Genomic DNA, 572,182 nt, shown 5'->3' on the forward strand with positions numbered 1-572,182 from the left:
GCCGCTTACTGGCATCATTTTTGAACAGAATGACACCATTTGCAGCTCCATGCACCACTTTAGCTTACGTGTGTGCTTTGTTGTGTTTTTTTATTGAACCTCCCGCCACGTGAGAGGTAAGTTCAGTGATACGTTTTTGACCACAAGAAACATACCCAATGCTGACACTTATCACGAGATGACTGAAGTGCTTAGGTTTATGACCCTGATGATACGGGGAAAAGTGCAGAAATGGGCTCGGGAGTTTAAAAATGGCCCTATAAAGGTTTATTTTGAAAGGAATTATGTGTCTGGGGAGTACTTAGACATCTCATAGAAGACCACAAAGCAAGTGGTTTTTACGGCCATTTTTACACTCTACTGTTTCCACGCTTTACCCTCACTCATTGCATTTGGGATATAACCTTCAGTCATCTGGTGATGAATGTAGGTATCAGCGTATCAGATATTATGTTTCTTGTAATCAAATGTCACTGAACTTATCTCTCAAGTGGCAGGAGGTTCAATAATTTGGGCCCTTACTTAAAAAAAAACCACCCTTGTAAAATGTAAACCTGTTATTCTGGACATGTGTATTTTAGGTTGTAATGAATAGTTTCGTCCAAACTTGTACCAAATGTGGTTGACCAGTACTTGATCCAATTATCCCCGTCCTCGGCTTCTTCTTATATGTGAAACCCACTCACACATTTCAAACTTCTCTACTTTGCCGTTTACGTGAGATTTGATTTGGTGTTTGACTTAGCCTTACTCGTAAAACTTGAACACACACAGGAAAATGCCACTTTCTGTACTTTTACTGTAATATACCTTCATCCTGCCTTTGTTTATCCTTGTTACTTTCCTTTCCTCCTCAAAAATTGTTTTAAGTTTTTAAAAAACTAAGTCACTTATCTTTCAGAGACAATGTAAATGGTGTAATATGTGTTAAATATAATCTTTGCTGACTGTAGAAAACACCAGTTGTTGATACACTAGTCTTGAAATTGTCTTGATATTTTAAAATACACTGATTTAAAAATGCCATAGGTTTAAAGAACTTCATAGTGGCAATATTTTGTGAATTTAGCTGATTAGATGGACGAATTTGTTCGTACAAAGTATTAATTGGCCAAACAGTGGATAAAAGTTAATTGCTGATTACAATTCACTGTCGCTTATAAAAGCATGATATTGTTTGGATACAAAATTGTACTAAGGCCAAAGGCCTAAATTACTTCCATTGTCCTAGGGACTTCAGATTTTTTTGCAGTTCCTAGTTTTTGGTTTAAAACCAAGGAATAATTTAGAATATAGGACACCAAAATTAATTTCCCCATTTCAGAATCAGTCCCCCTCAATATTTCTTTCTCAAGAACCCAATAGGTGTGTGCAATGGACTAAATTATTATAAGAGTTACGAAACATCCTGTGTACAGGCAAAATTCTTGTCATCTAGCAGGATTGTTAGCCTTACGTCCTAATACTCGAAATCTTTGAAACTTTACATAATCCTTACCATTTAAGCATTTTGGTTAATATACAGAATACAGATTATTGTGTCAACCGCTTCAAAATATGCCAGACACAAATGCTGAGAGTGCTAATATTTGAGAATGTGGAGGATTGCAATTTTAACCCCGCTAAATATAGAAATATTCCCCTAACTGTTCCTTAACCACTTCTGCAGTGCTTAGTGTTCAACCTTACCTGCTTATCCAGTAATTTATTAATTTATTACCCGGTAAAAAATTGTCCCCTGAGGAAATATCCAACGATCCCCAAACCAAAACCAAAAGGGGGGCCTGGACGTGCTAAGACGAGTATTGAATTATAACATTAAGCATTGCACCTAATTTTAAATGCCTTTCCACCCACAAGGCTTAACTAACATTTGTTTACATCCCAAGTAAAAAAGTCATACCTAAATACTCTGTGAATTGTAGGTTCATGGGTAATTTCAATACAAATTTATACTATACAAACATCATTTTAATAAATAGTGTTTAGTAAAAAACAAATCGTTGAAGAACATTAGACAATTTGTACACTTGGTTGTAAAGTAACACTTTCGCTTGAAACTATTTCATAAGGCAATAACTTAACAAATTAAACTGTCCTCCAATACATTGATAAATGTTTTGGATGAAATAGCTGAATGACTTTTTGTATTACTTGAATTTATTGACGGTTTGTGCTTCAGTTTAGTTTCCCAAATGATTTCTAAAACAAAAGTAGGCCTAATAATTCAACATTTTATAAAGCTAAAAGTAAGGTAGTTAAATTTTTTGTTAGAAAAATTTAAACTTTACAGACAAACTTTAAACGATAAAAAACCTCGAATAACTATGTTGTAACACTTATGGATAATACCCATAGTGGTAAAACATGCTTACACCATATCAACCAAAAAGCACAAAATGCCATTCACATATGATAGTGGAGTATCACTGATTTGATCTTGGACCTCACGAGTCAACGGGTAACTTAGCTGATTCCACTTATAAGCGTAAAGCGTCAGTACATTCATATCTTACTCTAACCCATATAGAAAGCTCGACCACTCCAACTCGGCTAACACTTATGACATACGACATACGGTACGCAATACACACAGTACCTATTTACATAGACATCATACTGGATAACCTTCCAGGCTCCCTAACAAGTATGTTAAAACTCTTTAGAATACATTACGTAACGTTATTCATTGATGAAAATAAGATAATTAGACTAAAACTTCAAATAGTTTCAGTTATGTAGGTCATAGTTGAGTGGATAACTAATGGTTTTAGATTATGTGTTTCTGTGAATATCGTGAAATTTAAACCTAGCCAATACATTTTTATATTTCTCTGACAACACATTTTTATTAACTTAGTATTTTTTTAAATAGTTAAAGCTATATGTAGCTGAAGAATTAATAATGCGGTAAACACTTAAAGTAAACTTAATGGGTAACATAATCAGTGGATATCACCAATAAAAACAGTGACTATTTCTGATTTTGTTTGCAAGGATTTTTAGTTTAATTCAAATTCTATCCGAAATAATATGGTTGCGACCAAATGTAAATTGATTAAACACAAGTATTTGCGATAGTTTGAATCGGTTCTTCAAGAACATGTCAATATTAAAATCCATGAATCCTATATCTATAGGTTTTTTACTAATGACTAAGTTTTTTTATAAATGTACATTTATAATAACCTAAAAATATACAATACAGATTGAATGGTATCATTCAGTGTGAGGAGCCATTATTTAACATGTTTTTGAATGTAGTTGGACTTTATAATGAATATCTTTTTCTTATTAAATCTGCAATGAAACAAAATATTTTTGTAACATTTTATTTCAAACAGAATGCCTAAACATAAATCATGGACAATTCTGACTTATGAAATTTGTCAGAAATGTACAGCACTTAGAAATTCTCAGTGTCTGGTAATGTAAGTTAAGTTTGATAAAATTTAAAATTACAGTGATATTAAGACATATTAAGCTTAACTGTAACTTAAATTTATCAAATCGAAAATAATTATTATTGAAGTTTGGTGACTTTACCACAAATACATTTGAAACAAAATATTGTGTCATGATTATTTTAGTCAAGAATTCAAATAAAGTGGCAATCATAAAAATGTCTATTATTTCAAATAAATCAAACTTTTTTGACTCCTCAATTCACATTCCCAGACAAATTAAGTAAGTGATGACTCGATAAACACTTAAAAGAATGAAAATATACATATAAACAACAAGCAAGACCGTAAAAACATTTGTGAACCAAATGTTATTGGCGGTCTTAAACTAACACATTTTGTAAAAATACAAAAATGGCATGAACATCTTTGATGTATAACAACAGTAGGAGCGGGAGCTCCGGTGCTACTTGACTTTTCTACTCTCTTCGTCCTGATTGGCCGGCGCGTGACTCGACATGTAGCCGTTGTTGATCCCGTTGGAGTAGCAGCTAGAGTAGAGAGCCGAGTAGTCGTTGGTGTATGCTGTCTTGCCATTGGCTACCTTTTCCTCTTTGTCTTTCAGTACAGGCTGCACAAACAAAACAATTAGTGATCATGACGAGTTGATTTTTATGAATTACTAAAAAAAAAAGAACGAGTTTGCAGTACCTTTATTCAGTATACAAAGGTCAGCACAACTTAGTAGATTGGCTATAAGTATCGAGGGACCAAAAATGCTTGGTGGGGTTTTATTTCTTTTACCAATTCTTTTTTTTACCTGAAAAGCTCCTGTCTAAAACTTTTAGCAAAATTATTCTCCTTTTGAGATAAATCTAACAAAGAAACCCACAAATAAACAGACATTGTCTGTAATAAATAAAGCATAGGATTGTATGCCCTAAATAAAACAATCTGTTAGCAATAAAGCTGTTTATACTCTTAATGAAATGTTGGTTATGTCACCTATCTCCATCTCCTTCCATCAGATTTTTTTTCAAGACACTTATTTTTATTGCAGTACGGTAACATTGCTTTTGCTTAAATTATACATGATTCATTACTGGTCCCAATATAATAATAGATAAATAAGGAAACCAAAATAAAATTAGGAACAATGAATCCATAGTAGTGATGTCAAGGGTTTAGGTTTGAGTGCTGCTACTAATATTTCTCAATAAAAGTACAGTTATTATAATACTAATTTGGTACACTTGCTTTGGTTTACAAAAATGCCCGAAATCCATTTCGAGCGGCAAAATGCAAAGTCTAAAAAGACTAACCACCTCTTTAAAAATGAAACTAAATTTAACTCACCATACAAGCTCCATCGTTCTTGGGTGGCCTCTTGCCGTTTGAGTAGCGAGTCTTGTAAAAGTCAGAGAAGAGGAAGAGGAACATGACACCATGGAGTCCGATCCACACCATGAAACTCTTGGGGTAGTTGCAGTCAGTGAACAACAGTTGGAACTGATGTGCAAAGATCATCACAAATTGTACCTGAGGACAGAACAACAGTGTTGAATGTGGGGAATTGTACAACACTAAATGCCAAGTCTTGGGTGTATTTCAGCCTGAATATGAAAAAACCTGATTGAAATGTCTTGTGTGGCTTTGTTACTGATAATCTATTTCAAAACATAGCTTAGCATTGTAAGATTTTGGACAGCTCCAGGGCCGGTTTAACCCATACGCGAACTACGCGGCCGCATATGGCGCCACGAAAAAGTGGCGCCGTGGCGCCAACAGAACAATTTTTTTTTAACGTAAACAACGTAATTTTGCTTATTTTTTCTCAGAGTTCAAGTATTCAAAGTACCACAGTAAAGGCATTTATTCTGTTTGTACCAACAGCACTTGAAAAATGCGTATATTTGTACAGCACTACAACTCAAGGACTCGATGCCATTTGCAGTTTCGATCTGTAGTGCTGACGCTTGGCAGTCGGAGTCGGCAGCGTACAGCGCGGTGCCTGTGGGTTTCATTTCACGACTCACTCACTAGTCGAGATAAGCAAGCGCGCAGCGCCACTTGTCACAACAAGAAACATCCCCCGCCCTTCCCTCCCTTCTGCCTCTGATCCTAGAGCTGAACATTACGTTGTATTGCACTCTTTAGTTGTATACGAAGTATACAGTATCGGTATCGTATTGGCATCGTTTTGATGATTCATGATTGTTGATGTTGATAAGTGAATGATTACGAGTAATTTAAGTTTAATTTATAATTAGAGCATTAAATAAGAAGAAAGTATAAACTGAATGAATAGTAAAACATATTACGAGCCGATACTAAGAAAACAATGGCAGAAAAAAAGAAACCGTCTAGCACTTATAGAAAGCGTAAGCGAATTTGGAAGAGGAAGATAAAAAACAAGCCAAATCAATAAGTAGATTTTTGTTTAAATCATCTGGTGGCGAGTCCAGTCAGCCCAAAGTCACGATAGAAGACGGCAATGACGTAGGTATTTATTTATTTATTTTCCAAATTAAAACAAGCAGCTGATCACAAACGGCAAACATTACGTCATGCCGTCTTCTATCGTGACGTCATGCTTGACGAGCATTACGGTCTGTTTTTTTAGCGTGGCCTTGGTTTTGCTAAAGTTTATATGATGAGTAAAAGTGTAAAAATGTTAAATTTCTGCGAATAATAAACAGTCTTTTATTGCAAGTATTCTTCTAACCTAAACTTATAAAAAAGTGCTTGCCAAAATCATTGGGAAAAAATTCACAAATACGGTTAAGTTGTTCATGGAATTCTAAGTGGCGCTGATTCGGGTGTTCGCTTAACTCTTAAAAATTCCTAGAACCGGCCCTGGACAGCTCAATGTGTTCAAACACCTGTGGTAGCCTATACATAATCTAAATCATTTGGAATGACTAGTATAGTAAGTGACTAGTACAAAATTTAGATTTAAATCAAAATATTTCAAGAAATATGATTTGGTCCTTTTCTGTTACCGTAATTCACTAACACTTTTTTTATTGCAATTCCGATAATTCACTACAAGAATTTTTTCATAATCAGCAAGTTTGGTTGGTTAGGTTAGTTTAGAATACATAGTTTAATTTATAATGGATAAATTCATAGACTAAGCTAACTGTTAACAATACCGAAATCGCAATAAACAAAGTAGTGGTAGTGAATGAATAGAAAAAACCTATGATTTTTGTTACTAAAAAATTATAAAAAATATTTTACTTACCATTTTTAGTCTTAAAAAAATCCCTACTGATACCTTGTGTTGTATGGATCAAAATTTGTTTAAGCTTGTAGAGAAAAATTATTACAAATTCACTGGCAAATTATTAAAATTTTAAGGCATATTACACGAAATATTTATGGAAAGGAAGGTCTTTTCCACAAATCCCAAGAGATGCTGGTTTACTCCCCCTCCCCTTGAAAAGGTTCCAATGAATTCCCTAGCCTGGGATATTTTAGTGTCTTACCATCTGCATAGATGTGAGGTACTTCTTCCACCAGATGTATTTCTGGTACTGTGGTCCCATGGCGGCCACCATGTAGTAGAAGTACATGATTATGTGGACAAAGGTGTTGAGTAGGGCGAAGAAGGTGCTGTGACCACCTGCACAGAGGATGCAAATCGGAGATGAATCAAAAGTAGAATACATTTAAATCTTTTAACATACACAATAGCTTTGAAACTTCAATAATTACTGCTATGGAGGTTAAAGTAATTTTTTTTGTTCTAGGACGCTAGGCACGAGCCTGGGATTGTTGAGACCTAGGGATTGCGGCATTATCACTTAGATAATATCCATTGGTGATTTGGTGAGATTTGAACCCGGGACCTCTTGGACCGAAGTCCCGCGCTCTAACCACTAGACCAGCTCGCTCTCCCATAGAGGTTAAAGTAATTGAGTGTTGAATGTTTCAATGGAGTCCAGTAAGATTGTTAGCTTCATACGAAGAACAAATGAGTATAGAATAGTGTGTGGATAGCATTGTGTAGCTTTGTCACTGACTAAGATCAGCTCTTTCTTAGTCAGGACCATCAGATGAAAGGGAGCTGGGTCTATTTTGAAACATCAAAAAACCAACCGATTTTTTCAGGATCAAACTCAACTTTTTGATTACCAGGAATCACTCTGCTACCCAGAACTCTTAACTTCTTACTTTCGGAATCGCTGATGAGGAATTTATGGTAATATAATAACACATTTAATCAATTACATAAGTTGGATCTAGTTCAAGATTTTCTTCACTAACAGTAAAAGTTTCAAACCAACATAATCTACATGATCCAAGTAGAAAATAGTAGAACCGTTTACATAATCTGTATCAGGTGACAAACCTTTTTGTCAAGGAATGGCAGTCAGTGTCAAGGATACATTGTAAAATTGACATTGCAACATGATAAATGAATTGTGATGACAAGAATGACAAGGTAAAGTGAAAGAATCTGATCAGTGGTTAATCATCTATCATTTGCACAAAATCATTACCTACCTTAAGTATCAAAACATCTTGTCAAACTGCACTCAACTAACATGTGTTTCTTTTTATATTGTACTAATTTAAAATGTGTTTGTTTTTTTAACTGCACTCAATTAATAAATAACACTGATATTAAACTATTAAATGATTTTTATCAATTTGTTTATGTAAAGTTTTAAGATAAATTTTAACAGCTCCAAAACTGTTAAAATCAAAATTGGAACACTTAAGAATTACTGTAATTATAGTACTGTATTTATTTATCCTTTTGTCCTAATACACATTACATTAATACATAAAAAAACAAATTTAAAAACTGTAAAAAAAAGCCCAGCGAACATCAGATTTTCTTGTTAAATCTTTGCTGTTATTCATATTCAAAGCCTATTAAAAGCATTTTAGCCGTTGTTATCAAATCCGATAGCATTTATTATAGATATAAATTTAGTAGAGCCTAAAAAACCAATTTCTATTAGCCAAAAAGAACTTTCTTTTATCTAAATACCTTGATAACTAGTACATTAATGAGATCCATCTGTTAAAAAAGTAAATAAAAAAAACACTATCTAAAAAAATGACTACAGTTAAAATCAAATCAAATAAAAAGTTTTAAGACTCAAACACCAGAACAAACTTATATATTGTTATTTTTTGCAGCAAAAGCACAGTAGTTCACGACAATTTTATTTTGGAGGATTTTCAGAGAAAACCAATATTAACCACAGAGAAGCAAGGTACAGAGGAAACTTGCTTATTGACTGTCTGCTTTCAGCTCTATATTTTGTTCTGGAAATATAACTTGTGTTGAGCAAGGAAGAGCCCGAGCGGCGAGCAGTGTGCAGAAGTTCCTTTCGCACAGGGCACAGGGTCTTCCTCCGCCGTGAGCATTGTAGTACAGCAGGGTGGTGTTGGACTTTACCCTAGACACCACCACTAGTGCTAGACACCATTGAATGTTTCCTCTACGCCTTACTTCTCTGTGAGTCAAGCACACTATCTATACTGTAGACGTTACCTGGAGCAAACTTCATGCCCATCCACACGCTCATAGGCATGCACCCGTGGTGGACCACATGCAGTGTGGACACATGCTCATTCTTCTTGCGCAAAATGAAGAACAACTGCAACAGCGACAAACAAGCTGACAGAAACTCTTCAACAAAGCTCACAACACAAACTGTGTTAGTCTAAAAGATTAGTACTCTGCGTGGTTTGTATTTTGTATTTTTCTTTTCGTAGAAGTTTTGTAAGCTTTAGGTATTTTCTCACCTACAAGACAGGATCAGACTCCAGACTCCAAAATTTGTGGAAAATTGTTTTTTACTGTTTGTAAATCTGTAGTGAATTCCTCAAATGACACATATGTTCCTAAAAGTGTGTGGCCATACAGAATGTGATGAGTAAAATTTCAATTAAATTAATGTTTGATATTTCGTTTACAAAGAAATAATGAAATTTTGTAACAAAAAAAATGTATAATATTTTGTCCTCATCAAAATAATGTGTGAGATTTTCTGAAAACAACATCAATAAGACATATAATATTATTTTTAAACTAGCCAATCTGTTTCAAGTTATAGATTGTATAGTATTATATTTCTAAATGATATTTGAATAACTAAATTACAAGGTAAGTAAGAAACTAATGATCCAATTAAAACATTTTCTCATCAACAGGACATTTTTGTTCAGACTGAAGGCAAAGAGGATTTGTATATTTTAAAAAGTCTGTGAGCTGGTGAAAAAGTTTCTGGCTAAACACTACAAACTACTGTAAAATATGTTGATGAAAATATTAATGTGCATGATATAATGGCATACATGTTACTTTTATTATTGCTGTAACTATGGAGTACCAGAACTACTGTACTTCTAAAGTGTTTTTATAAATATAAGCTTTGTAATAATCTACAGACTAAAGATACCATGAACAGTAAATAGACCAAAAATTAAAATGCTATGACATGACAAATAGTATACAGGGTGTTCAAAAAGGGTAGAGACATAATTCACGTAGTGATTCCTTGGGTCAAAATAAAGAGAAAATCAAGAATAAAAATCTTTTCAAAATCGCTTGGTAAACCAGATATCCGGCATTTTGTATTTTTTACATAAACATTTTTATTTTTAGATAGGAATATCACGATTTTTAGTTGTAAAAAAAGGAAAACCTGACTAGCTTAGCCTGACTGGCTTAGTTGATGTTCCATTCAACTTCATTTTACGACCAAAAATCTTTATATTTCAGTTATTCTTTATTTGATGTTTTTAAACTTGGTGGCGTTTGATAGGGAAGTTATAATGCTAAAAGTGTACCTGAAATTTTTTCCTTAAAATCAGCCATTTTTTGGTGATTAAAGTTTAAATATTTAAAATGGCCGCCATTTTGTAATTTCAAATTTAACCAAGACAACTTTTTTCTCTCATATGGGTTGCTTTTACTTCAACATGCATACCATGTTTTATAAAGATCGGTTGGAACAAACTAAAGAAAAAAACATGTAAAAAATACAAAATGGCGGATATCTGGTTAAAAAAGTGATTTTGGAAGAATTTTTGTTTTTGATTTTCTCTTTATTCTGACTCAATGAATCACTATGTGAATTATGTCAATACCCTTTTTTAAGACCCTGTATAAACCTCTGATTAATGTAAAAAATATATACGTACAAACCAGGTTTATCTACTACAAATAAATACTAACCTCAGCAAAAATTGTCTTTCTAAAATGATCTTTTACTCAATCTACAGTATACTCTCCAAAATAGCTATATGATATAATATTAACTAAACAAACACAATGGAAAAATCTTGTTAATCATTCAACAATTTTATTAGAGAACAAAGTGTGTTTGAAAGTAAATAAAATATGATAAAACTCAAAAAATATTCTTGACGTATGATCTTGCACGTCATAATTGTTAGGAAAAGCATGTGTTAAACCAAATAATATATTTCTTGAATATTGTAAACAAATATTATTTATTATTTATTATGTGCTGTGAAATCAAATTAAGGAACTCAGCTAATGCAATGAGAACAACTTACGGTGTCAAAGAATTCTGTGAATTTAGAGAAGTAGTACCACCAACATGTTCTGGCCATCTGAAAGAAAAGAAAAAATTAACAAAATTGTATTAACTCCAGATAAATGGGATTGAAAATATAAAATAAATATGTTGGAATTGCTGCAATCTTTATATAGGTACAGAAACAAAAGCCTTTCATCATGAGACTGTAGACAACAGATCCGACGAGATACACATCAATACTTTAATTCATTTAATATTTTTATTTGATAAAACTTATCTTACTGGAGTTTTCTAATAAAAAAAAAATCCCACCACAGCTAACCAGCAGTATTTCAATTTGTCTCATGAAAATAAAATATTTTTATAAACAACAAAACAAGTCATATTTATTCCCCTTTGAAAAACATTAGACTAACGAGGTTTGCTGCTAATTTAAAGGGAAAAGTGTTTTTTGATAGAATTGTAATAAAGAAGCAAACTACAACAGTTTCTTTTTCTTCATAAGAATGACATGGGAATTTTAAATCCACAGCTTTTTGAGATTCTCTCCGTAACCTTTAATCGTACAACAATGCTTTAATAGGCCTATACCAAATTGTTTTTTCCATGTTCAGGCATTTCCACACAATCAGGTATAAATAAAAAATAAAAATAATTTTTGTAAAACTTAAAAAAAACTGTTTATGACTTGCTGGTTCGCTAACACATTTAAGTTTATGAAGCACTAATTCATGCCAAATTTCATCAAAATAAGACCAAAATTACTCGAGTTATTGTGTACACGGACACATATAGATCTGAACGAATAGTGTTTTATACGTCTGGGGACATCAAAATAAAAGATTAAATCATTACCAGGTCTAGGTCTTTCCTGTGGTGATAGCTTCTTTCCTTTAGGAAAATATGTTTTTAAAAAAAGGTTCTCCTTGCCAGAGACATTTATCTATTTTTGTTTTCTAGATAGGTAAGTTTTGAACCATTGGATCGTGCCAATATCACATAGCCAAAATCAATTGGTGATTTTTGACAAGACTCAAACTTAGCCTCCAGAACAGAGGTATCGCATTTTACCACTAGACCAATCACGCCCCCCTTACATTTAACATTCTATTGCATAACTGCGACTAGGAACTACTTCTCCAAACACTCTGTGCAGTTACCTATGCTATTAAAAGTCATGTGTACATAACAGACTGATAAATAAATTACTTTTGCCGAGTTGTCAGGAGGGGAATAGTGAGAGGAGAAAGTTGGTGGCCAGGAAGTGGACAACTTCTACAAACTGACAGATACTGCTGAAGAAACTTATACCATTGCTTACGACCATGGATACTTCAACATTTGAGTCATCGTAATACGTAAAGTTAGTTCTTTCCTGTGTCAATCAATTCCTTCAAGAATATTTAATAATGTTTCTCGCATATATAAAAAAACCTTCTTTACAATAATATTTAAATAAAAATGTTAGAAATTCCAGAAGAGTTGAAAACAATTATTTTCTGTGGCCCCAAAAAAATGTTGAATATGTACAAAACGAATACATTTGTGCTACCTGTAACATTTCTAGAGTTGTATTAGTTAAATAGAAACCTGGTTTAACATTAATAGAACAATAAATTAACACTAACAAGCTAATCCGCCACTAAAGAAATTACTAAAAAAATTACTAAGAAATTATTAATTTATTTCTTTTGTTCACAAAAGAAATAAAAAAGTATATTTCAGGACAAATTGTGTTAAAATAGTTAAGGTTCAAACACTGATGTATTTTTAATTTAATTTTTTGACACTATTTATATGTACCTATGTGCATGAAATAAATAAAGAATTTTTGATTTGATTTGATTTGATTTGATAAATATTGCCCCCAAAATTTATTGGCAGTATTATAATGTCCGTATGACTGATGAATATTGAAAAATGGTGTAAATATACCTTCTTAAGCCCCATTCACATGGGGCGAGTTTACAAGCTACAAGCCGGATTTTTTACACGCAGCTAGTAAAATAGCTCAGTGTGAACGACGTACTCGCCCAAAAGCTGCTTGTAAAAAAGCTCTGGAAAAAGTTGACGCTGCCGCTACTTTACACGCCAACTCACCAGCTTTTGAGCGAGTAGGCGTGTAAAGTAGCCCAGTGTGAACACAGTTGCTTGTGCTTGTGCGCATATTATTCAAAGATGTCGGAGGATTTGGTTCAAGCTAGCTACTGAGCGAGTGGAAAAAGCATCGTGTGAACGACTACAAGCGCACTCGCCGGCCTCTTTCTACACGTCTGCGAGTGGACAAGCTCCGTGTGAACGAATACAAGCACACTCGCCAACTCGCCGGCTTCATACACGCCGCCCCGTGTGAATGAGGCTTTATGGTAATCCTTTAATTTGTCTTGAGCAAGATTGTACCGATTCAGTCCCGGAACTAGAGACATGATGACCACAGTGAATGGACTGCCATTAAGCTATTCATAGCATTTTTAATTTCATAAAATTTCTATCAATGATGCTTGGTAACTCAGTCTATTTGTATCATTCTTCATTTAAGTACAATACTAGATAATATTGTGTTTTTAAATTGTTTATGAATTATACTGTATCTAAACAGTGTACTTGGAATTATGTAATTTCCAAAACTGTGTTGTAGATTGTTACAGTGGGAAATGTCTTTTAACAGGAACAAAACAAAATTCTCTGGTGCAAGGTCGACAATTATGCCTAAGTGACTTATTGACCCTGAAAATATAGGTTAATAAGATTGCTCAGAACTGATTACGACAAAGACAACAATGGATACAACCGGGTCATTGACTTTCATTTCCATTCATCAACGGAAAAATTATTCAATGTTTTCAGTGCAAACTAGCTGCAATAGTGTACATGCAGTGGGCAATAACTGCAATGTGATCTTGCTCTATTTTATAGTTGGGACAACTATGTTACTTAGTATGAATGCAAACTAAACATGAGATACATGAAGTAAAATGTGTATTAAAATTTAACCTCCAACTCTTGTTTGATTTTAACAAGTGAAAATGAGATAAAATCTTAGCCAATATCCTATAATCTAAAACAAGCGCATGTACGGGCAAACTTTTTTTTCTGTCAGAGGATTTTTTATTTTTTTCTTTAAAATGGGGTATTTGGCCACGAGAAAGCAATTGGAGTTGGTCATAAGGCTGGGAAAAATCAAGTTTTCGCCCTACAGCCCTTGAGTGTCCATGTTATCGTCGATACCTTTTTGTAGCTGTAGTTAAAAAAAACAGCTGATACAGATTATTTTTACTGTCATCATTTTTATTTACGTGTAAAAAAAAATAACTGCATTGGTTAGTTTGGACTAAACGTTTTAAAGAATAGTTATATTCAGTTTTGGTTTGGAAAAAATTTTGTAAACGATAAAATGTGTCTGATCAAAAAGAAAAATGAATTAGGCCTATGATAAAATCTTATCCTTCCACAAACAAAATTCAAATTTGATAAAACAGTTACGTGAAAAGGTGCTTAACTATTGTTGTAACACTTTAACAATGTCACCAAACTTACTGTAATAATAAATACCCAAGACTTGCATGTACTAAACAGGTCTCACTTGTTCACCAGGTGAATAAACATTAATTAGAAACTTTAGAAACTGATATGTAGTCAATATTTATACTCTCAAATAATGTCCTAAATTTGTTAAAATGTATAAAAATTAAGTAATGGATAAAATAAACGGATACATTTAAAAACAAGGAAGTGGAATACTCAAAAAGGGAGCAACATTGTTGAAGAAGGAATTGAAGTCAAATATAAAATGTATTTCTGATAGATACTCATAAACTTTGCACTGCATAAACTATCAAATATATCAAGCGTCAAGCGTCAAATATGGAATGTTTTTCAGATTCGTACTCATAAACTTTGCACTGCATAAACTATCAAATATATCAAGCGTCAAGCGTCAAATATGGAATGTTTTTCAGATTCGTACTCATAAACTTTGCATACTGCATAAACTATCAAATATATCAAGCGTCAAATATGGAATGTTTTTCAGATTCGTACTCATAAACTTTGCACTGCATAAACTATCAAATATATCAAGCGTCAAGCGTCAAATTAGGAATGTTTTTCAGATTCGTACTCATAAACTTTGCATACTGCATAAACTATCAAATATATCAAGCGTCAAGCGTCAAATATGGAATGTTTTTCAGATTCGTACTCATAAACTTTGCACTGCATAAACTATCAAATATATCAAGCGTCAAGCGTCAAATATGGAATGTTTTTCAGATTCGTACTCATTAACTTTGCATACTGCATAAACTATCAAATATATCAAGCGTCAAGCGTCAAATTAGGAATGTTTTTCAGATTCGTACTCATAAACTTTGCACTGCATAAACTATCAAATATATCAAGCGTCAAGCGTCAAATATGGAATGTTTTTCAGATTCGTACTCATAAACTTTGCACTGCATAAACTATCAAATATATCAAGCGTCAAGCGTCAAATATGGAATGTTTTTCAGATTCGTACTCATTAACTTTGCATACTGCATAAACTATCAAATATATCAAGCGTCAAGCGTCAAATTAGGAATGTTTTTCAGATTCGTACTCATAAACTTTGCACTGCATAAACTATCAAATATATCAAGCGTCAAGCGTCAAATATGGAATGTTTTTCAGATTCGTACTCATAAACTTTGCATACTGCAAGACCTTTCTCATCATATAGTAACATTTGAAGATTATTATGGTGATATGTGGGTTTTATGTGTGGAAAAACTTAAAAGCGCTGATGTCCAATAGTTGTTCTAATATATATATATTTTGAGTAAATTTCACGTGTGCTTTGGTTATCACAACTTTGACAGTAAAACAACCTGTAAACCAAGAGAGGACAACCAAACACTCTAGCGTTATATATTTTTACATATAAACCCTATCTAGGCATAAAACTACCTTAACATAGTTTTCAAGACATCAAATAAGATAATAATCCACAAGGAAGTAACTTTGAACTATTATACAATCTAAAACCTATTCCTAAACACAATATGCATAAGAGATTTGCTTACCTTTATTTATAGAGTGAGTAGATTATTTTATCATCAAATAATAAAACAAAGGCCTACACTTGCTAAACGTTACCTTCTGAAGAACAAACAAAACAGACTATTCAGGACGCAGAGAGTGTTTGAGTTTGAAAATTCCTACTTTGAATCCAACTTGGGCATTCAAATGTTTTTACAACTCTCAAACTTGTTTACTCTACTCAAACAACTAAGGCAGTTATTTAAAAGAAGTGTAAATATGGTTATCATCAATCTACAACCTGTAAATAAAACAATACGTATAGAGCTAACTAAGAAGCAATTATTTTCGCTAAATCCTATATTAGAATTTTAGGTAAAAAATCTCAACAGTCATATGGGTCTTGTAACAAAACCAAAAGCCATGATCAAATACACTACTAATTAATATTCTTGGATTCAGATGTAATTACAGTAAGTTTTCACAACTTGATTCTCACTGTCCACCAAAATGGGGTAAAACACAACCGCAATGCAATAAAAGTAGCGGCACTTAAATATGCTGCATGGTCGCAGATGGTTGATCAAAGTTTTCCTATGTAGATAGATATACATGAAATGCTTACCCTCAAAGCCATGGGGCTGTTGGAATAGTCGACAGGTTGGCACCGGAAACTGTAGTGTCCGAACCACCCTGACATCAGGTACTGAAACAAAATAAATCAAACATTAATGAACATCACCAATTGTTAGCTGAAACATCTTCGAAAATTAAAAGACAAAGTCTGCAAAATCAGTTTGGACAAAAGAAATAATGTTTACGCGTTTGGGCTACAATAAAAGTAGTATGCAAAGATTGATAGGGACTGTGGAACCTGACAAATAATAATTGGCAACTCCTTGCTGCCTTTGTGTTTTCTAGAGTTTCTACATACAAATGAGAAAGACAAGTCAGCAAAATAAATACTGAATAGTCAAATTCTCTAATTTTTTCAATCATATTTCATATTTATTTTAACTATTAAAAGTTTGCATAACATATAGAACTATGAATCAAGTATAAAAATTAAAAATCGAATTCCCAATAAGGTTATATTTTACAGTCTATTTAAATATAATTTTGATAATTATAATGTATAGTTAACTAGATTAGAAGTTTAGGATCAATAGTTAAGCAATACCACTGACTATACACACAATACTTGGTGTAAGTAATTTAAGTGAAATGATTTTTTAAATATAGTAGTTATATAAAAACAATTGTTTTAAAAGAAAGACAAACTATTAGCCTAACTAAAAATAATTCTGTATAGAATAACCCGCTACATAAAATGTCACAGCAACCTTTTTCAGTGACTATTTCTATTTTATTCTATGCATAAAACTCCTTCATTTGATCTCCAAACAACCCAGTTCTGAATCAACAACTTGTAAACATTGTTTGTCAGTTGGTCTGATCTACACAGTCGACTGAAGTTTATAAATTGCTATTTGAATAAAGGTGAAGTTTACAAAGATTACAAGCTCAACTCAAGTGTAAAGAGTAAACCTCCGAGCTTAATCATCACTGACATCCTATAATGGCTTTGGAGTTAGTTACAACTGTTGATTGAGTTGGCTTTTGATTAACACAACTGTTTGATAGTATAAGCAATCCTGCATATAATCAATTTAGCAATTACTTGATCGATTAAAGGTTTAGTGACGACTGCACGATACAAATAAAATGGGAATTTGGCATAGGTAACTACACTAAGCGAAAATGTGAGGAATCGATACTTCTGTTAGCATTACACTTCAAGATTAGGTCAATGTTTAGTATGAAAAATGAGGACAGCTTTGGGTTAGTTTGATATAAATATGTTTGGATCAAATTAACGGTATCAACAATCTGAAACATACTTGATCCCATTATCTTGTCGAAAACCCTTATAATGAACTATAAGGTTGTTGGGAGTAACTATGGTATTTATTTTGTAAAAATCACAATAGTCGCAATAACCTTAGAACTGTATTTTTTATAGTATCAGGGGTTGTAGCATTTGTATAGAGTTCTGAGGTCCATAACATAATAAGTTAATAAAAACCGGTAGTGCCATTTTTTTTAACCTCGACTTTTTTGTTATTAATGGGGTTTAATGGGACATTAAAAGTATGTTGCAATAACTGTTGAACCGTAATTTTCACAGCAATGGCGGTTGTACCATTTTGTTTAAGCTATATTATAATACATTTTGATCAAAATCGTTCAGGCCATTTTTGTGATATTCCGATCTTACTACTGTAATTTTAAATAGGAAAACCTACATTAATAATCTAAATAAAAAAACAACTGAAAAACACCTGGAGGTGCACATTTCTACAGTACGTTCCAACAGTTCAGTTTGATTAGTGACATATCAAATTTAATCAAAATCGGACCACAGGTGTAGTCTGTACACATCCACATACATACATACATCAATTTGAAAACCAATTTTTCTAGGTTTAAGGTACCCAAAACAGTTATCTCCTCTTAAAACTAAACTTGACAATTTTTGACGAAAACAATACTTTCTCCATATGTATAGGGGGAGAAAGTCAAATATATCTAAGTATGTGTGTTAATATTTATCAAGCACGAGTGTTTGTGTATGTAAGACCAATCACACTCACAAGACTACAGATGTCTGCTCCAATCAGAAGCCTGGACTTTGATCCTCTCATCTCAAAGCATTGGTGTTAATTAACAGATCTTACGTTTCAACAAACCGCAAACACTCAGGTGTAAACATTGACAACTAATTATTGTGATGTTATTTATGGAAGGTGAAGGTGACGTGGAAAACTGACAACAAAATAATTAGTTTTGCACATCGATTGTGGAAAAAAACTGATGAACTTATGACTCATTAAAAAAATCTGCATTGCCATGAGGATTGGGAAACGAATCTGAGGTTGTTGTAACTAGCAGAGGTTTACAGTTGAAATTAATTTACTTTAGCAAAACAGCAGCCAACAGTTTTTTACATGGACGAGTAAAGAGCTAAATTTCAAATAAAGGTTCCCTGGTTCGATCCATAGCAGAGTCGATGATAATTTCTAACAAAAATTTCAATGTTAAGAAGAGGTTTGGACTGTTCTATTACAAAAATACCCCCGCCGCAGCAAACCTGCAGACTAAGCGAATTTCCATTTGCCTGATTGGATTTAGACTAAAATGTCTCCTTAAAAATATCACATTTATTTCCTATTTAAATAGAATCAGTTTAACACATACTTAGGTTTGCTGCAACAGGGAGGGTAAAAGTGTTTTTTTATGTAAAATGTTAATAGTTAGTAAGAAATAAAAACATTTTCCAAATTTGGGCAAAATATGTTAATAAACAAGCACACTACAACGGTTTACTTATTCTCCATAAGAATAACATGGGAATTTTAAATTACCAATATTGTGGAATTTTCTCCGTAACCATTAGGCGCATTATAACGCTTCAATATACTTAATTATTTGTTTTTTAAGCTCTACAAAATAGTTTGGAAAGAAATTTCAAAATTTTATGTTTTTTGGGTCAAAAATAGGAAAAACCCATTTTTACCCCATAAAAGCCCCCATAAACCCCTGTCCCATGGTCCGATCATGCTGGTTCGCGAACTCGTTCGAATAAACGTAGGTTTACACGTTTGTACCAAATTTCATCAAAATCGGATCATTTTTGCTCGAGTTATCGCGCTAACGGACATATATATATATATATATAAATATAAATATATATATATATATATAAATATAAATATAAATATATATATATATATATAAATATAAATATATATATATATATATAAATAAATATATATCTATATATATATATATGAATTTGAACGGATGGTGTTTTTGGCCTCTAGGGACCTCAAAACGAAAAAAAAATCGGTCCCGGGTCCAGGTCTTACCATGAGTACTACGGTAATAGCTTATTCCCTATATGGGAAATTCGCTAAAACCAACATTGGCGTAGCTAAACAGTAAATGAAGCGCTAACGTGAACTTGATCGTAGAATCGGTTACGAACTGCCGCTCCAGCTCTGGTGATAAAACTAAACAAACACTATTGATGTGCAATAACCTGAGAAGTGACATCACTTTACTGTCAGCGAAGCATTTGACGTCTGTCGCGCCCCGCACCAGATGTTGTTCAGATAGTCTACAACAGTCTAATACGACCCAAAATACGTCAGTGTTACACCCACACTTACGTTGTAAACATTCCAAACCAAAACAAAAGATGTTGCAACGGATATCAATTCCGACCAGTTACATCGAACATAAAATCCAACCACATCTTATATCCGTCTTGTAAATGACATCTTTAGAAGTTCAGACGTATAAAGAAGTGTATTGCAATTAGGTTGCATTTAGACAGTATATTATATGATGGACGACGTTAAATGTCCACTTTACAACATCAAATATTAAATTTTCGTTAACGGTTGAGCACGAAACACTGTCTCGGAGAAAGGATCGTTTTCTTTGTCAGCCTAATTAGGTCTAATACATCAAAGACTTGTTTACCGTACGAATAAATTTTATAATTTGTAGTGAATTTTGCTTCAGCTTCAAAATTAAACTCGTTCGAATAAACGAAGGTTTACACGTTTGTACAAAGTTTTACCAAAATCGGATCAGTTTGGCTCGAGTTACCGAGCTAACAAACACACATATAGGCCTACTGTTACAGTATACTGTATATATGAATTTGAACGGAAGGTGTTTTGGCCTCTGGGTACCTCAAAACGAAAAAGTTATCGGCTCCGGGACCATTTCTTACCATGAGACCTACGGTAATAGCTTATTCCCTAAATGGGAAATTCACTATGCAAATTTGTTTTTAATTTTAAACTTCGACAACCAAGATATTCCAATCTGGGAAACCTTGCGTTGACAATTAAATGCGATGACATTGCATCCGCTACTACCTTCGTGCTTCGTGCGAGGTGAAGACCTACTTCCACCACTACACACACACACCAATACACACAGACGGTGATTGACACATCAACACACGGAAGTAGGGTAGGCATGCTCCGCAGCGCGCCGTCACATAAATTAATTATTTAGTCTGCGCGTCGCTTGGCTAGCCTAAATAGCGTGCGCACAGGCACTGTTATAACTGACCCGGTCTATATAACTGCCTATCTTAACTGTTGGGCTTTTACAAAACGCTTAAGATTTCAATTGTATAAGTGCAGAAAATCAAAAGACAGTGATATATCTAAACTGTATCGGCTGGATCCCTTATAAAGAAGACAACATTAATTTAAACTCAACTATGAATTTAAACGTTCCGTAACGTTTAACATTAAAATTGAATTTTATAAATGTGACGTTTACCAAAGTTTACAGTAGTTATACATGTTTAAAGATTACACAAGAGCTATTTGTTCTTGACTAAGCCAACATAAATAGGCCTACTGTCTTTTATGTTGTCAACTTTTAAACATTTAAAACGTAAAAAATATAATCTTAAGAGGTTTACCATATTAGGGACTAACTTGATTTAGATTTAAAACGCCACTTTGCTATCGTCTTGTTTAAATGTGGTATTTAAAGTAGTTCGTAGTCAACGCGATTCTATTGTGTATCTGTTTTGCATCCAACAGTGGTAGGGCGTTTGCCAAAAACTGATACATAAGCTGACAACTCCCATGTCAAACAAAAGTCATATAGTATTTCCCTACCATATACCACTATAATGACCCCTAATTTTTATGTTAGTTTGCAAGTAACTGCTGTACATCGGTAAAACCTTTACTAATTCTGAATATTTTTTTTCTTTCAATGCTAAACATTTATAATATTATGAGAGTTATTTATTGATATAAATATAATGCATAAATATTTTATCGTACTGACTCTGCTATGTCATGACATTGTGCTAGATAGGGTGTCCATAAAAACGTTTCAGGACTTTGGGATACAAACCAAGTTTCATAAAATTTAATTGAAAACGTCAAAGATAAAAATTTACGTATAGAAACAAAATGTCGGATAGCTGGGAAAATACACATTTTCGGGCATACCTTAACATTCATTTTTTTCTATATTTTGGTATGAGAATCCATTTCCCTAAGTCCAAAAACGTTTTTTATGGACACCCTGTATATTATATGAAAGTGAACTGATGTTGTTTTTGGCCTCTCAGGACATAAAAACGAAAGAGTAAATAAGTCCCGGGTCCAGGTCTTACCATGAGACCTACGGTATTAGGCCCCGTCCTAGCTGGACGGCAAGAGCGGCGCGACCGACGCAACCGACAACAGCGACAGATACAAACACATGGTAAGTTTAGCCTATTCCCTATAATTTGCTAAGGAGGAAAGAAAACGATCATGGATTTGAGGACAACTGATGAACTACTACACCAGCTTAATAGAAACAATTAAAACGCAATTCAGAGATTACAGCTATACATTGCAAAGCATTGTTTTGTTATCGAATCAATCTAAATCAAGGTTACAATTGACTATAGACAATAGGCGATCGTGTCACAATGCTGCAGCAAGCTTACTCGCGAATGTGGCAGGAAAATGCGCACACTTCGATCCTTATGAGCCGAGTTCTAGTCCAACCCATTGCCATGGATAAATAGCTAAAAGACAAGGCAATGGACCTGCAGTAACAGGACATTTGAGTGTTAGAAGTGCTCGCCCATCAATAGGAAGAATACCGATTCATTCTTGAGGAAAGCCCCTAGCTTAGTTCAAATTTGGAACCAGCTCTCCTTGATCACTGGGATTTTAATTATTCAACCCTAAAGAAACAGCTTATCAAATTTAGCACCAAAGCTACGACAGAAGTCACACACTACATTATCCATTCATATCATATACTGTATGTGCACAGAGAACGCCCCTGGATCAGCCAAGTTTTCAACTGATTGTTAGAAGAATGTATCCGGCAACTTTTGCTTCGTATAGTTTTGACACTGTCAGTGTTTCAAGGCCGAGGACAGTATTTAGCACGACCCCCGGGCCGGCACTTAGTGTTTCGTGCTTGTTTCCGCCAATCTTACATAATCTGTGTAACGACAAAATGTGTAAATTTTCTCGTGAATCTATCACGAGACCTCGCCACCGGCACCGGCGCTAAGACAACTTAAACAGCAAAAACACCTGACCCAGAAATATTGACGGCTAAGCGAACACACGAACAAATAAAGTGGCCTCGTACAATGGAAAGCCTCTAACTTAGTTCAAATTTGGATCCAGCTCTCCTTTACCATTGGGTTTAGCTAAACAGCGTTTAGCTCTACTGCAGCCTCTACGTCTCTACAAAAAATCCTTTGAGTGTAAGGGATAGGTTTGGCGAACAAAAATACAATCAATACTAAAAAGTTATATAACTTAAGCAATTTTTCTACTGCTGTTTATTAAATGCAGTGTTCTTTTTCATCACGAATTTGTATGGGATAGGGTACATCGCGAATTGTATAGTAGCTTTCAGAATTTGAATAATTTAAATAACTAATGGGTAAAACAAAATTCTAAATTATATCCAAACAGTTTAATACAGTTTAATGATCGAAGGTACAAGTTCCACCCATTAACTTGTTTCACTTTATTTTATAATTAAAACACACAGTTATTAACGAGTTTTATGTCAATAAAAACACCAATAAATGTGAAACTATAATGAGAAGCATAACTCAAACTGGAGTAACAAGCCCCTATATTACCATAATACACCAGCATAGATCTGTGAAACTACTAAAGACGCACTAATAACACTGTACAGTTGTGTCATCTAGGTTGACTTTACATTACCAAGTGTGACGTAGTGACATGGTGTTCGGCTGAATAAGTTGTTCCGGACAGTGACGCCTAGAGTAATCGTCAGAGTGACTTTCATTCATCATATCTCGGCCAGAAAAAGAGACAGTGAGTGAAAACTGTGCACACAACTGGGTCGGAGGGTGGAGTAGGGCGGTGTGCCTTGGACAAAGGGGCTGGGAAACCTCACTGACGAGGGGAGTACTCATTTGGCAATGTAGGATTTAAATGATTGAAGCAACTAAAAATCTGTGATTGTCTCTTATAGAAAATTGAATCTATTTACATACTTTTGACAGCAGAGATTTCAAACGATGAAATGCTACATTTCAAACTAAGTCAAATAGAGATTATATTTATGAGGGTTACAGTACATCAAAATTTGACAGTTATACAAAAATTCAGAAAATATTTGGAAGAAGAATAAACGTAACATATGCTGTATACAGTTATTATTTGTAACTTTTTTAGAATGAGGAATAAGAAGAATTTCGTTTGTGAATGGAATCAAACACAAGTTAGCAAAAGTCTTAATTTATGATAATGCATTTATTTTAGAGGATCAACTTCGAAAAAATTTGGAACATTGAACAAGTAAAAATAAAATATTTACATTGTAGATTCCTCTTGATCGGAAATAAACACTAACATGTTTGTTTAACCTTTAAGACTGGCTAAACATGTAAGAAAATATAATTACGAATAACATACTTGCAGTTCAAATAACCAAATTACTCTACTCTATTTTAAAACATTTTCCTGGTTTCCGTGGCTAAATAAAAGATAACCTATATCACAGAGACGGCGTACACATTTTTGTTCATATATGCGAAAATGTTATTTATTCATTCAAACGACCGGTACAAGTTTACTGGGGACGCTAAAACAGAGAAAATCCATTTCCCGAACCTTGGTCTAACAACAGAATAACATAATAGAGTTAGGGACTCAGAGACTCCCCATATCAAATGTAATAAAACAACAACAAAGGTTGCAGTAGCAACTAAACAGTGATATCACAGCTAAACAATACAGTAGGAGTGTGCCTCGTACGGTACATAACTACCGTGGCTAGATCTCCACTGCTGATACTGCAATATTAACTAAATGCTCTTTATCAGATACCATCTAATTGAGGCTTATTGTGAGCAGATTGCTGATATCATCCACACAGCACTGTTTTGCTCTGTTACACATCTGATTTCAACAATGGCTCTATTATTATCTCACTATTATTCTTTCATAATTGTATTTCAAAAATTTTCGTTTATATTAAACACTGTATTCGTCCCTAATTAAATTCCATACATTATTTTGATAACAAAAGCACGTTTTTGCGTGGTTTATCAAGGTAGTTAGCTTGTACAGATTGCCATTGTCGTACACTAACGAAAGCGTAAACAAAAAAAGTGAAAAAATTAGAAGATGAAGAGTGTACATTTTACAACATATAGCACACTACACTACATAAGTGAGACTGTAGACCTTTCCCTAGTGATGCGACAAGTGTTCAAAGTCACTAGCTGTGTGACAACAGGTGTAAAGTGAGGTGTGAACCGTGACGTCACGAGTCACACCCGCGTGATGAGTCACATTCCGTCACACAATGTCACGTGGTCACGTATACAGTTCACGTGGTCAACGAGAATACCACAACAGTGATGGACAACCAAACGGTGAAAAGGTATATTTATTACAAGGTGTTTTGAAATGTTAAACAATTTTACGTTATTACATAACCTAAGCAACGTTTTAGCGTTGTGTTCTTTACGCGGAAAGCTGTACAAAATAAACATCTTGGAACTCTGACATGTGTAGGTAACATTTCCACGAATATTAATCACGACCCGATCCTGCAAACAACAACATAAACAACAGTTCGCACTTCACAAAGTCAATTTTGACGTAGCCGACAGGACTGATTCGTCAATAGATTGACACCAAGACGGACATACTCGAGGACTATAGCTAAGTATTATATTATATTTGGAAATTTCAGTGTTTAATTAATTCGGTCTTCCCTTAGCTTTTCTTAGTACAACTTTGACGAATAAATTAATAACATTGTAAAATTACTGGATCATAGTTGCAAAAACCTATTATAAAAATCAATAAAGTAGGCCTACTTAAAATGTGTGTTAGTATTTGATTATTTGAAAATGACTTGAAAAACAAATGTCAGGATGTTTTCCAGTTTTCTTGGATAATGATCTGCCAAGCTATTTATGATCTTAAAATTCTTAGTACACATTTTAATATTACGTTTTAAAAGGTGTATATATATATATATATATATATATATATATATATATATATAAACACTAAATATAAGGCCCTTTTCTCTGTTCGGAGTTAAAGTAAATCCAACTCGACCTAAGGGTTGGTGTGTCAAAACGTTATGAAAGGCACATGACAGCACGAAATAAAGACTCCAGGGACTGACTCCGGCTACAGCGAGGTCCAGTCATATTTCATGAGATTTTCCTGTACATCAGGTAACCGCCGTGTTGTACTGTGTAAACTCTGGACATGTTCAGACCGAGGAGAATAAAACAAAAAGCATAACATATTATCTTACTATTTATGGTTGCTTTCTTAACACGGAACATCGATGTTCTACAATCATTAATTTATTTTTTACATGTGTTTGTCTACCCGATAGAAATTTAGAAAAAAATCTTCATAAGGGAACTGCCCAAATCTCGGTAACATTACAATCAAAGGTCAATAAATTGTTAAATAGCAAATTTGTTGTTATAGGCTAGTGGAATCGATTCTTTTACATAAACAATAACATACTTATCTATTGAAATTATGGATGACAATTAATATTTGAAGGGGATATTCCGCCAGAGCAACATATAGCTTTTGACGACATAAAAATATAAATTACAACTCAGTACACAATCTAAAATAATCCCGTACAAGGGGACCCGCGAAAATTGCGTATTTAAAATAGGGTCTGATTCCGAAGGCAAACGAATAATGAAAACCCCATTTACTTTTGAAAGATAATCTTTGTTTGAAGCAGTTGTAGTTGAATTAAAGTACTGATACAATCAATTACATTTGTTATTTTTAGCTAGTTGTGTAATCTCAATGAGTTTACAGTTATAAAAATCAGCCAATTTATAATCCATTTTCATAAAAAGTTTTGTCGATAGTTTACAATCTGACTGGGGTTAACATTTAACTGAATGATAAGCGTTTCACATTTAAATTTACAACTAAATAGTTATAAAGGAAGTTAGTCACCATCAATAAGTCTTTGAAAGCAAACTAAAAAAATCAAACGCTATGTGGCCGAAGCCCTTAAAGAAATTACCTTTAACTAACATTTGTCACTCTAGATCATCACCTTTTCAATGACACCTTAATCGTAAAAATCGGGTAAGTATGACGTCTGAAAAGGGGTGTAAAAGAGAAAACCCTCATTTAACAACCGATATTTAGGTTATATGAAGTACACATTAGGACTATAATTAGTGGGAGAGTTAGCAATAAACGATGATGTTTCTTGGCTACGCCCTGTACAACAAAACCCTGCTGAAATATTAGACACCACTAATACTATAATGCCAACCCCCACCCATGGACAGGATGAGTAACTTCCGGACCTTCTATGTGTGATTAATTATTAACGCTGACCCCATACTGGCTAAGGGATCAATCTTCGTTAAGGAAATTATAGAAGAGGTCAAAAATATAGAAAAATAACTCTCTACATACTTTGAAACTCCTTAAATGGCTTAGTTTGTATTTCGCTTCGAAAACGGCAATACTGAGGTAGTAAAATTATACATGGTGGAGAAGACAAAGAAATAACGTAGGAAAATTGAACACAATCTGCTCCAGGATACATAACCTCGCCAAGGTGATCCATGTGGAGACAACATGTTACACAACAGCCAGGATACTTGGCTGACATTGACACATCTGGTCGTGGTAGGTGCGAGTTGTGAAGCAGGTACTGTGTGCCTTTAGTGGCAAGGTCACAGGAATTCTTCCAGGGGAACAAACCAGTTTGTACCATGGATCGGGGGAAAGAACCTCCCAACATACAATTATTTAATATAAAACGTATTTCAGTCCTCCTAAAATCATCACACAACAAAACAAAAGTCTTAATACAGAATCGCAAATAAGAAAACTAAAAAATATGAACAAAACTTGAAACTTCCCGCCCACAACTCCTGGGTTCAAATCCAGCCAATCACAAATTATTTTTACCTTTGTTACAATATCGAGTTTCACTGGTTCAAACCCCAGCTTGACTAAAGGTCCATCGGTATGGAGAGCAAAAAGTGCCTTTCAGGTTAAGAGAACATATCTGCGTCATTACTTAAGAACTCCTCCAATAAAGGATGTACAATATAACATAGTAATAAAATGGGAGGATTAACGTGCAAATCGATAGCTCACAAGAATCTACTATAGACAAAAATGGATAGCCAACCGAAAAAAAATAATAATTCATTATCCATGACGATCCAAAACAAGTAGCCTAAATCTAATCTGAAGACCAAGAGAGACAAAGGACCAGGAAGGTTCAGTGCCTCGTCTGCACAGCAAGTTCACTACCAGAGGACCTTCATACGACCTTGAGGCTGCCAAGGGCGAGGACAAGGACGAGGAAAACGTCAGATGAAAGGACTATCGATACATCTGAAACAATTTAAAGTACGTTTTTGGACTTTTTCGGAGAATCCAAGGACAGGGCGTTGAAATTATAGTGATTACAATCAGAAATACGATTTTGTGTTATTAAGATAATTATTGGCTGAAGCAATAAACCTTTATAACACAACAAGTGGCGGCCACCAGTGGCCTCGTGTAAAGGGCCCTAATTGTCACAAAAAACCTGCTTGCGTATTAAATAAGTATAGATATAATACAGAATATATTACTTGAATGAGCTGCACAAAGAAATCGGTCTACATTCCATTTTCCTCTTAGTTTTCAATGCTTTGATCGCTGATGCGACACATAAAATGCACACTTTCCACTGAGCAGTTATTTCATTTTAACTTCGTTAAACTGTAAGTGTGCGATACGAAGAAAACAGTTGCTAAAAATGTAACATAGAAAACATAGCCTAGGAGAGTAGTAGTTTGAGCGAATGGGTAGCCAAATTGGCATTCAAAAAACGTCAAAATCTAATTTTTAGACGATCAGCTGCGAAGATTCTTATTTTTCAATTAAGTTCGTTCAGGGGTTTCATAACTATATTTGTTTAATGGTGCAAAAGAATCGAGTAAAATAAAAATACATGTTTATTCAATTATTGAAAGACACCCTAAGAAGCTATGTATGTACATGGGTTGTAAATGAATCCCCGTAAACATAATGCCAATAAACAATGTGTGTGTGTGTGTGAGGGCCGCAGAGTGTTTACTAATGTGTTTACCACTGAGTGTGACGAGTTCTTCAACTGGGTCAATCGCACCAGCCACCCTTAACTCTTACTGATGAAGTTTAGTACTTTACGACAAAGCAGGCTTTACTTAACCTACAAATAATGTTAAACCGTATGGTTAGTATTTCTCTTGTAAATGTTTACGCAATTGGCAATTTTTTTTAAGGGAACGGTTCAAAAGGTTGAACTAACTCTGTCTGATCTATAACGTCAATATTTTGTTAGATATCATCCATTTTTGTTAGGAGCGTCCAACAAAAATGTCATCTGGGCTTAAAATTGGCTCCACATGGGATCGAATCAGCGAACCAAAAACGCAATTAGTTTAAAAAAAAAAAAAAAAATACGATTTGGACCAGCAACGACAGAACTAAAAGAATTAAAACATTAATTTTGTGGTCGCTGATTTGGGCATATGCACTGTACCCAAACACTTAAGGATATTTATTCCATAGTAGAACGGTACAACCTTAGTGGCATACACATTACGTTGACATCATGGTTAAAACTGCAAAGAATTTGCTGAGGTAACTAAGTGCTTTGCTTGCTTACGATTGATATGCTTTATTCCCACCGCGAATTTATTCTCGTTCTGATTTCATATTTCCATTCGATAACCAAAGGTTTCAGAGTTTGTCAATAAATGGTGCTCATGAAATAATTACACAATATACAACTGAATACACGGATAATCAAATAACCAAAATAATTTAAAAATACTACTATATTCGGTTAAAATTAGGATGAAATAAATATGAACTTTTATAACCAACCGTAAGTGTATTGATAAACAAAAACATGTACGCAATTTACATTCATGGCACGCGTACTTTTACGAGGTCGTTCCACGCTCGCCACCCTAGGCTAATATTGGCTACAACCGCACCCCGTCCGCCCCATACTACCCTTACGTAAACAGACTTTGTTCAGACACAGATCTGATCAAGTAGAAGATTAATAATGATGGGGATGCAAACTATAAAATCTTTAAACATAAATATCAATTTTGCGACTTGAAACCACAAAAAAGTGCTACGTCAAACATGGGTTTTTCAAACAAATTAAATAAGACCGCGTTGATCAAAAATAAATTTTTCCTACCTAAAGAGATTAACGACTAGAGTAAACCACTTAAAACCTACTCGACCGTTTGGTAACTTTATTTTTACAGCCACCAGTCATATAGATTTCATTTACGTCCAAGAAACGTTATAGTCATTTTGTAACCTCGAGATACTCATTTGCGTACAAATCGAGCATTGGCGAGCAACTAACAAAAGTCGATCCAAGCAAGTTTTTACAAGAGAAGATTTAACATAAAAAATAATATCCGTACCTGCATTAGATTTTTTTCAAAGAATTGGCAAGCCTAAGTCTACGGCTCATAACAGTTGGCCAACACAAAGAAAACACAATTTAAACCTAATGTAATTCGCACTCGGAGATTAGAAGAAACTTTCAAGCATCCTAAATTTGATTTGGATCCAATCTCGTGTAACTTTTAAAAAGGCAAAGTTTCTCGCAGACTAATTGATAGACTCACCTCGTAGAATATCCAGGAACTGAACACTGTTTGTAAAAAGTTGTAGACGATGAGAACTCGTCTTAGGCTGAAGGGTTTTCTGTTCTCCATCAGTCGGGGGCCGAGCACCTTGGAGAAGTAAGCGTAGAAAAGGCATATGGCCAGTGTGGGGAACGGGGAGCTCATCATCGCCCAGTCGCTCACTCTGGGATCTGAAACAACCAAACACTGATTAGAGGATGATGTCAAAATAAACTAAAATACACTGCTTTAGAAAATAAAGAATTTTCACCATCATATTCCCGCTTAACCCTGGCCCTGACACTGTAAAGTATCAATCAGATCTGAAGTTGACCCAGTACGTACAGTTAATGAATAAACACTCATGATATTGGTTGTGCACAGGGATGCTAACGCACTACTTCGCTGTCACAGTCCAAAGTCTCATTTGCCCACACTGGACCACCTATTCAACATGACCAACCTACATTGGACATTCTAAAAGTATACCTGGATTTATAACATACTAGATATTAGATTGAGGGACGATTTTGATCACTCTGCTTGATACGTGCGTGTTTTGACGGTGTTATGGAGACATAGCAATGCTGCGATTGGATGCTGTACTAGCATTGAGTATTGGGAACAGTATATTCACTTAATCTACATGTAACCAAAAAGGTAAACAATAAAAATGATCTAAAGCCGATGTTTTAATTAAGACATGCAATTAGAGCATACGATAGTTGAATTCGTTAAAAGTTGGTAAAGATAACAGTAATTGACAACACAACCCTTGTCTGAGATTCAATTGAACCACGCTGATATTTTTGCCAACCGATCAATAACAGGTCAACATGGGGATTAGTTACTTATTTAGTTACTTACTTATTTATGATTAGTTACTTATTTTAAGTCAAAAATACAAGTTATAGTTTAGGTATATTTCCGAAGTACCAATAGATAATATTATTCACGCAGCTATATTTAGACCCCAAGAAGGATTCCAACTTCCCTGTTGCGATAGACACCATTTCATAGCGATAGCGACCTCTAGTTTCCCCAAGGGCCGACGCACGAGCGATCGCTATCATATCACAGTCAGATCTAATTCTAATGGGACATAAACAACAATAGGCCTATTTTGTTTCCGCGTCATCAAACTCCACTTAAGTTTCCGCTGTGTTTTTCTGTCCGGCTTGTAAATCCAGCCGATAACAATTAGCGAAAACCAATTAAAAGTCGCGGAATTCGAGGGTCATTACTGTTGGCCAAAGGGATCGGAAATCCGATCTATAACTGCGGCGGGGAGAGTCTGGAAGAGTTTAGGAAACTACAATTTCCAAATTGGGTGTTATTTATCTACTCGATAACTCTATTTCCTAATTCTGTTCAAAGATTTGTAAGTGGCGGCTAGCGTTATTGTTATGGTCATAGAAAAGTCCTACAGTAAAAGCACAAAATAAAGAGTGAAATAAAGTCTCACTCTCTTATTTGTAATATTGTTTTGGAACTTCGATCCACCATAGACACCTATTAATTACCATGTTATTGGTAAACATTGTGTTTTAAAAATCATAATCAGTTAATGTTTAACTAAAAAAGATAAAGACTTTTGGTTGGTATGTTTATGCATGCAGATTGAAAACATTGCAATAGATCTTTGGAAAATTGATTAATTTGAGAATTTAATATGAATAAGCAATAAAATAAATTATTTTTGTTAAAACTGAATCAGTCCCATAAACTCCATAGTAATAATTTTAATACAACAATAATAAAGGGGTTGCAATAACGAAATCGCTATAAAACTACCTTTCTCAGTACAACTTTACTACTGTATTTAGATAAGTTCGCTTAATTTGCACGTAATCAAACAACCTTTGTATTACTAAGTCAACTGAGAACAATCAATGATTAATAACACTTTAAAACTATAGGTTAAGGCCTAGTCTGGTATGGCCTAGTCATACATTTCAACAGACATAATAAGTCTTCAGTTTTATTTTGTTCAGTTTGAAATCGTCTAAAGACGTTGCAAAAGTTCCGCCAAACCTGTAGAAAGGCAAATTTGTATGTTTCGTAGAGAATGCACAAAGAGGGATCCTGGGTTTTGTTCAAAGGCGTTTTGTCGTAAGATTAAATTTGTCAAACCTTCGTCACAAAATATAAAACTTCTTAAGACGTTTTACTGTCGCGTCTTGCCAAGTTCGATGAAGTTGGCGTATTAGCATAACCAACCGTGGGGTACATAGACGGAAGTTCTCGTCTAATACAGTGTGCTGTCGACCTAAAGTTGATTTATTAACGTAAACTGAATACACGGGGCATTAGACTCTAAAAACCTTGATACCACCAGTTTTGCACAATTTCGCAAATGAAGGCAGTTATGTAATACCTCCATATCCTCAATTAAACACATTGGTCAATAATCCAAAATCATTGCCAAGGACCTACCTTACATGCATAACTAAGCCATGAGAGAAGTAAGAGTAAGTAACATGAAACCATAATTGGGACGTGTAAAACGTTAGTTACTGCTAATGGTAGGAAATTGCTGGACAGTGCTAACCTCCAGATTGTTATGGTAGCAGAACTAAATGCACAGGAACTGAAATAATGAGGATAATCGTCTTGGACCATTGTTAAACATTGCAGGTCATAATTGTAGGTCTTTTAGAGGCGTGGGACTCTAGTTCGTTGCTCGCAGACAATAAGTGACCAAGGCTATAGAACTAGCTAATTTTGGTCAATAACAACATTAAATTAATGAATTCAAAATTCAACTGTCTCTCATTGAAGACAACAAAATAAAAAAATATACTGTTTTAAAGTAAAAATGTTTTGTGTTTTAGGATTTAAAAAATTTACAATTTGTAAAAGTCACAATGTGAAATCTCAAAAGCTAAGCAGTTTAACGCAAGATGCGTTATTTACAAAAACAATCTACAATAAATTGTTATTTTGGTTATAAGGTAGTTTAAGCTGCTAAGGCACAACTAAAATTGCATTAATGTCTAAGTCTGGACTGGTGTAAGAGTGGACCTGTGGCCCAAACCAAGTTAAGGATGAATAAATTGTCATATTGTAAAATCCTCACCTTAAATTAACTAACGCACCCTGGTGTGTAGGAGTTATTGCAAAACAATTAATCGACGAACTTGGTTGGTCAGCAATACACTATAGTGTTGTTTTTATATGTATGCAGTATGCAAAACGTAAAGGTCTTGATGACTATTGCATTATTTAAGTGGAATCGTTTTGAACTTAGTTCCAAAAAGAGGGGTTTTACCGTGAAATGTAATACAGTACAGCAATCCTTTTAGGGGTTGCTCAACTTATCTTTGAGAAATTAGGCTTTGGAAATTGTTCCGAAATATTACAATGGAGTTTGAGAAGCTATTTGGCGAGCCCAAGTACAAAAAAATCCCCAAAACAAAGTAAACATTATAGGTTATTTGTTTCCTTCATAGACATATTTTTCTATTTAATTAGGGTGCGAAAGTACAACTCATTAACGCTAACATGGAAATCAAAGCCTTTAAGGTGAATTTTGTGCTAAGCCATTTAGGCGTAATAGGGGAAAAGTTTGCATTTAATAACGACAATGTATATGTTTTAAAGGTCAACAAATCACCCATAACGTAAGGTAATAATAAACTGATTAGCCATAGTGTACTAGAGCAAAATAATGTCAAATCCAACTTGGGAAATCAGCCAAAAGCTCACTGGTGATAAAGGATACAAGAATTTGTGGAAGAGTTTTATGGAAAACGTGAATTCAACATAGTTTATGAAACCTAATTTCCTGACGAAAAAAACATTACAAGCGTTCCGCATCCTAGGTATGGCGGTTTAAGATCCTCACTGGGATGACCTTTAAATTTGGCACATTGCCTGGGTCAATGGAGTAATAACCGAAACAGCCCAAGATGATAAGCCGGTAGGTCAAAGCTATTGTAGATACGTAAGATGCATTGGTATTCGCTACTGTTTATATTAGCAATAAAACCTCGATATCAAGGATGATTACTAACCAATTTATTGCCATGATACTTCCTAGCGAGATTTGTAACTCTGTAATGGTCACTATCCACCGTAAAGAAAGGCTTTTAATTAAGCAAGTTTTGCTTAAGAATGTCCAGCTAAATATTGAATCATAACATTTTTGCGACCAAAACCATCATATCCATCTAACTAAACGAGAACATAGTATAACTTAATGTTAATAAGCTTGTATGGTAAAATGTACTAATTGTGTACGAATGTTGTATTATTCTATAAAAAAATTAATGTTAAAATTCTATCACGATTGACTCAACACGGTTACCTCAATGCATTTTTAAAATAAAACTTATGCATTTTATATATAACCATAACTACACCACGGGCAACCTCGGACTTAAAAAGACGTTAAATTTTTGTATAACACATTGTGGAGATTAGGGCGAAACACGCTAACATAGAAATATAGTATTGCTAGGAATAGCACAAAGAGTGAAATTATACTTTAAACGGCGTTTGATTCGCTGACAAGTTTGTTAGGCCAATTATGCAGTTTTAAATTGGGGTTTAAATAAAAACTAAGAAATAATTAGGCTATAACAGAGCCACCACAATATATAAGTTTTTTCACCAAGTTCTCAATTTCAGTAAACGTGTTTTTAAGGTGCGCTAGTTCACAATCCTCTTGTAATCAAGGTAGTGCTTGCTATCGAGATCTGTACTTGGTAGACACGTGACTGTGGGGGTAGCTGGGGTAATGAAGGTGTTGACACCTCTCCCTGATAACACTGCCCGGATATTGTACAGATTACATTATTGGATCTAGATTCACCCTGTCTACAGTACAATTGATCATCAAGATACAGAGGAATAGGTTTTAATGATTAATCTGTAACAATCCAGATAAAATACTACAGGAGTAGGTAGAGAGTATTTCTCACAACGCGTCCGCAATGGATAACACTTTTAATTTGGCTTCTGTAACTCAGGAGAAAATTCCCTGTCGCAAACAACCTCTTTTTGTCGTAGATCACCTAGTTTACACAGAATATATTAACTTCGATGCGAGAAGATCAAACAACTGTTAAGTTAATATGCGGTTTACGATCCTTGGTGTGCAGTCAAAACTACTTCAGTGATAACCATAGTCTTTAGAGACATGCAAAACGAACTGTGTCGATATCTCTGAAACCACAAACACAGCAGCGAAAACCCGACCAAAACCAAACTAATTAGGAAAAGCCCAAACATTTAACTCCTACATCTCAAGAGAAAGTGCGAATCCTGTAGTCACTGATACTGACCCGATACTTACATAAGGCTTGCGATTGCCCAAGCAAGGGGAACGTGGCCAAACAAAAACCCCGACGTGTGTTCCGGCCGAAATTAGGTTAACAGTGAGACGAGAGTGCAAAAACCACCGTCCAGACAGACCAGTTTGTTGGTCTCTTCTCGGCGGATGGTAATCCTTCGATATTTACATATAAATTGCTCCGAGCGTAATAAAATCACAAGGGTTGCGCCGCACCGGCCATTTGCATGCCGCTTCTTTGACCGGTTATGTAGCTTATTAAACAGAGAAGAAAGCCTTTGACAAATTCAAAGGTTTGAGGTTATTATTCTTATCATTTTGTTAAAATGTCATTTTGTTTTGTCAGTTATATTCTACCAAACACGGCAATTTAGTTGTATTGGCTTTGGCTTCGGATGATAACCCAGACATGACAGGTTCGAGACGGGCTGACCGCAATGTCTATTATTACATTCACCATTAACTTGATCATACGACTTTTGTCGTAAAGGATTACTGTCTTCAGATTACTGCAGACATCGTTAATCTATGGTGACAGACAATGGTGCACTTAATAGAAACCAATTAGTGACAATAGTTACGAAAAGTCCTCAATTAAATACCTCAGAAAGATTCTAAAGGGTTTATTTTATGAATTAACGTTAATTAACCCAATGGGTTAATTTTATGGAACAATGAAGATGGCAATTTGTACCAGTCAATGACCTTCAATGAAGTACTAGTACTGTATTAATACAGTGGAACCTTGATAAGAAGACCCTAGATAACAAGTCGCCCTTGATAACAAGTATCATTTTCAAATCCCCTTAAAATTATTTTACTCCTAATCACATATTATTACAAACCTCGATAAGAAGTCAACCTTGATAACAAGTCTTATTTTACAATCCCTATGAGAGTCTTGTTATCAAGGTTCTACTGTATACAATACTGAAAATTTAATTTCTTAACTACCTACATTAAAAACACCAAACAATTTACGTTTAATTCTATGACATGTAAGTCTTTTGAAAAACAAAAACTAAAAACTAATATAGCTATATTTTAACCTTCATTTTTGTTTTACAAGGAGTCACAGTAAATCTTTCGACTTCAAATATACGACATCATGGCTAATGGCCGAAATAAAAACTTGTATATACTTGTAAACCAATTTGAAAACCACAAAAGAATATCTTAAATTTAAATCTAAACTCGTACAAGCACCGAAACCAAAAGTTAAAAAAACACTCGTCAAACTTGTGGAGTCAAAGTAATAAAATTCCCAGACGGTCGCGACCACTTGCGAAATTTTCCATTCAAATATGAATGACAGCCAAGAAACGTCCATCTTGGAGGTCAACCCAATGTTAAACCGGTTGCTTTGACATCAGACGTCGGTGAAAATAGGAAGCGAGCCTGGAGGGCCTCTCACACAGTCACACGTAAGCAGAAATTCCACTGACGCTTCGGCGATAAAAACTAGTGCGATCGCAATTCTCCCCGGCGATTATATGTCGTTACTGGATATTCCGACACTCGGGAATCCGCTCGACTTTCAGACAATCGATTTGTCATTTGATGTACGACATAATGGACAACCTTGGGAGGATTCCACGTTGGATTCGTATATGGAATATTAAAACTCCGGTTCTAACTTCATCAATTATTCGAAAGAATAAAAAAAACCAACAATAGTAGCTCAAAAATTAATTGACGTCTTGAAAAAAAAAGTTGAACAACTAACTCTAAAGTAAAATTACGATGATAGTGCTTGAAAAAAATCATAAGAAAGTCGTGACCAAATAATGGTTAGTTAACACTGTTAAATACTTATGCCTACACGAATTTGCGTTACGTGTCGCAATAAATTATAACAAATTATTACTTAGCGATAATTTCATAGACATTCAGGTTAACAAAACAAACAGTTTCATTTTTTGTCAAATCTTATAATCAAACTACTGCAGAGAGCAATAAAATCCTTAAGAAACTTTGAAATTACCATTCAAACAGTTTATATATATGCTATATTTATTTATTTCTACGGCAAGCAGCCAATTTAAAATTTGTACAACAAAATGCAAGATGGTTTACACACAAGTATAAATAAACTATGATTAAAATATATTGGCCAAAAATACAACAAGAAAACTTAGAATACATATAGATTGCAAGATTCCGACTCATTTCAAAATAAATACATGCGTGAACAATTTTACTGTAACAAGCAAAATAAATAAGTTGCACAGACTAGCATATTACAAAGACATTGATAGCCTACATGAATCATTGATCATGTTATTAAATTTCGTCAATCGATTATCGATTGTTTTATCGATCAACCGATTTCTATATTTGTAAGAAAGATGAGAAACAAAAATATTTGTCTATAATGTTAAAACCCAAGATTACTAACAGTTCATATATCTATGGAAACCCCCCTATAAAGAGCACCTAGAACGTAAACAAAGAAACTTTATCGCCTAACCCGGAGAAAAAGTAGAAAACATGTCTACACATTTATTTAATATGTTTTTACCCCAAAACAGAGTAAGGGGGTCGCTTAGCGTGCACGGTATACCTTATAACGTTAGCATGCCCAAATATTCGTGATCTTGTTAAATATTAATGCAATGCAGTAGTCGCAGTTATCGTACAATGCTGTAAAAACAACGAAGTAATATGGTTACTAAACTAGCTTTCTAGCGTGATTGCTGTACAATTAATCAAAGTAAATTCGATCATTTGGTAGTCTTTGACTGCGGAGACAGTGGTAAAATAGTTTGGCGAGTTATCTTTGACAGTTAGCAATGTAATACTAAATGATTAAGGTTTTTAACCTCTTATAGACTCTACTAAATAGTATACACTTATCGATCGTAAATGTAACAGCACAAATTGTAGTATAGAAATCGAGAGTGGAATGATGGCATGATGTAATTTTACATAGAAGTCAGATACCACATGAAGGAAGAAGAACTGAAAAGTATATACATAAAATTCCGGGTCTGACTTAGGGGAGGTACAAATGAGGCATTTAGTTCAAAATTCCTCCGTGAACAGCGCTGTAGTAGAGAGCAATTATAAATGCCTAAAATTCAATTTTATTAATTTTTAATTATAAAATTAAACTATCATAACCTAACCGAACTAACCAAACTTGCTGATAAAGAAATAATATAACAAAAGTTTATAATAATCGGAAAAATAACTCTGTTTATAAAATAAAACTAGAAATTGCTCAATTAAAATTTTATAATGACTTAATAATAAAATTAAACTGTAATAACCAAACCAAACCAACCAAACTTGCTGAAAATAAAAAAATCTTGGACACAAAGTTGATGCCACCGGCGGGATTCGAACCCGGGACCTACAGTATATCAGCCCGGCACGAGAACCATTAGACCACCGAAGCCGATGGCTACCGACCGTTTTGTTACGGTAATGGCGTTCCCTCAGGCCTCTCGCCCACTATACGATTTCGGTCGTACGACACTGTGTCGTACGATATTCTTATCGTATATGTGGTCTTCGCCCACTTTACGACACTTTATCGGATAAATGACCAGGTAGCCCTGGAAGAGTTCGGTGTGTTGCGCAATATCTTAAAACAGTGGTTCTGTATCAATTAGTAAAACAATAATAAATCTGTTCCATGTGGTTGCAATGTGGCTGCTGTAGCGATAGTGGCCAATGTAGGCCTACAGCATAAAAGAAATCCTTCTTTTTATGTGTAGATTACATCGATCTCTATTATTATTACAGCTGGATCGCGCGCTGTGTGCTGGGTTTTCGGTCCGACCGCTCGCCGCTCCCCCCACCACGCAAGGGTGTTACTGTCTCTCTCTTACTCATTACGTCTTATGGCGTCTCCGCGTTTGCGCTCACAAAATACGCTATATCTCTGTTCATAGTGGCTCGATTGTCAATTTGTCTACACAGTTGTAATCTGCATGAAATTGCGGAGATTATGGTATATGTTTTATATCAAAATAATTATTTTTTAGATTATATTTATACTTAAATCTACTAAATACGGTTTGTTGATGCCGCTTTTTAAATTAATTATGAAGCTGTTATCATTGTTAATGATTAATTAACTTAATTTAGCATACACACTTATGTTTTTAATGTTTAATCTTGTGTTTTTTATGCATTTAACATGTAGGAGAGGACCCATGCTGATCCGCAGCTTTAAAATAAATATATTATCCAAGAAAATCAAATTTATGATTTTTGATTGAGTAATACAGTATCTTGAGCTTAACTGATTCAAACGATCAATAAATCAAATTAAAGCATATACGTTACTGATTATTTTTAGTCCAGAACATATAAAAATGAAGAACAATACTGGAGCTATTGATTTTTAATCATAGAAATGTAGCGTGTCTACATCTTCACCCTAAATAAAGAGTACCGTAATATTTATATTTTTTTCCTTTTGTATTTAGGTCAAGTTGTAACAGTTTCCTTAGTTCTTTTCGGCCTTTTGGGCTTATCTAACGGCGAATCACGTGATTTCAATGTAAATGTAAGAACAAAGAGACGCGTTGAAGTTCCTAAATCAATTTTAATCGGATTTAAAAGGATTTGTTTGTAAGTACACAATTGTTTAAAATACATAAATGCATAATGCATATGCATAAATGCATCATGTTTTACGTACTAAATGCATAAGTAGAATGCATTTAGTAAATAAGATAGCTTTAGACCTCTATTTTAAAATGAGGCTTAACAATAATAATTTAACTAAAAAAAAATAACGAATCAGGCTTTTTTATTGTTTTAATAATGGTACAACTGGGTTTTTACTGACGTAAAACTACAGCAAAAGCTTCGTACTCTTATGACGAGTACAATGGTGGAAACCGCATTTAAATCAAATAAGTATCAACAAAAATATGGCAGTTAAGAGTTGTATTGTAATGAAATATTATTGTCATACATAAATGGTTTGTTTCGTAAATAACATGTTTTTTTCATAACCTATTCTAAGCCTTTTGGTGCTCGTTTCGTTTGGCACTCCAACTGAACAAATATATGACTTTGTCTAAGTTAATTGTATGAAGCATAATTTATTACTAACATGAAAAATCTTACATATTAAAAAGATTTGGTTTTTTCGAGTTCGTTTGGCTCTGCTAAGCAACCGATTTTCATGATTGAGGTGTCAAATTGAAGGTATGCACGCTCAGATTTGTCACCAAGCATCGGCATATATTTATGTATAATCAGTATAATCCCACTTGGCTTATACTTAAACGAAATTAGCTCCTCGTGTATTTCTTATGAAAGTTAAATTTTGTTTTTTATTTGGCACTTCTACCCGACCGATTTTCATGATTGAGGTATAAAATCACGATTACTAGAAAAATACCGGTATGGATCAAAAACATAAACAAATGACGTTTTTGGCCCGAAAAGAAACATTATTTAACATTGCTTAAATGGAACTGCCAAAATATATGTTCAATGCTATTAGTATAGGATTTGGGCCAACAACGTCATTTGTTTATGTTTATGATCCATACCGGTATTTTTCTAGTTTTCGTATATAAAATTAAAGGTATATTCGCAGAGATTTACCATAAAGCAATGGCATATATGTATCTAGTTTTTTTTACTAAAAAACATAATTTTATTCATTTTTGGATTCTCACATCAATTTAAGATGCAACCTACAATCTATAATTATATAATACTATATGTTGGTCTGAGACCTTCAGTGAAATACCGGCTTTCACATAAGCTATTAGTTATTCAAATCGGACGAGATTCAAGCAAACGCAAGGTGAAGAACCAACATAAAAACCATTTTCATGAGGTTTTTCTGTAACGGTCGTGAGAAAAGTCAAGGGTCGATAAAATAATAATAATAATTTTTATGCTGAATACTTAAGGTTTATTTGAACTATTAGTTGCGCATGTGTGAGTGTATATTAGTTATGAGCAAGAGCAATTATGTCGACAGTACGATGGGTGAAGTGCGATTAATACCTAGATGACAATGCCCGTGTGCCCCCTCCCTATTCCAATACGGGATCATAGGAACTTCAACGCGTCTCTTTGTTCTTACATTTGCATTGAAATCACGTGATTCGCCGTTAGATAAGCCCAAAAGGCCGAAAAGAACTAAGGAAACTGTTACAACTTGACCTAAATACAAAAGGAAAAAAAATATAAATATCACGGTACTCTTGATTTAGGGTGAAGATGTGGACACGCTACATTTCTATGATTAAAAATCAATAGCTCCAGTATTGTTCTTGATTTTTATATGTTCTGGACTAAAAATAATCAGTAACGTATATGCTTTAATTTGATTTATTGATCGTTTGAATCAGTTAAGCTCAAGATACTGTATTACTCAATCAAAAATCATAAATTTGATTTTCTTGGATAATATATTTATTTTAAAGCTGCGGATCAGCATGGGTCCTCTCCTACATGTTAAATGCATAAAAAACACAAGATTAAACATTAAAAACATAAGTGTGTATGCTAAATTAAGTTAATTAATCATTAACAATGATAACAGCTTCATAATTAATTTAAAAAGCGGCATCAACAAACCGTATTTAGTAGATTTAAGTATAAATATAATCTAAAAAATAATTATTTTGATATAAAACATATATCATAATCTCCGCAATTTCATGCAGATTACAACTGTGTAGACAAATTGACAATCGAGCCACTATGAACAGAGATATAGCGTATTTTGTGAGCGCAAACGCGGAAACGCCATAAGACGTAATGAGTAAGAGAGAGACAGTAACACCCTTGCGTGGTGGGGGGAGCGGCGGACCGATACGTGTGTATCTCTGAGCAGTGCAGCGCGCGATCCAGCTGTAGTAATAATAGAGATCGATGGTAGATTATTTCCTAGGTAATGTATTTAAAGAAATTTTCAAACTATAAAAGTCAATGCCTTTTACAAGTTTTTAAATGTACCATAACTATCATGGGTTTTTAAGAAAGTCTGGTAAAAAGTTTGTATGTTCAATTTCTTGGATTCGTTTTTAAATAGTAATGATTTAATATTATTAATATAATCTGCAAAAAGTAATATTTAGGTATTAGTGAAACCATTTCACACAAAATAATTAACTTAATGAGTATAAAATATTAAATAATAACCAAACTCGCATGGTTTCAATAATTATTTTTGTATATTTACTTATATAAGTGATGCAGCATATAAACATATTATAAAGAAAAAATATGATCAAATTGTAAGAAATATATAGGAAGATCAAAATAATGGTTGGAAAAACCAAGCAAAATATCAAACATTATAATAAAAAAGTATGAATGAATTGTAAAAGATATTTTTTCACTATAAGAAATACGCAAGAGAATGGTAAAAAAGGCAGAACCAAGTGATATAACATTAACAACTATAATAATGAAGAAGTTTGAGTTAATTGTAAAAAGCATATATAGGACTACTGGGGAGAACGCACGACATACGACAAAAATCGTATAGTGGGCGAGCGCCCATTTGATCGTACACGCCACTGCGAGTTATACAGTCGTACGACAGTCGTGTATCACAGTGGCAGTGGACGACTGCTTCACGACAGTTTGTCGTAGTCGTGAGATTATCGTATAGTGGGCGAGCTCTCATAAGATCCAATGGTTCACTGTTGAAATGTTGTCGTTCCGACACAGTGTCGTACGACCGAAATCGTATAGTGGGCGAGGGGCCTCAGCTAATAAGAAGCCCTCAGCTGTCATCGTAGCCTCTTCTATACCTCCCCTGAGTAAATACCTAAAATTCCAAGATAACTATTATATTAGGTTAAGAATAACATCTTTAAACGGAACTAGTAAAAATGCTAATTACAATAAATACTAAAAACTTATTGAGTTATTAATTAACTTTGATAATTGATAACTGAATCAAGCAAAATGCTTGTTACATTTGATCAACAATAATAATGATGGTTAGTATTTTAAACAAAGAGGTACATCAACCTACTTTTGAATTGGTACTTTAGGTATTATACCGACCACACATGATAATTATAACCTAACCTAACCTCAGATTGGACTATGTTTTAGGTTAAGTTAGGAAGATTTTATCATTTAAATTAATTAAAATCTTATTTGGAAGTCGATTTATCGGTGTGGTCAGTATAATACCAAAGTACCTTTCAGTTAAACACATTTCTACAAGATATATCATTCAGCAAAACCACCATATTTTTAATCACTTATTAGCTTAACATTTCACTAAGACGGCGTATTTTAGACTGCATATGAGTGTAGAATGGAGATAATTAATTTCTTTAACCAGAATAATAATTGGCAAAAGCCCCAATGATACAAGAACATCTGTGTCCTATTTTGAACCATCAAAAAGCTACTGACTATTCTCACAGTCGAACCGGCGACCTTTAGATTGCTAAACACTATCCACTCAGCTCTCTACTATAGCTATATTCCCTGATAACTTAAGTAGATGAAGATAGTATTCCCCAAGGCCCTTGGCTCCCTCTACAATAGCACGTACCTACAATATATTCCAATATCGTCCATATCAATTACGCCCAGCCATATACAAATTGCTCTTTATCTAATTTCTCCCGTAATGCTTCCTTGATTATCACTCAGGATAATTTGATCTGAGACATACCGTCGCGGGATTTTATCCCATATTTGGGATATTTTGGTGCACCTGCAAGATAGGAAGTGATAGTATAATTGGATGGCATCACGTACAGTTTAAGATCCCAACATATAGTTAAGGCCTTTTTCTTAATACTGTAAAAAAGGAACCAGAGGCGATTTTGTCGATAGTGCGGGATAAATTGGGATTTGAAAAGCAGGTGGTGGGATGAAGTGGGATTTATTTACAACTTGTGGGATATCTTTCCACTTGTCGCGTGTTGTACATTGCGTGGTAACATTGGAGACTTTCCTGTTTGAGTATTGTCACTGTGAATGTCTGACTACTGCTCCCCTCTTTTTGTCATCAAATAAACCGGTCGTGGCTTTAGTCTTTAGTCGGTCAATACATTGACTAAGAGCATTGATAAATGTGATTAAATTTAGACTGAATGTACAGATATTTCTGGAATTTAATTTAGGAGAGCGGATCTAAAATGAAATAATCCATCTTCAGAAGATGTTGTTTTGCTAAACTAGCACGTTCTAAGGAAACCTAACCTAAAACAAACACAGTGTTTCCTAAGCTTTCAAAATTAAAAACAATTCAACCCAAATGGGTAAGCTTGAGTTGCACAAAATATACCATAGGGATAAATTAATGCAAAAATTGAAAGATGTATTACAAAATGTCAACATCGTCACCATATAAACGCAACATATTTCACAGTCCACCTGTATGCTTATTTGCATGGGTAGCCAAGTATAGTTTTCGCCTTCAGATCTAAATGTTACTGGTTCTATCCTAAGCAAGAACCAATTCCATAAATTCCATTTACCACTGGGCTACCAATTCACGAGGTTTTTAAACAATAGGTCTGCAGTTACGTGGTGTCAGATACATGCTTTGGACACTTATCTTGCAAAAAAAGCCACAAAAACGTAAAAGTGCCATTATATACAACTTTCAAGCTATGCCTCAGAGCAAATATTGACACGAGGATACTATACATCATCGGAAAACCCGTTTTAACTTTTAGCATAGATTGTTTTTTAACATAAAAACTGTGGACTTCCCGCATGAACCCACGCGGAAGCGGTGCCTCTCCAGTTCCTAGGAACTTTCACCTTCCGACCTCCATCTGACTGTGACTCGTTCATGACGTCATGATGACAAACACGTAAATCTTTGATGCATAAAGTGCATAAAGTATTGCAGAGCATCATTCAACAAAGCTTAACGAATCTGTCCAATCGGTTACAGCGTTTAAATAGTTAATTGAATCAAGAAGTAACTACTAGTCGACATACCAAGATTGCTTTACGATTCAAACTCTTGAAATGGAAAAGCCGATGGTCGAGTATATTGTAAACTCTATAATATTTTAAAACAAAATCCACAAGAATTCGTCTATCTCTTTTAAACTTTCTATTACCAAAACCGAAGTAGTTTAACAGTTTTGATATCCAATCCCAATTTGATTGCTAATTCAATATGGGTCACTATATAACTATTGGTGACAATTCCAACATCACAGAGATTTTTAACAGACACGTAGGGGTTACAAAGCCAAACTTAAAGCAGTAACAACTCTCGCAAACGTATGAAAAACTCGGAATCATTTCTCAAGTTTGTCAATACAAACTAGTTGTTCCAAAATAGTTTGTATTTGTCAGAGCCAAACCCAACAGATCACACCCTTATCTAGAAAAATAATAATTAAAGATCAAATTCAACATAGCTTTCCTTTTGAACAAAAATGTACCATATCAATTAACCACTTACGATTACAATAGCAATCATACTGTATTGATTGAATAACATACAAATGACTGAATGAATGTGGAATGAGGCGAGATTATCTATGTAGCTTTGCTACTGACCAAGATCAGCTGATTCTTTAGTCGGGACTATTTATTAAAAGCCCAAATGATCAAGGACATGTTCCTCGCCACCGTTGTAAAGAACAAACATTGCATAAGCTGTGCTGAGTGTGTGGAAGACTGACAGTGACCTACGTTACGTCACAGATAGCCACGGGACAGGAAGACAGAGAAAGTAGGCCTAGCAGTGTAGTGTCACCGATGCCGATACTGTGGCAGGTGACAAGCGACATAGAGCAAGGTCGACATGGCTTCCAGCGCCTCATCAGAGAGGGATGAATCTATAGACATGCCCCGTCTTAGATGCAATACTGTAAATGTTCCGCTTCTCTTTGGTACAACGATTGACTTTGGATATTGAAGTAGACATTGTTATCAAATACTTGTAAAACAGCACGCCTACAGGTGGGGAATCCCAGTGAGCGGCGGGTGGGCTGAGCAACTGCGTGTGCTCCCGCTATCTCCGCGTTCCGCCACCTCCGAACCCAAATCTGTCCCGCCACCTCCGAATTCTTGTGTGACCCTTATAATACCGTCACTGCCTGCGTTGGTTAGCTGTCATTGCATCCACGGCTGCGAAGCCCCATGGATGGGAGATTTAATGAAAATTTAACCCGTGGGTTAGGTTGGGTTAGGTTGGGTTAGGTTAGATTAGGTTAGGTTAGGCTAGGTTAGGTTAGGACGGAAAGTTTAACGCAGGTATTAACCGAGGGGTCACTCTGAAATTCGGAGGTGGCGGGACGCAAAGATAGGTAACCGAGCAACGGGTGGGTTGAGCGACTATGGAAGGTTCGTGGTTAAGTTAGGTTAGGCACGTATGACTTTTATCAATACTATCTTACACCTGATAAAATACAATTTATTGAGGGTGACACAAGAATCCGCCGCACACAGGAAGGGTTGTAAATCGGATAATCACTTTTGACCCTCGTCTATCTTAGAGTCGCCGCTCAACCTCAGGACTACGGCACAACCTACCCACCGTTCAACCCACCCGCCGCTCACCAGAGGTAACCCGATGCATAGGTAGCATAGCATAGCATTGCATAGCATGCATAGGTGCGATGTATAGGTAGGGGTTTTGACGTTACGGTAATACGAATCAAGGGTGGGTGTAGAATAGAGCGAGGGGCCATTGTGTATCTTATGTTACTAAGATTAGCTTTTTCTTTAACAAAGAATTAAAAGCACGAGCACAATGATCAACATCTATAGTCCGTGAGGTTGGTGAAGGACTCCACCAACGTACGCGCACTCGCAAGCAGGGCCCTACCTACCCCACGGCGCGTGACCGATGTGTGTGTGTAGGTGTGTCTCTGGGTGTGTAAGGGCTGTAATCCCTAGAGTCCTTCGCCTCCCTCACGGGCTATAGTACAAGTTTCGAAGGCTATTGATTTTTCTCAGTTTTTTCTGAAACATTCCCATCCTGAGGTTACCTCAACGGCCAAACATGTGACTTTCAGTGCATGCACCACAGGTAAATCCCTAGATACATACCATTCTAGAATAGGTACCAATATTTTATGTTTCATACAATCACAGTTGATGTAAACAAAACACATGATATGTTTTTTATAGTTTCTCTATTAGTTTGGCATGATTAAGTTGATGTATAAAAACGAAAACTTTAAAATGTTAAAGTGCGGCAGATATTTGAAATAAACATAAAGAATAACATTCAAATAAAATACTGACAATTAAATTATGTCGATCATAATTTCATTTTACAATTCCGTCTCAAATCTATCTTTTAAGTACCCCTTTTAATTCGTGTTGCCTAGCAGATACCAAACGTGAACTGAAAACATTCATACTAATTGCACACACAAGCCAGAGCACGAGTTGTACAATACGTTTTGCACGAGTACCACAATTCACAAAACACGAGACATTTGTTCACACGAAGCTGGCCGAGGAGAAAGTCGGCCTCAAAGAAAGGCAAGGCTCAGCATTGCCAAACTGCGCAAACATCAGCTATGTAATGTTTGTCCTACTAAAGCACATTGGCGCTAAGTTTAGCCGACTTCCGGGGGATTGTCACTGAACAAGTGGTTATATCTCGATCGTGTTTAAGTGTTCACCGGGTAAACATTATGGATTACGCACGACTTTGGAAACCTACAGATTACAAACACCTTCTAAATACGATGCGGTCGCCTACATTATCAATATCAATTAAGATTGTGGCACAACTGGCCACTGGGAGCATTTGAACCCAGATATGAAGCGTGAATAAGACTGAAATGTCTTCTGAAACTGTTTCTTCAATCAAAGAATTTAAATCACAATTATCAACAACAGACGGGTTTTAATTTGGACCATCAAAAGCTTACACAGGATCAAACTAGCAACATTTTAATTATATGATAGCGTAAAATGTGGGTCCATTATCATGGAAAGATTATTGATCTATGGTACCTAAATTCAGCTGTCGAGCAGAAAGATCTGAATAGCCAATGCCAATACTCTCGAAATTCAGAACGGTTGCTGTACAGGTGTTGCCATCGAAAAGATTCAAAATTACTGTATGGCTTTCCGTGAAAGTTAATCTTAAACACAAAGAAAGTTACTTCATATAAAAGAACTATCGTTTGACTTCATACAGCTTAAGGTTTGTCTCCCCACCACTATATCACAACATCTCATATATAAAACCCAATATTTTAATTTTTCCTTCAAGAAGGTGTGCAATGGGCCGCGATGACTTGCAGTACTCAGTCATTACTATATCTTACTAAATGATATAACAAATTATAATTTCAACAAGTCACGGTTCCCAGTAAAATAATTAAAACCCTCCAACCTGTTTTCGAATCCACAAATGACTACTCTTTATTTACTCTGACACAATTTCTCAAACTGGCACAATTTCTCTGCAAATTCATCACTTGACTCGTTGGCCAGGAAGCTGAACGGGGACCCCCCATTGCATCAGTGGCAGCTCACAGTCGCTAGTTATACAATGGATACATGATGTTGTGGTCGTAGCCGACTCATCCTTCACTTTCTCTCATCTAACATCTCTACTTCCTAGCCTACCATCCACAGCGTTCTGCAAACTGACACTGTCAACGTCAACTGTTCGCTTTATTTTTTATAAATGTGCGTCTTTATTTTTTGTGGACTAAAACCATGGTCTTGTTATCTAGCGTCGACCTTTAGTTGTATAGTTTGCATTGACAGCTCCATGACGAAGGACACCTAGGTCGAGAATCGGTTCTACTTGGAATGGAACCGGCATCCTTCATATTATTAAGGCGTGCAATTTATCCACTCGGGTCTTAAGATGTTTATTTGAGAAGAAATTCGTCATTTGCTTTAAAGGTTTTCAGCGTTCGTTCTCATACAACTTATAGCATAGCCTCCTCTAATACAAGGCCGCGGCAAAGGAAATTTGGCAACGCTTTAGTGTCGGCCTATCTAACCAGCTGTAGCACTAATTCATATGGAGCGTCTGCGCAATACTTACATTACATTACTGAGATTATGGCAAGTAGGCCGGCGAGTGTAGCTTTGTTGTAGGCTACGCAGCTTCTTTTTAGACGAGGATCATTGGGATTGTTTAAGTTTAAGGAATGTTTCCGACAAAAAAACTGGTATTGTACATATTAAACATGTTGAGGACTTTTAACATGACACTTGCTAAAACCTCTTGTAGGAAATGTGTTTCCACGTAACGAACGATTGCTTTAATGTAATTCTCTTCAACATACACGTAAGATAAACTGCATAATACTAACTACATTGTGTTAGCGAAGGAAAAGGACTAAGAGTTGACCTAGAAAGGGTAATAAGAAACCTCTGATACAATTGCACATAATTCTTGAATAAAAATAACAAAATGAGAGAAATGCTTTTATGATGTTATTAAATTATTAACATGAGCTGTCGTCACTAAAACTAGTTTTTGACAGGGTAAATTAGACTTAATAGATACGTGGTTTTTATTTCAGATTATTCAGTTTTAATGTTGAATTCAATAAAAGAATAATAGTTTCACAATCGATTCTCAAGTAATATTCTCAAATAACACACTTCTCCCAACCATTCATTCACAAAGTGATCAAACTTAATTGAATGCAAAGAAATTGTAATTAATGGGACCCACCATCACTTCCTTTAGCACTTCACTTAGCCTTCACAAGTTCATTGTCAAATCATCGCTTCCCGGCGAACAATTCAATGTCGTTCGGATCTTTAGCATTTCGTATTTCCGAATTCCTGCATTAATCTCCAATCCGACCTAAATCTGACTTACAGTAGGACAAACTTAAGAATGTACTAGAATCAATGTCTCATTTTGATGAACCTATAATTTGATATATGAGATTTATACAACGCTGAACCACCAAGTTGCGCATTTCAATGGGGTTTATTTCACCATAGCTGTGTTTATTAGTCTTCTTGAGTGTGACAAATATGTATCGTAATACAAGAGATCTCTTGTATCTTGGGGACACCTGGTAGACGCAATTTAATTTGTAATATAAGCTGAGTACGGGATGAGAGGCATGCCTTTTGTATCTTTTAGCGAATTTCCCTATAGGGAAGTAGCTATTACCGTAGGTCTCATGGTAAGACCTAGGCCCGGGACCGATTTACTTTTTCATTTTGATGTCCCCAGAGGCCAAAAACACCATTCGTTCAAATTTTTATATATCTATATATAGATATATATATATATATATATATATATATATATATATGTGTCCATCCGCACGATAACTTGAGTAATTTTTGTCCGATTTTGATAAAATTTGGTTTGAAGGTGTAAGGCGGGATAAACTCGAACGAGTTCGCGAACCAGCATGATCGGACTATGGGAACGGGGGTTTACGGGGGGTTTTATGGGGTAAAAATAGGTTTTTCCCATTTTTGACCCAAAAAAAATAAAATTTTGCAAAATCTTTTCAAACCATTTTGTAGAGCTTAAAAAAACAAATAATTTAGTATATTGAAGTGTTACTATGCGCCTAATGGTTACGGAGAAAATTCCAAAAAAAATGTAAATTTTAAATTCCCATGTTATTCTTATGGAGAATGAGTAAACTGTTGTAGTTTGCTTGTTTATGAACATATTTTGATCAAATTTGGAAAATGTTTTTATTTCTTACTAACTATTAACATTTTACAAAAAAAGTTTTACCCTCCCTGATGCAGCAAACCTAAGTACCTGTTAAAATAATTCTATTTAAATAGGAAATAAAAGTTAAATTTTTAAGTAGACATTTTAGTGTAAATCCAATCAGGTTAATGGAAATTCGCTTAGTCTGCAGGTTTGCTGCGGCGGGGGTATTTTACTGACTAAGCTAAGTTGGTTCTGTAGCCAGGCTCACTTAGTCACTTACTATAATGCCAAACACTCAAGAACAGGTGGGTCCAGTTTTAAGCCATCAAAAAGGTTTTTTTTATCAAAAAGCTGCTGTCTTTCCTCAGGATCGAACCAGCGACCACCAGATCACGAGACGAGTACTAATCCAAATATCCAGCAATATTGGCTAAATATCCTTAAAAAAAATTTCCGCCCAATCGCACAATTTGCCAACAAGTTAAACTGTGGTGGTAAAAAAACAGTCCGCGTTGAAAACAACCTGTAATATTCTGTGTGTGCCATACTTCCTGAAGGCCTCTGCTCGCAAACACGAGAGAAGATCATAGAATACACAAGGCGCAATTATAAGCTATGGTTACGTACACGAATACTAATTAATCCTTCCTCAAGTTTTTGTGGTTAGCGTCAAAATGGCGTCAATATGATTCAGGGTGTTTTCCGTTTATCGTAGTCTTCCAGAGTTCCAAAGCCACTGCGATTTTTTGTCTGTGTTCCCCAGAGACACTCTAGATTATAATATTGAATTTTTTTTTTTATTAGTCCAGAAAATCAACATAAGAGTTAGTTTTTTTTAACGAAATCCCAACTGAACTGGATCCCACCTTCAGCAAGGACTTTGGTACAGCTAAAATGGTTGGACACATAACAAAGGTACATTTACTTACTTTCAAAATTAGTTTTAAAAACGCGGTTACACAATTCAACTGTATCATCTCTTGCTTGAAATTTACCAAATAAAATGTGACTTAATTCCACGTTCTCCGTAGTTACGCAATTCTGCATTGAGGTAATATCTCTGAATGGGTACTTTGCCCCAGCTCACTAGCGGTTGTCAATGTCAGTGTCTAGTGAGAGCTACAGACTCCGAAACTTTCCCCTGACTTCGACCCCGGCACCTGGGTCAAGGTCAGACCGTTGCCGCGAGACACAGAGACCTCAAAACCCCGACCTGACCACCACGCAGACAGCGTCTCATAGTCGTAGTCAAAAATCTGCATTTGTAAATTTGTACCTGTGGTACATTGATTAGTGTCCCCGATATAAAGTACCCTAAAACAACGTTAAAAACACATTATTCACAAATGGATTGAAACAGAAAATTAACAGAACAGTAATGATAATTCGATATTTATGAATGCACACCCTCTAAAATCTACATATGTTGTTCCGGTGTTGATTCATACGAAATTTTAAAAAGCACAAATTGTTAAGGTGTGTTAAAGTAATGTTCCTAAAATTTTGAGAGATAAGCCAATTTCAGATTATGTGTACACAGTTGAATTTTCCTTTTACAACAATTGCCGTTTAAACGAAGTAACACACTTTATAAGGGGTTTTTAACCCTACGATAAGTAAGAACACAGCAAAAGTCGAAAAGTGAAAAACTCGAATACAAAATCTTATTATCCATTTATTTATAGGATAAACATACACTATGATCAATAATAGGACTCTAAAGATAATACCGTTAAATGAATCGATTATTGTATTTAAAATATCAAGACAATAAAAACTCTAGTACATTCCAAGTGCATGAAGACAAAGTATGGGGGATGATTTCGATTTTTAAATCCTTCAAGGCAACGTCACTTTCATTTTCATATCAAACCGCTCCCACCCACTAAAGTTATACAGCATAACCTACCACAACAATCAACACACATTTGGTGCGAAACAGCTGGTCTACAGCATCACATTATTAAGAATATATTGGTAAACCAATAATTCAACCAGCTGATCTCCTAATTTAGTCAATGTTTTCAGAACCACGAAAATCTTCCAATTCAAAACGTTTATACTGAAGATAAATCAAAGAAAAACGTGGACAAAACTATAAAATAGGACTATAAATAACTTTGATAACACAGTAGTTATATGAGTTATTAAACCATGATAATTAGAACATCACAATAGTCCATTAACTACAACTTGAATAAGTAGTCTCTAGACCTCTCGAAGAGTTCACACATAAGTAGTTTAAAAATCTGATAGTATATTTCATCACTAGAGCCTAAAGTGACTCTTTTTATGCGATACAAAAACACGACATTTTCTTCTATTTGAAGAACTAATCGATGAAACAATGACACAAGACTGCTCAGAAATCAAACACAATTAGAATGCCACGCTGTTGGTTTGTTTTAGTCGCAAAGATGTAACACGCTCGAGCAGCGATGAAATAATAAACAAAGTGGGATTGAAAGTCACAATCGTAACACAGAAATGCACGCTGGGCACGAACCATGCGGCGGATATGCAAAACAACTCTACTGTAGGGGAGAATTGAATACTTTGTTTGCAAATTAAAATGCCAAACCCTTTTAGACTAATTGACATAAAAATCGTATACATAATAAAGTGTTAGTTGGCGGACTAGCCACCATTTTCGATAATTCCCTCAGTGAGCGTCCAATTCAATTTTCCCTGACGATAATCCCTTTAATGGTGTTCGATTGTTTATGAATACAATATAGACCAGGCAATAACCATTACAAAAATACTCAATGATTATTTTGAAAACCCAACAATTTTCAAGAGTCGCAATTACATTTTACCAAGTGAGACCACGTGAAAAAAGGACACCATCGACATATTGCCAATTACGGTATTACTATATTATATTTATCTGTGGTAAGACGCTGTGGTTAGAGTAGGGATTTTTGGACCGCTTTTCAGAGTTGTAATTTTGACTTCCACCAGTGGTACAGTTCCGTAAGGTTTAGCTGTGCTGCTATGTCTGAACGATATAATCATTGAAAATTCTAGTGAATAACTATATCCCTATTACGAACCAGGGTACTTTCCTGTTAAAGGGAACATTCATTATTGTCGATGATTTTTTTCGATATATCGATATTAACAAATTGAAACATATCAGCTGACAACTACGATAAATATTGTTCAGTATATGAAACTGTTCACAAAAAATAACCTAACATAACTAACCAAACTTGCTGTAAAATTTAAAAATTCCGTGTTTAACTTGCCTTTTCTTGCCTTAAGTTTGGTTGGTTATGTTAGGTTAGCTTAGAACAGTTTCATTTCTTAATCCATATAGACTATTTTAGCCTAAACAAGATCAGTTAGTTGTTGTTGTCAATTTGTAATAGATCTGATCGGAAAACAAAAATATCGATATATCGAAAAAAATCATCGATAATAATGAATGTTCCCTTTAACAGGAAAGTACCCGAACCAGTGATGCTACGACGTATTTTAATCCAACATTGAAAGATGTGTGTGAGATTATTATGTCTTGTGTAGTTTTGTTACAGATTAAGACCAATAGTTTCTTCAAACAGGACCAGTTATAAAAAAGTCCAAAGGCCAAGAACAACTAGTTCTACTTTCCAACCAAGAAAAAGCTGCCATAGTTTTCCAGGATCGAAGTGCAATATGACAAATCTACTCAGCTATACAACAAAAAATATAGTATTCAACGTCTAATCTTGAAACCATTTTTTAATACGAAATAAATCTACCTTCCCACAGACATTTAAACCAGAACAGTGTAAATTAAATAGAATACGAATCACCGACATTCTCAGAGTGTCAACTTGTAGAGCGTAGACTAATCACACCAACACACATCGATTAGACATATCACGTGACACACACCACGTGATCACTGTGACGTCACTTCTCGTCTTGCACTTCCTAATCTGTAATCTCACACTCACAATACCGATAACACGATAAGAGGCGTGGCGACTTCCCGAATTGTGCACTAGCAGTCTATTACGGTTCGCCTTACTATAATTGCAGATTTTTAAAATGATTGAAAAGGGGGAAACGTCTTGGGAGCAAATTTCAGCAAATTTAGCTACAATTAAGAAAAAAATCCCTCTGTGCTCGAGTGAAAGATGGGAGGGAATTTCGATAACAAAATCTAAGTCAGCAGGATCCCCTTGATAATAACGATAGGTACTTCTTACATCGCCCAAAACGTGCGATTTTTTGATGGCCAAAGATATATGATTCCTCTGGAGTAATAAGCACATTCAGTAATTGACTATTGTAGTTTTTAAGTGCAAAACTTCAACTAAACCAATCTAGTCTCATTGGCAAAAGTTATTTAGTGATTTTGTTCAACTCTTTCCCCAAAACTGCTTAACACATCTACGATGTTTACACAAATGGATTTCCTAATTTGTAAAATTTATTTGAACTAATTTTTGGAAGTGAAGTATTAAATATTGTACAAAGGAGGTCAGCGTACCGACATAACAGTTAAGTGATCGAAATTATTACGTTTTGTGAAGTACATTAATTCCACCCCAAAAATCACGCAATATGATGATACAAATATACCACGATTCCACAAAATCTTGTATAAACCAAAATGTGAAACTTTAAATTCAATGGTTAGTCTCTTCATATACAATACGATATCCCAAGGTACGTAAGAATTGCCAAATAAAGTCTTCAGTTCCAAATATACTGTAACAATGGTTAGTACCAGAGAGTTGTCGGCTGGCAAAATGACAGACAGCCCACGTAAATATTTGTCAATTAACATGTCGTCTGTCACTGCTTGTTGCTTGTCCTACTCACTCCCAGACATCTTTGTACTTACTTACCTATGCTCGCATGATAGCTTGATGTAAACATTTGCTGTTTACCTTGATTCCATTATCATCGATTAAACCCAAGATTATACTTACTTCCTTAGATTTATCCTTATGGACCAACTGACGACAGTTTTTGAGGTTAGTTTCGTATTTTAATACCGCAATTTGGTAGTTTAGTATGCGTTTTTCTTTATATGAAAGAAGGAAAAATCTATGAAGAAAGGATAGAAACCTTGAGGCAAAGAATTTATGCAATATTTCAAAACCAAGGGGTAAAAATAAAACATTGAAAGGTACAATTTATATGGAAGAGTTAAGACGATTTCCTATAAGACATGTTTTTGTGTTCTCTTTGTTGTAACTTTAAAACATGAGTTGACCAGTTCGAAAAAAACGCGAACAAAACAGTAACAGCCCAAGTTAAAAAAGTTCACAAACAGAATGAAAAAAATATTTTAAAATAAAAAAAAATCTAAATACATATTACTAAGACAGGACGAGTAACAGAGCGTCGAGTCAGACATGGAACAAAGATTGCGTATTGTTTGACATACATCATCGCATTGTAAAAACCAAAACAATGGATGCTCAGTGAAACTGAAGAAAAACTGACATTTTGGAACCAAGTTGCCTTGACAAGTAAAGAGGCGAGAGCCGAGGCCAGACGAGTTTTGAGGTCATTAAATAAATTATCTCTCACATAAAAACTAGCCTCGCACTGCAAGAACGTCGCTTAGTCTACTACGACTTGGTGGATTGACATAGTAATTAATAGCTAACGATGAATCCACATTGTTATCTAGCTTTCTTATCATTGCACTACTTCATAATCACTGATTAAGAAATCTGTCATTGGTTATGTATAAATATTATGACTAGTTGACTGTATAGTTTGACTTTTAAGAAAGTTAACACTTAATGATTATGCCTTTATTGTTATTACTTTTAAAGTTTTTAGTGTGTGTGTGTGTTTTACTAAGTGTTAGTGTGTACTTTCGACGTGCTATTTGCACAATGTAATGTGTTGGATAAGGTGGACGCTGGAGTAAAAATAAATAAATAATGGTGTACACAATCGAGCATAAATGCAGGTGAAAGAAAAGTATTTAAAACGTCTTTAAAATCAGGAGAAGATACGTACAAGAGATAATTTTTAACAAAAATAAACTCTGTCAGGCATCTGACATACTTGTTCTCATTAGTTTGTCAACAAACCTTATAATGGGCAGGCCTAGTAGTAGGAGTAACTATGATATTTTTTTGGGAAAATCACAAAAGTTGTAATAACCTTTGAACCGTAATTTTTACAGAAAATTAGTTGTACAATTTTGTTTACGGTTATAAGGACTATAACATACTGAATTTTAATCAAATTCGTCAGAGCTGTCTTTGTGACACAGACAAAAGACATCGCTACGAAAACCACCTTTTGGGGTCCTGGGGTCCCATTAAAGACATTTCCAACCAAAAGACAAACTAAAAAATTTCAAAAATAATAATACCCTCTCTATACACTATGGATAGGGGATGAAAGTAAAACAGTGTTTCGCCCTCAGAGAGAAAAACGCATTCAGTTGAGAACACTGTAAAAATTCCAATTACATTAATTGCAAAATTAATCAACAAAAAGGGGTTAGATGTTCGATCTAAAAGGCGAAAGCGGTTCAAGAGATGACTTGAAAGAGGGAAAGATAAACCAGGAAGTGTATTTAAATACGAAAGCCTCGACTGTTGGCTGGTGGATGGTCATTATTTACGCCTGGCGACTTTCTCTGTACAACGAACCATACCGAGGATAACTGTTACATGCTGGCTACTGAGCTGGTTGTGGTAAAACATTAATAGATGAGGTTTGCTTATAAATCACCCGTTAAACCAACTACCTGATGATCAAGCCTTGCTTTGGGTGATGGTGGTGATGAACACAGTTAACCGTAATACCCCCGTCGCACCAAACCTGCCGACTAAGCGAATTTCCATTTGTCTGAATAGATTTTTAATTAAATATATTTAAATAACATTAGGCTTAACGAGTACCTAGGTTTGCTGCCACAAGGAAACTAATCAAGTGTGGTTTTTAGTAAAATCTTAATAGCTTAGTAAAACATTATTAAATTTGCCGAGTTTGATAAAAATATATCCACAAACTAACAAACTACAAAATTTTACAATATTATCCATAAGAATAACATTTAGATTTTAAAAAGGTCTAGAAAGAAATTGGGAAGTTTTGTCTTTTGAGGGTCAAAAATGATAAAAACAAAATTTTACCCCATAAAACCCCCCGTAAAACCCCGTTCCCATGGTCCGATCATGCTGGTTTGCGAACTCATTCAAGTTTTATCCTGCCTTACACCTTTAAACCCAATTTCATCAAATTCTCGAGTCATCGCGTTCACGGATATGTAGATAGATATATATACGTATAACATTTGAAAGAATGGTTTTTTGGCCCTCGGGGGACATCAGAATGAAAAAGTCAATCGGTCCCGGGTCTAGGTCTTACCGTGCCACCTAAGCTACTCCCTATAGGGAAATTCGCTAAAAAGGACCGAAAGTCCTAATGTTACCTCAATAAAAATGTACAGTGTTTTCGTTACTCCATTTATTTCATTTGTACATTCATGATTCAACAACTAGACAGCCTCTTTAAAAATGGATTGATTAAAAGCACCATTGAATAGTGATGTGTGAGCCTAGCTGTATGTAAAATAAAACCTAGAAAATGTGTATTTTTTTTGTAAATTAGTTTTATCGTTGCGGCACTGAATGTTTTCTTCAACAGCACTGCATGACAAACATAACTGATTTATTCTTAGATAACACCATAAATTAAACATAATCTCTAATAAATTTATCAAACTTGTGGATAAACTCGACAAAATTCTAAACTTGGTTCTATCAAAATTATATTAGATAACATTTGTAGTTTACTTTTTGTTTCTTCTTGTTTAAAAGCAGCGTTGAAACTATTTAGTGGAAACATACAGCTTTTTCTTTGGTTTTACTGTAGAGCCTAATTAAAGACTAGTGATGCATAAATCGTATAATCCGGATTCGCGGACCGAGGAGCGCACAATACCTGCTCTAATGGGAGGTCATAAATAAAATCCGTAGGGGTAGGACCAAGGAACGCAGAGGTACCTTGCGCTCCTTGGTCCTACCCATGCAAGGAACTAATCCCCTAATTATACGGATTAAAAGAGACAATGGCTGGGTCAACCCTGCAAGTAAACCCCATTAGTCGTGCCTCATTGAATACACTACTTTAAAATGAAAATGTAAGGAGTAATTTTGAAACTATAAATATATTAACAGAGACAATGCAAGATACTGTATTATGCATTCGAAGTTGAAGTAGTTATCTTAAAAACAGTTGGTTTTTGTCCTACGTTAATAAGCCCATTTTCAATGCAGACAAACTGCATATTTTTCTAAGTGCAGTTTAATAAAAATTAAATATTTATCACTAAATAGTACGGAACTAAATTTGCATTATTCTATTATAATTAAAATCATATTAGATTATTCGAGACAGCTAAACTTTCTCTCTGCGTTTCAGAACTATCAAATGTTGACATTATTTTGTTTTGCAGGTATAGTTTATACAATTTTGAAATAGCTTTGAAGGCATGACGACTATTAATTGCTTATAGCATGCATGATTCTACGTGATTTGTTTTGATCATCGACCCGTGATTCAACCTTCGTCTCCGTCCTGTGGAAACACCTGACATTTTCTCTCGTGATAGAGGTTAGGATATTGAATCACTTAATATTACCGGACGTTCGTACTATTTAGGAGCAACGCATACCATTCTTGAAACTAATTAATTCTTAAGAACAACATTATATTATGTTGTGCATTTCCGGATTAGGTGGGTGAGCCTACTGCTGAAAGTGATATTTGCCAAATGACAATGTGCCTGGGCTAAATTTACTTCAAAAAGTAGTGTTGTTTACATAGGCTTTGTTTAAATTTAAAAATACTTTTTGAATAAGAATTACTTAGGTTTTTCTGAAAGTATATAATTAGAAATATCTGAAAATAAATCGATTATTTTGTTTCGTTTACTTTTTTAACTGTTGTATTGCCGACAAAAAAGTGTATCTAATGAAAACATTTACTCCTCAAGATCCTATAATTATTCCCAACTGTTTAGACAAGCACAAATTTGTTTAATCAGAATTTACTTGGCTATTTCCAAAGTAATGGTTTAAGCATCGTTTAAGTAGATTTTATAGCCTCCGGATTACCAATAAATATAAACATAATTACTCTATTTTAATGCTAAATTCAAATAACAATAATCGGCACATACTCTAAAAGGAATTCTAAAAAAAGAGTAAACTACAAAAATTAAACTTGTCTTTATTCAAGTAGTGTTACCAGTTACAAAGTAAATTATCTATTATAAAAAAATAAACTTTTGAGTCTAGAATCAAATAAGAGATAATAAGTAATGAGTAACTTACAATCAGTGACGTGGTTTTTTTTTTCTTGCTGTACATCTAATAAGGTGACCAATTTTACAAATTCGTTACCGGTGCAGATTCCTAAAGAAAGTTCTATTCTCGGTTAATGTTAACGCTGCAATTGGTACATTTTCTAACTTATGTCACAGATTCGTGGGTAAAAATACTTCATTGGGGCAAATAAATCCTAATCAGAGTGCACCATTAGTCAGCATCCACAATGTAATATACTGTGATTTTTCTTTAAATTAACAATAACTGTTTCATCTAAATAAGGCTAACTGATTATTTCAGGGCAAAATAATCAAACTTATTTATCCAGCGAGAACAAAGTTATTTTTTAAAAACATCAAACCGTAGGCCTACAGTTTAAACATTTTTTAGGCCTATACAAACATTAGTAACAATGAATTATGTTGTTTGACGTTGTGACATGTTGCTATTTAGACATTGTGATGACAATGTTATATTATACATCATTTGTGTCATTTAACAAACGTTTTACATGGTGACAACATAAACGCCAAATATAGATGATAATTCGAAAACTAAAAGAAAGTAATACAAATTGAGTTTAAATTAGGAAGATGATTTGGAATTGCAATAACTTTAAAATTATATGGAATTTGATTCATGCTACCATATAAAGTGTTGGCTAAGTAACTTTAAAAAATTGTTCCTTTGTAAAATCTTGTTTTTGTAATATTATGTTACTAGCTGTAACCCGCGGGCTTTGCCCCGTTTAACTTCTTAATTTTCAAGATTATCTCGTTCGCATGGCTCAATCACGTCCTGGTTGAAGTTTGTTCGCTACGCTCACTCACCTTTAGGTTGGAGCTCGTTCGCTACGCTTACTCGCCTCCAGACCTCCTAAGAAATGTGAAATGAATTGAGAATGGCCCGTATTGTATTTTTGGAAAAAATATATGGGATTCGAAATAGTACAAAATTGTCCACATAAAAAGTCATCATTTTGACACAAATACAATATACATAGTAAAATTCTGACTCCGATCCTTGCTCTCGAGCCTGAGAAACTGCAAAGTATATCAACTATATACTGTATTTGTACGTATGTTTTGTATTACCTTTTCTTTTTATCAATCAATGGAAAAATAAAGTACTTCAATGGATATGCGCATTTTACATCTCATAAAGAAGAGATGGTTTCTGTCTGTTGAATTTACCTATAAAACTAAGATTAAAAATTCAGGTTGTTTTTATCAATGGAATGGTACACGTTGAAAGCATTTAATTGTATTCATGGATTTAAATTAGCTAAGGATTTTACAAACCATTCCTGCATAAAAATTAGTAGCCTATATTTCATAGCGAGGGGTCCCATTGCAAATTTGCACATTTTAATAGGGTTCAACACCTATTCTAAGGTAAAACTAACGGTGCAATACCCCTTTATTTTCAAAGATTATGTTTGTTTAAAGCAGTTATTAAAAGTGAATAAACTTACTAATTTGCAATAATTTCCATTCATTGATTTTAGATCCACGCCATGAAGACTAAAGTCACCTACCTTAATCAAGTCGCAATTATTAAAAAGTAGCCTATTTAAAATCCATTTTTATAAAATAAAATAAAATCTAAATGTGGTTTAACATTCAACTGAAGGATCAGCTTTTATATTGCAATTTAAATTCGAAAGTGAAAGTGTACGGCCTGGTAATTTGTTGATACATTATAATTATAATTATAGTATACATTATACAGGGTTGGGCAAATGTGTGGATACCCCTAGTTAACTTTTTAACGCGTTGCAATAGGAAAACCTAACTCGACACATATTTACAACATAAGAAATTGCACTTTTTCATCAAAGTTACAACTTTTCCCCAGCCCCCAAATTGGGGTATTTTGGGGGCAGCCCCAAATTTTCAAATGTAAACACCTATCATGTGACCCCTCATTTTAAAGGGTTTATTAAGAGAAATTGAATGGCGCAAACCAGAGGTCAATGTCGCACGCCTAATCAAAATGGCAGCCATTTTAATTTAACATGAGCAATCATGAAAAAGTCTGGACACCCCCAGTTAACTTTATAACGTGTGGCAGTGGGAAAACCAAACTTGGCACATGTTTACAACATAAAAAATGCACTTTTTCATTTAAGTTAGAACTTGTACCCGGCCCCCAAAATGGGGTATTTTGGGGGCAGCCCCAAATTTTTAAAAGTAAACACCTATCATGTGACCCCCCATTTTAAATGGTTTCTCAAGACAAATTAAATGGTGCAAACTAGAGGTCAATATCGCATACCTAATCAAAATGGCAGTCATTTTGGAATATCCCCTATTAATTTTTTAACAGTTTATAGCAGGAAAACTGAACTCAGCATACCTTTATGAAAAAGAGAATTCACCTTTTGGTCAGTATTAAAATAGTTAATTTTTAAAGTTAACTGGGGGTGTCTAGACTTTATCATGATTGCTCATCTTAAATAATTAAAATGGCTGCCATTTTGATTAGGCGTGGAATATTGACCTCTGGTTTGCGCCATTCAAATTCCCTTGATAAACCCTTTAAAATGATGGGTCACATGATAGGTGTTTACATTTGAAAATTTGGGGCTGCCCCCAAAATACCCGATTTTGGGGGCTGGGGCAAAGTTGTAACTTTAATGAAAAAGTGCATTTTCTTATGTTGTAAATATGTGCCGAGTTTGGTTTTCCTATTGCAACGCGTTTAAAAGTTAACTAGGGGTATCCACACATTTGCCCAACCCTGTATACATTATAATTAATTATAGTTTGGTAATAAGTTGCACTAGAAAAATATACCTGAATCAATGGTGTCGTCAGTGAGGCGCGACTAATGGGATATACTCACAGGGTCGACTCAAGCATTGTCTTGTTCAACCCTCGTAAGTAGGGGATTAGTTCCTTGCACGGGTAGGACCAAGGAGCGCAAGCACCTCTGCGCTCCTTGGTCCTACCCCGACGAATTCTTCGGCCGAGGGGTTGACAGTTTTACGACTTGCGCTCCTCTGTCCGTTTCCCTATAATCCGTCCACAAATAAAAGTAACTCGTTTAAATGACATCAAACATAACAAAAACTAACATCAAAACCAAGGCTTCATATCTTAAAATAGGACGATAAGTAGCAATATATGCAGATTCTATGTTTTAACACCAAGGTGATCTTAATGAGTCAACTTTGTTGGCAGAAAAACAAACCCAGGAAAATATACAAAGTTCAATTTTCCACTTATTTAAAAACAGGATAGACTGGTTCGACGAGGAAAATTCACTCAAATTTGTCATAAAAATCTTCCAACACGATGATTTGAGATTCAAATAAAACTCATTAACTACAATGTAAGTTAGCAGACAGGACACGTGGAACGGTTTTAATTATTATACAGTATAACTAGTGTAGCGCAAAGGCCTTGGGAAAATCGGACGGAAAAACAGAGTTCTTTACAAAAAGCTATAAACATTCAAAGAACACCGATTAAATTGTCTTTTGTGAGGCTAGCTGTCGTACAGGTGAGCAACACAAAAGGGGTTTTACCAACACGGTCTCAAATCCCTGGGGGTGCGGTTTACAGGTTATACGGCGTGAATTGTTACAGTGTACAAATTAAAGGGACCTTCAAATACTCTTCACCGAACTAGATTTACACTCATTATACGCAACAACACATTTACTAACTAAAGTGCTATTATACAATTTTTAGCGTTTGCTATTTGGAAAAAATCGATTTCAAATTTCTTTAAAATCCCCGAAGTCACCAGGATATATACTACGAATTTTGTGTTTGAAAAGTAGTCCCTCCTTATCCGGATATTACAGAGAAAATTATTAAATATATAACTTTATGAATACATCACTGTACGATGGTACACGTGTTTTCCTAGATTAAAAAACATTTTTGAACTCAATTACAATTCCAAATAAACCTGGCAAAAATTGAATTTTCATTTTACCTAAACGTTCAACCTAAAAAAGGTAGCTGGCGTAGACAAAAACTTGCATTCCTATCACCAACGATATACAACTAAGACATATTCATCATTTGCATGCAACAGTGGCAGAAACACAATCTAAACAAATTTGGCCGTACGATGCCAAAATGAGATAAAAGTTACATAGTAATTTGATGGTTACTTCGATAATCAAAGGTCAAATCTCCGTCATTGAACTGGCGAAGAGACAAGCCAAAGTTTCGAATGCGTGTGGTCCATCAGTTAACTTGTGGAAAATGAAGAGTGCGACCATCCGAAACGCTGCCCTTTATCGCTAGTATATAGACGTGGTCAACTCTCAAAAACAAAGATTTGACATACTGTATAAGACGGTATTTCCAGCTGTTTATGTCCAAAAGGCAAAAATATAATTTCACATTCGCTTTTTCATCTCTAACTAGCAACGTCTCGCGTTGCAACACATCACCTATCCAACTTTAAATGAAAGACAAGCTAACCTCACAATCCAAAAGCTACTTAGTTGTTGTTGAAACTTTGTTGTTTGACTTACCACTTTTATTGTCCATGAGGTCATGGTAGCCGTGTATCAGGCTGTGTACTAGAGTAGTCATCTTGCCGGCGATTCCAGAACCTGCAGACAAAACACACTCGTCAATACCACTATAGAGTAAACATATCACTTCATAGATTTATCATACCTGGGTCAAGAGACGATCTTTAAAACTCTATGAAAAATACGATTTATTTGTAAACTGTTGCCTATGTTCTGGTATTGTTACCAAAGAGTCGACCGAACACTCTAAATTTTACCTAAAAGAAGGGGAACACTTAAACGCGACCGGACACTATATACACAGCAAAAGAGATTTACATTTAAAATATGATGACACGTCTAGTTGCAGTACCTAAAGTTCAAGTTTAGCTGACATATTCATATCAATGAACAAACAGCTGTAGGTATATGAAGTAAAAATCCAATCACCAAAGCTTGTGTTTTTCTCCTTTTTTGAAAAATACAAGAAACTAAGAACATTGTTATTTTTGCCTATTCGTAAAATTTCCCATCGGGCATATTACCGCTGATTTTCTTATTTGGTAAATCATTTTTCTTGGTACAGTAATCTAGTTTGAAAAAATTAGTAGGCAAGAGGTCCCTTGGCTCACCAAACACTCAAATGAATCTCCTCTCAACAGTACTTACAAAACATGTCCAACAAAAATGCCACTAAGCAAATAAAAAAAATCAGCAGTAGCTCAATAACCTGTGAGGAGAACTCTAGACTGAGTTGGTCAAACTCAGCAAAACAACAGCTGACATAGTGTTTACTCTAAACATCTGGGTGAATGACCAGAAATTAACTAATCAGCTGGTCTACCTAGAATAGATTCACAGTAGAATGTACAATGCTGTCATTGGAGATTACAAAAGTAGCATACTGTCGAATCTCTGTGTTTATGGAGATGGCTACGTCATTGAACTAGTGAATATACTAGATCAGTCTTTAGAAAAAGCTACAGTTCCATTTGAGTTAATTAAAATCCCATCCGAAAAGTCAACAAGTACGACGCGGTAATCTCTCGCAGCAACATTCGTCAGTCGTCTACTTTGACAGTGGAAGCCTACCATCTATACTGTTTCTTATGTTTATTTAGGAATCCTATATCAATAGCGACTGAAGTTGCTATATAATTTTGTTTACTATATTAGGGAATACCGAAGAGTGGGCCCCGACTTACGTAGTCTCCGGAAAACGATAAAAACAAAATCTCCTTTGAAATTTGTTCGTGCACCCGACCCGAAACTGAAGGTATGTAAAAAACAGACGAATTTGTATTTTCTTCTTGTTTGTCGTAATTGAAGTTGATTAAAACATGTTCACTATTTAAATTCTCTTAAAATGTTTAGTAGTACTTTAAATCAAATGTTTCTCACGAATATTGTTTTAGGGAATCTTAAAAATACTTGGTCTTGCACGTTATCTTTAAAGAGGATAAATTTAAATCAATAAACGTAGTTTGCAGGATAATAGAAATATTTTCATATAATTTGGCTAATCAACTATTAGGTAGGGTTTTTAAAACTAAAAAATCCAAATTTATGCGTTTCGGAGCAGAAAACCAAAATTCTCGAGGCGACACAAATGCATACAACCATTATACCACAATTATCCACGAGCTTTCTACACATTCATAACTAGACCTACATACTCAGGTCAAGGTCGCACCGGCATTTCCTATGACGCAAAACAAAACACCTGTTTCGCAAAAACTAAAAACAATACAAAAACACCGAAAACCCCCAAGACACTCCCGCGGTTCCAAGGACGACGGAGGAATGTGTTTCCCCGGCGGAGGTTACCGGAACTGCAAGTGATCAAAGAGTAACAGGTTGCGCAACAGTGGGAAACTAGGAAGCGGCGAAAAAGTAGGGCGACAACAGAGTGTGGCCTGGGGAACTGCGGAGTGATCTAGGACCGACGTCTGGACAGATTGAAAACAAGGAAACCCCGAATAGAAGAGCTCGCACTGCTGAGGAGAGAGGGAGTAAAAGTAAACTAGATCTTGGTGAGTGGTTACAAAGCAGAGTAATGACAAGGCTACCAATTCAATCCTGAGAAGTAGCTTATGGACGATTAGAAAATGGACGGATCTGCCCATGATTGTTAAGGCGATTAATGGTCCTGGCTGAAGAATCAGCTGATCTTATCCAGTAACAACGCTATCATCTTGTCTATACAGCACTTTACTTCCTTCACCACTCCCTACGTCGCGGATCTGTTGGCCCTCCTTCCCTATACCATTTTAGAATTGCAGATACATAATTGCCACAGACAGTTACCACACTCTGCACTGCTACTACTTCTTCTCTGCACTCTGGCCTTACTACTTCTTTCACCATTTCCTACGTCATGGACCACGAAATCATGTTTCATGTTTTGACCAAATCGTGAAAGATGATTGCCTCTTTGATTTTCAAAATCTTGACCTTGATTATTGCAAATTGTATTAAATCGCAATGACTAATAGGCCGCAATGTCTGACATTGTTAAGCAAAGCCACTGAATAAAGATCGAACCTTAATCCTAGTACTAAAGAAAGTGTCTCTGTCTTTAAAAGGAGCAAATAACACATATGGTAATATGTGTCAGAAAAATGTTCTTTCAAGGAAGTAAACTCAAGTCTCGCTGACTTTGGCAACAGAGATGGAAAATGTTCATTTTCAAAGAGAAAGGCAAGTAAGAAATCGGTAAATTAGAAACATGTGTCAGAAAGGTGCTCTTTCTCGGAAGCAAACTCCGGTAAAAATAGGTGAAGTGTGGTAACGGAGCAAAATTTATGTTATGAAAAAAAAGAAATCAGTAACGTAGTAACATATTCATTCTCGCAAGCAAACTCCAGTTAAGTATGAATCAAATGCTTCTACTAGATAGCTTCGGTAACAAAAATACAAATTCACTATGCAGGTTTTTTGCAACTAAACATTGAAAACATTATTAATAACATAATTATTGATTATAAATAATATCATTTCGCAAGAAGTGTTTTATCTCGTAAAGAGGAACTCCTTTCTGCAGAAATCGTCTAAACCGGTATTTCTAATATAAATTTTTGTCAAACTATTAACAAACACATATTTAGTAAAGTATAATAGTCTCCCTGTACACAGTACATGTTATTATGCAGTCAATAAACAGAACTTAAAGACTGTGAACAAAGTTTGTACAGATTTTAATCGCAGTAATCAAATAAAACAACAGTATTTATTTTAATTGATCAATTAAACACTTATAATTGCACCATAGCTGGTTATGACATGTAAGACCATTTACATTGTTCACACTCGTTAGTAAATTACTCGCAGATGACTTGTCATTACGCGACTGATGCCATAGATAAATCATACAGTCTATGCCATGCACAATAAGTGACCACGACAAAGTAACACACAACTTACCGATACACCTGTACTCCATATTCGCTTAAACAATTTATTTTGTGAAATATCGTCCTCGTAACAAGCTATTTCAAAATACCTACAATTAAACTGTTACTCATAAAAAACTATTCAAACTGCGTGCAATCAGGTAAACTAAATATCTAACATATGATTTAGCTATAATGCAGCGTTTTACTTCATTAAGAGATTCCTCATTCCTAAGAACAAAGGTAATGAAATCGGTAAAAATGATCGCACTAGACATTGTGTGCAGTGTTGCAAACACTGCTTCTATGTAGGCAGTAGTTAACCAAGCAAAATGTTTATTCTTTCATTTACAAATAGTAGTTTATAAGACGTTTTTCAAATCACAAATTTTGTTTTGGATTTGATTAGTTATGTGTCTGGAAAATCACAACATTTGAAAGAATTTGGAAAAATGTGGTGAATCGTAATTTTAATTTTTAAATATTGCATAAAGCTGTCTTCAAATTTGAAGATTACCTAAGCGGTTTCGACTTTCGACCCAGATTTTATTTTTGAAATTACAGTGTAAGAAATTATGCTTTGGTTGTCATAAGTACCAAGACCAAAGTTTGGAAATTCCCCTAATAACTTAAAAATCACCAATGGCGTTTAACACACACAAAAAAGTCCCTCCAAAAACAAATTACCAAAGCCTCATAAAATATTTATTTTGCAATTGTGCACATTGTACATCAAATCGTACTGGTCGTCTCTTTTTCATTTCGCGAGAGTTTTTCAACGCGAGGACCACAATAGGGTAAATTCGTGTTTTCATCCGTTCCCTCCAAAACAATTCCGACGCAGGACGAAGCCCGCAAACGTAAAATTTATTATTCTCCCTGGCCCGGCAATATTTCAAAAGTGGTTTCCTACGTCTCCGTTTGAATATCCAATATACCCACCTTAGACGATGTTTCCTAGGATTTCGTTTCGGATAACACTATTTAACTGTATCCAAATATAAGTGTATAAGCTCTACATTAACTGATTGTTCAGTAACTGTTCATAGACATGTCCTACTGTTTCACAACCGATATGATCTAATTGTTGGATTACGGACGTTTGTAGTATGAGAGGGGTTTTCAGCTTGTCGTAGGATTACCCTAGTAAAAAATACCATGTTTACTTTTAGTGTGATTAATTTTTTTTAGTTTTAGAACTAACTAAGGTGAAGAGAAGAGAATTTAATGTTAGTTTAATACGGTTTTGTAGAGTATATTTTTAACGCTTAGATTTTGGTTAATTGACTTGAAACTACGAGTATTTTTACACAACACAATAATCTATTTGTAAAGTATTACATGTTCTCTAACCTTACAGCCAGCGAGTAAACTACAGATCATAAAATATACAACTCTAAAAAAGAGAGAACTATTTTGATTTTACTATGTACTCAAACCACATGAAACACACATGCATATAGGAGTCAGAGGATGAAAAGTCTACTTGCACTTTTCAAAGCCATTTACAGCCAACGCTAGTACAGAATCCAATCACAGCATTTCTACGCATCCATGACGTCAGCAAAACACACACCTATCGTAAAACCATAATGAACGGCCCAAGTAGATGTTGCACGTTGGATGCAGTATATGTTTTCTACTGTTGTTGCACGTTGTTTGCCTCAACAAGTCTCTCGCCACGACAAGGTACAATTTGACATCGATCCATGTAAGTTTGCATGGACAACGGTAGTTCTGTGAGGCGTTACAACACTCATGCGTCATTGAGTGCACGAACACAAGTCGCTGTCTTTGTCAACGGCCTCACCTGGGGCCTGGAGTACACAAAACTAAGTGCTTCAGATCCTTGGCTAAGTTTGGGTCAAGGTTTTGCGGAAGTGCCGAGTAAAAGCAAACATGGGAAATGTAAACGGCGATTTTGTCCGCTGAAAAACTCTTTGATTAGTTTAGAATATTTTAAGTGTTCAGACCCCTTAAGTCGTTAGGTTCCCTTCCACTGATTAATGAAATACTTATTTAAATCTCATTAATAAATGATGTTATTTCCCCAAGAGATGTTATAGCTTTCGATGGTTCGAAATTGGACCCAACTGAAATAAATTGGCTAATGTATGGTAATGTTAAAGGGTTAGTCAGTAGGAAGCTGCAGAGATCATCTCACTCCATTGTAAACACGTCTGTTACATCCTAGTCTACCTTTACTTATTGCTTATTTATTCTATAACTATTATCAGCTGGTTATAATGTTTACTTGTTCACTTTGTTTTTAATTTGTGTTGAATAAAGTTGGTTAAAATTGTACTTTGACAAATACATTTATTATTTGTTCTAATTACATACAGAACAATTTGGCGACGATGGAGGTGAGTACTAGTAATTCAAATACCTCTCAAAACATTCAAATGATTAACTCAGCATTGATTGGACCCTTTAATGAAAGATATGAAACATGGGAAATGTATATGGAAAGACTAGAGATATCATTCATTTATAACAACATTTCGGAAGATAAAAAGAAAATTACGTTACTTCACTGTATTGGATCAGACACTTACAGTAAACTTAGGGATATATTGCATCCTGTATCACCTATAACTAAATCTTATGCTGAATTAGTTCAAACTCTTAATTCACATTTTACACCGAAACCAAATGAAGTATCAGAGACATTCAAATTTCATTGTAGACACCAATATGAAGGAGAAAACGTTTCTGAATTTTCATTGGATCTTAGAAAGTTGTCTAGATATTGTAATTTCGGCACATTTCTGTCAAAAGCCCTGAGAAACCAATTCATACTCGGGCTAAGGGATGAAAAAATACAGACAAGGTTAATTACTCTAAGTGACAGTGATTTGAGTTTTGAAAAAGCTGTAGACATGGCTCAAGTAATTGAAAAGGCTCAAAACGATTCAATAACAATCCAATCAAAATTCAATCATGAAAACAATGAATTGCCGGTTAACTTAAATGTTGTACAACAGAAAAGTTTTCAAAAACCTAAAAACAGTACCAATCTTAAACAATGTTACCGTTGTGGAGAGTTACATGAATACATATCTGAATGCAAACACAAAAATACAACATGTAACTTCTGTAAAAAAATAGGGCATCTAGCAAAGATTTGTTTTAGGAATCCTAATGCACCTATCAAATTGTAAAGACAAAATAAGACTACATTTAACACTACTTCAAGAAATGTAAAACAAATCACAAACTCGTTTGAAGATCAAAGTGAAATATTTCTACAACAAAATATGAACAATTCTGTTAGATCCCTCTATAGGGAAACTAATGTTATTGACATTTGTTCTATGAATACCTCAGAAGATAAATTTAGGAAAATTATGTTAAACATAAAAATAAATGGGAAAACTATTCCGTTTGAACTAGATACAGGAGCAGGGGTATCTTTGATGTCAAAAAGTAACTTTTACAAGTTTTTTCCAAAACACAGACCTTTAATGAATCCAGACATAATCTTAAGAGATTTCAACAAAAATGAATTTGTTCCATTGGGTAAAACCATTGTTCAGGTTGGTTACGGTAACCAAACCAAATATCTTCCATTGTATATAGTCGATGGTAATAGAGATACGATATTTGGTAGGGAATGGCTGAGATCGATTAAAATAAATTGGTCAGACATAAATAACGTTCACGGAGCTGACTTGAATAGAGTTAAACACTCAAATCCCAAAGTACACGATATTTTAATGGAATTTAAATCCATATTTGAACCAAGAGTTGGAAGTTTCAAAGGGGGAGAAGCACTTCTTAACTTAAAGCCTGACACTACACCAGTTTTTAAAAAGGCTAGACCACTACCTTATGCTTTGTTACCAAAAGTTAGTGCAGAAATCGACAGACTAGAAAAAGAAGGTATAATTACAAAGGTGAATCAGAGTTCTTGGGCTACTCCAGTTGTACCGATTATGAAGGCAAATGGGAATATCAGACTGTGTGGAGACTACAAAGTAACCCTCAATCCCCATTTGGTAATACCAGAACACAACATGCCCCGCATTGATGATATTTTGGCCAGAATGGGTAATTCGACTAAATTTACAAAGATTGATATATCCGAAGCTTACCTACACATGCCAGTGAAAGAAGAATACAGAGAATTGCTCACAATCAATACACACAAAGGTCTATATCGAGTAAATCGTCTACCATTCGGAATTGCAAGTGCACCTGCTATTTGGCAATCAGCAATGGAAAATATTCTACAAGGTATTGATGGTGTTGATGTTTTCTTTGACGATGTCAAAATAACAGCCCACAGTGAGGAAGAACATTTGAAAAGACTCCGTGCTGTATTAAATCGGTTCAAAGACAACGATTTACACATTAATGTTTCTAAATCTCAATTCCTTGTACCAGAGATTGACTTTCTTGGTTACCATGTCTCGTCAAAGGGAATAAGTAAAAGTAAACATATTACTGAAGCAATAAGAAACCTGAAGAGACCAAGTAATGTGAAAGAAGTTAGACAAATCCTTGGGTTGATAAGTTACTATAGAAAGTTTATTCCAAACTTAAGTGAAAAGATGCAAGCCATTATTAATCTCACAAGAGCTAATGTACCTTTTAATTGGACTGAAGAATGTGAACGAGATTTTCAATTGGTGAAGGAGGAAATGATGTCAGAGAATATACTATGCCATTTTGACCCACACTTACCACTCATTCTAGCAACAGATGCTAGTCAATCTGGAATTTCGGCAATTCTTTCTCATGTGTTTCCGGATGGAAACGAAAGACCTGTTGCATTTGCTTCCAAAACACTATCACAAACACAAAAACAGTACAGTGTCATACAAAAAGAAGCCCTGGCAATTTATTTTGGAGTTAAACACTTTTACCAATACCTTTATGGACGTCATTTCACCCTAGTTACAGACCACAAACCCCTGGTATCAATATTTGGACCGAAAAATGGAATACCACTTATGGCCGCAACAAGACTACAACATTATGCTATATTCCTTCAGGCATTTTCATTTGACATAAAGTATAAATCAACCAAAGACAATGTTAATGCTGATGCACTTTCAAGACTACCTAAAAATGTTGAAGAAGCTGCTGTTATTGACTCAGCCGATGTTCATGAAATAGAACAAATCTATACTTTACCTGTGACAGCTGAAGAAATAGCAAAAAATACACAATCTGATCCAGACCTTAGAGATATTTATCAATCACTAATCAGAGGGGAGCCAATCCACCACCCGATGTCTTCTAACGAACAAGAATGGTCAATTCAGCTTGGATGCTTATTAAAAGGGAATCGTGTGGTGATTCCCAAACAACTTCGTGCAAGAATTTTGAAAGAACTTCATGAGGCTCATGTGGGTATAGTTCGCATGAAGGGACTAGCTCGTTCGTATGTTTGGTGGCCTAAAATTGATGCAGACATTGAGAATATGACCTTAAATTGTTTGGGATGTCAACGAGTACAGTATGAATCACCCAAAGCACCAGTTCACCATTGGGAATATCCTTCAAGACCTATGCAAAGAATTCATGTTGATTTTGCTGGACCATTTTATGGCCATTATTTTCTCCTAATTGTGGATGCCTACAGTAAATGGCCAGAAATTGTAACACTTACAACTATAAATTCACATAAAACCATTGAGGCTTTGCGTAAATTCTTCGGCTCCTTTGGAATCCCTGACATATTAGTGTCTGACAACGGAAGGCAATTTGTTTCATTAGAGTTTGAAAAATTTCTTAAATCAAACGGAATTAGACACAAGAGATCAGCACCTTACCATCCTGCTACTAATGGTCAAGTAGAACGCTATGTGCAAGACTTGAAAGATACCATCAGAGCAATGCACTTTGAGGAAGGCTCTATCAAAATAAAGTTACAGAGATATTTAATGGCCTATCGAAGAGCTCCACATAGTACTACAGGACAATCTCCTTCACATCTCTTCATTGGACGTCAAATTCGATCAAGACTAGACTTATTGCTTCCTGATTTGTCACAAAAAATGAACCAGAAGTTTGACACAGACTGTGACAGGCAAAAGTCCTTTAAAGCTCAAGACCGTGACAGGCAAAAGTCCTTTAAAGCCCAAGACCCTGTCGCCTACCGCCTCTATGGAACCTGCAACAAATGGGGGTTTGGAAAGATCAACAAAAAAGAAGGACCAAGAAATTATGAAATAACCACAAGCAGTGGCCCAATCAGACGACATCAAGACCAAATTAGACGCTCAGGGCGGGACTTGTGTGAGTTTTCATTAAGGAATGAGCAAAATCAAGTATTCATACCAACAAATTTTGGAGAAGTCAGAGTGGAACCCACCGAAGACCATGTAACAAATTATCACAACATTGATCCAGAGACCAATGATACCAACATACCAGATGATCCAGAGACCAGTAACAACATATCAGATGTTCCAGTGGCACCAGCTTCCGCTATGACGATGAGTGAGACGATCAAAACGGACACATAAACCTGTCGATAGACTTAACTTATGAAACTCACTAAGAAGGGGAGGTGTTACATCCTAGTCTACCTTTACTTATTGCTTATTTATTCTATAACTATTATCAGCTGGTTATAATGTTTACTTGTTCACTTTGTTTTTAATTTGTGTTGAATAAAGTTGGTTAAAATTGTACTTTGACAAATACATTTATTATTTGTTCTAATTACATACAGAACAACGTCCTTCACAAGAATTGATTAAACTGATATAAAAGCGTCAAATTCCAAATTTTACGATTCCTAAATACACAAATGTCGGTTTTGTTTAGCCTAAAAACACCAAAAAAGAGGTCCAGATCTTAAACTTTACGTGGGTCAAGTTACGTGAACCACTCGCTCAAAAAATAAACCTTGCGCTACAAAACCACACGTACACAAAAAATACCTAGACACTGTCCATGGTTCTACCGAACACTTTATAACCGCACTGTTGCAAATGCATCTAAACCCATCCCAGTCCATAATCTCCACGGTTGTTGAACGACTATAAACAGTTAGGTTATGTAGTCATGGAAGTATCAGATAAGGGCCGGGTTATGTGTCGTGTGCCGGTGTGAAAGTGATAACCTCTACACCGTCTGCATAGCGATCACGGACCTTCAACTTGTACCGCTTCTAAACAGCCGCAATAGTTTGCGACACTTCCCTATCCGTGGCGAGACTTCATAAGATAGGTTATATTGTCCTACTGTCTAGGGTTTAAATACGACCCTCTCCGGACCGCCGGTTTTTTTTACTCTGATGTCCCAAATATAAAACCAATGAATATATCCTACATTCTAATTTTAAAACTGGCCGAAGTTTAAGGACATTTAATTTTGAATCTTGGTCTTTGCAAACCACGTCGTTTAGCTGGTAAAAAAATTGACCAACGTTTTGTATGTTCTGAGACTAGTTGAAATTGTAGCTTGTTCATAATTGGATTACGTTACGTTCATAGTATACAGGCAAAGCTTCGACTTCGACTGTGTCGTTGAATTGTTGAAAATACCGGTAACTGATACGATTACGTTTAGCCAGATCAGTTACCGGTATTTTCAACAATTCAACGACACAGTCGAAGTCGAAGCTTCGCCTGCATACTATGACCGTGGAAGTCTACCTTCTAATTTAATTCTTTTTTTGAAATACGAATATCAATAACAAAACATTACACTAATTCACTGGGAAGAAATAACAATCTCTACTGTAAAGATAAGGTGTGCGGGGAAAAAATCATACATTATGTACGTGCATAATTTATTGTTGGTTTCCTGTGAAGATTTAATGTAAATCCATTTTGTTATGTGGAATTGTAGGTTTTTGTTTAACAGTTTTTCTAGGCAAAAATATAGCAACAACAATTTACATAATCATCAGTTACATAAGGAGCGGTTGTAAAATTAAAAACCGTTGGTAACAACTTCTGCGCCGTTGATTTTGCATCTCTTGGGCCCCTTAGCTATGGAACATAGACACTCATATTGAGAATTTGTTGAACCTTTAATCTCGTAACCAGGTAAAAGTTAGGTGCAGGGATCATCATCTTAATTAACTATACTTCGATTGTGAGTTTCCGTCTAGTAACTAAAAGCACGTGCAAAGTACGGAGATATTCACACGTGATTCTACACAGGTAAAGAATCATTGATTCCAAACAAATTTAAAATCACCAATTAATTAAACCAAGTCAATTAAAGCAAAACAAACAGCACAAAAAACTAACACTTGCATACAAATCAAATCGAATAAGCAAGTACGTGTCGACTGCCGACGTTCACAACAAAAACCACAACTATAAGAAAAGTGAAAACACAATGGTTGACGATTATTAATGGAACGCAATCGCATGGAACTCGCCAAGTCACCTGGTTACAATGTAAATTGGTTCTGCAATAGTCACGAACTACGAAGGTTTGCGTTGACGTTGCAGACGACAGAATACAATGTAGCATTGTCTAAATGTAAGGAGACTTTAATGTTTAACAAGGTCTTACATTTTTGGTCCCTCCTGGGCCGGAAATTGTTGGATTTATAACATCCCTTAAAAGTCACAATAGATCGTCAATTCAAACACTTTATAGAGTTAGAAATCCTCGTAATAAATCTTAATACTCTCTAGAATTGGTTATTATATGATAAATTCCAATTATCAGAGACAGTTCGGACCTCAGACCGAGTTTGTATGAAAAAAACGACTGCCTTCACTTGGGATTGAATCGGTTAATTACCATTGGCGATTGTCTGGATTTGAACCAGAGTCCTCAGGATCAAAGTCATGGGCTGCAATCACTTGGCTCAGGCATTTAATCTTAAAGTTCTAAGTCGTAATTAAGTAAAGACGTTGGTTCATACAACCTTTTATCGTGACAAAGGGAAGTTATCTAATGGTCTTAGCAATCTTCGAAGCCAAGCTAAGCTATAGTGGAAACATCTTTTAAACACTTTGGGCCGAAAAAAACATAGAAAAACTGGAAAACTTCCTACTTAAAACTTGATTGATTCCAACATTAAGGTAGAAGACCTTGGGAGGGTTTCCACAAAGTTGATAATACAGGTATGTTGACAAATTGACGGGTGCAGACGGTTTTATGCAGAACTCCATACATCAATTCATAAATTGATTTAGAGCCAAGTATCGTTATAATTTACATATTTAATTGTATAAATATAATTTACAGTCCCCGCAACAAACTTAAAAGTTAATGTTTTACTAAAGAAATCACCCAGAAGCATTACCATTTGGCCTTCAGAATGTTTACCGCTAATCATATAAATATTTATTGAATACATTTAATAATAGTAATTAACATGTTCTTGTGCAAAAATAATTTAAAACTTCACTGAAGACGAATAAAACAACGTAAAATGCTCGTCGTTTTAGACAAAAGGTCAACTAGCATTTTAATGCCTAAGTATGATTTTTTGGGCAGGATCAAATGGAAATAATTTTCAGAAGTCCTGTTAAACATTCCAACGGTTCCAATAAAACCCACATTGTAAAGAAAAATGTAGTAAAAATTCGTTACGTTTATCAACTCAACTAGTTTTATCTAGATATTTTACAGTTTAGCAAAGGTCGAAAAGGTTAGACATTACATTTAAACACATAGTAAACTACGGGTAGAACATTATTCTGATGAACTGACAAAATTAATATGTCTCTAATTTACAATGTTTGCGCAATTATCCGCAACATTCCCATAAACATCAAACACTTGGAAGCAAACCTGCAGACTAAGTGAATTTACAATTGGATAGTTGGATTTTCACTCAAATATTTCATTAATATTACCATATTTATTCTCTTTGGAATAACATTAAATTTTATGTGTAAATAGGTTTGCTACAGGGAAGGTGATAAAGTGTTTTTAATTGAAATGTTAATAGCTTAGTATGAAATAAATTTTCCAAATATTGTAAGATAATTATCCATAAACAAGCAAACTACAACAGTCTATTTACTCTCCTTAAGAAAAACTTGGGAATTTTAATTTAATTTTTTTAAACACTACAAATGGGTTTAAAGGAATTGCAACATTTGATTTGTTAGAGGTCAAAAATAAAAAAAACAACAACAAATTTTACCCCATAAAACCTCATTCATATAGTCCGATAATGCTGGTTCAAGAACATGTTCAAATAAACGTCTTCAAACAAAACAAAAAATAAAAAAAATAAAAAAATAAAAAAAAAGTGTTCAAATAAACAAATTTCATTAAAATCGGAATAAACATAATTATATATCATACATCAAGACGTCAAAACGATAAAGTAAACCGGTGCCAGGTTTATGTTTTACCATGAGACCTACGGTAATCGCTCATTCCCTGTATGGGAAATTCGCAAAAAGAGGTACTGAGATAATAGGCATATAATGTTACGAACATTGCTAGACATATTATACACTGCATTTGTAATGAAACAATTACGTCAAATTATTTCACATTTCATGTGAAAATTACAGAGCTGAAAGTGTTGAATTTCTCATTAGGTTTTGATTGATAATATGTCATTCATTAACGAGACATCATAATGATAAACAAATCGTAAATGTAACACGTCCATAACCATTAAAACTTGTGCATCGTATGTCATATAGTTTTAATAAGTCAATTTTTATTATTTAACGATAGAGCGTTGCGTTCAATTACAATTTATGCGATGTGATGAGATCTAAGCAATTTAAAATTGTCATAAACATGCACTTAGGTATAAATCAAACCACTTACTGACAATATGATAAAAATAATTAATTTCATCACCAACCAGAATATTATGGCTATTCTGAATCTAATATATATTTAACAAACCAATTATCACATTTGTTCTATGGCCCGGAAGCTTAGTTTAAAAGAAGTAATTGAAAAATTATTAGTGTAAAAAAACAAATCAATTCCAAATTACTATCGTTTTAAATCTATGGAAAAAATATAATACATAAATACATAAGAATGTGAATAATACACGTAACGTTTCTAGAATTACCAAATCAATATTAATATATCGTTTATTTGATTATGTCCAACTATAAAACCACTATTTAATGGATATCGTTGCTATTCAATTTAGATTAATTGAAAACTGCGAATATAAAAAAAAACTATTTTTTTTAGATAAACTGACTACAAGCATCTTGCTTTCATGACACAATTAATTACCAAATTTGTACAACGAAACGTCAAAAAATAAATTATAGTGTTTATAAAGAAAACTGTTTTACATAAAAAAACATCGATAGTTTAGTTAATTATTTTCAAATTAATAATTTTTTAGACCTACTGGCTGTAAAACACTTTAAATGTGATGGCTGCTTTAGACATTCATCACACAAATATCAAATTTGTACAACATAACGTCGGAAATTAAATTAACTGAGTGTTTACAAAGAAAACTCTTTAACATTAAAAACATCAATCGATAGTTTAATTATTTTTAAAACAACTTTTTAAGATCAACTGACTGTAGGCTTAAAGCAAATTCATCAAATTTGTTCAACATAATGTCACAAAATAAATTAACTGAGTGTTTATAACAAAACCCCTTTCACTTAAAAACAATCATCGATTGTGTAATTAATTAAATATTTTATAACATTTATTGTGGTGGGCAGACCTGAGCGAGAGCGACGGGTCGACTGGCCGCGACGTACGTGCTGGCTACACTACACAGACACTGACTGACCGCGGCGACTGTCAGCCGCGTTATATACCTGGTCCGTGTAAACACCTCCCACCTACAACCACAGCAGCCGCACCGCGCCGACCACGCCGCGCCTCTACACACAGTTTTGGCAATAATAAACTGAGAAAACATATTTATTTATTTAAAGAATGACATTACATCATAAAATGACAGGACATTTGCCAATACAATTTAACACTTAAAGCTAAATAGTAATATTAGAAATTAAAACAAAATAATACTTAATCCTACCAATTTCCACTTAAAAATTCTTTCAAAGAATAAAACATTTTGATTAGCAACCAGTATTTATGTGATTTTTAAAAATTTGTTTGGATTGGCGATGTTTTTTTTATCAAGAACTAAGTTGTACAATTTTGGTCCAGTATATAGAGGCGGCACTTCAAATAGAGTTAATCAATTGATTAGGCTTTGTGTCTAGTGTTTACTTACATATGGTTTATGTGACTCTCCCTGAAAACGGGCAAATTGTTGAATGCATAAATTAATGCTTCTAAAATATATATGTCATACAATGTTAAAACTTTAACAGCCTGAAAGATGGTTTTACATGGACTTCGGGGTACTTTAGCAATAATTCTAAGTGCCACCTTTTGAAGCATAAAAATCTTTTACCATGGCAAAGATTTTCCTACACAAGAATTCCGTATGACATTAAAGATTGAAAATATGTGTGACAAACTGTTAATTGAGTTTTAGTGTCAGTGATTTGAGAAATTGTTCTAAGAGAACAAATGCTGAAGGAAGTTTTTTTCGTAATTTATTAACGAGAGGAAGCCATTCAAGATTTCCGTTTAACACACACCAGTTAATAATTAAAATATAGTAAAACGTATGTGAAAGGTGGTATATTTTATCATTAGGATGCTTCTAAAGTGGTCCTTTTGAAACGTCCGTGTAAACACGAACACCGAACTCAACTGATTATTGGGCTGTAAATCAATGATCCTGACTGATGAAACTAAGTCCTTAGTGAAACAAAGCTACCCAGATCACCTCACACCATACTTCATCATCTTTTACACCCATTCTTCTCTCATATTTGGGTTCAAATACGCAAGTGGCGTCTCCATCTCAATTGATAGTGGTATGCTACATCACCCATAGCAGCCGCTCGGTGAGCTGAATTATATTTTTTATAGGAACACATTTTTGAACACTCGCACTAGTGTATAATTTAAAGTACAGTAACACATGTATGAATACACCGAGCTCCATAGCAGCAACCTTTTGGAACAAGCCAATTTTAATTTAGTTTCGATGAGGGTTCGTTTAAGTGTTTCATAAAAGGAAATTTACACTTTTTATCTACGGAAAGTAAATAAAAGAAACGTCTTATAACACTTAAAACATATATTTACGCTTATACTGTTACTCACAAGACGGTAAATATACAAAACAGATGGTAAGTGGTGATCGATTTCGATTCGACACTCCAATCATCATCAGACCCAATAGGCGAATCATTTTGTTATAATTTATCATAGATTCGCCTATTGGGTCTGATGATGATTAGAGTGTCCAATCGAAATCGATCACCACTTACCATCTGTTTTGTATATTTACCGTCTTGTGAGTAACAGTATAAGCGTAAATATACAGGGTGTTTTTTTAAAAACTTGAATCTTTATTTATGTAAAAACCGCAATAGATAGAAATATGCAGTTTGCGGGAATCATCTATTGACGTAGGGGGCACAATTGTTTTGAATTCAACGTTACATTCAAATTCCCCCCCTTTCCCATCCTGCCCCCAACTTAATTTTTTTAAATAGCAAGGTACCCCTTGTGACAAATCAAATGAAAGAGCATAAAAAAAGAAAATGTTTGATGAAAAAAAATTTAAAATCGGTTCATAAATTTGCGAGATATTTCCACCTCCCCCTCCCCGGAACTTAATTTTTTTTCAACAGCAAGGTACCCCTTGTGCATATCAAATGAAAGAGCATGAAAAAAGAAAATGTTTGGTGAAATTTATTTTTCATTTGATATGTCACAAGGGCGGGTACCTTGCTATTAAAAAACATGTTATGGGTAGGGGAAAAGGGGGGGGGATTATCTCACAGATTCGTGAGCCGATTTTAAAATTTTTTTCACCAAAAGTTTTGTTTTTTCATGCTCTTTCATTTGATATGTCACAAGGGGTACCTTGCTATTAAAAAAAATTAAGTTCCGGGGAGGGGGGGTGGAAATATCTCGCAAATTTATGAACCGATTTTCAATTTTTTTCATCAAACATTTTCTTTTTTTATGCTCTTTCATTTGATATGTCACAAGGGGTACCTTGCTATTTAAAAAAATTAAGTTGGGGGCAGGGGGAAAGGGGGGGGGAATGTGAATGTAACGTTGAATTCAAAACAATTGGGCCCCCTACGTCAATAGATGATTCCCGCCAACTGCATATTTCTATCTATTGCGGTTTTTACATAAATAAAGATGCAAGTTTTAAAAAAAAACACCCTGTATGTTTAAAGTGTTATAAGACGTTTCTTTTATTTACTTTCCGTAAATTTAATAACACGTACAATGCTGATCAAGAAGTTATTTACTTTTTATCCACGCAAAGTATAAATCACATCGGCTCAATACTAGGTTTGCTGAAACAGAATAAGACACTACTAGTAGAATACAATGGGTTGAATACACCCATCGTAACAAACTTACAGGACAAGCCTAGTTTCTAGTGGTTTAATTGAGATTTTTTCATTCAAATCCTAGATAAAAAGAAAATTTATACTTAGTAAATACACCGTAAAAATGTTATTCACTCAAAGAGTACTTAGGTCTGCTATAAGGAAGACGACCAAAAACGATTTAATTTAATTTTAGACCCTTAAATAAAATGAATGTGCGTTGTATGAGTAGACGAAGAATCAATTCGTGGCGCATACTTATTATTACAATTTTAGATGGGAACGCTTCCTACCTATGTGTTTGTTTTAACCTAAATATGAGTGAATGTGAAGGATGAGTGTACAACGGAGTGTGATGCATTGAGTAGCTTTGTTACTGGCTAAGACCAGCTGTTTCATTTTGCACCATTTATCATTTATCATATTCATTTATCACTAGTGTACATGTTGCTCGAATTCGAGCAATTAGGATTTGCAAACCAATAACAATCATACTAAGCTATCCACATTTCAACAAAAACACACCTACCTTCCCTGTAGCAGCAAACCTAGGTACTCATATTAAAATTAACTTAATGTTATATAAATAGTAAAAAATGACCATTTTCAGGGAATATGTTTGTAGAAATTAAGCCAGGTAAATGGAAATATTGGTTTGCTGCAGATACACAATTTTAATAACAGCAATGATTGTACAATCTGAATTATTACTTATATCCATGAGTTTATCCAACAATTATATCCTGTAAAATATTATTACAGCAGCTCAAAAATATTGGACAGACTCGGTCAACAAATGACGTAACTGAAAGAATCCCATACTAATGACATTAACATATAGTTTGGCAGTTCCATTTAATCAATGTTAAATGTTTACATTCGGGCGAGTGACATATTTTATTTATGTTTATGATCCATACCGTTCCTGTTCTAATAATCATGCAGTATTTAATATGTTTGGACCAGCTGTGTGGAATTGTGAAATCAAAATTAATTTGACAGTTAGTTCTGCTTGTTTACATTTTTAAATTTTGTGGGTTTGTTCTTTGTTACCATGGATACCATCAATAAATATTTCACTTTTAATTTCTGACAACAGCTGGAGTTCCATAACAAATTTTGTTTCCCATGTTAATCTTATAGAGAAATACGAAACTTTAAAGGGCCCCAGGGCCTCACTCTCTAATTATTTACCTAAAAAGAAAGTTTCCTGCACAACTTCACGTTACGCTCTTTCCAATGACACCAAAAACATGTCAATCGGTTCAGTAGTTTCGGAGGAGTAATTGTCACAAAAATCCTGCTTGCGTATTAAATAAGTATAGATTATATCATTATATTATATCATTTATCATTTATCATTTAAAAGCCCAATGATCAAGGACAGCTGGGTCCAGTATCGAACCATCAAAAGGTTCACACTTCGAAAAGGATCGAACCGTCGGCCTTCTGATTACCAGGCGAGCACTATCACCTGAGCTATTAAGAGCTTAGCACTTTTTATATTGCCAATGGGTGACATAAAAAAAATCGGATGAAGATAATGTAATAAACTTCGTGAATTTTAAACACTGATTGACACTGTTTGATCTTTGTATGTCAATCCGTTCGTCTGTAATCTGTTTAGGACAGCTTAAAGACTCACCCTGTATAAAGAACAACATTATCCTCTTTCTCCTCTTCCCGATGCGATAGCAGCTCGTTTAATATGTAAAGCGTAAAATTATCAGACAATTGATTTAATCCACTTTTCTGTAATTACTTATAAAAAGTTTCGCACCCTCGCAAGAACGAATTAATCGCGGATGACGACGAAGGCTTGAGCCTTATTAATGGAGTGACTGGCGGGATTACGAGAGTTTACGGGTAATCTAGATCATTAACATCGCCACGGTTATCTATAATGGCTGCTTAACAGATCGGCGTGCAGAAACTTTGTCACACAATATTGTAAACTCGGTGGTGTGTGAATTATTGTGTTCTGCATCTGATTAGATTTTAAATTTACGATGCCCCTATTTTTTTGTTATAAATAACTTCTTGGTCAGCGTCGTACGTATATAAATACCTTAATAAAAATACGCCATATAAAATAATATATTTACACTTATACTGATTACTCTCTGTTAGTGGTGATCGATTGTGATTGGACACTCAAATCTGTGAGTAAAATGTAAGTGTAAATATATTATTACAAGAGATATTGTATGTACTTTCAGATCACATAAAATGACAATTGACAATTGTGTTGGTGTTGATTTATTGACATTTGTGTGAGATGTCTTTTGTACTTTCAGGTATTTCTTTACGCCCAACACTCTTGAGGATTTTAAACCACTAATTGTGTCGCTTTATTTTAATAATATTATATGTATTATACATATGAAGAAAACCAAGGGGACGCAGTAACTTTTTGATGGTTTGAAACACGTTTGAAACTACACCCAGCTGTCTTTTTCAATGGAATTTTAATAAATGGCCCTAGTTAAAGTAACAGCTGGTATTAGTAGCAAAGTTACAACACCACTCACTCTATTCTACACTCACTATTCACTTACATTCAGGTTAAATATAAAACACACTTTCCTGTCTCTATCTAGTAATAATGATATAATTTAAATGATGCAATAAAAACTCGACAAATTTGTTTTGGTTACAGTGGAATAACGCTAGTCCAAAATACAAATCGTTATACAGTACAATTAAAAATACAACATAAAAAAAGGAAAAATATTTTCAACTTACTCTCGTCTGGATTTTTCAAGTTACGTACAAGTCCATTAGTTTTTTTGACCAATTCGTATATACCAAGGCAAAAATGTGGCTCGGATTCAACTATAAACTGTAGGTCCCTTTAGTTGTCATTAGCTGTATGGGCTATTAATTAACAGCTATGTCTAAGGAATAAGTCGGCCTCAGTCACTAACAATACTACAAGATCACGCCACTTATCCTACACTTATCTCCATTCATATTTGGCATAAAATACCTACTTTGTATGGTCGCCATTTCATTGAAAAGTATTAAAGTATTACAGTATTAAAATATCAGTGGTAAGCTTCCACACTTAATTATATTTTTCAATAGCGAAATCCAATAGCGATCGGAATATTTGTTTGGTGAGAGCTTTCAAAAAAGAGTTTGATGGAAACACGAGTTTTTCCACAGTTTTGGTGGGCTCGACGGCTCGACACAGAGCCGCAACGATCAAGGACTTAAAGGATTTTATATTTAGTTCCTTGTGTGATGTTTAAGCTAATGTGAAAAATGTCACCAAAACAAATAGTTTGTCTCTGAGTATATTTAGCCACGACTTTCCCACTTGTCTAGGAAACCACCTTATCATCAAAGTCCAGGTCGTTTCGATTAATTGTAGACTCATTTCGGTCATTCAGAAAGCTAATGACAGCGCGTCCAATAAATAACTTATAAAGAATGACTATATAATAACTATTTCAAATAATAAACCGATTTCCTTAATTTCTGTTTTACATCAGTGCTTTTGTATTTATAAACAGTGGTCAACAAACCAGGACGTATACCGTTATCCCAAGGATAGAAGATAACAATTTGGAGGTTTTTAGGAAGATTCAATTAGGAACTTTTTGACTATAAATAATTGGTTGTCAAAATAATTGGAAACGCTAATTATTGGCAAAATTAATTACAAGGAATCTTTTTATCGCTTTCACTATTGTGTTTAGGTGTTTCTCTGAACTGATGATAGACGTAGGCCTATTTGAGACCCCTTAGTTTTTGTGAGATACTAATAATATTTAAAACACGAATTAATTGAACAGAGGAACAAAAATTTGCAACGACGCGCTTTTGAAAAAAAAAACATCTGTTGATAAAGAAGATATTTAAAAATGGGAAAACAATTTTTCTCAAACCTCAATCCTCATTAAAGTAGGTAGAAGATAGCTAAGACAACTTTTAACTGTAAAGTAATACTGGGAATGATATACTTTAAAGAATTTAGGAAGTTTTAAAATAAATAAGATTCAAATAAAGTATAGTACTACTGTATACGAGAGCTCGCCCTGTGGTCAAAAACTCGACCAAAAGTATGTATTGTGCAAACTTCTCTCTTTTCACACCACGCTGTAAATAAAACATGTGATTGGAATTTCTTTTTGGTTTTCTGTTTATACTTTGTTGTCATTTTCTTCGTCACCAACATGGCAACCCATAAGACCCATGTTAATTTTTTACAATTTTAAATTAATTTTTTGGGCTTATTTTTGAGTTTATTTTGATTTATAAAGGGATTCTGCACATCTGCAGAAAAATTTCTTTCATTTTTTGCCAACCGCGTGTAATTCGGTCCGATAGTATGGTCAGGCTACCTGTCATATTAAGTCTTGCAAAAGTTGTTTAGTATAAGATATAAACATAAGGTGTTAGAGTACTGACATAATCGACCTAGTAGATACAGTATAAGCTTACGCCACGCAACAATTCAATTGAAGACGAGATGTTTCACAATAAACAATATACCATTTCATTTGCGACTGTAGTTGTATGATGCATGTCGTTTGTATGTGTGAGACGCTTCGCACCTGTTGAATGGACAACCCGCAATTAATGGCTTACAAATTACAATTGCTGAAACAGTTGACAGATTGAGCTTAAAGGTAGCCTTCCGAGATAAAAGCAAATCAAAATCTTGATCTTCGGAAAGTGATTACGTCATCGAACTGGCGGAAACATTGTCCGGCGTTTCGGATCCGATGCAACAAGACGTCTTCAGGTCAAAATACAATTTAGCTAAAATTACATGGAGTGCATGGAATATGGAATGCTGCAACACTTGTGAAATGTCGGCAAATAATTTCCAACGACGTAGTCGTATACGAATACAACGATTAAAAATAAAATAGAACTATTTTTTCACATTAATAAAGGAAAATACACGTCGAAATGTGTCCACTGTGAAAAACATCTTAAGTGTAAAATATATTTTAAATAATATTGTTGATCACAATCTATTGTAATTGATTATAAAGAAGGCTTTAATATGAAAAGAACGAGTCTCGACACTATTATAGTTTTCCTTGATGAAGTTTATGCTTGGTCATAGTACAAACATGTCGAATATCTTAATGGGGGTTCGTAGACTTTGGAAATCCTAAAGTGTTTCAGGAAGCTCAACGTTTTTTCAAAGAACCAAAGTAATTTTCAGATTTTACAACCTATACTTGAACTCCTGAAAAAAATACACACACGTCATAGGAAACACCTCAAAACTTCATAATCCCTTCACACACGTACATTGGCCCAATAAAACAATCAAGTCGTGTAGGTGTGAAGAGCCTGGTCGTCAGGAAGTGATCTTTAGTCAACATTTCCTTGAGGATGTTTAGACAGGTTCCTTCCTGACATTGGGCACGTCAAGATTAACAGGTTGATTAGTTTTATACGTATTTGAAATACAATGTCTAGATTTGTTTTAGATAAAATAACAAATTTGAGAGAACATTAACAATAATATGAAGTAACTTTGTAATAAAATTCTTTGAAACGTTCCCGGACTGAACACTTTACAGCAACAATTAACTTTCGTCAACAGGATGCCATTTTGATCGACAGATTAGACTATAGCTTTGATAGTTTATCATAGGACTAGCTGCCCTTGACTGTCGGGCTTATAGTTAAAGATTAGGTGACACATAGTAGTACACCGCCTTTACTAATAGTCAAACTGAAAAGGCCATACGATGCTGTATGCCTACTTGACTTTATCCCGTTGACTCCTCCTGGAGCACATTTTGCTTTTTTGCACATTTTGCATTTTTGGCTTCGACTGTTCCTAGTCGGCCGTGCATTAATTGTGTCAAAGAGTTCCATAACTGCGCCAAACCCTCGATGGGTCCCAAAAATGTTCCTTAGTTGCGCCAAGTCCAAGCCAGGTAGGGGTGAGTTGCCGGCAGAAGGAATAAATTTGTTTACGAGTCATCCTAACCAATTCAATTATATATTGAAAGAGGGCCACCACTTGGCGCAGTTAATAAACGTATCGGGTGGCTCACTGGAGTAGTTGGCGCAATTCAGGAATACCCGACTCGACTACCTGGCTCAGGTCAGTTGGCGCAATTAATATCCGCTCTCCTCGTCACCAGTCGGTTGCTTCCATCTTGATCTCTTTCCAGATACGTCTTCTCCTTCATTTCCCCTAGCTATGTCCTCGTCTTTTCCACGTGTTTCTGGGTTCCACTTTAATGCCACCTTTGCTGAATCTCCATTTCCCTCCCGCATGGTGGGATTTACCCTTCTTCATTTCTATTTATCTGCACTCCAATCGGATCTTGATATGTGCACCACCATAGATCCTCAATCAAATGTTGTTTCAGGCCACCTTATTCTTAGAATTATTCTTTGGAACTTGTTTATGGATACTTGCAGCGTATTATTTGTAGTTATTCCTGGATTAAGAGTTATTGACATGTAAAAACGAAAAAGAAGAATTTTAAAACACAAAGTTGCAATTTCAATTTCGTATTTTGTTATCCCTATAACATTTATTGGTAAGATTTGATACTTTAAACCACGACATGAACATTCAATAAACATTTGGGTTGGACAAGGTGTGGTGACACTTTAAAAACGTCCACTACAGTAAACATAAATGCACTGAAGTTTAAAGCACACTTTTCTTCGGTTGCAGATCGCAATGTAAACGAGCATCAGGTATCTTTAAGGCAATTGCCCAAGGAACATGCTTACATCCTTGATGCACTAAACGAGCAGCCTAATGGTCATTACCAGTTAATACACAATGACAATGCTTAATCATTAGCGTTTAGCTGCACTTCAAAACGTTTCATGGACCAAAGAAATCATGAAAACTTAATTTTAACCCGTGATAAATATAAGAAGTTTAAGCACGATTACTAGAAAAATACAGTTAGGTACTTAAAATGCCGAGATAGTGAATTCAAACAGCGTATAAACATTCAAAAGTTTATAAATGGCAAAATTTACACCGTGGATGTTTTTGAGACTTCAAGTAAACAACTATGATAGAAACTATAATTAATAAAAAAAACACGTAGATATAATATTAAAAAGGTCAATGGAGCAATAACAATTATTCGTTCTTACTACAAGCAGGACACATAACACTTAGTATTGTGTTTGGTTAGAAACAAATATTTAAAAAAGTAGAATAAAACAAATGCTGAGAATTGAATGCTCCCAAGATGACTAGAGGGTAAGCTGTAACCAAGTACACATTAAAACTGGATAAATGACTAAATGAAAAGTAAGGAGAAAACTAGACGTAAGGAAGAGAGATTGAAAAGATGGATAAGAGTGGAGGAAGTCGAAAAAGGGTTAAAAATCGCTCCAACGTAGGCTTGCTCATTTGCAGTACCCAATACCCACACAAACACAACCTTGACATGTAAGTGGTGTTGGGTAGGTCAACACAGCCCACAAGAGGTTGGTAACCTAGACCTCCAGTGACGTAGACGGGACATGCTCTCCACACGCTGTTGACTACAATTTGTGGAATCAATTTCCTCTGATTGCAGTCTCCTCGAGCCGCAAAACCGACGTTTCTCTTTACATCAAACAGGTTTCCCCTGCCTGTTCCTTGACCGCGAACAAACAGTCAGAGTTTTCCTTATGATTTATCGTCTACCTCTTTCTTCTCCAGTAAATTGCAAAAAGACCACGAGTGCAAAATTAGTACTAATCTAATTTTTTCATTACAATCTCATTCAATTCCGCCTTGAAGATCTGTAACATCAAGAGCGCACGAGTCGTGTCCATCCAAACCACCTTGAAATCCTATTTTACACTTTGTTATAAAGCTTTGCAATAATTTAAACTAGTTCAAAATACAATTTACGAGCTGAGCGAGCCAAGAAACGAAGGCCAACCTGTAAACACGCCTTGTTCATAAAATTATTTACCTAAATGTGTGAAACACACGTAGCAAAAGAAAAGTACATAAATCCTTCTCGTCTCTGGTGGCGTAAACCGCGAGCTGATGGCCGTAGATGACCGGCAGACGCCGATTAGGAAACGTTGTTTTCGTGACGAGCAGTTTTTGACATTGTTTGATGTCCGACAAGCTGTAAGCTGTGTACACTGCAGATGGCGGAATCCGGAGTGGCATTTAAATACCCTCAAGGTTACAGGATGCTGGGTTAATGATTTCGATCCTTTCGGAGACAACTGAAAACTAATGGAACATTAGGCACGTTAATAGGCAGTGTGTGAGGTCGGAGACGTGTAGACACTGATGTGTGTTTAAAATCAACCAAATGTGTTGTATATTTTAACTATCTTTCAATGTTCAACTTATGAAACAAGTTGAGCGCGTGGATAGATTTACCATTGACCTTGGACACCGAAGACGTCTCGTTTACATGCAACAGCGCGGTTTTTTTAAAAAAAAACTTCTTTAAGTTCTCTAATTTAGTGTGCCTCGTTGTTCTATTTTCCATTGCGGTTTGCCACAGGCTTCCTAGATTATTGATTGAAACATAGAAGATGTCAGAGTTAAAAATAAGTTGACCTTTCAGCATAGATAAAATGACGGTGTACAAGATATGGAACATTATTTTAAATGGATAATGAACAATTAAATAATGAATTTATTTTTCCTTTTAACCGTACATTACAAATTTGTTCAATCAATAATCAAATCAGCTCACTCTGTTGGTAAAAGTAGCTCACTTGGGGAAGTATTAGTTTATTTAAAACTGTATCCGAAAGATTATTAAACTAAAAATCACACTCGCGTTAGTATAAGGTATCTTTATCAAAAAATTGTTCGTACATCCAAAAATATAAATTTATTGTATTTTTGGACCAGCAGAATTCTCTGTATGGTTCTCAGTAATTTGCAAAAGGGTCACCAAAGCCAGATCTCGGGCAGTTAAGCTAGGCTAAGTCCCAACCAATCCAGTTAAATATTGTTATAATCCTTACATATCCCCCAAAACATAGGTTTGCAGCGGTTTAGTTTCCTAAACCAATCTGATATTACGAAATTATTGGATAAAAGTTGTATTACAACTTGAAAAAGAACAAGTAGATTAAATCATATTATAACAATAATTTTTCGCAATATGCCGGATTAGCAAACTAAATTCTCGAACTGGGCATCTTTGTAGTTTCCAGATAGGAATAAAATAAAAGTTATTCTCAAATAATTAGGTTTGAAACAACGAGACGAAGTGCAAAATTATACTTTAACTTGCGTTACAAATTGATGCACATTATAACAATCTATAAACATGTAGCTTACAAAAAATCAAACAAATAAATAAAATGAATGAGGTTTTAGTTACCACATTCGATTCCCAGTAATTGTATCCGCTAAGGTTTGTGATTTGAAATGTGCAACGTTTAAATACAGCATATCTGTAAATCCAATGTTGACAGTTTACTTAAATATCTACTAGAAATACAACTTAAAAACACATAATAACAAAATTAAAATCTATCCACCTTAGTCATCCAACCTTAGTTCTTAAGTAAGATAAACCTAAGAACTTGTCAATCATTAATCTGAAGCGACGGAAAATTGATATAAATATCAACAGGTAATTTCCACGATGAAATGGGAAAAAATCTATTTGCGTCTAATGTCCATTATTAACCCTTTAACCATATAAAACATAGGATTATCCACAGCCCATACTTAGTCTACGGTCTAGGGTAAAGCCATCTAATTATCACATTACGTGACCACCCCTATATTATGGGTTATGTTTGAACAGTCATCTATGACAATCATGTTAGATAGGTAAAATATCTTTCCATCCCCTAATCTTTGTTGTTCAATGCTTAAGGTTATCAAAAGGAAAAGGTATGTTTACAAGATCCGATCTAGATAACCATTCTGTCTTGATTGAAGGTATTTTAAAGGCATCAACAGCAACGTACGTTTAGTCCGTATCCTTGTTAAGTATCGATCGAGGAAAATGGTGACTTTATAAAATTGAATAGATTAACTACCAAACAATTTTAAATTTTGAATAGATTTATTTGAATACTTATATCTGTGTTAGCTTCTTAAATATAAACTAGAGGTCGTCCAGTGGTCGAAACTCGACCAAAAATATTTAATGTAAAGACTTCTTTATTTTCATTCCACACTTTGAATAGAACATATGATTGGAGTTTCCTTCATTTGTTTTGATTTTCTGTTTATATTTCGTTGTTATTTCGTCACCAGCATGGCAACTCATAATATCCATGTTAAATTTTTCAAAATTTTAAATTCATTTTTTGTGCTTATTTTTGAGCCTATTTTAATTTATAAAGGGATTCTGCACACCTACAGGAAAATAGCTTTCTAACAGTATGCGTAGATTTTCCCTACGATGCACACGAGCTGAGAAAAAAGGTTTTAAAGAAACATGCTTGCCTATTAATATATAGACGAGAGGTCGTCCAGTGGTCGAAACTCGACCAGAAATACTTAATGTACTCACTTATCTATTTTCACCCCACACTGTAAATAAAACATGTGATTTGAGTTTCTTCCATTTGTTTTGGTTTTCTGTTTATATTTCGTTGTTATTTCGTTACCAGCATGGCAACGCATAAGATCCATGTTAATATTTTCAAATTTTTAAACTCATTTTTTGTGCTTATCTTTGAGCCTATTTAAATGTATAAAGGGATTCTGCACACCTACAGGAAAATAGTTTTCTAACGGTATGCGTAGATTTTCCCTACGATGAACACGAGCTGAGAAAAAAGGTTTTAAAGAAACATGCTTGCCTATTAATATATAGATAGATAGATAGTTGGACCTAAATGAGAATTCTCCATGGTAATTTAACAATCAAAGTTACACAGTGAAACGTGAACCTGGGACCATCGTGTAAACTCACACTCGACCCTGATTACTCGACTCGAGTAATCAGTTAAATATTCATTATCTAACATAATACGAAACAAACAGCTGACCAATATAATGAATGACACTAGGTAATACCTATGACTAATAAGATTAGTGGACATCTTGTTTTCTTAGTAAATGTTGCAGTTTTAGAATAAAAACTAAAACAGTTGAATCAGCAAATTAAGTAAAGTAGTTGATAAAGCAGTTGAAGTAGTGAATAGAGCCATCGACATAATTGCTGTAAATTGTGTGACTTTTGTCGAAATTCAACGAACATTCGTGCCAAAGGATCAACAAACATCATGATTTGTACATAAGAAACTTTCTGACCTGTGACAAATAAGTTGAAGAGTCGCGAATCAAATTTAGCTCTTTCATGATGATTTTATCAGCACAGACAAAAACTCAATTACATGACAAAAGTGGTGAGAAGGCTAAGCCAAGGAGAACTACTATATAGTATATGAGAGTGATATGTGACAAAAAGTGGTACAAAAACTATATAAACACTTCCCCAAACATTGCGTCCACAACGTCCGTGCGGCTGACGACCACAGAGGAGGAAAATCTTACTGAGATTGTGATTTAGGATGTGTAATTGCACATTAAAAATAATCAAAGAACTTTTCGCGAATTTCCCTATCCTGTAGGGAAATAGCTATTACCGTAGGTGGAACGATAAGACCTAGGCTCGGGACCGATTTACTCTTTCATTTTGATGTCCCCAGAGGCCAAAAACACCATTCGTTCAAATGTGTGTCAGAATTATCTGATTCTCTTGGGGGTATTTCTTTTACATATGTGTATATTAGGACTGTTAGGTTTCAGGTTTTTAGAGTGTTCGTCAAATATATTCATTCAAAAATAGGGATCTCTTCGTGGGACACCCGGTATATGTGTACGTGAAAACAATAGTTTAAGTAATTTTTGTCCGATTTTGATTAAATTTGGTTTGAAGGTGTAAGGCAGGATACACTTGAATGAATTCGCGAACCAGCATGATCGGACGACCATAGGAACGGGGGTTTTATGGGGTAAACATTGGGTTTTCTCATTTTTGACCCTCAAAACACAAAATTTCCCAATTTCTCTCTACACCTTTTTAAAGAGCTAAACCAAAACAAACGATTTAGTACAGATTTTCGATTTTTTTTTTTTATTACGATTTAGTACCAAAACAACACGATATATCACAGTGTTTTTGTACGGTAGTTGGTAACGGAAAAAATTCAAAAATTTAAAATTTAAAATTCCCACGTTATCATTATGGAGAGTATTGTAAAATGTAGTTTGCTTGTGTATGGATATATTTTAATAAAACTTAGCAAATTTATTTATTCTATACTAAGCTATAAAAATTTTACCAAAAAAACACACATTATTCGTTTTTCCTACAGTTACCTAACAATATACATGTTCTCTCACTGATTTGAGAAAGCAAAATAGCCAATTCGCTCATCAGTGAGACAATGTTAACATTGTCTCGCTCTAATTACTTTGTCTCACTCCATATTTGCAATGTGAAGGCACGAAATAGTGAGCGCGTAACATGCAGACAAGGTTGTATGCGCGCAAAATACGTTGGCAGCACTGGCTGTAAATCAGCTGGTCAGCTGTTGTATTGTTGTATTTCTAACTTCACATTAAATGTTATATTAAAAGTTCGCTTCTGTGTAAAAATATGCTACATTTCTTCACCAATTTATATGTTTTATGGTAACTGTAGGAAAAATATAATGTACAACTCGAGTGCAAAGTACAATTGCCTCACTCGCCTACGGCTCGTGAGTAAGGATTTCTCTCGAGTGAGTCAATTGCTCACTTTGCTCACTAGTTGCACAAATAACTATTCTTGTAGCAAACCTAGGTACTCGTTAAACCGAATGTTATTTAAATAGATTTAACTATTGAAAATCAATTCAGACAAAAGGAAATTCGCTTAGTCGGCAGTTTTGCTGCAGTGGGGGTATTATTATTTTACACGGACCAATAGAAAAAAGACAAATAAAAAAACTCCCCCATATTGATTCGTTAAAAATATATGAATTTAAGACGATCTATTTATTTATGTTCACGTCAGGTAAGCGAACAAATACGGTGTAGGCCTATCTCAAACTTTTGAATTTATTATCATCAAATTGAAAGATATTTGGTTCGTACTCATATACTATTTCCAACGAGTTAAGCACAAATTAAAAATTGTTCTTAAAGCAAAATTAATACATGTATTGGATATAGAAGCTTTACCGGAACTGAAACTACGATTGAAACAAGTTAAGATGTGACCGTCGACTGTAAATCCTTAAGGATTTACAGTCAACGATGTGACGCTAAGATCATCAAGTAAATTCTTAAATTAACCGTTAAGTAAATGTTCACCGACCTAACCAGCTGGTCTCCATTCAGTAATAAAGTAACTCAATGTGTTTCAATAGGCGCATTTGGCATCTATTTCCGGCTTTTAATTCGTATGCGGCTGCGCTTCTAGAAACCAATTAGAGGTATTTAACACTCGATTCGTAGGCCTATTATGTAACCGTTAAAACCTTAATGAACTGAAACTTAGGAACCTTTCAAGAAAGGATAAATGTTTCAGTAAGTAAAGAGTTTAATTTTAAAAGATTATTTGACGTGTTATGTCCTAACCTGTGGCTTCTTTTGTAAGCCGAAAGAAATGTTTCTACGTTTAGGTCTTGAATATTTTTGATAGTGGCTTGGGAAGTGGCTAAAAGGGGTAATTGTTTAGTAATATTTCATATGGCAGCTTATAACACTTGGATTTCACAAATTAAAGAGTCCAACCGTCGAAAAATCGCTGTTTAGAACCACACATTTTGGTTTGGACGCGAACAACATCATTACCGTACTTAAATGAACAATCTAAAAAATGTTGACTATGAACGCATGATAACAAAACCAGCCTTTTAAAAGTCACTCCCTTCTTCACCAAGGTTAGATTAATATCCACAAAAACAAGAATGATAATAGGTTTATTATCATATCCGCCATCTTTGTATCCCACAGTCTTTGACTTGTCAGGGTCAAGTTCGAGTGGGAACGCACACAAAGTACACGTATCTGAGAAACTTTGTGCAAAGTTCATTAATTTCAACCAAGGTCACACGGCTGTTGACACGACGTCCAACTAGTCTTTAGTAAAGTTCCGGCACACGCGAATCATGTTCAGTTCACACAGTTCAACAAAAAACTGTAAACAATCCACCTACTAGCGGCAAACCTACCACTGAGGGAATTTCCGCGGAGAACATATCCATCTAGTGTGTTCCAGTAAGAATTCTCCAGGCATATTTGCGAGAGAATAAAAATTTTACTTTTTGAGTGGCGAATGAGTACTAAGTTAGCTGTAGGAGGAGAGGTACATATAAATTACAGGATGGCTTTTCTTGGATATTTGTGGTGGAGTGTAGAACCATGAGTCCATTGGGTTATCGCAAAAGAAAAGTAAGAGATTCATAGGTGAGTATCGTGGGTCTATTACAGTGTGCCTCCAACAGTAAGCTGGTTTAGGCCCAACCTAACCTTAAGATGAAGCACTAAAACTCCAAGCCACACCCATGAAAATTCAACTTAAACGTGGGTAACTCTTTCGCCCACACTCCTGAATCGGCAGTTACCCAGTTGCACCGATGGTCAAGGGTGGTCCTAATCTCGAATGCCCAGTTGCACCGATGGTCATTTTAGGGTGACGTCCAGTTACACCGGCGGTCAAAGATCCCTGACACCCACCTTTCCCATTGAAATGTTGTCAAACGTAGTTAATACGGTAAACGGTTAGGTTAGGTTAGGTTAGGATAGGATAGGGTGTTGATATCAGTCTATGTGCTTGTAATGTTTGTTTGTAACTCTTTACCCCGTAGCAATGAAAGGGTTAGCTGCTATATAGTTCCCTATATATGGTAAGTATTTAGTGCAGACTATATACAATGGAACTTAAAAGAGGGGATATGTATATAAAAGTATTCGAGGAGGGGAAGGAGCATCCAAGCGTGACAGATTGTTGACCGCCGGTGCAACTGGGCACTCTTGGGAGGGAGGACTTTGTCGACCCTTGCAAATTCCCTTGACCATCGGTGCAACTGGTCATCAGCCCCTGAATCATCTTCTCTCTCTCTCTCTGATCTACCGCCCGAATGGAGTAGGTACGATTTGCAAATACTGTATACCTATGCGGCGCAAACACGCCAATCTGACCAGAACCACCTTCCCTGATAGATGTTGAAAGTTTGCATCTAAGTTTATGACTTACTACACCAAAGCAACCTATTTTTACAAAGAATGTGTTATATTTACTTACAAATATAACATTTGGTTTAATTTCATTGAACCTACAGTATACCGAAAAGCCAGGTTACGTATTACAAATTGAATAGATCAGATAAAGTGATAGCTTAGTGATTCGCTAGTATCATCTGAGCTTTTGGCCAGGACAATTTAGAAAGGGCCTAATGATCCAGTAGGACTTCGGGCGGGAACGGCTCGGAACTTAACGCATCACTTACGAAATAGATATTTCCTACAGTTACTATAAAGCATATAAATAGTTAGTCTTTCCAACACTGTTCAACACGTTTTTAGGTTAGCTTGAATCCAAACGTTGAACGAAAAGGAAAACGCTGCACCAGCTGATCGTAGTCGTATAGTATCTTTAAAAGTGTTGCAAACCTATTTCCAAACGTACACGGATTACGTGCATAATAAAAGCACACTGTTTTGTGTTGTTTGGTTGGAATACTGGTGAGCGAAAAAGTAAAAACTGTGCGGCAATGTAAGTAAATGCAGCAAACTTTCTATACTACAATCAGTGTTAAGGAAGCCCACTTTGTCGGGTGACTGTAGGAAAAGAAATATAAAAATCTGAACATTTTGTAAGTGAGTAAGCTAATGTTGATAACCTGTCATCATCTAATGTAAAAACGCGAACAAAAACTATCAACATTGTCATCTCGATAGAGCAAGACTACTCCATCAACGGGCAAAAACTTGCGAAGGGAAGGTTAATCGTCTAGCGTGATAATGACCCAGTATTATGACACGATGCTAAGTGGACAACTATATTACCGCATTAAATATAATCACTGGTTGCAATGTAATTGACGTATATATATGAGGTATGCGATTGATTCATTCATGTGTACAAATAACTTTACTAACGTTTAGCAACATATTAATTCAATTCAAGATTTTATTTTTTACTCGGCAGGTAAAATTGTTCTAACTGTAGGCCTAAATAATACATCAATCGAGATTTACTATGTGAAAAAAGTGAACACCCTGACATAGACCCGAAATTGATTGTTAAAGGGACCAATTCTTCGTGAAGTTCAACTTAAATCGTTTAAATTCGGAAGTTAAGATCTTTATAACTTTCCGTTAAATAGAAAAAAAACTCGCCCATGTATCAAACTATCAAACATAAAATATTGTATACAGGGCAGTGATCAAAAGGAGAAATAAAGATTAAAACACATATGGAGTCAATACGGTAACTGATGTATACAATTTAACATATTTAACCAAATAAAATTCACTGGACACATTTATAGCACACGTAATTTAAGCAGCGCTTGTATCATAATGTTATAGGCCTATAGAAAATTTACAGACAAGTTGGTTAAACCCTTATATCTTCTCACAATTAAACACTTGGGGAATTTATGTAGAATAAAGTAGAACCTCGATAAAGTCTCCCATGGAGATCATCATATAAGACCTGTTGCAATAATTGTCTGAATGGGTAATACAAAATCAAGGGTAGTTTGAAAGTGACACTTGTCGAGGGTGGCTTGCTATTGAGGGTCTTGTACTCTGGTCACCTTATACTGTTAGGTCATTTAGAGAGTGGCTTCACCTGGCACAGCTGTTACATCACTTAGCTATTGTTCTGTTAATGATAATCAATGGCCAGCTCCCGTAGCATGTCAGGGTCTCATTATGTCATACCCTGTGATTGTCAATGGTACAGGGTGACCCAGAACAACCGGAACCATTTAATCTTAATCCAATGAAACAAAAGCGATCTACTTTACGAATAATAGTTTAGTTATAACGTCGATACTATTTAAGAAAAGTCCAATTCAAATCACATATGCCACTTTTGCCTCTTAAAATGGTTACCGGTACGGATTATTGCTGCTGGGATTTGATATCCTAAAATTCCAGAACTGGCCGTCAGACAAATGACCCATAGTGACCGTCGACGCACATTGTAAACCAGTCTTCGCCAGGCTGGGAATCTTGCCTGTCCAGGGTCACATTCTGGATTGCCTGTTATATGTAAGGAATAATAACACTCTTATTAACAAGCATAGCGGGCCTACAAGGTCACAATACCAGAACACGAAAGCTGCTCGACATCTGAAGAATCAGACTAGTTGGAACTCAGAGTTGTTAAATCTTGTCACCCTAGCTCCAACTATGTACAACAATCTCCCTACTTCATTAGATGTCTGGACGGTAAGAAACAAAGGCATGAGAGAGTATTAACTGAAAGCCGACTCCATAAAGTCCTTCCATCCTTCCATTCAAGGTCCTTTTAACCTTAACCGAACCAATTATAAACACAAAAATACTAAATGCCCGTCTACAGTCGATTGCCTCATTTAAAATGTGTAATATCATTATTGAAGCCATCAATTTCCCATTTACAGGCAATAGATGAGTAGGCGATATATATAGTCAATAGAATTGTTAAAAATAACTCAAGTGGAACCTGTCATAAAAGGCACATCAGAGAGGACTTCAGATTGTACAAAGAGATAATTAGTCCTCTAGCAGAGCCAAGACACCACTGAACACACATCAAAGGAACGTTGCTATTACAGTACTTCGATCAGTAAATGGTTTAGTCATGTCAATTCCCATTGTAATAAAACGTGCAAATGCATGAGTTTTAATTGAGCGAAGCTCTTTTGGATCGACTTCAATGCAAACTTTATAACACATTAACTCAAAAACAGCTGAACTTATTTTAGCCAAACTTACCAAGGCTGTTTTGTCAAATTTGTGGAAAGTTTGGACGAAACCGATGTCATTTTTTTATTTATACAATTTATAGTTATAATCTAAAAGTAAGTCAAAGTTTTTAAATTTTAAAATTGGTCTTATAGGTTGCTCTGATGGTTACAAAATAACGACGTAAAAATGTAAACAAAACAAAGAATCATAGCACGACCTAAACACAGTACAAAGAAAAACATTGACCACTGATCATATAACACAGGAAAAATTTACATTTACTTTTTTACTCGCAATTTCGCAATTTCGAAACGACCATTGATCGAATAGGTACAGTATTTTACAGATTTTAGCACAGGAGTATGTTTTCTATGATTTTAGTTACGTGGCCAAATAGGGTACAAATAACATTTAGTATATGTTATTGGGAATTAAAACAACTACACGATTCTGCAGTTTTAAATAACTAGGTATTCTCAAATCAATAATTTTGTCTAAATAGGCTATTATGAACATGCTTTCTTATTATTTACTTTGAAATATTTTCACTATCATCGGGTTGGCAACATACTTGTTGTATTGATTGTTGTGTTAGCGACGATTTGGGGTAGGCCTATATTATTGTCCAAGAAGGATGGAGTATTTCTTGCGTTTTCATTTTACAAGAAACCCCTAATACGCATAAGAGTGTCATAATAAGAAGGATTTCAGAAACTCCCTAATATTTGTAGAAAATGAAGACGAGCAATAAACGCCCGAAACGCACGAACAACTACTTCTGACAATGTTTTGAGATAGTTGAATGTACAGTAGAACACTTAATATGGTGAGAACTATTTGTGCAATTCTCTCAAAGCAGGCAAGTCTATAAAAGCTACATGTCTGCGTCTGCTAATCGTATGGATCCATGCAGGATTATTTCTCTCTGAATTGCAAAATCTGGCTAGGATTGAGAAAATGTCGATTGGTTTAGGTTCAAGGTCGGGTTCAACCAGAACTGTGGGTTCACCAGATGACGTTAGCAAGCAAACACAGGAAAAATACCGATACTAAGGATATGTATGTAATGTCCACATCTTTAATTGTGAGACTTGTTATAGATGTTGACAGTTCCGAGCGAAACTGATAAGTTAAATTTATGAAATCGTTGTATTTTGTATTATATCTATAAACATTTATTTATTTATTGCTTTATTAAAAACCATGAAACGTGATCACTCAACTGGCTTTCACTGCTATGAAAGCTATCCTATTATATTTGATAGATGTGTACCGGTAATGCAAATTGGCGTAAGTACATAAAATGAATATATAGAGTTATATGTGTCCGTGAACGCGATAACTTCAGTAATTTTTGTCCAGTGTTGATGAAATTCGTCTTGAAGGTGTAAGGTGGGATAAACTTGGATGAGTTGAAGTTGTATTAATAGTCAAAGGTAGAATTAGAAGGTAAAGGAAAGTAAACAAACAATCTAAAAGAAAAACAATCTAAAAGAAAAACAAATCTAACAGCTGATGTATCTTCAATAGGCCTATTTTAAATGTGATTAAATACAGCCCATAGGGTTTATCGACAAACTGATATTTTACGGGGAAGTCACATCAAGACCTTTCATTCAAGTATGCGGTTGGTTGATTCAAATGATTTTATTTTGCCATTCAGTTACAAACAAACAATAGGCTACGTCAAACTAATAATAAATAATAAAAAAAACATGCCAAACTTCTTCTTGCACTCTTGACTAACAAGATTAAGGCTGAAATAAACACAAGCAGGAGCTCACTCATTACAAAACATGCAAAGCAATGCATGCATAATAAAAATGAAAAAAAAAATAAAAACTACTGGTTGGTGCGCGGCACATGGTTTTCTGAAAAGATCCTCAGATCCTTCTTTGTATATGGATACGTGGCGTGAGTGTACTAGTCCAGGAGCTGAGGGGGTTTGAGCATGCATGAAAGTAGTACGCAATGTTATTGCTGATTATTGTAATATGGACTGTGGTGATCAAAATTACGTATGTCGCCTATTTCAAAAGTGGTCGATAAGGTGGGGGGGAGGGGGCAAACATGGCGGTTTGCGCTATGCGTTAAAACGCTGATAGTTCGAAAACGGTAAAAGATAGAACATCGGTTAAAACGTCGTTCGAATTCTAAAAATGTGGACAACAATAATGGTTATTGGGTCCGAGGTCGTATCTCTATAAATAAACAAGTTATTGTATAAAATATGTAAAAATGGACTTTTCGTGTAGTTTTTTTACCGAAAGTAGAATTAATTTGTGAGTGTCGCAAAGAAGTAATATCAAATATCTTTGCTGGTAGTTGTAATATGGACTATGGTGATAAAAAATACGCATTTCGCCTACTTTTCAGGTGGTCTACTTTCGGTAAAAAAACTACACGAAAAGTCCATTTTTACATATTTTATACAATAACTTGTTTATTTATAGAGATACGACCTCGGACCCAATAACCATTACTGTTGTCCACATTTTTAGAATTCCAACGACGTTTTAACCGATGTTCTATCTTTTACCGTTTTCGAACTATCAGCGTTTTAACGCATAGCGCAAACCGCCATGTTTGCCCCCTCCCCCCCACCTTATCGACCACTTTTGAAATAGGCGACATACGTAATTTTGATCACCACAGTCCATATTACAATAATCAGCAATAACATTGCGTACTACTTTCATGCATGCTCAAACCCCCTCAGCTCCTGGACTATACAGTTACAAACGTACAATGGTCATTCAAAACTATTAAGATAACCCTCTACACCTGATACAACTTTTAAAATTTGAAACCACATAGTGCTCGATCAATTTAATAGTAAAAAGAACAGGGTTGCAACGTCCTTGAAACGTCAACAAATTAGCACCCACTCACACACAAATAGAAATACAGTCGTAGCCTATGAAAACAGAAACATTACTTACGATACACAAATGTTGAGCCAACTTTAACACGTATCACATCCTCATCCAAGAACTGAGCCCGAGTGGAAATCACACTAAAAGTAAAACGTAACCTGAGCGACAAAAACAAACTTGCCGACCTCAGACGTACGAGGACCTTCGCCTTCCTTTTTGCACATCACAGACTCGCCTATGCCGGAAGCGATCACGAACACCCAGCTTCCGCTGAAACTGAACACTTGTCGTGGTGTCAATGTTTGGAATTTAAATACAAACCCAACACTACGCTGGACGACTACACCATTGACGAGATGAATACCTTGTTTTTTTTTATGATAGCAAAAAATCCAAAACGTGACACGAAGATCGCAGAAGATCACGTGTTTGATGCTTTGCGGGTAGACCGTTATCGAACTGGAGTCAACATTTGTGCTTAAGACAAGTTGAATTTTAATTTTGTATTCGAGACTGAAACTGAATAAAACCAGTCTTCAGTAGAAAAGAAAATAACAAAGTAACAATCGGAGACACCAGCAATAAAGTGATGGCTTCTGTTAATATAATAGGCTTTGATTTTGTGCATTTCGTCCTTATAGCTGGGCATTTAAGTTCGTGATTTTGTATGATGTTAGGAAAATCTGAACAGCAAAGAAACCCAAAGCACGAGTAAGATAAACAACTTTATTTCATCACGGGCGAGGCTCGTGCAATTTTCGCTTATAAATTACCGCGATAACAACACAATTTTGTAAAGGCATGACGGATTGATAACATGGACGAACTTGCCCTTTTCAGAAGGGAACGAGTTAACCACATTCAATTAAAATCTCTTTCCTATACACACTTGTTACAGGTTCTTGTAAAGAAATCTTCAACAATTTTAAAGCTATTTATTGTGTTTATTAAAGATTTACAAAAAATGTTACAAAAACAGAATAGATATGCTGTTCAAACTATTAAAGTATGTAGATAACCAGATAATATAATCTGTTTTCAAGCCTGCAGGAAATCAGCTTGGAATGATAGCCTTACCTCATTCTAAGCCAATATTATTCAGTGTGGCAGATTGCGTGTGATAAATATATAAAGGCTACTTAGACATACAGTCTTCGCAATCCTGTTAATTGAGCACTACGGCCGTTTCGGAGATAACTCCATCGTCGGGTGCGTAGTCAATAGTCATCATACACTAAACTGAACTATTTACATATTTACATTTTTATGTGGTTTCTTCAGTTCAGTGTGTGATGACTACACACCCGACGATGGAGTTATCTCCGAAACGGCCGTAGTGCTCAATACAATTGACAGGATTGCGAAGACTGTAAGTAGCCTTTATACTTAAGCCAATGTTCAAACATATTTACTGAGAAATAATGAATATATATAAAACCATCAATGATGTATGATGAATCTAACTATACACGGCCGAACAATAACAAATTTTGTAACACAAAAAACTCTTGTAACAGATGTCTCAATCAAGAAAGGAAGGAGTCGAGTTTGTAACTGAACCTAATATAAGAACTCCTCCAGCATAGGGGAAATTCAACGCAAACCAAAGGTTCGCTTACTGCTGCTTTGATGGCAAATGATCAATTATAATCTGTTATAAAAACCTAATTTTTTATTTGAAATATATTAAACACCTTCTTAGTCTTTAGTAGAAAAATAACATTCTGAACATTGAAAAACCTCAGATTCATTAAAACTCCAGTTTTGCTAAGCAAGCATCTGAAACATATTTGTTTCAGAATATCTCCATTTGACATGTTCAGGGAGTAGTTGACCATTGTAAGTGTGCTCATCACCCAAGGCCCTGAGCCTGATAGAAGCCATGGGCTCCAGGTATGTGGACGAGACTGTATGCTGTTCTTCTCTCACTTAACATACAATCAATTTTCTGAGTCAGTAAGACTTGATTTCAATTTTACAACTACAATTCATAGGGTTTAGCTTTTGCTTGGTGTTTTGCAGAACTGTCCAATAATGGATAGCCTTGGAAAAATCTAAAATGTCACAACTATTAATGTCAACAAATATTATAAGTTTTCTTTTCTTTCCAAGCTAACTCATCATCTCTATTTAAACTATAAAAAATATCTTTTGATATAAAACATAAAATTTATTCATAAAAATTACTAATAATAAACATAAATTTTTTTTGCAGCATTCGAAAATGTTTTCTTCCTAAGGTCTGGATGTTTTATTCTTCTCAGTCACACTGGTCTTAAACTTGAAGTCAACTGTCATTTTTGTTTGTCACAGGATTTCCTTTACTTTAAGTCTCTATCACAAGTTACCCTATTTAGATTCTCTTCTGCTAACAACTTTCTTTAGATATTTAGGTCAATGTTTTCCTTGTAACCTCAAGAGTAGGCTATTTTGTCTCTGCCTAGAAACCCCATTTACTCTTAAGGTGTTCTTGCTCCTAGTAGGAATCCCTTTTTCTCTTCAGGAGGTTTTGCTCTCTAGTATGAACTACTGTTGTACCACCTTTTCTTTTTTCCTATTTTCAGAAGGAGACTAGATCAGGGCCGATTTACCGAATAGGCACGGTAGGCACGTGCCTAGGGCGCGAGGCAATTGGTTTTTTTGGGGGGGCGCCAAAAATTTGGAAATAAAAAAATTCGTGGTAGTATTTGCATGCTATTGCGTTAAGCTTCTGATAGCCCCTCGCGGCCGTGTAGGCATCGTAATCGTCTCCCGCGTTTGCGGCAAGATTCTTACTATTTTCTGCAGTCAGGTCGTTTAGACATAAAATTATCGTCTTCTATGATCGAGGCAATATATGAACATATCCCGCGGTCGTGAGGTGATTATCATCGTCTACCGCAAATGAGGCAAAATTCTGATATTTTCCCGCGGTCGTGAGGACATTATCCCCGTCTTGCGCGATCGCGGTCAAATTCTGACCACCCCTAGCGGCCGTGAAGACATCATATCGTCCCCCCCGGTCGTGTGGACATAGTAATCACCTCCCGCGATTGTGGCAAAATGGTAATCATCTCCCGCGGACATATGGAGACAATCGTCTTCGGCGAATGAGGAAAAATTCTGATCTCTTCCTGCGATCATTTGGACATTATCATCGTCTTGAGCGATCGCAGCATTATTGTGATCATCCCTCGTGGCCGTGTAGAAATCATTATTGTATTCCGCTGTTCTGTAGACATCGTAATCGTTTCCCGCAGTCGTGTGGAGATCATCATCGTCTACCGCGATCGCGGCAAAATTCTTGCTTTTTTCCGCGGTCGTGTGGACATTATCATCGTCCTCCGTGATCGCGGCAATATTTTGATCATCCCTCGTGGCCGTGTAGAAATAGTTATTGCAACTCCCGCGGTCCTGTAGATATCGTACGTATCCCGCAGTCGTGAATCCATGGTAATCGTCTCCCACGATTGCGGCAAAATTTTAATCATGTCCTGCAGTTTTGTGGAGATCATCATCGTCTTCCGCGATCGCGGCAAAGTTCTTGCGGTTTCCCGCGGTCGTGTGGACATTATCATCATCTTCCGTGATTGTGGCAATATTCTTATCACCGTTTGCGGCTCTGTGGATACCATCATCGCCTTCTGCGATCGCGGAAAATTCTGATCATCCCTCGTGGCCGTGTGTAGACATATTATCGTCTCCCGCGGTCACGGAAACGTCACTGTTGTCATGCGCGATCACGATAAATTGAAAACTCCAGGTAGAAATACAAAATTCACGGTTCAAAAATCTCCCGCATGATTCCCGGTCGGTGTACACCCTGTTATATATATATTGCAAAGGGGCGCTACTATTAGATGTGCCTAGGGCGCTGACAGGGTCAAAAACGGGCCTGGACTAGATCTTCTTCCTTCGAAGTTGGAGATCCTCAATCTCTGTGTCTAGGTATACTTTTTTATCTTTATTTGTTATAGTTCACAAAAATTTGAATATTGTTTCACAAACCTGTAGTACCTGAAGTTGTTTCACGTATTTTCTAAAATACTTCAACGTCCAAAACTTAAATTAAACTGGAGGTAACGAGAGAACCAATTTTTTTGCTCGATTTGTACATCGAAGCCGCAATGGTAGAAATACTTACAACAGAAACATAGCCAACATATAGAGCACAAAATAATGTGTCCTTCTTAAATACACGTTTTGGCGGCTTATGAAAGTTGAGTAGGATGTATGTACCCCAAATACCAATTTATTACTATTGCCATTATGTATTATGCTTAGTTGCTTGGTTGCATAGGGGGGCTAAATAAAACTAGGTAGGTGATTTATCATCTATAAAAAAAAATCTATAAAACATCTATAATTTGGTGGGAACTTGAATATTGCTAGAGGAGTACCTACATTTTTGTCACAGCAAATTATGGTCAATACTATATATTTTTTTTAATTTTAATTAGCCTAAATTAAATCAGACTTTCAAAAGTTGTTCAATTTAAGTTTGATTTTCTTGTTAGAGGTACCTATATATATCTACATTATGAAATCATTACAAAAAACCAAAAACCAAACCACTGTCTATCTACATAGGCCTAATGTAAATTATTAACCGAAGTGAATTGTGTAACGAAGTATCAAACTGTAGAATTTTAATTTTGCAAATGCCAGACCTATTTTAAATTACGCCTATTTTTTTCAATTGTTTCCGATTTAAAAATGTTTTAAGTTTATTTTTTTCCTAAATAAAATTAAAGCCTAAGAGGAATTTGTTGAAACTGGTTAGCCCATCACCGACCTTTTTTTATCCGTCTAGAGTCAATAATGATGGTATTGGTGAAGACATTAGTTGAACAAACATCTTTGCTGTAAGTTAAATTTTTGTTTTGCAATTGCCATGATGCTGCTTCTTCTTATTTGCACACTTCAAATGTGACGCAGCAGTCATTTTATAGTCTCTAGGTTTAGCTCATTAACGCACTTATGGTAATAGGAACACAATTTTACTATTTTCATTTCACTGATCTTGAAAAACTTTATTGTCATATCACAAGAGAAATCAATAATGCATCAGGTATTATGAACTGGTTTAGTTTGACTGGTCTTTGCTATTCCTTTAGGCCTCTTTTATGCACGGCATTTTCCATAGAGCGGAATCTATCAGAATCTATCGGGCTTTCCGTTGGTGAGTGTTTTAACATGGGTTCAAAATCAAATGGGACCCTTTTATGCACGACGGAATCTCCGTCGTGTTTCAGCGTTCCGTCGAAGGCCGACGGAGGACTTAGGCCTGTACTGAATGCTGCAAGCATTTTTGAAATCGTTTTTTCATTGTGTTTAACACACTATTTTAATTGCACAACAACTGTCTGTGTGTAATATAAATTATCAACTCAGTTCACTATAACCTACACTTTAACTTACCTAATCTAACCTACCTTCAAAGGACTTAGTGCAGTCACGAATCCGCATAAGCCCGACTTGCCTTCCACACACCCCTAAATAAAATCATTCTGAAATAAGTTATTCAGTGCCGTGTTGTTTCTTAGATGTTTGTAAGTTAGCACATGTAATTTAAACGACTTGATTGACTAATTTTTATTCTCTTCTCTTCAATTTCGTATTTTCATTTTCATTTCAGGTTCAACATAGTTGTACAAGTAAGTAACAGTTAGTCCGTTCTGTAATTCCGTAATGCGGCAAGCAGTAGCAGACTATAGAATAGAAGGTAGATAAAGGAAATTAAAACGACAAATTATCTTAAGTTACCTTGGTTAATATTCGTGGCCTCGGAGACATTTTTGCACTGTTATTTCGTGGTAAAAAGTGAGTCTTCTACTTTAATTACTTACAATTAACGTAATATATCAAGTATCTGGAGAGAACATTTCATAGGCTTATAAATAGGTCAGGTCGAAAAAACAAAGTACCGGTAAATAAAACTTAAAACAGCCGTAACTCCGTTAATATTTGAGAGCGCGGAAAAATTTTTGCACCATTATTTTCAGCTAAAAACCTAGTTTCTAGTGATATATAAATCTATATAGATTCCCATGGTCACGTTCGTCGCAATAAATACCGTTTATTGCATTGAATAGGCTATGCCTAACTTACCCTCTATAAATTCACAAAAGTTCTCTTTAAATACAAATAGGCCTAGGCCTATGTAAGTTAGCTTAGCCTACAGGCAATAATTGATTTAGATTATTAGTTTCGTACTAGCTTAATTAAAATGTGAATCCTGGAATACCTATTTATAAAGTGTTAAATTTAACGTCATCAAGATTGATATTTTTAATCGCATGTTAATGTAGCCTAAATACAAAGACTAGTAACAGGTTACACTATCCATTGTCTGTGGTAAAACCTACAACGTCGTGGGTTCTTTTTCTTTCATTGTTGAGTGTAAGTACACACGTATTTTACAAATAAGTAATACCTAAATCATACTTAAGTTCGGATACTTAACCTAATTTATCGTTAAATTCACTGAAGCCACATAAATCACGAATGAATTAGTAATTCAATAATGTTTAAACTTGCTTGATGCCAAATTTTAATAATTTGATTTTTGAATTATTGTGGCCTAGGCTTGTCCAGATGAATCGAAGCTTTCTGCTAGATATTCCCCCACCCTAAACAAACCGGTGTGTTCATCAAACATATTGCAGAAATATCCTTAATAAAATGTTCATAAACTGACCTGAATTTAATAATCGAAGCGATGTTCTGGAGGTAAATTACTGAGCAAATCAAAATCACTCAAAAACCACTTTAATTAAAAATGTTCACCTTATCATTTTTCTTGGATTTTCGGCAGTCCAAAAACAAACGACACCTGAATCTTAGTTTAAGCTCAGGCCACCAGGTGGCAGGCAAGTGGAACGGACTGACTGAAACGTCTTTGGATTACATCAACTTCTGCCTTCTTCAAACCAATACGCTTTATTTTATAACGGTACTATAAAAAATTGCTCTAGTTGATAGCAAATGAACAATACTATTAAGATATTAGAGCTGTTTTATCTATGATTAGAGTAATAACTGCAAACGCTGCAATTTGATTCAGGATATATTCAACATCACAGAGGATCCGAGCCATCCGAGGTAACTACGACTATTAGGCCTATACAGGCTAGATTGATCCATTGATTATACGATTATACATCTAGCATTAAATTGAAATGCCATGTAGCACGACCACCTTTAACTCTGTTGGAGTAGGGTACGGTCACAACTTTAAGTTAAAGCCTAGATAAAACATACTCCTTGAGGAGTATGTTTAATCTATGGTTAACGGTGGCCGTGGGTACCGATAGAAGCGTGGTAGTAGTCGTAATATTTTATAATGCCCCCACCAAAGCAAACCTGCAGTATAAGCAAATTTGCATTTGTCTGGTTGGATTTACACTTAAATTAATATTTCCTTAACCATGTCAGATTGAACGATGACAAATAGGGTAATAAAGTGTGTTTTTTTTTTGTAAAATATTAATAGTTTAGTATAAAATAAATAAATTGTCCAGATTAAATTTGTCAAAATATATTCACAAACAAGCAATATACATCAGTTTACATTCTCCGTAAGAACAACATAAACATTCTAATATTGCAATTTTTAAATTTTCTTTATACAGTAAACATTTTTTTAGGATCTTAAAAATGTTTTGGAGATAAAAAACATATTTACCCCAATAATATTACCTGTACCTATATTTTACCCAGAACCCGCGTTCCCTTGTTCCGATCATGGTGGTTCACGAACTAGTTCGATGAAACTTAGGTTTACATGTTTGTACCAAACTTCATCAAAATTGAATGATTTTTGCTTGAGTTTTCGTGCTAACGGACACACAGGGTTGGGTAAAAGTATGGACACCCCAATGACACTCTTGCCCATGACCTTGACTCCAAAATGGGATATTTTGTTGGCAGCTCAACATTTTTAAATATAAAGCCCCATCAAGTGACACCTCATTTTAAATGCAATCAGTTTGAGAAAATATATCGGTAGAAACAAGAGGACACACAGTTTTTAGTTTGCAGGCTTTACCAAAAATACCACAGGGTTTCTTGGCGAAATTGTAAGACCCATTAAAAAATACACTTTTATATATCTATGAAGATGATAATGATGAGTTACATTTCCTATAGTACAGCCCGATAAAATATGTTAATTGGGATGATATTGATGTATGGTCTCTCAGAACTATGAAAAAAAAGTTGCCACCGTTTTGTATTTGGTTGCATGAGAAATGGACCACTGGTTTTGCTGATAGATTATTTTGTAACTGATGACTTTTTAAATGAGGGGCCACTTGATTGGACTTTAAATTTAAAATTTCAGAGCTGTCCCCTAAAAACCCCGTTTTTTTTATTTCGCCTTGCACTTGATGGGAAATTTGCTAAAACATGGACGTTTTAGCGTTCACGGAAGTGACGCTAATCGGATTATAAAAGGGTCGTGCGGGACCAGCCGGTAATGAGCCTCCCGTTCAGTTTTGGCTGCCTCAACTTATAATATTACAATATACAACTTATATATAGGGTGGCGAGACGTATAGTAGGGAATAAAAGTACAAAATAAAAGTGTTTTTGGAATTTTTTAATAAAATCAGCAATTTTTTTTGTAAGTTAAGTTTAAAAAAAAAATGAAATGGCCTCCATATTTGAAATCTGATTTAAAAGTTATTTAAGAAACAAAATTTTAAATAGCCACCATTTTGTTCTATGGTTTTTAAAAATTGTCATAATTTTATTGTAGCTTTATATAGTTGCCATAAATGTTTGTGAAAAGTTTCAATTTCGTATCTTTTACCACTATTTAGAAAACAGTTAATGAGTAAAAAAACACACAATGGCGGCTTTGTGAGTAACCAAGGACTTCCGGACAATTTAAATATGATATTTAGATATGTTTCTTACCCAGGAATAATATCCGACACCAATTCTAAAGCACCCTGTATAAATATATATATATACGTCCGTAAACGATATAACTTGAGTAATTTTTGTCTGATTTTGATGAAATTTGGTTTAAAGGTGTAAGGCGGGATAAACTTGAATGAGTTCGTGAACCAGCATGATCAGACCATGGGAACAGGGTTTTGTCAAAACACAAAATTTCCCAATTTCTCTTTAGACCTTTTTAAAGAGCTTACGAAAACATATAATTTAGTATATCAAAGTGTTTTTATACAGTTATTGGTAACAGAGAAAATTAAAAAAAATATATAATTCCCATTTTAAAATGTTGTAGTTTGCCTGTTATGGATATATTTGGATCAAACTTGGCAAATTTATTTATTTTATACTATTATTTTAATAAAAAATACACTTGATTAGTTTCCTAGTATTAATAGTCAAAGGTATAACTTTACTAGCAAGTTACTACATACAGACCAAAAGAAAATAACATTTGGATGAAAACCTTTGAACATAAATAAAAATATTCTTACTTGTCGTAAAGCTAAATAAGTATATAGTTAAATATTTATTTTACGGCAAATAATCATTTTAATGGGTAGGTGGATAGCCACCTAGCATAGCATCGCATTCGAGTTTGCGAATCAGCATGATTGGACTATGGGAACAGGGGTTTATGGGGGGTTTTATCGGGTAAAAATTGGTTTTTCCCATTTTTGACACTAAAATCATAAAATTTTACAATTTCTTTTCAGACCAATTTGTAGAGCTTAAAAGTACATAATTTTGTAAATTGATTGAGGCGTTTTTGTATGTCTAACGGTTAAGGAGGTAATAAAAAAAAACTTTAGATTTAAAATTCCCATGCTATTTTTATGGAGCATTAATAAACTGTTGTAGTTTGCTTGTTTATGGACATATTTTAATCAAATTTGGCAATTTTGTTTATTTCATACTAAGCTAAGCAATCAAAAACACACCTCAATAACTCTCTTGTAGCAACAAACCTAGGAACTCATTAAAATTAATGTTATTTAAATAGGAAATAAATTTGAGAATTTTCAGGGAATATTTGAGTAGAAATCCAGCCAGGTAAATGGAAATTCGCTTAGTCTGCAGGTTTGCTGTGGCGGGGTATGATATGGTTCACCATAGACAAATAGAATTAAATATAGACTAACAGCAGTGCTGCGGTTAGCATAAGTTCTGGCGTCCACCGCTGGGAGAGCCGTTTAGTTAAGGTGCACACAATACGTAACTACATGACGCTCCTAGCGGTGGACGCCAGAACTTATCCTAACCATAAGACTGCTGTCGGTCTATATATTTAATTCTATTTGTCTATGGTAACACAACACAAATGTCATCCAATTTTTACACCGCAAGAAACTTACACAGTAACCTGTATGTTACACATTGGATCAAAAGAGGGGGATGAATAATTAATTGAAACAAACACCAACAAAGTAAAGATGGTAGAATATTTTATTTGCAAAAAAATGATAAATATTCAAATCAAAAACATCGCCTACCTCATTGGACAGATAAAAAAAATGCACAGAATACACAAAATATTTACAAAATTCCTCTAATGGATTTATGAATTCTTGGTCATAGCACATAGCAAGCAATACGAGAGGCACCTATGCGAATATTATATAAATACACAATTTACAATGCAATTAAATAAATCTATTCTTAAATTATCAATATAGTTATATTTATTTATAATACTTAATTACATAATTAAAATGTCTTAGGTGATATTTCACAAATTTGCTGGCCTTAAAAATGTCTCAGATTTTCTGTTATTTCACTACATGCAAAACTTGTACATATTCAAATTTTAGAAGCAAATAATTTCAATCGAAGGGTAAGTATTTAACTGTAATTTTTATGACACTGTTTCAAACTCAATTGAAAAAGTTGTCATTGGTTCATTGTCAATTAATTCTGCTTAAGACACTAGAAGTAGAAGGGCTTTTAATAAGGGGTTCTTGTGTTTAATTTATCCATGTGAGATTTATTAGCCAGCATCAATGGAATCAGCTTTTCTTTACTTATCCATTAAATAGGTATTAAGTAGTTCTCAATCTGCAATTTGAAATTCAAAATCCTCAAAGTTTATTTTATGGAAAACAATTAATTAAGAAGAGACGTGCTATACTGTAACGTCACCACTGTAATGTTTAATTTGACAGGAGACGGGACTAGTGAAAATAAAAACTACATATTTAATTAGTTAATACCACAGGCTGCACAGACCGAGATACCAGGACATACTGGAGTAGTGGTAAGATACACGGGTATGGCATAGTCGCGGTAGCCAATGCCCCTCAACACACTTGCAATGTATGTGGTGTATTTATTAAAATCACCTGATATAACGTCACAGACGTGTATCTTTTTTTTGTTTGTAAAAAAACTTTTAAACATATAGGCCTACTTGTTATAAACATAATTTATTTTAGATACAGATAACTTAGAAGTAAGTTCAATGATTGTGTCATAAATTAACTTCACAGTTGAAACAAAGGGCATACACTCTCTTGGATTTTATTATTTGGTCTCATAAACATTCTATAAGTAAAAAGTAATAAATATTATTATTATGAGTAATTTATAGTCATATCCAATTAATAAGTTTTTAAAAGTATTAGATTTTTAGTTTTTGTTTTCTAACCTGAATTACATTTATGTATCATAGGCACTAGAGTAAAATAGTTGATCAGTTAACTGTATATATTTGTCATCTTGTTTGTTTACTTTTAATTTTTAATATCAGCCAAATAAAATAAAATTGGGCTTCTAAACATAATATGATTAAACAACTTGAAAATTTTTAAATTTTGGAAAATAATAAAATCTGAGCCAAGCAACTTAGGAATCAACATAGTGTTTACAAGTTTAAAAATAGGACAAAAGATAAATGTAGAATATTAGACAACATTTTTGTTTGTCAGAATCAAAGTATCATTATAATCATAATAATAGATTCACAATATCAAATAGAAAATAAAATAACCTAAATGTAAAATTAATAATTAATGAAAAAAACCTCCTTACACAAACAATCACATATCAGCAGCAACCATAATAGAAATCAAAACTGTAGCGGATATTTTTTTAACAGCAGTCACGACATTTCTTTAGCCCAAGATGGCACATTTATGTCCTTAAACTAATAAATTTTGGATAAAAGGCCAGCAAATGTAAGACTACATTTCATTAGTAGAAATAGGATATGGTTATGTATGCTAAGTTATAAGTTTCCATTTTTGTTAGTCACAGCCAAGTCAAATTATACAATAGATGAGTACAAAAATATTTACTTTACCATCCTATACAGTATACAGGACCCTCTCTACAATAATTCATTTGTACACATACTTAGTGTAAACGACTATGATAAACTATGGTGTTAGAACGTACAAGGTTAAAAGTATTTCAGCATCGACATGCTGACACAATTTAATCTGTGAATAAAATAGACGGTTTCAAATATAGCTAGAAAATGTTACTCTGGTGCACAAAAATTGTGAATTTTACATCTGTGATGACTATGTACATGTACAATCATTTCGAAAAGACTCTCTTAAAAAGATTCAACAGTGATGAGTGAAATATTCGGTGATCAGAGAACAAAACACCTAAACAGCAACTTCCCAATATTTTATATATATAAAGCCTTTACCAATTACTGAGTCATTGTTGCCTCGATAAAATAACAAAATAAACACACCTCTAGCCTTCTGCGAATACAAGACAGTCAAACGGAAAAGACAGCACGAACAATTCTACATTTATATTCTGACAATGGCTGAATGCTCATGAAATATTTTCGTTAACATTCGATTAACATACAGTATTAAAGAAGCCAAGAGATAAAAAAATTACATGAACACAAATACTGTATTTTAACAGTAAATTACAGCGTGTAAACCTTACAAATCACCAGCTTTTCAAAAACAAGATGTTTCCCTAGTTAAATTTGAAACTACCTTTCAGCTAATTTGCAGAACATGAAAATGGAGGGCTTTCTTAAGACTTAACTATAAATAGAATTTACTGAGAATTTCTTGTATGATTTTACTGTAAAATGTCCTTTTATAATTTTGTCAAGTGTTCAGATTGACAACTATTTCAGAATTGAAACTAATCAACATAAGTTAAAAAAAAGTGATTTAATGTGATACAAGTAATCTTATAAGTTTTGTTAATAAATTTACCTGGAAAAAAGTTTTTATTTCTGTAATTGATACAAAACTGTATGTAGGTACCATTTAAATTCAAGTTTGGTGAAATTTGTACATCATATTGTTTTGAGGTCTTCATGATTTTGTACAAAACTTAAAAATTCTTAAGCCTAATAATAAACGTAGAATTTAGCATGAGTATTCAGCCGCTTTAACAACCATTTAGAGATCCTTAATCATATAAAATCTTAAAATAATTTAAATTTTTACAGCATAGTTATTTAAATGTTGATTATCACACAATGCAAATTTCTTACCAACTATAAAACTCCTAGATGAATTATTTACTTTATATGAAAATCTTAACTTATCTTTGCTAAAATTATACGACTATACAGATCAATTCTCTAAGCCTGCATCTAGCATTGATAAAATATCTACAAGATAATAAAAATTCACTCGACGTAATTAAAAATATGTATTAAAGTTTAAATACTATCTGTAATGAGTTACGACTAATGTTAACAACTACAAAGAAATATTTTTAATTATTGAAAGAATCTTATATTCATTCTGATGTGCAGTAAAAAGTTTATGAGTTAAAAGTGAATTAAACGTACATGTATGCAAAACTAGTGAATAGCACCCACTATGAAAACAATGTCTTATCACTCGTGGGGTAAGGCTTTCTCTGAATCGATATAAAGAACTTTATAGAAGGTGCTATAGTTTATTCTCTTGATTTAACAAAACAATTACAGTTAATACACTTTTCCACACTATTCACACAATTTGATAATGTCTAGCACCAAAAGAGCTTCCCAAATTCAAGTATGTTAATAGTCAATGCTCAATACGTAAAATAAATTATAGGTTCTTCAAAACAGACTATTGAATAGCATTAAAACGAGTAATTTCTGATCAAATAAATGATATTATGTTGCATAGTTTGTTTTAGGTTAAGCTAAATTATTAAAGAAGGTAGCTTTGTCTAAAACCGAGCGGATAAGTAGTTCTAAGAACAATCTGCTAAGAAAACAAACCAAAATGTAAACTCCTGCTATGTAAAAAAAACTTGTTCACAAACTTAAACTATGTACTGTACCTTTAAAAATATGCTTAGTATTCTATACACAAATTGAAATACCTGTAACTTCAAACAAAAAGCTTAAAAAATGTAAAATTTAATAGGAATGATAAACTTGATAATATAAACAATATATGACTAAATGAGAAAATAATAACGGTTTATAAAATCTGATAACACATAGTTATAAACTCGATATTAATGGTAACTTCATAATTTAAGCGTAATAGCTATATTGCCAAAAAAGAATATACAGTAAAGAAAGAGATTCATTAAATTTTTGATGGAAATAAACAAAAATAATGAAAGTTTAAGAACCAAATCAAGAATAAATAATATTTTACAACTAATTGTTTTTCTGTTATTCAGACCAATTAATAACTAACTACACACAACATTTTACGCTTTATCATTGGAACGCTAACCAGCTTGTTAAATAATAAAAATCACAAATACAGGACAGATATAAACTAGACAACAATAATCACAAACAATAGCGTCTACCCACTTTGGAAACATTTTCTATAATTTATAAAATTTAACATTTACAATATACTTTTAGATAGAAAAACACAACATAGTCTTATTGTCTTTATAGACATCATAGATCTAACACAACATACAACAGGTCATGAATGAGGTTAACACCATGAAATAAACTAGAAAAATAAATTATATAAATTAATTTGTATACAACTTGACAGTTTGTGACATATTGTTACATCCAATTATCAACAACCCACAACTCAACAATTTTTACTAGCATCTAGCTCGATTGATATTAAATTTTCATAAATTCAGTATTGTTACAGAATATTGTAGTATTTATTTTTGGTGAACTTTTAAACCACTAAAAAATGTATTGGTGTACATTCCACAAACATTTGTGATAAATTGAAAATACATTGAAATTTAACAATCAAAATCCTATAAAATTGATAAAAATTTCACATAACCTCAAAAAATGTTAACAAAAATTTAAACATAAAAGCTACTTAAGTAGACAAATCTATAATATTACCATAGATAAAACATACTCCCTTAGTAGATTTGTCATCCTTATGGAACAGCTGAAGCCAATTTTATTGTTAGTTCTGTACGTCCAACTGTAGAGGTTATGTTTTGTTTACAATTTATTTCTTGATATTTCAGTCATTTAAAACATAATTTAACCAAATAAAACTGCATAATCATAAACAATAACTGGTCTTCTAGTCATATAACCAAATAGTAAAGCACAAATCATGAAAATAACCCTTAAATAATAGAAACAAAATTTTTTCTACACTAGCGATCTGTGTGGACGTACATGAACTAGACACAAAAAACAAGCTTCAAAATGTACAATGGGATGAGGAGTCTACTTGTGTTGATTAGTCTATGATATTACTATCTACAATTAAAGATCAACCAATTACATCGAGAAACAAAAATGAAGTACAAATCAAAATGTTCCTTGAGTTTATAGATCAGCTGATTGAGCATCATAGTTATGTGAATGTACAAGACGAGTTTATCGCAGACGGGTAATGTGCGGAGTGTAGAGTGGTACTACGCTACTGAGGTATCTACAGTCCGATTCTATTTGTTCCCTTGGTTACTTTGTTTCCTGCGTGCCTTGTCTAGTAGATTTCAAACCTGGAACCATAAATGTTAGATTACAAAAGTGAATTGGGGTAAATAATAAATAATGAATTGGGAACAATTTTATTTGTGTCGATAAGGTACTTAAGTTTGTTGCTAAAATTGCTGATCAAGAAGTTATTTAAAAAAAGTGTTTATACCATATTATGAAATCTACAGATGGTGTGATTGAATAGTGAGTTCTAGTAACTTGACTATATCATTCTCTTGTGATCTAGAGTTTATTACCGAAAGTGGTGTTGTTTTGAGTTGGTGTGGTGGAGCGAGTAGTGAGTTAGGGGCAGTTTATTACCTGAATGTGGTGTCGTGTTGAGGTGGTGTTGGTGGAGCGAGGAGTGAGTTAGAGGCAGTTTATTACCTGAATGTGGTGTCGTGTTGATGTGGTGTTGGTGGAGCGAGGAGTGAGTTAGAGGCAGTTTATTACCTGAATGTGGTGTCGTGTTGAGGTGGTGTTGGTGGAGCGAGGAGTGAGTTAGAGGCAGTTTATTACCTGAATGTGGTGTCGTGTTGAGGTGGTGTAGTGGAGCGAGGAGTGAGTTAGAGGCAGTTTATTACCTGAATGTGGTGTCGTGTTGAGGTGGTGTGGTGGAGCGAGGAGTGAGTTAGAGGCAGTTTATTACCTGAATGTGGTGTCGTGTTGAGGTGGTATGGTGGAGAGAGGAGTGAGTTAGAGGCAGTTTATTACCTGAATGTGGTGTCGTGTTGAGGTGGTGTGGTGGAGAGAGGAGTGAGTTAGAGGCAGTTTATTACCTGAATGTGGTGTCGTGTTGAGGTGGTGTGGTGGAGAGAGGAGTGAGTTAGAGGCAGTTTATTACCTGAATGTGGTGTCGTGTTGAGGTGGTGTGGTGGAGCGAGGAGTGAGTTAGAGGCAGTTTATTACCTGAATGTGGTGTCGTGTTGAGGTGGTGTGGTGGAGCGAGGAGTGAGTTAGAGGCAGTTTATTACCTGAATGTGGTGTCGTGTTGAGGTGGTGTGGTGGAGAGAGGAGTGAGTTAGAGGCAGTTTATTACCTGAATGTGGTGTCGTGTTGAGGTGGTGTGGTGGAGAGAGGAGTGAGTTAGAGGCAGTTTATTACCTGAATGTGGTGTCGTGTTGAGGTGGTGTGGTGGAGCGAGGAGTGAGTTAGAGGCAGTTTATTACCTGAATGTGGTGTCGTGTTGAGGTGGTGTGGTGGAGAGAGGAGTGAGTTAGAGGCAGTTTATTACCTGAATGTGGTGTCGTGTTGAGGTGGTGTGGTGGAGCGAGGAGTGAGTTAGAGGCAGTTTATTACCTGAATGTGGTGTCGTGTTGAGGTGGTGTGGTGGAGCGAGGAGTGAGTTAGAGGCAGTTTATTACCTGAATGTGGTGTCGTGTTGAGGTGGTGTGGTGGAGAGAGGAGTGAGTTAGAGGCAGTTTACTACCTGAATGTGGTGTCGTGTTGAGGTGGTGTGGTGGAGAGAGGAGTGAGTTAGAGGCAGTTTACTACCTGAATGTGGTGTCGTGTTGAGGTGGTGTGGTGGAGCGAGGAGTGAGTTAGAGGCAGTTTATTACCTGAATGTGGTGTCGTGTTGAGGTGGTGTGGTGGAGAGAGGAGTGAGTTAGAGGCAGTTTACTACCTGAATGTGGTGTCGTGTTGAGGTGGTGTGGTGGAGCGAGGAGTGAGTTAGAGCCATTTGTTGCGCACTACACTGCTGAGCCTCCTGCCCCACATGAGATGATATCATACGATGGTTCCCTGTAGGTGTTCTGTAGAGGCAGCGGGACTCGGCATCTGCAAAAACGCAGTAATTCTCATGATTTTAAAATTTCAATAGATATATTTGACTTAACTCTTTTAGAAATAAATAATTTTTGGATGGTGAAATTTACAAAGATTAAATTGTATTAGCTTGAGATTTGTAAGCTTACTTCTGGCTCTACTATCTCTCTGAAATCTTTTCAAATTGAAAAGATAATAAATAAAGTTGTGTAGTATAACTATATAATAAAGCTGGTGGCCAAGTTATAGTGCCTACTTACTTTTTGTAAAAGTGGCGATTTAATGTAAGAGAATCTGTAGCTTTTTAATGATTATTGACATCATCATCATTACCAGTACCAGTTAAATTAATGACAGCTTTTAAATTAATGATTCTGCATACACTGGCTACGTAATACCCTAGTTACATTGGCAGGCTTTATAGTTATTAAATTCCATTTTGTAACCCCTGGACTTCGTAGTATAGACTACACTATTTAGTTACTTAGCCCTAGTTACTTTGAAATCTAAAAAAAATCTCAACTGACTATTAGCATAGACAAATAGAATAAATATAGACTGTCAAAGGAAGGTTCCGGCGCCCACCCCTTGGAGTGCTTTGTAGTTACGCGCACACCGCTGCAGGCGAGGAGCGCAAGAGCCGTATGTGACCAGCAGACACTGCAGCGGTGTGCGCCGTAACTACACGGCAAACCTAGCGGTGGACGCCAGAACTTATGCTAACCGTAGCACAGCTGACGGTCTATATTCATTCTCTTTGTCTATGCTATTAGACTATTGTAATTCATACATATAGGTATATTTTCTAAATATATTAATGGTGTAGTCACCTTTCTATCTCAAAATTGGGATGAAGTGACTTATTCATGGTCATGCTATTAAATTGTTCAATAATAATCTATATATAAAGGCAAAAGTACCCATGAACTTTTGAGAAAACTACAAGTCACACCCCCATAAACCATATACTTAAAATGTTCGTCATGACGAGAATCCTTGCGCAAAATTATCCATTATTTCATAAATTGCCCTTAGGTCGTAATTCCTTTCTAAAGGGAACTTTCCATTTACCTAATGTTAAAAAATACATATAATTTAAAAGCAGATGTTTACTTTCACCAACTGTTTTGTAGGTTTGAATAATTACAACATTCTGTATTAGCATTAGTCATGATTTGAAATAGTGCCACAGTGTTTCTACAGAGTGCAGCACAGAAAACTATTTTACTTTTGAATAAGTCCAAATGTATTAAACCCCAATCGCAGCACACCTGTGCACTTAGCAACGTTTAAATTCTCCAATGTTAAACATTAAAACATAAAAACCTTTATCAAAGTATTATAAACAATAAAAGGGATGACTTTTTAAAATTTATGACAACAGCTAATTTGCAACCTAAAGGTGAGTGAGCGTAGCGAACGAACTTCAACAGGGACGTGATTGAGCCATGCGAATACTTATGAAGTTAAACGGGGCAAAGCCCGTGGGTACAGCTAGTTAACAATAATAAGAAAATGATTCTTTGATAACAAACAACCTCTTTTCATTAGAGCTTTCTCATTAGCAAATCGCGTAATCTGTAGCAAAACGCTTCTCAATAGCAGAGGGCCTACTCTACCTGGTGTGGAGGAGAGATTAGTAGACCCGTGTTGCTGGATATCGAGGGGGAGCTGTTCTCTTCCGGAGGTGTCACTTCTAATCCAATGCTTCCGTTCAGTGCTATCTTGATACCAGCACTCTCCGTAGACATCTGAGATGGCATGGCCGCCGGCTGAATAGGCTGCATCTGTAAAGACAAATCTGTAAAGAATAATAGTCATCGTTGCATCAACAGCTTCTGAGAGATTAATGCTCTCAATTAGCTCTTAATTAGGCAATTTTGTTGATTTCATACTAAGCAATCAAAATTTCAATAAAAAAAGCACCTCAATCCTTTCTGTAGCAGCAAACTTAAGTAGGTACACATTAAAATTAATCCTATACTCTAATACGAGCAATGTTTGCTTGTATGTATGCTTGCTTGCTTGCTTGCTTGCTTGCTTGCTCTAATACGAGCAATGTTTGCTTGTATGTATGCTTGCTTGCTTGCTTGCTTGCAGAAAGATCTCGAAAACGGCCCTGACGATTTTCTTCAAATCTTGTAAATAGTTTATTTTTGGCCTAAAAACGAGTTTCATGCAGTTAGAACTGCCAACAAACATCTAATTACGTAGAAAAAGGAAACTGAAAGTCACATTTTTTTAACATTAGTCTTATGGGTTGCTTAGTAACCATTTAGGTTGAATTAAATAACAAGGAAAAAGTAAACAAAAGACTTGAAGTTGTAGCATGTGTTCATAATAAGGCAACTACCCACAGTAAACTAGCAAATTACAAATACAGTACAAATGGGAAAGCATCACTTGTTACTATTGAGCAAAGATTATACTGAAGATTGCTCGATACATTGTAGGCTAGTAAAGGCAAGCAGTACAAACTGTGGGATCTGTTTATGACGATTAGATTAAGGTTATCTGCAATCCTAAAATGCTAAAGAAAGGGAAGGAAACAGGTCTGCGACGTAGGAAGTGATGAAGGAAGAAGTCAAGGCGAGCTGTCCGGAGTGTGGGAACTGTTTATGACGATTAGATTATGGTATTTGCTATCCTAAAATGCTATGGGAAGGGAGGAAAACACGTCCACGACGTAGGAAGAGGTGAAGGAAGTAGTCAAGGCGAGTAGTCCGGAGTGTGGGAACTGTTTATGACGATTAGATTAAGGTATCTGGAATCCTAAAATGTTATGGGAAGGGAAGGAAACAGGTCCGCAACATAGGAAGTGGTGAAGGAAGTAGTAAAGGCGAGCTCTCCGGAGTGTGGGAACTGTTTATGATGATTAGATTAAGGTATTTGCAATCATAAAATGCTATGGGAAGAGAGGGAAACAGGTCCGTCACGTAAGAAGTGATGAAGGAAGTGGTAAAGGCAAGTTGTCCGGAGTGTGGGAACTGTTTATGACGATAAGATTAGGGTATCTGCAATCCTAAAATGCTATGGGAAGGGAGGGAAATAGGTCCGCGACGTAGGAAGTGGTGAAGGAAGTAGTCAAGCCGAGCTGTCCGGAGTGTGGGAACTGTTTGTGACGATTAGATAAGGGTATTGGCAATCCTAAAATGCTATGGGAAGGGAGGGAAACAGGTCCGCGACGTAGGAAGTTGTGATGGAAGTAGTCAAGGCGAGTAGTCCGGAGTGTGGGAACTGTTTGTGACGATTAGAAGGTATTTCAAATCCTAAAATGCTATGGGAAGGGAGGAAAACAGGTCCGCGAAGTAGGAAGTGTTGAAGGAAGTAGTCAAGGCGAGAATTCCGAGTGTGAGAACTGTTTATGACGATTAGATTTTTTTTTTTGTCCTAGGACGCTAGGCACGAGCCTGGGATTGTTTTTCACATTACTTCAGGCTAGACCTAGGGGTTGCGGCATTATCACTTAGATAAAATCCATTGGTGACTTGGCGGGGATCGAACCCGGGACCTCAGGGACTGAAGTCCCGCGCTCTAACCACTACACCAGCTCGCTCCCCATGATATATATGACGATTAGATAATATGACGATTAGATTAAGGTATCTGAAATTCTAAAATGCTATGGGGAGGGAAGAAAACAGGTCCGCGACGTAGGAAGTGGTGAAGGAAGCAGTCAAGGCGAGCTGGCCCGAGTGTGGGAACTGTTTATGACGATTAGATTAAGGTATTTCCAATCCTAAAATGCTATGGGAAGGGAGGGAAACAGGTCTGTGACGTAGGAAGTGGTGAAGGAAGTAGTCAAGGCGATCTCTCCGGAGTGTGGGAACTGTTTGTGACGATTAGATTAAGGTATCTGGAATCCTAAAATGCTATGGGGAGGGAGGAAAACAGGCTCACGACGTAGGAAGTGGTGAAGGAAGTAGTCAAGCCGAGCTGTCCGGAGTGTGGGAACTGTTTATGACGATTGGATTAAGGTATCTGCGATCTTTAAATGCAATGGGTAGGGAGGAAAACAGGTCCGCTTCATAGGAAGTAGTGAAGGAAGTAGTAAAGGCGAGCAGTTTGGAGTTTGGGATTTATATATCTGCAATACTAAGACTGCTTTCACAGTAAACTAAAGATTTTCCCCGAGCAAAGCTCGGTCCCCAGGTATGTTATTTAAACAGGAAATAAATCTGTTATAGTGTAAAGTGTAAGAGAATATTTTAGTATAAATCCAGTCAGGAAAATGGAAATTCGCTTAGTCTGCAGGTTTGCTGCAGCGGGGAAATTTTAATGTTAACTAAACAGAGACAACCCCTAATTCTGAGGAGTTTACCCTGCAAATCGTTTAGGATTACAATTTATGAAAAGTACCACTCAGAACCAATACAACAAAATATGGTAGGTAGATACAACTCAATTGATTACCAATTGAATTTCATCCATTACAAAAATATTACATATGTAAACCATATTGACAAGTCGTCTTTTTTTGGAAAGATCTCATGTCACTAAACATACATCACAATTCATACATTCAATCCATTTTCAACACACACAATCGCTACCTGAAGATGATAAAACTTCTATTCTAACAACACTTATTATTTAACAAGACATTTAAGCTTTACAGGTATTATATTTACAAATTATACATTGTACATTGTATTTTTAACTATGGTTTCATTTTAGTTAAATTTATTTACACTGGTTGACCTGCTTCGTCAGATCTTCCTGTTGGACTTTTTTAGGTTTTTTTCCACCCTGAATCTAACTGGCTGGGTAGCTGAGTGTTAAGTGCTCGCCTAACAATCAAAAGGTCGCTGGTTCGATTCTGAGTACATCAGTAGCTTTTTGATGGTTCAAAACTGGACCTAGCTTAGGTGTTCCCAGTTCCCATTAAATGATTGATTGCTATGTCTTCATGGAAGGCAAGATGATCTTCAATGGTTTAGCACCTTGGATTTAGCGTTGTGACGGCAATTTCTCCTTATGCTAATTTTTTATACATCTTTGGAACAGACGAATGCAAGTACATTGTACTAAATCAATAGCTATAAAACTTGAATCATCTGGCTGGATAAGACATACAATACATACAACACTTATGGAATTATTTTAGAATAACCGAGTGCTCTTGGAATAGAAAATGGACCATGGAACAAGAGTCAAACTTTAGAAAACATTGCATCAGAAAACAATTGTAAAACTTTAAGTTACCTTGAATTTCCTAATATCATAACTACTGTACGTTTATATACAACAGATAAAAAAATCTCAGAAACTCCTAAAGTTTGACTAAATACACACTTGAGTGCTTATTTTTAGTCGGAGAACTGAAAATGTCAGGATTTTTCTTGTGGTACTAGTGGTACGTGGCAGCGTGGTGGCACAGTAGTGGATTGAACTACAGATCCAAATTGAGAAGTAAGAGCGATTGCTGAGCGTTTACTGGAATTAAGGAACAATATACCCAGTCCCCCGGCTTGCATGTGATGCACTATGGGCCTGAGGGATGATTGTGTCCCTCTCCCCCTGTTCCACCTAGAAGGTCCACCTTGTTTTTGTCCCCAAGAAACTTGAATCTTGTTTCTGGGCAAATTTATAAAAGCGGCCCTGAATATACCAAATCACAAGTACCTACAAAACTTACAGATCATACATTTGTTCTATATAAGGTCAAACTACGTGTTTCCTTTACTATAACTCTCTGAGGCAACATCCTAATATCTACAACACCAATGGGGTTTATCTAATCAACAGGTAAGGGAATTACTCAAGGATCCGTACAACAAACACTGACTACTCCCACTTTGCAGCTACATGTTCCAGGGTCGGACCTACCATCAGCCGGCCGGTCGAACGACTCGAGGGCATCACTCGGGTACAAGTATCGAGAGAGGCTAGAGATGGAACCTCCAAAGTCAAGGTATTGGTTGAATTAAAAAAGGATGGTTGATGTCTCTGAAAAATTATGTGAACATGAAGTCGAACAGGATGATTGAAAACATACTGTTGCTAAACAAAATTTTTTACTTTTCACAAAAAGTTTAATAAATTCTGTTTAAGAAAGGATGGGACATCTATCCTCTTTTTTTGTTTTACTGGACGGTTGGTTAGTCTAAATGTAGATTAAATGGTTTTTTCGTGTTGACTTTGCCTATCTCACTGGTTATTACTATTTGATTAAATGCAAGTGAAAATATTCAAAACAAAAATTTATTTGTAAAAACGAAATGAAATTTTTTTTATACATCCAATCAAATTTAGGGCCACATGGCCTTTTTTCACACTTAACCTTACAGGTAATTTTTTTTTCAAGCATGAATCAATTTCTTTTTTTGCTTCATGCTAACTTGTTTATAAGAGAACTCAATATGAGGAACCAAATCATAAAATTATTGTTAAAAAAACTAATTTTTAGTGTTAAATGTTGTTTGCACATTATTTTGTTTGTGTGAGAGTGTTATTAGAATGACAGTGAGAAATGACATGATTAACATATAAAGTCTATTAAATACTCAAATCCATCAACGGCATATTTGTTATTAAAACCCCCATTGGCTATTATGAAAATGAAATATATTATTGTCTTTGAAACACTAAAAAATATATGGAAAAAAAATAAACCAATAAAAAATATTTATAAATGTTGTTGTACTTGGCAACTAGTGGGAACTTACAATTCCAAAAAAAGCTCCTAAAAACTATAAAATAGTAAGAAGCAAACCAAAGTATCATGAACCAACATTTGTCCATAATAAATTTTCGATAATCAAATCGACATAGACAATGAAAATAATAACAAAACACTCACCGGGTAGTGAAGTCCGATGCCGATTTCCTCCAGACTGCTTTTCCGCGTCGTCTGCACCAAACCTTGGCGTAAAGAGTTGCTTCTTCTGAGCAGAATGTCGTCTACCACTCTCAGAGAATTGGACCTTCCTCGGAATGTCCCAGCGACGGTTGGACTGTCAACAAATGAGTTAAACGCTGATGAAATGCTCAAGTTTAACGTAATTATGTCTACCTTCTTTTATTTTAATGATTCGAATTGAATCGTCTCGAAACACAGCAGTTATATTTTACTTATTTTCATTGAATAGCTAAAAATATATTTAAATCTTGATGTCAGGTCTCTATAGCTAGGAAAATAGTTTACACGTCTACACCTGGTTATCTTTTCTAGATCCAGGTCTGGCACCACTGTTTGTTTTTGATCCCCAGAAGCTGGAAACACTTTATTTCAAATGTATATACGGGATATACTGTGTCAGTATCAAGTCTTTGGTAAACTCAATCACTTTTGAACATAAAATGCTAGGTAAACCATCCATAAGTAATCAAAATGATTTTTTTTAAAGGTAGAAAGGCTTTTGAACCGATTTTGTTAATGTATGCCCATATTAGGTGGTTAAGAAAGCAAAGGAAGTAAGTATATAAACTCCAACTTAAAAATGGAAAAAGGCCACTGTAGTTTTAGTGCGACGTTTTTTTAGAACCACCCAACTAGAGCCGTTCGCCTGATATGTTGGAGCGTGTGTGGGAAACCATCAAGTCGATCGCCCGACTAACCACAGTTTTTAGTAGTGACTTGTATTTGTATGAGTGAGTTGTGTTGTGAAGTTATTGCCCCAAAGTACTTGTGAACACTTGTTTTCCATAATGTCATTTAATGATAATAAACAATTCTGGTCAGAGTTCATTGAACTGTATAGAGATCTAAAGCTGTACTGGGATGTCAAAAGTAAACTGTATTGTAACAAACATGTGCGTACATACAATATAAACATCACAAGTCACAAGAGGGGTACAATATCCTCTTTAGGAAAAGCGTTTTTAAAGTCTTGTGGCTCATTGATGGCGAGTACATCCAGGAGCGCTTTAGTCATGAGGCTAAACTAGTTTCGCTCTAACAGCCACTCATTTGACCAACACCGCCTATTTTTCTTCTTTTAACATTTCAAACACAAAATCCAGCACAAACCTATACAGTAGTCTCAAAATCCATCTCAAAACTGATACTATACTTGACTTGTTTGGTAACATGCTCGACAGTGTGTGGGAAACACACGACATTGTCAGGTTGGATGATGGGTCCGTCGTCAGGTCAGGTCCGGCAGCATGTTCGATAGTGTGTGGAGGGCTTTAATCCGCCTGTACATGGACTAAGCCAACCCTAACTTGTCTGGGTAGCCGAGTGGTTACAGTGCTCACCTTCAAAATCCTCAGGTTGCTGGTTTGATTACAACATTCCAACTAAGATTGTCATTATGATGTTTATGAATCCTGATGTTACTTGTAATTGGGCTGTCAACTAATGATTCTATCTATCAAAACGTGGACTAGACCAAGGTTTGGACCAATCCCTCAGACTATGTAAAAAAAAATTAAAAAATGCTAATAGTGTAAAAATACAAATAAAAAAAATGTTATATTAAATTTTCAGTTGTTTATAAATAGTTTGGTAAATCTGTCTGCTGCTCTACCTGTCTGGAAGTGACAGTGAGTTAGCCTTGGTAGTAACTAGTGGTGGGGCCCGTGGTGGAGGGAAGATGATGCCTGAGCCCCGTCTAGAGCCTGGCAGGTTGATAGCTTGAGAGCAAAAGCTGATGTTGGACTTGCGTCTGCTGTTGTGTCTCTCGAATGTTTTCTGAGCGGAGAACGGGCTCGGTCTCACCAAATAGCTGAAATATTTATCATAGAATTAGCAAAGTAAAGTGCAACAATTATCACAGACCTAACAAATGAGTAAACTGAAACAGTTCTAACAGACTTATTAGCTATGATGATTACTTAGCACTAGCCTATGTAAACTGATTGGATATTAAATACTTATATATTTTTCTACTTCCAATGAAATAAGTTTATGTTACACAATTATCAATATCAAACAAATACTACGGTAGAACCTTGATTGTTAGACACTCTCTATAGTTCGACACAGGCAGTGATGACATGGCATGTCGGCAGCGGCTGATGACGGGGTCACTAAGGTCAGTAACTAGATGAGCCTTCTTATTGTTGATGTTGTGATTTGGGAGAGAGGGGATGAACTTGTCAGAGTAGAACACGCGTTCGTTTCAGCTCCGCTATATTTGACGACATTTTAGTTATTACGTGAGTGACTATTGACTTTTTATAACAACTATACTTTTTTAAAGTGCCGCTAACTATTTAATAGTGAGTACTGTGAATAACGTGTTTTATTAGCGTTTTAAAGCACAATATACGAACTTAACCTAACTTAAGACTTTCATGATTCGGTCACCTCCGAACCTGCGGTCAGGACATAAGGGCAAGTCAGTGCTGCTATCTGCCGTGGAGAAGCGGAACGTCCAACGCTCCTTATCAGCACCGTCTCCAACCACCAGCGCCAGCCCGCCCTCGTCTGTCACAACAATGCCTAAGCAGACTACCTCCAACAATGACAACATCGACCCGGCCTTGCTTGCTGCGGTTGAGGCGGTCGTGCAGAGGGCGGTGAAGACAGCCGTTAAGGCAGCTTTGGCTTCGTTCAACCAAGAAATTTGCAAGCTACAGGACGACGTGACGAGCCTACAGAAGAAGATTGATGAAGTAAACAACAGACTGGCAGAAAGAACAGATGAGCTGGAACAGTATCAGCGGAGGGAAAATATTCGAATATTTGGCGTCAAGGAGACGAAGGATGAGAGCACTGACAACCTAGTGGTTAAGATTTGCCGTGACAAGCTTGGAGTAGAGCTTTCAAAAGACGCCATCTCCCGTTCCCACAGAGTCGGCAAGCTACAGGAGCCGGGAACTGACGGCAGGGAGCGGCACCGGCCCATCATCGTCCGGTTCAGCACCTACAGGGCCCGGCGGACTGTCTTCGACGTGAAGAAGCGGCTAAAGGGGACCGGCGTCACAATAAAGGAAGACCTGACACAAGTTCGTCAGCAGGTGTATAAGCAGGCGGTGGCACGGTTCGGCGTGGGAAACGTCTGGACCCAGGATGGCAGAGTGCTCTGGGTCGACAAGAGCGGGGAGAAGAAGGTGGCGACACGTCTGGCCGATCTACCAGCTGTGGTCCAAAACTCTACTTCAAGTGACAGTTAAGGTTTTATTTTGATTTATTTGCCAGTATTTTTCTTTTAAACCATTTATTTTTTGTCATGCCTATTTTTTCCCACAGCTATTTATATGTAATCACTAATATATTTTTATCATTATTATTTTTCCCGTAATTTTTAAATGTATAGGTACAATCACTTTATCTCAATGTTCAAATGCAAGAATATTTTACACAATTAATTATTGGATACCTTAATCACCGTAGAAATTGCATGATTTTTGTTTAACTGAAACATGGGTATGAATGTATATATATATTTTATTCCTTTTTTTAATATTCTGAGTCTGACAATATTTAGTACTATGTAGTTTATTTGTTATGTTAAATGAACTAAAGTTTAAAAGTCAATGTTTGGTTTATATTCGTAATTTATTGCTAATTTATTTATATTTATTATTTTAGTGATGAGGATATTATTTTGCACGGTTAAAGTATCCATCAATAATGTATTTCCCATAAACTTATAGAAAAACGGAAATGCATTTAATAGTAATTAAAAATATATACACTATATACATATTTAGTGCTTATACTGGAGAATATTAGATTTATATGGAAATTGAATTCAAAGTATAGTTAAATTTCATTTTTGAATTATCTGTTATTTAGTTTTGAGTCTGTATATTCTATTATTTTTTGCACAAAGTCATATTTTTCTGTTTATTTTTTAGCGGAGCCACACAAGCGTGTTGTTTTGTTTTGTACAGGGATTTTCTTTAATTTCAGTATGTATGTATGTGTGTGTGTGTGTGTGAGTGTGTATCAGTGATCGCGCCTTGTGCAGTGGTTTTGGGGGCGCCTGTCGTGACGTCGCGACCTGTGGACCCGGGATAGCGAGTCCACAGCCGCATAGTGCTCGCCACAGCGACCCGCTTATCTCTCCCCCCTCCCCCATCCTACACCCTACATTGTCCACCGCTGATTGTCTCTCTCGCTCCTTATCTCCATATCCTAAACACCTGAAAGCGGCGCACATCAATGCCCAGTCTTTGCGTGCTCACATTGATGAGGTTAGAGAAATCTTTTATCCTGGAAACTTTGACTTGATTAGCATTTCTGAATCCTGGCTTAAGCCGAGTATTCATTCAAATGAGGTGTCTCTCCCTGGAAATGTGCTGCAGCGAAATGATAGGATTGGTAAACAGGGCGGTGGCGTTGCGGTGTATATCAGGGAGGATTTAAAGTTCAAAACTATTTTTTCTTCACCATCGGAGTACTCGGCTGGGCCAGAATTCCTATTAATTGAGATTAGTTTATCTGGAGCAGATGCGCTGTTACTAGGAGTGTGCTACCGCCCACCAAGATCAGGGCATCTGCTCAATTTTGAAAATGCCTTGCTTAATGAAATGTTCAGATACAGTCATGTTTTGATCATGGGTGATTTCAACACTGACTTACTATCATCGACTCATAACTTTGAACACAGACAGCTGACTACTTTGTTTGAATCATGTAACCTAACTGTACTTCCACTCGATCCCACACATCATGTTGCCAATTCTGATACCCTCTTGGATCTAATCGTAGTGTCCAATCATCAAGATATCATTCACCATGGGCAGCTTCCAGTCCCTTCAATATCCAAACATGACCTTATTTTCTGTGTGTACTCAATCAAATCTCCTAAGCCCAAAGCAAAGCTTATTAAATATCGGGATTTTAAAAATATGAATGTTGCACAATTCATGTTAGACGTTCAACAAACTCCGTGGCACTTCATTCAAAATTTAAATTCCGTCGATGAAATGGTTCATGAGTTAAATTCTTCCATATTAAATCTCTTTGACAAACATGCTCCCGTCTTAACAAAGCGCGTGACAAAAAGAAGGCCTGTTCCATGGATGACCCCTGAAATCAAAGGTTTGATGGCTAAACGTGATAGCTTAGGTAGAAGAGCTAGGCACTCCAACAGTATCGAACTAAAACAACAATATTGTAATCTTCGTAATCGAGTTAAACAGCTTTTGCGAAATTCCAAACTCAGATACATTCATGCACTTTTTGAAAATCAAAAACAGCCATCGAGAGTTTTATGGCGTAAAGTTAAAAGTCTTGGGCTTGGGAAACAATTTGATTCTCAACCAGTACACATCCCTCTAAATGAGTTAAACGTTTACTTTTCTTCTAGCAGTCAAAATACCAATCAGCACAAAGTCAATAGTTACTTGAATGAATTAGTCAGCTCTCCAACCCCGCACCTGGGATATCCCGAGTTTAATTTCAAACCAGTTATTCAGTCTGATGTTTTGATGGCTATTCGCAGAATCCGAAGCAATGCTGTCGGTTCTGATGGGATACCTATCCGCTTTATCAAAGACATCCTCTACGCAATCCTTCCTACTATCACGTTCATTTTTAATGCATCTTTGAGGCACTGTTCTTTCCCTTCATTTTGGAAGTCTGCCATTGTCCGTCCCCTAAAAAAGATCTCAGCACCAACTCTAGTTGGGGATTTCAGGCCGATAAGTATTTTGCCCGCTCTATCTAAAGGCCTAGAAAGGATCGTTCACTGTCAAATCACTGAATTCATCACTGAAAATAACATTCTATCTGACTATCAATCTGGTTTCAGATCAGCGCACAGTACAGAAACAGCACTCCTTCGAGTGACTGAAGACATTAGACTTGCTATGGAGCGTCGACAGGGAACGATTCTAACTCTGTTTGATTTTTCCAAAGCATTTGACTGTGTTAATCATGACTTGCTGGTGCAGAAATTAAGGGCAATAGGGTTTTCCCAGAATTCTCTTAAATGGCTGAGATCTTATCTGTCAGATAGGCAGCAATGTGTGGAGGTTGGTGACACAAGATCAGACTGGATGACTGTTACATGCGGTGTGCCCCAAGGATCAATCCTTGGACCACTGCTCTTTGTACTGTACGTCAACGACATAAACTCGACCTTGACCAACTGTAAACACCACATGTACGCTGACGACTTACAAATCTATGACTATTTTACTGCAAACAACGAAAATGACTGTGTCAGAAGGATCAATGAAGACGTTAACCGAATAGTTACTTGGACTGAGAATCATGGACTGAGACTAAATCACGAAAAGACAAAACCGATTGTAATCTGCCACCCTCGACTTCGCCCTTCAATTGACTTAGACTCAATAAATCCAATCACAGTCGGTGGCAAAGCACTGCCCTACTTTGACAATGTAAAGAATCTTGGCATATCTTTCAACTCTTCACTTACTTGGGACACAGCAGTTACGGACACACGAAAAAAGGTTTTTGCCTCCATACATTCACTGAAAAGATTGCAGAACTTTTTGCCACAACACACAAAACTTCATTTGATCAAATCACTTGTACTGCCCCACTTCAGTTACTGCAACTCATTGATCAACGACATGACTGTGATTCAGGCGGATATGCTCCAGCGGTCTCAGAATTACGCTTTGAGATTTGTCTATGGTCTGCGACGTATGGAGCATATCACACCATACTACCTTGAGGCAAACATCTTGAAACTAAATTATCAAAGATCCATCAAAATTTTGTCATTAGTCTTTTTAATTTTGAAATCAGGCTCCCCGAAATATTTTACATCAGATTTTAAATTTGTGTCTCAGGGTAGTTCACGAATTTCTCGTTCTTCTTCGATCACATTGCGTATACCTCATCATGTGACCACCGCTTATGACAGGGCTTTTGTTGTTACCGCTTGCCGTCTTTGGAACAACCTACCCCTACACATTAAATCCCTTGATAAACGTTCCCAGTTTGTGGCGGCACTAAAAAATCTCTACTTTGAGCAAATGGTCTCGGCTGGCGTGTCCTAGGGCTTCTGCGTCTTTGCGCGATTACTGGTGCGTATGCGTGTGAGAGTGTGAAAGTTTTTTCTGTTGTATATTCTATTAATTTATAATAATTACTATTTTTTTAATTAGTTAATTAGTTAAATAGATTGAATTTTTGTTAACTTGTACTTGATGTGTTAAATATGTGTTTTTATTGTAAGGTACCAAATTTTAAGGGGGGTAAAAAACGTATTGCTAGTCAACAAACACCATAACTTACCCGATTTTTATCCACAACATCCTAATCCTAGGCCTATGTGTTGGCCCTAGCTTGGGCTATGGGCCAAAGAACGTAGGCCTACTTTTGATAACAGTGAAGTACACGAACACACCCACAACTACATATTTATTCATAATAGCAATCCTTTTCACCAAATAAAGTTAAAACGACCGATTTTACGAATATTTAACGCCGATGACAACATCACTTAACCTCGAAATGGTGTTTGTTGACCAACGACAGACGACAACTAGACCGGCTCAACAGGTGAATTTCCGATCAGCTGTTGGCTAGTTCTCGAACTCACCACCAGAGCGATTAAGCCTCGACCGAGGAAATCATGATTTGAGCCATTTGAGCCGGACAAGTTTATTCGCTGTTTGACCACCGACTAGCTCGCGCGAGTCACGAACACGACAACGACACTACGATATTATTACGAAGGTTAGCTAGCTACCATACTAGTTAGGCCCCTTTTTACGTTTTACGTTATACGTTATTTCTGTTTTATCTTACGCATACTTTACTTATCATACCTTTTCGTTTTCTTAAAATTCCATTACGAATTAGCTTAATTTAATATCTCAACTCGAGTCTTGACCCGCCAGTTCCTGCCTGCCAGTGACTAGCGGTGGCGATCGTATATTTTATTTTAATTAATTAGTTTCGAAATTACGATTTCTACGTTCGCTCAACAAATAATTATCGCGTCTAAATTATATCTCGTTTTCACCGTTTTAATACCCCGAGACTTGTCGTCTGAGTTCTAAACCCCGTCTTTGGCGGGTGAAAGAATCAAGTCTTGGGAGCAGGCTGATTTAAACAATCAGCCACGAATATTAGAATTGAATTTATTTTAAATCACATCACGCCAAATTATCCGTTCAGTTATATTAATTAGGCCCCGACGACTCTGTAGGAATTGTTTTACCTTACATTCGATATTAGATCGATTACCAACGTCTTTAACTAATTATTTTAAAGTTCATTACGAGTAATTGAATCATATTGGCTTAAGATTGAATACTCGTTGGCCCTACAGAGTCATTCAAAAGTTAGGCAAAATTCTCCAAAACACTTTTACGAAGGCTGGGATGATATAGCTCCAACTGGGCGTCTGCAGGATTTCCTGAGCGCTTCTAGAGCTCTGAGCCTTCGATTAAATTTAAATAAATTGATCAGTCAAAGCCGTGACAACTTCGTATCGACCCCTGGATTTTTCTCGGCTCCTTCTGAGCACTCCGGGGAAGAAATTTGAGTGTGGCCGGTTCTAGGGGTAGGCCTAGCCTGACTTTGGTGAATACCAGTTTATTCCCCCCCTAGAATTTTGCGTCACATCTCTGGCGCCCGAACAGGGACTGAGCTTCCTCGGTCTCACGTCCTTGTACTGTCGTTTTGTAGAATTTTGCGTCACATCTCTGGCGCCCGAACATTTGGACTCGAAAACACGGTTTTGACTTTGACATTCAAACGAAATGACGAGATGAACGAAATATACGACGACTTCGACTACTACGACGACCATTACTCGACCCGATACGTTATCGATTAGCCACGTAACGATATACACGGTGGAAATTCAAACGTTGAAGACAACAACCACGATGAAATTCCCGAAATAATGCCTTAGACGATGGAGAGCTTACCGAGATCACCGATATACGACCCGCGCGTCGGTTGGATCCACACTTTGAGCAGACGGTAATAGCTGAGATGACGAAGTATCAGCTGGGAACTGGGAGTAGCGTCGCCGAGCTTCGCAAACACTTTTGCGAGTCTTTGTGAAACCCGTTGGGAAGCACCGGTCAGCCGATGAACCCGACGGTGACATCGATATCTTGGACTACCGCCTGTCGCCCAGGCAAGATATTCCGTCGCGCATCACGATCTCCGGTCCAACGACGGAACACGATCACCACGTACCGTTCGATAGACGCAACGATTTACCCAATGCCGTACGACCTTCGCTAAGCTTTGTAACGCAATTCACGGGAACCGTCAGCCGCGAACGCCCCCCAGAGATGACCGACCCTTCGTCGACGTGGTCATCTCAGGTGAGACGTTCAGCGCCCTCGTCGATACCGGCTCGTCAGTCAGTCTGATTGGAGATCGTACGTCACTTTCGGACGTGCGGCGTCGTACCCGACCAGACTGACGTCAACCAACGAATGGACAACGCAGCGTGTGTTTCGGATCGATACCGAGTAGACGACGATTGCTGGCCAACCTTATTCGCGGGATATCCACGTCCCGGGCCTAAGTGTGGAGGTGGTACTCGGCATTCGGTGTACTGCTGACCTCGCTCTAGTCAGAGTACACACCGTAGTACGAAACCTCCACAACGAAGATGTCCCCCCGCCCTTTCCGGTCAACAACATCAACCACGAAATTAAAATTTTCAAAATTACACGGAAAACAAACACGAAATTCGCAGAATTTCTGGAACACGAAATACCGCTGTTTGACAACGATTAGGGGTAGTCGGCGTTGACTGAGCAGACGCAGTGGCTCAGGGCAATTGCAACCCCAGTCAAACAGAGGTATCCCAGAAATCCTGTAACGCAATTTATCGTAAAGGACGCTTTCCCGAGGCAACCCGTGGCAAACGAGGGCCAAACGGGCCTGGCCACGGTGAGTCACCTCACATCGGAGGTGGCCGACGTGCCTCGTGAACGTCCCAACGTACTAATTCGCCGAGACCGGAAAGATGACGCATCGAGGCCAACCGCGACGAACGACGGCCAATCGGGCCTTGTCGTGGTGAGTCACCTCACATCGGAGGTGGCCGACGTGCCTCGTGGACGACGCCCGACCCGACGTAGGAATTTTTCGAAACCGAAAAGCCGATCGAACAACGCAACGAACTCCGACGCACGCCCCGACGGAGCTGGTGATATCCCTCCCGTTGGTTGATACGATACGATACGAACGAATACGACGACTTCTACAGGCACCCCTTCTTCGAGACCATTCCGACCCCGTCCGAACCCTACGTTTAAGATTTTTTTTTCTTTTTTACTGAAGTTGGTAAGGGGTGTAAGGTACCAAATTTTAAGGGGGGTAAAAAACGTATTGCTAGTCAACAAACACCATAACTTACCCGATTTTTATCCACAACATCCTAATCCTAGGCCTATGTGTTGGCCCTAGCTTGGGCTATGGGCCAAAGAACGTAGGCCTACTTTTGATAACAGTGAAGTACACGAACACACCCACAACTACATATTTATTCATAATAGCAATCCTTTTCACCAAATAAAGTTAAAACGACCGATTTTACGAATATTTAACGCCGATGACAACATCACTTAACCTCGAAATGGTGTTTGTTGACCAACGACAGACGACAACTAGACCGGCTCAACAGGTGAATTTCCGATCAGCTGTTGGCTAGTTCTCGAACTCACCACCAGAGCGATTAAGCCTCGACCGAGGAAATCATGATTTGAGCCATTTGAGCCGGAAAAGTTTATTCGCTGTTTGACCACCGACTAGCTCGCGCGAGTCACGAACACGACAACGACACTACGATATTATTACGAAGGTTAGCTAGCTACCATACTAGTTAGGCCCCTTTTTACGTTTTACGTTATACGTTATTTCTGTTTTATCTTACGCATACTTTACTTATCATACCTTTTCGTTTTCTTAAAATTCCATTACGAATTAGCTTAATTTAATATCTCAACTCGAGTCTTGACCCGCCAGTTCCTGCCTGCCAGTGACTAGCGGTGGCGATCGTATATTTTATTTTAATTAATTAGTTTCGAAATTACGATTTCTACGTTCGCTCAACAAATAATTATCGCGTCTAAATTATATCTCGTTTTCACCGTTTTAATACCCCGAGACTTGTCGTCTGAGTTCTAAACCCCGTCTTTGGCGGGTGAAAGAATCAAGTCTTGGGAGCAGGCTGATTTAAACAATCAGCCACGAATATTAGAATTGAATTTATTTTAAATCACATCACGCCAAATTATCCGTTCAGTTATATTAATTAGGCCCCGACGACTCTGTAGGAATTGTTTTACCTTACATTCGATATTAGATCGATTACCAACGTCTTTAACTAATTATTTTAAAGTTCATTACGAGTAATTGAATCATATTGGCTTAAGATTGAATACTCGTTGGCCCTACAGAGTCATTCAAAAGTTAGGCAAAATTCTCCAAAACACTTTTACGAAGGCTGGGATGATATAGCTCCAACTGGGCGTCTGCAGGATTTCCTGAGCGCTTCTAGAGCTCTGAGCCTTCGATTAAATTTAAATAAATTGATCAGTCAAAGCCGTGACAACTTCGTATCGACCCCTGGATTTTTCTCGGCTCCTTCTGAGCACTCCGGGGAAGAAATTTGAGTGTGGCCGGTTCTAGGGGTAGGCCTAGCCTGACTTTGGTGAATACCAGTTTATTCCCCCCCTAGAATTTTGCGTCACATTATATTAGATTAAGAAATGTCATTGTATTTTTATTTATTTATATTTAAGTTTGTCAGGTTAAGTGTAAGAGAGGGCCATGTGGCCCTAACTTTGCCTGGTAAAATAAAGAATTTTTCATTTCATTTCATTTCATTTTCATTTCATTTCATTTCATTTTCATTTCATTTCATTTTCATTTCATTTCATTTCATTTCATTGTTTTCGTGCACCCAAAAACTCACTACTTAAACTATCCTATTAATTAATTATTTTCAAATATCCAAAGTGAAAAGCTGGTGAATATCACAACTATGCCTGTAAATATAAAAATAAATATATATAATAATAAATGTATATATTATAATATATATAATATATAACATATAATATAATATTAATAATAGGCTATATATAAAATATATATATAATATAATTATACAATATATAAATACTGTATATACCTGTATATATATTAAAAAGTTTCCATAGTCTTATCATGCTGGTTGGCAAACTTGTTCAAATAAAAATGTAGGTTTACACGTTTATAAAAAAATTAATTAAAATCAGATCATGTTTGTTTGAGTTATCGTGATAACTGACACATATCTAAATATATAAAAGGCAAAGCCCTCACTGACTGACTGACTGACTCACTCACTCATCACTAATTCTCCCACTTCCCATTTACCTAGGAGGCTGAAATTCGGTACACCGATTAAGTAATTAAGAAACTAAGTAATTTTAATTCTGATCGGGCTTTCGGGCTCCGCCCCAGTGGCTCTGGAGGTTCCCATGTTAACCTTATGATTTTTCATATTTAAAAGGAATTTCTTAACAACTGTTTCAATTAGTTTCAATTACACAAGTTGGTTCTGTTCTATGATGTTCAATAGCATTAAAGTTACAAGGATTACCAAAAGGGTGCAGCACTATTATTTTTTTAAATTTATGACTAGAGCCAATTTGGAACCAAAAGGTGAGTGAGCGTAGCGAATGAACTTCAACCTGGAAGCGAGTTAGCGTAGCGAACGAGCTAACCTGAAGGCAAGTGAGCGGAGCGAACGAGCTCCAACCTAAAGGTGAGTGAGCGTAGCGAACGAACTTCAACCAGGACGTGATTGAGCCATGCGAACGAGCTCACTTGTGAAGTTAAACGGGGCAAAGCCCGCGGGTACAGCTAGTGTATATATATACATATGTATATACATGCACATATACCTATATTTAAAATATGAATTTGAACGGATGATTTTTTTTACCTCTAGGGACCTCAAAATAAAAAGTAAATCGGTCCCAGGTACTACGGTAATAGCTCTCTATTGGGAAATTCGCTAAAAAAAGAAAAGCAAATAATCAAATTACAAATCCTTTCATAGACCTTAGCCGATTAACATTTAACATTCAACTCACATTATATCTCCTTCCTCCAATTTCAAATCACAGCTGGGGTTGATGATTACATAGGACAAGCTTGATCTTTTCTCACTAACATCATCGTAATCTACCGGAGGAAGGTTTAGACTCTCCATCCTAGACCTGACGAGATTCGCAATCTCTGCTCTCTCAATCATCTCCGCATGGTTGTCCTTGGCTTCATCACCGACGTTGATTGAGTACTGCAATACAAATTAGGATTATATGAAAATAATTGTCTGTATGTGTATACTGACAATTCAGTATTGTTTGTTGATTAGATAAAACGATAGCGATAGCAAACCAGGGGCCCACAAATGAGTAAATAATAATTTAAAAGAGCTTAGTTCCTGACTAAAACCAGTTGAATATTTAAATATGAAATAATGTCAATAAAGTAAACTTTTGTATTAGTCAAGCTCACGTATTTTAAGTCGGCGCGGCTCTATGATGATTTTTGATACAAAATTTAAAGAGGATGTCCACTTAGGTGACTATCTATAACTAAAGGTGATTATAATCTTATAGTGATATTAACGAGTATCTTTAAAAAGATAATAATGTATTTACATATTTCTAACTTGGAAAAGTAACGTTTTAATTTTAAACTAGCTTCTTTTCCCTATCATAATATCAAAATAAATTATTTTCCTATTCATATAGAACATTTGTGAGTGTTATTTTCATTATGCAATCATTCTGAAGTAAACATAAAATACAAAAAATACTTCCTTTGATATATATAAACAAAACAGTTAACCTTTGACTATTAATACAGTATCAAGTCAATGCTCAAACCCAATTACTGTGTTGTATCACTTTACAAAACTAATTCTAAAAGGTTTGATTGTCATTCCCACAAGCCTTGGGTATTACGGGGCCCAGTGCAAACACTCTGAGCGGGACTCTCTTACTACCAAATAATTAGTAGGCCTTATCCCAACAATATTAATGAATAAATTCTCAATGCATAATGTTAGTATTAATACTCTCTCCAATTTTCTATTTTTATAATTGACACAATTCATGTAAAATTAGGATTAACAGACTTTTAAAAATCTTTTTGTATTTGCACCATGGGCTGCCTCTGAAGCACGGGGCCCTGTGCGGTCGCACCTTTTGCACACACCTAAGGTCGGCTTCTTTCGCCAGTTAAAAAATCATGGCATATACCCGCATTATGTGATGCTACTAACATAACTCAAATCATGATGAAAGGGAATAATCTGATAGAAAAATATTCCATTCTTACATGCACAGTAAAATAATTTTTACAATGATTGGATGGGTATAAAAATTCAAAAAAATTTGTTTGATGATATTTTGAAAATCATTTCTCGAAAATAAAAATACTAGGATCCTGCACGGTATTGCTGCTACCACCATTCAAAACAACAGACAATTTTCCTTCATTATTTACAGCTCACTAAATCTTATAGTTTTGAAAGCTACTATACCAAATAATATTGTTCAATCGTTTTTAAGCTGCATGGTAAACAAGTAGTAAGATATAAAGAGAGTGGTATAAGTAGTAAGTTCTACGTAAAACACGTTCCCTTGCAGATTGTGGACGTGTTACCTTTACTATCTAAAATTACCAGTATTGTTAAATTATGGCAGAAGCGATTGGAAGATGAAAATGTTATAAGAAAAGGAAGAAAAGAAGAGCCAAAACACTTACCATGGAGGCAGGGTCTCTATCAGTGGAGCCTAGGCAGTTGGTAGGAATGGCAGAGTAGGCAGAACCAGTGTTGCCAACTTCTGGTTCAGTCTGTCGCACAGTGTTACCAACATGCACACATTCACAGGCAGGACAGGAACAAGCCATGAGAGCAGCGTTAGTACAGTTAGTGGAACGCACAACACGATATGTAACAGTTAGAAATAATAATGGAATGTTAGTAAGACGTAAATGTTAGTTGGTTAGAGGAAATGTAAACCAGCAGGAAGCTGAAGATGAACAGATGAAAGTTATTGTAAACTAATTTACCTTCCTATATCCTTTATGTTGTTATTACTACATGTTACAACAAATTTAAAAACATCTGCACATTACTAGGCCTCACACTACGTTGCGAGCACTCATTGTAATGGTCAGACTAGTAGCGATGTTCACGTTTTCTCTGTTATTACTTATTATTGGTGTTTAATTTCTTCATATTTAACGTTAAATTTTATCCATGACGAATCATTCAAGAGGATATGCCTGAAGATTTGGCAGTCGTGATGAAGCTTTAGTAACAACAGCTTCATAGGATATTTTAAGGCAAATAAATATTTTATACCAAAGTATATCAATATCCCGGTGCTGGGAAATGAATTCTGACAAAAGTGAATAATGAAGAATTAAAACATCACCATACCCCTAAACTGAGGTGAAATGATATTCTTTAACACGTTGGGTGCTGATGACGGGAATTCCCGCAATTGCTTAACATTGAAATAAATGCAACTTTTATGTTCAAACATGTCGACAGCACGAATAGTGTTAACCTCCACCTATGTGATATTTCTCGGAGTTGGTGATGTTTTTGGTTAATTTCCTCTAGAGCATTCACAGAAGTTTAGTACTGTATGCGTTATCTATTTGGCTTTCTATTGCTGGCATTCATGTTGGTCAAACTACTTCAGTTCAACCTTATTGCCTTTCGGTAAAAGTAGGTCGTGGTCATCTCAGTTCAGACAAGGGTGAAAACCTTGGAAAGTGTAGGATGAATAGTTTATTCTATTTTAAAACACTTATGTCTGCAAGCTGGTCAGTAACTTTTAACTTGTTGGTTGCGATTGGGAAACGTATATAAGTATACTGCTGGAGCAGGATGCAGAAACTGATAAAAACATATTATGTTCTAACCAGTAGCAGAGCCACAGTATAGCGTTGTACTAATTGGAAGTGTTTAGAAATTTAGCTATGAAAGAGTTTAGCAGGTTATGGGATAGTTAAATACTTAGTAAAGTAACCAAATGTGGAGGAACAGTTTAAAACAAGAGCTATTCGATTACTTCTGTATCTGTAAAATGCACGCAAATTGCATAATTTTTATCCAGTAAACCTCCAACAGCAAACACGTTAAATCTCCTTCAAAACGACTATAACCAACCGTAAGCTTTAGCTAAAAAAGCAAGGTGTGCCGTGATTTTGTAAAAAAGTCCATGTTTTTGGTAGCTATACATTTTTTTTACCACCTGTAGAACCAAAGTTGTAGATGCAAGCTGAGGATCTCGAGTAGAAATAGATGAACGAGATGTAAAATTGAAAATTGGTTTAGTTAAAAGTAAAATAAAACATGCTAAACAAAATCTAAACCACTTACATGTGGAGATCCTGTTGTGGTGGTGTCTTGAGTTCTATAGATGCCGATAGGGATCTCACAAGTAGTTGAGCACAGTTTCTGGTAGAGTCTTCCATATGTTCGGATCCACATGTCATCTTTTGTGATCTTCATCTAGAGAAAGTAAACACTCATCATCAGCTAAGTGCTCTCTTCATCTAGAGACGCATTAGGTTTGTTTAGGCTTTTCACAGTGATCAACTCTTGACTTTTTCATCAAGAGGATATCAAAGAAATTTCTTTAGACAAAATCTGAATGGGAGTAAATTTTGACCAAAAAGGGTGTTTACATCAAACTAGCTCTCAAGCCCGAGGTCTACAGTAGCCCAACGTAAAAATATCTACAGGTAAGGCTATTTCGAACAAAAGTAAAGGGTTTTGTATTAATTTTGAACATTCACTAGAGGTCTTTTGTGGGATTGACGGACATAACTATTTACTGCAACCATTGGTTATTAAAAGTTCCGATGCAAACTGAATTTTGTAAGTGATAAACAAAATCATTTTTCATTGTATTATCAGTTGGCCAAGGGACTGGCCATACCTTAACCAGGACCCACTAGGAAAGCATCCAAACTCCATTTTAGACAGTCAAACCCTATCTGGAGAATATAATATTAAGTCTAACTACGTAAGTTATCATTCCGTGTGTCTCAATGACCTTTCACCTATCAGGAGCACATGGCAACTTCTCTCCATTCTTTGTTGTTCATGACAAACATTTCCTGACACTTCACTTCATCAATATCAGAAATAACACTACACTTTAAAAAGGCATTTTAACCATTACTCTTTTCTAAGATCAGATTTATGTCCTTACTCCTGTGTATCAATCTAAGCAACTGATAGTCATTGCCATGTTTTGTTTGGACGCTCCAGTTTGGATTTTTTTAAATAGTACTGTTATATAGTATTAACAATTACTCTTCACCCAAGCAGATACTTACCGATGTAAGGAACCCTGAGCCCGGGGCTTGGTCCACGCCCAGTAACAGCCTGACAAAGGTGATAACGTAGTCTTTGACGAAGGCTTGGTAGAGCAGTGTATCCAACATACTAGCACTGAACACCGACCCGGCGGCGAACGGAAGGCGGAACATGTAAGAGATGTGGGACCCTCGCTCCTTCTCTCTCTACATCATAAAACTTCCGTTAGTAAAATAGTAACATATTTTTTTACTTTGATTTTAGGCTGGTAGTCATTAGAAGTTTTTTTGGCAACCAGAAGCACAAAAACATAGGTTTTTAGTAGAACCCTTAACAAATAGTTGTACTTATGTGCAGAGTCAAATTTAATTTTTAGAAAGTTTTAGTTCTTTTCAGTTTTTTGACTAATTGGTGTAAAATGGTGTAATCTTCAGATATTCAACATAACCGTTCTATTTTAGAACAGTTCTTTTAAATACCATATGTTCCACAAGAGCACAAGAGTTATTCTTTTGTCATTTTGTTTAGCTTAAAAACTAAATTTCTTTTTGCTTGTAGAAAACAAACTCTTCTACCTTAGATCTGACACAATAAAAAAATTATATATATGTCTGTAGTGATGTCGTTTTGTTTTAATTCAAGTGACTTGAACTTCATTTTGTGTATAAACATGTATATAATACACAAACAAAAGTATAGCTTTTGAAAAATAATTTGACAAAACAATCTCGCGAGCCACAAAATATGTTTCATAAAAACTATCAAAAGCCAAACAGTATGCTAGCACTCACACAAGTCATCCAAAATTCTCAAAAATGTCATGCCTAACAAGCCAGTACTGTGTATAATATTTACAGTATTTAACTATTATAAAAAGTTCTTTACACTTTACTTTCAATGTAAAGATTTGACTATATATTTTTTTAAATAATTGATTCCCAAAAAGAAAAATCAATTTATTACCAATTATTAGCTTAAAAGATATATTATTCTTTAATGATTATAAATCAATGGAGAGCAAATGAAAGAAACTTCTTATAACACTTAAAACACATATTTACGCTTTTACTGTTACTCACAATACAGTAAATAAACATAAAAGATGGTAAGTGGTGATCGATTTCGATTGGACACTCCAATCATCATCAGACGCAATAGGGGAATGACAATAATCTTAAATGGCGTCCCTTATATCCTATTCGCTGGCGGAAGTACCGGCCAATACATTTCTATAAGTACTACTGGAGTCCCTTTGCGTGCTCTACAATCAACAGTAAATCTATCTATCCAACTATTCACAAGACCGCATCCTTTAGATCCATATTGTACCGAGCGTATACAATCCCACTTAGCCAAGCCTGGACACTATTAAGAAGATCGCACAAGTTGATGGATTTCAAACCAAAACCATAGAGGACATCGCAAGAAAGACAAGGAGAAAAATCAATAGCCAGAATAAACTACAAAGCAGAATAACATTAGAAGAGATGAAAGAGGAAAACACCAGATATGTCACATTTAGCTACACAGGGACTACAACACAAAGGACTGCTAACAGATTCCAGAAATACGGAGTTTCAATAGCCTTCAGGACTCAGAACACCATGAGTAAAATACTGCATCCTAAAATAGAAGATTATAATAAATTCAACGCTTCGGGCATCTACAAAATCAATTGTAACAATTGTGATATCTTCTACATTGGGCAAAATGTGAACTTCGTTAACCGCTTCAAAAACCACATATCTGCATGGAGGAACAACAAACTGGAAAGATCAAATGTGGTACAGCACCTGTTACAAAATGGCCATGCAATAGGAAAAATGGAGGATAGTCTATGTATTTTAAAGAATTGTAAAAAAGGATTTGTAATGAATGCTTGGGAAGAATTATATATTTATAAGGAAAAATGTAAAAATAGAAATAAGCTAACTAATGAACAAGTACGAATAAATTTCGACTACAGTTGTACTTATAGAAATGTATTGGCCGGTACTTCTGCCAGCCAATAGGATAAAAGTAGGGACGCCATTCAAGATTCTTCTCATTCAGCTATTGGGTCTAATGATGATTGGAGTGTCCAATCGAAATCGATCTTCACTTACCATTTTTATGTATATTTACCATCTTGTGAGTAACAGTATAAGCGTAAATATATGTTTTAAAGTGTTATAAGACGTTTCTTTTATTTACTCTCTGTAAATTTAATAACACGTACAATGCTGATCAAAAAGTTATCTATATGAATAAATGATTATAAATCCATACAATCTTTCACATTTTCAACTCTTTGCAATGATAATGGCACTCTTTGAAAAGAAGAATTGTATGCTAAAAATAATAATATGACCTTCATCTGTGCACGGTGGCAAGTTCAAAGAGGGGAGGGGCTACAGGGGCTTAAGCTCCACCATAGGACCCTGAAAAAAATTATACATTTCATCCTCAACACGTAACAGAGGTTTTTAGATACAGTTCTAGACGTAAAAAATGGATTTATAAAGTTACCAAACGGCTTTTAAAAAAACAACAAATTTTTCAGGGGAAGACCCCAAAATCCTCTTCTTCTCTTGCGAGTGTGGGACACCCCCCCCCCCCGTAGTCCCCCCCTCACTACAAGGGCCTAGAACCACCACTGAAGTGCAGAACTTAGTTTTTCGTATGATCTATTTATCTATTTTTGTAAGATAAATTATTTGAAACCATAGATTTAAAAAGTTAAACCATACACTCAGTGTGAATGAGCCTGAAGAATGAAAAATGAAAGTAACTAACTGAAACATGACACACTAATAACAACAATGATAATGAACACAAGTACAATATCAATTTGTAAATTGGCCCCCTAAGAGAACAGTTTCAGCCCTGTTTCATTTATAATGCATTTAAACAACTTTAAGTTAAAAATCTTTGAAAGTTAACGAGCAATCAGAAAAACTTCAAGCAAATATACTCCATGCTGAAGAGACGTTTAAGATAGGCAAGTTGAAAGCAATTTTAGGGATGATAAATTTTTTAAAAATGTTTTGAAATAAAATATTAAAGGAAGACAACTCTAAGAGTTTATGTATAATAAGTTTCTCATATGCATAAATCAAGTACAAAAACAAATTAAACTTCATTTGGTAGCCTATTTAAATTATCTTTAGCAATATAATTTCATTATTTTTAGCGTGTAGAATAAGATAGAGGAAAGAATCACTACTTGCAGGGTAAAATCATTGATTTTGGATACTGAAAGTATATATACCACCCATATAAACCAGTTGTAGCCAGTATTTCACTCAGCAAAAACGTATTTACTATAAAATAATGTTCTGCTGATGTTTAATTAACAGTCGCATACTCTGTCAGTAGCTCAAATAAACTAAGAGTGCTTTATATAATTAAGGGTTTCAAGCAAGTTCCAGTCCCAGCCAAACTAGTTCAAATCTGACATTATCACTGATGTGATCACTATGTCAGTTCCTATGATTAGTAGCCGATTAGGAGGTGAGACAAAATCAACAATGTCGCCAAGACGCCAAGTATAGATTGTGCTGTAAATAGGTTTTTGTGAGAAAGGGTACAACCACCATTATGATCCATTGTATGTTGGTAAACAAATACAATATGGAGAAAAGTAATATAGACCCAAACAAATGGGTAAATATGTGTATTTTAAAAAACAATCGGCTGCAGGTCATTGGTCTTCATTAAGACAGTTATTCAAGTTGAGGAAACTTTTTTCACTGATTGTGAGTACTACACTGTTGTCCTTGATTCATCCAAGTTCAGCAATCTCTCATTAAAACAAGCTTAATGATAATTATTTTTTAGAATTTTTAAAAAGTTATGATTTAGTTTTTATGTTAGAAACTTTTATTTCAGAAGCTGATATTAATATAGTTTCGGATAAATTGTCAAATTTTAGTTTGTTTTTCAAGTTAGCAGTGAGAGAAGGAAGGGTGGGGAGATATAGTGGAGGGGAAATCATTGCTATCAATAAAAAGTCAAAATTTATTGATTGTTTAGAAGTTGATAAGGTCCATAATTATAATATTGTAAAGGCGAGTTTCATTAATGCACAAAATTCAATTTGTTTCCTGCCATTATATTTAAATTATAACCACTGGGAGCGAGATTTTGAGGAATTAGTTAATTTAATTAGTAATAATGAAATGGATAATTGGGTTCTGTTAGGGGATTTAAACGGGAGAACTGGGGAAGAACAGGGATATTCAGGTGGAGAGATAGGGCATATAACAACAAACCTTGAAGATGGTAGAAGATCAAAAGATAAGACAGTTAATGTGAGAGGGCGTAAGATTCTAAATGTTATGAACAGCATGGGATTTATTATTTTGAATGGGAGATCCAGAAGTGATAAGGACGGGGAGTACACGTTTATAGGGTCAGTGGGTTCTTCAGTTATTGATTATGCATTGGTATCTGTAAACTGTCTATCCATGGTTAGTGATTTTAAAGTTGTGCCATACCCGGGGTCTGACCATCTCCCTTGTGAAGTTAGTTTAATTGCTGTGAGCCCAGGTGCAGAGGGACAGAATGAAGGGAAGCTATTACCTTTATTACCTAAATTAAAATGGTCCACCAATGATTGTTTAAATTACAATGAACGTATTAAGCTGAACTTAGTGCAAGTTAAAATCTCAAATAACAACCAGGACAATGTGAATGAGTTAATGGAGTGTATCTTAAGGTCGGCTGAACACAAACAAAACAATGTCGTAGGAAAAAATAAAGTAGGAAATAAGCAGCCATGGTTTGACTACAAATGCTTAGCTGAAAGAAAAAGAATGTTTAGGCTTCTTAACCTATATAGGAAAACAAATTCAAAGATAGTCAAACTCGATTATATAAAACAGTCAAATATTTATAAGACATTGTGTGTTATAAAGAAAAGGTCTTATTATGATAAAGTTATATTTGATTTAAGTAATATAAAATGTGACAGTAAATCTTTTTGGCGGTCCATAAACACATTAAAAAAGAAAGGTAGTAATGTTGTGGGAGAAATATCGCCTGAAAGATGGATAACACATTTTAGGAATTTATTGAATCCCCCAATCAGAGCAGGTGCGATCAGCTATGCGGAACCACTTATAGATAACTGCCGATTAGATAGTGACTTCACTCTTGCTGAACTGAAGAATATTTTGAAAACATTAAAGTGTGATAAGGCCCCGGGGTCAGATAGAATTCCTTATGAATTTTTCAAAAATGCACCCGAAAATTTTTTGTTTATTTTATTAATAATCTACAACAAAATTTTAAAAAGTGAAATTGTTCCAAAATCTTTCAAAACCTCAATTATTTTCCCTCTACACAAAAAAGGAGACCTCGATTTAGTTGAAAACTACCGTGGATTATCTTTTATTGATAGCGTGGCCAAAATTTTCACAAGTCTCATAAACAATAGAATACAAACGTGGGTTCAAGAAAATGAAATATTAACGGAATTCCAAGCGGGTTTTAGGAAAGGTTACTCCACCATTGATAACATTTTTAATCTTGCTTGTATGGTTAAGTTACGTCTATCACAAAAAGGGGGGAAACTTTATGCGTTTTTTGTTGACTTTAGTGCGGCTTTTGATACAATCGATCGAAAATCAATGTTTTTTAAACTGTCAAGTTTGGGATTATCGACGCGCATGCTGAATGTATTAAAAAACTACTACAACAACACCAGTTCGAGTGTGTGGTGTGAAGGAGGTGTAACTGACAGTTTCGAAACTAACACAGGTCTGAGGCAAGGCTGCAATCTCTCACCGACTTTATTCAGTTTATTTATCAATGACCTGCCGGAGGCGGTAGGAGGTGGATGCCATTTTGGTGGATCGAAAATAAATATGTTGCTTTACGCTGATGACATTATTCTTCTGTCTCCAACTAGTACCGGGCTGCAGCACATGATAAACAATTTAGAAACCTACTGTAGGACATGGAATTTAACTGTAAATTTAAATAAATCAAAGATTATTGTTTTTAGAAATGGTGGGAAATTGAAGACGAGCGACAAATGGTGGTATATGGGTAAAATTATTGAGGTGGTAAATGAGTACAAATATTTAGGAATCACGTTCACAAGTTCCCTTTCATGGAGTAATCATTTCAAAGAAAAAGCCAGAATAGGTCAATTTGCTGTTAATTCAGTCTGGAGTGCTTTATTTAAAAACCCAAAAGTACCGCTATGTTCTAAAATGTGTTGTTTCGAAGCGGTAGTGCGAGCTACAATCTGCTACGGAGCTCAGGTGTGGGGATGTATAGAAAGCGATCAAATAGAATCTGTTCAAAAAATATTTCTCAAAAAATTATTCTCTTTACCTTTTAACACACCAAATTATGCATTATATTTGGAAACATGCTGTGAAAAGTTATACTTTTATACTTTGAATGTAAATCTAAATTATTTATTGAAATGTTTAACGTTACCAGCAGGGAGATTGCCCAAAATTTTAGCTAAACAAATTATTTCAAGGAATGTATTTTGGAGTAAAGAATGGAAGCTTCTGGGACAACAATTTAATATAAATATCAATTTTCAAAATGATGATTTAGCGGAGCTTAGCGAACAGTTGAGGTCGGTAGCGGAGGGGCTACGTTGTAGGTGGAGGGGGGAGTGTGTTGGGCGAGCGCGCACCTCCGTCCATCACAGCCAGTTACTCACGCTCGACCTTGAACTTGGAGATAAGAGTCCCCTCAAACTCAACAATACTCGTACCATTTCGTGGATTCTTAAAGCAAGATTAGAGCTTATCAACCTGAACTACAAGCCTTGGCTCAATCAAAATTATAGATGTTCTTTATGTAACCTAAATGAAAATGAAACAGTCTATCATTTTATTGCACTTTGTCCCATTTTAAAACACATAAGACATTTGTGGCTGGGAAAACTTTTTTTAAACGAAATAGAATATCATCAATTTATAAATGGGAGGAATTGGCGAGCTTTAGCTAGTTATCTAGAAAATGCTTGGAAGTATAGATGGGAGATAGTGACAGAATTTAACTTTTGAATCTAAATAATTGTATATGAAACTCGTCTACAGATAAGTTAGGATCAGTATGTTTTTTGTTTTTTATCACTTATGTAATAATATTTCGTTCTCTCTTATATCTTTTATCTTATGTCTTTATTTCAGAAATATTAATAAATCTTTTTAGTGCTCAATAGGCCTACTATAAAATCTTAAGTAATGGAAAAACTCTAGTGCCAACAAAACAGACGGTTATTAACCATTGTTTTTATGTGTCTGTGAAAAAAAATGTATTTATGTTCTAAATTGTACAATAAAGCACATTTTCATTTCATTTCATTCATTTCATTTCATTTCATGTAAATTTAATAACACGTACAATGCTGATCAAAAAGTTATCTATATGAATAAATGATTATAAATCCATACAATCTTTCACATTTTCAACTCTTTGCAATGATAATGGCACTCTTTGAAAAGAAGAATTGTATGCTAAAAATTATAATATGACCTTAATCTGTGCACAGTGGCAAGTTCAAAGAGGGGAGGGGCTACAGGGGCTTAAGCTCCACCATAGGACCCTGAAAAAAATTATACATTTCATCCTCAACACGTAACAGAGGTTTTTAGATACAGTTCTAGACGTAAAAAATGTATTTATAAAGTTACCAAACGGCTTTTAAAAAAACAACAAATTTTTCAGGGGAAGACCCCAAAATCCTCTTCTTCTCTTGCGAGTGTGGGACACCCCCCCCCCCCCCCCCCCGTAGTCCCCCCCTCACTACAAGGGCCTAGAACCACCACTGAAGTGCAGAACTTAGTTTTTCGTATGATCTATTTATCTATTTTTGTAAGATAAATTATTTGAAACCATAGATTTAAAAAGTTAAACCATACACTCAGTGTGAATGAGCCTGAAGAATGAAAAATGAAAGTAACTAACTGAAACATGACACACTAATAACAACAATGATAATGAACACAAGTACAATATCAATTTGTAAATTGGCCCCCTAAGAGAACAGTTTCAGCCCTGTTTCATTTATAATGCATTTAAACAACTTTAAGTTAAAAATCTTTGAAAGTTAACGAGCAATTAGAAAAACTTCAAGCAAATATACTCCATGCTGAAGAGACGTTTAAGATAGGCAAGTTGAAAGCAATTTTAGGGATGATAAATTTTGTAAAAATGTTTTGAAATAAAATATTAAAGGAAGACATCTCTAAGAGTTTATGTATAATAAGTTTCTCATATGCATAAATCAAGTACAAAAACAAATTAAACTTCATTTGGTAGCCTATTTAAATTATCTTTAGCAATATAATTTCATTATTTTTAGCGTGTAGAATAAGATAGAGGAAAGAATCACTACTTGCAGGGTAAAATCATTGATTTTGGATACTGAAAGTATATATACCACCCATATAAACCAGTTGTAGCCAGTATTTCACTCAGCAAAAACGTATTTACTATAAAATAATGTTCTGCTGATGTTTAATTAACAGTCGCATACTCTGTCAGTAGCTCAAATAAACTAAGAGTGCTTTATATAATTAAGGGTTTCAAGCAAGTTCCAGTCCCAGCCAAACTAGTTCAAATCTGACATTATCACTGATGTGATCACTATGTCAGTTCCTATGATTAGTAGCCGATTAGGAGGTGAGACAAAATCAACAATGTCGCCAAGACGCCAAGTATAGATTGTGCTGTAAATAGGTTTTTGTGAGAAAGGGTACAACCACCATTATGATCCATTGTATGTTGGTAAACAAATACAATATGGAGAAAAGTAATATAGACCCAAACAAATGGGTAAATATGTGTATTTTAAAAAACAATCGGCTGCAGGTCATTGGTCTTCATTAAGACAGTTATTCAAGTTGAGGAAATTTTTTTCACTGATTGTGAGTACTACACTGTTGTCCTTGATTCATCCAAGTTCAGCAATCTCTCATTAAAACATATTGCGGTGTATGTAAAACTTCCCTAACTTTCACTAAATGAAATACAATTGATGAATAACTGAAGCTGGTTTACCATAGAAAACATGGTTCAATTGTTTCTGGCCACTCCTAATTAATCCAGCATCTTTCCTTTCAAACACCTCTCCAGTTCTCCCCATTCACATCTGTCAACTGGCAATTTACATTAAAAGGGCTCCTCTAAAAGAATCTGTACATGGTGTAAATGTAACCGCAGAACACAATTCATAACTTGACGAAATCGTTGATTTTCCCTCACATCGCTGAAAACAAAAACGATGATGAAACCAATTATCACATAGGGGTTCGGCTATAATAGTAGTCAGAAAAGGAAAACACAAGTGTCATATTTTAACTAACTTGCTTGGCTGCCACTTTAATTTCTTTATTCAACACTGGTAATTTATGATCACTCTAAAACTGGCAATATGTTTATATGGATGGAATGTCTACTTCACAGAAATATGTCTATAGTCAAAGGTAAAATGCAAGGGCTATAGTGCAGCTACTCAGGGGACCTTGATGATATATAGGTTACGGTACCAGATCATAATTGTCATAAAGGCCGGGGGCAGCCTTGGAGGGTGGGTCCAATCCAAGTACCTTTTCCATTTTGGAGAGATGAAGGGCGTAGCGGTCGTGAGCTCGGAACTGCATAAACCTCATGTTTGAGGACTGGGACAGCTCGGTTATACTCTTTATGCTTGGGAAAAATCTGAAAAATTCAAAGTGGAGTTAGATATTTTTAACAACACTAGATGAAAATTGTCACTTGTATCCAAAACAAAACAATGAATGCATACATTTTTCAGTACAGTTTTGCTCATCCAACTCAGCTGTTGTATGGTCACACAAACAGAAATAAAATTGAATAACACAGAAAATATGAAAGGATATATAGCCCTTTCAGACCCGGGAATCTTTGTCATCTCGACCGCTTTAAGTCCTGAGCAAATTTTGACTAAATGTTGGTTTTTAACCTAGATTTCAAATACTAAAATTATTGATTAGGTTTTCTTTAAAGACGAAACCTTCATAATACCATATTAACCATTTCAGTTTCAGCAATAATTAGCATTATATACGTTTAAAAACATAAAACAGTCATTAACTTTAACAGTTGCCTCTTTCTCCTATTTTACCGTGACATTGCAACAAAACAATCAGTGTTACCATAAGACATGAAGGCAGACTGCAAAACAAAAATTCCCAGCTGATCTCCATAACCTACACAATCGATGCGTACACTGTACAGGTCTGAGCAACAGAAAGATCCGGTGGGACACACGGGAGGGACTAAGGCTAACATATCTTGTAGTGTAAGCGTTCGCCGCTAGAACCGCTAAGTTGAAAAAAATTTAAATAAATTTTTAAAATTTTTTGTTATAAAATTAACTTTTTAATTATAAAATAATTTTTAATAAATTATAAAATAAATTTTTATTTTAAAATTAAACAGTCATAACAACATAACCTAACCAACCAGACTTGCTGATAATATAAAAACTATATAAAATAAAAATCTAATTAATGATAACTTATAATTTTTAATTATAAAATTAATTTTAAAATGTAGTATTATAAAATTAAACTGGCATAACTTAACCTAACCAACCAAACTCGCTGATACTATAAAAAAGATAAAAGATAAAATTTGAATAAATGTTCAATATTTAAAGCAAAGTTCTGTTCATAAATAAAATTATAAATGTATCAAATTCTAACAAAAGATGTACAGTTAAGAAGTATTTGCATTCTAAGCAAAAATCGTTGACAAAAAGTTATTGATCCCGGCTGGTTTTATTTCGAACCCAGGCCCTCCTGAACACCGATCCAAAACGCTATCACTTAAGCCACGAACGCCACTGAAATCACATTTTCTCGTTACGGTAATCGTGTTGTCTCAAGAGAATACATTAGCCACTAGAGATATGACGTCACTACACTTTTAGCCTTAGTCCCTCCTGTGTGCCAGCTCCCAGAAAGATCCAGAAACTTCAAAAAAACAAATAAACATCTAACCTAAACAATCGTGTTGGTTAGGTTGTCAAGACTTAAAAAATTTACCTACACAAATGAGTGTGCTGGGTCTGAAAGGGATAGGAGAGACAGGGCCGTTATTATAAATAGGCCTGGGGGCAAGAGGTTTTAGGTTTGAAGAATGGCAAGGATGAAAACAAATTACCTTGTGGGAGGTGGAGAGTGGCACAACTACCTCTTGGTCTCATAGCGTATCACATACAAACCGCGAGCATGAGGAGAGATGTGTAAATGGTATCAAGTAAAACCCTAAACTTTCCACTGAACTCTAAACCTAAACCTAAAAAGTAGAAGATAATGATGCTCACTTGAACATGGTTTGTACCGCCACAATAGTGTTGCAGTCAGCTAGTGTGTCTTCCTCGGCAGAGTTGGAAAGCTCTTTGTTGACAACCACAACATTCTCTGCCAAGGTAATACCAGCTCTCAACAAGTCATCAAGGCTGTAAAAAATGAGCTTCAATAATTAAAAGCTTTGAGTATTGATACAATATCCAATAGTATATAACATCAGTAGGCTACATCAAATAGTCAATTTATATTAGTAAATATTAGTAAATATATTATTGGTTTTGTGTAAAAAATATAATTTGATTTTACAGATAATCTTTTTCAAAGAAACAGGATTTGGATATTTTTTGACTATTGATTATCTAACAGTAAAATTTTGTAAAAAAATGGGAATTATTTAAGGAAATTTGGTTATTTAAAATAGGTTACTATAAATTTATACAGAGAAAGGAAGGATATACAGCTAACTCACCTAAAGAATGAGTCCCAGGAGGTAAATAGAACACATATAAGCAACACATTTAACTGAAATATCAGTTAAATGTGTTACTTTCCACTTCCAGTAAAATCTATATGAAAAGTATTGTCATAGTCTCCTCTAATACAAGGCCAAAGGAGACAAAAACGGCAACCTCACTGTCCCAGCAAATCAAAACTTGCACTGATTGATAATGAAGCATATAGGGGATAAGCAATATTTATGTTTTCACTTTTGTGATTTCTGTTAACAATCACCATGGCATTAGGCATGCCATTGCGACACTGCCACACACCAACCAACGCCACGACCTTGTATTAGAGGATGCTATGGCATTGTCCATCATAATGCACACTCAGAAAAAAATCAATGAAATTAAAACCAAACTTCTTAAAAAAAATTTTCTAGTGAAGATTGCTTTCCAATTTCAAGTCCTGATACCTGATTTCAGTCTTTTCTCTCCCCTCAAAACAATCAGCCTACAATCTCATTGATTTAGAAAATGAAGAAAAAAATCAGAAAACATAAACGTAAAGTTTTATAGCAATTTCATATTGTTTAAAATATAGAGGTAGAAAATCAACTGTGGTAGTTTTGTTCACTCCGTATCTCACCTACCCAACTTCCAACATTTGAAACAGTCAACAGAACTCAAGCTCCAGCTAGCCCAGAGAGGATCAACTCACCAATCTATGGAACCCAGCATCCAGTAGATGAGGGGGAAGTAGGAGACTGCGTCTAGGAAAGCAATGTCCGGTCGCCTCTCCAGCAACAGTATGATTGGATTGAGGGATGTTTTTGTCCGGAAGTGAGCTCTGAGCGGGATGATAAAGTTGTAGATTCCATTACTAGCGTAGTCCGCAGCCAGTATGATGGTCTTGTTCTGCCAGTTGTATTCTTTGGCGTTTCTATGAGTACAATGCTCGCACACCTGGGTTAACGCACACATATGAGCACGCATATGGTTAATTTTTAGACATGTAGTTGAAAAATTGAAACACAGGATCTCATTGTGAATTATCTGCTTTCTTTTCTTGCTATTGTCATTAACTCACCCTTTTAAATGCAAACGTTTATGAACTATTATTTGAATTGAAGTCTTTGCAAATTTCTACTTACTTTTAAAGTTTTAAATCCCAACTAACACAATTCTAATTAAATTTTTAAGATCTTTTCAGTACATATAATGTTTTAAATATAATGCTTCTAACTGCTCTAGGTTTAATTGAGAATTTCTGTGTTACCGTTACACACAGATATTAATAATCCGTATTTTTATATTTACTTGTGTGAAATGTCTTCAAAAAATAATGTTCCATACTCCAGTTCTATTGTATTCCAGCATTTTTTTTGTCAGAAAGTATAATATTTCAATAAAATAACAGTATCAGAGTACAGTAAATCTTTTTCAAGAAACAAATGGACAGAAAAATAAATCTAACAAAAATGATTCACCGAAAAGCAACCTAGCTCAGTGATAAAGCATTCAGGCCAATACACCCTTAATCAATCTATTAGTAGTTATACTGTCCCTTCCAGTTGTCACACTCATCTATATTATCTAGCCCCACCTAATAGTGATTGTGAAAATGTATTTAAACAATTTTAAATTTATATCCGAGTGGTTAATGTCTTGGGCTCGGTGCAAGAGAGATATGTTAATCCTTTCCATATCCAAACAAATTTGACAGGTTCGAAACATTTCCCATCAACAATTCGGCGATTCTTCTTCACAAACAGCCACTGGTTTAGACACTAACAAAGACACCTAAATTTATTAAAAGCGATAATTACCTGTGCGAGCTGAAGGCAACAAAGTGGTTTTTTCTCCTTGAGGAGATAACACAGGGTAGGACTAACCCCTATGTAGGGCGAGACAGGTGGGAATCCTTTCACAATGCTGCAACAAACGAGCAAAACATACAGACAAATGTTAACAGAGCTACAAAGTTAATGTAATTGGCTTAAACTTGGCCATGATGCTATATGACAGTGTAAAAGAAGATCACTAAATCAGTAAAATGATAAAACTTCAATCATTACAAACAACCAAAGTAGATTTTACTGCAGAGGCCTTTGTTTTACATGTAGAGTACATACTAGGTTTTGTCAGAGATGTGACAATCAAACTTAGACAAAATATAAGATTCCCTGCCTGTTGTAGTTAAAGTAAGGTTAAAATTGTCTAAGGAATAAAAAAAGAGACTCCTTCTCACTGAATGATTATTGAAAGCCATTAAAATAACATTTCTATTTTGCTAGGTACTTTTGAATGAGTCTTTTTTTGTGGCGTAGAATTACAATGTGCAAAATACACTCTTGACCGAATCACAGTTCATGGTAAACAGTAATATAAATATTTTACTGAATTATTATTTCAAAAATTATTATTACTAATTAAAACTAAAATTAATTAATTAAAATTAAAATTAATTAATTCAAATTCAAATTAATTAATTAAAATTATTATTACTAAAAATAGTGGGGAGAAATTTCTAATCTTAAGTTAAACTGCCTAAGATTTATTATGTGACAGCAAAATAAATATAGAAAGGTAAAAAGTATATCCAATAAACAAATATATTTCAAGCAATAAGAGCAAACAGGACTAACAAAAAATGCACAATCATGCTCAGAAGATGTTCAAATGCACACAGCTGTGAAAAAAGACATGATGAAAATATGTACACTAAAAATCATCTAACAGGAAAAGTGAGTACGAGTGATTTATACAATTTTATTATATTGTGAATACTGAGTTTAAATGACATCCTGAGATTTAAGATGCAAAAAATTTCAAAAATGTATGTGATTGACTGGGTTCTCATAGTTCTTCACTGTAGCCTATAATTGATTACGGTATTCTAAAGAAAATTATTGTCATTGTCTTTAAGGATAAACAAAAAATTGTTGTGACTATCTTTCTAGAAAGCAATCTAAATAACTCGGAAATAGAAAGATTTTACAGGTCTTTCGAACATTAAATAACACTTAAAAAACAGACCTTATGTATTAAACGTGACATAAAAATCGCCAATTAATATTTAAACTTTAAACCTAAATTAAATTCTAAGTTAATAAAATTTAACATAACTGATTCAAAAATTACTACACGATAAAAAATATTTAATTTAGACAAGAGTACAGTACTTAATCCTACGATTTGAAGCTCTGCTCTATAAAAAAAACCTCATATCGAATTATAAAATAAAATAAAAATATATGACTGCAACAAACTCAAAGGTTTGCAATGGTATACAAAATTAAACATTTATATGAGTAGTGAAAGCACAATAATGTGATTTGGCACAAAAAAGCAAAGCAGCTGTTTTGTGAACAGGAATCATGTTTCAGCTGAACTAATATAAAAAAAATATATTATTTATAGGTTAGCAAATTACTCTTTTGCTTAACCTGAAGGTATTTTGTATGAACTAGATTGATATATAAGCATGGCAATGTAAGTACCTTAAGTAAAATGACAAACAAATCATTTTACTTATTAATTCTTGTTGTATGAATGAAAAATAATATTATAAATTCCTTCTAATTTTTTTCATAAATGAATAACACTTAATGGGACTTAGTTAGTCTTATATGGTGGTGAATCAGAAAATGAACAGCTATACACAGAATTTACACTTAACCGGGGTAGTGAAACAAATTTAAACAAGGGAAGGTAAAATATAAGTAATACTGGACTTGGATTTGAAAGGAAAAAGTATTAACAAACCAATACTGTCAACAAAAGTTTTTCAAGAGAAAAAAATACCTTACAAAATAAATTAGTAATTTCTGCAAAGTAAATATTTTTTTGCTTAAAATTTAAAAACTTCTGCAACTGAAATGCTTTTGACTTAGGTAAAAACAGTCCACTAGATAAGTATAGCAAAGACACATGTAGTTTTTGAGCCAGGCCAATCTTGAGAAAAACCAATAGCAGCTATTTGATGGGTTGGAACTGGGCCCAGTTGTTATTCTTAATCTTGGGCTTTAAAAAAGATCCTTTCTAAAGAAACAGCAGATATTAGACAGTAATAAAACTACATAGATCCCCTAGTCAAAACTAGGGGACATATTTATATCAAACATATTTACCCTATCAACATATACCCTAGTCAAACATATTTATATGAAATTACAATGATTCTGTCTGTGTCACAATGTTCTGATAATATAGATAGGAATTCAAGAAGGAGTGTTAACGTGTAATTTGTGTATAGCTGATTTCCAAATGAAACAAGTTATTTAAGTAACCACCTTTGAAAGCACTAGAAAGAACTTTGAGTAAGAATACCAGAGCAAAGTTACGGTCCCTCGAGTATTTTTGCACACAAAAACATAGAAAGCCCAATCTGTCATTTAATATTGTGTGTAATTTAATAAGTTGATACTTTATTACTTTATTCTGAAATGGCTACCATACAATTGTTAGTTAATAGCTACCCTACCGAAACTCATTTAGTGTGATATCTTTGTAAGTGTTGTTAGTATACATAATATTTGGAGGGATATTTTCTGAACACCTTGACTAAGTATGTGAAATTCATTACGTTTTCTTGTTTTATTTGTGTGTTCTGTCCGTGATGCTCATGCCCAGTTAGTTTCTGGGTTGGTTCTGTATCCTGTGGCTTTACTTCAATGCGTTTTACAAAGTATTTTAAATTTTTACATAGAATAATGAGTTCTTTTAGCGGATTTCTCATATTATAGGGGATAAGCTATTACCGTAGTACTCATGGTAAGACCTGGACCCACAACCGATTTACTTTTTCGTTTTGAGGTACCTCGAGGCCAAAAACACCATCCGTTCAAATGCATATAAAAAGTTGGTAAACATTGGTTTTTCCCATTTTTCAACAAAAAAATCAAACTTAACAATTTCTTTCAAAATTATTTTGTAGAGCTTAAAAAAAATTAATTTAGTATATTGAAGTGTTATTACTTATTATGCGCCTAATCCTTATAGAGAAATTCCAAAAAAAGTAAATTTAAAATTCCCATGTTATTCTTATGGAGAAAAGTAAACTATTGTAGTTTGCTTGTTTATGAACATATTTGGAAGATGCATTAATTTCTACTAGACTATTAACATTTTACAATAACAATTTTGTTACCCTCCCTGTTGCAGTAAACTTAAGTAGGCCCTACTAGTTAAACTAATTATATTTAAATAGGGAATAAATGTAATATTTTTATGGAGACATTTCAGTCTAAATCCAATCAGGCAAATTGAAATTCGCTTAGTCTGCAGGTTTGCTGCAGCGGGGGTATTTGGTTCTTTATTGCTCAATACACGTAAACATTTTCTCTTTTCCTGAATTGAATAGTTAAGTATATTTATCGCGAGAGTGGAGGTAAGGAAAATGCTACCAACTCTTAATTAATATTTTGGAAATCCATTGTTTATTTTTAGGATTTTTCCGTTCTCATCGACTACCAAAGCAAAGAATTAGCCCTGCATCAAAGGTGCACTGCACTCAAAATTGACAGCTTAGATAAGATTAAAACACTTCAAAACTTGTATTACACTACTATCTCTTTGCAATATGGTGTTATTACCATGATATAGTGTTACAATACAAGAGAAATACAATCCTATAAAGAAACATAAGTCCATCACTAGACAATAGTAACAGAGTGTCATAGTGTTACCTTCAGATTTAGTACATTTAAAACCATGATTCATGGTTTAATAAAGTAATGAACTTATTTTTTGGGAAGTTCATAAGGTTACCGGTATCGTTTACAGTTAAAATGGTAAGAGTGAAGGACGTATGAAAAAAATGAACAGTTTGCCAACATACCCCCTTTTTTGTCCAATGACGCTAGGCACGAGCCCGGAATTGTTTTTCACATTACTTCAGACTAGACCTAGGGGTTGCGGCATTATCACTTGGATAAAATCCATTGGGGATTTGGCAGGATTTAAACATGGGACCTCACGGACCGAAGTCCCGCACTCTAACCACTACACCAGCTCGCTCCCCCAACATACCCCTTTGGCCTGTACATTTGTACAGAGCCATAAGTTTTGGGCAAGCTGCTGTGACGATAGTTATGAGCATGCTCTGGTTTATCAGCTCAATTCGCTATCACTGAACTAAATGGTGGTTGAGCTTTGTCACTAATTTCGTCAAACTTTAAAAATAAAATTTGCATACTACTTTCCCCTTGTACCCATGTGTAATAAGTAATAAGTGTATGTAATTGTGTGTGTAAGCCGTGTATATGTTTGTTAGACAGACAAAACTTTCTGCGGTTCAGTGTGAACAAAACACTGGGGTAACCGCATTGCTGGTCGCGGTGAATGTGACGCATGAAGCAGTGGGTCGAGAGTTACTCACTTGGCCCAGTCCTGACGCCACGAGGGTTCTGTGCCGAGGGTCGGCGAGAGGTCATCTGCAGCTGAAACAAGGAGGCTGCCGAGCGTGCAACATGAGTACGAGAACGAGAACATGCCGAAAGCAACAACATCATACAATACAGAGGCAATGGGCAAACAACATACGAGAACATATACCAGTTGTTTCTCACAAAGTTTGTAATATCACAGAGTTCAAAACATGTAATATGGTTTCATTATTGTTGGACAATGAGTTTTAAACATAAGTAAAGCTTCCACAGTAATTAACACAAACAAGGCAAACTTGGTATTCTGGGTAAGATCAGTTCACAGACAGAAACTTATAACTAAGTGTTGACGTTTAGAACTTACTGCTGACAGCCATCTTCAGAGCAGTTCACTAGCATCAGAGTAAGGCCGTTGACTGTAAATCCTTAAGGATACAAACAACGGTAAGGCTCTACCATTGGCTGCTTATCTCCTTAGAAATACTCTGAAGATGGCTGTCAGCAATAAGTTCTAAACCTTAACACATAGTAATACGTTTCTGTCTTTGTCACAGTGATACCCAGAAGACCTTATAGTTTATAGTGTTACTGAGTTTCAAAATAAAAATCCAACCAAGAATTATTTAATTACATTTTTGTATTTACAAATTATTTATTTGTCTAATTATTTTTTACTGCCCATTCAAATGATATCTAATTGTTATATTGAGCTGATTCGAAACCCTAAATCTTACATTGATAAAGATATATTAATATACAGATATATTTTAATTTAAGAGTTTAAGGATTGTTATTTATATTAAATTTAAGCTAAATGAAATAAAATCTAAGAGAGCCTTAAATTCTTGGTCATTTTATTGTTACTAACAAAATTATAAATGGTGGTTTAAGATTTAAGATTCTTTTTTAAGATGTTTTTTTTTTAAATATGTAGTCATAATCAATAAAAAAATGTCAACAAAACAAATGAAACAAAACAATATCTATATTTGTAAATATCAATAACAATATTGCAAATCCTATAAGTTACGGTAAGTCTAAATACTTTTTGAGAATACCAAAAAATCTGAATAAACTGAAGTGCGGAATGTGCTGTCAACACCAAAGCCAGTTCAAAACCTCCCAAGATTAATTGAGATAAAATTTAGATGAAATGTAAAATTAATGGTTACCAAGTTAACATATGGTCAATAACTTAACTTTGAATAGCATAATTTTAATGTACTTGAATTCAATCTCTTCCAAATTTTTCCAAACAGCTTACAATTCATGTCAAATACTTTGCTTCTCTTAATCATTGGAACAGTTTAGTTTAACATCGATTCTTCTTTCGTATTTGTTTTTTCTTTCGATTCTTATTTTATTTTTTCATTAATTCGATCAAAAGCAATTATGGATCCTTTTTTATAAATTTTTGGCCGAAATTACCCAGTGAACACTAAAATAGTAGATGTTTCTTAATTTAGTTTGAACCAAGCAGATTTATTCTGAACTTGAACAAAAGCAATATTACCTTGAAATAAATCACTTTATAGACAACTAAAGAGGATACCAGTCAATTAAACTATACATCTTACTACAAAATACAAAATCAAAGAATACAATTTGATCTTCATAATGTTTACTCATAAGAGGAAATTCTTAGATTTGGAACATTTTTACCAACCCAACACCATCTTGTGAAACATAATATCTCACTCTAATATAAAAACGTTAGGGTAGATAGGACTCTATCACACTAACTCTATCTATGGTCCTAAAACACAATTTTATCCATCAAACTGGACACCAAGAAAACTGGAATGTCTACAGTGCAAATAGATAGTGAAGAAGAATTTGTTGGTGAAGAGGAAGAAAAAGATTGTTTAGTAGACATGAAGTGACGTTAACATGCTAAGTAGGGAGGGGGAACTTACGCAATCTTTTCACTAGGAGATCTCCATGGGACGTCGTCTTCCATCTCGTCTTCACTCTCGTCCCCTTCGTCCTGTGGCCCTGCGTTGATGTTGAGAGTGGAACACGTCATAGTGTCCGGAACTGGGAGAATGCTGGGCCTTCTGCTTCCTAATAAACATTTCAGTTAAGTATAGTGTAGTACATTATTTCATATTACATACATTATTTCTCTGTCGGATAAGGTGCTTGTAAATTGTAGTATGTCATGATGCAGATTGACCTGATAAAGATTCCTGTGGTCCAATCATCATGCCATCCTCAACAAACTTTTCAGAACACATCCTGATCAAGCGACACTTTCCCAGCGAGTACTTCCTCAGATTACCATGAGCTCACGTGATGTTACCTAACCTCCGTACCACTCCTGTCTGTATCGGTCTCGGCATGTTAACTAATGGTGTTCTCCTTTCATTCCCAGTAATCCTGTAGGTCACATTTTGTCCAAGATATTCTCCATACAAAGAAGCTAAAGCTTGACCGAGATGCAGTCTAGGTCATATTGAATGCCAGAAACGGCACGAGCCCTGAGGGCTTAGGTCACACGTTGACCTGACCTGAAGTAATGTCACAAACAATCCCAGGTCTGTGTCCAACAGAGTAGAGGGGGTTTTTTAGTGAGTAGTCTGACAAGCTCAGGAGTCTCACACTACAGGCTGGCTACCTGTGTGCGTAAAAGAATTTTTACCTCCTCTCCCTAAAAAAAATCTCAAAATTGGTAGTAAATATTTAACAACCAATTAGCACTTCTAACTTAAATTTTCTCTACATTTTTTTTTGTTTTTTTTTTGTCCTAGGACGCTAGGCACGAGCCTGGGATTGTTTTTCACATTACTTCAGGCTAGACCTAGGGGTTGCGGCATTATCACTTAGATAAAATCCATTGGTGACTTGGCGGGGATCGAACCCGGGACCTCACGGACCGAAGTCCCGCGCTCTAGCCACTACGCCAGCTCGCTCCCCAAATTTTCTCTACATAGCACGGCAAACTTTGAATGGAGGACTGAAGATGGGGTTGATTTGATGGGAGATGAGGTGAAGATGGTTAACAGAATAGTTGAAACTGAAGAGAGTACAATTTATACATGAGTATGTCTCATGTGTATGTAAATTGAGTCAAGTCATTACCTCTTCTCTGGTTGAGGATCTCAGGACTAAGGAAGTTGGGGTTGGTGTCAGTAGGTTTAGGCACTCCAAGATGATTCCCTGTGGCCGTCTGCTCGGCTGATTGAGGCTTGGGCTTCTGCTGACCTGTTGTCACTGTGTCATGTGTTTCTGTAGGAAGTAAGAAAAAAAACCTTAAAATTTGAATCTAAATTATTTAAATAAACATCCAAAACATGTACAAACACAAATATTGGTAAAGAATTAACTTGACACTGTGGTCAATCATCACTGAGATATGCTGAAACGTGCATGTGATTCGGCGAATATTATTTGCTTCAATGCCTTACTTAATTACTAGCAAAACTACCCCGCACATGCCTGGGTAAAAATATGTCTTTACCTCAACTTTATTTGTTACCTGTATTTGTGTACACAACCCCAAAAGGTTTGAATATTTGAGGTGTATTGCCTATTCTATTTGATTATTATTGTTTACAAAATGCAAATACACGCTTAAAAATGTCACAATGATGACAACACACTTGTTTGAAAATTTTTTTGTCAATAGTAACATATTTAACAACTGCCACATAACGTAAACCAACATTAGCATTAATGTGTCTACCTGAATAAAACATTGATTTATGATTTAATCACATAAAATTGAAATTTAAAGCTAACTACTCTATATTGGTTTTGTGAAAGAGTAAAGGGTGAAAAGGTGGGGTGAAGGGGGGTGGGGGGTGAAGGGGGGGTTTCTTGAATACAATTTTTTGCAGTGCACCATTGCAAAATGATATTCTGGTCTGTTACATACCATCAGTCTTTGTAATAGCGTCTGGGTTGGCGTTATTTGCTACCACAAACGCAGAGTTCTCCTCCTTAGTAATGCTCATGTAGTAACAAGTATCAGTCTTCTTCATGATGTGTCGAGGGCCTGGGTTCAGTAGTATTGTGTCCTCGTAAAACTCTGGTAGTTCTGCCGGCCTCACGCCCACCAACGCCACTCCATACCTGTAATAGCAACTTGTCAGTCAACTTATAAAATATGATTCCAAACTAGTTTGGAAAATCAGTTTGTGTTTCATTTCCAGAGAATTACTGAAATTATCTCAAGCCATATTACGGAAAAGTTTTGGGAAAGTTTGATTTTCCATCAAATTAACAATCCTAAGAATTAAGTAGCTTTTTTACTTTTCATGTACCGGTAATCTAATTCACAGTTCTTTTCCTATTTCAAAAAGTCCCTCTTGGCATTTGTGCTGGGATTGTTAGGAATGAGTCCCATTATATTTTGATACAAAGGGTTTAGCACATATACCAGCAAATGAACATCCATGTAAAGACACGAGTGGAAATTGTCCCAGACACATAGGCCTATACCTAACAGCTTAATTGTACAAATCAAAAGACTACGGGTAGGTAGATAAGATAAAAATTGCCAATTATCCAGTTCTCACGGGTGTCGCCGCCATAGGGGACATGGGGGACGCGTCCCCCCCAATATTTGAAAAGTCAGTTTTGTCCCATCCCAAATTTAGCTGTAGACATGCTAGGGCAAAGGCGAGTGCCAAGTGCGCGAGCGAGGACGGGAAAACAGCTGATTTCCTTATGTTCCATACTCATAGTTATATAGTTGTGAGACTGTCTGCTAGCCACTGACTTTACATAGGCATCAATCAGCAATCAGCGGTAGCACCAGTAGCCTATTACCATTGAATATATAAACACTAGTGTTAAAGTTTATATAGGCAATGCACTGAATTCGATACTATAGGCTACATATTGTGACAGATCTATGAAATGGAGAAAAATGTAAGGTTAAAAAACGTGTTTACCTAACCCGCCATGTTAAACTTCCCTATCCCAAGCGTGATGTATACAACTTCCTTACTTCTCGAGTGATGTAAAGTTGAAAAAAACTCACTCGGTGATGTAATGAAACCCATTTAAATAACATTGAGTGGATAACTTAAAAAATATACCTCTATGGAGCCAACGGAGTTCAACGCTAGAAATCAGCTGTGTGTTTGAATGTTATTGTTATGCTTTGAAGAATTTTCCTAACCTAGCTTTTGTTTGTAAATGAACGTTACTGTTAGAAGATGAGTGAAATTGATAATGAAGCATATTGCTCGTAACCTCCTGAATATTGTCGGGTCAGGTAAAATCTTGTACGTTACATGTTACGCAAGAGCGTGTTTACATCACTTCGGTGAATTATGCAACGAGCGAAGGCGAGTTTCACCCGCGTGATGTAAAAACGCTCTTACTACACTTGTAATGTAAATAGCTATTACTTGCTTGCATGGCATATTGAAATGGAAGGTTTTATGACAATTGGGCACAGTCCTAAAGTTTTTAGGAGATATGGCTTCGTAGTCTACAGTAGGCCTATGTTTTGAAATTCATGAATGCAAGTTCGTCATAGTTTGATTTTTAAAATGTCTACTTGCTCATGACAAAGACAAATAACAAGTGAAACGGGAGGTTTTTGGACAGTTGGACACAGATATAGACTTTAACCCTCCGAGTGTCACGCGTCATAAAAATGACGCACAACACACTTTGTGTAGGGTCACGCGTCACTTTTATGACGCACAAACATCGTTTACGGCGAAGGCTCTATGACTGACTGAATCGGATTGAACTGGATCGAGTTAGGTATCGTTCTTTCCGTAATATTCTAAGCTTTCTCCAGAGGTCTGTCTCTAAGCGCTATTGTAGCAGACAGCTGACGTGCGTGTATTTGTAAACAGCTAGGTTCCCCCGGACCGATGACTGATGTGTTTTATTACGTTTATCATTGTTTTAGTGTTAAAAATCAAAAGTAGTGATATACGTGGTGCATTATAAGAAGATTTAAGTGGTTTTGAAGTGCTGGTTGATGATCCTGAAGAAGTAGGTAGTGATATTGATGTAAATTATCAGCCAGATTCCTAGCTATGGTTAGGCTATGCATTCTTAGCTAAACGCTATGTACTGAAATCCGTTTTTCGCTCATAACTTATTTATTTGATAACTTACCTCGCTATATGATTATATATTTGTAATCCTCATTAAATTTAGAACAAAGTGGCTATTTTCAAATATTTATAGGCCTATAATTTATACAATTTCATTGAGCGCGAACTTATTTTTTTTTTGAAAATTTTCGAAATTATATTTTTTTTTACCTAAAAATTTTTTTTTTTTTTAAATGTTCCTTATGTTTTATATATAATATTGAAGCCCATGATTTTCCAAACAAAATGGTATATAGAACATTAGAATTGACATTGTTTTAAGCTTCTCAGATCCGTTTTAATAAAACCTTGCAAAGGGGCCAAAAATAGGTGGACATTAAGGCCTAAACTATGGACACTCGGAGGGTTAATAATGGCTTTAGAAAGTTAGTAAACAGCTATTGTGAGGATACGGCCGTAGCCTACAATATGTTTTGAGATTTATGAATGCAATCGTCATAGTTAGTTTTAAAAATGTCTACTTATTCATGACAAATAAATGGGGGGGAAATGTGAGGTTTTGCACACAGTTCTAGACGTTAAAACTGGCTGTAGAAAGTCACCCAATGGCTTTTAGGAGGATATGGCCTGAAGTCTACAGTGTGTTTTGAAATTCATTAATGCGATCGTCATAGTTTATTTTTAAGATGTATTTTTGCTCATGACAAACAACAGGTGAAATTGGAGTTTATGGACAGTTAGGCACGGTTTTAGGTGTTAAAAATGGCTTTAAAAAGTCACCAAACGGCTTTGAAAATTCCAAATTTTCCCGGACCCCCCTGCCTTATTGGCAGCTGTAGCCCCCCGGAGGAACCCCCATTTGTCTCCCCCAAAGTGTTGATGGTGACGACGCCAATGCCAGTTCTACACTGTATCTTATAACTACTGTAGTCACCACCGGCATATTTGCTTACGTGACTTAAGAAGATGAAATAATTTCTTTTCTTCATGCTGCAGCAAAAACAGATGTTTTCAAAACTTAAAAAGAACATTGAAAAAACCAGCAGCTGGAGTTAAGGAAAAAGAGCTGTACAGTTTTCTGACTCGCAAAACTTAGATTGTATGAGTTACACAAATAATGAAATGTGTCTTGAGAGTAGTTTTTGCACATTTACACATTTAAACCTATTTCAAACATTTAGATAATATTTTACTTACTTTCTATGAGAGTGAAAACTAGCGTATGTGAAGCTCTTGCCCTCATATTCGCCAAAGAACCTGCTGTCTTCTAGAAGAATGTGATAGATCTCGTTCCCTGAACACCGACCATACAATCGATGCCATTCTTCTGAAGATGTTTGTCCTTCCCTAGATCATAACGAGATAAATTAAATCGAGTTGTGCCAGCTAACTTATATGACATAACCATGAACAAATTATCAATTATCAATCATTAAGATGGGGACGCCACTTAGGTGCGTATTTTAACCCAAATATGAGTGAAGGATGAGTGTAGAATGGTGTGTGATGATCTGTGTAGCTTTGTTACTGACTAAGATCAGCTGTTTCATTAGCCAGGATCATTTATTTAAAGCCCAATGATCAGGAACAGCTGGGTCCAGTTTCGAACCATCAAAAAGCTACGGACTTTTCTCAGGATCGAACCGGCAACCTTTTGATTAGTAGGCGAGCACTATAACCACTCAGCTACCCAGCCAGTTGGCGCGCTGTTTCCATTACAGCAGTACGCGCCAACATTTCCCGCCAACCCCTCCTCCTACTGCGAACACATTTCACTATCATCCACACCCACACACCTACCTACACCAGTGCACCTTCATCATGGAGAGCGAAGAGACTGCTGCTGCTGCTGTGTCGTGTTGGTGTATCTTGTTGTGTTGGGCTTTTGGACGGTATAGTGAGGCCATGGCGATGTCAAGTCAAGTCAAGATTCGGGGAAAGACGAAGTGTTAAAGTTGATATCTTTGTATGAAAGTGAGACAGTGTTGTGGGATGTGTCTAACAGCAAGCACAAAAACTCTAATAAAATGAGTGATGCCATCCAAGTATCTTAATGTAGCTGCTAACATTTCGCCAGCTGATATGGGACTGCAAGCACCATGTTTAGCGATTAGAGGAGCCACCAAGTTTAGTAATTCTTCAAAGTCAGTTGCCGTCATTCGTACAAAATTTTGGAATCCTGCTCGAAGTCTTAAATTCCTCATAAGGGAGTTGTAGGAGTAATTTAAAAATCCAAATATGAAGATATATATATCTTTTCATAAGGAGTTGTAATAAATCTTGAATCTTGAATCTTAGGCACCTTCAACGGCCCTTTTAGCCAAAAAACTCCTAACCTACCATAGCGGTCAGGCAGCGGTAGCAGTCTCTTCGCTCTCCATGATGAAGGTGCACTGGTGTAGATAGGTGTGTGGGTGTGGATGGTAGTGATATGTGCTCGCAGTAGGTTGGCGGGAAATGTTGGCGCGTACTGCTGGGATGGAAACAGCACGCCAACATTGTTGGGAGCTGTGCTCAAATCAACTTGAACTTAGCTCCCAACATTGTTGGTACAAAATGTTTGATGGAAACGGGGCTTAAGCTGATTTATGAGGTTGATAAATCTTTGTGTGTATATTTAAACGTCCATAAGTATGGAGGAGAATGCTAATCAACAAGTAGTTTGCATCATGCATTCAAGTGTTGCCACTGAGCTCATTATAACTCGCCCCTTGCTACTTGAATCGTTTCCTTAACTTTTTCACCGATAATATAGGTTTTACAACTATCCTGGATTACATATCAACTTACTGTCCACGTGACGTGTGTAGCAGCAGTGTGACCAGTGTAGACGCCCCGGGACACGTACAGTTGTTGGCCAACAATGCGTACTTGAGCTCATCCTCACACACAACATGTTCAGCAAACTTGACGTGCAACTTGTTCTCCGGCCTGAATATCTGCACATACTGTGGCACACACGGCGCAAAGTCCTTCACAGCCCACGACCTCAGGATTGTGTGTTCATCCTGCAAAAAGAGGAGATCAGTCAATCATCCTAGAATATTAAAATAAAAACTGTTATCTCCTAAACTATTTCAGCTACCAATACCAATGTAGTCTATATTAGTAAAAAAATACCTAATAGGCTAAAGTAAATTTGTGTTAGTCAAGTTCTTGTATAAATCGGTGTAAGTTAATTAACTCACACACAGCCTTTGACCACAACTAGGCCTACAAATGTTTTTACAATATGTTTGAGCTCCCTACATTGGTTTGAGCTTTGTTATATTTGCACAAAGTATCTCCTCAGTGGATGGGCAGTGGACATGCGATTCGATTGTATAAAGTAGCACATATGGCTTTTTGCATGTCTTCTACACTGCTCAAATTATTTCTAATGGCTTTTCCATAGTAATTTTGCAATATTGATCAATTTCGGCCCCTGTAAGACAACCAGCACCTCCTACAAACTTGTTGTCTTTTAATTTAATTTTTTTAAAGTTCTGCTTCATGGATGAAGACGGGTGCCCATAAGTTTCTGTACGTGGCCTACACATTCAAGTTTAAGGATTGATGTCAAATTCATCGATATATGGTTTGTTCTCAAAAATCATTGGAGTCACCATCCCTACTTGAGATTTTGTACTTTAAGCCAAGTTTTTCCTCAGAGCGTCTGCACAGTGCCTTGGCACCTGCCACCTACATCCCACCATTCAAACAATAAGTTAGCATTGCAAACTTTTTTTATGTCCAGCCATGTTTTTGGGGTTTCTAAATTTTCTTTCACACAGCCAGTGAAAAATTTTGTTAGGCACTCTGTATTCAAAACCTTTCCGCTAAATTATCAAAGCTTCGCTTGTAACGGATGTCACCAATTAGTGATATATGACCCCGCTTTAGCCAAGTGTCATCAAATGCGGCTGCAATCATCTTTAAATCAACGGCTTCAGCAGCGGCATTCCTCATCGAGGTCTCACAGACTTCTTAGTAGCTGCCTAGGGGTAAGCTTAGACGTAGCCTACATTTGGTAAATTTGGTGTACATTTTCAAGGCAGTAGTGTCGTGGGTTCGGATCCTGGTCACTGCCACTAACTTTTATCAGTACAGTTCACCTTTGTACTGTACCGGCTCACCCCTTGCTTTGCTGGATACGTTCCACGCACAGATCTGTAATCTATGTGGACGGGCAAATGCAAGGTTAAAAGAGGCCGCCAACCTCTTTAAAAAAAAAAAAAAAAAAAAAAAAAAAAAAAAAAAAACTAGACCAGCCTTGTAGTTTGGGTCAATATTCAATTCGACACAGTCACTATCACTACAACATTTGCATTGCGTAAATGATGATGAGGCCTTAAATTATTTCTAAAGCCAGCCTAGGTCTAATAGGCTACAAAGTTTACATGTGATTCTCAAAATATTGTTCATTTGGTAGCTTAGAATTGTTTAACTTAGTTTCTTGGAAGAAGGCGACAGTTTTGATCTAGTCTGATCACTATGGATAGGGGTCTGAGAAATGATTATCAATCATTGAGATGGGGACGCCAGCTAGGTGCATATTTTAACCCAAATATGAGTGAAGGTCGAAGGATGAGTGTAGAATGGTGTGTGATGACCTGTGTAGCTTTGTTACTGACTAAGATCAGCGGTTTCATTAGTTAGGATCATTTATTTAAAGCCCAATGATCAGGAACAGCTAGGTCCAGTTTCGAACCATCAAAAAGGTACTGACTTTTCTCAGGATCGAACCGGCGACCTTTTGATTACTAGGCGAGCAGAATTGAAATGTTCATCAAACCTGGAAATTTAAGCAAACTGATTTCCACTAAATCAATCAATTACCGAACGTACCTACACTATGCTTGTAGTTGATTGATTGATTGATCAAGAAACATAACCTAACCTAGTCCAACAAAACAGTAAACAAAACAATAATATTATTCTGCAACACCAGCTGTACTAATAGCGGAAATCCAGGTGTTGGCTATAAGCAGAGTGGCCAACTCTCACAAATGAAATAAAAATATAACTACTGGTCTTACTGAAATAAGTGTACAACCAAGTACTACGTAAAACCACAGAAAACGTAGGCCTACTACTGTAGTAGTACGTTTTCTGTGGTAAAACCAAGATGTGTCAAAATCCATTCTGAAAATAGTGTCATAAATATTGTCATATATGTAATTTGAGTTTTTTGTACCCTCAAGATGTTATTTTGAATATAGAGTGCTGTATTATTGAAGATAATAAAATGGAGAACATTTTTTTAATACAAAAAAGTTTGACCCTCTAAAGGTATCAACTTCTCTCAAGGATTACATTCAGCAGTCACTGTATGAGCAGCACTTACAGCGGCAGTTTTGTCGGCATAGTTTCTGGCGGCCAGGACAAAACAGGCCTCCGCCTCATTCATCCTGGCCCTGGCGAGGTCCACGTCCTTGAGACACGACCCCTGGATGTAGATGACCCTCTGGGCCCAGATAGGCACCTGCAGGATCATCCTCATGGTTGTGTCTAGCTCCATGGGTGACAGAAGGACCACGTAATAGTCCTGTGGAAGATTACAACCCGGTTATTGTTTAGTAGGCATAATATTCCTTTAATAAGAGCCAAATAAGAGCTATGTCCGTTTGTGTATGTATTTGTTTATAAAAGTTACATTTAGAAGGAAGGATTTTAACTAGTTTGGCAAAATGTGTGTTTTATACTTTGGTTAAGTGTGTGTATGGGGGTATTTTTAAATTTATTGCTGAGCTGGCAGCTGTTATTTCAATTTTAAGGTGAGGTGTGCGGGATGGAATCGCTTCTCCCAAATTACCTACATTTTGTGAACAGACTATAAATTTTACTCTTAAAGACGCACCCCTATAGTCTCGACCTATAATCTAATCTAATGACCTGCAGTAGTGGATGAGCGTAGAACTCGTTGAGGAAGTCCATGATTGTGTCTGCGTGGAGAGTCGTGCTGCAGACGACGACATGCTTCTCAGACTGAGCTCTGTGGGATGAGTACGAGCCTCCAAGCTTCTGTCGCTCCATCCACGTGAACGCCAGCTGCTCAAACTGTGAAAACACCATGGAGGTTGTATATAGGTTCATGGATAAATGATATTTTGAAAACTGACATGAGTTGGTTACAGTGATGAAGATTGAACAGTGGCATTGAAATGAATACAAAAAACATGAACTAATTCAAACTCATACGGGAGGTGATTTATTTAATATAACCGCTGTTTAAAATGTCATACATGTAAGTTATGACTGTGTCACTACTCACTGTTGATCCTCGTCTCAATACATGAACTGACCAAAATGGTATTTTGAATAATTTATATAAATTGCCTGATCAAATACGAATTGTGTAGTCTGCTTTAAGCTGGCCACGAGCATTTATTTCCAAGTGTCTTTCAACATTGCATAATGATATGTTTTTGTATTCTATATCTATAGACATTATCTTTATACTAATATGGGCCGCATGATTTGGGAGGCAGTAAAAATTTACCAGTGTGCAAGTTTATAATGTGGTTAAAAGCTTTATTTTGCGGTATGCATGGAAAAATCATGGGGTTTCTAGTAGTTTTTACCACTGCACTGTGGCTAAATGGAGGTACATATTTTTAGCTTTTTAAATAAATTCATACTAATATTTGTACATAATAATATTATAACTATAATAGAACTGTCACAAATAAAACAGTAGAAAACCCAATCATGTTCCAAAAATTGGTAATTTAGAGTGTAAATATAATAAAGAATGCATGCACTTGATAAGGTTCTCCAAATAAAAACTTTTTGCGAGAATTAAAAAAAACTATCTACAATGCAATATGATCAAACAATGTGACTAAATTTATAAAATAATTATGCAGAATTAACATTGAATCAATAAATTTACTTAGCTTTTACAAAGGTTAAAAGCTTGGTTTGGCTGTAAGCTACTGTCAATGTTCGCTTTAAGGCAATCTCAGCATTTTACGACAAAATTTCTCCTAATCCAAGATTTGGTTTTCTTAATTTATTAATAATATTATTCGTTATGTGGGCAGGTAAAAAACATATATTATATACATATCAGGTGTTGTCATAGCTCGTCAAAAATAATTAATTTGACAGCAACGGGGTGAATATCTAGGTACAATATTTTGTTTGCTACACAAATTACAAAATGTAAACTTTGATTGTTATTTTTAAGTTCAAACATAAAACAACAATAAATCAACCATTTAAAAATTCATATAATAATATATTAAATGTAATAGAGCTCTCAAATTTTACTCATATGATAACAATTAATAGCAAACAATAATTTATAAGAAATTATGTTTAAATGCTTGAGTGCTAACAATAGGACATAGTAAAAACACTATAAATTATGTCTGCCGTTAGAATTTTGCATATATGTATAAAACTGGGGTTTCTACTACAATAACCAAATTCAATGAAATTGTGTACAAAATGCAGGATTAAATAACCCAGGTTAACGAAATATCAATGGCAGTCTACATCCAGCTAAATACTTGGGACTTCTGTAAAAGGGAAAATGTTTAGATCTGTGTTGTAAAAGCTTAAGCTAATTGTGACAAATTGTACATACTATATATTTAGTTAAAGAGAGCTTATTAAAGAGATATTATACTTCTGTGTAAAGCGGCCGACTATGAGAACTGCATCAAATAAAAGCCAAGCCGATGCATGGCAAAAATATTTTTAGCTGAGATTTGAAAAACCTGCTTAATCAGATCCTTCCGAGCAAGCTTATAAAACAAGATAAATAATATTAAGAAACAATAAGGAAAAACTAGAAAAATGTAAAAAAGTGTTAGTATTACAAATTTGATGTGTACCGGTAATAATTTTGGTTGAAATGTAAAATGACGTAGGACTTTAAAACATAGTTTTATATGTTCATCAACGGTAAAATGGGAAAAGAATTGGAAAATGGGAAACTTGTTCCAGTAAAATACAAATAATTTTAAATTAGCCTATATTATTCATGAAAATAAACGTTAATATCAACTAGAGCTCGCCCCGTGGTCGAAAACTCGACCAAAATTATGTATTGTGCAAACTTCTTTACCTACGACCGTTTTTTAAAGTAGCCATTTCAGTCCAGTTCTTAGAATTGAAAAGTTTCACTTTACAGCTGTTTACTTTCATATCCGCACAGTTTCATTTCATATCCGCATAGTTTTCTCATATCCACACAGGTAACGGACCAATGAGGTTCAAGTATTGAGAGAAAATAATTAAAATTGTAATGCTTCGAACGTCAACTAATCAGCTGATCAGCTGATCAGTTGACCAATTTAATTGTTGATCCGACTTGTTCATGTTGATACTCGCGTATTCTTAATTAATTTGGTGGAAGTCCAAAAATAAATGAAATATTTGCCGAATTGTACCTGATACAATATTATTTACGGTAAGAATGCTGCTAGCAATGTAATATTTAACGAAGTTTAACAAACACGTAATTACAGGAAATAAGCTGATTATACAACAAGTCTTTCAGTGGCAATGACAATACACGAAAACATAACCTCTCTAAAAAGTTATCAGTAGTTATTGTTAGTAATTAAATCCAGATTGATAGTAATTAAAAAACGGTCGTAGGTAAAGTAGTGTACGCAACTCGCGTTAATAGTCTTTACGACACTCGTAGAAGTTTTTAAGGCACTCGCCAAGGCTCGTGCCTTAAATTTTCTACTCGTGTCGTAAAGACTCACTTAACGCAATCGTTGCGTAAACTACTATTTTTTCACCCCGCACTGTAAATAAAACAAGTGATTGGAATTTCATCCATTTGTTTTGATTTTCTTTTTATATTTTGTTACCATCATGGCAACACATAAATGTTAATAAAAAATAAAAGTTCATTTTTCGTACGTTTTGAGCCTATTTTAATTTATAAAGGAATTCTGCACATCTCCAGGAAAATACCTTTCATTTGGTACCAAATGTGTGTAATTCAGTCCAGTGGTCAGGCTAGCTGTCAAGTTTTGCAAAAGTTTTTAATATATAAGAAAAAGTAGTTATATAGGAAAAATAAATTTTAGTATCAAAATTAAGTAGTACCATCATTTTAAAATCTGTTTTAGCACAACTATAATAACTTCTTGATTTGTATAAAATGTGATAGTGCAAAAATATACGGAAGAAAATTAAAAGACATCTTTCAACGCAAGTTATACTTGAACTTATTTGTATTTAGGGTATTTAGTGAAAAGAACCTCATTTAAATAGGAGAAATACCTTAAATAAAAGTCTAGAGGTTTCCACTAAATATTATTGTTTAATTTATCATACTTTTACAAGTAATTAACAATTAATTGTTTAGAGCAAATAAAAATGAACCACTTTGGTTGAAAAGCCTAAAAGAATGTCTCTTTGTTTATTTTTCTTTTCATAGCAACCAAAATTCAATAACACTATTTAAAACATCTGTCAGCTGGTAAATCTGTCAGCTCACTACAGGTATAAGCGATGTTGGCCAGAAGACTTTGGATAATACTGGTTGGAGGTTCACATGCATTCTTAGAAAACATAAAATTTGAGAGCTCTGAAAAGCCAGAATAATTCAGAGGCTCGTATTCAGACAAAGGAATTTGCATTACTACTTGTACTTGAAAAATAATTCACCTATAAAATTAAAACAAAGTAAAAAATAAAAATATCTGTAAAATGTTCAGACAATTAGATGTTCAAAGTGGATTTATGAACACAAAAATTGTTATTGCTAACACGTAATTATACACCTATTTATACAACCGTGAAAATTTCAGATTTTACATAGATAAATTTATAGATAAAACTTGAATGTATGGGTTAAATACTGGTCATATGTAAAAAAATATGCAAGCAACTACTTTTGGTACTTTTGGTAATAGTAAACAAACACGTTTGAAAAATAAAATAGCTTCTTCGTATGGTTTTTCTTGAAGGAAAATTTCTAAGACAGAAAGTTATCTACGTAAGATAGACCTATGTTTGTAATTGATAGGTGGACATACAGGTGGGCATAAACCTAAAGGGTCGGAGTATTACGTCATGTCTTAAAGTGATAAGTTTTTCTTGAAGGACTTTGAACCTGTTCAGGACCATCTATGTATGATACTAACATAGAAAATATACCTTGATTATATACATCGATGGTCAGGTCAGATGTCTTATGCTCTAATTCGTATACCAGTCATAACCAATTGACAACATTTAAATACAGTAGCGTCATAAAAGTACGAAACATTGACATAACTGCCTTGGTCCTACTGTCTGTTGCCACGTCAACTGAGCTATCAACTGGCAAAAAAAATATCCTTTGTTAAGAAAGAACCATGAAACGTACCCTCAAAAAATTGCACCACAATAAAGTTCAATCAAACATTTCAAACATATAATTCACCTGTGTTGGAAGGACGATGAGCGCCACACATATCATGATGACCATGTAGAGTTGTGACGGCCAGATATCTGGCACAAAGTCTCCATAGCCAACAGTGGAGAAGGTGACTACTACATAGTACGTTGATTGGAACAGGTTCAGGTGTCTGTGACCAGCTCTTTGGAAGTGTTGGATACCGCACACGCTGCAACATAGGAAACATCATCTTTCATGATTACTACATAAAGTTGCTAAAAGTCTCCATAGCCATCAGTGGAGAAGGTAACTACATATTTCTGTAAAAAACGCCCTGATAGAGATAAAAATTTAGATTTTTATGACTAGCTCTCTGACAATTCGGCAAGGTATTGGACTGTCTTCAACCAGCCCGCTGAAAGTATATATATATATATGTACATATATGTACATATATAAATATATATATATATATATATTTTAAGAATTCATATGATCACAAGGTAAACATTGACGTACGATGATTAATCATCTATAAAGAAAACCCCTCAATAGATATTTCCACATAAGTTTGCCAAAAAACTGTTTAATAATTAATATACAAACAGTCATATGTTTTTCAATTGTTTTGTTAAAAACAGTAAATAGTTTAGTGTGTTGTTTGGTTGAATGAAATAAAGAAGATGGTTTTTTGTAAACATTTATTTTGTCATTCCTAATGTTTGATATTAAGTAACCGTCCGTGATATCAAAGTATTGAATCACGCACAGTGACGACTTTAACATCTGAAAAATCGTTTATATTTGTAGATGGAGGGAGATAATGAATTGTAAATAATCGTAATTACTTAAAAGTAAATGAATAAGTGGCTTTTTACGGACGTAAATTTTAAATGTATTTTTGATCATCCAAAGAGTGATGAAACATCTCATACATATGATTCCTCCCTCTATGGAAAATGTCATAACCTCATATAAGGAGGATATAGAAATGTGCACTACTACTATCGCTAAAATAAAAATGATCTAGCAAATGTAATTAATATTACACTAGAGACCCAACGTAATTTAAATCAGTAAAGTGAATTGATATAATGTAAACACACAAGTTTTATACAAACAAATAGAGATTCCATCTCATCTGGATTTCACATTACTTTGTGATGTGTCTAAAGCTCAGCTCCATCATTTACATCAAACGTCATCATTAATCTTTCTCACTTGCTTTCTCTGCTTTTGATTACGCTTTGATGCTGAAATTAATTTCTTTATTCAAAGTAGATTTTTTTACAGCATGCATATTTGAATGTAAAATGCACTCTTAATTGATTCTTTAAAATTACGTTCGTTAAATATACGTGTATTTAGGTATATTTTGTTTTAAAGAAGTCGAAGTGAATTTGAAGAATTATTTTGTTAGCAACGTTGAAAGGTCCATATTAAAAATCAAATCAAAATCACTAACTCTTCTTAGTCCCGTTATAGTACCTATTTTTCTTAGAATAGTTTAAACTGTTGTTGACAATACAGAATTTAAAAAAAAATAGTTTATTTGAGAGAGCTGTGGTGCAATCACTATATGAGTTAACATAAAATGAGGCTACTAACCTGTCGTCAATCAGTCCTATATTGTCGTGGATGACTATAGTTTCAGGGTTAAAACCCCACTTTCAAATCTTCTCTTCAGTCTCATATGTCAAACATTTTCTCTAGCACAAGCCGTCGTCAAAATTACTTCACACATAAATACATACACAAACATTTATAATTACAAAATCATGTACATGCGCGAGGCCGGCCAAGGACAAAACCAGACCATTTTTGCAACTATAAATGTTTCTGTATGTGTTTACATGTGAAGTACTTTTGACGACGGCTTGTGCAAGAGAACATGTTTGACATATGACGACTATATATAGTTTTGGGGTTAAAACCCCATTTTCAAATATTCTCTTCAGAAGATTTGAAAATGGGGTTTTAATCCCGAAACTATAGTCATCCACGACAATATAGGACTGATTGACGAAGGGTTGGTAACCTCATTTTATGTCAATAAATCAATCCTGGAGGCAAATTATGCATAAATATATGAGTTAGTGGCATAGTGATCTAATGTCCAAAATAAGCTCTCAAAGAAGATTTTGGCAAATATTTAAAAATATATAGAACTAATTTAGTTATATTAACAACATTTCTTGCTAGTTTTTTTACTGAAAGTTTTATTGACCTCCAATCAGCTCCCGCATTTGTAATAGACAGAGGGTAAAACTGTTGAAGAGCTTTAGAAGGTAGGCATATTATAAATATGCGGTTAAATACTTTATAAAGTTTATTAATAAAGGCGTGACCAACACTCTACCATCTATATTGCTGGACAAAAAGGGATGATACATGTAAGAACTACTGAAATTTAGTTAGCTTAATCTATTTATCTATACCATTATAAAATTTAGTAGGTGTCTGTATGTCTGTCTAGGTGGCTGCCACGACTAAAATACTAAACAGATACATCCAAAATTAAGCACAAAGATTGTCCACATATCTAGGAATGTCATAGGCCTATTCACTACCCCGAGTTCCTCTCGGGCTACGCCCCTTGGATGTCCAAGTTTTTGAAGTGGTGTTTTCAAAAGTAAATAAAAACGCTGATTGGTCTTTATGTAAGTAGTATGAGAAAACTCACAATGCTTACCTTTGCAAATTGCATTGCCATTTCAATGTAAACAGTCAGAACTGCCAAATATTATTTGACAATTTCAGACAGCTGATCCAAACAAATTAATATTTTACATAACTATGTGGTAGGTTTATTTATTCTAAGAAATTGTCATTGATTATTTATTTTAAAACTAAGTCATAGATTATGGAAATATAAAAAAAGATTTTATAACAGTTGTATCAACCCAGGCTCTGCTTTAGATTTAGTAAAGTGTCTATGATATGAAAATAATGTTATTCATATATTTTCATGTAAACAGAAGGACAATTGCAATGTAAGTTATACTTTTTGTAAAAATTTGGTGGCTTTTAGCTTAATATTTAACAAAACGTCCAATAATAGACTCACCTTGTAAAAACTAAACAAAGAAGAGTTGCAGATAGAATCATCAGCTGTTGAGACAAGGCTGACTGCGACTTCTGCATCGCTCTGTGTAAGTCGTTCTGAAAATCAGCTAAAGTTAGCTAAAGGTTGGTAAAGGTGCAGAGTTACCTTAGCTGTGAACGAGTAATGTACTCTAGTATAGATATAACATGTAGCTCAAGATCATATCTTGGACCATAGCTTCTGGACAAAAGTCTACACTCGCTAATAATACAAGAGGTAAGAACTCCACGGCCACACTTACCTATAGCATCCATTTCATATTAAAAGTAACTATAATCCAATCAGAAAAAAATAGGTGGTTTCAGGGGAAACGATTCTATACCCTCCACCTGACACTAAATTTGAAAAAAAACCAGCCTACCTTACTTTGATCAGCTGATAATTGTATATACAGGGTGGTTCACGTAAGGTGTCTCAAATTGATTTAAGACAAACCGTTGGTCCTACAATGATGAAACAAAACTATTTCCCACTAAATCAACCCCAAGGAATAACGTAAAAATATGTTTTATGTTGACTGAATACTGGGTGTTCAAAAACCAGAGGGTCACTAGTTCAGATCTCAGAAATATCAAATGATATTTATATCATACATGATTTTAAAGCCCTATTAAAAAGAAATATTTTAGTGAAAACACAACTAAATTATCTTTAGTCGTTTCAAAATGATGGCCACTTTTTAAATAGATTTATTTTTACGGAGTAACCTGTATTTTTCTTGAAATTGCAGACATCTTTCTTTACCCTGATTCAAATATCGCATTCCTTCTGAGCTAAACTTTATTCCGGTATCCAATCTTAAAAACGAAAATTCAAACAAATTTGTTTAAAAAAATATTTACATACGGTGGCCAAAACTAAAAAAAAAAAAAAATAAATAGCATCACATGTCAAACAGCACATCATTTTATAAGATTTGACCTTTGGCAATGTAAATATTTTTCAAAACAAATTTGTTTGACAATAGAACGAGAAAGAATAAATTTCCCAAATTTTATAAAATATGAGGCATTATTTAACATAAAAGGCTCATAAACATATAAGGCATTATTTATGTTAAAGATCTTAGTAAGTGTTTAGGAAAATGGTTATGTACTTTATTCAGACATTTTTAATTACTTAAATATCCATAAGAGTGCATTCTGTTAACGACCTGTAAACATCTAGTAACTTGAAATAATTAACAAGACCATAAATGATACTGCAAAAATTATACTTACGAACATATTTTCTAGTGACTTTTTTGCTAACCAACAGTTGAGAAAGACAGGAATGAAGAGATTTCGGAATGGAGGATAAACAATCTGAAACATAAAGATCAAAATGTAATTAGAGGACATACATGGTGAAATAAGTAACAAACTATCAAAATTGTTTTGATTTTGATTTCTTCCAGTTAGATTGTGGGTTTTATTAATCATGGCTGTAATAAATTAAATGTTGTTTCGATCAGTATACATAAATATACCTACAACAAACAAATAAATATAATTATATTAAGTTTATAAAAGTGGTATTAACTGATTTGGTTCTTATTTTTTATAATATTATCAATTAACTAATTGGGCGAAATAACCGATATATTTTTAAAACTATTAAATACAGTATTATAGTACAACTAACTGTCGTACATAAATATTGTGGACTGTCGTTATATAATCATTGTCAATGATTAGTTAAAATGTGTACTGAAAGACTCGTTTTTATTTCGGAAACGACTTTTTGTTTTTAATCTGTATATAAATTGATGGGAACGCATTTTAACTGTTTTAAATTAAACTGAGTTTACTCTTTTTTTGTTTGTAACTATATATCGTCTTATATTATGATTAAAGCATTTGGTTTTTGAACTGTCTGTATTATCACTAATATTGAATCTTGTAGATATTACAAAACCAACAAGTATAAGCAATCACAAATAAAAATAAATGTGTAGGTATATAGATTTAAATAATAAACTATGGTGACAAATGCAACTATATTTTCAATTTCTTTTAGTTGATATATCGAGGAAAACGACAATTTTTAAGAGGATCTTATACTTTGAATGATTCAATCTAGGATTAAGGGACCATTATATTTTATACTGCAAACGTAATTTAAAACCCACACTTAAAAAATTATAATTTTACAATTAAAGATGGAAATTATTACATTCTTTGTAGCCAACTCTGCATTGGCAATGAACCTAAGATATTGGACCTAATCAATGGATTAAAATAAATCATATTTTTTACTATTTTCCGGCTTATGAATACAAACTCGACTATGTGAATAGTCTACCATAAAGTCAATTCTACATGGTTTACTGTAACTGCAACTTCAAACCAATTTCATCTCGTACATTGCGGTATCTTAGTTAGCAGGGCTGGGGAGCGGAAGGTCAATTTCTATTAAGTGATCATTTCAGCCCACGCCTTAGGCTAATGCCACTGTTCCTGTTAGATTATATATTTTTTTAGATTATAAAATGCTGAGCTCCAAATCACGTAAGTAAACCGTGTTTGGCAAGATTTGAACCCGGTTCTCCGCGACTGTAGTCCCGTGTTCTTAAACATTAGACATTGGTCTATTGTTGCCATTGGGCGTCGTTAATCTTTCAATACAGTTAACAAACATGTCAGCTCTAGACTTATTTTTGACATAAAGTAGAACATTTTGCATTCTGCTTCTACTGGGAACGCTATGGTAAACTGAATAATACATCAGACCGAACTGAGAAAGACGGGTTTGTCGGTGAATGAAAACTCTAGACAACTCTACGCGAAGTCAGTTCCTACAGAAAATTGCAAAACATCATTTATAGAGTAGAAGAGAAATTTAAAAGGACGTTTAAATGGGGTAATTTACAAACTTGTATAAATGGCGGCAATTAAACTACCTTTTGCATACGCTATACAGTGCTTTGCTGGCTACCACAATAATTCATATCAAATTCAAACAAAACAGTGTAAACAGTTTCTCTGTTGTATTTAGAACGTTTATTTGTCTGTAGTAATTTAACCTTGACTTCGTGAACTGTGTTTAAAAATACACTACGACCTATTTATTTAATTTATTAGTTTATTTTTCATTGTATTTCCTGCTTTGACTTATAAAGTTGTTGAGATTCGTAATTGAAATGTTTCTTAGCTTGCAAACCTCAACCTATTATTACAATCGCGCTTACAAATACTACTAACACTATAACAGTATCTTGGAGATAAATACTCCGACAAAATAATTAAAGGGGCCTTAAACTCCGCACGGTAATTTAATGACTACAACCACGCAATCTAACACGCAAACCCTACAATGTTTACTCGTTCGTACCAGCGGGAATTCATACTTATCTTGGCATAAAAACATATTCAAACATGCCTTAAATAAATAAATATAACACTGTATAGCAAGTAGAATTTTAAATGCATTACTTAATCACTGAGATCGAGACGCATGTAGGGTAGGCTCCTATGTGTGTGAGCTGGTACGATAACTATAGTAAAATCCATCCAATTATGATGAAATTTGATTCAAACCTACGTCTATTAGATAGCACGTTATGCATGACCAGACTATAGGGACGGGGTTCTAGGGATAAACAACGATGACATTTTTTCATTCTATACTCTAAAAAATCAGAAATTCATTCTAAACCATCTTCTAAAGATTAAAAAGAAAAATAATTGAGCAAATCAAAGGGTTTTCGTACGCTTAACTTTTAGGGTGAAACTAAACAAAGAATGTTAATAAAAAATATCAATTTTATCATGATGTTAAATAAGAAAACGATTGTAGTTTGCTTATTTTTGGACATCTCTTGATCGAATTTAGCAAATTTATTCATTTTACTAAGTTATACATGAAATTAAAAACACACACTCTTCATTACCTTTCCTGTAGCAGCAAACCTAAGTAGCCTATTTGTTAAATCTAATGTTATTGAAATAGGGAATAAATCCCCAACTGGAATATTTAAGTAAAAATTAAATTAAGTACAAGCGAATTTACTTAGCCTACAGGTTTGCTGCAATGGGGAAATTTGAAGTGTTTTTATTAAACTTTTGTACACAATAAAATCAAACGTCGTTTATAAAAGCGACCGAGACACCACGACAAAGTTAAAGTTCACAGGTTTATGCATTATTCACATGGTCATTATAAATACAGGAAGTTTTTGGTTAAATCACTCCTCTACGTCGCGTATCGTCTTCCGGATATCTCTATACTTTTGGATAACATTTTGGATTTTTTAATTTATTAAGTTAGTAAATATTTGTTAGCTTCTTAAATGAGTACAGACATAGAACCCTAGATGAAGCTATGGTACAAGGTATACGAACAATATTATAGACTAAATACAACCCCGATATACTTGTCATTCTTAAAATAACATGGCCACATCAAAATAAGTGTGTCCTCCGAAAAAGTGTCCACGAATATTTAGTTCTTGTCTAATATTCGAAACGCGTCGAATTTCGAACTCACACGAAGAAATTCGGCCTATGTAAGTTTTATGGTTGTCGATTAGACAACATCATCACTAGATGTTTCGATCCGAAGTTTTAAATTTAATATACTTTGCACAAAGACACGCAGCAGGCCCCTAAAGTCTTTTCAAAGGGACAGTTTATTGCTGAAATGCCATTACGAACAAATACCAACATGGACGTAGAATTTGCAATTTCATTTATTAAGCCTTTGATTTCTTGTTATTTTTCATAGCTAATCCTTGTATTGAAATTAAAATATTATTGTATTAGCTCTACTAATTTAAAAGTTGGGACTTTGCTGAGGAAATTGACAGCGTACACGTACATTCATTTATATTATTTAATTTTCAGGGCTTTAATATTGAAAAAAAAAAACTTAAATCGCAAATAATAACCACAAGTATAAAATTTGTAAACCTGTTTATTTTATCATAAAAAACTATGCTCAAGAAAGAAATTACGAAGTAAATGACACAATAAACACCAAATGTAACACTACTACAGCTGAATACACCCGTGTATAACCTCAAAACCACGGGGTTGTGCGTAGCACATCTCTCTGGGACGAGTGTGGCAACATTGTAATGTAAGGCAGGCACTGTCCCCAGCTGTACAGCTGCAATGTGACAGCCACAGACAGCCAATGATCGAACGTCTACCGGGCAGGATTAACTACACCCTGTGTAATCATATTGATGGATGTGGCCTGCTATGTTAACGTTTTGAACAAATAATCAATGTTATATTGACATTACAGGTAGTATAGGTATAAAGTGTTAATAATTTTGTTGTAACATTCAACAGATACATTATTAATGAAGAAAGGGACACGAATTTTAATGGGTATAATAATTAAAACAATATCCAAATTCACTTTCAAAATTCCTCCTTTGGTTCGTTTTTGGGCTGAAATACGTATAAATTACATCCCCTATCTCGTATGACGATATAATTATTTAATTGTATTTTACATGGTACTTAAATTGGTCTATTTATTTTATATTAGGCATGATGCTAAATAAAGTTGTCAGATTGAGGTGTACCATCGTTGATTATTTTTAAGAGTTAGTTATATCTAGACGCATACTTTAGGAGAACATAGTACCTTACGGAGTGTGCTACAGGCAAAGTATTGTTTTATTCCTTGTGTGTTAATAATAAGTTAATAAGACATAACTATGTCATAGTTTACAATAAGTTCTTTAAATTTTGATTGGTTACAAAGTTTGTATCTAGGACTGAAATAGTTGACTGGCCGCAGAAGTCACTTCAGAGATGATCAACTCAACTAAGTTTGAAATAGTTATTTGTGTAACTAGTGCGCGAAGTGGCACTTTGCTGCCTATGAGAAAAGGTTTGTCGTGTGCAGCAAAGGCACTTTGCGCTCGCATTACACATTATATTTTCCGACTAATACTACAAAGCATATAAATAATTAGCCATTGAAACACAAAACAACACGTTTTAGTTTAGGTTCCAAGCGTTGAACGAAAATAGAATGTGAAACAACAGGTAAGTCGTAGTATCAATACTCTGTCAAAGGATGTGAAGCGTTGCACCAGCTGATCGTAGTCGTAGTATCTTTAAGTGTTGTTAACTTATTTTCAAGCGGACACGCATTATGTGTCTTATAAAAGCACATACGTTTTGTGTTGTTTGGTTGGAATACTGGAGTGCGGCAAAGTAAAAAGTAAGCAATTGCGGCAATTAGTTACTTTGCGTGCTATAATCAGTGCAAGGAAGCCTGGCTTTGTCAGGTCACTGTAAAAAGTTTTATTCTTAAAAGTGAATACAGCTTTGACATGGGAATCCGATGTTTTTTCCTAAATACATTGACATGCTATTCAATCTTAATTTAGAGATTTTGCCCAAAAAATTATTCATCGAAATCTATAATTTTGTAACGATATAGCTATGTAACTATATTATTATTGTAAATTATACGTCTAATCTTTTTCGCTTATTATTTACCTTTAACAAATATATTTACTTAGCTAAACAACAAATAAATAATTAATGACGTTTCGTATAAACATTATGACCTAACTTGTGCAAGCACACACATTTTAAATATGTTTTCGAGAAATATTATTTTCCAGTATATTTTAAATACGTTCCCCCCCTACAGTTGAATGTTAGTGAGTGAACAGGTTTTGTACTACATACATTATCCTACAGTAGAAAGGTTTGTCCATCACATTAATATTCAATCCCGGTTTTGTCGTGCCAATACTTTCAGGGTTGAAAATCCTCTTTACTAATTCGTAGCTTACTGTATGGAATGTATACAGCTCAAATATATTCATACTTGATATAATATCCATTAAAAACGCCATAATAATTTTGTTTATTCATAAAAGATGACAATGTAGGTTAAATAATAATTGCAAAACAAGAAAGAACGACGACCTCAACACAAAGTGCTGTCTTGGGACTGGCTTGTTCCTGTTACATATTTACTCAACATTATATTTAAGGGGCTGCTTCTATAAAGGAATATTGTAATACTAACTTTCATAGAGTAAAGTTTCTTTGTGTCTATAACTTTAGTACTAATTATAGCTTAAGAGTCAGATGTTTCTTAGGATTGTTTCCACAATGAAACTGATATGAACTGAACTTAACAGAAAGTCGGTTTAGCTGACAAAGAATGGATCTTATTTGATTATGTTTGTAATACTCTACAATAGTATAATTCTTTCCTAGAGATTAAAGTAACTTATTTGATCCGAGCTCCAGTTTGACGACCGAGGCAAAGCTGAGGGAAGTGGGCGAGGGTTGAAAAACACATTTTGCCCGTGTAATGAACTACATTTTTCATCATATTGCAATATTATTTAACAACTTGATTTAGGAAATGATAATACTTTTCATGTAAGTATAACCTTTCAAAACGACTTTCAACTTGTAAACAATTTTGCTATTGGAAACAAGCAGCTGTTTAGTAAGTGATTCAATCATTTCGTCTATTACGATTGTGTTAGTGTATATAATACCATCGACTATTGGATCCATACTATTGATATGTCAAACTATTGACAGAATACAACAATACTACAACTGATCAATTATATCGAATCAATTGATACCTAATTTCTTTACATGACTCGTTACCATTGAGTTTACAACAGCTGACTTTTACTCCCTAGGGAAAAAGGCTTGTAGGGACCTATAACGTATGTATTAAAACAGCTGTTTTTCTGCAGTATGACGAAACATTTGTATGTAAAGTAAACTACAGCTAGGCCTTTATATTAAATCGTTGAAGAATGAATAGTGAAACGCTTGTGAAATTCAAATAGAAATACTTGACTGTATTTTTATCGAGTTTTTGCTATCGAGTCAACCAACAAACCCACATTCAGACTGATCGATTATACGTCCGATTCCTCAATTACCTCACTTAATCACACTTCATTCTGACATTTCGACGACTGACCTAATTTACTGATGTTATATTGGTCTTTACTTTGATTTGCATATTGATTTGCCGGAGTTTTAGCCCACTACATAGTCTATTAAAAACTGCATTTTGTATTTAACGTAACTTTACATGTTAGATAGTCAATGATGTTAGGTATATTTGAATTTCGCTTCATGGCAGAAAGTATGGTTATGTTCAATATCAAGTTTTATCTCAAGTAAGTTAGTATTAAATCATTTTGTCGTAAATTAAAATTTGCACCACGTTAGATTGCTGTTATTTAAGTTTATGTTTAATTTGTAAAAATGAGGCTCTTAGGTTTATGTTCACACAACATGTTTAGGTTTATTACAGTCCATGCACGAACACATCTAGGGATTATTGTAAAGTAAACTTGTGTATGCACGTTTGTATGTATAAATTACTTGAAGGAAATTACGAGGGTGTTCCTAGGTCATTTGATGGTTTACCTTACTCCGCCATCTTGGTATTAGAAAAAGTGGTATTTAACCTAAACTTGCATTTTAGTAAAATCTACGTCTTAATCAATACCTGTAATTATAATAGTAGATACAACTGTTGACGTTGTTGCGCCATTTCTCGATAATAGTTTCATAAGTGAGTTTGTAATACATTACATTGTGATGAAAGATAAAATGCTTGCCGCACGGGCAGTAAAGGAAGGTATTATGAGTCATAAATCATGTTTACAGAGAAAAGCCCAACATGTGATGAGTTTAGGCCTTTAAAATTTGATTCTCTAATGTAATATAATATATAGAGGCAACCAATCACTGCACCAACTGAAACATATTTGTACAAAGAATCTACAAATTTGTAACTTCCTAATTAGCTTTACGTGTTGGTGCCGTTTATTTGACCATGCATCGAAGCTATCTAAATTTCACAACCATGCCACTATGACGCATGTACGCAGATTAAGCTAAATAATTTAATTACGTAAATAATATATTATCAAACCTGTCATCTAATCACTTATATACCGACTAAACACGCTCTGTGACGTGTAATACAATTATTAAACGCGATTGTAAACGCTACAATGAGATGATTTAATTAATTATCAATGTGGCCTTACCATCGAGATTTTAGCTACGAAAACCAAATGAATATTTGGGGATATTACACTCTAGTATCATCCTTGACTTTAAATAAGTAGATTTCCCTTCAAATTTAGGCTGATATACGAGTTTACATCATGTTAGGGGTTTCTTAAACCATTCTTGATTTGTGTAATTTCTGCTGATATAGAGTATGTTGATGAAAACTAATAGTTTAATATTATTTTATGGGGAAAATAACTACAAAAAATGCATCTTTGTTCCTCGTATCTTTGTTGTATATGCTACTAGTAAAGTTTCAGTGGATTACATACATATCACTTTTTTGGTCGGATTGATCATAATGTTAGTAAAATAACAAGAGATAATATGAAACAACTTCGTTTCAAATCCTTTCCAAAACTATTTTTAGCAGATCCAAAAGGATAATAAATGCAGGGCTTTAAAGAGAGTTAAGTCCTTGGTATCGAGGATTCAACTATAAAGAGAAGGTGCAAAGCTTCTTTAATAAATCTACGTATATTCAACTCAACGTGATGCCAAATTGAAACTGATACACCTAGGTAGGTAGGTGTTGATTGACTTCTAACAATATTAGTGGCTTGAAGGGACATAAGTCCCTGAAAAGCTCAAATGTAAAACAAACTATTGTAATACAGTATAAACAAACTTAAATAAATCTAATACATATATCAGATATATATACCAGTACAACAATCTTTTGTGTAAAAAATAGTTTGTTGTTTGTCTTTGTTTGCTTTTGTTGATGTTATTTTTAATAAATAATTTAAATTACTCTAAAGGTTTAACTCTGCTAAAGGCAGCAAACATGTTTGTGAATAAATATTAGATTACTAAGGTAGCTTTGGTCTTTTGATAATAAAAAGGCTTTCCTGATTAAAATATTGGAAATTGTCTTCGTCATATATGAAAAGGCAAATAAAGGTGTGTTGAGATAAGCTTAGTTCTTAGTTAAAACCGCTAAATTAGCACCCCGACCTAGTTATTATTTCTAAGTGCATGCTCCTTTTGTAAACACTACAATAAATCTCAAATTAAAAATGTTAGTAAGTATAAAAAAGTGAAGAATAAATCTTTTGAAATCAAAACAAAGCATAAGTTTTCAACAATCTTGAATCGATTATTATTTAGTCAATGTAGTTATTTCATGTTGAACATTCCTTCAACACAACAATAACCGTTAAGTTAGAAGAAACAACTTCATAATTTTTTTCAGCCATTCTAAGTTTAATTCCTTTGATTTGAGCCATCTCCTATGATTCTACTACTTATCATACGCTTAACTAATTTACTTAAAAAATACACAAGTTTGCCAATTGCACAGTAAAATAATTGATTTCAAAATTCTAAGACGTAACTAAAAAATATTTATTATTATAGGTAGGCCTAAAGTTATCCCTGGTTTTATATAGTATACAGTACATTGCAGAATTGACTGGCAAATGAGTAATCCAAATGTAATATTTATTGCTTACTGGTTTGATGATTAATCACGATCAGTTGTATTGAAGTAAACAAAAAACAGCAGTAAATGGCTTCTAATGCATTTCTTATGGAGAACATTTTAGGTTATATCCAATTTAGGGTTAAAATTTTGGGAATTTCACTATTTTTCCCGCCGTCACGGGATCGAGACCTTTAATTTGAGCCCTCTCCCGTCGTTCTACGACTTCCCAGTCGCCCACAATTTTGACGCAAAGAATCGGCTTACGTAATTAATATAGGCTATAGAAGATAGATCTAGACTTACAGGATATATTTATTCAAATTTATACTATTACTATAACAACAACCAGTGAAAAACATAGGAATACTCACTGTAAACGCAAACGGAATGGTGTTTACTAGCTCTAGAATGAAATGGAACGACAGTAGTTGCTGCCATATGTTCCCCTGGAAAATATAAAGCAAAAGTTAGAAATAAAGATATTTTGTGCCACATGATCATCATTAGAGAAAAATTTCAAACGGCCCTTCAATATACATTATAGAGGGTTTGCTATTATCCAAATTAATAATAATTTAAGTTCAAGTATATTTATCAATAATATTACATAGGCTTGGCGTCGCCAAGTTTACAAAACTTATCGGCGAGGTTCAGTTGATATGTAAATAATAATAAATAATGATATAGTGTGATATAGTGAGTCGGTGGCTCAGTCGGTAGCGTCGCGGACTTCGGGCCCAAGGCAGCGATGTCGTGGGTTCGGATCCTGGTCACTGCCGATAACATTTTATCAGTACAGTTCACCTTTGTACTGTACCGGCTCACTCCTTGCTTTGCTGTTAACGATCCACGCACGGGCGCTTAGTCTATGTGGACGGGCAAATGCAAGGTTAAAAGAGGCCGCCAACCTCTTTAAAAAAAAAAAAAAAATTTATTATATTTATCTATATGTCAAGTTTATTTTTTATAAAAAAAAAGATTGGAGGGTGATTTTAAAATTACTATAACGGTTGATTAATCGCACAACATCCTACTTTGTCACACACATTTTTCGATTAATGAAATGGATTTTTCTCATAAGACTATAGCGAGATAAAAAATATTTTTAGTCTTAACGTTATTCTTATGGTGAAAATATTATAACTTTAGTTTTCTTAGCCTATTTATTAATCTTATCGACATTTTGGGAATCCCGTTGTTTCTTGTTTTGCAGCAAAGCAAGAGGAAGAATGAGGTTTGTGCTAATGCTGGTTTTAATGATTAAGATCAATTCAGCCCATAACTGGGGAATGATAAGTTGGGTGATTTTTGTGCTTGACGTTACAATTCGAGGGGAAGAAATCGTATTATTTCGAGCTATTTGGCAACAATATCAAAATACGATTGAGTAAATGTTGATGATTTGATTAATAATCCTTATTGTTATGCTTGTTTTTTTCACATAGAAAATGAAAATCTTTTATTTGGACTTGATAAAAAATAATTGCTTGATTTTGTGACGGAAATTCTTAATTAGACCAATAAAAAAATACTTATAGAGTTGACGACGACAATTTCTAAAACACGACTGGAAAGATACCTTGTAAATTTCAAAAATGTTGTACCTGAAAGTTAGATTAAATCATTTCATTCCTTACTAAATAACACTAGTTTACACTCACTTGATTCTCTTAGATTAAACATGCGATTGGAGTTTACGAGAAACTAATTTTACTTACGAACTAGAGACATCAGGAAATAAAATAGCATAGTGATTGACGACGTAAAATCATTGGCAATATTTTACTGCCATTCTGGGCATGCAGAGGCATGCTTGGGACATGGACGCTATTCATCATCCCTAAATTGATTGGGTTTATTTGACAACGCTATACGTTATACACCAAAAGCTGGATTTTTAAACGCATCCTTCTGAGAGGTATCTATTGTCGTAGGCTTCCCAGTAATACATAGAAGTATATTATGTATGTGTATGTAGCCCAAATAACCCTCACTCAATCTCTCCAATTTTGATGAAGCTTTTAAACCGACATTTATTGGCCTGAGCTTAAGAACCAACCAAATTGGATCTTTGAAATGGTAGTTTTTGGTGGGGAGATATACAGCACGCAAATCCGTATAATTCTTACTCAGCATTTGTAAACTTTAACCTTTACGTTTATTTAACGAATTTGTATGAAGTTCAATGACTATTAAGGCGAAATTTGGATGGATAGAGGGGGAAGTTGACGGGAGCCGCCATGACTAAACCATAGCAGTAAGTGCAGTGTGATGTCCCAGTTATAATGCAAATCTGCAGTACAATATGTATGATGTCACTGAGCTGTAACTCTCTCAGAAGCTAAACTGTATCGATATATGTTTTTCTATTTATTAGTCAATAAATATGGTAAGTTCCGGCAATTGTCAACTAAAAATAACTGCTTTGGAGATATTACACTTGTAAGCTATCTATCTATATCTTACAAATAGAAACACTATTTTGATTTTGAAATATGTTCTACTTCCATGCTGATTAAGAGTATTTATTTTTGGAAAGAGGGTTCACATTATATTTTTAAATCAAAATACTGCTTAGGTTCAAAGTTAGTTTAGAGTGGTGCATATTAAACGGTTTTAGGGTAGTAATTTTGTTTGAAAACTTGAGAAATAGTTACAAAGAACGTTTCTTGTACTCAAATTACACATTTACCATCTGTTATTAATAATGCAATAGTCATAATTTAAGTTAATACCATAAAACATAGAAGAATCGCTAACGTAAAAAATACAATAAATACTAAAGCGTTCTGCTTAAATTGTGAAAATGACAAAATAATTCAATTCAATAAAGCGAAATCAAACAAAATGTATTTATTAACGACACAACCAAGTTTATATTAACAACGGTGCATCATAGTACTTGTAGCCACAATCTTACATTTTCTCAATGCGGGTATAAACATATTTGTGTTATTCAATTGACGTTTTAAATATTCATAGGAAATAAATTGTTGAAAGAATCGCTGCATTGCAATTTAAATTGTAACTAGTTTCTTGAAGGGACATAAGTCCCTAAAAAACTCAAATGTAAAACAATATATTGCAATATTTTAACAATCTCAGAATTAAATTATCTATGAGTAAGAAAAGATATCCCTATACACCATATCTTTGGTGTAAAAACCAGTTTGCCGTTTGTGTTTGTTTGATTTTGTTGATTCAACAACAATCGTATCGATTCTATTGTTTGGAGGTGAACTAACTAACTGCTTGCCTTTCTGCGTGTCACTAGAACACGCCCATCAAGACTGAAAATCATATCTAGATCAACTGACGGAGAAAACATGGTGATTCTCTTTTCTAGGGTAACTTCCAAAGTAACATTTCCTTTACTAACTATAATTTGGGGCTTTAACATTTAATGTTCTGTTTCCAAACGCTGTGCTCGTATTCACGATAGATTACTTAGTCACGGAATATATTTTCAGGTTGTTGATTTCAATGAATTTGATGCCATTTGTTAGAGCCTTAATGTTGATCTAAACCAATTTGGAAGAGAAAAATATTGACAGGCCCTTTAAATATGTTTTTTATTGTTTGTTAATGTTAAGTTGTATTACACAAACAACAGAACAAAAACTGAAAACAGCAGATAAAAGGAATACACAGTCTGATGATGAAAATACCTTTTGATTAGGGTGTTTAGAAGAGACCTTTATTACAATTAAAAAAAGTACGACAGTGTGAACATACTTTAAAGGAGAATAACTACTGAAAGTTTATTAATATGATTAACACACAATATGATATTAATATGATTTTAGGTAGATCACATTAACATCCATCAGATTAAGACCCTTTAGGTAGATTAACATGTCTTTTCGAAGTTAAAGATGATTTTTAAGGATATCGAGAGGTTAGACGTATATTTTTTATTTTGTTGACCTGAAAAAGGGCGTTTTAAAACTCACAAAAACAAATATCAAACAAATAAATATCCAATAAATATGTTGGTAGTGTAGCTTACATAAAAAAAAACTTTCAACGTATAAAAACTACCTTGGAGACAGTGTCATCGTCAGTAAGTCAATTATTGATTACATACAGCCTAGTGTGGTGTTATTTTATACCTGTGTCGCTATACACCAAACAAACACTACCATGGCGACAGTTTCATTGACAGTAAGTCAACTATTGATTACAGGCACTCTAGTGTGGTGGTTATGCCTATGGCACCATACAGCATACAATCACTACCTTGGAGACAGTGTCATCGACAGTCAGTTAATTATTGATTACAAACACTCTGTGGTATTCCTTCACACCTGTTATCATACAACAAACGATCACTACCTTGGAGACAGTGTCATCGACAGTCAGTTAATTATTGATTACAAACACTCTGTGGTATTCCTTCACACCTGTTATCATACAACAAACGATCATTACCTTGGAGGCAGTGTCATTGACAGTCAGTTAATTATTGATTACAGACACTTTAGTATGGTGTTCCGTCACAACTGTACTATCATACAACATACAATCACTACCTTGGAGGCAGTGTCATCGACAGTCAGTCAATTATTGATTACAGACACTTTAGTATGGTGTTCCGTCACAACTGTACTATCATACAACAAACGATCACTACCTTGGAGACAGTGTCATCATCAGTCAGTCAATTATTGATAACAAACACTCTGTGGTATTCCTTCACACCTGTTATCATACAACAAACGATCACTACCTTGGAGACAGTGTCATCATCAGTCAGTCAATTATTGATAACAAACACTCTGTGGTATTCCTTCACACCTGTACTATCATACAACAAACGATCACTACCTTGGAGGCAGTGTCATCGACAGTAAGTCAATTATTGATTACAGACACTTTAGTATGGTGTTCCGTCACAACTGTACTATCATACAGCATACAATCACTACCTTGGAGGCAGTGTCATCGACAGTCAGTCAATTATTGATTACAAACACTCTGTGGTATTCCTTTACACCTGTACTATCATACAACAAACGATCACTACCTTGGAGACAGTGTCATCATCAGTCAGTCAATTATTGATAACAAACACTCTGTGGTATTCCTTCACACCTGTACTATCATACAGCATACAATCACTACCTTGGAGACAGTGTCATCGACAGTCAGTCAATTATTGATAGCAAACACTCTGTGGTATTCCTTCACACCTGTACTATCATACAACAAACGATCACTACCTTGGAGACAGTGTCATCATCAGTCAGTCAATTATTGATAACAAACACTCTGTGGTATTCCTTCACACCTGTACTATCATACAACAAACGATCACTACCTTGGAGACAGTGTCATCATCAGTCAGTCAATTATTGATTACAAACACTCTGTGGTATTCCTTCACACCTGTACTATCATACAACAAACGATCACTACCTAGGAGACAGTGTCAACGACAGTCAGTCAATTATTGATTACAAACACTCTGTGGTATTCCTTCACACCTGTACTATCATACAACAAACGATCACTACATTGGAGACAGTGTCATCGACAGTCAATCAATTATTGATTACAAACACTCTGTGGTATTCCTTCACACCTGTACTATCATACAACAAACGATCACTACCTAGGAGACAATGTCATCATCAGTCAGTCAATTATTGATTACAAACACTCTGTGGTATTCCTTCACACCTGTACTATCATACAACAAACGATCACTACCTAGGAGACAGTGTCATCGACAGTCAGTCAATTATTGATTACAAACACTCTGTGGTATTCCTTCACACCTGTACTATCATACAACAAACGATCACTACCTTGGAGGCAGTGTCATCGACAGTCAGTCAATTATTTATAACAAACACTCTGTGGTATTCCTTCACACATGTACTATCATACAACAAATAATCACTACCTTGGAGACAGTGTCATCGATAGTCAGTCAATTATTGATTACAAACACTCTGTGGTATTCCTTCACACATGTACTATCATACAACAAACGATCACTACCTTGGAGACAGTGTCATCGACAGTCAGTCAATTATTGATTACAAACACTCTGTGGTATTCCTTCACACCTGTACTATCATACAACAAACGATCACTACCTTGGAGACAGTGTCATCGACAGTCAGTCAATTATTGAATACAAACACTCTGTGGTATTCCTTCACACCTGTACTATTATACAACAAACGATCACTACCTTGGAGACAGTGTCATCGACAGTCAGTCAATTATTGATTACAAACACTCTGTGGTATTCATTCACACCTGTACTATCATACAACATATAATCACTACCTTGGAGACATTGTCATCGACAGTCAGTCAATTATTGATTACAAACACTCTGTGGTATTCCTTCACACCTGTACTATCATACAACAAACGATCACTACCTAGGAGACAGTGTCATCATCAGTCAGTCAATTATTGATAACAAACACTCTGTGGTATTCCTTCACACCTGTACTATCATACAACAAACGATCACTACCTTGGAGACAGTGTCATCGACAGTCAGTCAATTATTGATTACAAACACTCTGTGGTATTCCTTCACACATGTACTATCATACAACAAACGATCACTACCTAGGAGACAGTGTCATCGACAGTCAGTTAATTATTGATTACAAACACTCTGTGGTATTCCTTCACACCTGTACTATCATACAACAAACGATCACTACCTTGGAGACAGTGTCATCGACAGTCAGTCAATTATTGATTACAAACACTCTGTGGTATTCCTTCACACATGTACTATCATTCAACAAACGATCACTACCTAGGAGACAGTGTCATCGACAGTCAGTCAATTATTGATAACAAACACTCTGTGGTATTCCTTCACACCTGTACTATCATACAACAAACGATCACTACCTTGGAGACAGTGTCATCGACAGTCAGTTAATTATTGATTACAAACACTCTGTGGTATTCCTTCACACCTGTACTATCATACAACAAACGATCACCACCTAGGAGACAGTGTCATCGACAGTCAGTTAATTATTGATTACAAACACTCTGTGGTATTCCTTCACACATGTACTATCATACAACAAACGATCACTACCTTGGAGACTGTGTCATCGACAGTCAGTCAATTATTGATTACAAACACTCTGTGGTATTCCTTCACACATGTACTATCATACAACAAACGATCACTACCTTGGAAACAGTGTCATCGACAGTCAGTCAATTATTGATAACAAACACTCTTTGGTATTCCTTCACACATGTACTATCATACAACAAACGATCACTACCTTGGAGACAGTGTCATCGACAGTCAGTCAATTATTGATTACAGGCACTCTGTGGTATTCCTTCACACATGTACTATCATACAACAAACGATCACTACCTTGGAGACAGTGTCATCGACAGTCAGTCAATTATTGATTACAGGCACTCTGTGGTATTCCTTCACACATGTACTATCATACAACAAACGATCACTACCTTGGAGACAGTGTCATCGACAGTCAGTCAATTATTGATTACAGGCACTCTGTGGTATTCCTTCACACCTGTACTATCATACAACAAACGATCACTACCTTGGAGACAGTGTCATCATCAGTCAGTCAATTATTGATTACAAACACTCTGTGGTATTCCTTCACACCTGTACTATCATAAACAAACGATCACTACCTTGGAGACAGTGTCATCATCAGTCAGTCAATTATTGATTACAAACACTCTGTGGTATTCCTTCACACCTGTACTATCATAAACAAACGATCACTACCTTGGAGACAGTGTCATCATCAGTCAGTCAATTATTGATTACAAACACTCTAGTGTGGTGGTTATGCCTATGGCACCATACAGCATACAATCACTACCTTGGAGACAGTGTCATCGACAGTCAGTCAATTATTGATTACAGGCACTCTAGTGTGGTCGTTATGCCTATGGCACCATACAGCATACAATCACTACCTTGGAGACAGTGTCATCGACAGTCAGTCAATTATTGATTACAGGCACTCTAGTGTGGTGGTTATGCCTATGGCACCATACAGCATACAATCACTACCTTGAAGACAGTGTCATCGACAGTCAGTTGATGATTGATTACAAACACTCTAGTGTGGAGTTAGGTTATACACGTGCCAACTTAAAACATTATCCTGATATTTTATTAAGAACAAAAACCATGATGTATGCGAGCTGTAATGTTACAATTGTTTAACAGTTTCATTGTAGTTGAGTATACGTACAAGTGCGTACGTTAAGTGCGTTAATTTTTTTACAATCAGCCTTGCATAACGTTTAACCAGAGCTCTGTCTCGGCAAGTTGCATTTTTCATATAAACGAGATTCAATCCGTTTCCTATAACGTACTGTCTTGTAATTTTATAATTTAAATTTCATAATTGAAATACATTAAAAATAATAAATATGTTTTTGAATAGGTAATACTTATAATGTACATATGACCTTATATTTTTCATTTTATTATGCACACAATTTTGCAGTAATATTAAATAGCCTACTTTTCCAAATTACGGTTATGTCTCTCCCAAGTTTAATGTAGAAAGATAACAAATTACAGATCATGATTCTTACAGCTCCATTTTGTAGAGTAAATCGTAAACGACAATGAATCAATCACTTCGTATTATTTATCTAACAATTACCATATGATTAAAAGTAAATCCAAAAGACTATGTGTACAAATCAGTTCATCTCGTGAATAATAAATATTTAAAATATTGTACACTCATTAACAACATGTATTCATTTAATTAAGTATACAAAAAAAGACATTTTCAATAAACTAATCCATAAAAAAATCATGTAAGCAATGTTTTTGAATAAATCGTTCAATTTGTTAATGCAATTAAAATAGATAATAAGTACACCAATGATTTATACTGCAAACTGAAGCAGAGCTTATATTTTACTCATAACGATAAATCTTCAAATATTTTCTAATTCGTTGCACGTTTCTTCAGTTTTTTCTCATTAAGTAATTTATACCAATTACGACCGTCTGTTTGCTGGTAATAACCATGGTTCTACGATTGTTGCAATCTTCTTAACTGTAACGATGTCTTTACTTTTCTCTCTAGTTTCACAAGTTATTTTGCTTGCTGTACAGCAGTTATGTACTAAAATATTCTGTGGGTTACTGTGTACAGCCTTAATTCTTATTGGGCCTTGTTAGCTCAACAGCCATATATAAACTTTTTTAACTGCTGTTCTAATTCGTTAAGGCTTAATAGTTTACAATAGGTACTGGACGTGCATTACCTGAAGTCAATAATAATTGTACGAGTACTAAGGTCGAAAAATGGTTTTAGTGAGAACCTCGAAAGAGGGGGTTTTTTAGTGAGTAGTCTGACAATTTTCAGGAGTCTCACACTACAGGTCATACACAGAAGGAAAACATATAAGATAGTGGCACTATTAAATATGTTCAACAATAGTATTTTTAAATGCTCTAGTTTGTAAAAGTTGTAAAATAAGCTATGTTTGATTAGGGGTACCTCTGGATATCGTTGCGTTTATTGAAGGAAATAAATTAATATATCGTAAAATATGTTTTAGTTTAAACTGTAAAACATTACAAAAAGTTCACTAAAAAACTAATAGTAGAAAAATAGAAAAAGTTGAAAAATAAAAGTAGTTGTTTACGAACATCTCCATCAAGTTTTTGTACAAAAATGTGTCAACTTAAAGTGTTAACATTGAAACGGCTTATGAGATAACACCTATAAAACTTTAAAAACAATTAATAAACTAAAATATGATTTAATTTTTTTAAACCTCTGAATTAAACAGTGATGTTGAGCCATCTAAAGATCTCACAGTTGAGCTATCTGAATTTCTAATTACAGCTGATCAGGCCAAACCATAGGTTAGTGTGGGGTGTTATATGACGGGATCATGTTTACAGTGGCATTAGTCTAGATATTAGCCTGACCGGTTGTACACCAGACTAATGGGTATATTGGCTAACAGAAATAAAAACAATAATAACACAATACAAAATAATGAAAGGTTATTAAGAAATAATAACAAGGTTGCAGGTTTGCTGCAATGTGTTATTCTTCATTGACGTGTTATGGTATTTTGTTGGCAACAATAAAGTCTCTGATGATATACGTGATGCAAGTTTGTTACGGAGAGTCGAGTATTTTACTGATATTGTAATTGGATTTCTTGGAAAGACGCTGTGAAGACGCAATATACAGCGTCAATTTTACACTTCCATATTTTGTTTGGGAAGATTATTGACTTGGAAATTCTTCTAATGAGACTTATATGCCCTCATAGAGAAAGATAGGGTGGTAAATACGTATTACATCTTAAGTAGATCTTTTTGTAGTGCTGTAGTTAATGGACATTATGTTGACATTCGAGGTAAAATTAATTGTGGAAAGTTAAAGCAAAGAACATGAGATCTTGCATCATATGTGATGAAAATATTTAGTAATTATAAGTCTTTAAATTATTTTCGTTGATATAACCATCTTTCTCCATTCCATCTTTCCATCATTCTTTTACTCTAGAAGTAAGACGTGAAATCAGAGTTAGAGGATTAATGTAATGGTTATAGTGATCGGAAAACAACTTAAAGTTGTAATACATACATTTTTTTTGTTCGAACCCCTAGTCCTTAAACACTGGGATTATGAATATTCTAAACTAAAGACAACCACCTTGATTCATATTTGGGGATTATTATAGTCATAGAGATAAAAATAATAAAATAAGAACGAAATAGTATATTTCGTACCTAGGGCCGAAAATGAGGTTTTGCCGGCTCGAGATAGTTTTTAAGTTCGAGACGAAGTCGAGAACTTAAATCGATCAAGATCTGCAAAACCATTTCGGTCCGTGGTACGAACGCTATTTTTCACCACACTATACCCTATCACCCATATTCACCACTATAATAATGCACACTGATAGTCAACACAACTACAACTTTAAGGTTATGTGAAGAAATAATTTGAGGAATCAGCAAAAATAAAAATAAATAGTTGCTAGGCAACAGTGACAATAACACGGTCCATTGCAATGCCATGGATTTTGATTGTGTATTAAAAATGCATTCATGTTTTAAGTAAGTAAGCGGACAGCTGATTTTGCGGCCCCGGGCTGTAAAAACCTGCTCGGTCCCCAAAGTACGATGACAGCTGGCATGGCCAGCAAAACGTAACTTTCAGCCACCAATTAACGTATGTAATACAGCCAAAAACATCATAGTGTGGTGAAAACAACTTTAGTGTTTTACTTTTATGATAAAACATACAATAAGTTAAACGACACTTATACAAATAAATGAAAATCATGACGCACTTTACCGAGCTATAACGAATTAACTAATGATGGGAAGTCTGACGTGTAACCTGGAAGTAATCAAGGATCAATATAAAATAAAATAAATCAATCAAGGACCAATAATAATACTTAACTCATTATTTGTTCAGGGAAACGATAAGTAAATATCATTGAAGTAGTTTAAATAGATAATTACTTTTCAACTACCACAAAACCTAAATCTATGGTATAAAAGTGTAGTGATATTTTTGACATGCAGTAAGTGGTTGAAGCTAAACTAGTCTGAGAGAAGGAGGTTGGAGGCCCCACCCAGCCTTTCCGAGCTTCAAGTTCTCTTCCGACTTCCGATAGCTCGCACGACACTAACATAAAGTTTGGGTGGACAACCTTATCTAGATCATATAATACTACTTTTACTGTCCAGTCCTCCAGGGAGAAACAAAATATTTTGGAATATTTTTTCTTATCTAGATCATATAATACTACTTTTACTGTCCATTTCTCCAGAGAGAAACAATTGGAATATTTTTTCTTATCTAGATCATATAATACTACTTTTACTGTCCAGTCCTCCAGAGAGAAACAAAATATTTTGGAATATTCTTTCTTATCTAGATCATATAATACTACTTTTACTGTCCATTTCTCCAGAGAGAAACAATTGGAATATTTTTTCTTATCTAGATCATATAATACTACTTTTACTGTCCATTTCTCCAGAGAGAAACAATTGGAATATTTTTTCTTATCTAGATCATATAATACTACTTTTACTGTCCAGTCCTCCAGAGAGAAACAAAATATTTTGGAATATTCTTTCTTATCCAGATCATATAATACTACTTTTACCGTCCATTTCTTCAGAGAGAAAAAAACATATTTGGGAATTTTCTTTATTTTGTCATACATAAGTCGAAAATACGGCAATAATCAAATGTGGTGGAATTGTTACCACTGGAATTGTTAACAGTACTCCGTTGTTACCGGTTGTATAAATACTATGATGACTATTTATAGCATCTATATTTTTGTAACATATTTCCTTCTTTTTATTTTGTACTAATTAATTCGTAAATTGTATTTATTTTATAGTAACTCTGAATTCATGAGGTTTTATTTTATTTTAATCGTGTGTGTTTTTTTGTCATTTGCACTTTTATGCATTTCGTGAGGAAACTGTACAAACCCTTTTTACTATCCAACCTCTGGGTCATTAATCGATGGTCCAATGATAAATGAAGCCAGAAATAAATGTTTGTCATGTGATTGAGTTTAACTTGAAATATTGCTACCAGGATTAAAGAACAGAAGAGGTTAAAATTTAATTAAAATTCAGTTTGAACCCCAGAGGCATACACTCAACAAAAGAAAGCAAAATTTAACAGTTAAAAACCTGACGAGCCTGCAAAATTACTGGTACAATAACAAAACCCCATACATATTACATAATGTGGATTAATTTTAACATTTCCATTTAGTGAGTAAATATGTGCTCTGGTATTTACCATTTCTAAAACTCAAGGTAAATACTGTAGTGTTTTACAAAAGAACCTCATGTGCAGCTGTGTGGCTGTGTGGTTGTGTGGATACTGTCTGATATGTCCGACTATACACACACTGCATTGCCCTGTAGCTGATAAGGGAGATATGACGTCACTCACCCCCTCGTCCGTTACGTAGTCATCTCCAGCTTATCACTCTGTCCTCTCCCCGCCTTCTTATAACTGCTCACACCATCTCATAATCCATCATACATTCAAAGTACAAAAACGGGACATTTCCATTTTGAACTTTATCCTCCTGATACAATTTGTTTTGCAAACAATATTAATTCTATTAATTGGTGTATATATACCAAAATCTTATTGTTATCCTTTATGAATCCTATTTATCCCAGAAAAAACAAACCAGTTTTAAGATATCTTTTGACTTAGGATTTGAATCTTACGTATATTGTCTAAAGTTGTAAACTAAAGACAATATATACCTAACTGAGAAAAATAGTAGAAATTTTAGTCGGTAATAATAAGATATTTCCGTAGTTATCATGGTAAGACCTGGCCCCGGGACCGATTTACTTTTTCGTTTCGAGGTCCCTAGAGGCCGAAAACACCATCCGTTCAAATTCATATACATTCTCTAAAAAACAGTATATTTATATTTCTTTATATGTCTGTTAGCACGAATTCGAGCAAAAGTGATCGGATATTGATGAAGTTAGGCATAAACATGTAAACCTACATTTATTTGAATTTTCATCCTTAACACATAAAATTTTTCAATTAATTTTCAACCCATTTTGTACAGCTAAACAGAGCAAATAATTTAGCGACAAATAAATTACCATGTTATTCTTATAGAGAATTAATAAACTGCTGTAGCTTGCTTGTCTATGTACATAATGTTGGAAACTCTGTTTACTTCATACTAAGCTATCAATATTTAAATATAACACACATTTTCCCTGTAGCAGAAAACCGAAGTGCTCATAATGGAAAATAAATCCGACAATTTTAAGGGAATAATTTACTGGAATTCCAGCCATGTTAATGGAAATTTGCTTAGTCTGCAGGTTTTCAGCGGCTGGGTATTTTTATTTATGGCAATGTACACATACATGTGAGTTTCACTTTGATTGCATGGGTATTTAATCGTAGGACATCTATTTTCAATTGAATTTGAACAAATAATAATATAAATATGTACCCAACCATCATGATAATGTAAAATGTTAGACATGAATACCAAGAGCGGAGTAGAGTGTTCTCAAGGGACTGAAACACTTATGTTGTGATTTAATAAGACATGGAACCGAGCTTACGTCACAGACTCGACGTTAATTGGAGGAGAGAGACAGAGAGAGAGAGACAAATAAAAGGGGAGGGAGAAAGAGGAAGAGAGAGGAAAAGATGGAAGAGGTAAATTTACTTTTTATAACTCTACGTATTATCTTTGACTATCAATATTATTTAGTAAAAAAATACTGGCTGCATACAAACTAACCAAAATATTTTGTTTATTAGTGCCTTAGAACAAATAAGTCATAAAAGTACTTGTTTTTAGAAAATCCTATGATAAATCCAACTATTAAACCTAATCCTAATCCTTAACCTAATCCTATAATCGGGTTTTAAACAACTTGGTTATTTTAATCTTCGGAAGACTGTGTATTTAAACTACAAGGTTTATTTGACTTCCATTGTTGAAATGTTCCACGTCGGACGTGGGCCATGCACTGTTTTACTGAATAAATCAACTTAGTCGTTAGTTTTAATTTAGAACTATAATTTAATATTTTAATTTTGTAAGCGTCTTAATTTGTCATTTCCATGTACTATGTTTAAAATCAACCGTTTGAATGGTTCACAAGTTATGGATGAATGTATGAAACACCACAGGCAGACAGACAAAAGATCTGGCGATTAAGACCCGCATATTTATATGACGTTTTGTATTGATTTGACCTATAGAATAAATCCCCAAAATCTTTCCAGGAAGTTTGTATACACCCTGTATAAGACCAATATTAACACTTAGAATAAGAGGAAAATTTTCCTCTGTTATCTGTTTTAGATAGGAGCCTATCACATTTACTTAGAAACAACAAGTAAATTTGCACATAAAAAAGATAAACTCCAACTTTGTATCGACATTAATAGGTCCTCACCTGCACGTTTTGTAAGCTAGACGAGGCAAAATCTTGGCTATACCATGAATAGATAGAAATATAAATTAAATATATGTTTTTAAACTTGAACCATGGATTAAATATACCGATTGACAGTATTGAATTATAATGGATCAAATGGCTGAAGCCAACCCTAAGGTTAGTTCCGTCAAATTATTGCTGTATTTCAAGTATAAGTAATTTTATTGTCATTTGTTATATGCCATTTAACCCATTTTAAAACCGTTTGATTACAATTTATTTATTTACCTTGTTATCGATGTGTTTTTTTCGAGTTTATCCGTCAGAAAAAAAAACTACGTGGTCCTGAGTTTTTTTCAAAGAATTATTTCCATTTCAGACCACTCAAAGTACAGTCTATATTTTGTATACCGATTACTTGGTTTTTGCTTGATTTTCAATTCAATATCATTCGGCCATTTCACTTACACGTTTGTACGTATTTTGAGGTAGGCGGGTTATTATTTCGGGCAGCCACACGTAAATATGTAATTTTTTGTATTTTTGTACAGATTTAGTAAAAAAAGGTTAAGAAACTGTTATGGAGAAGCTATGAGATAAAACACAACGTAAATTTGATTCCAGTTGGTTATTAAGTTACCATTGAGTTTCGCGTTTTCCCCGCTAAATCTCTTTACGTTTGTTTCAACCGTGCAAAATTTTCGGCTTCAATAATTTAAGTAAGGTTTATTTTTTCAAGCAATGCAAGAGTATTAAATATTTAGAGGTAACGAGAAGAATATGCCATTTACTTATTTCTTTGAGGTCAGCCAAGAATAAATTTGTATTAATTTTACTCAACATCCAATCTTTATGTGCTATTAAAATTAAAATTCAATTTCAATATTGAAAACATCATAAACGATTTCATTAAACTGTATTAAAAAAAGTTTATAACTAACAAAATATTTACTATCAATGTTGGCATTAACATGTATAAAAGCAGTTTAACGAACAAAATATTTGTTTAATTAATTCTAAGGGGGACTCATGCAGAATCATGAAATGACACAATCATAATATGTTTAAAAGTAGACTTTTCTAAAACCCCCTTAGTTATATAGATTTAATAATACCTTTTTATAAGATTAACATATTATATTATGTTTTTATTTTCTAATTTCGCAGTTTGAATCTTAGAAAATTGTTTGTATTATTTTTAATTAAAATTTGGTATTTAATACATTTAAAAAAGTTTATGTACATTCGAATAAATTAATCCAGAAAGCAAATTTTCACAATGTATTACCAACAACATAGTACAAACAGCAATGAAAACCAACAAAAACCACCTAAAGTAAGCTCAATGGGACGTCATATTCTAAATGACGCCATAGTCTGTGACGACACAGTTACAGCAACGGTCAAGTGTCCGTATCCTTGAGGACAATTATCCTTCCCTGTCATAAACGCCTCAAGGACAATTGAGGACAAGATTGCAGGTTGTCACAACAAAACAGAACAACAACCTTAGCCTTCAACACAGTAATTTGTACCGAAGGCGTGATGTTATCAATACATTCTGAAGTATTTGTCGTCGATTTTGGTAACAAGCTTATAGAATTCTTTGTTTGAAGTTCATTATTGGTGATGGTGAGTTAATGTTGTTCAAAGGTTTATTGCGGACATTTTCATCACGTTTCAGACGGGATCAGATTCCAGATCCCAAAACGTTGTTTATTGTTTTTTACAATCGTGATGGAAAATGTCCGCAATAAACCTTTGAAACTTATAGAGAATTGAATTGAATTAAATTGTTTGGATTGAATTGAATTGAATCGAATTGAATTGAATAGAGTTGGTAGACAAAGTGTGATAATGTTTTAAACATGTTCAAACTAAGTAAAAACAAGCTCAATGTGATCGATGCTCAAACATTTGACCAACAGACCAATGTTGTGGTTATGAACCAAGTCAAAATCAACATCCAGTGATTTTTCAGTGATTTAAACTAGCATTTTGCCTTACATTAATGGTTTTGCTTTTACGCGTAAACGATTATATAGTTAACCCTCTTGTGATGAATTATGAGGGAAAAATTTGTTGTTTATGTTTTATATTATGGGATTATGTAAACTTGAGTGATGAGTTTTATGCTGTCAATAACGAAACTGTCTGCTTCTCCAAGGCAGCAATGTTATCGGTTTACATGTCGGTTCCACCACATAGCATGTCGCACCAGTAAATTCTTGCAACGTGCTATTTCACCCTCTGCTTTTCTTGATTATGCTCCAGCATAAGCCATGTGGATGGGCAAATAGTAGAGGTTAAAAGCCTATGAATGCAAATTACAAATACTTACGCCGTAGCATACCTGCAGACTAAGCGAATTTAATTCATTAATTCGTCTCATTCCCTCGTTGGATTTTCACAAAAATATTTCAGTTAACACATCAGATTTTATTCCCCATTTAAATTACATTAAATTTATATATAATAAAGGTAAATTTAATATTTCCCCAAAACGCGAGATACCTGATTTTGTAGAACTAATTGTAAGGACAATACTTACATTTGATACTTAAAACGAACTTGGTAAAATAATATTTAATAAAAGAAATCAACATTTGGAATTTGTATGGGTTTTTATTGGTCAATAGGTGCAGTTTTGAATGATAATCAAAACATCTTCATGGAGAGAGCTCCCATTAGTAGGATGAACATCAGCATTTGCATGATGGCTAGCTCATCAGTAACGGTTGAGATAGGGTAGGCTGCAATAATCTAACGATTAAGTAGACTATTGATGGAGGAGTCTGAAGCAAGTTTCATGGAAGTTGGATTTTCTTAGAATAATAATTTTTAAATCATCAGATGAACAGAGATTTCCTTAAACCCCACCCAGGGGTGTTTAACATAAGGTGTTTCAGTATAAGATGCATTAAGGGTTTCATTTAACTGGATAACATAATATAGTATCTCAGATAGGTCAATCTTAATTTTAGAAAGACCTATAATGCCTAGGTGAAGGCATTATCTGTGCAGCCTAAAGCTACTATTAATTGACACGGTTTAATCTGTAGCCTCTGAGATAGTAATCCTGTCCTCAAGCCCCCAGACTAGTCCGGCCCTTGTGGGAGCATATACAGTACACCGGAATTTATAATTAATTATAAGCATACAAACTAATCAAAGGTTTAGTGGATTTCACCCTAAAATATGCTTAATTATTTGTAGTTTTAAAATAAGCTTTTTAAAATATACCTGTGTATTTCTGTGTAAGTTTACAATGTCACAGTATAAATAAATACTCCTACTTGAATATTGATATTTTGTTGCTATTTTCATTTTTAAAACACCAAATGAGAAGAAAAAAGTTGAAGAACTGAAATGAAAATGTTTAATAAATATGTAAATTCTATCCTTTTTGTATTCTTTAACAAACAGGTGGATAAAAAAATATTCAAAAATTAAATTTCATAATATATTAATATCTTTAATTTTTCTTTTATTATATTTTGTAGATTCAGTGATAACATCTGGTTAGCCGAGTAGATATAGTGCTCGTATTTACATTTAAAGGATAACTAAAGGCGGTTATATTCCAAGCGGTGCTATTTCTGGCCCTAGATAAAATTTTTATCCATTAAATATATTATAAGCCAAAGGTAATTTTTAAGCAAACCATTAACAAAATGCTGAGCTCGTGGCCAAGTAACATATTAATAATATACATCTAAAGACGTAGGATGTTATTAATATGAACCTGTACAAACCAACTGTTAAAGTAAAAAAAAAAAAAAAAAAAAAAAAAACTTATTGCGCAGGTAAAGAAAATAGGACAAGTTGTATTCTCGTGTCGTCAGTTTGGACAGTGCCACTCTGTCGAGCTGTTAATAAAAAATCACATCCTTCCAGCTATTATATAGACGTAAGTGGTACATCTCTCCAGTGTCTCTTTCAATTTATTTCTCACTGTCAAAATCTTTTTAGAAGACCGGAAATAATTAAATTAATGATGCTACCAAACAAATTATTCACATTAGATAGTAAAAAGACCTGGGTTTGGACAGTTAAAAAAAACTTAAAAAATAAAAATAAATCACCACTGTCAAAAAATAAAAAACTACTATTTTTAAATTGATATTATCGAAACAGTAATATTTCAAGTAAATTTTCAAAAGAGACTATTTTTTTAAATTCATATTAATAAACAAGAACTAACATAAGCTAGTAACGAACACATAACTTCGGAGTGTATGTCTAACTTTCCTTTTCCTAAACGAGGGTAAAGACCGATAAATTGGCGATAATTTATCTTCTTCAGACAACTTTGAGGTTTGCTGTTTACACTCCATTCCAACACACATTTTTGCCATCTTTACACAGTGCTCTATACTATCTGCTGTGCAAAATACACCTTTTACACCCTTTTCATATGTCTTTCAACATAAAAGTCAACATAATGCCATTCGTCATGGTTAAATTGCTTGATAAACCTAAAGTTTCTACAGAGGTAAATGAAGAAAACAAAGTTGATAATATGATCATTTCAAAATTAAAATAAAAGCTGATCGTTTACAGTGACACCACTTTTAAAATAAAATGTTGACGATTTGTGGTTGTGATATTTTAATTTTTAATTTCACAATTTGTAAATATATAATCCCATAGATAGCTATGCGTTTTCCTCTGTAGTCTTCTAATTAATTATTGACATTTAAAGGATAAATAATAATCTAATATATAAAATTCTCGTGTCACAGTGTTTGTCTGCAAACTCCTCCGGAACGACTTCACCGATCGTTATGAAATTTGGTGTGTAAATTCTGTAAGTATGCGAATCGGACGTAAACTATTTCCCGTTTCGAAATTCTTAAAAGGGCTCCGCCCCAGTGGCTCTGGAGTTTCCCATGTTAACCTTATGAGAAATGGAATTAATGAATCTTAACAGCTGTTTCAATTAAACAAGTTGGTTCTGTTCTATGATGTTCAATAGCATTAAAGTTACAAGGATTACCAACAGGGTGCAGCACTATTATTTCTTTTACATTTATGAAAACAGCTAATTTGCAACCAAAAGGTGAGTGAGCGTAGCGAACGAACTTCAACCTGGAGGCGAGTGAGCGTAGCGAACGAGGTAATCTGAAGGCAAGTGAGCGCAGCGAACGAGCTCCAACCTAAAGGTGAGTGAGCGTAGCGAACGAGCTCCAACCCAAAGGTGAGTGAGCGTAGCGAACGAACTTCAACCAGGACGTGATTGAGCGATGCGAACGAGATCATCTTGAAAATTAAACGTAACGGTACTTTCTTTCCATCGGTCTGTCTTAGGGGAAACCTATAACTTAGGCGATACGAAGTTCGCCGGGTCAGCTAGTTTATAAATAAAAAGCTTTTTTAAAACAAAACGTTTTTAAACGCACTAAAAAGTAGAAAATAACGTTTATAAATATGTTGAGAGTATCAATACTTGTAAGATTTAAAACGAAAAACGTGGGGTGCATGCAATTGATAATTTACAATTACCTTCACCTATTGAACTAATGTATTATTATCAATTAATTGCATGCACCCAACGTTTTTCGTTTTAAATCTTACAAGTATTTATACTCTCAACATATTTATAAACGTTATTTTCTACTTTTTAGTGCGTTTAAAAACGTTTTGTTTTAAAAAAGCTTTTTATTTATAAATTATTTTCAACTTTTTAGTCTTTAATGTGTAAATATATTAAGTATATTTTATATGGCCTGTTATTATATAACCAAAACTTGTTATTATCTCTAATCAGATGTTTTATCTTGACTTTAAAATGCTTGTTTTATATTTTTAGAATATATCCAGAGCAGAACTTGTACCTCTTAACCTCTGCTCTTCGAACTGTCAAATTTAAGTATTTACAGCTGACTTAAATTAATTGATATGTTTACATTCTTTCAAAATGTAAACATGGAAAATGTGGAAGCCCATGGGGCGTATCCCAAGGGAAATATTAAAATTAAATTATATAATATTGCATTTTCATCCATTTGTGAGATATGTTTCAAATTTCAAGTCTCTAGCTCATCGGGAACTTCGTTTAAGATTGATATCAAAATTTGTAGGAAAGCGACTAGCGAGCTGATAAAAACAAGCCCATGGGGCGTAGCCCAAGGGAAATATGAAAATTAAATGATAAAATATTGCATTGTCATCCATTTGTGAGCTATGTTTCAAGTTTCAAGGCTCATCGGGAACTTAGTATGAAATCGATTGCAAAATTTGTACCGGACAAAAAAGCGAGCTAATAAAAACGTTTTAAAAAGAGAGACACTGACGAGATGTACCCCTTGCGTCTGTAAAACAGCTGGGAGGATGTAATATTTTATTAACAGCTGTCCACAGTGGCGCTGACTCCAAACTAACAACAAAAGAGTATAACTCATCCTATTCTATACAAATTAAAAAAGTTTAATTTATTCTTGAAACCTAAAACAGTCGATTTCTACATGATAATTTAAATATTGTAGCGTTTGATGTCTTTAGTTGTAGATTATATGCTAAATAGGGTACTTTCCTGTTAAAGGGAACATTCATTATCATCGATGATTTTTTTCTCGATGTATCGATATTAACAAATTGAAACATAGCAGCTGACAACTACGATGAATATTGTTCAGTATCAACAAACAATAATAAAATAAAACTGTTAAAAAAATACCTAACATATCTAACCAAACTTGTTTCAATATTTAAAAATTCCGTGTTTAACTTGCCTTTTCTGGTATCAAACAGAGTTTTTAAATGGTACAGCAAGTGTGGTTGGTTATGTTAGGTTAGCTTAGAACAGTTTCATTTCTTAATCCATATAATAGACTATTTTAGCCTAAAAAGATCAGTTGTCAATTTGTAATGGATCGGAAAACAAAAATAGGTATCGATATATCGAAAAATCAACGATAATAATGAATGTTCCCTTTAACAGGAAAGTAACCTAAATAGGTTAGTTGGCAACGAGATAAACTTATTTGTGAATGGTTTGGTTAAAAATGTAAATTTTCTTTTAAAGAAATCAAATATATGATTTTAATGAGGTGTTAACGATCACCCCAATCTAATTTTTACCATACATTTCTAATACATTTAAAATAAATTCAGTGTCAAATTGAATGTGTCCTATGATCCAAGCTCAAAGTAAGACTGATCTCATTGTCCCTAGGTACAAGAACTCAATCACAAAAAAAAAATAATGATTGAAAAATAAAACCAAAATTAATTATTTAAACCACTATAGAATTTTGAAAGATTGTAACGAACTCATATAGACATGGAAGTTATAGTTTAGTAGAAGCTCAAGAAAACTTTAAATAAGAAACAGAACCATGACCCTATTTTGTAATTAAGTGTATTAGTAAACTGGCTCTATGTTCCCTGGGGTTGATATACAACTTGAATACACTACATTTATAAGCTAAATATAAGTTAGTGATTCTAAACTATAAATGTATAAATGAAACTTGTTTGGTTAGGTAAAGGCATGTAGTGTTAAGAGAAGTGCCTTTTCGTGTCTTGAAGTCTAGGACGACTCTTCATTTTAATTTACTACTACAAACACCTCAGATTATTATACTATGCATTAAGTATTCATGTGATAGCATCAACGTAGAAAATACTCAGAATAACTGGACATTGAGTTTAATTTTAATAAACTTTCTAAGAAGTTCATCACCTATAGTTTGCACCTGGATCCACGTTCAGACTAACATTTACTCAATGATTCTTAGATATGTTGTGTAGAGTAAATAAAATAGTATGATTTTATAAAGGATTTTAATCCTGAGATAAAAGAAATTTGCCTAATTTTATAAATATATAAATATTTTATACCACAAGCAAGAAATCTACAGTGATTAATTCCATCGCAATAAGGTAAACGGATGATATACACTAATAAATCCATAAACAGCCAATCCAAAGTGATTAATTTAGTTTCTATAAGGATAACACAGGTGATCTATACCATTTATTTCGATGTAATTCATATTATTATACAAGTTGAGCATAGAAAGGCCACACACATTTTTTTCCTGTTAACACTAATTCTATGAACAGTCTAAGTAATGGCTCTACACCAATTTTCATGAATCTTTGAAATATTAAAATAATACGAAATGGTAAAATAAAAACAGATTTTCAGTGTAGAGCCACCTAATAAGGATATAAAAGACCTAATAGGTCAGAAATATCTGACCCTGCTCAGTGATTGCTTATGACTGGTTCTCGACCACTTTCAAATTGACGTAGAGTTTCAAGTTTCATGAAGATTTTATAAAAGATGGAGGATTTTTGTGAGTGCATAACATTTTCTCCTTAGCCCCAAGATGTAACATGGATAATTTGGGAATAGATCACCCTTAAATAAAACTTGATAAAAAACTATTGTCAAAGTATACCTTATAGAGGCTTCATACCATAAGTTCGACATAAGGTATAGCTGATAGTGATTGATTTTTCATCACATAATAATCCATTTTACAGCCCTAGCCTCCTCTATGACAAAATAAGGTCCCTTGACATCCCCATATTACTTATACATACAGGCTATACACGTTCGCCGAAGAAACGTTACTGACTAGTTTCATGGTAAGCATCACATTGCCAAAACTGATTAACATTGGTAAAATATCAGTATAGGTAAATAATTCACTTTAACACAGCACTCGTTAATAACGCAACAACATTGTTTTCACTAATGGCTACTATTGCAGCCAGGCCCGATTGGTACGATTGTGCTGCCTTTTTCCGTTAAGTATTATGTTCGTGTTGTGTTTCATGCAAAATTGTATATTTTTATGTATGAAGCTTTGCAACTAGAAATCACCGTATTTTAGACGAAAATTCCTCCACACGTTGGTAAGGAAGTGTGTTTTATAAATGATATTTTAATTTTTATTAACGATATTTTTCAAACTTAGGCTAATCATATGTTTGTCACTGACCTTGTAACCCAGGTAGGCCAGAAGCAGTGCCTCCGTGAGGCTGATTCCTGCCAGGATCACCTGGATGACCCAGAGGACCACGGGCCGTTTCACCCACAGGATGGCGTCCCAGTTGATGATGGGATTCTCCTGGAAAGCCTCCTCTGTCAGGTTGTAGGAGACCAGGAACTCTGACTTGTTGGAGGGCGTGCACCCGTAGCTGGAACACCACCGAGGCGATCAGGGAGATGAAGACCAAGTTAATGTGGGATATATAAAAAAAAAATATTTAATAAAATTTAAATTGTAGGAGTGTGTTATCAACAACCGAACTTGATCCTATCTATATATTATAATTTCTAAAGTGTTTTCTTTTTGACCGGTACGCCATAACTTCCTAATTTCTTCATCAATGTTTATAAATGAGGTGTCATTTTGAAGATCGTTTTACCCAATACACCGGGAAAATATACAAAATATAATGTGTAACACGAGTGAAAACTGCATTTGCTGCACTCGAGAAACCTTCCACACTCACCTATGGCTCGTGCGTAAACATTTCTCTCGTGTGCAGCAAAGTGCCACTTCGCCCACTCGTTACACAAATCACTATATCGATGTTGATTTTTCATTTTCCATTATTATTATAAAGGAACTATTTACAAAAGTCACCGGATATAAACTACTTGGAAAGAAATTACAACTGTTAAAGGGAACATTCATTATTATCGATGATTTTTTCGATATATCGATATTTTTGTTTACCGATCCATTACATATTTACAACTGATCTTGTTTAAGCTAAAATAGTCTAATATATGGATTAAGAAATGAAACTGTTCTAAGCTAACCTAACATAACCAACCAAACTTGCTGTCTTATTTAAAAATTCCTTTTGATAACAGAAAAAGGCAAGTTAAACATGGAATGATACACAACAAGTTTGGTTAGTTATGTTAGGTTATTTTGTTTTTAGAACAGTTTCATTTCATTATTGTTTGTTGATACTGAACAATATTTATCGTAGTTGTCAGCTAATACGTTTCAATTTGTAATATCGATATATCGAGAAAAAAATCATCGATAGTAGTGAATGTTCCCTTGAACAGGAAAGTACCGAAATGACTTAGTTAGTTAGCATGTATAAAATACGTATTCGGTAGCATAAAACATTTTTAAATTGGGGACTTGTTAAGTTGTATTGTGTTTGGCCTTGGATATTTTTACACTTTTCTTACAACATTATTAGCCGGGTTTTCAAAAGCTAACACGGTTGAATGATTTTCCATAGAATATACAACCGTTCTATTTCTAATAAGCTGTTTACACTATCATAGTTGATAACAAAACAATTGATTATTAATAACAAAATAGCTAAGGCTTTGAGTTTACTAATATATCTCCCTACCCCGAGGAATGCATATCCATCCTGAAAAGAGGCCCATAAATGAGTACTTTAAGTGTGTGCATTTGTAGTTCACTAGATATACCAATAAGGAAAAGTAACATATGATCCATTCCAAAGGTATCCTGTCAAACTCGCCAAGCAATAGTTAACTCCTAAAGAACAATATTTACTTCTATAAACGAGAATACAAACATTTTTCTTAACAATATACAAGGCGTAGATAAAATACGCTCGACAAGTTCATCTTATATGTGACAGTGTTATGTCCCCAGGGAAGATACTTTATGAAATGTCGTCGCATTATCATTTACAGTGTCGTTGACTTTCCTCTAAAGACGTAAAGTACTTCTTGCAAATATTGTATGCAGACGATCTTACATCGTGGTTACAGATTTTAAACTTATTTGGGTTTCTTGATGTTTTCTTTGTTTAAGAGTTTCCTCGCATATAGAATTGAATGAGGCACACATTCCGAATAAATGTTTATTAATTATATTTATTAAAATGTACATGTTTTCGAATAGGTGATGGAAGATTGCTACTTCAAAATATCTAGCTTTGATGCAATAGTAAGAGTTTGTACCCAGTACAGCAAAACACGGCAAAAAGTCTACAAGAAATTAAAAAAAAAAACAATGAAAAGGTTTCGATCGTAAAATATACATCTTAAGAGTACAAAACTATTTCTTGAGTAGAAAATAAAGCGACTCTTTACAACACGAAATTATTTCTACGAGTTTCTTTACAAAATGATAACAAATTCATTACGTTTTGGAATAATCTTTATTATTAAAACATGAAATATTATAACTGAAACGCAACATGAAGTCACACTTAGTGTTATCCTTTCCTTTTGATACAACTTCTGTCCTTGTAATCTAATATCATCCTTCATCAAAGAGATTCTCTCATTAAGGTTTTATATTTACGGTACATTACACTGATCTGGGCCAAACATAAATGATTTTATAACAATATTTGTGAATGGGTAGTCTTTAATTGTTAATAAAAAAAAACGCAAAAAGGTCGATTACAAGCATGTTTCTTGATATAGAAAGATCTTTCTGAGTGGAAGTTCTTCTTTAACACGCCTGGGAAAGATCTTGATGAACTTACATTTAAAATATAATGCACATATTGTCTATCTGCCTATCTGCCACAATACTTATGTTCAGTACATAATCCTTGGCGGTCAAAAAGTTGAAAAAGACATTGATAATAAACGTTCAATGCATGGATATAGCCAATAAAATAATACTTTTTATTCATCCCTTCAAGTTCAAATACCCATCTTTTATAACATATTTCAATTATTTAATTGAAATATATTACTTGTAATTATTAAAAAAAAAATTGCTCTTAGATAGTTACTTAAAAATAACCTTGATCTAAGTAGGAAATGGCCTAATACTTTACTGATACTTTACTATACCTTTTTTTTAAAGAAACGATGTTGGAATTGTTTGGTTAATTATCAAACCTAGGTGCGTATTTGAACTCAAATATGAGTTAAAGATGAGCGTAGAATGGTGTGAGATTATTGTAGTCAATCAATCACATTGAATCATTTAAACGAATAATTCTGGTAAAAGAAAATCATCAACGGAACTAATTATTTTCATACATTATATTTCTACCTTTGATATACTCCGATGAAATGAGCATTGTTCGGTTTGAACGAATCCCTCATAATACATTCATACCCAGTCATCCAGTGCTAATGAATGTTGGAGCAGGACAATCGCAGAAGCCATTTAATTAGCGAGCAAGTGTTGCATTGTGGGCTGATTATCTCCAGCGCGTTGTATTCATGTTGAAACTATGAATTTGTAAATGAGATGTTCACTTAGTTTGTGGTTGTCCAGAAAAACAATCTCTCTAGTAGATTCAAATCAAGATTTTTTGGAATCGTTTTCAGTTAAGGGATATTGCATGGATAACACATTTAGCATTGATGGTGAAAGATTGCAAAATGGGGTATACTCAATATGACTCAACGTTATTCCTTGAAATAAAAAAAAATAGTTCTAGACTGCGTGCTGGGTGAAACCTTCTACGTGCTGTTGAGAATAATAGTTCTGAGCCTAATTCCATACTAATTGTGGGCACACTATATCGTGGTATTCTTAGACAGCCATATATGATAAACCAAATCTGTAATAACTTGTTTGCGTAATTGACTAGTTTTTATTAGCTTCAAATTTGAAGGACGCCGTTTTCTACTCCAAGTGAGATCGTTACTGGTACCAGATTTCATTTGTCATTGGACTATTCTTTAATCGTGCTATTTTGCTAAAAGGTCAACCTTACATAGAACAAGATCAGGTTTTGAGCCGTGCCCTTACAATAAAGTTCAAAAATGCTTATGTGGAGTATATAAGTGATAAAAACTCTACTGCACTAAAATATAACAGTGTGAACATTATCAAGTAATAAAAAAAAACAAATATAAGTATTTTTTTTTAATCCAACACAGTATACGAGTGTTATAGATAAAGCCACTATGCAATTAATTAAGCTATATATTAATAACATTTATTTTGTATGAGCTCCTATAGCGCTCTTATTACAGGACGTCGATCGCAAACACGTTGGATGAAGTTGTCCACTAAAGCTTTATCGCCATGCAATCCCACCCAAGTGGTTTTTATAAAAAACATCCAGTCTACTTATCTATTAAATGGTATATATTACGGATATCCTTACGTACAAATTTGGAATTTAGCCCCTCCCAAAGAATTAAGTACACTCTATTCTTTCAGTTCAAAAATATAGCATAATTCTTACCAGGCAGCATAAATCGGATCGTCGTCCATGACAACCCTGAAAATGTAGAGGACACATGTCAGGAGCTTGAAGAGGAGGTTGGCAATGCGAATACGAAGGCCTGGAACAGAAATAAAGTATGAGTCATGTAAGCCCCAGAATCACAAAAAAAAGTTGAGGACACAGAAAAAGAAGGCTAAAGCAAATGTGGAGAAAAAAAATGAGGATGAATCAAGGGAAGAGCTGGAGAGAGGTAAAGAAGCTACAATGAAACCGTTTTAGATAGTGCTGTTTTGTTGAGACTCTATGATTGCTAAAATTACGAGCCACAGGAATTAAGTTATTAGGTTGTGATGAGTATTGCATATAGGCCTAAGAAAACCACAAAATACACGAATTTAAACAAAAGACTTTGTTTTAGTAGGTACATAATAGAGTGACAAAAGGATTGAAGCACATAATTAGTATTGCATAGTTAAGCTAAATCCTACAACATGAGGAACGGTAATTTATTTTACAGTATATTTTTACATAATGAAGTAATGCATGGATTAAAATAATTCATTAAATGCTTAAATCATGTTTGGATATCAAGTAAAGGAACACAACGTCTCTTCATTATTAAGTCTGCAGTATTTACTGTCTGTTCAAACAAAATGTTAGTTTAGTGTTCAGTAAAGAGTATCCTTATTTTGCTGAACTACACTTGCAATTATTTATAAAAAAAACAATGAAACAGGACCTAGAAAAATATTACAAACTACACTTATAAACCACAAGTTTTTATAGTAGTCATTTATGCTGAAGACGGTCAAAATCAGCCGATGTTAGCTTAACTTTAGTTTATTTTCTTCTACATAAAAACAAGAACATACATAATGAAAATATTAATTATGTTCGCTACTATCTCTCTTACTAACTGTTAACGAATAATATCCGTAGAAATCTAGCATTTTGAAAATCTGAATCTGACTCATTCTGTTAGTGGGATTTAAAAGCAGTAAATGCTTAAGTGGGAGTAAATGAAAAGAAAACAGAGGCGGAGAAAAGGAATCAGCCTGGACGTTTACAAGTCCAACCTAAGTTGAAGCGCTGTTACCACAAAGTGGTCTACTCTCGGATGTCTTTAACTGCCCACCTTCTAACAGTATGTATATGAAATGTAACTAAAATAATTTAAAATAGTTTGTACTGCTTACTTGATCGCTGGTTTTTGATGAAGTACAGTTGCAGCCGCTCTTTGAAGGTGTTTTCGTTTACGTAGTACTCCACTCGGACTCTGAAACAAAATACAAATTGTGATTATTTCTGAAATTATCTATTTTTAATGCTAATGAGGCTTTTTAAACATTGATAGTGGTTCTGTAGAATTAACCAACATTTTTCTGTACAGGTTTTCATGACAACGTTTTAGCCAAATATGACCTTGATCTGGAAACATAAGAGAACATTTTACGCAGGTAAAGTACTTTGTTAGCTAGTGGAATTTTATACACAAGCTTCCAGGGGTGAGGTCCCTAAACTAGAGAATACGATTTTTAGGCGTCTCTAGTTCTCTTTACGATGTGCTTAAACAAACACAAATAAACACACATTCCAAATTAATTAACAGTTTGGGTGTTATTCGAAGACACTAACATAATACCCCCGCTTTCAATTTCAAACTAACATTCAGTAGTTTTGCATTTTGCTTTTAATATGTGTAGAAATAACACAAGACATACTAAAATAGATGGGTTTTCATTGACGGACCAGTTACTGATTGTTTTGAAAAGGAGGTCAACGATATAAAAATACAGGATTTATATAAAACTATAATGCTTCTGTAGCAAACTGTAGTCTATATTGATGAGTATAATTTATCTTGGCATTTGTACTTTATTGATAAAGTTTAATTCATAATTTCTAATTTGTAGCGTACAAGCTCACTTTTATAAACAATATTTTATATATATATATGGATCTTTAAAAATAGTTTTCGTACATAAAATTAATTTTTTGAACTTCAACTTGGTGTCTATATAAAAAAATTAACAAGAACCAAAGGTACTAGATTTAGAGAGTTTAACTTTGCATTTATACTATTACGAATTAAAATGGTTCAAGGTACAACTCCTACACTGTTTCAAGGGAAAACAATGTGAAACATTTTCAGACTACCAACCTGTGTAGAGGAAGGAAGTAAATGCAACACTTATAAAATATGTTATAAGTTTCAGGGTTCAGGGGAGGGATTACTGAAGCTGCAAGAGAAGGGTTTTATATTCACGTAAAGCCCACATTTTACTACCAGCCTTACCCACCTGTCATAGGGGAGCTCGGCGCGTGTCAAACCTACAAATTCGCTACACTTTTGTAACTGTAGACGAAACAACGTGCAGTACATACAACAACAGTTGCACGAGAGTCTAAATAAATGAACATTGAGAAGACAATATGATTAAATAATTATTTCATGTGGAATTAGTTTCATGTAAGGGGTTTATCGAGTGTATGTGCTAATTTATGGCTTGAATACATAATATTTCACAAATTACAAGTCAGTTATAAAAAAATATGAAAAAGTAGATATAATATCAAATCAGTTAAAAGGAAAAGCTGACGTACGATGATTAATCATTGATAAAGAAAACGCCTCAATATATTTCATATAAGTTTGCCAAAAGACTGTTTAATAATTAATATATAAACGGTCATATGTTTTACAATTGTTTTGTTAAAAAACAGAAAATAGTTTAGAATGTTGTTTTGTTGAATACAATAAAGAAGATACCTAGTTTTTGTTAAAAATTTATTTTGTCATTTCTAATGTTTGATATTAATCGTCCGTGATATCAAAGGAATTGAATCACGTACAGTATAGTGACAATATCAATTGGCGACCGTGACAGGACTTTAAGAAGAAATGACAAAATTAGGAGAACCACCAGCAGACCCGGTGAGTATGTTACTAGTAAAGATTTCGGCACAGTTAGATACTCGATCAAAACAATTGGATACTCTTTTGGCAGGCATCAAAAATGTAATTTCATCCTCCATTAAAAAGATTTCGGAAAACCAAAACCAATCAAAATTAGAAACTAAACTTATTACTAACACCTATGAAACAGACAAATTGGACATTGAAATTAAATACAATGAAATCAAATTCAACAACCGGGAAAATATCTTGGAGTTAGCCGAGGACTCATCGGCCATCCCGGGAGGTATAGAGATCCTACGTCAGACAGAGACGTTTGATGACTCATCGGCCATCCCGGGAGGTATAGAGATCCTACGTCAGACAGAGACGTTTGATGACTCATCGGCCATCCCGGGAGGTATAGAGATCCTACGTCAGACAGAGCCGTTTGATGACTCATCAGCCATCTCGGGAGATGTACAAGAGATCATGCGGCCAACAGACAGGGTCGAGGACTCAACGGTCATCACAGGAGGTGCAGAAGAGATCTTGCGACAGACAGTGATGGTCGAGGACTCAACGGTCATCACAGAGGGTGCAGAAGAGATCTTGCGACAGACAGTGATGGTCGAGGACTCATCAGCCATCTCGGGAGATAGACAAGAGATCCTGCGGCCAACAGACAGGGTCGAGGACTCAACGGTCATCACAGGAGGTGCAGAAGAGATCTTGCGACGGACAGTGATGGTCGAGGACTCATCAGCCATCTCGGGAGATAGACAAGAGATCCTACGGCCAACAGACAGGGTCGAGGACTCAACGGTCATCACAGGAGGTGCAGAAGAGATCTTGCGAGTGACAGTGATGGTCGAGGAATCATCAGCCATCTTGGGAGATAGACAAGTGATCCTGCGGCCAACAGAGAGGGTCGAGGACTCAACGGTCATCACAGAGGGTGCAGAAGAGATCTTGCGACGGACAGTGATGGTCGAGGACTCATCAGCCATCTCGGGAGATAGACAAGAGATCCTACGGCCAACAGACAGGGTCGAGGACTCAACGGTCATCACAGGAGGTGCAGAAGAGATCTTGCGAGGGACAGTGATGGTCTATGATTCATCAGCCATCTCAGGAGACGAGGATGGGATCCTGCATCGGACCAATTCTCCTGTGGTCACGTCAACCGCAACGGACACCGAGATACTACCTGCGTTCAATGTTACGTCGTGTGAATACTTTGAGGTGGAACACAAGCTAGGGAAGGGAGTGTACCTCTTGAGGTCTGATCCACCAATTAAGGTTAATGTTAAGGTTTTAATGTTGGAGTTAAAAATACTCCCTCAAACTCTCCGTGAAGCAACTCAAGGCGAAGATGATGTGCAAGAAGCAGAAGACCATAACGATGCCTCACCTGGGTATAACTTAAGGTCTAGAAAGAGGAAGATTTGAAATATATATTGAGGGTTTTGGGGGGGATGATTGACGTACGATGATTAATCATTGATAAAGAAAACGCCTCAATATATTTCATATAAGTTTGCCAAAAGACTGTTTAATAATTAATATATAAACAGTCATATGTTTTACAATTGTTTTGTTAAAAAACAGAAAATAGTTTAGTATGTTGTTTTGTTGAATACAATAAAGAAGATACCTAGTTTTTGTTAAAAATTTATTTTGTCATTTCTAATGTTTGATATTAATCGTCCGTGATATCAAAGGAATTGAATCACGTACAGTATAGTGACGATATCAAAGCTGTTGATGAATAAAACAAATCACTCAACTAAACAATGATGATTATCACAAACTATAATTATCACTCTAAATATAGTATCATAGGTATGTCCCATGTTGATAGTTCAAAAGTTCAATGTTGTTGGGTCAAACAATTCGATAGTTCAGCTTAGTTAACTAAACAAAACTTGTATTTTATTATCATAAACTGGTACATTTCCAGGTTTTATAAACCTGGAAAGGCCTTTTGTAGGCTTACTTTAAGAATTGCCTCCCTTCTCCTCCAATGCTAAAAGCCTACATAGTTACACTATCATTCAACCTATAATTCTACTTCATGACTTACTCAACAGTCACAACCAGAAATACCTTTACAGTAGCTGATCATCTGAAATGTTCCAAGAGTTATTGAGTTACTAAAACAAGTACTCAAGAAAACACCTGAGCAACACAATCCACAAACTTATTAACACGTCTAAAACCAAGAGTAATAACGCAAGTACTTATTTAAGTAAAAAGAAGGCATAAATGAATATCTAAAAATACGAGTGATTGCTTGTTCAAAAGGAACAACCAATTCTTACAGTAATTAGGTAAAGGCAACGGTTTATAAGTTTAATCAAAGCATTTGTTGTGTCGGTTTCCGTAGTAGGAGAAACTAATCACTTTAAGGGAAAGTGTTTCATATACGTGGATCTATTATTGTAGATATGCCAGGGAACGAACTCGTTCTTGTGACTTCGAAGATTGAGAAGCTAACCACTACACAAACAAGACACATATTATGCATAATTTATATAAAATAGTTTTATTAAAACAACTAAGAATTATTCACAAAGCATTGCTGGATGAAGAAATGTGTAATCAATTCAATAGGACATCTTAAGATATATCTTTGTGAGTCTAATGTGGGTCTGGGTGATGGCTAGTTTTGTAATGGGTATAACTTCAATGTAACGGGTATAACCACATAACTCCTATGTAATGGGTATAATTTCAATGTAATGGGTATAACTTCAATGTAATGGGTATAACTCCTATGTAATGGGTATAATTTCTTGATCAGCATCGTAAATTACCTGAAAGTACAAAAAATACGTCGAATAACACTTTGAAAAATATGTTTACACTTATCTATTGGCTCACTAGACGATAAATACATATAAAAGATGGTAAGTGGTGATCGATTTCGATTGTAAACTCCATCATTACACCCAATAGGCGAATGATCATTCGCCTATATATAGTCAATTCACTTATAGTCAATAGTATAAGTGTAAAAATATTACAAGAGTTATTTGACACATTTTGTGTATTTTCAACTAGTTTTAAATAAAGAAAGAGGTTTTAAAAGACGCAACAAACTTGGATAAGGGCAAATTTTATGACTCAGCTGTCTGTCGGGTAAGCTCATCTCAGAAATACAGCAACCGCACCGTCGCACTCACAGCCTAGTTCGGCTTATATTGTGAAGGAAAATTTAACAGAGGGCAAATTTAGAAAAAGAAAAAATTAAAAACTGATACCACATTTTTGTTTATAAACGGATTTTATTAGTTTTAGGTTATGCTGAATCTTCTTGTCGTCGCCTCATACGTATAAGAAGCACAAATAAATTATACGAATTGGAAAACTTGGTTACTGTAGGTATACATTATTATTTGATCTTTTTGTTCATACCTCTGAATGAAAGTTACTTAGCATAGGGGCTGCTAACACCAATACAACAGGGAGTCTCGTTTACTTTATGACGGTAACAAGTGGTTTTATGGGGCACGATTTCTAAACAGCGTAACAAAGACATTATTTTATTACATGAAATAATACGTCATTATGTTAGTTCTAAATGAGTACTTTGTTTCATGCTAAAAGGTATACCTAATATTTTTATTTGTTTTATGAAGGGACTTGCAATAAAAAATGATGATGGCAAAATTATACTACACAAAATCTAATAATACTATGCAAAATTATATAAAATCATGTTGCCTGAAATATCTTTGCTCTTATGAGTTTGAACGAAATGTTTTGGCAGCTCAGAACTTTCAAACGAAGAAGTATATTGATCCCAGATCCTAGGTCTTACAACGTGCACTACACCAGGGAAATTAACTAAAGAGAAGTCGGATGAACAGTTCTGTAGAATGAAGATGTAAATAATTGGGGTGTTTAATATATATATATATATATAAACTGTTTGTCCTTAATTTATATTTACTCTCAAGCAGAGCTTGAGATTTGCATCTTCAGGCGGTTTAAAGTGGTCTTCAATTAGTTATTCCTCCATTCTACGCTCCACGGAGATGAGATGAGATAAGTCCATATAATGCAACACTACTGTTTATCTAATTATTCTACATTTTGATTTGTTTCAAAAACATCTCAAACTTCAAATATAATATGGATAAATCATGGACTGAATACAAAAAATATTGTTTCACTTATATTAGAGATTTCATTACTTACACAATAAAAGGTTTTATTTTTATATAGCTTTGAAATTCGGCTTTACAGCCAGACATTTTATTACGTTCATATGACTAACGGTAAGTTACAAATGGAGAAGCTATGTACAGTTTTTAATGATTTAATAATAATAAGACTTGAAATTAATCAGCTTATTATTTGACATTTTATTTAACTGTTTAGTAAATTAGTTTGATTCAATATAATAAGTTTCAAATGATAACACAATAAATTAATGTTATGTACCAGAACTAATAAATTCAAAGTTTTGATTAGAAAAATAATTGTTATTTCGATTAAAATATTTTGAGTGCTATTTTAATAAAGTTGTTCACAAAATAACCCTATTAGATGTTACAAAATCAATTTCGTCGTTGGTTAGTACTATTTAGACAATGTACTAAATACATTTCAGTGTTTTGGTTAGCAATCCATTCCTCATTTCAAAAAACAATTTTGACAAAGAATTCAACATTGTGTAATGCTTTTAATTCCTGCTGAGGTCTGTAAATAATATAAGTCGAGACTGTATCTCAAGTCACTGGACTAAGTGAAGTTTCCAAGCATCCGCTCATTCTAGGGCAATTAATCTGTGTTCAGTTACCGTCGTTAATGGACTTCTAAGAACATGTAAAACTATAAAGGAAACTACTTCTTGGTTAGCATTACATCATCAACTTATACGATTATAACCAGTGTAATTAGTGAGTCGGTGGCTCAGTCGGTAGCGTCGCTGACTTCGGGCCCAAGGCAACGATGTCGTGGGTTCGGATCCGGGTCACTGCCGATAACATTTTATCAGTACAGTTCACCTTTGTACTGTACCGGCTCACTCCTTGCTTTGCTGTAAACGATCCACGCACGGGCGCTTAGTCTATGTGGACGGGCAAATGCAAGGTTAAAAGAGGCCGCCAACCTCTTAAAAAAAAAAAAAAAAAAATGCCGAAGATAAAACGGATAATATAAAGCACGTCATGAAACAATGTTCAACATATTCATACATTTACTAAAATTTTGGAAAACCCTAGATCTTATATAAATTTAAATTTGATAAGTATGGGTTGATGGACGCTGAAAAATACATCCCATCCATATGGACCAGCTGAATCAAATATTTTATTCAAGACGAGCACTTTGAATGAGCCAGTCACACAGTGTTTCATGGTAAATTTATGTTTCTCCCTAGGTTTTATTAACTGCGATAGTTGATGTGACATTATATATTTTCCAGCTTATAATCGGTCGTACGGTTAGGCCTCAAAACATTAGGGCATTCAAAATAAACAGTAATTTTTATTAGTGCACTCTGTTAGTGGCCTAATTCAAATCGTTGATTGTTATAAAACTGGGTACAACCTAAACGATTATATAACCAGTTAAATCCTATGGTACAGTTTTGACCAAACTTGGTAGGATATTATGACCTGTGAACTAGTATGGGCAATCCACGAGTTATATATATTAAGCGTATTGTAAATAATTAATTGAAAATATTGTGTTAAATGTAATTCATAACTCAATATTGAGAAGTAATAAGTAATATCAAAGATAAAGTACTAAAAACATTTTGAAGAAGGGAATAGCCCCAGGGATAACCTACACAAGAGTCTAAGGGGATAGTCTAGTTTGTAATAACCAAATATGAATTTTACAATGGACCTGTCAATCTAGCGTGCAATATTCTACAGGTGGAGAGAATATTATATTACCAACCACATTTTCATTATTGTACGTAAAGTTGTTATACATTATTGTGTTTTTAAATCAGTTGATAAGTTACTAGTCTCAGAATCATTCGTCGCTACATAAAACAAGTTATCAATTTTTAAGGCCTATTAATAATAGTGTACATTTCTAGGATAGAGTAATGAATCAAGTCAAATATAGATGGAATGGTATCAATCATCTGTATTAAAGAAAGCAAGTGAACTATAGAGAATAGTGATATTAGCATACACGAAAAGTAGTAATCTTGATTGAAATACAGTATTCTACCGTATTCCTTCTTTTTTTGTGGGAAAAAGAGGAGTAGATAAAAAAATATAGCACTCATAAAAAATTCAGAAAATGATTCATTCCATCAATATAAACATTTTGAAAACTTATTATACCTTAATTATGATAGCATAGTGAAAAATTTGCATAGCCTCCTACTAGCCATTACAAAAACATTACAAAACATTAACTATTACAAAGATGCCACTATATGCAATGAAAAGTTAAACAGAAATACAACCAGCATTCACTAATTTCACAACAATGTAGAGCTTTGGTTGTCCCTAGCTTAAGCCATAACCATCACCTGGGTACCTCCACAGCCCACTGTAAAACTACACAACTCCAGGCAAATTAGCAACATTTTTCACAATTGATTTAAAAACCAACAAGTGGTTGTAAGTACTTTATGGTGAGTTACATTGAACAGAGATTTAAAGAATGTTTTACTTATATAGTCATTTATTTGACAGGTTAGGCGTCGTCGTTACATATATGTAGACTAGGTGTAATTTTTCTTATATATGTGTAAAATAAAAGTGTAAGTTTTGGATTTTGTAGGTGAAAGAATTAAAATACCGAAATATTGTTTTTTAAGAGGTTGGCGGTCTCTTAACCTTGCATTTGCTCGTCCACATAGACTAACTTGCCCGTACATGGATCGTATACACAAAACAAGGGGTGAGCCGGTACAGTACAAAGGTGAACTGTACTGATAAAATGTTTGCGGCAGTGACCAGGGCCCGAAGTCTGTGACACTACCGACTGAGCCACCGATTCATCAGTAAAACTAAATTTGTGTGTTTGAAACATGTCTTCAAATGTTACAGTTGCTACAAGTACATAATAATATAAGAAATACTCATATACAAAGTAGTTTATAGGTAACGTAATGTAGAATCTTTACAATTTACTATTTGAATGTGAGGCCAACGTTATTGTTATAGATCTGATAAAAACATGTTGGTTTCTATACTTACTTATACTTATGTATAATTTAGTAAAATGGATGGAAATGTGATAACTGTGAACGTAATACTGTCAATATCAATTACAGCATTACTTAAATTAACCGAAAATGTTTCTTCGGATATTTTAGTAGATCAACCAATACACAAACTCCAGCACAACTGTCCTCTTATTAAGATGCAGATAAGTAACTAAAAAATTTAAAAAATACAAAATGCACAATTAATTGTCTAATTTGTGCTTAAAGTATCAGTTGTCCACTCAAGAAACTATTTAGCAATCTCTTATCAGAATGCAGCCATATTACAAAAAAGCTTCTACACAATAATTCATATCTAAAACATCAATCATTCTCACTTTCAAATTTAAAAATAATCACAAGGAAGTAATATAAGTCACACAATGACGTAAGCGATACGTCACGTAAGACTATTTTCTACGGCGTCTAATTATACAAAAGATAACGTGACTAGGTATCCAATCCGTCAAAAATAAATCAGTGAACCTGATGTAACGCGAACCTCGTAGCATGGGTTTTAATAACAAAATAAAACTCATTACCATAATACAGTTAGAGCACGGGCCACTGATCACGTCTGTATGAATTAGGGATGATGTGGTTTTCAAGATAACGTAGCGTGCTTGAAAAACGGGGAAAAGCTTCTTCGAGCATTTTATATGTCACTAAGCATTTATTTGCCCAAGGAAATCAGTTTGGATGACTTTAATTTATTTGGCAAATAACTGTATAATGTTGTATCTAGCATGGCTCTTCCTATACGGATAAGATATCAAGTCATTTTGTATTACAGTATTCTAATGTCTATCAGAATTCTTAGTGAGTATTGAAGATAAATTGTATGATAAATAACTAATTCCTGTGATAAAAGTGGCTAATAAGCATAAAGACTGCGGTTGGTTGAAAAAATCCCTAACTCTTAAATTGAATAAAAATTGAAATGGGTGTTGGATAATAGTATGTATGATTTTAAAACTACCTTAAAAGTATGGAAAATACCTTAAAACAATTTCTTCTTAGGGTATAGGTCTATTTCAGGTTTTTATATATGATTTTGAAAGCGGAAAGGATTTTAAGTTTGGTATATTCAACTTGTTTTTAAAGATTTATTTTTGCATTGAACCAAAAAAATACCTTGAAATATCATTCTCTGCTAAACAAAATACGTTTGCCTAGTACTACAAAGTATTTTAAATTAATTTAGAAACTATCGTTAGGATTAAACAGATTAAAGATAGGATTGATTCTCTTAAAACGTTAGAAACACGATCGACATGTTTACAAAATAAATCAAAACCACTGTAGAAATTGTAACAAAACAAAAGATACGAGAATATCTACACTACAACAAGCTGACGTTTCCCTCAAGGCACAATGTTATATCTTGACATTAGAGCTAAGTGTCAGAATGTCAGATGTAAGTTGCCATTAACCTACAACTCTTGAGGGATTCCACACTTCTAGGTTCAGACAACGCGAAGCTGTGTAAGCGTAGACATTAGTGTAAGGAAATTTAAATAATGTGTGTGTTTATAACTTTGCCTCAATCTGCCTGTGAATAGCTTTTATTGTATATCATAAACAGTCTCAATCGTAGATTTTAATTTAAAATTTTTTAGGGTTATTAAAAGGTTTTGTATCGCTATTAGGCAGTCCATTTAATTGCAGTTGCAACTAGTTTCGAATCCTATTTGGATCCAACATTAGGCGGTACAAGGACCTGGACTTAAACACCGCCGGGTTAGTGACGTCAGTTATAACTGATCAGTTACCATAAAGGTTTTTCCCATGATCGTATCGTGTCGTGTAAATGTTTATTTATTTATGTGTTAAATGTGACGCTCTTCAAACGAAGAAAGGAAGTCCTTGTACCGCCTGATGATGGACCCAAATAGGATCCGGAACTAGTTGCTACTGCAATTGAATAGATTGCTAATAACAGGCATATAAACCTTTGTATTATTATTCGGCAATCCGGAGGCTAGCATCAAAATTAAGTTTAGGGTTAAAGTACGCTAGGCTTAATATCGGATGCTGTTGGTTGAATCAGTTTGTGAGATTATGATGAATGGTGAGATTCATTGGGACAGGTCTTACTTCGCAAAAGTCGTCCAAATCAAAATGAACGACCTAGATCAGATTGCAATCTAGGTCATATGAGGAATGAAGAGTCACGAAGTGAGCCCTTTGGCCGTTGGGAAACTCTGTTTAGTCCCGATGTAGTAAAACTGGTGTTCTCAGGCTAGTGTTCGAAGGGTATATGAGGTTTTGACTGGTCTATTTTATAGGTCTCAAACCCGTAGAAGTTCCCCACTACACCCTTGCCACCCGTGTGTTTTAATAAGTTTTCCAGTTACTCCCTAAAAAAGGTTTATAAGAGTTACACTCAAATAATTACTTTCAGTTTTTATTCAGGACTAGCTGTGTACCCGTTCTACGCACGGGGATCTTATAATATTCAGTTGAAACCTTCTTATATAACGAACAGCAGTTGGTTTGCATATTTTAAGATATGCTGGCCAAACTATTATACATAGCTTCATTTTATGTTGTTTTTTGTTGTTCCGGATCGGTATGACAATCAATAAAAGGTTAAATTACCTCTGTGTCTGCCGGTCGATCCTATAACGGTAGGCTTACTTTTATTTTTACTATCTGATCTCGTTTGCATGGCTCAATCACGTCCTGGTTGAAGTTCGTTCGCTACGCTCACTCACCTGTATGTTGGAGCTCGTTCGCTGCGCTCACTTTCCTTCAGGTTAGCTCGTTCGCTACGCTCACTTGCCTTCAGGTTAGCTCGTTCGCTACGCTCACTCGCCTCCAGGTTGCAAATTAGCTGTTGTCATAAATGTAAAAGAAATAATAGTGCTAGTGCTGCACCCTGTTGGTAATCCTTGTAACTTTAATGCTATTGAACATCACAGAACAGAACCAACTTGTTTAATTGAAACAGCTGTTAAGATTCAATAATTTCATTTCTCATAAGGTTAACATGGGCTTCCAGAAATTCCACGTCAAAAATCGACAAAAACTTGATTTTCAAGGGTTTACTGTTAAATATCTAACTGTCTCATATTCGATGAAATACGTCTAAAACCATCTCATATATGTATAGTATTTGGAAAATAAGTTTCAGGCGGGACAGTGCTATAGTTATTGAGGAGTAGTTGTAATAAAGTGCGTATTTTAGCGTTACCAAGAGAATGACAGATAGACAGACAGACAGACAGACAGACAGACAGACAGAAATTGAGATAAGGTTTGATTCGGTTTCTCTGACCTATGAAATGTAAAAATAACCAAAAAGTTCATTATTCTAAGCAATGTACAGACAAAACTCTAATTTTATTTATATAGATAGTAAATTAAAAACCTAATAAAAATTGACAGCAAGGTTTAGTTTTGAACTATCATAAAGCTACTGAGCCCCCTTTAGAATCACTACAGTATAACATGAGTTTACATTCTGTGAGTAGAAAATTTTAAAAAATGCTGAGAGTGTAACAGTTTGTAAAAAGTGATATTATAAAACTAAAAGTAAATGCATGTAAAGCAATTTTAAACAAACTTACAATTGCTTGAATCGTTTTCCTAATCAACACAGTTTTACCAGTTTTAACTAACAATGATGATAGTTCTTCACAAACTCTTAGCCCACAAAGCGGTAAAATTCAAACTTCTAAAAGGCAATGATATGGTTTTACAGGAAGCTATGTTTACCTTGACATTTCCAACATTTACAGCAAAGTCTCTTAAGGTTCAGGGTTAAGAGATAGTTACTTTTGGTACTCAATATAGGAAAGTGGTTTCTGTTTTTAAAGAAATACGATACAGCCTGCTGTAATATTACGGTCTTACCTTGCTCGCGATTACGTTTTTGGCATACTATTGCATACCCCTATTGTCTTTCAAGACTAGGGGGGTTTTCATTTGCTAGAGAAACAAATCTTAAATCCTTTTGGAAAATATATAGGGGAAATCAAGAGTGTAAGAAATAACAAGAACTGGATTTGAAATTTAGATGATTAAAATTATTGAGTAGGCCTATTGCAAAGGTGTCGCTCAATACGCAGAAATATAATAACAAAACCGAATAGCAACATACAGTAGTTAAATTAATTATACCCACCCAATATAAGGTGTATCGATCGTGAGGAATGACAGTCGTTTCTTGGTAAAAAAAAACTAAAAAAAACAGAGCAAACTGACATGTCTGTTGGTTCTTTATTAACAACCTCAATCAGAAGGGGAACTGAATTTAAAAGTAAGACTAATCGAGTGGCGTATATAGTGCTCAACTCTAAATACGGATGTTGCCGGTTCAATTCCTAGCGGGGTTAAGGCAAATAGACCGTCAAGTAGCAATAAAACAAGAGTAAAAAAAAACTGCTAAAACTACTTAACATTGTTTAAATGAAGAGAACTGTAGGTATAGCATGAACAATATTAATTTATTACTAATTATTTGTTCAAACTAAGTTCAAAATATATCCTTGAAATCTGCATAATATTTACTTAACTGTAACTTATAGTTTTTTTTTTTAATTAATGGTTTTCATGGAATCAAATATGTTAAAAGTCCACCGCTTAGAAACGGTTAAAAAGTTTTGGTTCATATTTTGCACAAAGATAGTGGCAAAAGTTTAAATTCTTTCGCAGCATTTCAACGCTGTAGCTCAAACCGTTTAATAGGTTTAAATGTTTTTGTAATAAACACATACAGACAGACGGACGCTAACCGATTCAAGATATGACACATGTATTGTAGTCCAGTAAATCTGTCAGAAAATATGGGGTTGCTGTGCAAAAGGTCGGGTAGTTCTGATTTTTGGATATGTTGTTAGTATTGGGCCCATAACATAAAATCCAAGTTATCCACCTCGAGATACTGCCGCTCGCCGCGGGGCGCGCCACTTGTTATCGAAATATCAAAAATATGGCAATTCCTATTGTTTTTCACTCAATTTCGCGAACCGTTGATTTTACCGAAAATTTTATACTATGACATTTAAGAAGAATAAATTTGTGACAGTTTAAGCCCAACAGCAAGTATGTAGCGTAAATAATGGTCAAAATACAGACCATCAAAATAAATAAATTTTCCAAAGACGTATAAAAATTGTGTTTTTTTTCAATATTTCCACAATATTGTTGTTTGAAGCAAACACCGTATTGATTTAGAGAGTATGTCAGTTTATTTGCTATTAATAGAAAATAAATGAAAGTATGAATAAAAATACCCCACCTCAGCAAACCTGCAGACTAAGCGAATTTCCATTTGCTTGATTTGATTTTCACAAACCTATTTAAATAACATTAGGTTTAACTGGTACCTAGGTTTGCTGCTACAGGGAGGGTAATATAGTATATAAAATAATAATAGTATGATAAGAAACAAATAAATTTACCCAATTTTATAAAAATGTGTCTATAAATAAGGGAAAAACAATGATTACAAATCTTCGCTATTGGAATAACTTGAGGTTTTTTAATTTACGTTTTTTAATTTTCTCCGTAACCAATAACTGTAAAAAACATTTTAATGTACTAAATTATTTGTTTTTAGGCTCTACAAAATTCTTTAATGACACAATTGTAAAATTGTATGTTTTGAGGGTTAAAAAATAAAAAAAATATTCTTACCGGCAAAATACCTATAAAGCAACCGTTCCTATGGCCTTATCATGCCGATCATGTTTCGCGAACTCGTTTTAATAAATAAATGTACGTTTACATGATTCAATGATCTATTTAGGCCATTAAGCAAAAGCAATAGGCTAAGTCACTTACTATACAAAGTAAATGATAAATAGTCCATCTTTTGATTCACAAATAAAAGTAATGATTGTACCAAATTCCACTAAATCGGATGATTTTTGGGAATCATCGTAATAACGGACGATAATAACTTTTTTGGATACAGTTTAGTAAAATCTTTAGTTTTTTTTTTATACAGGGTCTCCAAAAAACCCACCTAGTTTGAAAATTTATTTATTTATTGTACTAGATACAAACTACTGTTCAACGACTGATACCATACAGAAGGCTATGATGATACATTAAATGAAAGGTAATAAAATAAAAGTTATTTTAACACTATCACACCTCAATATGCGAACCATGTGTAGCCCTGCAGACATGCAAGCTATTTTTACTCATTTTTATCATTAATATTTTATTATTTGTATTATAATTTATTACCAAAACTATGTTCAAGGTCAAATAGGTGTACGCAACTTATTGCCAACGTACGAAACTAAAACTTTGAAGTATACTCTACACAGCACGAAATGATTATTACTCATCCATTTGAACAATAGTATCGTGAGGTATGTTTAAAACTATGGAGTCTTTTTCGGACACATTTATACATGTTATAACAATTTGAACCAACAGTATTTTTGGCCTCTAGGAATACCAAAATGAAAAAGTAAATCGGTCCCGGGTCTAGGTCTTACCATGAGACCTATTGTAATAGCATATTCCCTATAAGGGAAATTTGCTAATAATCAGCCTATTTATATTGAATGGTGTGTGTTGAGGAAACCACTATATAATCTTTTCATCAATTTCGTTGTCTCGAGCAATGCGAGAATGGCGCACGTCAACATGTTGCTCACTGTTAATGTTCAACTGACGTCATTTTTTATAATATTTCTCAACTTCCTACAGATTTGATGAGGACGGATCATCCCAAGCGCCCATCAAGTTACAACATTTAGTCTGTTATCCCTCGTCCTCGAGTCAATTCACCAGAGCTTTTCATTGTCTTTATGAGGGCCTGTTCGATGGCCTAATCAGACCAAATTCCACACCAGAACTTGTCTTTACTTCTTGTAGTGAAATTTCCGATCTTTGTGATTTTTTTGTGTTCTTCAATATCAATCCTATTATTTTAACATAGTATGTTATGGTGCTTAAAGTTTTGATAGGTTTTTATTCATTTTTAAATTTTTTTCATTTTTAATGGGAATTTACCCATAAAACCTCATAAAATAACGGAAAAATAGGATTTTCTTAAAAACGGCCCGAACGGTTTTGATAAAAATTTAGTATAGTCCTTTAAATTCTGAACAAAATTGTACAAATTCATTTCCGTATATTTATTACTCTCACCGCTTACATATGATAAAGGTTGTTGACAAACTTATGGGAGAAAGTATGTGTCAGAATGCTGATACCGTTTATTAACTATGTTAAACTGTTTTATTTTGTTTGCATGTGAAAGTTTTGTACCCAAAGCTTAGCTTAAATGTTTATGTATAAACATTTGACAGCTTTGGGAAGAGTAGTTTTGCCGTTGAAGGTATATTTTGAAGGCCTGTTTTTCGGCATGTAAACCTACATTTATTAAAACGAGTTCGCGAAGCATGATCAGGCCATGGGAACGGTTGCTTTATGGGATTTTTTGTTAAGAACGAACGTTTTTTTCGTATTTTTGACCCTCAAAACATAAAATTTTACAATGTATCTCTAAACCATTTTGTAGAGCTTAAAAACAAATAATTTAGTACATTAAAATGTTTTTTACAGTTATTGGTTGCGGAGAAAATTAAAAATGTAAATTAAAAAACCTCAAGTTATTCCAATAGTTTATAGACACATTTTTATAAAATTGGGTAAATTTATTTGTTTCTCATCATACTATTATTATTTTATATACTATATTACCCTCCCTGTAGCAGCAAACCTAGGTACCAGTTAAACCTAATGTTATTTAAATAGGTTTGTGAAAATCAAATCAAGCAAATGGTAATTCGCTTAGTCTGCAGGTTTGCTGAGGTAGGGGTATTTTTATTCATACTTTCATTTATTTTCTATTAATAGCAAATAAACTGGCATACTTTCTAAATCAATACGGTGTTTGCTTCAAACAACTATATTGTGGAAATATTGAAAAAAAAACACAATCTTTATACGTCTTTGGAAAATTTATTTATTTTGATGGTCTGTATTTTGACCATTATTTACGCTACATACTTGCTGTTGGGCTTAAACTGTCACAAATTTATTCTTCTTTAATGTCATAGTATAAAATTTTCGGTAAAATCAACGGTTCCCGAAATTGAGTGAAAAACAATAGGAATTGCCATATTTTTGATATTTCGATAGCAAGTGGCGCGCCCCGCGGCGAGCGGCAGTATCTCGAGGTGGATAACTTGGATTTTATGTTATGGGCCCAATACTAACAACATATCCAAAAATCAGAACTACCCGACCTTTTGCATACCAAAATGTCTTATTTTACTGGACTATTGCATTTTTTGTTCTTTTTGATCTCCCGAATAAGCTGGCTAAGTGTGTCCTAGTTGATACTAGATAGCCTGCATATTTATTGTCAGTATTTATATTTACATCCCCAAACAAGTTAACATTGACAAATGGATTTAGGTTGTATGTACATTGCATAAGAGTTATTTCATACACATTTAAATACGAAAAGAATGTTACCTACATGATCAGGTTCTTGAGTGATGTAGTTTTTATATAGTTTCCATAAAACCCAATACTGTGTATATGAGTGTGTTTACAACACGTTTTGAAACTGAACTGAACAAAATCGTTGTTGGGAAAGCAAATCGTCTGTGAATCTAAGAGAGGACTAAGTGACTCCCTATGGAGTGAACGTCCCCGATATTTGGAGCCATTTACTGCTACAACGTAAAGGGAGTTGGGGCACATTCTGTCTAAACCATTTAGTGTCCAAGTCGATAAGCAAGAGTGGCTCTTAAAATGGCTTTATGTTTGCTATTTATTATATATTTACTTTGAAATATTATTTAATTTTTTTGATTATGTAAATTAAATTTGTGTTGCATACTATGGTATAAAACATTAATTAAACTTACATTTCAAACATTGTGTGCTATTTTCATACAGTAAAATTTACAATTATAAAATGATGATAAATTGAGAAGCTGCTGTATGGTTAAAAAGGTGCCAAGGCTTTTTAGAATTATATTTAATTGTATTACATATTTTAGCAATTTCTGTAGTTATGTAATGAGCAAATTAGTAAAGCACATTTAAAGCTACGTAATGGGGATAACGCCACTATCTCCAACTTTTTTTAAATTATTTTATTTTTGTCGACCTAGTTAGTATATTTTGTTTATACTAGACTTAATTAGAAGATTTAGGTACAAAAATATTGAATGTATAACTTATTTACTAAATTTATATGCGTTTTTAGTTTTTTTCACCAAAATTTTTAAGAAGTCGTTATTGAGAATAACTTTTCAACTACTGATCGGAATGACATATTCTATTTATTTCCTGATTCAGGATAAAATAATGATTAATTCTGTGTATAATCGTTATGGTAACTAAAAAAACAAAATTTGTAGGACAAATTTTATTCAAAATAGGTATAAAATACCCCCGCCGCAGCAAACCTGCCGACTAAGCGAATTTCCATTTGTCTGAATTGATTTTCAGTTAAATATATTTTAATAACATTAGGTTTAACGAGTACCTAGGTTTGCTGCTACAAGGAAACTAATAAAGTATGTTTTTGAGTAAAATATTGATAGCTTAGTACAAAATAAATAAATTTGCCAAGTTTGATCAAAATATATTCATAAACAAGCAAACTACAACATTTGACAATATTCTCCATAAGAATAACATGGGAATTTTAAATTGACAATTTTTTTAATTTTCTCCGTTACTAATAATCGAACAAAAATACTTTTATATACTAAATTATTTGTTTTTTTAAGCTCTTTAAAAAGGTCTAAAGAGAAATTGGGAAATTTTGTGTTTTGAGGGTCAAAAGTGAGAAAAACCAATTTTTTACCCCATAAAACCCCCCGTAAAGCCCCGTTCCCATGGTCCGATTGTGCTGGTTCGCAAACTCATTCAAGTTTATCCCGCTTTACACCTTTAAACCAAATTTCATCAAAATCGGACAAAAATTACTCAAGTTATCGCGTTCACGGACGTATATATATATATATATATAAGTCTATATATATATATACATATATAAAAATTTGAACGAATAGTGTTTTTGGCCTCTGGGGACATCAAAATGAAAAAGTAAATCGGTCCCGGGTCTAGGTCTTACCGTGCCACCTACGGTAATAGCTACTTCCCTATAGGAAAATTCGCTAAAAGCTGAACATTTTTTTAATTTTTTCGTAAACATAAATATTTTTAGTAAATGTAATGCTATAGAGCTTACTATACACACAATCCTTTATTACTATATAAAGAAGGTCTGGTGAAAATTTGAATACTATAGGTATAGTACTAACGGAGTTTTTCAAACTTTTGTACAATAATAACCTAAAAAAACACGGCATTGAGATAATCGCAGGTGATGTAACAGGTGGTTGGCAGGAGAAAAATTCCCATAACTACACTAATTTATTATTTTATATTATATATAAAAATAGCAAAGTACTTATTTTGTTTTAAATAAATGTACCCTACTTTATACCTTCATAATACATAATTATGATACACAATTACAATTGTAAATATCAGGAACAAAAAAAATAGTCAAAAATTTTGTTAAATTGCTGGTTGCGGCGTTTAATATTTTATTTTTTTTTATACTAGAAGGAGTTGTCAGATTGGCAAACAATTTTAGCTAAATGTTCACATTTAAATGGCCTATCTAAAAATGCAACTTTTGGAAAATGTAAAAAAATTTAAAATATGGCCTACAGATAGTGGCGTATCCCCTTAATAATTTTATGGTTGACATATTCCTTAGAAACAGCTGTTAATAAATAGCACATACAGCCAATGTCAAGGAGTCCGAACAACATTTATGCCTAGTAATAAAAAAAAATTACAATATTTATAATATGACAAAAGTTCTTATCAAAGAAACTATGAGTTCTTTAAGAAACCCCCTCTATAGCATGGTTTACATTAACCTTTAAATGTGTAAAACCCAATCGGGATATTGAGATTGTAACATGCAAATGAGAGCTTGGGGCAAAGTAAGAAATAAAGATGTTATCAAAGCTGTGTCTGCTAACATGTTTATCAGAGCTTCTACTTTTTGTCCTGTAAAATGGTTGATTTTGCTACAAGGAAAAAACAAATTAAACTATGAATGAATGAATTAAAATGATTTATTTATACAGGCAATATTAGGGCCACATGGCCCTCTCTTACACTTTTCCTGTTGTTAAATATCGAAACATATAATGTAAAATATATACTACAATCTATTTACTATATTTAATGGAGAAAAAAGAAACCCATAATTTTGTAAGCGTAGGATTATTAACTATTTTACTAAAGTTATAACTACATAAAGTATTAACGAAATCAATGTAAGATTGGTAAATCTCATGAAAACAATGGTTTATCACTTGCACTATAAGCGTGTTTTTGACTCGTACATTTCTCGACCTCAACGTTGCTCGATAGTTAAAATTAAACTTGTGTCGAAAAGCTCCCCAGTTGGCCCTGATATACCCCCAGTAAGGTGATGAAATATATTTCGTAGGAGTCTATACATTTTAATTTCCTCTAGCAGTTGGCCACAGTTTGACCAGATAGAGTGTAGTCGTCTACTACAAGTAGTTGTAGAACAGTGTAATAGTCTACTACAAGTAGTTGTAGAACAGTGTAATAGTCTACTACAAGTAGTTGTAGAACAGTGTAATAGTCTACTACAAGTAGTTGTAGAACAGTGTAATAGTCTACTACAAGTAGTTGTAGAACAGTGTAATAGTCTACTACAAGTAGTTGTAGAACAGTGTAATAGTCTACTACAAGTAGTTGTAGAACAGTGTAATAGTCTACTACAAGTAGTTGTAGAACAGTGTAATAGTCTACTACAAGTAGTTGTAGAACAGTGTAATAGTCTACTACAAGTAGTTGTAGAACAGTGTAATAGTCTACTACAAGTAGTTGTAGAACACAGCTGAGGGCCCTAACAAGCCTCTACAGTAGTGTCCAACTAACAGAGTAAACTCTCAACACCACTACAATGTTCCGGCCAAATCTAGTTAACTTGGCTTCTACACACTGTTACTTTAGTTGTACTCAAACTGCAAGTTTCCAAATGTAGTTTCCTTTCACTTAATTTGTGCTACGTTGTGAAATAGCTGCTTAGATGGTTTATCTAAAACAATTTACGTTATTATTTAACTAACATAGTGTTATACTTTAAAATTTTTTTGGATCTGGTGACATTTTTATGTTAGATGAACTTTGCTACTACTTAGGCAGATAGCTATAACTATAACTTTACTATTTGTACTATTTGTACTATTTGTACGTACCCCTCGATATATTTAGTTATATAAAGTTCTTAGGTGACATATCGTTAACACTACTTTTTTCGGTTGGCCAAATCACTCTCCATAAAAAGGCATTTATTTCTCTAATACTTAGCTATCAACTATACTCATATAAAAATGGGAGTGTGACGGTTGGTAGGGAAGGTGTTAAATGTTAGTTTAGAAAGTTTAATCCCCATATAATTGATCTTGCTCTAACAATCTGGACGCAACGTTAGTTTTTTGATCTTCCTAAAATTAATGGTCTATCTCTCTCTCTCAAAAAAAAAAAAAAAAAAATAAAAAAAAATAAATAAATAAAAAAAAGTCAATAAATAACACCTAACCTGGTCTGTTGGTAACAATGCTACAACAAAAAATCATCCGATTTTCCCTCTTCCCCTTAAAATAAACACATCATTTGAATCAGCGTCCCATAGGTTAGTTTCACACATTAGTCTTACGAATGGCTTAACAAGTTTAACATGATTTTTCAGGTGAAATTGTTGAGCAAAATGTAACTAATCGGAAGGCAATAAATCGCCAGTGACAATCGACGAGTAACGGACGAGTCTCCAAGGACCAGCTGTCAGGGTCGGCTACAGCTACACGAGGCATTAAGTGTGGTATTGAGGGAGGCTTTATATACAAACCTTCTGACTTCTAATACAATCTTGGCTTTGATTTAAGATAAACGTTGATACAAGAAAACATTCATAATTGTATCCTAAAACCTGTAAGGACGGATTTCTCACTGAAACATCAATTACTCCACACGACCACACAACCGTTTTCCCACACGTTTGAAGTAACAGAACGGAAAAATAGTTGAAATGAAAATTTGACACTTTTTTAGTTTGATAAGTTATTTATGCGGTTGTTTTATACGTTAACGTGTAAAATTTGAGCGGTGAAATTTTGCGTTACACAACATCAATTTGCCGGAATAATAAGTCGAAGTGGGAGGAAAATAATTTCCAGTGTTCAACAATTTTAAATATCAGAACATTTTTTAAAATATCAGAGACTGGTTTTCTTGTTTCCTGTGGGTTTGCTTGAACGTTTAAAATTAAATTGTACCTCTTCCACAGCAAAACTAAATTTCGACTGTACAACAAAATTGAAGAGATTATTGGAATAAACATATAAAATTTAGTAACAGTTTAAAATTAAAAGTGTTACAAAAAGTTTATAATTTCCATGCAAAAAGAACCTTCAGTTTTATGTATACACTTATTTTGAATTTATGAGTTTGAAACAGTTAATGCTTTAGAAATACCTAAAGAAACTACTGATAAAAGCTGTAGACCATTGCGCAAATAAGTAGGAATATAATTAATTATAAGTCACACAGAATAGCCAGCACAATAGAAGTTCCTGAATATCCAAATGTATGGAATTCCAGGAATAGCAAATTAAACCTACTCCATGAATGGAATAACTTTCATGATAAGTAGTTACATACTTTAAGTGGAGATAAATAACGTAATCTCTTGATGAACACGGTTCCAACCAAATTATGGCTTGGTCCAAATGTGTGGAATCAAAAAAGGATATTCTTGTAGTAGTTAGGTCTATTTTAAGTAATCAGCCGTCCAAAATTAATTGATCTTTATTAAAAAAGTCTTAAACCCGTAAAAATAACATGACAATTACCATCAAAATTACACAAGGTTTCAGAGTCCCTCGTATCAAATTGAATCCATTGTAAACTGTATTAAAATTACACAACCATTCTTTTATGGACTGATATCTCTTATGTTCCTTACGAGTTTGATTGGACATTTGAATACTCACGAGTGACCTTTAGTTGTTTTGGTTGAAGTATTCAATCATTAAATGTATACCTGAAACAAAAGCACAATATTAGAAATAAATAATATATACAAAGTATGAAATAATTGCTTATTTCAGAATAAACTTAAAATATACGTGAAATAATATTACATGACTTTGGTCAGTGAATGATAAGTTTCAAAATTAAATTTATAAATATTTATGTTACAGCTCAATACAGTATTGCTGATATTGTTGTTAAAGATTTGAACGCGAAACACAAACATATTAACAGTAGTTATATCACAGTAGTTATTCATGAATAACAATAGCTAAAACGTAGAGCTGATCAAGAATGTTTATTACATTTTAAATAAAATTACTTAGTTAGAGATCTGTAGTAGAATTGTAAATAACTGCGAAGCCGTTTTACTTTCCCAATACTAACGAGAATCCACAACTTTATATCGACGAAGTCATCAAACAGCTGATTACATTTCCCGCCTAAACTCCCTTCTCCCAATCTTCAAGAGGGGTTCACATAAAACCTCCAAATCTATTGGAGAAAGTTTTTGAACCCCCTTTTATTGTGATGGAAACCCTACATTTAAAAGCACTAATTTGCTGGTTGATACATAGTGCATAGACGTGGTTCCAGGTGAAATAGAACGGTTTTAGACGTTACTCGAGAAACAATGCAGCCATACATTAATTAGACAAGAACAATTCCAAAACCTGAAAATTAAATTAGATAAAAAGTTCATATAACATAATAGCTTTTTGGCAATTCTATATTAAATTCATATTTTATATTTTTATAGGACTCATAAAATTTTAACTAGGAAAAAGGTTTCAATTACTAAATAAGCCCATTTTTATACAAATAGAATAAACATATAGAAACATAATGATATAGCTAGATTAAATAAATTATAAAGAGGATTAAGTGGCTTTATTACATTTTTACGGTAACCTTTTGGTTGTGGGAAAAATGCATAGAAATTCTGTAAGTAGTATTGAAACGCAATGCTTCTAAAGTAGTTTTTAACGTTAATCTTTAAATCGGACGTGAAATACGAATACAAATCTACTTAATAAGTTACAATAGGATACGAAGTGTATTAGTAGTAGCCAACTAATCTGATGACCAATCTGATGCTTATCTGAATCTGATGACTGTTCATTAGACTTGGGATCAAAGTGTAGCATGACGAATGAAACATAAAAACATTAATATTATTGAAAAACGATTAATGCCCATTATAAACTTCATATTATATTGCATTATATCGGAGTTATTCCCCATTTTCTATTTTAGAAAATTGAACTTAACTTTTAATAAAACAAAAGTTAGTAGCTAGTTGATCCACTGTTGAGCCAGAATATAGGTCTCTCGACTCAAGTATACGTCACAAGCCGGTCAAATGTCAAAGGTCAGAGTTCAAATCTTGACCTGACATGTCACCTTATCTTAACTAAATACACTTAACATCCGATTGAGAAGACTATTCGTGGCTCAATTTTCAACACCGTAAAACATAACGACAGTATGAATAGTAAATATAGTTCCATAATGATGAAAATAGCCTTCAAAAAATAGATTTGTATCAGAGAAAATGCAATTGAATGCGTAAGTTTATTTATGGCAAAGTGCTATTTGGCTTTGGTATATTTTTATGTGCTATTTTAGGGACAATCATTACAGCTTAAAATTGTACAGGTTGTTGTAGAGTAAAGATAGCATCTTAAGTGACAGCTCTGATAGGCGAATAAAAATAGCGTTGAATACTCCGGAGGACAGAAAGGGATAAATTAAGATTGAATTGATATTAATGTATTCCAAACAGCTATAAATAGGTATCTAAAATATTGTTCCTGTTTTACGTTCTAGGAGTTAAGTTTCTAAAAATAAAAATTACTGATATACTATTTTAAAAAGGCTTAGATAGTCACAAACCTAAATGAGATTAAGTATTGTTCACTATGTCGATCTAGAGTTAGGAATTATATTATAAAGGTTGTTTGGGGACGGAGTTTATTGGGGGGAAGATTATCGGGTAAAAAAAGCTTTTCTAATTATTTTGATACATAAATAATTTTATAAAACGTAAATACCAATACTTACGTAAATTTATAAAGAATAAATCTTGCTTATGGATCCATATTAAATAATTTGTCAAATTGATTTATTTCATAACAAACGAATAACATTTTTATAAAACAAACTTTTTAATTATCTAGGAGCTGAAAATCGAAGAACCCATTAAATTTAATGTTATACACAAACTGGGAATACATCTGACAATCAAAGACATATTTTAGTGAAAATCAAATCAAGCAAATAGAAATTCGTTTAGTCTGCAGGTTTTGCGGTGTGGGTATTTCATATTTCGTAGGAAAAAAGTTAAATTAGGATTCAATTAATTCATCTACCGTTGTCATAATCGTAAGTAAAATAGAAAATTAATCCGAGGAACTCATCTTATTGGGCAATAAGTAATAATTATGCCTACTTATTACCTAAAATAACTACAGGTAAAAAATTGCTATCAAATTCTTTATAATATTTATTGTATCACTAACAAATTTAAGAAAAGAACTTACACGAGTGATTAATGGAGAACTATCTAGATCTTAAGCCAACACGAAGACAAGACTAGTTTATCAGCTGATTAATCACTAGCTGTCACTAGCAGCGATTTTAGCGGGACAGTTAAACCACGTGATTGCGATTTCAATTTGCATCTAGAATCACTTGATTGTATGCAGATGCTTAAACAAGCCATGAGAAAACTTTTATGAAACTCAACCAAAACTTAAGACGGTAAAATTGATTTAAATGAATCCTATCTTCATGAGTGATGGTAATAGTGGATGCGTACACAGGCAGCTAGTTGTGCAAAGCAAATATTTAGGCCTTACTTATTAGGAAAATATATTACGCCCGTAAAAAATTTTTATTTTTTTTTACAACCAGGATAATTAGTTCTATGTATATTGTCATAAATAATTATACATAAAAAAAGTAATTATTTTTTTACACGTAGCTAGGTAATCGCATTTCATCATGGTTCTTGAAACATGAAAGAAGACAAGTAAGTTGGGAAGATAATTTTGATATACATCCATGAATCAAAACCTAAATAGTTTTAAAATTTCTACTTAAGCTAGGACCATCTCCGAGAACAGATTATTATTGATCTGGCAAGTTTTGATATTGAGATTGCACTCAAGATGCCATTGTTGGTACCATGAAAACCCTATTTGATCAAGGGATTTTTAAACTGACGTCAACAACGTTTACAAGTGTATCAAAATTGTCTTTGGAATATTATTTGAGTCACAAATAAGTGTTTCAAAAGGTGATAGCTGAAAACGTAATAAATATCAAACGGAATTATCACATATTAAGAATCATAGCCTGGTACATTTCAATTTCTCTGGATATTAATCGTTCAACCATAACTTGTTATAAAACTATCTTTCGACCGGTACATGGATGAAAGGCCACATTTAGAACAATATCAAAAGCTTAAGCCAACCCAATTTCCCTGGAGAGAGTGGTTTGGAAGTGAACCAAGTTTGCATAAAGATTCTTTTCAAAAACCCGAAAATACTAGGAATCATAATGTTATTGTAAAACGAGAACAATCAGAACGTAGCATGATGCCAAATATAAGAATACGTAATTTAACCATCAACCATCAATGAAAACTAAAATTAGAATCCAGCCAATGAGAAAAATAAGCCCAAAATTAGTAAAAGATTAGTAGTAGTTAACATTTAGCTTAAATCAACTAAATTAAATATTTGTTCTATGATTGAATCTTTTAAGAATTAATTTGTTTTTTAAACTCATTAAATTCAAAAATTCATTTTGTTTAACAACACAATTGTTTACATTTCATTAGCTGCTTCCAGCCGAAGAAAAGCTATTGTTCATAACAAAGGCTGGACATGGTTTTTTCAACGTAGCGTCACTTTTGTTTATTCACCTCTTTTTATTACTATATACTGAGAAAATAGTCAACTTTCTTATTCAAAATCGTGTATACTAATACAACAACAATCTTTGCTTGAAAACATCCCGAATAAAAAATTTCAATACTGTTTGAAAGTACTTATATGTCTAACCCAATTCAAAAGCATACAATGCATTCAACATCTGAAGTTAAAAGAGCAACACACTGTGGCAACACAAATAAATAATGTAGTAAATAACAAGATTTTCCCAGTTACTCCTAACAAAATATCGAATAAGTATATTCCCCAAAATCCTATAGTTCATTATTACATGATACACGTTTGAAGTTTTTCTGACCACAAAGAGAGCTTTAAAGACATATTTAACAATTCCCTGTACAAAGTGCTGCCATCAGTTAGTCAGGTGTCACATTTAGGTGATCTCATAATCCCCTTTTAGGTTATTGTCACTCTACTCCCTAATAACCCCTAAGCTTGGATTTGGCAGTTTATTCTTTGCTTTTATTTTTACTTGGAAAGGTTGACAATACAAAGGTATATTGATCCGTGGCATTTAACGTGTATTTGTATTTCATGTGAGTAAAGAGGGCTGACTTTAATTAAGGAAATAAATTAGGTTTTTTTATACCAAGTCCACTTCTTTAAATAATGTGCTGTAATAGAATTCAAAAAGCTATTAGCACAATAATTATTCATTCATTAACAATATAAATGCGTAAATATAATTTACATTTGTCGTATACTAGATACATTGGTCTGAACCCAGTACGTGTCTCAGAATTTAACTCTGACCTTTTAGGCCAAATGAATAAACATTTAACCCTGAATTATATTGTTATTTTATCCGACTCGAAGAAAACAAGATAATGAAATTTAACTTTTTACACGTTGTAATATGAACAGAACTCAACTTCTAAACCCTCCCAAAAAAAATATTGGTTTAGATTAATAATTCAAGGAGTTGGTGTAAATTCCTGTTATGCGATCAATGTGTTGCTAAATTGCAACCGGTTTTGACTTATAAAGGAGTCATCGTTGGGCCAGTACAGATGTACACCAATTCTTTAGTATTTAAATAATGCGATCAAGAGGCTAAAATTCAATATAATAATTTAAAACAATTTACCCCTTTTAACGAATTTTTGGAGAGTTATTATTTTAGATAAAACAAACTTGACAAATCGAAGTATAAAACTATTCAGGAGGAAACTGTATTAGTTAAGGTAATAATACCTCAAAATTTCTAAAAATTACTGTAAAAATTACATGTAAATGAACGTTTACTACAGCGGTATCTACAGGTATATTTTTCAAACGGAAAGATCGTTCACTCATGCAATGATGTGCAAAAATTTAGAAAACTAACTGAGGTGGTCACGGTTTGTCTTAGTTTATAAAGATGATTCAAGAAACTTAGTTACATGTTCGATTCAAATATATTTAATAATAATTCATCAGATGTTTTATGGCTTGCGTGTCATCAGTTTGAATAACAGTGAAATAAGATTCCTCTTGTGTCCTTATTACTTGTGCAAATGAGAAAAGGTACGTTTTCATATATTAAGTGTACTGGATCTACCTCAAGTAACCCATAAAAGATTAACATGTCGCACCTTGCAGTACTAAATATACTGAAGTGTAGTCAAAATATTTATAAATTTAATCGGTTCGATCTTTTGTTAATTAACGTCACATATATGCCTTTAATAATACCAAATATTATACACAGTAACTTAGTAGCAAATAATCGAAAATAATACGTAAAAAATATTATATATAGACTCTAAAGAAGGGGATTTTCCAATACAACGTTCTAACAAGTCATCATTTCTCTAGATGGAGGGTCTTACAACTTCAGACATCTTCCCAGCCACAGAAGCATTTTACTAGGCGGAATTGTATTGTTTTATGGTGGAAGTCACTAAAAAAGTGACTCCAGGAAAATCCGGTTCTTTAACCACTATAAATAAAAATACCTCTTTAACCTGTTCTAATATGAATCTAGTACTAAACAATAGGTAAATACTGTAGCCTACTATATTAAATTCTGTATTTCCTTGTAGCAGGTAATGTAATCTATGAAATTGCTCTTGAGCATCAAAAGTTAATTCCTCTACTAAATTGAAGCGCACCATCTAGTGTTTAGAGGGAGGAACTTCTGCCATGACTTTATTCTTGTGGGACTTCAAATTCTGCTAGCCACCAATGGTTTCTAACTAAACGATAATGCTTCAACCCAAAAAAAAAGAGAACAGTGGGCCAACTAATCATGAAGAAAAGGTATTAGCAGAGGAGAAATGGTGAATCGTTCTGTTTTGGAGATTTCCCTTGAAATACCATCGTTCCTGTTATTCTTTATAACTGTTAAAATTAAGTAGTGTTAACTATTTGGCTATATTATGTAATGACAGAAAGGTTAGAGGCAAAATTGGCTTAACATGCAACTCACCACAACTGACACATGTCACGGACATGGATACATTCCAGGACAAGCTATATATTACTGTAAGCTGTAATATAAATTACTAAACATATTACACTGTGTTCTGTCGGTTTATAAGGTTAAAAAAGTATATGCAGTATTTTGGTATTAATACTGTTTAAAATAAATAGTTTTTCATTAAAATTATACTTGATTAGATATTTTTTTAGGAGATTTTGAGAATAGACATATATCCTCCTAAAGCTCTAACAAAAGATTTTTGAAGATTAATTAGAATAATGAGTTGCCATACAGTGTAGTGCAATAAACAGTAACTTTAAACTCGAGTAAAGTATATTATTTTCCCTCCTTCCGGTTTACAAACGACCTTGTTTTCGCTTTACCCAAACCTTCCGTTTTGTGGGTTGATTACTTCCTGTTCCTCCGACACAAAATAATGACTAATTCTGTTGTACATAAAATAAGATATACCGTAAAATAACGTTCTTGGTATATAATACATTTTATTTTAAATATTATTTACGTGTACAAGGTTTTAATGATACAAGTTGTAAGTTTTGAAAGAACTGCACTGTTGAATGTATAAATCAAATAAAAGGTTTAATTCAGCAGTATTTGAAAAAAAGGTTTCAATTTTTTATGTAGTTACTTTCTTGATGTTTGTTTTATACGTAAAATATGTAATAAAACATGTTACATACGTAAAATTGTTTACCATAATCTTTGTAGGATTGAACATAGCAGCTACCTTATCGTCGAAGGTACAAAAACATTAGGATCTCTGTAACTACTATGCAAGGGCTATTCTTACATGATGTTGACATTCTGATTCTAAATATTAAAATGTAGTTTATACTGGATATTTCAACACAAATAATATACAAGTTTAAAAACACCTACTAGGCTTACTAATTTTAGGCTAAACAGTCTTTGGATTACTTTGTCAATAGGCTTATACCCAAATTACTAACAAATCTTGCAACGACATTTCACAAAATAAAATTATTAAACTGTAGGGAAAGTAAGGATTTAGTAAGCATTCAACATTGGCTTTTAACATCAGAATGAAACGAGGGTACATGATGAATGTGCTGAATGATGATGAAATATTGATTTCAAAAGAGACAGCTTTTGTTGCTATTCATCAAACAGCCAAAGAGCTTGTAGAAGTTACAAAGATTAATAGTTTCGTTGTAAGGCTGTGTGTTGTAAACACTAAATAAATACAAACAAATTCTTTAAACAATATAAAACTACCCTGCCGCAGCGAACCTGCGTAGTAAACAAGATTTCAAAATTTCATTAAAATATGTCCATAGACAAGCAAGCTACAAAAGTTTCTTTATTCTTCATAAGAATAACATGGTAATTTTAAATTTACACCTGTTTGTTTTTTTTTCCGTAAACTTTAGGCATACACCAATGCTTCAATATACTAAACTATTTGTTTTTTTTGGCTCTACAAAATGATTTGGAAAGAAATTACAAAATTTTATGTTTTCGGGGTGAAAAATGGGATAACCCCATTTTTACCCCATAAGACCCGCCTTAAACCCCTGTTCCCATAGTTCGTTCATGCTGATTTGCGAACTCATTCAAATAAATGTAGGTTTACACGTTTATATTAAATTTCATCAAAATCCGATCATTTTTGCTTGAGTTATCGTGCTAACGAACACATATATATAAATAAACCTAATGATCAATAACTGGTAATATGCTTTTAAAGTTCTGCATGCTGCAGGTTATTGATATACTAGAGGTCTGAAGAACGATAGATGTATATGAAAAGTATTGGCGTAGCTTACAATCGATTAGTGATTTAAAGGGGAAAAAGAAGCAGAGAGCTCACCAAACCAAACTTTCCAGGAGTTTTTAGGCTAAAACTCCACATCATTATGGAGTCATCATTAATGCTCACAAAAATTGATTTATTAATACTGACCATAAATATTTTCAAACTATAATTGAGTTTAATTTTTGTGAAATGACGTTGAAGAGAATGAAGTTTTGATGGACAATCGAAATTTGCGATGTTATAGTGGAGGTCAATGCTAGCTAACTTAGCATTGCGACTTCGGTGCGGGAGGGACAGATGTAATTCTCGGCACATTCACAAGACACATGGGTTTGGACCGCTCTCCCTTATAGCGTTTAAGTGATCCATCATGTAAAATTATACCGGGGGAGATATAAGGAAATAAAGCATCATGGACTAATAAGCTAGGCAATGGTGGATACAGCCAGATCACTACACTTTCTAATAACTTCGGTTAAGTTTCCCATGCGGCTTATATATTAGTGGTATTGTCTTATTTTCAAATTACCACACAAACCAGTAGGTCCATACTGACGAGTGAGGTCTCAACCAATTAGAGTCAATGCATGGCTTTTCCGTCATACGGTATGATAATAAAGTTAATACTAATAGGTACACAGTACGTCCAATTCAGCTTAACAGTTAGATTAACTTTTAGACATTTTACTAGTGAATAAAACCGTTTACAGCCATAACAAAAGGTGCTTATACAATACGTATTCTCTAAGAAAGCTGGACTGTTCACATATCATTCATATGTTAGCTACCAAATGAAATGTTAAAATAACAAAATTAGATAACTGTTATTCCGTCAAAGAACACTTAGTTGACCACATCTTTGGATGCATTAGTGTATTAACGATTAGAGAAGCTGCGTAACATACTATTATTAAAATTACAATTTCTTTGTTCAATCAACTATAATGGGTGGTATCAAAAGCGAAATTCGCTAAAATATTACACACGTATTACGGTTACATATCCTGTAACTCTGAAATTAAGTATGTTAAAGATATTTATTTGAAATAAAAGTAATGAGTAATGTATGCAAAATTAGTGTGATAAACCTCTACACATGAAATAGGTTTGTTGTCATCATCGACTACGGTATAAAAAAATTGATTTTTAAAACTTACATCTTTGATCAGGTACTGAACGTTGGTTGGATATAGTTTCAATTTTTTGCAACCTATTTTTAGTGAAAACGATCATTAAAACCATTTCCCTCAATAAACGAAAAGTATATTAAAGTAAGGATAACTTATAAAGATGAAACATTTTAAGAGCGTGATGCAAAGAAAGGAAGGATGGAACGGTTTTATGAACTTTGTACGCGGCAATATAAGATTATCTTGCTGGAGCGAGCTCGTCTTTATTTTTATGAATGTCAGACATTCACAATTTAACTCAGTTCAACTAATTATTACTGTAGAAGTTCCTTTTTGATTAGGAAAGCTGTATTAAATTACTCAAATGTAGAATAAAACCTAATTGAACGGTAAATTTAACATGAGTATATAAAATTTAAGTTATATATGCTTTATATTTTAGTTCTTTATATCAATAAAAAGTCTCAAGACGAATGCCTAGTTTAATGGATTACAAGAATGGGCAACATATTTTCTGCGGTTATAGAGTATCTTCACAAGGCTGAAAAGATTTACTTGAAGTCCCATCATTGTAAATATTACATGAACAAGAATTAAGTAAAATACGATTCACATCCAACAAAAAGGATAGGCTTATTTCCAGGCAGGATTGTAGATCGGCTCTCTTGGGCCCTCTAAACGGAGCCTTTTAACCTAATGATGTTGGAGTTTCGCAAAACTACCCACAATATGTAGCAAGTGGTGTTAGGTTTAGGATGATATACGAGTGTAAGATATTCATAGTCTATGCTTTAACAATTGCAGTCTTACGTCAAAATATGTTTCTAGGATTACAAAAAACTATTATTTTTTACTTTGTATTAGGATGAAATTTTGGATGATATAGTTTAACACAGGATTTCCTTCCAGTTAGGTACAGTAAAATTTATGGTGTAGGGTAGTAACAGGTTTTAGACTATAGTGCACTATCAGTGTTCGATTAACAATGGTATAATTAATCAAACTGAGTTAATCATCATCATAGGAATGGTATGAAAATAAACAAATAGATTATACAACATTGTGCTCACTTGGTAACCAAAACATTGCTGGTTACATCCTGAAAAAAGCCAGTAGCTTTGAGTGTTTCGAAACAGGACTCAGCTATCCTTGATAATTAGGTTTTCAAACATTAGATTTGGCTAAACAATTTTAGTGTTAAGTATATCTGGTAAGTTGACGGTACTTTAACATAGTGTACCTAAATATTTTACTCCACAATCAGAAGATTCTACTCGTATTTTAGTTGTATTCTAACACAAGCATAACTTAGCCATGGGCTAGAGCATTTATTTTAAAATGTTCTTTCTGTTCTGTTTAGCTTAGTTTTTTGTTTTTAATTCCCTTAACCAATGGAGGACGTAATAATGTGGAATAATGTTGAATGTTACTCATAATAAGTAAATGTATGAATACCACTAAAGTGGTAAGGATACGCTTGACAATCTAAAAACACACCATTTAACATTGCAACATTTTTGTAAATCTACTAAATATCTTTTAATATAACCTTATAGCAACGTCATATATAATGTTACCGTATACATTTGCACATTTTTGCATATTGTAACCAAATCTTCTACTCGGCCGAATAAACACTACAAATCACAGAGGAAGAAAATATACATTTCACTTGTTTTAAAATAACATTGAATGTTGTAAAAACTATCGGTGTAACAAACCCTTGTTTTCTCAACGCGCAATAAGAGGAGTAAAAACAGAATATGTTTGTTATGTCGGTATTGCTGGCATTCGCGGCAAATATTAGTGCTTCTGTTTCGTTTTTACTCTTTTTATTTAAAAGAGTATTTTTTATTTAAAAGAGTATTTTTTATTTGAAAGAGTATTTTTATTTGAAAGAGTATTTTTTATTTGAAATCTAGAAATACACATACCATATTGTTTTATTTAAGATACGCGACAAATATACAGGGTGTTTCATGGGAACCCTAACAAACTTCAGGAAATGGTTCCTTGGATCGAAACTAGAAAAAATGTCCTATAAGCATATGTTCTAATTCACTCGTTTCCTATTTATACGTACAAATAGGGGGTTTTTGGTTTTCAGTGTATCTGTTGAAAATGTTGACCTCTAGATTGGAAGATCCACAAGATATTTTGATTAAATTTGCATAAATAGATAGAATATTAAATTTCAAAGAGATTTCATTACTAGTTTGTGCAATAATTTTGGGTATGACTGAGAAAAATTAGTTGGAAAATCAAATATTTCCGAAAAAATCTAGAAAAAAATAATGATTGTTTTTTAGCTTTTGGCTTGCAACTTTACAAAAAGAATTTTATGGAGAACATCGAATTATGAGTTTGTGTGTACCATTTATGTATTTGTGTATTTCTTTAAGGGGATTATTTTTGTCAAAGTCTAAAATATTTGAAATCAAAATTAATTAATTTAAGTGAAGTAAACAAAAATGTATATTTAGCTTAGTTTTTAACGCACCTTAATAAAAGTTGGTATATTGGTTATCCAGTTCAGAAGTATTGTATAATGGCCTAAAATCACCTTTTTTCATTTTTAATGGTATAAAACAAGCATACTCACTTTCCTCACGTTCTTGTGAAACACCCTGTTTATAGTAGTCCATCGAATTTGTTTTTAAAGAGGTTGTTTGAAAACAAGCTTGTAACTTATTTATAAATGGTAAATAAAGTTCTGTTTATTTAAAAAAAAACCTTTTACTTTTTATTGAACACTATATTTTAAAATGTTTCCTTTCAGCTGCCCTACTTTTTGTGTATGTCAGAGGTAGTAAGATTAATAAAGTTAATTTTACATTCAAGTGAAAACCGATTCGCGATGGTGCTCACTTAGCATTCACATAGTTTTATGCTAAGGGTTCACTTCTGATTAATAACAAACACAGCTTTTTATTACCGAGCAATTTCCTTTGCAGAGGCAAGATATTGTAATATCATATAGTTATTATTATACCTTAAGTGTTTTTATACAAACAGCTTCTTAATTAAAGACACGTTGTCGTTAAAAATTAAATAACACAAATCGTAATAATAATTTCAATTGGATAATTAGACGAAAAAGAATTTGTTTAATGTTAAAAGCATTAAAAAAATTAAGAAATTGGTTAAATGTAATGAATTTTCATTCGCGAAAACTAAATTTTTATAGTGGGTAGTTAGTTTATTAAAGCTATAAATAATATAGTAGGGATAATGTGCTAAGCGTTGTTTACTAATAAGATAAATTGAGCAAGAAAAAGCGCTATATCTGAATTTGACAGTGTTATTATTCTACATTCTATTATCAATTGGGGTTGGTTAAACAAACTTCTTGAATTACACATTGATATTGATACTATTACATTTTAGTAACATTTATAAGAAACTCACAACAAAACGTCTTGTAATTTTGCGGTTGTAATTTTTCGCGTTATCCTTGTTAATGACAATCCCGATTATTAACCTAGTTTGTTTTTTACGTTTACTGTATAAATGTTAGCCTGCTGTATACGCCATCATACGCAGATCTAAGACAACGAGATCACTCTAGATGCAAATTGAAGCCTGTGACGAGCTTTGCCTTACTCCACCCCTCACAACTGCGGGGATGGTGCGACCTTCATAACTAGACTAGCCAGTCAAGGTCATCCGTTATAACATGGTTAGTTACAAAATGGTTTGATAAAGTTCTCAATATAAAGAAAATCCTAAAAATAAATTGATTTGTTGTCAGATAAGTCAAAGTGCTAGCCTTTAATCCTAGGCCATAAAATAAATTCATAAAAATGCATTCAGATTTTGATGGGTCTACCTCAACTTGGCTTCTATATTTTACAAGACCTTATATGACAGTTTCGAACAAATAAAAAGTAAAGGATTAATAAGTACTAGAGGTCACCCAGTGGTCGAAAACTCGACCAAAAATATCTAATGTACAGACTTCTCTATTGTTACCACGCTGTAAATAAAACATGTGATTGGAATTTCTTTTTCTATTTCTTTTGATTTTCTGTTTATATTTAGTTGTTATTTCGTCAGCAACATGGCAACCCTTTTTAAATTTGTTATGCTTATTTTTGAGCCTATTTTAATTTATAAAGGGCTATTATAATTTAATAGCTTTCTAACGGTATGTATAGATTTTCCCTACGATGCACACGAGCTGAGAAAAGAGGTTTTAAAGAAACATGCTTGCCTATGAATATATAGATATGGTTTGTACCGATTTAAATTCATAAGATCCATCCATCGATCTCTATTACTACGTAGTAATAGAGCTAGATGATCCATCAAGAACAAAAAAAAAAAAAAATTTCAACTAGGAGAGAAGAAAGAAACGAGACAGTTTTCAACTAGATACATATTGCTGTAAAAGGATTAAAACATATAAATATGTATGATGTTTACATCATATAGTAATAATACAATAAAAATGTCTGTGCTGTATCATTATACATATTTCTGTTAAAGATACAGCGGAACGGCTATCTAAGGAAACTATCAAAATAACTCATCTGCAAAGATTCCAATGCTTTAATGAATTAAAAATTTATAAAAGGCCAGTAGATTATAAACAAAAAAATAAATCGATGGGAAATTGGCATATTTCATGTGATACAATCGGAAATATTTTATTGGGTAAGCTGTACGGAAAAGGTGTAGGAAGAGAAGTATAAAAATAGGCTACTTAAACTCTCGTAATTTCTAAAACGTTCTTTGTAAATTTAGCTTTGCATGCGGTATAGAGAACGTGGGTTGGAAAGTCGATGTAGGAAATGCGGAGGTGCGTAGTAAAAACCAAATACCAACATTACATATTGTATTACATAAATTGAATATGTATGTATGTTTATATTACATATTGTATTTATATGAATAGATAGGACTTATAAAACAACAGTGATACAGTAAATATTCTGACATTATTACAAAATAATATCAGCGAAATAACAAATTATATTAGGATTGTTTGTAATACGGATTCTTTCATGTTTTGATATTATATAATCTGCTTACGAAATTAACAACCTTTGCGCTTCGAACATTGAGAATGTAAAAAAAAATTCTTACCAACAATTCACATATTAACAAGCAGTTTTACATTTGATGTTGGTAGTGATAATGATGTCGCGTGAATAGTCACTGCCATCCAAACACAACTTTTCCATTTGTTTAAAACGCTGTAATAAATGACACATTGATGATTACTGTAAAGGTAAAACCTAAATTTACATTGATTTTCATGAAGGCAATAATTTACTTATGACAGTAGTTTCGATAATTTCTATTCCATGATTTTATCAACTTATAGTCAACTATAGTCACCTGCACAAAGTCTAAAATAACACAAATCCTAGATCCATGCAAAAAACATACCATGTAGAAGAGGAAGTGGGACCTTTTCCGTTAATTCACCACCACTAGTGAAATGTAGTTAGGTTAGTTTAAGTTGGTTTTTCTTACTCATACTAAACTCTATACCAAACTAATTCAACCAAAGTTTAATCCACTACCACTCTTCTATTGCTAATAATCTATTGCTCTAAATCTAGTGGTTGTGAAATAACGGAAAAGGTCCGGGAAATGTATTTACGCACTAAAAAGACGCTGTTTTCTCTGTACAATAGTCCTAGATTCCTGTAGGCGTGTTTCTCTTAGACTAGGAATCACGTGTTTATTCAGCAACTCAACAGTGTTGTCGTAATCTGAATATTAATGAAGCGAGTGTTTGTAACCAAGCGATATACCATTTCCTAAAACTTGACCTTCTTTAGATAGGAGAATTTGATAAATGAACGCCTAATAATTATTAGCCGTTCAAACTGTGAAACAGTTAATTAAATTGCTAAGCAATAATGTGACCATCTCACCCTTTACTATAATCCCTATAATCCCTCTGCTACCACCTTAATAACTCATCGTATCCTAAAACGCCAGTCTGAATATGGTTTGACATAGCTTTGCACTTTGAAACGTAAAAGTTAAAACTTTAAAATGTATCGCAAAAACTTGTTATGATATTTTGTACATCTGCCAATGTTAAAAACCTTTTTTACACAGTTTGGGTGTAGACAAAACGTCTGTCCTCCTACTAATGCTTTATCTGAAATTTTACCAATATTAAATGCAATGATGTACGAGGTTTACATTAGTATTAATACTTCTAGAGCTATACCTTCTAAATTTAGCCTAGAAAGTAGATAAATTGGTATTAATACCTGCCTCTATGTAATACAAATTGTTGCAAAGGTTTGCACAGTTGTATTTCTTTTTAAAACCTCTTCAAAATGATGTGTCACTCAATAGGAGTTGCTTTTTGGGAAAATAGGTCACCCCCTATCTACACCGTTAGGATGGTTAAAAGATATTTTTGAAGTAAACAATTCCGAACAATCAATGCCAAAACCAGAATATTTATATATATTTCGGTAAAAAAAAAATTCACACTTGTTTTGTTGTTTGTTGGTGGTTTTTCACATAAATCAAATTTCGGAATACCTGCCATTTTGGCTAGGTGTAACATATATATCTCGGGTTGCGTAATCGTATTTCTCTTGACAAACACTTCAAAATGAAGGGTACTCAGTAGGGGTTACTATTTAAAAAAATAACTCATCCAACAATATTGAGGGTAAACAATATTTTTAGTGTAAAAGATTGCGGGACATTTGTTAACAATCAATGCCACAAACTATCCGTTTCGGTTAAAAAATACAGATTTGTTTCGATACTTAATTTACACATTGTATAAATAACTTTATATATTTTTTTTATTTAACAAATGAACGAATCTATAAATTATTATTACGATGTTTTAAGAGCTGAACAATACTTTTTATTCATTAACCAAGCCCTGAGATGTTGGAGGGACGATGAACCACCAAGAAACAATATCACATAATAACCCCGCGCGTCGCTTCGGGCACATCTGGGTCATCTATTCATTCTATTGTAACAATCCAACTGTGTACTTTCCTGCGAGGACCAAAATTTACGAGAAAATTGGGGATTTTACACAATATTGTATATATAATGTAAACATAAAACAAATAAATGATTGAAACATTGAGTAAGAAATGGTCGTGTAAGTAAAAAAGGGTCGGAGTTTTTTATCGTTAGTTTTATGAGTATTCTGTTTAAACTATGAGTAAATACAATAAAAAAACTTAAATGGCTTAAACAGCTGATCTTAGGGAATAAAGCTACACATATTACTTCAATCCATTATAGAATTCCTTGCATGCATAGAAACTAAAAATGCTGTTGTCGCAAATTACTAAAAAAATACTCTAGCAAAATTAGCTGGATGTAAGTTCGTGCAAAAAGTAATTTAATTAACAAAATTTAATTTAGATAAAAAGATAAATTGTGAACATTACAGTAATCGAAATATTGCTTTTGTTTATGATAAAAGTGTTAACTTCTCAACAGTACTTTATTCCGATCAAATACGCAAGTCTGCTACAGTTATTTACAATAGTGTTAAATTTTGACAATATAATTTAAGGACGTAGTTCATATCAAAAAGTACAACCTCTAGATGGGGTTAAAACTGGACACAATGACAACCTATTGATTGGTAAGCTATTGTTGTCTCATTAGTTAGAGTGTGAGTGAGTGTCGTTCCTCCCCAAGGACAAATTGTTGTAATTTATCCAGGAAATCTGGGAAGAAAACCCTCAAACAGATAATTACTAAACTCACCCGTTGAAAATAAGTAATTTCACAGAGATATACGATTTATTTCTTATGGTTATAAAAGATTCAAACCTTTTGGTACTTTATGTTGAGACATAAAAATAGCTTGTACAACAGTATATTGACTGTACTTTCTCAAACATGTAAATAAACAAGGTAGATTCGGGAAGTGTAACGAAAGTGATTTATTATACATCACTGTAACACCCCTTGAGGTGGAGGGGTTCACTTTAATATTTTACCATACTTTCTTCTACCGATTGTTTTGATGTAATATTTAGTAATTTCGTTTTAGTTTGTTTAGCTATTTTGTCAACATATTGGATTCTTTTAATTACAGTGTTGAAATATCGAGTTCATTGTGCCATTGAATAATAAATAATAAACCTATTAAATAAACAACGGTAATCCATTTTTGTATTTATCAATTTCCCCGTATTTTCGGTGTGGCAAAGATATCAACTCTACTCCTGCACAGGAAATTATTATACAACCAGAATTATTTAAAAATTTAGTAAAAGTGTTACGTTTGATATAATTGTTGATGAAATAATCAGTTCTCATTTCATTCCTTATTTCGAATTTTCCTTTATTATGAAGGTATGATTTTTTCATGTTAAATAGTGTATAGCATGACGTAATCATTAAGCATGTATTTATTTAACCCAAAAGAGCGTAATACTATAAAGTTAGTAGCTTTCTAGTTTTCCAAAAATGGTAACATTGATCATCATGATTCATGGCAATGGCTTAAAACAAATAAACTATTAATTATTATTGAGATGGGAACACCAAATTGGTACGTATTTTAACCCAAATACGAGTAAAGGATGAGTCTATAATTTTGGGAGATGATTTGTGTAGCTTTTTACTAATATCAGCTGTTTCATCAGCCAGAAAAATTTATTCAAAGTCCAATGATCAGAGACAGCTATATTTTAGCTCAAGAATGTAAAATTAATATTTTGTCAGCAACAAAGCTAAACAGATCATCTCCTTTATTCTACAACAACCACATTTTACCATATTTAGCTTAAAATACGCACTTAGGTTGTGATAATTTCTAAAAGTCAAGAATAATGATATTGAAATCCCTAGTAGAATATTATATAGGTTGAACCTGAAGGAAATATCCAAAATATGCAACTAGTATTTCGAACACGTTTTCCACAGTATATGAAATTTGGTTTTGACCCAAAAAATCACAACGTTAAATATTTATAGAGTGTTCAGAATCCTCTATAATTATATACACATTGAAGGTAGTCGTATGCATGGTTTTGTACTCTCTACGCCCCCCTGGTTGACGCCATATTGTCATTAAACATTTACCAAGGCATGGCTGTCACATTCTATATTGCAGACGGTCACGCCACCGAAATGCCATCTAATCTACAGGAAAACATCGGTTTTTACAAAGCGGTGAAATAGTTTTAGTACTCAAATGCAACATTTTTCTGTACTTTGATTTTTACGTCACGGCATGACAAACTAAACTATCGTTCTATTTATTTATTTGGGGTAAAAGGTAATTTTATGTCATATTTTAATGTATTTTATAATCAATTTACTTTCCAAATTTAACCCAATCAATTAAGAAATTTAGGCCTTCAAAAATATTTTTTATACACACAAGCAATAAGTACGAATCTAAACGAGTATTAATTATACTTAGTTGGCAACGCTGTGTACTGTAGATTGACGATACGCTTGCTGATGACATGTATATGTTCTCATGACATCATTGGATTGTAAAAATGCATTATTTGCTAGCTGATGCACTCACCACAACATAGGGGAAATGTATCCAAATGACTACCACCAATGTATACATATTGACTATATGACAATCAAAATTGTGAGTATAAGCTTTGTGAAATGGAGATTTTAGTTTTTAACACATTTTATTTTAAGATTAACACAAGAATAAGTTTTAAAGTGGTTTTACAGTTTTAATTAGACCCTATCACAGCTGAGAAAAACCATCCTTATAATTATCCACAACCTTTTTTTCCGTACCCAAATTAGTATTTTCCAATTTGAAAAATAGACTCCTGGCCAAAAAAGAATAAAATCCACCCATTAGAGCCTACTTAGTACAGAAAATAGCTATTCACTTTATGAACTAATTTTTTTATTAATACTCTTCTTCAGCAAGTTTTTCTTAAGTGAAGAATTGTCCAAGGGATTTCTTCATGTGTGACTAAACATCATTGTACATATCGAGGATCAATCCTCGTCAAACCACCAAACTATGACATATTTTGTTGAGCTGTAATTGAACTTACGTAATTAGTTTAATGTTACATTCTGCCAACAGCTCGGGGGCTAGAAACGTGGATTTTAATTGGAGTTCTTCAGTTGGCATGAGAGTCTACTTATCCGAGATACTCTTATGCTTTTTATATTGCTAGTAAATACATGCAACATAAAAACAACTAAACACTACAAGTGGTTGATGTTACACTGTTAGCATTCCATGAGTGGAATTAAGATCAACTAAACACCTCAGTTGTAAGGATTTGAATTCAGTAAGAGAGAGCTCGATAGTCACAAAATGTACTCATTCGAATACTAAATGTTTGCACGATTCAGAACGTGTAACTCATGGAATAATTGTGTACCAGACTGAAGTGTATCCAGTAGACTGTAGCGAGTACATAGTTGTATCCAGTCATTGTACTACATCTAGTTAGAACGTTAGCAACTGAAGTGTTAACAGATTGGATACAGGCGCAATTATTGAAGAGCTTAATTCTAGCTAACGTCAGGAATGGGTTAAAAAGCGTACTGAGAAATTAGCGTACGAGAGTATTACTAATTAATTTTATATGTCACTTCCAAAAATAATTACTGTGCTCGGTATCTCTGACAGTCTTGGGTTGATTAGATAAGGCAGTCTTTTCGAGATCGTCTGTAGAAAATATCTCATCACACAGTTCCCTCTATGTCTATTTACCTCATAAAATGATGCTATTGTGAATTGATTACTACTCTAAACACTAGTAAGTTATGAAGAGGGACAGCTGAGGTAAAAAATCCTAATTCATAAAAAAACCAATCGTGAGATTTTAACAGTTATTGAAAATTATGCAATAGATTGAAAAAATATTATTGTTTCGTGTTTAACATACTGTAGCGTTTGCATACACAGATAAATTGTTATAGTTTTAATTACTCAAATCATGTAGGTTGGATGAAATATTCAAAATTGAGATAATGACCTGTTGTAACATGGTAAAAATGTATTTACCAATATAAACGTAAAAGTATAATACGTTTTTAAGCTATCGTCGGTTAGAAGTTTGTAAATGGCCATAAAATACAATAAATGATGCCCAAAATTTATCGTTTAGGAGTGAGATAGAATTTTGATCAGTTGAATGGAGAATAATACGAGACAAATTTCTAGATATGGGGAGATTCTTTCTCTATATTTGTGATGATATACTTGTATATCACGGAGTCTGGGTAGCTAAGTGGTAATAGTGCTCGCCTTCAAAATCCGGTGGTTAAAATCAAGCGAAATTGATTCTGATTCTGAAAACACCACCGAATTCAAAGAATTTTTAAAGTATAAAAACACAGAAAAAAAAAATTCAGCTAAAGAACAAAATTGACAAAGGAAGGAGAACGTACAAATATCGTTCACTGTTCCATCTTAAATAATTCATACTCGTATGTTTGCCAAATCAGCTGTGATCTGTACTCCCTGCAATGACCAAGTTTCAAAGCAAGTAATGATAGCTGCAGTGACGCAATCCCCATTATATCATCCCCGTGTAGTGTTGTGTCGTGTATGTCACACAACCCTTGGGAATATACAGGACACACCTACTCACCACGCAGCGTCAGTGTCATTTAAAATTTAACAACGATTAGCTGAGTACCTCTCATTAACATTATTTTAGGACAAAATAATGACAACGTACATAATTCAGACAGCATGTCGACCTTTACCATGTTGGCACATGTTGTTTTAGACTGTACAGTATGTTCAGGTGTATGTTGAAGGCTGTTACAATGCTATTGTAAATTTTGCAAGATTTAAAATGCGTCAGCATTTTTGTACACAATAAATAATTCTAAAATTGGATTGAAAGAACACGTGTTATAGGGTATAGAGTACTTTCAATGAATATTTATTCACCAAATCAGCACAATTTATTGGTTCGTTATTGTTACTAAATCTTTTTTGCCATTTTAGCAGTGACACGACGTTGTGTATTGCTAAATGTGAGTGGATGATGAGTGTAGAAATGTGTGCGTGCCTTCTAAAGTTTTGCATACTGACTAAACCCAACTGTTTCTTTTGATTTAGAAACTCTATGATCAAGTAGCTGAATCTTTATTCTAGTTTTGGTGTATCAAAGTGCTACTTATTAAATTCTAATTACTAGTCAAGCACAACACAGATATAAATGAAGGAGAGGATACAAATACTCGAAACAAGATGATAACTTAAAATTTTAGCTAAGACAGCTGACATTGGTGGGCTCGACTGATCTTGACCATTGCCTTTAAATGAGTCTAAATTACCTGAACCAACTATCTGATCTTTGCCTTAACAAGAAATACACTGTTAAGTTAATTCTACATATATTCTTGACTAATTTATGTTTAAAAAATGCAACTTGGTATAAGGGTTGTAAAAATTATACAGGGTGACTGAAAAGTAACTTGCACCCTTTCCCCCTTAACTTTTCAACCATTTGAGATATTTAAAATCGGTTTGCGGCAACCTTCTTAAATATGAGGGCCACAATAATTTTAAAAATTTTGCCCGTAGGGCAGCGGGGGTAGGGGGTAGCTCAAAATTTTCAAATGACAAGTATAGTCGAGTGTAGTATCATTTTACAGGTCTTGACGAAAAATAAACATTGACATAAAGAAAACAAAATCGGCTCACTAATAACAAAATGGCGCCCTAAAACGTTTCAAATCCAAATAACCATGAGGGTGGCAAAAAAATTAACTTGCACCCACCTTAACTTTCTAACTATTTGAGATATTTGAAATCGGTTTGCGGCAAATTGTTTGGATATAAAGGGCTACAATAATTATGGTCAGTTCTGAAAATTTTGCCCTTAGGGGTAGCGGGGGTAGGGGGTAGCTCAAAATTTTCAAATAGCAAGTATAGTCGAGTTTGGTATCATTCTGTAGGTCTTGACAAAACATAACAATTAACATAAAGAAAATAGAAATCGGACCATTGATAACGAAATGGCAGCAAAAATTGATTGAGACAATGGTTATTTAAAGTAATTTTGAGCTGCCATTTTGTTATTATTTGGATTTGAAACGTTTTAGGGCGCCATTTTGTTATTAGTGAGCCGATTTCGGTTTTCTTTATGTTTCGTTAAGACCTGTAAAATGATACTAAACTCGACTATACTTGTCATTTGAAAATTTTGAGCTACCCCCTACCCCCGCTACCCCTAAGGGCAAAATTTTCAAAATTGACTACAGTTATTGTAGCCCCTCATATCTAAGAAGGTTGCCGCAAACCGATTACAAATATCTCAAATGGCTGAAAAGTTAAGTGGGTGTGCAAGTTACTTTTCAGCCACCCTGTATATAATTTACATAACCCAAATGACGAGGCAAGAAGAAATAATTTCCTATAATGTTTCATAAGTGTACAACATGTCATATTACTTTTAGTTGATATCTTATTAAGTATGCCATTACTATAAACAATACTTATAGTTGTTATAAGAAGATAATACCGAAAGTCGGTATTTTTATTGAAATGATTTAAGTACAATTTATTAAACTATGTGATGAGGTAATTTCTGAGTGCACTGAGGCAAAACTAAAACATTTCCTCTAATTTTAAAGTAGATTTTACATTGAATATCTCAGTTTGAGTTGTTTTACCAGAAGGTAAGCAACAGTGTGAATTCAATTATAGAGCTGACACAATTCTATATTCAGAAAATAATGCAAAACAAATAGGAGGAATCAACGCAATCAAGTATTCCATACAGGGGTTGGCTTTTACTTTTTTATGCAGATGGACAGTTTTATTTACAATTATGTGTAATTAACGCAATAGACAAAGCGAGTAGAGCTGTCGGTTCACCATGAAGCTTCTTTATAACTTTTTTAAACTCCACTTAGAACATAACTCATAGATAATAAAAATGATACCCCCGTCGCAGCAAACCTGCATACTAAGCGAATTTCCATTCACCCGGCTTGATTTCTACTAAAATATTCCCTATAAATTTTCAGATTTATTTCCTATTTAAATAACATTAATTTTAGTGAGTAGTTAGGTTTGCTGCTACGGGAAAGATGTTGAGGTGTGTTTTTTTAATTGAAATATTGATAGCTTAGTATGAAATAAGCCAAATTGCCAAATTTGATTGAAATATATCCATAAACAAGCAAACTAGAACAGTTTATTTATTCTCCATAAGAATAACATGGGAATTTTAAATTTACAATTTCTTTAATTTTCTCCGTAGTCAATGAACATTAAAAAAAACTTCAATATACTAAATTATTTGTTTTTTTAAGCTTTTCAAAATGGTCTAGAGAGAAATTTAGAAATTTAAAGTTTTTAGGGTCAAAAATGAGAAAAACCCATTTTTACCCCATAAAACCCCCCATAAACCCCTGATCCTATGGTTCGATTATGCTGGTTCGCGAACTCGTTCGAATAAATGTAGGTTTACACGTTTGTACCAAATTTCATCAAAATCGGATCAATTTTGCTCGAGTTATCGCGCTAACGGACACATATATATATATATATATATATATAAGTAGATATATTCATGTCACTTCTGGGCCAAAAAAGGAGCCACTCAAAAATTAAATGAATTTTACTATTTTTTTATACAATATGCTATATTTTTTACCCTTTTAGGTCAATTTCTAACATATTCATATTTTTCTAGAAAAAGTATATAATTTTGATGAAATTTTCATGAATATGTCTATATTTTACATAAAATTGACTACAAAACAAAATGTTTTTAAAAACAAGTAAAATTTTAAAATTTAATGAGTAGTTTTTATACAAATTTAACTAAAACAGTTTCTTTATCTTTGAATGTTTTAATTTCAGTAATAATTAAGTTTAAATCTTTTTTATTTAATTCTTTAATTGTTTTTTCATCAAATATATTAATAAATCTATGAGGTAAATGAACTTTACATTTTTCTAATTCAACAATAATTGTTGGTCCATATTTATCTTTAACTTTTTCAAATTTTTCTATTTTATATTTTGTATTCAATTCTAAACTTTTTATCGGTTTATATTCTTTGAATTTACATTCTCCAATATTATTAATCTCTTCTAATAGATCCATTTATTACAAAAAATAATTATAGAAATTTTAAACAGTTGATAATTGAAATATATGAAAAGAATTTTAAATATCACACAACAGTTTGTTAGAACTGTTGTGTGATATTTAAAATTATATTTTTTTTAATAATATCTGATGTATCACTTATGTTATCAGAAAAACCATTATGTTAATTTATTATGCATGGATAATTTAAAGTTGATAGATGTTTTAAGAATTTTAAAAAAATATCATCAAATTCTGGTTTTATATAAAAATTCAATTCTAAAAGTTTAAAAATCATTGGTAATAGTTTTTTAAATGATATATTTCTTTTTGTAAAACTGAAATATGCATTAAAAATTACTGTAATATTTCTTTTATCTTCAAAATTTAATTCAAAATCAATAACATAAATCTAAAATACATAACGTATAGATTTCATTGATTAATTGTTGTGTGCGATATGGTTGAAAATGATTAAATTCTCTTAAAATGTTTATAAGATGTTTGTTTTTATTTTTTCGTTTATTAATCTTTTTTTCAAAAATAATTGTTTTACATATATTACATCCTATATAATTTTTAGTAATTGTAAAGTTATTAAAATTACGACATCTATAACATATATCCATTTATATATAAAATGTTTATATCTAAATGGAAGAACTTATTCAGTGTCATAAATGTAAGAAGAAAACTAAAAATATTAATCCAGAAATTGTTGAAATGAAGAATGGTTTGTTTAGAATTGCTACTAAATGTTCAATTTGTAAAACAAATAAAAGTAAAATAATTAAAAAGGAAATTAAACCAATAATAAAAAAAGAATTAAATAAAAAAGATCAAATAATTGAAGCTAAAGAAATTCATGCTCTAATAAGAAAAAAATTTCGAAAAAGAAAAATAGTTACATTAGGTATTGATGATTTATGGGCAGCTGATTTAATCATTATGAAAAATTATGAAAAAGAAAATGATGGTTATAAATACATGTTGAATGTTATTGATACATTTTCTAAATATGTTTGGTCAAAACCATTGAAGAAAAAAGATGGAAAACATGTATCTATAGCATTTGAACAAATAATTAAAGATTCAATAAAAATTGGCCATAAACCACCAAACTTATTACATACAGACAAAGGATTAGAATTTGTAAATAAAGAATTTAATGGAATTTTAAAGAAATATAATATTAAAATGTATCATACAGAAAATGAAGAAAAATCAAGTATTATTGAAAGATATAATAGGACTCAAAATGAAAAAATGAAAGTTTTATTTGAAATTAATAAAAATTTTAGATGGATTGATATTCTTAAAGAAATAGTTAAAGAATATAATAATTCATATCATTCAACAATTAAAATGAAACCAATTGAGGTAAATAAAGAAAATGAAAATGATTTATTAAATACAGTTTTTAAATATATCCCACCAAAAATAATTACAAAATCTAAATTTAAAATAAATGATAGAGTTAGAATAGGAAACAAAAAATCAACTTTTTCAAATAAATATAAAAACAATTGGTCAAGAGAAATATTTGTTGTTTCCAGAATTAATAATACAAATCCTGTTACATATAGTATTAAAGACTTGAATGATGAAGATATACTTGGTAGTTTTTATGATTACGAATTGAAGAAAACTAATTTGTAAAATTTTATACTATATAAATGGAGAAGGAATGTTCAAAGTGTAAACAATTAAAAAATATTAATAATTTTTATAAAAATAAAAAATATAAAGATGGATTACTTTCATATTGTAAAGAATGTGATTTAATTTATAGAAAAAAGTTATATGATAATATTATAGTAGAAGAAAAAAGTGAAAAAGTATGTTTGAATTGTAAGGAAACAAAAGATATGGAAAATTTTCATAAACATTATTATAGTAAAGATAAAAAATTTGCAATTTGTATTGAATGTGTTAGAAAAATGATGAGAGTCACAACCCATTGTGAATGTGGTAGAGATTTAAAATGGCTTAGTTATCTTCAAAAACATTTACAAACTAAAATTCATAATAAAAACATAAATAAATTAGAAAATTCATAAAAATAATATTAATTTTTGAAAGTATTATTTAAAAAAATTACTGGTTTTAAAAAAGTTTAAGTTTTATTTAAAATACTTTTATAATTTTTAAATTAACACATAAATATTTATCTTAATATTTATATTTTACAACAATAATTTTTTCAAATAAAATTATTCTTAATAAATCGTGCACATTTTTCTTCTAATAAATGGAGCGTACAAATAAAAATATATTATGCCCTTATTGTAATAAGAATATATTATCTAAAAATTATAATAGACATTATAATTCAAAGAAACATTTTGAAAATAAAACTAAATATGAAACTGAAGTTAATAACTTAAAACTTTGGTGCAAACAAAATAAAATAGTTGATTATCAAAACAAAAATTTAGATCAATTAAAAGAATTAAAGAAGTCATATGATCCAACAAATTATTTACTATTTAACAGTGAAAAATTAAAAGAAATTGCTAACAAATTATCTGTTAGAAATGTTGACAATTTAAATAGAGATGAACTAATTAAAAGATTAAATAATATCAAACAAAATCCTAATAATCTAAAATATAGATCATTACAATTTATTCAAAATCTATCAATTAAAAATGGTATTAAAATAAAAGATAAAACTAGAAAAGAATTGATTGGATTATTAACTGATCATTTAAAAAATAAACCAATTCCAAAGGAAAATGTAATAAATATTCAGGAAGTGTCATCATTAAAAGGTTATTTTCAAGAGTATTATTTAACAAATTCAAATGATGGTTTAGATATATCTGAATATTTAGAATCACAAAGAAATGAAATTAAAAAATTGATTGAAAAACAAGAATTTAAAAATAAAAGAGGTCAGTTATCATTATCTTGTGAATATGAAAGACAATTAGTAAATGGTGATAGTCAAAAAACCCAAATGTATTATCCTTTAAGAAGTTCAGATATATTAAACACTGATGAATTTATTGATGATCAATTTAAAAAATTAATATTAAGAGAAAATTTAAATCAACCATCAAAAGGATCTGGTTGGTCATTAAAAAGATGTTTAGATTTAAATTTAAAAATAAGTAAACATAATTCATTAAATGGTGGTTCATATGTTGAATTACCAATTGAAATAAAAAATAAAAAGTGTTGTATAAATTTCAAAAATAAAGATGAATATTGTTTTATTTATGCAATTAGATGTGCTATTGATAAATATGAAGATAAAAAGTTTGATCATCCACATAGAGTAAAACAATATAAAAATTACTTGAATGATGAAATTTTTAAAGAATTTGATTATCCAATGAGTTTAAAAGATATAAAATTATTTGAAAAAAGATCATTTGATTCTAAATATAATTATCCATCCATGTCAATTAATGTATACAGATTTGATGAAGATAAAAAGATTGTTCCATTACAAATATCTGAAAATTACAATGCGAGATTAGATATTGATCTATTGTATATAAAAAATGATAATAATTCACATTATGTTTTGATAACAGATTTAAGTAAATTTATTTCTACTCAATTAACAAAAAGTAACAGACATAAGAAATTCATTTGTAGAAGATGTTTAACACATTTTTACAAAAACAAAGATTTAAGTGAACATTTAATAATTTGTAAATCTCTTGAACCTTGTCGACCAATTTTGCCATTTCCTGGTGAAACTGTTAAATTTGAAAATTATTGTAAAAAACTTGAACATCCTTTTGTAATTTATATGGATTTTGAAAGCATTCTGAAATAGATTAATACTTGTGAAAATAATCCAAACAACTCATATACAAATAAAATTCAGAAACATATACCTTATGGATTCACAATTTATTTAGTTTCTAGAGTGACTAATAAAATATATAAACCAATTTGTTATAGAGCAAAAACAGATGAAGAAATGAAAAATGTACCAAATAAATTATTTGAATACTTAGATGAGATTTCAAAGTATATAGCTAAAAAATATAATTCGAAAAACAAAAAGCCTATGAGTTTAACTAAAAATGAAGAAATTGAATATCATAAAGCAAGTGTTTGTCATATTTGTGAAACTAGTGGTTTTGATAATGACACAAGACGAAAGGTAAGAGATCACTGTCATTTAACAGGAAAATTTAGAGGTGCAGCACATTCAAGTTGTAATTTAAATCTAAAATTTCCACAAAATATACCTGTGTTTTGTCATAATAGTTCAAACTATGATACACATTTGTTTATCAAAGAATTAGCTAAAAAATATGGTAAAATTGATTTAATAGCAAATACTGATGAAAAATATATAAATTATTCAGTAAATTCAGGATATGGTTATGAATTTGAAGATGATAAACCTAGAAAATTTGTAAAATTCTCATTTGTAGATACGTTTAGATTTATGGCCTCATCAATTGATAAGTTAGCTAAAAATCTGAAAGAATTTAAACACTTGACTAAATTTATAAAAAACATTGATATAATTGAAAAAGATGATGAAACATTTGAAATATTATCTTCTAAAGGTATATTTCCTTATGAGTTTATAGATGATATTGAAAAATTAAATTATGATAAAATATTAGATAAAGCACAGTTTTATAGTTCTTTAACTGATGAAAATATTAGTGATGATGATTATAAATACTATCTAAAAGTTTGGAATAAATTAAAAGTTAAAACATTAGGAAATTATTCTGATTTATACAATATTCAAGATGTGATGCTATTAGCTGATATATTTGAAAATTTTAGATCAGTTTGTTTAAAGAACTATCAATTAGATCCTGCACATTATTTAACATCACCATCATTAGCATGGGACTCTATGTTAAAATTAACAAAAATAGAATTAGAATTAATAAGTGATTATGATATGTATTTGATGATTGAAAAAGGTATAAGAGGTGGAATTTCTCAATGTGTTACAAGGTATTGTAAAGCAAATAACAAATATACCAAAAATTATGATCCTAATAAACCTGAAAATTACATGTTATATGTAGATGCAAACAATTTATATGGATGGGCCTTAAGTCAAAAACTACCATATAAAGATATTAAATGGATGAATCCAAATGTATATACAACTGATGAATGGAAAGAAACTATATTAGAATTAGATGAAAATGCTGATTATGGTTATATTTTAGATGTTGATTTAGAATATCCAAAGGAATTACATGATAATCACAAGGATTTACCATTAGCTCCTGAACATTATAATAATAAGCTTTGTACTACATTATTTAATAAAAAAGACTATGTGGTTCATTCAAGTAACTTAAAATATTACTTAAAAAAAGGATTAAAATTAAAAAGAGTCAATAGAGTGATTGCATTTGATCAAGACAATTATATGAAAAAATATATTCAATTGAATACAAAATTAAGAGCTCAATCAAAGTCAGATTTTGAAAAAGACTTCTTCAAATTAATGAATAATTCCGTATTTGGTAAGACAATGGAAAATGTTAGAAATAGATGTGATATAAAATTAGGTAATGAAGAATATTCATTAAAACTAGCTAAAAAACCAAACTTTAAAACATTTAAGATATTTGATACCGATTGTATTGCTTCTCACATGATTAAAGAAAAAGTAAAATTTGATAAACCAATTTATATAGGATTTTCAGTTTTAGAATTATCAAAGCTATTGATGTATGAATTTTATTATGAAAAATTGAAGAAATTTGATCCAAATATAAAACTATTATATATGGACACTGATAGTTACTTTGTGGAATTAAAGAAAGATCCTTATAAAATTATTAAAGAAAATATAAATGATTTTGATACAAGTGATTATAAGAAAGATCATGAATGTTTTAATGAAAAGAATAAAAAAGTAATTGGAAAATTTAAAGATGAATTAAATGGTGAAATTTTAGAAGAATATTGTGGATTAAGATCAAAGCTATACAGTTATGAGTTTGATAAGAAAAATCCAGTTAAATGTAAAGGAATCAAGAAAAGTGTTGTAAATAAGTCAATTAATATGAATGATTTTAAGAAATGTTTGTTTGATGATGTGGAACAATATAGAGAGATGACATGTATTAGAAGTTTTAAACATGAATTATACACAGTGAGAATTAACAAATTAGCTTTAAGTAATAAAGATAATAAAAGATTTGTATGTGAAAATAGAGTAGATACATTACCTTGGGGACATAAAAATATTACTAAATGAGCGATCAACCACATGCATTAATTATACCAAAAGAAGTTTTAAATATAAATGATAACCAAATAATATATTTATATCCAAATATGACTTATGGTAAAATATTTTTATTTAGATATAAAAATTATAATATATATCAGAATAAAGAAGATAAAAATTTAAAACCATATAGAACTAAAATTAAAGAATTTATTAAAAAATATTTTTAATAAATGGAAGTAATAATTATACCAAAAGAATTAATAAATAGTAAAAATGATCAAAAATTATATTTATATAAAACAAAAATATCAAATAAACATTTAGTTTATCTTTTTAAGTACAACCAATATTATGTTTATCACTTAACATTTAATTTTTGTATTATGCCATTTTTACATATAGTTTTAAAATATGTTAAAGATAGTTTTAAAGAAAATGATCAAAATATAATTAATATGTAATATTTATAGTTGAATTATTACAATTTATAGGTATATTACTTTTTTCCAATTTATTAAATTCTTTCTCTTTTATTAAGTTGTTTTATATCATTTTTAATAGAACTATATAATTTACATTTATCATTTTTATAATTTATTTTTTCAAACTCTATATTATTTAGTTTTAAAACTTTTATAAACTTATATTTTTAATTATTTAAACAAGTCACAATATTAGTGACTTGATTATTTCTTAATAAATTCTATAAAATCTATTAGTTTATTTAATAATTAAACCTTAAATAAACCTTTACAAACTTGTTTTTTTAATCAATTAATCTACTTCAAGATTTTTATGATATAAAAAACTTTAATAATTTTGATAAATTTCATGTTTTTTAATAGTTTATTTAATAATTAAACCTTTATAAACTCATTTTTTATCATTTATTCACGCGTCGCGATTTTTGCGACGCGTCAAATATTTAATAAATTCCATAAATTCAATAATTTATTTGATAATTAAACCTTGAATAAACCTTTACAAACTTGTTTTTTAATCAATTAATCTACTTCAAGATTTTTATGATATAAAAAACTTTAATAATTTTGATAAATTTCATATATTTTAATAGTTTATTTAATAATTAAACCTTTATAAACTCATTTTTTATCATTTATTCACGCGTCGCGATTTTTGCGACGCGTCAAATATTTAATAAATTCCATAAATTTAATAATTTATTTGATAATTAAACCTTAAATAAACCTTTACAAACTTGTTTTTTTAATCAATTAATCTACTTCAAGATTTTTATGATATAAAAAACTTTAATAATTTTGATAAATTTCATATTTTTTAATAGTTTATTTAATAATTAAACCTTTATAAACTCATTTTTTATCATTTATTCACGCGTCGCGATTTTTGCGACGCGTCAAATATTTAATAAATTCCATAAATTTAATAATTTATTTGATAATTAAACCTTAAATAAACCTTTACAAACTTGTTTTTTTAATCAATTAAACTGGTTGCAATTTTAGTGACTTACATCTTTATAAATTCCATAAATTCAATAGTTTATTTGATAATTAAACCTTTATAAACTTATATTTTTAATCATTTAAATCTAATTTTATATAGAAGATTCTTTTTTTAATTTTAAATACACAATCGATCTTACATTTTCATTATTCAATAAATTTCCTTCATTATCTTGAATAGTAATTTTAATATTTTGAATTTTATTTATATTTTTTAAAGGAACATAATTAATTTCATTTGGCTTTTCACTAATCTTTAAACCATATTCAATATTTGGAAAGAAAGAATATAAAATTTCAGATTCTCTATGTAAATGTAAATGATCTTTATGATTTTCAATGCTAGGTTCAACTAAATTACAATGGATTTCAATAACATCAAAAGGTCTTAATTTTGGTAATTTTATTCCCTTTATTAATACATTTGGTTCAATCATTTCATCTTTTAACCCTAATAGATCAATTATGAAAGCTGTGACTATAATTTTAACAGGTGATTTTATTACAATAAAAGGACCATTGTTTTCTAATAAAAACTCATTTTCATTAAATTTATCATATTTATTTTTAAATTCTGTTAAACTTTTTGTAAATAATTTTTTTATGTCTTCTAAGGTGTAATATCCTTTCTTTATATTAAAATATTGATCAATTGTTTTGTTTTGATCAATAATACTAAAACCATATATATTTTTATAATCATTTGGTACATTTAATATAAAATTATCTGAATAAAATCCACAAAGACCAATACTATAATTTCCATCTAAATGAATTGGATGTTCTAATCTTAGTTCAATCTTTGAAGAATTGCCTATAATTTTAAATAATTTCATCTTATTTAAATGGAAAAATTTTTAAAGGAAAAAAATAAGATAAAATTTGATACATATGATGAAAAAATCAAGAATAATCAACCAATTAGATTGTTAATAATAGGATCAAGTGGTTCTGGTAAAACAACATTACTATTAAATTTCATCTATAAAAGATTGATACCATACACAAATTTATATATTTTTAGTAAATCATTAGAGCAGCCTGCATATATAAAACTACAACATAGATTTAAAAATATTGAAATGAACATTAACAAAAAAGTTGCAAATTTCTTTGGTTCATGTGAAGATATAATTTCATTAAATGATTGTAAACCAAATTCATTAATTGTTTTTGATGATTGTATTTTAGAAAATCAAGATAAAATAAAAGAGTATTTTGTAATGGGTAGACATAAAAACATATCATGTATTTATCTTTCACAATGTTATTCAAAAGTTGACATTAAATTGATAAGGAATAATTTAAATATGTTATGTATTTTTAAGCAAAATAATCATTATATAAAACAAATTTTTGATCATTTTGTAGGTTCTGATATGTCATTTAATGAATTTAAGGATATTTGTAATGATTGTTGGAAAGAAAATTATGGATTTTTAACTATGAATTTGATATTAAAAACAAATGAAGGAAAATATATGAATAAGTTTTCTAATATAAAATTTTCTTCTAAATAAATGTGGTGTATGCTTGATTTAATTGTTGATAAAGTATTTGTTATAATAATATTTGCCTTATCTTTAGTGTTTATTTTTCTTATTAAATTTACAGAAAATAAAAAGTGATGTGTTTGTGTTTAATTTTAGATTTACTTATTATTTTTGTTTTATTTATATTAATCATTAGTGTAGTGTTGATTGTGCTTAATCGACATAGTTTATGTTTATGTTAACTTGGTTTATGTTTATGTTAACATCATTTATGTTTATGTTAACATATTTTTTCTTTTAATAAATGGATAACATAACTGTTGACAAAGCTAAAAAGTTAGATGAAATTGAAAAAAAATTAATAAAAGAATTTAAAAATCAGATTAAAATTGATGAAAATTATGAACAAATTAAACAAAAAGCATATGAACCAATAACATCTGCAATTGGTAAAGTAGAAAATAAAATTGGTGATGTTTTAAATGAAAATAAAAATTTAATGGATTTAGTACCTATTGTTAATCAATTTGCAAACATATCAATACCACAATCTGAAGAAGAATTTATGTTACCTTCAAGTACTCCATTTAGACCAATAAGAGAACAAATTATTGAAGAAGAATCAACATTTATAGATCCAAATATTGTTTCACCTCAAATATTAAATAAAATCATTGGTCCAATTGCACAAAAATATTTACCTAGAGCAAAAGATGATAAATTTGGTTTGTATTGGGATAAACATAAAAAATCATTTATGATTGGTGATAAAATAACAGTAATTGATAATGATGATTTACTTGTTAATGGTAAAACATATACTGGCACTCAAGGTTTATGGAGATTATTGACATATAAAGACAAACCAGATGATAATTTATATAGTCAAGATGATTTAAATAATTACTCAAAAATTTTATGGGAAACAGATTCAATTTATAAAAATAATGATCCAAGTACTAGAAAACCAAAATCAAGTAAAGGTAATAAATATATGAATTTGATTAAATTTATTTGGGATTCTAAAGGAAATATTGAAGGATCTGGTATAAGAAAATATTCAGAAAATAAAATTGAATACAGATATATTGATGATTTAAACAAATTAGAAAGTATAATCAATTATATATATGCTCAAGAAAAAGCTGGAAATAATAACTTTATCAATGAAAAAAGGGCTATTAAAGATTTTATTTCAAACAAATTAGATGAATTAATTGAAAAACCTGATGGTATAAAATATTTAAAAAGAATATTACCAACTATAACATCACCAATTATAGGTTCAGGATTATTAAATGATTTTATAAATAATTTACCATTTGAATTGCATGTACCTGGTTTTCAATATCTAGGACCTGGAACTAAGCTACAAAAAAGATTAAAAAGAGGTGATCCTGGAATAAATGATTTAGATAAAGCTGCTAAAGAACATGATATATTTTATAGAGATCATAAAGATACAGAATCTAGAAATGATATTGCTGATAAAATATTACAAGATAAAGCATGGGATATAGCAACATCTAGTGATCATGATATAGGTGAAAGATTAGTTGCTTTACCAACATCAGGTGCTATGTGGTTAAAAAGAAAATTTGGAATGGGATTAGAAATAGGATTAAAATTTTAACCTATATAAATGGAGAAAGTTAAGGTAAATTTAACTGATTATCAAAAATCTAAAATTAAATCTGCTTTTAAGAAAAATAAAAATTTGACTATACAATTTGAAATAGATCAATTTAAAAATGGTAATGATGTATTATTATTAACTAAAAGACAATTGAATAAATTAGAAAAACATAAAAAATTAAATACTGGATTAAGACTTGAGTTTTCTTATAATCAACTTAAACAAATAAAAGATGGTGGTTTATTAAATGAAATATTAAATGTTGCTGATTATATTCCTGGCATAAATAGTTTAACACCAAAAGTTAGAAGAGGAGCTAAAGTAGTAAAAGACAATGTTATTCCAAAATTTAGAGAATTTATAAATTGGTTAGATCAAGAATTAGCTAATGTAAAAGGATCTGGATTAGATGAAAAAACATTAAAATATGTTAAGAAAAAAATTTCAACCCATTGACTTTAGCTGATTTAGAAAAATTATGTCAAAATATTAAGAATTTTAGAGGTGTTTTTATGAGAGATATGCTTCCAAAAACTGTTAATAAATTTGAATGTGGTATAGTCAATTTAGATTCATTTTCTGGTAATGGAACTCATTGGATATGTTATTATAAAAAAGATAAAATTAAATATTACTTTGATTCTTATGGAAAAATTGTTAATAAACCTTTTAAGGAAATTGTTAAATATTTAGGAAAAGACAATATATTTTTTAATGATTCACAAATTCAAAATTATGATGATCCACCTATATGTGGTCATTTGTGTGTTTTTGTATTAAATGAGTTGAATAAAAATACAAGATTTGATAACATAATCAATAAATTAATTCTTAATAAATATGGATTCATTAAATATATTTGATCTATTTGGTAGACAGAAAAAAGATTTAATTGAAGTAAAAAATGATTATATTAATTCAAAATTAAATTCCATTTTTAATGATATTAATAAGGATTTAAAAAACCATATTAAGAAAACTAATAATTTGGTTAATGCTATTAGTTTATCTAAAAATTATTTAAGTATTAATTCTAGAAGAATTGTTAATGTAAAACCAAGTATTAATGATTATGATGTTGTTATAAAATCTGAGTTAAATGAAGTTTTAAATTCTATTATTAAGGTTGGTAATGATCATTCAAAAACTAAACAGGATTTAAATGAATTGGTTAATTCATTATTTAATCTAAAAATGTATGTTGAAGATTTAGAAAAACAACTTGAAGATAAACTTGCTGAAAAAATAAGATTAGTAACTGCTGGATTAGCACAAATATTAGAAGATAAACTTAATACAGAAAACCAAGAAGATCAATAATTTTTACTATATAAATGGAGTTTATTTACTGTCTTAAATGTAAACAAAAAACCAATTCTAAAGACATTCAAACAATAAAATTAAAAAATAAAAATATGGTTAAAGCAAAATGTTGTATATGTAATTCAAAGAAAAGTAGTTTTACAAAAATTTCCTCCTAATAAATGGCTCTATATAATTCATTTGATTATTTCATTATCAGAAACCAATTTCTATTAACCAATGAAGATTGGGATATTATTTCAGAAAAATATGAATTGAATGAAGATATGATCAGATTGTTTCAAAATAAACTAAATTGGGAAAAAATTGCACAATATCAAACATTAAGTATACAATTTATTGATGAGTTTATTAATTATCAACTTAATGCTTATATTAATTTGGTTTGTAAGTATCAAAATTTAGATGAAGATTTTATTGATAAATATAAAAATGATTTGGATTGGGAAATAGTGTTACAATATCAAAATATATCAGCAAAATTCATCATAGATCATGCACTGAATATTGAACAGTTTAAAGAAAAAATGGATTATGACGAGATTGATTAAATTATTCCAAAAAGATTTATAAAACTATTCTTTATTACAAAAATTTTACTGGTTTTAAAAAACCTTTTTCTTTCCATATTTTTTTCATAAATTTCTCCTTAATAAATGGCTAATACTTATGAAATTGAAAGAGCTGAATATAAAAATTTTTATCCTTTATCTAAACTACATTTGAATGAACCAAACAAAAAAACTGAATTTAATATTGATTTTGGAGATGGTTTTTGTACATCTAAATTTCAATTTTATATTTCAGGAACACTAAAAAAATCTGATGATAGAGACTATGGTACTACAGATAATGTAAAGTTGATTAATAATTTTGTACCATTCTTATTTTCAAAAATTGAAATTAGAAAACATAATAAATTAATTGAGGAAATTGAATATCCTGGACAATTAAGTACAATAAAAGGTACTGTTACTTATTCAAAAACAGAAGCAGTATCCAACATTTGTAATGGATTTCAATCAGATTTCAAAAAAACATTTGAAGCTGTGGGTAATCTATCACATTTTGGATTAGGTTTCTTTGAAAATGTTAATGTTCCAATATACAAAGGAGGATTCAATATATGTTTTGTTAGATCTGAAGATAATGATGCCATTTTTAGATGGAAAACTAAAAAAGTTGATGGAACTTTTGATGATACTACATTACCAAGTGCTGGAAAAATAATTATTGATGACTTTTTTATTAGAGTTCCAATAATTGAGTATAAAACTACAAGTAAAATTCAATATATTAATGAAATAACTAAAAAAGAAAAAATACTATTTCACTTTAATCATTGGCAATGTATTGAACAAAAGACAATAACTGGAAAAACAGTTAGTTTTGATATAACAAATATTTATCGAAACATCTATAATCCAAAATTTATAATAATTGGTTTTCAAAAAGGTAGAACTAATGATCAATTATATGACACTTCAAAATTTGATAGTATGTATATTAAAAATATTAGAGTAAAATTAAATGGTCACTATTATCCTGATGAATTAATAAATCTAGATATAAATAATGAAAAATTTAGAATTGTATATCAAATGTATCAAGATTATAAAAAGGTTTATTATAACAATAGTGAAATGTATTATGATCCAACAGAATTCATTGAAAATAGACCATTATATGTGATTGATACAACAAAAACTCCTGTTAATATTTCTGGTTCAAAGAATGATATTATTATAAATATGGATTTTGATTATGATATAACTGTTGCTAGTAAAACTAATTGCTATGTGGTTGTTGTGTCTGAAAGATTATTAGAGTATAATGTGATTAAAAATGATATAACTGAAATCAAATAAAATTATTATAAAACCACCATTTATTTACTACTTTTTGACATATTTTTCAAAATATTATTATATTTTATGAATAATGAGACTACTATTGTTAATTTAAAATTTGTTTCATAAAAAAATATTAATAAATAAAAATTTTTGATTTTCAAGGTCACAAGAAATAAATATTTTAAATTTTATTATTTAATAAATTTGTACTTACCTTATAGATATATCATACCAAATTTCATGAAAATATCTTTAAAAACAAAGAAGTTATTAAGGTTTTTAGTTTAAGGGTAGTTCACCCTAAATTGGAAAATTTTAGTAAAAACATTGATTTTAAACAGAATTTTTCATAATTTTTAAGTTTTAGAATTATTCAATAATTTTTTACATTTTTATAAATAAAATACAAAATAAGGGATGAAACTACCCTTAACATAAGTCAAAAACATTCTTTAATATTCAATGAGTGTATGTTTCAAATTTGGTTAAGATTGGTTTAAAAACACTCAAGTTATAACATACAATATATTTCAAATAATTTCATTCGATACTAACAATCGAATAATAAGTTGAAACATTCGATATTAACAGTTAAATTACTGAATAGGAATTCAAAATAACTCACACAAACATAAACAAATAATATTTACTGAACATTTCAGATTTATCAAAGCGTGCATTCAATGCACGCTTTCGTTGAACATCATTTGGTTTGGCAAAAAAAAAAAACTGTCAAATAAAACAGCACAGTCACTTAAATTTTTTTACACAAAATATTTACTGTACAATTCAGATTTATCAAAGCGTGCTTTAGAAGCACACTGTCCTTGAATATCATATGGTTTGGCAAAAAACTATCAAACAAAGCAGCAATCACTTGACCTTGAAAATTCTGATTGTTTTATAAACAAGTTATGATTACAAACAATAAAAATAGTCTATAAATAGTTCAATAAATCACTTTTACTTATTAAAATATTAAACACTTGAACAATCCAAATATGGTGATGAACACTTCAAACACATTTCACTTCACAACACGATAGTTTCACAATTTTCATAGTTAATCTTCTTTATACTTCATCTTCAATCAATAAATAATAAACTTTTACCATCAATAAACTCTTATTTTAAATATTTCTTCATAAAACAAAATGAGAATATACATAGAAAATCAGCCAGTCGACAGAGCCACACCCATTATGATAGCTAATGACGAGATTTTTGCTAACTTGACACTTTTTTTTTGTTCAATCGGCTAGTTTCATTAGCTAACTATTTAACCATTGATTATACATTTTAAGCATTAATTATAAAATACTTTTCGATTAGTTTAGATAAATCAAAATAATTATTTTAATCCACACTGCAATTTACTAACATTCAACTGGTTATTATTTTATTCAATCACTTATTTTCATAAAAAGATCGACCAAACAAATTAGGCCATAGACTAATATTCCTTCAATAAGATTATATTTACAACACAATTTATTTTTGTTGATTTTTACATTATCTTTAATCATACAGAAATGTATAATATATGAAATAGCACTAATTTTTAACAAGCTTTTCATTGGTGACATTTATTTTTAATTTAAATCAATACTTATCTTCTTATCTTAAGATTATCATTTTTGATAACATTTCATGTTTAAGTTTAAAATTATTTAAAATGAAATATGGACTTGTAATACATCAAATATCATTAGAATTTTCTGAGAAATTCAATACTTTTAATACATTTTGAATAACTCAAATAGGAAAAATATTATTTACAAAAACAATAATTTAAATAAAATATTTAGAATATTTAAATAAAAAATTTTAAAATTTTACTTGTTTTTAAAAACATTTTGTTTTGTAGTCAATTTTATGTAAAATATAGACATATTCATGAAAATTTCATCAAAATTATATACTTTTTCTAGAAAAATATGAATATGTTAGAAATTGACCTAAAAGGGTAAAAAATATAGCATATTGTATAAAAAAATAGGAAAATTCATTTAATTTTTGAGTGGCTCCTTTTTTGGCCCAGAAGTGACATGAATATATCTACTTATATATATATATATATATATATATATATATGAATTTGAATGGATGGTGTTTTTGGCCTCTGGGGACCTCAAAACGAAAAAGTAAATCGGTCCCGGGTCTAGGTCTTACCATGAGACCTACGGTAATAGCTTATTCCCTATATGGGAAATTCGCTAATACTCCTTTAAGCTTCACGTGGAATCAGTGGCTTCATAGGATTGTTAATGGAAAGATGGAGTTAAGACATTGGCCTACAGTGCCATTGATCCGATCATGAATAAGTTAGGCTAACCCACAAACCAACTGTCGCGAGACGCACTTATCGATCGTGTACGGCCTTTTGTTAATATACTAGAGAACAAATAAATTTTACTAATTCTATAATCAATTTATTGTAAATAATGCTTAACGAACTATGAAGTTTTTCATGATATCATTTTTTTTAACAAGTGGACATTATGGTTATATAAACCACTTAAAGCGAGTTTGTTTTACTCAAGAGAAAATAGTTTTTGTGTCGTAGAGGACTCCGATGATTGGTTTCAATGGTTTGTTAGAGTTGACTTGACACCATGTTTTTTTATTTAGATTTTTTTATGATCTGAAGGCGGTTGAGTTGCTGAATGAGCTGTACACATAAACCGGCACACTGGTTGGCACAGATCGGCACTGGTAAGGATGTATTTATTTCTAGTGTTTTCATTGTATAGCATTCAAAAAGATAAATAACGCTTGAGGTAACAATATTATATGTTTAACATTATCAGAAATCTGCATAAGAAAGCGGTATTTCACTGAAGCAAATTTAGTTATTGGCTATATTTATTTAAGAGGACAAAACTGGCATTATGCATGTCTACTTCATAAGATAGTTATTGAAAATTCAGTCTGTCAAAGATACAGAAGTAAGGATTCTTACATGTATAAAATACCATAACCCGTGTTTTAAGGGGTCAGTTTACCATATGTGTTAAACTGAATTCAACATGTATTGGCAGATATATTTGTCTTTTGGTAGAACTAGAGATTCCATGTTAAATGTGTAACAAGCTTAGAGGTACAGATGAATGTAGTAGACTAGAACAAAAGACAATGTTCTGCCATGTAAATAATTTATTTCTTTTGAAAATTCCAACCTTTAAAACAAGCCAAAATATACCTACCGATGATCTAAACGATCGTACCCATTGGTAAGTTAAGGGAGTAAAGAGAATTTGATACTGCAGCACTCTCCACGAGCGGGTCATTTAACAAAGTTTATCTATCTATATATTAATAGGCAAGCATGTTTCTTTAAAACCTTTTTTCTCAGCTCGTGTGAATCGTAGGGAAAATCTACGCATACCGTTGGAAAGCTATTTTCCTGTAGGTGTGCAGAATCCCTTTATAAATTTAAATAGGCTCAAAGATAAGCACAAAAAATGAGTTTAAAAATTTGAAAAAATTAACATGGATCTTATGCGTTGCTATGCTGGTTACGAAATAACAACGAAATATAAACAGAAAATCAAAACAAATGGAGGAAACTCCAATCGCATGTTTTATTTACAGTGTGGGGTGAAAATAGATAAGTGAGTACATTACATATTTTTGGTCGAGTTTCGACCACTGGACGACCTCTCGTTTTAATAAAACAATGGCTACAGCTGTTCCAAATAGAAGCTATGAGTTTTTGGTCAATGCCACAACTCAGGAAAATATCTATGTATCGATGCAGTTAAACACATGTGAGTGAATTAGAGTCTGCTGAGTGACGTAATATGTACTATTACTGCGTTAATACTCTAAAAGTGCCCTGCACCTACTGGGTGGGATCGGAATATCTAATTCGTGGAAGTGTTTCAATGGCTAGTGTCTATAGTCAAAGGCAGTGTGGCTAATACTGATTATCAAACGTTTACATAAACTAATGGGTTAAGAATAATGTGATGTACTAGATTTGTTGTGAAGTCCATTATCAAAAATGTTTTGAAGAATTTTAATCAACTGAGTTAAACAATTCAGTTACATGAACATTACAATACACATTACAATGCACATACATTACAATAAACAGTACAGAACAAATCTATATAACATACAGCCACAATCAGACCTCAATGGTTTTGTTGGTCAAAACACATACAAATAGAGTTGAAAGAGAAGAGAGAGGAATGGACTTGACAGAGATGAAAAAAAAATATTTAGGTTGTAAAATGAAAAAAAAACTGTTGGGGAAAATCGGGACATCACATTGACCTTTGATCATTAACCAAGGAGCAACAAAAAGTCATTAGTGAAGTTCACTGAACTGAGCAACTCGGATTTGTCAAGATGTCACTTTGTTTTCATCACATACTTGATGGAACTTAATGGCAGATCACGTTGGATCTAAGATATTAGTGTTGATATGGACTATTTTCAGGTAAGAGGAGGTACTGGTTATGAAAAGACAACGGTTTGGAACTCGTGTGGAGGGACTAAAACCCGGGACCACAATGGAGTTAATACTTTGCGAATGAGCTACAAATATTTCCACCTAGCGTTATACTTTTTGTTAAGAACCACGTTTAGTTAAATATAGTGGCATGTTTACAACAGCAAGAAACTAAGAAGCTAGTAGTAAATAAACATTAGAAATACCTGATCATTTTTACATGCACTTACGTGTATTTACAGTGAAATTGAGAAAAAAAAGTGAAAAATAGGCTTTGAATTAGTTTTAGTAGAAAAATGAAAATTAAAAACTCAATATCTACGTGTAACTTTGAATAGTGTTGAAATTTTTACTTAAAACGTAATATGAAACGTAAAATCATATGCTTGGATGAACAAAACTTGTATTACAATTTAAGTAAACTATTAATAACAGCCTACGTCAAATGTATGGCATACTTTAACCTACAATCACTCAAATGCAAAACTATTTTATTTGCCAGTAATCCATTCGACTCGACGTCCAATCAGGTCCTATTCAAACACGCCAAAACGAACGACGTCACAAATGAAACTACCTGGAATATTAGTAAAAAATCAATAATATCCGTATTCATAATATTTCATGAAGAATATGACACATGACGAACCGAACGTAAAATATATTTTATTTTACAATAGGTATTATTGTGATTAGGGTTACTACTATACAATCAATTGAAAACATTATAAAAACATCAGTACCCTTTAACAAATTTTATTTTTATTTTAAATATTGAGAAACAAGTGCAGAGTTATGTTGTGATGGTCGAGAACACATGCATTGAGTGTGGTCCTTTGTTGTTTCTGGGGAAAACAAATAAACCAATAATTCCGTCTAACTCCTGACCGGCCCAATGAACACAATGTGCTGCTAGATGTGGTGTGATGGAGCTATCGTGTTGGCATTTAACAGTGCTTAAATTGATAAAACACAAAAATAAATGTTCTGAAACTGAAATCGTTGCTTTTTATTTCGTAATCTAGAATACTACTACCGTTGACAATGGGTGTATAGATTGTACTAGTTATATATGTTAAAGCTGTAGATGGTTTAGATTACTAAATAGAGGTACATTAATTTAGCCACTAACACAGAGGGTTAATGTAAAATATAGATTTCTCCCAAATTCACAGTTAGGTCAAACTAAATGGATAGATTATTGTAAATCAAAGCGTCCTTATGAAACATCAAAATAACACAGTAACAAACATTTTGAAAATAGAAATAGGTTAGACAAATAAGTATAGTTTAATCCATAAGTGGCTTATGGAACTAAGTTTTTGTTAAATAAAATAAACTTCAGCTGGTCCATTGCGATTGGATTCTAATTTAGGTTTGGAAGGTCAATGCTACTACCTAATATAAACGTCCAAAAAAATAAAAAATGATTTTGTTTTAACGTGGTTAACTGTACCATTAAACTAAAGTGGTAAAACAATACCAGTATCGTGAAGATATCTAACATTTAAGAGGAAATAATATTTTATCTAGGCTTTATTTGCTGTTGTCGGTTGTTAAAATATACCCTTTGTTTAAGTTGAGGTGAATTAATGTTTGAGAACTACTCAAACATTTGTGTAGGGCCTACCCCTTAAAACTAGGAGTTTTCTTAATTTATAAGGCAACTAGCCAACCTATGACTGTGTCCAATGGTTTAATTGTAGGGATATCTATAGTCACTAAAACTTTACAGTGTTATTTAATTTCAATATGTCGTCTACTTAGATCTACTTAGATTCGCAAGGATTTGAAATATTCTTAAAATCAGATATACGTTACTCTTGCTATCTATAATATAAATATGGTTTAATAATTTAAAGTTAATAAAATGTGTCTGACTCCTCAAAATCTTCCCAATTTCTAAATTTAAAATGTTAACAAACTTGGATAACAATTTTAAAACTAACTACTATTCAAAAAGTTTCTTCAATGAGTTTGCTTGGGGAATGCCAAACTTGTAAAATAAAATATTATTTATCTGTTATCTATTATCATTTTTGCAAATAAGTGTTATGTTAACGCTTAGGTAAACGCTAACTGAATAAGCACTAACTTACACTTAACACAATTTAAGTCGTATTACGTTAATAAAGCTTAAACTAACGGGCAGTTGAACTTGGGGAACAGTACGGAAACAATCTTAAAATTAACTAGGTTTGCTCATGAGTTTTGGTGTAACAACTAAAATTCAAATATTCATTTAGTTTATTTTATAGTTCGTATTTTGACTTTATAATAATTAATCCTTCTTAATAAAGAGATCACAGCTGCGCCGTATTGACACTTTTTACATTATGTCAAAATTATTAACGTAATTTGAGTTAATAAAATGTATGCATTTTTTATGGCGTCAAAGCTGTTGTATTTATAAGCATTTTCAATCCAATTCCACTTGGTAACCTCTCAGACTCTTTGGCATTCACCATAAAATACAAAATGTTCAACGATACGTTACAAAATCATCATATTATATTTCCATAGAGACAAAACACTGAAAACTGCATTGTAAACCCGAAAGAAAGCTATCATTTTCACGCCAGAATGGATCCAGTTAGATCCGGATGATGTATCGATTTATTCAAGTCCATTCTTGCGACATTACTGGATTGTTATCATCGTAAGTTTTTATTGTAAATTATAAAGGTGATTACTAACGATTACTAATGGGTTCATGTACTCACAGGTAAGCTTAAACGAGTGTTTGAAACGAAAAAAAAGTCTAGTAGCAAAAGGGGGTTTGGTATTTAATAATTATTTATTCTGTAAACAAAAAAAATCCTTTTTAAACTAAAAAAAATGAAAATTCATGCGTATATGTCCTCACATTGTAACCGAACCCGATTTCTTATTGATATCAATTTCATGCTCGGAAGCTCACGTTCATTCGATAAGCAGAGGATTCCAAGGTATCTCAACAATACATGGTATTGGTGGCGTCAGTAGATATGCTGGGCAAAAATAACTAACAAATTGTCAAAAGCACTTAGCTTTTCATCATTTAGCTAAACTTCAAATGCAAATTAACAGATAAAAGAGTTTTTCCTACAGTTACCTAACAATGTACATGTTCTCTCACTGATTAGAAAAAGCAAAGTGGCCAATTCGCTCATCAGTGAGACAATGTTAACATTGTCTCACTCTAATTACTTTGTCTCACTCCAGATTTGCAACGTGAAGGCACGAAATAGTGAGCGCGTAACATGCAGGCAACGTCGTATGCGCGCGAAATACGTTGTCAGCACTGGCTGTAAATCAGCTGGTCAGCTGTTGTACTGTTGTATTTGTCACTTCACGTTAAATGTTATATTAAAAGTTCACATCTGTGTAAAAATAGGTTATGTTTCTTCATCAATTTATTTGGTATTATGGTAACTGTAGGAAAAGTATAATGTGCAACTCGAGTTCAAAGTACAATTGCCTCACTCGAGAAACCATTCCTCACTCGCCTACGGCTCGTGAGTAAGGATTTCTCTCGAGTGAGTCAATTGCTCACTTTTCTCACTAGTTGCACAAATAACTATTTTTTAGCAGTTTTCACCGTGAGTATCGTGGGTTACATTTAACATAACAAAATATCTCTTCTCTGAATTAAACACCTATCCATGGCCTATGTCGATGGGCAAATGCTAGTTCTATTAAAAACTTGTAAATTTACATATCAGTACGATACCCTGACATTTACGAGTATTTTGTTTTAGTTATACATAAATACCCCCGCCGCAGCAAACCTGCCGACTAAGCGAATTTCCATTTGTCTGAATTGATTTTCAGTTAAATATATTTTAATAACATTAGGTTTAACGATTACCTAGGTTTGCTGCTACAAGGAAACTAATAAAGTGTGTTTTTGAGTAAAATATTGATAGTTTAGTACAAAATAAATAAATTTGCCAAGTTTGATAAAAATATATTTATAAACAAGCAAACTACAACATTAGACAATATTCTCCATAAGAATACCATGGGAATTTTAAATTTACAATTTTTTTAATTTTCTCCGTTACTAATAATCAAACAAAAATACTTTTATATACTAAATTATTTTTTTTTAAGCTCTTTAAAAAGGTCTAAAGAGAAATTGGGAAATTTTGTGTTTTGAGGGTAAAAAGTGAGAAAACCCAATTTTTACCCCATAAAACCCCCCGTCAAGCCCCGTTCCCATGGTCCGATCGTGCTGGTTCGCGAACTCATTCAAGTTTATCCCGCTTTACACCCTTAAACCAAATTTCATCAAAATCGGACAAAAATTACTCAAGTTATCGCGTTCACGGACGTATATATATATATAAGTCTATATATATATATATATATATATATATATATACATACATATATAAAAATTTGAACGAATAGTGTTTTTGGCCTCTGGGGACATCAAAATGAAAAAGTAAATCGGTCCCGGGTCTAGGTCTTACCGTGCCACCTACGGTAATAGCTACTTCCCTATAGGGAAATTCGCTAAAAGGTGAAAATATAAAATAATATTTTTTTCTATTTTTCATGCTGTTGAATTTTTATAAATGTTATCTAGGGATACGGTGTCAAACCATATCCCGTTACTATAAACGTCAACTATTTTTTAGATACAGTAGTATAATATTGTTTTTTTAACACAATGAAACGTTTAATCTAAGTTTAGAATCGAACAGACTCGGAATTCAACCGGTAAACATAAGATTTAAAGGTGAACACTTTAACATTGTACTTAACACTGGAATTTTTTTAAATTTTACTACAATGTTAGATTTTGATTAAATAAAAAAACAAATGACCTAATACTACCCGGAATATGGTTGCATGCACTGGGTTACCCACGTAACAAAATAAAATTTCTATTGAAAGGTAATACTCCTCTTTTGTGGTTACATCTACCTACAATCCTTTTATAAAAGGATCTCCAATGAATAAAGTAATAATCCCGAGATGACCTTTGAGGGATCAGTTTTTATCTGCGTACCACGCACATTTGAGTCCACTCACTTCAGGATTGTAAAAAATAAGAATGACACAGCTTACTACATCTGTTTGAATATGAGTCTGAACTATTGGGAGATAAAATTATAATAAAGACCTTTGCAATGCAATTAATTAAAGCTATTCTTGTAACGTTGTTTGTCAAAAAGATACAAGGAAGACTTCTACAGATTAAATTCTATTGCATTACAAAATTAAATTTTGATCAATTTATTCAAATTGCGTTAATATGCAGGCTTTCATATAACATTTACATGCTGCATTTAAATACTAGCAAACCCGCCGTGGCTTCGCTCACGAAAATTTAAATAAAAAAAAATAATGTCCAACCTGATTAGGTATTATTATATTACCTATTGAACTATTTAATTAAAAATTAAATACAACCATCATCCAACCATCCATATCACTGACTCACAGACGCATGCGCAAAGATGGCCTTGGAGCTTTTCCTACATGGGTCATCCTTCTGATGGCATTTTCCTCCCCCCTTCCCACTCCATATATAGTTACAAAACGAACATTTATCATCTGTAAAATAGAATGTATAAAACTGTATATTGTATTATATGGAAATAATTACAACCGAGTAGGCTATCCTTACTTTTTGTAAAAAATACAACTTTTGACATAAATATTTTTACTTATTATAATCAATGGTTTTTTTTTGACAGAATGTTTTCCAATGTTCCTAGAAGAAATAGGTGTTGCAAGGCATTTGAGTAGTGTTTAAAGGTTTTAATTAGTAAACAAGTATTTATTTCAGGCATGAACACTTATTTAATTAAAAAATAAAATGTACACATGTACATTTTCTACATCTATGGAGAAAAGCGAGTTTTTGTGTACTCTAAAATGGAAAGTGTATACTTTCTAGTTGTAGAATTAGAATGGGCTATACAATTTTAAAATTTATTAGGAAAAAGTGTACTAATTTGCATCAAACCTTTAGGATTGTTAAAAAGCTTAAAGGATAGGATAGGTATTATACCGTCGTTAATTTTTAATTCTGTTATATTACTAAATTTAAAGCTTAAATAGTCTATTATTATATATCTTATGAAGCAGTGAAGTTCAAAAACTGGTTTTTTGACATATAGATTGATTACGGCAATCGTAAGATTTTACTGAAAACATAATTGTCTTTAGTTTTTCTATGACGAAGGCCTACAAACATATCTCTTCGCTTCAGTAGCACAAGCAGTTTATAATTGTACTTAAAACCACACATCCAACATTAAATGTCAGTCGTGATTAGTTACTTTTTTAAACGTCACTTAATGTAGCTAATGTTTTTCAACATCGACATAAACATTGAAATACTCGTCTAAATTTCACAAAAATGTATACATTACTTCTCATCCAACCCGAACATGATTCATTTAATTTAACCCACTCAAATATAATCTGTTATCTATTAGGCAACCCTACTACTTCTTAGATCAAATGTAAAATCCCACTAGATAGTGAACATATCCATTAACGAAATATTGTAACTCGCTCAATATTTTGCACTCGTAAATCAATTAATAGGATCTGAGTAAAAGCCACCAACATTATTAAAGTGAACTGTCTGGATAGCCGAGTGGTTTAATTGTCTGCCTTCAAATATGGAGGTTGCAGGTTGCTTGTTGGATTATAAGCGTGATCATTCATATCCAATTTCCTGTCTTTTGAATTCCTGGTCATCGAATCATTACGCTATTAAAACTAAATGGTTTGTATCTGTACCGTTTAAAAAAAAATAAAGAAAGAAAAACATTATCATGGCTTAAAAACGCTCAAAAACCTGTATAACCCCTCAAAACATTATACATCCGTTTATATACGATCCTACCATGGAGAATTAAGCTTTAAACCCCTAAAATATGTTGATCCAAAATTTATCTAATTAGGCTCCACTCGTACTTATATCACCTGTAGAATCTTTCTAGTAAAATTTATTTATACAAAAACTAACGAGAGCCCAATCAGTTTTGAATTATGAACCTTTGGAGGAAACTTTTAACTAAACCGGCTCCTCCCTCCGCCCCCACCTGTAGAACTTTCCCTCCCTTTATCGCTCCTCTTGGCCTTGAATCTCACCTGGGTATCCTATCATAGCTGTCCCAGCTGGTCAAGCAGTTGTAGGAGCTGTAGCGACTAGAGGACCCCATGGATCACATGGCGACGACCGCCTACGACCGCGGCGAGGTGACTACTGACTCTGGGGGTGGTGGAGGCACCCTCGCTCCGCGCACGCCCACACGCACACATACGAACGCACGCACATACGTAGTAAACATAATATCTCAATATGTCTCAAACATTTTATGGTTGTACTTTTGGTGAAACGATAATCTTCAGTTGAGACATGAAGAAATGTACTTCAACGTTTTGACAGCTTTTTACAATAGTTTAGAGTGGGTGCATTTAAATTGGAATGTTTTTAGACGTCGGCTGTAAGTAAATTAATAAGAAATCAATATTCTAAATGTGTAAAAAATGCAGTTAAAATGAATGTATTTTATGAGGATGGAGTACAGAATTGGGTATGACTAAAATTGTGGTAGTTGACGTGTGTATAAAGTACTAGTCAACTCTAGGCTGTATATTAGTGTACTAGTAGTACTTTATTTTAAGTTATTTCTTTTAAAATGCCCCCTCTCTGATGGCCATTTGCCATTTATATTTCATTGTATTTACAAATTTTGTTTCTTCAATCTGTACTCATTCTTTCTGTAATTTGTTATTTACTCTAAATTTCTTTATTATATTCCTCTTGTTACAGAATGCCAGTGTTTTACTGTTCCTGTACTATATACCTCAAACTTATGTTAAGCGAGTTCAGTCAAATCAAATTAAATGCATAAATTACCTTACGAGCTTACAACCTCCATCCATACAAGCTTGTAGTTGCACATGAATTCACACAACGGGACTGGCAACAACGAATGTAAGTATGTGAACTCTTTTGCGGGACTGCCTCATGTTGCTCGGGTTTTGTTTAGTGACGAGACACACTTCCATATTTCTGAAGCGATAAATAAGCAGAATATGCTCTATTGGAGTGATGCTAAGCCTATGGTAGTCGACGTGAATACCGTAGATGCCTTGAAGGATGCAATTAACCTTGAAGTTGGCCGCACTCCACAACAAATGCTTCACAGAGTTATGATGAACTCCAGAACCAGAAAGCAGCAGTGTTTTTACGATTAGGGACACCACATGCAGGATATGCGGTCTAAAACCTACTAAAGTTATATTAAGTACATAACTATGCCACAGGAAATTGCTTTAATGTTTTTGCGCATAGACACAGGCTGAGTAGAACAATTAAATGCTTCCCTGTTTCAGGTTACAGATTTTTCAACCATCTACCAGTAGCCATAAGGGACTTGCCTATTTCAAGGTTCAAGGCAGTAATGAAGGACTGGTTGATAGAAAACCCTTTTTATGACCTGTCTGAATTTTATAAAGTAGGACTACCAGCTTTGTTATAGGTAATGCTCATGCACTAACTGCCTTGCATGGCTATTTTCTTGCCTGTTTTTTACTTTCTCCCCCTATACCATTAGTATATGGAGAAAGTATTGTTTTCGTCAAAATTTTCGAATTTGAGTTTTGAGTGGATATATTCGTTTTGGGTCCCCCTGGACCCAAAAAAGTGGTTTTCAAAGTGATGTCTGTGTGTGTGTGTGTGTGTGTGTGTGTGTGTGTGTGTGTCTGTGTGTCTGTGTGTCTGGATGTGTACAGAGCTAGAGACTACACCTGTGGTCCGATTTCGATGAAATTTGGTATGTAGGTTCTAATCCATGGTATCTCCAGGCATTTTTTTCATTTTTTTGAAATTTTGATTTTTTTTTTTTTGATTTTTTTTTTGAATTTTGATTTTAAAAACCCATTTAAAACTGGAAAAATTTGATTTTCTCAAAAATGGCTCGAACGATTTTGATAAATTTATGTAATTTAGTATGTTGTAGCCCTTATAATTTTGAACAAAATGGTACAAATCCCATTTCTGTATAAATTACGGTTCAAAAGTTATAGTAAATTATGTTATTTTCCCATAAAAACCCCATAAAATAACAAAAAATGTAATTTTAGACAAAAATCCGGTTTTGATTTAACATAGTATGTTATAGTCCTTACAATTTTGAAAGTGTTTTTTTATTTTTTAGAAATTTTGATTTTTAATGGAGATTTTCCCATAAAACCCCATAAAATAACGGAAAAATAGGATTTTCCCTAAAATGGTTCGAATGGTTTTGATAAAAATTTAGTAAGTTATAGTCCTTTATATTCTGAACAAAATGGTACAAATCTTATCTGTAAAAATTACGGTTCAAAAGTTATTGTAAATTGTGTTATTTTCCCATAAAAACCCCATAAAATAACGGTAAATCAGATTTTCCCAAAATTGGCTCGAACGATTTTGATAAAAATTTAGTATGTTATAGTCCTTTAAATTCTGAAGAAAATTGTACAAATTCCATTTCCGTTTATTTAATCTCACCGCTTACGCATGATAAAGGTTGTTGACAAACTTATGGGAGAAAGTATGTGTCAGAATGCTGATACCGTTTATTTTTGCATGGTTTTGCTACAGTTTTATTTCTCATGGTTTTATTTGTTTCCTTATTATTATATTTATCTAACTTGCATTTATTTGTGAATCAAGAGATGGACTATTTATTATTTACTTTGTATTGTAAGTGACTTAGCCTATTGCTTTTGCTTAGTGGCCAAATAAATCATTGAATCATTGAATAATTAAAATAAACTCGCAGACGTAACCTTTTAATCCCAATATAAAGTTTGGTTCTAATATTTTGGGTTGTCTTTTAATGTACCTTCAAAATTAGGGATACTTCCCTGCCCCACCCACAACATCAAATAATTAGTTGCAATAAATTGTTGTATTGTGTATAGTTTAGGATTTTTGTTAAGGATGACGATGGATAGAAATGCACTAATAAATAACATAAATAAATAAAGTTTACTCACTATTGACTGTCTCACTGATGGCAGCCAATTGTTATTTAAACTGACCTGGAACAAGTACAGAGTTGTAACATGATTGATTCATTGTGTATTGTACGGGGTTGTATTAAAATTAATTAACTCCAGGGAAAAGTAGCACAATGAAACAGGTATTGCTTATTTATACAGCGGTTTTAATATAGGGAAACATTTAAATGTGGATCTATTACTAGGTTATATTTTTGAACAGTTTTCGAATAAACATATAAGTAGTATAATTGAGACTCTGCAAAAGTGCTGCTGCCGGTTACCGATTTCTGTAGAATTTACAAAACATTTTGAAGAAGTCTAACAGAAATAAGAACTTTTATGTAAGTAAAGCTTTTTTTATATCATGTCCAAAATCATAGAACCAAAATCTAAAAGAGGAACGAAAATTTTAACAATAACTCAATCTAAGTTATCTTTATTAAGTTTTGTTGGTTTTAATTAAATCATAGATTACAGCGGTCTAAAAAGATGACATGTCGTGTTACATAAAAGTTAAATACCCCCGCCGCAGCAAACCTGACGCCTAAGCGAATTTCCATTTGGCTGAATTGATTTTCAATTGATCTATTTAAATAACATTAGGTTTAACGAGTACCTAGGTTTGCTGCTACAAGGAAACTAATAAAGTGTGTGTTTTAAGTAAAATAATTATTGCTTAGTATAAAATGAATATATTTGCCAAGTTTGATCAAAAGATATCCATAAACAAGTAAACTACAACATTTTACAATATTCTCCATAAGAATAACATCGGAATTTTAAATTTACCATTTTTTTTAGTTTTCTCCGTAACCAATAACCGTACAAAAACACTTTGATATACTGAATTGTTTGTTTTTTTAAGCTCTTTAAAAAGGTTTAGAGAAAAATTGGGAAATTTTGTGTTTTGAGGGTCAAAAGTGAGAAAAACCAATTTTTACCCCATAAAACCCCCCATAAAACCCTGTTCCCATGGTCCGATCATGCTGGATCGCGAACTCATTCAAGTTTATCCCGCCTTACACCTTCAAACCAAATTTCATCAAAATTGGATAAAAATTACTCAAGTTATCGTGTTCACGGACACACACACATATATATATATATATATATATATATATATATATATATATATATATATACATATATAAAAATTTGAACGAGTGGTGTTTTTGGCCTCTGGGGACATCAAAATGAAAAAGTAAATCGGTCCCGGGCCTAAGTCTTACCATGAGACCTACGGTAATAGCTACTTCCCTATAGGGAAATTCGCTAAAATGTATGATGAATAAGAAAATCTAATCTGCGATTGTATATCAATGTCACTTTTGACTTTAAAACAATGACAGAGCAGAAAAAAACAGCTGAACGTGATTCTACAGGCAGGCCTAATGATGAATAAGTACTAATCGATATAAAAAAAGTTAAAATTTTAAGGAAAATAGGCACAATTTTCCTATGAAAAAGGACATAACAACTATTAAACCAGATAAATGAATCACTAAAACTATACGACAATAGTACTGTTAAATACATTTTTAACGTAATTTTTGTTTATAATGCTATCCTGATTAACCATCATGTATTTTACCCAGGCCTTGACTAAAATCAAGTACTGTTAAATTTAGGTAACAAATGCTCCGCTTCAAATATCAAGATTAAACAACTTGACTGTTTCCGACGTGAATATGGGTCAATTTACATCCCTACGAATTGATTGCATCCACTCAAAATCTACTTTAAGCCCTCGTGATGGATTTACATTGCTAAAAATAACCGAAATTAGTCGAAACCTGTTCTGTAGCCAGGAGTTAAACTGCGTCCTACTTTAAACAAATAAAAAATTAAAACCTAATATATCTTGTAGCATTTAGAAGCATTGCTTTACCAATGCTTTTAAAGGTTAAGAAATTTGTTATTGCATTTTCATGTATATTATTACATTATGTTATAATAAAATATTATCAACCGTATAAAGGAAGGGTCTAGGATATTTTAAAACTACGAGATCAGTTTAATTTTTTTTTATTTCCCATACTAGTACAAAACGTTCTTCCATCGTAATACTTAATTTCTTGAATACTTTTAATTGTGATGGTGACCATACGAAGGAATTTCGAGCCAAGTATGAATGAGAGTGTAGGATGAGTGGCGTGAACTTTTAGTCTTGGTACTGACTAATGCCGACGTATTCCTGTAAGACACACCTGTTAATAATTAATAGTGCATACAACCAATGGCAACCAACCATATAGAAAAACTACATCATTATTTAGGTTGTTTATATCGTTGATGGCAACTTAAGGGACCTACAGTTGATAGTGGAATACGAACCACATTTTTGTCTTGTAATTCACGAATTGATTTAGGCAACCTAATTATCAGGATAGTACTGCGCATAGTTGTAGACTTAAGGAGGTTATTAACCTTTATTTAACCTTTGAGAAGGTTTGTTGATTTGTCATTAAATCAACAATATGGGTTTAGTTTGTTACTGACGCGTTCACTTATGACCTTTTCATTTGGTTTACGTACGTCTTCAGAAACTACTGTATTCATTTAGATAATAAGGGTATTTTCCAAAAAAATTCTCAAATAATACTAGTGTGTATTTTTTAATTCAATAAATTCGTCGTTGAATCAAATTGATTTATCAAGATTTAACCATATTAAGATTCAATCAGGAAATCCTAAAAATCATACGGCATCCCTCTTTTCATACCATTAGCTAAATTCCGGAAAAACAATCCCTAGAAGTTACAATGGGATTAAAATTTACTTGTTTACAAATAAAACGATCCTTTGAACCTTTCTTTTTATAAGTATAAATTTTTCCCCACCCTTTTTTATTATTTCTGTATCTAAAAATATGAACATACAGTATGATCCGTTAGAGTGTTATCTTTTTCAAATTCACATTAAAGCGAGCTAGCAAAATGGAAATAAACAATAAAACAGTAGTGGCAATGGTTTCGAGTAAAGTACTAGAAAAAGCTTGAGGTTGAAAGTACAACAAATTAGGACAAAAAAAATTTCTGAATAATAAAATGTTGGACAAAAAAAGAGAGAAAAAATAAAGTACACAGATTTTTTCCCCAGAACTCTTTAGACATGTTGGAAATGCTAAAAAATGTCATTTGATATTGTATGAGAAGGAATAAAATATAAATGTTTTAGTTTATGTTGACGGATTGCAACGGAAAAGGGTGAAGGTTGGAATTAATTTAGGATTTATTTAATGCTTTAAGACCATAAAATATTTTGAAGTAAAGGATAGCCACATGGATTTTTTGGGTTTTTGTTAGCATTTTCAACGTGTCCAACGAGTCCTGGAAAAAAAGGATTTTTTCAGATAAATGATTACATTTGTTACTAAAATCTAACAACCACAATTTTAAAGCATGAAATTGCCAGTAAATCTTGGGCATGATTGTAAAATAGCAGCTGTGTTACAATGGAAATGATACATTGGCTATCTACTTTGATAAAAACTTGAACAAAAGATTACATCTGGAATATCTTTTAGTTTTCGTTCCATTTCAGATTGTTTTATCCTCGAGGGATCTGAAATTCTTGTCTCATTCAATCATATTGAATCATGGTTTTGTCCCTCAGTTGTCGTAAAAATAATACATTTTCTTATTTTCTTTATATAACTTGATTTTGGATAGGCTAACAGTCCACCTTATTTTTGTAATAGTTTCAACAAAAATGATAAATAAACCTTTTTTCTTTCAATACTTTTGTATTTGTAATGTTTAGAAAGTTAAACATTTGTTAAAATATATCTATGAATGCGATTTCTTTAAATAAACTAAAAGATCATATAATCGCATACAATTATTCAACTGTTTATTTTACATAAAAAGCCATAACAAAAATATCTTAATACTTTGTCTTGCTTCCTAGTTTTTCTCATAAGAGAACTTCATTTATTTATCTAATCACTAGTTAAAATTGGTCATTTACCTAAAAACATACTTAGTATCATAGCGTTACATTCCTACCTTATTTATATAAAGGTTAAAATTATTCAGTAATTGTTTCCATAGCTTTGACCGGTTCCATAGTTTAGTCGTATGTTTATTAAATTACATTTACTGAACCTAGACCAAAAATAAGTTTAGCTGCAATAATAAAAAGAAAATTATTTTAAGACAAAGATTGTACCATTATAATTGACAATTTTCTTCACACTATGATGGTAAAGCTGACAATTTTATGGTAAGGATTTAATTATGTTATTGATCTTATTATTTACCGTATGAAGGTAAAAGCAGATTATTTCAAGAAATGTCTTTAATTGACAGTTTTTTTGGATAAAAATTGAATATATCATTGACCTGTAAACGATAAAATTTATCGTTATTTAAAAAGCGATCCTTGTAAGAATCGTTTCTAGTAAATGTCAAAATCTTAAGTTAATGATAATTATTATTTAAAGTTCAATATATTGCCCAACCAATCAAGGCAACATTTTCACAATAAAATTGTACTTCGTATTTGATACTTAAAGAATCGTCCTCTTAATAGTAGTTAACCTTAGTTATCCTTAATTAGGCTTAACCTTAGCCCATAATATAAGGTATGAATTACTTAATTTAAGGTTACACAAATGAAATTCTATATATTTACTATTACGAGTGTTACTTTAATATAGGTGCTACTCACACATGATAAAATCTTTTAAAATATTAACATTTAACGAAGTAAATTAAGGTATTCAATATATTGTAAATGCTTCCAAAATTAACTAAAAAGATTGACAGTTGTTTATACGTCTGGTTTTTATTAATAGGCACAGAGAGAGCAAACACAAAAATATAGATTTTCAGGTTTTAGGTAATTTTTTGTCAAAGTGAATTTTGACCTTAGAAAACTCGGGTTTCACAAGGAAGGTTCGTTATTGGTCGGACTGTACCACAGGGACACAGCGTTTGTGCCTGTATGAAACTCGAGTGAACGACATATTCGGGCAGTGTTCCATCGTAATATTGCATTTTGTCAAAGTCTGTTAAAACTTGTTTTGTATTTTCTACAAACCAACCCAGTTCGTTTAAATAACACAACTTAAGTACATAACGGATTCTAAAACTTTTAACAATTTAATGTAGAGGTCGTAAAATGTAACTATTTTTAAAAGCAGATTACACGATTTTATTAGAACCATGTAATAAAATACAAATGATTAAAAAAACTTCATTAAAATCTAACATAAAAAAAGTCTAATATAAATAATGATTACTATAAATTAAGTATATTATTCTTAGACGATTTGTACTACAAGTACTATTTTAAAAGATGCACTGTCAGTTTAATTAGTAAATTATGAAATTCGTGAGGTATGGTAGTTGCTGTAATCGATTTTATAGATGGACCAATGATAGAAACAAATTTTTTCCACACCTTAATTGATTTAGCGCTTAATGCGTAATTATTGAACGCTTAACACACATGTTGAATAAAAATAAAATAGTAAAGAAAGTTTTTGTAGCTAAACAAAATGTATGTTTTGAGAAGATATTTTGTAGCTCTATTCGTTATTTTAAATAATTGTTTATTGTTTTATTATGTGGTGCTAACGAATTTAACTTTTTTGGGAAGACAAATTAATTAGTTTTTGCTACTAAATTATAGTAAAATATAATGGGCCTGGTTTAATACAAATTTAAAAACGTAAATGACTACTTGCAGATTAAATACAAAAATCACAACTCATGTTCCAAACAAAATCGTTAAATTAATAATTTGACTTGAGAAAATCTCCATTTACAGCGAATCCGATTAAAATCCACAAACTTCGACAGAATGTAGAGTAATTCATTTTCAACATCTTGAGAAATTAAATATCATCCAAACTATTATTTGTACTAAAAGAAAATGTCATTGAGCTCTTTATATTCAAAACGAAATATACAGCAACAAACTAATTAGTACCAACAAACTTGATAGCTTACTAACACGGTCCACAAAGATCACCATCTCCCCGAAAAAAGGAATCAATTAATTGATTTAAGGCAGGTTATAAAAATGGGATGAATTGAACAGTTGCAACAGTAAAAACAATGACGATTCCACTATTGGTGATATACACAACCCTTGACCTTTGGCCGTGTATTGAGAGTGAATACAAACACTCAGTCCCAACTGACAGGCACATCGCACTGTACAAACCCCCCCCCTTCTACCCCCTCCCCACCACAACAACCAATGACCCATATTCAATCCACGACTGTCACATTATAGTCCCGCCATAGCTACACGTCACTTAAAATTACATGTTGATTTATATTTGATAAAGGGATTGTTTGGGGAAATGGTGATATATTTGCAATATAGTAATACATACAATTCTTTGAAGTATTTAGTGTGGCTTTGAATTAATTAATCCATCAGTTGTCATCAATGTACTAAATACTATCTCGTAAAATACGTAGTTTCCACAGGTTTTGTCAAATTGTAACTTAGTCAATGGTGAAGTATCAGATTTATACAAAAATGGTCTAACTTTATGTATATTTTAAAATTGTATTTAATTTGTTACATCCTTTTTCTTAAATATGCATTTAAATAAAAACAAATTATCTAAAACTGGAGGAACGTTTTGGTTGAATTACTTATCCTTAATAACATTGTAGGAAATATTTCTTGTAAATAGGAAATATTTTTGTAGGAAATATTTTTTGTGGGAAATACTGTTGTTTATATTTTAATTGTCCATCTACGTTTGTTGCAATTGTTAATTTGTATAGGTTTTTATCTTAACCGTTATCAGTATATTGTTGTTGGTTCATATCATTTAATCTTTGTTAAATTATCAGATTTATTTATACATATAATTTATTGTTAAATAACATTCCATACTGTTAGGTAATTCACAGAGCTGACACCTCATAAATGAACGTATTAGAGATGTTATTTGTAATGTCTATCCTGACTGTAGCCATGCGATACACATGACAATTGTCAATGCATTTTTGTAATGCCCAATGACAAAAAAGTTATTCCGATTCTGATTCTGATTTTTAAATGCGTACCGTATTACAGATATTATTTGGAACTAAGTCAGGAAGAAGTAGGATATACTAGGTAGGTACAAAATGTTTAATTTGACCTAACACGGTAGTATATATCGCCGATTTAAATTAAAATAGGATATTTCGTGTGAACTTTGACATCTCTTGTAAAAAGCACAATAAAACTCTCTCTAGAATGTATTCATAGTAGCCCAGGCTAAATCCACACAAACTATTATGGTCCCAACTTGAATTGTGTTAGTTTAGCGAGGCGAAAGTTACATGTCAAACGTTTTACAGAAACCTTACATTTTTTAAGGTCCAAAAAAGCGAAGTACCCCAAATACTTGAAATAAGTAATAACAGAAACCAAGCAAGCTCCAGGCCATTTTTTTCTTATTGAGTCCAGTAATATTGTATTTGACCTTATTGACTGAAATATTGCACCTGATAGGTTGTGTGTATAATAGAGTGTATGAACTATGTAGCTGTTATAATGACTATGATATTCTTTTCTTTAGGAAGGATCATTTATTAAAAGCCCATAAATATAGTATTGTAGGGTCCACTTTCAAGCTATAAATAAGCTACTAAATTCCTTTCTGAATCATACCGGCAAGCTTCCTACTATTTTGCGAGTTATATAACCACTCAGCCACCTAACTAAATCCTATACTCCTTTAATATTATTATATTTTACTTTATTATTCATGCTATAGCCTGCCATTGCTTCTTATTACTGCAAGGTCCGAACGATTTAATAAATTAAAATTTACTTATACCTTTTACATTACATAAACTACATTGTAGAATTGTTGCAAGCTTGTGTACACTATCTACTTTAAAGGTTACTACGATCAAGACTTCACATTTAATGTGTTACACCAGTTTACTAGTCATGTATATTCTAATTAAAATTGAATTTTGCTACAATTAATTTATGGATTTATTATGTGGACAGCTCAAGATAAAAAACATCCTGAGAGGTAAACTAGGAAGTAGGAAGTATATGAGTATCTGTGTTATACTTCCAACAACAACAACCTCGAGTACACTTCAAACTAATCAGCTTCCCCACTCTCACCAGCTACTTACCCGACAGTGTTGCTTAGGGAATTTAATAACGTCATCATATTTTTATTGACTTATTTTTTAAAAGATGTTTTTACATTTAGCTGAAATCGTGCGGACATTAGGTCTAACTAGACCATAAATGCGAGTTTTTACAGCTAGCATTATCACTTAGATAAAATCCATTGGTTATTTGGCTGGATTTGAACCCGGGACCCCTGGAGTCCAGCGCTCTACCCACTAGACCAGCTCGCTACCCCGAACGCACTCACTTAAACGAATGATTAATATTGCTTTGTTGTCTTAAGAATGTAGTGCAATTTGAAAAAAAAAAATATGTAAAACTTTATTTGAAACCCTTTTAAAATATGTTAAACAATATTAAATGTGTCAGTCACAATAACTATACACTACAAAATTTATTCTGGACCCAGATGCAATCTATCTTTAAGCTATCAATTAATGCTAGCTGCCTGACAAAGTTCCGAAATTAAACATCTGATTTGAAATATTTTTTAAAAGATGTTTGTACTAAAAGCAAAATCCTACGTACATTAAATCTAGAGCATAAATGCGAGTTTTTACACTATACTTATTATCAAGCTGGAAAGATTTCGTTTGTGTAAATTTCCCTTTTTTAGGAAAGACAAAATCTCGAGTCAGATGTTTATCTAATGTCGGAGCCTTGTCTGGCAGCATTATTAATTATTGATAGTACAAAGATTGCACTAAAAGTAGTAAGAGATTGCATCTGGCTCTGGAATAAATTTCGTACCCGATAATTTTTGTGACTGACATCTTTAAAATTGTTTAAAATATTTTACCTACGACCGTTTTTTAAAGTAGCCATTTCAGTCCAGTTCTTAGAATTGAAAAGTTTTACTTTACAGCTGTTTACTTTCATATCCGCATAGTTTCATTTCATATCCGCATAGTTTTCTCATATCCACACAGGTAACGGGCCAATGAGGTTCAAGTATTGAGAGAAAAGAATTAAAATTGTAATGCTTCGAACGTCAACTAATCAGCTGATCAGCTGATCAGTTGACCAAATTAATTGTTGATCCGACTTGTTCATGTTGATACTCGCGTATTCTTAATTAAGTTGGCGGAAGTCCAAAAATAAATGAAATATTTGCCGAATTGTACCTGATACATAGTTATTTGTGTAACTAGTGGTGAAAGTGGCACTTTGCTGCACACGAGAGCAATGTTTACGCACGAGCCGCAGGCGAGTGCGGAATGATCTCGAGTGCAGCAAAGGCCTTTTTCACTCGTGTTACACATTATATTTTTCCTACAGTCACTATAAAGCATATAAATAATTAGTCTTTCAAACACTATACAACACGTTTTTAGGTTCAGCTGGCAACACAACTGGTGCCCTAGAGAAAGTAGTACCCGCGGTCCGTATCACTCCGCTATTTTTCCTCGGCAAGAAATGTGCTCCGGGTTTTGAGAATATAGTTCCGTATGTTTTTGTAATTTGAAGTGGTTTCCGCGCCTAAAAACATTCTTTAAAGGTATTTTCTTGTTTATTAATATCGTAGGAATGTTTTAGAAACGTTTAAAAGGAAAGTCCAGAAAGTTCAGAAATACCGAAACTATAAACACGAAATGACAGGTTAAATCGTAGTTATAATAGTCAATCAGCTGCTCATAGTATTATTATCTTTAAGTGTTGCCAACCTATTTCCAAGCGTACACGGATTACGTGCATAATAGAACCACGCTGTTTTGTGTTGTTTCGTTGGAATCCTGATGTGCGGCAAAGTATAAACCGTACGACAAAGTATAAACCGTACGGCAAAGTATAAATATGCAGCAATTAGCAGCTTTCTGTACTATAAACAGTACAAGGAAGCCAACTTTGTCGGGTGACTGTAGGAAAATATTATTTATGGTAAGAATGCTGCTAGCAATGTAATATTTAACGAAGTTTAACAAACACGTAATTACAGGAAATCAGCTGATTATACAACAAGTCGTTGCATCACTTTCAGTGGCAATGACAATACATGAAAACATAACCTCTCTAAAAAGTTATCATTAGTGATTGTTAGTAATTAAATCCAGATTGATAGTAATTAAAAAACGGTCGTAGGTAAAGTAGTGTACGCAACTCGCGTTAATAGTCTTTACGACACTCGTAGAAGTTTTTAAGGCACTCGCCAAGGCTCGTGCCTTAAATTTTCTACTCGTGTCGTAAAGACTCACTTAACGCAATCGTTGCGTAAACTACTATTAAAAGGGTTTCAAATAAAGTTTAACATATTTTTTAAAATTGCACTACATTCTTAACATAACAAATCATAATTAATAATTTGTTTAAGGGGAGTACGTAAATTTAACGTATCGAATACCTTAAATTTTCTTTTTACAGAAGATTCAGAAAATTCTCTACAATTTACAATAAACCCTGATGATATTCGTAAAACTAATTCATGTAGGGCCACAATTACATTACCTCAACATTACCACAGAGTGTACTCTAATACATATAAAAAAATAGATAATCTAATTTGTAAATGTTAACAGTATTATCAGTATTGACACATTTTTTAGTTAAACATGGGCTAATTCACTTTAATTTCGGGTGAATTTGGATGACTCTTTACCTCAAAACAAACTATTTATTTAAAGCATAAAATGGATTTATGGAATACCTTTCAGGTAGAACATGCCTTTTACTCGATATTTTTATGTACTTAAATCATGCCTGACCTATGATTAACACGTATAAATATCAAAATTAAATATATTGTAAACAACTAAATTTGCAAACCAATTGAGATTTAGACGTCAATTTTACAAGGCTGAAACGTTCCTATACATCCATGAAAAAAGGGGAAGAAAACATTATGTTTAATACAAGCTGGGATCTCATAGACCACCTACCAAAAAGACATACATCATTAACAAATATACTCGTTCATAACCATTGATAAATTGTTCACTGAAATACCTCCAAAAACAAAGATTGGACAAAAACATTTATTGAGAACGTGGCTGCAGTTGGATAAGGCCAGTCAACCGTTGCACCAACCAGGAAATAATAATCAAAATCCAGGTGTGATTTCTTTTATAATCGTCATTTGTTATGATTTTTTACAACAAAGAACACACTTAATAAGTGTACTGAAACATAAATTCGTCATTTAGTTGAACTTTTACAACTTATTACGGATTGATAAATTCATTTGTGATACCCCTCAGATTTGAACTGAAATCCTCACAACTTTTCTAGTATACCAACCTTCATTTCGTTGGAAAGTGCACAATCTACGACGTCTTGTTGCTATCTGACATAAAGTTACTGTTCGAAATCGAAATCCCTTTTAGTTATTGAACAATGATAAAAGGAAATAGAGTATAGAGTAAAAGTAAATTTCACAGTAAGAACAATTCTTGGTTTGTATTAAGAAAACTAATAATCCTAAAATCACGAAGAATAAACAAGAATCAACAAAATTACAGCTGTTAGTGACGATTCAACAAAGAATCGATACAATAATAATTTGCTTGTCACATTGATATTCAGCATGTAAACGTCATCGCTAATTAAATAATTTTTAATTCACAGGACGCATTCAACGCTACATTTGCAATTTTCACTAAACCGGCTTTTTCACTAAACTCAAGTGACACCGTCGTTCGTTATGTTATCTGTGAGTAAATGATGAAGTGTCTGTGATTAAATATGATGTATTATTTGTACGAGTATGATCGAAACGTTTAGTGACACCTACGTATCGATACATTTTGTTTTTATCGTTGTTGTTGACAAAATGGGATCTTGTTAAAATTAAATTAACATTACTTACATAATAAGCTACACTATCCATGGGAGACTTTAAGGGACGTTTTATGAACCCCAAACAAGAAAAAAATGTAAGAATTGCTCTCATAGCTATTGATGGACGATAAATATTAAAATAAGGTTCATTTATACAATTAAAACAAACTTAAATGAGTTCTAACCTGTTTCAGGATCCAATATAAATAGTACTGGTGCACTTATCCCGCAGGTTAAAACGTTTGCGGTGCACTGATGTTACAATACGAAGGTTTAATATAAGTTTGAAGTCATATTTTTCGATAAAAACAACCTATAAGACACTTTATTTTAAAACATAAACCATCGACCTTTACCTGCACTTCGTGGTAACCATGAGAGATGAACCATTTTAAAGCACAGCTAATGAGGTTTTGGAGATTTCCTTCTAATAAAAGACATGGAACAAATAAATTGGGTTTTCCTTCTATAGTAGAGTACATAAAAATAAAAAGCTTGACAATAGCATGGCAAAGAAATTGTAAAAAAATGAGTAAGCATATTTGCGGATGGAAAACATGAGAAATGAAGTTCTAAAAAAATGAATTAGCCTAAAAGGCTAAAAGTTCTAAATGGCCTAATGAGTGATACATGGATGGTAAAAAACAATTGCCAACAATAAAAATTACGTATCAGATTCAATTCATTTAGAGGTGAAACATCAGCCATTTTATAACGAAAACGCCACCAGTTGTTGACAACCCGACATTTAAGCCAAATATACCTGAAATGTTTAAAGATTTAAGAGATTTAAGACCTGAAAACATCTGAGTTAACAGTAGAAAAGCAGTATTAGGCTTAGTAATCATAACATTTGTTATGTGTAGAAAACAATGGCTTAAGTCATTAGGACTTAAATTCGTGATAAGAGTATGACGAAAAATCGTGAACATCTCCCGAAATCACGAAAATCATCATTATCGTTTTCCGCAATGGTGGACAAATCATCGAAATCTTCTCCGATTGCAGAGAAATCGTCAATTACGATGCCACAAAATCATCAAAGGTCTTCCTGAGAATATCCCAAGTTGAAAGTAATCCCGTCTTGAAGATGGAAAATATATTTTACGCCACACTACATTATTTTGATGCACTTTCCACGCAAGGATTTAGTCCAGAAAACAGCTGTTTGCCGCCAGCTTATTCAAATGGGGTTTCATTGCGTAATACTGTTCTGCAATGAGTTTTACAGGACACCAATCAGCTGATTATACTGTATTTTCGTGGCAATTAGTGGTTATAAACAAAAACATAACCTCTCATGACTAGTGATTTTTAGTCCTTTAGTTGGTGGAAATATATAAGGATTTGTACGGATTAAGTAGTATGGCGTAAACTATCGTACGTAACTCGTCCAAAATGTGTGTACCGGACTCGTATGGTAATCCCGTACTCGACTTCGTCTCGCACGGGAACGACCACACTCGTCCGGTAAACAATTATTTTCAGGACTAGTAACGTGATATACTATTCCCTAACACTTCTTAAAATTTTGGGAGCCTATATGACATAATCAAATATTCTTTTCTATAATATAAACATATTTACAGTAATATCAAAAAGATCTGATCATCTTTCTTGAGTATGTATCATAAATTGATTGGAGAAGGCAAATGGGTACTTTCCTGTTAAAGGGAACATTCATTATTATCGATGATTTTTTTTTGATATATTGATATTAACAAATTGTAACATATCAGCTGACAACTACGATAAATATTGTTCAGTATCAACAAACAATAATGAAATGAAACTGTTCTAAAAAAAATAACCTAACATAACTAACCAAACTTGCTGTGTAACATTCCATGTTTAACTTGCCTTATCTGTTATCAAAAGGAATTTTTAAATAGTACAGCAAGTTTGGTTGGTTATGTTAGGTTAGCTTAGAACAGTTTCATTTCTTAATCCATATAATAGACTATTTTAGTCTAAACAAGATCAGTTGTCAATATGTAATGGATGGATCAGTAAACAAAAATATCGATATATCGAGAAAAAAAATCATCGATAATAATGAATGTTCCCTTTAACAGGAAAGTACCGGCAAATGTCTTCTCTTAAAATATATGACACTCTGCAACAAATAAATAATTGATCCTTTAACATTGCATTTCTCAAAATGAAATGGTATTCAAATAAATTAACATACTGTCCTATATTGTATTATCTTATATTGTATAAGTAATTAGTAATATAAATAGGTCAATTAATAGTACTCCTAAATGTAAAAGTATGTATCCATCTGATCAGATGAAAACAAATATTTTCTCTTTAAGGCTAATATGGACACTTTAAAGGCCACTTAGGCAGAGCCCTGATGTAATGGAAAACCATTTTTATATCGCACATTCAGCGATTATGTGGAACCTAAATACCAATTCATGTGTTTTACGGATTGTAGTTTGTGGTATACAATAGTGATCAGTCAGTGGTGTGGTATACTCAGTCAGTAAATGAGTTGCGAAAGCCTTTTCATGCAAATATCATAAGTATATGTAGTAAGTATATGTTAGTATAAAAAACTACACATTTATAAGCTTTCTGTTAAATCATGAACAATTGAAGTATTTCACGTAGTTTTTGGCTATGTAAGCTTCCATTACGAATTATTTAACTCATTTCCAAATAAATATCTGTGGATCATATTGCATGAAGAAAATAAACCTAATAATAACCGACAATGTGCTGCGTAAAATTATAGAAAAGCTAATTATTGTTGAGATATGGTGATTAATGAGTGGGTGAGTAGAATTTGCCTTTTATGAGTATGGATATATTTGTTCTACAGACAAAAAAAAAAACTTTACACTTGTTTAACTAACAACTTCGAAATCGCAAGAAGTATTTTACCTCTTATCATTAATTAATTGAATGCCACTTAGGAGAACGTTTATTACGGAAACTACTGTTTGCAACAAAGCTTAAGTGGCAAAGTGAATTATGCTCGGTACAAAGCACAAACTATGTCATACGGCGTAGTGATTTAATTAATTATGTACTTTATAAAATGAACAGAATTGTTACCACTATTGTACAGCGTCCTTTGAGTCTATGGCATACTAAGTTTTGGACTAAATCTCTTTAACATTGCAATATAGTTGGGATTGTAACATGTATCGTGATTACTTCTCTAATGGGTTCATGATAAAATCTGGATTTGAATATTTCATTATCTTAGTGGAAGATAAAATATAAAGGAAATTTTTTAACCGAAGATAATTTTGCTTCAATGACGATTTACAACAGTTGCAAATAGAACCGTAACAATGTTGTAATACAGTTTTATTTTGACAGTTTGTTTATGTTTCAATCTAAAAATGACAACAAACCCAACATTAAAAAAGTTAAGAGGTTTGTTTACAACTCATAAACAATTTACCAGCAATCCAAGTTTTATTGGTTTCCGGACACAGAATCAGATAGCGGGTCATTGAAACGTCAAATATTTAACAACCGAGTTCTTCCTATGACTAACCTCCATTTTTCGTCATTGTTTCTTTTAAGTAAAAATATAACGTGTGGTTGAGCACTGCAACGTAAAAGTATTCGATTGTTAAATTTGATCTTGTTTTGTTTATTTGAGTTAAATTTTTTTTATGGGAAAAAATATTAGTTTTTAGATTTAGCTAAAATTTTAATTGTAATTTTTAATAATTTTTCTGAAAATATCCATAAACCCAAAAATACAATTCCGCTCTTAACCCCATTGTACAGCTAAAAGAAATATTTAAGTGTAGTTTTACGTTCAATAATTAAGGAAAACAACTTTAAATTTGCACGTGTAATTAAAATGAAGAATAAGTATAAATCTTTCTTGTTTTTAAATGTTTACAAAACTTTACAAATCTTTTCATACACAGGTTACCAGTTCACTGAGAGTTGCATTTAGTTACTTTCTCTGTTCTACTAAACTAGTACTCGTTAAGCATAGTGTATGTAAATAAGAAATAAATCTCAAAAGTTTAAGGAAATATTTAAGTGAAAATCCAATCAAAAAAAGTTAGCTTAGCTAATAGGGCTTTATGCGAAGTTGTATTTTTTTAATTGAGTACAATAAAGTATTGAAGTACAAGACTTTTCTTAAATTTTTACTTAAATATATCAGGTAAAGGTTTCATGGAATAATGATAACTATGATGAATGAATTTATAATTTGACAAACTGTTTTCATAACCCAAATATTTGAGTAAATAATCGATAAAAGGTATTTTTTAAACTATCAATAGAAGGATTTTTGCAAAATACCAACCTACTTCACCCCGATTCAGCTTCATGTTTCACACCTCTAGTTGAACAAAATGGGATTCCCTCGTACCTGTGACAGGTAGAGTGGAGTGTCTGTCAAATGACCCATCCTGTTGTTGTAAATTGTGACTTGAACAACGAGACGAGGGTGATGGAATGACAGGAACACTGACAAAGATAAAAGCGGAATAAATTACTCAGAGAAATTTGAAATAAATTTCAATACACATCCTAGTTTTAATCAATTCTAGTGGAAAGTTTTTTGCTTTGTCAAGAAATACATTGTCTCGATTGCAAAATTTAAATATAGCATCAGTTTGATCCTATTAGTAGCTTTTGTATGAAACTTGACACCGATGGTTTTTATCGTTAGGGTTTTAGTTAGTTACAAAGCTACACTTATTATCATTATCACCAAGATCCTAGTTTAAAATACCCAGCATTGTCTCGCAGTCTCAATGGTACGACGAAATAAGGGCCTTAATTATATTAGCTTAAACGACGTACAAATGACACTACTATTGGGTGAATTAAGTGAACACGAATCTTCATAAATATTAAATAATTTGAAAATATCAAACTTTATAGTTTTGCCCTTTTGTTTAATTTTGTCGGCCAATTAAATTTAGTAATAGAAAAATTTACTTGAGTAGCCTAATTTTCAATAATGGCTACGACCTATCAAAATTGCATAAAATCTGTCGCTATATTCTCAATATAATTCATAATCGTTATAATGTAATATACTCAAACTATGTATAACATGTGTTAGTGAAACAATTACTAGTGTAATTAGATCCAAACACTACTCTTGGATCATGTTTAGTATACATTATCACTGGACGCTACATAATAGTGTTGTGAGTAATAATACGGATATAGTACAAGTATTGTTACCGCTCTAATCCTATTTTAGGCTGAACCATATAGTCCGAAGCACAGTACAATTATGTTTTTTCACTGCTATATACATAATTCGTAAAGCAAATCATTCTGGTAATCTATGATTGATGCCCAAAAAAATTGTAGAGAGTGAAATAACATAGGAGCACAGTTTAGTGATAAACATAAAAATTAATTATTTGCACTCGAAGAGGCAACGTTTGAAAAAACATGATTAAAAATACTATGTGATTAAGGGAAGAAAATGCATATGCTAAAACTTGTTGATTTGGAACAAACTCAACAACTTGTTGCTTTGCATAACCTTCTGTAATGTTTCGCCATTTCTGTCTCTGGTTTAACAATAGATTAAAACTTTAATGCTTTTCAATGAAATGGCGACCATACAAAGTAGGTATATTAAGCCAAGTATGAATGGAGATGAGTGTGTGATGAGTGGTGCGATCTTGTAGTCTTGTTAGTGACTACGGCCGAACTTCCTTAGACACAGCTGTTAATTTATAGCCCATACAGCTAATGGCAACGGAGGGACATACACTTTATAGTGGAATCCGAACCACATTTTTACCTTGGTATGTACAAATTGGTCTAATTTTCAGGATAGTACTGCGTATAGTCGTAGTACTCACTCGTGCGGACGTTAATCCACACCAGGCAGTATCGCATCCACAGTGCATGCCTATAAATATCCACAATTGGTAGCCTCCTAGTAGCTGGATTACAGGACGACGCCACCCATCCCAGTTCATTGTTAAAATGAACGAGCTCAGCAATAAACAATTCCTCTAATGTTTAATTATTTAAAAATATTCATCTAATGTTATTTATTTAAAAATATTCCTCCAATTGCCATAGTCTTGTAGACGTGCTAAAACGTAATATAAAATGTTTCTCACTTTAGTTATCCTGCGGGTAATACTAGACTAAGTTATTATTATTGAATCACTATTTAAGTTATTGAATCGTCCAACTGCCTCGATCACATCAAAAGCTTAACTGTAATAATTCTTCTTACAAACGAGATTTACCACTTACATACAGAGAAAAAAACCCACATAAAATTAAAAATAAAATATGTTTCTCAATGAATTGATAAATTATACGTCTTTACAATATATCTACAATGCGGTCACACTGTAATCGCATGGGAAAAGCAATATCTAACACATGTTTGGATTGAATTTTATATTAAGTCTGTATAGTCTTAAAGATTGCTAAATAAAAAAAAACTAATTACAGTATAAAAAATAAAAATACATATCTTAAACCGGGTAGTCTTCTGAAATTTATCTTCAGCTGTCTAAAATAATGATAAACCTACAAGTGAGTATGTTTATTATAGGCTACTTTTAATATTTCAGATTTATATATATATATATAAAAAACATTCTGTTTAAAACTATGAGATATATTTATTATCCTACAGTAATTTATTTTCTTAACTATAAAATATCACATTCTTCTTATAGTTACTTATCTTAAAACAATAAAATATCTAATAATGGTGTATGGAAAATATTGCCCTGTGGTGGACGAGTTATCATAATGTTTCATTTGGGTGATTCAGTAAACAAACCCAAGTGGAATTGGATGTCCAGCCAATGTTGTATGTTTGTATTGGCTGCAATTTGACATTGATGTAATCTAACTATTGATGCTACGCCGATCTACCTTAATCAAATCTACACACTAATCTGACCAACAGAGTTTAATTATGTGGCAAATGTTAACTAGCCTCTGGTTGGTAAATGCATTACTGTACGATGAGACCTGGGATCTGATAAATGAATAGCCTCGACACCAATGTAGGCCCTAATGCGTGCGATTTAGTAAACGTTGGGCAACTAAACAAAACAATCTATTTTGATGGATCCATTATGTATTAACGTGATAAAACAACCCTAACTATTGAAGTTTACGTTTGCTTTAAAAAATCTACTTCTTTATTTATGCATGATACAAATACTTACATGATTTGTACTTCTATTTGCTTCGCAAACACTATAAATAATCATCTACTACTACTATTCGGACTACTTTCTAAGGCTTATTAAAATAAAAAATAAACATATATTAAATTTAGCATTATACGCTCGACTTTACATGGTAACCCCCTAACGTGATTATTTATTCTGATTACAAAATATTAAACCTTACTATGAAAGGAATCCTAATATGCAGGGTGTTTCCATGTCAAAGGTAGTCAGTGTTTGGGTTGTACTATAATACAAGTTACTATAATATTTTACAAGTTTACTATAATATTGATTAAACAGCTACCTATTAAACCCAATTCTTACTAAATGCGTTCTTGTAATAAACGCGTGCATTTATACAAATCATTATTAATTTTATTTTTAACGATATATTTCTACCCTCAGGTGGAAAAAATTCACATGTTGCTTATAATCTTAAATGCGGAGAAGATTTTTATACTATTTAACAGTTTTTAACACGACTCGAGCGAAAATGTTCTCAAGCGAATTTTGGCGCCCTTTTTATTGGTTATTCCAAATTTGTTATTTAAGTCTAATTTGCAAGCTTTTACACGGGTTTGGAAGTACAACATTATACGTTTTCTAAAAGTAAATTTACTGACGATTGTAAAAAATGCCATTAGCAATATTATATAAGTTGGGAAATATGTGATTATATTAGACAATTTCAAGTAATCTGGAAAATCTTAAACTGGCTGTTGCCGGAGTTAAATGTTGTTGTGGTAGTAAGATATAACCATCTAAATTGTATATTTTGATCGCAATATGAGTGCATAATAATGTTTTTAAATACTTACATTAACTACCAAACACCATGTATTTCACCAAAGCTGTGAAAGAAACAGCTATAAAGTATTAAAAGTGAAATGAAAGCATTTAATTCACCTGTAATATGGTTTTATAAATCCCTCTGAGTAATTTATTCCGCTTTTATCTTTGTCAGTGTTCCTGTCATTCCATCACCCTCGTCTCGTTGTTCAAGTCACAATTTACAACAACAGGATGGGTCATTTGACAGACACTTCACTCTACCTGTCACGGGTACGAGGGAATCCCATTTCAAAGTTTAACTGGAGCTATGAAACATTTAGCTAAATCGGTGAAAACTGGGGAACTTAAAAAAATCTATGGATGCGTTTTTAATGTTATGTGTAGTATTGATTTTACGTTACTAAATGATAAATAATTTTATCATAATCCATATTTTGTAATGTTTTTACCATAATTTAGTGCAACATATAATCTTTATAATTGAGTAATACTGTGTCAGGAACAGTGCAGTTAAGTGTATTGCTAGGTTAATGGTTAAAGCTTTGACTGTGGTATTCGAGATGTATACGTTTAATTATCGGAAAATATACAAAGACTTATAAAGTTTGGCAACCCTCCATCAAAGGACAGGTAAACCAAAGAAAAAACCATTAAAAGTTTTAAAAATGTGGCTGGTGTAATATTTTAACGCGGGTTTCTGACTTTAAGTCCCAGGTTTGATTCCAACGCTTCACCGATAATAATTAACTATGTAATATTGACGTTCATTATTACAAGCCACCTTACACTAAGCGACAGTTTAAAAACCCTGCGTGTTGAATTCCACTATAGGCTGTAGTCAACCTATAAAGTTAACATAATCAAGATATGATATAGCATAAGTAAAAGCAGTTTTCAACGTTATGTTCCTTATTTATTTTTTAATTACTTATTTATATTTATTTAGGTTTTACTTTAACATTTCATCCTTTGTAACCATATCATATATACAGGTTATAAAAAACTGTTTTGTAAGAAAAATACAAATTATAGTTAGTGTATGTACAATAGATATAACAACAACATCCATTTGCGAATACAAATTATTAATAGTGAAACAAGTTAGCTGGGCTTCACTTTTTTTCCAGGACCGTAACAATATTTTAACATTTTTAATCCTTTGAGTATTGGCTTCCAACTTATAGACGGTAGATAATTTAAATTGTTTAAGAAACATGATTGTCATTAAATATTGAAATTATTCAAATTGATACAGTTAATTTAGGTCTCAGGAAATAACATTTTGTAATAACGTCCCTAACAAAAATACACAAAACATGAATAGATCAAGATTAAATTTTAACTTTTGGTTTTTGGGTCAACCACTCCATTGTTACTCAAATAGAACAATGACACAAAAACAACGGAGGTTTATCATTGGATGAACTCAGTTGTTAAAATAAATTTTTAACGTTTCAATGACCCGCTATCTGTGTCTGTTTTCAGACACCAGTTAAAGTTGGATTGCTGGTAGATTGTTTATGAGTAGTAAACAAACCTTTCAACTTTTGTAATGTTGTTTCTACTGCCACTTTGTGATTGAAATGTTGCAATGGAACTGTTATTATGAAACTTGGAAAACGTTATAATACAACATTTATATTTTAAATTTTGTAAATCGTCATTTATAAAAAATAGTGTTTGGTCTGGTAGGTAGAGCTTAGAGAAATAGTTTTTATGGCTATGGATTATAATATAACCTATTGTGCTTTTTATTCACATAATTTATAAGTCAACTATGTGGTGTAATATACAAACCGTGTTTATCCCTATAACTAAATCCCTTATTAGTGTAATTAGATCCAAACATTACTATTGGATCATGCTTGTTATGCATTGACACGTGATGCTATACAGTATACAGTAAAGCTGGGTTTTCCTAGGCGCGGAGTCGGCGAGCGGAGAAAGGACTCCACTTGTCTTAGGCAATTTAATGTTACTGTTTTCCTAGAAGCGGAGCGGAATGCCATGCTAATTTCAATTCCGCTCTCCGCGTTCCTCTCTCCGCTCGCCGACTCCGCGCCTAGGAAAACCCAGCTTAATAGTAACGTTTGATGTAATGTGGTAATAGTATTTGACATCTTTGTTAAAGACATCTATATCCTAATATATATTAATGCCTAATTTGTACTTCCATAAGATACAAGCTAAGGCAATATTTTGTCGCGACACAGTTTAAGAACAAATATAGGCTAATCATACAAAATTGTAAAAATTATTAAACAATATATTCTTATTTGTGTTTCTTTGTGGTTGACACTATTAAATGAATAGATTTTAAAACGTGAAATGTTGCTCTATGGTCGACGAGTTATCATAATGTTTCATACGGGTGATTCAGTAAACGGACCCAAGTGGAATTGGATGTCCAGCCAGTGTTGTTTGTTTGTATTGGCTGCAATTTGACATTGATGTAATCTAACTATTGATGCTACGCCGATCTACCTTAATCAAATCTACACACTAATCTGACCAACAGAGTTTAATTATGTGGCAAATGTTAACCGAATTCTGGTTGGTAAATGCATTACTGTACGATGAGACCTGGGATGTGATAAATGAATAGCCTCGACACCCATATAATGTGAGATTCGCAGGACAACTAAACAGATACATTTACTTTGATCAGTTGTATATAGTAAGTATTAAAGTGCTAAATAGGTGGGTTGCCTACATTTGAACCAACTGATAATTGACCAGAACGGTATCTAGAAGAATGATCGTTAATACCTTCTCTTTGTGCTTAAATAACTTCTGAATTGGGTTTAAATTGGGGGTCCTATAGAGTGGAATTCGTGGGTATCATAACCTCCCAGAAATTTAAATCTATAAAAGAACAAAGGTTTGAAAGGAAAAAAATAATTAAAACGTAGAGTAATATTTTGAAAGTGTCACATTTAGGAGAATTAGTAGGTATGTCTTAATTTTGTTTGTGAGTGTGGTATGTAATTATAGAAAATGAAATCCGTGTTTCATCAATTCGCTTTCATCAGTGTTATCATTAAATTCTGACTCTCACCAGTAATTCATTTGTCCACCTTGAATTGGCTATACTGTCCATCGTGTCGTAAAGATGAGGATCAGTTTACATGTTTTTAGGTTCTTAAGACTCTATATTCCCAATGATAAATCAAAATCTTACAGAGATAATCTTATATAAAACCATACAAAACCTAGCTAAATTATATTACATAAATTATATATATAAAAAAATAATTACAATTAAGGGACTCGTTTTCATTCGTTCAAAAATACTCATTTAAAATTGTAGGCTTTAGCCAATGTTCCAGAACGTATTCTTGGCATGTTGCCGTTATATATATTTCCACCAAGTGCTTGCTACGGTGCCATCATAGTTTATAAGCATTTGGCCAGGATTTTGTTTTTGGTTACGGAGAACCCAAAAGAAAAGTCTACAATGTTTGCAAAAATAGCTTGTAATATTACAAAAAAAGTGTTTTTAAATGTTTTACATAGTGATGGTTGGCAACACATGTAAGAACACTGCATTAAATATGAGACAGGAAACAACCATCATGTGAGTAGCTATATTTAGCGTACTGAATTAATTGGGAATATGTTGATTAATTTATTGCAGGTCCACTTCCGTTAACGTTAACAGTGTTTTAATTTCATCTGTTCTTCAACCTACAATGTTCCTGAAAGAACAGTTTTTAATTTAATAAATAAATATAAATACCACTATATGACTCTTATGAACTCTTATGAAGAAACCTTTTGTGCGAGACATAATTAATTAATTGAGGCCCTTCACTTCACCAAGAATAATTAGTTAAAAAGCTCAGACTTAAACTTGTAACTTTTAGGCTAGATTGATACATAGAATGATAGAATGATACATTTCACATACATGTCGTCCATTAAATACTCAGTTGTATGACCTTTAATTTTCGTTTCGATGAAATAATAGTTAATTATTCAATAATTTTATAAAAACCTTTTTTTCTGTCAAAGACTTTGGAATAAAAGTTTGGTTAAATCGTATACCTAAAGATGACTTTTTGCAGTTTATTCAGAAGCTTCATTAGAAATTATTCTGCTAGTTGGAAGTTTTATTTCTTGAAATTACGTAAATGAAGTGTAAATGTATAGTTTCTTATATCAATATTGTTGACATATTGTGTACACAAAGTACATATATTTAAGTTTAAAATAATTTACTAATTTAAATTAACTAAACTACAATCATTCGTTGGCTTTTCTGTTTAAATGAATTCGTAGGGGAACATCACACAACATTTTCATATACACTATTACAACTAAACGAATTATACATGGTATTTCTCAATCTAACTTAATTTTGCTTGATTGAAAAAAAAATAGTAAAATTAATTTTAAAATTAGCCTTTAACCAATTTATAAAACTTACTTTGATTGATTAAGTAAATATATTTAATAAATTTAAAACACAGGTTCAGCAAATTACAAAGCAATATTTCAATGCAATTTTAAAACATAGCAGTATATGAAACAAACCCTTTATTCTAACCTTTATATTAACCTGGTTTGAGTTAAAATCGCTTGGTTGTCGAAATAGTAAATACCATGAATTCACGAATACATTTTGTTGTTTTTTCATGGTCTGACGAAGTTATGGTTGTGGTTAGTCAAAACATCATATTTAAACTTGTCCATTACTTTTCATCAACTATGTAACATTGTAACAATGTAATTATGTAACATTGTAACTATGTAACTATGTAACGTTGTAACTATGTTACATTTATTGATATGTCATCATAAGTAAATTGTAAACTTTATGGCAGTACTACTAACATGGCGTGCCGCCATTTTGACATTTTTAATAATTGTATTAAGATATTTTTTCGTGGGTCTGTAATACCTTAACACACTTACACATTTTTTAAAATAATCGATTGAAAAAATTCAAAGAAAAAATGTTTATGTGAAAACCCAAAATGGTGTATATCTGGCTAACGAAGTGATTTTGGAAAAAAAAAGTTATTCATTATTTTATCTTTAATTTGACCCATAGAACAATTTTCCGGAGTTTGGCTGTTTGCGTTCGAGACACATTGTGTATGATATAGTGCCGATGTTTTCAAAAGTTGAAATACTATGATCAAAAACACATTTACAAATATTAATATTCGCTCAGTAGTAGAGCCTATTTAAAATCTCGATAGTGCATGGGAATGTAATAATTGATTTAAACATTATAAACGTAGAGTTGACATGTTTATAAATAGATAAATGATATTGACACAACTACGGTTAAATCCGTACATTATTTACATTTAATTGAAGTCAAACAGTCAATTGATCGATTTACCTATTTCGTTTTTCAAATTAAAATTAGATAAGGTTTTAATTGGTTTATATTTACCGATCGGATAGATTATTGATGTCGGTTTCTAATATTTTCCAAATAAATATCTTTATGTATAATTTGAGCTTTATTAAAAATAGCACACTTAGATAACATACAAACGTATCATTGAATAATAAAAAAATATAGTTTATCTACGGTATAGGCTATTCTTAAGTATTTTAAGGTATCCAAACTTATCTTATCTTTAATTATCTTCTTACTATCTCACGTCGACCTCTTGTTAGATGTTATCGTGATAACCAATGACAAACAGTATAGATCCAGTACCAATGTCGCTTAAAATGTAACCAGCGACCTTCAGATCAAAAGGTGAACCCTAACAGTTCTGCAGGCCAGGAAACTTAAGTAAATATTGAGAAAATTTTAGATATATTATATCCTAAGCAATTTAGAGGTGACATAGTAACGAATCACAAATACACTGATTATAAAGATAAGCAGTCTACCCAATACGCTTGTAATTAATATCCAATGTAACATGCTCGTCTACATGAAGGCTATATTACATGTAGTGTAAGGTGTCAAAGCTGTGACCGAGATACATTGTGGTAGTAATCAATAATTATTGCAACTGTGATTAAATTTTAAGTATTTCTATATAAGAACTGATTCATCTTAAATAACAATTGAGCATTTGCATCTATAGAATTTATTAAAAATTTTAGTAATATATGTAAAACCATAAAAGATTCAGCTAAAAGAAAAACTATTCTAAATATACACATTTGCCAAATGCCAAAACAATAAGTAAATATTTCGCTTGTTTATTTTATTTGCATGCAAAATCTTAAAAAATACATTATTCAAACCTGGTAAAATTGATCCGTGGAATAGTTTTTCTTTACCTGAAATAGAAAGAATAATTTAAGATTATTACAACCACAACTATTTTCAGTTTTTCATAGAGATATTTAGGATCTTCAGTGCACTAAAGAGGTTATTATTTTCAATTAAGATAAAATAAACAATACAGCGATGAGTTTATGATCAAATCTATTGATAATTTTCACGGGGATCGAAAACCCGTGCGTTGAGTCTAGACCACCTCACCCCAAACAAAACTCATTTTTTGCCTAATAAACTCATAATTAAATTCATATTCATAAGAAACGGATTTCATAATGATAATTCTATACTTAACTCATAAATAAAATCTTTTGATTAAATATTTATCTAAGTGATGTCAAGACCACAAAGGCCACAAACTTAAAGTAATTCGAAGAGGTTCCGGAGCCTAGCGAAGAGTGTTTGTCGGTGGAGGACCGTTTGGCTTTATAATTTGAAATTTAAATTCACGTTAAGTATATTTTATAGTGTATATTCACTCCACTGTTTAGTCGAGTAATGGGGTGGTTTTCATACACATAATTTGAATTGCAATTTCGGGAATAAACATTATCTAAGTAACACTTTTTAAGTGGAATTGTTAAAACGTTCACAATGTTAAACGGTTTCATTTCAAGTTTTGTGTTAGGTGGAATGGGAAGTTGGATAGAAAACGGAATAACAAGTCTTTAAGCCATCAATGGCTAGGTATTCAATAATATACGGATGGCTACTAAATGTTAAGTTATACATATGCATAATGCAATATGTATAACCATATCATCTTGCTGCACACAAGTGCACTTAATGTTCATCACGCATTGTAAGGGTATTAGCTTGAAAAAGGTAAAAATACACTCTCAGGAAAACAAAATTTTGTTTACGAACTTTAATACATAACAGCTGTCATCCAAAATTATGACTATTCCTTATCAACATGAGTGTTCTTATTCACAGCATCATTCTTCATCAGTCTTGAAATGGCACTGGTTTCTGCAATAACATCTCTTTTGATTTGCATAAACGCATCTAAACCTGTAATTTAGATATAATAATGAACATTCCGAATGACCTTCGTCGAACATTACCACGTGGATTTTCGATAAATATTTCACAACTAATAACTTTCATGGATATTTTAATTTATGCTTGATATCATTAAAATAGGTACTGTAGTATGTTTATCTTTAAACAAACTGTTTCAAGTGCTGGTCCATCAACAAACTTTTGTCATTTTCATCAGGCTTGTTTATCAGAATCATATATTTTTGTCAGATTGTAGTAGTTTTACCATCAGAAAGTGGACATTTTACTACCACCTTGCAAGTTTACTACGAAACCACAAAAAATCTATCACAAGATTGCAATATACCTAATTGTATAAATAATTAGTGTTGAATATTTTTTTTTGTGTGTTTTAGTGCCAGTGGCATTTTTTACCTATTGAAAGGTCGAAAACCTAGTCTTGTTACTATCTAACGTCGACCTTTATGTTAGATAGAATTATTCATAGCCCAATGACAAAAGGCATCTGAGTCTGGAAACGATCTCGCATGAATTGAAAACGGCGACCTTCAAATCTGAATTTGAAGGCGAAAACTATAACCTACCCAGACAGTTAATTAATTAAAATTATTATTGTCTGATAATATTAACATTCTCTTTATATTGCCAGACTGTTAATGTATACTCCTAATATAGTAATTTTGCATAACATGGCATTTTCTGTGTTATCAAAACAGCCGACAAGCCAGATTGTAGTCATTTGAACAAACCCCTCTTGTCAATAGAATAACAAAGAGAGAGGTTTGGCTTCAAAATCGTTGACAGAGTCAAAATAAACAATCGACTCATTTGCTCCACAAGCAGTAACGTGTATGGTCAGCTATTAACTGTACCAACCTCATTAAACGCGTTTTGTACTTTGTGTTAAAGGTTAGTTAGTGTGTAAAGTCCTTAGTCAGTGTGAAGGATAATACATCAAAGTTTGATTTTTAGTTTTAGTTGCCTCTACACAATGCAAGTATTTTGAACTTCTGGAGTGTTTTGATCACAATTTACGGACAATTAAGTTGAAAACCCTGCAAATTACAGAATACAAATGCCCCTGCTTACAACCAAAAAATGCAATGGTCGCTGTAACCTATCAAGTAAATTAGTGAAGTTTGTGCTGATACACCAACACTTATTAACTCGACTTTTCGTACCTTGTGAACGAATGTAAAAAATGTATCAATGTAATCAATGTATCGATCAATGTAAAAACATGACGTCAATTGGGTTTTGGTTTATCAAATTTCAATTCAAAAGAGCAATCGTATAAAACTTTAAATCACTGTAGACAAAATTAAAAGAATAAACTAAAGATAAATTAAGAATGAAACAAAATAACCTCTTAATAAGCATAGTGCTGTTATAAAATTACCTGGGAGAAAAAAAAATAACACGTCAAATAACTTTTACATTAATAAATTTACACTTATGCTGTTTATTTACAAGACGCAATGTCACAAACACAACAAGATATCAAAGTTTACAAATAGTGTTTTTTGGTAGTACATGATACCTGGGTATTTTGAGGGCGATCTCGTCCAAGCTGTCCGAGGGGGTGAGTGGCGTCCTCTCGAACAGTCTGCTGGGCGCTAGGGTGAGGTTTGACCGCAACATGCCGCATCCCGTCCCGTTCTTGGTCCTCTTCCTCTTATTCTCCTCCTCCCGCCGGAGGTTGTGCAACCGGAAGAAGAACACTGACATTCTAACACAAACATTGATCCTCTTACAATGTTAAACGGGTAGTAGGGAAAAGGAAATACTAGCTTATCATTGCAAAATTTGATTGGACTCTGTCTTTGACTGTAGATAGAGGTCGAAGACAGCATTTTAGGTACATTTCCATGTTACAGTTTATTAATTTTTGTGTCTAGTCTTGGCAGTTATTTGTTTTGATTGTATTGGCAACTCTTGTATTATTTTTTAAGATAGATGATTGATTGAAAACCCAATGACAAATATTGACATATGGGTAAATAAAACAAAATTTGAAGACAGTTTAGTCACACGATGCAACCTATTTGAGCTAGGTGTCATACAGAGTGTCTTGACTACTGATTTATGACATACGAAAACTTATTAACCAAGATTGAACTACGGCATGTTGGTTATGACATAATTTATGTCATATAAAAAAATAATTGAATAATAAGTGAGAAAAAATCATTTTGATATTAGTTAATTGTGTGAGTGGCAAATTATTTTAATGAAAACATGTGGCTTCATCAGATTAAATGAATGCTTTGTTTACCATCATATTCAAACAAGTACAAATTTAAGTTTTAATTTACCGTAAGAATTTGACAAATCCTTGTATGCTACAGTATACAATGGATACGATTGATTAGTTAGCCTACAGGACGGTATACAAGATTCTTAAGATATAATAAAAAAAAATCTTAAAACAGACAAACCTTTAAATAATCCAGTAAATTTGTATTTAAATTCACTCATAGCGAGGAAGTTTTGGGGTAGTTTTGATTTTTTCCATTTCTTATGTATTTTGGGGTGCTGAATCCGAATCTGAGGTTTGCCAACAAAAATTCTTGACGCAACATTGACAAAAATGAGAAAAATATGGAAAAAATGATATTTTTTGTAATATTTAGCTTATAACTCAGAAACTATCAACTTTTTGTAATTAGTCTATATTATAAAAATTAAAGTACACAAAATTTGCTACAAAATGTACCCCTAATGTGGTAATCTCCGATGAACCGTTTAGGCTCCAGAGCTATTTGAAAATTGGAACATTTTGTGTTAGTTTTTAAATTTCTCCAATTATTCTGTCAACGACACATATTCATTGTATATGCCCAGGCAAAGGTCTTATATTAATTAAGATTAATTTTGTGTTACTGAACCGTTGAATTTTTATTTTGTGTACAGAAAAGATACACAAACTGTTGCCGTTTAAATTATCCTCGCTCAGAGGGTTGTAATGAGGCAGGTTCTGGCAAACGTTTCGATGCATTATTTGTGAGCATTCTAGCTTGTTCATCTGGACAAAAAAGGTTAAAAGTAAAAAAAAATACACATAATAATAAGTGATACCAAAATCATAACTATCAAAATTAAAATAACAGCAATCTGTTAATCATGCAATATCGTATGCACCTGATGACGTGATATTTAGATATACGTGAATAATAAAATGTTATGTATGCATATACTGTTGCCAAGCATTTACATTGTGTGTAGATTTAACAAGTTAATAAATAAAGAGATGTGCGTTTGGTACTTACTTTCTTACTTACTTAGACTCTAGCATCACAGCCCATTGTACGTCCTCAATCGTATTGGCACCCATTATAAATTGTTCTGTGTAAAAGTTCAAGACCGATGTATGGCTTAGAGTGATTGGCACTGTTACCATAGGCCAATACTAATTTTTTTTCACCCGAATGTAAATGTAAACTCTAAGCGAGTTATGTCTACGCAGCTGCTTGAGTTGGGGGCAATGAGGCAACGTTGGTTTTAGTTTTCTAGCCAAAATTTGTATTGACTATCTTAAGTCAATTAACCCTTACCACTCTCATGTAGGCCTATGCCCTACGCCCTAGGACCTACAATCTATTTAATCTACACACAATGTAAATGCTTGGAAACAGTATATGCCTACATAACATTTTATTATTTACGTATATCTTAATATCACGTCATCAGGTGCATAAGATATTACATGATTAATTGATTGGTGTTATTTTAATTTTGATAGTTTTGATTTTGGCATCACTTATTATTATATGTGTAATTTTTTTATACTTTTAACCTTTTTTAAATTGTCCAGATGAACAAGCTAGAATGCTCACAAATAATGCATCGAAACGTTTGCCAGAACCTGCCTCATTACAACCCTCTGAGCGAGGATAATTTAAACGGCAACAGTTCGTGTATCTTTTCTGTACACTAAATAAAAATTCAACGGTTCAGTAACACAAAATTAATCTTAATTAATATAAGACCTTTGCCTGGGCATATACAATGAATATGTGTCGTTGAAAGAATAATTGGAGAAATTTAAAAACTAACACAAAATGTTCCAATTTTCAAATATCTCTGGAGCCTAAACAGTTCATTGGAGATTACCACATTAGGGGTACATTTTGTAGAAAATTTTGTGTACTTTAATTTTTATAATATAGATTAATAACAAAAAGTTTATAGTTTCTGAGTTATAAGCTAAATATTACAAAAAATATCATTTTTTCCATATTTTTCTCATTTTTGTCAGTGTTGCGTCAAGAATTTTTGTTGGCAAACCTCAGATTCGGATTCAGCACCCCAAAATACATAAGAAATGGAAAAAATCAAAACTACCCCAAAACTTTCCCGGTAAAAACACAAATTAACTGAATTAAAAATATTTGTATTTCTGGTAAAATATTGTACCAGTGAACGAAACGGGTAAATACATCATTTTAGTCAAAGTTTGCAATGAATGAATGCAGGATTTAAAACTAACTACATCACATTCTGGCTTACACACAGTGCAATCTACTCGTAAAAGCAACATTCAAACATCATGCTACAGTAAAAAAAAGACAACAACAAAAACTGACATTAGTTAGTCCTAGCAGTGCAACTATCAAATAACCTTACTGAAGGTGTTAAGTGTTGATTTGAAATTAACAAGAAATATATAAAATCGTATTTTGTTGTGTCACATGCTAACATGCCTCGGCGTGCGTCAAATATATCTTATATTCCATTAGGCCTAAACATTATAGTTTATAATTAAGTCAAAAAATTACATGAAATAAAAATAATTGATAATATCGTGTTATAAAATTAACAATTATGTGGGTTTGCTACAATGTAGTGAGGATTTTCTAAACACATCTCTCTACTTCCCGTGTTTTGTATGTATATTTTTAGTTAACAAAGAAAAAAGCTCTTAGTTTTAATAAGTTTCAGGATATTCTATGCACTTAAGAGGACAAGACAATATGAAACAAGAGATACCTAATAATTTTACTCGAGTGCAAAGACATTATTCACTGGATTTTTAGAAGTTTGTACTTACATTTGTATGTGTCTCAATAAAACACCTCAAAATAAAAACTGAATAAATGACCTAAGGAGTGAAATAAGCTATTTTAACATATTAAAAGTAGGTTTAACTACGATTTAATTGGCGCCTCCTTCAAACTATAGTGATTAGTTGTTTGAAAATTATGCTAACACTGGTTTTCAACGCAGTTTGTTCGATCAAAATAAGTGAAATATATATAAAAACTCACTTTTCTTACAAGGGATATACGGTATATTATTATGTTGCAGGAGTAAAAGGGTATATTAAATTCAAAACTAAAGAAATTGTTGAACACTCTCAATTAATCGTTAATTTAACAAATGATATTTAAAATATAGAGAAACAACAGAACATTTACCTACGAAAAGAAGTAGGCCTAGTATAACTGAGCTTATTGGTGGTCTTGACATATTGAATTATAATAGCATTTATTTATTATCTAATTATATAATTCCGATTAATAAACAAATGTAAGTGCAGAATTTATTCTAACCTCCATGACGGTGATTGCAGCTTTCGACGACTTCGCCGTACTGTGACAAAAAGAGGATCAAATTCGCGATTGCCCAGTCAAGTTAAAATGAGAAGCACGTAGACTATTTAACAGTCTCTTGGACAGGTGTCGTCACGTTCTGGCTGTTAAATTATCAATCACCGTCCCTGACCTATCCAACCGGTTGCGTCACGAATGGAACTGGTATTTAACCATGCTGTAAAAGTAACAGTTACATGTGACATAAAAGTAACAGTTACTTGTTACATAAATGTAACTGCTACATATGACGTAGATGTTACAGTTATATGTGACAGAATTGTGCCAGTTAAATGTGACAGAATTGTAACAGTTACATGTGACATAAATGTAACAGTTACATGTGACAGAAATGTAAATGTAACAGTAACAGCTTGTATCTCGGTGTATTGTCATTGTGACAGTAGGCTAGAATAATTTATTGTTGTATGGTATTAGAGAATTTGGTTTTCCGATAGAAAGATGGATATTTATAATCTGTTCCTGACAAATCTAAATTTTTTTGGGGTTTAGACGGATTGGATTTAGACTACACCTTAAGGTGAGTATCATATACGTAATCCAAACGTTATTAGCGATTGGCGGAATTTTATTCTAGGCAGCTAGGACAGAAATATGGTGCCTCACCCCTTGACCAGCCATACAATACTTAGTGAAAGAGGTTTTGAAGGTTTGACAGGATACATTACTGTGTAAGTGAGTTGGTGTAATTGGGCAATTGGTTAAATGACTTATTGACGTTTTTGTTCCTACCTGATGATGGACTTTTAAGTCTGAAACTATAGTAGTAAACTACTGAAGGAGGATCACTTGACGAAGCCAGGTAACATAAACCATTTGGCTATTTGAGTAAGTTTGAAGAATCATTGTTTCAAGCACCGATTGGCCAATTAATCTCAATAAGATCTTTCTCCAAAAACTGCTTAGACCCAACATCATGCTTAAGAAGTGTTGAAAGACAGGGTGGCTATGTTTTTCTTGTGTCGTTATCTCGTCACTTCTTTAGGTTAAAAACAATGATATGAAACAAAATCTAGTAAATACGTAGTTTAGAGGAGTGTTAAAGGATTACAAAAAATACCAAAAATATACTAGTTACATTGAGTTTAGGTATCTCTTTGCAAATCTCCAGTAGTGCACAAACTGTAATATTTAATGTCAAAGATTGATAAATGAAGAAAATTTAACGTAGAACTATTTTTATGTCAAATTATTAAAAACTATTCACGCATAAACAGAGATAAGTATTTGAATACCGCAGGTTGAAAAAATCATTTAGTTTTCATTGTGAATGCATCTAAATGCTTACTGAAGTGAAAGACCTGATTTGGGGGCAGTGAAAAACAATGCATTTAGTTTAGACTCTAAGGGGGAAAAGCGGAGGCGATAATTAAAAAAAAAGCGCTTGGTAATATTTCTGTCAGAAATCGACACATATTTAGGAAGGATTTGTCAAAAATATTTCTCATACTAACTTGCTAATAAATGACAACATTTTATGAATTTATATTAATCAATGTGTTTTGGCATTATTTATTTTAAATCTCAAGACTCTTTCACATAATGAAAACTATGAAATGTATAATCATTACTATTGTCAATAAACATGATTTGAATAACTGCTTCAAATCTAAGGAATCTCTTGAGCTTTATACGTTTTTAAACTTATAAAACCAGCCTTAAAAAAAACAAAAAAAAAAACATGACGTGAAAATACACGAATGGCAAAACAGAGCAACAGTTGACATTTTAGAATTGTTCTTAAAATGCATAGCATTAGATGTAAAGTTTAGGATACCGGCTGAAAATTTTTAATGTAGTATTTTCAAACCTAATAATTCTTGGATGTCTTCAGTTCGTTTCAAATAAATTTAGAACAATCACCAATCTCAAAATAATATGTATAAATATTAAATGAGGCTTAAACATGATACAAATTTTCTTGTGATTTACAATCTGATGGTAACTGGCAGTATTTGAACCCAACCCTGGTCCCAGGGGTATAATTCCCTCTAACCCAACCACCAGAATATCCGCACTATCTATTATAATCCTATCTTATAATAGGCCTTCACAAAACCTTCACAAAACTTCTTTAACTATTGCACCTTTAGCAACTGGACTGTGATTTAATAAACACATGTACAGGGTGTTTTTTTTTTTAAACGCAACCCATGTTTAAGATTGAATAATGCACAAATATGGAAAAAAATATGTATTGTATTATTCATATTTACAATTTATACAGCTTATTATTTCAAATTGATCACATTTAGCTTACATTAAGTGTTCAAACAATCCGCCCTTGGCATTTATACATTCTTCTACAATAAATACTCTTTGAGCTTGGAAAAACACCATGTTGAGTCTTATTCACAATATATTCCCAATAACACTAAACCGTGTATACAACAATGCAACAATGCATATCAGCTGATCGGTAATGAAGTAAAGGAAGCAGGGTTGCCAACCTATGAGATTGTTTTGCCCCTAAACATAGACTTTCTTTACTTGTAATTTGGGTTGCGTTAAAAAAAAAAAACACCCTGTATAACCTGAATTTAGTAGGAATTAATTTGGTATTTAGATACCATTTATATTTTAATAGCATTATTGTTAAAATACAATCCATTTTAGTGTAGCTTGTCACAATTTATTGATTTCATAAAAGTTCTTTTATAAAGAAAGTTTGAATCAAGCCTAACAATGTTGCTCCTAAAATGTAATAGATTTCCTTCGATCTCAAAAAATAAATTATGGGAAATACAGTTACGTCCGCTTCAGGAACCTTGTTTTCTTAGAATTTGCTTTCAAGATTTAGTCGAGTTCTGCAAATTATAAAATATATCATAAAAAAAAACGTAGCGTTTCGACGTTCAGTAATCAATTATTGAACCGTACCCAGTTTATGTTTAACCAAGCACATGTCTTTCATGGAACAGTAATTTGACAAACACTGTTTTTGTGGATACTAATAGCGAATTGATTTATTAATTAGTTTTGAATTCGATAAGAACATTATTTACAAAAGTATTAAGTTTAGGATATGTACGAACTTCTCAATTATACCCTACAAGAATTTATGCTATATTAGTTTTTGGTAAGTGCAATGCTGTTAGTGTAGTTTTGAAAGTAATTGAGAGATAATTGGAAACTATTAGTAGAGAGTAAAATGGCTTTTGCTTTCAGATTGTAAACGTAAATATTTTGTATCTTTCCTCATTCAATGTCATTTATATTAAATCTATTTAACCTGTCTTATAGTGAGCAATCCACACAGCCAATGCAATTGAGTCGGCTAGGGTATCAACTATTTGCTCATGACATAATAGTAACCATTGACTAACTTATGGAATGAAAAAAATATTTTAAATGTCCATAAACAGTATAAATTCATAATTGGTTAAATTCATTGACACAAATTTGGGTACGTATTTCAAGCTAAAAATTAATTCAAGGAGAGTTTTTAATGCAAAAACTAAACTAAAAGGGGGAAAAAGTATTGCCGAAATATTTATTTTTTCATACAAATACTTAGAAGATTTAACTTACAGTAATTCCATCTAATATTTAATAAATCCAGAAGTAGGAATAAGTGTCCTACACTTTCATATTGTAAGGAAAACTAATCAGAAAGTAAATTCATCTCATTCCTAAGGTTCGCGATTTTATTTTATCACACGTCGAGCGCGTTGCCTCATCATCATTGTAGTCACATTGTCGTCGGCTGGCCCTCAGTCAGTCAGTAGTGTCAGGCCTTGACGTGTTGTGACACTTGCACGACCATCGTGTGTCAGACAGCCGACATCGTGCGTCAGATAACACCGGTTCACACTGGCCATTGTTGGATCTGTGCCGCCTCCGACACGACTTGCAAGATGAGTTTAAACTGATGAATGTAGTTTCGACAGTTGTGTTGAAGGATGTATTTCAATGTCAGTCGACTGTTGGATGGTCTTTGAATTGAGTTTTGGGATAGGTCAAACGTTTATTAGTAAGGATCTTGTTTATTATACACTACAGACTATAGAATCAATATATTGTCTGTGAATGCACCTAATCTGTCATGCGTTGCTGTATGCAAGGGTTTTCTGCTTCTTATAGGCAGAAAAGTGATGAATGCAATTTTAACGGTTGGTTATAGAATTGAGTTTATCATAAATAATGCCCTTATTGAAAGTGTTCTTCAGTAAAAACTGGTTTTCAAGGCAACTCAAGTCATAAACAATACAATTACATAAAATAATTACAAACTGGAAAAGAAGTGGTAAATGAAACTAAACTAGCTTAATGTGGCCTTAAAATGATTACCTGGCAGACTTTGAATGTTACTTGGTATGTCAGGGGTCCATCACTAATATAAGTTTTGTCCTGTATCGGTTTGTCCCAGCTTTACATTTTGTGTTATTGAATATGGCAGTGGTATTTTTTATGGAAGATCACAAAAGCGTTTGAGGAAAATTGCCTAAATCAATGAATTTTTCGTCAAATGACGGGAATTGAACTTGCACTTATTTTGCACTAAGAGCAGTTGATGGCATGCTAGGTACAGCAATACACTTGACTTGGTCTACCACTAATGGCTTACAAGCTATAGCTAATCAAATAAGCCAATGCCCTTTGTTGATATAGAAATTGAAAAGAAAAGTTCAGTAAGGATAGGCCTGCAAGCAAAAAAAAAAAGATATATTTTTTTAAGATGTCAACCAGTACAAATAGGTTTGAATTTATAGTTGCAACATTATTTATGAACTATTCATTCACATACATTATCATAATCATATCATAAAAAACTAATAGATATTATAACTACTGATGAAAAATAAATAAACAACAATCCTTACCAATCTCACCCAACCAGTGAAGCTATTACTAATCAGTATTCATATATTTTTTTAAAGGGAAACCCGTTAATTACATTCGCCCAATTGCAATAAATAATCTACTGGGTATCGGGAGGAGTATCTGATGATTACAAATGAATATGTTAAAATGAATTTTCAAACGAAAAAGAGAACTGGTTACTGGTTAAAATAGTAGTGCACACTGTGAGAAGAATCTGCCAGTTTGTAGGAGATTTTTAAATTTGACACTCTTGGATGAAATGAAGATGAAAAAAAAATAAAAATATAAAAAATAGAAGTTTAAAACAGAACCTGTTGAAACGTATCTCGTGACAACTTAATGAACTTCTCAACGACCCTTTTGAAATGAAGATTTGAATGTCCTTTTGGCATTTGATACTGATAAAAGATGATTGTAATATTGGTAAAGAAATGCAAAACTCTTCTAGTTGTAAATAACCTCAAGATAATATTACACAAAGATAGTGTTTCAAAGTTCTCTAACATTATTTTACATATTTATTATCTTATAATAATACAATTGCTTAGACTATTACAAATTAACAAATAACATACCAATACTCAGTTAATGAAAGTCAGTTCATGACATAATGTCATCCATCAGTGTGCCTTGATGATTTTTATTTAAATTTATTATATTTGGTAGATTTTCGTTCAGAAGTTATCGTTGTGCTTAAAACTCATGAAAATCATGTTGTCTGGAAATCTATTTCTTTTGTACAATGTTTAATCAAAAGTCTTTCATATTGTTAACTTATACGCGTCGATAGTTAGGTAAACTTTCAATAATGTACAACTTCTTAAAACATTGATATTTATGGTTCTAACCATTTTTCTCGACCTAAATTGTAAAATGAAGATGTGTTGAAAAACGTATCTTTTAAAACCTAGAAGTTTTATGTGTTAAAGACATTTACAAATTATAATTTTTTTCTTTTACGTTATATAAATGTTAACACGTATTAAAACTAGTAGTAAATAGTAAGCTAATGTAAAGAAGTAACACATTAGAAGATTGGTATTTGGTAAGTTGGTGGAGAATGTTAATAATTCAAGAAGGATATTTCAGTAACTTTACTCACGGGAATTACAAACATTCGTTTAGCTGTAAACACCACTGGGTGTTTAGACTTTGGTTATAGATCTCGATTTTATGAAAAAGCAAATAAATACCATCTATAAAAACCCTTATATACAAGAAAAAGTATGGTTACAGTACTTTTTATATATATTATCACGAAACATTAAAGTGGGCTATGTAATCATCAATATGTAATCATTAATACATCTATTACATACTACTAATTAATTGACACCCCATATTAAACAAATACAGGCTTAAAGCTTTTAGTAACGTTTATCAGGATACTCCAAGTAAAACTCGTAATTATCATCACGCGGATACAAAAGTTCATCCTCGATCCGACATTAATTTAATGTAAACACCAAGCTTAACGTTACTTTTACACACCTAACTTTTTAAATATATAATTAAATTACGTTTTATAATAAATATTTCGTAAAATGCTATAAATTTTGTAAATTTTAGCCAATATTTAAAACAGTGCTTGTGTCGTTCTGTAAATGTCTAGCTTGTATAGTTTCAAAACATATATTTTTCAACTTTTTTAGTATTATGAAAAAATCTTTAGATGCCCATCACGATTATAAATTTTAATAGTACATGCAATTTTGCGTTATTTGAATTTGAAATTGTCAAACGTATTGGCTTTCATAGAGGTAACTAAGGAAAATCTGTTATCGGAAACCTATCCTAACATTTATAACCTTCTTGGATTTTTAACTTTTGTTTTATGGAATCTATGTACACAGAAATACAAAATGGCGAAGTAAAATTTTCAACAAAATAAGATAAATTTGTATACAAATATTTGAAAAAAAAACAAACAAAACAACTTAGGTATATGTTTTTTTTTATTCGTCTATCCAAAGTTTTTAATTGCAATCATCATACTGGTTTTGATTAATTTTCATAACATTTGTCTTGTTTCGAGACACATTCCGTATTTTTTTATATTTTATAGTACCTAATACCGTACTGAGCGCTGTACATAGGTGGGCAACAGGGAAGGTTAAAGATTCAAACGTCGGTTCCCTCTAACTCTACCCTAGGGACGCTTAACCCGTGTGATTTACATGTAAGAGTGCTTCACCTAACGCACTGTCTGTTCTCTTGTTTTCATTCTAGAAACACCTTAGTAAAAGGCAGTAACGGTTGTATGTTATTTAATGTTATATTAGGATTTACTTTTTTTATATTGTTGCCAATATTATCATTGTTGCCAATATTATCATTGTTGCCAATATTATCATTGTTGCATAGTAGAGCCATATTTGTGACCTCTGATTGCCAAATGATAGTAGTGTGGGGTTTTATATAAAAGCACCGAGATTTAATCTCTATAACCAGCAATTGCGATTCGTTACAAGCTGGTCTTTACGAAACTCCTATAAATTATACAAGCTTACTTATGGTGTAAATATTGATGTGTGTTTAAGGAAGAAACATCTCTTTGTACGGCAATATCTTTCATAAGGGAAACACATTCGACGATTACTTTTTTTGTATGTTTAGCTCTAACGAGAAAAAAACCCTTAAAATTCTTACGGCTGAGTAAAATTAATTGTTCTGTTACAGAATTGTGATAGTAATAATCACTTACATTTGATTATTTTAATCAGTTTATCCTATGTCACTCAAAGCATTTGTAAACAATATGTTTAAGTATGCGTATGAACACACCGTGTGTATGCTATAAGTCGCTCTATAATTGCATACCCATAAGTTGAAGTGATTCCAAAAAAGGTAAAACACTATCATAAACATTGGAATTTAAATAAACTGATATTATATTATAATTTAATAAAATATATCGCTTAAATATTAACAAATAATTAATAATCAGACACTGTAATGTTGTAATGATAAACTTTTATGGGTTGTATGTGTCCCCACTCGTTAATATCTTGCTAAAAGTGTAAGAGAGTACAAGTTGTATCACGTAAATTAGTCTATACTAATTGCCATTTTATTTAAATAAGAACTTAACGTGGAACGTTATCTGATAATATAAATAATTATAGAGTATTATAACAATAGTTCAGTATTTATAACATATTTGATTTGGAAAGAGTTACTCAGTTATAAAAACTGTTTATTGTACAGGTAATACTATATGTAATAAAATAATTTTGATCACGAAATTAATACGGATTATTATGCATACGATACTTTAATTACCTTGATGACGTAAACAAAATACCTATTCTGTGATGTTTTACGCTGATTAAAGAACTAATCCTGATTTTTGCGTTTTAATGCACCAAGCGTTTATTTAGTTACGGGTATCATGTTAAACCAAGTTCAATTATTTGATACGTAATCCAGAGCCTAGGTTGTATTAGTTGTGCTCGATGGAAAAGCGGATTACTAGAGTAGCTAAATAATGCGGATTAATTAAAAAAATATATTGGATATGGTGATTATGAACATTAACATTTCAAGTAATATTATTCATCAAATAATTACATGACTGCGTAATCTTTTCGTAAATTCATAACAATAAAACACTTATTGAGTGAAATGCATTGAAATCCATGTAGAAGGTTCGTAATAGTTAAGAAGTTAAAAGTTTCCTACACATGTTTTTAGTTATTGTTTCTTTGAAATCATTTAGTTTCCTAAAGAAAACTCTCTGCTGGACTAATGTTAAAGGGACGGATGAGGTTAAAGGAACTCCAAAAAATAATTTAAGCCGTGTCTAAATCACTATCATGGCTCTAAACACATAAAAAAATCATAAGTCAAAGAGGGTTTATTTTTACATGTTGTTGAACAGTTTTTATTCTTGGTCTTGGAAGCGAGAAACAGGCAAATCTACCCTAACCCCTAGAGTCTTATTTTTCTAACCCTCAATCTATGCTTGTGAACTCTACCTTGCATACCTTACACTTTTTATACACATAAATGTTTTCTTCAACCAAACAAAGTAGTAGACGAACTGTAATGTAAATATCCACAGAGAAAGAAACACTCAAACAATTTTAAACTGCATGGTAAAATATTCATATAAAAAACTGAGTAAATGCCATGACTCAAATCATAGTTTTTGTTAATTGATTAACTATGATGAACTTGGAAAGAAAGTCTATTCTCTTTTAGTCTAAACAAAGTGAAATTAAATCGCCAAGAGATATTAAATATTTTTAAAGCCTCAATTGAAGTTTTAAATAAGATATTTACGTCAAAATATCACCCGTAGCTAAAGGGGAATGGCCAAGATTGCATCTTTAGAAGTTAACGAGTTTTCATTTGATGTTTGCCAAATTACAAAAACTAAATTAACTCTGATGTAAATTACTTTATTCTCGAAGATATCCCGGTTGTAATTAGATTTACCATTAATGAATAGAGAAAATGTCAAACATATCGGTTAGTTATACCTGTTGAAATAGTCATGAATATATATTTTTTTAATTTAAGCTATAATGACGCTATCACTATATAAGTTATTAATGATTATTATTTGTATGGAATTGATTATAGAATCTTTCTCCAGACACAATCAATGGTTTTTATGTTAATAGGAGTTATTAGTTCTATAAATAGTGTTTAATTTAAGGATACACTTGTAAAGGATCTTATTTATTTAAGAGAACCCAACAGATGACAAAAGGAAACATAAGGATAACCTGATTCTTTACTTGATAAAAGATTTTGATATTATTGAAATATCTTTTATGAAACAATGAATAAATCTTCTTGTTCAAAGGTTACTTATTGCAAGATGTTTAACGTTTAGGTTTTCAATTGCAGAGCTCTTTGTCATAAACTTGTAATGGGATAAGTTCCTTTTAAACTTACTTCCTCCAAGTGTTTGATAATGTGTTTAATATTTTCCTTTTAAATTACAAGAGAAAACCCAGTATTTGATGATCTTTTAACAGCCTTTTTCAGAGAAAATTAATGTTGAAAAATGACTATTACGTTATGTTTTAATATTGTATTATTGTTATATCCAAACGTAATAATATTGTAATGTAGTATGGATTATTAATTATAATAAATCTAAGACAGTTTTGAAAGGTTAAGGCCTAAATATTAGGGGGATTAAACAAATTAAAAAAAATAGCTCTTGCATTTTACATGCGTACGATTGAATGTTGAAATAACCTAATGAATTTAAGTAAGTTTAACTAGCTGTTTTAATTGTATTTAGTACTTTTAGTCTACGATGAATCATTTTGATACAAGCCATTATATTGACCATAATGTTTTCAAAGAATGAGTGATTATCGAACGACTATTATGGCTTCTATAATACTTTTTATACATGTTACATTTTCTTCGACCCATGCAAAGGCAATACATCTTTGTACTATTTATCCATAAAAAGGAAGTGAAATCAATTCTGTTGGGAAATAGTATACTTGCCACCAAAAGAAAAAGAGTGTAAGTAATTACTTAATGAATTAATTATTTTTGAGTTTTACAATAATAAAATGTGAACATGATTGGTGTTCAAAGTTGGTAGACGAATTAATTCCAGTATAACGTGAATAAAGTTTCTAGACCAAGCAAAATATCCAACGAGGGGAACACCCGTTCCTGAGACCGTAATATAATAACATAAGCTTTTAGCGGACGTCTAGTGCTTTTAACAGACGTTTTAGTGCATCTAGACCATAAGTATTACACTAGGAAAATTAAAATGTAGTAATTTCATGACAGTATAATTGTACCTCAAGATGCTTGTAATATTTATCAGCACTATTAAATGGAATTGGTTTAGGCAAACATTGTATTTTACATAAAAACTTTGTTGCATTTGTGATCACATGTAATTGCAGTATTTTTCTAAGAAGAGTAATAAGACATTTAGTTGTCAATTAATCATATTTTTGTGAATAAAGTTCTTAAAACAAACTTTCTTTTGCCACAGACATTTCTTATACTGTTATGCATATAGATGGGCATACAGCTTAAGTTTGGTTTCATACCATCGAGTTATTCTGAAACATAATAATAATAATAAAATTACCGAATTAAAGGGTGTAATATGTACATGACCATACGGAACATGTACCATTGTCGCATTTCTGGGCCAAAGATTATAAATGTTATAGCGGATGATAATTTTCAAATATGAAGACTAATTGACACGTATAGAAAAGTAACTTTAACAGTAAATGTTACAAACAATATAATGGTTAAATTATACTCGTAAATTGTATTTTAAAGTAACATTTACGAAACTGTATTTTTATATGTACGAATCATATATTTTTGTATTTAAAATTATTTTTTTTAGATTTTGGGGACGGTTAATCATTTCTTTGACGACACATACTTCATTAATGCTAATTTTTCACATTTCCCTTTAAGATAAATATATATTGATGAGTTCTATTGGGTTGTAAATACATTCCCAGCAGTTTTAAATTATTGATGAGATATTTTTCCTGCGCAGAGGAGGTGATTTTGATCACTAATTAAGGGAATATCAGTCTAATGACCAAATGTAACTGATCATTAGTGCTTCTGAAATTGTGGTGAGACAGATTATAATTTGATCTGTACAAAATGAAAATAAACAATAAAAAAAAAAACTATCTAGACCATTTTCGTAATAACGTCAGAACCCCCCCCCCCCCAGAAATGATCTACAAAGTTTTTAATTCGTTGATTTTAACATGTAAATTCTTTCATTCGTGCCTTTTGTAAAGAATGTCTTTTTTATGACACCAAAGTATCTGTAGTGCCGAGAACCCGATAGGTACTTCGTTTTATAAAGTAAAAGTATTGTAAAGTAACGTCTGATTTTATTTGACCTTTTCCCAATATTCCCATCGCTTTATGAAGACATTTTCATATCGACTCAACTATATCTGACCTCGTTTCCATAAATGAACTCTTCCTTCATCATCCCACCACTGTTACTTCAATTCCCTAATTAAATCTACGGAACCACTATAGGAAGATATAAGGAAATGTTTACTACTAAGCGTTTTTACTTAATTCTTACTTCACTTGTACCATGGAAATCGGAATGGTTATTGAATAAATATATACCCTACGTTGCATTTCATAGGGTGAAGCATATCACTTATAGGTTAAGCACGTAGGAATTTATGTTATGTAATTTATGACAAATAACACTTTGTCAGATTGTCACATTTATATTTGTGATAAAAGTACTGAGATAAGTTTGAATTTAAATTCACCAAAAAGTTTGGGTTTTTTAAAGAATTGTTTGATCATGGCTAAGAATGAATAGTCTCACAATTTCCTTGAAAGTGTATTTTTTTTTACTTAAACCCAATTTTTTACCTGTAACTCTATTTTCAAAACCGCCTGTATTATACTACCGACTAATTTTGAGATAATTGCCCCCCATTAAATGTTCCTAAACCCCATATAAACGTCCTGAACAAATTAACCCATAACCGCAATAATAACAATTAAATAAGACACGGTCCATAAAACTATAATAAAACCATCTTAATGGCCAGTCAAGATGGCATTGAGTCTGCTAAGGATTTTTATACGATAATCGTCCCCCAGTAAGAACAATCCCTTCCACATAATCTGGTCAGTTATTAAATTTCTTTCTTGTAATTTACAGATGTCGATGCCGTATAGCTGTTATAGCTTAGGCGTCTTGTTTACTTTAAGTCCACTGGTATGGTTGAATCGTTAAGGAAATCTCTTCTCATACACGTTTAACCTGGATGTTAAGCGAGCTTTGACAATAATTTAACTTGTAATTATTATAATTTTATGTTTTGAGAGTGAGGGATGGCTAACAACTAATCGAAACCCAAATATTTAGAATTAAATTATCAAACATGAGTTTTTTGAGTACTGTATATAACAACAACAAAGAACAAGACAACTAAAATAACTATTGTGTTTTTGTTGTAAGAACAAGACAAATCAAATATGTCCAGAATCACAACTCATTGAATGATAGACCATCGACAGATCAAGTAAACAACAATCACTGATATGATTAACCAGGAGGAATAATATTAATATTTACTTAAAAATTTAAAAAAAACTAAGAATGCGGTTTTTGTACATGGTTTGAAATATAATAGTGCTATAGTACTATACTGAGCGTTAAGGCCTGCCCATTTTACATAAGTTTTACTACAAATGCAACTATTTCAGAGAGAGTTACAAATCTGTTGTTGCACAGGTAAAAGTGATAAAATCCTTAGACAAGAAAGTGTATAAGATATTAAAATAGCTGCTATTTAATCTCCCAACCTTTTTTTAAATATGAAAATTTGTGTGTTTCACTTAAAAAATTCATAACCCATCCTAAGCATACATAAACTTAGAAAAACCTAAATGAATTCGAGGTCCTGCGGGATTTAGTTGAATGAGGGTAAATCAGGAAGCGTCGGATCTCCCTCAGGACTTGTTACTCCAGGTTGAGGTGTTTTTTCTAGATGTTTTTTATGAGATGTGCAAAACAAAATAAATTTTCGTATAATCATGTTCATACATTATTTATTTGTACTTATTTAAAAATTGTTAGCCAAACATCCTAAGCCAGTCTTTAAGTTATTTATCCTCAACTTGGCAGGTTTTGCAAAACTTGAAGTAGTTATTTAACTTGCACCAATTTTTACGTGCAAGGAAGAACTGAGCAAATTAAAATAGGGTAATATTTGCAATAGGTGCCTTAAACAAACTATAGGTTTCTGAACAAACTATATTAGTACATAACAGTGTAAGTTATGATGAAATTTAAAGAGAAAAAAATTGGCCTTTACCTGTATACTGTTTTGAATACAAATAAAAGTTAAGAAGTAAGCTAGGTACAATCTGTTCCTTAAATTTGAAAATTGTAACGAAGTTTCAAAATTTCTCCAACATAAAAATTTTTGAAATTTTCATATTTTTTCGATTTATGAAAAAGATATATTTTCATTCATATACAATATTTTTATGTTACAACCTATAAGTGGCTAATATTTGTAGTTTGATTTCTTTAATCACAAAGAGTTATTAAACACTATTTCTATTGATACCACCAAAAGTTACTCCGTTGAAACATCCCCTTAGGATCTGTAAATCATCTATTTAAATGTATAATCCATTTGGTAGCTTACAGTAAAAACACTGGAGTTCAAAACACATTTTCGATTAAAATAAGTAACATGTAATTAAAAATATATTCATTAAGGTATTGAGAGGCGTACCCGCTGATGAACTTTGATTGAACCAATTAAAACACAAAGAGAGTGTGAGGTTCAATTTGCTGTGCTAATGATTTCACCGTGTAGGAAATCCAACTCCGACCTGCACGGAAGGTAATCAATGTCTAACACAGTCTATCCGACGCAGGATCATTGGTTATGACTTAGTAGGGAGGTTTCGTTCTTAAAAGAATAAAGTATTATACACATGTAAAGTGTTGTGTCTAAAAAGAATGACTTGTTTAACACCATAAAACATTGGAGACACCGTCATTTCGAGCTTTTGTAAACTGAGTTCAAGTCAGCAATTGAGGTAGTTTGATTAAAGAATTATTTTATTACTGTGTATACATTCAAACAGTGTATTTCAAGGTTTTAGTGTCTATCGTTTGTGTTTGGGTTTTAAGGCTGTTAAATGTTTATGCAAGCGTACAGCAGGTCCTGTATTATTTCTAGGTTAAATGAAATAGATTTGTAGCCTAAGCAAAACAGTACGCATTTAAATCGAAACCTACTGCAAAATACACAATTAATGAATTTTTAAGTATTAAAACGATATTTACATATTGTTTTGAGAAAAATCACATATCCGCATACTCCGTGGAATACCCTAAATACCCAGGATGTTTAATGTAAATCACAAAACCAGGTATTAGGATTCTACGTTTCGTGCATTCTTTATACCATTTTAGATAAAACAGAGTGCGGTGCGCGGTTTGATATTTTCAAACCTTAGTTTTTTAGTTACATTCTTATGTTTTATCATTTATAGTATTACGTTTATACAGTATTATGGCACCTTATTATGTATAGAGATCTCATTTTTTAAACTTACAATCCTGGTTATTTGTCTGATCGCTGTCTTTCTTTTATTTTTTTGGTTATTTTATAATGAAGGAACCCCCAAACAGGCTTTGCCTCGGGGGCTTTACATTTTCTCCCAATAAATTGCACAAAAAAAAGAATTAAATTAAAATCATCTAGGTATAATTCTTAGGTTTCTTTATTATGTTAATATTGTAGTAAATAAGCCAGTGTTTTTTCCTCTTAGCCAGTCTGACACGTGGGACATGTAGTTTAAAAGCATATTATATCAAATTCTTTTTATTGTGTTGTGCATTGCAATTTTAATTATTGTAATACTTGTATTACTGGGAGAAAATAAATATTCGTAATCTGATTCTTATTCTTCTTAAAACATTCTCCCCCAAGTTGTGTTGGTTAGTCTATGTTTATACGTAGGAAATGTATTTAATAAAACTTGAAACCCTAAAAAATATTTAAACCCAAGGTAAGATTTTTATTATAAACTATTCCGCGAGTTGGTAAGCAGTACATAACTTCGATCAACCCTGTAACAGGATATCACTGAAGGATGTTGATCTTTGACTAATGGCTTCCTGTATCACCTCTGGGACACGCTGTCTCTGAATTTTTTGTCCTAGGACGCTAGGCACGAGCCAGGGATTGTTTTTCTCATTACTTCAGGCTAGACCAAGAGGTTGCGGCTTTATCGCTTGGATAAAATGCATTAGTGATTTGGCGGGATTTGAACCCGGGACCTCTTGGACTGAAGTACCGAGCTCTATCCACTATACCAGCTCGTTCCCCACTGTGTCTGACATTAGTGGATCCAAAGTCACACAAGAAGTAATCAGATATATCTCTTAACTAGTCACATAAGTCGGCGACCTTTCGAAAATACCTCAATGCAACATTTAGTATGTCGAACAAGCTGTAGAGATTTTCAATCACTGCATTTATCAAAAAATTACCAATCACTAGGATTCCTATAAACTAAATAAATATGGGCGATACAGTACAATATAACATAGGAAAAAAGATGCAGAAGGTACGGCGTAAGTCCCCTAGGTAGGTCACCTAGGTTGAAATCCCGCCAATCATCAATATATTTTATCTAAGTGATAATGCCGCAACCTCTAGGCCTAAGTTGAATTATATTGATTATGAATCCCGGGTTAGAGCCTAAAAAAGCCTTTATAAAAACAGATTTTTCTTTACTTCAAAGTTAAATTCATTGTAAATAGCCATTCGTTCAATGACTGAGTTCTTCTTTTTGAATGTGCAAAACAACGCTAATCTACCTCATTCGCCTATTGGGTCTGATGAGGATTGGAGTGTCCAATCGAAATCACCACTTACCATCTTTTTTGTATATTTACCGTCTTGTGAGTAACAGTATAAGCGTAAATATATGTTTTAAGTGTTATTAGACGTATCTTTCATTAACTTTCTGTAAATTTAATAACACGTACAATGCTGATCAAGAAGTTATTTAGATCTACCTCACTCAATTTCCAACACAACCTGCCATTATGTTTAGTTAATCTTTACAGATTGGTACAATATGCACAATATAGGTCTACATTCAACTCTACATATTAATTATCCGTAACAAAAGTATAATTCGTTCTTGTTTGTTTCACGTAAGGTTGGATAAGTTTATATTGTAATGGCTGAATATTATACACATAAATGAAGTATTTGATGGCTTAGGCTAGGTGTTACCTAAACAAAACATATGTGAAATAACTATTGGAACAAACTACAAGTGGCCACTAATTAACAGTTTCAAACGAATCCAAAACCATGGTATGATTGATAACTATAACTGTTATGAAAATAATGCAATGAATTAAATTATTTTTGCAAATTCAATCAGTTCAGTCGTTAAGTCTCAGCTTCATTTTTGTAAACGACCACTTCCTGATGGCATCGTCAATTAAACCGTTGCAATCTTTTAAAGTGGAAATCTTCCATTTTGTATGAACTAGACTTAATAGTAGCCTCGATTGATTTATATTTGTAAACTTTATAATAGGGTTTAAAAACTGTGATGACCTGTGTATTTAAATTGATGACAAAATGAATAATTTTATTAAGTTATATTTCATATATTTGTATATTTAGAATTTTAGTGTTTTTTTTCTTTTTCGTAGTTTGTAAAACAATGGGTTTGTTTTTTCCAATCTTTACTTGTTAAATCAGAAACTCATACACAAATATTGTGCAGTATAAATATCGGCTGTTTTGTTTGAATAAAATATACAAGATGTTCACTTTATTTTATGCATTTAAAGTTGCGAGATATTACTATGTTAGTTATTAGTCTGGAAATTAGGTGTTTGCCAGACGAGTGTGGCAAACACATTTTGGACGAATGACGGACAAAGTTTTGTGTCATAATAGCTACTCTAAAGAAACCCAACCGTAAATAATTTTATTATGTGTTATAAGCTCCTACCAGCTTAAGGAATTAAAAATCACTTAGCTTTTCTGGGAAGTTGTGTATGGGCTGGGAAGAGCTCATTTCCAGACTAATTTAAAGCGGTGAAAGTCCGCTTGAAAAGAGAAGTTGTGTGGTGAAAATAAGTTATTGCAAATTTAAGCATTAAAAACAAAAATACCTAGATTGCTTTACACCAAATAATTTTAATTATCATATTATTTTTAGAATCTTTAACCCTACACATATTTCCAACAGAATATCAGTACTGTATAGCCATAACAAAATAAAATCTTTGTATGCAAATCATAATCCTAAAATTTGCATTAATCACTGGAATTTTGTATTTTCAAACTGTTTTGAAAATGTTTGTGAGTTCATATAATGTTCAACATCTTGAGTAAATTGGAATATGTTAAGTGGCATAAACGACGTATTAATCTTCAACCAACAAAACACCTGTAGATGGTATGCAGTAAAATGTAAGGAATGAGTTTTGTTTAACGGTGTTCATGCGAATCGGGAATTAACAACCTCTGTAAATTAAAGTTGTGGGGCTAAAATTTAATAGAATAGACAAATGGTAAAATGACATTTGGCATTTTCTAGTTGGATTTTAATAAATCTAAAAACCCAATAAACCAATTAACATATATTTTTGGTTTAGGGAATAAGCTATTACCGTAGTACTCATGGTATTCAATTTTGAGTTCGATTTGGTTTTCTGATGAGACAAATAATACTTTAAATTGTAAGATTGAACCAGGGAATCGATCACATATATTTTACGTTCCATAAGGTGTATAATATTTGTATCGTACAATGCTTGATATCTAAATGAGTTGTACAAAATCAAGAAATTAAAACAAAAGGCTGTTTGTTAGACATTAATATTTATAGAAACTGGGTAGTAAAATTTAATTTTTCAGATAACAACGTAATAAATTGTGATGATTTAACTGAACTCAAAAACCAATTATACGCATAAAAGGCTAAACACTACTTTGGAATTGAATATAAACTGCTTAAATTGTAAGAAAAACAATATTGTTGCAGTTGTCTTAAAAAGTAGTATTTCAACGCAACGCAAGATTCTACAGAAGTAATTACAATTTGGAGAAGCAATTACTTCCACTTGAGCCTTCCTCAACGTAATTGAGTTACGGAGAGGTAATTTGAGCATCGTCGTCGGTAACGAGATTGTTTTAGATATAACTCTTTAATTATTCTTACTGAAGAGAGCGAGAATTCGTCTTTTGTACTAGAAAGAGCCCTCTTCAAGATAACATACTCCAGTGAATGTGAATTATGTTAAGGAATTTATTTATTTATTTTAGAAGCAGATATAATTAAGGCTATTTTATATGGTAGTATGAAATTTATTCTGACCATTGATATGAATTTGCAACATCCACCAATTGTTTTACTACACGACAGATGTTATACTACTTAAACAAATTGGTGCATATGAACTAATATTTAATCAAACGATGTCTAGTGTAAAGATGCTGTGTTTGAAATATAAAAATAAAACCCAATATTAAGGAAAATCACTCAACTGATTTTCAGATTAAGACCAGTATACTGAAATTATCAGTCTAAGTTCGACCTTAACCAAGCATATTGCTATCTATAATTTTATTTAACAGTACTTAAGTGTTGTGTGAACGAAAACAATTGGAATTTGTAACGTAGTATTTATTTTGATTGTGATATACTCTATAATTAATAGAGTATATCACATAACTAATTACCCTACCCCTAAACTTATAGACATGCAGTAGGTTAATGGTCTGTAAAGCAAATTAGTGACAATTAATTAACATTTCGTTCAATAATTTAACAATTTACTTAGCAAACACAAATTTTGGATTGAGTCACCGTTTAAGTAAGAACAGTACTCCTACAAGCAATATTGTGCATAAACTAGCGAAATCAACAGATTTCAACAGATTTGATATCTTAACTAAATTACAGTACACAGAAAGAATAGTAAACAGATAATAAACTTAATGCACAAAGCACTACAGTGGGGCAGTACCTGTTGTTTGGTGTTATCACATTTTGACCTCCCTCGACTACTCATTTGCCCCCCTTTTAGTTTGAATACTGTGATAGGGTCAGGTGTTATGTTTACAAGACTTAGTATTTCTTTACAGGGACCTTAAAAGAACAGAAGATATTGTTTAGTTAACAGAACACCTCCAGTGATCTGGAATACGTAGTTTGGTTCAGTTCAACAATCTACTAACGTGATCGCTATGATAACTCAGCTAGTAAGCTACATCGTTTGCTTTAGGGTTGTCCACACCAATTTATTAACCTTTAGACTAAAATGGTTACAACGATGGATGTCTTATTATATCTGTTGCTTTATTTCTCCAGGCCTATGACTATATCTTACGCCATTATCTTGTTCAATAATAATAGCAACCATACATTATGGACAGGTGCAAATCGCCTTTCAGATTATTGAATGTTTTTAAACATTGAAGAACGCAACTCGACGGGACGGAAAACACTGTTCGTTTCTAAAGGTATTTTTTCCCTATATGCATATAAAAGTAAAATATATTTGGATATAAGTTTGGATATTTTTGGGGTATAGCCCACTAAGTGCACTCATGAATTAATTTCACCGGCAGCTTCACACATAATATCACATAATACAACATAATATCACTTATAAATAAAATATGTAAATAATTTCTATGAATGGTGTCAATTATATAGATACTACTGCGTAGTTTGAAATATTACTGGTATTACTGGTCGATCGATTTTATAATCTGATTTACGAAGGTAGAATTTAACACTAATTTAAAGTTTGTCAATCATATTAATATCCCTTAGATCTTAATTGGTTTCCATTGACATGTACATGAAGGGATTACTGACTAGGACCTTGTAAAATCGGATATTAGAAAAGTAAAAACCAAATTATATGTCAGGAAAGATTAAATGAATGCGTTTTTGGATTATAAACAATTAATTTTCTAGGGATTTTTGGCAATAACGACAAGCATTATGTTCCCTTTGTGCATTGCATTATTCCCCCACGAAAAATACATTTTCAAGTACCGTAGGTTTCATGGTAACACCAATAATAGGAACAGATTTACTCATTCATTCGAATGAATCCAGATGTTAGTTTAAATTAATCTATACTAGTGTACATGTTGCTCGAAATCGAGCAATTGCAAAGAAGTACTGGATTTATTTATAAACAAATAACTTGTTTAAAAACAAAACAGTCATAATTTCCGATGATTTTAAAAGAGTCAACTAAAAGATTATTAACTAATGGAAATACTCACAATTTATATAATAGTCCTATTCCAGTTTAAAGGGTTAATTTTTAACAATCAAACTGCCCGTGGACGGGAAAAGTTAAGCAACAATTAAGTCAAAGTTAAGCTTACAATTTAAGTCAACGTAAAAAGGCTGTCAGTTTTTATAAAGTACCGTACCTAAATTATTTAGCCAATTTGTAGACAGTAAGGTGTAGGCTACTTTAAACTCTACAGGACAGAGTTAGGCAAAAACTGGCTGGCAGAACTAAAAAAAAATGATACTTATCATAGGATTACTCATATGCCAAATCCTTAAAATAAAAATTCATTAAACACAAACCAACATCCAAAACTATACACATTTTTAATACAACATAGATATTTTACTTATTGAACGTTTACAATAAACATATGTTCTTCTTCTCACTATAAATTTTTGCTTCGCAACGGGAAAAATCTGTTTCATAATCATTGAAATAGATTTATAATAAATAATCTATCATAAAGTTTAAGATTTTACCCTACCACATAGTGGTTTTATTTTTTTGGATCAGCTGTCTAAATTGTGAAATAGGCATTTAACAGATCTGGTTGTTTACATTTAAATGTCAAAGCAAATGTAAACATGTGAATTTTCTCATGCTTCCATGGAGACCAATTATTAATATTTAATTTCTGACAACAGCTGGAGTTTCAAAACAATGTTTGTTTCCCATGTTAATCTTATGGAGAAATATGAAACTTTAAAGGGCCCCAGGGCCTCACTCTCTAATTATTTACCTAAAAAGAAAGTTTCCTGCACAACTTCACGTTACGCTCTTGACGCCAATGACACCAAAAACATGTCAATCGGTTCAGTAGTTTCGGAGGAGTAATTGTCACAAAAATCCTGCTTGCGTATTAAATAAGTATAGATGAGTGCGTATGTCCGTTACAACGATAACTCCATATAAAAGTATCAGATTTTGATGAAATTTAGTAACAAAGTTAAAATCTGCGTTATCTTTCGAGAACCAAAAATCATCGGGGTTTTATAGGGGTAAAGATTGGTTTTCCCATTGTTTACTCGCACATATCATACGGGTAATAAATTGCTACTTATTTCTAGTGCTTCTTGACAATCCTTTGTACAGGGTGGGGCAATGAAACGCCCCAATTTATAAGTAGTACAAAAATCAATAATATTCACCCTATGGATATAAAGAGCACATCAAAACACAGCTTATCTTTTGCCATTTTAATTTAATAAAGTAATTTTTCCATTTCTTGGAAACAAAATCCTGCAATTGACGTCCTTGTCCTAATTGACATTCCTTTTTAGTCACTTGAAAAAACCATTAAAAACTTCTCCGGCATTTCTTCAGGAATCCTAAAACTTCAAGTAGCTTGTCAGAATAACCAACCCCCCCCCCCAAAAAAAAGGAGCTAACTTACAACAAGCATGAACAACAAAAGCTTCCTGGCAAATCTCTTTGGACTTTGAGTTACTGCGACTAGCACTCTTTCAACATTTTCTCGGCGTACAAAGAGTTTTGCCGTACCCACAGATTATTTTTAGGTTCTAGCGTTTATCCTAAATAATTTTACCAAATTCACCATTGTTTTTAAATCTGGAATAGCACCACGTTGACCAATGATGGAATGTTGTCCAAACTATCTCTGGGTTTTTGCACAAGAATCACTATTTTAAAAATAGGTTTCCACATCAAAATCTCATTGTTAACAGCCTCAGGCATAATATATACTAAAATGGCATAGTTTAATTTATGTTATAAGCACAGCTGTTCATTCATTTTTGCTTTACTTATTTATAGTGTGACAACGAAAGAAGATTGGGGTGCTCTCACTGCTTACCCTGTACTTGTTAAAACAAGTGCCATATAAGTAGGTAAGGTATTAATTTAAGTAGGTATTAATATGGCATTTTTGTGTACATATTACACTAATAATTAAATTGGTCAAATAGAAATTCGCTTAGTTTAGTAGGTTCGCTGAAGCTGGGGTTTTTTATTATATCGACCTATCTTGGGTTCAATGCAGTAATTTATCAAACAAAAACAAATTAGTTTTGAAAGTTTCAATAAACATTACTTTTTGTGGACAGACGTTTATTCACCCACATTCAAATGTATTAAGTAAACAAATAAATGTATAAGGCCTATTAAACATTCAAAGCCAAATGGGAGTGGGAAGTCGCATCTTTAAGCCTTGGAATCCACCACTTTGCACCTTCTGCAATTCCAACGTTTAATCTTCTCTCGGAGATTTACGTGACTGTAATTCCACAGAATAATAATTAGTTTTATTAATCTTCTCCTAGATTGCACCTCTTTAAATATTTATTTTATGTTTTCTTAACTCTACTAAGCTACGTTTTGGTAGAGGTTTGATAATGCTGACGGTAAAAAAAAACAAAAAAAAAAACACAGTTTAACATTATTGCTTGGTAATCCAATTTTATAGGAAAAACGAGGTACTAATTTCGAACTATTAGTTAAATATGGAACTTTATCTAACTGCAGTACTGAATGTGCGTTAAAAGTCTTTCAGAAATAATCTGTGTCTCGGATTGAACTGTGAGAGGGATAGTTTTATCTGTGATATATCTACTGTAACAGTTACCAAAATATAGATCATTATCTTAAGACGAAAGACACAGGTATGAATGCCGATGAACAAATAATGTCGCGTAATTAACCAATTTTTAATCGGGCATGACTTTTTACCAGCAAAACAACTGATTGTACTTAAAACAATTCAATCCCTAGGCAAAGATAATGGATGCTGACCATCGGACTTTTAATTAATGGTCCTGACCAAGGAACCACTGATTTTATTCATCACCTCATACACCTACCACTTTCCTTTCACACATTTCACCTAAGAATACTAACTGGTATGTTAGCGTTTTCTTATCATCCAATCTAATGTATAGGTACCATACCAACTGCCTCCCGAAAATAGCTACTAGAATTATACACTCTAGATCAACACTATCATTTTTTTCTTATATTATATTTAGGAACACAAACTGATACTATTAATGACTCTGAGAGTTGTTTGATCAAGCAGCAATTTCAGAGCAGATCCAAGTGTGTAAACAGTGATGATGAAACCCCGTAGTGCTGCATAGCCTTTGACATGCAGTCATTATCACGGGCAAAGCGGTGTCGCTGAACTGCAACAACTTTATTGCATGGAACAGTTTAAGCGTAACACGGATTTAATATGTGTCAATAAAAGTAACGTATATAGTTGTCATGTAGATGTAAATAAAAATGTAGAGTTATATTGATATGTATATTCTATATACTTTATATATTCGATTGTAAATGTCTTTACCAGCGATTTAAGTGTTGGGGTAATCATATAAATAGACCAACTCATCGTAATCGTTAAATACATCGTAATTAATTCAACGATTTCTGACAAATATTCCAAAATTTCAAAATCTGTCTCCAGTTAAGATACTTAGACCCGTGTGGCCCATTACTATAGGCTATCATTATTACAAGTATAGAATGTGCACGGTATTGTTAACGTTCACATGATAAGCGTAGAATCATAGACTAACCAACCACAAGTAGACTTCTCATCCCATTGTAAATTTTGAAGCTTTTTCGTGGCTAATTCATGTCCGATGACACTGGGCGTTAGTGTCGACGATATTTGGTTTCTTTTATTTTAGGGTTAATTTTATGATTTTTGCTTTACTGTTTGGTTAGATAACTAGGGTACGAGTTATTATTTGTGATTATAGAGTTGTATTTAGCTTTACGAGGATTTAAATTACTGAAATTACAAGAAACAAATTGTAAACCAAACACGACCTCTACAGTGCACCGGACAGAACTAACAAAAGTTGGCTTCAGCTGTTACATAAGGATGAGAAATCTACTAAGGGAATATGTTTTATCTATGGTAAAATGTTAGATTATTTATTTTGTTGTACTCGTTTATTGATGAAAGCCCGTAAAAGTTAATAAATGTAAACATTTTAATGATAAGAACGCAATCATGTTATTTTGGTTGTAGTATTGACTATATAATGTATAGTCAATAGTTGTACACATTTCTTAAATAAAGCAAAAAACATATTAAATGTAATTAAATGTAATTGCTATATAACATTTTTGTCAGTTACAAAGCTATATTTTACAGATAGTTGATGTGATTATAATAACGTTGGAGATGACAAATAATTGCAAAAACGTACCTTCAGACAATCACGTACATGTAGTGTCGAATGTGCTACATTATTCACATAGGGGCTATGAAAATGAAATTTAAAGGTTGGAGAGCTTTACATATTGACTAATTATATGCAGAATTATATTCTTATTGATCATCTGTTTGTTTTCATCGTCTTTTTTAGGCTGTATTAATATCGTTGGTCACAATTTAGTGTACTGATGTAAACAAGGTTGAATTTTTTTTAGAAAATATTTGACGATTTATGCCAAACGATTTTGTTACTTAAAAAAACAAAATTTAATATAATAATGTAACTTTGAACTGAAATAGTTATAAATTTGGTTGGACCAAGAACGTCTCAGTACAGAACAAAACGTCCTGTACAAAAACCAGACATAAATAACCTTGCAATATTTTCAACTGATCCGCAAGGATTCAAAATCTATATTCTTTAATCAATGTATTTCTAATCAATGATATGAGACAATTATTAAACCTAGATTAAAAGTAAATAATGTCGAAAAACAACGATTATATTACAATTATATAACAATTATTAAACCTAGATTAAAAGTAAGTGATGTCGGAAAGCAACGATTATATATGTAGCATTGCCGCATTGCGCCCTACTCGCTACCGGAACCGGCCACTGATAAATTGCAATCAACAAGCATACACGTTTCCTGTGGCCATCCCTGGGGTAGTATAAAATGTTAACACGATCAACTGTTTTGCTCTGCTAGTATGGAAATATGGCGTGACTGTTTTTATCATAGACATAATGCAAATTTATTTAAAAAATACATCACCAGTCCAAATACATGTTTGAAGATTTACAACACTTTGAAAATATTAACCCTTATTTCTCAATTTCAGTATTCATAGGTTGGAGTAACTAATTTACAATTGTCATATAGAATAAAAGTTAACCTTCTGATTAACCTTGTGAGTAGTATGCCGAAGTATACTGAGGAAAGTATATGTAAACTACAATAATATAAACGCAAAATACCACGTAGGTAAATACAGTATGGCCAATCTAAAGCAACGCTCTTAATTTTATTTTGGTAAACACATTTATACTACTTTTCTTGATTTTTTTAGATTTTTTTTTTAGATTTCCACATTACTAGGGTCTACCGATTTGTAAAAAGTGTTGCAGATACAAAAAAAAAGTTGAATGAATAAATCAGTGTATTATGGTTATGTTAAACTTGTTTAAACTTACTTTAATTTGATAAAAGTCAATACAAACTCAACAAAAGCTTTGACACTCAAAAAAGTGGGACACTCTGATATTCAGAAAAATTGTTTATTATTTTAAAACAAGCTTGTTAAAACTTCTAAACCACGTTTAGATATAACTTAATCTCTTTATTTCTCCAACCTCGTTAAAAGTTCAGGCATTGATCTGTTCCAATCGTGTCATACTGTACTGACATTTTTATGATCAAAAATATGTTTAGTAAAGCTTGCAAGCTAATAAATATGAAAATTAAGTTATAGTTATTAAATTAAATATATGGCCAATTTAGACCCATATAACCAACCGCTTGTCACAAATTAACATACGTATAAATAATTCAACCAGTTATATTTCCTCTAATTTATTATGATCGAAAACCACTATACAAACTATTTTAAATTCGAATTTATGCAAAAGATCCAAATTAAGACAGCTTCAAAGTTATTTATGTCGTACACTTTAGATATAATATTGCTCTGGAAAAAAAAAATCCCTATAGCAAACTTGCAGTCTAGCTGCCTTGAATACATCTAATTATTGACATTTACAAATTCTCATGATATGAATTATTTACTGTTTAAACCAGTGTTAGTTTCCTCAGCTTATGATTGAAAACCGATTTAAAAACTATTTAAATTCGAATTTACGCAAAATTTCCAAGTTAAGGCAGTTTCAAAAATTATTTATGTCATTAACTTTGAATATAATATAGCTCTGGAAAATTTAAATATTTACATAAAAATTGCTGTCGTTTAGCTGCCTAATTCCTCGAACACATTTAATTATGAAAATAAATTAAATTAATTGAAAAAGTGTTTTATTTAACCAAATAAATGGTTTACAACCATACAATACCAAATAAATAACCTAACAATACAATTACAACATTTCAAGGTTGGCTTAGCACTTACAACAATGGTCTTATAGGCCGTCTTTTGGTTGGCATACAATAATTACCAACCATCTATTATTCAAATTACATATAATGTTTTTGCAAGGAAAATAAGTTAATTAACAATAGAAATATAAATACAAATAATTTGAACTAGAACAGCTATAAAACAGAAAGAAAAATCTTAGTTGCTCTGGAGTATATGGATGCCTATTGTCAGCTAAAAATTTATAGCTAAGCCAATTCAATTAGGATTGATTTAAATTACATCTGAAAAAGTAAATTCTTGAACTAAATTCCACCTATAGAACCATGCTTTCCTCAAATATTTCCCGATATTACTCCGACCCCTCCCGTTTAAATAATCTATGAACTCTATGTGATCCATAAAATATTTTCCTAGCCATCCAAACCGAACAATAAAAAAATTTTGACACTAGTTAACAAAATGAAATACTGTTTTATCTTTATTTAGATTGCAGAGAGAGCAAGTGTGATTCCCATTTCTCCATGGCTTGTAGTTTAAATCAACCAGTTGAGCTTTAGCTTTGACAATCCATGAAACAAGTCCACAAGCCCAAGGTCAGCGATAATTAATGCTCACGATAAGAATGATAAACTATATCCAGAATACCATCCCTCTACACCATTCCAAAGATAATAACTCACCTCTTCATTGAAGGTTTAACGAGGTAATCCTAATCGTATGTCATATGTTTTTGATATATTTTATCTTAACATTAAAGTAAGAGCTTTATAAACATACATAATATAATTTGTACATAATTGTAAACCACCAACATACACAATTCATCAAGAACCGTCTTAGTGCAATTAAATCTCGAGTACAACAGGAAGCATTGTAAAGCCAAAGTCTTTGCCTCTTGGCCAATTACACAAAAGGGCTTCATTTAGGCAACGTAAATTATCTCGAAACGTTAGAGAAGCCCTGACCAGTGCTGCCAACGAGTCCGCCACAAGGCAATTCTCTTGAGTTAATAAGTAATCGTATCAAATGGTCTCTGCAATTGTAACATTTCCTGTTTCCTATTCCCGAATGAGACACTATTAAGTAAAACATAAGCGGTTTTACAAGTTGTCGTTTTTTTTTTTTTTTTTTAGTTAGTTAAATGTTGGAATTCGATCGATAAATTTGCGTTGCAACGGTTCCTGGTACTTTGGTACTATACGGAGGCCACATACAGCACACTGCGGTGGTCATGTTGGGTTGTGTTATTATAAAAGTGTTTGTAGGACCTTTCTCATTTCGTTTTGAATCTAACGATACCAGATGAGTCATACTTTCTATTTATAACCCAACCTAACATAACCACCGCAGCACTGTATAAGGGTGGCCTCCATATAGTACCCGTTTCCTATTAGGGGTAGTAAGTAAAATATGTTTCATTGTAATATCCACAGCTGAACATTTTAATCCGTGTGGGCGAATGACCATTAGTATGTAAACATCTGCTGCCGAGCCATTTCCAGTTACCAATGACAGTCTTTCTGAGTAAAATACCAGCTGGATATCTGTAGTAGCTTTAAATTCAAATACTACTAGGAAAAATGTCTGTATCGACTCATTTGACTCATGGGATATGGTTATTAACGTAAAATCACTTTTCTATAGGCTTCGGTGAGCAGAAAGTTCTTATATCGGGGTCATATTTGGCATAGGAAGCAGTCACCATTACTCCTTCCTTAAACCTTCTTTCATGAATGATGTTAGATTGTTTTGCCTTCTTTGTATATTTCACTCCACCATGGATTGAAAACTTCTATAATACTTATTGAGAGTTCTTCTGACATGCATTATAGCCTGTGTTACTAGTAAAGTATGCCTCTCAATCTCTAAATCATTAATCGCACAATTGTCACGATAACATGTTTTTAAAATCTACCAAAATCTGCATGAATTCGCATGATGCATTATATTTCCAATCACGGTAAAATCCTAAGTCGTAAGCCACTTGTATGTAGTGTGAAGGGTTGTTAGATGCATGATGTTAATTATGAGCATAATTTAAAAACAATTTAAAAATCAATATACTTAAATTAACCTACACAATTTAATTCAACTTTGCCCATGTTTGCCCATTTTTACTGATAGATTTGAAGGTTAAATTGTTAATGTTAATTTTTGAGTGGTGGATAAGAGTTCCTCTGTCTCTTTAATAAAATATATTTTTTACAAAATAAAACACTATCTGCAGGTGACGCGTAGATCAGGTGTGCAGTGTTTTTTTGTGATTGAATCTCTCAAACACTGTCAAACACGGCTCGACGAGTTCAAATGAATCTCTCTCGGTTACAAAAGTACAGTTAATACCTACGTTGCTGTATGAACAATACAATTGTGAAGATGGGCATGAGTGGGTTAGTGGGAACTGTATCTTCAATTCATTAACATATTAAATACACGAATACGTAAAAAAACCAATCGTTTTGTTATTGTTTATACCGATAGAATTTTTATAGCTAGAGAGAGTGTTCGTCGAACTCTTTTTGGGAAAGCGGTCCAACCCCCTATGGTTTGTGGGTGTGAGGGAAATTGTACCCGTAACCGTGCACCGAGGTCTGAGATACGAACAACTGGGCTAACACCCGATTTTTCTCTTTACTTACAATGTTTAGGATGATATTTAGTGCGAATAAAATAGTAGGAGCCATTTGATAGGAAAAATAATAAAAATTCGCTATTTTAATTAATGAAAAAACAGTACTCCAGCCCCATCCTCAAATTCTCTACAGATCCTCCACTTCTTTCTTGCCCTCCTTAGACACACGATGCAGATAGTGTCGCACAGATGTATTTGACTAAATCCAGTTCATCACTAAACTGTAAGGTTTCTTCAATTTTTCTGTTAGGCGTTCTGCCACTGCTCTGAGCAAGGTCTGACACTCTTTGCCAAGCATTCCGTCCACAGAAGTAACTAGTGGAGTAAAAGAAGCGTTTCTTATTTCTGTTAGTTATTGCGAATAAAAGTTTAAGCTATTCAACAACTTAAATAAAATAATTTAGCAATTGTATCCAATTTCAAAAGCAGCTTGTTTTCTGACATACGTAACACAAAACAAACTGCAATGCTATCAAAAAGCTCGGAATACATTACCAATTATGTGAAAATGTTGCATTTAGACCAAACAGGGATGTGTTTGGAGGCCAGAGAGAAGTTTATTAGACCTTTTTTATATTTTTTCTTAGTATGCCAATCGTAGTGATTATATCAGGTTGTAGGGATTGTATCCAAATATAGGGATATAAATGTAAAATATGTAGCATACTACATCCTGTAGTAGCTTTTTAAAGAACTTGTTTTAATGTTTACAAGTGTAAAGATTCTATTAAATTACAAAAACAGATTGATGTACTGTATGAATGACTTAAGAGTAATAATCTACCCTCCAAAACGTTAATATCTTCTTAATTTGATTATTATCTTGTAACAAAAAGAAAAAAGGATTTTACACAACTATAGGCCTTAAAGTTAGTTATGAAATGTACTATTAGATATGCTACATTGTAGTATCTTTTACTGTACGGCCGAGTTCATGCAAACTCCAGATATCAAAACAGTATTGTAAATAAATTAAACGGATAGAAGTTACACTTCTCTAAAAGTACATTTTCCCATAAACCCAAATGTACAAACACAAATATAATCCTGGTTAAAATTAGTTATTACAGGATTAAGTGAGAAATACGCATTTTTATATGTTAACAGATTGATAGTCATGAGAGAAAATTACACTTTTAACGCTAAAACCGATGTTGCAGGTATTATTTTAAACTATCTTCCTATACGTTAAATACACTATGTATCTTCAGCAAAGTTGCAATAAAGTAAAACCCCCGCAGCATGTCTAGACATCATCAAGCAGTCGCTGAACTAAATAACATTTATGTTTACTTCCTGCAAATACCGCTCGTAAGACATTGCCGGAAGCATTCAAGTATAGCTAGAATGACTTAAAGAGGTCAGAGCACTCTGATACAGAAGGAATTGTCCTCATAAGAGAAATACATCCTTCCCATAATAGGTAAATCTACTTTCGGAACATCGGACTGTGGCATTTAAATAGAGCTGAAATTGAGCGGTGATTGGTTAAATTGTAACCAGGAAATTACTTTACCGACTGAACTTGCCACGATCAACAACACTGTTGATCAGTTATGTGATAAAAAACCAATGATATAATTAATTAAGTTTTTTTTTTTTGTCAACATTGGCAGTTTATACAGAGTGAATAAAAAGTCAAGACCCCCCTCTAATATTTTTCCAAGTAAATATACAGAGATATCCTTTTGGTGGTCGAGCAATCTTAGCAGGAAGTTTCATTTTATCATTTTGAAATTTTTGAGTGTCCCCCCTAAAGGGGAGATTTGGGGGGCAACTCAAATATTTTAAATGTAAACCCCCTTCAAGTGACACCTCATTTTGAAGTGTTTACAAGAACTTAAAGAATGGTGAAAACTAGAGGTCGCTATCTCTTCTCTATCCAAAATGGTAGCCCGTCAAATGTTGTGGAAAATCAATGGTAAAATTGTTAATATTGGCTGCCATTTTGGATAGAGAAGAAATAGCGAGCTATGGTTTTCACCATTCTTTAAGTTTTTGTAAACACTTCAAAATGAGGTGTCACTTGAAGGGGGTTTACATTAAAAATTTTTGAATGTCCCCCAAAAGGGGGGATTCGGGGGACAACTAAAAATGTTTCAATAGAAACCCCTATCAAGTGACACCTCATTTTGAAGTGTTTAAAAAAAAACTTAAAGAATGGTGAAAACCAGAGCTCGCTATCTCTTCTCTATCCAAAGTGGCAGCCAATATTAACAATTTTACCATTGATTTTCCACAACATTTGACGGGCTACCATTTTGGATAAAGAAGAGCTAGCGACCTCTAGTTTTCGCCATTCTTTAAGTTCTTGTAAACAATTCAAAATGAGGTGTCACTTGAAGGGGGTTTACATTTAAAATATTTGAGTTGCCCCCCGAATCCCCCATTTCGGGGGGACACTCAAAAATTTAAAAATGATAAAATGAAACTTCCTGCTAAGATTGCTCGACCACCAAAAGGATATCTCCGTATATTTACTTGGAAAAATATTAGAGGGGGTTTTGACTTTTTATTCACCCTGTATAATTTAGCATGGCTTGCTGGTCAAACACTATTTATTTAACGTCCAACGTTTGTTTTATAGCACCATCAATTGATATTATACTGACGAATTAGACTTGGGGCCAGAATCAATCCTTTTTGGAATCAAACAAGCAAAATTCAGACTTAAGGGTGAGCCATACGACCACTTTGTTAACTAGAAGTAATTTTCTGTCCTTGGGATTGTGTAAAATGTGAATACTTAATATACAACTTTTTACACGGTTCAACATTAAATTGTAAATATCGTTACGTTGTTGTTTAAGGAAGATCATAAGTAAAATGGTATTGATGAATCATTATGAATCATCATGGTGATACGACGAATCATTTACCATGGTTCGTAGAATATCGTCATTACACTAATGGTTTGCTAATGTTTAACAGATTCTTGTCCATGTTTTTGTTACATGCTAAAAAACTTAACACTATTCAGTGAATTTGTTTGGCCTTACCTTAAAATAGTAATGAAACAGATTATATTAATTGAAACATAGTTTCGGTTTTACGTAGCATTTTACTACAGTTATGGTCGTGTAAGGGACGAGAGTCGATTTAATACTATACCTGTTGCTGGATACAAAAGCAGGTGCAGCATACAGATTAGACATTAATAGTCTGTTACCTAACCGGTAAACAATTTAGTTTACCTGCCGTGCATACATTTCGGCAGGTAATTTCCTAAATTATACCAAACCATTCAAATACCCTATTCATCTTAGAACTATTTATTGTTTATTGATCTTTGATAAATATTGTACTGGAAGTTGGAATATCTAGCCCTAACTATTGATTTGGAATACAAATAATTTTTATAAATTGTCTTGTAAAATATGTATCGTAGCATCTGGTATGCTATCCCCTGGTTCTAAAATATTTAAAATAACCGAAGGTATTTTTATTATATTACATAAACTATAAGTTCAAACTTTTTTCAAAGTGTATCAAATGCTTAAGAACCAGTTTGGTTTAATGCAATGGATTAAATGCATTATACTCGTACCATGAATAAAAAGAATGTGTTTTTGAATCTGCATTTTGAAAAAAGGCATTTATATAGCCTACATAGGTTCATAAGCCACTCGTTATGAAAAACTGTTTTCATATCTACATAGTAAAATTGTACTTATCTAACAACAATTTATGCAATAGCAAGTTAAAATCCTAAAACTTCAATCACACACCAAGCTAAAACGGTTTGACCACACGCCAAGTATCATAAGCTGTGATATTTAAGTTCGTTGTTTGGATAAATTCATTGCTATGAAATCAACTGCAATAATGATTAATTCATCAAAAAACAAAAAAATAACCATTAGTTTACCAGGGACACTAAGGATTCATGTTAAGAATTTCACAGTAGCATGTCTATTTAAATGTATGTACTTGGTCGTCATTTTCAAAATCATTAAAACGATTTTATACTGTCACCTATAGTAAAATATTCTCTATTAAGTGCAGGCTATTTTTGTAAGGGAAGTAGTGGTTTGCGTCACTTATTTGTAAGCCAACCTAGAAATGTGATGCTCATACAGAGTCACACAAACTATTTAATAACTCTATTTAGTTTTCTGAAGGCAATTTGTAAATACGTTTGCGTAAAGACATTTTGAATGCTTTTTTGTAACACCGAATTTATACTAGGTTCTAGGTTCAAACGATGGCGGAAATTTAAATTATATCATATATATACAGCCAAGAAATGAGATGGTCGTATCGGGTCTAATAAACGATCAGAGATTATTTCGATCGTGGTCGTTGTTGGCACTTTACGAGGTAGTAAAACGATGACGGGCGTTTACAGACCGCGAGTAGTAAACTGGAAAGTTCACTGAGGAGACGCTCTGCCTTTTACTTTAGCCAAAACTTGACTCAGAGAACTTCAACGTGAAGTGAAACCTTTTAGCCACTAATTTTAATAGTTAATTTGTCTATGATAAGCGAATAAACGTAAATATAAATTTATCATTGTATGAACCAGCTGGAAGCAACCTTTTGGTTAATTCTGTGCGGTATCTTAAGTGAGTTTTGTTGTTTGCCATTTGTTTCTTAAAATTTCATCTAATTTTAAACTAGGACAGATATATCAATGTATCATTTAAGTAGGCCTACAATTAATTAAGCAATAAACTATCATTGCATGTATCCAGAGCACTGATAAACAAAACTCGTAAAATATAAAAATAAAAATAAACGTCACAATCGTGAAAATAAGGTTTCGGGTTATAAAATAAGATGACATGTCTGGCTTTACTTTGTAATTTTATATAATAGTGATACGCAAAAAATCGATAAGCACATCAAACATGATTTTTTGTACAGTACAATCAGGGTGTTTATAAAAGAACTCCTAAGTTTCAAGCGTTTAAGTTCCAACGTTATACATGGAAATCAGTTAAAATATAAAACAGTTAAAAGTTTTACAGTTAAATGTACTGAGCTAGATAAGATTATATGACTGTGCCATAACGTTTGGTCTTTGTGATCGTTGAATAAAATATGAATAAGAAATGACGGCCTATTAAAGATCTCATTTAAGGGTTTTTTCTGATTCTTTGTAAGGGTATATATAGATAAAGGTTATATAGATATTTAGTTTATGTTGTATTTTAGTTAGATATCAACATACTCGTGGAACTAACTGCAATGAATTTGTTTACTTGACCAACAATAAGTGTTCCCTGCTGACCCCTTAACCTTTCTGTATAAATATCCTTTGGTATCTGCATCCGTAGCTACAAACGTTCGATCAACCATTTTCCCTGTTCCGTGGACTGGAAATGCACCTGTCAGTTGAAACAAACAGTGATGGAATATCTGAAATCTTCACCGCAATTGCAAAAAAACTTTTAACCCATCCTGCAGTAACTCACCGATTTATGGTGTTCTTTTGTGATTATGTAAAATTATCAATTGCACTTACGTTTTTTTTTTTAATTTCCTCTTGTATTGTTTCCAACATTGTTTTGTAGAGCTCATGATTGTATTGCCAGTAAAAAAACAAAATAATTATGTTTATGATCGCTCCTTCATTAATCATTTTTTTGTGGCAATATATAAAAAATAAATACTTCATATAAATTAATGACAAGACAAAACAAACATCTTATACGGTACATAGAACTATTATAAGCATATTTGTCAAAATACAGCTTTGAAATTTTATATTAATCGGTAAAATAATGACAATTCTATTAATCCAAAGAAAAACGGTTGGTTATAAAACAGATTATGCTTGGTAAGATAATACTTGACCAGTCTGTTGATCATAAGGTTGCCGGTTTTATCTAAAAAAATATAGATTTTTATGGTTCCAAACATTACCATATGTTCTTGAGCCTTTTGAGAAGTGGTAATCACTAAAGCTAGAGTTCGCTCTCTGTTGTATCTCGGCAAGTACTAGATTTATATTTAAACACCTAGAAAAAAGTATAAAAAAGAAATAGATTTATCATTCTATAAACTGATTCAAACACGTTACATTTCAGAAGATATATTAGATTTTAAAAGTAGTAACACGAGTACATGATTATTTGTGATTTGTATAAGTTACTAGTATTACTTCAAGACTTACACCCATTTCTCGAGTCCCTATAGTCAACAGTAAATATTGTTAACCAATCATTAATTGGTCTGAGTCTACTTGTTGCTTGGAACAGAGTATACTGCATTTTGTAAAATAAAGTATAAAGAAAATAAGCAATATCATAAGGGAAACACTTTATTGTATTTCCTTTTCAGACGCCTTTCCTATTACAACGAAACACCTGTCTCCCTTACGTGTGTAAAGGATGCATAATACTTTGTGAATTCGACGAAGAAATGTAAAAATAAGTTAAATAAGTACCGTACTTAACAAAAACATTTGGTTTTATCTCTAATGTTTTGAACTATAAAAAACCCTCCTTGTTGTGATAAGTGAAATATTTAAAATAGCAATTGTAATTTACAACTAAAATGTTCTTTACAAAGTTGATATTTCAGGTTTTTTGTTCCCTTCGCTTTAACACTTTTACTTTATTTTTTACTTTGCTTTTTGACCAGAATATTTGGGCACAGAACGAGGTAATGAAAAGTTTGTCTTAATAATATAAATTACAGAGTTAGATAAAAACAGTATCTAATATTGTAAGAAAAACTGTTAGATATACCTTTTACCACTTTCATAACTTTCACCTGGCTCAAACAGCCATTTGCAGATTTCCATAATTATTTCCCGCCTATTCATTGCCAAAATCATTAAAAGTCAGTACGTTTGCTTCCAGATAACAAATGAAATAATACACACCTTTGGTGGGTAAAAATTTGCATTACGTTTGGTGAATATCTTCATTAAGCTGCACATTTTCAAAGTTTAATAATCAATTTAGTTGTTCTTAGTATTTCTAGGTACTTCTTGGGTTTTTTGTCCTAGGACGCTAGGCACGAGCCCAGGATGGTTTTCCACATTACTTCAGGCTAGACCGATGAGTTGCGGCATTATTATTTAGCTAAAATCCATTTTTGATTAAGACTTTGATCCAAATGTAAATTTACTTTTATTGCTATGCATGGGTTGTATATTTTACTTACTTTGCAGGTTGGCCACCAAATAATACTCATCCCTCTGATACTAAGGAGTGTGAAGCTTGGTAGAGAACGTGTTAAGTGGAGACATGTATACATAATATGAAAATTCCATCGTAAATATAGGTTTAAACCTATTTAAATAAATTGTTGTTTGTCCTGCATTAACAAATTAAGGTTAGTGAAGCCCATAAGCTGATCAATACAGTATAATAAACCTCGCCTGAAAACATGTCTTTCAAAAATTGGATTATTTAAATAAGGTCAATAAGAAATGGTATATCTGCCAGTAAGAAGAAATATGCTAGTAAATATAATGTCAATTAGGACTTTCATGTACTTAACCAAACTAAAAAAGAAGATTAAGCCCACATTGCGTGCTTAGAGACTATGTCATATAGTTTAAATATTGATTGATTTAGACTTTCAACACAGTTGAGTGATTTGATATAACTTGGTGGTCTATAAAGCCAACACACTAATCCCCTCATTTCTCCAGCTTGGTTTACACCATAAAATCCAAGAATGACCAAGACTAAGCATATTAGGTTTTACAAAAGAGGTTTTCCAATAAAGCATATACAAATCGGTTAAGTCAGACTGTTTACACCACCAAGATTTGCACGTAAGCATATTGGTTGCATGCGTTTTATAGTGAGATATTTGCCGTAATAATTTTATAACTTTATGGATAGATAGATTTACAGTTACAGTTGCGCTTTGAACTTCAAAATCACATAGGTAAAGGCCACTGTATATTTGTGGGATTCAAATCCAGAACTGAAGGACTTGTATTTGGTTAAAAATCATTGTAACTTCATGTACACAGGGAGCTTCTTGAACTTTAACGTTACTAGATAAACTTAGATATACTTTAAATGTTAAACAATATAGAAAATACTCATCTTTAACGTGGATATTTCAATATCTGTCTAGTTTCTTGAATTGGTAGTTTGGTAAAAGGCCTAAACAAAATTTATAGCATAATTAACTTAATAAACCATACTTCCGTACTACTACTAAACCCACTTGAAATCATAAACTATTGATAAATATCTAAATATCACATATTAATAACTTAAGTAACTATAATTTTATAATATTTATTTTATTATTAATTTTATAATATTTATAACTTATAACTATTGTACTGTTGTTAATACTTGAACTTGCGGTATAATGTAATATGTACAATAATCCATAAGCAAGTTCAAGTATTCTACCTTTGCACAAAGCATATAAAAATGTGTTAGGATGATCGCACATTATCTACTAGATCAATAGAAATGCTCATACAGGTAGCCTCAACTTGCGTTTGGATTATGGTCAGAATTAATAAATTTCAGTTTTAACCACCATGGAAAAAAACTAATTATGCCATCGATTAAAAGTGCAATAACTTTCAGGTTTTAGCAAAAAGAAAAATGCAAAAAAATGTATACTGTACAACAAAGTTCATGGTTTATTATTTATTCTACTGAAATAAACTTAAACCAATAAGGTTTTAATCTAGATTGGATTATCGTAGTTGGTTAGTAATTTATGATGAAAGTAGCTCACCCACGATGCAGGCTTCTCACAGCAGGATGTAGTGTGTTTTAATCTCTACTAACCCTTCGTTGTTTACTACAGGAAATTTCAAGTATATCGAGACTTTTTCTTAATATAAAGTTAATATAAGTTTTTGTTTACTACATATAAAATGTATAGACCTACTTCTGGTGCTAGTGTTTGACTTAACTAACATTGAAAAGTAAACACGGTGTAATTTTAATTTTTCAAAACCTTCTCCTCATGGCATTATTAGCACTGATTCAAATTTAGTAGGGCTATATGTAATTTTATTTTATCCGTTGGAGGTTGTTAAATGAGAAATTTTACCACCCAGCCCATGGAGAAACGTTTTGTAAAAATTTTGTTAGAATATATATATAAAGAGTGATTTCTGATTTTCTATGTGGGGACATATCTTTAAAAGAAGTTTGTAAAGGGAGTTGTTTTGAAACAAGCTTGTAATTTATAGCTCATCGTTAAACTAGCGTTACAAAAATCTAACGGTAATTGAATGTTATTGTACGAGTAGTAAATTTACGTGACTTTTTGAATGGGTTGCACTAAAAGATGCAAACTAATCGAACAATGGTAGGAAGCAGTAAAGCATGTAGATGAATTGGTGTGCATTTCCGTGATTGACAGTTCATCCGTAATGGACCGGGCGAGTTTGACCAGATAAATAAGTGTCAGTAGCTACGTTTTGATCAATAACTAAACTGTATTCAGTTATGGTTGAAATAAAACCAGAAATACATTTGATGTAATACAAAAAATTTGATAATTATTCATTCACACGTGAAATTACTCATCTTTTTGTGTTTTTCATGGTTTAAGCTACGTATAAAGACAAAATAATTATTAATCGTAACTTTTTAATTCATATTTATAGCAAAACACGATGCTTATAAGAGAGAAGTGTGTTCGAAACCATTACATACGGTTAGTTAAGTTAAAATGTAATATTTGATAATATAATTTACCCAATATTTTTTTCATGCTAGACTTTATCCTGAAATAAAATTAAAATCGTAAAGACATTTATGTAGCACAAAGTACTCAAACTACTTGGCATATTTTTCCTCGTGAATATGATGTTTATTTTCCGTTTCAAAATAATAGTTGTGAGTTTAACTGAAGAATGTAATAGGCCTACTTAGTACTTAATGCTTTGGTCATAGTCATACCAAACCCCATTTCGTGTTTCATCAAACTTTATATTATTATCTGATTGACATAATAATAATAATACTTTGAATAATTTCAAACTTTATTGTTTTATACAAAAATCTGCTTACAATTATTTCGTAGACCTAGATATAGAATCTAAACCTTTTGCAAAAATTTACATAGTATCTACTAAGCTATTTAAATACTAGAACATGATTACTGTCACACGCAAGTGATGAAGTTTCTCAGTAAAATTGTCAAAATATATTTATTAAAAAAGGTTTTTACCACATTATCTGTTATCTACTGCTACAACTCTTTTGTGATACATTTTTTAGGTTACAGGAAGTTACACTATACTGCAGGTATTAGAATTAAATCACATGTTTCCTCGCATTGGTTTTGTGTTTGAATTTGTTCCTCCGCTAGGCCAATAGCGTAAGGTAATTGGATCTTTTATGTCCTCTTCTTGATAAAGTCGATATTCACCGAGTCATGGATTAAATTGGTGAAATTGAAAATTCAATTAAATTTGATAAAACCGATAATATAGCGCACGAGGAATTTTAAAGGTAAATTGACATTGTTTTGACGTGTTGTCGTATAACATGTTATGTATTTAGATCGAACGTTTATTTTCCGTCTGAAATGAAAGTCAAGATACCCAAGTTTTACCAATAGGTTGTATATAGACATAAGTGTAGGCTTCTTAACCAGGAGGACATAACTTTAAGGATCTTTCTCCACTAAAAGTTAAATACGATAGGATGGTTAATGAACTAACCTCCTATGCATATTTCACTTATTAAGACATTTTAAAAGTACTAATATAATGATTTAGGTAATACCATTGACTGTTGGATACTGAAATTGTGTTAATAGTCAAAGGTAATACAAACAAGTACTCGTATTATCATTAAAAGTTCACGTTCCAGGCCAATAGGTGAATGGAATGTTTTGGTGTAAAGTCGCATTTCGACAAGACGTAGAGCTTGTCAAATTTACAAGGTGTAAAATAACACTTTGTAGACTGGTTAAGGTTAAGCACTACTTAGCATACAATGAACAGCTTCTCCGTTGGTTGGGTTTTAAGGGCCATCAAATTATGATAGCACGGGCACTCTCGCAACGACGTTAAACTATTACATGAACGTCATAAAAGGGATGTGAAACAATCTGTGAGTATGTAAGATGCAAGGCTTGGATCATGTTGTTTGAATCAAGACTGAATGGGCGTGATTTATAAATTGATTTTCGTAAAAAAAGTTACCAACAGGTTTTCGTTTTTTATATTCCTTCGTTGAGTTTTCCAATAATGATCGGGGAATTTTTTAAGTAATTGTAACCCATATTTTCGTCAAAACGCTGTTTAGAATGGTATCCATCGAAAATTTATTACAATTAGATCGATGAAACTATTTGAATAATGTCGATATAAAAAAAGCACAGTGGTTAATTTTTCAACAACATAGTGTTGACTATCCACAGTTGTTTTAAATGTTTTCCTCGGATGAAACTACTTTCCTAGATAGTATAAAGAAAATTAAATGTTCATACTTGAGAAAATCACTTTACTTTAATTATGGTACTGCAATAAGTCTTCACCCACATTGTTGAAATGCACCGTTTAAATGTCCATACAGTATATAAACCTGGCACGATTTTGGCTTATACAGATTTAACAAGTATTATGCTTGGGTAAATATTAAGAACAGGTGTTTCTGAATAATGGATGAACCGGCTGAGATGCTATATTTGCCATTATTAAAATCTTCCTCATCCATTGACATGATTAAAACATACATTTTCTTAAACAATTGGTTATCTAAAGATTGTACGAAAATTTAAGTTCTGTATATTCTTATAAGTGCACGAGGTATCTAATTTATTTTGAAATGATAGTTTTTGTAAGCAGATTATTCGGGATACATTATCTTTATAAACTTATCAGGTGTAATAAATTTCTTTAATCCTGTTTGTATAAACACATACTGTAGGAAAGGGACATTTCAAAAATGTATTCCAAGGAAACAAGCAGCTGTTTAGTAAGTGATTCATTCGTCTATTACGACTACAACAAACTACAACAATAGGCCAAAACCTTACGTAATAAATCAATCGATGTATAATTTAGATCGATACGATTTCCACAATCGAAATTTAGTTTACTTCAGGCTGGTCATAGAGGGCTGGGGCATCGTCACATGGATAAAATCAAATGGTGATTGGTGGGATTTAAACCCGGGACCTCTGGGTCTGAAGTCCCGTGCTCTACCACTAGACCAGCTCGCTCCCCAAGTGTAATAACTAACTGTAATAGTACTCACTGAAAATATTTAGTTTTAATTTTAAAATAGTACTAGATGTAACCACGGGCTTTGCCCCGTTTAACTTAATAAGTATTCGCATGGATCAATCACGTCCCGGTTGAAGTTCGTTCGCTACGCTAACTCACCTTTAGGTTGGAGCTCGTTCGCTGTGCTCACTTGTTTTCAGGTTATCTCGTTCGCTACGCTCACTCACATTTTGGTTGCAAATTAGCTGTTCTCATAAATTTTAAAAAGTCATCCCTTTTATTGTTTATAATACTTTGATAAAGGTTTTTATTTAATATTTAACATTGGAGAATTTAAACGTTGGTAAGTGCACAGGTGTGCTGCGATTGGGGGTTAAAACATTTGGACTTATTCAAAAGTAAAATAGTTTTCTGTGCTGCACTCTGTAGAAACACTGTGGCACTATTTCAAATCATGACTAATGCTAATACAGAATGTTGTAATTATTCAAACCTACAAAACAGTTGGTGAAAGTAAACATCTGCTTTTAAATTATATTTATTTGTAAACATTGAAGATCAAAAAGTCTGACATTGGTCCACTTAAAACCCTCTGGGGCAGAGCCCTTTTGACAGATCATCACCAAACTTCACTCGAACCATCCTTGAAAGATGCTTAATAATGCCTGACAGTTATCATTACAATCTGTTAAGCGGTTTTGGATTCCATAACGTATATACACACACACACATATATATATATACACATACATAGTTCCTCTTTTATAGATATGGATAACTAACACATAAATGATTACCTTTTTAAACCATTCTCAACGACTTTAGTGTTTTCAGAGCTTTGAAAATCCAAGTGAGAGATGATTGACTGTTTGTTGTATTCTTCAGCTTGATAAATGATTCACAGCTTTTACATGATCGATTGCACCTTGACCTAACACACTGCTTCATTGATAGGTTAAATATAACTCCATGGTTTCGTGTATTCTGTATGAGCACAAGGTTAACCTACATAAGTTATACTCGTAGATAATATCACAGTACGATGAAGCCTGTGTGATATTTTATTTCAAATTAATTGTCAACTACAGCGTAGAGGCGTATTATTATTTTTACAAATGATCGTCTTTAAATGAAGGTATGAGTGGATACAGAATTTTTTTATTTTCATATTTCAGTGATTGATAAATGCTTAACGTCTACCATTATAAAATCTTTTACTTAATTTGCTTATCGTTATTTTCACTATAACAAGCTTTTTCAGATTAACGTACAAAAAGTACCGAAAGTATATAAAGCGTCCATTACTAGTTTTAGCACCATAAGGTCAGGGCAATGCTGCACTGCAGTGTTTAATGTTGTATAGCGTTGAACATCTTCCAACACATAAATTCACACCGAGTACTTTTGGTTTGAGAGAAAATTTCTAATAAGTTCTTCAGTTGTATTTCTAATTTATCACCAACTTAACTAATTGTCGTATGGCTTCTTACTTGTAGAGAGTTAGTGTTTGACAAATTGAAATTTGAAAAAATAATTAACTGGAGATCGTCAAAAGAAATTTCTCTAATACAGTATAGGCGATGGGAAACAATAGAAAAACAAACAATTATAGTCACATCAAGTGCGAATTCCATTCAATAATAATATTTGTTATTAGTTTACCTATTCCGTTATATATATATAATTGTGTATCATATTTACCCTTTAAGGATAATTATTCACCTTGGATTATTGATATTCTTGAAATACGACATATGTTATTATTCGTGTATTAGTAACAATTATACGATGTCACATGATGCTCTGCCAAGATTAATGACAGTTATAAGCTATATTGTCCTCAGAGGGTCCCACAAGTGTCAAATGTTACCACAGATTCACAGGCAATATTAAGCTATTGCATACATCGTAATTAATATAATGTGTATGCATACATGATTTACATAAACTACACTAAAATGTAATAACATGCAAAGCCATTAATACTAAATTGATTAAAATTCATATAACTTTAGACAGTGTTAGGAGTAAATATTCTACAAAATAATTTGTATTTATAGATGCTTAGTTGTAAACACTTAGTGTCTTTTGAAGTATCCATAACAATTTTCTGTGATTGTATTGGCTATGTCAAATTAGCTGTAGGACTCCTTTCAGGAGATCAGGAAACAATAGAAAAGATGTTATACTTAACGTAGTTTGCAAAATAAGTATTTACCGTAAACATTGCCGTTAGTTGATTGTTTATTGAATCCCTTGCAATATTTGTAAGAAACTAAATTAGGCGAGATTTGTGATGATTCCTAATGTTTTTAAAATGTCACCAAGAAACTAACTAAACAACAATTAGTATAAAAGTGAGTACAGTAAGTACATTGTCCTAACATAACAAAGTATAAACGTAAGTGAATAAAAGTCATTTACGAAAGGTCGTAACATCCAGAGTGATTTCCTTTTCCACATGATTACGTCATAAACATCCTTTATAACTTCACCAGATGACTGACATTTCAATATAAGTCTTTGCTATCTGTGCAGTTCGATCAGCTGGTCCAGCATGACATCTGACCCAAAATGTTTTTTAATTGGGTAAGACATATAAAAAAAATATTCCATAAAATATTCTAGTAAGCAAAATATTTAACAACAAAGATAATATTTTATTTTACGTAATAATTTATTCCTAATGACGGTTAAAGGCAAAGACACAGAATTAAAAAAAAAATCCAAGCTACTTTTTCGAACGAATGAAATAAGTTCTTAACTATTCATTGAAGTATTTTGTTTTACCATCCCGCTCTAAGATTTAATTTTGTAACGTTGTCTGAAATTTAAATTTTTATATTCACCAGAGACATATCATTCGATTAACTGATTTCAATGCTCTTTGAACCGGAAATGCACCTGTCCGTTGAAATGATTTAAGATGGAACATTAATAAGTATCATTGAACAATAGATTAAAAAACTTTTGTTTGTTTCGGAAGAATTTTACAACGATTCAATTAAAAACTCAATTTCCTCTCAGACAATGTCAATTCCATTCCTGTAAATTGGTGGGATAAATTATAAATCTTTCAAAGACAAATCCATAACAACTTTTGTACAGGCGATGTTGTTATTAACTTTCAGTTTACCTAGTTTTATCTGAGATGTTGGTCGTATGTGCGGACCAATTAGTACACGTTTCCATACAAAATTTAGTCCACTGAAACCTCGTCTAATGACATCGAGAATAGCATCGAGAATCGTCTGATTGAATAGCACAGAGAATTTAGTATTCTATGTAATCAGTAAAAGGCAAATGATATTGGTGTAAAGCAATCGCAAATCATCCACTGTTAAAAATAAATATCAACATACAAAGTTAATGGATTGGATGTCCGGAAATGTCAGTGTGCAGACGAAACGCGTTGCAGCTTAGAAAAGAATAAGAATCAGTTAAAAAATAATTTTCAATTATATTTGAGGTTTCAGTTGTAGAAAATGACTCTAATTTTGTTTCATCTTATATTATTAGTCTTTTACAAATTGTTTTAAGTTTAGATTTAAGGTTAGATTTAGTTTTACTTCTCAGCACTGTCTATTTATCAGGCAAGAAAAACAGAAAGGTAATACAACAGAAACAAGAACAGATTAGAAATCGTGTATTTTGAATTGGTTTTGTATTTGACTCTTTGATTACTTTCTAATCCTCGTACAATAACTTATCGTAATTGAATCTTTTGTGTCTACTACGGAAAAAAGCTCCGAGTCATATGTTGAGAACACATTTAAGGGAACAAATCTTTATTTTCTGTATAGCGTTTGCATGGAACGAACCGGTTAGTAAGTAGAGTGTGGTGTTTCGGTCCCCCAGATCCTCGGTTCAAATACCGACAACCACTGATGAATCTTTGCTTTAATGATAATGTGTCAACCCTCTAAGACTTCTCTGAAAAATTGTGTGGAAACTCACATTAGTCTGATCGTATTTACACAGATTAGGCTTTTACAAAGATAACTTAGCACGAAATGGACAATACAAATATTTAAAGGTGATTCCTATTTTTTTTTACATTTCTGTCCCGTAAAGAGTTTGATTCGCCTTCAAAATGATAGCTTAGGATTTTAAATCCTAAACCGCAAGGAATTCAATACTAAAAAATATGGTAACTGTTAAACGGAGAAATAGGTTAAGTAAGTTAACCAAAGTAATTGAATGTATGGAATAGTATTAGTTTTGCCTTGCACAAAAACCTACGCTTAATAACATTTCTCCATATATGATGATGACGGTTTATGCTTGAAACACGTATTCAACTTTCTTGGGGAAAAAACTTGTATAAACTTTAATTTTAATTTTAATTAAATGATAATTTGCAAAATACGCATACAAGTTTAACACTTGTTACTTAAAAAACACATATGCGTGTAAAAATGTACAAACATCCAAATTTACGTCCAGTTTCTAAAATATAAAAGAATTAAAATGCGGCAATGCACTGTTAAATATTCCATTCGCCGAGCATATTTATAACGCATACATTTTGACTTTTTTCTAAAATGGAGTAAATAAGTAGTTAGTGTGGTCAGTGGACTTTAAAACCCCTTCGACAAATTAGCTCCCATTTCTTTTATCTAAATCTATTCACTCACATAAGCCTTTAGTCACATTAATATCAAATTATCAGATACCACTCGCATCCATCCATGTCAAGATATGTGATAGATATAAGCTAGGTTTACCCTGAAGTGGTCTCAGAGGTGTCAAATGTTACCACAGAATGTCATGAACCATCTTAGGCTGCTGCAGTCGCACTAACAATTAAGGCATGTGTATTCTCAGAGTTTTTTCCGATTTATGGGTTGGTGTTAATGTATTAACATTTTCACAAAGTTTGGTAGGAGTTTTTTAATAACTTTGACGTTAATTTTAATATTTATCTGATTAGACTATGTGATAAAATTGTTGGATGTAGGATAAAATTGTTTTGGTAATTATTAACAGTATTTAAATTTGTTTGAAATTTTACACATTATATCAAATATGGAATAGTTATCCACTGGGGAGGAGACCACGAGGGGGACCGAAGAAACGCTGGACAGATGAAGTAAAGAAAGATATGGCCAGGATGAAAGTCAATGAAGATACCGCAAGATACAGGACGACGTGGAGGCAGCCTAAGCACCACTTGGGGTACAGATTGCCATGGGAGTAAGTGAGTAAGTATTTAAATTTCAATTTGTTTCACATACAGTTTTTTAATTATTCAATTTTAGACAAGTTTTAATTTTTTACTTTTTACAACGCGTTAAAAGATAAAACAATTTGGTAAACAATCTTTCTGAAAACATTGCACGAAAACTAAAAACTGATTCAGGTATCAATTTTGTCTTTAAACTTAGTAGTAAAACATAAAACTACTTGTTTTGCATTTTATTGCATGACTGATACTAGTCATTGACTTACATTAACATAGCAAAGGACATTATACAACAGTCTCATGACGCGTATATGTCACAAAGGCATTAGATCGACATTGCAGATATGGATGTAATGAACATTACCATACAATATGCTGATTGAACAACCTTTGCAATGGCCATTTGCGATGGAAAAAAGTGTTTTTTTAATGTCACACAAAAAGACTTGTACATTCACATTACCTTTGTTACAATGAAATAAGTTCATTCAAATATCTTTGATGAGTCCATGTCTCAGGTGTGTACCTAACATCATAGAATGATGGGAAAAGAATATAATTGAAGTACGGAATAGTTATAATACACAAGAACAAAAACCATATGATGTCAATTTGGTTTCTTTGAATTGATATGTCTATTCCAAAATGTTCCGTGAATAATCCAAATGGCATACAATAAAGTCTAGGTTAGGTTTCAAAAGGGAATGATGCATTTTGTAGAATAAATTGACACATAAAAGATAAGATATCATTAGGGAAGCGCGATATCGCATTCTGTTGAAACATCTTTCCTATTTCTCTCCGAATTGCTAGTTCAATATTGTGTCAGTCTGTCAATACATTTATATATGATTTGATGATACAAGTGTGAATCAGTCACTATATAAATATTCAACACCTGTAGATCTAAAGTTAGAAAATATTGTCACACCTACAGCTTTAATTCATTAACCGTTAGTTTTCGTATTGAAGGATAATTTAGATCACAAATATATTTTCTGTCCAATTAAGCATTAAAACGGTTATCTTATTCAAAGTTGGACTCTCTTTCCCAATCTATTAACTCAGTCATTGATACTCTCTTCATAACACTGCAGAACGCATTTAACATCCCTTTTATCATGTCACTTTACTATTAAGCTTCATTCATTACCAACGAACCCTCTGACCAGATATTTACTTCTCTGTGGCTAGTGATTTGCGATTGAATTAGTATTTGTAGGTTAGTGATGTATGAGGTCAAACAGAAATAAAATTCATGTAAATCAATAAACCCTGAAGGTATTTAATTTTTATGTCTCCTTCCTTTACATACCTACAAATATATTAGCTGAACATGACCATTGACCATGGATAAAAACTAAGAAATTTAATAAAATGTTTGGGTTAAAGATGAGGTGTAACGAAAATTAATAATATAACACGTAATTTAATGTAAAAAGTATAACATTACTTCCGTTACTAATACTTTAGTTTCTTGTGGTTAGTTTGAAAGTCGCAGCGAAAATTACACACGGTAATGAAATCATATGTTTTCTCGCAGTGGATAGTGTTTGGATCAGTTTCTTCCGCTAGGTTCAATAATATATGGTAATTAAATCTTTTGTGTCTGCTTCTTGTTACATTTGGATAACTGATTAAAAATTTACTTAGTGGTTAACTTAGTGAAGTCTTGATATAGTTTCGTAACGTTGACGAACAACACATTTAGTATTTTGCTCGATAGTTTTTTTCTCTATTATTTAGGTGCGTATCAAATATTTTATTTTACTCTCAAACATTACTACTGATAAGGCATTGGGTAATAGTATAAAGGATAGTTGCAAATTAACCATTAGTGTTCCTGGTTAACTATGTTGCTCTATGATAATGTTTCGGATTGATCAGTTGGTCTTGTGAATACAAGAAAATACCTCTGAAAATTATTTGCCTTAATAGTTCTTGAATTTTGCAATACATTAATGTATTTAAACTTAATAAAAGAGGGTTTGAGCCAACCCTAACCTTAAGCGCCTAATCACGACAAGCTGTTGGTCCATCGATTAAGGAAAAAAATAGCCTCCTTCTTTCTTAGTGGGACTCGTTTTCTCTAAGAGTTAAGCAATAGATGCTGCTATGCAAAACAACCTAGAGCAAAAAATGTAGATGGTAATGAAAATTTAACAATATCGGAATCCAGTTACTCGGAACATTGAGAAGCAAAATGAGAGTTGATTGACTGATTATTGTATTCTTCAGCTTGATAAATGATTCACAGCTTTTATATGATCGATTGCACCTTGACCTAACACAAGGGTTGCTTCTTGTTAGATTAAACAAAATAACTACATCCGTTCGTGTACTCTATGTAAGCACAAGGCTAACCTACATCTTTTTATACTCTATTATCTCTTAAAATTTGTAATGAGATGATGTTTCTTTTCATGTACATTTTTTACAACAGCTTATTTACTTTATGGTTCTTACAATTTAAAAAATATATGCGAGTGGCTATAATGGCCTTTTTCAATTTTATTGTTTCAGTTACTGATAAACCTTAATAAATTCCATTATAAAATTCCTACCAAGATATGCAATCATTTGTTTTAATCATCTCAAAATTCCCCAAATGAACACAAAGTACCAAACGTATACAAATCCATGGGTCCGTGTTACTAGTTTAAGACTATAAAGTCAGGGCAATGCGGCACTGCAGTGTTAAAAGTTAAATAGCCCTGAACATCTTCCAACACATAAATTCTCACCAAGTGCTGTGGTTTGAGAAAAGAGCTGTGCTAAATACTCTTTAAGAGGCCTACAGTTTTAAGTTTATGACTCGAAAATTTGTTACTAGCCTACTTAATACTTGTAAAGTGAGTTTATAATAAAATGATCGTTGGAAAAAGAAACAATTAGATCATGAATAGCCAAATAGGATGTTTTACATAAGAACGTGGATGTGTTAAATATTACCAGAGATTTAGGCCGTTACAATTGACAGCATAAATTGTACAAAGGATTTAATCTATACTTATAAAAGTCAAATACCATTCACTGACTCACTGATCACTTTATCTCAAAAACTACTAACCTTATGAACTAAGGAATTGGCATGGAGATTCTAATTAGGCTCTAGGTGTGCAATAAGAAGCGTTTTCAAGAAATTCTATCAGGACTCTGCCCCAGTGGCCTTTAAAGTTCCTATGTTATCCTTATGGACAAATGATTTGTTTACATATCAACGGGAATAGCTTTCTGACCAAAATATTTTGTAGGTGGTTTCAAAGTGAGCAGTCTGAAGCTCCTGGTAGAAGGACAGTTAATGTTGTAAATGAAGAGGTTCTCTCTAAGTTTAATTAGCTTAAGTGGTCACATATGTTTAACTTAATGTTTTTTTAGCGAAGCAAGAACTGGCTGAGCTAGTATTAATATACAGGGTGACAAAAAAGTCTGGCAATGGCTTGATATCTTTTTAATGAAATTCGTTAGAAAATTCAAACTTTTCACATCAACTTATTAGTATAAAAACTACTTTTTGCAAGCATTACTATTTTTTTACCTTCACCAGGAGACGGCCCATGAGGAGTAGGTACATAATCTTTAATGTAAGCATAGGTTGATATGCACGTCATTTTAAAGGTCTGGTCAAGTGGAGTTCATTGCCGGAAACCGCGTCAAAAAAGGTTCATCCGTTACAAAATGGCGGCAGTCCAAATTTCTTGCGGAATACCAGCAGAGGCCTTAGAATTGGCAAATACTCATATTCAAAATTAGCCGGGAAATCTGAAACCCGTTTAAATTTGTTTTGAAGATTGAATAATATTAGTCTATGAGCTAGTTGACTTTAAAATACAGTTTTAGCTCTAAAGGTAATGTTTAATAGGAGTATTTACCAATAGTAAGGCCTGTACAGGTATATTCAACAAGAACTTTGGACAGCCGCCATTTTGTAACGGATGAACCTTTTTTGACGCGGTTTCTGGCAATGAACTCCACTTGACCAGACCTTTAAAATGATGTGCATATCAACCTATGCTTACTTTAAGATTATGTACCTACTCCTCATGGGTCGTCCCCTGGTAGAGGTAAAAAAATTATAGTTCTTGGGAAAAGTAGTTTTTATACATGTAAGTTGATGTGAAAGGTTTTAATTTTCTAACAGATCTAGTTAAAAAGATATTAAACCGTTTCCAGACTTTTTTGTCACCCTGTATATACTTGTATGATATTCAACGACCACTTTAAAATCAAATATCATGAAATTGAAAGCATTTAAAAATATTAGCAAAAATATAGGATTTTTTTAGGTATCAACTACTAAACTATTTAATTGTATACAGTTAGAAAACACGTAAGGTTTTTTGAAGTTAAAATGACCCAAACAATGTTGGTTATGCTATCTAAATACAGGGTGTTCATTTGAAAACTTTCCATATCTGTTGTGTGCAAAGGTAAGGCTTTTAACACTTGTTTGTTCTTATTTCCCCCTAATGTGGACATGCCAAATCCAATAAAATTATTTTCAATTTCGAAAAATGCCCCAAAAGGGCCCAATTCGGGGGGTAGGGGTGCTTTTTGAGAAATTTTCAAATGTAAACATGGGTTGTGTGATACATCAATTTAAAGGTCTAATCACCCCGACTATTTTGGTGCAATAAAAATGTAATTATCTTTAACCGTTTTTACAGGGTGGGTCAAAACGTTTTAAAAAAGGACTTTGAAGTTAAGTACCGTATTACCCGAACTACTGAACGGAACAGCGCCAAATTTCTTTCCAAGCTTATTCTTGATCTACTCTTTAAGATAACTTGTAATAAGGGCATTTTCCATGTTATTTTCTAATTTTTAAAAAATCTCAAATTTTAAGAATAAAAGAAAGCTGAAAACTCAAAATTCTTAAATAGCAAGGTATAACAAATTTCATACCAAGTGAAAGGTCCTTTTTTACCAAACATTTTACGTATTTAAGTTTTCTTTCTATCTCTTACTGTTTAAAAATTTCAGTAGAAAAACTGAATTTTCCATAGTAATATTGTTACTAGTTTTCTAATAAAACAGCTAAAATTCGTCTCTAGACACATTTAATGGTGCATTAACTGAAGGGAAACAATTCATAATTATTGATACCCTGATTGACAGACAAGTCATTACGTTTTACTTTGTGAAAAACAAGTCTTATAGCTGATAAGGACAACATACATGTGGGCCGCTTTCTGTAGAACCATTGACTAGTCAATGGTAGTACTAATTTCAAAAAGTACTATTTTCTGTAGTATCTAATCGAATATGGTGTACACTTAAAAAAATAGACTTTATTTTTACTTATTGGGCAGAACAAAAGTGTTTCAGGATAACTGCAAAGTGTTTAACAATAAATATCCAGGTTAGACGTTAAGTCATAAAGCTGTAAATGATTTAGTTAAGAAATTTCTGAAACTGGCTCAGTTACCAATGAGAAAAGAACAGGGTGAAGGGTCCAAGATGAACTGACACAAGTAAAAGTAGTTGATCAATTTGTAATTAATCATAATACATCGTTGAGCAAAGTGCAATGTGTTTTGTTAGAAAACTAGTTATAGTTTTACCATAGAAAATTCAGTTTTTCTACTGAAATTTTTAAACGGTAAGAGATAGAAAGAAAACTTGAATACGTAAAATGTTTGTTAAAAAAGGACCTTTCACGTGGTATGAAATTTGACTTTGCTATTTAAGAATTTTGAGTTTTCAGCTTTCTTTTATTCTTAAAGTTTGAGATTTTTTTTTTTATTAGAAAATAGCATGGAAAATGCCCTTATTACAAGTTATCTTAAAGAGTAGATCAAGAATAAGCTTGGAAAGAAATTTGGCGCTGTTCCGTTCAGTAGTTCGGGTAATACGGTACTTAACTTCAAAGTCCTTTTTTAAAACGTTTTGACCCACCCTGTAAATACGGTTAATGATAATTACATTTTTGTTGCACCAAAATAGTCGGGGTGATTAGACCTTTAAATTGATGTATCACACAACCCATGTTTACATTTGAAAATTTCTCAAAAAGCACCCCTACCCCCCAAATTGGGCCCTTTTGGGACATTTTTCGAAATTGAAAATAATTTTATTGGATTTGGCATGTCCAAATTAGGGGGAAATAAGAACAAACAAGTGTTAAAAGCCTTACCTTTGCACACAACAGATATGGAAAGTTTTCAAATGAACACCCTGTATATAAAAGGCAAAGCCCTCACTGACTGACTCACTCACTCACTCATCACTAATTCTCCCACTTCCCATTTACCTAAAAGGCTGAAATTCGGTACACCGATTCTTTGGGCATTAAATAGGAAAACTAAGTAGTTTTTATTCTGATCGGGCTTTCGGGCACCGCCCCAGTGGCTCTGGATTTTCCCATGTTAACCTTATGATTTTTCATATTTAAAAAGAATTTCTTAACAGCTGTTTCATTTAAACAAGTTGGTTCTGTTCTATGATGTTCAATAGCATTAAAGTTAAAAAGATTACCAACAGGGTGCAGCACTGTTATTTTTTTAAATTTATGACTACAGCCAATTTGCAACCAAAAGGTGAGTGAGCGTAGCGAACGAACTTCAACCTGGAAGTGAGTTAGCGTAGCGAACGAGCTAACCTGAAGGCAAGTGAGCGGAGCGAACGAGCTCCAACCTAAAAGTGAGTGAGCGTAGCGAACGAACTTCAACCAGGACGTGATTGAGCCATGCGAACGAGCTCACTTATGAAGTTAAAACGGGGCAAAGCCCGCGGGTACAGCTAGTATGAGATAAAGCACTATTTCCCGCAAATTAGGAAACAGCTGATCGTCTAGTTAACAATCAACGACGCTTGTTAAATGTTTTCTGTATGTGCAATATTTGCAAGGGACAGGAAGACAATCCAAATCATGCTAAAATGAATATTGTTCTTCAAGTAACCCTTACATACCCAACAATCCATACACAAAAAGAACACAACAATGACAATGGAAACACAATTCAAATTTAGGAAACGTTAAATTACGTTAGAAAAAAACGACCTGCTAAAAAATAAATTTTATTTTATTTATATGTACCATATAATTTTTTGAAAAACTAATAATACAAATTCTTACAGCTACTTCGGCTGGGTGTATGAAGTGATACTCCACAGTGCATTATTGAATTAAATCAAATCTTTTTTACATTGGTTTTGTGTTTGAATAAGTTTCTTTCGCTACGGCCAATAGAATAAGGTAATTGGATCTTTTGTGTCTGCTTGTCAATAAAGATATCTCTGAGCTATAGATTAACTGGGTGAAATCGAACATTTAATTAAGTCTGATAAAACCTATAGTATTGAGTTCGTGGGATTTAAAAGCTTTATTGACAACGCATCGTCCCATTTTAGTAATAAATATGTTATATATGGGTCGACATGGTTTTCTCTATTTAGGTTTGTGTGAAAGATGTTATTTTATTTAAAAATATTACCTCTACCTGTCATATATTAAATATTAAAAAGTGCAAACTATAAACAATAAAACACGTTTTTGGTTATATCAACAATAACATTCTATACTAACAATGTTCCAAATACCCTACTATTTATGAGTTACTCCAGCGATTACAGGGCAGAATTTCTCCAGTGGAGGGCCGACAGTACTTTGGCTTTAAATTCTTCTATTCGCCAATGGGTTCTACTTACACGAACATTGTGATGCCCACTAGTTTGGAGATAGCCCTAAGCTGTGGTCCACCTTTTAAAACCAAAGAGGACTCTCAGGCCAGGAGGATCTCCTAAGTGTAAGAGAACTCTCTACACTAAAACTTAAAACAATACAGTCATTGACACAAAACTTCCTAAACATCTTTCACCTAGTTGGATCTTTAACTGTGCTAATCACTTTATAAAACTAGCATTGTTATACATTATAAACATGGATAAACAGTTCCGTCAACAGGTGTAAGACTCGTTTAGTCGATGCGTAAAGATAAAAGTTACAGGGTGTAAATTAGCTAGTAGCCTGGGTTAAGGTTAAAGACTGCTTAGCATACAATGCTCAGCTTTGCGGTTAGTTGAGTTTAATATGTCATAAAATTATGATAGCACGGGCACTCTCACAACGACGATAAACTATTACCTAAGTGTCGTTGATGGTCATTAAAGGAATTTTACCAATCTGATGTAAGGGTGTAAGCATGTTGAGCTTGGTAATAAATAAAGAGTTAGTGGGGAGTGCATATCAATATTTGTGTTGACCTTTTCTAAAAAAAGGATTTAATTTTATATTGTGTATAGTAACAGAATATTAATAAGGCTTAGGAGATATTTGACCTTCGTTCTCCTAAAATGTTTATTAAACATGATTTAAGCCATTGACCATGTATAATGGTAAGTCAATTAATCAGTGTTGGTATACAATGGAAGTTTATTGGCGTTTCTACGTCATAGTCTTGTCTATCGGTAGATTTTTTTGTATACACTTTTTTTATTTTTTTTTAGTGGACATTTAATTTAATGAATATATAAATTACTACATTAAAAAACTTACTGACGTTATACTATTCAATGTGATGTACAAATACATTTATTCTAAATACTATGCTAAAATTATACATCCAAAGGTGATATATTAGAATGAGAAAAGTTTTGATACTACTGACTTAACACGAATATTGCAAAAGTAAATATTAAGAACATGAGTTTCTGAATAATAAATGAACAAGAACAGGAGGGGTTAAAGTGTTTGCCATTATTTAAATTTTCTTCATCTATTGTCATGATTCGAACATGAATCTGACTATAACATTTTTATTTTACAAAATATTTTTACAAATTAAAACATTTTTTATCACAACATGAGTTATTTAGCTGGTAAACAAATCAGTAAAGACCGGAACCGGAAAAAAAGACCGGAACTAGGCCTATTAACAAGTAAACTTCAATAATCAACTTCCTGGTGTTCACTTTTAATTCACTGATAAAGCAAAACTTATGCGAGTGACTGTAGCTTTTATTATTTGAAATATAAGAAATTGCTAAGTCATCGTGACTACAAGAAACAAATAAAACTTTTCACTAAATTTGGAACAAACTAATATCTTTATTACATGCTTATCTGAACTAATGTACAAAAGTACCAAAAGTATATAAAGCCAAGAGTCCGTTACTAGTTTTAGCACCATGGGGTCAGGGCAATGCAGTATTAAATGGTGTATAGCATTGAACATCTTCCAACACATAAATTCATACCTAGACCTTTTTTTCAGAGAGAGAAAGATTTTCGTAAGTTATTAATAGAGGGATATATTTTATAGATATTGCAGATTTTTTAGGATGAAAAAAATATTATTACGCAAAATTATATAATCATAATTTAAGAGTTTTTTTATAACCGATGTGTAAGATATTATTGGTATTTTCTTGACTTAAATATTCACCAAATTTTTCATTTGATCATTCTATTCCAGTGTTCGTTGAACCGGAAATGCAACTTTCTGCTAAAATGATCACTGCTGGAACATTAATCAAGATCGTTGAACACCAGATTTTAAAACTCCGCACATCTGCTTCGGAAGCATTTTTTTAAACATTTTGATCGAAAATACTATTTTGTCCCATATATAACATATTAACATTTCGAAACAGCGAGTGACTTACATTTCTGTGGATGAACCTATGCACGTAATGGCGTACAGCCAAGGTTTTGGGACACAACTTAGCTTCATGTAGTTATGCATCTTAGAGACGGCTTGCGGTGCACTTGATTTACAACATTGTTTTGGCGTTCGAAATAAATGGCGTAGTTCTCTATAAACTTACCGTTAAATGAAAGTTTGTCCGAGCTTATTCAACAAATTGTTGATCAATTTTTTTTTAATGGGATCGGTTTGGTGGTGTCTTTCAACCTCGAGTTTCCTCCACAAGGGATATAGTCGTGTGCGTTGAATGGTTGAATTCACCTAGCAAAGCTAGGGGATGAACCAGTGAGCTATTCTGATACATTTTAAGTGGTGGAATCGGCACACGAACCAGTGACATTGCTAGTCAGACAGTTAATCACTATCGATTGTGTTGGGCCATTTCTCTATGAGCCAGTCAGTCGATGAATGGGGTTAAAATGTGGTGGAGTGTGTATCTATAAGTATAAAAGAGGATGTTTGTATATATATATTTATATATATATATCTAATATATAAAATTCTCGTGTCACAGTGTTTGTCTGCAAACTCCTCCGGAACGACTTCACCGATCGTTATGAAATTTGGTGTGTAAATTCTGTAGGTATGCGAATCGGACGTAAACTATTTCCCGTTTCGAAATTCTTAAAAGGGCTCCGCCCAGTGGCTCTGGAGTTTCCCATGTTAACCTTATGAGAAATGGATTTAATGAATCTTAACAGCTGTTTCAATTAAACAAGTTGGTTCTGTTCTATGATGTTCAATAGCATTAAAGTTACAAGGATTACCAACAGGGTGCAGCACTATTATTTCTTTTACATTAATGACAACAGCTAATTTGCAACCAAAAGGTGAGTGAGCGTAGCGAACGAACTTCAACCTGTAGGCGAGTTAGCGTAGCGAACGAGCTCCAACCTAAAGGTGAGTGAGCGTAGCGAACGAGCTCAAACATAAAGGTGAGTGAGCGTAGCGAACAAACTTCAACCAGGACGTGATTGAACCATGCGAACGAGATAATCTTGAAAATTAAGAAGTTAAACGGGGCAAAGCCCGCGGGTTACAGCTAGTAAATATATAAATACTGAGTTAGTAAAAATTAATAACAAGTGTATAACGTCTAGCAAACCATAATTACAAGTCAATCACTTGATTTGATTTTGAAAACCTTATCCAAAATGATGCAATGACCTTAATTACCTCAATAATTAAGGATATAATGTGCTATATTATGAATATGTAAATAGCAGAACAATATATTTTTATAAGGTCAGGGTTTGTTGGTTTACATGAATATATTGACTACTTTACCTGGCTCTTCCATCGAGTACAGTGATATATTAAACGGCAAATCACAAGCAAAGATGTGGTCAGTGGGTTTGTTAGTAATGAATGACGCATGGCAGTATAGTGACATGATAAAGGGAATGTTAAATGATGGTTCTGCAATGTGGTGAACAGAGAATCAACGATGGCAAATACTGATTCAGGTTGAAATTGCATTTTTGTAATACTTTATTGTATAATATAAATAAAATAATAATGCCAAAACTATCCTTAAATATTGTATCTAAAAACTGATGGATAAATAATTAGAAGGTGTGAACAATTTTACTTTTTGATTTCATTCTACAGTATATAATTACTTGGTCTACATATTTTTGTTCTATTATTCTATTCTTTATATTTATAGAGATGTATAATCTGTATGAAATAAAAACATCACTATATGAACGGATATTTCAAACGTTTTATTTACGAAGGAATAATGCACCCTAAATCATAACGTAAACAAAACAAAAATATTTCACAATCAAACACAGCTGTTAGCTGTTTTATTGAAATAAAGTAGGGATACAAGGCAATTATTTTGCAGCTTTAAGTTAATGGCACATATTGGTTTGTTCACACACATTTATATGTTGCCTTTTATATCAACATGATAACAAATTTTCAAACCAAGATTCGGGAAGAGAAAGAACATATGTTACAGTAGAATATGTGATATTGCGCTACTCTAATGATATCTTATCTCTTACTTGTCAATTTAGTCTACGAAATGCATCATTCCCGTTTCGATCTCAAAGCAGATTTTATTTTGTACCTTTAAATCATTCATTGAATTATTATTCATGAAATATTTGAAAATCGTTTTATTATTACAATAGTTGAATATATGGGACAAAATAGTATTTTCGATCAAAATGTTTAAAAAAATGCTTCCGAAGCAGATGTGCGGAGTTTTAAAATCTGGTGTTCAACGATCTTGATTAATGTTCCAGCAGTGATCATTTTAGCAGAAAGTTGCATTTCCGGTTCAACGAACACTGGAATAGAATGATCAAATGAAAAATTTGGTGAATATTTAAGTCAAGAAAATACCAATAATATCTTACACATCGGTTATAAAAAAACTCTTAAATTATGATTATGTGTAAATCTGTTGTACAATATGCATCTCTATTCAATCATAACGTAGACTTGTAGTATACAAACTGAATATTCCACTATGTATTTTGTGATAGTCCTATTTACTCACATACTAAGGATAAATGCTAAGATAACTAATATTATATTATACAAATCTAAGTTGTGAATCAAAATGTAATAAAATCAATCGAAACCTTTTAAAAATGTTTATGCTTAAATCTAGTGTTCAACGTTGCTGATTAACGGTCCATCAGTGATCAATTTAACAGACAGGTGCATTTCCTCTTCGTGTAACCTTGTGTAACGCTAGAATTGGCTGATAAAACGGTAAGGTTGATAAATACCAAAAATATTCAAATATTTCAGAACAAGGTATTACAACCACATACAAAAGGGAGATGGATAAATAATATTTCTGTTTTATAAAAGCTTTGTTTTTTTTATTTGTTCAAAAATGAAATATAGTTATTATTCAATAGGCCTCGTTTACATTAACAAAATGACCATAATTGCTCCTTTCTAAAAATATCAGTGGTGGAAGCATCAAGAGTTCTTATGTGACAACAATTAATTAACGTTATTACAATGTAAATTTAGCTTACAGAAAGAGCATTTTTGCTTATGATATGTGCAAATTTATTTTTTTGCTTATTTTTGCGGCATCGTGTAACTCGTGGCAATATACAAATGCTTTGTTAGTTTGTTTGATATGAAAAGTTGTAAATTGAGGTCAAAGGAAAAGTCGACTACTCGTATTTATGATACTTGTTTGTTAATTGTCAACAATTGCAATCAGTCCCGCTGATGGTAATGTTCAATACATCCATATTTGCCTTGTCAATCTAATGCCTCTGTGACATATACACGTCAGCAGACTGTTGTATAATGTCCTTTGCTATGTTAATGTACGATATTATGCCTGCAATAAAATGCAAATCAAGTGGAGATTTTGTTTAATATTACGTTTAGAGACGAAACTAAAACGCCTTCAACACTTTGTCGTTTTTGCACTACGGGTTAGCAAGGGTTTGTTAGAGCATTTTACCGTCCTTAAATAGGTCATAGAAATTAAAACAAAAGTTGCCTAAACTGAATAACCAATAGTAATACATTATACTAGTCACTACTAAAAGGTCCCTATTCAATTATCGTTTTGTCCTTGCTGCTATTACCTACTCCAAATCGGTATATTCTATTTTATAAAGATGCCCTACTACAGTAAATGTTTTACACATATTAAACCATACTTTACGTTGAGATAAAACATGAATGTATATAAATGTAAATTTTAACTAAATTACTTTCAATATTTATTAATTAATGTATTTAAAAAAATATTTAAATTCAATTAAATATAAATTAGTGAAGAAGAAAAACTGTATTCACAAATGATATTCTAAAATGAAATAGTGTCTAGGTAGGAAATATTTCTTTTGTACTGTCCAGTGTCCAGGTGTAAAGTAGCATGTTGGAAGAAAAGCTAAAACAAAGGAAGAAAATGTGCTGGTGGTGTGGAAGATATAGATAGAGATGGATGTGGGAGCCAAGTCTCCAGTGATTTAAATATTCAAATGTCTATAAAATTAACATTCAGATCATATAGAAATATCGATTATCCTATAAAGAGAAATCAAGAAAGAAGATTCAACAAAAATTGGTAGTATCAAATTTAATAGACATTTAAAAATCACCATAATTTCCAACCACCATCACATCATTGTGAATAGACTAAATTCAAGTGACTGATTCAAACTAAGAACTTATAGCCTAAATTTTTGACTCTCATTATTATTTCATATTATTTAGCCTACATTAGTATAAATTAAGTTAATTAGCATATCAGAATTTCATACCCGGCACGAACCAACCCCTAGATTAAGATCATTGCTATCAAAATTGTTATCTAAAACTTAGCCCATCTATAAAAACCTAGAGACCAAAATATGGTCATTTAACTGTCATAGCCCCATGAGATTGTTGTAATATAAGCTATAGAACCTAAATACACCTTATTGTAACTTTATTGGAATTTTATTTTAAAAGAGGAGTAGGTTGCAACGTTTTGCATTATTTTCTTCATGAAGACTCACTCATTAATGTGTGTTCATAGCTCCGATGTGTAAATATCTTGATTGTTAGTGTGACTGTAACAGCTTGAGATGGTTCATGACAATCTGTGGTAACATTTGACACCTCTGAGACCTTCTCAGGGTAAACCTAGCTTATATCTGTCACACATCTTGACAGGGGTACAAGTGTTATCCGAGAAATTGATATTAATACGTCTAATCTTGAGACGTTTATGCGAGAAAATAGATTTAGAAGGAGGAGTAACTACTTCGTAAAGAGTTTTAAAGTCCAGACACCAAACTAACAACTTCTCTGCTCTACTGCAAACAAGTTATCGCAATAATTTATTCGTTGGAACGATTCTTGGTGAATGTAGCATTTAAAACTGCATTGCCGCATTGCGATTTACTTTTATTTTGGATACCGAGCTAACAAATTACCATCCGTTGATTCTTAACATTTTATATGAATCGTTCAATGTAACAAGCACATAGATTTACTTTATACGTCTATTTTGCAAATAATGTTTTATTCAAACACGTTATTCACAGTATTTAGCATTTAAATATTTCAAATAATACTTTTAAGTTATTTGAGTGGCTGAAGCATATTTCTTTAACTACGATTATTATTAAGATAGCTATTTATATAATTTTGATGCACATATCAGTGGAAAATATTATGTACATTACGTAAATTTAAGTGAATCAAAATATTATTTAATTTAACTTAATATTGAAAGTAATGGAGTAGAAAAAAAATAACAATACAATACATTATAATGCTACTATAACTCAAACGTATTAACTGAGGTAAATACTTGGACTTACCCACTTAAGTCATCTTAACGTATGCCTGGGAGCTTTTAATAGGAAAAGACACAAAAGATCCAATTATGTTAAGTTATTTGATACGGAATTGAAAAGTATCAGTGAGTCAAATAAAAAACCAATGTCAAGATAATCAGAACTCGTTTCTCTTATTTTGTTAGTTATACTGTATTATATTTCACGTTTTTTCGAAATATATACAAATAGGACCGATAAAAATAATTGAAAGATATCATGAACGATGAGTTCTTAGAGTTTCTACTACGTTCAAAGACTTGAAGCGTGATAAGCTATTAAATAAGTGTAATATTGAATACATTTGTGCATTTATTTATCAAGCGTACATGTACATGAACATATGGTAAGTAATTGAGCATTAACGTACACAGTACATAAAATGTACATTCAATCTGACAATTTAATACATAATATACACTAAAAAGTTAGTTAATGTCGTTTTAATCATTAAAAACTATACGGAAGCTAAACCTTTTATGGCTAACTTAGCATTGTATATTACTTCGGAGAGAGCCAATCCGTTATCACAAGCTGCAAACGCCAAAAACGGATGATTTCTTTCAAAGAACATGAGGTGGTAAATCACGTACACGACCGAAGGAATTATGTGATCAATAATACAAGTTTCTTGTATCAAACTTCCGAGCTGTTCGTCTTTGTTCTTTTTGTGTCAGATACGTTTACTGCTCAGTCATTACTTACTACTAACAGTCCTCGTGGTCAGAAATTGTTTTTATTATTTTGCGATTTCATGTGTATGGAACTTTTACTAATATTTTTGTTAAGAGTATTGATGTCTTTTTCGGATGACAAAGTACTGGCAGAAAAGGAAGATGATCTAATGGTTTTGAAAGAGATATTAATTAATGAAACTGAATATGTAAGACTAAAGATAAACGACGAGAAAATAAAATTTATGAGAGTATCAAAGAAAGAAGATGGAAATAATGCTAATTAAAAAAATAAACAACCACGAATTCAAAGAGTTAATAATTTCAGATATCTAGGCGTTGTACTATCTGATAGAAATACAGAAGGCATAGACATTCGGAAAAGAATAAATGCAGCAAATAAAAGTGTGTATGGATGTGGAAAACTAAATTAATTTAAAGCTTTTATCAACGAAAACAATAATATAAGAATCTACAAAACAATAATTAGACCATTTCGTTTATATGAAGGGGAAAATAGGATCCTGAGCAAAAACATGGAAAAGAAGATTAAAACCATTGAGAATAAATATCTAAGAGCTATATATGGTCCAGTGCGTGAGGATCGGGTTAATTTGCTTAAGTTATACCATTGACTATGTATTAATAGTCAAAGGTTATACTCATTTTACTTATCAGTGTAAAATATACATTGCCATAAAATACGAAGTTATTCAATAGTAAACTGAGGTTCGATACCGTGAAAGTAAAACAGTTTGCCAAGGCTAAAACTACTTTACAGTGTAAAATATCTTAATATGATGGTTGCCTAGCAACGACAGCGATGCAGATAATATTATTACCAACAATTTGTGGTTAAAACTTGTAATTACTTTTCACCATGTGTTAGCATGGATTATCGTGTATTGATAGGTAATAACTATTTTAAAAAGTAAACAAATTAAAAGACGTTAATTATGCCTTAGGGCTAGGCATAAGGATTTACAGTCTCGACCAGCAAATTATCATTCATATTTTTTGACAAACATTTGTTTAACCAAATAACTCAATAACATAAAAAACCACCCGTAATCCTAGTATGGAGAACAATACTGTATGTCATACAGTATGTTTAGTACACTGGCGTAGAAGTAACATCACATGGAATAAATGGCGCGAGTTTCCGCTTGCGCAGATTTATGTTTATAGTTTTTTATATTGCACTTACCCTAGTGATAATATATCATTAAGCTTAAACTATTTCGCCTTGTAGCAGTAACTACGAGAAAGTTAGAGCAGCGGACTTTGTACTGAAAGTATAGGCTTAAACAATCGACGATACCATACTTGATACCGTGACCTCGCGGTTTAGGTAGGCAAGAGTACTAAATTATACAGAAAATCTTAAAATAGGTACTTATATGACATAGACCACTAGGAAATTAATGGTTATAGCTTGGACATCCTATCACGAACAAACATAAAAAAAAATGTATCTTCACACGAAAACAAACAATGTTGATTAAAATGTTTATATATTTTTGGCCCATTTTAATATTCTAAGTAAAACACATTAACAACTTTTTAACTTTTTTTTAAGTTCGCTGTGTATGGTGTGTGGGAAAATAAATTGGAAAATAAAACTCTTCAGAACTTACTAAAACTTAGTTATATTTTACACTTTGAAAATCACGACAACAAAAATGAACCTTTTCACCTTTTTAAACATTAATTCAACTCAACCAAACATTAGTCACCCTTTGTTGCGCGGGTGGCTATCCTTGTTTGACTGCGCAAGCACAACTACATGGTGTATACAGCCCGATGTGTAATAAATTCTATATAACTTTCAACCTTACTTACTATCACTATCTTTACCAATATATAATCCTGAATGAATCTATACTTGAAAAAAAGAGAATGCTATTGATGTCAACAAAAGAAAAATATTCGAAAATAATTGAGATTTTGGAAGATTTTGCATTATATAGATGCTATTTGGACATCCCAGGATTAGTTAAATTTTGTTTTAAAATTTGTATAAAATGAAGGAGAGCCTGAGTTTGACAGGATCTGATTAGCAGCCTTCGTAGCTTGTAATCTGCATCACGACCCTCCGGGGGTGGTTGAATACTTTGTAGCCTTCAGAGAATAATTTTATCACTCATCTTGTCAACTTGGTTTAAAACATTGGCGTAATTACTGTGTATAAACCTTGGTGACTGAAGCTAGGCAGCAACGTACTTTGTGTTCTATTGTTGAATGTGAGTACAGAGGGAAGATTGGGGAATTGAGTAAGGTGATCTGTGTAACTTGGTCATTGACTTATATCATCTGTTTCTTTAGCTAGAAACATAGACAACTAGAACTATATATAGTCCGACAGCAGTTCTGTGGTTAGAATAAGTTCTGGTGTCCACCGCTGGGAGCGCCGAGTAGTTAAGTAACACGTGCGCCTCAACTACACGGCACTCTAAGCGGTGGACGCCGGAACTCATGCCGTAGCTCTGCTGACAGTCTATATTATATTATATTTGTTTTTGCTAGAACTATTGAATTATTAAAATCCTCATTTGACCTAATTGTAAAATCAATTGTATCAAGGACAACATTGCAACAAGGGTCATTCACAAGCTTTTGAATGTATATCATGTGATTTTCGGTGGAAACAGTTTACGAAATATTGTAAATATGTAGCATAAACTTTGACATATGCTAAAATAACAAAGTAAAATTAATATGTATGGTTTATAAAAATAAATTAAAACTATATTAAGGGCCAATATTTCAGAGATTTTATGAGATGGGGGAATATTTCAAACTAAATATTTTTACGAATAAGAATATTAATTTTTTTAAAGGTCAAGTTTTAAAACAACTCATTATTCTACCAAACAAAATGGTTGTAGTTTTTTGGTGGTGACATGGTAGAAGTTCGGTAAATGATATGAGCGGTTGACCCCCCCCCCCCTTCACTACTTTACCCTTGTTGCCTAGCAACCACTATCCACTCGATCATACTGTTATTGCCCTACACGACTTAGGTGATTGGTCAAATGGTCACCTTGAAAGCTTCCGCTCACTAATGCAATAACATCATACTTGAATATGGTGTGATTTTAAAATCCAACACGTAAGTTTTTTTTTGTTATTGCTTAAAATTTATTTGATTTATTTATTTGCTGTGGCAATTTATTTGAAATATAATAATAAGTAGTAAATCTACTTATTAAAACTCTGACAATAAATGGTTAGGCCAGGAATGTACGTTATATTATTTTATCAGATTTGTATTAAAGCTCAATATTTAGCTTACAAGTTACATAATACACATATAAAATTATTACAGCTGTAATAACTATTTGAGTAAGAACAATAAATTACTGCCTGTAATTTTAAGCAGAAAAAATATTTGTTTCAAATTTAATGTAACTGTTAACTGCCTGTTTGTACGGGCTACTTTGGGGTGAACAATTTAAGTCATCTATTATAGAAACTAAAACACCAATCAACCCAGTTGTTTTCAACCTTAACCGTTGGTTTCAAGTGTTATTTTGAGCGAGATAAGAAATTGTTGTTGTTGGTGTTATTTGTCAAAAGTAAATAACCCCTTGCAAGTAAATAACGAGCAACCTAAGACCTGAAATCGAAAGAAATATTTGATGAATGTTGTTTTTGAGGTATCTAAACCAGAAATAAATCCAAAGAAGTATCAGTGGAAGACAGGAGTGGTTTATAAAATAGCATAATATTTAAAAGAACATAATATGTATTGCAAAGTACAAATAGCTTTGCATTATGAACGTCAGTAAACCTTTAGGCCGTAATTAATTTAAACTAGGCTAAGTTAGGTCCATACAAAATTAATCTTTATTAAAATTATTACTTTCTTAAGAAAACTAAAAAAAATTTAATCATTTAAAGATTTAAAATTAGTAAATAAAACATGAAAACCAAACATAAAATTATAAGCAGAATGTAATTAGTGACCATAAAAGTATCAGATCTGGTAAGAGGCTTTAGAAGCTACGGAGAGAAAAGTATTACTAGGGGTCTGAAAGTAATATTTCAACTTCAGGTACTGATTTTACCTCCATAAATAAATTTCCTTATTTGACTGGAAATGGTAAGCAATAAGAAAAAAGAGGGACAATTCATTAGGAATAAAAAAGTCGTCTTTTGCATAACTAAAAATAAATCACTTTAGTATTTAGGTATACCGTTTTGGTGGTAATGATATATTGTGTTAGAATAATTCTTTAACTTGACTAAGTTCTCGTAATTTACTCCGTACGGAGTAAATTACCGTGGATCTTAATGGAATTTAATGCAATTTAATTACTCCGTAAGTATTTCTTGAACACTGGAATAGGATACACGGCATGTCAAATGCTTTTGATTTTGTTGATGTATTTGATTGTTGATTGTTGATTTATTTGATGCTTTTGATTTGTTCTGACATAATATTTGCCCAATGCGACGTGTTATAAGATAGGTATCACTCGTCCAGAAACAATTAACAGTTTCCTTTACACTACTTTTGTGTAAATATTGTAAATATTGAATTGATATTAATTATACATTTAAAAAACTTGTTCTGCAGGACTACACCTGTCTAAGAACACTAAAGAATCTATTAATGGCCATAAATAAGATTAAGTACTACTTGGGATTGGCGTTATGGTCAATAAAGGTATAGCGGAAAGATAAGTTTGATGTGTATTACACAGCTACTATAACCATTGTAATTTACTTTATAAACATTATAATAAAACATATATTGTCTACAATTTTACTATCCCTAAATATTATACTTTCATTTATTTAGTTTATACTATACCTTATTATACTTCATTTAAACTTTTAATATTCATACTCGTTTATACATTTATTTATCTGTCACCATTAGCGTATTATGTATTTACTTATGTAATCATTTGATATTAAAAGTTTTAGAACGATTTAATTACGTACCACTCAACTGTGTATTAAAACGACTTTGTTGTATTGTGCTAGATATAACGAATAAAATAGGTGATACGGGTTTCCCCACAATACCGGCTGGCTATACCTTTTAGTACACGGAAAGTTTAAAAGCGTATACTTTAAATGATTATTTTAAATACTTACTAAAATTACAGAGTTAGTTCAAAGGGAATATTGGTTTAGCAAGTTTATAAAATAGTCATAACAAGCATTACAACCAAAGTCCCTATATTATGACCTAATCAATTTATTTTCAGTAAATTGAATAATGCAATAATGGTAATCGAAACCTTAATAACGCACAAAACATAGAAAATAACTTGAATAAATAATATAGTAAATATTTTGTAATATAAACATAATTTCCTTTCGTTTTTGCTTTTTATGTAATGCAAATGTATTTATTACAGTACCTATTTTTTATGAATTTGTTTTCTACAAGTACATGTCCCTTATACATCTTGCCATCATTGCAACGAATACGAAAAATACGAAAGGTTAAGGCTACGTATTCTTCAAACAATATGTTGAATATACGTGTTTCAAATAGATTCCATTTGTTCAATAACTTTGAACGTTTGGGGTTCGATAAAAATGTAAGCCGCATGAAAGTTTCTCTCCAACTTACATAATTAACACCCTTCATAACTAAATTTATCACAATGTGTATAAAGAGTACATATTTAACCTTGTACGATGAACCTTGTGTGTCAAAAGTGTTAAATTAACTAGAAACTGTGCACGGAAGCGGGAAATGTCTACAGAAATAATACGTAGAAGCATGTCACGAATTATCTTTGACGTCAGTTCATGTTTTATGAAACACATTAATACGTCATAGTTAAGTTTATTAACCCCACAATATACAGTAAATTTTATTTGTTTGTTTTTGTGTTGTATTGGTCTATTGATGTTTTAATCTACCGTAGAATTATGTAAAATATTTATTTAGCGTTTATTAGCGTACATTAAACAAATATGTCAAAACATTAAATATCGTAGATTTTTTTGTATAGCTATGCTTTCAGCTCATCTTTTTCTGATAACATATATAAAACACCGATCTATTTCAATTTTAAATAAGTAATGTCTAACAATATTTAATTAGGCAACTCGTCATGTTTCTACAAAGGTTTACAACATTTAGTTAGAATATGCTGGCAAATCATAGCTTATTAAATAATAAATTATCATCTGAATTGTTCAAGACCCTTTTTAAACAAAAGCAGCATACTTTAAGTTTGAATGTGAGTATTTAAATTATTGTTAATTGTAGTGAATAAGATTAAGCAATACTTTTCAATGTGTTATGTAGTTCGTGTTGTGACTAGGGGCGCTTGAGGATAAAATATGTATTCATTGAAAACGTGTAAAATACCTTTTCATAAACCTGAAGAATGAAATATTGTTTTTATAATTTGTTATGTTTTAACGTCATTCGCTTTTTTTAAGACACAACCTCAACGTTGGTCTTGTGCAAGCGTAACGTCAAATATTTGTCCATTTCAAAGTTAATATAAACCTGATGGGAATTAACAACAGTATTCTCATGTATATAATATTCCGACTAACTACTATATCTGGTAAAGCCTCTGTAGTTTTGAGCAACCATTATTATTTTAAGTCCCAGACTGCGATTACATGGAAGTAATTATTTTTCTAGCGATGATCACCTACTGCAGGGGAGGCCCGAAGTGGTTGCCCAGCAACTACTCATCAGACCGTGTCACTATCTCGTCGATCACTTCGGGTAATTGGTTACAGAGATATTTACATCATGGGGGGGAGATTTAGCAAAGAAAATATCCCATAACAAATGTGCTTACGGGAGTAAAACGATTAATTTCGTAAAATAAAACATTTTTGAATTTTTTGTCTAGATTACAAACATGGATATTAAATTAGATTAAAATAATTGTCTGATAACCATTTCCCCTTTTAACAGTAATATATTTTATGTAGACTAAAATTAGACATCTATCCTACGTTAAATATCCAATCAACGTATTACTCCTATATTGAGTTAAGTGAGGAGTTTGCACATTAAAATAAAAATTCCACGCAACTATGTAGCCTATCTCTTATTTGTGAGAGATATGAAGACAAACTGATTAAAATGGCCTCTAACTTAACGATTAACGTAATTATCACATTTCATAGATGATCACTTAACTAGCCCAAAGCCTCGAAAGTCAAAAGTGTGTTCCACACAATAACTAGTATATGACAAGACTATGCGACACGTTATTATTATGAAACTAAATATTAAATAATCTTAACCTAAAACGAGTTAGTTCTTTTAGAGATCTATACTCTTATCACTTCAATGAAAAACCAATCTTTAGGAACTTAAACCACTCTAAGGTAACAGTGGATGTGCTTTCTAGTAAACTTTAATGAAGTTTACTTGAAGTGTGTTAGTAATGTAATTTTAATAAGATCAATCAAACCAAAATAAGATTAATTGCATTAATAAAGCAATTCTTGCTCATTAAAAAGAAATTTTATAATTATTGACAGTCATATTTAATAAAGAAAAACACAGCTAAAGTTAAAATTAAAACTTTGTTTTGCGGTATATTCTTCATAACAGCACTATACTATTTAAATTGTTGTGGTGAATGTCTCAAAACAGTTAATTTTTTATTTCCACTTTGTATTACCAAGTGTTGTGTTATGTTTGGATGAAAGTGGGGACGATGATGCGTTAGAGAGTAGGGAGGTCCAGCTATGTAACAATACATTGGGTAAAGTGGTAACATCAATCTACCATAGATTGAACCAGATCCCCGCCGAGCCGCCGCCGCCTTCGCTACCATCAGACTCTACTAGCCAATAGGAAGCCTCATTATCAATTTTCCATAGTTGAAAATATCGGCAAATATTATTGGTAAATGGTATAGTATAGTTAGATTTCTTTAAGGACGTTGTATTTTAAATTACTTGTTATTGACAACAGTTTGCATGTAAAACAGAACCTTGTTTCTGATGTACCCTGGCTGAATAAAGACGTTATTTAATTATAGTATACATTTTTGTAGTATAAATATTAAAAGTTGTGAGGGTTGACCGTTATCAAAACGGTGAATAATAGTAGGATAATAAATTATCCTTTGAAGGTATTATAGGAAAACATGAATCGTACACCAAATGTTTAAACTACTTAGTTTGAAAGTTTCTCACTTTTTAAAATTTAAATTACATAACGTTTTAAATCAATAAAAAATAAATAAGAGTAATACCATTAAAGAAATATAAGCTCGGGAATTATTTTGTTTTTATCTAAACAAATTAATATTAGCTTACTTAAACCTAAATACAAAATGTAAGGGTCTGAGACCCTAAATCAATATGTTATTATGGAGACATAAAAATTGATCTGGTATAGGTATGGTCGTTGATTATAAAAATAAAGTATGGATACAATAAAGATAATTTTAACAAATAAGTTGAAAATGAAAGAAAATATCAGTTTGCTGTGTTGTTAGCTAGATGGTTAATGTTTTGGACTTTGGTGTAGAAGTGACGGACTCAATCACCAGCTGTCTTGTGATATAGACAGTTTAGTGGGCAACTTTACGTATGAGTAAATTTATTAGAGTATTTACCAATATATCAACAAATTATTATAGATCAAAATTTAAAACTTAAATAAAAATTGGAATCAATATGTTAGAGGCAGAATGGGTTAAATAAACTACATTTTTTAAATACTTGAAGCTAAAAATGTTCACAATTAAAAGAATTATGCAAGCTTGTCTCAAAACCGTGGTACAACGTCGACCGTCTTGTCTAATATTGACTCGGTTACTTTCTTTACCCTCCTTTAATAACCCAAGAGAATCATCCCTCCTTACCGCTTTGTTCAGTCATGTTTTATTACTTTTCTGTTGCTTTACGACACGTGCGTTTCATAAATTACATTTTCTACGATATCTTTACATTTGGTAATGGAAGGAATTTCTATGTAAAACTTCTGTTTCCTTTTCATTTGTTTTTCACTAAATTTAATGATTAGTGTAACATGATTTTTAACTGTTAGGTAATGCTCTCTTAGTGATAGCTAAAATATACCTTAAAGCGGTTTATTTCATCTTAAATGTTTCAGGCATAATTCTATACCGTTGGCATTATGTTTGTCAAAGCTTCGATTACGGGATTTTAAATTCAGTAAAATCAAAAGTAACTGAAATTGTTGGTACAAGCTTGAACATTTACCGACTGTTTTACTAACATTTGAAGCAGTAACTTGGAAAAAAAGAATGATACACTTTACAGAAACAAGAATATCTCGCTCTCTTTTTTCTGGAAAGACTTGAAACACATTTAAATACGTTCTACAGCCATATAAGTAAAAATGACAATATTTTGTAATTATTGTTGGTCATTCAATTTGACTTCAGTAATTGAGAATGAAGGTCCTATTTGACCTAATTATAGACATACTTAAAATAAACATCGTATGAATAATAAAGTGTGTTATTCATACGATAAATTATTTCAACTATCGGGTGTCGCACTATCGTAATGTTGAACTATAGGGAGTTTATTTGACATTTATACACATAAAGTGTTTAAAACACAATGTCAATAAAACAAATTTAATTAATAGTAGTACAAGACTTTGCAAAAATTAACAAACTTATCAAAATTTTTTACGGTACATAAAATAGTTTGTAATATTTAACAGATTTTCACTCCGGGTGAAGAAAATATATAAATTAAAGGGAAGGTTGTATTGAGTTTTTGCGTGCATAACTTAATAAGAAGGCTGTAGATTTTTACCTTGGCAAAAAAAGGCGAACTCAAGGGCTGTCGAACAGTCTAGGTTCTCTTGTATCGTTAAAACGTTACACTTTTGGAAAAATAAATTCACATACATTCTATACAAAAAACTTTATATACATGTTGCATAGTATACAAATTACGTTATCTATGGTCAACCATCTTCTCTGCAAATATGTAAACTCGTCTTATTTGTAAGCCGGATTAAAATATTTATGAATGAATGAATTGAATGAATGAATGAATTGAATGAATGAATGAATTGAATGAATGAATGAATTGAATGAATGAATGAATGACTATCATGATGATGAGATCGTCGTAATGGTATGTCATATGTCGTCGTATAAATTGTCTATAACGGTAACCGCATATTGTGGTTGTAAACCAGGGAATTTCGGGCTTATATTGATAAGCGTGAAAATAATATGACGAGAGTTGATCATTAAAGTTATACCTGACTTGAGGTTTGCGAAACACCTCTACACCAAACGTGGAACTCTGAGAGAAAATTGTAATTTAGTTAAGTGTTTAATTAACGACAAACAATTATCCATTGATTTGCTACAAAATACAATTTGTTGTTCCACCTTTACATCTTAGGGACCCTAGGTTATAGCCCGAAACTGTACACATTACTTCAAGCTAGTCATACAGGGGCGCGGCTTTATCATCTATATATATAAAAGGCAAAGCCCTCACTGACTGACTCACTCACTCACTCACTCATCACTAATTCTCCCACTTCCCATTTACCAATGAGGCTGAAATTTGGTACACTGATTCTTTAGGCATTAAATAGGAAAACTAAGTTGTTTTTATTCTGATCGGACTCTCGGGCTCCACCCCAGTCGCTCTGGATTTTCCCATGTTAACCTTATGAGTACTCATATTTAAATGGAATTAATGAATCTTAACAGCTGTTTCAATTAAACAAGTTGGTTCTGTTCTATGATGTGCAATAGCCTTAAAGTTACAAGGATTACCAACAGGGTGCAGCACTATTATTATTTTAAATTTATGACAACAGCTAATTTGCAACCAAAAGGTGAGTGAGCGTAGCGAACGAACTTCAACCTGGAGGCGAGTTAGCGTAGTGAACGAGCTAACCTGAAGGCAGGTGAGCGCAGCGAACGAGCTCCAACCTAAAGGTAAGTGAGCGTAGCGAACGAACTTCAACCAGGACGTGATTGAGCCATGCGAACGAGCTCACTTATGAAGTATAACGGGGCAAAGCCCGCGGGTACAGCTAGTATAGATAAAATCCATTTTTGGTTGGCAGGGTTTGAATCCGGGACCTCGGGCTCCAAAGCCGCATGCTCCAAACACTAGACCAACTCGCTTCCCGCTACAATATACAATAGTAACTGTTCAAAATACGTGTAGTCGTTCTTGGCCTGTTTTATGATTTTTTTAAAAGGTCTGTGTCCTCTTTTATCCTTGCAGCCATGCATTTGCCAGATGTACGTGGAACGTATCCAACCAAACAAGGGGTGAGCCAATACAGTTGTAGGGAGAACTGTACTGACAAAAATAAGTGGCGGGTACCAGGAACCGAAACGATGACATCACTGCCTTGGGCTGAAGTCGCTACTGACTCACCAAATTAGGATAATAAGCACAATTAGAAAAATTCAATGGGTAATGATTAAAATATCATAAAAGTGTAAATAGAAACCGTATGGATTATTTTAAAAAATCTTAGCTTTTGACAAGTTTTAGCTTTTATTCTAGATTATTAATCCTGTTTACTGACGCTGTGTACTGGCTATAAATAAATCCTTTATAAAAAAACCTAATTGAAACACTAAAAGCAAATTAGATTCTATTAGAAAGGAAAAAAAATGATCGAGTTAATGAATAGAAAAAAACTGCATGGAACATTTGGCATCGACCAAACAACAAAAATAGAATAACAAAAACAGCAACGTCATAAAGGATAAAGTGAGTCAACAGGATCATTCTGGCGAAGCAAACACAGTCTGGAATATTTCCAATGGTCGAACCTAACCTATCATAACCTTCCTAAAGGCTTCCATATCTTTACCATGTTTCCTTGTTATTATCGTTAACAACAATGAAAAGACACCTTCTGCTTGGAAACCGGACGTGTCTATTCATTGTAAAAAAAAAAAAAACTTTATGACAAAACTCTTTATCATTATGTGCCAATTCGTATTAGAATACAATTGTATATTCTATGCCCTAGTTACACAGTATAAAATCAATGTATTACTGTAATAATTTTTATTAAATTAAATGAAGCCTAATTTAAAACTCACATACCTAGCTAAATCTTTTAATGGTAAAATATTTATTTTTACTTTTTCTTTTTCAATACCTTTTTGTTCTCCTATCTGATTGACTTATTTATTTTGATGCGGAACATATTTTTATTTATAAGGTAGTAGATTTTTTTATTTTTATATAAAGTAATACGTGTTAATAAAGACATATTTTTTGACTTTTTCTTATAATACATGACATTTTCGATGTGTTGTTAATGTTCGAAAAATTAGTAAAGCTTTTTTTTGTGTAATAAAACTAATAATTAAATTTAATCAAAATTTTCTGTATATGATTCAAGTATTTAGTAGTTTTCAATAAAACTATTTGGATGAATCAAATTTTAGAGTCTTTTCCATAAATGAAACTTATGGGACGATAAATTTACTGCCATCCTTTTCAACGTGTTATGAATATGGATAATAGTAAAAAATGGAAAATTATCTTTGTTTTTACAAACAAATTACATATTATGCGGTAGAGATAAGGAAAGCTCAGGATGGGAAGTGGTACGGGGGGGGGGGGGGGGGTAAAGTAGCCATGTGTGTGGCAAGATCCTAACTAATCCTTGGTTTACAGTCTAGCAAAAGGGCAGAGCGGCTCACTGGCAGACTAATACAGGACACGTTGAAACATTTACCTCCAAAAATAGAATCTTTAACTTTACGTTTGTGTAGATAGTTATTTATTTTAATTTTTAATTAAAACTAATTAATTAAAGTAAAAAAAAAAATCAAACTCAAAATATTTACTGTTAGAAGTATGATTTATACGTTTTTGACTTTCCTACAACGGGGTACTACCTGTCTCATAGAGATATTGTCGTTAAAGAAGGTACGTAAGCTGTTGACAAAATGGTCAAATAATTTTTTACTTCATTTTTTTAGTACTTTTTTACTTATAATCGTCCACATAGGCCTAATGCTGAAATTGCGATACATATGATCCATGATGGAGTTACTAAATAAATTTATGAGTTGCTGGCTGATACATTGTAATATTTGTTTACGATATGAATGACGTATTTTCATTATTGAAATATTAAACTGTCACTCCTTGCTCAAACAAACTAGGACTATTCCTTAAAAATGGATTTAGTTATAATAGTTTTTAACTAGTTTATAGCCTGTTAATGAGTGTAATTGAATGTGTAAGGAAAACATTTTATAATTTAAAACCCCACAGTTTGTCAAAATATGATTACAGTAATGTCATTATAAACCTCGAAATGAATATATCCTTGACTAAATTTAAACTACTAATTTTTGCAATGGGAATATCTCATAATTTTAAATTTGTGTTGTCTCTTAACGTTGCATGAAAAGATCAATTATGGATAATACTTGTCTAAAAAAAACGAATCTTCAAAATGTATAAAGAGATTAGCTACATTAGTGTAGATGTATAAAATATATTTATTCGGAAACTCATTAAAACTTGTAATATAGTTCTTTTGAGAAGTGTACCTCTTTTCCTTTACAAAACATAGCCAAACCATTCATGCTTTTCAACGTTTATGTTCATATTTCTAACTCAGAAGCCCAGAAACAATGAGCATAATACGTTTCTTTACACTAATGTATGTTTAACCCGGTAAATGTAAACGTTATTGTTTGCAGCTTTTTATTGTTCTCTTTGCTTGTTTATGAAGCCGCATTTTCATCGGTGGAGTTTATAATAAAAACACTGTCCATAATGTTCCTTGATGTTTTACACCAATTCATATTATTAACGGTACAAGATGTTTAATTTTAATCTTTGGACATTAATTGATACAAAATGTTTTATTAGTGTTGAGATAAACCAAGATTTGATATAAGCTTTTTTTAGCGCAATCGTGGCTGTTTTTTAAACATATACGATAGCAACTATGACAGAATGTTATCAGTTATTTAATAAAGCAAATATCGTTGCTGAAAAATTTCAAACTTTTCCTCACAAATTTGAAATGAAAATGGTCAGCAACTTGATTGGGTAGTTTCTTAATTATCAGGCAGGTTTTTTTACAGAATATAAACAAGTTTCAATGATTAAGAAATTCGATTCTTGATTTGGTTATTTGACGCTGTATTGTCTAGTATAAATGAAAGACAGCTTCCTGAGCTCAGCCAGTAAGTGTCCTCTATGTATGTCATGGATAAAATCTAAGGCTATAAACAGATACATGTTTTCCTAAAAACAATTTATTGCAAAATGTAAACTCTATTCTACAAACCAAAGATATTAAAGCAGGTTCAACTTCAATACAGCCAGTTACCTTAATAGGATTTGACACATCTTTTACCAAGTATTATATCTTTCCTTTAAAACAAAAAAGAAAAATTACTGGCTTTAACAAATCATTAAACAACCATACACGCGTAGATCAGTTTCAAACCAAAACTTACTTTGATGGGTTTCAAAGTTCACAAACGCCGAAACGCGTTCTAAGTCATTATAAAACAACTTGTTCAACTCAACAGAATGTTGCATAATAAAGGATGTTAAATCTTGTATCCTGTCCTATTAAACTTGGCATTGCACTAATGTTTGGCTTACACACAAGTTAACTTTCGTCTTTTATCCACAGTACTCATGTACCACACAGGAAAATGTTTGAAGTCATATTCCGTTTGGTAGTGGATAGCGTAGGTATTATGTATCTACCAAAAATGTAACTGTAGAATTTATTCTTAAACTGGCTGGCTTCCGTTTCACCTTACTTGATGCGACCGTCATACAAGCATACAACATGATTAGCAAGTTGAATATCAAATGACGTAAAAACATGAACCAAACTATGAACAGGCTGAGGTATATTTTTCTTCAAGAAGTCACCCATTGAAAAATATTCGTGATGGTGATCTAGGTCAGTACTGAAATACTAAAAACCCTCACATGCGATTTTTTTCAAAGTAGTGTTGAAGAACTGATGCAATGTATTACTCCGTTCTAACGCACGTTGACGTCACTTCTAAGCTAGACATGATTGCCAGGCTTTCGCTCTGGGCATTTAATCAACAAGATCCCTTCCTGCTCAGTACAACTTTTAATGTACTATTACTCTACTTTATCTTTCTCAACGAAGCAGATTCTTACAAACTAATTTATTGAATGGTTCTGCAGAAAAAGTTCATGTGCCTGTGATGAACATAAAAAGTAAACTTAAGAGAGTTTTAAAAGAGCAAATACGACAATGCCAAATAAGTATTTCGGTAGTGTCCACCATTAAATATTGACTAAAAACTAAAGGAATCATGCTAAAAAAGAATTAAAAGCCTATGAAGATCAAACATTACTATTATTTCTTTAAAACAACTCTTACATACGAGTTTTAAAGAGGAAAAAATTTTGCTTGAATAACAAAAAGGAGCATTACAAATTTATCAAATACAGTAGTTTATTGTGGGCGTATAGAATATTACGATACCTAGTTGATAGATTTAAGACTTTAGTTGACTTAAATTTGTGTTTGATTTTTTTTATACATTTTCAAGATTATTCAACTAAGAAGGCTAAAAAGCTTTGGACGTTTCGCATATGACAGCCCTGGAGGAATTTTAATAGACGCTGACGTCATTTGCAGCCCGATGTCAAATATTCTAGTCATTTATCACTCAACATGTCACTCCCATACGTTTGACCATTTTATAAAATATCCGTTGATATTATTAAATAGGTCAAGCATTTTATATCCATGACAGCTAAACACAAATCATCAAAATTTTGGATTATTTATCCCAAACACCTATAAAGTAAGGCTGTAAATAAAAGAACAAGATTAGGATGGGAAAAGCAAATAGTATAGGCTTTAAATATTCAGGATTTGTACAGTTTTTTTTATATTATTTTACCTGTTTTTTATTTTCAAGTTACGAATAATTAAAGCTTCTTTCGAAAAATATATATTAATGCAATATTGCGTGTTGAAGCACCTTGTAGGAATTCACACATGCAATTTTAAAAGGTAACTTAATAAACTTTTTTATTTTGGCATCATTCAAACCAACCCACAAAACAACAATAAGCCGTCAACGAATTACTTTTATTTTGTTGTATAATATTTGGTCATTGGTACACGTCAACATGTTAGAAAAAAAAAGAATTTTAGTTTAAGGAAGTTTTACATATTTAATTTAAATTAAAGTTATATTTTAATCCAGTTTAAAAAGTTTAATTATAAATGCTGTCCTAAATATGTTTTAATCCCTTATCCAGCCATTTAACATGTAATAAAATGCAAAGTCTATATTTTAATTTGCTACTTTAACAAAGAAAGATTTTTCTGGATATATTTAAGTGTTTCTGATATCATTTAACAGTTGAATTTGTATTTTTAAGTACATTATTTTTATTTTTCAATGTAAAGTAGATAAAGATGCAAAAATAATTAAATAGAGTAACTCTTTTTCCTTATACTTTGAAATAATATTTGAAACATTATTAATAAGCACTTTTAATCTCAATACTCATGTTTAAAAAATTTTTCGATATCGAAATAATTTTGTAATTAGCTTTTAACGTAAAAAAATGATAAATGTTATGCAGCCAAGCAAATATTCCACGTAAAATATTATTATAACATCGGACATAGGTTAATAAACAATCAAATGAAACAACCTGCAAGCTCGATATATTGGCCAAGTTATACCAACACATTATTGATTCAGTCAATCGTTTTATTTACTTCAAACGTAAAATATTGATCCAAACAAACTCTGGCCTTGATTTGATTGCAATGTAGCAGTGAGGTCCCTGCTATCATGCATATTGAAACACTAATTTTGTGATCGTCCTTTGAAGTTTTGTTGTATTTTTTTTACCGGTAAATAATTGTTGTATGCTGGGTTATAGTGGGCACCTTTCGCCCTTTAACCAAGCAAATGGGCTTTAATAGGTCACCCGTAATGGGTTTACAAGAACCATTATAATCTTGATGTATTTTATGGACCGTTAAAGCCGACCTTAAGGTTAGTTCTTCTTTTACAATCACTAAAATAAAATATAAAAAATATTATACATTATAAACAAATTCCATTTGCTACGAAATTTTAAAAGAAATAAATAAATATTTTAGGTATTATATTAGCATGTTATGTTTTAGTTTTATTATAAAATTTCAACACTACCTAAGCACCCAACTTCACCTCAAAGAATATTAAAAGTATGGAGAATATTACATACGAATAAAAATAAAACAACCGAACTAGTATTTTTATAAGTTGTCAATTAATAAAAATACAAAAGTCAGATAAAGATAATATATCACACCTGAATTGACTAAAAGTAGGATTAATGATTGCATTTTACCAAGATATGACGTTTGCTGCTTTTAGTTTGGTTAACACTTTTCTAAACATGCACTTAAGGAACGTCTTCAGTGTCGGAACACCAAAAATGCATGAGTAACAAAAGTTTTCATAATAAAACCACTTACAAGCAGTTTTTTAACAGTTTTTCCATAGTATGGATGTATTGTATACTGATATTCACTAATATCAATGATAACATTTATGTAGCTTAATTGCTAACTTATATTTGTATTTATTTTTATCTTTGAAAGCGCTCAACTGACCTTTGACTTATCGCGTCTCACATAGCATTAATTATGAAGACCACTTTATCTCTACGGAATTGTTCTTCGTGTTTTATGTTGGTCTCTTAACAATATGTCTTACTCTATGATGTATCGCGTGCCATCTCTCCACTTAGTAGAGTTAGATTTGGAATAATTTGTTACATAGAGCATACACGGATATAGTTTAGGTGTCTTTCAATGTTTTAACTAAAATATAAAAACGTTAACAGTCAGTTATTAATAAACTTAGATTGTTTACTCACATCAACATTGTTAAAGTCTAACCGTTCTAAAATAACGGTTTCCCTCTTTTATTTAACATCGAAACAGGTTTAAGGTTATTTTATAGTTATCAGAAAAAAGGTTATGGCAAGGGTGAAAATTTAAATGAAGAACAGTACGATGTGTAAACAATATTGCTGATTTGATATTTATACAATTAAATTTGCATTGTGAAAGTAAAGTTCCCTTATTGTAAAGTCTAGCTTTCTTTGGCATGTGTTTCGTCTGAGAAATATAAAATTGACTATATATAGGTCAAAAATGAATAAATAAATAATTAATATAGGCTTTCGTAACAGAAGAAACGTTTTTAAATTACAATAATGGATCTGTCCTAGTGTAGTAATTCTCGATTAGCAGACAACATCGTATGCATAAATATTTCACATGAATTTACCTAAAGATTGTATTTGAGAAATCCATTACGGAAATATATTATTACGAGCAACTTTCAGATAAGGGAAACGAGCTGGTCAAGTGGTTAGAGCGCAGGACTCTGGTTCCTGAAGTACCGGGTTCAAATCCCGCCAAATCACCAATGGATTTTATCTAAGTGATAATGCCATAACCCCTAGGTCTAGCCTTAAGTAATGTGAAAAACAACTCCGGGCTCGTGCCTAGCGTCCTAAGGCAAAAAAGCACCTTTCAGATAAGTCTTTCTTAAGAGACTCAATGTGAAAATGGTATATACAAACACCACTTTTACACTTTTTATATACAACCTTTCACTATTTCATTCCAATTAACCATTTGTAAAATCACTAAATTTGTAGGGTGATCCGTTCTAAATGCCCTCACTGTTCCATAGTGTCTTTTGGCACATATTCATTTTTAAACATATTTATATACCATTTACCACCTGCAACTCTAATAAAGGTTATAAAGCTTTTAACCCACAGTTATATAAGAATTAAATCAACTACCAATCACATATTCAATTAATTTATAACCTTCCCCACTTGCTTTTAAAAGTATTGCCAAACAATATTTTTTCCAAAAAAGTTAAAAAAATACAGTTAAAACCAAAATAGTTCTGATTAGATTCATGAAAATGTCTTTAGAGATTAACAGAGTATTTATTGTTTATACAAATAATAAAGTGACATTTATGTCGTAAAGGAGGGAATCCAAGCATTGAGCGCTATGCGGGCTGACCTTTTGATCCTCTGGTGTCTTAATTACGATCTAAGCCTTAATTATGGAGCCTGCTTTAATGTTAGCTGCATTACCTAAATCTCGCCTTTGAAATATCTCAGCCTTATAAAAGAACTTTTACAAGATACATCTATTACAATCAGTTGTGTAATGCAAAACGTTATTGAAATAAATTCGTGCTGTGAAGAAGAAGATCTCTATTACATTTACAATTGGAATATATAATGCAACCATTTCAATAACAAACGTATATAAATATTTGTATTTTTGAATAAAGAATCCTGGAAAAATCATTTTAGAGACATGTTGGTTAATTGTTTAGTTTGAAAACACAACACATCCTGACAGTGAGTGAGGATTTGTCACCGCTATGACGAATGACAATCTTCCAGAGAATTCTCGCTTCTGGCTTTACTCATAATATCTTTTACGTTTTTGTTGTGAAAGAAAACGACTTGCAATAATATTTAATATGTTAACCGTAATGTATGTGCCGTCAATTGCATTGGTATGAAAACGGTTAGCATGATACTACTGGACAGTTTTAACATTACTGCATTAGATTTTTTTTAGGATTCCTCATATTTATTTTATAGAAATACGAAACTTAGAGACCATGTAGGGTATGACCCTATTGAGTTTACTACACTCTTTGATAGAAATATTGACCATTAAACAACCTCCTATGGTAAATTAAAAAATTTGGACACTCCTATATTGTAAGGAACATGTTATGAGATAGTTCTGGGGTTCTGATATATTAGTCGGTAATAAAAATCTGTTTAAATGACACAAATTTATATAAAATTGAACAGTAGTTTTAAAAGAGTTATAAACTCCTTTCTATACATTGTAAACAATAAGCATAGTCGTAATCTAACTAGTGTTATTTTGCAAATTTCTAATTGTTTATGGAATTAAATTTTGTTCCAGACTAACACACGATTAACACGAATTAATGCGTTTGCAAGTGGGTTAGTTCCTTAGCGTTCACTGCCCACTTCTGCCTAGACATTTTATGATCTGTCAGTCTTATTTGGCTGGTTGACTTGTCGAACATTTCACCATTACTAAATAAACAATGGTTCGACCTTTGTTTTCCACCTACAAACCAACGTAGGTACCTACAAATCCTGACTCACATCACAAGACTTTACATGCTAGTTTTGTTGTTTTTAAAGATATACCTCATGGTCTTTTTTTAATGCTTAAATATTCTTGAAATTACAAACTTATACGCTTACAAATTAATACCATCTAAGGTTTATTTCCAAGAGCACCTGTCCTTGAAATCATTTAAGATTTACATAATTTTGTTTGTATGACAATTACTATTGAGGTTGGAAGTCCAGTGCCAGTAATGGATTGTCTTGGAATTTCATATTCAACCCTTACTTTAACAGTTGTTATTTATAAATATTTATTTCTGTTAAGCGTGCTAGTTAGTCTTTCAATTTAATCTAAAAAACATCTGTTAATTTAATTTCATTGCGCCGACTCTATCTCACTGAGTGTTTTCGTTTCATATGAAGTTTTGATAAGTGTATCCGACTCTGGTGAAGCCTATCCGATATATCATTTTATTTCTTACCGACCATTCAATATTGAGGTCATTTTACTTTTACCGAATGGCTTAGTATTCACTGTACAATTGAACATGGATTGGAAGGTTCGTTACATGAAAATGAATAATAATGTTAGGTTTAATGAGCCAAAACAACTTGTACATTAAGTAAATACATTTTTTGGACTTGAAATAATATCTTATACTTCCTTTCCTATCATAAATAGGTGCAGCTTTCTTTATTTTTTTTGTATTTTCTTTCTTGCACTTGTTCTTTCTGAATACTAGAAGCATAATATGTTATAAGCTTCACTTCTAGATGTTCATATTGCATTAGAGGAGCTTTAATTCAAAGGTTATAAACTATATTACTTTGGCCGGATTTGATTTGTTAAATTTAATGACAAGGAATACAATTAATTAATCTTTTAGCCATTGACTACACGTTTAATGTAGTCCTAGTCCAGTCGTTTTATTTTGATTTACAAGATTTTTTAATAATTAATTGTCAGCATGGTCAACAGGAACTGATGCTATCGTAAATTTATTTTATTGAGGCAGGGAGGGATACACAATTACCATGGCATGTCTAGTTCATAGCTCCGAAGTAGCCAAAACCCGATTAGATAATGGGTGACATTTACTATAGGTTTATACCAAACTGAGGTTATTATGATTATTATCAATTAACATATTCTTTTGTGCCGTATGGGAAATTACAAGAAAAAATTTCTTTGAAAAGTTTTATATTAATTATATGCGATAAAGAGCTATTTTAATATTTTCAGAAGTAAAAATTTATGTGATAGAAATCGTAGAGACAGTTTTTTTGGTAAGAACAAATAAATTACTAATAATGTATTTTTTTTTATTTCGGTGGAAGCGTAAGGGTAGTTAATCGTTAATTTTTTACGTAGTCAAAAAATCTATTTGATAAGTGAAATCGTATATAAAGGTATAGGCTACACTTTTAGTCTACCTGCATTTGTTATATTAGGATTATCTAAGGATAAAAACACTATATTATTGTTGCAAAAAGGACACAAAACTGAACTACCAACTCTAACCCAATTAAGGACGATGTCGTAGTCTCCTGTCCTGAGGAGACTCGAGTAGTCCTTAGAGTCCTTCGTTACCATCACAATACGTCCTTAGTACAAGCTGTGAACAGCATAAATCCATTGATATAAACGGACCATGGAAAATCTGTTTGGGCATCCCATATTGAATCATAACCTTAATATCTAAGTGTTTAATCTAAACTTGTATAAAAGCTTTTTAATAGCACTTAATCTAAAACTAGTGTCCCTGTTGCTCGAACTCGAGCAATTTCTAAGTATTACGTTATTTTAAAACGAATAACAGTCATAATTTCTGATGACTTAAAAAGATTTGACTCAAAGATTATGGAAATACTCAAGATGTACACAACAGATTATATCATTTTATCTAGGCTCTCTCGTTTTTTTTCCATTGTAATATTTACGCCAACCCAAATTCAGATAGTAAATATTTCATTTAAACCAAGTCAGTAAATGTTTGTAGCAAACTTATTGACTGTTTACAATTAACATGTGTTCTTCTTCTCACTTTTAATTTCTGTCAACAGCTGGAGTTTTATAAAAATTTTTGTTTCCCATGTTAATCTTATGGAGGAATACAAAACTTTAAAGGGCCCCAGGGTCTCACTCTCTAATTATTTCCATAAAAAGAAAGTTTCCTGCACAACTTCACGTTACGCTCTTTCCAACGACACCAAAAACATGTCAATCGGTTCAGTAGTTTCGGAGGAGTAATTGTCACAAAAAACCTGCTTGCGTATTAAATAAGTATAGATTACTTCGACAGTATACAACCACCGTTTCTTTGCAATCTGCACTTTATTTGACAAAACATGTTGCATGCATGCCTAAAAATATGATAACACTTTATGATTGAAAGATTTATCAAAAAAGGAGTCGACATAAAATATTGAACAAAATATTAAAATATTAAGCAGATGGAACGAGTAGTCTGTTAATTAATGTAAATGAGTAAGAAATTGGTGAATTTTAAATTATTATTATTTGTACTAATATTTGATTCAGATTGGAATCTATTTAAAAACTTACATGGCGGGAAAAATACATAAACAGTGGACATGGTGGACGATAAAACATGTTTTGGTGCGCGTAAACATTTGAGTTTTCCGCAGTATTCACCATCAAAAATACATTAAAGACTTCATCAACAGTGTCCCTCGTTAAAAAACATACATTACAAATGTATTTAAACACGAAGAATCTCTGTGTGAAATTATATTTCAAAGGGAAAACGATTACTACGGATACAAATACAATTGGAGGTATACGTTTAGCATTGGGAAATACATTGAATGGATGAATTTACTATTGGCAGGAAAGATTGAAGCGTTTTTCAGTGTTTTTTACTTGCTAAATGTATATATATCAGGATCAGAAATAATATTAAAATATATATACTATTGTATTATGTGTTTCTACTATTATGGAATCAATTATTGTTTTAATATAGGTTATATGAGCATTATTTTACTTGTCATTCGGCAATAAAACGATTAAATAAAAAATAAATGATTTTTGAATACAGATATTGAAAATATTATCTTAATTAAAGTAGATTTTTCTTAAATAGTTGGTCCGGCCGGACGCTGCCCTATAATAATGTTCAAAAGGTCACCTAAACATTGCCCTGAACATGGTATTTAATTAGATTATCCGGGATCTATTTATCTGCTTATATTATACATGGATTCTATTATAACGTACACAATCTCGATGTGTGAGTTGAATAGTGATACTTGTTAATAATGTTATGAATTTGTAAACCTTTAAAAGTACCTAGAATGTTCTCTTTCTGAAAAACTGATTGATCATAACTGATGTGTTAGAAACAGTATAATACTGTATTGCCATGCAGTAAGCTTAAAAACTATAACAGGTTTTAAATAAAATTGATTCATATAACAAACTTAAATACCATTAATTTGAGTCAATTAAATTGTGATTAGTAGCCTACTAAAAATAATAATGAAATTTTACTGGCATACTGAGAAAATAATTACAAATACAAAATACAGTTTTAGTTTTTTTTTTGTAATCAATCTATGATATTGATTTTTCATCTTATTTTATGGCTTGAATTTGTACCTTTGTATATACATTATTTATCGATTTTGGTTTGGTGATGTTTTTTTGGAATGATTTTTTGCAATGATGGTTGGTAATGATCTGTATGTACCTTTTGTATTTGTACTTTGTACCTTCTTAGGTTGGCTATTCAACAATCCTTCTCTAATCAAATTGAAATATTTTGTGCAAAGTTCTACCTACAAGATTGAAAAGCTGGTTATGGTAAGCACAGTAACGATAGGCCTATAAATATATTGGTGAATGTATACAACAAACTTACCAATAACACTATGTTTAAAATAAGGCTGAAAAGCAATTCCAAATGAATTGCAAGTTAAAGTAGGTAGGGTAGTTTTAATTAGATCTGAGAGAATTATTTAAAGATCATATATTGTAAATGAGGTTCGGAGCAGAAGGATAAGGGGCAGGCCATATGTTAAAAAAGAACACAACTCTTTGTCAAAGAAAGTATTACCCAGAAATCAGAAGACCCATTGGAATAATAACTACAATATGAGAAAAATAGTCGGACATGGTTGAGAGATGGTGGAACCAAGTTGAAAAACACCTAAGATAAATGGGAAGAAGGTAGGAGGACTCAAGGTGGAGAGATGTATGGAGGTAGTGTGTTGAGGAGGCCAAGTACCATTTAGAGTACCAATGGTCACAGCAGTAAGTCATGAAAGGTCATGTATAATATCCAAAATTAGATTTTCGTTTAGTCAATATAAGAAAACTTAAACTATATTTGCCACGTTCAACGTAAACTGATGGATAAAAAAACAGATAGGATCAAATTAAAAATACTAACTCTATTTCCTACTTCAAGTAAAATTCAGTTCAAACAGACAGTTTGTTTCCAATAAGCAATACTAACCTGTAAGGATTTCTTCTGCTGAACTAAAAAAAACTGTTATATTTTAAGTTATTAACTAATGCACTAAAACGATGAAACATGAAGGTTTATGAAATTGTTTTGCAAAGGTAACAAAGTTTGTTCTAGCCAATGGTCCTTCCGGCGTCCTCATCGCGTAAGGGGAGCCGCCAAGCATACTAATTGGAGACTTGTGAATAGATACTTTGCCCCACATTTGTATTCGAGCAAGCTTGTTATATTCAATTTAATTCTATGCTGTTATATTAATTAATTAATAATATGTTTAATAATGTATTGAAACTACTTATTTGCAAAATTATTTATCATCGTGTAATTGCATGAATCGCTTTGTTGTACTAATTACTTTAAATAAGTACTCAACAATTTTTACCAATTCAGACAACTTTTATAAAATACTGTTTCGATTAACTATAAGGATTAAATCAATTTATTTCATTTTTGTTCATGGATATTATTAATAATTGTTGCCTTACCGTTGTTCAACGACATTTACCATATAAACCAAAATTAAAATCCTTATAAGAAAACCTTATAATATTGAGCTGATGTTTCAGCCTCATTAAAAATGGCCATCCTTAGAAAAGTAACGAAGCACTCCTACTATACGTAGCTGGGCTCACGATAGCTATCTAAGTTGAAGCTGTAGTGTCATTTCAAATTGTCCGTGATTTTCTTCGGTTTCCCCCCAAAGATCACGATACTCTAGTTGATTGTACTCTTCTAAGTCTTAAATCTTGGGTTAGAATGCTTCCATCTTTGTTAAACTTAAACTTTAATAAGAGCATCAATAAATTTGACATAATATTAGTGCTTAAGCAAATTAAATGATTGATACAGTTGGAGATGACCAAAAATTTAGGCATCACCGAAATTAGTAGGGATTACGATTGTAAGAAACTAAATAATTTAGTCACAAATTTGTTACCAACGAACCGTGCACGAACTATACGGTTACGGTTAAATATTGTTTTAAAAATATTCTAGAACATAAACAAATGTATATACATATTATGTTTCTTCACGTAAATGGTGTGCATTTTAAGTATTTGAACGTTGATGCTTTAAAACATGTGTTTTAGTGGCAGGGAATAAAAATATTTTGTATAGTATCTTAAACGCTCACTATAACGACTATAACTATAATGGGACCCAAATTCTCAATCAATATCTGAACACTGTATGTTAAGTTAGTGTTTAAGATTGAGTTACCGACATGAAAGCTTGATTTAAGTCCCCGGAGTGTAAAGTTATTAGTGGGAAGTTTCCCAATATTGCGGCACAATTCACGTTATCCGCAGCTCCTCCTATTACATCAAAAGCGTCTTAATAGCACGGCAGATTAAGCCTACAGTATACAATTTTCTAAATATTGTCCATAAGAATATACAGCTTGTATTGATTATTAAATTTTAGGATAAATAAGTATACTTATAAGTTTATGATGATTTGGCATGAAAATGTCTAAAGTCCTTGTTGTCTAATGTCTTGTCCTTGTTGATATTTTAACTTTTTATCATTCAATTGGAGAGATTTAAAAAGGTCAAGTTCTAGCTTAACCACAACTGCTTCGATAACAAAACTAGGATAACTGAAAGTCTAACACTGAAGAAACTGATATTGACGTAATAATAATTTATTTTTGATTTCAATTCAACTTTACAATGCGTTTTGCTCTACATTTTCCTCCCGATTGATAGACTAGTTTCCTATGGGGATGCAGCACAGCGTTTTTCTTCATTTTGGTTTTGATATAAGAGAGTAAGTAATAGGTTATGATAATATAAACTCAATTTGTAAAATTCGTTTGAAAACGACGAAATGGTAATAATCAAAACTGTCAACACATAGCAAAAAAAATCCCCTTATTCTGACTGTTGATGTTTAAAGATAGTGATTAATCTATTAGATGAGTTAATCCACATTGTAACATTCATTCCAAGCAGCATTTGTTACTAAAATGTCAATTATTCCTAATACAATTATTATAATCTTTTTTTAACTTTATGTCATGGTAATCTTAAGTAAAAAAGCTATACTTTCACTTTCATAGCAATGTTTTACATTATACTCCTCAGTATTGTAGAGAAACTCGGAGAAGGTAAACATCGTTAGTTTTGGGAAGTCGGAACTGAAGCGCGCTCGCTCGATCAATGGCGGAAACAATTTTCCCTCCCAAGCTGCATCGAACGATTGATAAGATAAAATGTCACTGTAAAACTTTTGAGAAGTAATCAATTTGGACGTCCGATACGTATATCACTCAAGTGTGGTCAGTAGGGAAAAAATGAAAAGACGAAAAAAATTCTTTCCAAACTACGTGTGGTATATATGTCGTAAACGTTCGTTTTCCAGCGTACGAAGGATTTCCGGCTAATTGAAACATCTACACTCATAATTTCCAAAAAGGATAGCCAATATACATATATGAAAAAATAAAATATTATAATGATTGGAAGCATGGACATTTTATACTGTTTAATTTTAAATATTACGATACAGCTTCACTTTTTAATAATGAATCTCAGGATAGTTGATGGAAATAAATTATATATATCCAAGCAAAAATAAATAAATAAATAAATAAATGCAAAAAGGAAAAGCACACACAAGGACAATGACCAGTTTTTACTACTATGCTACTACTTATACTAATTCCAGCCTCAATAAAATATATAGACTCAGTTATAGTTTTAATGGACCTTTTTTACAAGTTTAAGAAATTCGCTTATTGAAACATAGTTTAATCTTGTAAGATGCACGTTTATAATGTTAATTTATAATAAATAATAGTGTACATTAAAATTATCAACGAGACTCTACCATAACGGTGTACAGGAATAAAATCGAAACTAACAAAACCCTTGTAGGATACAAATCCTCATAAAACAATATCATTTATTAATTAATTAATCATAATCAACCGGCCATGAACTGCCAAATGATTGCCTATACAATGAAATGATTAGCTGGCAAATACTCAGCTGACTGCCTACTAAATGATTTACATACAATGTAAACGTAATGTGGTGTTTTGTCTTTGTGTTTTCCAACTCGTTGACCACATTGTTTACTTTACTGTAGTTGTGTGACTTCAGTTTCCATATTGTTTTCAGGGTGTGTGACTTGTATTCTCTGGTGATTTGTGTTATGTGTTTAAAGTTGTTACTTTTGTGTATGTTTAACTTGTTTAACCTATGGGAAGTTGAGAATTATCACCGGACCAAGTCAAATTAAAAGTTTGATTTTAAATAAATATTTTGTTTTTGTTTGAGATAGTAATAAATTTAAAAAAGTAAGTTATTTCCTGAAATTAAGTGGGACATTTGTTTTTGTACTAATTGCACTCAAGAATAAAACGCGTTCGCAGAAGGTATTAAACGTATCCTAAATTAAAAAGACAATGTTTGTCATATTTAAAATCAAACTAGACCTATTGCTAATAAAATAAAAATATACTGCTGTATTTTCTACTACTTATTAGTTTGTATATTTCAATTATTACTAATAACGTAGTTACTTAGCCGAATGTAAAATGTAGGTACAAAACTACTACAAATTGCTTCAAAAAGGAAAAAATCACAAGTTGTCCAGGAAAAGGTGAAATATTTATAACATATGGTAAAGGCAATCCATCATGACGTGCTCTCTCAGTCCTTATCAGACCCAGTTGTACGATTAGTGGAATGACATGCTGTTTCGAACATATAATTAAACGCCAACACATATTTCCAATGACACTTTTAATTTATTTGAAATAAAACGAATGCCTGTTTCATTAGCTTTATATAGCAAAATCCTAAACGTAATGCGAAATGCTTATAACACCGTAACTTTATCTTACTAATATTATAAAGCTGAAAGTTTGTGAGTTTGTGTGTGTGTTGCTCAATCACGCATAAACTACTGGACGGATTGGGCTGAAATTTGGCATGATGATAGCTCACATTCCCGATTAACATTAAAGCATATTCTTATCTCAAAAATCCTTTCGGGCTCGCCCCAGAGGCTCTGTAGTTCCCCATGTTAACCTTATGAGTATTCATATTTACGAGGGTTCCCTACCCCCATTGAAAAACGTCAGAAAACCGCTTCGCGCGGTATCATATAGCGATTCTAGTTTTAACATTTAAATTGTGAACCAAACACCATTTTGTACATAAAGAGTGGTTCTACTAAGTTTGCTTTTTAAAAAATGTCTATGCTTACGCAATCAAGGGCAACGACTTGTCAAAGTTAGTGAACTTTACTAGTAAAGTTCACTAACTTTGACAAGTCGTTGCCCTTGATTGCGTAAGCATAGACATTTTTTAAAAAGCAAACTTAGTAGAACCACTCTTTATGTACAAAATGGTGTTTGGTTCACAATTTAAATGTTAAAACTAGAATCGCTATATGATACCGCGCGAAGCGGTTTTCTGACGTTTTTCAATGGGGGTAGAGAACCCTCTTAAAGGGAATTAAAGAATTTTGTCAGCTGTTTCAACTTTACAAGTTGGTTCTATAATATGCAATACTATTAAAAAGTTATGAGGTTTCCCAACAGGGTGCAGCACTATTATTATTTTGTTTTTGCATATTATATGACAACAGCTAAATTGAACTAAGCAGCAACAAAACGCTGTGATACAACATGAGAACTGTCGAGGTAGGATTGTTTATAGTTAGGTTTGAGATTATAATTTAATGAATAATTTGTGATATTGTGCGAATGTTTGATAATTTATTTTTTTCTATTGTTAAGGTGCAGTAGTAGAACATTATGACAATAGTAGATGCGTTACACTATATCATACCGTAAATTTATGAAACAAATTTTATCAAACTGTGTCCTCCCCCATTGGAAACGCAAAGCTTGAGTATAACTGCAATAAGCATTTTATGCATATATGCCAACCCCGTACGAAGGACGGGTGCTCCGCTAGTTATTTGATATTCAAAGATTCAACTCAAACTTCAAATTACGGTTTAAACCTCTAGTTATGTAAATACCATGAGATTTTCTATCGTATGGAAATATATCTTACATTTCAACAACATTCTATAAATATTTGTGTTATGAAACGATTTTTTTTACTCCACGCCCCTTTATGGATTTTTTATCAGCAAAATTACTAAAAAACCCATTTTTCAAACAATTTGGGTATGGATATATTCTTCTAGCATTATTTTTCAAATACGTATCTTAAAAATTGTTTTATTAAGATACGAATACACTAACTTCATTTCAACTGGTGTTCATAGAGGATCATGTTGTATACATTGTACCACATCAATAATTTACTTTAAGTTGCCATTCCCAATGTAAACATTGTGTCAAATTTCCTTTGCCTCTCACAGAAACGACCTTGCTAATTAAATGATTAGGTGGCAATGTAACAATGAGCCCACACTCGCCCTCGGCCGAGCCTGACCTCAGCAAGAGAAAGTATGAGTCACTTCTCCGTGACCTTGGCTTCTTTGAACTGTCACCACTGGTGGGCCAAGTCGTGCCTTACCTTAGATTCGTTTAACGATTGCTACTTCTTTTGAAAAACTAACTCGTTTTATTAGCGTTTAAAATATGTATTGTCGTTGAAAGCAAGACTGTGATTGTTCTGTGTATTTAGTGTGTTACTACTTGAGATAACGTAGTATCTTTGTCATTGAATAAGGATAGCGCGCTAAATATGAAATATCAAGTTACTAACTACAGCAGGGTGGATGTGTCATAAGAAACTATATAAGGCTGGCTAGGAATTAAGAAGGTACCTAGTTCTAATCATACGAATAACTAGTAGTTTTAATGGTTTGGAACAGTCCGAGTTCATCGGTATTTAAATCAATTGTTCTAGCTAATCAAACATCTGATCCTAGACGGTAAAATATCCACACAAGACCTCTGGTATAAAATATTTTGGAATGTAGCAATGTGCCTGTATCTCATTATAATAAAAACTAGTTGCTCTGTCCGTGCTTCGCTACGGGGTGAAAATGCAGAAAAGAATAATTTGGTTTTACTTTGAGATACTATAATATACGATAATATATAAGGAACAGTTACAACACACTTACCAGGAAACATATAGGCAAAGGTTCAATCGTACTCATTGATTATTTAAATGAATATCTCTTAATGTATTACAGTACCATCATTTTATATAGTGTATATCATTTAAAATATATGCAAAAGTATAACTTATTGACCACATGGCACTAAGAAACAATTCTCCTTGTAAACAAATTAAAATAATAGCAGAACAGCATTTCTGACAACAGCTGGAGTTTCATAACAATGTTTGTTTCCCATGTTAATCGTATGGAGAAATACGAAACTTTAAGGGCCCCAGGGCCTCACTCTCTAATTATTTCCCTATAAAAAAAGTTTCCTGTACAACTTCACACAGTTTCCTGCACAAATTTGGTGCTCTTTCCAATGACACCAAAAACATGTCAATCGGTTCAGTAGTTTCGGAGGAGTAATTGTCTCAAAAAATCTGATTGCGTATTAAATAAGTATAATAGATGTTGATGACCTGTGATTGGTACTGCATTATGGCACAGACTATATGTGTGATTATAGGCTAACTTTAAATGTATCGATCTTTTGACGGTTAAAAATCATTCCTTCGAATCAATGAAGTGTATTTAAAGCATGCGTTACCTGTTAAACTTGTATCTATCTTCATATAATTTAAGGAATAATAATATAATATACCATACATAACATTTAAAATACATACTATGCTGAAGATGTAACCATACATCAATATTCATTGGTACTTTTCCAATGAAACCATACACTATTGTATGTACGTTTAGGGGAATCCCAAACACTGTATGTGAAATTCATCGTGTGTGGGTTGTTGAATAAAACATAAGTATCACTATTTCTAAAAGCATGGTGAGCTCGACCTTAGATTTGTGCAGTGTTGTGCTACACATTGAAAAGGTATAAATTCCGATGAAAAGTTGGGAATAAAAATTTTACTTGGAAATTAATTAATCTATGTAAAGCAAAGATGTCTTGGACATGTTTTGCTATACACCGGTTTGTGTTAGTTACTGAACGTTACACCATAGATTAAACAACACAAGCAGACTCCTCATACTGTTGTAAATTTTGAAGCTAATTTTTCGTGTCTAGTTCATGTTGGTGACACTGATCGCTAGTAAAATCAGCAGTAAAAGTTTGCTTGTATTATTTGAGGGTTAATTTCACGATCTGTGTTTTACTGTTTGGTTATATAACTTGGGGACGAGTTATTAACAATGATTAGCTTGTTTTGTTTGCCTAATCGAGGTTTTAAATGACTGAAATAACAATATACAAATTTTTAATAATACACTACCTCTACAGTGCACAGGACGGAGCTGACAATGAAATTGGCTTCAGCTGATCCATAAGGATGAAGAATCTACTAAGGGAGGAAGATTTATTGATGGTTATGCTAAGTGGACGATTATGTCGAATATTATGTGCTGTTGTAATAGTTATCAAATAAAAATAGTCCGTAAATACATCTCATGTTAAATGTGGTAAATTTATTTAGTTTTTCTGCCTAAACACTATTTATTCAATTGAGACTGAATCTAGAGGAGGAATTGTTTTTTGTTTTTTTTCTTAGAAGGTTGGTGGCCTCTTTTAATCTTGCATTTGCCCGTCCACATAGACTACAGATCTGTGCGTGGAACGTATCCAGCAAAGCAAGGGGTGAGACGGTACAGTACAAAGGTGAACTGTACTGATAAAATAATTGCGGCAGGGACCAGGATCCGAACCCACATCTCTGCCGAAGTCCGTGACGCTACCAACTGAGCCACCGACTCACCATTAGCATTAACTCTATACTATTAAAAAACCTATACGTCCCCCATATATTTCCTGACGCAGAGTCTAATTGACAAATGTAGGAACACCTTGAACTGAATGTAATAAACAATGTGCTGATTTTGTGTGCATATGCGTACCTTTGTGTGTAAACCTCACATGATAACGACAGTAAAAACAATACAATTAATATTTTCTACATTTACATTGTTCAAACTCTACAACATTAATTTAGTATCCTGACAGTCACTTAAGCTTAGTAACCAGACGGGTTCGTTCACATAAATGGAAAAATAAGACTGTATGACGATTAGTATTTGGTGGTGCGCTGAAGTTTTTGTACTGTAGCTCTAAGGGAGTCTTCCATTTTGCGTATAGCTCGACAAATGTTGATGTACATCTTTTATTATTTTGGTTTAAACGAATAAGATAGTATCAACATCTAATAAGTCATCAAATACAGTGTTTTGCGGATTATTTGTTTTATTGGTAAACTATTTATTTAAATATTTTTGCCAACAAGATATTTTCGTTTCCCCCCTTACCACCATAGTCTACGGAATTCCCTAAATATTTCTTGGCTGCAATGACGCAGCTTATTTACTTTGTGAAAAATCAGTTTTGTCAAAACACCTTATTCCAATAACTTTATGTGGTCATAAATTGTAATACAAAATAGTCTTACTGTTATTTAGAAATTTTCTGTTTTAAATAATCATCGTCTACCACTCCGATATATTCATTCTACCCCGCCTACTTCCGGTCCATTAGAAAGGGTGGGGCAGCTAATATATACTATACAATAACAAGAAACCTGCATTTAACTTAGATTTATATAATATTTCTTGGATTCCAAGTTATGGCTATGATTGTATAGTAAGATAAAAGAAAAGTCAATAAAAACCTTTTTAAACGCAACGCAACGTTGAATAAACTTCTATGCTCTAATAATAATACACTAAACAGCACGAAATAGGGTATATTTCTAGTATATTGTTTGTGGGGAGGAAGAATGCGTTTACGCATACTAAGAGTCTCGATCCCATTGTATTGCCGGATTCCCGCGGGCTCAATGTCCCCGGACTACCGACTTAAAACCCCCTCATATCCTAGGTAGGACACTAGTCTGGAATTGTTTTGCAAATTATTTCCAGATTAATTAGATATCCGAAACATGATATCTTTTGTATATTTTGCACTGTACAGCTGTTTACGACGAACATGACATAATGAATCTGTTTGATTGCAAAAAAAAAAAAAATCAAAAATTTCTATTCCATGCATATTTTTAAACAAAAAGCAAACATACTCAGTGGAATTAAATTGTATTGTTTTATGGTTAGGCGACACACACCACGTTTGTGAGAAACAACGCCTAAAGCATCAGAGACGCAAACAATACGTGAGCTTTCATTAATTGAAAATGATTAGTTTGCGCAATCATTTACTCCTCCAATAAGCTTCGATTTGCTAAATACATGCATTTATTCTGATTGTGTACTCAAACACCAGTTTAAATGAATGGTCAAACAATTCATGTATTTTATATAATCCCCGAGCTGATTTAAAAGTTACATTTAAATTATTTTTAAGCTGTGTTGCAATACTTTTAACTATTACATTTGGTATTTTTAGTTAAAATCTAAGTTAAAACACGTTAACAGCATTCAATAAAAGCTTGGCCTCCTACGTTTCTTGCAGACGTATATTTACGAATTATACGTACAAGCACGATTGCACCTTTTAGTTGTCTGTGTTTAGTTCCGAAGTTTGGTTTGTATTTTTAAATTGCGTGAGGTGGAGAAGAATAAAACTATTTAAATTAAAGACGTTTAAAATATTTTATTGGACGAAATTTAAGTAATTGACTTTTTTCAGGAGTTACAAGATACTTCTATCGTATTTCAGCAGTTGATATACCTTTATGCCGGATATATGGACTAATCATAAGAAAACTGGTAAAAATATAATTTGACCTTGGACAGCTTAAAATAGGTTTTTAATTACAACGATGTATATATGTAGCTCAATAGAGAGGGTTTACAGCTGACAATGCAACTATTAGTTCGGCCGCTTAGAAAACGACCTGCGCGCTAATGCTAAACCAATGCTGGAGGAGGTCGCTTTCTAAGCGGCCGAACTATAGCGTCAGAAGTATATGAATTGTTTAATTAACTTTTATGCTTTATTTATTTTTTAGAAGTTAAACCTTTAGTACTATAATTTAAATTAATTAAAAGTGTTAAATAAAACAGTCTGCCACATACTGCATATGTGAATCCGTCCGTTGCACATCCGGTCACCTAGCCTCTGTTTCCGGAAACAGATTAATTCTGGTGGAACGGTTTTAAATGCTAACTTAACGGTGTTAGAGATATTACATTTGAATGCATTATGATGATGAAATTTTGTTTTAAGAAATTAAAGCTGTGTACCATTTGATAAAAATTAGTGAAGGTTTCTTAAAAAAATAAAAATAAGATCTTAAAATTTCGATTGCTTGTTTCTTGTAAGATAATAGCACCAATGTAATAATTAAGCATAATGCAATAAATATATAGCGTTTATAAATGATTTTGAAAATTACTAAACTCCTTATGAGCATTAAAAATACAAGATTGTTGGAATAGATGGTGACTAAATAAAAAATCTATTGTACAATCTGATGTTAAACATTAAGTTTTAGGTGTGGTAAACTCCCCGAAAAATGAAGCCATTATAAGACCCACATCAATGCTGAATCCAAACTATACTATTCAGATAAGGAAAGAAGACAGTCGTGATATATATTTTTAAGTATAGTATAGTCATTGTTGCCTTAATACCAACGTATTTTGTGAAAACTCTGAGTTTCGTGAATTATCACAATAATTGCAGCTCTTGTAAGTTAGACTAACAAAAAACGTTTCACACATACAAACACCAAGATCAATAAGTTTTTATTTAACTAATCGAATAAAATCCAACCTCAAATTATATTTCCCCCATTTTTATCCATGTTGCATATGGACCTTTAAAGTGGCTGCCAATTATTTTCGTTCTGATTCACTAAGCTTTTAGTTAAACTTGTGCATAACAAGCAAAGGTTAGGCTGCTTCCAATCACCGTTATATCGGTATGCATTGTGAACATATTTGTTGACACATTTTTTGAGATATTCAACATGCCTGTGACAATTTATTCAAGTAATCATAAACCTTTTGAATATATCTTTTTATCAGTAAAATTAAACTTCTAATTTCCAAAACAAGATAGACGAATAAGTCTCTTTATTACATTAGTCTTATATCACAGACAATATAATACTATAATATGTTTCCGTAGTCTGTGCTTGTATGGTATAATAAATATAACAAAATGCCCATGTTTAGTGTTTGTAGTTGGAGTTAGTATGACCAACGGAGGCATTTTTTCATCAATTCATAGTAATAGGCGTAGGTGCTACGGTTAGGAAAAAACTCGAGTCACTTACGAGGTAACCCTTATTATTGTACAAAGGTATACCTGAAAATGGCGTATTCCGTAAACAGGATCCTTAGGTAAAAAAGTGCTCACAACTTCATGTAAAAATACTTATCAGAGTATTAAACCAAGTTAAGAGTTACCTCTAAAATAAACGTAGGCCTATATTTTAAACATATGATGCAACTTATAACCTGTAAGTTATGTGAATGTCATCACTTAACAAACATTCACACAACTATTGCATTGTATTTCATATACTATAAGTTTGATCTTAAATCTTTAAACAATTCATAAACGTTATAAACCGGTTATTCGTTTTTATTTTTTATTCATTTTATTTTTTTTTTCATTTTATTGACGTTTCCTTGTACATGTTATGCTTTCAGGAAATAAATCATTCTCATTCTGATTCACATTCCTTGACTCATATGTGGGAAGAAATATTTGTGGTTGAGTATTTGTACATATTTTTTACACAATCGAAGTCCAGGAAAAAGTCTATTATTACATTGGTCAGAGTAATCTTCTCTTCAAGGATGTCAATGCGAGTTTTATTGATAAGACGACAAAGATAGACCTAAAAATAACCCAGACACCGTTAAATGTGTCAGAATGATAGACGTGTGGTTTAATGACTATGGCTCCACCTTTAGTAAACGCAGCAGAGGTTGACATTGTTTGCTTTCCCTTACCAATCTAGGAGTATTACGAGCAATTTGTAAATGTCGTTCAATATTGTATTTTAAGCATTTTTTAAATCATGGACTGGAATTTGGTTGTACAAAGTTCGGATACAGGTACATTTAAATTGAATCAATTGTGTAAAATATGATGTTTAACCGAAAGGTATTTGAAAGGGTTTTAATTAATTGCAACAGTAAATTAATATGCTAAGATTGAATACGGAAAAAAATGTATAGCTAAATTGGAAAAAAAATGTAGTCCATACAGAACGTAACTATATTTAAGGAAATATTGAAATGTTATAGAACAGTTTACCACTGCCTACAACAATTGAATTTCTTTTCAAACGTTATTAATAATGTTCAGGTACAGTTAAATTAGTTACAGTTAAGATATGCCCAAAAAACTCAGTGTTGCTACGTTGGAAAATGAAGGTTTATTTTAGTTAGGTTATACAAAGTTTATACGTGAGACCCCGATGGTAGATGCAGCATGAAAAGCATAGAAGATGAATGATTTTATTAATTGTAAGGGTATGACATTTTTTAGCTAAGAAATATCTTATTTGTTTGAGCTCACCTCATCACCTATTTTAAATATAAGACCAGACATAAAAATTATATGTCTTTAAACTTAATTTTTATTTTATTATTTTTGTTGTGCTTTTAAAGTACAAATTTAATTCAATCAAATTTAATTAGATACTCAGTTGAATATAAATTATGCTGTATACCCTAATACTCTTCTATAATCTTTGAAAATAATTCTTTTTTTGTGTCAAATATTGTGAAACCGATAGAGTACTCGGTTAACATTCTTGGCGTAAAAAGCAATATAGCTTATACTATAAAAAGCTCACAAACAATAAAAAAATACAATGATTAAAAGTCACATCTCGATAAACAGATTTTATTTTTCAGGAGACACAATTACTAAATACTATGTATCAACACTCACAAGAGTTCTGGAGCTGTTAGTCAAGAATATCAGCGGAAGACTTATTGGTTGCCTGAGATTGAGTGATGGCTTATTAAATATTTGGACCATCTCGATCCTTCGTAGCTCCAAGCGGGTGAATAATAGCAGCTTTAGATGGATTATCTAGTAATTGTATACAGAACATGGTAAACAGGAAACTGTTCTGACAGGCGAAATTTTAGATTATTAAGATAATGTAAGAAGGACTCTTTAAGTATTAAATGTAGATTATTATGTAGATTAAAGGCAACATTTTGGATTATTAAGATAATATTAGAAGGACTTTAAGTATTAAATGTTGCTTAATTCAATTAAAAATACTGTTGCAGATTACTAATGAGTTGCAGTGTTCAATTTAGAATAATTAACACAAGAAGATTTCTCTTCCGTTGTACAATTATAATCTCGTTATCCATGTCTACTTCATGTTAGTGACACTGGGCGCTAGTGTCGACGAACTTTTGTTTGCATTATTTTATGCTTAGTTTAATCATTTGTGCTTCACTTTTTGGTTGTATAGGGGACGAGTTATTGTTTATTATTGGATCGTTTTATTTGGTTGAACGAGGTATACATAATTTAAATAACACTAAACAAATAGTGAACAAAAATACGACCCTAGCAACACCGGACGGCACCAAAAATAAAATGTTCTTCATCTTATCCATTAGGATGACAAATATACTAAGGGAGTATTTTTAATCGAAGGTGTATTGTGATGTACAGGCTGACTTCACTGCTGCTTAGCCCCACGCATAGGTCTGATTCATATACCACAACCCTCAATCTGAGCATATTATATTTTGAAACATCTTAAAACAATGTACATTTTCACCTCAAAATTAAATAATACGCGTATTACGGTTGTGCAGTTTGAATTGCATTATACTCCACAAAGTGTTTAAGCAGCGTTTTATTTGATGAAGTATAGGTTTTTATTAAGCTTTATTCTCCCTTTTACAGTATAAAACAATAAACACATATAAAAACCTTATATTGATTGTCATTAGACTCTTCCAATGTTGTTTTGGAATATAGCTAGTTTTTGACGTTATAAGATTGTACCTAAATATCAATAAAATTGTGCAACCTAAATATTGTGCATTATTATGATGTAAAACTGTTATCGTATGTTAAAAAATCGTCTATAATTAATTTCGTACCTGTGTTTTTAGACATTAAAACATAAAGACTGTAGATAGAACAAGATTATGATCACATTGCTAATTTAGTTATCAATGCAAACCATTAGTAACCGTTTCTGAGGTGCAAAGCCTTCCTACACAGAAAATGATCAATGATCCGCCCCTACAGGCTTTACCTTTACATTTAGCTTTACCAAGCTTTACTGGGAGGTTTACCTTCCTAAGTAGTCAAAGCTTTACCCCTTTACTTAACAGATAAACCAGCTAAGTTTGGATTTAATACTATGTTAGATAGATCCTTCTTGCTTTGAAAATGTTAATTTAGTTATTGCCATTAGATATCAATTTAGTCCTTTTACACGTTTTCCACAATATAATCCAAATGTTTTTATTTTTTCCATAAACTGTATTACATTGTTTTTGCATGGTAGAAAAACTGATTCTGTAAAATTAATTTCATCTAGCGAATTCCTCATTAATGATATTTGATGGACGATTTCTTGATAATTTATTATCATGCGTTGTAAGGGTACAGTAGCACGAAATATATACTTCGTGCAATCATTTATTATTTAAAGAGCATTATGCTACAATACAACTTTCTATTGACCCTCTTAACTATATATAAATATATTACAACAATATATGCTTCCTAAGCATGCAAAACAGAAATAAGTAGCAGTAATAACAATAATTCCTGTACATTCATCAAATATATTGCTACAATACATTCTTGAATGGATGTTGAGACCACCAAGTGAACAGGATATTAATATTGCATCAAGGACAAAGCTATAACCTCCAATTTATTTAGAGGGACATCATCTAATGGTTGTTTGAAGTCACGCGAAGGAAAGTGTGCAAGGAGTTGCTTTGGTTCTGCTGTACATAGGCATAAGCCGTGTGTAACATAACTTTGCAATTATTGTTATTTTTTATGCTAAATGTTTTTAAATTTGAATGAATTTATGAAAGTGAATCTAACCGAGCCTTCGTTTAGATTGAAATGTTAGAAAGAGCCCTGCATCTAACATAGCAACTTGTAAGTCCTCTGACCTACAAGAATAATAATTAAGTAAAAAAAAGAACACTCATGGTATATGTTTACCTAAAAAAAAATAATCAGTGCCAATTTTTCCTCTATTGTCAGCTGTTTTATTTTGTTTTCCTACAGTTACCTAACAATGTACATGTTCTCTCACTGATATGAGAAAGCAAAGTGGCCAATTCGCTCATCAGTGCTTTTCATTGCTTTTTAAAATTTCATACTAAACAAGTTTTAGTTTCTCAAAAAGGGTAAAAACTATACACATATTAAATAAGAAAGTTTTTATAATTTTAGCGAATTTCCTTATAGGGAAGTAGCTATTACCGTAGGTGGCACGGTAAGACCTAGACCCGGGACCGATTTACTTTTTCATTTTGATGTCCCCAGAGGCCAAAAACACCATTCGTTAAAATTTTTATATATGTATATATATATAGACTTATATATATATATATATATATATATATATATTTACGTCCGTGAACGCGATAACTTGAGTAATTTTTGTCCGATTTTGATGAAATTTGGTTTAAAGGTGTAAAGCGGGATAAACTTGAATGAGTTCGCGAACCAGCTTGATCGGACTATGGGAACGGGGCTTTACGGGGGGTTTTATGGGGTCAAAATTGGTTTTTCTCACTTTTGTCCCTCAAAACACAAAATTTCCCGATTTCTCTTTAGACCTTTTTAAAGAGCTTAAAAAAACAAATAATTTAGTATATAAAAGTCTTTTTGTTTGATTATTAGTAACGGAGAAAATTAAAAAAATTGTAAATTTAAAATTCCCATGTTATTCTTATGGAAAATATTGTCAAATGTTGTAGTTTGCGTGTTTATGGATATATTTTGATCAAACTTGGCAAATTTATTTATTTTGTACTAAGCTATCAATATTTTACCCAAAAACACACTTTATTAGTTTCCTTGTAGCAGCAAACCTAGGTACTCGTTAAACCTAAAATTATTAAAATATATTTAACTGAAAATCAATTCAGACAAATGGAAATTCGCTTAGTCGGCAGGTTTGCTGCGGCGGGGGTATTTTTTTAAATCACGGAAGTGTTTTAAACAAATATCTTACAAATCAGCTTGAGATTTTCTTAGCTTTCCCAGGAAGTTCTTTTATAATTTAAATGAAGTTGGTGACTCCTCAATTAATTTACATTTTCGAGTATTGTCTCTTATAAAGATTCTTTAAACAAAAAGTATTATCCTGGAAGATTAAATGGATACAGTATCAAAATATAATCGATATATTGACTAATGCCAATTTGATAAACGAGTTAGGGTTCTTTTAGTATAGTCTATTAATGAAGTGGTACTTAGGCCCTAGATACTAAGGCACAAATCTGAACAATCATTTCAGGCTTATCACTTTGTGATACTATAACAACCTCTTGTTTTGGCTCCTAGAATAAGCTTTAGAATCTACGAAGAGAAATATAAATCTATTCCGAAATAAGTGAGATATATTTTTAATTTTCGGTGCGATTAGTGAAATTCATAACAAAAACCGGTTATAAAATATATTTATTGTATATCCATTCTACAATACAATTTGAAAGGAATAAATGTGTTACTAGTGGGGTGCAATGTTTTAAAACAACTCATCTCATAAAATATATTGGATTTTGATGAAAAAACTCCTTATCTAAACATATTTGTTGTGTATAAAAAATAATCATTCGTAAGTAGCACTGTATATGTATATTGTGGACGAAATACTTAAGCAATTTAACCGTCCTTTTGCAAACATGTATTTTATAAGACAATCTCTCTCCGGAATGTAATTTTGGGTGATGTTTCAAAAGAACCCCTTGTCTTTGAGAGCTCTTATGTGACAAAACGTTATGATTTCATACAACAATCTAAATCCCTAAACTGTATTGAAAAAGGTTAAAAAGAAAATTGAAAATACAGGTTTTAAACCATAGTAATAGGCAACGTGGCATTAAATTAATTGTTTGGAAATAAAAATTTATTGTTCGTAAAAAAATGCCTACGTGTTTACCAATTTAATAGATATTTAATAAAACATCCCACTAGGATAGAAATAAAACAAGAAATAAATACATCAATGTACCAAATGGACGTTAAAAACTAAATCAATAAAATAACTTTAAAATAAATTAGAAATTTTGGAATCCCTAATATGACACTAAGTTAATTAATTATTTGCCTTTATTTTTGGACAAATAAACATAAACCTTATAGCCCTGTCATCCTATGTTCTTACAAGATAAACCCCAGTAAAATGGTTTGTGAGATTATTTTACCTAGTCAGGGCCTAAATTATTTTTTTTCCTCGACATGCAATAATACTTTTTAGGAAGTAATATGTTGTGTTCAGTAACCTACATTTTTACATTTTAGTTTTTAGACACGTATATTTATGTATGTTTATGAATAGAAATAACTTCTTGATCAGCATTAGTACGTGTTATTAAATTTACGAAAAGTAAATGAAAGAAACGTCTGATAACACTTAAAACATATATTATTTCTATGAATATAAACAACTCATCTATGTGTGAAATATATCAAATAATTAGCCCAAGTTAACAAATTGGTAAAATGTCGACCTCATTAACATTTAAGTATCAACCAAACAGTTTTATTCCGGAACTAGGGAAATGAAAACAGTGGCTTGATTGTGTGCTAAAATAAAATCTTAGGGATGTTTTTCGTTTGTAGAACGTGGTTTAGAGCCTGACTTCCAACACCATCATAAAAAAGCTCTTTGTAAATTGGAGTGGATGCCGGCCTATTTCGTTGTTAAACTTATCTATAATGTAATCTGTGTTTATGGTAAATGTTTAGGGTGTATATGCTCTTTCTGCTTTGTTCTGGGGGAATTTTAGGCTTTAATTTTCAGTGTTTACTGTCTTGTATGAGATTTCTCACAGAGACGTTAGCTATTTGGGAAATACACATTACATTGACCATAAAAACCGAAACATTTTAACACAATTCCGATTCTATGTAATCCAATAGTTGCAAGGTCCAGCAACTAGTTTCAACTTCATGAAGAAGTCATCTTTAGTGGAAGTCAAAATTGCTTCATCAGAAGGTCTTCATATACACATATTGTACATTTACACACAAACACGCACACGCACACGAACACAGTTACGTAAAAAATATTCATTAACAACGCGGATAAAGATACGTTCAATGCTTTAAGAGGTATTACAAGAAATACATAAACTTGTTTCTCAATTACATTTGCACTATGATTTATGTCTAATTTAGAATAAAGTTGGAATGAGTAACAGTTTTGCTGAAATTTGAATAAAAAATCGTCTTCGAATCTAACTTAAACAATTAGTTACATATATTTCTTTTAGTTTCTATACTGTTCTGTTACAAGTGTTACACCAGTAAAGCTGTTAAATGTTAAAATAACTCAAAGTATTCAGTATATAATATGTATGTAGATGAAGTAAAGGTAAAAGTCATCTAGAAACCTCGAGACCCGTTGGCTACTCGAAGTTAAATAGTGGCTTGAGATTAATTTCCGTTTCACAGGAAGGAAATGTGCTGTAAGTGTTGAGTTTGACTACTGAATAAATTCCGTCTTTCCTGTCAGTCAGCACAAATATTGAGTTAATAATTGTGGCCCAAAGAGAAGCGATTGACTTAAAATACAATTATTTCTATAATAAATAAATATTATGATTTATTAATATTAGTTTATTTTCTATACTAAATAATATTTACCAAGGTTCACATAGGAGGTTGATTTAAATTCACAGGGTTATATAAAGGTCTACAGTAATTTAATTTGCCTTTTCAGGAGAAAAAACTATTGTATAATATATTTTCTAGAAGCCCATTTCATATTGCGCATATAGGATTTAAAGAATGATGAACTATATGTATTGGCTTAACAATGCAAAACAATTGACAGCGTTTAAACCTTAAGTAGCATATGCGAAAGATAGACTAAATTGACATCAACGTGTGTGACAAATATAGAAGGAGTAATGAAAATATGACAGGAGGGAACACAATAAAATTAACGAAATACATTCACCATGCTAGACCACTCGAATAAATTGGCTCGTGATTTAATATAAAAAACTAGGTATAAGCCGAACAATAAAAAACTTACTAGAATTAATAGAACAAATATAAATGACTTGGTTTCCATTGAATTGATGCAAATGCATTTTATTGTAGTATTATTACCTTCTATAGTATATGATTTTCCAACATATGTGCTAATTTTTATAAATAAATGCTTATGATATTGAATCGTCCACTGAAAGAACTTAAAAATATATACTCTTTTTCCACTTATTTTATATGGCCTTTAGCTTAATTTTTGTACACTTTTAATCGTACTCAGTGAGATACTAGACTAAACATTTTACGTTTTGCCACGGGAAAGATGGGCGTTGAAAGTGAAAGCTCGAATGTGTATAAGGGTACCAATTGATTATTCAAACAGCGGACGAGAAATCCCTCTAACAGATTCATCGCACGCCGGGGTCAGTGCTACCAACCTATCAATAATTGGTGGCCTTAAAGCCTTTATTGAAAGATTATCAATCAGACGTCTTTATTCTGATATAAATAAGATAATTTTCATCATCACAAAAGAATTCTCCTAGTACAATGGAAATGTAAATAAAAGCTGTTGATTAAAAAATTACAATTATTGAACTTTCGTTTTTAAAAGTTAGGAAATTCAAACAATGTCTCTAACGAAGCTCCTTATGTGCAATTTGATTTCTGCATAGTTTTTAATGTATAAACAAACTATGATATTAATAATATATCCAGTCCGTAAATAATCTGCATTTTAATTTTTTTAACTGTAATTTACTTCATATGCTTCTTATGAGTCGACATTAAAATGTAGATTTTGTTCTTCTTCATCGTTTCAATTGTACAACAGTGTAAGAATTTTAGAATTATTGTCAATTCAGTAAAGAAAATTGTAAAAATTCGATCCGGTTGTATGCCAAAGAAGAGGTAAGTGATCCGTTTCAAAATATTTGTATTTAAATAAAATAATTCAAATTAAATCTTATGGCTTTAATTAATATTTATTTTGGGGGTAGATTGGAGGGGTATGTAGATTTTTATATTTTGCAATAGAAAGTATTAAAATATTTTCCATGTCTTTAATTTAAAATAATAATTACATATAATTTTAAGTGTGAGGATCTATTTCGCAAATATATATTAAGGTTTGATACATTTTAAAATTTAAGTAATCTATTATCATGTCAACTCATGATATTATGTTATATGATAATTAAGATCATGATTATGACGAGTCATTTTATTGTACTTGTTTAAAAAAAGATTAAACAAACCAATCTTTTGTTTGACGGTTTTGCATTGTTTATTGTACATGCTTTTACCAGGAAACTCTATTTACGTTCTTAATTTAATTCCAAGTCTGAAGAGCCTAGGCAACATTTTGAATAATGGATGATGGAATAAATTAAACTTTAAGTTCAACTTGAGTGTTCTAGCGAGAAAAACTTTCGTCGGGTAAACAGTGTTACTAAGAATTCTATCTTATACTTAGTTGTTCTAATTAAAAGGTACATCCATATGCCTATACAATTTAAGAGTAAGACAATACTATTTTACTGTGGAAACATTTAGTACCGAAAATTATGTGTCACGAATTTATTGTAAGGTATTCTGATAGAAAAAATATATGTAGTCTAGCTTATTTTCTGCTTAAAGTTTATAGATCATTTACCCATATGACTGAATAATATAAGAAAAAATATGTATTCAAGGAAACCACGTAAGATTTGAAAATACCTTCTCTCTTTAGCCACATAATTACTTTTTACTATAAAACTATACTGTATAACGTCACAGTACATAGCATACGTAATTTTCTTTTGGGTAATTATAATGACCAAACAGTTGAAATCCACTAGGCAATGTATACAATTTAGACAGTAACAAATTCGTTAAACAATTAGTAACATTATTTCCGGATACTGATTAGTGGCTTTGAGTACAATAATATACTGTAATTTACAGTTTCATTTTCACGTTATGATAATACACAAGTGATTGTAAATTTTTCTAGACTGTAAAATACACGTATCTTACCTAATTATGTCATAAATATTAAAATAAATAAATAATAATTAATTTTAAGCCGTATTAATAACCTCAATTGAATAGTTACAAACTATACCAAAACTGACAAAATTATTTCAAAGGAATACGGGAAAGCTAGTTCAACTAATGTCTATTAACGGCACAAAACCTTTTGTATATATTAGAGCACAGACTAGATTCTTTATACATAAATATAATTGAAATAATGTTAACTAATGCTTGTTGGCTAATGTAGCTCATGTACCTTGTCTCCAGATTGGTTATAACTATGGTAATATCCTCAAAGCCGCCCTACGATAAAACGGTTGACTACAATACGAATTTGGAAAAATAGATGCATGTTGTAGATTGTTGCCATCAATGGTCACAGTAGATTAGAAAAAATATTTTTTTGTAAATACTGCAAGGTACAAAAAGGTGTACTCATTATTAACTCATTCAATATGTCTAACATATATTTACTAAATATTTACTTAACAATTTATGTAATATCAAATGCATCCTACAAACAACAAAACATGCTATGCACATCAACCCACTGAATGATATTGAATATATTCCCCAAACATACAACAACTCAAATAGGATATGAGAGTTTCAAACACTGAAATATAAATGATTTTAGAGCGCCAAAAATATGTAAACGGAAGAGTCAAGATAAAGCAGCTCTTGAATTGACTTTGAGGAGGGCTAGTGCTTGTGAAGAAGCTAATAAATTTCAGCCCGTCCCCAGCAGACGCAGAGATTGCTTCTTCCCAATAGATCCTGGGTAGACAGGATATCAGCTATTAACTGTCAAGACCATCGAGTTTCCGGGTCATTGAACCCGCCAATAGCCATCAACCGTCAAGTGCTGAACTTTTAATTGATTTTATAGCTTGAAAGTACCGGACTTCCGAGCTTTACAATTTTTAATCCACAGTGTTTTGTAAAGTAGGGTTATTTAATAACTAAAAAAAAAAACTCGTGTAATAATTAACTGTTCAATATAACGGTCTTAAATATCAGGTCCCTTTTTGCGTTAAAATTCTCACAATGAAAATTTTAAATCATGAAGTCCGATCCATCTAGTTTTCAGGTGAATTAAAAAACTAATTCAACCTTTTCGGATAATGAATCTACTTAACTTTGCTATCCTATACAATTACGTAAGATTTTTTAATTATGTAGCAAAATGTTTTATTTGTACGTCACAGCAACAGACGGACTATGAATTCTTCAAATCACAACGAACAATCCATCTAGTGAAAGTCAAAACTACATTACAAGAAGAGAACGCTGTTGGTTAGAAGATAACATTTGAGATGTTACGTGGAACATTCCTACAAAACGTTTAGGTAGAGACAGGTTTCAGTCTGATTTATAGATCTCATTTTCTCTAAGTACTGACAGTATCTAACTGTAAGTCTTACTTTGTCTACATTATTTGGCAGTAATTTTTGGGACTTTGACACTCAATAAAAACGAGTTTACTTGATTCACAACGTATATTATATACATAACGTATCTTTAGTTCAACTGGAATATGTGTATTTTGTTATTTTTCGTTTTCGAAAATGAAGGCCAATATTAAAACATTTTTAGTTCAGTTGTATCCAAAAGTTCTCATATGTGATTTGATTGTGGGCCAACAAATATTTTAGCTAAAATATTTTCTAATATGTTTTATTTAACCGTTAGTCAAAATAAAATAAAACAGTGCTGATATTTGAATGAAATCTTCATTTATTATAATTCTTTTTCCAATAACATATGTTTTGTAACGCAGATGTAATAGATTTACTATTTATTATAAGAAATCAGTAGTTTTCGAACATCTTACTCCATTTGATCATGAGGAAAACTAGTCATATGAGATAAATTAATTAACAGAGAAAATATGGTTAGTTTTGGTAAAACAACCATTTATTGTTATTGATAACCACAATGTTAGTGCTGAAGATAAAACAAATCTAGTAGACTTACAACAAAGCACACAGTATTGTGACATCTACAATAACATTTATTTCATCAATCTATCAATTATTATATAAAGGAATGAATAAGTTTAATGCTTTGCAAAACGTAAGAATTTTGCTTGTAAAACCCCTGCTAATACGAGTAAAGTTAAGAAAACTGCTTACGACGGCGGATTCAAGGGAATATTTCATTAAGGATTTGAGAATAAATTACCTTCAACGAAAAGCTGATGGAGCTGAAGAATTAAATTGAATTTGTATACATCATAGTTGACTTTTAGGCTTGAGAATAACCCTTGTAATTATTATATAAAGAATAATCCGAACCAGGCGTGGGAAAATGCCCACATTACTTCTATAGTCAACTAATTGTGTTTATAAAGCAGAATTATATATGCAAATATTTATCTCGGTACGTAAAAATCTAGAATACATTTTGTTCTAAACATTAAATTATATGGTCCAGTACTTAAATACGATTTAAAAATTTCTTAAGTACAAGGTAGACATTTTAATGTTTTTTTTCTTGAATAGAATATGATGAATGAAATCATTTTTATGAAGTACTTTTTTTTACATTTCATATGTAAAAAAAATGTATGATTGTATTTATTTAAACATTTTTTGGATAAAGTGCACCAATAATATGTCAGTACGGTAAACAGTTTATTAAATAAATTTTACTTACTTGTATGTGCAGTAAATAAAGTGCAATTTAAAAAAGAGGTCGTAATTAGTTATTTATGTAACTAGTGTGCAAAGGCACTTTGCACTCTCGTTACACATTATATTTTTCCTACAGTTACTATAAAGCGTATAAATAATTAGTCTTTCGAACACTATACAACACGTTTTTAGGTTAGGTCAAATTCAAGCGTTAGACTAAATGGGAAATGATGCACCGGCTGTTAATATAGTAGTTGTAATATCTTTAAGAGTTACCAACTTATTTTCAAGTGTAAACGTATTACTTGCCTAACAAAAGCACACAGTTTGGTGTTGGTTGGAATACATGGAGTGCGGAAAAAATTATTGCGGCAAAAAAAGTGTGGCAAAAGTAAGTAAATGCAGCGATTAGATACTTGGCGTGCTATTATCATTGCAAGAAGACCTACTTTGTCAGGTAACTGTAGGGAAAGTAAATACTGACACTACACATAAATATACATTTAAGGTGCTTTTCATCGATAAATACGAGGATTACAGACAATTTACAACCAACGTTAAGGTTCAATATGTAGAGTAAGATTTACCAACATATTTTCAAACCTATTTCATTAAATAAATGTGTTTTTTTTATTTTTACCGATGCAAGGGTTCCTAACTATAATAATATTTAGTATTCATTAAAATCGTTCTTTTTAAGGCCAGGTGCTAAACAACGACAAAAACAACTTGAAAGTATACGAGAATAAATTTTAACAGTTTTCAACTACATTATACTATTATATTAATAATCTTCTGGATGATTTCTCTAACGATAGTATTTTATACTTAGAGTAGTTTTTGTTCTGCACATATACAATTCTTAATTTAATTACTCAGATCTGGAATTGAGTAAATATTAATATTCCCATACTATTTTAAATAAAATAATCACAAATAAGCTTGAAATAAATCCTCAACCGAATAATGCACTTAACCCTGATAGTCGACTGCAAAAGAAAAGAAGTGTGCTAAAGAAATTTTTGAGGGCGGATATATTTTTCCGTTATTGAAATTGTAGAGGACTAAATAAAAAGAGTTAAAAATATAAAGTTGGTGTTGGGAAAACAGATTACCAAAGTAGATACACCTGTCAGATTTCACACTATGTATATTGGTTGTTTTATTGATTACCAGCTGGGCAAATACATCTGGCCTTAGTCACTAACCCATAGATCGGTAAACCAAGGTTCTCGCTCCATTTTACATTAAACCTTCATTTATATTCTCCCAAAGTCTTGGATTAAGTTGTTCATTGTATTGACACATCGATTCATTGATCAAGTACACTGAATTATATCTGAGATTGAAACTCAAAAGTGCTGATTATGGTACGGGGAAATCCAGTTTAATTTTAATACTAAATTAAGAGTTATCAATGTAAAAAAAATAAATAAATAAACTATTAGTTAACCTCTAAAGCAATATATTCTGTTTAGAAAATAAATTCAACATCTACATTTGAAAACATTGTAAATAATAACTAAAATCAATGTTAACAATGTAACCTAAAATTAACTAATTTCATTGAATATTAAATTGAATGTGGTAAGGTTATTGAAATATAAAAATAGATTGTCATCATTTATGTCGTTTCATAATTTATGGGGCTCTGAAATTCATTGTGTATTTGAGCTCTAACAATGCACAAGGAACGACTTAATCATTGTTATCATTGTTGTGGTTATGCATCATATAAAATTCAATTAATTACCTTGATAAGCGAATCACCCCTCAGTTTACATTGGAATATTTAAGCCTCCTCTTTATTGAAACGAGATTTTCAACTCTTCCAAACAGAGCAATTCAGTGTAATTTAGTTAATAATTGCCAATTAGTAAATAATTGAAAATTAGTGGTTTTCCTATACAACAATATGTTTTTGTTACTCGTGATTAAATCATTTCTTTACAATAATGACTACTGATGTTATGTCTAAATAAATGTTTCTATGGTTTTTTTTTCGAAAACGTTTAATACTTGTTATTTTTATTTCGTTACTAAACTTAACAAGTTGTTATCTTATAAAAACCTATAGATATTAACCAACATTTGGGGACATTAGAAACCCAATTAGTGGATTTAAAACCCTATACTAATAATATTAATATACCATCAACCAGATTGGTATAGAATATACATTGTATTTCCTCATTACTCAAACGAGTTAATGTTTCTTTCATAGTTTAACCAGTAACGTATTGGACCAACGAAAATGTGAACTAAATTTAGGTTATTCAATTTTAAACATCTTTAGTCCTATTACCTCATTTTATCGTAGAGGGTTAAAACTTAAAAGGTAATGAATCATAATAATTGTTATTATTCGGTAATAATGATTCAATTTGAGTTTTTAAATCTGTAAAATAAATAAAAAAATACCTAACAATGCAATTATCAAATATAGCTAGAATGTATTAAAGCGTTTAACAAAATGTTATATTATTAAATAGAAATTATTCGAAGTGCAAATATGTCACTACAAAACATTTATTTTGGACAAATTGCACTGCAACACCTTCCTTACAAGTACTTCGATTTGGGTGAACCGTAAGTTATTAAAACCATTTATGAGGATGTTTTTGATGTGACTATTTAAAATAAAATCAGGACATTGAAATAACGAAAATACGAAAAATATAGCTATCATTTTGTACAGATATATTAGTCGTATAAAAAACTAGTATTACACATTTATTTAATGCAATAATGTAAAACATCCATTGTTTTGAAACACACAAAATCTTAAAATTTTCAGAAAATAATATGTATAAAGGGAAGTTTAGTCGAGTATTAAGCTATATTTAGCAGCGATGTGACTTGAGCGCATTCTATCGTATGTTGGACACACTTGCGCTCGCTCGATCTGCGCATAACGTTAAATAACGTAAACATCTCATGTAAATATTATTGAGCTGGTCAGTTGCATACAAATATCCACAGCCTCTATATGCGAATATCAAATGAAAAAAATTCCATAAATTTATACTTAGGGGAAAAAGTACGTAGAATATCTATTCGAAATATACGTTGGTTTTATTTTAGCATTTGTCTTGTGGGTAATTTGTAAAGTTATTCGTTTTATTAAAACATGCATTTTGTGAGAAGATCTACGGGTTAACATTTTTATTTTGCTATTTTAGTATCAGTAATTCCTATATGTTTGTGTAGTAAATGGATATATTCCTCTAAAAAGAGTAACATAATTACATGCACTACATGCATAACGTTGAAGCTACATACACTTAAGGTGCTATTAAACTTATAAAGGCAGGCATTAGACACTTTTTAACCAATATATAAAAACTCATGCTTAAGAGTAAGAAGAGATTAAATTAAAAGTCTGAGATGGAATATGCCAGTTTTTGTATAGAAATATGTAACCTAGATCTTCTAGAGGAATTGGAAACGAAATTCAAAATCCAATCCACCAAATAGATATAGTTTCTATTTTACTCAGACAATGCATGAATGAAAATAAAGGCAAAACTCGACGTATTATTTTCGTGTTATGAAATTAGTAGTGTGTCTATCGCACCATCGTTATTTAAGCATTTAAAACAATAGTACTTTTAGAAAAGAGGCTACTTTTTAAAATGGAAATTTAAGACAAATCCACGTCATGAAAATAAAAATCTTACATTAAAGCTTAATATAACAATTGTCTGTATATGTTTCATTTTAAGAAACATATACGACGTAACATAAACATTTAATGTGTACAAGGATAGATTTCAAGCGCGGGATTTGGAAAATAAACTGATTTTCACAAACTTGTTAGAGAGTTTAGGACTTTATTATTTCTAATGTTGTAAAAAAAAATTAAGAAACTGTCTAAAATCTTAAACAAAAGTTTAAGAGAAAATTTAAATGAACAATACACAAGTTCCTTTACTGCTGAAAAATGATCACGGTTTAAAATATGTTGAGAAATATATTGTTGTTTATATCAAACAATTAAACTAGCAAACAAATAAAAATAAATTTGCAACACGTTCAACGTTTAACGCCTCCCCAGGCATATTCCATCCGTCGAAGATAGAAGAGGATACTGACCACTAAAGGAGACATGTCGCCTATCACACAGACACACATGTACACCTACACATACACGACACACATGCACGACGCACGCACGCACAACCACGGTACCTGATGTGACGCGACACGCTCACTGACACACACTGACTACCACGTGGTGTAACGCCGCCCACCGCGTCCCCCGCCCCCCTCGCGGCCCCCACGACAGGTGGGACTACTGTACCTTCGACTACGGGTAGAACTACATATCGTTCCTATATTATGGTATTATGGGGAAATTATCATTACGAATTATCGTATTCAAATTGAAAGGTTGGTTTTCAGTATATCACTTATTTGTGTTCTAGAATAAACATTAGGGAATTTTTGCCATTAAAAGCTAACGCTAAACGCTAAAAATTGGTGTTCACTGTATGAGTGTCCAAGAATTTTGTATCTCCGTAACGCTAATACTGAACGTAAAATGGAGCTAAGGTGTTGTATATATCAATGCTTTAGAGGTAAGTATTGTTTAGTGTTTCATATACTTGGTTGCGATTGATTTTGTAGTTTTGGAGGACATTTAGCTTTATCAGCTTTAGGAACTTCAGGAGCTTTAGGAGCTAGAATTGATCAAGGTTCTCCCGTTTCAACATAGAACTTCTTTTAATAACACCATTTCATCATTTAGACCTTAGGGTGAATCTCAAACGTTTTTCGGTATTGAAGAAAAATCCGTAAAAGCAAAAAAATCTAATCACGATTTAAAAATGAACTCAGCATACACTTCCAACTTAGGTTATGTTTAATTGTTTATGCTTAACAGCTTTAATGTTACGATAAACACTACTATAAACCCGTGAAATAGTGAGCCCAATACGTTATTGAACTCGGTAAACGCTAATTACTACACATTAACGTTTAGCGTATTTAGTTAACGTTAAGAGCAAAAACGTTCTATATACATTACAATTTGTTCTAAGCTACAGCATATTTTATGCACCAACTGTCATTGTTGTAAAACCCTCTAGTAGAGTTTGGACTACTTCGACAATGTAGTACAATGTAGTGAGTATTTGGTTCGCATGATGTAGCCATGGTTTTGGAATTAAAATTACCATCGTAGAACTGAAAAAAATATAGTTTCCGGGAAATTCCCTGTTTGTGTTATCCGAGAAACATTTACATTGGAACATGTTTTAGCTACATCACCTTGTATGTCACGCCAACTGTTAAGGAAGCCCCCACTACAGTTAGGACTGCCTTTGACGATGCAGATGAGTGTGAATGAGTAAATGTTGTAGCCGTAGATTTGGAATTGAAATGTTCATGGTAAAATCATAGATTAAACATTAGACATGTATACTCTTTTATCCATGGTAGAATTGAACCGCCAATACTGTGCTATATGTCACTGATTTGTGTTGTGTTTAACTAATTTTAACCCGAGGCAAACTGACAGGACAGTTTGTTGTAGTCTAAGTCACACAAACTATCATAGTATGTAAAACTAATTATGAAATAGTATTTTCACAGTTATAAACTCTGTAAGTAGTTCTTTTTACCATGTTATGTTTGAATAGGAAATTAACTACAGTTATTGTCACAGACTAGAAAGTCAATACATGCCCTGCTAATACCTAGGAGTAAGTATATTCTACGAATGTAAAGACAAACACACTCTCTGGCAGAAATATCGTAACTGATCTCAAACTGTTAAATTCTGGTCAACAGATTAACAACAAGTTATGCAACAAAGCTGATAACGAATACTTTAAAATATGATTTGAAAGATTAAGCTACTTCCAGTTGAGATAAAAGTGTGACGATTGCAGGGCTGTATTTTCAAACACAGTAGACTACAAAAAAATATATATGTCAATTGTTTAAGCTAATATTAGGTTTTCACTACAATCTTTACTGTGTAAATTTCTTCCCATCGTCTTCCAATATCAACAACCCATTAAAATCGTATTCATTTTGTTTTGGCGAATTTCCCTATAGGGAAGTAGCTATTACCGTAGGTCTCATGGTAAGACTTAGGCCCGGGACCGATTTACTTTTTCATTTTGATGTCCCCAGAGGCCAAAAACACCATTCGTTCAAATTTTTATATATGTATATATATATATATATAGATATATATATATATATATGTGTCCGTGAACACGATAACTTGAGTAATTTTTATCCGATTTTGATGATTTTGGTTGAAGGTGTAAGGCGGGATAAACTTGAATGAGTTCGCGATCCAGCATGATCGGACCATGGGAACAGGATTTTATGGGGGGTTTTATGGGGTAAAAATTGGTTTTTCTCACTTTTGACCCTCAAAACACAACATTTTCCAATTTTTCTCTAAACCTTCTTAAAGAGCTTAAAAAACAAACAATTCAGTATATCAAAGTGTTTTTGTACGGTTATTGGTTACAGAGAAAACTAAAAAAAAATTAAATTTAAAATGCCCATGTTATTCTTATGGAGAATATTGTAAAATGTTGTAGTTTGCTTGTTTATGGATATCTTTTAATCAAACTTGGCCAATATATTCATTTTATACTAAGCAATAATTATTTTACTTAAAACACAGACTTTATTAGTTTCCTTGTAGCAGCAAACCTAGGTACTCGTTAAACCTAATGTTATTTAAAAAGATCAATTGAAAATCAATTCAGCCAAATGGAAATTCGCTTAGATGGCAGGTTTGCTGCGGCGGGGGTATTATATTATGTCCTATTTTCATACATTTTATTAGGTTTCAAAAATATATGTGTAAAAAAAACTTGTAATAGTTTATTTATATAGGAATACTTATTACATTGTTCAATATATACAATTGTAAAAACTCTTGACAACGCCTCTCACCTTTTCTACACAGTGACAATAGCCACAGACAAGTTAAGTACAATAATTTTAAATTATACTGAGCCCTATCTTAAAGGATTACAGAATTTTCAAACTAAAGTCCTATCTTTTATACACATTTACTTTTGGATGTAAAGTAATGGTAGTTTACGCAACGATCGTGTAAAGATAGTGTTAACGACACGATTGGAAAATTTAAGGTACGAGCATTGGCGAGTGCCTTAAAAACTTCTGCGATTGTCATTATAACACTATTTGCGTAAGTTGCGTACACTACTTTACCTACAACCGGGTTTTAATTACTATTTATAACCTCTCATTGCCACTGGCATTGATGCAACGACTCATTGTACCGATCACTAATTACATCAATCGTTAACAATTAAATTAGTAAACAGTTGATTAGTTGAAGTTCGAAGCATTATAGTTTTACTTCTCTCTCAATCCTTGAACCTCATTGGTCCATTACCCGTGTTGTTAAGTGAAACTATGATATTATGTAAGTAAAAAATGCTGTGTTGTGTTCATTTCTAAGAACTGAACTGAAACTAATACTTTGAAAAATGGTACTAGGTAAAAATATTGATAACATACACATCACTAAAAGCAACGAAATTCTATGCAAACACGAGTGAAACTGTATGAAGGTTTTACTAGATCTACATCAATTATACTTCTATACTTACCTTTGCTGGGAGGAAGATGTTGAAAATACCTCAATACTACCAACTTTATTATTACATCTTAAAACTAAAAGCACAAACGAGAAAACTTGGAACGAAATGTAGGTTGAGTGATTGCCAACATTTACCCGAGTGTGATGATTCTCTCTACACCGCAATGGATATACACGGGTGTTCATCGTAGTCTTGTATCACCTTTACAAGGAATCATTTACAATGGATGCTAATAAAAACAAATACTAAACAATATATCAGGTTTAAATCGTTTTCAGCTTCAAATATAATTTGTTACAGAAACATTTTCTTTAGGACGATGAAACTACGAAAATACGATCTGAAACACTGCCTATCCAACATCAGCAGCTGTTCTCAATTTGTATGAAAGACATATTTTTCAGTTGGGTAAAAATACAAAATAGCAATATCCAATAAATGTCGTGGCAATTTCGTTTTGTTCAATTTAATAATGACTTATTATCAAATAATAAGTACGCACATTTCAATAAAAACTCAATCATTCCTACTACTTTTCACATAGTTGAAAAGTCAATTGTATTAGTATCTTTAAATTATTTTACGTCAGTATTAACAGTACTTCACCAAAATAATTTGGAATGTATTTTTTTCATTTGTAAACGTGAGAAAAACTATATTTTACAACAAACACAAGAAATAAACGTTTACATAACATAAATGTGGACGTATGATGTAGTTTTGTTATATAACAGCACCGCAGCCAAGTTGCATTCAGCGCGACTGCGGTCATATAAAATACATTATACACAATATAACCCTGCAGCGCACTGTAGTGCTGCATGCATGAATAACCAGAAGGAACCAAAAGAGAAAACAAATCAATAGGTTATGCCATCAGGTTATAGGACATAATTATTATAATTTTGCTTGATAAAAACTAGTCACTTATGTTGAAAACACAGTTCTTGCAATATTATCTAATCAAAAATAAATATAAAATGTATTTAAATTTAGCTTACCAGTAGAGTTGTTACTATACAATATGTTGAACAGTACCTGAAACAGAAAATCCTATTGTTAGTGGAAAATTAGGCTATACATTTATAAGTACATTAGTCAGTTGGTAAAGAGCCAGTATTAAATTTTACTAACCAAGATGGTTTACTTATCTTATTAAGTACTGCTATTTATGTCAGAGAAAAAATAAAGAGTGCTACATAAAAATGAACTGTATCAGCATGACAATCACTTTCTCTCACCTTCTCAACAAACCTTATGAAGGTCCTTATGGTGGGAATATGATATTTTATGGGTAAAATTGCAAATGCTGCAATAACATTTGAACCGTAATTTTCCAGCAATGAGAATGAACCTATTGGGTCTGATGATGATTGGAGTGTCCAATCGACATCGATTACCACTTACCATCTTTTGAGTCAACAGTTTCAGTGTAGGCCTAAATATATTATTACAAGTGTTATTAGACGTATTTTTTCGTATTTTCAGGTTATTTTATAACTCGTACGATGCTGATCAAGAAGTTATTCAAGCATAGGTAAAGCTGTTATCCTCTTGAGAAGTTTTTATCCTATTTTCGTGCATTTTACGTTGATTGAGCTAAATATTTCTCTCAAAGGGAATAATTATTTTAAACATTAATTGAAATAATGTTTATTTAGCTATTAGAAGGCAAAGACACCTTTACAACTAGATTCCTATGTTTAGTTTTTAGGTTCATCCTAGAAACAAAAAAAACTTCATTTTCTTAAATTGAAAGGAAACATTAATCTATTTTGTAGTTAGTAAATTCATAATATATCTAAATGATAATAAATGATAGTATAGTAATGATGATATGATAGTAAATGATAATATATCTATAAAGGAGAATGGGTTATCTATGATAGTATCTTATAGAACTTAAATTGCCTTTGAGATTGTTCCCAAGTAGGTTTGTTCAGACAATGCTTATTAATTATCCCCTAACGTTTGTAAATGCAGAGTTGGAAGTACACTTGTAAAGATAAGGTTCGAGCTATTGTGTCATTTACAAAAGCTTCGCTGATAAACATCTTGTGCTCAACCTATGAGAATTCATGTGCTAAAGTTTTTAATAGTAATACACTTTTATTTGATACTATAAATTGATTATATTATACCATCCCAAAATCAACCATAGCTTAAACAGCAAATCGTTATATTTACCTTGTGTAAATGAGAGTTTAATATACACTTTGAATATTTAAGTTTTAACTAATCAGCATAATGTTAAATCAATGTTCATATAAATGTGTTATTTATTAGGGACCTACAGGTTTACCATTGACATTAAAAACCGAACAAGTAAACTTCTCGTTCTAGTTTTTCTGGCGAGTTTATCGTTTTGGAAATATTTGAGTGCGCTGATGTCTACAAAATGTTTCACAGTTTTTTTTCTTTTTTTGTATGTATTTAATTTAGTAAAATTGTGTTCTGCATCTAAAAAATATAAAACTTATTTAAGCTGGGGGTAATGTTGACTAATCTTACTTCATAAAAATATCTTAAAATATAGTTTTCCCGATTAACTCAACCAGCTCTTTTACTCTAAATTCCATAGTTTGGCTGGATTACAATTATAATTTTATTTACCTACAGCAAACTTGAGTAATAATACACAGAACCATGTAAGGTTCTGAGCCTTTGAGTGGTGCTGGAAGTGCTGACGTGCTTGATAAGGCTAAGTGGAGAGGGAATATGGGTGGGACAAGTACTTGTACTAGAATTTGGATTATCCAGAAACGCTTATTACCTCATTAAACTGGTTACGCCCATCACAGCATTCCTGCACACTAAGCAAACTCCAAATTGTCTGATTAGAATTTTAGTAAAATATTTCCATAAATAAGACATATTTATTCCCTATGTTAAACGAGTACCAACGGGGAAGACAAAACGTGTTTTTGACCAAATGTTAGTAGAAGAGGATTAAATAAATATATTTTCCAAGTTTGACCAACATACATTGACAAACAAGTAAATAACAAGAGCATTTTCTTTCTCCCTAGGAATTAAAAAAAAAAAAATACATATAAAAAAATGTAGTAGTAATAGTAAGAACATTTCTTTAATGTAAATTTTTGAAGGATTTTCTCCGTAATGTCTAGTTTGACAACAAGGCTTCCATTTACAAAATTATTACCGTACCTTTTTAAGATCTACAAGATTGCTGTAATAAAAATTGGGCATTTTTATGTTTTAAGGGTAAAACTTAGATTTTTTTATAAATTTAAAAACTATTTTCAAAAACATATATTCTAAAAACCAAAAACATATATTCTATATTCTATATTCTATTACCATCATCCGATCTTGTTGGTCTACGAACTCATGAAGTTCCAGTCCTAGACCTTTAAGTCAAATTCCCTCCAAATCGGACCAAAATTACTCAGAGTTATCGCGTTGACGGACTTATACAGTGTGTAAATTAAGTATTAAAACAAATCTGTATTTTAAAAACCGTAATAGATAGAAATATTCTGTTTGAGACAATTATTGTTAACAAAGGTCTCGCATTTTCTACATCAAACATATTTTTAACCCCCCTAACAGGGTAGGGGTTGGGGGTGACTTATTTTTTCAAATATCAACCCCTATTGAGTTACCCCCTCATTTTAAAGGGTTTGTCAAAGGAAACACAATGACGCAAATCCGAGGTGAATATCTCACCCCTAGCCAAAATTGCGGATATTCCAAAATGGGTGATTTTTTACAAAAATTAAATTTTGGAATACCCACCATTTAGGCTAGGTGAAATATCTACCTCAGGTTTGCGTCATTGTTTTTCTTTTTAAAAACCCTTCAAAATGAGGGTCACTCAATAGGGGTTTATATTGTAAAAATAAGTCACCCCCACCCCCTACCATTTTAAAAGGCTTGAAAAAGTATTGTTGATGTAAAAATTTGCGGAACCTATGTTAACAATCAATTCCACAAATAGAATACTTCTATCTCTTTCGGTTTTACAAATACATATTTGTTTCAATACTTAATTTACACACTGTATATTAAGGTAGTAAACCAAAAACAACTCAGCATCCTGAAAACATTTGAACCAATAGAGTTTTTGAACTCTAGGGACATGAAAATTGAAAAAAAATAAATCAGACCCGAGTATAAGTATTACCGTTCACCTATGGTATTAGCGACATCCCTAAAGGGAAATTCGCTAAGAATGAATATAACAACATAAATAAATTATTTGACAAATTGTCGAGAACTCATAAATATAAACATAGACATTTATAAGTCATAAAATGGTAATGAAACGTCAACTGTAACGTTTGTGCAACTCCGATGCTAATGTAAGCTTTGGATGATTCAAGTTGTTTTCCAATAATATTATATAATTTGAAGCAAATATTGATGCGCACCTCATTGATGGTAAACATACAGAACTTAACAGGTTTGTGCTTCTTTTAATTTTCAATTTATCCTTCCCCAATTATATGGCGTGCAATCAGCCAGCATTAGGTTGAACTGTAATTCATATCATATGTCAGACACACCAAAACACAAACATATTCACCCTGAAGTAAATTACCTTTATCTTCTCAATTTTATAACCGACATCAGTAAACACATGGACAGGTTGCATCCATGGGTTCAAATTCAATTGACATGTCAGTGGTACAAGTCAGAAAATAAAACAAAAACTTATATCTTAATATAATATAATTTTTAAAATTTTATTTAGCTACCTACATACTTTGTAGCTGTCTTAAAGCTTTATTTTTTTTGTTCGTGGTAATTTCCAACAACCTCTAAACTCTGTAGCAATCATCTATTTGTCCTGATCCCCCATAATTCTTAAGGGGTCTGCGTGAAGAAAACATAAAGTTAATCAAAAGGTGAACCAATGTGATTCAAGAATGAAGTGTACCGATAATTAAGTTTAGGTTACAGAGGGAAGCGAACCCTTGATACAGTAACACAGTATCGACTAAGTCACCGAATAACGAATGGTGAATATACAACCCGTCACATAAAAGAAATATCCCGGACAGATCTGTGTGCTAAAAATGTTTAGCTGGTATATACATAAAAAATCTTCAATGCAATACATTTAATATCCAAATTATTTTTAGCAAATCATTTTAGGTTCCAGCCAGTGTTAAATTACTGTTTAACGGGTCTAAACAAATGTTGCTGTACGTAATTTAAAAATAATTGTCCAAAACTTCTTCTTCCTTTAATGTTTTTTCCACAAATTACTATTTGTAGGAGTTAAATAATAGGTCGTATTATGAGAGTGTTAGTATTAAAGAAAGACACCATGTTTCCATTAGAATAATTCCTTTTAAGTTTACATTTTTTACGTTTGTTATGAAAAAAATACATAGAAAGTTTTATCTGTTGTACTAGATTTATTTTTAATAAACTCACACCCCATTCCGTTTATTTAAATTTTGTGCGATTCCATCCTCCCTCGATGTTTATTGTGATTGACGAAAACATTTAAAACGCGACACCACCGACTGACCTATATTTACAAAACGTGCTTTGGTCGAGTGGTATTCCCTGTAAATATTCAGTTTACCGCCGGGCGGATTGTCTCAATAAAGCCAAAATTTATTCACGAATAGTGTATAGTCCAACCTCATCGTAAAATAAACTGTTTGAGTGATTGTTAAAAATGTCGATGCAAAAGCCACTAAGAAAATATAACTCCATACAATGATCGATATTACTTCTCTTTCAATAAGAAGTTTTACAGACCTTTCTGTTTATGTGTACATAAAATTATACGATTATAAAAAAGATAATGTCGATAGTTACATACCAGTTAAAATTTATATTTTTGTTGGAACACGATTTTGGTTTAAGACCACTTTCCACTCTTTTTTACTCGGAAAAGCTAAATTTATTTTAAGGGGTAATTGTTTATCTTAGATTATGAATTTTAAATAAGTATTGATATTTAATTTTTATTTAGATGTGATCAAATTTACGAATTCAAATTATGATTATGTTTTAAATAGTTTAACGTTATTTTGACTATTACAGGAACCCTATTTACAAGGGGGTACAAAGTCGCTTTAATAGACTGGGACGGGTGGCGTCGTCCTGTAATCCAACTACTAGGGAGGTCACGAATTGTGGATATTTATAGGGATGCACTGTGGATGCGATGCTCCGTGGTGTGGATTAACGTCCGCACTAGTGAGTACTACGACTATCCGCAGTACTATCCTGATAATTAGACCAATTCGTAAATTACAAGGAAAAAATGTGGTTTGGATTCCACTACAAACTATAGGTTCCTTAGTTGCCATTAGCTGTATGTGCTTTTAATTAACAGCTGTGTCTAAGGATCATGTCGGCCTTAGTCACTAACAAGACTACAAGATCGCGCCACTCATCCTTCCATAACACTCATCTACACTCATCCTTCACTCATATTTGGGTTAAAATACGCACATAGCGGCGTCCCCATCTTAAATAATTGATAATTGAATTGATTGATAACTAAGGGCTCAAATCTTAACAACTCGCTATGCAGGATGGTGATTTTCCTATCAAGATCACAAGAAGGGACCTCTTTCCTTGGAAGGATATATTTGTTATTATCTCAGAAACTGGCAAAACTAATATCAAAATTAATTTCATTCGTAATTTTACTTTCTTACACATAATGTCCCATATAGGGAATTAAGTATTACCGATGTTATGGTAAGACCCATATTTGGGACCAATTGACTTGTTCTCAGAAGTTCATATATAATTGCTCTATATATGAATTTGAACATCGTCCGTAAAATTTTTGTATATATAGTATTCATTTTATACCAAGCTATATTTTCCCAAAAGTCCACCTTATTACCTTCCCATTAAAATCAAATCTAAGTACTCGTTAAATATAATGTTATCTGAGATGGGTATAAATCTGACATATTTCAGTACTCTATCTAAGAGAAGTTATTACTTCTTTGTCAACCTATTGAAATAAATATCCGATCCGGGTAATGGAGACTCGTTTAGTGTGCAGTTTTGCTGCAGTAGGGGGTTTGTGTTATAAATAAAGTATTATGGTTATAATAATATGGTTCCTGCTGGAGTCCAGTTTAAAACGTCACAAAAACGTGCACTTATTTTTCTGTCAATGAGCAAATCATCCGAATACATTTGTCAACAAATGTAAAATGAACTCGATGAACACAGAATTTATCAATTAAATAACCACACGTAAAAAGTGAACATCACTCAGTTGATTTCTTGACTTTTGACGACGGTGTTAAATTGAAATACGAGGGAGAAAAATTCAAGAAAGAATAAGTATGTTGGTAAAATGGCTTTTAATAACATTTTTTGACATTGGAAAGTAATAATAGTACAGTATCTAATGATATAGTGTGATCGAAAAAAATATTAGAGCTTTGTTTGGTAATTTATCATAAGTTACAAAAAAAAAAAACAACAAAAAAATGTTGCAACCAAGCACTGAGTCGAGTCTGAGTCTCTCAGTAAAGTGTTACAAGATACTTCTGAGCAAGTTTTTCAGATCTTTAGACTAAATGTTTCACAGTCGACACGGAAACTGTTGTTAAGATGTCTTACTTTGTAACTTAAAAAACATTTCTGAAAGTTATATCGTTTAAACATAACCGACATGGGCTATATGGATTAAGCAGGCCACATGAGACAAATAAAGTGATCATTTAACTAAATCTTAAAAGGATTATCTTTTTGATATTTATTTTATGTAGCTGGAAAATCCCCTTTTACTCATGGTCAGCAGAATTATGCTAACCATATAATAATCCATAATATATTTGTTGTGTGGTAAAATATTGGTTTCTCATGTCAATACATTTTATTATCAAAGTAATTTATTCATAACAGCTTACATGTATTGTCTATTATACTTAATATTAAACATATATTACATACCATAATAAAAAAAATAATTACATATTTAATTTAGTGAAAATAATTATCTTTTAATTTTAAATAAATTGTACACCATGTTTAAGGTTAAGATTAGTTTTCACATTACTGCGTCCACATTACTGCATCCACATTACTGCATTACGGCTGCTATTCAAATTTGCGGTACATATTCTACTAGTAAAGACCTTCTAGTAAAGTAAAGACCTACTGGTAAAGTGTATATCAACCTATGCTTCTGTTTAAGAATCCTTTCCGACTCTTTGTGGGCCGTCCCCCCGAAGTGTTAGCGGCTCATTGAAGTTGTAGTAAAGTAGTGTTTTATTTCTAGTAACAGTGTACAAGCTTGTAAAGCCCCATCTGTAACGGTAAAAAAATATTAAGCCATCCTGAGACTTTCGCCACCCTGTAGTATACAATTTTAATTCAACCTACCTTTCAACGGCGAAAGTTTTGAATGTACCAATATATTTAAACAACCCGTCTCTATAAAACAATTAAGCTTACAAAACATAACCATGGCGAAACAAATGTCAAGTTGTTTATTTATAACTATCTGTCTATCATTATTAACTAAATCAATGCAATTTTGCAAGATGGTTAAAGCACACTCTAGTACAACGTAAATGAGCAGCCTAATTATTTAAAATAACAGCGCATGAAATCTGAACGTATGTAATTTCCGATACTATACAATTAACAAGGCGAAGAAAGTTATTGAACAAAATACAAATTATTTTATTTCAACATAATTCTTTTTATTTATAAGTGAAATCACACAAAATCTACTGTTGTCCGTGGAAAAATCCTAACCCACATGGGAAACAAATTGTGTGGAGGTGTTTGGAAGCGTCTCGCTGAGCATATTTAAGATTTGTTTCATTTTTTTTGTTTATTTTAGTACATTAACAAGATAACAGTGTAAGAACTAGTTTCACTTAAAACTTTCAATTTCACTTAAAAAAAAATTTATTGATGTATAAATTGTAAATCGATAAAATTAAATTAGCAATGTTAATTGAGTATAACTTTTAAACCTTTAAATTTGTTATTATTATATAATTAGTGCAGGAAAATAGTGTTGGATTCCAGAATTTTAATTTATCAGGCTGAAAATTGGTGGAGATGTCGTACATACAGCTGGGAACATCATACTAAAATTCCCAAAAAATCCCACTTGGGCAACATGCCGCCATCTTGGAAAATGGCCGCCATAATGGATTTCCCCCCTTGTGTCACATATTCAAGCATAAAACCACTCCTAATTGTGATAAAAACGTGCAGTTTCTTCAAAATTATTTGTCGGGATGTAATTAAAATATTTAGAGCCATTATATATAGTTTTGTATGGAAATTACAAATTTTTATGCTAAGAATTAAACAAAAATAATTGGAGGGTAATACTGGTCTTGCATTCAAAATTGATTTAAGACCTCTTTTACTCATCGGGGATAAAATTTCTCTGATTAAATCTCATAGAACAAGTCAAGGCACAAAAGAATACCGGTATGTAATTATATTTGTTTTTGGTCTATAAGTATGCCGTCATATTGACGTTGAACTTGCGATTGCAGCCTAAGTTTTAGACCACGTCGTGGTGGAGACTGTAATATAATGCTGTAAATGAAACGAGTTCTCATGCAGCATGCTGAAGTGAGGGGATATGTTTCCACATTAAAACCCTTTAGGAGATCAGACAAGATGCAGTCACATTTAGCCATGGGAAATGTGGTCGTTGTTTGGGGTGAAACTATTCCTATTGGCCAAAATTAGCTATTCTATCAAATTATGTGTCTTGTCCGTAATGATTAACAGTTGTAGACATGTTTTTAATACGAGTTGGCACCATTACCAACATCATTATTCAACGATGGGACCAATAGAAACCCCAACAAGGCTGCGTTAAGGACCATGAGGGAGAAATTGTGTCCTTCTACAGATTGTCTTCCACTAGCTTCAAACCTTGTGATAGATGGTGGGCATCTTCTTCACATGGTAGTCTGGCAAAAACCGGCTATTTTCTCTGAAATTTTTGTAAGGCGTACCAGACATACATTGTAAAACATTACGGAAATCAAGTCATTGTTGTTTTCGACTGATTCCAGGAAAGTACGATGAAGGATGTAGAACACGTTAGGCGAACGTTTAAAGCGACATCTGCCGAAGTTCTTGTTGGTTCTGATGTGCTAATGGTATCCCAGCAGCATCCATTCTTAGCCAACGCAACCAACAAAACAAGGCTCATTGATCAATTAGCAAGCCATCCAAACAGAAACTGAATACTGTACAAGCGGTCCATGCGAAAGCTGATGCAGACCGTCTAATTGTCCAAACAGCCATCCTACTAGCCAACGAAGAAAAAACTCTGCAATTGTTGGAAAGAACACTGAGGCATTCGTCCTTTTATTGACCCTTACTGACCCTGACAAAAATATCTTAATGCTCATTCCACTTTCAAAAGCTCATTAGCAAAAGATATTTTCATCCACAGCACTGCAAAATAGTATGGACAATGTCAACGAGCATCTTGTTTTCCTGCATTCTATGTCCGGTTGTGATACCACGCCAGCAACCTACAGGAAAGGGAAGATACAAGCATTCAATGTTCTGGAGAAATCACCAATTCTTTGCCAACCAGTGTAATTGTATGTGTTCAATCGGGCGGAATCCACACAGATGGAAATCGTCAAAGCTGGATAGGAATTTCTTGTATCCCTATATAATATGGAGCAAAAAGCGGTCAGGGACTGAAAAGAACTCAATACAAACAGTACCTGAAAGTAATATCAAAACGTCTTGACTTTTAATTTGACCTTTCAACACTTCTACCAACTTCTGAAGCTGCTAGAGAGCACAACCTTAGATTGTACTACCAGGGTCAAGAATGGCTAGGGGTTTTTCTTCCACCTACAGAGTGGGGATGGAAAAAGAACGAAATAGGTACATTTACTCCAATTCCTACTTCAATGCCCCTTTACCTGACAACCTCCTCAACTTGATAAGATGTGCATGTAAGACTGGATGTAACAGTTATTTTGTGGGTGTCTGAAAATGGGTTATCTTGTTCACGATTGTGTATCTACTGCACCAACGGTTGTGGTCACGGGATCATTGCCACATCAGTACTAAATTAATGAAGAAGGGGACATTAATGTACCTGATTTACCAACCCAGTTCCGTTCTGACCGGGAAGTCAACACAACCGACATCCAAATGATTCCATTCCACTTTGCAGCAAGAGGAAAAAGTCACATCAAAGAAAATAGTTTTTATAACGCACAAACTTATCAATTGTCAATCAGAATATATTCAGTTTTTTGGAGTGTATATAAAAAAGAAAAATATCATGTATAAAATAAAAGTAAGTTATAAAAGTAATACTAACACAACTGTTTATTTACTATTAGTAATTTAATTCCATTTACATAATTTTATTACAGTCACCACCATGATACAGTCTAAAACGTAGGCTGCAATCACATGTCCAGCGTCAATATGACGTCCCACTAATAGTTTCACCCCGCACAACGACCACATTTCCCATGGCTAAATGTGACTGCATCTTGTCTGATCTCCTAAAGGGTTTTAATGTGGAAACATATCCCTTCACTTCAGCATGCTGCATGAGAATTCGTTTCATTTACAGCATTATATTACAGTATCCACCACCACGTGGTCTAAAACTTAGGCTGCAATCGCAAGTTCAACGTCAATATGACGGCATACTTATAGACCAAAAACAAATATAATTACATATTCTTGTGTGCCTTGACTTGTTCTATGAGATTTAATCAGAGAAATTTTATCCCCGATGAGTAAAAGAGGTCTTAAATCAATTTTGAATGCAAGACCAGTATTACCCTCCAATTATTTTTGTTTAATATACTGTTTAATATCATATAATCATATATAATCATAATCATAATCATATTATTATGATAATCTAATCATAATATAATATAATCATATATCATAATCATAATCATAATCATAATATAATCTATAATATAATCATATTATATTATCACATAATCATATATAATTCTGTTTAATATCATCTTTAATCATTATTGCTGCACTATATATTGTTTATGTTTAAATAAAATAAAAATAATATTAATAAACATAACTATTTAGGTCATAGTTTAGTTTAAAACTAATTATTATAATTCTAAGGGTACTAAACTTTGGTCCTTAAATAAAATAGAAATCGGTTCGTAAATAAGGGTAGGCATCCCATTTTTAAGATATAGTGTACGACAAATTGTTTTTTTCCATTAAGTAAATAACAAATAAAAAAGCTTATTTTTCAGCTAACAAGCATGTAATCAAATGACTACAGATATTGTTTAAAACATATTAACTCAAAATTTATTACTTCCATGAACCGGTTTTTTTTTTAATTTGGCATCTTTAGAATTTTAATAAGATAGTCTAAACAAAACATTAACCAGTAATTTTGTTAACCTATGGGGTTTTTTAAGTATTTTTAGGCTTAAAACAACTTTTTCGTCGTTATTTTGAAAGTAAACACATTTAAAACCTAATTTCTCTCAAAATAGGTATTTATAACAAATTATAAGTTCTCAAATTTTTTTTTCATTTATGTACCGAATATCGGTTTACTACCAAAAGCCGCCAACCAATGAAAATTGTTATTTAAAGACAGAATAGTGGATGTACGGGAAAATTTCGAGCTTTGGAAACTTTTCATATGAAATGTTGGTTTATATTTGATCCAGGAATGATAAGCCTACATATATGCCTATGTCGGCAGAGTTTTCGAAGACCTAGGCACTTAAAAGAAGTTTATAGAGATAAATACTAAGCTTGGATATGGATTTATCAATATTTTACAAAACTCTTTATATTATCCAAAATACACTTTGAACACTTGTTATCACAGTTTTGATTTGATTTAACTTTGTAGGTGCTGGGATCTTTCGGGGAATCGGTGAACTACGACGCAGTGATTCCCCTATGAAATGCTGCAACCTAGCGGGCAAATCAATAACTCTGTCAAACCCTGGTGGTGACAGAACGATATGATATAATACCACGTAAAGGTAAAACAACCCAGGTAAATATTGCTCAGCTTCAGCTATCCATGCTGTAATAATTATAATACGAACTACAGTATCATAATTTCGTAGATTTGATAGAACATCGAAGGATGCTATATGTTTTATGAATACCAAAAATTATTACCGAAAAATTTAAATAATTCAAGGATCCACCCCACAGGTCTTCAAGGTGTTCTGCATTTTGTTTAAAGACGTAGAATTGTATTATTAGCTGAAACATTTTACTTGACGTCAGTTGGATGTTTGCTTGAACACGTTCAAAATTAATGTTAGGGTACTAACTGACAATAATTATTTTGAGCAATACAATTATTATATGAAGATAATAAAACCACGTTCGTGAACACTCTTTTTTTGATAGTAAAATAGTAGGTACAGTTAAAACAACAATTTTTCAAAAGATAATTTGCGATAAAATAATTATTTAATGAGTATTTTCCAATTATAGAAAATTAGGAGTCTTTTTAAAGTGATGTTTACAATGAAGATAACTGATCTAAATACAATTAAGTATATTTATACAGAATTTTATTTTGTTATTTTGAATGCTTATGCTGTTTGTATTGAATGTTATGTTGTAATTTTGGATGATAATGTTATTTTGTTTTATGGTGGAATGATCACTTTTTACTCATCGTTTTTACAATCTCCGCAAAGCATCACAAAGCATGTAAGTCGGGGTCAAACGTAAAAAATTAGTTTCACGTTTGTATGCGTAATTATATTTGAACACTTTTCAAAGCTCGATTGTTAACATATTATGCCATTGAGTAAATTAATTAATTTTATGACCCATATCGTTGAATGACAAGCTGTTAAAGATTTTGTGTAATTTGAGGAGGACAACTGGATGTATTTCTTCTAATAAAAATTAACGAATTATTTGGATAAGTGAGATTTCTTGTGTATATGACTCGATTGAACTTTTGATCATTTATATAATGTTAATATAGACTAATGTAACCATACAATTGGATTAATACAAATCTTATTACACTGTGGAATATCGACTTTGAGCGATCTGACTACTAGCGCTTATGTGGCGGGGACTAAAACTACGTCAACCTTCGATAACCAAAGAAAACCTTTGATTAAAGTTTTTGTGATAAAGCATTACGAATTTTTAATGCTAAAAGAACGTTCTATGTAGTATTTAAAAGTTTTTTTCCCCAAACATGTTAACACGTCATAAGAATAGTTTAAACACGTTTATTTAGTGTGAACATTTAATTAAATAATTCCATTATTACCGGTCTAAATTTTACAAATTGTATTTTTACTTAGAACAGTCTTAGTGTAAGAATTTCCCTCAGAGCACCCAAAACATAATGCAAAATAATAGTTAAATAGTAGTTCAAAAATTTTTCACACATACCTGTAAATACGAACTAATTTTATTATTCATTTATATTGGTTGGCATTTCGATTAAACTGGTTTGGTTTTAAAAAATTAAGATCTTTCGTTGACTATTTGGTTATTTATGTACGATATACGTTTTAACGGTATGTGTGATATATTATAAACACTAGTGTTCATACTTTTCTTGGAAAAAATTTACCAATTTCATGTACACCGGTATACAAATTTACTTAGGGTTTTTAAATGTTTGCCAGAAATAAATCCAGTACGTGAGCAAAGAACTGTTTGGAGTAAGCTCTTTCAAAGTTTTTCCAACAACTCCAATAACCTTACTCGGTTGTTTCTGACTGTGTTTGGGAACTTGAGATGCAAAGTCGGAGAGCTTATGAAGTATGGGATATACTAATACTCAGACAACTTCTACATTTACTATTTGTTTGGAAATCTGCAAGTATATATTTGATCGTAAATAGTTGTAACGCCTTAAATCTCGCAAAAGAAAGAAATATGCTGAGGGAAAGATAATCAAAGGATTTAAGGACTCTCGAACTGCTACATGAGTTTTACAATCCCACATAAAATGTCCAGCTTGGGTTCCAAAGTGAAAGACTTTTCTCACACTGGTTTACATTTCTTTTTTTCCCCCTTCCTTTGAGAAAGGCATGCAGATATGAAAATGTGATTTTTAACTATTCTACAACTGGCCTTCACTATTCAAAGATATTTTTTTTATTAATAAGTATAAAGTAATGAATTATTAACTACCTATATGTATAATAAAGTACCTGCTAACTGCAAAATAAACAGATGAATATCTGTCAGCTTCAAATAATACATTTATTAAACAAATTTCTTTGGTTGAGGTAGCCCTTCTGTAAGTCAAGCTAAACAACATTTCCTAGCATAGAACGGATAAGACTATTAGATACCATACTTAATAATTTGGATTAAAAACGTAAAATATTTCATGAATTTTATTGTTTGCGTTAGAGTTACATTTTTTAAACAGAATATCTAAAGGAACAATGTTCTAAAATGCAGAGAGTTTTCAGATATAAATGTACACAGACCAACAGCAGATGATGCAGTGGTATTGGGTACAGTCCCAAATCAACTCTCTTGTACGTGAATTTGGTCAGACTAACCGCTGTCAACAAGCCAAGATTGAAAACCGAACGATGTTTGGCAGAACAGCAGAACTTGGTGTTTGCCAATTACATAGATTAATGGTGCGATGTCGTATTCAGATTAAGTGTTTGCCTTGGGTCAGGTATTATAGTCTCTGTCTTAAAATATATACTGACAATGCTTAGTATTAATTAAATAACTTCTTGATCAGCATTGTACGTGTTATTAAATTTACGGAAAGTAAATAAAAGAAACGTCTTATAACACTTAAAACATATATTTACGCTTATACTGTTACTCACAAGACGGTAAATATACAAAAAAGGTGGTAAGTGGTGATCGATTTCGCTTGGACCCTCCAATTATCATCAGACCCAATAGGCGAATGACAAGAATCTTGAATGACGTCCCTACTTATACCCTATTGGCTACCGGAAGCACGGGCCAATACATTTTTATAAGTACAACTGGAATCAAAATGTATGTATATGATTAATGAACAAATACATTTTTTTAAGTAGGGACGCCATTCAAGATTCTTGTCATTCGCCTATTGGGTCTGATGATGATTGGAGTGTCCAATCGAAATCGATCACCACTTACCACCTTTTTTGTATATTTACCGTCTTGTGAGTAACAGTATAAGCGTAAATATATGTTTTAAGTGTTATAAGACGTTTCTTTTATTTACTTTCCGTAGTATTAATTTACATTAAAAATACATGATGTGGAAGTGTTTAAATGAAATATATAACATCAACATATAGTTAAGTACTTGTTAATATTACGAAATATATATAACAATATCTTTCTCCAAGATAATAGGTAAATAATGTATAAACTATTTTTAAGGGACTATTTTATTGAATTTTGATTAACAATATTTTCTACATTTAATTCTGTTACTTCCTTTCAAAATTTCTTTAATCAAACTTGATAGCTTTTAAGTTCCTCAAATAAAAATATATAATTTTTCATCTGACAAAGCAGGCTTCCTTGCACTGATTAAAGCACCCAAAATAGCTAAATGCTGCATATACTTACTTTTGTCGCACTCATTTTATTTTTGCCGCACATTTCAGTGTTCCGACCAAACACCAACAAACAGCATGCTTTTATTAGGCACGTAGTTCGTGTACGTTTGGAAGTAAAGTTAGAAACACTTAAATATACTACGACTACATCAGCTGGTGCATCGTTTCACAAACTTTGAAATTTTGATACCACGACTGTAACATTCTATTTTCGTTCAACGCTTGGATTTAGGGTGTTGTTTACTTTTAGAAAGAATAATTATTTATGCGCTTTATGGTAACTGTAGGAAAAATATAATGTGTAACGCAAGCGCAAAGTGCCACTACACGCACTAGTTATACAAATAACTATTTCTGTCTGTTTTTATTCATCCCTAACTAATTCTGACACTATCTCCATAATAATGTGACTGTATTTAATTTATATATCTTGACAGTTCTTTAATTTACGTGGTCCGTACAGTGCAAAGTCATATTTTTTTTATAAATTTGTAGCATTACCAATGATTCCTATTAAGATGTTCTGTCAAAATGTCATGACATTTGGTTAAACGATAGGTTTTCTGAGAGATCTGTATTTCTTACAAAAGGTTTGAGATACTGTAGAAGAGCTCTATGATAGCCCCAAGTAAGGACGCCATCTAAACGGACAATCTATCTTCTTCAATCTTAACTGCAATTTACCATCGTTATTGCCCTTTCCAGAATGTCGTGTGAAAACATCGCCACAAGAACTATCATTTCAGTTTTATCCAAGTATAATACAATGAGCTTGTGTATTTTATGTGTAGTCATAACTAATGTATACAATTTTAGTTTTTCTTTTCTCAAAGAATATTTAAATGTTTTTATGTTACAGAATACATTAATATTAACAAGGAAGTTAAGAGAGGCAGCCATTTAAAATCTCACGTAACGACTCACTTAATTAGACGTCGTTAAACTTTTAAAATCTTCTTAGTCAAGCCGTTCTTAACTTTCTAACAGGGAGAAGTAAAATACAGGGTGTTTTTTTTTAAAACTTGCATCTTTATTTATGTAAAAACCGCAATAGATAGAAATATGCAGTTGGCGGGAATCATCTATCGATGTAGGGGGCACATTTTTTTTAATTCAACGTTACATTAACATTCCTCCCCTGCCCCCAACTTAATTTTTTTTAATAGCAAGGTACCCCTTGTGACATATCAAATAAAAGAGCATGAAAAAAGAAAATGTTTGGTGAAAAAAAATGTAAAATCGCTTCATAAATTTTTGAGATATTCCCCCCCCCTACCCCCCGGAACTTAATTTTTTTTAAAGCAAGGTACCCCTTGTGACATATCAAATGAAATAGCATGAAAAAAGAAAATTTTTGGTGAAAAAAATTTAAAATCGGCTCATGAATTTGTGAGATAATCCCCCCCCTTTTCCCCTACCCATAACTAGTTTTTTTGTAGCAAGGTACCCGCCCTTGTGACATATCAAATGAAAAATAAATTTCACCAAACATTTTCTTTTTTCATGCGCTTTCATTTGATGTCACAAGGGGTACTTTGCTATTAAAATTAAGTTCCGGGGAAGGGGGGAGGGGAATATCTCGCAAATTTATGAACCGATTTTCAATTTTTTTCATCAAATATTTTCTTTTTTCATGCTCTTTCATTTGATATGTCACAAGGGGTACCTTGCTATTTAAAAAAATTAAGTTTGGGGCAGGGGGGAAAGGGGGGGGGGAATGTGAATGTAACGTTGAATTCAAAACAATTGGGCCCCCAACTGCATATTTCTATCTATTGCGGTTTTTACATAAATAAAGATGCAAGTTTTTTAAAAAACACCCTGTATAATGAGGAACATGTATTGATATACACTTATAAATTAACTTTATATTTGTTAATGAATAATCTTTTATCAAAATTGATTATATTATGCTTCTTATATACATTTGTTTTAGTATTACTTAGGCATGCATTATGTTTCAAAAAAGATTCAAAAATAAATGTGTTAAATTGTGGAACCAAAAAAGTGTATAGTATAACAAGCCAATTATGAATAATTGCTTCATTCATCGCTTTTTACTTCCATTCATATTTTGTGTATCGAGTCCAAAAATCCATCCACAAGGGTCAAATAATAATAATTGCATATTTTAATTATTATATTTTAAGCTACATCTTACTTTTGTACATAAATGAGGGTTTTTCTATTGAAGTTATGTGTATGTGATTCCCGGGTGGTTATAAAAGTAAATAATACAGAAAATAAATTATTCTAAGCGAAAACAGAAACATTTATAGTTTCAAAATATCAACATTCAATAACCTTTTTACAAATTAATTCACACTAAGTTGTTGTTACATCCAATAAATTTAGTAGGTAAACCAAAACTAGGAAACACTGATTACTCTAAAATCCAATTAAATTATGGAAATATTTTAAGCTGAGACGTTTAAATTGTAGATAACATGATTTGTTCTATCGAAAGTAATATGAAACAGTTACTGACATTATCGGTGTAGAAAAGAATCACAAGCGAAGTTAATAATTTAATACTTCACAAAAAACTTACTCAAATTTCTTCATCATTGTTTGAGATACATTAAATGTTTAAAACAACGAAGGGAACACCTTTATATTATTAACAACATCCCCAAAAAATTGGGTGGTACATTAAGGCAAACTTTACTTATTAAATTAACTATTCCATTTTATATACTAGGCAAAATAGCTTTCCCACTTTATTAAGTGCGGTAAATATTGTTTAATACGATTACAGCTCAGGAGCTTGAAGGGAAATAAATTTTAAATATTGTTTAGTGAAAAATACAAAATACAAAATTATTTTTATCACAGTACATCTGAAGTTTACTTCATTACAAATTTATATAGATTTTTTTTGTGATAATCCTTTTATTACTCTATTTTTATTAGTCAGCTAATATTAAATAGTTTACATACAACATTAATTTAAAGGTAAAGGGTATAAAAGTAGCGAACCGAATAGTAACCTTCATGGGGTGTAAAAATCGATGATATCGCACATTAACACAATCTTGACGTACGGGTTGGCTCGGCTTATCTCTATGAGTCTATAAAACCAACAACCTGTGCAAACCAGGTTTTACTCGTATAGACTCGACACTCATGTGGATCCCTCTAAAATTCTAAACGGAACAAGTATTGAGAGCTGTAAAAATGTAATTTAGTTACAAAACGCTTAATAACCGAAGTGGCTAGAGAGCTCGCCTTTAGTCTTGAAACCTACCATTTGTCATTTGACTATTGATAAATAAATAGAGGTTGTCCAGTGGTCGTAAACTCGACCAAACACATGAAATGTACAGACTTTTCTATGTCCTCCCCACGGTGTATATTAAACATGAAATGATACATTTTTTTTATATATTTTTTATATGTTTTCTTCCATTTATTTTGATTTTCTATTTATATTTCGTTGTTATTTCTTCACCAGCATGGCAACCAATGAGACCCATGTAATTCTTTTATTTTAAATAAATTGTTAGTGCTTATTTTGAGCCTATTTTAATTTATAAAGGGATTTTGCACAGCTATAGGAAAATATATTTTTAACAGTATGCGTAAATTTTACCTGAGATGTACACGAGCTGAGAAAAAAGTTGTTCAAGTAACAAGCTTGCCTGTTAATATACAGTATAACAAATTATATTTAGTATTGACGTTTAAGGATATATAAACTAGTGCTTTTACTTTTACTATAATACAAATTAATAACCCAACCCGTGTTAAATAAACAGGTATATGAAACTTACTAGAATGGTGTGCAAAGTGTTTCTAAGAATTAAAAATACAGTACGCGAGGAAAGGGTTGCTTTTAGGAAAGCTCCTTCAAAGTTTTTCGAACAACGCCAATAATCCCAGTATTCTCTTGTTTCTGACTGTTTCGGAAACTTTATGAGTATTCAAAGTTGGAGAGTTTACAAAGTAAGATATTTAATACACGGGTGCTTTCAGCTTTACTTATTGCTATCTTTCATCCCCCCTTAATGTATATGTGTGGCTGAGTATCAATATTATCCTATCAAAATGTTATTTGCAGAATATTAAATTTATAATAAACATAAAAGTAATAAGCAATTAGCTTAAGGGTAAAAAGTCTGTTGAAGCATGCAGATAAACTTAAAAGTTTATGTTTGTTGTTCCTTGCACAATATAGAGGGAAATCAATTTAATTATATTTTAACTAAAAAAGATTAAAATGTTTGTTAGAAGTAACATAAACAATGAATTCAAACAAGTGATTTTATATTATAACCAGTCAGGAGTACATAAATTAATCAAGCTTAACAAACTAACAGTTTTTCTCAAATCTAATTACTACATTTGATACAAACTTTAAAACGTTAAGTTTTTTAGAGTGTATCGTTACAAATTACATACTTACAAAACACCTCAAATATGCCAACAGGAGTTTTATTTTCGACACATTAAAATCCCCATGAGAAAAAAAAACACAAAAGAAGATTGTGTTTATTTAAAAAAAAGGTCAATGCTCTCATATTGCTAAGCCACTTTCAACCTTAAAAGGATCTATTCGTAGTTGATAGCAGTTTTGGTTAAATAAAAGCTAATTTTGTTAATGACTTTATTGGCTGAACACATTGTACTATGTGATTGAAAAAATTCGTTTTAATTAAAGGGGCGCTTTTTGCGTTTGGATTGGGGCATTTATGTTACTGTGTTAACGTGGATTACAATAACAAATTTTAATTTTCGTTGTCTTTTATTTTTCCATTTTTATGATCTTTGAGTAATGGTGATTTTAATATATTTACTTGTTAAATTTGTCGGTTTTCTGTGAATATACGCACGTCTTTATAAAACGAAAGTTTGAACCACAGCTTTTATGCAATCACCAAACAATTTTGTTAAACTGTTATGTTTTTAAAATCGATTTAAAGACTAAAACTGTCACCTCCAACGGTATGTTTTCGATTAAGGATATATTTTAATATCGCACCCTTGGAAAAGTTATAAATTTTTTGTTTTAAATTGCCTACATACCCATTATCATCATTTTTGTTGATTTGTATGAAAGTAAAAAATCTGTGCGGTTGAATACAGTTTTTAAAATAACAAATCACTTTGTGCAAATTAAATTGTATCATATTGTGTTTGTCGTGTCAAATTCAACATTAAAATTATGACGGAAATGGTCTGAAACTGGAATAGTAGATTTTGGTTAACAATTACCTGTATGTTTTGTCAAATAATTAATTTTCCAAATGATAAAAACACAAACTAATTTTGCATTATAAATCAAACTCAATTTTGATAATTTTAAGTATTGGAACGTTTATTGGGGTGTTAACTAGCAAATAACAAATAATAAGAATTTCCCATTACAAACAGGAAACTCAATTTTCTCGTCTGAAGCAACAAAGGAACCAGCTCAATAGAACTTATCCTTGAGAGCTTCAACAGGGCAACACGTGCTACGGTTAATAATGTGCTTTTTGCCTCAAAATTTTGGATAAAGCGTTGAACAAAGAAAATGTATAGTCTGAATTACACATGTGTGAAGACCAAAAATGACTTTATGTTGAATAGTCAATAATCTACTTTTTGGGAACAGTAAATCTGATAGATATCATGTTGTAAAACTTGGAATTCATATTCAAAATTAACTAACCACAATGCACAAATATAGTGTGTATGTTTAATTCTATTTTTTGGTTAGTTAAATTTAAAAATTGATTTAACGTTAGATAAAAGCGATTACTACATTAGAAATCAGAGCCTGCATGAAACATACAGTCTTACTATAAAGATATATTGTAATATATTATTTTGTAAAATTAATCTTACCTACGGAAAGTTTAGTAAATATAATTCATCGAAGGTGGGTTGCATTTAGTCCTCAGGAAAATACTTTTTCCTGCTAACTAAGACACATCTTAACACATTAATTCTGAATCGAGCATAAGTTGTCACATGAGTTTCTTGAACACTTGGGCTTCGGCGGGAGTTGGGAGTTCCCGGGTTCAAATCCTAACAAATCACCAATGGATAATTCAACAATGGCATTATCTATGTGATAATGCCGCAACCCCTAGGTCTAGCCTGAAGTAATGTCACAAACAATTCCGTGCTTGTGTCTAGGACATAAAAAAGGAATGCACTATCTTACTAGGTGCACCAAACCAAGACCTACTAGACCGTTACATATTTCATATTGTGTTAAGTTTATTATTTTAAAATTAATTTTCATTGACTTGATTTTCGCAGATTACAAACAATATACACATGAAATTTTACACCTTTAGGGTTTAAATTATTTACAAATGTATTCAATATCTGTCAAGAATATGCACACAAGTTTACATGTACAACATTTAAAGAGAAGAAGTGATATATGTAAAATCTTTAAAGAGCAATGAGAGGATTTAAACGTTCTTCTCCTGATGCTTTAATCAAGTTTTACAGACCTACATAAAATGTGCAAGCTGGATTACAACATAAAAGACTCGTCCCACAACTTTTGTTGTCTTTGTTTATTTTTGCTTTGGGTCACATTCGTAAAGATTTTTTTCACTTTTAAAGTAAAATGAAAACACTGTTTCCCAATTATGTTATTTATTGTTGTTGTTGGATTTGATCTAACTATTTTGTGACTTGAAGCTTGAATCAAACCTTTACGACATTTGTAGCACAAGTTTCATACAACAGTCAAGAAAAAAGGTTTTTTACAGATCAATAAATATGAGTATTAGAGATTTTATTTAATCATATATTTTTTATAGTAAATGCAAGTAAAATTGTGAAGGAATAACAAACTAAAAGCTAGGAACACACGTAAAACTACATGTAATACATTTGATTACAAAGATACGCTGTAATTGGAATCAAATATTTGTTATAACTTACATTGTAAAAGCTGTGCTTTTATTATGTATGTTTATACTTTAAGCTTAAAATACACGAAATGTGTATATAAAAGGTATGCAAATAAACTGGTTTTGTGGTTCACAAAATATTTCATTATACTATAGACAATCCGTTTCATCAGAATCGTTCTATTTATCAGTCAAAACGAGAATAGCATGCATGTATTGTTCTACGTTGTGCAAGTTTATGTTGATTGTTGAACAGTTAGCATAACCTAAAGATAAATATTGGTCTGCAGGGATAAAATGGTTAACCCAATTTCAGTTTGGTTATTGAAAGTTGTTCTCCTCACTTAAACTAAGTTTAACACTCAGCTCGAGAAAAGGCGATTTTTAAAAAAGGAGGTTTAGTTTAGGGTCATTACATGTTACTTTAAACGACAGGTTCTATTAACTGCTCTTTCTTTGATGTTACTGATTCTTTCACGTTAAAACTAAAACATTTCTTTAGCATAGTAATAAAAAATTGAGGATTCATAAACAAAATATAACTACTACATGTGTAATATTTAATAATTTTTTCATTCTAAGAACCTTAATTATTAGATTTGGGGAGATACTCTAAAGACTCACAAAGAGCAATAACGATGTATCATTTCTAGGGCTGATGAAGACAGATTACACGTTGTAATGGCCCCCTTACTTAAAGCTATCATGGAACGTCATTACAATTATAGCCTTTTTAAGAACAATGTTTTATCAGAAAAAAGGGAACGGAAAAGTGTGTTTACAAATTAAAGGCATCTAAAATTTAAAAAAAAAAATTAAAAGTAACGCTGAAAATTTACAAAACTTACTTTATAATTTAAAATGTGACAAATAAACTACGGGATGCGAAAAGCTAACGTAAAATATAAGAAAAAGGTTTATGCAATAAAACAACATGAGTAATTATGACTTTAGGGTTGATCAAAACCATGCAAAGCTAAATCATATTGGTAGTGCTAAGGTGACACAAAATATATTAATTCAAATATAATTAATTAAAAACAGTAATTGAAAGTTTTTAATTCAGTACGTTTTGGAATAATGTAGAAACTTACAAAATTGCGAAACACAAATTTATTCAACAGTATCCCTAAGGAAAAGTTAATTATGCATCCTATAACTATCTTGAAGTAATTTGATATCCAAGTTTTATTAATATATCTAGGTATTGAAACACATATAAACCTAATATTTTGTAATTGACAATAGTAAGTTATAGACGTTTTGGAGCATTACCAATATCTTATGAATCTTAATTCGACAATATTTGACAACAACAATTATACCGGTACGATGACTAGATCTGAACCCAAACAATAGAGTTATTTTTATTATTACTATAGTTCAGACGAATTATCACTTCATCTTAGTAATTATTCCTTGTAATTAATAAACACAAAGTGTTTTTGGTGTGCCAAACATCGTTGGGTTCTCGCCTTTAGCTCATGACAGAGGTTGACATGGGTTATGTTGACCGATATTACGGAAACAATAAGGACTAAATATATAGAAGGCTACTAATCACTAACGCATATGAATCACAAGCTATTTATTGTTATCCCTGGAAAAAATTTCTTGAGTGCTCATAGAAATACAAATTATTTTGTTTATATAAAAATGTTTTCATTTTATAAATATTTATCAATTGTTGTACTCTGATAAACAAAATTAGTTTTGATCAAAATGACAGAGTGGTGAAGTGGTATATTTTGTTTTGTTCCTGGCAAAAAAGGACTATTACTTTTTCATATAACTTGTGTGCAAAGTTGTTAGCACAAAATACAAACTGAATACGTAGCATTAAAATAGAAATACTTGTATAATGGTTATATTATTTACAGGGTTTGATAAATAACAAAAAACAAATAGTCACTCCAAAAAGATCATTGAATTTAAGTAAAATAGTTCACTACAAACAAACAAAAAATAACAAACATTGATTGACTTTAAAAAAGTTTTGGGGGGTTTTTATCAGCCTGGTATAGCTTACCACCAGTCAAACCTCTGATCATAGCTGATCATAGTCTCTTGATCATAGCTAAGACATACATGAAGATAGTAATATATTCAATTTAGCTATGTAGGGCATAGTCGGTGTAATATATGACTGGTGGATTGAGTAGTAATTACCCTACCATGAAATTAGGTCAAATGCATGCTTATATAGGACAAGATATACGATCACAGAGTGCATCAATAGATATTTACTTATATTAAAGTGGTCATGTGTTGAAAAATTGTTTATCTACTGTAATACGTATTGCTTGAAAGTAAACCACATTTGCATAGTATGTTTCATAATGTATCGCTAGGATGCTTGACTTAAATGGGCATATAGATAAGTTGTAAATATGTTGTAAGATACCGCCTGCTTGATTCAATAGAAAATACGAAAAAAAGAATGCTGAACCGATGTGAAAATCTTTTAAGCTACTATCCAAGCGGAACATTTTATGTAAAATTGTAAAAGCTCATATCGTTTGACATTGGAGAATCTTGAAATCATTTTATTATTATGTCAAGATGAGAGATATCGTTTTCACTTATTTTTCTTTTTTCGTTTCTTTCTCTTTCTTTTTGTATAGAGAAGCGTTTGACCATGCTTCTCTAACAAAATTTTAAGAGTACTTACTTTGTTAGCCTACAAAAACATTATTACATTAACGATTGGTTTTGACGAGTATGTGGTATTGGAGAATCAGAAAATATTTTAAAATGTTGTAATTTATCATGTAATGATAATTTAACTAATTTTACTGAAATGTTCATTGAAAATGACTTGCAAAGCAAGAAGCATTACACTTCTCTGTAAATAATAGTTACCGATTTTTTTTAGAACTAAACTCAGTTTAGATCTTAATCAATGGAAAAAATAAATCAAATTTTCATTATTAAGTTTGAAAGCACCCCTAAAGTTAACTAATGAATTATATTTTCAATGTCAACTACGTTTTCGTCCGTGTTTATAATAAGTTAAAGGGTAAAGTCAAACGAATTTACAATTTTATCATTACTATATAAATATGCGTATCTTAAGCATTAACATAAACGATTTAAGTACGTTGTAAATATAAACATTCTTTAAAATTCACAGATAACTACATCCTTCTAGTCTGTTGCCAAACCTTAACAATCCTAAAGAAAAAGCGGAACCTGGATTACAACATAAAAACTCACCTCACGATGGTTTGTTTTTCTTTGTTTCTTTTTAACTTCGAGTTTTATTCGTAAAAGGCTTTTAGACATAAAAGGGATAAATATAACTGTATTTCCCAAAGTTTTTAATTGAAGTTGATTGAAAAGCTGTGAGGATGAATATTGTAAGCCTATTAATACAAATACATTTTAATAAAAACAACACATTGCTTATTTTAACAGGCACATAATCTAATCTTCTGTTAGCCATTTCAACAAAATCTTCAACAAAAATGCCCAAAATGCATTATTCTAAAATGTTATGTATTATTTCATTATGTGTATTTGGCAAGTACTTAATGAAAATCAGTATTTAAAGCTTTTTATCTGATATAAACCTAAATATTACTTCGATGTTTATTACTTTACAAATCAAACTAGTCCAATATAATCAACACCCTATAAGTTTAGTTTATTTATCTAGCCTTTTCAAATTTCAATCATACTTGTGATCCACATTGCATTGAGAAGGCTGCAGCAATGATATCGAGTTTAAATTAAACTCAATGCAGTCATTCATCTTTCACAGAAAATAATACTATCAGTGACAATGTAGTTTAAACTAACCCTGTTTAGCAGACCAAGTGAATAACATTTAATCACATGAATGTGTGTTAAACTAATTATAATTCAAAGGGTTTAGTCAAAATACAGACTCAGACCCATGAGAGTTAAATGAAGATTTATTTGTTCCACAAAGTTATTGAGATTAGGTCATATTATCACGGTGTAATTATAGTAAAAACATATAGCTTTTTCAAAAAACTCAATCCAATTAGAATTACGAGTGGGTTCCTATCATCGACGATTACAGTAATACTTAAATGTTTTCATTAAAAAAAAAATTGAGAGAACCAACCCCTTGAAAATTAAGATCAATTTAACAAGAGGAAGTAGTGAATGTAAACATAGCTTACAGGACAAAGCCTCTTCCTGACTATCTGTCTACACGTGCTCTGTAGGGTGGATGAACTCTAGCTTTGAGGCCATACAAATTGAAGCTTTAAAAGGTTATTGATTAATTTTTAGGTTTAGTTATATTAGACGACACTATAGCTTCGCTTGGCTAATGCACTGTTTATTGTTTGGTTAAAAAAATATGAGTTGCGGTTCGAGTTCAGAGATAATGAGAAATTCAACTCAATCAGCAGAATATGGAAAATGCTTTGGGTGGGATGGTCAAATGTAAAAACCGTACGTTATCTGTTACTTTTTAGTAGTTAGGTGAAGAAAATTTATTTTAAATACTTGTAAGAAAACGTTGCAACATAGAATTTTGGTCATTTGCAGCGGATTTCACCTACACTTATCCAGTATCAACAAGGTACAATATCCTTATAAGTGTATCATAACATTTAATTAAAAATTTGTAATAATTAATTCTGTAATTTATTTCATCCCACGTAATTAATTAACTATTTACTGGCTCACACAACTACGATCTTTTTTAATAAATGATTGGCAACAGCTGGTCCATATAGATGGGATGTATCACTTAGAAAAACTATAGTAAAACAACTATGTAAAATACTATCGTTCTCTTACCCCCAAAGTGTAAAATTACTCTTAACATAATTTTTCATTATTAGGTTTCGGATAGTAGGTTACAAATGATTCCGGCAATTAAGTAATTGAACCATATATTTCTTTCATACGTACATATAACTTCGTATATAAAAAACCCATAGTTTAAGACTGTAGAGTGAAAACTATATAATCTATTCACAAGTCTACACGTTTGGACAGAAATACAGAAATCAAATGACAAATCATAACATTTTTTTGTAAAATATGAAAACTAAAGAGACTTAGAATTGTTGAATTGTAGCGATAGATTATAGGACTCTATAAGTATCAAGTCACAAAACTGGCAAAACGAAACGGAGATTGATGTCTATGAACGATGTTAATGTAAGCTGGACCTCTGATTTATGTTGTCCTTTAACTACCAACCACCTAGTCTGGCTACCTCTTGTATGGTGGTGATTACCGTAACGAAATCGGTTTGAAAACTTTAATTTTTTACATTCACGCATAACTGCAGTAATTCGTGACTACGACAAAATAACCTTACATAAAACAACTCATTGCCTCTCATCAAATGGACAAAAAAAGCTCCCCCCAAAATATGCTTCAAGAAGTGTCTAATGATGATTTTCATATGAGTCAATTTTAAATTCCTCGCTAATATGTATTTTGTGATAACAATGAATTGATTTGGATATCTTTCATGATTGCAGGTTAAGTTTTTGGCGTGGGACAATAAGTTTCTTTATGTCATAAACTGCTAAACAAATTTAAATATAAAAATATATAACCATCATAGTAATATAATTTAGAAATTTAGCTCAAGCTTCCTATAGCTCAGCAAGTAATACATAGGCACTGAAAAACAGCTCTAAAGTGCAAATAGCCAAAATTTCATATTTAGCATTATTTTTTTGAAAATTCCTAACAACTAGATTTCAATGTTCACACAATTATAATCGTGCGTAAAATATTTAATCTCTTCATAGATAGATTCTCAATTATGGTCCAAAAGTTAGCGTTTACAATTATTTATTTTGTACACGATTTTCAAAAAGTGCAATAACGATGGTATGTAGTTAAGGGTGAAATAGAAAGAGTGTACGTTTAGAATAAACCTTCAATTATGAATATCAAGGAAACTTTCTTCAGCTTACGTTTCCTACTTAAATAATGGGACGTTTTGTATCATGACAGGGGAAAAACGTCTTCACATATCAAATTGAATCGATTTATAACCATTCATTCAAAATTATGCTCCTTAATCACTATGTAAATGTTTAACCATGTTCGCATCCTCTTTTATAAATTTAGTTCTATTCCATTGCTTATTCTTAAGTTCTTATTATTCAGAAATAAATAAGAGCCAGGGGTATGATTTAAACGTGTGTTCGTTTAAACCGTAGAATTTCAAGTTCGTTTTTATTTTTTAATAGCGCCCCATTAGTGAGTCACCCTGTATATATATATATATATACATAGTTAGGTATATATTCTTTACAAAATAATTAGAACAGCCTGAAACCCTCAGACTGGAAAAACACTGTATTATTGCATTACTCTAACACAGTGAGTACTACTATCCGCAGAACTATCATGATAAATAGACCAAATTCGTAAATTACAAGGCAAAACGTAATTCGGAGTGCAATATAAACTGCAGGTCCCTTAGTTGCCATTGGCTGTATAAGTTAGTAAATAATTATCAGTCCTGTCTAAGGAAGATGTCGGCCTTAGTCGCAAGACTACGAGATCACGCCACTCATACTACATTCATCTCCATTCACTTGGCTTAAAATACCACTTCTTTCCTACGAAACTATTTTAATTCTTTCAAATCAAATCTGCACGAAATGGATATAATATCAAAATGAATTTTTAATGCAATAAAAGTTCCTAGCATTTAAAATCATACCCGGGTAAATCAAGGTTTTATATAACTTCAAAGTCGAGAAGAAGTTAACAAATTTGACTCAAAACTTCAAGAAAAACAAAGATTTGAAAGAATATTCTCAAAGTTTTAATCCAGGCTCCACAAGTTATTTAGGATTGTAAAACATGATTACAACTTGAGCAAATAGAGACTTTTGGCTTCTCTGATTACTATTTTCAAAATAGTTTTCATTTTTTCTAGACCTAATTTTTTGTATTGCGATGGTTAAATTCAAAATATCATATTTAAATGAGACTTACTCATTTTTTGTTCAATTAAATGTACAGAAACATATAAACCTTGGATCAAAAACTCAAGCAAATCACTATATCAAGTTGATATAAGTATACAGGTTTTCATAATATTTATTGTTGCTATATGTTGCTAAAAATATTTATACACTTATCGATCGTATCAAATCGGCTCGGACGGTACGCACTAAACCTCGAGTATAACGGTACTAATATTTGAACTCTGTTTCTTTTCAGCTTATTGAAGACCAACGATAATGATAGTTACCCATGATAATAAATATGGGTCTTAACTGCTTACAGTATAATTGACCACCACCATCATCTTAGGGTAACTGATGGAATAGATATAATATTTCCAAGACTAAAAGCTAGGAGGGACTAAATCAACAGATTAGTAAAGTTGTTCGCTTCGTATAATCGGAAGGAGCTGTTTTTTTGTAGTTCTCAAAAAGAAAGTGTAATATTATAGATCGTTTTTCCTGCTAGGTACCATATTCTACACGATATGGTACTTAGTAGTATATACGCTTACAATGTATGCCTACTGCAATAGTAGGCTAATTATTTGATATAATTTGAAAATGAAAATGTTTTTCAAAATTAATTTTTATAACATATCATCCATTACTTTATAAGATATTAAATATCTATTATCAATAGTGTATGATTGTTATAATTTTATACGTAAATAAATAAATATCCAAAACTTAAAATGACTTAGACATTTACGCAAACAAATCCTAATTCTACATTATGCTTTGATTGCCTTGGTTTTTAAGTCGAATCTATTTGAAATTCCAACAACACAATAACCCGGATCTTTATTGCTTCCAATATCAGTGGATGACTCTTAGTAGGAGCTGCAACACATCTGAATAGGAAAGAATTTTATCCTAAAAATAAAATAATATCCTTGGTTTGTTTATTATAAATGTTGTATTAATAGGTTAATTGCTACATTAAATTATTATAAGTATGTATATTTTGGCTTTATGTCCACTCCAACCATTCTTATAAGTATATGTACTTCGGGTTATTAGGTTATTAAATTTGGGCTGTAAAATATATCGTTCTTTGATAACTTTTTTAAATATGAAATAGATTCATTATTGACATGAAGAAAAAGCAAAAACATATTTTTATAAGATATTTAAGGGTTTTACACAAAGAGAACATACTTATTTTGCTTATTTAAGCTATGCGGCTTAATTGTTATGCACAAAAACACAAAAAAATTCATCAGCTGTAGCTATGAAATTTTCGTATTAAAAAAAACTTTACAGGGTGTTAAAAAAACTTTACAACTTTACCATCTTCTCATGCTCTTTCCATAAATATATTCTGAACATGAAAGCTTCATAAAAACACCACATAAAGGTTGGCTAAATAAGTTGTACTTAGAAACCGTTACATCAACTCATTGGATTATATTGTTGCTCGGTAAACTATGACAAATAATTGACGGAGTTGTTAGGTTTTCAATGGAATCTCGTATTTTAAAACAGATAACACTAGTTAGCTTTCTAGGTCACAAGATATTACCCTGTGTGACCTTTTTAAGTGGGGCTTCATATATGACCACGTCTATGTCAGTAAAGGGAATATCATATAAGAACTCAGATAAAGAATTAGGAGAGCATTTGATAAACTAAATAGTTTTATTTCAGGTCATTTTTGGTCTGGACTGTAATTTAGACATTGTAGGTTGTTAAAGTTTTTATACACACCCTGTATAATAAATATTGCAGTAAAAATACAATTGACTGGTTTTATTTGGTTTTTATTATTTAAAACAGAACTTAGGAAGCAGAGAACAGTTTTAAAATATATTCAAAGAGAATTTTAAAAGGTCTTGTAGAAGACTATTTATGCTAGAGGGTTGGATCAAACGTTAAAAGCTTTAAACCTAAAAGAATTTAAACTGAATTTCACCCAAGAAACGTCGCTTTCCTCTGAATATTTATGCTGCAAACTCCTTAGGTTTGAAATGGTATTGACTTTGATCCCGACAGTGTGACCTGGTATGTTGTATAACATACATTCAACTCGGGTAAGATTACAAAAACAGTTTTTAATCAATCGAAAATCTCTATTTAAAACCCGTTCTCAAAAATTAGACCCTACAGTAAGTGAACTGACGGTTTTAGTAAAACTGCGAGAAATTGAACAAGGAATAACACAACAAACACAGTGATAATTTCACTAACAATAGAAGTGGGTAATCTACACCACATGTTGCATCGTCTTGGGACAAAAGGTCTTAATACCCTCACCTTATTTACACTTGACCTTGCATTAGACAGATTGTGTTATCTCTCAGATACAGTATTGTGTATACTCAGGAATACGCATCTACTGTTAAATTATTTACAGTTAGATAGGCCATATTATACAGTAACTTATATGATTTTAGACATATTGAAAATGTTGAGGTTCACTTTCTGTAAAAAAATCGGAGTTAATTTAACGGCCAATCGCATTGTTACAAAACCCAATACCATCAAAGACTTCGTAAAAAACGCATATCAGTATTAAAATGCATTACTTAAGAAAATATCACACGCATAAAAAATAAATATAAGTCACATTACATATCGGTTACAATATTTCTATTAACCTAATCGCACGTTTAAAATATCCCACGCCAAAAGTATGTAAACAAATATTCCCTCCAATTTAAAGTCAAAGTTAAGTCAATTACAAGAACATTGAAATTGACTTATTTAACTTAAAACGTTACTTACTAATTTAATAATAATCAACAATTTTAAGTCGGTCGTTTGCATTTGGTATATTATAGACCTGAAAGCACAAAAATACGTTAAATAACACTTATAATAATATATTTACACTTATACTGTTTACTCACAATGTTTACCATCTTGTGGTAAAAAGAAAAGTGGTGTAAGTGTAAATATATTATTATAAGTGTTATTTGACGTATTTTTGAGTTGTCAGGTAATTAAATAACACGTACTATGCTGATCGAGAAATTATTTAGTATATTATAGACTAATAATTGTAAAAGCATTTTTTTAAATTTGTATTTATGTAATAGCTTGGGGTTTTTTTAAATTTGGTCCATCGTTTTACCAGTTAAAAAATAGTTGCCAGCCTTATTAAAACACATATTGACATCCAATAATTTTAATAACTTATCATAAAAAAAACATCTGTCAAGAAGGTAATGGTTACCATAGTTAATCTGGTGCGATTAAAACGTAATATAACCAATCCCATGAACAAAAACTGAAAGTACATATACACAGCTATAATTTAAGAAACCCAATATCAAAACGTTTATATAATGGCGGAAATTTAACACGGTATTTATTTTTAATAATAACAATCAAATAAAAAAGTGTATATGCTAACGTTTTTGCTTAAGGTGGATGAAGAAGCATATTATACATGGGAATAATCTCTAACTGCTGACTCTACCAAACAATCGACATTAGATTAATACTGTTATTATTTCCTCATTTACGACCATTGTAAAGTAGATTATGTAAGATTAAAGAGCACTTTTTTATAAAAAGAGAAATACTTGAATAATCTTGCCTACACAATTTTAACCCTTTTAAGGTACAACCCACCATATAAACATTAAAGTATAACCTAAATTTTCAATACTTCAATTATAGAAATTTGAGTTGCGACATACGATGTAAGTTTACCCTGTATCCGAATTTAGTTACCATTCTAAGCCCAACACACTTACTTATTCGTAAATCAATGTATTGTTAAAACCTTAAGGGGGTTCCCTACCTCGGACTGTTTTCAATTTTCTGCGACCCTGGTGAGTTTAACAAGACGACAAAATATTCCCTAGGATTGCTGTCTGCTGGTCGTGTCACCGCCAGGACGCCTCCGTGCAAGGTTTTACGCGGTTTCATTTTGCACATACAAAAAATAATCTTTTCTTGAAACTAAAAGTGACTTGATATTTTTAGTTAAATTTCGCACTAATATTGCTTTATTAAAAATCGATAATTTCATAATAAGATATTATTATTCAACTGTAAAGTTCACTATTTTTGACAAGTCGTTGCCCTTGATTGCGTAAGCATAGACATTTTTTAAAAAGCAAACTTAGTAGAACCACTCTTTATATACAAAATGGTGTATGGTTCACACTTTAAATGTTTAAACTGGAATCGCTATATGATACCGCGCGAAGCGGTTTTCTAACGTTTTTCGGCGGGGGTAGGGAACCCTCTTAAGTATATCTTCAAAACACAAGAAATTATTTGATTGGATTCTAGACATAAATAGGTAAATATGGCCAATTAAGTATTGTTTTGTTTCGGCATCTATTTGTTTTAATATTACATATTCAACTATTGTTAATGGCTCTATAGCTAATTTCAAAACCAACAGACTTCTAATTGCACCTACCAAAAGAAAGAAAACTATACAAGTACTTTATATAATTACACTTCATAGAACTACGCTTCTACACGAAGTGAGGTTAAAACACTTATGTTACACCATAACAAGGAATATTAAGCTATTCATATTCATTGTCACAGTGGGTCACATATGGTCACGTTCCATTGGAGTTATTACCTTGCTTGGTTTGTTTATTAGCCTTGTTGTAGTGGCTTTATGTTTAGTAAATAAAAAACCCCTGATTCTTAGTACAATACTATTCTACCTACTTAACTGGCCCTATGCAAGACTGGTAAAATTTGGCAAATACAAAAAACAATACATGAAGGGATATTCCTTTTTCACTACGTGTGCTGTCTTATCAATATCAGAATATTTTACAACTTCATTACTTGCTTTTTAGTAGCCTAATCTTTTTAACTAAAACCTCAAAGTAGAATCTCAAAGTAGTAACATACATTAAGTAAACACGTTGAAAGAAAATCATAACATTGAATATTATTGAATAGAAATAATCACAATGGTAGATAAAAAAGCTAAGGACGAAAACGCCTAATTATTGTGATAAAAAGTTGACACAAAACCACACAGCATTTTTTTTTTTAGAAAGTAGCAATGTTAAAATTCAGGATCAATTCATGTCACTTCTCACATGATGAAGTCTCTTGGGATCAGAGTAATATTGTCTGCTGTCATATAGCTCATATTTTTTAAATAATGTTTTATATTCAAAATTATTTGACCTAAATAATCGATTATTTTAAAATTTGCAAGTAACTTTATTTAAATTAGTTTTATGTTCAAACAACGATCTATTTGAATAGTCTTAAATAAAATACTTGGTCAGCTGTTATGATTAAGTCGTGAAGGCCTTCTTATATATGGAAGAACCTAGCTGTATTTATTTTGTAAACCTTTAATTAAAAGTCTACTGTGATATATATTATTCCCTTTTAAAATTAAAGATATTTTCATGAATGCGGCAGCAATAAATGTCATCGTTTACATGATAACTAAAAAAACAACACCGGAAATAGTTGCCTTGTTGTTCATTACTAAACCTTCTCTTAACTTTTTCTCTAATTGAAAAATGACACCGAATAATAAGCCTCAATAACTGATAATAATACAATAATACAATAACTGTGTCTAATGTAGACTGCTTCTATACTTGATGCCTTTTCAACTAATGTTTCCTATTGATCCCTGGAGTTTATTATCAATTTTTTTACGTATTATTTTTCTGAACTGTATACATACTATTTGCTGGTGTGACAAAATGATTTGCGATTTTTACCTCTTAATGTCTTGGTCATTAACTTTTTTCAATAAGACCGAATGGATAACAGTGAATGCACTCCATGAGTTATCTTCGTTCATAGATTCCATTAACCGACAATAAAATGTAGAAAGCTTGAAATTTTGAAACAGAACATTCTATTACTGTACGATTTTGTTGTAATTTGTAACATAGTTATAAAGGTGTTATACAGTGTGTGGGACAAAGGGGTTTTATTATTTTATATAATCTCTTAAGTTTTTAACTTTTGCTGTCATAAGTTCTTGTGGTATTTTTAACTTTTCATTAGAGGTGACAAATTAATTGTTTTTTCTCTTTTTCATTTTTATGCTTATTTCCTCTGCATCGGTTAGAGTCAGTCCAGGTACATTGGTTTTGACTAGAGTGTTTTGCTATATTTTTTATTTCTCGTAGTTCACCCTATTTAAGCTGTAGGGTATTTTTAAGCATTTTCACTTTGATCAATTGGGGAAAACATGGTTTATCGATTTTGATATTTTTCTCTGTTGGAAGTATGTTTACTCTCGGTGCAGGTTGGTTTGCTTCTTGAGGTGGATACAGACTTTGAGACAGGAGGGAACACTGGACCCTCTAATGAAATACTTTTATGCTTCTTATTTCTAATGGAAAAACTAGTACTGGAATTTTCTGACCTATTTGCACTTATTTGTAACGTGACATTCTTAGTAGGTACCTTCTTCTTTGGATATTAAAATGGCTCATGTCACCATGATAAGTAATGACAAGTATAATTGCATCAGCCAGATTTCATTATTAGACTAAAAAACATCATATTAGATGTTAGCTGCAGTGGATGCAGGATAGGTAATCAAATCTATGTCTGGACAAACAAGTCAAGCTGTTTCACTGATTACCTAAGCACCAGATTAACATTTTAGTAGTCGACCACTTAGTGAATAGTATGTGTCATAACAAGAGATGAAAGTGAGTCATTATGGTCAAGAATATCTATAGACCTACTTTCATTCGTGGTTTGAACGTTACATTTCGCTACACTACAAATATTAATTATTTTCTTGAACATTACAAAACTAATGACATTATTCAGTTTATAAAATCAATACTAAATAAACATTTAATATTTACTTTGGTTGTACGGTTTTGTTTATTGAAAATTAAAAAAGTTGACAAAACAATAACAAATCTTTGTTCATTTACGTTGGCAAAATCCAAATTACTTTCGCATAGTAAACATTCTTTTGCCGTAGTAAACAATGTAATGATGAATTTTCGCTAGTGATAAACATGTATTTAATGTTATTGCGTTTACTTTTTGAATTGTTAATGTTTACTTACAGAATGTTATTGAGTAAAACCAACTTCTATTTTAACTTACAAAATGAGAACTTTCATTAGTAAAATTAGTGAAACGACCAATACATAACCGAATTTTAAAATGAATATGGCAAACATCATTTACTATCACCAATTACTATGACAAAAACTACTAAAAGTCTACTAACTAGAGTTCCTAAACTGCGTAATTCATTCGCAATATGAACCTACAACTTACCTAAAATGTTGTTCTTTAACATGGAGCGGAACATACCTGCAAAAGAACAAGTGTCAATGAAAGTATTTCCAATATAAAGTGATAAAAGGTAATTTGAAGCATTTCACATGTCCTCATCTATACTATTATAATGTATTAAATTAAGGGCTGGCAATGAAGGTTTTTTTAAGTCTTCCTTTGTGTTCCCCTAAATTGTTCAAATGTGGTACGAACACGAGTTTTTTTAAGTTTATAGCAAAGTTAAACTATTAGTACTAACTATAGTATATACTAACTATATTAGTAAACTATTAAACCATTTAAGTATTATCATGATATTGTAATTAAATGCACTTGTATTCTTAAAACAAGGGATCTTAATAAATCCCATCGTATAAGGGTTTATTTTTCTTTAGGTAGTAGTGTAATCAAAATTGCATCTTATGACCCTAATTAAAGGGAGTTGATACATCAGTTAAAATCTTTTTATTGTTTATTTTATTCATAAACACTTATTCATAACACTTTCATAACACTTTTATTCATCTCTATAGCACATTTTGTGTTATTGACGTATGGAAACTTCAAACATTTTAAATATATTATGTTTATATTGTAGCTTTAAATCTTTGGTGATTTTTGATTGAATTCTTAATCTTTCTTGAGTAGCAAAGAATTAGTTAACTTAAATATAACATAAGTGTTTCCTTAGAATGTTAACGACGATACCATTCTTTGAGAAAAAAAGTATACCTTGAACCCGTCTACAGCATTAAAACGTAAAAAAGATAGCATGCATGAAAAAAAAAACTCCCTTGTTGAACAATTAAATAAATTCACATTAGACAAAACGTAGTTTTTACTGTTGAGAATGCATTTTAATATCCTGTGATATATTTTCTGCAATATGTTCAGTTATAGCGTGTTACTGACGGACAGCTCTGAACCTTAATTAAAGAAAGTGTCAATGGACTAATACCATAGTAAATAATTGAAATTCGTAGTGATATATTTTTATATTGCATAGTTGTTTTCTCTATTTTTTCCTCGATCGTTGAACGCAAAAGCAAAAAAGTGGGGAAAATTATTTTAAATTTATTTCCCACCGCTTGTAGAATATTAGCTACGTATCCATTTTAAGGTAATGTAAAAACCGATTTTACTAACATTTTTAAGCCCCTAACTCAAGCTGTAAATTTGTACAGTATAGTGTAAGTATAAGGACACATGATGGTATAGGTAATTATTTAGATTCTCCCAACAATGCAAATTCGTACAATTCTAATCAAAACTTGTTTTGTTTCCCTATAAAATACAAGATTAAAGTAAAGCTTAAATGTTAATATCCCAAGTAGAATATTGAATCCAATTCAGCACATGGCACATACGATCCAACCTTTAGCTTACTGCAGTAAAACCTACGACTGACAGTCCTAGCTGTAAACCCTGGGAAACGATCTAGTTCACCAGTGATACATGTCGGTGCTCGCGTCAATATGTTTATGCTTTATTGAGAATAGGTCTAATCATTATTTGAAACAGTACCCATTCTATGTGTGCCCTGGAAATTAGAAAGTGTAGGATCATCCATATGCCAAAATGTAACGATAATGTCAACGAAGAGATAAATTGGGCTTTGTGATGAAAGAATCGAGGCTTTTGGCAAGTCGTTTTGGGCTTCTATTAGATTTTATAGTAACACAACTGGTCTTTTGGCCAAATTGATTTAATAGCTCGTATAGTTAGTTAGCAAATGGAATTATACACTTAATGTATTCGAAATTACGACTTGAGTAGGAAAAATAGCTATACAGACTCCTTTGAACCTTAAAGAAAGGTTTGGTAGTCTAGTGCTATTATTATTAAAAAAAATTGAGTTACTATACTAAAATATATTATCCTTTAGACTCATAACCGTCATATATTTTGAAATTTTTTTAATTATATAGTACATTATTATTACCTATAAATTGGGAATAGCGAAAATTAATGATGTTACCATTTCCTGAAAAGGCCAAATAGTAAGTTTTATGCGCTTGAACTATGTGAAAGTGAAATAAAAAGCGACCATAACTAACTGAATGAAAGATAATTACCAGAATGTTTCAACATTGTCTGCCATGATAACTTTCATGACCTAAATAAGTTTATAATGTTTTAAGGGTGGCGCATTGTATTATCCATCACGTAGGATGCATATTATATATGTTTCGAATACTGTTAATTTCAACACTATTTATATCGGATAAACTCACATTCTCACAATGTCATGTCTCTCGTTTGTTTCAACATTTTTTTCTAGTAATAGTAAAATTAATAAAATATATATCATTGGGAAAACAGATGGGATAAGTTTAATACAACATTGTATACAGCTGCAAATGGAGGAAAGATTCCAACAACAATGTGTTCATCTGACTTGATTAAAAAAACCGCGGTTGTTGTATTGGTGATTGGGTGGATATGGGAAACCTTTATGGTCGAAGTTCATAAGAGCGTGGAGTACAAAAATGCAGTTCAATCTTAGTTTTTTGTACAATTAAAATAAATAAAGGGCTTACACTGTATTTTTTTCAAACATTTAAACAATAAATAAATAATAACATAAATACTTCATTTGTTTCTTCAAAAAATGATTCATATAGCCTACGAATGTTAATTAATATCATTTTCGAACAGCTTGTATTTTGTTAAAAGCTAAAAAAGAAGTTCAGCTTAGACGAGATTAGCTTTCACCGAACCTACTGCAATTATTTACACATTCTTTCATTTGTCGTTTTTTCCTCAAGACTAATTTGAACGATTATACAATAACTAGGCCTTAAAAAAAAGTTGTTTTTGAAAAATTTTCGGGCGGCGCTTAGCAAGCTGAATCGTGAACTGTCACGGAAAATATATACTACACCAAAATGTATCGACTTAAATCATAAATTGGATTTTGAAGTATATTTCCCATGTGATTAAACATTTATGCCATGATTCAGCAGCCCTTTGTATACCTATAAAAGTAATTTTCTAATTAGTAGACATGAATAATTTTTCAAAAGTGTATGCACGAATAATATGAAGTTGTTGTCTGAAAAGTTTAGGAAGTTACAATCGTAAAGTTTGAGAGAGTACTTCCAAATGTGATTGAAATGTCTAACAATATTTAAATTAAAATATCGATATACGATAGACTACTTGGATAACTTAACCATTCGAAGTACTCTCTTTGAACCAAACGGAGGATTGTAATTAAAATATACAATATATTGAATATACACTATAGTAATATTTTATGTTATAACTATCTGCTATTTCGATTGCTACTCTAAAGAGTGGTTTAATCAAGAGAACGGATGATTATTCAATCCAATTAAATATTATGAACACTTTCCACTATTTTGTGCGTGCATGCCTCAGCAACAGACCAGAATGTAAACACTTCATAACATAAGTATTTGTTTTCCCCAAAGAGGAGGTAAAAATACGATGGCATTTAACAGTCACCATGTGTTCAAGAATTTATTTCTTGTTCCTGATTGTGTTTGCGATTGGATTTTGTTATTTCTACCTATTGAGTTTAGCTTTAAGATTGTTTGTTGATAAATATTCCCTAGAATCTGATATTAATAGATCAATCTAAAATAAACATAATCGACGAAGAGCTTACATTACAAACACCACCTAATGTTTTTCTCAGCACTGTATGCCGACACTAGACAGGACGGTTGGTAGTTTTAATGGCGGTAAGGGCGACATAAGTCAACGGTCCAGCTTCCATTAACATCGTTCATCGTCATCAATCTCTGTTGCGTTGTCAACGGTTCTCTCCCCCCATTTTGTTTAAAAACATAATTTTGGGGCACTTAGTTTTAGTTACTAATTCGGTGGGAAGTGGAATAGTAGATTGCCATTGTTACCTATGTTATGTATTCACCCTTTAGTAATGTTTGCATCGTAAGGACCATCAACCAATCAATAGTTTTTTGTACAAGTACATCGAGAGTTTGAAGAACAATTTTACTTTAGAGTTCGTATATTATTCCATTCATCCAGACACATAAACCTTTACCAATTTAACAAATTTTAGATCAAAAGAACTTTGATAGGCTATTAAGTTTGTAAGAAAAGGCCTTTAGTTCGTTAGTTGTTAAATTATTTATTTGTTTGCAACGCTACTTTCTGCACTGGAAAAAAATATTAAAAGTGCAGTCGCAACCGTTTGCCGGGGATAGCTCAGCCTACAATGATGGGTAAAGTTCCAGAGTCTGCGACAAGGTCGGGGAAACCACTAGGCCAAAAGTCGGGTCTAACCGGTATAGGACTGGCTCATACACGGGCACTGTGAACAAGTCAAAAACAAGTCACCAAAACAAACGTGCAATGATCACCACCAGGCCTACGCCGATTCTCCACTCTCCTAGGGGGTCTTTGCTGACTACGCAACTCGGGCTTCGTCCTAAAAACTATTTTAACTGTCCAATAGTTAAGCCCAGTGTGCCTAAAACACAGTGAGTTACACGACGACTTGCCAATAAAAACCACAACGCGAGCTACCACCAGGTGGGGTCTACTAGGCCACTATAATCCAATACCCAACTCTAATGCCCAAGCTAAGAATCAGACAATTTACTCAATAATAATACCATATAATGATACAAGTGCACTATAGGCAGAGTGACTACACCTCTAGCAGCTGGTCTCAATAAATACCAAGCTAAACAAGCAAAGCTAAATGCCAATTGCACTACTATCAAATTATTGAGCTACTTAGTAGCAGATAAATAAATATTAAATACGTTTCAAACACTAGATAAATATATTATCTGATAGCCGGTACTCCGCTATCCAAGCTACCGAGATAACGTGTTGGATTACTAAACAAGCTGTTCAGGTTAAATAAAGTTAATCAAATGATTAATCAACAACAACCCTACTACTGCTACTGCTACTGTTACTGTACTATTTTACTAAGAATTAAGTGGATGCACTGTTTTATGTCATAACTCAAACTCAACTAACTTTATTTACCTTTTTACAAACATAGAATAACAAATAAACATATGATTATAATTAATAGAAATTAACAGGTATTATGAAATAAACTGTTCTCACAACATCCTCCCTTTTAAGTTTGAAAGTTCTTCAACCAGCTTGGTTTGTGTATATTTCTCTTTGGACGGTTGTATGGTTCTGTTTGATGTGCATTCTCAGACAAATGTTGTTCACTGTTTTCCTCTCTTAAATAAGGGGCAAGTTTGAGGTGGAATCGATTTCTTCTCACATTCCTCTTATCAGTTTCAACAATATATGAACGAGGGCTGTCCAGGATTTTCACAATTTTGCCATGTCTTCTAAGGTCCACAATCCAAACTGGGTCTCCTATATGAAGAGGATTGAGAGTTTGCACTTTGTGCCTTCTATCATAGTTGTGTTTATACTTCTCGCGATATGTTTCTTCTCTCCCCTTAAGATCCTTTAGATCTGGTTTTCCACAAAGCAAATGTCCTGTCTGAGGCAATGTGCTCCGTAATCGCCTGTTCATGAGAAGCTGAGAGGGACTGTACCCATTCCAGAGGGGTGTCGTTCGATAGGCTAGAAGTGCTAAATAAGGGTCTTCCACATTTTTCTTTAGAATCATTTTGGCGATTTTCACTGCGGCTTCGGCCTCTCCATTGCTTTGGGAAAATTTTGGGCTACTTGTTATATGCTTGAAGCCATAAACTTTGGAAAATGTCTTGAAATCTGAATGTTCAAGGACTTGAAATTGAGACCCACAGTCAGACCTAACTTCTTCTGGAATGCCATGTCGACAGAAAAAGGCTTTGCATCTCATTATTACTTCTCGTGATGTTAATGACTCTAATTCAGCTATTTCAAAATATCTGGAGTAATAATCTGTCACAGTCAAGAACCAAACGCCTTCAAGTTTGAATAAATCCATTGCAAGTGTTTTCCATGGTCTGTCAGGGAATGGTGTGGGAAGCAATGGTTCATGACTGTTCCTTGAATGTTTAATACAAGTAGGGCATGATTTCACCATACTTTCAATGGCTGAAGAAATTCCTGGCCACCAGACTGACTCTTTTGCACGTAAACGACACTTGGTAATTCCAAAATGACCTTCATGTACTCTTTGAAGTGCCCAAGACTGGAGAGCTGGTGGAATTACAAGTCTTGAACCTCGTAGTATCATCTCATTATCAACACTTAGCTCATCCTTAACTGAATTATATGGTTTTAGGTCATCTCGTAATGATGTCTTAGAAGGCCAACCTTGGATGATTATTTTTTTCAGTTCACATAAAGTCGGATCTTTATTTTGTTCCTCCAATACTTTAGCAACTATGCAGTCCTTTATATCAATGGACGACAAAACCATTTGAACAAACGCTTGAGTTTCTTCTTCTAACTCACGGTCATCAGTACCTGAAAATGGGAGAGGTGCTCTTGAAAGAGCATCAGGAACTAGAAGCTGCTTTCCAGGAATATAGGTAATTGAAAAATCATATCTCATGAGACGCAATCGAATTCTTTGAATTCTTGGAGACAATTCATCAAGATGTTTGGATTTCAAAATTTGAAGTAGTGGTTTGTGATCAGTTTGTATTGTTATTCTCTTGCCAATAATAAATTCTTGAAACTTTTCACATGCCCAAGCAACAGCTGTAGCCTCCCTCTCGATGTTTGCATAGTTTTTTTCAGAAGGAAGAAGGCTTCGGGATGCAAATGATACTGGCCGTATGGAACCATCATCTTGAACTTGAGAAAGAGTTGATCCTAGCCCTTGAAGCGAGGCATCACAGGAGATAATTGTTTCCCGATTTACATCGTAAATGGCTAGGCAAGGAGAGTTAGTCAAAATGAGTTTTATTTCATCAAATGCCTTTGCCTGCTCTGGACCCCATATCCATGGAACGTTAGCTTGAAGTAATGAATTCATTGGAGCCAAAATCTTTGCTTTTTCAGGAATAAACTTACCAAGAAAGTTTACCATCCCATTAAACCTTTGAAGTTCTTTTACGTTTTTTGGGCAGTCCATTTTGAGAATGGCGTAAACCTTTTCCTTATCAACAGAAATTCCATCGGATGAGAGGAAATGCCCGAGGAATTTAATACTTGACTTCCCAAACTCAGTTTTGTCTTTGTTAAGTGTCATTCCTACATTTTTAAGTTTTTCAAGTACTTGCCGAACAACTGTATCATGTTCTTCTTTCGTTTTGCCCCAAATCAGAATATCGTCCATATGGACGGCGACATTTGACTGGTTGTATAAGATTTTGTTCATGCATTTCTGAAAATGTTCAGGTGCTGATGTGATTCCAAATGGAAGTTTGAGAAATTTAAAACGTCCAAAAGGGGTAAGGAAAGTAGTTAGATCCTGGGATTTTGCATTTAAGGGGACTTGCCAAAAACCACTGTTTGCATCAAGTTTTGAAAACAATTTTGCTCCTGAGATTGAGCTGAGAGACGTTTCAATTTTGGGAATCGGATGATAAGACCGCTGGATAGATTCATTCAACTTTGTTAAGTCAACACATATGCGGACATCTCCATTAGATTTAGGCACTACTACCATTGCTGAGCACCATTCAGTAGCATGCTCAACTGGTGTGATTACATTATTTTGTACCATACTTTCTAGTTCTTTTTTCACTCGACACATTAGGGGTAAAGGTACTGTCCTAGGAGTGGTTATTGCATATGGCTTTGCACCATCCTTAAGTGCTATTGTGTAGGGATCAGGAATGACGCCCAGACCACTAAACATTTCATGGTATTCGGTAAAAAAGTCACTGTCAACCTCTGCAACTGAATTAACAAAAGTTAAAATTTTCAAGTCCTGTATTGCTGGACGACCAAGCAAGGGTGTTATGAGTCCCTTCACTACATATACCATGTGATTTATTTTAACATCTCTGTATTGGATATTAGCTCTAACACAACCTACAGTTTCTAATTTTGTTCTACCAGCCCCATACAACTCAACTAGAGTCGGCTGGATCCTACTTGGATCAACTATGCCAGGGGGAATTACTGTTACATCTGCCCCTGAATCAATTTTAAATGTTTGTGGTTTTCCCTCAAATACTAATTCTAGTTTCCAGGGCTTACATTTCGACCCATCCCCAAGTGTACCTATGAATACTTTATTATTTGAAGGTCCAAGTTCACTTACTTCATTTTCGTCAGTTACTTCCTGTGCTTCTTTAGATCTGCAGACCTTCGAAAAGTGACCAATCTTTTTGCACAAGTTACATGTTGCGCTTTTTGCTGGACATGTGCTTCTTGGATGGGACGGTTTATAACCACACCAGATGCATTGTGCTGGGTATTCTCGTTTCTTTTGACGAAACCTATCTCCTTGATTTCGGTTTGAACTCGATGACGTAGTTGCTTCAATTTGAACTCTTTTCTCATCACATAAATTTGTCTTCTCTTTCTTTACGTTATCTGCATGTCGTATTACTGTAATGGCCTTGTCTAAATTCATCTCGGGATCTAGCAACAAGCGATCACTAAGTTTCTCATCATTTAAACCCAGTATTAGTACCATCAACACCATTTCATCATTAAGTGAACCCCAGTCACAGGTCCTAGCCAAGGAATGGAGACTAACTATAAACTCTTCAACTGTTTCGTTAATTTTTTGTTGTCTCTTCAAAAACTTTGCTCTTTCGAAAATTAAGTTCCTACGTGGAATAAAATGTTTGTCAAATAAATCTAAGGCTTCTTCAAATGTTAGCGTTGATTCGGTTGCTAAATTGAAAGATGCAAAAATATCATCAGCTTTCTCACCTAATGTGTATATCAGAGTGTTGATTTGTTTGTTCTCAGACTCTTCAGATAACCCAGATGCTGAACGATATCTTTGAAATCGTGTTTTCCATCTTGGCCAATCTGCTGGTACAAAGGAGAAACTAGCTGGAGGTTGAATAACTGAATGAGTGTTTGATACAATGATTGACTTCTTAGTTGAATTGTTGTATTCATTTTCTCTGCTTCTTTCATTTTGTTCTTGTTCATTTTCATTATCTTCATAGTCAGATTGTTTCCTTCTTGGATTTCTCTTTTGAGGCATAGCTCTAAACCGCTGCCACCATGTACTATTTTACTAAGAATTAAGTGGATGCACTGTTTTATGTCATAACTCAAACTCAACTAACTTTATTTACCTTTTTACAAACATAGAATAACAAATAAACATATGATTATAATTAATAGAAATTAACAGGTATTATGAAATAAACTGTTCTCACAACAGTTACTACCAACGTTACATCACTTAGCTGGGCTTTTGTTAATAGGATAATAAAATTAGCCACTAGCCTACTGTCCACGTGCTTCCAACTACGCACGCCAAATCGTGCAGCCTAGGTTTGTCGGGCCTCAGAGTTATTAGTAATGCAACTAACTCGTGGTACAAAGCAAAATAATATCTACTACAGTCACTAAAATATATTATTTGCACTTTAGCGCCTGCCCAGAACCGTCAGGAATATACTATAATATTATTCCTGACACCTGCGAATACTAACTACCATCAGGCTTTGACCAGCACGGTTACAACTCTAACTCTCGCAACCAAATCAGAGATGAATGTTTTTAAAGTCAACTATCAACTCTTAAACCAAAATATAATAAAACGTCGTCCACTCACCACAAGTGGGTCACTGACTCACTACCCAACTTGAATGCCGACACTCACTGTCACACCGCAAAACAGTAACACCCACGTACTCCAGTACACCCGTCGTCCCAGTCAGACACCAACACTGCCTTCCACACTGTACGGGATCCACCACTAGAATGTCTTTCTCGGCTATCCGGTAGTCCCAGGATACCCAAGCTTATCCAAACTGATAAGCCGGGTCAAAGGGGCGCTAGCCAGGTTCGCCGCCGCCGCTTGCTTACCTCAAAAAACGCGCAGCCCAAATAGCAAATATTTACCCCCCTAGGAAAAATAACTCGTTACATGTTACAAAACCGTCGTGGATTGCCCAGGGTCTATTGATATTCCCTATAAAACACATTTGCAGTAAGATTTACCTACATGTAAGAGATAACAAGTTGCATCGTTTTTCTGATTGAACTTTGATAATATACATAGTTTCTTTTCTAAATTAACGTCGTAAATCAGGCTAGTGTAAAGATTTCGACTGTATCCTTGCTAATATAAGAAAGCTATTGTAGTCTAATACATCGTGAGTATAGTAGTTTACCCAACGATCGCGTAAAGATAGTGTTAACGATATCACAAAAGATTTTGTCCTTGGCGAGTGCCTCAAAACTTCTACGAATGTCGTTAAGAATATTTACGTGAATTGTGTAAACCACTTTATCTAAACAGCTTTTTAATCACTAAGAATCACTACTTATAACTTCTAAGAGAGAATGTAATATAACTGACAGTGATGCAACGAATAATTTATCAAACACTAATTTTGCACCAATCGTTAATTATTAAATTGGTCTAAACAGCTGGTTTAGTTAACGTTCAAAGCATACAAAATTTACTTCTCTCTCAATCCTAAAACCTCATATGTCAGTTACCCGTGTTTTTAAGTAAAACAACAATGCTGTTTAGTAAGTAAACAATGTTGTCAAGTGGATATTTTCAATTCTAAGAACTTAACTAAAACGACTACTATTAAAAAAAGGTCGTAGTCAAAATTATTAATCCTAGCTCTCTTAAGTTTTAGAATATATTTTGCCAAAGATGGTCATATCATGATTTATAGCTTTAAGGTAGTTTTTAAGTATCGACTATATTATCAGAGATATGCAACCAACATAATCCCCTTGCAGACTATAAGAAGGATTATACTTTGTCCTAGTAAATCTTGTTTACGTTCTCGTCGTTATTACGTATGTTAAAAAAAACTCAAATCTTATGGGCCTTGTAAACTGTTAACTTTACATTTCCAAACTCATAGAAATAGGTTTAGTTCAACCTTAATCATAACAAAATTATAATTCTGTGTGACTTAAGTGCTGTCTATAAGATATTTAAAACAACTTGAACCTCGCATTATCTATTTCATTCCAATATGTGGCCTAACTCGGATATAAGTAGGGTTGAATGAATAAACCAAGACAAAACTAAAGTTTAGTTATCTAGCTTTGGTTGGCCTAGTTATCTTAAACATCGATTTCGTGCAATTTCAACGACTAGTTCAATTCCCCCTTCAACAATTTCTTTAGTTTGAAATTGGACCGAGATTATAATGTCCTAGCCTGAGTCGGATTGTTGCTTTGGAGTTTCAATTAAACTCGATAGGTTTGCAATAACTATTTTAGTGCACTGTGGCTTATAGTTGGTTATGTGGATTTGTACATACACTTGAAGTATTCAGGTCAGATAGACCGATTTCAATATGACTTTTTACTTCAAACATTTTAAGCAACTTTTACGTTAGCATTACATAAGTACATACTAACTCAATAAAATTTTAAGGTACCTGGTATGCAAAATACCGTAGCACGTATTGCATTGTAAAATCTCTCAACGTTTGGTTCTATTGAAGTTGTTCCATTGTTCGGATGAAAATAAGTGATTTAATATAGCTAACTACTTGTTAATTCTACCCTAAACAGTACTAACTAAAAACTAACTCAGTACAAATAATTAATAACTCTTTATTCATTTGTGCATAAGTATTCATTTAAATATTTCGTAGACTACTATTTGAAGATCTTGAAAACCCAACGCCAGATGGGACTTAAGTCTTCAGTATGTTAAGCATATTATAACTATGTTCTGTCCCATTATCCTTGTAATGTTGCTGCTAAGTATACTCAGAGATGACGGCTTATTTGTATTTCATAACAAGTTAATACAAAGAAGTGTATTTTATTATATATAAGAAGGTTAAAAAAGTAGCCTTGTAAGTATTTATATTTAATTTTATATTAAGAAATTTATATTTTAAGTCACGAAATAAAGACACAACTGGATTGATTGATAGTAATCAACTTTTTATATAGGTATTTGAAACTCTTTTGTCATATAACTGTCATATTACGTGTGGTTTTCGAAGATATTTAGTGGTGGAGAAAAATAGTAGTGATTTAAGGTAAAATTGTGCAAAGTATTTTAGAAATATTTAAGACCAGCAGCTTTACCCGTGCCTTGCAACGGAGTCAGTATGCAAAAGAGACAATTTTGGTTGTTTGAAAATGGCTTAAAATGGTTTCGTACCTACCATTTAATTTAGAAACGAAATTGAACTGTATTACTTAACTTAATAATAGTAAGCTTTTGTTATTTCAGACTTTGAACACTTATTTAGGCTAGCTAGGATACAAAATCAATGATAGATTTTAAAAGATATGATCAAATAACATTTTGAATGGTTTCTAATGTAAACGAAACGCTATCACCATAGTTCCAAACCTGTCAATAGTGTAATTTTCTAACATATTTTAGTGAAATTATAATCATGCAAATGAAAATTCACTTAGTCTGCAGGATTGCTGCGGCAGGGGTATCTTATTAATGTTTATACAGTCTCCTGTGTATTATAACTTGCAATATTGATAGCAGATATGATCTTAATATCCACATTGCGATACATTTTTTATCAAGTAGATCGTGGATAATGACAGTTAAATAATTTTAATATAATATTTACCAACATACGATATAACTTCACTTACATTTTTGGCTTCGTTAATTAATGAACATCCTAAACAATGTTTAAGCTTCTTCTCAGCCTCAGCTGAGGTTTCTTTAGCCTTTAGGAAAATAGAGAGCAATGTCGTTTCATCACTTATTACTTTTCTTATAACCTTTTTTCGGTAAGTATAAAAATGTTCTCGGTAGTAGGAATGGTCTATTTAAAACTCGATACACGGTTTTATATGCTCTTAACATGGAAAACCAATGCAATGTTTTGCATGGTTTGTTGAGATTTTTTTTTTAAATGTTTCTGGAAATAGTTTCTAATTTTTGTCTATGTTTCCTACGCATTTGTTTTCGAATCGGTATTATTTTAAAAGGTCGTTACAATACACTGAACTTTAAAGCCTATTAGACCTTCGGTGGTCTGTTGTTTTTCAAAACTAGAACTGAAACTAAATATGTTCCATAAAACGAATTGCATGTTAATAATTAGCTTATAAACTTTAAACCTAAAGGAAATGAACAACTTATATCAATAATAATAAATTAAATATTGGGTTATTACGATTGATTCATATTTTTTATATGATCGAAACGGATAGGCCTAGTCTCGTTTAAAAACCTGAGGACTTCCTGTCACTTGCCAAATAAGTGTATGGAAATGGTTTTACTATCTGTTTAAATCTTTGTATGTTGCTTGCCCAGTTTACTTTGAGGACATGGTACAGTTGCAGATCCTGTCAGGTAAGTACTATGAAGTATAGTATGGTACTGAGTAAAAATCTCACACGTTGCTTTATGAATATACGTATAAGATATAGTATCTAAATATACGTATATTTAAAAACGTATGAATAGTATTTAAACCTATTTTAGAACTCAAATGTGAAAAAAGAGAAGTTGGTTTATATTTACTAATATACCAAGCAACTTGCCTAACCGTTACGCTCTGGTTAATTAATGAACCATCTAAACATTGCTAATCCTCGATGCGACGCCAGCTGAAGCCTAAGTCGTTGGTTAATGATGGGAACTGGCGTTATGTCCTATAACATATTAGCACGCTTATTTGAAGTGAACCTATCAAAATTGACAGCAATAAAGAATAGTATTACAAATAATGTTATAATTTCCCAAACATAATAAGACGGGGACATACTGCGGGGACATACATTTTTACATATTGCGTGGTCGAGAGATGGGAGGTGTTAACTTCTTACAAGTCCTATTTAATTTTGACTTTTCCTAAGAAGAACAGTGTTGGAGGCACTGAGTGTCTTAGAGGCACTATTGAAGACACACAGGAAAACTCGCCGGCTGTTAATTGAATGAACGAAGTGAATTCTCATACATGACAAAATGCATCTCTTTGGGACGCAATAGCCTTAGAAATACTATGTATATCCAACTTGAAGTGTTGCACAAAGATTTTATAGCATAATATCTTGAGAATATCAGTTGTTGAAGAATATTTATTCTGTAATAATTATAAAATCTTAAAAAAACCATTTTAATTTTCCCCCATAAGAATAACATTAAGAGCTACCTTCTTCTTCTATTTTTTTGTTTACATTTTACAAGCAACAATTTTGTCGTATATTTGAGACACAGAGAACGACCAAAGTCTCTTGTTTCTTCTGTCCATGGAGTATACAGGTCTGCTTAAGAAATCTTTGAATCTTTCATTCTACGGTTTCTAAAAAAATAACAATTGGTCTACTAAAGGAGCCTACACAAAGGAGTGAAGAAATTGAAGTTGAAGATAGATGAAGATGACGACTCCCCTTTCCTTGGATAGTGGCGAGGACTTCGGATGGTAAATGGTAAATGGTAAAAGAAATGGGGAATTTAAAAGATATCCACATATGACATAAGTTTATTGAAATCGATGAAAATATATAGTTATTTTTTTTAAGTTTTTACAAGTTGAAGTCGTTACAGTGTCGTGTCACGTGTCATGAGTCAGTCAGTGTCGTCAGTAGCCATGGTAGTATGGTTGTTTTGTAGGTTATGTTATTGTTATTGTAAGACCAGTGACCACAGACGTTGGTAACTGAGTTGGAGCTATTCATGATGTTAATTTTCAATATTAAAATTACAGCTTAACTAGGTCTATTAGTAAGTTATTGCCTTTTCAAACATTTTTCTTTTTGTCGGATCTTGGTTGTCTGCTGTTATCCGGTAGGTAGACCTAGGTAAGAGCTCTCTGAGTGATTGATGAAGGTTTAGGGGTTTGTTTTACTTTTAAGTCCATCTAGTTTACTCAGCCTCCCTAAGACTAATAAGCATAGTAAAATTCTCTTTGGGTAGGGTTTATTTCTTTAGTTAACTTACAGTTCCGCAGAGGACCTGCGAATGCAATTTATATCTTAATCGGTTGAAATGGATAAGTTAGTTTAAAACTCTCTTTAGGTACGGTAGGGTAAGTTAACTTAAGTTCCGCAAAGGACCTACAAATGCAATTTATATTTTAATCGGTTGAAATGCATAAGTTAGTTTTAAGTTAAAACTCTCTTTGGGTAGGGTAAGTTAACTTTAAGTTCCGCAGAGGACCTGCGAATGCAATTTATATCGTAATCGGTTGAAATGGATAAGTTAGTTTAAAACTCTCTTTGGGTACGGTAGGGTAAGTTAACTTAAGTTCCGCAAAGGACCTACAAATGCAATTTATATTTAATCGGTTGAAATGCACAAGTTAGTTTAAAACTCTCTTTGGTTAGGGTGAGTTAACTTACAGTTCCGCAGAGGACCTGTAAATGTGATTTATAACTTAGGCCTATCTTATTCGGTTGTAATATTGATAACTTTTGTAGCGATTATTATTCGGTTTAAAAACTTATATCGCTAAGTACCTACTAAAAATTGTTGCTGCACTTAAGTAAGTTAAAATATCTGTCCTACACTCATTCAAATGAATATATCAATTATTTCTTATGTAGGGCCTACCGGTACTTCATTTTATATATCAAGTTTGGTTAGCCTAACCTAATTAACCGAATAAAATAATCAATATACTTAGGCCTATTGATAATTTGCATTCGAATGAGTGTAGGACAGATGCTAAAGTGCAGCCAAAAATGTTCCCAATTTAAACATTGAATCGAGTTATAAACTGTATTGCTGTTAAATTAATGTAAACATCTATCTGAGTTAAGTGAATTAGAGTTTTTATTGATGTTTTGTAAATGAAACTAGGCCTAACTTCACTAAGTAAGTTATTGAATAAAAAACAAAATATATTTTATGAAAGTTAACTTAAAAATACAGAAACAATAACCAAAACTTATTGATATGATTAGTTATGAGACTAGACCTCATAAATCAACTTAGGGTTCCGAAATGTAGTAATTTCTTTCTTTTTTAGACATAAAAATTTACAAAAATGATCAAAAAGAAACAACTTTATTAGGCTATTTTAAGTTAAATGTTTTTGTTATCTTAAGCCTATTTTTGAAGCAAATTTCCCATTATACGGAATAAGCAAAATGCTGTAGTACTCATGGTAAGACCTGAGACATGCACCCGGACCGATTTGCTTTGTCATTCTGAGGTCCCTAGAGGCCAAAAACACCATTCGTTCAAATTCATTTTTATGTGTGTCCGTTAACACGATAACTCAAGGCAAAAATGATCCACTTTGATGAAATATGGTATGCATCTATTCGAACGAGTTCACGAACCAGCATGATCAAACTATGGGAACAGGGGTTATGGGGGTTTTATTGGGTGAAATTGGGGTTTTTCCTTTATTGACTCTGAAACATACAATTTTATTTACAAACAATTTAGTAGGCCTAAGTTTATACTAAAGCGTTATTATGGGCATAAAGGTTACAGAGAAAATTTAAAAAAACTAAATAAAAAATATTCATTAGGCCTACTCATGGAGAATAAACATACAAAAACACTTTTTTAGTTTTACCGTACCCTCCCGATTGCAGCAAACCTAAGTAGACTCACTAAACCAATGTTATTTAAATAGGGAATAAGCCTACTGTAACATAATTGTGATATTTTAAGGAGCTATTTAAGAGTAAATCCAATCAGGCAAATGGAAATTCACTTAATCTGCAGGTTTTCTGCGGTGGGGGTTATTTAAATCATAGGCCTATGGGAAATAGTTATTTGGGAAATGTTTTGGCACTAGCTATAGGCGAGTATGGAAAGTATTTCGAGTGCATGAAAGGCAGTTTGCATACACATTACACATTATATATTTCCTACAGTAACTAGGCTATAAAGCATAAATGATTAGTCTTTCAATCACTGTGCCACACGTTTTTAGGTTCACAGAGGATACGCATCCGGTAACCGGACATAGATTAGGCGTCCGGCAGTGACGACACTGGGTTGTGGGGGCCCGGAACGCCATTTCCACAACGATACGATATACTGCCATCGGTGTTAGTGGTGTAGTGGATAGAGTGCTCGGCTGATATGCAAGAGGTCCCTGGCTCGAATCCCATTGGTAACTTTAACTTTTTGTCAAAGATTTAGCTTAGAATGCAATTTTCTTCTTAACTGTTCATCTTTAGTTAGAATTTTTGTCATTTATAATTGTATTTTATGAACAGAATTTTACCTTCCTTCGATTTTTTCATTCTCAGCAAGTTTGGTTGGTTAGGTTATGTTATGACAGTAACTGCCGGATGCCTAATCCACGTCCGGTTACTGGACGCTTATCTTCTGCGTTTTATGTTATGTTAAATCAAATCCAAAAATTGAACGAAATGGGAAAAACATGCACGCTGCACTAGCTGATCGTAATCGCAATATTTTTAAGTGTTGCCCACTTATTTTCAAGCGTACACGCTGTTTTGTGTTGTTTGGTTGGAATAGGCTACTGGTGTGTGGCAACAAAAAAAGTGTGGCAAGTTAGATGTAGTAATCCTAAGCAGCTTTCTGTGCTATAATCAGAGCAAGGAAGGCAACTTTGTCAGGTGACTGTAGGAAAATTAAATTTGATGCAATATTAATATTGAACCGAATTATAACTTAATCGATTTAGGGTGTATTGATATTTAATCCAATGATAAGTATTGCAGATTCTCTGTGGAACTGTACCCTTCTCTTTGAATCCAATTTAATTTGGCTTTAGCATCGATAGTTGGAGCTTAATTTGGATTTAAACAATGCAGGCACTATCCTAACTGATTAAAAAGTTATAAGTTAAGTTAAGTTGGGAAAATAGCATAGGTTAGGTATAGGGATCCCTTTATGGAACCTTACAGTAGGTGCAGGCTTTAAGCGTCCGTAATTCACCTAAGTTGATAAAAATTCATGTGACGAGAGTTACAAAAAAATTTACCACAGAATTCCACATTACCTATTTCTTGGTTTTAAACTGGCTTGTATCACCATGAATATAAAGGCTACACAGCCTACATGTTTCATATTAAACTTGATCCTGATATTATTATACTGTAAGCTTACTGATGGATGGGGAAAAGAGAAAATGAGTCGTTTGCTGATTATTCCTGCTGGGTCTAAATAAGCGATTCTAAGTAGTACCTATTGTTAATTTTTAATAAGGGTTTGCATTGGATCAATGATGTACCTTTGCCGGATGAAGTTTAGCAAAAGAAATATCTGTTAATAGCCAATTGGTAAGATAACTTGCATAGGTCTAGGTTATTTTGTTTTTGTAGCCTAAATGGTAGGTCCTCGATAAGTTGTATGTAGCCTAATTGTGTTTCTTTAACATAATATGCCTTAGGCCTACTAAGCAACCATTTAATATAGTATTCCATAATTAAATATGACCTTGCCCAGCCTGGGACAGGTCACACACTTCTAGGCATCAGTTTAGGTGAAAGAAATTCCCAACTTCTATTAGCAATTAAGGAATAACATAGATTGGCAATACCTGTACACAGCAATATCATAAGTAGTTGTGGTTGGCATAATTTTATGTAATGGGATAAATAATAGGCTACCATTACTGTAGTGGTGAACCTGTTAGGCCTAAGCCTACCATAGTGATAAAAAGATTAAACTTATTGATAGTAGCCTACCCTCATCTGAACCGTTCAGTCGAACAAATGAAACACCTGAACTTGTCGTCCAAGTGCTGGTGAACCCCAAACCCTGTGTGATCACTTTCCTAGCATTTTGCTTTAGCTTCACGCAAACGCTCGCTGGTAACTTTGAACATGGTTGATATTAGCAGCGGTTTTGCCAAACTCGCTTGCGAATCAGTGCTGTGTTTTGGGTGATCGCAGTTGCTGGCAATTCGTTATTGACAGTGAGAGTTAGCCAGGGGTGTCGTACAAAAAAAAAAACTTTGGGAGGGGGACACAATTTTAATTTTTCACATTAATTGTAATCACAGATTTCCCAACTATATTTCTCAGATTTCCCGACTGTAGGCCTATTACTCAGATTCCTCAAATAGCCCAATTAATATTAAGTTTTAACAGTACAGTAGACTCCCTCTTTTCCAGACACCTTTTAACCAGACTACACTCGACAGAAATGACATCTCTTTAACCGGACAATTTTTATCAGGACATTGGTTTAACCGGACTAGATCGGCAGGAAGTAGCCGGTACTGAAACGACTGTTCTCGTGGGAAAGATTTGAGAACAGTTATCACATGCTGAATACAATTTGCAAAATACAATGCTCTCCTAAATTTAAGTTGAATATCACTGTAAACGGTCCGTTTTAATGAGTTTTTGGGGACGTCGGCTTAACCGGAAAACCCGTTATCCGGACTTGCCTCGGTCCCTAGGAGTTCGGATAAGAGGGAGTCTACTGTAAGGAGGATTTGTTACTACCGGTAACAGAAATGTTACTAATGAGAACTTTAACTAAAAGCTTTGAATTACTGTGTACTGTAGATATGTTACATACTGTAGTTATTAAATACGAAATTACCAACACTTTTTTACTTTAAGTTAATTATTAATTAATTAATTACTTTACATAGGAGGGTAGATATCTGCTCAGTTGAAAATCTACCTTTTAGTCCACATTTTCAAACTCATAACTTCAAATACTCAAAATTCCAAACTTTTACACATTGGATAAGATTTACACTTTTATACAACTTTCAAAGATGATTTGGGCATAGTCAGTTGTGTGTTTTAAGTTATGTGAAAATGTCTGTAAAAGTTGAACTGATGTGGCCAACAGATATGGTAATTAAAAATCTAGGCCTAGAAGTTTTCAAAACATACGATTGTTAATGGGAAACGTCAAATGATAATTAACTTATTTTAAAAGAGAACTCAGACAACTTTAAACTATGAGTCGCCTAGGTTGCTAAATATCGGTGATATTCAGCGTAAATTTGCAGGCTTTGCATGTTTCATAACCTTGTCTGATTTCTATATACGAGGCAGTATTAGTTGCAGTAGCTAAATTTTACTTTAGACATTTGCATGAACTTTAAATATTGGGCCTAATCAGGATCTTCTTTGCAATTTTTCTTAGTCCTATAGGTGTTTCCATTTCTTTCACAACACTCTCACACAACTCTTGAACACCCAACTGCAATATTAAACTCACATTACAACTTACTCCCTCTGGCAAAATGACAAAAAAAAAAATAGGAACAGGAAACATAGCCAACTCAATGGTAGACTAAAGCAAAAGCGCAATTTTCGTAGCTTTGTAGAAAAAGTTTGAGTACTTTCGTATCATACGGAGGCCACCCAAATACGGTGCGCTGCGGTGGTTATCTTAGGTTGGGTTATATCATAATTTTTTTACGACTAATCTGCCATCACTTAATTCATAACAAAACGTGAAAAGTCCTACAAAAAAAAAAAAAACAAATGTATGATAACCCAACCTAACCTAGCCACCACAGTGCGCTGTAAAAATAGTGGCCTCTGTATAATACAAAATTACCTACCAAGCTATGAAATGTCACATCAATTGTAAAAATCAATAAAGTGGGACTGCTGGAAAAGGGATGTTACAGGTAAACCCATATTGTTCCCTGTAAGTTTATAGATTATTATAATTATTCCCTGTTATATTATTTATTATTAATATTATTATCATAATAATGATTATTAAGTTTTGGGGCCTATAAATTATTCAAAACAATTGTATGATTTTTTTTACGGAAAGTAAATAAAAGAATTGGGTCTGATTAGAAATCGGTCACCACTTACCATCTTTTTTGTATATTTACTGTCTTGTGAGTAACAGTATAAGCGTAAATATATGTTTTAAGTGTTATAAGACGTTTCTTTTATTTGCTTTCTGTAAATTTAATAACACGTACAATGCTGATCAAGAAGTTATGATTTTTTTGTTTGGTTCCTATGCTATTTGATAGGTGTGGCATTAGTGAATTTCCCATAGGCTATATAGGGAATTCCAATGCTGGTCACGCTGGGTACTTTAGAACAACATGTCGATGACAGCAGTTACGGCAATTGAGGTGGCGTTCCATTGCCGTAGGTTGTGATGGAGCGCGGCCTGGTGCTCTGCCAATCTAGCATTAGCTTCAGGCCAGTTTCTGGAATGCTGTGCTGCTCGTTGGAGTCAAATCCATATTCTCCTGAGTTACGTAATCTTAGTTGTCCAGCAGTAAACTGGGTTCGGCTGGCAGCAGGGGTAGAAATCATTAGCATCGAGTGGTCAAATGTTGAAGAAAGGGGGACGCATTGTCCAAGTGGCACAAAATTAGGGAATTCCAATGTCCCCAACAGTTTAATTTTTTATGTAACCCTGAAAAGTGGCCGGACAAATTCAGGACAGGTGCACTGAGGTGGCTTAGTGTGTTTCTGGAAGACGATAGACTGATGGTTGCTTGCAGAGTAGTCTTCAGAGACTCGCCAGTCCCCCATACGGTAGGCTAAGGCTTTCAATGCCAGAGAGATGTCAGGAACTGCCTCTCCATTCCCAGGGGGCAACAAACGGTGAAAACATCACCCGTGTTCCCACTCCACCTTGCAATGAAATTCTCGCAAACAGTGACGCCACCATCCATGTTCAGTATCTCATCCTCCAGAGTGTCAACCATCTGGCAGTACTCTGCAATGGGCTGGTTGGTTGTGAGGTTGCAGTGTAAAAAAATATACTTGATATTCAGAACCTACATATTCATGTATTGTCATCTAATGATAATGTAGAATATTAATCCAAAATATTTAAGTTTTATAAGTATCCCTCTCCTGTTAAACATTTTGTTTAGTCATTCACATAACAAAATTACCAGTAGGTTGCAGTATGATAATTATTTATAATTTTAGCGAATTTCCCCTATAGGGAATAAACTACTACCGTATGCCTCATGGTAAGACCTAGACCTGGGACCGATTTACTTTTTCGTTCTGAGGTCCCCAGAGGCTAACAACACCCGTTCAAATGCATATATATATATATGTGTCACTTAGTGCAATAACTCAAGCAAAAATGAATCAATTTTAAGAAAATTTTGTACAAACTCTAAACCTATGTTTATTTGAACGAGTTTGTGACCTAGCATGATCAGACTATGGGAATGGGGGTTTATATGGTAAGGTGTTTTATGGGGTAAAAGTTGGGTTTTCCCATTTTTGACCCTGAAACACAAAATTTCACAATTTCTTACCAGATCATTTTGTACAGCTTACAAGAGAAAATAAATTGAAGCGTTATTTTATGCCTAACGGTTTAACTTACGGAGATATTGTTCAAAGGTTTACAGAGATATTGGTTTTGTGTTACGGAGATAATAAAAAAAAATTAAATTTAAAATTTCCATGTTATTCTTACGAAGAATAAATAAAGTGTTGTTTACTTGTTTATTGATATATTTTAATCAGATTTAGCAATTTTGTTTATTTCATACTAAGCTATGAACATTTCAATACAAAAACAAATGTGGTTTCATTTTCTGTATCAGCAAACCTAATTACTCATTAAAATAAAGTGATTTAAATCCTATACTCTAATATGAGCAATGTTTGCTTGTATGTATGTATGTATGTATATATGTATGTATGTATGCTTGCTTGCAGATAGATCTCAAAAATGGCTTCGACAATTTTCTTTAAATGTTGTAAATAATTTATTTCTGTCCTTACAGAGTTTACTGCAGTTAGAACTGCCAAAAAAATCTAATTACGTAGAAAAATGAAACTGAAAGTCACATTTTTTTTACAATAGTCTTATGGGTTGCTAAGTAACCATGTTAGTTGAATTAAATAACAAGAAAAAATTAAACAAAAGTCTTGTAAGTTGTAGCATGTGTTTATAAAGGCATCTACCTACAGTATACTAGCAAATTACGAAATACAGTACAAAAGGAAAAACATCACTTGTTACTATTGAGCAAAGATTATACTGAAGATTACTCGATACATTGTAGTAAAGGCTAGCAGTGCGGAGTGTGGGATCTGATATGACAATTAGATTAAGGTATCTGCAATCCTAAAATGCTATGGGAAAGGAGGGGAACAGGTCTATGAGATAGGAAGTGGTGAAGGAAGTAGTAAGGGCGAGCAGTCCGGAGTGTGGGAACTGTTTATGACGATTAGATTATGGTATCTGCAATCCTAAAAAGCTATGGGAAGGGAGTAAAACAGGTCCGCTACGTAGAAAGTAGAAAAGGCGAGCAGTACGGAGTGTGGGATCTGTTTATTATGATTAGATTAAGGTATCTGAAATCCTAAAATTATATGGTAAGGGAGAAAAACAGGTCCGCGATGTAGGAAGTGGTGAAGGAAGTAGTCAAGGCGAGCTATCCGGAGTGTGGGAACTGTTTATGACGATTAGATAAAAGTATCTGCAGTCTTAAAATGCTATAGAAAAGGAAGGAAACAGGTCCGCTACGTAGGAAGTGGTGATGGAAGTAGAAAAGGCGAGCTGTCCGGAGTGTTGGATCTGTTTATGCCCATTAGATTAAGGTATTTGCAATCCTAAAATGCTATGGGAAGGGAGGAGAACATGTCTGTGAGGTAGGAAGTGGTGAAAAAAGTAGTAAGGGTGAGCAGTCCGTAGTGTGGGAACTGTTTATGATGATTAGATTAAAGTATCTGCAATCCTAAAATGCTTTGGGAAGGGAGTAAAACAGGTCCGCTACGTAGGAAGTAGTAAAGGCGAGCAGTTTGTAGTGAGGGAACTATTTATGAAGGTTAGAATAAGGTATCTGCAATCTAAAAATGCTATGGGAAGGAAGGATAAAAGGTCCGTGACGTAGGAATTGGTGAAGGAAGTAGTAAAGGTGAGTAGTCCGGAGTGTGGGACTGTTTATGACCATTAGATTAAGGTATCTGCAATCTTAAAATGCTATGGGAAGAGAGGAAAAAAGTTCCGAGAAGTAGGAAGTGCTGAAGGAAGTAGTAATGGCGAGCAGTGTAGGAACTGGAAACCGTTTGTAACAGTTAGATTTATGTATCTGCAATACTGAAATCCTATGAGAAGGGATGGAAACATGTCCACAACCACAGAAAACGTACTACTATAACCCAGAATGCCAACCGCATGGTAAAAAGCATTAAGCGGTTTGAGAGAGCTTTGCCTGTCAATCCGTAGGCAGCGCCACCAGCGTTGCTATGCTATTGCATGGCAAAAATACAAAATAAAAAATACAAAAATACAATGCAATACATTTTTGATATAATGTATTTAAAATACTAAAATGCTATGGAATAATATGAAAACAGGTCCACGAAGTAGGAAATGGTGTAGAAAGTAGTAAAGTTTAGCATCGCTGAGTGTGGGAACCATTGTGTTAGTTAGATTAATGTATCATTCTGTAATACATAAATGCTATGAGAAGGGAAGGAAACAGGCCCATGACGTAGGAAATGGTAAAGGAAGTAGTAAGGCTAGCAGTGCAGAGTGTGGGAACTATGTGGTATTTGCAATAATGTATCTGAAATCCTAAAATGCTATGGGAAAGAAGTAGTAAGAGCGAGCATTGTGGAGTTTGAGATGGATTAATGTATCTGCAATACTAAGACTGCTTTCAGAGTAAACTAATGATTTTCCCCGAACAAAGCTCGGTCCCCAGGTACTATGAAATAAATCTTACAATTGTAAGGGAATATTTTAGTAAAAATCCAGCTAGGTAAATGGAAATTCGCTTAGTTTGCAGGTTTGCTACAGCATTGGTATTTGAAAATGGTACAGCTCCTGGTGATAGATTGTGAAACCTATATTACTATTACTCAGCATATTAGAACAATTGCTGTTTTTGTAACACAATGAAATATTCTTTGATTATACATTGCAGAAACTGGGAATATTTACCTGTTCCCTTTGTGGATTTGATCAATATCAAACCTGCCTTATGACCTTGGACCAAGGTTGGCTTTGTCATAATAAACCATCCTGCTTAATCAGCTGATAATAATATGGTTATTGTTGGCAAATTGTTTGTATGTATGATATGGTCTTCGTTCATTCTCATACGTGACTTCGGAGCGTACTCCTAGTTTATTTTATATTAGGAATATTTATTCTCAAATGTTAAAAAAAAGGTTTGACGTATTAAAGATTATTAGGTTAACACACAAACCGTTTAAAACTTCACACTTTAATCTATTTCCGTTTTATGACTAAAAACTTGAGGATAAAAAACTGTGTTTTAAGTTGGGACGGAATACGTTGATATGAATATCGTTACCGTCTAAAACTTCATTAATATCATAGGTAAATAGAATCAGTAAGTTAGCACAAAATTCATAATACTTTAATTTACTCAAAATAAAAACCAACGCCAATCGGAAAAAAAACTTTTCTAAATAAAACGAATGTTTTCAATCAATGTCTGTCCATTCAGTGAAGACATTGGCGTAATATACGTTAGTTAAAATAAATGTTACTAACTTTAAATGTAATCAATCATTTAGATTAACCCTAAATGATGGATTTTGTTTAAATTACCAATATTCTGGCACTTCTATTTCGAAGTCTGCTTAGCGGTATACAGGAGTACTGTATAGACTCATTAAAGATCTTTGAAATATCGATTATACCTTTGGTGTATTTATAAATATAAAGCATATAAAAATAGCATGTATAAACATTAGTTAAGTTATAGAAATGAGAGCCACTATCTTTAACTTTATAAACATTATATTATGCATCTTATTAGTTAAGTTATAGAAATGAGAGCCACTATCTTTAACTTTATAAACATTATATTATGCATCTTATTAGTTAAGTTATAGAAATGAGAGCCACTATCTTTAACTTTATAAACATTATATTATGCATCTTATTAGTTAAGTTATAGAAATGAGAGCCACTATCTTTAACTTTATAAACATTATATTATGCATCTTATTAGTTAAGTTATAGAAATGAGAGCCACTATCTTTAACTTTATAAACATTATATTATGCATCTTATTAGTTAAGTTATAGAAATGAGAGCCACTATCTTTAACTTTATAAACATTATATTATGCATCTTATTAGTTAAGTTATAGAAATGAGAGCCACTATCTTTAACTTTATAAACATTATATTATGCATCTTATTAGTTAAGTTATAGAAATGAGAGCCACTATCTTTAACTTTATAAACATTATATTATGCATCTTACTCAGTATTTGTTTTATACGGGCTTAAGGTAAGTAAAAAAAATTCTCGAAAAAAATTAAATACTGAAATAAAATTCTGCTTATTTTAAGGGCAACTGGTCCAACATTGTTATATAAAATTGCACAATAGTAATCACATCTAGTGGATTGTCAAAATTTGATATGGCCAATAACAACATCGGAGATTAAAGTATATATTTATAGGACATACAGATTATTGTTAAATCTAACCAGTGTTTACAAGTAGATATGACAATTGATTGGATGAATTTATTATCATAAAAAATAAAAAAAATAATGCTTCCAGGTTTAAGCCAAAAGAACTATAATATGTACTAAAATGACAAAACGTTCGAGGATGATTTTGCTCAAGGTAGATGAGGAAGCAAATTATATAAGAATCAACTCCACCTGGTACCACGTAACGGCCGAATACCGTCTCTGTTTCTTTATTTATGACGATTGTAAAATGGATTCTAATAACGAAACGCTTTGTCATCAGAGGAGAGATACTTAAAGACGTACCTGAAACTTTATTCTTTGTAAAAAAAATTATTTTCAGTAAATCCCATTGACGGGACAGTTTGCATATCCTTAATGAGTATGTGAAAGAATATTTAGCTAATATTTTTGTGAAAAGCGATGGGCAGAGTTGAAAAATGTTGAAACTTATATGTAACCATACTACTATGGTTTTTTATCATTAAAATTGATAGGTTCTTATTTGATACAATGAGAATTGAGGTTTTCACTAGTAAAACACTGCAGTCCATGATGATCAAATCAATCCACATTATTTTAAGCATACCAACTCAGAGTAAAATTAAAATTAGCTCAACAAACTTACTTGACAGTTTAATAATTGGCAATGTTCATTAGAAAATTAAAAAAAAAATCAAGTATGAAACCTTATTAAATTCAAACCAAACTGAAATACCCAACTGAAGTAGTTTATCCACTTTTTCTGAAGTTTATATTTACTTTAACTGACGCGAAATTATTTAATTTAATTCATGACTCAACATTAATGAAAATAGTTTTGATTTCAAGTACGATTCTTTCAACATCTGTGATCTCTAATCATAATTTTATATTATTATTTACTGTCCATTAGTTAAAAACAAAATCAGTAGATCTTTAATGACGTGTGTTAATACAACAAGGTAAGTAATATATCTTGTAGTAAGAAAAAAATATACAGTGGTTATTTACTTAGAAATCTGTATGTATTTACCGTCTTGTAAGTCAACAGTATAAGTGTAAATATATTATTGCAAGTGTTATTAGACATAATATATTTCTGTATTTTTCAGAAATATTTGAGATCATAACAAGGAATATTAAGCTATTTATAATCATTGTCACAGTGGGTCACATATGCTCCTGTTGGATGTTTGCATGAAAGTCATTACCTCACTAAGTCTGTTTATGCACATTGATACAGACGCTCAATGTTGTGTCGTTTATTTTTTTATAAAGCAAAAAACCAGTACTTCTGTTAAATCCCTCGATATATGATTGGTTCAAGAAAGTATATGAACAATATTGAACCTAGCGCTTCGAGCGTATTTGTTTAAATACGATAAAATGTATACAAATTAATATTCCTTTTTAAAAAGGGGACTGGACACTCTCCACTGTTTGGGCGATCTAATCAAAACGAAAAATCGTTTCTATTTAATTTCTTACTGTTTTGACCTTGTTTCAAGCCTTTTTATTGTCATTTCCTTAAAATTACAAAGTTAAATAGTTATAGATGTATAGGGAATGAATCTAATTGTGTAACTACATAACAACCTATTTCTTAATTTTATTAGTAGTTATTATTTTTCTCATAATTTGCAAGCATATTGTAAGGTGTTAATTCCGAGGGGGGTAAAACTACACCTTATATGCCTCGGATCTGCTAACAGTCAGGTGTGTCCAGGGTTCAATTTATATTATTAATTGGCTGGGCTCAGACCAAAGGATGTTATCATTGATTCAGTAAATCATTGGTCATCATCATTGCCCAAATTAAAGCCAATTAATCCCCGATCGTGTTTTTATTATCATTGAAGTTAAGTTAAAAAGGTTAATCAAACGTCACAAAAAGGAAGAACCTTAGGTTAGCCGTGAACAAACACTATCGCTCGTGCGTTACCTACGCTCACCAAAATAAAATTACTTCTACAAAGGTTACTTCACCTTTTAATAAAAACTAATAAAATCAAAACTAAAAATAACTAACGAAAATTATTGTCACGACTAACCACTACGTCCTAGGTTCCCTGAGTTGTTTCACCCGGGTGTGACGTGGGAATATATCAGGTTTAAAACAATTATTTTACGTGTATTAATCTAGATAGATGTGTATTAATTAATAGACCACACGACGGGACTGATCACGACAAGGCTGTTCCGCCCGTCACCTAATAATCATCGTAATTTGTAATAAGTAGTGATTTAATATAAGCTGAGCTTTTTCGCCCGCCACCTAGTAATCCGATTTTACACAATAAAATGCGTTCTGTAACCACTATAATTTATGGTTATGAATGAAGAGGAATAGGGCTGAGCTACTATCGGTTACGATGGACGTGAGCTGTTTCGCCCGTCCCCTAACAATCAAATTTTAATAATAAAACTAAATAGAGTACGTTCTTTAACAATTATAACTTGTGGTTGTTAAAGACAGGTGTAGAGCTAAGCTACTATCGATGGACGTGAGCTGTTTCGCCCGTCCCCTAACAATCGAATTTTAATAATAAAACTATAGTAGACCACTATCCGTCTACACCATGAAATAAATCTACTCTCAAGAAGACAACTAACAATACCCGTAAATAGTCTTGTTAAGAGTATAACCTATCTAACTGTTTAGCTCGAAACTATCGTGGCCCATAAATTCCAACAAAAAGGAATATTACAGCAAAATTAATAATAGTGAATTTAATTTATTATATTTAATACCCAGAGTACTTACAGTTGGTGATCGTCCAGAATAGGGACGACGTCCACGTTTATTTTACCCAATGGGTTTTTGTGAATGAGAGCGGGTTAACAGGGAGTAGTCAAGAGAGGGAAGTGACCAGCTACACGCCGGCCGATCGAGTGTCGGTTGATCCTAGGTCCTGGAGAACTCTCGCCCTACCCCCTACCACTACGTCCTTAAGACGCTACTAGTGCTGCGGGTGGACACTGCCGGTAACATTTCCCGCTCTAATTTAAAATTTAATAGAGGTCCAATTTGGGACCTTACACCCTCTTCTCACTTTCGGGAAAGAAAAAAAAACAGACGGGAAAAATGTTTTCCAAATAAAGTTTAGACTTTTATAAGGGTTGAATACGCTACTAAGCTAATGAAACAACCCCCTTTTCAAAATAAAATAAAAGTGTACTTCACAATGACACAAAACAACTGTTAACAATCTATATAAAATAAAATTAAAATAACAAACTTCTCTTCTAGCAAAATTAACGAATACTGTCACAAGGAACTAATAATTGGTAACAGAAACACGGCCCTAGGCCTACGGAAACAATACTCCTCATTAAAAGGAAATCACCCAAATAACCCCGAAAATAAACCCGACTAGTACCAGCGCCTGCGGTACTGAGGCTTGCGATACTGAGGCTTACGGTACTGAGGCTTCAGTACTTTCTCCCGGTAGAAGGTCCCGTCCTCTCTCCACCTTCTTATTTTGTAGAAGCGGTTCGGCCTCCGCCGCCATTCTGATCCTCCGGGAAGTTCCTCTGGTCCCAGGGGAGTGTTACTCACCTCCCTCCACGATGGCGTAGACACAATGGTTAACGATGGACGAGAGCTGTTTCGCCCGTCTTCGGAAGCACTGATCTCGAGATCGTCCTCATTCGCCAAAATACTCAGAACCGGTGTCGATGGTCGATCTACCGGGTCCACGACTTCCCCCTCTTCCAGCTCGGGCACCCGGGTAGCTTCCTCTTCCGTCCCAGTTAGATCAATAAAAACGGGCGCTGCCCTAAATGAGTTGTAGCTCCGGAAACTGACTTGATCCTCCATTAAATCGTCCCTTATTTGACGTCCTTCTCCAGTGACTATTGTTAAAAGTAGGGGTCTGGCATGGGGAAAGCCTGCATAACGCTGCCCGTGCTCGTCTCCCGGCTTAACCTCAAGTAGGGCGAAGTTCTCGTCTTCTAATCGCCCTCTCCTAAGGGCTCGGGCGATTTTCTTTCGCCACTCGCATGGGTTGATGTTCAAATCTTTAATAATCCCCGAATTATTGGACAGCTTTTCCGCCATCGCACACAAAAAGACGCCACACGACGTCTTGTCAGGCTGTCGCGGAGCCTCGTCTGGTGTCTCAAAGAGGGACCACTCCTCGGGGTTGAACTCCACCCCCTGTATCAACGCCACCTTCTCTAGATAACTAAGCACTACTTTCATTTGGGGAGCCCTGCGCAAGTGGACCGAGTCGTAGGCCTGCAAGAACTTTGCCCGAGTGTTTACTACCACCAAAGCCCAATGCCCCTCTTCACTAACCTCCGGAAGGTGTACCGGGAATAGCAACAGTTCGTGCCCGAACAAGGCAACTTTACTCACGCGCCCCCTGGTAGCTCCGATACCACCCTTCGCCCAGTCTCCAAAGAATTCCGTGTCAAAAGCCCAAGCGGAGGGCACTTCACGGTAATACCGACTTCGGCGCTCTAGGAGCCTTAAGTAGGCGTTAATTACTAGTCCATCCACACAATCATTATTGTACAGCGCATCCAGCTCACCACTACTAATTTTTATTATCGGCCTTAAGGTAGCCATGCTAAAGTGCACAAGGTATGGCGTAAAGCAACAGTGGGGAAACTATGGTAGCATGCACAAGCCAAGCACTACAATGAAAAAGCGGGACCTGCAAACAAGAGAAATCAATCAATTTTGGATAGAATAGTGATAAAGATATGCTACGCACTAACTATGTACAGCAAGTTTAATACTAGTGAAATTAAAACTTAACTATTAGGACCATTCAGGATTAGTCAACTGTGTGGATTTATTTATAACTTAGTCGACAATCGTACGCTCCTGGAGTGCCTTTAAGTCTTTGACATGAGCGGTTTGTTTTTTCCTTGAACCGGGCAATTGAATTTCATACATATTGTAGCCTACTTTACGGGTAATAACAAATGGCCCTTCATACTTAGGCGACAATTTCGTGGCCACGGCATTAGCTTTGGACGATAAAATGTGAGTCCGTTTTAAGACTTGCTGGCCAACCGCATATTGTACATCCCGGCGTCGCAGATTATAATATCTAGCTTGAGAAGAAAACGCGTTTCGCAAGTTTCTCTGAGTTGCTTGGTATAGAGCCCTAAAACGTTGCATTCGCTCGTGGTGTAATTCATCAGGAGTTATTTCACCCCCGTCATTAGCAACCTCAAATAATGGACCACGGATCGCCTTAGGCACCCTTAACTCCCGACCATAACACAACATGGCGGGCGTGTACTTGGTAGACTCGTGCACCGCCGTATTCATAGCGTACACGATTTCCTTCAAACTCTCGTCCCAGGTTTGCTGAGAACCCTTAATACTTTGCGCAACTAGGGTTTTAATTACCCGGTTGCGCCTCTCAATAGGGTTGGACTGGGGACTGTATGGGGCTGTATTTTGACAGGTTATGTCACAGTCCTTTGCTAGCTCCTGGAATACGCGAGCACCAAATTGAGTGCCATTATCGACGATAAGCACTTCAGGAGACCCATGCCGCAATAAGACCATTTCCTTAAATTTCTGAGCTACTTGCGCGGCAGTGGCACTTCTAAGTGGCGCCATTTCAGTCCACTTACTGTACTGATCTTGGAAGGCTACAATAAACGTGTTTCCTTTTTTAGAACGTGGTAGAGGTCCCATAAGATCTGCCGAAACCGTGTGCCAGGGCCCACCTGGAGGGCGAAAATGCATAACTCCGGCCGGCTTGGTCTGTTCGACCTTAAACCTTTGGCACGTAGCACAACTTCTAACGTAAGCCCGGACGTCGTTCCGCCAGCCCGGCCAGAAATAACTCTCTCCAGTTCGTTTGGCTGTTTTCTTAAAGCCAAAATGACCGGCAGTAAGGGAGTCGTGGGTTTCAACCAATACCCTTTCACGGTCCTCTACTCGAACGCAAAGCTTCCAACATTCCTTCGGTTCGCCCTGAGACACTTTCCGCCTAAACAATTTATATAGTTTATTGTCCCGAATAGTGAATCTATTGTTGGAAACTGGATTTCTGTCTACCTTTGCAAAAAGACGGTCGTACCATTTATCCACGGACCCTGTAACACTGTCCTGGGGCTGTTTCGCCACCTGACTCGGGGTGTTCACGTCCACGGGACAAGCCGACACGTCAAGGTCGTCAGTAGTCAAAGCCTCGACCGGAAAACGCGACAACGCGTCAGCTACACGGTTGTACGTCCCTTTCCTATACTCGACATCAAACTCATTTTGTTGGAGCTCGAGAACCCACCTGGCCAGCCGTCCAGTAGGTTCTTTTAGACGCAAGAGCCACTTTAGTGCGATATGGTCCGTCACCGCAATAAAGCGGTAACCCTCTAAATAGGGGCGAAATTTCTTTACTGCCCAGACTAAAGCCAAGCATTATTTCTCGGTTACAGTGTACTTGCGTTCGGCATTTGAAAGCAGACGACTCGCGTAGGCGATGACCACCTCCCCATTGTCATGACGCTGGGTGAGGGAGGCTCCTAGTCCTTCGTCTGACGCGTCCACTTGAAGGACGAACGTCTTTTCAAAATCAGGGCAGGCGAGTATAGGCGTAGAAGTAAGGCGACTTTTTAATTCAACGAACGCCTGTTCTTGTTTATCCGTCCACATCCACGGGTTTCCCTTCTTTAACAGACTCGTAAGAGGGGAAGTGATGCGGGCAAATCGATCTACAAAGCGCCTGTACCAGGAAGCGAGCCCTAAGAAACTTCTAAGGCTCTTAACATTCGTCGGCCTAGGAAACTCGCTGATCGCTTTTACTTTGTCAGGATCAGTACTTATACCTTCGGCGTTAACGATATGTCCTAAATATTTCAATTCGGTCTGACAGAAATTACATTTTTCGTAATTTAGTTTGAGGCCAGCGGTACGCAAACGTTCAAAAACCTCTTTTAGCAAAACAAGATGCTCATCAAAGGTTGAGGTAACAACGATGAGATCGTCAAGATATGCGAACGCATGAGGTTCTAATTCAGGGCCTATAATTTGGTCTAAAAGTCGTTGGAACGTCGCAGGGGCCGAATGGAGGCCAAACGGCATCACAGTAAACTGAAACAAACCCACCCCCGGTACAGTAAAAGCCGTTACTGGGCGGCTCTCAGTGGCTAAAGGAACCTGCCAGTAGCCATTGGCTAGGTCTAAGGTTGATATAAATTTGGCATTTTTGAGTTTGTCCAAAATAGCATTGATACGCGGAAGTGCATAAGCATCCAGTTCGGACGCCCTATTAATGGCACGAAAGTCAATGCAAAATCGATACTTGCCGGATGGTTTACGGATTAGAACAACCGGCGAAGACCAGCTACTACTTAATTTTTCAATTACTCCATCGTCCAGCATTTGTTTCACCTCGTCGTTAATCACACCCTGCATCGCAGGGTTGCGAGGATAGTATCGTTGCTTAATAGGAGCTACTCCCGGTTTCAGATTTATTTTGTGTTCTATTAACGAAGTTCGTCCCGATACCTGATTAAAAAGGGGCAATTGCTTACCTAAGAACTCGTCTAGTTGGGATTTCTGACCTTCGGTCAACGAGGTTAGAGCTCCTAACCCCTTCTCTTCTCGGGTACTATCACACTTGTCCGATCCCTTTAAACAAGTTACTTTGATGTTGTACGAAATCAAATTTAGCTGACTAATCATATCAATTCCTAATATGACATCACACGTCAATGAGGGCAAACAAACCGCCTTAATCTCCTGACGCATACCCTCAATAATACCCTCAAACTCATAAACACAATTTTGTTGCACTTTAGCCCCGTCCGCTAACTGTACTAAAATAGACGCGTTTTTAGCTTTTATGCCCTGTGCCTCCAAATGTTTTGCAACTTTAGAGTTAATTAAAGTTATCGCGGCACCAGTGTCTACAAGAGTCCAGAAGTCCATGTTATAAATATTAACTTGAATATAAGGCCGTTTATCTAAACTAGTAGTACCGACTCCAAACCCTTCCGGAAACATTTTGACTTTTTCCAGCCAAATTTGCCAGTCGGAGGATTTAGGATTAGATTTGGACTCGGGCGACCTCCTATCACCTAAGCCCGTGGCTCGTTTCCCTGACGACATTCACAATCACGGGTTCGAATGCCTACCTTCTTACAGTGGAAGCATTTTAACACTTTTGGTAATTTACACTCATAATATGCATGACCAATTTCATTACAATTCCAACAAGTAGGTGTACGTCTTTGTTTATTTGTTTGGGACATCAGTGTAGTATTATTCGGCTGTGTTTGTTTACTAACATCGCGGGGAACCCCCTTATCGGAGATTTGATAAGCCGGTCGAGTATTATACTGCGGACTACTTTCACTTTTCACCTGAGACAAATCCCGCGGCATATTATTTTGCCATCTAAGTGCCGCTTCGTCACTTATAGCCGATTTATTTACAGCAGATATTTCTCCGCTATAAAAAACATTAACACCACAGTGTCCCATTTGCCTATCCTCTTTTCGCCTCGGTTGGTACGCGGTTTCCGGGACGAGTGCTATTGAGGGGGGAGGGGCGGCCTATATAACGCCTTTTCCCGAAAATAACTTTCCACATGCTCAGCCTGCTTAAGCATACCCTCATAGGAAACGATTTCATCACGTTTCATTGTAAGCTTATAATCAGGTTTCATGTTAGTATAAATAATGTCTAGCTGTTTCGCCAGAGATAACCCACCACGTCGCCTCATTAAAGTGCTCAATGCGACGACAAAGCTACGAAACGGCTCTTTCTCGCCTTGGGTTCGGCACCGTATCTCCTCATCAAGATTCCTCAAATAGCCCGGTGGTAAAAAATGTAAATCAAAACTATGACGGAAATCATCATAAGAAAACCAATTACTTTTATTATTCCTATACCACAATAGCGCGGTGCCATGTAACAATTCGGGTAACACTATGAGAATGTGTCTGTTATCAATACCGTAGGATTCCTTCAATTCCTCTAACCTCTCTAGGAATGATATAGGATCTTTACTCCCATCAAATTTGACATTCCATTTTCGAACAAGGTTACACAACGAAGATGGATCATCTCGGTTTACACCCGGCAAATTATTGTTTTGAGGCGGAATAACGGACGAAATAGGTCTAGCTGAATGACTACCTATGTACAAGGTCGTGCCCATGTTGGTGAGGCCAGCCTAGATAATTACTCGCATCATTTTCCTTAACGTTCGACGTCGATTGTGATTTAATTAACAATTGGGATACCGACCTACAAACTTCATCTATTGAGGTCTCAGGTGGCATTCCTAACACTTCAGAAATTTTATGCCATTCATTCCCTCTCAACTGAGTAAACGTTGGTTGTGAAACGCTTTGAGCAATATCGCTTTGAAAAATATGATCCGCGCTATGTAATGTGTGATCGCGGTACAATAGACTTCCGGCCTCGGTCGACTCACCGGCCTGATCAGTAGGTGTTTGTTTATTTTTCTCGCGGGGAATTCCATCCTTCTAAAACTTTGAAAAACACCGTCTAAGTTCGTCTACTGTTCCCGAGGTATCTAAGTCGTACTTATTCATTTCAAGTCTAAGTTCATCTTTGCTTAATGACCTTATCCAGCTAGTTCTGGGGTCATCTTCGGGCGGGGTTTTAGACATTACACCTACAGCCTGTGTGGTTAATGGTAACTCTAATTGTGATTTACTCACAGTAACTGTAACAACTGGTTTGACAACTTTTGGTATTGTCCCAGTACTACTAGTACTGGTACTAGTCAAAGTACTACTTGCTGTACTTGAAACGACTTTCAGGGTCTTATCACCCTTATCACCCTTGCTCTTATCAGGGGTATTTATGTAAAATGTAGGCCAGAATAGCTGTAACAAAACTTTCAAAAACAAACGCCAAATTCTCATTTTGAAAGTTTAAGATTCTACAACAATACGGTATAATTAATTAATTAATTAAGTCCTTTCGTTCGGGCGCCAATTTGTAAGGTGTTAATACCGAGGGGGGTAAAACTACACCTTATATGCCTCGGATCTGCTAACAGTCAGGTGTGTCCAGGGTTCAATTTATATTATTAATTGGCTGGGCTCAGACCAAAGGATGTTATCATTGATTCAGTAAATCATTGGTCATCATCATTGCCCAAATTAAAGCCAAGTACCTGGGGACCGAGCTTTGCTCGGGGAAAATCATTAGTTCACTCTGAAAGCACCTTAGTATTAGTGATACATAAATCCATTCCCAAACTCCACACGGCTCGCCTTTACCACCATTTCCTACGTCATGGACCTGTTTCCCTCCATTCCCATTGCATTTAAAGATTGCAGATACCTTAATCTAATCGTCATAAACAGTTCCCACACTCCGGACTACTCGTCTTGACTACTTCCTTCACCACTTCCTACGTCGCGGACCTGTTTCCCTCCCTTTCCATAGCATTTTAGGATTGCAAATACCTTAATCTAATTGTCATAAACAGTTCCCACACTCCGGACAGCTCACCTAGACTACTTCCTTCACCACTTCCTACGTCGCGGACCTGTTTTCATCCCTTTCCATAGCATTTTAGGATTGCAAATACCTTAATCTAATCATCATAAACAGTTCCCACACTCCGGAATACTCGCCTTGACTACTTCCTTCACCACTTCCTACGTCGCGGACCTGTTTCCCTCCCTTCCCATAGCATTTTAGGATTACCCATACCCTAATCTTATCGTCGTTAACAGTCCCCACACTCCGGACTGCTCGCCTTTACTACTTCCTTCATCACTTCCTACGTCACGGACCTGTTTCCCTCTATTCCCATAGCATTTTATGATTACCTTTATTACTTCCTTTACCACTTCCTATGTCGCGGACCTGTTTCCTTCCCTTCCCATAGCATTTTAGGATTGCAAATACCTTAATCTAATCGTCATAAACAGTTCCCACACTCCGGATAGCTCACCTAGACTACTTCCTTCACCATTTCCTACGTCGCGGACCTGTTTTCCTCCCTTCCATAGCGTTTTAGGATTGTAAATACCTTAATCTAATCGCCATAAACAGTTCCCTCACTCCGGACAGCTCGCCTTGACTACTTCCTTCACCACTTCCTACGTCGCGGACCTGTTTCCCTCCCTTCCCATAGCATTTTAGGATTACCCAAACCCTTATCTAATCGTCATAAACAGTTCCCACACTACGTCGCGGACCTGTTTTCCTTCCTTCCCATAGCATTTTAGGATTGCAGATACCCTAATCTTATCTTCATAAACATTCCCCACACTCCGGACTGCTCGCCTTTACTACTTCCTTCATCACTTCCTACGTCACGGACCTGTTTCCCTCTATTCCCAATCCCATAGCATTTTATGATTGCCTTTGTTACTTCCTTCACCACTTCCTACGTCGCGGACCTGTTTTCATCCCTTTCCATAGCATTTTAGGATTGCAAATACCTTAATCTAATCATCATAAACAGTTCCCACACTCCGGAATACTCGCCTTGACTACTTCCTTCACCACTTCCTACGTCGCGGACCTGTTTCCCTCCCTTCCCATAGCATTTTAGGATTACCCATACCCTAATCTTATCGTCGTTAACAGTCCCCACACTCCGGACTGCTCGCCTTTACTACTTCCTTCATCACTTCCTACGTCACGGACCTGTTTCCCTCTATTCCCATAGCATTTTATGATTGCCTTTATTACTTCCTTTACCACTTCCTATGTCGCGGACCTGTTTCCTTCCCTTCCCATAGCATTTTAGGATTGCAAATACCTTAATCTAATCGTCATAAACAGTTCCCACACTCCGGATAGCTCACCTAGACTACTTCCTTCACCATTTCCTACGTCGCGGACCTGTTTTCCTCCCTTCCATAGCGTTTTAGGATTGTAAATACCTTAATCTAATCGCCATAAACAGTTCCCTCACTCCGGACAGCTCGCCTTGACTACTTCCTTCACCACTTCCTACGTCGCGGACCTGTTTCCCTCCCTTCCCATAGCATTTTAGGATTACCCAAACCCTTATCTAATCGTCATAAACAGTTCCCACACTACGTCGCGGACCTGTTTTCCTTCCTTCCCATAGCATTTTAGGATTGCAGATACCCTAATCTTATCTTCATAAACATTCCCCACACTCCGGACTGCTCGCCTTTACTACTTCCTTCATCACTTCCTACGTCACGGACCTGTTTCCCTCTATTCCCAATCCCATAGCATTTTATGATTGCCTTTGTTACTTCCTTCACCACTTCCTACGTCGCGGACCTGTTTTCATCCCTTTCCATAGCATTTTAGGATTGCAGATACCTTAATCTAATCTAATCGTCATAAACAGATCCCAGACATCGCACTGCTGCCCTTGACTACAATGTACCGGTATCGAGCAATCTTCAGTATAATCTTTGCTAAATATTAACAAGTGATGTTTTTCCTTTTGTACTGTATTTGTAATTTGCTAGTATACTGTGGGTAGTTGACTTATTGTGAACACATGTTACAACTTCAAGTCTTTTGTTTACTTTTTCCTTGTTATTTAATTCAATCAACATGGTTACTTAGCAACCCATAAAACTAATGTTAAAAAAATGTGACTTTCAGTTTCGTTTTTCTACGTAATTCGATTTTTGTTGGCAGTTCTAACTGCATGAAACTCGTTTTTAGGCTAAAAATAAACTATTTACAAGATTTGAAGAAAATCGTCGGAGCCGTTTTCGAGATCTTTCTGCAAGCTAGCAAGCAAGCAAGCAAGCATCGCTCGTGCGTTACCTACGCTCACCAAAATAAAATTACTTCTACAAAGGTTACTTCACCTTTTAATAAAAACTAATAAAATCAAAACTAAAAATAACTAACGAAAATTATTGTCACGACTAACCACTACGTCCTAGGTTCCCTGAGTTGTTTCACCCGGGTGTGACGTGGGAATATATCAGGTTTAAAACAATTATTTTACGTGTATTAATCTAGATAGATGTGTATTAATTAATAGACCACACGACGGGACTGATCACGACAAGGCTGTTCCGCCCGTCACCTAATAATCATCGTAATTTGTAATAAGTAGTGATTTAATATAAGCTGAGCTTTTTCGCCCGCCACCTAGTAATCCGATTTTACACAATAAAATGCGTTCTGTAACCACTATAATTTATGGTTATGAATGAAGAGGAATAGGGCTGAGCTACTATCGGTTACGATGGACGTGAGCTGTTTCGCCCGTCCCCTAACAATCAAATTTTAATAATAAAACTAAATAGAGTACGTTCTTTAACAATTATAACTTGTGGTTGTTAAAGACAGGTGTAGAGCTAAGCTACTATCGATGGACGTGAGCTGTTTCGCCCGTCCCCTAACAATCGAATTTTAATAATAAAACTATAGTAGACCACTATCCGTCTACACCATGAAATAAATCTACTCTCAAGAAGACAACTAACAATACCCGTAAATAGTCTTGTTAAGAGTATAACCTATCTAACTGTTTAGCTCGAAACTATCGTGGCCCATAAATTCCAACAAAAAGGAATATTACAGCAAAATTAATAATAGTGAATTTAATTTATTATATTTAATACCCAGAGTACTTACAGTTGGTGATCGTCCAGAATAGGGACGACGTCCACGTTTATTTTACCCAATGGGTTTTTGTGAATGAGAGCGGGTTAACAGGGAGTAGTCAAGAGAGGGAAGTGACCAGCTACACGCCGGCCGATCGAGTGTCGGTCGATCCTAGGTCCTGGAGAACTCTCGCCCTACCCCTACCACTACGTCCTTAAGACGCTACTAGTGCTGCGGGTGGACACTGCCGGTAACATTTCCCGCTCTAATTTAAAATTTAATAGAGGTCCAATTTGGGACCTTACAATATTAAAAAAAAACATTTTGAAGCCGTAAGGAATTTTGTATTATCTTTATATTTAAACAGCTAAACGTTTACATTCTAATATACAGGGTGAATTTTAAATGAGTTCCCCCCCCTACTTTTTTCTGCATTTCTTAAGATATCATCTCCGGACCACGTCAGATCATTGTTGAGTAGTAAGTACTTCATTTTGACTGGGTATACATTTTTGGCCGCCATCTTGGATCCGCCATATTGGATACAAAGTTTTTTTTTCAAATGTAAAGGTAGGGTCGTGACCCATTATTTCAAACCAGAATTTTACGCTGATTACAATGCCGCAATTATTTTTTAAAAATCTTGATCCGTTCTAATGTTATGAGGACTTTTTATAACTTTATTTTTAGCGCATTTTAACATTGTGCATTTACAAACTAAGACCATAATCTCAAAATAGTGCTAGATAAAGATAAGTATACACCACCATTCATTGCCGACATATTTTCACTTGGTTATGACGGATGTATTTTTTTCAGCCGCCATCTTGGATCCGCCATTTTGAAATGTGATCAATTAATTTAAATATGAAGGTGGTGTTGTGACCCATCATTTTGAACTACTTTTTTATACTGGACTCAATGCTGCAATCCGTTTTTGGTTATCAAGCTATCTTGATGAAATATTAAAATAGTCTTATTTAAAATTTCGATATTTCAAAAACCAAAGATGCAAATGAAAAACGGATTGCGGCATTGAGTTCAACATAAAAAGGTAGCTCAAAATGATGGGTCACAACACCACCTTCATATTTAAATTAATTGATCACATTTCAAAATGGCGGATCCAAGATGGCGGCTGAAAAAACTACATCCGTCATAACCAAGTGAAAATATGTCGGCAATGAATGGTGGTGTATACTTATCTTTATCTAGCACTATTTTGAGATTATGGTCTTAGTTTGTAAATGCACAATGTTGAAATGCGCTAAAAATAAAGTTATAAAAAGCCCTCATAACTTTAGAACGGATCAAGATTTTTAAAAACTAATTGCGGCATTGTAATCAGGGTAAAATTCTAGTTTGAAATAATGGGTCACAACCCTACCTTTACATTTGAAAAAAAAACTTTGTATCTAATATGGCGGATCCAAGATGGCGGCCAAAAATGTATACCTAGTCAAAATGAAGTACTTACTACTCAACAATGATCTGACGTGGTCCGGAGATGATATCTTAAGAAATGTAGAAAAAAGTAGGGGGGGAACTCATTTAAAATTCACCCTGTATAAACCTTAAACATGCTGTTTATTGAATAACCATTAGCTTTCTTAGGTATTTATAACCTTATTAGTTGAAATATATGTTTTTGTATCAGAAAATTACTCTCTCATAATTAACTGGGAATGCTAAGTGTTTATATTTAAATTTGTATGAGAATTAATCTATAAATTAAGAATTTATCTGAGATAGGCTTACCATGACCAACTTTTACGTGTTTTCTCAGTGTTTAGAACAGAAAAGCATGAGAGTCACAATATTCTTGCGACAGATCAAAGTCGATAAAACAGCTTAGCTCTACATTCAGCCAATAACATTCTGTTTACTGCTTTGCTTGCAAATCTAAAAGAACGACAAATCCTTCCCCGAACCACCCAAAGCCATAACACACTGGGTCTACTCCCCTATTTTAACATTTTTTCATAACTAATCCATACAAAAGAACAACTGAAAATATTTGCGTCACAAAGTGTGTCAAGTGTAGCGATTTTCTATTGATTGAAATTCACATTATATCCCCATGCTGTACATTCGTAAAAAAAAACTAATCCATTTTAGTATAAAAAGTTGTTTATTAAAACTTGTTTTCAAATAACTTAAAACTTATGTAAAGTAGTTCGTTTGATCAATAATGTATGCTGGGTAACACGATCCATATAAGTTTATATATACGCACACTGTTCTGGATACTTATTTCTAAAAGATATATTTTTATAAATTGGAAACGGTGCGAGGAGCAAAGGCTAACTGTTGTATGTACTGCAGCAATTAACCTTGGCTACATACTTTACTTAAATGCAGTAATATCCATCAATCTATTTAATAGATATTGTGAGAAATTTATTTCACTACAGTTCGTGTGCTGCAATATTTGGCAGTTCAGTGTGAGCTATACAGGTTTTGGCAGTATTAAGGTATCGTACTTGGTTTCTGCTGCAGTGGATAACGGATACGTTGATATTATAATAAAGCTAGTGTTTGAATTAAAACCTATGTCTCTAGAGTCTAGAGGAGAGACAAGCTGTTTCACTGATTACCTGAGCACCTTGGGTGTGTTTTAAGCAATCGAGCACTTAGTGATTTTTCTTTGATTTATGGAGGGTTTCCACTAGTGATTGCATAAGAGAAATGTGTGTTACCAAGACCAATATTAGTCTTTTGTAATCGATGGTTTCCACCAATGGAAACCATATATAAAAGAGTATCAATTCGAAATATTGGGACTTTGCATAAATTTACCCCCCCCCCCCACCTGTATTGACGATAAATTTGGGGTAAATTGCTCAAACGAGAACACTTTTTTAATCATTTAGAACCCCCTCCCCCTACAAAAGGCAGTAAAACGATTGTCTTTTTTATTTTAAATATATCAGAGTTATTGAATAGTTGGGTGAAAATTGCATGAGTCATGCACATTAAGTCGTCAAACGTACCAAAACATAAAAATTTTCCCCTTCCCCAAGCTACTTACTAGCGAATTCCAACATTATTATTCCTACCGTTTCTATTCCCTAGGTTATTTAAAGTCAAGAAATTGTGTGCTCAAAAATCAATCATTTTATTTCAATAATAAAGTTTTTAGAATCGATATGGCAAAAAATATCGCCAATATTCATGTAGTGTACCAGCTGGTGTTATTGTCACATGTTTTAAGATGAATTAATTGTCGATATGTTTACAGTTCAGTTGTTTGTTTATTCACTTAGAATACACATAATGTTTTCAAAATATGTCTAAATATTTTATTCTATTAATATAATAAACCACAACACTACAATTAATAAATACTTACGATTGCTAATTCATTTAATGCAATTTTTATGAGTTAAAATATAATAATTTATAAATCATGTGTAAATATTACTAGTCATCTTTAAGCCACTAGTCACCAAAAGCTTATACTTTACATTCAATAGCTATGCAATAACTTTAGTAACATGTTTCACATGCTGTAACACAGGTGTGGTATAAAATTAACCTTCAACTTTATCCTGTCTTTAAAAAATTGCAAATTCAGTTAGTAATTTTGAGTACTAATTGCGGTAACCAGCATTGTAACAAGTGTTAAAGTTATATTCAAAGATGCTATCTTATTTCAGGTTGGTAATACTTCTTAAGTATTAAGTATTTCTCGGTTTCAATTTACAATACACAATTTATTAGATTACCTAAGGGACTTAATATACTTAAAAGATAGCTCTCAGCTAAATAAGTAGTATGCAAATATTTAAGGCATGTTAATAATCATATGGGTCAACGCTACATGAGTTGAAATAGTTGACCATTTAATGGATACGAATACCTATTATTTGAAAACAGTTATTAAATTACTATTTATAAAAATTTCAATTTTTATTGAATTGTAAAGTTTAATTTTGTTGACTTGTAGTTTTCTCAAAAGTTCATGGTCACTTTGGGATTTATATATGGATGGGTGTTACCGTCCAATAAATAAATAAAACAAATAAAGTAAAAGTTAAAAGATCACTCATTAAAAAATATGGTATACATTTACTGTATGCAAAGATAATAGAATGTTTTTGCAACAGAGATCACTATATGATAAACTATATTAATTGACGCAAGGTTTTTGCTAAGAGAAGAGTGATACTGACAGACAGCTTAATTAAAAACCAACCTATTGTTAGGTTATAATGAATACGCGGCTTCTCTGACGAAGGGATCATTAGCCTCCATTGTGTTAACTAATTCAACGGTAAATTATAAAAAAAAAACAGTGTCCTTGAATCTTATAAGTAATTAAATTCAAGAATAGTAAAGTTATATTTTTCCATTGAATAGAAACTTAAAAAAAGGACTGGTTTTTTTTATTTCCAAAAGAATATTTTTTCATAATCTGTTTAATGCCATTGATTCAAAATACTGTATATGTTAACAAAAGCCGCTTTATGCTATTTATATCTCAACGTATGCTTGCATTAACGCTGAATCAAACTACAAACATTAAATTTAAACTGTTTAATTACTTTGATGTTATTTTTTATTGAATAACACAAATGGTATTAGCTAGTCCATTAAATGTGTTATTTGCCGAAATAAAATGAAAACAGGTTTTCCAAAGCTTATTTTGATCCATCCTAAATCTAGCAATATCTACAAAATAAGTGCAAATATATAACAAGTGAAGGAAATGCATTATATTATATTTTGTCTGTTTGCGCCAACATTTCAAATGATAAACCGAAGACAATTAAATTTTTTATTCGATTTTAGTTGAATACATTTATTTCTCGCATGCGAAATTTTTTTACATTTCATTGCTTCAAGATTTTGAGAAGACAACTTAACTCCATTACATGAATAGTATCCTTTGCAAAAACGTAATATTAATACATTTTTGTGGGTTGCGAACAATATAATATATTTCTAAACAATAATGATTTGAACCAAAAAATATTTTAATCATAATATTTGCTACAACTCTTAACAGCCCAAAAATGTTAATATGTTGATATATCTTATACAGATTTAAATCTATAGTCAATAACAGAAAATTATTATTAACAATTAAATAGCATCTTAATCCATGTTTAACTCATCGGTCAATCAAACTAGGCTATCTAAAATGAATCAACTCGTATAATACACATTTAAAAAAATCACTTTTGTTTAATGACTGGCGTCTCATACTAAATTTGTTTATTTTAAATGATTTAACTTAAACTATTTATATTTTTTACCATTAGTGTTAACTTAAGAAAAATATAATTTTATTTCATAGTTGTTTTGGATGTTGTAGTTGTTGTGAATTATATTGTTCAAACCCAACAACAAGACAATTCTGATTAAAAAGACCCCGGATTCTGAAAAAACCAACTGCAATATCCATTTACATATTTGTCTTACATTTATTTTCCACTGTTCTTTCCTGAGAACTCTTGCATCCAAATGCTTTCCTTCTACGTATATAAATCAAGTTTAAAATTGCCAGACCATAAAACATTTTGGTACTTTGATAAGTGGTTCCATCTTGTCTTAAGGCGTATGAATGTAAATTAACGTTCATTTCAATTACTAAACACGAAATAATGTCATACATTAAATTTCCTCGACATAGTGTTTTATGTGGTAACACATTTAGAGACATTTAGTCAACCATTTGTTATTCAAATAGACGAGGACCACAATTAACAAGCTGAAACACTAACTTGAAGGCTGAATACATTATTTCAAAGTCTAAATTTATTGCACTATAGGTGTATGAAGCCAATTAAGTTGTTATATTTCGCCAAATAAGCTGGTCTTGGGTTAATTTACAAATCAGTGGTTTTATGTATACGTCTGAAATTGAAATTTGAAATACACATGAACCACTTCCTCGAGAATCTATGTTAAATAAGTTGCAGTTTTAGTCAAAAGTATTGAAAAGAATGAGAGAGTCCTTCTGATGTTGTTGATAGTTCAATCAACATAAAAATTAACATAGAACATAGTTTCGACTACTTGGGCAACTTTATACATTAAATACTCGAAATGTCCTAATTAATCATTCATAAGGTTGTAATTGCATTTATGGATATAGAAAACATTATAATCCAATAACCATCTGCTTTACTCTGTTTCGAATGCAATCCTTTAAAGTGTTTCATGTGAAGGAACGCGAAAGTCTCAGATGGATACATTTCAAACATAAACACTTGTTTCCAGCTTGTGTTTTCATCCCTCAGCGACAGATCGAGATGTAAATGTGACTGCTTCACATTGCACAATTATTTGTTTTCCCGGATAAGGGTTGAAAAGTACAATAACACGTTGCAACTACTAAGTCTTCAGGATGACTCTTGTTCCTCTTACAAGGTTTTAGTATAAAAAAATAAAAGATAAAGCTTAGGTGATAGAATAACGATCGAGCATTTTTCTATGGTGTCCTGTTTTTGACATTTGAGCGGTCTTCTCTTAAGAACAAGCCCTCACTCAAACTCCCCCCTCCCCCCCGCCCAAAGCTGTGCAACTACTGGGAGGGTGACAAAATAGGTTTTGGTCATATCAAGAGGTCCCAGAAAACAATCAGATATTAAACTGCGTTAAAGGTGTAGTGCATACTCCACCCCAAGCATAGATTCTGGAGTAATCTGGGTGTTGGGTATCTTGGGTAATACACATGTAAAATGTGATGTTATCAAACCAATATGAGATAAACACATCAACTGAGGGTTTTTCATTCAGCACTGTACGGCGTCATCAGACGTGGTTGGTAATTTAAAGAGTGCCATAATTCCGCGGTCAAGCTGCATTAACATAATTTATTGTCATAAATATCCGTTGCGTTGTAGGCTTTAACGGTTTTTCTACATGATTTACATTTTTTTATTTATTACCCTTTATAGTTTCTATCCTTCCCATGAAAATTTACTCAAGTAAGTCAAATATTTTTATGATACATGGTCAAATTAAATTGAATATAAAAATGGATGTAAGAAACTTGGAACTTACAGAAATAAAAATATCTGTATTCTGTAGAGTGTGTGGGTAATTACTCCAGGCACTCTTCCAAGCCCATTATGGTTATAACATAATGGATTTTTACTATAGCCAATGTAAAGTGGTATAACGAAAATGTTCATATAATTATTAATTAAAACTAATAAACCATTTTAGAGAGTTATTGTGCGTGATGCATTTAGACAAAATTGAACAGGATTTATGTCAGTTTATGTATTTAGTTTTAAGTTTAAAGATGCGAGTCTTAAGTTTTTAAAGTTGTTTAGTTAAAATTGTTTTTTTAATTATCTGAATACGGAATGAATACAGAGTACAAGTGAACATCAAACACAAAAGCTGCTTTCACACTTTTAGTCTTAGAGATAATATTCTTTGTCAAAAGCGCTCCCGATCAGCGGAAATATCAAGTTTAATGTATCGGAAGTCCATCTCAAAGAAGACATTCTCTGCCCTATATTGCTCGTTATAACACCTGAACTGAGATATTTTGTCCTAAGAAATCTTGTATATGGTGTAACCTTTATTACTTGTCTTCGTTCGTAACGTGTTTGAAGTTATTAAATGTAGTGAAATACTTTTGTTTTACAATTTGATTAGTTTGCTCGATACCTACTACTTTGGTTACTTACGTTATTGCAAGCTGTTTTATAGTACAATTTATACAGATTTTTTTACGTTGGTTATTTTATTAGTTTTACTACTTTTGAAAGTTTTGTTTGTTTGATTTGTTATACTCTTCCAATAACAATGAAGACTTTTATAACGCAGCATCAATAGTAAAATAAAGACACCCATTCATTTAATCTCGCCCTACATTTTAGGCTTTTTTTAACTACCATAATTTATTCGTCGAATTAATCAGCCAGATATTTAGTTATTCTTTTGTATCAGATGTTTCCTCATTTCTATTAAAGGCTGATCCTTTTTATGTCCACCTTCTCATTCTATTACTCTAGGTTTAAGCCCTACAATACTTCAAGCTGGTTCTAGATGGTCCCGGCATTATCTTATGGAAAAAATCTATATGCAATAGGCGTGATTTGAACATGGGACCGTGAGCTCCGAAGCCCCGAGCTCCACCACTAGACAAGCTAGCTCCCCATCTATTATGGAATGCAAGGAACGGGTTTAAAATATATTATCGAATCGTACACCCAAAAAGCTTACGGGCAATAAAACTTTCCTTAATTCGGTGGCTAAGCCGAATTCAAATCTATAATATGCAAAGAATTATTTTTATATATTTACAGTCTTGTTGTAGTTCATTAATCACTGACAAAGAGTAAGGAAACATTACTTAAATTACATATTTGTATAACTAAAACATTTATCTGTTGGAATTATAGTGGTAGAAAGTATCCTGTGTGTGTTACGAGCACAAACCGTCATTGCAATTCTCGTATGGCCACACTCAGCTAAAGGTCTGTGCTGCCATCTTCAGTTCTCGAGCGGCAATGACGTACTTTGCGCTCTTAAAGAAGTATAATCTTACATCCTTGGGAAATTATGCAATTTAAAACATCCAACCGACTCGACGCCAGATGGGTCTTTAGTCTTTAGTTAAGTTAAGCATATTATCATTACGTTCTGTCTCGTTATCCTTGTAATGTTACAGCTAAGTATACTCAGAGATAACGGTTTGTTTGTAGTAGTTAATAACAAGTCAGTGCAATGCAAAGTGTTTTACTACCATAGAACATTTTACGACATTGCTTCATAAGTATACTGCTCGATTTCCTGACAGAAGACAACCTTTCAGCAGTGCTTTTTAGTGACGTTAACAAATATGATAGCTGTTTTTCTGACCATTCATTCTGACTATCACAAATCCATGGGGGATGAATTTAAAACGCAATTGTGAGGTTACAGTTGACCACGCCGTGGTCAGGTATGCTATTAGTGCTGTAATGTAGAGCTGCGGAATAAAGAAACTGCATCGGACCATTGACAAAAGAGGAACTGTGTCAGAAATCTGACAATAGAGAAACATAAAATTACCAAAGTCATGCAATATAAATGATTAATTTGTTAAAATAAAGGACCATTTTATATTTTGTTTATGCTGTTATGTACAAGCCAAACGAATGTCACACACACGACTCTTTAATTAAAACGAATGTTTCCAATCACAGACTGCAATCTGTTAAGCTAATAGACAATGATTTAATGGAATTTCACTCAATGGAGTCCAACATATTTGCTTAGTGGTAAAAATTTCCTTTGCGGTAGACATGTTTTAATATAATAGCAATTTATTTATAAATAATGCGACGCTTGAATATTGAAGTACTGTGTTAAAATAAGTTAGTTTATCTTTAAAATACGAATTTATGTAAACAACTTATTCTATTAAGAAGTATAATCTACAAAACAATACATGTATCATACAATATTTTACAAATGTGCTGAAAAGACCACACTTTGTTAAGTTCTAGCTTTTTGTAGATTTTTGATTTTAACATCGACATCAAATACTGCTTCCATAATCATAATCACTTTTCATTTACAATAATATGAGGTAATGATATTTTATTTTATTTTAATCTATATAAATAAAATTATAATAACTAAACTACTAACAATGTAAAATTATAAACGATTATTATGGAAATATAACGATTATTAAAGTGATATTACAAAGTTCGGTGATGATTTTCATCAAGATAGTTAACGGAGAAAATGAACCCTGGAGATTTTCTCCATCTGAGACCACAAAACGACCGACGTTAGCTGAAGAGTCTGTCATAATATCTTTATTTACGACGTTTGCAAAGTGGATTTTGTAGGATTACAAAGCGTCCCGACTAGTAAATGTTGATGAAACCCAACCCACCTGAATACTTTGCATTCTTAAAATGATTTTCCACCGTTGAACTATTTAAACTATTTCTATATGTTTACATAAAATGCTTTCATAACCAATATCGTAAGACTAATCTAAATGACCTACGTGATTTACATGTCATTTACTTACATGGATTATTACATGTAATAGGTCATTGGTAAAAGCCACCAGGAAAGGCTTAGTTGAGTTTGGTTGTATACAAATTTATAAATCACTCAAAATGTCTATTTCTATTTCTTGCCAACGTTAGTAGTATAGAAATAATTAACTGATAACTTCATGTCATGTATTTTAATCCCTTGTGATAGTATCCCCACTTTTACAGTTTTAAGGTTGTTTTAAACTTCTTGTGGTTAAATTGTGTAAAAATAATTAATTAAAGAAATTTACTGGGTATTATCTAACAGCAAAGATTTAGTATTTTGAAGCCTACTGCCATATCATATTTTTTTAAGAAAGAAGTTATGTGATAAATGTTGAAAACATTTGAATATCTAAAAAAATACTTAACCAATAAATAGATAATGTCTTATAATTACAGTTATACTATGTTATGAATATGATTCTTTTTCCATACCTAGAAAAAAAAATTAATTAGACCACTTCAAAGGTCCATGAAAGGTGCTTGAAAGAAAGTATACATTAATTGAAAATACAAGGCTGGGCACTGTGATATTATTATTGCTTTGTGGGTTTCTTAACTTATTGTAAATGTGTAGGACACATTTTTATAATGTTTTCCTGAACAATGATAACGTCTTATTTTTTATCTATTTTTTTTCAAATCTCTCCATGAAAAGAGTTATGACATGTTTGAAATCATACCTATTATTATTAATTATTATTATTATTTAATTTGTACTTTATTTTAATCCAGGCTATAAATCGAATTTTGCTTACAAGTCCATTATAAATACAAAATAAAAAAGTCCAATCGTAATATCTTGAACTTAAATACTGGATAAAAGTACAATAGAACCAAATAGCAGAATCTGATCATAATAAGGTATATCATAATTTTCTTCGTTAACGACATAATATTATAAAAGTTATGCGTTAATTCGGCTTCAAAATACTATAATAACTTATACGCCTTTCTAGGCTACATAATAATCATTTACCATGTTTTGGAAAGTGCGATAAGGACGTCATTAGAGAAGTGTAATTTAAAATGAATAGTCCGCTTTTATAAGGGCACAAAACTCGTCCCCGGCGAAGAGAGGAAAAACTCCAATTATACAATTCCTTAGATTCAACGTATCTTTCTGTCTGGTGTGCCAGCTGCATCAAAGTCATTAATTTTGTCAATTGCTATGAATTTATGTAGCTTTTACAAACGAACTGAAAAATATCAAGACATGACTTGAAGTTTAGAAGACGTTTTCTAATTGTACTGGACAGGGAATATTAAATATAGTATACCAAACCAAATTATATCACATATAATGATACATTATGTTAGTAGATAAAATCACATAAATCAAAATATACTTTATTTCAAAAAGATGGTACAGTAGAAAGTATGAACATAAACTTCCATTGAATGAAAACATGGTACTTACTATTGCACAAAATAAAATAATAATATAAATACAAGATAACTTAATAATAATAATAATGATATAGAATAGTAGGTTTTACAAAATGTGGTGTTTAATATTTAACAAAGAGAAAATAAGCCTACATGGCTGAAAGGAAGCCTATAATAATAAAACAAGACAAGCTAGCAAGAAAACTGATAAATACTTTTAGTATGTTTGTGCAAATTATGAACTTGGTAACGGTTAAAGTACTTTTGAAATTCACAAAAAAATAAAAATTAACTATCTAAACACTATAGAGTTTGCTTCTGAACTTTATGTCTTCTTAGAATTGAACGAAATTCAGATGTAAATATCAACCATCAACCGTTAGGTGGATATTAGATATCTTTGTTGTTCCAGTCTGTTCAGTTCCGTATTCGTTTCAATTACTCTAACTAAAAAATAACTTAAATGTATTATTTTCTCAATATTTTAACTTCATAAATTTACTGTAAGTTACTTTTAAAATTATATTTTGTTGTACTTTCCCAAGAAAAAAAGACTAAGAACGCATCTTTGTCACAAAGCGGTTCATGTCAAGTGAACATACAAGTCTCAAAGCTACATTTCAGATGTAAACACTACACTCTTGTTTTGTGTTTCCAAGACCCAGCGACACATACCCGGATATAAACATCTTTTTATTCAGATTACTATTTGTTTTCCGGCATTAAAATAATTAAAACAGATATTTTGGTGATGTGTAGTCCGATTTAAAAATAATAACAAAGACAAATAAAAAAAATCCAATTACGAGGTCATCCACCCGACACAGCACGTGTAGACAGATAGGCAGGACAAGGCTTTGTCCTGTAAACCATGTTTATATTCTCGACTTCCTCGTGTTAAACAGATCTTAATTCTCAAGGGGTGTTTCCTTTTATTCTAATTTTTTTGCATGAACAATTTTGCCTTTTCCTAAAACTTTTGTTTACAGCAATACGTCTCTTACATTTATACCTACGTTTGTATGTAACTAAAACGGATTTAGCTTATTCATGCTATCATTATAATTTTATGTGACTTGATTGCTCTTAATGAGTAATGTTTTTAAAAAATGCGATGACCAATTCAGTAAACTATGTTACAATTTGTATTACAATCCACAAAACTATAAGTTATTAAAAAAATGACTATGGTAAAAATCATACATATGCGCTATTACGAGCTCTTACCACACTGAAACAATATTAATGATAAACCAACCTAAACGTGACAATGTCGCTTACCCATGATTATGGTTGTTGACAATCTAATGGGAGACAGTATGTGTCAGATTGCTGATAGCGTTTATTTTATATCTCTCATAACCTTCGAATAAAACAGCTGTCACGCTTATATCAATTACCCTGTATAGTTGAATTAGCAAACAAATCACCTTACTAACGAATGAATCATTAGCTTCAAGAGTTGTTAAAAATTAAAATGGTAAAAATAATACATAGGTGCTACCACAGGCTCCAAAATCTGGGTGCTACCAAAATTGGAATATTGTCTATTGGTTTTATAAGGTTAATATAAAAAACTTCATTGAAGACAGTGCATAGTACAACTATTGGTAACATATGAATTGTAGCAAATTTTACAAATTTTGATATATGTTACAACCAAATCTATAACAATGTTGAGCCGTGACTATTTCCACCGGGCGAATGTCACGACTCATGATCAATGGTTCAAGTGTTTTTTTTATAGTAGGCTAGTTCAGTGTTTCGTTGTTACTTCCACGACCCCGAACAAGGCTGTGGGTTTTGTTCTTATTACTCCCACCGCCCAGCACTTCAGAGGTTGCGTGACAATCAACTAGTTAACCTCGCAGACATTTTTCCATCGTTTTACATCGCCCTTTTGGCACATGTTTTATGCAAAGTTGATAATGTTTTTTACTTTGTGCTTAGTCTGCGAGGTTATGGAGTAGTTCAAGTGCGCCACGCGCGCCTTTTGGGGCCCGTGAGGAGGACTATGCACTGGACCGTTTCGACCTTGGCGGAGGAAATTTGTAACACATGGCTGCCTCGTAGACCTTGGCCCCCTCTCCGCCCTGCTTGGTTCCCCCTCCGGTGCTGAACATCTAGACCTGGCCCAAAACCCAACCGCACTACCGCAAGTTACAAGTTACCCACTGTCGTTATGTTTTTTGATTTTATTTATAAAAAAAAGCAACCCAAGAGACTATTTGAAATTATTATTGTTATAGGCCTATACATAGTTTATTAATTGTTATTCTTTTTAAATTTTAAATTCTTTAGGCTACTTGTTGATCTTTTTTAAATTTTATAATTTTATTAAATATTCTATTGAATTCTAATTTGGGGCCCCTAAAGTTTCTATAGTTACCAGATGAAATGAATTTATTAAAAGAGTCATTATATATATCATTGTTGTAATTTGTTAATTTAAAAGTTTTTTTTTTTAAAGGTAAAAGCTAGTAAGATTTATTTTTGAAATTTAGCCTATTTGAAAATGATTAATGAAATAATTGTAAGTTAGTAGGGTAAACGGGTATCAAAAATTTTTAAAGTTTAATTGAGAGTATTTAATTCATGTATTATTGTTAAGTATTGTTGTTGTGTTATTCTTTTAAATGTTTAATTACAGCTCGTTTCTCTCAAATGGCGTGTTGTTCTTAAACCTCCATCCATGGTTCTCATTTTGTTAAGTAAAGTTTTGTGGGCCGCTCCTCGGGCCTGCGCATGGATCACGCTTCCATTTTGTTAGTCTGGGTGCAGGCACGAGGGCATGGTTCAATGTAAACATTCAATCTACGTAACTTTAAAAAATATATATTAGTGCAAAATTGAAATAACATACATTTAAACTAGCAACACCAAAGTAATGTGTATACAAAGTTTATTATACAGGGTAGGTAAAAAGTGTGGAGACCCCCTGTTATTTTTTTAACGGCCCATACTAGAAAAACTAAACTCGGCACACCTTTATGGCATGTTATGAAGTACTTTTTAAGCATAACCGCAACTTGGTGTACATCTCCAAAATGGGGGATTTTGGAGGAAACTCAAAAATTTCAAAAGGAAAGACCCATCGAGTGACCGCTCATTTTGAAGGTCTTGGTAAAAGAAAACCAACAACGCAAATTAGAGGTCTCTATCTCGATTCAGTAAAAAATTGAAATTCTCAGAAGTTACAGCTTTCCAAGTCTGGAGACCCCTTGTCAATTTTGTAACGGCTCACGATAGGAAAACTAAACTCTAAACACCTTTTTGGCATGTTATGAAGTAATTTTTAAGCCTAATAGCCACTTGGTTCCCAAACCCAAAATGGGTTATTTTAGGGGAAACTCAAACATTTTAAACGATTAGCCCCATCGAGTGAAGGCACTCCTCATTTTGAAGGTGATGATAAAAGAAAACTAACAACGCAAACTAGAGGTCTCTATCTTAACACAGTAAAATATGGCAGCCAATTGAATATAAAATTGCAAGCAATTTCTGATTTCTAAAGATTTCAATCTGCTTACATTTACTGGATTGAGATAGAAACCTCTAGTTTGCGTTGTTAGTTTTATTTTACCAGGACCTTCAAAATGAGGGGTCACTCGATGGGGCTTATCGTTTGAAGTTTAAAAGTTGAGTATCCCCCATTTTGGGTTTGGGAACCAAGTAGCTATTAGGCTTAAAAAATACTTCATAACTTGCCAAAAAGTTGTGAAGAGTTTAGTTTTCCAAGTGTGAGCCGTTACAAAATTTACAAGGGGTCTCCAGACTTGGAAAGCTGTAACTTCTGAGAATTTCAATTGTTTACTGAATCGAGATAGAGACCTATAATTTGCGTTGTTGGTTTTCTTTTACCAAGACCTTCAAAATGAGCGTTCACTCGATGGGTCTTTCCTTTTGAAATTTTTGAATTTCCCCCAAAATCCCCCATTTTGGGGATGTACACCAAGTTGCGGTTATGCCCAAAAAGTACTTCACAACATGCCATAAAGGTGTGCCGAGTTTAGTTTTTCTAGTATATGCCGTTAAAAAAATAACAGGGGGTGTCCACACTTTTTACTAACCCTGAATAGAATTCATAGAACAGTAATCATAAACACTTTTTCTAGTTTCATGTTTATTTCCTTTATTATTAAATATTATTCAACCAAAACATGTGTGAAAATTTCATCATTTTATAAGGTAAAAAATGGACAGAAAGTTTTGTTTTGAATAAATCATACAACTAGAAGGTGGAGAGAGACGGTTTATCATAAGTTAATTAGCATCACACAAAGACCGTAATGGATCCTTAACTTTCCCTTCATAGAGTGTGTTTTACTCCTGTTGTTTTTGGTTTTCATTAGGATAAAAAGCGACGTTCTTTTATCACCACAGTCAACAAATAAAAACATAGCTTAATCTATTTATACAACGAGAACTTAAAAGTTAATGCCTGACCACTTCTTTTTAAACTTTTAAAAGTAAACATTAGTACAAACACTTTCCAAAATTATTCGCCAAAAATGGATTTCCAATTTATGTTAAAACAAATCCATTTATATCAAAAGTATAAATACATATTTACTACATTGTGTACTTTCAAAACACACACAGAAACATTGCTAAGCAAGCAACATAGAAAACCCTCTTCAGATCATTAATAGGGTGTTAAGTCGTTCTTGTAGAAAACTATTGCCAGTATAGAAAACACTCTTTTAGTATAGAAAACATGTTGGCCTTAGTCACTAACAAGAATTCAAGTTTGCGCCTCATCTCCATTCATACTTGACTTAAAATACTTAAAATGGTTCGTATGGTCGCCATTTCATAAGAAAGTACTAAAGGAAGGATTAACTTTCACAAATAATATAAATTAAAGGCGGGTTGAAATCAAATTTAATTTATATTTACTGACGGTAAAGTTTAATTTCGATTGTCACAAACACGCCACTTTAATTAAAGCAAATGTATCCAATCAGAGTCAATCCGTTAAGCTAATAGAGCAAGTAACGAGATAGATTTCAACTTAATGGTGTTTGGATCGGAAAGTTTTGCCCAATTATATTGAACTAGATGTAATAAATTTGGCGTATTTCCTTTTCTTAAAGAAATACATGTTTCGAAAATAAGTGTGTGGAATCATATTTTAAACATTACCTCATAGATTTACCATCGTGATAGATCAGCTAATTTTACCCAGGTTATTTTATCACAATTACAAATTACCTTGTTATGCATACTAAACGAATATCAGCCGTAATGATGTAATTTGAAGGTTTTTTTGTTGAAAGTCATGTGATCAGCTCAATTAAAAGTGTGATAAATACACGTTTCCCCGATTTCTTGTCGAACTAAATGAATCAACAATATTTCAATTTAAAGTATTCAATGACATATTACCATGAAAGTTAACGGACAAAAATTTGCTTAAAATAAGTAATGTAAATTGTAAAATATAAAACATAATAAATTGCAATGCAAATCAGGTTTGTCTCTCATTGCATTTAAATGGATATAATTCGTTTCCGGATCTTTACCCAATTATATTTTAATGTGTCGTTCAATTGTTCAATGCTATTGGTTGTAGGACTAGGGGATAGTAAAAGAAGATTACATCACGTGGGCAAGCCGAACCCTGGAAAAGTTCAATTATAATATATTTTAAACTAAAATTGTCAGGCTTAGCCTAAACGTTAATAGTGATAGCTGCTAAATGAAAAAAAAAACTCCTAAGATAATTTACAAAATGTACGAATGTCTACTACCTTTAGTACAATTTTAATTCGTGAGATTGACATAGCGAGTCACATTTTCTTAGAAACATAGAAACACCGTATAATTTTATAGAAAGCAAAAGATTTTTGATAGGCCAAAATATAAATGACCCCGCCGCAGCAAACCTGCAGACTAAGCGAATTTCCATTTGACTGATTGGATTTACACTGAAATGTCTACTTAAGAATGTAACATTTATTCTTGATTTAAATAGAATTAGTTTAACAAGTACTTAGGTTTGCTGCATCAGGGAGGGTAAAACTGTTTTTTGTTTTTTTTTTGTAAAATGTGAATAGTTAGTAAGAAATAAAAACATTTTCCAAATTTGATCAAAATATGTTCACAAACAAGCAAACTACAACAGTTTACTTATTCTCCATAAGAATAACATGGGAATTTTAAATTTACAATTTTTTTGAATTTTCTCCGTAACCATTAGGCGCTTAATAACGCTTCAATATACTAAATTATTTGTTTTTTTTAAGCTCTACAAAATGGTTTGGAAAGAAATTGCTAAATTTTATGTTTTTTGGGTCAAAAATGGGAAAAACCTATTTTTACCCCATAAAACCCCCCGTAAACCCCCGTTTCCATGGTCCGATCATGCTGGATCGCAAACTCGTTCGAATAAACGTACGTTTACACGTTTGTACCAAATTTCATCAAAATCGGATCATTTTTGCTCGAGTTATCGTGCTGACGGACACACACACACACAGATATATATACATATATATATATATATATATATATATATATGAATTTGAACGGATGGTGTTTTTGGCCTCTAGGGACCTCAAAACGAAAAAAAAATCGGTCCCGCATCCAGGTCTTACCATGAGTACTACGGTAATAGCTTATTCCCTATATTGGAAATTCGCTAAAAGATAATTTGTATTTCGAAATGTAAATATTTAAGTTGCATATTTACTAAATTCATTCATTTTCGCCAAAGTTCTTCCCTCGAGACGTTTCGTTGGACACAAATGTATAAAAATACAGTTGTAAGACAGTAATAATATTCTAATGAGCTTTACATTATATATATACATGTGATGGATTGAAGTTAATTTAATCTAACATTTTACTTAAAAGATATCATGCATTTTTAATGAAAGTCCTTAACAAACTTATCATGTCATATGCGGTAGAACATTCAGAGACATTTAGTCCTGACCTTTGTTATTCAAATTGCTGTGGTCGGCAATCAGCAAGCAAAAACGTTAACTTGTTGGTTACATTTATTACTTGAAGATTTACATTTATAGTTCTATAAATATGACAACACGACAAATAGAATATAGCTGGTAGGTATACACACAACCTTTAGTTTTCTACCTTTCCTTTCATTAATGTTATGCATAAAAATGAATTTGTAAAAACACTTTTTTTTATTGTAGTAACATAAAATAACTATATTCAACAAATTAGTGATTGTTAATTCTACTTCTAACATTTTTAAATGCACCACAGTGGCTTCTACCATTGTAAGCAGTATAATTACGACTTCCACCATTGTGAGCTGCACCATTATGACATCTTCCATTGTCAGCTGCATCATTGTGATCATTATAATTACGACTACCACCATTGTGAGCTGTACCATTGTGGCATCTTTCATGAGCTGCATGAGCGTGACAATGGTTGTACCATTGTGACTTATTCCTTTGTAAGAATAGATGTACCATTGTGACTTCTACCTTTGTAGCAATGGATGTACCATTGTGATTTCTACCTTTATAAGAATAGATAACCATTGTTACTTCTAACATTTCGATCTGTACTATCGTGACTTCTAACATTTTGAGCTGTGGGACTTCTATTCAATCGGATCTTCAGGACTTCTCGTGATTTCTTCTATTGTGAGCTGTACCATTGTGACTTCTACCATTGTGAATACAATTGTAAGCTGTACACTTTTACACCTTTTTACACCTTTACACATTACGAATTACAATTTACATTTAACGCTTTATGCCTTGCGCTTTACACTTTACGCTTTACACCATGCGCTTTTCACTTTGCGCTTTCCACTTTACGCTTAACAATTTACACTTTAGACTTTACGCTTTACACTTTTCACTTAACGTTTTTCACTTTACAATTTACGCTTTACGCTTTACGCTTTACGCTTTGCACTTTACACTTTACACTTTACACTTTACACTTTACACTTCACACTTCACACTTCACACTTCACACTTCACACTTTACACTGCACACTTCACACTTCACACTTCACACTTCACACTTCGCACTTTACACTGCACACTTCACACTTCGGACTTTACACTGCACACTTCACACTTCACACTTTACACTTCGCACTTTACACTGCACACTTCACACTTCGCACTTCACACTGCACACTTCACACTGCACACTTCACACTTCACACTTTGCACTTCACACTGTACACTTCACACTTCACACTTCGCACTTTACACTGCACACTTCACACTGCACACTTCAAACTTCACACTTCGCACTTTACACTGCACACTTCACACTGCACACTTTACACTGCACACTGCACACTTCACACTTCGCACTTCGCACTTTACACTGCACACTTCACACTTCGCACTTACGCTTTACGCTTTACGCTTTTCGCTTTACGCTTTGCACTTTACACTTTACACTTCACACTTTACACTTCGCACTTTACACTGCACACTTCACACTTCACACTGCACACTTCACACTTCGCACTTTACACTGCACACTTCACACTTCGCACTTTACACTGCACACTTCACACTTCGCACTTTACACTGCACACTTCACACTTCGCACTTTACACTGCACACTTCACACTTCGCACTTTACACTGCACACTTTACACTTCGCACTTTACACTTCACACTTCACACTTCGCACTTTACACTGCACACTTCACACTTCAAACTTCGCACTGCACACTTTACACTGCACACTGCTCACTTCACACTTCACACTTCGCACTGCACACTTCGCACTTTACACTTCGCACTTTACACTGCACACTTCACACTTCGCACTTTACACTGCACACTTCACACTTCACACTTCGCACTTTGCACTTCACACTGCACACTTCACACTTCACACTGCACACTTCACACTTCACACTGCCCACTTCACACTTCCCACTTCACACTTCGCACTTCGCACTGCACACTTCACACTTCACACTTTACACTACACACTTCACACTTCGCACTTTACACTGCACACTTCACACTTCGCACTTTACACTGCACACTTTACACTTCGCACTTTACACTTCACACTTCACACTTCGCACTTTACACTGCACACTTCACACTTCAAACTTCGCACTGCACACTGCACACTTTACACTGCACACTGCTCACTTCACACTTCACACTGCACACTGCACACTGCACACTGCACACTTCACACTTCCCACTTCACACTTCGCACTTCACACTTCACACTTCCCACTTCACACTTCGCACTGCACACTTCACACTTTACACTGCACACTTCACACTGCACACTTCGCAATGCACACTGCACACTTCACACTTCGCAATACTCAACTCAAGGATCACAATGGTGACACAATGTTAAAGACCCACAATGGTTAAAGGTCACACAATGGCAAGTACCCACAATGGTAAGTACCCACAATAGTAAAGACCCACAATGGTAAACCCCCACAATGGTAAGTACCCACAATGGTAAGTACCCACAATTGTAAGAACCCACAATTATAAAGACCCACAATGGTAAAACCCCACAATGGTAAAGACCCACAATGGTAAAAGTCAGAATGGTAAAATTCACAATGGTAAAACCCACAATGGTAAAAGTCACAATGGTACAACTCACAATGGTAAAAGTCACAATGGTACAACTCACAATGGTAGAAGTCACAATAGTAGAAGCCACATTGGTAAAAGTCACAATGGTAAAGACCCACAATGGTAAAACACCACAATGGTAAGAACCCACAATTATAAAGACCCACAATTATAAAGATCCACAATGGTAACCCCACAATGGTAAAGACCCACAATGGTAAAAGTCAGAATGGTAAAATTCACAATGGTAAAAGTCACAATAGTAGAAGCCACAATGGTAAAAGTCACAATGGTAAAAGTCACAATAATAAAAGTCACAATGTTAAATACCCACAATGGTAAAGATTTACAATGGTAAAATTCACAATGGTAAAGACCCACAATGGTAAAAGTCACAATGGTACAACTTACAACAATGGTAAGTACCCAATATGGTAAGTATCCACAATGGTAAAAACCCACAGTGGTAAAATCCCAGAATGGTAAAGACCCACTATGGTTAAAGGCACAATGGTAAAATTCACAATGGTAAAGACCCACAATGGTAAAAGTCACCATGGTACAACTTACAATGGTAGAAGTCACAATAGTAGAAGCCACAATGGTAAAAGTCGCTATGAATAAAGTCATAGTGGTAAGTACCCACAATGGTAAAAGTCACAATGGTAAAGATATACAATGGTAAAAGTCACAATGGTACAACTCACAATGGTAGAAGTCACAATAGTAGAAGCCACAATGGTAAAAGTCACAATGGTAAAAGTCACAATGATAAAAGTCACAATGTTAAATACCCACAATGGTAAAAGTCACAATGGTAAAAGTCCACAATGGTAAAGACCCACAATGGTAAAATTAACAATGGTAAAGACCCACAATGGTAAAAGTCACAATGGTACAACTCACAATGGTAGAAGTCACAATAGTAGAAGCCACAATGGTAAAAGTCACAATGGTAAAAGTCACAATGATAAAAGTCACAATGTTAAATACCCACAATGGTAAAAGTCACAATGGTAAAAGTCCACAATGGTAAAGACTTACAATGGTAAAAGTGACAATGGTAAAGACCCACAATGGTAAAAGTCACAATGGTACAACTCACAATGGTAAAACCTCACAATGGTAAAACCTCACAATGGTAAAGACCCACAAGGGTAAAAGCCACACTGGTAAACCTCACAATGGTAAAGACCCACAATAGTGAAAATCACTATCATAAAAAAAAGAGTAAAGAGTCACAATGGTAAAAGACACAATTGTAGAAGTCTCAATGGTAAAATCCCACCATAGTAAAGACCCACAATGGTAAAGACCCATAATGGCAAAACTAAAAAAATAAATCTAATTTTGTAAAGTACTTCTCTTGGAGGAGAGAAGATGTTATAACTTTTTGTAATGCTTAGTTCTCTTGGAGGGGAGAAGATGTTATTACTTATTGCCTGCCGTAATCTTTCTGATTAATAACTTATTTATTATTAATAAATTTTTTATGCATTATTATGATTTGTAAATAATGTCTTACTTTGTTAAATATACTTCAAGTTCACTAATTGTCTTTTAGTCTTGTCTTTGAAATTTTCAATTTTTATTTTGTAGACTTTGCGTAGAAAGTGGATTAGTGTGATCGGCTCAGGACCCAACGGGTCAATTGATAAGTGTGTGAGTGGACGTGATTTAATAATAAACTCCACGCAAGTCAAAAACGTCTGCAGTTCTGCATCTTTTGGGTACTGGGATCGCATGACACTTTTCAATGATTTTTTTTACTGACCTTTTTTAACATCCCCCCATGTGTGGCACACGGGGAGGAATGAAATTCCATTTAATCCCACTCTTGACGACTGTCCGTTATTTAAAGACTTAACAGCATTTCAAAGTTCATTGTCTGTTCCTACAAAGTTCGTACCATTGTCAGAAAACATCTCAGAAGGGCAAGGTTACCGGCTTTAAACCTTTGAATTGTCATAACGCAACTTTCCGTACTTAACGAATGTTATAACTTATTGCCTGCCTTAATCTTTCTGATTAATAACTAACATATGTTTTATTCATTATTATGATTTGTAAATAATGTCCAATTTTGATAAATATACTTCAAGTTCACTTATTGTTGAACTTAAAGCTTATTACTTTTCAAGTGTAGTTTCAAATAATTTTATTTTTCAGAGGTAAAATACTAATTGCAGACCTAGCTGATGGTGCATATAGTTTAAAAAAACAGATTGATGTATTTAATCTGCTGTGTTAGATTAGTTACAATTTTCAACTCCGTTAAGTTTTCTGTGTTCGGTTCAGCCAATCGTGGATCGCAATCTTCTTTCCACAGATCGAAGCCGATAAAACAGCTTAGGTTTTCCTTCAGCCAATAACATTCAGTTTACTGCTTTGCTTGCAAATTCGAGGAAAATAGAAATGCTTTGAGGAATTGAGTTAAAACTATTAAACTTTCTCTGTTTTATTGTTATTTCCTTAGCTTTTACTGTTTTTTGTTTTGTTTTACTGTTTTTTTTTTATCAAAACATGTCTTTCAGTTGTTAAAACTCTGTTAAACTCTGTTGTAGTAAATCTTAACAGTAACGTGAATTGTATAAAATATTGATAACTATTTTTTAAATTGTTATAATAATATTAAAAGTGAATAGTTACTTATCTGTTTAAAGTGCATATTGACGTTTTGTTTCTTGATTCTAGATATAGCGAGGCAAGTTATAGATAATCACCACCAATCAAAAATCCAATTTTGGTTACAATACCACTACGTTTTTTCCTGTTTATTTAATATAAAAAATATTGGTAAATTCTACAAGCAACGAAAGAAGACTTTCGAAAAAGGTCAATTTTAAAAGTTGGATTAGTACCCCATTATTTTATAAGATAAAGAAACGATTACTTGGTTGAATTTTGTTAAATGACTACCGACCCAACTACGGCTAAAAAGTTGCATTATAGACGAATACGTTTAAACAAGCTTTTATCCTAAGTGATCATAATTTATCCCGATTGCTCTAGTTAGTACCGTCTGGACAGGTTTCCACGCTAGGTAGACATCTTAAGTGATGTGGTATTTGTAATCAACACGATTGCCCAAGAGGGAAAAGATAAACTGCTTCGGAGATTACCGTATCCCAAGAGTGATCAACCACTTAGATGAAACGTTGTAGCAGATTTTCCTGTTTTCAATTTACAAAATAGTTTTCTTCATATTTTTATGAAAATACATTTAATATTAAATGTTGTACCTAGGTCAAAGACTAGTATAAATTCCAGACTTTTTCAGCTCTTACGTTTGCTGAAAAGAAAGACACAAAATGATGTTTGAAGTGCTGTACAAGTATGAAATCGGGTTTATAGAGCCAAAAACATCGTGCAGATCATGAAGTGACTTTAGAATGAAACTTCTTCTTAATGGTACTTTATTCTACCCTTATTGGGATTGCTATAAGAAAGGGAGACTTGCTAAGGGGGTTTGAAACATTAATGGCTTTAATTTGCCTAAAGTCATGAGTATTCGCCCTAATACAAAGTGATTAATTGATATTAATTACTTCCTCACTGCTTAATAAAGGGATTATACAACAGTAAAATACGTATTATGTAGCTTTTCCAAATTATAACTACAAGAAAAAAAGCGTAAATCCTTAAGATTTGCAATTTTTAAATAACCAGGGTAAAAATAACAAAATATGATCATACAGTGTTGGTCGATTATGTCACGTGTTACAAAACAGGATATTATCTTAGTATAGAAATAGTTGGACAGCGTACTGTAAATATTATCAAAACGTAATTGCAAAATAATAGCATTACTTTTGCAAACTTTTACTGATAAGACTGACTTTACCTCGTTCATGTTTGTAGGGAAGAATCTCATAAAGATAAGTAGATCAATGAAGTACATACCATTAACGTAACTAGGCCATTTGTCAAACAATATTCTGTATTTTCAGAGGAAGTGAAGGGGTCCATACCTGAAAAAACATATCAATTAGGCAACTTCAAATTGAAAGCCACAAAAATATCTTAGAACAGAGATTACATTTCTTTTAACCGAAATAAAATATTTGAGTGGAGCTCTTTGAGATCGGTGCCCATGGTCCTTGAATAATTTAAGAATATTTTTTTTCATTAAGGCTAAATAATTCGCGTCATAAATCTAAGACTTCCGTCTGAAAGTTTAAGCGATTCATCACTTCTGGGAGTTCTTGCTGTTTCTTACAACACTACAAGAAACATTGGACCTACTTGGGACTATATGATCGTGACTTATTACATCGAATTTATAAAGTTTTTTTTAATTCATGGGTCATTATAGTTATATCCGAAGAAGCGTGTTATAACACGGTACAATTGTTAATTAACAATTTAATGCCATTAGACTAAAACTCATCGAATACTTCTTTTAATATAAAAAAATATTGTTGATGAAAAATATTGTAAAAAGATTTAATTTTTTAGGAGCATAATTTATATGATTTAAAAGTGGCTTAAAATGTGCTGTAAACTACTTGCCCTTTTAACGTGTTCTATCATTTAAGGTAAAATAGTATCAAACCAAACATATGTATGTAAGTTAAGTATGTCAGTTATTAACAACAAAATTTCCAAAATCATATTTTGATATAGTATTTTACGAAACGATCGCGTAAAGATAGTGTTAACGACACGAGTAGAAATTTAAGGTGCGAGCCTTGGCGATCTTAAGATTATTTATGTGAGTTGGATACACCATTTTACCTACGACTGTGTTTTAATTACTAAGAATCACTTTTCATAACGTCTAAGAGAGGTTATATTTTCGTTTAAAAAACTACCATGCAATGAATCACTGTACCGTACACTAATTGCACCACCATTTAATAATTAAATTGGTAGCTGATTAGTTAAAGTTCGAAGCATGACAATTTTACTTATTGTTTCTCAATCATTGAACCTCATTGGTCTGTTCGATAATGTTAAGTGAATCTTTTCAATTTTAAGAACTGAACTAAAACTACTAGTTTAAAAATGGTCGTAGGTATATTTATTTCCTAGACACATTTCATCACGAAAAAATTAAACCGAAAGGCGTATTTTGAATGTGTCCCAAACGTGAATCCAACTCTTTGAAGCGCCTCTTGTCAAGAGATCTGACAAGTCTCAAAGGCGGTTACATTTCAAATGTAAACACTACACAATATTTGTGTTTACGTTCCCTAGCGAAAGACACCAGTATGTAAACACTTCTTTACATTTACATAAGTATTGTTTTCCTTCAGAAAGATAGCTGTACTGTTGCATGTTACAATCACTCTTTGTTAGTATTTGATATTTATGATTTCAAGTTGTGCTGCCTAACAGATTATTTGCCTTGAAGTAATGTCACCCTTATAGAAAGGCCTTTGTAGAGACTTATTTGGATAATTGCCGTGAAAAGAAACTTAATGGAAATGTGTTCCCTCGTTGGAAGGCCTGGGGGAATAAAACATGTTTAATATAAGTCTGTCACAAATAAAGACGTCTGAATGCAAATTACAAAGAAAATACGAATGTGCAAATAAAAGACAGTTGATCAATTTACTAAAGTCAAGTATAACTTATCAGCTGTCAGAAAATATATGGGATGGGAAAGTAAGATAGGAAATTGTACTTAGAAAAAAGAAATACAATTATAAATATATTGAAACCAATTTTGAACAAAAACGTGGTAACGTGGTGAACTAGTACGCAGCAGTTAAGTAGTGGATATTTTAAGACCAACATGTTAAATCTGAAGGGTGAATTAAACCCCTTTACATTATTCTAGTGTTATATTTTATTTTTACAGCAAACACTATTAACATATTTAAAATAAAGATTGTTTATACTTAAAAAGCATTTATGATTGAGATTAAATGCTTAAAGAACAAAGTGGTCTTTAATTCACTTGGTTTTGTTAAGGAAGGTAGTACCGAATAGTGACTAAAATCCCGAATTGGACATAGAAGTATGGAGTATGTATGTGATACTGTAAAACGGTCTCTTTTAATTTTCGTACTATTTCTAATAGTGTATAATTTATCAATTATCTACACCATTGGTTTAAAATTAGATGATTGGCCATCATTTTATCCTTCTCACTTAAATTAAAAGGACCTCAAATTTATATACATTTAATAATACTACTAAAGTTTTTACATCAACTAGGGCTGATGTGATGTTGGAACACAGTTTTGTAAGACTCTGTATACTTCATGTCGACTTATGAGAAACGTAAAGTTAATTGGTCTAGGGCAATAACGAGAAGACCTGAAATGTATATTCTAACTTTATATGTACAGTCGTTTCGAAAGTGTGCATATTCGAATTTCCCAGGCTATCAACACGTCAAAATAAATTGTTTTTCTAAATTTATTCAATCAATAAGTATGCCTTCCTGCATAAATCTCAAATGTTCCATAATCCTTTTTCATCTTTTAGTTAACATTTTGTTTACCTTCAAAAATATTATGACTTTCTTTAATGTATGTAAATTTGGGGGATAATTTAGCATAGTTTAATTTAATACCTGTTAGCGAATTTCCCATATAAGAAATAAGCTATTACAGTAGTACTCGTGGTAAGACCTGTACACGGGATCGATTTACTTTTTAATTTTGAGGTCCCTAGATGCCAAAAATCATCCGTCCAAATTCATATATACATGGTGTTAAAAAAGGTGGTTACATAATTTACGTAGTGATTCCTTGGGTAAAAATAAAGAGAAAATCAAGGATAAAATGTTTTCCAAAATCGCTTTGTTAACCAGATATCTGCCATTTTGAATTTGTCCATAAAATAAATGAATTTGAGTAAATGTTCTTCTATACATTGAATATTCTAAACATTATTCTACATTTAGAATTCTCGTTTCTTGGTGTCAGTGGGTAATTGATACAGGAAATTATATCAGCTCGGAGCTCTGTTTCCGATGTAATTTGTCATCTCTTAAAAATTACCAGAGCAATATTTTTTTTAGAACCCGTTAGATGTATCTATAATAGGCATAATTATCCGAAGTATACTGGTCTATAGTAGTCTTTACCAAAATGAATACAAAGTAAAAACACTTTAACTTAATTGGACGAACGCATCCATTGCATTATACGCGATTCTTTTGAAAATGGGGAAAAAATAAACCGTAGGAATATAGGGCAGTTCGTGTGTTACTGAATCCACGATAGGGAAAGTTTAGTTAAACAAAACTATAGATTAAAAAATGTTTAATCTATGACAAAATGCTGTCTCGTTTTGCCAAGACAAGACACGACACAAATTAGTATTTGTAACATGTCTGTTTCTATATAAAACATATCTTGCAGAACTTTACAGCATCATGGTAAAAACTTCACCTATGCAAAATATATTAAAACATTTAGGCTTAAATATATTCGTTCAAATGAGCTATCAAAATGCATACAACATATTTTAAATAACTTAAAATAATACCTTTGAATCGAATTACTCAATTTTAAATTAAATTTTCCTACCGATTTGTACATAGGACGATTCACAAAAAAATCTATAATTCATTGATACAAAATACAAAATTGTATTGTAATTTTATTCAAATTGATGATATCCTAAGGAGGACATTTGGTTATGTAACCAAGGAGCTTAAATGACACTTTTTAACTATATTATTCCTCTACGACCAATATTGTTTGGCTTAGCATAGTTGATTATTTATCCTGAATAAACATAGTTTTGCCTTTTTATTTGAAACACGTATCCGTGGATTTTGAAATTCGTGTTATCGCTGAATTATATTTAAAATAATTGACCCAGGCAATCTGCCATAGGGATTTGGTACTGAAACCATACGACTATAGTTCGGCCGCTTAGAAAGCGACCTCCTCCAGCATTGGTTTAGCATTAGCGCGCAGGTCGTTTTCTAAGCGGCCGAACTATAGTAAATTCACAAAAAGATGTAAAATTATTAAATGTGTTAATATTTGTTGTAGACAATTATGCCATAAAAAACATCGTATAGATGGTATTATTATAACGGTGAATACGAATTTGACAACTGATTGATAAAAGGAAACTGTGCGATAATTTAATGAAAAAGTGAAGTGTTGGAAAGATAATCTATGTCTATTTAACTAAGCCTATTTATAACTAATGGTAGAATATAGTTATGGGCGTAGCAGCAGGTGACTAACGATGCATTAAAGGGATTGTCTAAGCTTCTTAGCTTGATTAAGCTTCTATATTGATTTATTGTCATGGTTTTCTACTTATTTATAAATACGAACCCTCGCAGTATGATTTATAAAAGCTGTGGACCAATTTCCAAAAATATATATTTTTCTGAGACTTTACAATCAGATAAATTTATTAAAATAATAAAAGTATTAACATTTTTAATGGTTATAAAATATATATTAACAATTCTGTGAAGCCTTTTGCAATGGATGTTAACAAATAAACATAAATTCATATATGAATATGCTTACACCATTTGATAAAACAGTGAGATCAAAGGTATTGTATGATACATTCGACACGAGTTTCCAAACTGAAACTTATTTGTGGTAGAATAGGGTCATTACGGTACAAGTTTTATACCCAACTCTATTTACCATGAGCAGATCAATGAAAATAGTTTGTCTTCATCATTATACTACCCACGCAAGCCATGGGCGACCTAGATTAGAAAAGTTATATTATCATTGTAGTAACGAAATGCATTTTAAATTTTATACTTGGGTCAAAAGAGTTACCAAACCGTAATAAGATAGTTAATTAGAAGTTATTTTTATTTGTCTAAAGTATTTTTAGAATATTAAAACTTAAATACTTTGATTAAAGAAAGGTATACATGGTACTTTTAATATATAATATTCCCTAACACAAGCTAAAACGACAGTTTACAACTATAAAACTTAGTTTATTAGCTATATTATAGTAAATTATACAACTTAATCTTAAAATCAAGTACGCTTTTAAATTGTGGCTATGAAGTGTAGAAAGTATCCTTCATGTTAAATTAACCGGTGGATTAAAAATGATTTATTAAAATACTAATAAGAAACGAGTTAGGAATATGATAAAACAACCACGGCTAAGAAAACAAAACACAGTTCCAGTTGTTTTCTTAGAAATAAGATGTATTCCCAATATTATACCAACACACCATTTAATAAATTGCCTGAGGGACTAGGGAAGACGAATGGCAAATATCCAAGAAACATTTCTTGCGTTTTAACAAGCTATGGACGCACAGCAGATGTAAATACAAGTGAATTTATTCTTGCACATGCTAAATACAACGAAAACAACATTAGCTTAACAATTTATTTTATGTAAAATATCAAATTGGTGATACAATTGCTACAAAAGGGTATATTTTGTTTAAATCCACATCCCTGTAGGGGTTTTAGGGGGCTATAAAAGGAGCACATTTATGGATGAAAATACGAGAAACCCATGTTGTAATGAACCTAATAACTTTTAAGTCGATTGTTAAAATTTAATTGTATTACAATAATCACCCGAATCTACATTCGTAATTGTTATTGTAATTGATATGTTATTGTTATTATACGTTAATTGTTATGCTAGGTTTTTATTATGAGGCTTATGTATAGCTCCTAAATTTATTTTCTTTGATAGGCTGCATTTTGAATAAACTATTTCCACAAACCATCACTGCAATAACGCTACAAACGTGCTTCAGCAGGAACCATAAAATAAATCGCAGGGGTTTTATACTATTTCGTTCGACGGGTCCATGTAATAATTTGCACGATCGGAAAACTATTATCTAGTGTGAAAACCCTAACACAAACAGTCATAAACCACATTACACGTTACACATTTCCTCCTTATTAGCTAACTACAATATTATTATATATGTTATTATATATATTATTATTATATGTTATGAAAATTCGTAAGTGTAAATCATATGAATTTAGCCTAAAATAAGGTAACATATCATATATATTTGAATATATAGAGGCTCCTATACTTACATTAGTATGTAAATTATTCACGCTCATACGAATATATTTTGTTGATAAAATGTTTATTTAAGATATAAAAATATTTTCGCTTGTACAATAAATTAAAATTGTATAAAACGGTTAAAGATCGCTTTTAACTAGTTTAAAGCATTGTGACATAACCACAATCATATAGCATTTTATATATTTTAACGATGTCATAATGTTCCTGGAAGAACTCTGAAGAAGAAGAATATGTTGAAAAATATGTTGTTTAGCTGAGCTCGTGAGTAGTGGCCTAGGGTCACTCCTATCACACCAGCTGATTTGACCATCTGGAGATAATTGCTTTAAAAAGGCGGAAATGACGTAGAGTTGGGTTTTATGCGGGTGGTTGGGGTCCTACGTCACTTGTGACGTATGTGGGTAGTGACGTAGGTTGTTGAGATCATTTGTGGGTGTTTAAAAGAATGGGAAATTACTTTACACTTATAAGTGTAGGATAGCTTCTTTCTTTTGTTTATTGGTTATTTATAGAAAACACAGAACCTTGCAGGAAAAAGTATCAAAGATACGATTTGGATTAGTTTCTCGTAATACACTGTAGTAGTAGAAAAGGATTATGCAAGACTTGTAACATATACTTTGGTGAGATTGTAATTACAAGTCAAAACTGCAGACTTTGAATGTATGCTCAACCCAGTGCAGTCCAACAGCAGTGAAGAGGAGCATACAGGAAAATAAGATTTCGATTAGTTTCTTGTGATTTTGTTGTCAGCTCATGACGACAAAAGATTCGTAATGGAGAACGAGGTTAAGTTTGACTGAACTCGAGTGTAAATGGAATAAGTCAGAAATAGAGACTTGAGTGTAAGATTGGAAATAGCTGAAAAATTGATTGCCAAACCAAACTTTATAGATCGAACAGTGTACAATGAGATCTTGGGAAGGTCATCTTTTCTTTTTTTACAGAACAACTGGCAGCTGTACATATGAGTAAGAGCAAACTTCTATATATTAGATTTGAGCAAAGTACGAATGCATGACTTTTACTACGATATTATAAAGCCTCACGGTTGGTGTTTATTGTTGTTTATATATAAAATTTGGTACTTTTAAACAATTTCCCAGTTGAAATTACCCCCATTAGCTTATTTGCTACGTACCGTACAGAGTATAATTGACCACCTGCCTGTATGATGTACAAAAAGGTTGTATTCAGTAGAGCAGTACACTACTGTTGAATGCAAAAACTGGAACCCGCATTAATCGTTCTGTTGGTGGACACACACACACACACACCTGCGGGCGGTGTCGGTAAAGCAGTACAGTACTTGGAATGTGAACTATCCAAGTCGGTAATATAGTATTGTGCTAGCAGCTGTGTGGAGAAATTTTTCCAGCTCTAAACATCCATGATCACAGTTTAGTATTTTACTTTTAATTCTGTAGGTTAATTCTGCTCTGTAAGCGGTAGTTGTTTAATACCCGAGATCTGGAAATACAATGACGGAGACAATATTCACTAAAAGAAGCCCCTCGTTGCCCCCCTCCCTCCCTCCTTGTATCGTAGTGGGAGTAGCGTGAGTCGTTGATCTAAGAGGTTTGCGGGTTCGATCCTTACCAATCACAAAAAATTAAATTTTTTTTTTATTTCATTTTATACATATCTACTTGCTGTAGTACATAACAAATGCAAAACAAATGATAATTCATGTATCCAATGTTAAAAACAACTGAAAGAAGGCTTAAGTGTAACTTTACCGTTGAGTATAAAAAAAATGGCCTTTGTAAAGGCCACCAAAATGTTGGATGTTAAATTTACATTTCATAGATGTTATGTACTCTTGGGATGATGGGTGGTCTGAATTTATGTTTCTTCCTAGTAGTTGACTGTGTATGAGACTGTGTATGAGACTGTGTATGAGCCAGAAGTTCACGGGTTCGATCCTTACCAATCACCAACACGTTTAATTTACAGTTGGAGTAATATGTTGATTTTTTGTATGATATTGTATCGTAGTGGGAGTAGCGTGAGTCGTTGATCTAAGAGGTTTGCGGGTTCGATCCTTACCAATCACAAAAAAATTATATTTTTTTTTTCTTTTATTTTATACATATCTACTTGCTGTAGTCCATAACAAATGCAAACAAATGATAATTCATGTATCCAATGTTAAAAACAACTGAAAGAAGGCTTAAGTGGAACTTTACAGTTGGATATAAAAAATGGCCTTTGTAAAGGCCACCAATGTTCGATGTTAAATTTACATTTCGTAGGTGTTATGTACTCTTGGGATGATGGGTGGTCTGAATTTATGTTTCTTCCTAGTAGTTGGCTGTGTATGAGACTGTGTATGAGCCAGAAGTTCACGGGTTCGATCCTTACCAATCACCAAAACGTTTAATTTACAGTTGGAGTAATATGTTGATTTTTGGTATGATATTGTTATCGTAATGGCAGTAGCGTGAGTCTATGATCTAAGAGGTTTGCGGGTTTAATCCTTACCAATCACAAAAAAAATTATATTTTTTATTTTATTTTATACATATCTACTTGCTGTAGTCCATAACAAATAATAATTCTTGTATCCAATGTTAAAAACAACCGACGAGAATTATTTAAAGGCACGGCAAATTTTTTTACTAATTTTACTGGTCTAAGTGGTCAGCAAACTGGTTTTTAGTGGACGGTAAACACTAAAACAAATGCATTTCGCTAATGCAAGTGTTTCATACTAGCACAAGATGCTAACCTTGAGTTAATGAGCTTTCATCTCATCCCACCATTCCTAACTGTCCAAATAGTATTAAAAAAAAAAACAGCAGGGCTAATAACTGGTCACTGCTTTTAAAGATGTAGATGGTGTTATGATGCTTAATCGTTAGTATGATTTCAAAACTCCAAGATGGTTTAACTATAGTGAGTATCCAATATGTTGTAAGATTACCTTAAAAATACACTATTGAAACTGTACTATTATAATATTACTAGTACTGATGCCCACCTAGCGGTGTAAGCAAAGAGAAATGTATTGTTTAAGGGTAATGTTGGACCATTGTGGAATATTTAAAATTAAGGTAAGCTGAAATCAGAAACAAAAGTAGATACAGTTGTCAAGTTAATATGCTGCTCCTGTTTGAATCAAAAGTATTTCAACATCATTCCAGCTCATCAATTTCCGGTTCTAGTCTGAAAAACAGAAAGGTTTGTTTGTATTGTGAAAATTTGACACCCATATGAGACAATGCATCTTTGAGCTACCAGATGTTTACGTCGAGGTTCACACAAGGCCACACTCAAATTTCTTCCCTGGAGTGCTCAGAGGGAGCCGAGAAAAAAATCCAGAGGACGATACGAAGTTGCCATGGCTTTGACTGATCAATTTATTAAAATTTAAGCGAAGATTCAGAGCTCTAGAAGCGATCAGGAAATCCTGCAGACGCTCACCTTCTTCAAAGTGTTTTGGATCATTTTGCCTAACTTTTGAATGGCTCTGTAGGGTCGACTAGTATTCAATCTTAAGTCAATGTGATATGGATACCCGTATTAAACCTTAAAATAATTAACTAAAAGCTCTAGTAAAATTAATAAAAATTCCACGATCGAATGAACAAAATCTAGAATAAAATTCCTACAGAGTTGTCGGGGTCTAATTAATATAATCGAACGGAGAATTTATCGCGATATGGTTTAAAACCAATTTTATATTAATATTCGTAGCTGATTGTTCGAATCAACCTACTATTAAGACTTGGTACTTTCACCCGCCAAAAAAAAAAAACAAAAAAACAACGGGGTTTAGAACTCAGATGACGAGTCTCGGGGTATTAAAACAACGAATTAACTCAAATAAACGTACGTAACAATTATTCGTTAAGCGAACGGAACAAAATGTACTTTCGTAGCTAATTGATCCAAACAAACCGAAATATATCCACCGCTATTTCACTGGCAGGTAGGAACTGGTGGGGATTTATACGAGTCGGCGAAACTAAGTTACTAAAATCTAGATATTGAAAATCTAATTTGGAGCGGGTAACATAAGTGGCAGATGAGTATGCGTAAGTTATAACGGAAAATAAACGTGGCTAACCTTCGTAATAAAATCGTAGCGTTATGTTGCGCGTCGTCGTATACTTTGTGTGAGAGGCTTGTTCGGAGCTAGTCGGCGGTCTGGATGAAAGTATGTGTCAGATTGCTGTTTATTTGAATTTTGTTAACAATACTATTTTTGAGACGGTTAAGGAAGTGGTATTTAACATGTCGCGTGACTAATTGATTATGCTGATTACTTGATTACTTGACTACGCTATTAAAGTTGGGAAAAGCCCTTTCGAATTAGGCTAGAATGGTCTTGATAAGACACTATGGTAGAGTTCTGTAGCTGTCGATAATCTAGAATATTAGAACCAAAAATTAATTTTAATTATATTAGATATTATATAATTTTTATTGAATTTGAGCTTATTTTAATTTTATTTTAAAACAGCTGTACTCCCACGATTGGCGAATGGATCATACTGTAGTAAGCGACTAAGCGTTGGCCGGTCCATCTCCCGGCTGTTTGGCTTTAGAACTGAATAAATTGTAGTACAGTGAATGAATTAATTAAATATTATGCAAGTTATATTCCTAATAATGAACGACAGCAAGAATAAATAAAATACATTTCTGATAAACTACAAACAATTATTCAATAGGCTATACAATTATCCTAGACATTTATCCATACCGTGGTTAAAAGTGGACTTCTATAAGCCTATGTAATTAATTATCCTATATATTAAAACGTGACAGGGTTTCTTTATTTCACGATTCTGAATCAACCACTTGACGGATTTTCATGATTTTTTTGTGTTGAACGAAAGATCATTTTGAGAACTAGGGAATGTCGAAGCCACAATTTTAGATTAGGGTTTCAGTTTTTTAGAAATTAAGTATAAATTTTCAAAAAATCTAGCAGCCGACGGGCGAGTTTTAAGTCGTTTTAATGGTGGTTTAACTAACAGCTGGTTTCTAACTGTCATTGAAATGTTTATGTTACAAGTTGTTTGTATACAAAAATATTGGATCGTCTGAGTTCGCCTACACACTATTTCACTTTAGAATGTAATTTCTTTGCTACCGTAAAAGATCTATGTTATCAGGGGATTGTTTAGTTATGAACTAAACATTTAATCGTATAATCAAGTTTTGTCATAAATGCAATCCGCCTAAATGCTTAATACTTTAAAATATAAGTGGTTTACGTGTTGATACATCTTTTTCTAAATGTTTGAATATAAGTATACATACATACAGTATTCATAAGTAGTAGTAGTAGTATGCATACAGTACACATTGTATTCGTAATGAAAATGTCAACTGGCGTAGTAGGTCTCCAGAAAACTGACCAGTAAGCTGTGGGATGTCAGTGGAAACCAAAATCGATTCATACCATATCATAACTATCCCAGTACAGTAGTACTGTATGATTCAGAAACTTTATAAAGGGGTATATTCCAAAAGTAGACCAAAAGGCTCGGATCTCAGATGGGCTGGGCAGGCTTTGCATGGCGAAGATAAGATACTTCAACTTTTAAAAGTGTATTCTAAGGAGTACTACAAGGTAGACGACCACTTGGAAGACCAAGTAATGAAATACATCCTCAGACTGGTATCTTTCTTAGAAATGGCATAAGATGGAAGAGAACGGGAGGCCAGGATCATTTTAGAGGTTTCAGTGGCCAAGGTAAAAATAAGGTATGGTAAGTGATAGTATGCAGTGGAAGGTGGTATGTAGCTACTGTACTCAAAGCCAGGGTGTGTGTGTGTGTGAATCGGCCACCAAGTTGTGAACTAGCTGTTCTGAATCATATTCAGTTTTAATTGACTACTCGATTCCCGGACTTAGGACGGGCCAACAGCTCGTTTACTTATTATTATGGTTGTAACTGGACGTATGTATAGTCCGTGGCTTGGCAATCAAATAAAAGTATTTATTTATATGGGATAGGGTACTGTTATCAACATTTTAAATTACTGAATTGTTACCAAATTACTGTTTCACAAAATGCAGATTCCATATTCAGCCGAGCCATTAAAATGAGGATTTTCCGAACAATTATTAATATTACAGAATAGTATTTAATGACATACAACTTTTCACATTTCATCAATTATATGTTAGAGTTTTGCTATGGTCAAATCCAAATGTTCTCTCTTCTTTTGGTCTGTATATATATATATATATATATATATATATATATATATATATATATATATATATATAGTAATTAGCTAGAATCATTGACTTTGTATAAAGTCAATGCTAGAATACTGTAAATGGTTTGTTAAGACCATATGCAAGCATTTTTTGAAATCGTTTCCCCGTTTAACCAACTATTCCAAAAGAAAAAATAATATGGTGCAACACAAATAAACAACCGATCACCTACCTATAACTTACACTTTACCTTCTTAATGCAACCTTACTTCAAATTATCCCCCATAAGGTGAATGTTAAATTTCCAAAGTTTTAAATTCGCGTAAGGAAAAGCCCTGTGGACCGATTTGTACCATTTCAGATTTATACCTTCCCCTGGTCGGTTACTATGATTGTGCTAAATTTGGTGCAGATCGCTTCAACCGTTCAGGAGGAGTATTTGTAAAACAAAAGCAGGAGTGTAGTATAAGAGCTTCGCTCGGCGCGGTAGGTGGTAGTCAGAGCCACAGCCACATACATCGATCCACACTGAACGCCTTGTTGTATAAGCAGACGATCTAGAAGGCTGCGGTGTCTGTAGGTACAAGTCGCTGGTGTCCACTAGTGACGTCACCATTGGAAACCAACAGCCGCGTCTCTCTCTCTCTCCTTATGAACACTGCTTATTTTGTAACCCCTTGCTTAATTGTCACTCGAGAACATCACACAAAATGTTCTTTCAGTGATATAAATGTAATCGAATCAGATTAAAACGTACACACTGATATCAACGTGGTGCATCTTTGTATTGCTGTATTGCACACAATGCAACAGTTAGTATTGTGCACAGATGTGCTGTATTGTTGCTGTAGTAAGTTATACGTAAAAGATGATTGTCAGTTGCCAATTGTCACTTATACAATATCTTAAAAGATCACAGTTGAGTTTTTGTATAACTAGGCAAGAGGAAAGACAGGTTTGGAAACTAATTTCAGCAGAGTAGTTGACTTATCTTAAACATTTTATGTTCTCAAAAGGCTAGTCAATGCTACAGTATGCATTGATCAGCTAGAAATGGTTTAAAAACTAAAGAAGAGACTGATTTTGTCTACTAACAAGAAAGGCTTTCAAAGAAACTTAAAATGCATAGTTCGAATTAAGGTAGAATGGCCTTAATAAGACACTATGATAGAGTTCTGTAGCTTTCGATAATCTGGAACTGGATTCAGCTGTTCTTGATGATTGAACTTTAAAATTTATGGTCTTGACTAGCGAAACATCTAATCATGGTCGGTAACAAAGCTACACATAAGGTAAAACTTTTGTGTATTCAACTTCCACTAGGTTTGGGTGAATTAAAAATTACACCTTGCAATCTATAAATAGTTTTTAATTTTTCTTGAGACAAAATATTAGGATTATAGATTTACAATGATAAATCCACAAAATGTCGAGTTCTTTAAAAAGAAAGATATATTGTATGCAATAAGGTAAACCAGCTTTTGGTGAACTTTTCTACTTTTTTGTGATAAAAGTAGACCTTGATAAGGTGGATACGTGATATATATGGTTAGGTTTTTTTATATCGATACATCAACTGTGAGTACTGATAATCATAGACTTCAATGTTCATATGTTAACTCGAATTGACACAGATAGCTTAACATTCATTGGAAGTTAAGCAGTAATTTTAAATCGTATGTACACATTGAGTATTTAAATATAAAAACAGTAGGGGAAATTTGACATTTAAATTAAACTGTGCTACATAAAAAACGAATTTGACTTTATTTCAACCCTTGCAATCGGTTAAACTCAGCTTTCTTTGGTGGAAATAATTTATGATTGTTAATACCAATTATTCTTGATGGAAGATATGATTGTAATGTAACTGGAATGTTTAGGACGATTCAGAAGCGGCATTTTAATACCAGCCTTTATAAAAAATAGACCTACGAAAAATTTAGGGCTTTTTTAAAGTAAGATTCAAATGGGAAACATCTCTCTAAAAAGACAAAAAATGAACTGAATTATCAATCATGTATTTCAGTTGTGTCAAATGCAGGTCTAAACTTAAGTAATAAGTAAACATCCCATTCAGCTGATTTAAGTGAAAACAGAATAATAATAAGAAAAGAAGAAAGAAATTCACTGTGTGTTGGGAGCCACATGCAGTCGCTTTGGCAACCCCTCTCACACTGATAATATCAGTGTGAGAGGGCTATATCACTGTCACTATATTATAGTGATAGTGACAGTCACAGTGACCCGTGGTCGACAGCGAGTTACAATGGTTACAAACGATTACCCGCTCTACGCGTCCGATGTCTGACTTTCATCAAAACAGGCAGGTGCCAGGCAGGTGGGCACTGTGCAGCTGTAAAGATGTGAATCATTTCTTTCCCGCGATGGTGGGCAAAAATAGTTAAATTAATAAAATGTCAAAAAAGTAGATATCTTACTTATTTAATACGCAAGCAGGTTTTTTGTGATGATTACTCCTCTGAAACTACTGGACCGATTGACATGTTTTAGATGTCATTGGAAAGAGAATAACGTGAAGTTGTGCAGGAAACCTTCTTTTTACATGATTAACATGGGAAACAAAAATTGTTATGCAACTGCAGATGTTGTCAGAAATTAAGTGAGAAGAAGAACATATGTTAATTTTAAGCAGTCAATAAGTTTGCTTCTTTTACAGTTTGCTACAAACATTTACTTTTTGAATATGGGTTGACGTAAATACTACAATGGATAAACGCGAGAAAGAGTCAGGATAATTTGATATATGTACTAAAAAGAAAACTGAATCATCACTGTGCTTCATTTCTTAGTAATCATTGAAAAGAGCCGATTTACAAACTATGGAAACATAGAGAAGTTATAGAACACCACGTTCTACACATTGGACAAATGAACCGAATCGGTATTGCATGTTAAAATTGCAGATCTATATTTAAATATTGTAAATTATTTGTAAAATTTTGTTGTACTTTCAGATCTCAGGTTTTTTAACAAAACTACCTGCATTAGGATTATTCCTATTGCAGTAGGAATAACCTAAAAAATTTAAATTAATACTAAACCGTAATCAAAGGGATATATGCGGGGTCAGGTTTAGCTAATAAATTTAATAATAGGCCTAAATTACCGCTTGCTGTTTTCTACACACAACTGATGCGGGGCTCTCAGCTATTTGATATATTATCTCACCGCTAAAAAATACAATTTCCTGCGGGGTTGTATACTACATTTCCAACTTGCTGTGTACGAAATGCTGCTTTACTGACCTTTTTTTCTACACACCACAACACAGGATGCGGGGTTCAGTTAAGACAGAGTTCTAATTTTTTCTATAACAATACTGTGTGTTATTATGAACAATCTAATGTAAGTATGAGTAAGGGTAAAAACACAGTGGAGCCGGGCAGGTCGCATACTCGCATATACGCTGGTCCCCGAATTACGGCTGGTTACCTGGAGGGTAGCTGGGACATACACACAGTGGCGCTCAGTATGTTGAACCTCGTTTGTACGAACCTCGATAAAACGAATTCCTCGATAAGACGATTTTTTTAATCCCCTTGACACTTTCATATAGGTCAATGCTAAAAACACCTCTATACAACGTAGTAATTAAGTTAAAAGCCTCCATAAGACGAATTTGTTTGTGACATGGGCTAGGACTGATTAACCTCTATACAACGAATATTCTTAGCACAAAACCTCTCTACAAGACGAATGGTTCCACAAAGGCACACGGATAAAAACGTCTGATATTAATTTTTCTAGGTCCATTATTTTTTATTCTATTTCATGTAAAGTAAACAACAACCAAATAAATCAACTAAAACAAACAACACTCGATATACGCAGAATGGACAGTGAAAGATCCTGCGTGGAACTTGCGAACACGTGGCTGTGAAGTTCTGCTATTTGCGCATGTTGGACATGCGTCGAGCCTTCCTGCTTGTAGCTCCCAAACAATCGACTACCGAATCCTCTAGCTTGCCACCTAGCTAACCGTTACTGCTACCGTGTCGGCTACCTGCTAGGCGTGACTGTGTGCGTACCCATAACAACGCATGCTTTAATTCTACATCGCAGTAAGCGAGTAAGCGACCGGCCACTAATATAGTATTTTACTTACAAATGCTGATATTGTAAGAGTTTAAATGTAAAACCATTGTATGTTTACAGTGACCTTTTTCAAGAGTTTACCGCGAATTAAAAAAAACATTAAGTTTTATTCGTGATTAGTTCTTTTAAAATGTAAAATATTGAATAAAATAAGTAATTAATTAAAGAGTCCTGATAGAAAATTTCGTAATAGAAGTAAATAACCCACACGACTAGAATGGACCAAAATTGCAACAAATGATACTACTCAATTTTGTCTCGAGCTTTGCATAATTATGTGACCCAACCGGAACCAGTTGAGTAAACTGGTTTTCTGGCTGAATTTTAGACACTTCTGAGTGATATTCATTAAGTCTTCACGCACGGTAGATTGACGTTGTTTTTTTATTTAAACCCTAGAATCAAGGTTTATTCAACTGAGACTTTGCACGTGTGTGTGTGCTTTATTTGCACGTTATGTGTTGTTAATGCTTTATTCTTCGACTTGAACTATTGTTGTTGGAACTAGCATGTCAATATGCTATAAGGATTACAGTGGCGTAAGTAGCGATTCTGAACTAGGAAAATACTACAGCTTATTATTTCAGAGCATTAGATAATGACTTTCACCCCGGGACCTTGATCGTTCAAAACGGGTTTTTGCCAGTGGATGGAATAATACTAACCTTACCCAAAACTCACACCACACCTGAAGATTCTCCTAGCATTCTAATATACCTAGTTTCAATAACTACTTGTTAACACCAGTGTCCCCACAGCAAATAGCACGAGTAGCAAGTACACTAGTCTCAAAATTGATATAAGTTGAACAAGTCAACACAGCAAGCTACAATTAATTGCGGTACAATAGTCTAAAAGTTATCAGTGCTACTTCACATAATTGGTGTTGTCAGGTTATTCTAGACTTGTTACTTAAAAACGAGAACCATAATATGACACAAGTTTCTTAAGTTAAAATCATTAAAATATTACATTTTCTAACTTTTTAATAATGGTTTTTGCTATAATGTTCCCTAAAGGAATCGACGAAACATATTCAGAGAAAGCATTTGCTCTGAGGATGTTTTGAGTTTATTCAAACCTGACAATTTTACATCTACAAAAACATTGTACCTATAAATAAGCGTTAAGTAGCTTTGACCCATAATATAGTCCATAATTTATTGTATTAAGTTGAAATAGGGACATTCCATGACTGAACTCAGTAATATTTTTGGAATCTTTACTGAGGGATAATTGCATATAACTTTTTAGACAAACCAACCTGTTTTGAGAATGAGCCTGATTTGTTATTCATTTTGTAGTAGTTTATGCTCAACTATATTTAAAAGTGTTTTAAATATACGTAGGGTAAAGTGCCCGTTTGTATTGTACTACTTCAGATATATACACTGGCGAAGGCTAAAATGTTTGAATGTGAGACAATAATATCCAAGTATTGAGTGAGCTGAATTTTAATTAAGTCCTGTAAGTAGGTCAAGGTCATTTAAAAATAATGCCAAAAAAAGGGATAGACCAAAATAGGGTCTATCCCTCCTTTTGTTTTGGTAGGGGAGCTAATGTTTGTTTTATTTTTGTGTTTGTGTGTAAGTCTGAATTGGCCAAAGACTAATGTTACAGTCCTACTTTGACAATAGTCAGTTCTTCCTACGGGCTGTACTAATAGATTTGTCTTTCGGACACATCAGCTGAGGCCGGGGTTGTTCTTCCAACGGTCAATCCCCATAGAAATGTGTGTGTGAGTGTATGCCTAGGCTATAAACTTATTATTGGTTTTTATGCTTCTGTTTTGTGTGAACGTAAGAACTTTGTAACATATAATGATCAACTCAAGTTTAAATTTTATACCTGAAATGGAACATCAATTATTAAGAAATATAACACTCTTACACCAATACCAAAAATACAATACACTAAGAAGACTTAACACCATCTAAACTACAAGCAACGTACTACACATGCTCCACATGCAATGGGTGATATATCTTTAAGTTAGAATGGTACCGATTCCAACTTAAAGAAAATATCACATTCAGTCTCATCGACCATTCCTTTTGAGTGGTCATATGAGACTGACTTACCTCTTGCAGCTTTGCAAAACTCGTGAAAGGGAGAGGAAGAAGTACAGGGAGGGGGAAGTTCCCCTACTTTAAGGCCATGTCACACCGACATCCGTCGCTCCCGCCGCGGGAGTACCGCGCGCGGACGTTTTTTTTTCCTCGAGCCATGTCACACCAAAAGTTCGCGTCCGCGGCGGGAGTTTTGAGATGAGTTCATTACAATTCGTTTTACTTAGGAAACTCATCTTACCTGTTAAGTATGCCATGTAAATTTGTAGGTATTAAGTAAAGTGTTTTAGAAGCAATTGAATGTTTATTAATTTGTTAGTGTAGGGCTACTTTAAAAAGTGAATAACAATTGTTTTAAATTTAATTTAGACCTTGTGTTCGAAGCATTTTAAATATAGTTGTATATAAATTATCCACCTTCAGCTTTTGAACGTTATTTTTCGCTACACTACAAAGACTATTTACTTTTTAAATAAAAACATATGACCATTTTAACACTTACCTTGTTCAATATCATTTAGTGCTATTAGATGACGACCGGTTTCGTGACGACAATCACATCATCGGGTCAATCCTCGTGGAACGATTCGGTATAATAAAAAATACATAAAGTTTTTACCGAACACAAGACGAAACCACATATTTACAAAATATTTACACACAGAAACCATCGCGATGCGTGCACGCTTATGTCGAGCCGGCCGCGACTGGAGTTCCGTCGAAGGTCAAGGTGACGTCATCTGCAATCAGCTGATCGGTGGTTTCTGGTTTCCTTTCTTTGTCTAATTTGATGATAGTTTCAAACAACTCGTTCGCCTGACTATTGATTTTGTCATTTAAAATATGTTTAGTTTCTAATTTAAAGGCTTTATATATTTCAAAATTTTTGAGAGCTGTTGTTTTGGCTTTATTGTTGCATGTGTGGATTACTGTCAAATTTTCTTCGATCTTTGAATAGTTGTGGTTGCTACTGACTAGGTGTTCAGCGTAATTAGACTTTTGAGTCGGGGTGTTTTAATATAAAAGGGTGATGTGTCTGCTCGATCAACATACTTTTTGTTATTTATATTGAGTGTGAAAATATGATAATAAAAAACACAGGTGAAACGTCAAACCAGAATCATCAACTACCCTTGTTGCACATTTACCATACAGATTTAATATCAAAAATATCAACACATCATCAAAACCCATTGATCAGACATGACTAAAGTGATGAAATATTTAAGTTAGAATGTAACTAAGGGTAAAAAATGTTAATGCAATATTTACATATAATTATTTGACTTTTTATATTTATAATGTGATTTCTATAACAATTTTCTTTTATTTTAAAGGATTTTAAAGGATACCTCCTTAAGTGGTTAAAAAGTAGGATCTAATAAAGATACTCTTATTGCTAGTTTTAAACTTGTTACAATTCAATAAAATAGTTTTTTCCTACAGTCAATCGACAAAGTTGGCTTCCTTAATAATGTTTATTGAGCGTAGCTCTTTGGGATCAATTTCAATGCAACAAATAAAGGAACATCACTCAATAACGGGTGAACGCATTTCAGCCAACTTAACAA

General features: G+C 33.0%; 2 protein-coding genes across 8 annotated transcripts; both read right to left on the reverse strand.

The window, feature by feature from the left end:
* Nucleotides 1-1,955: 1,955 nt before the first annotated feature.
* On the reverse strand, nucleotides 1,956-110,583 carry LOC128994068 (elongation of very long chain fatty acids protein AAEL008004-like). 2 transcript variants are annotated; one of them, XM_054418298.1, is made up of 9 exons: nucleotides 110,476-110,583; nucleotides 65,372-65,452; nucleotides 30,720-30,910; nucleotides 16,581-16,661; nucleotides 10,953-11,009; nucleotides 8,920-9,025; nucleotides 6,896-7,032; nucleotides 4,761-4,943; nucleotides 1,956-4,035 (listed from the first exon to the last, which is right to left on the reverse strand). In XM_054418298.1, the coding sequence occupies exons 2-9, from the start codon at nucleotides 65,430-65,432 to the stop codon at nucleotides 3,871-3,873; spliced, it is 981 nt and encodes a 326-aa protein (XP_054274273.1). In that variant the 5' UTR covers nucleotides 65,433-65,452; nucleotides 110,476-110,583; the 3' UTR covers nucleotides 1,956-3,870. The 2 variants fall into 2 exon arrangements, with proteins under 2 accessions (XP_054274273.1, XP_054274272.1); XM_054418297.1 differs by lacking the exon at nucleotides 110,476-110,583 and adding an exon at nucleotides 80,354-80,424.
* A 6,307-nt stretch (nucleotides 110,584-116,890) lies between these two features.
* Nucleotides 116,891-446,523, reverse strand: LOC128993980 (potassium channel subfamily T member 2-like). 6 transcript variants are annotated; one of them, XM_054418133.1, is made up of 31 exons: nucleotides 446,442-446,523; nucleotides 327,259-327,447; nucleotides 222,874-222,953; nucleotides 221,696-221,795; nucleotides 217,522-217,720; nucleotides 193,971-194,045; nucleotides 184,374-184,457; nucleotides 183,115-183,209; nucleotides 180,093-180,276; nucleotides 175,589-175,753; nucleotides 175,041-175,241; nucleotides 172,505-172,722; nucleotides 170,912-171,061; nucleotides 167,566-167,762; nucleotides 166,770-166,916; nucleotides 165,605-165,752; nucleotides 163,682-163,756; nucleotides 159,129-159,234; nucleotides 158,021-158,265; nucleotides 156,874-157,008; nucleotides 155,129-155,240; nucleotides 145,586-145,771; nucleotides 144,621-144,752; nucleotides 142,988-143,077; nucleotides 141,304-141,509; nucleotides 129,837-130,034; nucleotides 128,165-128,318; nucleotides 127,192-127,311; nucleotides 122,982-123,149; nucleotides 121,220-121,374; nucleotides 116,891-119,618 (listed from the first exon to the last, which is right to left on the reverse strand). In XM_054418133.1, exons 2-30 carry the CDS (start codon nucleotides 327,444-327,446, stop codon nucleotides 121,324-121,326), a joined length of 4,209 nt encoding a protein of 1,402 aa, XP_054274108.1. In that variant the 5' UTR covers nucleotide 327,447; nucleotides 446,442-446,523; the 3' UTR covers nucleotides 116,891-119,618; nucleotides 121,220-121,323. The 6 variants fall into 6 exon arrangements, with proteins under 6 accessions (XP_054274108.1, XP_054274109.1, XP_054274110.1 ...); XM_054418134.1 differs by lacking the exon at nucleotides 163,682-163,756; XM_054418135.1 differs by lacking the exon at nucleotides 142,988-143,077.
* Between the last annotated feature and the right edge of the window lie 125,659 nt (nucleotides 446,524-572,182).

This window comes from Macrosteles quadrilineatus, unplaced genomic scaffold (genome assembly GCF_028750875.1).
Source record: "Macrosteles quadrilineatus isolate MER2022 unplaced genomic scaffold, UCM_ALF_1.0 Scaffold_5__1_contigs__length_97177068, whole genome shotgun sequence".
NCBI classification, from domain to species: Eukaryota; Metazoa; Arthropoda; class Insecta; order Hemiptera; family Cicadellidae; genus Macrosteles; species Macrosteles quadrilineatus.

Coding starts and splice junctions, on each gene's coding strand:
- LOC128993980 (XM_054418133.1), bottom strand. CDS start 327,446: ATGTCAGTGTTCTTCTTCCGGTTGCACAACCTCCGGCGGGAGGAGGAG. Junction 128,319..129,836: donor TCACTGTCACTTCCAGACAG/GTAGAGCAGCAG, acceptor ATTTGTTGACAG/TCCAACCGTCGCTGGGACAT. Junction 127,312..128,164: donor GCATCGGACTTCACTACCCG/GTGAGTGTTTTG, acceptor ATAATTTTTCAG/AGACATCAACCATCCTTTTT.
- LOC128994068 (XM_054418298.1), bottom strand. CDS start 65,432: ATGACTACTCTAGTACACAGCCTGATACACGGCTACCATGACCTCATG. Junction 30,911..65,371: donor CCTCATGGACAATAAAAGTG/GTAAGTCAAACA, acceptor TGGTTGTTTCAG/ATCCCAGAGTGAGCGACTGG. Junction 9,026..10,952: donor TCACAGAATTCTTTGACACC/GTAAGTTGTTCT, acceptor TCGCTGTTGCAG/TTGTTCTTCATTTTGCGCAA.